General features: G+C 44.4%; 9 protein-coding genes, 9 long non-coding RNA genes, 1 other non-coding gene and 1 pseudogene across 102 annotated transcripts; 7 read left to right on the forward strand and 13 right to left on the reverse strand.

Annotated features, from left to right (window-relative positions):
- Positions 1 to 17457: 17457 nt before the first annotated feature.
- Positions 17458 to 175888, reverse strand: Wdr27 (WD repeat domain 27). Of its 19 annotated transcripts, XM_011246612.3 has the most exons (26): positions 175726 to 175869; positions 167097 to 167289; positions 165145 to 165286; positions 160906 to 161030; positions 158794 to 158907; positions 157298 to 157349; positions 155718 to 155788; positions 154889 to 155009; positions 153388 to 153505; positions 151852 to 151955; positions 150715 to 150782; positions 150347 to 150468; positions 149848 to 149930; positions 148322 to 148400; positions 146469 to 146546; positions 142633 to 142730; positions 141168 to 141257; positions 136066 to 136187; positions 134365 to 134498; positions 125067 to 125164; positions 124232 to 124353; positions 116247 to 116344; positions 115383 to 115485; positions 108723 to 108821; positions 62145 to 62209; positions 51194 to 51635 (listed from the first exon to the last, which is right to left on the reverse strand). In XM_011246612.3, the coding sequence occupies exons 2-25, from the start codon at positions 167280 to 167282 to the stop codon at positions 62159 to 62161; spliced, it is 2478 nt and encodes an 825-aa protein (XP_011244914.1). In that variant the 5' UTR covers positions 167283 to 167289; positions 175726 to 175869; the 3' UTR covers positions 51194 to 51635; positions 62145 to 62158. The 19 variants fall into 19 exon arrangements, 17 of the variants coding, with proteins under 17 accessions (XP_006524992.1, XP_011244914.1, NP_780382.2 ...); XM_006524929.4 differs by lacking the exons at positions 51194 to 51635; positions 62145 to 62209 and adding an exon at positions 17458 to 18956; NM_175173.3 differs by lacking the exon at positions 115383 to 115485 and having other exon boundaries at positions 51301 to 51635; positions 175726 to 175753.
- Gm23352 lies at positions 24570 to 24633 on the reverse strand. The gene has a single exon (XR_003952423.1). It is a non-coding gene; the product is annotated as a U7 small nuclear RNA (small nuclear RNA).
- 1600012H06Rik (RIKEN cDNA 1600012H06 gene) lies at positions 175813 to 178568 on the forward strand. 4 transcript variants are annotated; one of them, NM_001083881.1, is made up of 2 exons: positions 175813 to 175948; positions 176131 to 178568. In NM_001083881.1, the coding sequence occupies exon 2, from the start codon at positions 176242 to 176244 to the stop codon at positions 176797 to 176799; it is 558 nt and encodes a 185-aa protein (NP_001077350.1). In that variant the 5' UTR covers positions 175813 to 175948; positions 176131 to 176241; the 3' UTR covers positions 176800 to 178568. The 4 variants fall into 4 exon arrangements, with proteins under 4 accessions (NP_001077350.1, NP_080727.2, NP_001077349.1 ...); NM_026451.2 differs by having other exon boundaries at positions 176196 to 178568; NM_001083880.1 differs by having other exon boundaries at positions 176201 to 178568.
- Phf10 (PHD finger protein 10) lies at positions 177623 to 193889 on the reverse strand. Of its 2 annotated transcripts, NM_024250.4 has the most exons (12): positions 193740 to 193889; positions 192048 to 192154; positions 189363 to 189493; positions 188613 to 188696; positions 187662 to 187795; positions 187421 to 187570; positions 186644 to 186753; positions 185249 to 185402; positions 183189 to 183344; positions 179284 to 179392; positions 178828 to 179016; positions 177623 to 177813 (listed from the first exon to the last, which is right to left on the reverse strand). In NM_024250.4, exons 1-12 carry the CDS (start codon positions 193821 to 193823, stop codon positions 177728 to 177730), a joined length of 1494 nt encoding a protein of 497 aa, NP_077212.3. In that variant the 5' UTR covers positions 193824 to 193889; the 3' UTR covers positions 177623 to 177727. The 2 variants fall into 2 exon arrangements, with proteins under 2 accessions (NP_077212.3, NP_001347912.1); NM_001360983.1 differs by lacking the exons at positions 177623 to 177813; positions 178828 to 179016; positions 179284 to 179392 and having other exon boundaries at positions 180373 to 183344.
- A 2928-nt stretch (positions 193890 to 196817) lies between these two features.
- On the reverse strand, positions 196818 to 211441 carry Gm3417 (predicted gene 3417). 2 transcript variants are annotated; one of them, NM_001123368.1, is made up of 4 exons: positions 211185 to 211441; positions 203016 to 203222; positions 200175 to 200330; positions 196818 to 196984 (listed from the first exon to the last, which is right to left on the reverse strand). In NM_001123368.1, the coding sequence occupies exons 1-4, from the start codon at positions 211284 to 211286 to the stop codon at positions 196874 to 196876; spliced, it is 576 nt and encodes a 191-aa protein (NP_001116840.1). In that variant the 5' UTR covers positions 211287 to 211441; the 3' UTR covers positions 196818 to 196873. The 2 variants fall into 2 exon arrangements, with proteins under 2 accessions (NP_001116840.1, NP_001347590.1); NM_001360661.1 differs by lacking the exon at positions 200175 to 200330.
- A 51-nt stretch (positions 211442 to 211492) lies between these two features.
- Positions 211493 to 224206, forward strand: 9030025P20Rik (RIKEN cDNA 9030025P20 gene). Of its 10 annotated transcripts, none has more exons than NM_001123370.1 (12): positions 211493 to 211528; positions 212130 to 212298; positions 212887 to 213026; positions 214205 to 214306; positions 214929 to 215018; positions 217447 to 217544; positions 218403 to 218539; positions 219347 to 219461; positions 220225 to 220327; positions 220703 to 220732; positions 221527 to 221595; positions 223176 to 224206. In NM_001123370.1, exons 1-12 carry the CDS (start codon positions 211523 to 211525, stop codon positions 223431 to 223433), a joined length of 1317 nt encoding a protein of 438 aa, NP_001116842.1. In that variant the 5' UTR covers positions 211493 to 211522; the 3' UTR covers positions 223434 to 224206. The 10 variants fall into 10 exon arrangements, 8 of the variants coding, with proteins under 8 accessions (NP_001116842.1, XP_011244525.1, XP_030105256.1 ...); XM_011246223.3 differs by having other exon boundaries at positions 211497 to 211528; positions 212887 to 213139; positions 223176 to 223534; XM_006523367.2 differs by having other exon boundaries at positions 211525 to 211623; positions 223176 to 223535.
- Positions 214025 to 225806, reverse strand: Gm3255 (predicted gene 3255). Of its 3 annotated transcripts, none has more exons than NR_169150.1 (3): positions 225364 to 225806; positions 221110 to 221220; positions 214025 to 214372 (listed from the first exon to the last, which is right to left on the reverse strand). It is a non-coding gene; the product is annotated as a predicted gene 3255 (long non-coding RNA). The 3 variants fall into 3 exon arrangements; NR_169149.1 differs by having other exon boundaries at positions 221017 to 221220; positions 224976 to 225806; NR_169151.1 differs by lacking the exon at positions 214025 to 214372 and having other exon boundaries at positions 220747 to 221220; positions 224976 to 225806.
- A 2605-nt stretch (positions 225807 to 228411) lies between these two features.
- On the reverse strand, positions 228412 to 242813 carry Gm3448 (predicted gene 3448). 2 transcript variants are annotated; one of them, NM_001123367.1, is made up of 4 exons: positions 242557 to 242813; positions 234609 to 234815; positions 231771 to 231926; positions 228412 to 228578 (listed from the first exon to the last, which is right to left on the reverse strand). In NM_001123367.1, the coding sequence occupies exons 1-4, from the start codon at positions 242656 to 242658 to the stop codon at positions 228468 to 228470; spliced, it is 576 nt and encodes a 191-aa protein (NP_001116839.1). In that variant the 5' UTR covers positions 242659 to 242813; the 3' UTR covers positions 228412 to 228467. The 2 variants fall into 2 exon arrangements, with proteins under 2 accessions (NP_001116839.1, NP_001347591.1); NM_001360662.1 differs by lacking the exon at positions 231771 to 231926.
- Positions 242469 to 255078, forward strand: Gm3435 (predicted gene 3435). Of its 9 annotated transcripts, none has more exons than NM_001123372.1 (12): positions 242469 to 242900; positions 243502 to 243670; positions 244259 to 244398; positions 245577 to 245678; positions 246301 to 246390; positions 248818 to 248915; positions 249770 to 249906; positions 250714 to 250828; positions 251595 to 251697; positions 252071 to 252100; positions 252895 to 252963; positions 254544 to 255078. In NM_001123372.1, exons 1-12 carry the CDS (start codon positions 242895 to 242897, stop codon positions 254799 to 254801), a joined length of 1317 nt encoding a protein of 438 aa, NP_001116844.1. In that variant the 5' UTR covers positions 242469 to 242894; the 3' UTR covers positions 254802 to 255078. The 9 variants fall into 9 exon arrangements, 7 of the variants coding, with proteins under 7 accessions (NP_001116844.1, XP_006523436.1, XP_006523435.1 ...); XM_006523373.3 differs by having other exon boundaries at positions 242869 to 242900; positions 244259 to 244511; positions 254544 to 254903; XM_006523372.2 differs by having other exon boundaries at positions 242897 to 242995; positions 254544 to 254903.
- On the reverse strand, positions 245392 to 257174 carry Gm52298 (predicted gene, 52298). Of its 6 annotated transcripts, none has more exons than NR_169105.1 (3): positions 256732 to 257174; positions 252478 to 252588; positions 245392 to 245744 (listed from the first exon to the last, which is right to left on the reverse strand). It is a non-coding gene; the product is annotated as a predicted gene, 52298 (long non-coding RNA). The 6 variants fall into 6 exon arrangements; NR_169104.1 differs by having other exon boundaries at positions 252385 to 252588; NR_169106.1 differs by having other exon boundaries at positions 256344 to 257174.
- A 2608-nt stretch (positions 257175 to 259782) lies between these two features.
- Positions 259783 to 274188, reverse strand: Tcte3 (t-complex-associated testis expressed 3). Of its 2 annotated transcripts, NM_011560.3 has the most exons (4): positions 273925 to 274188; positions 265976 to 266182; positions 263138 to 263293; positions 259783 to 259946 (listed from the first exon to the last, which is right to left on the reverse strand). In NM_011560.3, exons 1-4 carry the CDS (start codon positions 274024 to 274026, stop codon positions 259836 to 259838), a joined length of 576 nt encoding a protein of 191 aa, NP_035690.2. In that variant the 5' UTR covers positions 274027 to 274188; the 3' UTR covers positions 259783 to 259835. The 2 variants fall into 2 exon arrangements, with proteins under 2 accessions (NP_035690.2, NP_932772.1); NM_198104.2 differs by lacking the exon at positions 263138 to 263293.
- Positions 274180 to 322674, forward strand: Ermard (ER membrane associated RNA degradation). 32 transcript variants are annotated; one of them, NM_001360401.1, is made up of 19 exons: positions 274269 to 274370; positions 274877 to 275045; positions 275634 to 275773; positions 276952 to 277053; positions 277676 to 277765; positions 280194 to 280291; positions 281149 to 281285; positions 281820 to 281942; positions 282093 to 282207; positions 282900 to 283002; positions 283376 to 283405; positions 284200 to 284268; positions 285843 to 286016; positions 289380 to 289463; positions 291389 to 291465; positions 291973 to 292098; positions 292395 to 292613; positions 293698 to 293811; positions 296209 to 296861. In NM_001360401.1, exons 9-19 carry the CDS (start codon positions 282131 to 282133, stop codon positions 296393 to 296395), a joined length of 1260 nt encoding a protein of 419 aa, NP_001347330.1. In that variant the 5' UTR covers positions 274269 to 274370; positions 274877 to 275045; positions 275634 to 275773; positions 276952 to 277053; positions 277676 to 277765; positions 280194 to 280291; positions 281149 to 281285; positions 281820 to 281942; positions 282093 to 282130; the 3' UTR covers positions 296396 to 296861. The 32 variants fall into 32 exon arrangements, 24 of the variants coding, with proteins under 24 accessions (NP_001347331.1, NP_001034641.2, NP_001347329.1 ...); XR_385341.2 differs by lacking the exons at positions 281820 to 281942; positions 296209 to 296861 and adding exons at positions 298455 to 298574; positions 322368 to 322674 and having other exon boundaries at positions 274288 to 274462; XR_385340.2 differs by lacking the exons at positions 281820 to 281942; positions 296209 to 296861 and adding exons at positions 298455 to 298574; positions 307046 to 307624 and having other exon boundaries at positions 274288 to 274462.
- On the reverse strand, positions 276770 to 288822 carry Gm35343. Of its 3 annotated transcripts, none has more exons than XR_001782199.2 (2): positions 287647 to 288822; positions 276770 to 279822 (listed from the first exon to the last, which is right to left on the reverse strand). It is a non-coding gene; the product is annotated as a predicted gene, 35343 (long non-coding RNA). The 3 variants fall into 3 exon arrangements; XR_001782197.2 differs by lacking the exon at positions 276770 to 279822 and adding an exon at positions 283783 to 283893 and having other exon boundaries at positions 287647 to 288684; XR_001782198.2 differs by lacking the exons at positions 276770 to 279822; positions 287647 to 288822 and adding exons at positions 283783 to 283893; positions 285922 to 286000.
- Gm41532 lies at positions 313375 to 318895 on the forward strand. 2 transcript variants are annotated; one of them, XR_876630.3, is made up of 4 exons: positions 313375 to 314047; positions 316882 to 316997; positions 317817 to 317893; positions 318469 to 318895. It is a non-coding gene; the product is annotated as a predicted gene, 41532 (long non-coding RNA). The 2 variants fall into 2 exon arrangements; XR_003952314.1 differs by having other exon boundaries at positions 317817 to 318895.
- Gm35203 lies at positions 315691 to 318897 on the reverse strand. Its single transcript, XR_385422.3, has 3 exons — positions 318761 to 318897; positions 317440 to 317508; positions 315691 to 316995 (listed from the first exon to the last, which is right to left on the reverse strand). It is a non-coding gene; the product is annotated as a predicted gene, 35203 (long non-coding RNA).
- Positions 322675 to 384750: 62076 nt separating the features above from the next.
- Gm35455 lies at positions 384751 to 404820 on the forward strand. Its single transcript, XR_385428.2, has 4 exons — positions 384751 to 385015; positions 390955 to 391125; positions 403703 to 403801; positions 404021 to 404820. It is a non-coding gene; the product is annotated as a predicted gene, 35455 (long non-coding RNA).
- A 22948-nt stretch (positions 404821 to 427768) lies between these two features.
- Gm35502 lies at positions 427769 to 442295 on the forward strand. Its single transcript, XR_385429.3, has 3 exons — positions 427769 to 427902; positions 429382 to 429520; positions 438154 to 442295. It is a non-coding gene; the product is annotated as a predicted gene, 35502 (long non-coding RNA).
- A 21918-nt stretch (positions 442296 to 464213) lies between these two features.
- Gm5091 (predicted gene 5091) lies at positions 464214 to 473412 on the reverse strand. The gene is made up of 5 exons (NR_046164.1): positions 473330 to 473412; positions 472899 to 472990; positions 466558 to 466631; positions 465409 to 465511; positions 464214 to 465040 (listed from the first exon to the last, which is right to left on the reverse strand). It is a non-coding gene; the product is annotated as a predicted gene 5091 (long non-coding RNA).
- Positions 473413 to 514914: 41502 nt separating this feature from the next.
- Positions 514915 to 518045, reverse strand: Gm35576. Its single transcript, XR_385431.1, has 3 exons — positions 517911 to 518045; positions 516588 to 516696; positions 514915 to 515418 (listed from the first exon to the last, which is right to left on the reverse strand). It is a non-coding gene; the product is annotated as a predicted gene, 35576 (long non-coding RNA).
- Positions 518046 to 554057: 36012 nt separating this feature from the next.
- On the reverse strand, positions 554058 to 554511 carry Gm7423 (annotated as a pseudogene).
- Between the last annotated feature and the right edge of the window lie 22205 nt (positions 554512 to 576716).

Below are 576716 nucleotides of genomic sequence, written 5' to 3' on the forward strand. Positions count from 1 at the left end.
TGCCGCAGAGGTATAAACTTCAGATCGTGTGTTGAAAAGGAGCCCTTCGCTCCTCCCTGTGCCCATCACAGGCTGGCCAGGGACGCATGAGCTCACCCAGATGACATCTGCTCATTTGCCTTCCCACCACAGGCCTGTGCCACTTAGCCCATAATGACTTCTCCAGAACCGAAAAGAAGGTATTTGAGCACACACATACACAGAGTTGTCCAATGCTTTAATGCCTTTTGCCTCTAAATATACCCCTTATTCTTAAGTATTCTGATTGTATAGTTAAACCAAATAGCCTCTGTAACGATAGTAGGCCCTGTCACAGACCTGTGTGAGGAGTAGCCATAGGGCCATGTACAGAAATAGAAACTATCTCTGCAGTGCCAGATCTTGTGTATCTGACTACAGATAATTCCACTGTAATGGACTTAAGGGTCTTTCTTAAATGCAGACATAAGCATAAATGTTTTACTGAAGCATCGGCAACATTCTGGTGCTGACCGAACCCGTACTGTACTTCCTGACTTGAGAAAGATGAACTGCATGCCTGTGTCAGGCTCAGTGGAAAACAAAGATTAAAAGCAGAATCAGGACGTTCACACAGCTGAGCACAGGTGCCTACCACATTCCCTCCACATCTATCAGGCACAAAGTGACCACAGGAGAGAGTAAACAACGGCACTCTGAGTGGAGTGGCAAGGAGTGGCCCCCGTGCAGCGAAACAGACAGGGTAAAGCTTCAGACTGGAGAGAGGCCACCACCTCCTTCTCCATGTCTCCCTATGCAGATCTGCAGCTCCCTAGAGAAGAAGCTCTGCATAGACACTGCATACTATGGCAGTCTTCACAGCAAGAGACCGAGGATATACTCACAAGCCCCAAACATCTTAGAGAGTTGCGTGGAGTTCATGGGCCTGTGTTCCCCAAATGGGGAATCATGTTATAGACTCTCTAAGGTACACATGACTCAAGCTGCCACCTTAAAACCATTTCATGGTTAGAGCACATCCCACTCTGGGGTCAGAAGTCATGGTGGATTTCCATTCTTAAGTTCCTGTTCTCTTTACAACATATTCACAAGAGTGGCTGCAGCAGCATCACTCCAGAGCCCAGGACCCAGCCAATTACAAAGACCAGTCCACAAACTTCCAAGCCCTGTTCATTCCCAAGCAGATGTAATAGAATAAAAGGCAGCAGACAGAGCCCTAATGTGCTCACATGTACCTGCATGATACCCAACAGCTAGATAACAGCTCTGCTTCCCTCCACGGGGCCTATTACACAGCTGACCAGCACAGAGCACCTGACCATAACAGAAAACAGCCTAATAGCCTGATAGGCAACAGCCTTGTCCTTGTAATGAGTGAGCCTGCTAAATGTCTGACCAGCTCACAGCACATATGTGCCTGTGTCCAGACCTATAAACATCAGATGACAGCTCCAGTCACTAGTCTCAGCAACCAGGCAGGTAGTCACAGCCAACAACACTCATAGCCTAAGACACTGAGGCATATGGTAACATCACCAATATCTGCCTCAAGCAAATAATAGATTTCAAGTAGCATAGTAATATGTGGTGGTTTGAATATGCTTGGTCCAGAGAGTGTCACCATTAGGAGTACATGTGGCTTTGTTGGAGGAAATGTGTTACTGGGGGGTGGGCAATGAGACCCTCCTCCTAACCACATGGAAGCCAGTCTTCTCCTAGCCGCCTTCATATGAAGATGTAGAACTCTCAGCTCCTCCTGCCCCATGCCTGCCTAGATGTTGCCATGCTCATGCCTTGATGATAATGGACTGAACCTCTGACCCTGAAATCCAGCTCCAGTTAAATGCTGTCCTTATAAGAGTTGCCTTGGCCATGGTGTCTGTTCACATCAGTTAAACCCTAGTTAAGACATAGTACAACCCAAACAACTAAAATAAAAGAATAATTGAAACCTAAAAATTAATAAATAATAAATATCAGAGCAGAATTAAGTAAAATTGAGACTAAAGGATAATATAAAAAATCAATAAATCAGAAATTTGTAAACACAAAATCACTAAACATTTAGATAAACAAAGAAAAAAGAAAGAAGCAATTACATCAATTTATATACCTAAACAGGATACATTATCATTGATAACACAGAAATATAGATTATTAAAGTCTATTATAGCAGAAAAATGGATGATCAGAAGACATGAATAGATTCTTGTGTTTTTCCAGCCTATGAATTTTGGATCTTGAGGAAATGTAAAGTTTAATGTCAATATTGATCAACAAAATTGATCCGATGGCTGGTGCTGGAGGGACAGTACACTACTAGCATATGTAAAACGATGAATTCCGCCCCTTACTCTCAGATCATGTAAAAGTCAACACAAAACGATCGGAGAGTGCAGATCAAATTCCTAAAGCTCCTAGAGGAAACCAAGGGGGAAAATGCTCCAGATAAATGATCTGAGCCGCTGAGGTTTTGACTGTGACCCCAAAAGGACTGGCAAGAAGCAAAAGTTGAAACGGAGTTACAGCAAACCAAAAAGCTTTTGGACAGATTGAGAAAATAAATAGGGTTAAAAGACATTCTACAGCCCAGGAGAGTCCCACAGTGAAGTCCCACAGAAAGATGGAGAGGATAGAGAAAACCAAGCCGGAGGGTTGTATCTTTACACAGTCAAGTCATCCAGAGATTCACACCAAGGCTGGGGCAAAAGTACAGGTTGAGGCACATCAGCCATAGGAAATCTGCACAGAAAGAACAAAACTGGCTCTGAAACACCCCAGTCTCCTCCAAGGGGCCCATGAGAGGTGTCTCCCAAGTAGGGACAACATTGGAATGAACTGAGCCAAAACCTTCATCATAGCAGGCCTGGAATTCATAGGGCTATGTTTTCATGGATTTTAAAAAATGAATAATTTAACCCCTGCCTCTCATATTGTGTAAAAATCAACATAAAATGGTCAGAGAATGCAGTACAAATTCTTAAATTTCAGCTTCTCAAAACAACCAGGGCCTGGATGGTACAGCAGTGGCCAGGAGCTCCTGTGTGTTCCTCCCTCCCTCCTGCCTTCAAGAATGGAAATAGAGAAACACACTTCCTAAAGAGACCTATACTCAACTTAATAATACAATCGGCTATCAGTATCTGTGGGTCCAGCCAATGTGGATGGAAAATATGTTAGTCATGTCTGCTCTCAGCACGTTCAGAATTTTCCCTTGCCATTCTCGTCTGAATAAATACATCTTCACATTGTATGAAGAGTCTAGAGGTGAACTGAGTGGCGTGGTTCTATGCAAATACCAAGCTATTTGCATGGAGTAGTGTGCCTTCCATGGCGATTTTGGTAGCCTGAGGCCTGGCAGTGTTGCTATGGATATGAAGACATAAGTTCTCATCAGAACCTCTGTCCTGTTGATGAAGGGTAGACAGGATTGTTTTCAGAGAGGATTATTATTCCAGCCCCCAGGTGCCTATATTGTATGACCCCCCCACAGACCTTGTTGACCAGTTTCTTTTAGGGGGAGATGAGGATGTTCCTTGTTATCACAGGTCAGCAGGATTGTCTAGGCTACTGCTTTTGAATGATGACATGCATAAAAGTTCGTAGATAAGGAATTCAGTGGATTGAGAAGTTTAGAGTCTCTTGTGCACAATCTCTTAGAATAGACCTCACCACTCTTAATACTTACTAGTATACCATGTATTGTCCCTACAGTACTTAAAATAATTCAGCCACATCTGCATAGACAAGCTAGGAGCAGAATATTTTTCCCAGAACCTACTCTATGTTTTTCTTGGGCCTCCATGGATACAAGGAGGCAAGAGATGCCGGCACGTTCCACCCAGGCCTGCCAACCCTCACTTCATCCAAGTCAGTTAATTTACTAAAATATTTAGTAAATTCACCTGTGGGTGAATTAGTTGTGGCTTGTGTTTATCTTGAGTCAATTTGTTATTTTTAGGATAGAATTTTTCCTGAGTTGACTGATGGCCGTCTGGGAGGGTTGCTGGCAAGACTGGTCTGTTTTCCACTCATCTTCTTATTAAGAAACACATTGGCTTTAGAATATTAAACTTTGACTGACTTTATTCTTCTGCTGGCTTGGTCCTCTGAGACTGCAGCAGTGCAAAATGTACTTGGGGTTTTTTTGGATCCTTCTTGTCATCTCAGACCAACCTCAGAGCATCAGGCAGCCCTGAGCGGGGTCATCTCCACAGTAGAACAAGAGGCTTCCAGGCACATCCCTCTCTGACCCAAAGTCCCATACCACCCCCGCCCCCAACCCTGGGACTGTGGCAGTGAGCCTTCTCCCGGCTGAGGACCTGTTTGTCTTTCCAAGTCTGAGCCTCTTTCTTCATTCAGCTGGTTGTCATTAGGGCCTCTGCAGTAGCAGAGAGATCAACTACAGCCAAGTCTTTAAATTCTGACACATAGTCAAAGAAAATTCAATCTGCCATGCTGAGAAGGTGAAAGAGGAGACGTGGCTCCCTCATGGTCCAGATACCATAACTTACATGGTTGCAAGAGAGCTGCAGACCCTTCATAAACACCCAACATCAGGAGCTGTGGCTGGGCTCAGTTGGTAGAGTGATTGCCTGGTGTATACAAAACTCTGGGTTAAATCCTCATAAATCAGGTGTGGGGGCATATCATTGCAATCTCAGAACTCAGGAAAATCCGAAGTTCAAGGTTGCTGTCAACCCCATAGCAAGTTCAAAGTCATCTCTGGCTACGTGAGAACTTCTCTCTTAAAAACTGAGGAGACACGGGTGATTTGCTTTTCATGAGTGGACATTCCCTCCTCTAAGTTAAAAGTGGCTCCCAGAGAGAGCTTTGGGGTCATGTCTAGATGATAAAATCAGCCTTTAGACCATGCAGCACTAACCAGCCACTTCTTATTAAAATACACAGGGCTTTATTCTGCTCACTGCCATCCTTCCCTATGAATATTGGTGAAAACCAGAAAATGCCTTCAAGTTGTTTCTGGAAACAACATGACAGACTTCTGGGGACTGGTCATACCCAGATGACTCGTACCATTACTACCGAGCAGTGTGTGTTAGTGTGTGTGTGTTAGTGTGATGGACTTATTAGAGCCGTGGTTCTCAACCTGTGGGTCAAGACCCTTTGTGTGTGGGGGTGGAGGGAGGGTTCGTGGAGATCACCTAGGACCATTGGAAAACACAGATGTTTACATTATGATTAATAACAGTAGCAAAATTCCAGAGTTAGCAGCAAAAATAATTTTATGGTTTGGGGTCACCACAACAGGAATTGTATTAAAGGTCACAGCCTTAGGAAGGCTGAGAACCACTGATTTGGAGGGGGTATAGCTCATGACTTCTGAATCCCCTCTCCCAGGCACAGGATGTGGCCTCCACCCTCTCTTGTCCTAGGGGTTATAGTTAGTTGTAAGGCTTGTATCAGGAGGCACTTCTTGTATACACTTCTTGTATTCAGGTAGGCAGGCACCATGTTTAACAAAGTTTGGATAGTTTCCAGGTGTTCTAGGTTCTGTTAAAATTTGCAGTATAATGGAATTGACAAAATGACCTCAAACATATTTTCTAAGCTGCATTACTCTTAACTGTCTTTGCCTCTCAGTCATTGCCTATTGATAAGAAATTGGAACAAGCATTCAAGTATGAAGATGGGTACAAGCATCTTAGATAGGCAGATATAAGTAAATATTAATCCGAACTTGACAATGTCTCGACAAGACATCACCCTACAGTTCACAGTACACACTATACAGTATACAAGAAATGTTGACCAAGATATTTCACATGCTGAGACATAACACAGTTCTCAACAGACTGAAAAAAATGTCTCAGTAAATTCTGTACCCATAGAATGTCCTGTAACCACAACAGAATTTAGTAATAACCACTAATAGTGTATTATCTGAAAAATGCACTTGTGAAAATCCCTAATACACTTCTTACTGCTTTGTGGCTCATGTGTCTTTCAAATGTCAGTGTGTTATTGCCATTGGCCAGTCTGCTCTTAGATCCATTTCAATTATTAGCTGTCAGACATATCCTCATTTGCTGGTTGCCTTAGTTACTTTCTTGTTTCTGTGATTAAAATGTCCTGACAAAAGCAACTTAAGGAGAGGAAAGTTTCTTTTGACTCACAGTTTGCTGTGGTTACAATCTACCCTGGCTGGGGAGTCCTGGAAAGCAGGTACATGAGGCAACCAGTCACATTGCCCACCGTCAGAAAGTACACACAGCAAAGAACAGTGGTTGATGGTGGTCGGCAAGCTTTATTGTCTCTATATAGTCAAGAGTTTAAGCCCAGAGAATGGTGCTGCTCACCTTCAAATTGGGTCCTCTCACTGAAATTAACAAAATCAAGATAACTCCTCACTGGTGTGTCTCCTAGGTGACTCTAGAGCCTGTCTCAAATTGACAATATTACCATCACAAATCCATAATTTGCCAATCTGAAACCCAAACATGTCACTTTTAAGCTACAACCTTTGTCCCCATAGTCTTTAAAAACAATTTCAACTCTGTTTAAAAGTATAGTATATTCAAATTTTCATCGGAATCTCTTAGCAGTCTCTTTAAATGTGAGCTCTGTAACACCAAAAGCCAAGGTGCAGCCTTTGCTTCTCCCATTACGTCATGCTGTGAGCTCATATCTAAAGATCTGTCTCTAGGACAAACAGAGCATATGCTGTTTGTCTTTCTGGGTCTGAAGTGCCTTTCTCAGTAAAATGTTTCCCAGTTCCATCCATTTACCTCCACATTCCACACTTTACTTTTCTTTGCAGCTGAATAGAATTGCATCATGGATGGGTAGCATATGTTCATCAGTTAAAGGACATTTAGGCTGTTTCTATATCCTACTAGTATATCATGGTTCCCTAAAGGAACAGAACAGAGAGAGAAAGAGAAAAAGAGGAGGGAGGGAGGGAGGGAGGGAGAGAGAGAGAGAGAGAGAGAGAGAGAGAGAGAGAGAGAGAGAGCAGGCTATGCTCCAGTTAGTCCAACAGTGGCTGTCTACCAATAAGATTCAAGAATCCAGTAGTTATTCAGTCCATGGGGTTGAATGTCTCAGCTGGTCTTCAGTACACACCAGAATCCCAAATAAGTAGGCTCTAATGCCAATGAGGAAGAGAGTTTCGCACTTCAAATGACTTAACTAAGGGTATACTCAGCCACTTAGGTTTTAGTTAATCCCAGATGGAATAACATTGACAAGAACAGCCATCATCACACTACCTATTTCGAATAGCAGCACTGCAATGCACATGGCTGTTCAGTCATTTATAGAGTAGGATATTGAGGCTTTGGACGTGTGCCAAAGAGTCATATAGCTGGACCATATGGTAGATCTACTTTTTAGCTTTTTGAGATTTCTCCACAGTAAATGAGACCCCCTTTCCCCACATAAACTTGAATGTATTTTTCGCTGTTTTGTTGATCTTACCGAGTAGAGTAAGTAAGATGGCGTCAAAGTTGTTTTGGTTTATACTTTCCTAAGTGCTAAGGATGTTGAATAGGTCTTAAGCTGATTCTTCCTGTTTGTATTTCTTCCTCTGAGAACTCTCTATTCAATCCCTTAGCCACTTTTTAAATTTTTTTTTTTTGCTTTAATGTATCATCTTCTAGACAGGCATGCTAACTGCACCAGTGAAATCTCACCAATATGTTTGCCTTAATGAGATCTGCATGACAACACCAGTTGACACATCAACAGGGCTGGAGGAAATTTTCATTCTTAGATGAAGGAACACAAGGAACCAATGGCTTCTGGGAGAGGAAGAATCAGTCTTGGGGGTGTAAGTCCCCCAAAGGCTACTTAAACAGAAGGAATCAGCCACGTATATGTGTAAGCAACACTAAATGGGCTTAGTAAATGATATACAAACATGTGTGTGTTTGTACATATGTATACATGTAAAAATAATAAGAGGAGATCATGAGAGTGAGGGAAGTGGGGATGGACATGGAAGGAGTTAAATGGGCAGAGGGAGAGGTAGAGATGTTATAAATATAGTACTCATGTGTTAAATCCTCAAAACTTAAAAAACTTAAAACAGAAAAACCTCTAGTGTGCAAGGGCCCAAAGTAAATATTATCTTCCAAAAGGATAAAATTGTCATACTAATGAATTATAAGCATAAATTAAGATCAAGACCTAGCAAAAACTACACCAAATTCTTCAGCTCCATCTTCACCATTTGGAGTCAATGACAGAATCATCTGTGATCCAAAGCCTCCCCCTCCAATTGTTCTGACCATAGCACACACAGCCTGCCTTACTCCACATTTATAGATTTCCATGCAGCAAGTCTTATGTTCTTGGTGTCTTAGTTAGGTTTTCAGTTGCTGTGAAGAGACACCACGACCATGGCAACTCTTATAAAGAACAACATTTAATTGGTGCTGGTTCAGAGGTTCAGTCCATTATCATAAGGGTGGCATGCAGGCAGACATGATGCTTAAGAAGGAGCTGAGAGATCTACACCTTGGTCAGAAGGCAGCAGAAGGTTAGCCACACTGGGTATAGCTTAAACATATGAAACCTCAAAGCCTGTCCCCACTGTGACATGCTTCCTCTAAGGCCACACTACTCCAATTAGGCCATACCTCCTAAGAGCCCTACTCCCTGTGGGCCTATAAGGAGCTGTGTTCTTTCAAGCAATGCCTGGCATCTCCAAGATTCTAGAGTCTCCACTGCAAACATCATCCCCACAGCTGCACATAGTGAACTTTCAGGGGCTCCAATTCTGCCACACTTTGCTTGGCTTCAGCAGCTCACTGGAGCTGTGGCGACAGACTCCATGACTCTCAATTTTTAAATGTTCATGTCTTCAAAACTAGTACTATGTGGACAATCTTCTGAACTCGGGATGAATCTGCCTCCCATCAGCCAGTGTGTGATGACCCAGAGGAACCACTTCTCTGGGCAGCTACTTTCAAGGATCAGGGAACACATCCATTGACAGTATCACTGCAGAACCTCCCTTCTCAATTGAATTTGCATGCTCACAAAAACGAAACTTTTGATGGGCAGGGTTTTGCCCTGTTGTCTCAATACAAATTACCAGGTCTCTCTTTAATGGTGCTTGTCTCTTTAGCAATTATGAGCACTTTCAAAAACTACCTGGTCTCTCTAAGGTTAAAGTTGCTTATACTCCTTTTTTGCTCAAATTTATACTTTTAGTATTTGTGTTGGTCAAGGTTCTCTAGAGTCACATAACTTATGTAATGAAGAAAATTTTATATATATATGGAATTTATCAGAATGACTTACAGGCTGCAGTCTAATTGTGCCAGCTGTGAATGGAATATCCAGGAGTCTGGTAGTTGTTCAGTTCCATGAGGCAGGGTGGTTCAGCTGGTCTTCTGTATAACTGGAACCCTGATGAAGTAGGCTGCAATGGATGTGCTGGCAATGTGTGTGTGAGCAGGCAAAGAACTAACCCGTCCTTCTTCCATTGTCCTTATGTAGGCCCACAGCAGAAGATTCCTTCTGCCCAGATTAAGGTGTTCCTCAAGATCTGGATTAAGAACAGCGTGTGTCATCCCACCTCAAGCTCTGTATCAAAAGCCTTCCAGCTTCAAGATTCATATCAAAGGCATGTTCTCTTCCTGCCTCGTGATTCAGGTCACAGGTGTGCCCTTCATTTCTGGATTGTACTTCATTCCAAATACAGTCAAAATGACAATGGAGAATAGTTATCACAGCATCTTTCTGCTTTGTTTACTGTTTTCTCTCACTGTATACCTGTACAGCAGTAAACAGTGGCCACGCTGCATTCTTATAAGCTGTATGTACTGTGTTAAAATTTCCTTTGCCAAATAAATTAGTCCATTTTAAACTTTAAATTCAGCTTCACTAGAGATCTTGGGATATAGGCAAAATATAGCCAAATTCATTGCCGGAATATAACATAAATGCCCTCCACAGGGTCTTTGTTTTCCCCTAAAACTTACTGATCTGGCCTTCCACTGTTTACATTTCTCTTAACATTCTTTTCTTCTAAAATCCCACAGGAATTTTACATTATGTTCTGGCAACATCATTTAGTGGATTTTTAATCCCAAAGTTACAAACTCTTGCATATTCCTACCACAAAGTCTGGATTAGTCTTTCATGCCTTTCCTACCCAGGAAAATCCCAAAGACCTAGGAACTACATGATCAGCTTTATTGTAATTGATCCCACTCCTGGTACCAATTATCTGCATTAATTACTTTTCTTGTTTCTGTGATAAAATCCCTGACAAAAGCAACTTAAGGGAGACAATTTATCTTGGAACACAATTCCAGAATACAGCCCATCATGGAAGGGTAATCCTGGTGTTTGGATCTTAAGGCAGCTGGTCACAACGCATCCACAGTCAGGAAGCAAAGACCCATGATTTCTGATATCCCTCTAGCCTCCTTTTTATGTATTTCAGGAGGGAGGGAGGGAGGGAGGGAGAAAGAGAGAGAGAGAGAGAGAGAGATCTACCTTTAGAGTAGGTCTTCTGATGTCAGTTAACCTAATCAAACAGGCATGCCCAGAGGTAAACCTGATCTAGATGATATTCCCAGAGGCTTTTCTAGTCTTTGCAATGCTATCCCCCTGTCTGAAACCTCCAGAATTTCTACATCCAGCCCCCCACACAGACACACACACTCTTTCATCTTATTTCTATTCCCATTTGATTCTGTTACCCGATTTCTCTTGCAAGGTCACCTATACAGCCCTTGATTATGGACCACATGCCATTTTCAGGATGAGTTTATGTAAACATACTCAGTATATCTGTTGTGTTAGATGTGCAGCTCCAGACAGACCACACCAGGCCAAACAGTTCCATATGAGGTTTATTGTAGAAGAGAATGGCAAAGGTGGCAGCGAAGGAGAAAAGGGGGGAGACAGCTCAGAGAGGTCTTTCTGTTATATGGATAGTGACTGACATAACTGCAGGTACAAGTGTGAGGTGAGCCAAATGGATTCTGGGAATATGGTGGCTGTTGCCTTGGCAACAGGCGTGTGGGTCACTGTCACCTAGGTGTGATGTCACTGGGTTCAGAGCCAATCCTGATACCAACACTATCCATCCGTGTCTATCCTACCCAGGAGAACTGCTGGGTCAAAGGGCAGGGCATGTATACACTTCGTAAGCATTGCTGAGAACGTTCTTGGAATCAGAGACTATTTCATAAACTCAGTGTTTGGTGAGGGTTCTTCACACTGTGTGCTCAATAGCTGGATTGGAGGCCTCTGTAGCCTGGGGCATTCTTGTGAGGGTATAATTTCATTCATTCCCTGAGGGTTTATTTGCTCATCTTAGTCACATATCACGTGTGCCTTTCCTCAAATGCTCATTGGGCACCAGGGTGCTTGTTCTGTTAAGTGTCCCTGGAGTTTGCTGTGCAGCTTTTATTGTGACTGACTATCTCTTTGCAGTTGATTTAGAGGTGCTCCTTGTGTATTGTGAAGGTGAATGAAAACATCCTCTGAGAATTATGTATTCTAAATTTTCTGAAGACTAAGCTTATCCATTCATCACTACTTTAGGTAATTTTTATGCCTTGAGATATTGTTGGTCCTTAAAGGGACAACACTAGAATATTTATAAGACTACATTCTAGAACAGTGGTTCTTAACCTGTGGGTCACAACCCTTTTGGGGTTTGAATGACCCTTCCACATGGGTCTCATGTCTGATATCCTGCATATCAGATATTTACATTTTGATTCATAACAGTAGCAAAATACAGTTAGGAAATAGGAATGATAATGTTTTTTATACTCAAGGTTACCATAACATGAGGAAGTGTACTAAAGGATTACAGCATTAGGAGTGTTGAGAACCACTGTTCTAGAAAGGCACAGTTAAATCCAACCTGCCAAAGATGTGAACTAAAGAGAAATTTAGTGACTTTGTGGATTCACCCAGTTTCTTGCTCTTGCAATTGATGAATAACAGAAGATAAAGTTGCTCTTGTACTCAAGGGTGAACTGGGTGAAAGGATGATGTCTGAGACGGTGCAGGGAAGTTTCCTTGGATGTGGGGCAAAGGAAATCAGAGCAGAAGGATCATCTGAAGAGAGAGAAGGCCTCTCTCCCATCACGAAGCCTGTAAAAAGGGAAGCCAACTCCATGCCAGGGCTACCATCTCAAGGGACATGACTTATGCAGGCCTCATAAAAATGCTCAATCAAAGGACATGAATTCAAGAGTCTCTCAGGCTGGCATAAACAATGGCGGCTCGTGCCAAGAGCATGGTCAGGCCAGGCCCAGAACATTCCTGCTGCGAGGAGTAATTGCAGCCTCAGCGTCAGAACTTAGACCAAGCTTTGCCTCTGAACTTTCTTCTTCTTTTCCTTCCAAGTCTCCTAGAACACACTTGAGTGTTATTGTTTTTTTTTTTTTTTTTTTTTTTTGGAGAAAGGATTGCTGGTGATGAAAATCTGAACAGACAGTTAATTTTACTGAAAAGGTTTCACTCTGATCACAGCCCACATTCCAGGACAAACAGAATAGCTGACAGCTCTTTATTTAAATCAAACATTGAGTTACCCCAGCAGATACTACAGCACTCAAACTGCTTTTAAATATGGGAAACTTGGCCTATCGGTCCATGACTGGCTCACCAGACCCATGTAGGCTGTTTGCACAGTATGCTGGGTTCACAGTGGTATGAAAGGCTCTTCTCAGGTCTGTGCCATGTATTCATGACATCATCATGTCTGAGGGTTGGTATTTAGTCTCATCCTTTTTATCATGAACTGGACCTGGTTTTTTCTTTGGATGTTGCTGGCTGGTTTCAAAGCACTTGTTCCAGGAGCTCTGCCCGGATATTGGTGGTATCTTGAAGATAAAGCATTTGTGGCTGTCTCTGTTTGAGTCACCTGTTCCTTGACTGTAACACCCACTCACACTTGTTGATATGGCTAGTGTCTCTCTCCTTCAAATAGTCTCCCTTGCTGTTTTTTTAAAATGCCCCCAACCTCATGCTTCCACTAAAGGACAATGAAGATAAGCTTTCCCATGGGACCCCAGCGCTGCAGCTCCTTACTCTCTGTCTCCTGCCATCCTCAGGACCTCATCTGCATTTACATCTTACCCACTGTCCCCTTCCCACCTGTAGCCTCTGTTGCTCACTGCCTAACTTCAGTGTCTACATATAATGGGCTCCAAGGTCTGTTTCTTGGCACACAGTGGCCTGCTGAAGCTCAGAGCTTCACCTCCTTGACAATGACAAAGAAGGGCTGGGAACTGACTAACACAATTCCAGTTCCTTCCTGTTTTTGTGTCCCATGGCTCCAAACCCATTGGTCCCCCCCCCCCCCACACACACACACACACTTGCTCTCCATCTGTCAACTGCATGAGAAGTTAAGGAAGAGGGAATGAAAGGGCAAAGAGGGGAGGGAGAGACACAGAGGGAGAGAAGATAGGAGGGGAGAGAGGGAGGGAGAGCAAAAGTTTAAAGAATTGGCTTGTATGGTTGTGGGATTGGCTTCCTGGGGTCTGTAGGTCACTCTGAAGACCCAAGAAAAGGCTGATGCTGCAGCCTTAGTTGAGTCTTAAAGCAGGAAACATAGTCAGAATTCTTTCTTCTCAGGGGGCTTGTTTCTGAAGGCTTTTGGCTGAGTAGACACCCCACCCATAAAAGAGTAGAGGGTTCTCTATTTTACTATAAGTAGGCTGGCTTAAATACATATCCTTTCATAGCAAAATCTATGTCATGTTTGACGCAGCAGCCATATGGACATAGAAGACACATGACCTCATTTCCTGAGCTCTCATTGCATCCAGCACCCTAAATTGTGTCTTTTTTAGTTCTGCCTCTTTCACTTGAAGAAAACAACTCCAAATGGACCTGACTACTACAGGTTGGCATTCCTAAGAACTCAGAGTCCTCGGACAGACACCATAAAAGTAGTCAACAGACTGATCGTGCTAATATGTTCCCAACCTTCCTGGCACTGTGCTCATTTAGGACCCAATCCCTATTCTGTCATACACTCCACGATGACAGCAGCTCCCACAGTACACAGAAAGCCAGAGTGTCTCCTCCTGCTGTCTATTCTGGGCCCTTCTGTCTCCTCAGAAGTGACCACTGGGAACCAATCCCATCCCATGCTGTGTGACTGATTGCCTCAGAGTTCCTTCAGACCCTACATTGTTCTTGAATTCCCACTTCATTCTTTCTGCAGCATACATCATGGGTTTGAAGCCCGTTTCCCCCTTCTCCCATCTCAGGGCTCTGACCCATACATAGTTTGCACCCCAACTGGCAAGCAACACAATGGCTCTTGTTGCTATGACCCATGGCCCATACATCCAAAATCAAGGCCCTTAGTAAGGAGGTCTCATATAAGCCACACGCTGCTGTTGGCTTCCCCTGGCTTTGCCAGAACTCTTTCTCTTTCCCCCTTTCCCCACATTGCATGACTTGCCTGATGCTTTTCTGGACAGTCAAAAGTTTCAAGATTTCCCCCAAGGACTCTCCTTCCTTTTTGAAGACATCAGGATGTTTTTATGACTTGAGGCTCATCCATGGGCTTGAATGGTTGAACCTTTGCATTTCCCAGGGTCCACTTGCTGGTGAGAACAGATGTGTCACACAAATTTCTACTGAGCATCAAAATCATCCTGATTTTCTTAAGGTAGAAGAGGCTTTGGATGAAAGAGCATCCTGTGGAGATCTGTGTGTGTCTACCAGGAGAATAGTGATAGTACAAGATACTGTGAGGCTGAACCCCAGAAATAAAAACAATGAGCTTTGACCTCAATATTCACATACCAAGGGCTTCCAATGCTAAGGAGGAGAGTAGTGCCACACGGCTCAGAGCAGACTATAGGAAAAGTCAGTAGTCAGGATAGACTGGAGGGACAGCACAGACTTATGTGTGGTCATTCGTGCTCACACAGAGTGTAATAGGCTATGGTCACTCATATCTCAGGACCTGGAGCTCTAACTCCCTCTGTCTCTATGTCTCTCTGTCTGTCTGTCTGTCTGTCTGTCTGTCTGTCTGTCTCTCTCTCTCTCTCTCTCTCTGTGTGTGTGTGTGTGTGTGTGTGAGAGAGAGAGAGAGAGAGAGAGAGAGAGAGAGAGAGAATGAGAATGTATGTGTAGTGAGTGCTGGAGCTCTTCATGTCAGAGATCTGAGATGCACATGCAGTGTCTATTCCTCAGAAGTTGTTATGATGGGCAAGGTCCTGGGTCTTTCTGAACTTCTTAAAGTTGCTGAAAATTACCAGAAAGGGGAAACACAGGAAGCAGAATGATGCTGCCCAGCCTACCTTAGCCCACGGTAAGCAAAGCCTGGAGTTTGTGGAAAGGGATGGGAGAGATTCCTGCTCCATGCAGACCAGTGCACTGAAGCAGCTCATAACTACTTTGTAACATACTTGCCCATGCTGCCTGGCACTCAACTTCATCATTTAGCTTGTGAACTTCACTGTGCAACTTACAGATTCTATACATTGTATTCTATGTCATAAAACTTTGTGGGGTGATGGGCTGTGAAAGGTATCCTGCTTCCTGCTTGAGCTAAAGCTAGAAACCCAGGTGACCCTGCAGGGACGGTAGGCATTTTGCTTGTTCCTGGACACCAAGGCTCCTGTCATGTAGCTACAGCCCCCCCCCCCCCATAGACCCACGGAGAGAAGTTTGTTGCCATCAGTCGTGTAGGAGCAGCACCCAAACCCTCCTCCATGTAGATAAGGTATCCCCAAGTTCTCAGACCAAGCCAATAGTAAATACCTACCGTCAGACCCTGATGCATCCCAAAACTGTATATAAGAATCCTATCCAGAAGGAATAAAGGTGTGTGAGGACTACTGTCGTCTGAGAGCTTCTGTCATAAGAGCTGTAAGACTGCCACTTGGGGAAGAGATCTGCTCAACTGAAACAAGGTGGAGGCAGCTGCAGCAGAGGCGGCAGAAGCAATTCCCAACCCCTGACCCTCAGCTCCCGTTCTCTCCCCTTCGCCTGAACCCTAGAACCTGACTGGGCCAAGGATCTCTGTGGAAAGCCTCTAGTACACAGGCCCACAAAACTTCCTGTGGCAACTTGACACATTTGGGGATGCTTGTATGTGTTTGCCTCTGTGTGTGTGTGTGTGTTTCCCTCTCCTTATCCATCATGCAGTGTTAGAACCTTTCATCTGAAAGTAAGACAAGCTCCAGGCTAGGAATATGTGTCTTCTGTGGCAAGTAGTTTGCATCTGGTCCCAACAGACCAGTTTTAATAATGTTATTTATGAATGTGAGTATACCAGTATACCAGTTCTGGATTTCTTGTCCACCAGAACATCTCCATCGTGCCTGTTACATCAACAAGGAAGGTGTACCTGCCATAGTCCTTTTTCTAGGACCCTGTAGAAGTCTGGGAACATCCTTTCTACAGAGAGAAGTTTGAAGGAAGGTGAGCCTTGGACAGAGAAAGGAAAGGGTGTCAATTTTATTCACCAACAGTGGCTTCAGATCCCTGGATCCCTCACAAAATGCCATGGATAGAAGAGAATGGGAATATGACTGAACGGCTCATCACAGCCATTGCCAAATGTCCCTTGAAGCCCTATTGTGGGGATGTCCCAAACCAAGACCTTCTATTCTTGTAGGTGACATTTCCTCAGACATGGTGATAGGGACCTATGAGAATGGGACTCCGCCAGGGATGCCACCTTCATAGGCTCAAGGCAGGAACAAGAATCACAAACATTCAAAGTGAGCCCCAAGGGAATGAGATGTAGATGCCCAATGGGCTCACAAGTAAAGCCTTCTGCTCAATAAATAATCTTAAAATACTCATCCAACGCTGCACACTTATGTTAACCAAACATATGGATCAAATTTTCCTTAGCATTTCCAAGCTTTGAAAACCAAGCAGAAAAAGAAAATGCATGGAAGTACTATTAAAACTATTTTTTCAGATGGTTTGTATTTAATTATAAATATTTTCAGAACCTCCCCCCAATCCACAGGGTCCACCCATCACAACCAAAGTAATAAAAGTTGCCAGCGTACAAGCCTAATAGCAAGTGTGGTGCAGCCCCTGTGTCCCCAAGACTCCACAGATCCTGACTCAAATGTCAGTTTAGACTTCAGCTCCACGGCTTTCCCTTTCTCTCCAATTTCTTTAGCTTTCAATTCTAAAGCTAGTGCCTTTCATGCCATTTAACAATTTTATTTTGTTTTGTTTTTTATTCGTTTGCATTACAATTGATATTCCCCTTTCACCCCATACCCTTCCACCAGCCTTCCCACCCTATCCTCCCTCACCCTCTCCTTTTGCCTCTATGAGGGTGCTCCTCCACCCACTCACTCACTCCAGCCTCACCCCTCTAGCGCCCCTCCCATGCTGGGGCATCAAGCCTCCCTCCCCTCCCATTGAGAACTCTCACCTTTGAACAGACTAACCCAGTGAGTCTCACCAGCCACCATGTGTACTTTGAGAAGCCATTTCTTTCCAGAAAAAAAAAAAATGTATTTTGAATTCAAGGACCATCAGCTTGCAGTGAATGAACCAGGGTCTTACTTCATGGTCACATTTTATACTTGACTGTAGTGATGCTTTCCCCCATAGACACACTCGTGTGTGTGTGTGTGTGTGTGTGTGTGTGTGTGTGTGTGTGTGTCTATAGCAGACACGGATGGTATTCTGAGCCTGAAGCAGTTATAAGGCTCTGTGTGTGCAGTACAATCAAGCTGTGAACACTGGGCCACCTCACATCTCTTCAGGGGCTCCTAGGTATTTTCTGAGTAACTCCTTTCTGTGACTGCTCCTTTTCTCTGGTGCCCTGTTCATGGCATATAAATGTAATATCTTCTTATTTCACTAGAGATACCAATGGTTCTTCTACCACCAGTCTCTGGACCATCTGTCCTGTCTCTTTCTGTATTTCAATTTTTTCCTCCACTGTAAGGCTCATTCCACTTGGGTGCTCATTCCACCCCAGCTATCTGGTCATAACTAAAACAAAGGTACCATCACTGACTGTGAGGCGGTGATCATGTCATTTGTGGGGAGCATGCTGTCTGTTTAACCCCTCCTCCATAGTCTGGAAGTATTAATCTCGCTGGACACAGCTATCCTGAGTGGGACAAGAATATCACTACAGGCTTCAGCCCATACACATTGCATGCAAAGATTGGCAGCCAAAAATTATGTGGGCCCAGGCAAAGCTGATACCCCTCACACAAAACAGGCTGTTGCTAAAGAAGGCCAGTACATCTGACAAGAACTGGGGACCAGAAGGAGGGACAAGACATCTGAGGGTGTGTTTTGTAGCTATCAATCTCCAATTCCTTTTACCTAGCTCCCAAGCCAGTCAGTGACTGGTGCTGCTGACAGGTCTGGGGTTGCAAGTACAGCTCCAGTTTGTCTCCAGTTCCCCCCTGCTGCTTCATCTCACCTGCATCCCTCATCCTGGTGGGTATGTGCTGGGGGGGGGTGAAGTGTCTTCAAGCTTGTCAGTCCTTTAATCTGGATGCTGCAAGTTTTCTTCCAAGTACAACTTTGCATACAACTCTCAGTACATCTGGAAATGACTCTGGCACACTGGAGAGATGGTTTTCCAACTGCATCTGAACAGAACGTTCTCAAATACCACCATTCATCCTCTGAAGGCAACGAACGCCATGGATCGTTGGGACTGGACATCAGACAAGTTGGGTCCCAGTCCCAGAACCTGATCCTAATTAGTTCTGTATGTTTGGGGTCTGTTGATCCTTGCAAAACCTTGGATCTTCCTGGGATATGCAGATACTAATAATACAATATGAATGCCCCATGTCTCCCTGACCTAAAAGCTCCACATTAAAGAGGATGTAGTTCCAATGCTCCATGCATCCTTGACTCCAAAACCCCATTTAAAGAGGTAGCAGCCGACTGTTGACAAGCAAGCTCAGAGTCTAAAACCCCCATAGATGGGAAGAGAGGGTAACAGCGAGAGTGAAGGGTGTCAGGGTGCTGTGCATAGTCTACCTCTTCCTCAAACTCAGGGCAATCTGAAACACAAAGAAAGAAATGACTTGTTGCTTTTGATTTTCATTAGTTTTTAATTTTTGAGAAAGTTAGACAAGGAGGGGTGAGAGGACCACCCCAACTTCACCCCAAACTATGGGATTTAAGAAGTTTCCACTGCCAATACTGGCATACAATGCCAGGAAACCCAGACAAGCCTCCCCCAGCAGCACTCACTCTCTCTGGCAGAGCAGAGCAGAGCAAAGCATAACTTTGGAGCTTTCAAATGGGAGCCAAACCCATCTACAGAATTTAGCTATGACTGTCAGCCTCTGACTATCTTGGAACATTTTCAGGTAGAACCACTAGCTGGTCCACTGACACAGACAACAGAGGTGTGCATTACAGTGAAGTTGATAAGCTAGTTCCTGCTCCCCAGGAAGCATGAAGTCTCTGTTCCTGAGGATTCACCCTGCACAAAAGAACATACATGGTATGTATTCACTGATAAGTGGAGATTAGCCCAAAGGTTTGGAATACCCAAGATACAATTCACAGACCATATGAAGCTCAAGAAGAAGGAAGACCAAAGTGTGGATGGTTCAGTGCTTCTTAGAAGAGGGAACAAAATACTCACAGAAGGAAATATGGAGACAAAGTGTGGAGCAGAGACTGAAGGAAAGGCCATCCAGAGACTTCTCCACCTGGGGATCCATCCCATACACAGTTGCCTAACCTGGACGCTATTGTGGATGCCAGGGAAGTGCTTGCTGACAGGAGCCTTATATGACTATCTCCTGGGAGCTCTACCAGAGCCTGACAAATACAGAGGTGGATGCTCACAGCCAACCATTGGACTGAGCACAGGGTCCCCAATGGTGGAGTTGGAGAAGGGACTGAAGGAGCTGAGGACATTTGCAGTCCCATGGGGGGAGCAACAGTGTCAAATGGTCAGATTCCCCTGGAGCTCCTGTAGACTGGACCACCAACCAAAGAATACACATGGAGGGACCCAGGGCTCTGGCTGCATATGTGGCAGAGGATAGTCTTGTTGGACATCAGTGGGAGGAGTGGCCCTTGGACCTGAGGGTGTTTGATGCTCCAGTGTAGAGAAATGCTAAGGCAGGAAGGTGGGAGTGGGGGGGGGGGAGCACCCTCATAGAGGCCGGGATGTGGGGATGGGGTAGGAGGTTTTCAGAGGGGAGACCTGGAAAGGGGATAACATTAAAAATGTAAATAAAGAAAATATCCAGTAAAAGAAAAAAAATATTTTTTTAAAAAAAGGAAATGCCTTACAGCTGGATCTTAGGGAGGCATTTTCTCAATTGAGGTTCCCTCCTTTCAGATAACTTCAAGTTGTGTCAAGTTAACATAAGACTAGCCAACATACCAAGTGAGAAGGCAACCTAGGATGTGTTGGTGGGTTCCTCCCCTGAGTTACAAGGGGTCATCTCAGACATGAGAGCCAGGAGCCATCTTGAAGTGGGCATCACAGCAAGGAAAAGGTGACAGTGGTAACTGGAGACTTGGGAGTGATTTGACTCTTGTCATCTCTCATTATTATTTTCTTTCTTCTAGGATATCAGATGACAAATAGGAAAAAGGATTGTCTAAAAACAGTCCTGCATGCAAATTGTCACCCAAACTGTTTAAACTGGCAACTTCAAAATATGTTATCTGCTCTTAAAAATGTGTTTTCCATTTTTGCTTTAGGCTCAGCCTATTTTGAGCAATTCCACGTGGAGCTCCAAAGTGAAGGGTGTTGTGTCAGTGTTGAAGAGCCAGGAAGAGATAGATAGTGATGGGTGGCCAAGAGGAGGCTGGGACCTGCAAACTAAAGCTCCAGGGAGAAAAGCTACACCTGTGTGTAATATTTTATAAGCATGATTGACCAATTAGTACTTCAACATAGTAGGAAATTGGACTGTCAATTGATTCAGAGCCAAATGGGGTTGGACTACCTTCGGTCTCCGTAGGAGCTGCCTCGGTGTCTAAAATCATTTCAATTACCAGATTAAATCTTTAAAGTATATTAACTTAGCACACCACTAATTTCCACCAACCGAAAAGATACAAATGTCATCAACCTCTGAGGCCTAGGGCAGATTATTTCCCTAACCTGTCTACATCAATTGTTCACTCCAATGTATTTGAAAAGTGCCTTTAGACTTTCGTTCATTATGAGGTGGTAAAAGTTTATGTGATGGGTTCCACATTGGAAGAAGGAGCAAGCTGAAGTCATGCTGCCATCCATAGTTACAGATACTTGACTCAGGATAAACTCTTGTCCTCTTTTGAAGGGAGAGCTGTGTTCTTCAAGGACAGCTCTGTCCTCCATCTGGGTCTCCAGCCAGCTTTGCAGGCCAGCCCTATAGCTGTGTCTGGATCCCAAGCACACAGTGCATTTCACTGCCATCTGTGATCCCAAACTAAGCAAAGTGGAAGAACCAGTGGTTTCTTTCCTGCAGGACAGAGGATCCAGGAGCTTTTACAAAGCTTCAGAATCCAAGATGGCGCCCTGGATAACAGATTTCAGGCCACAGCTGGAGTGCTGAAGCTAATTAGCAGAGTGTAGCTAGTACAGGAATGGGGTGGAGGTTGGGGAGTCACATGGAAGTTCAGGACAGACAGAGAGGAAGATGCCAGGACCCTGTAAGAGTTAAATCAGAAAGAAAGGCCTACTGTGGAAAAGTAGTAAAATCCCATGGACAAAATGACTACGATCTGCAATGGTATTGGGAGATCATTGGTGCAGCTTCCTTCTCTATATTGTTGGCCACCACATCTCCATGTCCCCACTGGTCAATAAACTCCTTGGAAGAAGGAGCCATTGTATTTCCTAGCATACAGCCTGGTGAGTGGCTGGCTGGATGTTTAAACTCATATTTTCTTCCCACTGTGCTCTGTTCAGGTCAGACCCAGCTTCATGCTATCAGACAGTGACTGTGACCTTCTGGAACTATTCATTCTGCTTAATAGTAGCATCATATGCACTTAGCAAGGGAAAAGGAGACTTAGAAACCAGTCGTTTGACTGTAGCTGAGGACTCTGGGGAATAAATAGTCCATTCAGTAAGTAGAGTGTGCAGATGGCTAGATCCATATATCATCACTCCTCTGATGTCAGGGTAGCAATTAGCACATCATTATTGTCTCATCGCTGTAAGATTCAACTTTACAAACCATGGGCAGGTGTGGATAGAAGACACTGGAGTTACCGCAAGGAACTCAGAGTGGTGTGTCAGCACAGTGGGCCAGCAGAGATGCAGAATCTCAGCTCACAGGTCGCCCATAAGTGTCTTCCTCTCTGCTGGCTGCCACTTCTCTGTTATCTGTTCTAGGTCCTGTCTGGGATTCCAGTGGGCTGGATGCTTGTTCCAGGCTTTGTAGACCACAGAAGTTTCACAGAACCCAACAGTTGCCTTCCTCTGGCATGCTTTGGGGAGTCTGAAACCTCCATGCTACCAATGTGCCACCTAGAAAGACTCAGGCTCCTTCTGTGCTGTGACAAGCCCACTGTCCCACTGACTCTACAGAAGGGCTTTTTAAACTTCTCCACCGATACTTTTTCCCCAGAAATTTTTACAAGGCCTGAAGTATATAGGCATAAAACAGGCATAAAAATCAAATGTCTACTGCTAATAAACCATAAATAAATGTATTATAAAACAATTATTTGTATACGATTTTGCCATTTATTAAAGAAAGAAGCAGATTTGCAAACTAAGATGTCCTTGTTACTTTTACATAAAGAACTAAATCTTGTCTGAATTGTTGACAAGACACAGGGCAGCTTCATTTCTCAGAGCTAATCTATATTTTCATTTTAAAATTCTCAGTGCTGAGAAGGCTGTTTTGCATAAATATGTAGCACAAACTGGAAGAAATGAGCTGAGGGCCATTCCAGAAATTGTTGGAAATGTTGTCCTAACCCCAAATTAAAATTCATTAAATGGTTTCTTCTGAAAAACCAAATCATCAACTCAAACAGTAACTTTCAAAATTTAAACATCCAACACACACACAAATATCTATGGATAGTCTGATTTAATACTTACATGCCTGCCGAGAATTGATGTTAGCAAAAATAAAAGGTCATTGTTTTCCACAATTAGACCATCATTTTCTGTAAGAGCAGAAGCTTATATAAAGGGGAAATACTGCATTTCACAACACAGAATAGTCTCAAATCTGAGTAGCATTTGCTGACATTTTGTGAAGTGACTTGTGTGCAGAGCAAAGTGTATGTGTGCAGAACCAAGACTACAATGAGGTCATGTGATTCAACACAGGCCACTGGTGCCAGGAAACCCTTGAATTTGTGGTATTTTATTTTGAACAGGGAACTTCTGACAGCCAGGTGCTCATTCTTCAACCAGCTATCATCTTAGATAGAAAGATCAAAAATGGCATGTCCTTGAAGAGGACACTGGGTACAAGAGCAGCTGAGCTTGGTGAAGATTGGATGACATGCATGGGAACACCAGACAGCTTCTTTTAGACTGAAAGTGTATGTGCGTATGCATGCATGTGTATGTGCCTGTGTGTATGTGTGTGTGTGTGTGTGTGTGTGTGTGTGTGCATGCACGCATGGGAGCATGTGTATATGCATGTGATGCATATGAGTGTGTGTGCATGCATGTGGATATGCATGTGATGCATATGGGTGTGTGTGCATACATGTTTATGTTTGTGCATGCATAAATGCACACACGTGAATGTTGGAGGAGTATGTTGGGGTATGAGGGGGCATTTGTGCATGTGTATGTGTGTGAGCATGTGTGTATACATGTGTGTGTATGTCCATGCACATGTATTGTTTGGGGAGTGTGTAGAGGCATGAGGGTACATATGTGGAAGCCAGAAGTAGACATCTAAGTGTCTTCCTCTACTGTTGTGGATAGCCTTGGGGCTAATTATATTTGATGTTAATTCCGTTCCCAACAAGGGATGAGTCAGCACTCAGGTGATTTCCTGTAAACCTGCTTCCCACCTTAATTTGTAAAATAAATGAGAGCTGATGATTGGGCAGATAAAGGGAAGGTAGGGAGAAAGAAGAAGGAAAAAATGGAAGAGGGAGAGGACATAGAGGAGGAGGAGGAGGAGGAAGAAAAGCTGAGCAAAAGCACATGGCTTGGAGAAACAGCAAGTTCTAAGGGGTCTCATAAGATGTGGAAGATGGTAGTGTAGACATAGATTTGCCCAATCTAGGCGCACAACATATATTCATATTAACTGAGTTGTGTTTTCATTGCCAGGGCATATTTGGGTTGGAGATTTACCATGATACTCTACTGCTCGCCACCTTAGTTCTCAAGCTAGAATCTCTCACTGAATATGAAGTTTACCCATTTAGGCTGGGCTAGTTGGCCAGCAAACTCCCATGATCTTCCTGTCTCCATCCCTACCAGTGCCTAGGGTTGAAAGCATGCCAGACTTTTATGTGGGCACCAGTGATTTGAACTCAGTTCCTCTTATTCACAGCAAGTGCTGTTAGAGCCCCTCCCTGCCAAGGATCTGCCTCAGCTTGGTTTGGGGTCTTGAGGAAGGGGTGTTTGGAAGTGGTGGAAGCAATGACTCAGAGTCAGTGATGGATGAAAGCTGACAGTTCTATGGTCTATTTGGCATAGCTCTCTAGACACTCTATATAGATAGCTTATGGGTTTTTCTACCAAAGTCAAAAAACCTACTAGAAAAAAATTCTAAATGAGCTATAATAGCTCTCAGAATAGCTCAGCTCTGGCAGACCAAAGCCCAGTCTTTTATTTACATATCAATACATTAATTTACCCCAGGTTCCCTTTTGAATATTCCACAAATCAGCATTTTATGACCTTAACCCCTTGACCCTTAGAAAATGACAGCAAGAACATTTTTTTTTAATATAGCAAGCCCTCTATGGTTTGCTGGACATAGTACTTATGGTTGCCAAATCCAGACACACAGACTATTTTTATGTGAGAAAGCTTTCTGTTTTTTGTTCTCTTCACTGCCTAAGTTTGGCTGTCTGGAACTTGCTCTATAGACAGACCTTGAGATTGGAGATATGCCTGTTTGTAAGCACAAACAATACACTTAGTTGGGTGGGATCCTGCCCTGAGAGCACCACTACCTCACTTTTTAGTGCTCCTTATTACTTGAACCATGAACTTTGTTAATTTCCCTTTACTGACTCATTAGTGCAACTGCCTCTGTTCTTTCAGATCCATGAAGTCCCTCATATAATTCATACTGCTTCCTTATATTTTGCAAAATTGAGAAATCCTGTTTATATATTCTTGAACTCATGTTTTCAGAGTTCTTTCTCACAGCCCTAATGGCTGTCCTGAAGATCACAGTACTACCATTTCGTTGAGGAACATTATATACACCCTCACCTCCCAGAATTGTGTTATTTCCAATTGTCGTGGAGTCATTAACCTTGGCAAGGAGAACATTCCCCAAAGGAGGAACATGAAGTAAAATATCTACATTATTATATAAACAAGCCTTATGCCACATCCATACTCAAGGAGACACACACCTTGCTGACCCTGCTTCAGGGGCAGGAACCATGCCATGCCATCTCCTCTGTGCCCATGCTAAACCCCAGATCTTGGACTACAGATATAGAAAAGAATGAGTAAGAGTACACTAGAACCAGTCCTGTCCACAGAGGCAGCCCTGTCCACAGATGAGACAGACACATTGACTGCAGAGCCTGCCCTGTCCACAGTGAGACAATGACCATAGAACCAGTTCTCAGCCACAGGTGATACACCGACTACAGAACCAACCTCAGGCCATAGGCGAGACACTCACCACAGAACCAGCCATGGGCCATAGGTGAGATACTGGCACAAAGCTCTTTGAAAACAGAAAAGAATATTTCCTACCCATCATTTGGGGCTAGGATAACTGACCTTTTATGAAAAATTTTCTTTCTTTCTTTCTTTCTTTCTTTCTTTCTTCCTCTCTCTCTTTCTTTCTTTCTCTCTCTCTTTCTTTCTTTCTTCCTTTCTTTTTCTTTTAGTTAATTTTAACTGATACAAAATGGCATTTAAATGTTACCTATTTACTAAGAACCATGTGATGTCTCCAGGCATGCATACATATTGGGACACTGAAATTGAGTTAAACAGTGGTCTCTCTAACGTTCATTTGTTAAGGAACAAACATCAAGAATTTTTTATTCTTTTTTTTTTTTTTTTGCAACTTCTTGAAATGATCACTATTCATTTCTTTCCTTTTGTTACAAAATACTTGACCCAAACCACTTCAAGATGGCATGGTTTATTCTGGTCAACAGATCAAGGATATAGTCTGACTCTGGGCATAGCAGAGGGAATATGCAGTGGCTGGTTATACCATCTCTACTGTCAAGAAGCAGAGAGAGATGAGAACTGGTAGGTTGATTTCTTTTTATTCAGTCCAGGACACCAACCCATGGACTGGGACTATCTACACTTAGGGTCTTCCTCTCCTAAATTAATCTTTCCTTCCTCAATTAATCTAGTCTAGATAAGTTCTCATAGAAATGCCCTAAGCCTTGTTCCTTTAATGTCTCTAGATCCTGCCTAGTGGACAAGCACCTTCAACTATTGCAGGATCTGTGCAGTTATCCACAGTCACCTTCTATGCAGTAGCACACCAGCTTCTTGATTATGTTTCCTGTTGACAAAAGACACAACTGGTCACTGTGAGGTCACTACATCACACAACACTTAGTCAGACACTTCATTCACCTGTCTGTGGATGCTCAGGGGCAGCTCAGAAACAGACTTTGGAAATAATCACACTGGCTGAAGGTTATCAGGGATCTTAAAGGGTCTCGGATGAGCATCTCCACCTGAGGTAGAGGATTTGTATTAGAGACACCCCTGGCTCTGAAGATCATGGGCAATGACAGAGGAACTGAAAGATCAGGTCAAGGTAGTTTTCAATGTGTATTTTATTATTCCACAGGATCTTCAGATCAGTTCTCTCTGCTCAACTCCTTCAGTCCATCTGGAACTTTACTTGAAACAAATGAGAAAGCTTTCTGGTCCCTCTGAATAGCAGGGCATCCTGGCACCATGGTGTTGTCTTCATCTTCTAAAATTTCTCTGTGCCTAAGTTTATTACATTTTATCCACAGTAGACCTCTGTCTCTCCTGTTGCAGCTATTTGTAGGAGCTTTGGAGCACGATCATCAGTGGAGGAGCATCTGTTGTATGATGTGCTGTTACAATAATACCTGAGTAAGGACTCCAGTTTCCCAAGAAGCTATGTCTTTTTAAAATGCTGACTACTTCTGTTTCCCTATTTCCCTCAGCCTTCCCATACTCTCTAGCCATGGATTTGAATGGCCTTGATCTAGCGTGGTGTCAATGTCTCCAGATTCTCAGGATGACCTTGAACTAGAGTCAGAAGAACACTCCCTACCAGGATGGAATCAGTCTCCACTCTGATGGCCTAAGATTCTAAATGGTATTTGTTCACACTTCCTCAGGCACTGTCAAGGTGACCGCAGGTCATAATAAACTGTTGTCCTGTCCTTGCTAATGCTGAATACCCTTACCCATGGTGTGGTGATGCTTTCCCAACCCACTTCAGAGGTTTATTTCGCATGTGTTGTTGCAGTTCGCTCTTACCAGAATTTAACTGACTCACACCTGCCTCATAAAGCTGGTCACTGTGTTCTCTCCCACATTCAAGAGGCTCTAGACATGCGAGAATTTATAACTATTTTCTATTTTTAAAAACCGTTATAGTCTAGACCTACGAAGCCATTAGGTCTAGTGTCATTTTTGTGGGAAGTTTTATTATTACAGTTGTAGTTTTTATTGCTTTTTTTTCCCCAAACCCAAGTTTTTCAAGGTATTTTTTTTAACTGATAGTGGGTTTTGAAAGTCTATGTTAATAACTCATCTTTGTCTTTTTAAAAATAGTTATTTAAAGAGAGAAAAGCAAAACTGGGTACTTTCCAGAATGGACAGAAACAAAACCTCTTACGCATTATGGTTTTTGCTGGTCAACTTGATGGTTTGTACTGGGTGTTGGGCATGTGACTGTTCATACAAAAGGGGATGCCTTCCATTCTGCATAGTTCTTTAACCCACGTGCCAGTTCAAAAGCCTTATCGAAGTCATCTCTTTGCGACACTCTCACTCAGCAATAGGGTTGCCACTTTGCACTCTGTGTCAACAAGGCTCATGGGGCCTTTACTTCCCAAGCCTTCACACCTGAGCATCCTGGCTGGGCCTTCCCAAGCCTTCACACCTGAGCATCCTGGCTGGGCCTTCCCAAGCCTTCACACCTGAGCATCCTGGCTGGGCCAATGTGGGCAGCTGTTTTTCTGAGTCTGGCTATGTTGCTTGTTTGGCTTCAGGATTTATTGTTGTACTGAGAGAAGACAGCCAGATTTTTATAGTTGATCTGTTTTTAATTATGTTGTTTGTTTTCGGTCAAAATGTTGAAAATATTTTCTTTATAAAATAATTTTCGGTACAATATATTTTTGTCTAAGTATTCTCTTAGTAAATTTATCCATGAAGTTCCCCCTCTATCTAGGCCCTCAAATACACACACACACACACACACACACACACCTCCCTTTGTGACACTGTATGTTGGTTCGACAGTCACCATCCACCCTATCTCACACCTGTCTACTAAAGCCTCACTCTGTTGTTTTTCTGATTATAGAGACCCACTTATCTCTGTACTCCATGTTACCAACCAGCATGCCCAGAGTAATATGTATTACAGTTCTCACAGCCAATAAGCTTTATTTTAATCCTTCGTTCCATTGTTTGCCTCCATTTCTTTTAGGTTGTTTCTTTGTTGATATATCACTTCAGATTAGTGATGTGAAATTTTGGAAGGGATCTTCTGGGCTTTGGAGATTACCTATCTTCCTCTCAACACCACATATTCACATATTTTACTTGTAACAGTGTTTTACATTTTAATTTAAACTCTTTAGACTTTAAATGATACTATTTTTTTTTCCTTTTTACACGTTTATGTCTGGTTTTGCTGTTATTGTTTGAGGTCCTACGCATCCCAGGCTGGCCTCAAACTTGCTATGTAGCCTGGTTGATCCTTCTGCCTCTGCCTCTCATCTGCAAGGGTTTTAGGCATGTGCCACCACACCCAGTTTTTGTGGTCTTGGGGATCAAAACCAGGGCATGGTACATTCTAGGGAAACAAAAGAGCTACATTCTAGCCCTCTTTACACATTTATTAAAAAAAATGGTAGAAGTCATGTTGTCACTGTAATACTACAGGGCTTTCTCTTAGAATCTCAATCTCCTCTCTCTCTCTCTCTTTCTCTCTCTCTCTCTCCATTAGTATCATCATTAGAACCTTCCCTCCCCCATAACAGGGGGAAACTGAGACCTATAATTTGAAGGCTTATTCCATACTTCTTAGAAAACCTTGAACAATAAAAACATGACCCAGGCTGGGGCCAGATGTCTCCCAGAAACTCACCTCCAAGAACATCATCTCCCCAAACACACTGGCTCATCATTGGCTTTCCTCCAAACACTGTCAATTTATCCTCTAATACTTGTGGCAGTGAATCACTGAGGAAAAGAGAGAAGGGCCATCCACCCTTCAGAATTCTCCCTCGCTGCAGTTTCAGAGGAACCCAAGATGTGTAAGCCTACTGAGTGTTCTCATGAATTAGCATAACTCAGCATAAAAGCCACAAATGTTTACCAACTCACAAAATCCATGGCAAAAAGAAATGTGACAGTCATCTGCTAGCCCTGGAACACTGTTCTTTCCTGATGGCAGCAGGTAAGCTTCATGCTTTGGTTGTGTTCTTTTTAGGGATGTACTGTAAAGTCACTGAAGTGGCTTTAGACTGAGGGCTTCGGTGCCAACCAGCTTCGGGAGTAACGTCTACAATTCTCCATGGTTTGGGAGAGCGAGGGCCTCTTTCCTTTGCGGGGCCTTTGAGGGCTTAGTCACATCTGTGTTGTGTGGCTCCCTTCGGCAGTGCTATTATGGTTGGAATCTGCAGTGTTCATCAACAAACTGATATCTCAGATGCTTGCCTTACCTGAAGGCACTATTCTTAGAGGTTCTGGGAACCTTAGAAGGTAGAATCCAGCTAGCATAGTTTACTAGGGATGGTTTCCTGAGTGTAACTAAAAATCCTTAGTTACTGCCTACTGTTCTCTGTTTCCTGGTTACCATGTTATGAGCACCTATCTCCTGCCATATAACACTGCTGCCATGATGTTCCAACCTGGGGCCAATCAAGTATGGACTGAACCCTGTGAACCTGTGATCCAAAATAATTATTTGTAACAGTATCTTTTATTTCCTCTGATGAAGGGGTGAGATGAGAACCATACCCAAGCTGTGACAATAATAGTTTGGGATGAGCCCAGAGTGTTTCTTTCTCTGTTCTAACCTTAGGCCTAGGCCTGGAAGCTTCTAGCCTCCGCACAATCTGATTTTTTTTTAATTGGATATTTTCTTTATTTACATTTCCAATGTTGTCCCCTTTCCTGGTTTCCCCTCTGAAAAACACCCTCTCCCTCTCCCCTCCCCCCTCCCCCTGCTCACCAACCCAACCACTCCCACTTCCTGGCCCTGGCATTCCCTCACATTGGAGGATACAGCCTTCATAGGACAAAGGGTCTCTCCTCCTATTGATGACCAACTAGGCCATCCTCTGCTGCATATGCAGCTGGAGCCATGAGTCCCACAATGTATGCTCTTTGGTTGGTTTGTTTAGTCCCTGGGATCTCTGGGGGTACTGGCTAGTTCATATTATTGTTCTCCTATGGGGCTGCAAACCCCTTCAGCTCCTTGGGTCCTTTCTCTAGCTCCTTCCTTGTGGATCCTATGCTCAGTTCAATGGATGGCTGTGAGCATCCACCTCTGTATTTGTGAGGCAATGGCAGAGCATCTCAGGAGACAGCTATATCAGGCTCTTTCAGCAAGCACTTGTTGGCATCCACAACAGTGTCTGAGTTTGGTGATTATAAATGGGATGGATCCCCAGGTGAGTCAGTCTCTAGATAGTCATTTCTTCAGTCTCCACTCCACACTTTGTCTCTGTAACTTCTTCCATGGGTGTTTTGTTCCCCCCTTCTAAGATGGATAGAAGTATCCATACTATGGTCTTCCTTCTTCCAATCTTTCAAGCTGACTGATTCAATGCAACTTCTCTTGGATCTGTCTGAATTGCTCTGCTTGCACTCATACTAACTTCAGCAGTATATTCTAAACTTCTAGCTCCTTCTCATTCTCTGACTTGTTCTGTCTTTACCAGTGTCTAGCTTGTTGTCTCTGCAACCTGCCTTTGTAAAACTGCCATTCACAGTCACCACAACTTTTTTTCTCTATAACGTCTCTTAAGTAGCCTCTCTTATCTATACAGTTCTTGTGTGAGTTAGGCATATCCTATTTCTGGCTCCTTGTGTCAAATCTTTCTCTGATTTGTCACTTTGTCTTCCCCTCAATTAGATGTCACTTTCAAACATGGATGCTTCCTTCTACAAAATGACCTTGTTAGGGATTGATAGTGTGTAGTAAGAGCATGTCTATGTTCCAGCCAGATCATACTGTAATCCTGGGCATGTCTGCATTCTGACAGGATCATATAGAACTACAAGGTCTTTGGATATGATCCCTTGCCAGAGCAGCCATGTTGCTGGACTAAATTTCCCCTACAATTATTCCCTTAACTTTGTTCTATCAGGTATTGTGGTCACAGCAACACACAAGTAACTCATAGTGTCAATAGTAGAGAAACTTCTGTGACTAAACCTGCCTGGTTCTTATGCCTTTATAAAAGAGAAGTGTGGAGATGTGAACTACGATGTCCTGAAATGTTGTAGGTACAGTTTCCTGTGTGATTCTTCTGGAACTCAGAAGACCAGGGTGTGGAAACAAAGGTGAACAATAAAGAACTGAGTTTATGAAGCTTCAGATAGAAATGAGAACTGTGCTGGGAACTGCACTGTGGACTGGTTCACATTCTGGCAAAGAACTTGTCTACATTTTACTCATGAACACAAAGTTTTTGTGAGGCTAAATTCAAAAGTAATGGGCTAACCAAGTTGACACGGGAAATTTCACATCATTTAGCATTCAGGCTGTGACATGGTTATTGCTGGCTGCTTTAAGGCAAGTGGACAGCGAGAATCAGGAGCAGAAGGCAGAGCAGCGAAATGTGCAAAGTCAGCAGTTTGGCCAAAAAGAGAAACCTGAGCCCTTTCAAAGTTGTGAACAAAGAGTTGTTAAAGATATTAATGCTGCTATAAAGACACCTTGCTGTAACCTCCCCTCCCCAGCCTGAAACCTGTTTGCTCAGGTTTCAGTGTTAGAGAGCATTGGGGCGGAGCTTGCTGCCCTATCATCCTGCCATTCCCACTGCTGCTGCCTGCCAACTAGCTGTTCCGGACCTATCACGTATTCACCTGCAACTTTACTCCAAGATGATTTGGCGGGAATCGGGCCCCTTCCCCTCCTTCATAACTCGGTGCACGAATTAGTAAAATTGAGCTTTGATCAGAATTTTTGTCTTAGCTTCATCTTTCTCTCGTCTGCCTAGCTCCCTCTTCTCTTCCAGATTCCAAGATGCCTTCCCAGAACAGAACCTAGACATGTGAGCCACTGGTCGGACACAACAGATCTGGCGCCTTTTTTTGTTTGTTTGGGTTTTTTTGTTTGTTTGTTTGTTTTTTGAGACAGGGTTTCTCTGTATAGCCCTGGCTGTCCTGGAACTCACTTTGTAGACCAGGCTGGCCTTGAACTCAGAAATCCGCCTGTCTCTGCCTCCCAAGTGCTGGGATTAAAGGCGTGTGCCACCATGCCTGGCAATGTCAAAGAATTTAATAAATGCTTTATAGTATCTTAAAAAGATCTACTTACTGGCTTATAGATTGATCCTAAATAGCTACCTTATTAGGGAAGGGAAAAACAGGTTCCCTCCACAGAATGCCGCAGAAGCATGATGGTTAATTCGTGTGACAAGCTGGCAGGTAAGTTGACTCAGTGTCCTGATTGAAATGACTAAGAAACTAAATTAGATTCATGTTTTAGATCCATCCTTGCTTACCATTTTTCCAGTTTAGACTAGCTTCAAGCCTTTTAACTTTATGGCAATAGTACATCAGAGGCTGTATATTCTGACTTCGTAAGATTAGTCATTTAATAGAGTCACAATGATTTTTCTCTTTTCTTCAGTGTGACCAGTCATTCTAACTCAATCTTAGACTGGTCTAATATTCAGTCCAATATTAGAGATTCCTATTATAGATAACTATATTCTTTTTTTTTCTTTCCATTTTTTATTAGGTATTTAGCTCATTTACATTTCCAATGCTATACCAAAAGTCCCCCATACCCACCCACCCCCACTCCCCTACCCGCCCACTCCCCCTTTTTGGCCCTGGCGTTCCCCTGTTCTGGGGCATATAAAGTTTGTGTGTCCAATGGGCCTCTCTTTCCAGTGATGGCCGACTAGGCCATCTTTTGATACATATGCAGCTAGAGTCAAGAGCTCCGGGGTACTGGTTAGTTCATAATGTTGATCCACCTATAGGGTTGCAGATCCCTTTAGCTCCTTGGGTACTTTCTCTAGCTCCTCCATTGGGAGCCCTGTAATCCATCCATTAGCTGACTGTGGGCATCCACTTCTGTGTTTGCTAGGCCCCGGCATAGTCTCACAAGAGACAGCTACATCTGGGTCCTTTCGATAAAATCTTGCTAGTGTATGCAATGGTGTCAGCGTTTGGATGCTGATTATGGGGTGGATCCCTGGATAAGGCAGTCCCTACATGGTCCATCCTTTCATCTCAGCTCCAAACTTTGTCTCTGTAACTCCTTCCAAGGGTGTTTTGTTCCCACTTCTAAGGAGGGGCATAGTGTCCACACTTCAGTCTTCATTTTTCTTGAGTTTCATGTGTTTAGGAAATTGTATCTTATATCTTGGGTATCCTAGGTTTTGGGCTAATATCCACTTATCAGTGAGTACATTTTGTGAGTTCCTTTGTGAATGTGTTACCTCACTCAGGATGATGCCCTCCAGGTCCATCCATTTGGCTAGGAATTTCATAAATTCATTCTTTTTAATAGCTGAGTAGTACTCCATTGTGTAGATGTACCACATTTTCTGTATCCATTCCTCTGTTGAGGGGCATCTGGGTTCTTTCCAGCTTCTGGCTATTATAAATAAGGCTGCTATGAACATAGTGGAGCATGTGTCCTTCTTACCAGTTGGGGCATCTTCTGGATATATGCCCAGGAGAGGTATTGCTGGATCCTCCAGTAGTACTATGTCCAATTTTCTGAGGAACCGCCAGACGGATTTCCAGAGTGGTTGTACAAACCTGCAATCCCACCAACAATGGAGGAGTGTTCCTCTTTCTCCACATCCTCGCCAGCATCTGCTGTCACCTGAATTTTTGATCTTAGACATTCTGACTGGTGTGAGGTGGAATCTCAGGGTTGTTTTGATTTGCATTTCCCTGATGATTAAGGATGTTGAACATTTTTTCAGGTGCTTCTCTGCCATTCGGTATTCCTCATGTGAGAATTCTTTGTTCAGTTCTGAGCCCCATTTTTTAATGGGGTTGTTTGATTTTCTGAAGTCCACCTTCTTGAGTTCTTTATATATGTTGGATATTAGTCCCCTATCTGATTTAGGATAGGTAAAGATCCTTTCCCAATCTGTTGGTGGTCTCTTTGTCTTATTGACGGTGTCTTTTGCCTTGCAGAAACTTTGGAGTTTCATTAGGTCCCATTTGTCAATGCTCGATCTTACAGCACAAGCCATTGCTGTTCTGTTCAGGAATTTTTCCCCTGTGCCCATATCTTCAAGGCTTTTCCCCACTTTCTCCTCTATAAGTTTCAGTGTCTCTGGTTTTATGTGAAGTTCTTTGATCCATTTAGATTTGACCTTAGTACAAGGAGATAAGTATGGATCGATTCGCATTCTTCTACATGATAACAACCAGTTGTGCCAGCACCATTTGTTGAAAATGCTGTCTTTCTTCCACTGGATGGTTTTAGCTCCCTTGTCGAAGATCAAGTGACCATAGGTGTGTGGGTTCATTTCTGGGTCTTCAATTCTATTCCATTGGTCTACTTGTCTGTCTCTATAGCAGTACCATGCAGTTTTTACCACAATTGCTCTGTAGTAAAGCTTTAGGTCAGGCATGGTAATTCCACCAGAGGTTCTTTTATCCTTGAGAAGAGTTTTTGCTATCCTAGGTTTTTTGTTATTCCAGATGAATTTGCAAATTGCTCCTTCTAATTCGTTGAAGAATTGAGTTGGAATTTTGATGGGGATTGCATTGAATCTGTAGATTGCTTTTGGCAAGATAGCCATTTTTACAATATTGATCCTGCCAATCCATGAGCATGGGAGATCTTTCCATCTTCTGAGATCTTCTTTAATTTCTTTCTTCAGAGACTTGAAGTTTTTATCATACAGATCTTTCACCTCCTTAGTTAGAGTCACGCCGAGATATTTTATATTATTTGTGACTATTGAGAAGGGTGTTGTTTCCCTAATTTCTTTCTCAGCCTGTTTATTCTTTGTGTAGAGAAAGGCCATTGACTTGTTTGAGTTAATTTTATATCCAGCTACTTCACCGAAGCTGTTTATCAGGTTTAGGAGTTCTCTGGTGGAATTTTTAGGGTCACTTATATATACTATCATATCATCTGCAAAAAGTGATATTTTGACTTCCTCCTTTCCAATTTATATCCCCTTGATCTCCTTTTGTTGTCGAATTGCTCTGGCTAATACTTCAAGTACTATGTTGAAAAGGTAGGGAGAAAGTGGGCAGCCTTGTCTAGTCCCTGATTTTAGTGGGATTGCTTCCAGCTTCTCTCCATTTACTTTGATGTTGGCTACTGGTTTGCTGTAGATTGCTTTTATCATGTTTAGGTATGGGCCTTGAATTCCTGATCTTTCCAGAACTTTTATCATGAATGGGTGTTGGATCTTGTCAAATGCTTTTTCTGCATCCAACGAGATGATCATGTGGTTTTTGTCTTTGAGTTTGTTTATATAGTGGATTACATTGATGGTTTTTCGTATATTAAACCATCCCTGCATTCCTGGAATAAAACCTACTTGGTCAGGATGGATGATTGCTTTAATGTGTTCTTGGATTCGGTTAGCGAGAATTTTATTGAGGATTTTTGCATCGATATTCATAAGAGAAATTGGTCTGAAGTTCTCTATCTTTGTTGGATCTTTCTGTGGTTTAGGTATCAGAGTAATAGTGGCTTCATAAAATGAGTTGGGTAGAGTACTTTCTACTTCTATCTTGTGAAAAAGTTTGTGCAGAACTGGAATTAGATCTTCTTTGAAGGTCTGATAGAACTCTGCACTAAACCCGTCTGGTCCTGGGCTTTTTTTGGCTGGGAGACTATTTATAACTGCTTCTATTTCTTTAGGGGATATGGGACTGTTTAGAAGGTCAACTTGATCCTGATTCAACTTTGGTACCTGGTATCTGTCCAGAAATTTGTCCATTTCGTCCAGGTTTTCCAGTTTTGTTGAGTATAGCCTTTTGTAGAAGGATCTGATGGTGTTTTGGATTTCTTCAGGATCTGTTGTTATGTCTCCCTTTTCAGTTCTGATTTTGTTAATTAGGATTTTGTCTCTGTGCCCTCTAGTGAGTCTAGCTAAGGGTTTATCTATCTTGTTGATTTTCTCAAAGAACCAACTCCTCGTTTGGTTAATTCTTTGAATAGTTCTTCTTGTTTCCACTTGGTTGATTTCACCCCTGAGTTTGATTATTTCCTGCCGTCTACTCCTCTTGGGTGAATTTGCTTCCTTTTTTTCTAGAGCTTTTAGATGTGTTGTCAAGCTGCTAGTATGTGCTCTCTCCCGTTTCTTCATGGAGGCACTCAGAGCTATGAGTTTCCCTCTTAGAAATGCTTTCATTGTGTCCCAAAGGTTTGGGTACGTTGTGGCTTCATTTTCATTAAACTCTAAAAAGTCTTTAATTTCTTTCTTTATTCCTTCCTTGACCAAGGTATCATTGAGAAGAGTGTTGTTCAGTTTCCACGTGAGTGTTGGCTTTCTGTTATTTTTTTTGTTATTGAAGATCAGCCTTAGTGCATGGTGATCTGATAGGATACATGGGACAATTTCAATATTTTTGAATCTGTTGAGGCCTGTTTTGTGACCTATTATGTGGTCAATTTTGGAGAAGGTACCATGAGGTGCTGAGAAGAAGGTATATCCTTTTGTTTTAGGATAAAATGTTCTGTAGATATCTGTCAGATCCATTTGTTTCATCACTTCTGTTAGTTTCAGTGTGTCCCTGTTTAGTTTCTGTTTCCATGATCTGTCCATTGGTGAAAGTGGTGTGTTGAAGTCTCCCACTATTATTGTGTGAGGTGCAATGTGTGCTTTGAGCTTTACTAAAGTTTCTTTAATGAATGTGGCTGCCCTTGTATTTGGAGCATAGATATTCAGAATTGAGAGTTCCTCTTGGAGGATTTTACCTTTGATGAGAACAAAGTGCCCCTCCTTGTCTTTTTTGATGACTTTGGGTTGGAAGTCAATCTTATCAGATATTAGGATGGCTACTCCAGCTTGTTTCTTCATACCATTTGCTTGGAAAATTGTTTTCCAGCCTTTTATTCTGAGGTAGTGTCTATCTTTTTCTCTGAGATGTGTCTCCTGTAAACAGCAAAATGTTGGGTCTTGTTTGTGTAGCCAGTTTGTTAGTCTATGTCTTTTTATTGGGGAGTTGAGACCATTGATGTTAAGAGATATTAAGGAAAAGTAATTGTTGCTTCCTGTTATTTTTGTTGTTAAAGTTGGCATTCTGTTCTTGTGGCTGTCTTCTTTTAGGTTTGTTGAGGGATTACCTTCTTGTTTTTTCTAGGGCATTGTTCCCGTTCTTGTATTGGTTTTTTTCTGTTATTAACCTTTGAAGGGCTGGATTCGTGGAGAGATAATGTGAGAATTTGGTTTTGTCGTGGAATACTTTGGTTTCTCCATCTATGGTAATTGAGAGTTTGGCTGGGTATAGTAGCCTGGGCTGGAATTTGTGTTCTCTTAGTGTCTGTATAACATCTGTCCAGGCTCTTCTGGCTTTCATAGTCTCTGGTGAAAAATCTGGTGTAATTCTGATAGGCTTGCCTTTGTATGTTACTTGACCTTTTTCCCTTACCGCTTTTAGTATTCTATCTTTATTTAGTGCATTTGTTGTTCTGATTATTATGTGTCAGGAGGAATTTCTTTTCTGGTCCAGTCTATTTGGAGTTCTGTAGGTTTCTTGTATGTTCATAGGTATCTCTTTCTTTATATTTGGGAAGTTTTCTTCAATAATTTTGTTGAAGATGTTTGCTGGTCCTTTGAGTTGAAAATCTTCATTCTCATCCACTCCTATTATCCGTAGGTTTGGTCTTCTCATTGTGTCCTGGATTTCCTGGATATTTTGAGTTAGGATCTTTTTGCATTTTCCATTTTCTTTGATTGTTGTGCCGATGTTCTCTATGGAATCTTCTGCACCTGAGATTCTCTCTTCCATCTCTTGTATTCTGTTGCTGATGCTCAAATCTATGGTTCCAGATTTCTTTCCTAGGGTTTCTATCTCCAGTGTTGCCTCACTTTGAGTTTTCTTTATTGTTTCTACTTCCCTTTTTAGGTCTAGTATGGTTTTGTTCATTTCCATCACCTGTTTGTTTGTTTTTTCCTCTTTTTCTGTAAGGACTTCTACCTGTTTGATTGTGTTTTCCTGTTTTTCTTTAAGGACTTGTAACTCTTTAGCAGTGTTCTCCTGTATTTCTTTAAGTGATTTATTAAAGTCCTTCTTGATGTCCTCTACCATCATCATGAGATATGCTTTTAAATCTAGGTCTAGGTTTTCGGGTGTGTTGGGGTGCCCTGGACTGGGCGAAGTGGGAGTGCTGGGTTCTGGTGATGGTGAGTGGTCTTGGTTCCTGTTAGTAGGATTCCTACGTTTACCTTTCGCCATCTGGTAATCTCTGGAGTTAGTAGTTATAGTTGACTCTGTTTAGAGATTGTTCTTCTGGTGATTCTGTTACCGTCTCTCAGCAGACCTGGGAGACAGATTCTCTCCTCTGAGTTTCAGTGCTCAGAGCACTCTCTGCTGGCAAGCTCTCTTACAGGGAAGGTGCGCAGATATCTTGTTTTTGGACCTCCTCCTGGTCGAAGAAGAAGGCCCAAAATAGGGCCTCTCTCAGAAGCTGTGTTGCTTTGGCAGTTCCCAGAAGCTGTCAGCTTCTGTGGTGCAGACTCTCACCTGTGCAGACTAAAATCCTAAGTTCCAGGGAGTCCTGGAACCAAGATGGTGACCGCTGCTCCTGAGGCTGAGGCCGCCTCCCGAGCCAGGCGGACACCTGTCCTCTGGTCCGGATGGTGGCCGGTTGTCTGCGGCCCGCCCAGGCTGCTGCCTCAGCGGCTCTGTGCTTCCGCCCGTCCCAGAAGCTGTCCGGTTCTCTGGCGCACCCTCTAACCTGTTCAGACTAATTTCCTAAGTTCTGCTGAGTCCCGGAACCAAGATGGCGACCGCTGCTGCTGAGGCTGAGGCCGCCTCCCAAGCCAGGCCGATAACTATATTATTAATTACCTAGCAAAGTTAATTCAGATAACATCCCCCACTTCCAGAGAGTCTCTGGCGTTTTTACTAATTCTAAAACCAGCCCAGAGACTGAGCTTGAGCCTTGCTAATTTGCAACTGAATAATGTACCTGGTCTTCCCCAAAAGAAGATTTGCATTGTTACTTTCTCATTGTCTGGATCTCGGTTTTTTTTTTCAAGCAGGTCAATCAACACCTTCAGCCTGACCGCAGTGAGCGTGCATCCCCACCCCCAAGATCGTACAGGTGGCAACTGCTATTTTCATTCTAAAGACATTCCAGCACAAATTGTGGCTTTAGGTCTGATTTAAGAATTAGGTTTACTACGAGGGCTAGAAAGGCAAAATTTTCAAATATTAGAAGAGATTGGTCTTTATTCTGATAGACAGGCTTAGTCCCTTAGCTGGTCTTTGGTTTTCTACCCTTGCTGTTATTGCAAGGTCCCCTTAGTTCCTCAGGCTGTGGGAATAACAGAGATGAGGAGGGTGACCTCCAGCTCCTAATATAGCCTAAGAGCCACAAATTGTGATGTTACTAGTGACATAATTCTTGTCAAGGCCTTGCGAAATCTGAGGTTGACAATTCTCCTTTAGGAGCTGCACAGTACTCAGAACTGTGCATACTGATTCGTGATCATATGAATACAGTACGGGTACCGGTGCAGAAATTTACTGCAGGGGAAGGTCCAGCTTGACCATTTCTGGGTTCCCTGTGAGATATACCCAGTTTGGATGGAGGTTGGTATCTAGTTCCAGTTACAACCAAAAATATCTTTCTAAGGCTCTGCCTCCCCTCCCCAAAAGATACCAAGAGCCACAAGTGTGGGTCGTGACTGCACCCATGGGAGGAATCAGGTCAATTTCCCCCCAAGCCATGGTTAAAGCCCACTCATCTACAGATGAGAAAAATATTTGATCACCTCAGTTAAGCGTGGCCTTATTAAACTTAATTAATAGGGGGGGGGAGAGAGAGAGGTTGGAGACCATACCGTTAGAAGGGCAAGCCCTTCACAGCCTCCCACCCTAAAAAGCCAATTGGCCTTGTACTACAGAGCCAGTCGTAACCCCCTCCTCCCTGTTCCCCGCCTGTCATCCAAGAATGCGGAGGAATATCCACGTACTCTCCTTCAGTGTTATTCATAATAAAGTGCCTTTCAATTCATACAGTCAGCCTTCACCAGGGTTCCAAAGCCCTGTAGCTGACTACTTGGTATTCAGATAAAAATTTCAACAAGGAAGTTACCTATTCAGTACTAATTAGCATTATTAAAGTCGGAGCCTACAGCTCAGGGCTAGTCTGCTAGTTGTTTACTAGGACAGAAAGGACAGTCTTATCTAGATACGGTTTATCATAAGAAAAGTTAAAAAAAAATCCCACTGAGACAGGTTTCTTCATTAGGTCCTAGAATTCAGACAGAACTAAAGGGCATAAATAAATTTTATGCCTCAACCTATCCTTTTCTTTTTTATATTAACAACAGGGAGGAGATATAACCTCCCCTCCCCAGCCTGAAACCTGTTTGCTCAGGTTTCAGTGTTAGAGAGCATTGGGGCGGAGCTTGCTGCCCTATCATCCTGCCACTCCCACTGCCGCTGCCTGCCAACTAGTTGTTCCGGACCTATCACGTATTCACCTGCAACCTTACTCCAAGATGATTTGGCGGGAATCGGGCCCCTTCCCCTCCTTCATAACTCGGTGCACGAATTAGTAAAATTGAGCTTTGATCAGAATTTTTATCTTAACTTCATCTTTCTCTCGTCTGCCTAGCTCCCTCTTCTCTTCCAGATTCCAAGATGCCTTCCCAGAACAGAACCCAGACATGTGAGCCACTGGTTGGACACAACACCTTGCAGCCCGAGTTCCATCTACGTGGCATGATGGTGAAAGTCAAGAACTGACACCTGCAAAGTAGTCTCTGATCAGCATCTTCTCAAACAAAACTAAAAATGTAATCTTAAAAACATTTAAGTGAGAGAGAGAGAGAAAGAGAGAGAGAGAGGGAGGCAATTCACTGGAACAATAAAACAAGAACCTTGAGGGTATTTTAGGAATTGTTGAAACTCCAGCATCACAGTCTCCATTGTGTAAAACTGCAAACTCATTCAACAAATTTCCCTTTAGGAAGAGAATGCCTCCATAATACTGAGAACACATGGGGTTGTTTAAAGAAATCGTCAACAGGCTCAACACCAAGGTGCTAAAGAAGCCACCATTGCCAGAAATGAAAACCCAACACTGCTTGAGCTGGCAAAGCTTGGTGTCGTCCACATGGTGTTGGGTTTAAAGGCAGAATGCAAGAACTTCAGGACCATGCAAGCTTCCTTCAGACTCTAAAGGAAGGCCCACGAGGATGGCTATGTGACAAGTCCCTGAAAAGGTGATTATGAAGCTGTGTGGGTGAAACTTAAGCTGTAGTGGAGGTCCTAGCATGTTGTAAACACCAGAAACACGGACTATCTCTCATGGAAAGCTATAGGTACTGAGTGGAGCCAGGCCAGAAGAGAGACAATATGAGATCCATGTAGCAAAGATATGCTGACTAAACTGCCCATACATGTTGGGATTCAAATTGGTTCAATATACCCTAGATGGCAGACATGGAGCTGCAGGTTGTACTACTTGCCCTGTTGGGGTTTGTTACTGACTTCTGTTGAATCTTTTGACATCCTTCCATTTTCCCTCTTTGGAATGAAAATAATTACTCTGTGACACTTTATATGGTAACAACTTAAATTTATATTTTATATTCCCTTTTGATTTTACAAGTGCCGACAGCCAGGAGATTGTCTTGATGCTCAGTAGAGAGACTCTGGGTTCAAACTTGTGAGTAATGTTGGAACTGTTATTATTTAGTCTCAAAATTGGGCTAAATGCACTTTGCATTTTGAGATGGGAGATCTGTGGTGGAATTATGGCTTAAATATCAAATGTCCCTTATAGGTTCATATTCTGAAAGCTTGATTTCTGGGCACGATTTTGGGATGTTCTAGAAACCTTTTAGACCTAATCTAGCTGGTTAGGTCTTTAGGAATATATATTCTCCCTGGCCACTTGCTCTCTGCTTCCTGTTCTGTCACTGTATGAACTACTATTCTCTGTCATAAGCTCCTGCTTCTGTGATACTCCACTGGAATACACGTACACGGGTGGGAGACAAAATACATAACTGTCTCCTTAGGTTGTCTGTCAGATAGTGTGGTCACTGAGAATCAGAAGTAATTAACTCTATGCTCACAACATTGCAATTTGCTTTTGCAACAATGAAAGTTTTGAGAAGGAGAGAGACAGAGCAAAGAAGACCCTATGGTAGAAATCTTCCTGTCACAGGCTATGCATGACATCAGACCTAGGGAGCTGAGATCTACTGGTTGTTGTATGCAGACTCTCAAGAGAGAAACCCCGGCCTTTTCTGATTAATGCCAGAGCCTGTCTTTAGTTTTCTCAGTCCATCTTTATGACCATTTATGTCTACACATGGACGCTTTGGTTATTAGAATGTCTTCCAGTCTGAATTTCTAACCTTGGAAATTTCTCTGACCTCACTTGAATTTGGTGGGGTGGTGACTGTAGAAGTTTTACTGCAACTTGCTAGACAGATGCTATCTTAAGGGTGTTTCTCCTGAATTAAGAAAATTTTCTGCAGAGTAAACTATAATTGGAATTGCATGTATAAAACTACCCACTTATTCAAGGTTGAGCTGAAACCTCTGATAGGCTGGTATTCACATATCCCTGATGACCTGTTCACATAGTGATGGTGACTGCTATGCACAGGTTGACACTATTACGTACATAATAATGCTGATTTGTGCTCACAGAGGATTGCCGACTACTTCCCACACCATGGGAGCCACAATGAGATGCAACCTTGTACCTTCATGCCAACGCTGACTGGTACATACATAATGATGACTGGTATCCATAAAGCTCTACTCACAAGCCCATAGTGTGGTCCAGATTTGTACTTACAATAAGATGCTCACTGATACCCACCTATAGGTGCTGACTGCCCTGGTTGGAGTTTTGAGAACTTGACACAAGTTAGAGTTACCTGTGGAGAGGAAAATGCCTTCATCTAGGACTGCCTACAGGCAAGTGTGTAGGGCATTTTCCTGATTTATGATTGATGTGGAAGGGCCCAGACTACTATAGGAGGTGCCATCCCTAGGAAGGTAGCCCTGGGATGTATAAGAAAGCAAACTGAACAAATCGAGGCAAGTAAGCCAGTAAGCAATGTCCTTCCATGACCTCTGCTTCAGTTCCTGCCTCCAGCTCCCTCCAGTGAGTACCTGCCCTGACTTCCCTCAGTGATGGATTGTGCCCTGAGGGTTCTAAGAAGAATTAAACCTTTCCCTCCCCAGGTTTTTGGTCTTGGTTTTTTAATCCCAGGAATAGAAACCCTCAATAGTATTTCTGATCAACATAATGTTAGAGGTAAGTTTCCATTCACTTATCCATATAGACTCTCAAATGTGGAAAAATCCCAACTGGTATGAAGAACTATTTGGTTTTGCTCTAAGGTTAAATACAGTAGCTTATGTGCCCCAAACATTTGGCTAAATTTAAAATATAAGGCAAGTATGTTTAAGTTTTTCCTCAGTCAGAATAAATGCTATTGGTAGGAATCTAAAAAAAATTATATTATTATAGAACAGAATAAACCACCTGTTTGAGTTAGTAATGACTCCAAATAATAAAGACTTCTGATACAACCTATCAGAGCCAGGCACAGCAACAAGCATGTTGTAACTGGTTGAGTTCCTGGTCCAGAAGTTTCTCCCTAGAAGTGTAGGAAAGAACTTGGTATAGTCCTCATAGTGTTCAGAACACATAGAGGCAGAGAGAAGCTGAGAGGTTGATTAGAGATTGTACTGCAGGTCAGAACCAGTTAAATCCTCAGGAACATTGCTCCAAGTCACTGAGACACATGTGGCATGGCCAGTATTGTGACTTGGTCAACAAATCCACAAATATTTGAATAAACACATGAATCAGATTTTTAAACAAAACTTTACCCAATCTGTAGATCACCCCTTCCCTTCCCAAGATTCTGATAGACATGAATGTAGATCACCCCTTCCCTTCCCAAGATTCTGATAGACATGAATGGGGCCTGCAGAGAAAGCCGCTTTGTGTTATTTTTCTCATCAACTCAAAACATTCAAGTGCCAGCTTAAGGGGGAAAATGGAGAGAGCATAATCGTTACTCTAAATGCGGCCCTTTGTGCAGAAATGGCCTCTTCCCTTATCCTTGTGCAGTTTCAGGGGCTTGGAAGGCTGTAGGACAGCCAGGAGCTCCTGAGGCTGCTGATGCTAGCAGCCAGGGGCCAGAGCCCAGCGCCCGCTGAGTTACTTCTGGAAAAATCTGGTCTCTGGATGCATTTTCCATGTGGTGAGCAGAGCCTCTCTGTTCCAGCGGAGGAGCCAGACTTCTCCCCTAGCGGCCTTAAATATTTAACAAAGTGGAAAATATTTTGCTTCCTTGGACTATGCAAACTGCAGAAAATGGAAGACTGTCTTTGTTTGGACTGTACATTCGTTTTTCCACATCTGGGAATCTCTTAAATCCGCATGGACTGAAATGGTTTCAGATTCGCAACTGAACCTTGCGAAACTAGAAATGTGTATGCGTTAACATTGTAAGTAGAGTCTCTTCATGTTTTTGTAATACTTTAAGTAGCATCTCTTTCTCCGTGTTCTGGAAATAGCATCCATTTCTTTGCAGTAGAAGAAGAAAGCATTTAAATCAATGATTATCCTAACTGAGAAATAGAAGGGCTGAAGAGTTAGGAGGCTAAGACAAGAGGTAGCTGCCATGATTAAATTAATGTTTATCCCTACTGAGAAATAGAAAGACAGAAGACTCAGGGGGCTAAAGTAAGGGGTAGCTACCACTTGAAGTTCTTGGGTGCAGCCGGAGCACACTCTGAATATTTGCTCATAGCCCACACCAAAGCCAAACCTTAGCAGCCACGCCCTCTGAGCACAGTCCTTTCGACTGTTAGCCACGCCCTCTGAGCTCTGACGTTTCAACTGTTTTTTCAAAAAAAAATTTAAAAACATGTCTAAAGATTCTTAATAAAAGGTTGGGTTACATGATCCTGAAGAGTGACCTATTAAAAATTTAGGATTGAAATGGGATTCGCAAGACTCTAAATATCTTTCCAACCAATATAAGTCAGCAGAACCTGCTACAACTGTCCTGAAAGACTTCATTTTCGTGTTTTAGAATTTATTTTCTTTGATTTTCCTTTTGGCTACTAAAAGTGTCACTTATTTTCCCAGGACCTTCTTACACACCAGGTGAGCCCAGCTGACATGGAAGAATGCAGTGATATATTCAGATGCCAGAAAGGAATAGACAGGCTATATTAATTCAGGCGTTGAGTTACTTTTCCTGGGACTAGTCTTCTTTGAGAAGGGCACTAATTTTTCAAAATCTCTGATTTGAGAAATGGTTCTCCCCAAGTGCTTTGCCAGATGACAGCTCTCAGCAGCAGAGCTGGGACAGATGAAGAGAGGTAAGAAGAGGAACGCTTTTACAAAATACAATTTTTCAAGACACAAGCGTCAGACGTAGAGTTTATTTTCTCAAAATGCTGTCTGGTAAGAGTGTTTATACTCAAGTCTGCATAACCAGCAGAATCAAAAATAATCATCTTTTCACGACAGCTCGGCAGATAACTCTGGGGACAATACGCCCTAAAGCTGAGAGCCTTGCCCTGAATTGGCCAACTCAACCAGTTTCCCACACTTACTAATGCTATTAGTGCCTTTGGCCTCTGCAAGAAGCTGGGATTTCATTTAGGCTGCTAGGCAGTCCTTATAATTCTATTAACAGATGGAAAATGGGCCTTCAATAATTTGCTGCTGAGTAAGATTCAGAGATTTTTACATTTTTGTTGTTTAAATGACCTTAATTTTGAAAGTTAAAGTGTAATACACATATCACATAAAATTCTTAATTATAATCCTTTAAAAATACACCCTTAAGCCAATCATGATGGCTCAATCTTGTAATCCTAGCACTGGAGAGGTTGAGGCACAAAGATCACTCCAAATTCAGGACCCTCATGGACCATAGAGTGGCATTCTGTCTCAAACCACTCATTTAGCCATCAATCAATCAATCAATCAATCAACGTCCAGTATAAAGTGGAATTCATGACTCAGAATGTGTGATTGTTATCTAGAGCCAGGAGTTTTTCACAAAGAAAGCCCATGCCCTGTCTCTTTAGCAGCAATCTCTCTGTCTCTGTCTCTTCTGGACATTTCCTACAAATAGCATGAGGCTACATGTGGGTTTTGTGTGTGGTATTTGGCTTCTTTCATAGCCTCATTGAGAATCTTCAAAGTCGTGGTTTTCCTGTATTCTTTTCAATTTTTTATTATGCTTAAAATACAAATAAAATATAATCTTTAAGTGCCTAGTTTCAGTGATTTAAGTATATTTGTATTGTGTAGCTATTCCCATTATATATCGGGTTCTCTACCTAACCATGAACTCTCTGTTCCTCTTCATCCCTGCACCTTCCTTGCAACTTTTTTAGTGTGATGAATCTGCTATGGGACATTGCATAGGGGAGCCTCTAAATGCTAGTAAACTTCAGAGAATAGGCTGAAATCACATTAGTCCCCTCTTTGTGCATATATTTACCACTATGGGCAGAGTTTACTGAATATCAATTTTCTCTGAAACGGTAATGAAAACCTAGTCACATCTTATAGGTTGTCCTTGCTGAAGAGAAACGTGGGTGTGTTTGCTGCTAACCATGTGCACAGATGAAGAGAAGCAGTGAAGCCCTGCCCTGCCCTGCTCAGGCCTGAGCAGCTCCCCGTCTTTCAAGAAATCGTGTGCCAGGATAAGTCATTTCTGGCTCGTGCCTCCTGCACCTCCTCTTCCTCTTCAATATTGTACTGAACGGTCAAAGGCCAACTCGCCAGGCTGCAGCCGACTTCATATTACTTCTCTAGTTCTGTGTTTTATTGAGGACTTTGGCGTTTGATGATCTGTAGTTTCCAATCCCAGAGTATTTAAATGCGATATATTTAAAAGAATAATCATGGCGTATCCCGGTTCGTGAAACATTTTCCTGCCATAATCTATTTTTAAAAGAGAGAGACATATTGCCTTCCTGGAGGGCACTGGCATCTCAAGTGACTTTTCTGGAGCTTGAAAACCCAGCAGGAAAACCCAGGACCACTAACCACCCTCCTACCCCAGCCTCGGTGCTTTAGAAATATAATATAAACACACCTGCAAACATTAACGTGCTGATCTTAATGACTACTTAATCTCTACAGGCTGCAGAGAACTTTCAAGTGGTAGCGAGACTCACTCCACTGTTCACAGTGGCACAGGAGGAAGGTCAGATTTAAGTAAACTAAGTCTAGTTACCAGTTGTTTTAAAAGACATATAGTAGAACCCAAGGATCAATAGATCTATTCACTTAGCTCTTTTCAACATAGTATGTCTGTAGAAACTGGGCTAGCTTTGTTTGTTTGTTTGTTTGTTTTAAGATTAACTTACAAACCGTTTCTGGAAAGTAAAATAAAATGTGGGTGGGACCCAGACTTCCCCCTTACTACCACAGAAGTTTCTGCAGGAGGCCTTTGAGCCCCTCTAGACAGGAAGTACTGGCTAAGCTCCACTCACTTTAAAAACCACACTCTGGTCTCTGGCTATTTAACACATAGCCCTTTTCACAGCTCTTCCTGAGACCCGTGTCCTCCCTATGTTCACCAATACCAAAGGGGCATCTTGGCGCGGCATGTGGGAGTGGAAAGAACAGTGACCAAGGGAGAAGGAGGCGTGAAAGGGAGGAACACAGATGTGTCCACACATCTGCTACTTCACAAATGCCAGGCCAGGATGAATGGCTATTGGCATGCAAATGATGACATCGGCTTGGTGGTGTCCTCATGGAACACTCAACTGAGGAGAGGAATAACTTTCTCCCTTAACCTGTCCATCAGAGGCAGTTATTTCTGGAACCCCTGTTTTTATGGACAAATTCCACCCTCTCTGCCACATGGCACACACCCTTCCACAATAAGTCTTGAGTGAAAGTTCCTGTCTGGAATACCCTTGACCTGGTCCTGGGCCCTATGGGATAAATGCCTAAAAAAGCAACACTTTAAATATGTTAAGACTATGAAATGTTCACCAACACCACACAAAAGGAAGATGTGGAATTAACCAGACTTATGCCCTCTGAATTTATGATTTCTTGAGTTTAGTATTAAGTGTCTGGCAGATACACATGCATGTGGAATCCACATTCTTAAAGCCACAGGGGTTTTGAGTCACTGGAACAACAGAGGTCTCAAGGACAATAAGCATGCCAGGGCATCCTGACCCCCATGTAGCAGTGGCAGAGTCATGCACAAGGTGCAGGTCATGGCTCCCTGACCCTCTATCCTGCTCCTCTCGATGAGAGAAGGGTCATCTTATTCCTTGCCCCCTCCCTCGGCTGGGCAGTGCTGCTTCTGAAGCTTGGCAAGCTACAGTGGCTCATGACGTGGCCATCCTACTTCTGACCCAGTGTTGATCTGGAAGAGCATGGAACCCAACAGTGAGTGCTCATAGCCACCACAGATTTTCCTGGACACATGGTCTCCTAACACATGCTGTGGGCACCTGCACATGTGTATGTGTGTGTAAACTCACCATGTTCTCGGGTCTCTTGCCATGTGTGTTCTCACATATGTATGTGAAAACAGAAAGTGGCGTCAGGGTCAGGAGGAGGCAAGCCATCACTGAGCCCAAGCAGCAGGAAGCTGAAGAGAGTGGAGGCTCCATAGGCTGTGAGAAGGATGTAGGCTACATCTGAAGCTACCACTCTGCAAGTCTCAGTGGAAACAGCAATGGCTTTCATACCCGGTTCCTTTAGTCAAGATTTCTCTATCCATTTTTAGCTGGCTGACCAGGTTAAGCAGGCCTATACTTGCTGTTGGTGATCAGAAGAAGAGAGTCTCCTCACCACATATCCATGTAAGTTCAGAAGCAACTGTCATCAACTGGTGGCCAATACAACATTATCAGTGCAAGGAGAGAAAGCCAAAGGAGCACCCAGCATGCCATGCCACCACCTACTGAAGCTTTCAGAATACTGCCTTGGGTCTCCTTTAAAAACAAACAAACAAACAAAGCAAAATATTCCAGGCATAATCCAATTCTCCCATCTCCCAAAAGGGATCTGAGTGAGATCCCACTGTAAATGGTGTGTAGACATGTACACACACACACACACACACACACACACACACACACCCCTTAGGTACAGAAGCACCTCTGTCAAAAGCCTGGAGAGTGACCTGAATCCCAAGGAAGGAATTGCTAAAATCTGTAGAGAAGAGGCTGACAAGGGGACAGGAAGAGCAGGCAGGACTGTGAGTGGCACTGTGTTTAGGAAATACTTTGTCCCCTTTGTTACCAACTCTAATAAACTCACAGCTTGCAGCTCTGAATCACTAACACATTATTTTACCATCATCTGTAGTGCATAGAGAGTTGTGGAAGTAAACTGACTTACAAGGCGTGCTTTTTGATTTTTACACCTCAGATTATGATGATCAAAACACTGCTTGTCATTGCCAAGAATGTTTGTTTGGAATGGAGTAGGTGCTGCCTGAAGAGGGCACGTCTCCCCATCAGACACAAAGTGTCCTGTGTACAGTTTCTGAGGAGGAAGCCAAATATCAGCTATCAGGAAACACAAAATGAAAAATTAACAAATCAAGGGCAGTGTTACCGTTGGCCAAGTCTTTAGCAGGAACTTGAACATGCCTCAGGAGCAGTGCTGTGTTCTCACAGGCTTGAGAATGTGATGATCAGAGACCACAGACATGGCCAGCATTGAGCATGGCTTAATATAATGCAGAATGGCGCACTGGGATGACAGCAACATGTGCAAGGTTCTGTGTTACCAGCCCTGACTGCTGCTGATGCGTCTGCTCTCACCACCACTCCTGCGCTCTGAGGGGAGATTCTCAGGAAGCTCTGGCTACTTGTACTGCTTCTTGGTGAGTGCAGAGAGGTTTCTTGAAGCCCCACATTTGGGGTCTTCCAGTGTGCGTGGCCTGTAGAATGGCTAGAAGCTCAGGGACAGCATGGCGCTCCTGTGACCTCAGGTGCTCACATGAGCATCTGAATTTGGGATGTCCACCATAAAGTGATGTCAGAGCTGGTGCAAATGGTTGAATGCCAAAGGGGTGGTAACATAGGAGACTGTGCCCGCCCCCAGCCTTAAGCAGGTTGGCTCAAACCTTGTTTGCCACAGTTGCTCACCTAGGGCGGAGTCTTCTGACCTTGGTAAAGTCTTTTGTCTGCCACATCTGCAGCTTCCTGTGAGAAGCTACCTGCTGAGCAGCTGAGCTTGTTTTCCTGACTCATCCTGACAAAGGGACCAAGAGATCCTGGTGTAGTGGGGGATGTGTCCTCCTCCCCTTTATAAGCTCAGACTCTTACATAAACATTGGGTCTAGATCAGAGAACTCTGTCTTGGCTCTTTATTTCTCTTGCTGCCTTTCCCATTCAACCCCAACTCTCCTTTCAGGAACCCAGTAACCTGTGGCCACTGGTGGCTACAGGAGATAAATGCATGTTAAGATGATGTATAATGTAACATTATGTATGTTTTTTATTTTAATACCAAGTGGCAAACTTTAACAAAGCAAAAAACAAACATACTTTTCTACCTACCTAATCAATTAAAGCAAAAGGCCTACCCATTTCTTTCAGCCTTTGACAGGAGTCAACAATATCTGTCTGTCTTAGTTAGGGTTCTTATTGCTGTGAAACACCATGATCATAAGCAACTAGGGGAGAAGGGACTTTATTTTGTTTCCACTTCTACTTCATGATACATCATTGGATGAAGCCAGGACAAGAATCTGGAGGCAGTAGCTGATGCAGAGGACATGGAGTGCTGCTTTCTGGATTGACACTCCTGGTTTACTCAGTTTCATGATAGCAGTCAGGACTACCAGCCCAGGAGTGGTGCTGCCCACAGTGATCTGAATCCTCCAACATCAATCATCGATCAAGAAGACGCACCACAGGCCAGGCTGGTGGGGGCATTTTCTCAATTGAGGTTCCTCCTTCCCAAGTGACTCCAACTTGTGTAGAGTTGATATAAAACTAGCCAACAATGCATCTGCAGCAGCAAATCAAACAAAACTTACATGTGATGAAGGCGAGGACTTTAAAAATACAGGTATATGCATAATAGTAGTAGTAATAGATTCCTTAAGACTTTTTCCAGAGATGTTATTTTACTCTCCTTCTGTATTTATCCCTCTGTGAGTGACCCCTCTTTCCATTTCAAACTTCCCATATCCCACCTTGCCCAGCAACCCAAGCCCCGAGCACATGTGGGACACCATTTTTAACCCACACCTTTTCTCCTCCTCCTTCTCCTCCCCCTCCTCTTTCTTCTCTCCCTTCACCATTACCACCACCACTCACCATCACACACCACTACTATCACCACGATCCTTCTGCAATGGTCCCTGAGCCTTAGTTGTGGGAGATACTTTGTACATGCATCCATTGTGACTGGTCCTACCACTCAACATTTTTGATTGGTTGTGGTTTTCTATATTGTCTCTGTTGCAAAGAAGAGTTTCCTTGAAGAGGAGTAAGGACTACACTTATTGGTGGGCATAAGGAATAAGATTTAGAAGGTAGTGAGAGATTATACTGGTTTAGTAAAATGAAAGCCATAGGTTCTCCAAGAGCCATGAATTCAATAGCCCTGGTAGCTTCCAGTACAAGGCATAGTTTTTCTCTTGTTGAACAGGTCTTCTGTTGGCCACTGACAAGATGTCCATGCCTACTTCACCCTTAGGGTTATCGTGCCATGCTGGTCACCATCGTGATTCATAATCATCATAGCTGGGTCAGACTGTTGGTAGCCTCCCTCCTTTGGAAGCTTGCATTACCTTCTTCCCCCCAGTATCATGAGACCTAGTCCTCAGGAAAGAGGCTTTCAGGTCAGTTCTATATTAGAGACTTCTAGGTCCTCTGTCTGAAATACATGCTGTCTTTCTTCAACACCTGGCACAACCAAGGCCAATAGCAATGACCTGTAATGTTTTGGGAATATTAGACAACCCCGCCCAATGCATAGTGCTGGGTTTTGTTAGATGGCATTTGGATCTTGGAGAGAGTCTTGTCAACTCCGGTGGGAAATTTTTCTTTAGAATATTGACTTACATGTACTGCAGAGCCATGGTAATAAAAAAAAAAATATGGAACTGGCACAAAAATAATCACATAGACCAATGAAACATAATCAAACACCCAAATGTGAGGTGTTTAGTATTTGACAAAGGTGCCAGAAACAAGCTGGATAAAAGAAAGTATTTTCAGCAACTAGTGTTGGGAAAACTGGGGAAGAGGAGACCAATTGGTTTTCCAATACCATATGGTAAGTCCTGAAAACAAGCATACAAATAACACTATACAGACCAAGCACCTACGCATTTAGGGGTGTGTGTGTGTGTGTGTGTGTGTGTGTGTGTGTGTGTGTGTGTGTGTGTGTTACTAAACAATAGAAAGAGGCCATAAATTTGAAGAAGAAAGGATGAGTATATGGGAGAGTTTGGAGGGACAAGGTGTGGGAAAATGGTGTAATTGTGTTATAATCTCAAAAAAGAAAATTAAAGAAAGGAAAAATATTTTAAGCTAAAAATGACATTTTCTTTTTAGTTTTTATTCCTGCAGATGTATAAACTAGCCAGCTTCACTGCTCACTTTATCCTAGAGTTCCTCAGGATATGGAGGGAGACGCAACACATCTCTCATAACTAATATTTTTCTGGCAAAATATGAAGAAGATAAGGGTGACCTTAGTTCTTAGTGTGTCCTGGTGACTGAGGCAGAGACGTCTCTGTGAGCTTCCCACACCACCCTCCTCACACAAACTGGAGCCTCCCAGTGTCTCAGGCCTCCTGTTTGGTCTCCCAGCTGTGACTAGAAGCATGGTCACACCATTCTCCTGAGAATCTGAACAGGCAAGTGCTACAGTGGGGGTCAGGGGACTGAATCATGCCCTTGCCGCCAACATCCATGTTCACAGAGTTGCACTGAGGAGCCCACACTGCCAGTTTTGTCACAAGAATAAGGCCATTACCCTGGCGACTGGATCTCCTCTGGCAGATGGGAGCAACACACCCTCACTCAAGGGCTGCCTGACGGTGACCCTCTGAAATAGAACAGGACTTTGTTGATGCTACACACAGCTGAGGGAAGATCCTAGGGAAGATCCTGGAGGCAGGCTTCGTCCAGCTGCAATTCAGTGATGAGGGCTGGTGCCTGGAGCAGCAGAGCACTGGTGTGACTCTAGCAAAGATCTGAATGGCAGATTCAGTCCAGGAAATGATAGGCTGACACCCTCGAGAGGAGCCTCATTTCAGGGCATTTATTAACTTAGAATCCCACTGAACATCTTCAAAAGTGTCTTTTGAGTGCACACCATGAAATGCACAGTGGGGCTCCTTGGGAGTGGCCATCTTTCTGCCAGGTACACCCACCTCCTACTCCTCAGACCCCCACAAGCACATACACACACAGACCCATGAACAAAGGCATCCACCATGCACATATACTCATACACAATTACACACACTCATACACAAGTGTGTGCTCACACACATTCACATACATACATGCACACAGGCATTCACCTCCTATATGTATATGCACATATACACATGCATCCGACCACATGCACGCACACGCACACGCGCACACGCACACACACACACACTACTTCTGGTATTCTTCTGCAGAGATTATGCAATAGGGCAGATGTGTTCGAGGCTTTCTCTCTTGCATATTGGTTGCTATTTCCCAGCTGTATTACACATGAATGGGCACATACTCAGGTCCTAGGTCTGCTCCAGGCAGGATAACTACGTCCTCTTTTCCTCTGGGTTTTCTCCTGTGTATCCTTGTGCTAGCCAGTTTCACATCCCTGTGACAGGAAACCTGGGGAAATCAACTCAGAAGAGGATAGGTTAATTTGGCTGTTTTCAGGTTTTAGGACAGGGTCCACCGACTCCATTGTTTGGGGCCTGAGGTAAGGCAGACATCATGGTAGGAAATGTGTGTTGGAGCAAAGAAATCCACCTCAGAATGGGCAGTAAAAGAGAAGAGACACAGAAGAAGGAGAGGGTGAGGAAACAGACAAGGAAAGGGGTCAGAAGAGAGAGTGTGCCCTAATGTCAATATTGCTTTAAAATTCACATCCCTAACGACCTACTTCCTTCCAACAGCCTGTTAGACCAGAATTAATCCACTGAGGAGGTCAGAGCCCTTGTGATACAATCATTCCCTCAAAGGCCCCACCTCTGCGTATTGCTCCCCTTGAGACCAAGCCTTCAACACATGAACATATGGCAGATACTTACAGTCCAAACCAGAGCCCTCCTCCCTCCCTCTTCCTATCTTGCTCTGCTGACCTCGTTCATTCAGTAGTAAGTGAGTTACCTCTTACCACCTCCATATGTGATAGCTGTATGTACCCAATGTCCTCCCTGGATTCTTCCTCTACCACACTGGTCCATGTGGTCCCACATATGCCAGTTTCTTTGGCCAAAACTTACTCTCTCCGTGTATGCTGCCTGACTTTCTGAAGCATGCCATTCCATGTACTTATGACCCAGGTGCTCTGATGCCAACTTATATACCCACTGTAAGTATTGTCTATAATATCCCCTGCTGTTCACCACGTGCAGTGTCCTTCAGGGAAGATGCCTGCATCCCACCTCATACTTTACGGCCATCCTGGAACTCCTCATCTTTGGTGCCTAGGGACATCTTAGGAGATGATTTAAGATTTTCAGTGACTCTGGTTCAGTGTTAGTCCCTTATGGAATGTGGTGTCCTCATAGGATCCATACTTAAATACAACTTTCAAAGACATCTAAGGATATGGCTGGATTCTGATTATCTGGGTCATCTCTGAGGTTAGTACTCCCTTAGTATCACCCAGGCATCTGCTGCACTGACTATAAGCTACACACATAGATGTCATCACAGGCCAGCACACAACTTTATGCCAAAAAGACTCTCAAATATATTGTTCATAGTGGGCTGTCAGATTAGTCCTACTCATGTTCTACACTCTCAGAATGTATGTTATGACAGCAATGCTTTCTCCTGGTATTTAGGAGTGGAATTGTGCCACCGAGGCTGTGACCCTCAGACTTCAGGAGAGCTGAGTGCTCTCCCCACCATCCAGTAGGTGCATACTGCACCAGGGTTCACAGCCATTAGAATCAGAACACAGCCAAACATCCCCAGGCCATGCCTGAGGAACACATCAGTAAGCCCCAGTGCTATGCAGAAGAGGGGCAGCTGATAATGGTCCCAGACTTGTTCTTGGAGAGGTGCAGAGGGCAGGTAGCCTCAGGGTTTTCTGGCCTGGTAATTCCACATGTGGGGTTTACACGGGACTCTGGCACCCAACGTCATTACCACTGAGAGATGACAGTGGTGTAGAGTGGGGTTCCTTGTTATACCCGGGCAGATGTGTGGCAGTGCATGCATTCACTGCTCAGCCACTGAGCCTGGCTCTTGCTGGGGTTGGAGCTGCAATGAGTGAGTCTCACAATGAAACAAACGTGCTTAGCAGATGCCTAAATGCACAGCAAACCTCATAGGCTGCCAGCCTCAGCATCCACCACCTGTCTTCCTGTAGCCACCTCAGACTCATGCATCAATTACTGGGGCGATCTGTGGTGGCCTGCATAACAATGCCCCCTACAGGGTCATATAGGTCTGAATGTTTAGACACCAGGAAGTAGCAATGTTTGAAAAGATTAGAAGGTTAGACCGGTTGGCCTTGTTGGAGGAGCTGTCTCACTGGGAGTGAACTTTGAGGTTTCAAAAACTCACACTAGGCTCAGTCTCTGTCCCTCTGCTTGCCCATCAGGAAGTAACACACGTAGCTTCTGCTCCATCCCCTACTGGATGCTGCTATGCTCCCCACCACCATGGTAATGGACTCACCTCTGAAACTATAAGCCAGCTCTAATTAAATGCTTTCTAAGAGTTGGATTAGGGGGCCGGAGAGATTGATCAGTGGTTAAGAGCACTGACTGCTCTTCCAGAGGTCCTGAGTTCAATTCCCAGCAACCACATGGTAGTGGTAGTCCACAACAATCTGTAATGGGATCTGATGCCCTCCTCTGGTGTGTCTGAAGACAGCTACAGTGTACTCAAATACATAAAATAAGTGAATCCTTAAAAAAAAAAAAAAAAAAAAAAAGTTAAATGAGAGCCAGGCAGTTGTGGCACACACCTTTAATCTCAGTACTCAGGAGGCAGAGGCAGGTGGATTTTTGTGAGTTCCAGGGTAGCAAAGGCTATATAGAGAAACTATTTTAAAAAGAAAAAAAAAAAAAGAGTAAAAGAGTTGGCTTGGTCTTGGTGTCTCTTCACAGCAACTCAACAGTAACTAAGACAGACTCCTTTAAGACTACCCCAGGTCTTGCTTTCAGAGCATATCTTTGTGTAAGTAGAAGTGTTATTAAGGGCATTGGCATTGAAGACTCCTGTATTACAGATCTCAGAGCATCCACGCTATGAACTACAGATGCAGCACTCAGGCTACAGGCCCACTTGTGGCCACCCATCCCCAGACAGCATAGGTCCCCAAGCCTGCTTTGTGGCCTTCCCTGTTAAGCAGTGATCATGAGTCTGAGCCTTTCTGAAGGGTAACTCTGGGGCCCCACTCCTGAAGGCTAATTCTGGTCTGGCACTAGCAAATAGACCATAAACCGAAACTTCAGTTTCTATAGCTATGAAATAGGATTAACAATTGATAAGTTAGGGTTTGGGGAGGACTGAATGGTAGCAAGTATGTAATGCATTGCAAATGGAAAATAAAAACAAGAGCAGTCATTGCCATAGAACACTCCCATTGGCCTAGTCTGGAACTCAGGGGTGACAATGAATTGTGAAATATGTGAAGAGGCTTTGGGTCAGTGAGAGCACCTGCCTGCTTCTGGGTGTCCCCTCACTCCAGGGGTCTGGAAGCTGCTGCACCAGGTGGTCCCATGGAATCTGGCAGCTGAAGATGATGGCTAGAGCCCAGGCCCTATTCTTTTGGCTGGAAGCAAGGAAGCGCTCAGCAGGTGGGCAGTAACCCAGCTTCACGGGGACTTCTGGGGGAACTGGATGAAACAGACAAGAGCTCTGACCTTTCCCTGTGCATGAAGAGGCACTGTGGGGAACACAGCTTGAGCTCCAGCTGGCACGAGCCAGGCCAGCACAGAGCTGGGGGGTATTGGGAGTCATGGCCTTGGGCACCTTTCCAGGGTTCACAGGCTTGTGGGAAGCAGAGAAAAGCCTGTCACAAACTGAGAGAGAACTTCTGGGCACTGTGAACAAATCACTCAGAGTTGCCTGGATGGACAGTACGGCATTCTTTGCAGGGGCGTGTGGGGTATCCCCCTGGGAAGTGGACTGGTTTCTTAACTTCATCTTGATAGTTGTGTGATCTCCTGGGCCAGCTGGCAGGATATATACAGTGGAAAAACAACACAGACACCTTGTCTTCAACAAGGTGTAAGGCAACCCCTGACTGACAGTCAAGGTTCTCATATGATGTCCACACTCACTGTGCTACCAACACACCCAGGGATGATCACACACATGAATACACATACATACACACACACATACACACACACACTTGTACAAACATAAATTGTGGCAAACTTGTTTTGATTACGTAAGATACTACAATATTATAAAATAAAAATACTATTTTGTCCTCAGATATAAATATTGCTTTAAATACCTTCAAAAACAATAGTGTGATATAAAATTCCACTAGAAACAGACATGTAGCTGATTAAAATCCAAAAGAGCAAGAGAAAGAAGAGACAGATGGGAACATATCAAGGAAACGCTACTTCAGAGCGTCTGATCCAAGATATAGCAGCACTAAATAAAGGCTCTGCTACCGTATGCCATAGGAAAATTTCAAAATAGCATTAATTCAAATACTAATTATTTTATATTCGCACTAAAAACTTTTCTGAATAGGAAATCACAGTTACCCTCAAGATACTTCAGTGAGAAGAAGCAAGGGTATCCCTAGGCATGGTTTGACGGTAACGAACAAGGTAATTCTCATGTTCAGGTAATATACAGACAGTACCATTCAGACTGAATCGATGGTAACTATAACATGAAAAATCAGGAGGAGTTTTCAAAAAGAAAAATGCTATTATTATAAACATTTGCAGGCATTAAAGAGTCAGAGCACCCCCATGTCACTGTGGTGTGATGTGATGTGTGCTTACAGCTAAGGTTAGGTGTTTAAAAGCTGGCATGTGGCAATGTAGGAACTGCGCTCATAGAATCTGAACCAATCCACAGAAATAGCTTAGGTGGCAGACTGAGAGCTCCATAGAGGGTGACACAGACTAAAACTAGGGCTGGTCCTCAGGAAGACAAACAGGAACAGCTCAGAGACAAGGTTAGGGAGGCTCTGAGGTGCAGTTATCACTGGATGAAGGAGCTGGCTAGAGGCGACAGGTGATGGGCACAGCTTAGAGTGCTCATTTGAAATGTCACAAGAATCCAGCACTGGGACTCTGATGTGTGGCAAGGGAAATGGGATGAGCATCAATTTTGACCTCACAGGTGCAGTGTCCTTGAAGGCATCCCTGGGTGCCTGCTACGAACAGTACCACTGATTTTTCTGCAGCCACTGGAGAGCAACCAGTGTAAGCATGGGCCAACCCTAGCCTAGCAGTTCAGCCAGACTGAAAGCTTACAGGGGAGACTGCAGAGAAGCCAGGACATAACAGGACTGCCCCACAACCAGGCCATGGTAGAGTTTATTTAGGGTAGATGAGGGAATGGGGCCGTTCTTTAGTGGCAATCAGAAAAGTTCTAGATGCCTTCCTTCAAACATCTTCTTTTCCTATTTTCTTATCAATTCACAACCCATATATCATCCCTTCTAGAAACGCCACTTATTTCCTGTTTCCAGTCATACTTGTTGCTTAACACAAAGGATAATATATTCAAAGGTTCTGGACACACTCCAGGGAGTTTCCGAGAAAGCTCACATTTGCATTTGTTGAGGCAAAAGAGGAAGCCTGCAAAAAATAGTCTTTTCTTAAATGCAACCCAGTAAGTGGCCAATCAGAAACTGTTGAAACAATGGTCTCTCGGTCACACAGGGTCAGCAACAAAGGTGTTCACCCTGGGGTCTAATCCTCTGGCGGTCTTACTTGGAGTTATTACTGCTGTGATCACACACCATGACCAAAAGCACTTTGGAGAGAAAGGGGTTGATTTTGTTCACAGCTCATTATCACAAGCAGGGAGGGCACAAACCTACTCGGAGCAGGAACCTGGAGACAGGAGCTGATGCAGAAGCCACAGAGGGGTGCTGCTCACTGGCTTGCTCATCATAGCTTTGCTTGGCCTACATTCTTATAGAACCCAGGACCACCAGCTCAAGGGTGGGCACCAAGTGCAACGGGCTGGGTCCTTCCCTATCAGTCACTAATTAAGAAGATGCCTTATGGTTGGACATTATGAAGGCATTTTCCTAGTTGAGGTTTCCTCCTTTTGGGTAACTCTAGCTTGTGTCAAGTAACCAATGAGTTAGCCCTGTCTCCTAACGGTTCCCCCATTTCTCCCAATAGTGCATCCATCTGGGAACAAGTATAAAAAAACACTATCTTACAGAGATACTTCAGATTCAAGCCATAAAAATACTAACATAAAACTTACGATATTTGAGCAAAAAGAACTAGGTAGCCATTACCTACTTCAAAGTTGAAATGGTGTTTGAGCGTTTGGAGTGGGCACTAACACAGTGACTGACATGGTGTCTGAGTGTTTGGGGGGCACTGACACAGTGATTGACAAGGTGTCTGAGTGTGAGGGCACTGTCACAGTGATTGACAAGGTGTCTGAGTGTGAGGGCACTGTCACAGTTATTGACAAGATGTCTGAGTGTTTGTGGGGGCACTGACACAGTAGTATAAATTTGCATTTTACTTTCCCTTAAAACCTTTCATCCAGCACTAACACTCATCGGCATCTCTTCTTTGGTCCTATTAGAGAAAATCAGAGCAGTGGTCCTTAACAGCAGCCTCAAGGGGTGGCCCCTCCAGGAAACTAACTAGTCATCACAGGCTGGGGTGGGGGTGGGGGTGGGGGCAGAACCTTAGGCACAATAATCAATGGGAGAGGTGGAGTCCCAGTTCTGCTGTGCTGGCTTCTGTGGCTCGACTTGAAAGTCCTCTTACAAACAGCTGGGAGAAAGAATGAGGCCTCACACCCCAAGGGGCTAGGAGCCTGAATGGCTACCATAAATTGTCACCTACTCATCTGAGAGAATTTTCTACCAACATGAAAAAGAAAAAAATAAACCAAAAACAAAACCTCTCAAGTAAATGGATGATAGTTCTCACCCTCGCTGGTGCTGGAACTTCCCTGAGCTCTGAGAATAGGGCATCGGAAAGCTAACCCCACAGCAACGTCAGGAATAAGGAGGGAACTTATGCAGAAGTAAACCAAAGCAAGCTGACTCTAGAGTATGAACATACTGTGGTTGGTAATACAAGGGAATAAAACCAAAAGAGAAAAGAACAGAGGGAGTGAAGGCAGAGTTTTAGGACCATTCCTTTTTTTTGAAGAACACACTCAAACGAGGCGCTTCTACAGGTCAAATTGTGGTCAGGCAAATAGTTCAATTTCCAAGTAGCTTAGTTTCATCACAATACTGAAAATGGGTTTCTGGAGGGCCTGTCACTTGTGGCCTATGTGCTCGCCAAGACCCACAAATGTCTGCACCTGTATGTACACTTTGTCTTTCCTCCACTTAACCACCTGTCACATAGGGAAGGCCATCTCCTTCCCAGAGCAGGCTTGGAATGCAGAGTAGTTTCTTTAAACTGGGTGAAAAAGAATGAGGCCCACATCTGCAAAGAAAGCCTTTCAAGGGAATGGGAAAAATGAACAAAATTTGCTTATTCCAGAAGGTTTGAGCCAAATCCCTCTGTGGCCAGGCTTGGGACCTCAACCACATTCTTGCTTTGATGTCTTCAAACACATGGATGTGCCAATGTTGAGCAAATCCATGACATATTCCCCAGAATATGAATCACTTTATCTTTCCAATACCAAGAGGAATAATAAGTACCATCTAATCGGAGACTGAGAAGACTAGGCTGAGTATGGCTCAGCCATCGTCCACCCTTGGGTTGTGCTCATCCTGAAGAGACCAATGTGGGACATCTGGGTGAACACCATAGGGCCATGGCATCCTTGCCACCCTGAACCTTCAAGTGCAGCTGCCACTGTGGCGGTCATGAAGCAAAAGACTACAGAGCGCAGAACAAGATGAGCTAGCTACTATAGTGCTCAGTGCTACTTCATGCTCCACCCTTTCTTCCCTTTCCATCTCTACCCTCACCCCAAGGCACAGTCATGAAAGAGGCACTGGCCCATCTTTATTGAAGATCATTTCCACTGTTCCCAAGGGTCTTCTTGAAAGGAAGGACTCTCAGATGAGGGTCAGTCCTACAGAAGAGGGGTGCAGCAAGGCCTCCTATGGAAACTGCCCATCGACTTCAATAGCTAAGCCATGGATGCTTTCTCTCCTCTCTTCTTGCATTCTTACCAGCATGACGGTCATCACTCAGCCACAAATAGCTGAAGTTTCCCGTCTAAGGTGGCTGTGACAAGCTGGAATAAAAAGTAGAGCACTGTATTAATTATCCTTCTTTTATTGAGTAACCAATGAGAAAAGCTACGAGGTTTACACGATATTTGTAATGTTCAGGTCAAAGAGGAAAATCTGTTAAATTAGTAAAGTCTGCTGCAAGTGTGATTCTTGCACTCCATTCGTCCAGCACACACAGGGTAATACCTGCTCTCCAATAGTCCAACATATGTTCTACTGATGCTTTAGTAGCTGAGATACTTAGACCTTAGAAGCATTCTGAGTTTAAGGGTAGCCAGGGAGACAGGCCAACATGCACCTGCATGTCTTAGGACACGAAAGAAGAGAATCAGAGAGAATATTTAAAGAAAGATTTAATTATATATATAAACGTCATGAAAATAAACATCTGTGCTCAACAAGCTCCTGAGATAAACTAAAGGAGCTCCCTCCCCATCCATGATGTAGGTAATATCCCAGAGCCAAACCATGCTGAACCATAGAGACAGCAGGAAAAAGGTAGCCCATCACCAAACTATGGCGGTTGACAGACTAAAAGAGATGGAAAGAAAAGGTGACTGTCAACCAAGCATCCTGTGTGCAGTGAATACACGTGAGTCATGATTGACACTGCCCCAGGTAAGCAAAGACCAAGGAAGTTCATTACACTAGACCCAAGTGTCCAAGTAAGAAAGGTTGGAGGGTGCCCTACAAGTGAAGTGAAAGGACTTTAAATATGAACTCACAGCTACATGAGGATAAAGCTCTCAATAAAGGCAGAGATATGAGGAACTATTAGATTAACCTTACTGTATTAGAACTCTGTAACTTATTATGTGTATGGGTATTTTTGCCTACATATTTGTCTATGCTCCATGTGCATCCAGTGCCATGGAAGCCAGGAGATGGTGTCAGATTGCCTGGACTGGATGGTTGTGAGTCATTATGTAGATGCTGGGAATTGATGCAGGTCCTCTGAAAGAGTATTCGGAATTCTTAACCACTGAACCATTTCTTCAGGCCCTCAGTAACTATTTTCAATGGATAAATACATTAGTAAATGATTATTAATGTCAAAAATTAATATTGTAACTTATATTTATAACTATATTTTCATACATTTATTTAAGAAGCAAATACATTTTAAAGTTATTATTTTGGCTTATATTTTGATTAGCACATTATATAGTGACTGTAATCTTTAATTTTAATAACTGGAAGAAGGCCAGAAAGATGTCTCAGCTTTAGAGGCACTTTCTGCCCAAGCTTGGCAACCTGAGCTTGTACCCCTATTAAAAAATGGGGTACAGAGCTAAACAAAAAATTCTCAACTGAGGAATACCAAACGTCTGAGAAGCACCTAAAGAAATGTTCAACATCCTTCGTCATCAGGGAAATGCAAATCAAAACCACCCTGAGATTCCCATTGATTCTTATGTCTAGTTTACTCTCACCCTTCCGTGCATCTCTGCCCTTTCTTAATTAGAGCCTCTTATTCCCATGTCACTGATCAAGTCATTTTTCCTTCTATTCTGCTCTCTATTGCTCCTCCTCCACCACATCCCCAGAAATGACCCCTTTTAACTTTGCTGGTTTCTGCAGTTACTCCAGGGTATGTACTCAGATCTGAAGATTTGGGGCTAAGAGTCTCAGATGAGAGAAAATGTATGATGTTTGTATTTCAGGGTCTGGATCATCCCACTCAATATGATGTTTTATTTCCATCCTGTTACCTGAAAAGCTAGTTACTTCATTTTCTTTACAGCTGACTAGTATTCAATAATTTATATGTACTACATTATCACTATTAACCAGTTAAAGAGCACTTAGGCTGTTTCTATTGTTTAGCTATTGAGAATTGGGCAGCAATGAACATGGCTGAGCAAGTATCAGCTAAATGGGCATGTGCCAAGAAAGGAACTATTTGAGTTAGATGATAGATTTTTAACGTTTGAAAATTATTTTCCTACATGCTGTTTAGAATTTCTTATCTGCTGTTTTGTTGTTCTTTTCCATTCTGACTTGGGTAAGACAAGATCTCAAAATTGTTTTATGTATGTACTTCTAGTTATGATTAATGTCCTTTGAGATATGTCTTGGGATTGTTTCTTATCCTAAGAATTCTGTTCCAGTCCAAGACCCATGTCTTGAATGGGTCATTACTTGCTGTTTCTCACTGAGTTCTTTAAATACTATGGATATTACTCCTCTGCCAGTCCGTAGCTGGTAAAGCTTCCATTCCACACCGTGGGCTTCCTCTTCATTTAGTTCAGTGCTGCAGCTCTGCAGGGTTTTTAGGTTTACAATGCTCCATTTGGAAGCTATTAGTTTTCATCCTTGGGAAAGTGAAGTGTTCTTTTCCTACATCAATACCATGTAGGGCTCTGCCTATGTTTTCTTCCAGCAGTTTAGTGTTTCAGGTTTCATGCTTAGTTTCTAATCCATTTGAGGTTAGTTTTGTTAAGATGATATATAGGAGTTAATTTCATTCTTCTGCATGTGCACATACGGTTTTCCCAGCACCATTTGTTGAAGATGCTCTTTTCTCCAGTTTATGGGTTTGGGGTGACATCCTTGTTAAATATAAAATAAATGACATTACATGGACTCATGTTTGGGTTTTTAATTTTTATTACTATTGTCTGGTGTGTACATACCTGTTTTGTGCCAATACCGTTTGTTTTATTAATGTGGCTTTATAATATATCTAAAGAACTGGAATTGTACTCATTCCTGCATATATTTTTTGTTTAGGATACTTTTGGTTATATTGGGGTCTTTTGTGGTTCCATATGAATTTTAAATTACTGTCTTCTAATTCTGTAAATGAGATGGTGATTTTGATTGGGATTGCATTGAATCTATAAGTAGCTTTTAGTAAAATGACCATTTTCACAATGTAATTCTAACAATCCATGAGCAGGAGATATTTTTTTTCATTTCTTAGTGTTTTTCTTTATCTTTTCCTTCAGAGGTTTTCATTGTGGAGGTTATTTACTTCTTTGATTAACTTCATTCCTAAGACATTTTCTTTTCTTTGAGGCTATTGTGAATAAAATTGTATCCATAATCTCTTTCTCTGTACATTTGTTGCTGGTGTATTAAAAGGCCAATTATTTGTACAAGTTGCCACATTGCTGAATTTGCTTATTGTTTGTAGAAATTTTCTGGTAGAAACTTTAGGATCCCTAATGTAAAATGTCACGTCATCAGCAAACAGGGATAGTTTGACTTCTTTCTCTATTTGTATCCTTTCAATCTTTTTCTCGCCTTATTTCCCCAACTAGTGCTTGAGCACAACACTGGATGGAAGTGGGGGTATTGGATATCCGTGTCTTACTGCTGGCTGCAATGGAACTGCTTTAAGCGTTACTCCCTTGAGGATTATGATGGTTGTGGGTTCTCATACATAGCTTTTATTATGTTGAGCTATGTTCCCTCTACCCCTACTCTATCTTGAACTTTTATCATAAAGGCATGTTGGATTTTATCAAAGGCTTTCTCTGTGTCTATTGAGATGATCATGTGATTTTTATCCTTAAGCCCTTTTATGTGATACATTAACATTTATTGACTTACTTATATCGAATCACTGTTGCATTCAAATATATAGCCAACTTGTTCATAGTGTATAATCTTTTTGATGTATATCTATATAGTATCCATATATATTCTTAAGAATTTTAATATATATTTTTGAGAATTTCTTCATAAATGTTCATCAGGAATATTGTTCTGTAGTTTCCTTTTTGTTGCTATGTCTTTACCTTGTTTGGATATTAGAGTGATACTAGCTTTGTAGAAGGAGTTAGGTAGTACTCCTTATGTTTCTTTTAAAAGAATTTTAAGAATGGTTGCTGTAATCTTTGAATGTCTGATAGAATTCTGCTGTAAATCCTCTGGACCTAGCCCCACCCCTTTCTTAAATCTGTAAAGCTTTTTATTATTATTTCAATCACATTTTTTTATGTGTCAGTTTGGGTTTTTAAATTTATTCTTGGTTTAATTTTAGTGGTTTGGGTCAATCTAGAAATCCATCCATTATGTATGTTTGTTTGTTTTCCAGGTTAATAGAATTCATGTTTTTAACATATTACCTTCTAATATTCTGAATTCCTTTAGTGTCTGTTGTAACGTTTCCTTGTCTATTTCTGAGTCTGCTAATTGGGTTTTCTTTCTTTTGTACAGTTGGACAAAGAGACTACCAACCTTGTCTATCTTCTCAAAGAGCTAGCTATCTTTAGACTTAGTTTTTTGTGTTTTCTTTGTTTCTATTTCATTGATGTCAGATCTAATTTTTACTATTTCTTTCCATTTACTGAGTTTGGACCTGGTTTGTTCTTATTTTTCCAACTTTTAAAGTTGCATCATTAAGTCACTTCTGTGTGGACTGACTTAAACACTTCCCTCACAGGACTACTTTCTATGTGTCCCACAAGTTTTGTTGTGCTATGTTTTTGTTTTCATTTAGTTCCAGAACTTTTTTTATTTCTTTCTTGATTTCCTCTCTGACACGTTACTCATTGAGTAATGAGTTGATTGATCTCCATGAGTTTTGTAATTACTAGAGATTTGGTTGCTGTCAATTTTATGTTTTATTGTATTGTGATCAGATAGTATAACAAGGAGTTATTTCAATCTTTTTGAATTTTTTAAAGATTTGGGTTTTATCCCAGTATGTGGTCTATTTTAAAATTTTCCATGTGGTGATGAGTATAAAGTGTATTCTTTGTTGTTTGGCTAGGATATTCTGTAGATAACTATCAAGTCCATTTGATTTATGGTATCAATTAATTCTGATATTTCTGGGTTTTTTTTTTTTTTTTGTCTAGAAGGCCTGTATATTGAAGGATGTGAGACAACAAAATAGCATAATATTGTTAATCTGTGTCTTTAATTCCAGTAGTAGATTTTTTTTAAAGAAATTGGGTGCCCAGGGTTCAGTGCAAGTATGTTTGGAATAGTAATATCTTCTTAGTTAACTGTTCCCTCAATTAGACTGAAGTATCCCTCCATATGTCTTCTGTTTAGTTTTGGTTTGAAGTTTATTTTGTCAGATATTGGAACAGTGACACCTACTTACTTTTGGTCCCATGTGACTAGAGTATTTTTGTACATCCTTTTACTTTATAGCAGTACCTATCTTGAAAAATACAGACATGTTTCTTATAGACAGCGGATAGATGTATTCTATTTAGTCTGTCTGTATCTTTTGAAGAATTGCGGCCATTGATACTTCAAAGTTACTATGGAAGTGTGTGAGTTAATTGTTGCCATTATGTTTAGCTTTGGTATTATTGTTTGTATTCTCAGTGGAACTTTTGTGTTTAAATAATTATGGCATCATATTTCTCTCCATGGTCTCTCTGCTGAACTCATTCCTCTCTTCAGTCTGAAGTAATGCTTCCTGTATTTTTCTTAGTGTGTTGGATATACAGTTTTAGGCTGTTTATGTCATAAATTTTTCTTTCCCTGTCAATCGTGGCAGATAGTTTTGCTAGGTATACTATTTTAAGTTGGCTGTAATAGACTTTCAGGACTTGAAATACGTTGTTCCACATTCATTCTGTCATTCAAAGTTTCCATTGACAAATCAGCCATTATTCTGATACATTTTCCTTTATATGCAATGGGTTTTTTTTTCTTCTGACTGTCAAAACACTTTGTTATGTATACTTAGTAATTTATCTATGGTACGCTGTGGGATTTTCTTTTCTGGTTTTGTCTGTTTAGTGTTCTGTGTGCTTATTGAATCTGTATGGATTCCTTATTTGGGAGTTTTCTTCTATGATCTTGTTGACGATCTGGTTTATATCCTTGGTTTTGGTTTCTTCTTCTTCCTCTGTGCCTATATTTTGAGGTTTGAATTTTTTTTCACAATGTCCCACATTTATCCTGTATGTTCCTTCTCTATATTTTTTGAAAATTCTTCATATTCCTTGCTTACTGAATGCCAGAACAGGGTCCAGGAATGAAGTCATGTGAGACAAATTCTAAGTGCTTGTGAGAACTCCAAGCAAACAAGACAAGAATCTTGTGGGCTGTTTCTTTAAAACATAAAGTTGTCCTTAGAATATTTTTCCATGCTCCTCCCACGTATAGCAGATAAGCATGAGTTACTTCAGAGTACTCATTTTTGTTGACTATTGTACGGGACTTTAGCATGCCTCATTTATCAGCTCCATTCTCCCAGGTCCCACTTCCTCTAGAGTGGTGACAACTGAGGATCATGACTGGACCCAATAGAAGTCTGATGTAAAAAATATATTTAAAAGGTATTATTGGCAGGCTAAGCACACATAGTCCTGAAATAATGCACTGATATTTACAGAACAGAGTTTGGCCTCATGTCCACACTGTTCTGGAGGAAGAAGTTAATTCTAATTTTAAAGGCCACAAAATATATCTGATTTCATTTTGGAATAAAGCTTCACTTATTTTCAAACTTCAAAATGTTATACTCATTCATTTGTGTCACATTTGAACCTCATCTTTAGGAGATTTTATCAGAGAAAACTATATTAAACTGCACACAGTCTGGGTTTTAAAAAAACAGAAACTGTTGGGCCAGTTACCTGAGCAGAGCTTGAGCACAAACTCTACAACCAGTCCCACAACACCCAGAGGAAGATCCACTCCTAGGCACTCTAACGTGCCCAGGAGCATAGGATCAGAGGTGAGTAGGACACAACATCTGCCCCAACACCGGAAGTAACTGGATCCAACGGGATCCAGGCACCCAGGAACTGCACCCAACCAGTGGCACGGGTCCCTTCTGGTCTGGGCCAATACCTTGAGCAGACTTTGGGCACAAACTCTGCTGCCAGTCCCACAACACCCAGAAGAAGCTCCACTCCCAGGCACTCTAATATGCCCAGGACCACAGGATCACAGGATCACAGGATTCCAAGAGCTTGGTCACACCAGGATCTCAGGGTCCCAGAGGCAGCTTGACTCCTAGGAGCTCTTACACACCCAGGATCTCAGGATCCCAGAACCCCAGAATCACAGAGACAGCTGAACTCTGAGGAGTTCTGACACAACCAGGATCACAGGAAGGACAGGCTCCAGTCAGATATAGTTAGGGCAGGGAGCACTAGAGATAATCAGACGGCAGGAGGCAAACATAAGAACAGAAGCAACAGAAACCAAGGTTACTTGGCATCATCAGAACTCAATTCCCCCACCATAGTAAGTCCAGGATACACTATCACACGGGAAAAGCAAGATTCAGATCTAAAATCACTTCTCATGATGATGATAGAGGACTTTAAGAAGGACATAAATAACTCCCTTAAAGAAATACAAGAGAACACAGGTAAACAGCTAGAAGTCCTTAAAGAGGAAACACAAAAATCCCTTAAAGAATTACAGGAAAGCACAATCAAACAGGCAAAAGAAATGAACAAAACCATCCAGGATCTAAAAATGGAAATAGAAACAATAAAGAAATCACAAAGGGAGACAACCCTGGAGATAGAAAACCTAGGAAAGAGATCACGAGTCATAGATGCAAGCATCACTAACAGAATACAAGACATAGAAGAGAGACTCTCAGATGCAGAAGATACCATAGAAAACATTGACACAACAGTCAAAGAAAATGCAAAAAGCTCCTAACCCAAAACATCCAGGAAATTCAGGACACAATGAGAAGACCAAACCTAAGGATAATAGGTATAGAAGAGAGTGAAGATTCCTAACTTAAAGGGCCAGTAAATATCTTCAACAAAATTATAGAAGAAAACTTCCCTAACCTAAAGAAAGAGATGTCCATGAACATATGAGAAGCCTACAGAAGTCCAAGTAGACTGGACCAGAAAAGAAATTCCTCCCATCACATAATAATCAAAACACCAAATTCACTAAACAAAGGAAGAATATTAAAAGCAGTAAGGGAAAAAAGTCAAGTCACATATAAAAGCAGATCTATCAGAATTACACCAGACTTCTCACCAGTGACTATGAAATCTAGAAGATCCTGGGCAGATGTCATACAGACCCTAAGAGAAAACAAATGCCAACCAGAGCTACTATACCCAGCAAAACTCTCAATTACCATAGATGGAGAAACCATGATATTCCATGACAAAACCAAATTTACACAATATCTTTCCATAAGTCCAGCCCTATAAAGGATAATAGATGGAAAACACCAACACAAGGAGGGAAACTACACTCTAGAAAAAGCAAGAAAGTAATCTTTCAACAAACCCAAAAGAAGATAGCCACACAAACATAATTCCACCTCTAACAATAAAAATAACAGGAAGTTACAATTACTTTTCCTTAATATCTCTTAACATTAATGGACTCAATTCCTAAATAAAAAGATATAGACTAACAGACTGAATATATAAACAGGACCCAGCATTCTGCACCTCAGTGACAAAGACAGACACTACCTCAGAGTAAAAGGTTGGAAAACAATTTTCCAAGCAAGTGGTTCCAAAACACAAGCTGCAGAAGCCATTCTAATATCGAATAAAATCAACTTTCAACCAAAAGTTATCAAAAAAGATAAAGAAGGACACTTCATACTGGTCAAAGGAAATATCTTCCAAGATGAACTCTCAATTCTGAACATCTATGCTCCAAAGGCAAGGGCACCCACATTCATAAAAGAAACTTTACTAAATCTCAAAGCACACATCGCACCCCACACATTAATAGTGGGAGATGTCAACACCCTACTCTCAGCAATGGACAGATCATGGAAACACAAACTAAACAGACGCAGTGAAACTAACAGAAGTTATGAACCAAATGGATCTAACAGATATTTATAGAACATTTCATCCTAAAGCAAAATAATATACCTTCTTCTTAGAACCTCAGGGTACCTTCTCCAAAACTGACCATATAATTGGTCACAAAATAGGCCTCAACAGATACAAGAAGATTGAAATAATCCCATGCAACCTATCATATCACTATGGAATAAGGCTGGTCTTCAATAACAACAAAAATAATGAAAAACACACATATGCATGGAAGCTGAACAATGCTCTACTCAATGATAACTTGATCAAGAAAGAAATAAAGAAAGAAATTAAAGACTTTCTAGAATTTAATGAAAATGAGGCTACATCATACCAAAACTTATGGGGCACAATGAAAGCCACCCTAAGAGAAAAAACTCATAGCTTTAAGTGCCTCCAAAAAGAAACTGAAGAGAGCTTACACTAGCAGCTTGACAGCATACCTGAAAGCTCTAGAACAAAAAGAAGCAAAATACACCTAAGAGGAGTAGACAACAGGAAATAATCAAACTTAGAGCTGAAATCAACCAAATAAAATAAAAAAGAAGTATATAAAGAGTCAACCAAACCAGGAGCTGGTTCTTTGAGAAAATCAACAAGATAGTAAACCCTTAGCCAGATTAACCAGAGGGCACAGAGACAGTATCCAAATTAACAAAAACAGAAATGAAAAGGGAGACATAACAATGAAATATATCTTAAAATAATTACTTTTTTGGTGAGTATTAACAGTTGAAAATATTAAAATCATGCTCTACAAACATCATGGATATGTTATTGATAATTTTTCTCACTGTGCTTGAAATTAGCATTTTCTTAATGTTTAACTTCAAAGAGTTTCTCCTACTTTGAAATTTTTAAAATATTCTTTTTTTAATATTTTTTTATTACGTATTTTCCTCAATTACATTTCCAATGCTCTCCCAAAAGTCCCCCATACCCTCCCCCCCACTTCCCTACCCACCCATTCCCATTTTTTGGCCCTGGCGTTCCCCTGTACTGGGGCATATAAAGTTTGCAAGTCCAATGGGCCTCTCTTTCCAGTGATGGCCGACTAGGCCATCTTTTGATACATATGCAGCTAGAGTCAAGAGCTCCGGGGTACTGGTTAGTTCATAATGTTGTTCCACCTATAGGGTTGCAGATCCCTTTAGCTCCTTGGGTACTTTCTCTAGCTCCTCCATTGGGAGCCCTGTGATCTATCCAATAGCTGACTGTGAGCATCCACTTATGTGTTTGCTAGGCCCCGGCCTAGTCTCACAAGAGACAGCTATATCTGGGACCTTTCAGCAAAATCTTGCTAGTGTATGCAATGGTGTCAGCGTTTGGAAGCTGATTATGGGGTGGATCCCTGGATATGGCAATCACTAGATGGTCCATTCTTTTGTCACAGCTCCAAACTTTGTCTCTGTAACTCCTCCCATGGGTGTTTTGTTCCCAATTCTAAGAAAGGGCACAGTGTTCCCACTTTGGTCTTCATTCTTCTTGAGTTTCATGCGTTTAGCAAATTGTATCTTATATCTTTGGTATCCTAAGTTTTGGGCTAATATCCACTTATCAGTGAGTACATATTGTGTGAGTTCCTTTGTGATTGGGTTACCTCACTCAGGATGATGCCCTCCAGGTCCATCCATTTGCCTAGGAATTTCATAAATTCATTCCTTTTAATAGCTGAGTAGTACTCCATTGTGTAAATGTACCACATTTTCTGTATCCATTCCTCTGTTGAGGGGCATCTGGGTTCTTTCCAGCTTCTGGCTATTATAAATAAGGCTGCTATGATAAAATCATTTCTCTCCTAGAAACACTGATAATCTTTCTTAAGTAAACTTAGACAATGTACACAGATATATAATGCGTTTTAATTACTCTTACTATGACACGTGGTATCATATAGAGGCTTTTGAATATATTTGTTAATGATTCATTTTTAATATTTTATTCTTTTACTATGTTTAATCCTCAAATAATATTTTGTATGTTTTGAAACAATTTAGTGTTTAATATTAGATATAGGATCCTCAGTTATGGATAATATTAAATATTTATTAATGATAGTTTTAGGGTATGAAAGGATAAGAATATAAAAGTTGAACAAATTTTTTATATATTATTTGATTGTCAAAATACTCAACACATTTAATGTATTAAATGCACTTAATAAAAAAATTAAGAAAGATAAGAAAAGAAAGAAAACTGAAAAAATAATAGAAGCCAATGAGACAGATGTGAGTACTTTTCCAATGGCTGTGGCATTTCTATCTCCAAACTCGAGCCATTGAGAAAAGGAGGAAGGCAATAAAGAACATGCAGAAACCCTCGGGGATCCACACCTCAGGCTATGTCTGAAGCCAAGGATATAAAAATTCAACCCCGCCCCTTCCTGTCCTTAATTCAAACATGGCACCCAGATCTTTAGGTCCTGTTGTCTGTGTGTAAGAACAAATACCCAGAGGTTCATAGTAGATAAGGGGGAAATAGGACTTTTTCCCAGAGACAATTACATCCATCCTCTTTAATAAAAGAATAATACATAACAATTAGAAAAGACTTTAGTTGTTTAATGAGTTTAAGGTCCAGATCGTTTAGGAGCTAAATACTTACTTTGGCTGGTTCTTCAGCTCAAGAGAAATCAACACAGTTGTACTTCAAGATCTAAACTTGGAGATGTGAGGCTCTTTTTCACTTGTATATCCCTTAATTTATACACTCCTAGTGTGAGTTGCTATACATTTACTAAGAGGGTGTGGGAACCTAGGAACTGCATAGAAGATGAATGAGGTCAGTCACCATAGTCGCCAGAGAAGGAACAAACTAAAGAAGACAGTGTCATTTCCTGGGCCATGCTTCCTGTTGCTGCTCGCAGAGTGACCATGATGTGAAGGTGAGTCTGCAGCCACCTTTCCTGAGGAAAGCTGAGGTGGGGTTTGTAGATATGATCAGTATATTTGCTAACCACATATGAGATATAAAATCCCCAAATCCTAATCCTTCTGCACACATTAACCCTTATTAATCCACATTCAAATGAAACTTCCAGCCAAAATTAGCAAATACCCCAAGACATCTGCTGTAAACATACAAAATTAATATACAAAAATTAATATACAAAAATTAATATACAAATGTAATAGGAGAGAGCCTCATGTGGCTCAGCACAAAAAAGTAAAGAAAGGTGATAGATAGATAGATAGATAGATAGATAGGGGAGGGGAGGGGAGGGAAAGGGGAAGGGGAAGGGGAAGGGGAAGGGGAAGGGGAAGGGGAAGGAGAAGAAGAAGAACAAGAAAAAGAAAAAAAGAAAAAGAAAAAAGAAAAACAAAAACATTACTTTCCTACACAGCAGAGCAAAGAACAGAACCAGGCTCTGGGTATCAGGGCCCCTGACACAGTCCAGCAGAGTGGCAGCAGAGTGTATCCCACAGCAGATGTCAGAGCAGTAGATCCCAGAGCAATAGTAGTCCCAGCCAGACTGCCAGAATTGCAATGAGGCTGGCAGTATACACTAGGACCCAAGGCTGAGGATAGCCTACATGGTACCCGAGGGAGATCTGAGGGTTCCCACACTAGCAGATGCATATCAAAGGTGGTTGCAACTGCACATCTAGACCCTGGTTCCTGACATCCTGGGGACGGGAAGTACTGCTCTCAGTTACTAAGATGAAGTTCTAAAGAAATGAGAAAGAAGGCACTGTAAAACCAAAATTCATCAAGAAATAGCATAACGAACAAAAAAAAAGGAGTTATTTTTCAACTAAGAATCAGTCTATAAGTTGATATGCAAAAACATATTGTCATTGAATGCAAAAAAAATGGGTAACTGAATAACTGCTGGTGACAACATTGCCGATAGATCTGCATCAATAAAGGGCTCTTAAAATGAGAGGACTCAGCCCTCAGTGAGATGAACAGATGAAGGTCAAATAAAAATAATTAATTTTCAAATGTTGATAGAACACAGGGAACATATTAGAAATGAGAACAGGACAGGGAAAGACAGTGTATTGATTGACAAGACCAAACACATTTGGAAAGAGAAAAATATCTTATTTGTTAAAATACTAAAGAGTTGCCCAAAATACAGCTTAAAAAAAAACAATTGATTTTAAAATAGGAAGGATCAATGAAGACTTGTAGATGTTACTGAGAGAGTTTCAAAACTATATCCAATAGAATTCAGAAGACAAACATAAAGGCAAAGTTTAAGAAGCACTTTTAAAGAACAGCAAATTACACACATCTTAGATGCCAAAACAAAATGAGATTTTCAAAGTGTTGATAAGTTTATAGCAATGAAAATTTTACAACAAAATAAGCTTCCATTCACATGGGAAGGAAATAAGAGACATTATCAGATATATAAGATCAAATGTAAGCTCAAAATATCATTGAAGGGAAAAGTGAGAAAAAAAAAAGCAGTGGCAACAGAAACAAGTGGGAGGAGTCCAGCCTCCCCAGCAGCAGTGACATCGAGACTGTAGGAAGCACAGACAACAACCCCATGTATCACAAGCTGCTTGGGAGCTTTCATTTGTCCAGAAGGAAACAAACGTTTATAACAGCTTCAGTATTTTTCATGATTAAGTAATAACTGACTAAATTTCATTTAAATTTAATTTTCATTCATTAAGAGGTAAAGATAACAGTTAAAACAAAATAGAACAAAAATCCTCAGTCAACAACAGAGAATGTTAAAAACTACCTGCAACTTGAAGCAGGTTTGAACTCACAGCACCTGAGACAGCATGCATAGAGCCCTGTACAAGCTCAAACCAGACACAATTTCAGCAGGAGAGAGGAGGGGGCATGAAGTCCTGCCCCTAGCTGAGGAGCTATTGGCGAATGACAGCTACTGGGAGACGGAGGGTCCACTTCCTTTATGGTTGTGGCTCCTTGTTGGTCCATGCTCTAGTGGATGACCACACTACCAGAAGTATGTGGGCAGCACAAATTAAATTTGAATTTTTTTTTAAAGAAATTGAGTGGGCATGGAAACAGAGGTGCATCTGAAAGGAGTTGAGGAAGGAAAAATAAACATAATCAAAATATTTTATACAGAATTCTCAAAGAACATGAAGAAGAAAGAGAGAGAAATAGGGGAATCCAAGTAAAATGAACGCCATCCACTGTCTCTAGTCTCCCAACTCAGACCTGAGGAATGCTCAGTCTCCATTCCACTTGGTGATCTGGGTTAGGAACCACTTCATACACTGCACTCACTGCTCATTCATTACTAACTGCTCTGAAAAGATTAGTGTCCCATTGGTCTCCAGGGACCATGTTGCTGGCAATATGCTTTCTTGGAATTGAAAATTAACAGTAGCACTATCTTTGAGGCATTGCTCCATGGGTATCTTGGGCAAACTTCCCCACTTTCTGAATCCCTAGTTTGCTTCAGCTGTGGCTATTGTCCCTCTTCCATAGCACCATTCCAAGGACAGAAGAGAGTATGACTGGGCTGGTTAGCGTAAGGCCCCAGGGACTGCCAGCTGAAAAGAAATAAAGGAGCAGCAGGGCCAGGTGAGCAGGGAACAACACGGACACACGGAATCCGCAATACAGATAGGATGGGCACAAGCCACCAAGACTGTCCTCACTGTGTCTGCTATTCACTTAGGGAACATGAAATAAATAAGTGGATTCAGGATCCAAGTAGCTTTGGAACTTCCTCCTGGAGGAGAAAAGTTTCCCTGGCAAAAACCACTGCCTGTGGCGGATACAAACTCCTGTTCCCAGGCCCAAGGCAACCCCACTGTGCATCAGAGAACTCAGCATCCAATGTGTGCCAATGTCTGAAGATCTGGTCAGACAGGCCATATATTTAAACACAAAATGCCACCATATTACACCTTTTCTTTTTGTCTACTTTTTATGTCATATTTAATTTATGAAATGTGTTTCCTTAAAACATTTTTATACAAATATTTAATAGATTTGATTATATACACCTCCCTAACTCATTCTCATCTTCTTTACTCTCTCTTATTTTTTATCCTCTGAAGGTATCATGCAAGGTTCAAAGAAGGGAGACAGCCAACAGTCCTACCCAGACATGATGAGCATGTGCCACATCAACAACCAGCATGAGACAATAACCCTAATGGTGCAGTAATTGCATACGCATTTTGGCAATAGCCAACAGCTAGGCTTAAGTCCCACTCAATAAGACGGAAACTATGCCTGATACTGAAACCTAGCTAACTATGCATAACTACTGAACTCATGGCTATTAGAGGAGAATCTTCAACCTCTAATTTACTAAACCAGCATAATTCCTAATAGGTATCTATAAACATCTGTCCTTATATCACAGAGAAGTAAGTATAGTCCTCACCCTTCATCAAGGAATCTTCTTTTAGATGGAGACCACTACTGAAAACTACAACTGATGACAATGCACAGTTGTGGGCCCCATCAGTCCTGATGTCAATACCCCAGTCTAAGGCCCCAGGAACATTGTAGAAGATGGGTCAAAAAGACTGGAAGAGCCAGAGGGTGGGGAAGGTTGCTGTGAGACTGTGTCTCAATCAGAAGCTATGTCTATAAGGCCTTACCAACATAACTGTCTAAATCTGAGCTGAAAGATGGTGATGTCAATGGACATGCCAAACTAAGTGAAGAAAAGTCCATGAGGCCTCTCCCTACACAAACCCTATTCACTTCTACACAAACTTCAAGTAACCAACGAGAGCTGGGAGCAGGAGTGGTTGTCTTCCCCAGGGAGGAACACCCAGTGCTGATGGTCAGCTCTGAAAATATAAATACAAGTAGCATTACACAGAGTAAACAGGTTATGTTAAGGAACCGTGTAACAACAAAAAAAGAGTTCATTTGATATCCTGTAGAAATTGAGTAAAGCGTGAACCACATGGTCATCTCAACAGACAAAAACAATTACACAAAAATTAAACATTTTCATGATTACAAAAACACCAAACAGACTAGCAATAAGGGGGGCTTCCCTGCACACTATGGGGCCCAGCATGCAAACCCCACAACTGACATCATCCTTAATGACAAAGTCCTGGAAGTGTCTATTAAAATCAGGAACACAACAAAGATAGCTACTCTTTTTTTTTAATTAGGTATTTTCCTCATTTACATTTCCAATGCTATCCCAAAAGTCCCCCATACCCTCCCACCCACTCCCACTTTTTGGCCCTGGCATTCCCCTGTACTGGGGCATATAAAGTTTGCAAGTCCAATGGGCCTCTCTTTCCAGTGATGGCCGACTAGGCCATCTTTTGATACATATGCAGCTAGAGTCAAGAGCTCCGGGGTACTGGTTAGTTCATAATGTTGTTCCACCTATAGGGTTGCAGATCCCTTTAGCTCCTTGGGTACTTTCTCTAGCTCCTCAATTGGGGGCCCTGTGATCCATCCAATAGCTGACTGTGAGCAAGGGATAGCTACTCTTATACTAAGGGAAGTTAATAAAGAGAACTGCACTCACCTGGAGTGGGAAGACCTGAAACTGATCTTTCAGATGGTAGAGTCATATGCACATAAAGTAAGAAACAGTCAAAACCAATTATACCTAATAAGCAAGTCCAATTGGATCACAAAGATCAATATACAGAAACCAACTTCATTTCTATATGATTACACCCAAATGGTCATCCTAAAATTAACTTTAAAAATATTAGGTGGAAAACAAGAGAAATAAATGGTATTTGTAACTGAATCTTCTTTTTCTTCACCTGTGGATGTATATAAGTATAAACACATACAGACCTATATATGCTCAGAAAGAAATATGTGAGAGTTCTAGAGTGTCCATGCCTGTGAGCTGTCATGTTTTCCCTTGTGCTTGCTGTTTCCCTCCCTGTCCCTTTCTCTCATCTCACTGTCTCTGTCTCTCTCCTACCTCCCCCTGCACATCCCTTCCACGTATTTATTTTGTTGTGATGGGGTCAAACCCAGAGCCTCTCTGCCACTGAGTTTTTTAAATAGGATCTTACTAACTCAGGTTGGCTTCAACCACCTGAGCAGCTGGGATTACAGACCCGATGACCACACCTGGCTTGTTTACTCTATTTCCCGAAAGAATATGCACTATTTCTTTTTACAAATTGAAAAAAAAAATGAACAAAAAAGTCAAAAAGTTAAGAGGTACTGTCTCTGCAGTTATAAAACAGTAACTCCAACAATATATTTTCTGTCATTGCAGCTTACATTTTCACAAATAACTACATATTACATGCAATTTCTATTAAAGAAAGTCTGTTTTATCATAGCCAAACTATCAATTGAATCCTTCTCTTAATTGTTCTTGAGAACAATTAGCACAAAGATACCCACACTTGCACAAGTCTATACAATGAGTGGCTTATCTGTCAGACACTGTTATTGTATTGCCTCCCTTCAAAGTCTGTTGCTCTCTTTAATCTGCTTGTCCTTGAGTAAAACATACTTGCCATTCTTATAATTCACAAACTTCATTAGCAAAGTTCAATAATAGAACCAGCTGTGTAACTGGAATCCTATGTGCTGAGAAGAACAAAACTGCTGCAGCTTATTTGAGATACATTTTTAAGTTGGATTTATAAATCACTTACAAAGAAATTGAGCAGAACTAAAATTATGGTCCAACTGTCACATTCCTACAGTGTGACCACAGTGTGCTCAGGGCTGGAGGCCACAGCAATGAGTGTTTGCAGACCTGAAAGCTTTGCCAGACCATCAGGGACAAATATCCTCGCCAGCCAGATATTAGATCAACAACCATTAAACATAATCTGAACCATCTTCCATGGCCAAGGCTCAAGAGCTGAAATCCAAACAGTCGCCCTGCTGCTGAGTGTCCACGTGCTGCATGAGCCCCTAGAGACCTCGAGGAGAAATGCCATGCAGAGGACAGAGCCAGTGACTGACACTAGAGATGTGCCCAGCTTTCATCCCTCCTTCTCACGTACCTTGGAAATCTTTGTTCAGAAAGAGCCTCTCCATTGTCCCCTACTGCTCTGCACCTCTACCCGTCACACTGTGGATTTACAGAGGACACTTGGGACCTGGTCTGTACACAATCTGACTCACGGCTCCCTGGATCACTCATATTGCATAGCTGGCTCCACCGTGTGCAAGACTGCTAGGGTTTGTTGCTGGGCCAATGGCATTGCTCTCAGATGGGAGGGCAGATTTCTGGGGACCTTTTCATTCCCTTCCTCCTTCCTTCCCTTTCTCTTCCCAGGGCAGTCCACCTCTCTGCTCTGTGCAGCAAATTTAGAAAAAGAAATGCTTCTGGCATGAGATCTTCCATGTCATAGGAGTAAATTATATGATTAAAAAATTACATCTTGGGGCTGGTGAGATGGCTCAGCAGGTAAGAGCACCCTACTGCTCTTCCGAAGGTCCTGAGTTCAAATCCCAGCAACCACATGGTGGCTCACAACCATCCCTAACGAGATCTGACTCCCTCTTCTGGTGTGTCTGAAGACAGCTACAGTGTACTTATGTATAATAAATAAATAAATCTTTAAAAAAAAAATTACATCTTTAAACAATATTACTTGTTTCTTTAAGGAGCACATGACTGCACTCACCCACTTATACACACACTCATTGCTGAGGTCAGCAGTTTTTTTATACCCAGTCTGCCTCTGCCACAGCACGCAGTAGGTCCATCCTCCATCCTTACTTATCATATCTGCCCATATGTTGATTGTCTGCTTCACACTAAGCTCCATGAAAGCTCACATCCCACTGTCTTCTTAGCTCTGGTTTTCAACAGTTAAATGAGCTGTCTCTGTTTTGCACCTTATGTGACTTCCTCGTTTATGATCTTCTGTGTCCTGTATAGCTTTTGACTTTCTGTTTTCTGGGCTGGCTCTCCTCTCAGCCTCCATTGGTGTTTGAGAAGGCTGGAAAGAAGTTCTGTGGAATCAGGGACAACACTGGAGCTTCATCTTTTCCTACTGTAGTCCCCCATGATAATTCTTTCTCTACCCTGGGGTTCATCGTCTGCGGTATGGGCCCACCGTGAGCACAGCCTGTTGCCAAGGATGTGCTGCAAGCACTGAAGACAAAAGAAGGACCTTTCACACCAACAGCTTCCTTCCAGAAAGCAGAAATTCCCACACTGTAAAGCAAGACTCACACGCTGGATTTTGCTTTTGGGCTATCGTCTAGAGTTGACATCAGATGAGCTGACAAGAAATGACAACAGGTCCACATGGCATCAAGGACTGTTTTGCACATAACATGTTCCTCTCTGCAGCTGTGTGTCTGGACAGAGCATGCATGACCTGTAATGATTGATCTTAACATTGGTATGCAGATCCGGATTGCAAACCATTTTTCTTTCCTATGAAAATGGTTAATAAGATTTCTTTAGTCTTAAGAAAACTAAACTATGTCATCTTTATTTAAAGTTAGAACATAAAAAAAATCAAATATGAGTTATACACTTTTAATTTTAATGAAAGTGAAAATTTCTAAATAACTGTTTAAATCATATAAAATTCATTTTAAATCACTTTATCTATTGAAAATTTATGCTTTGATAAAAATGTTTTCAATGTTTTGTTTTATATAATCACCCTTTATTTGTTAATGCTCTGGGTGAGTGATAATGAAGAGAAGATGAAACCTGATGGGAAAAAGAACACCAAGAGTGGGCTAACGTGGATGGAACTCCACAGAGACAGCATCTGACACAGAAACTGGCACTCAGAGTATTGGACACTTTGAGGCCTCACTCCTGAATTCTGTGTTACACAGGACGTGCTTACAACTCTAAGCAGAAAGAAGAGGCCTGCATCACACACAACCCTTTAGAGGAGCCCAGCTGAGGGTCAGCCTATCAGCACACCTGACACATGAATAGGTGCTCCATGATCTGTCTGCTCAAGTCTGGCAAACTTGGGTATTTCTTTCTAGATTGATGTGATACAGGCATATTTAATGAGATCATGGATAAAGTGTATTCTTCATAACTTATTAGTTGGTATGAGAATTCTAGCCCTTACTCTGATGATACCTCAGAACAAGCCGCCAATGGCAGATGGACACACCACATAGCTGCTGAGAAATCTGCATAGGAGGGGTTCAGCATTGTGACAGAACCTCTAATCTAAGGTCTAAGTGAGTGGAGAAAGACAGGAGTGTACGAAGAAGCTGGACCAGGCCCACTACACCATCATCAGAAGGTGGATCCTTCCTAGAGGATGACCATGGACGTGGGAACTCAAGACTTGGGGAGCTAGCAGAAGCTGGGGAGACTACAGCAAGAAGAAGAAATTATGGCACACAGGCACAGCATTTCAGACAACATAACATGTAGGATGGGGAGACACTGACATGTGATGTTGTGCGACATCAGAAAATGCTGTACATGGTGAGGGATAGCTGGGAAGTGAGACTCTATCTGTACATGGTGAGGGACAGATGGGAAGTGAGCCCGGGGTGACTGGGATTGTTGACATTTTCCTGGTGTCAGAGTAACAGGTGTGACTGAACAGGAAGAAGGCAACAGAGACTATTTCATGAGATAACAGAAGAAAGACATTTCCAACTTGAAACTCACAAGTTTTCTGGGGACTTCCTGGGATCAGGTTTTAGCACCCTACTCTATTGGTCAGAGATCCCAGATTCAGAAGTCAAGAAGAGACAAAATAGCTCCATGAGCTCCTACAGCTGACATGCAGAGTGGCCCTGAAGAAAGGTGTGCTGAGCAAAGAGCCTCAGAAGGAAACCCCCAACCTCTTACTCCTGCAGTACAGCATATGTGTGTTAGTCTTCTATCACCTTGACACACAGACTAGCAGTTCTCTGAAAGGAGGAGACCTTGAGTGGCTCCATCCCTGGACTCTTGATCCTGGGTTCTTTAAGAAAGCAGGATGAGCAAGCCATAGGAAGCAAGCCAATACACCTCTATAGCCTTTGCAATAGCTCCTGCCTCCAGGTTCCTACTCTGTTTGAGTTCCTGTCCTGACTTTCTTTGATGGTGACCCGTAATATGGAATTATAAGCCAAATAAGCCCCTTCCTCCCTAACTTACTTTATCATGGTGTTTTGTTGCAATAACAGAAACCCTGACTAAGACAACGTGTTCACCCCAAATTATGGAGACACTGATGACCCCCAAAGCAAACACAAATCTCCTTTTGATAATAGTGCTCAAAGGCAAGTGTGTGTGTGTGTAAGTGTGTGAGAGAGACAGTGTGTATGTATGTGTGTGAATGTGAGAGTGTGTATCAGTGTTTGTAAGTGTGTATGAGAGTGTATATGTGTGAGAGAGTATGTGTGTAGGTATTTGTGTGTTGTAGAGTGTGTGAGAGAAAGTATTCATGTGTAGGTATGTGTGTGAGTGTGTTTGTGAGTGTATGAGAGTATGTGTGTAAGTATGTGTATGAGTGTGTGTGTGTGAGTATATGTGTGTGTTTGTGAGAGTATGTGTGAGAGTGTGAGAGAGTATGTGTGTAGGTATGTGTATGAGTGTGTGTGTGTGTGTTGCATGACTGCCCTGACTGCAGACTCTAGTACACTGGTGACAGGAGAGCAGGAAGATGGGCATTCTCAACTTTCTTTCTATCTGTCTCTCACTGTCAACTATGATGTTAGCCACAGGTTTGCACACAGCACTTTAAATGAGCATAAGGTCTGTTCCAGTTTGTTGCTGCTGTTGAAGGTATCAGGGGTAAGTTTTAAAGTTTATCAAAAAACTTCTGTGTGTCTATTGAGACAATAGTTTTTGGTTTTATTTGCTTGATGTGATGCATTATATGAATTAATTTCCCTTGTTAAGTCAACCTTGCATTCCTATGATAAATCACCTCACCCATAGAGTAATACATGGCAATGATCATTTTTATATATCACTGGATTTGATTTATTATAATTGCTCAAGGAGCTTTGCATCCACAGTCATAAAAGACATCGGTCTTGGTATTCTGTTCTTTGGCTATTCTCTGGCTTGGGATCGGAGGAATCCCAGTTTCACAGAATGATCAAACGTGCTCCTCCTCTGTTGTAGACTGAGAGAGTGTGGGAAGAACCCATGTGTGTCTCAGCAGCTGTGTATTGGGACAGTCAGAGAAGTTACTCTAGCTAAATGTTTCTTGAGGGAAGACTCTCAATTACTACTATGAGCTCTTACTGGGTTGGGAAATGGTTCTAATGCTTTGTTTTAGTTTAGCTCCCAAAAACCTCAATTCCAGACGCTGAGGGCTCCTGCCCCCAGCTGGCTTTGATTGGTAATAAAGAACCGCCTTATAGCCAATGGCTGGACAGGGAGACAGAGGCGGGACTTTTAGGTTGCACAGGGAAGGGACCAACCTAGGGGAAGAAAGGGAGGAGAATTGCTATAAAACTCAAAGGCAGAGAGATCAGATTTAAGAGCTGCCGAAGAGAAATCATCCAACAATGTAGGTGTTAAGGCAGGGAGATTGGGGAGGGGGGACTGCCCAGAAGGCAAAGATAAAGTACTGACTAACTCAGGAATACTGGAGGGGAGTGTGTGCTAGCTGCCAGTAGGTTTAGAAGTGCCCAGCCCTTGGGCAAGTTAAGCATATCAAAATTATCTGGCGTGTGGAGTGTGTGTGTTTCATTCATGGATCTAGAGCTCTTGGGAGGGTGCAGCATGCAAGTGACCCACCCAGAGCCCAAGCAGATTAATAATTCACTGCTACATTACTAGAAATTTAATAAAAATTTTATTTATCCTTGAGTTTATTTTGGTGACTTGATTCTTTCTAGAAATGTACCTACTTACTGTGGACCCTTTTTGGTCCCTGTCTGCGTAGAATGGGTCTCTAGTTGCAGGTGGACAAGGAGTCATCAAATGACAAACAGAAGCAACACAAGAGATTGTGTAGAATCTGAGTGTAATGTCACAAAGTGAACACCAGTCTTATATAATACAGAAAACAAAGGGGTAGGATGTCACAGCAGGCAAAGTACATTGAAGTTACCTGACACAAAACAGAGGAATGGCTTCAAAGGACTTACAGGAACCAGGTAATGTTTACAGTAAAGATAAAACAGCCCTGCCTAGGGTCAGTTAATGACAAGTAAGGATTTCACACCCTAGTCAATTTGAGCTACTCCTTTGAGCCTTGTGAAAGCTAGCACCAGAGGGTTCTACTCTAGCAGACCTTCTCATGAATAATGCAATACCACAACCCCCCTATTTCCTAGGCCTTGGTAAATTCTTGCATATGAAGGTAACTTGGCTGTACTTTTAAGTATTTGTAGGGAATCTCCATTTGTCAGAAGCATTCACCAACTTCCTTCTAATATGCAATGTAGTCCAAGATTCTAAGTATACTTTGCTAAGCTTGCCCTGAGATTTCTAACTCTTATCCAGTAAAATACTGTAAGAAAGCATGCAAGACCCTCCATGATATTGCAGGGACAAATCTGGGGCATTCTAGCTATGGGAATGCCAAGGTTCCAGGAGGTTCAGTTTCCTTGAAACTCTTTGCTTCGTGAGTGCTTCCAGGCCTCTCAGCCTGCCCACCAGACTTCACTGGAGTGTGCATAGCACCTACTTAGCTAAGTAATTTGGTTTACTGTCACATGCAGCACATATGTTCACCCTTATTTCCCTATTTCTGTAAGGTTGGTAGTGATGTCCCTCTTCATTCATAATCTTGATCATTTTAAGCCTTTTCTCTCTCTCTTTTGTGAGTATTCTATCTTTCAATTCTTTACTTTGAGAATTTCATATATTCTAACATCTGGATATACGAGTTTGTTTGGCAGGTAAAATATGAATTATTTACATTGTAATGATATTTTAGATTCATCATCTGTTCATTTCTCCTCTGAACTACACAAAGTATAATTTAAAAAAAAAAAATGGCTCACCCAGCAGTAAGGAATTATTCACAGGTAATAAACAAAACAAAAAGCTGAGCCACGGGTTGTTGTGATACAGCAGGAGCAGCCCCAGCTCAGGCCTGCTGAGGCCTCTGTGGTCTCAGACCTGAGGTGAACAATCTCCAGATGCAATGAGACAATTAGAAGGTGTCAGGAGAAAGGAGGTGCTGCTCATCTTAGGGCTCACCTGCTCTGGTCACAGTCTCTGTAAACTCTAAGGTCTACTGCGACATTTTCTTTGGCCTAACAATTAAAAAGGATTCTTAGGTTCAGTGATGGGGAAAAAATGGGCTCATCTACCATAAATTCTCCTCCCTCGTTCTTTTATTATCTATTATAAATCATAGAAAACCAAAGACAAAATTAAAAAGCAATAAGGAATGTCCAGTAGTTTACCTTATCCAAGGAAATGAGGCTGCCCTGCTGCCCAGATGAACTTAATAGGGATTAGTCCAAGTGTAGTTCGGCTTTATAGCTCAGCTCACCGATTAAATCATGTGCTATCTGCTAGGCTCATGACCACCCACACTTGACAACTGTCCAGCATTCTTTGAAGACAGCTCCTGCAAAGCCTGGAAGTCTAGGAAAGGGCTACAGAGGCAGACAATGGTAACATCAGAGAGGTCTGAGGTAACGTGCAGACTTATGTGGGTTGTTGGTAGGGAGTGAAAGCAAATATCTGGTACACTGCAGTGGAAAATGCCAGTCCCGAGCCACTGCTCTAGATTTTGTCCCTGTCAAACACAAGCAAGTCCTTCCCACATTCTTTTATTTAGAGGAATTATGACCAGTAACTACACACACAATTAAGGGATCACTTTACAGAAGCATACCCAGGAGCTGGAGCACGCCTGTCAGATTTCAGCCTTGGAAATATTAAGTTCTCCTTCTGTGCCAGTCAGGAAAAAAATGTCTCAAAGGAAGTAAAACTGAAGCTCTAGGATAACAGCTCACATAGAGGGAAAACCTTCTGTGGTTTCTAACTATAAAACCTGCTTCTTTGAGCTTCCCTAAGGGGGATGTTTTAGGAACGCAACTGTAGTATTAGACCAGGGTCATCTCTACCATGCCTACTGTGCAATACACACTGCATTTGGGTTACCACTTTCCTCAGCCATTGAAGTCCCAGTTACTCCAGATTTCCATACTCGCTCTAAGGGCTAGAAAGCATCAGCCATTAAATGTTTGCAAGAATATATTTCCAGACTACATCACTTGTTTTTATGAACCTTGATGCTAACTGTGGCCATGATAAATCTGGCTATTTGTAGATATGTGAGGTCTCCTAGTTAATGTGATAAACAAATCATGAAATTGGGCTTGTTATGATGCAGATGACATAAAGCATGAAGAAGCATGCTAGAAACATTAACCTCACGACTGACCCTCCCACAAAGATCAAGCTCACTCACACAGAAAGAATATACTGGAGTCTTTTCAAGGCAAGCAATAGTCTAAGCTCTAGGGTTTAACAGTGGTCTCCTAGTCAAGTCAAACACAATCAGAAGTCCCACAGAAGATCAAGGGTGTAGCAATACAGACCATTTCCTTTTATATCTTTTAATTAATTAAGCAGTATGCATGGCTTAGTGTACAAGGTATATTATTTCATGGAAAATATTCACTGTATATATCATATAGTCACAACTTGCATGATCTCAATAGGCTCATGACTTACAGATCTGTAAACTACAGGCTTATTCACCATGCAATCTTAGGATAGAGACATGGTTCTAAAACAATCATACAGACAAGGATTCTATTCACAGCAAACTCCAGCTGCTGGGTAAGAAAAAGGGAGGAAGGAAACACAACAGAGAGGGTAAGCAGAGGCAGACCAAGCATCCCATAGAATGGCAAAGTTGGGTAATGGCGACCTAGAAAAGGTGGCAGGAAGACAGAAAGAAGAATCTGGACCATGTACTAACACTATTGCCAAGAGAATAGAAACGGTTTCCTAGTCAAGTTATTTAAAAATGGGTCCTCATCTTCTGTCAGTTGTCAATATCACTGAAGTATGTATGATTAGGATTTTCTTCTATATGGGGTTTGTGGGTGTGAGATACAAGAGGATAAACATACAACAAGATAGAAATTGACACAGTTAAATCCAAGTCTCAAAAGTTGGAACCCACACCATAACAACAAAATAACAGGAATCAATAAACACTGCTAATTGATAACACTGATATTAATGGTCCCAATTACCCAATAAAAAACACATAGACTTACAGATTGGATTAGAAAACAGGACCATCTTTCTGCTTCATTCCAAGTAACATACCTTACCAGCAAGGATACTGATTACCTCAGGGTAAAGGATGTAAAAAGGTATCCAAGCAAATGGACTAAAGAAAGCTTGCATAGACATTTTAATGTCTGATGAAATAGACTTCAAACCAAAAGTAATCAAGAAATAAGGAAGTATACGACACAGCCATCAAAGGAGAAATCCACCAAGATGATATTGCAGTTCTTAACATCTATACACTAAGCCAAAGGGCACCCATGTTCATAAAAAGTAACATTATTCCAATAAAATCACATATTGACCCCACACAATGATTGCTTCAGTGCCCCAACAGACAGTCTTGCCAATAGACAGACCATACAGTCAAAAAAAAAAAAAAAAAACCTAAACAAAGAAATGCTGGAGTTAAACAATGCCATTAATCAAATAGACCTACCATATATTTCAGAACATTTTACCCAAACACAACAGAATTTCTCTAGCAGCTCATAGTCAGTAGGGTGAAGGCTCTAGCTAGGCACCAGCTCAATTTCTCCATGTACAATGAGACACATAATTGTTGACTTCAGCAACAGGACTTACCATCATTTTGTAGACAGCAAGCAATAGCATGGAATGTTTTAGAGTTTCTATGGGTGCCCTTTGGCCAGTGACTCAACCAGATAGAATCCATTCCTGGCATTGGGTGTTTCGCTTGATGGCAAAGACATTGATCTGGGGCACTGTCTCCCCCAATATTTGGTGACTCTATTTAGAGTTCTTTCATAATGTGTATTTTCATGAAGCTCACTGAGTTACAAATATTTACAAAAATCTTACTACTTTATTAAATAACCAAAATACTACAGTTAGTAACATCAATAAGGAAAAACACTATATGTTATCAATGGGTGCAGAAAGAATATTTAGCAAAAGTCGAGGAGTGATTGTGGTCAGATATACCTGATAATTGTCAAATAAGGTACAGAAATGTTTAGCACACCAAACTATTCTGCATAAGCTCTCTGTGTGCTTCAGACATCTGATGGACTTGGGGCAGTTAACTAATCCGCATCATTTGCATTATGTTCAGATTGTAACCTGCTTACTCTGTAATTTGATTCAAATAAAAAACTGCCATATAGGGATCTTTTTTTCTGTCTTGCTTATGCTCAATAAAATAAGAAATAAAGAGGAAAAAAAAAAGAAAAAAGAAGACTTGATCTTATTTCTGTGTGCAACAATGACTCTGCAAGAGGGCAACTCTGTGGTCACTCTTGAGAACACTGACAGACTGTTGCAGATGGCTCACCAGGAAGCTGTCCCTCTGCTTCTGGTAGCATTCTTGTTGAATTCTAAGAAATGTGAAAGAGAGATCACTGAAGAAAAGGGCTACAATATCTATCCCTTCATCTAGACCAGTGGTTCTCAACCTTCCCAATGCTGTGACCTTTTGATACAGTTCCTCATGTTGTAGTGATTCCCCCAACAATAAAATTATTTTGTTGCTACTTCATAGCTCAGTTTGCTATTGTTATAAATCATACTGTAAATATCTGATATTTAGGATATCTGATATGTAACCCCAAAGGGGTCATGACCCCAAGTTGAAAACTGCTCGTCTAGACTCAGCTAAATGAGAATTTCACACCAAGCATGGAAGCTAGGGCATTTATTTCCCTGCATCCAGACCCTTATCATAAAGGTTCTATAGCACAAACAAAGCTTAAGATGTATCCGATAGGAATCTAAAAAAGAAAACTCTGGTAAAAAATCCCCATCTCTCTTGCCACATGTCCAATAAGAATTGCAATGCTCTAGGGCCATCTGGCAAGATATGTACTTTGCTAAATCGGCTCCTGGATCTTCTGAGGTTGTGAGAGGAGTATCTGGTTCCATTAAAGCAAACACTTAGCATGGCTGAAACTGAAATCAGTCAGGCTCCTAGGACCTAGAACTGACCCAAGCCTTAGTCTACAGTGGGCTCCTCAGCCACTGTACTGGTTTGCATCTGAATTCTGCATAGACAGTAAGCTATGGAAATGAAGGCCTGATAGAAGTTATTCCCAGTTATCTGCTGGGTACAATGTCATGGCAACCATCTACAGAAAGACCTTCTCAAGGTACAGAGCATCTGGCACATACCTGACATACACAGAGCCCTAGCATATGGAGCATATCTGGAGGTGTTGGCTGGGTGGCAGCTCAGGGCCTGCAATCCACTCAAACAGTGAGTTCTAAGAACAGAAGAAATCCTTTTTCCTGTATTAAACATAATTTTCCTGGGATTGGAAAGAGCAGCCCTCACTGAGGGTATGTGTATGATACTGTCTTCCACATCCTTACTTCCTGCACACTTCCAGGATCCCACTCCAAGTAACAAGGTTAAATATGAATTGGGAAATAAAAGCTAAGTTAGAGATAGACAGACAGACAGCGAGTAGTTGCTCCAAAGTTAAAAAACACCACTTCTTACATGCAGTGCGACAAAAGTGCCTACATGGTACTTTCTAAAGACAACTTTAAATATAAAGAAATTAACATGTCATTTCCTTCCAGGCACTATAAAAACAGCAGCTGAGGGGCTGACTCCACGCAGTCTGTTCCCAGATTATTTTCCTTATTAATATTATCTTCACAGTGCTGCTGCTTGCCAGGATCCCTGAAAACCAAGTACAGAGCCCCCCCATCCACACAGACACTGTTCCAAGACCTCTAGGGGCTGCCGAAAGCCACAGATAGCACAAAGCCCTATAATTCAGTGCATTTTCCATCTTAACTAAGCATTTGGCGACACATTCTACACTCTGAGGTACAGCAAGAAAACCAGCACAAATTCCTGTTTCCTTCTTTACCATCTGATGGATCAAAAGTCTGTTCTTCTATAATCTTAGCAATGTCAGCATAAGCTTTGCCTTTTGTCCCCTTAAGTCAAGAATTTACAGCTTTTCAATGGAATGTCTTCTCTCTGGTGTAGACTTTGAGACCATTATTAAGTCAAACAAGGGTCACTTGAAAACAAGCACTGTGGATCCAACACATAGCTAACAAATTAGATGGCTTAAGTGTCCAGTGTGTGGGTGGCGATCACAGCATGGGCTCACTGAGCAAATGGCTGGCTAATATCTGGGTAAAACAGATATTAGATATTAGAGTAAGACAGACAGCGCAGAATACGCAGAATGATAAAGAATTTTAAGCTTACAAATTATTTATTACTTAAATTTTTATCTAATATTTTTGAATCACCAATGGGTGATTGGCACTTTCGATAGCAAAACTGTAAGTATATAGGAAGTACTGTATTCATTTTGTAATAATGAACTTATCAAAACAGGATAACACACAGTCTAAATAGCAGGGTGTATTATGTGAATTGTCCTCATGGTAGATGCTAAAAATTACAGCACATAGGAGTATGCACCCTAGCTCACTGGGCTCAAAACATTTCTGAAGCTTGCATGAGCCACATGATGAGGCACCAAAGTCCTTAGACAACAGCAGGGATACCAGTGTCAGGCTGAAAACCAAATACAAAAGGGGCTCTTTATCATCCAATAAATCAAAACAAAACCAAAGTTTCAGTATTTGATTCTTGGAAAATGAATCATCTTGCACTCTCCCCTCTGAGGTGCTACAATATTAATGGCTAACAAAGAATATGAGGGAAAGATACAGACTTGAAAAAGAAAAGAATAGATGGTGACATTGTAGACACGAGGCCTTTCTGGAAATGGAGGATGATGGTAGAGGGGAGGCTTGGTATGAAACTACATGTCACAGACCCCAAAGAAGGAGGGTTCATGTGTGACAAGGGACAGTGGATGTGGAACAGAACAACTGTGAGCTGAATGGAGGTGTTTAAAGACTGCCAGTGAGGAAGTGTGCATGATGGGAACATAGAAACCAAGAGGGCCTCTGAGAGAAGAAGGTGCAAATGGCGACAGCTACTGCACAAACTAAAGTCTGAGACAGAATGAACACAACTCATGAGCTGGCAGGCAGGGGAATTCCAGTGGCTTCCAGTGACTCTACCTTTTCTTTAACCATGTGATTCCCTGTATGATGCTCGGTCACTAACCTCACAGCTATATTTTAACAAATTATTTTTATTTCTAGTATGTACCAAGAGAGCAAAGACCTTCTTTAGTTTCCCAGTAAAGCAGATCCCACTACTGAACATCTTTTCGTGGAGATATTATGTTGTTTCTTAATCCATGAGTTCAAACACAATCTATTAAAATGAGAATGATATATTTCGAACTTGAGGTCTCTTCTGTTCCCTCCCCTCTCCTAATTGTTTCTTCAGAGTACATTGTAGGCAGAGTATCAGATGCTGAACAACTCACTTGCTGCATGGAAACTCCTGCCACTTGCCATGACTCTGTGTGGATTCTTGTTATCTATACTGACAATCTGGAAAAGGTGTCTGAAGCTACATCTCAAGACAGATACTCTGTTTCCCTTCTTACTGAGACAAACTCCTAAATTTTAGCAATACTTGGACTGGGAACAATAGGAACATTTTCTAAAACCTGAAAAGAAAAGGTTTATAACCAGGTTAGTAGCTTTCTGAACAGATAGACATATCTTTATAGCAATGCACCTAAAACCTATGTAAGCTTCTGGGATTCCCCAAGCTCTGATTCCATAAGTAGGAATATGACTCAAACCTGGTGCCTCTTCCTGATCCATGTGAGAAGACCCAGGACAAAGCATTGACCCCAGTTGGAGAAGGGAAGGCTAATGCAGGGAATCCTGCTTCCTAGATAGAGTGACTAGAACCAATTCCATGCAGGGACACCAGCTCTGCCCTTCAAGGATCACTGATAGATTACTGTAGGCACAGCGTGGACAAGTCTGAGGTTAATACCTACCTATAGAGGGACAAGCTCCATAATATTATGATATTTAACTCCATTTCCATGGCCACTAAGGAGGACACATTCTCAGGCTTCATGCAGGGGAAGGAAGGATCTGTTCTTAAAACACTGAAGAGCATTTTCCTCAGGAGGCCTGAGGTAATGAGCTGGCCAGCTACAGCCCCACCTGCTGGGGGTGTCAGAGCTGAAATGACAGGCTAAGGGAAAGCAACTCTGACCACTTCGATAGCCTGTGCTATCTAGATGGAGAATGAAAAATACAGCAAAGCTGAGCCCAGAACCTCAGCTCATAAGATGAAAACCTGATCACAGGGCTTAGTGACCATAAGAGGACTTTCACCATGGTCCCTTCAACTTAAACATTATATTTCTAAATTTAAACCAAAAAATGACAAGGTATACAAAAATCTAAAAACAGTTTCAACAAATTTAGCAACACCAAAAACAGATTTCACATAGCAGGAGTGTTGGAATTAAAATAAATTGGACTTTAATAAAAACTAAGATTAACCTGCTAAGAGCTCCAATGAGTAAAATGTGCACCATGCAAGATGAGATGTGCAGCTGAAGCAGGGTGATGGAGGTCAGGAAGTAACCAGAGGAGATACACAGCTCAAGCATGGCAATCGAGATCAAGGACTATCCAGAAACAAATGCTGGAAATCCAAACACTTAAAACAGAAGAGCCAAGACGTGTGGGAAGGATAAGCTGTGTGGCTCTAAATGTGCGGTGGGAATACTGGCCTAGAAACAAGAGAGGCTGGAGAGGAGGGTGGTGCTGAGAATTTCCCTAGAGCAGTGTCAGGAAGCCCAGAGAGCTCATGCAGGAGCAATGCCAACAAAAGTGCAGCTAGGAACAGCGCTTACAGACTGAATGGAAGTCAGAAAGAGAAAAGATCGCCAAAGAAACTAGGAAGAAAACGTACTTTACCTGCAAAGAAAATAACATAACAATCACAGCCAATTCTCAGAAACTATGTCAGCACAGAGACAATGAAGTGAATGAAGGAATGAAGAGGCAGGCCAGGGAGGGTGTATTTGTAAAATTCACTAAGAGAAAGTAAAACATTCTCAGGTGAGAGAGAGAGACAGACAGAGAGAAACAGAGACAGTGAAAGAATGTTGTTTCCAACAAATCTTTCTCCCTAAACTCCTCCCATGAAAGAGTTCCTTCAGCAGAAAGGAAATGGTTTGGAAATTCAGATCCAAGTAATACTAAGCATCAAAGGGAAGAAACTGGAGACAAAAGAAAAGCTCTAATCATTGACTGAGCCAATCCCTTCCCACAGCCAAAAAACAAACAAACAAACAAACAAGAACAAAAAACAAAATCCCCCAAAACAGCTTTATTTAAAATAAGAGCAGCAAGGCATTTGAATGTGTCTGAATAAATTTATGAGTCAGTGAGATGACTGAAAATACAAGTGGTGGAGGAAAGATGAGGAATTGTTACTATGTATTCACAGATGGAGGAAGGATAAGGAATTGTTACTATGTAGTCACAGATGGGGGAAGGATGAGGAATTGTTACTATGTATTCACAGATGGAGGAAGGATGAGGAATTGTTACTATGTAGTCACAGATGGAGGAAGGATGAGGAATTGTTACTATGTATTCACAGATAGAGGAAGGATGAGAAATTGTTACTATGTAGTCACAGATAGAGGAAGGATGAGGAATTGTTACTATGTAGTCACAGATAGGGGAAGGATGAGGAATTGTTACTATGTAGTCACAGATGGGGGAAGAATGAGGAATTGTTACTATGTATTCACAGCTGGGGGAAGGATGAGGAATTGTTACTATGTAGTCACAGATGGGGGAAGAATGAGGAATTGTTACTATGTATTCACAGCTGGGGGAAGGATGAGGAATTCTTACTATGTATTCCCAATGTCCATATTAGCTAGCTATTGTGTAAAATTAGTTATAAATGTACAATGCAAGCTTTAGGATAAGCACCGTCTTAGAATTTCAATTCCTGCACAAAACATCATGACCAAGATGCAAGTTGAGGAGGAAAGGTTTTATTCGGCTTACACTTCCTGCATTACTGTTCATCACCAAAGGAAGCCAGGGCTGGAATCAAACAGGTCAGGAAGCAGGAGCTTATGCAGGGAGGGAGCCATGGAGGGATGTTCCTTACTGGTTTTCTCAACCTGCTCTCTTAAAGAACCAAGACTACCAGCCCAGGGATGGCACCACCCATAAGGGGCCCTCCCCCATTGATCACTAATTGAAAAAAATGCCTTACAGCTGGATCTCCTGGAGGCATTTCCTCAGCTAAGACTCCTTTCTCTGTGATAAGTCCACCTTGTGTCAAGTTGACACAAAACCAGCCAGTACAAGCACCTAAAGGCCAAAAGGAGTAAAGGCTTAAAATGAAAAGTTAAAGCTAATATACTAAGAAAGGAGTGAAAATGGAATCATGTTTAATTAAAGCCACAGAAGCCAAATAAATAAATAAATAAATAAATAAAACAAAAACTGAAACAAATAACAAATCACAACAAAAAGCTACACCCATACTGTCTATAAGAAACCACATTTAGAATATATACACATACGTGTGAGAAGTGGACTGTGACATGTATGTGAAGTTGGCACTGACCAGAACAGCACAGGGGCAGCACTATGCATGGCAGACACAACAGATTTCAAAGCAAGAAAAGTTACCAGAGCTCGATAAAGGCATTAGGTTGATTTTCTAAAAACAAGTACTTTAACTGTGCACATGCCTACATGAGACAGAAAAATAAATGGTACCACAGAGAAAACAGATAAATTGTCATTATAGCTGGGGTCTTTAACATCACACTACCAAAAATGGAAACATCCTGGAGAGAGAACATCAATAAGGACTCAGTTGAACCCAATAATACCATTGACCAGGTAGATATCATTGATGTTGGCAGTGTGCTTCATCTGACCACACATCACACACATTTCTTCACAACTTGTATGGGACACTGACCAAGAGAGACAACATTTAGAACTATAAAACATTCTTTAACCAGTTTAAAAGAATTAAAAATTATACAATTCCTACTCTATATACCACAGTGAGATTAAACTAGAAATCAATAACATTACTATAATCCAGAATAAATAATACACTTCACAGAAAAAAACACTCCTAAGAAAATTTAGAATATCTTGAACTACATGAGAACTACAACATACTTATTAAAAGTTACAGAACACCATGACAGCCATGCACTGAGGGATATACTAAATGCAATTATTAGAAAATAATAAGGACCTAAAGTCAATCTCAGCCTCCTCCTTAGAAACCTGAAAGGAGATAAAACTAGACCCTAGCATGAAAAGTGGACAAAAGCAGAGAGGACCACAGTAGAACCAACAAGTCCAAAGGGAGACAATCAATGAGGGAAACCAGGGAAACTAATTTTAAGTGATGGATAAAATTGACAAGCTAAACCAGGCATGGTGGTGCACACCTTTAATCCCAGCACTCGAGAGGCAGAGGCAGGCGGATTTCTGAGTTTGAGGCCAGCCTGGTCTTCAAAGTGAGTTCCAGGACAGCCTGGGCTATACAGAGAAACCCTGTCTCGGGAAAAAAAAAAAAAAAAAAAAAAAAAAAAAAAAAAAGACAAGCTATTGATTAAGCTAAGAAAAATAAACACAAGAGAAAATACATTTTAATGAGACATCACTATAGATAATGTGGATATTAAGAGACTAACAAAGCAATACTACAAACAGGTCTACAGTTCTTCTCAAGGTCACACAGAAAGAAACAGGAAATGTAACTAGACTTATACCTACTTTTTAAAATGGAATCAATAATTAATAATCTAAAACATAAGGTGCCAGAAGGTGTCATATGGACACCAGAAAGTTCTAGTAAACATCCAAGAAAGACCTTATACTAATTCTCTATAATTCCTTTCCTAAGCTAGCAACAGAGAATGCTTAGTTATTCATCATATGAGGCTAGTACTCAAAGCCAAAGGCCAGCATAGACAGAGACATCACAAGGAAAGAAAATACAGCGCAATATACTTCATGAACATGGATATAAAAGTGCTCAGCAAACATTAATTAGTACATCTAATATAACATTGCACATAAAGCATGATGCATTATGACTAAGTAGGTTTTTTGTAGCTGTGTTCAACATTTAAAAACCAGTGTAATCCATCATGCCCATGGGCTTAAAAAAGAATTACATGATCTCATCAGTGAATGAAAAAAAAATCACTTGACAAATCCAACACCCACTTATTGAGACAACAGCAAAGAAACAACTCATTAGGCAGGAAGAAAAGGAACCTTAACTTTGTAATAGCATTTACAAGTAGCATCTACACTCAACCTGGAAATCTCCCATCGAGATCAGAGGAAAGCAAGGGTATCTCTTCTCAACATTCTTTGCTGCATCAAACTGGATGTACCAGGTACAACTATGAAAAGGAAAAGGAAAATAAAGGCAAGCATGCTGGACAGTGCACAGTATCCAGGAAAGAGGCTCTTTGCTAGAGTCTTTCTGTGTGGTGAAGATTTCAGTGGCCTTGAGCCTATATGTTGGGAGCCGCCCCCACATTCGCCGTCACAAGATGGCGCTGACATCCTGTGTTCTAAGTGGTAAACAAATAATCTGCGCATGTGCCAAGGGTATTTTATGACTACTTGTACTCTGCCTTTCCCGTGAACGTCAGCTCGGCCATGGGCTGCAGCCAATCAGGGAGTGATGCGTCCTAGGCGAAATATAACTCTCCTAAATAGGGAAGGGGTTTCGGTTTCAATATAGAAGGGGCTTTCTTTTTTGGGGCTGGGCGCTGGGCGCTTGCCCTCCTGGCTCCCAAAGATGTAAGCAATAAAGTTTTGCCGCAGAAGATTCTGGTCTGTTGTGTTCTTCCTGGCCGGGCGTGAGAACGCGATTAAGAATTGGTGCCGAAACCCGGGACGAGAAAAAATCCGGGACGAAAAAATACAAGAAAACTCGGGACCGGCACAAGGAAGATCCCTCATTCCAGAACCAGAACTGCGGGTCGCGGTAATAAAGGTTCCCGTAAAGCAGACTGTTAAGAAGGATTCAACTGTATGAATTCAGAACTTTTCAGCTGGGGAACGAGAGTACCAGTGAGTACAGCTTTACGAGGTACGCCTGGCCTTGAACTTTCTAAGGAAATTCAAGACAGTCTATCAGAAGTAAAGTGGAAAATGTTTGGCCTTGAATTTTTTCTAATGTTAGGAGTCCTTTTGTTCCTTTTCACATGTTATCAGGTGATTAAGATAGGGCTGAAAATTCTGGATGAAATTCAGGGCAATCTATCAGAAGTAAAGCGGGGAGAGAGAGTAGGAGCAAAGAGAAAATATGGTACACAAAATAAGTATACAGGCCTTTCCAAGGGTCTTGAACCCGAGGAAAAGTTTAGGTCAGGTAAGAATACCTGGGGAGAGATTAGAAGGAAGGAAAAGAAAAAAGAAAAGAAAAAAGATCGATTAGCGGAGGTCTCTAGGAGATACTCGTCACTAGATGAGCTCAGGAAGCCAGCTCTTAGTAGCTCTGAAGCAGATGAAGAATTCTCCTCTGAGGAAACAGACTGGGAGGAAGAAGCAGCCCATTACCAGCCAGCTAATTGGTCAAGAAAAAAGCCAAAAGCGGCTGGCGAAAGCCAGCGTACTGTTCAACCTCCCGGCAGTCGGTTTCAAGGTCCGCCCTATGCGGAGCCCCCGCCCTGCGTAGTGCGTCAGCAATGCGCAGAGAGGCAATGCGCAGAGAGATGCGCAGAGAGGCAATGCGCAGAGAGATGCGCAGAGAGGCAATGCGCAGAGAGATGCGCAGAGAGGCAATGCGCAGAGAGATGCGCAGAGAGGCAGTGCGCAGAGAGGCAGTGCGCAGAGAGGCAGTGCGCAGACTCATTCATTCCCAGAGAGGAACAAAGGAAAATACAACAGGCATTTCCAGTCTTTGAAGGAGCCGAGGGTGGGCGTGTCCACGCTCCGGTAGAATACGTACAGATTAAAGAACTCGCCGAGTCGGTCCGTAAATACGGAACCAATGCTAATTTTACCTTGGTGCAGTTAGACAGGCTCGCCGGCATGGCACTAACTCCTGCTGACTGGCAAACGATTGTAAAAGCCGCTCTCCCTAGTATGGGCAAATATATGGAATGGAGAGCACTTTGGCACGAAGCTGCACAAGCGCAGGCCCGAACAAACGCAGCTGCTTTGACTCCAGAGCAGAGAGATTGGACTTTTGACTTGTTAACGGGTCAGGGAGCTTATTCTGCTGATCAGACAAACTACCATTGGGGAGCTTATGCCCAAATTTCCTCCACGGCTATTAGGGCCTGGAAGGCGCTCTCCCGAGCAGGGGAAGCCACTGGGCAGTTAACAAAGATAATCCAGGGACCTCAGGAATCCTTCTCAGATTTTGTGGCCAGAATGACAGAGGCAGCAGAGCGTATTTTTGGAGAGTCAGAGCAAGCCGCGCCTCTGGTAGAACAGCTCATCTATGAGCAAGCCACAAAGGAGTGCCGAGCGGCCATAGCCCCAAGAAAGAACAAAGGCTTACAAGACTGGCTCAGGGTCTGTCGAGAGCTTGGGGGACCTCTCAGCAATGCAGGTTTAGCGGCTGCCATCCTTCAATCCCAAAACCGCTCCATGGGCAGAAATAATCAGAGGACATGTTTTAACTGCGGAAAGCCTGGGCATTTTAAGAAAGATTGCAGAGCTCCAGATAAACAGGGAGGGACTCTCACTCTTTGCTCTAAGTGTGGCAAGGGTTATCATAGAGCCGACCAGTGTCGCTCTGTGAGGGATATAAAGGGCAGAATTCTTCCCCCACCTGATAGTCAATCAGCTTATGTGCCAAAAAACGGGTCATCGGGCCCTCGGTCCCAGGGCCCTCAAAGATATGGGAACCGGTTTGTCAGGACACAGGAAGCAGTCAGAGAGGCGACCCAGGAAGACCCACAAGGGTGGACCTGCGTGCCGCCTCCGACTTCCTATTAATGCCTCAAATGAGTATTCAGCCGGTGCCAGTGGAGCCTATACCATCCTTGCCCCCGGGAACCATGGGCCTTATTCTCGGCCGGGGTTCACTCACCTTACAGGGCTTAGTAGTCCACCCTGGAGTTATGGATTGTCAACATTCCCCTGAAATACAGGTCCTGTGCTCAAGCCCTAAAGGCGTTTTTTCTATTAGTAAAGGAGATAGGATAGCTCAGCTGCTGCTCCTCCCTGATAATACCAGGGAGAAATTTGCAGGACCTGAGATAAAGAAAATGGGCTCCTCAGGAAATGATTCTGCCTATTTGGTTGTATCTTTGAATGATAGACCTAAGCTCCACCTTAAGATCAACGGAAAAGAGTTTGAAGGCATCCTTGATACCGGAGCAGATAAAAGTATAATTTCTACACATTGGTGGCCCAAAGCATGGCCCACCACAGAGTCATCTCATTCATTACAGGGCCTAGGTTATCAATCATGTCCCACTATAAGCTCCATTGCCTTGACGTGGGAATCCTCTGAAGGGCAGCAAGGGAAATTCATACCTTATGTGCTCCCACTCCCGGTTAACCTCTGGGGAAGGGATATTATGCAGCATTTGGGCCTTATTTTGTCCAATGAAAACGCCCCATCGGGAGGGTATTCAGCTAAAGCAAAAAATATCATGGCAAAGATGGGTTATAAAGAAGGAAAAGGGTTAAGACATCAAGAACAGGGAATGTCCAATAGTCCTACTATGTGTCAACTTTATGTACAAGAAGCTCTTTTGCCAGTGAGGGAACAATTCCCCTCTTTAATTTTGCTCCTTTACATGGATGACATCCTCCTGTGCCATAAAGACCTTACCATGCTACAAAAGGCATATCCTTTTCTACTTAAAACTTTAAGTCAGTGGGGTTTACAGATAGCCACAGAAAAGGTCCAAATTTCTGATACAGGACAATTTTTGGGCTCTGTGGTGTCCCCAGATAAGATTGTGCCCCAAAAGGTAGAGATAAGAAGAGATCACCTCCATACCTTAAATGATTTTCAAAAGCTGTTGGGAGATATTAATTGGCTCAGACCTTTTTTAAAGATTCCTTCCGCTGAGTTAAGGCCTTTGTTTAGTATTTTAGAAGGAGATCCTCATATCTCCTCCCCTAGGGCTCTTACTCTAGCTGCTAACCAGGCCTTACAAAAGGTGGAAAAAGCCTTACAGAATGCACAATTACAACGTATTGAGGATTCGCAGCCTTTCAGTTTGTGTGTCTTTAAGACAGCACAATTGCCAACCGCAGTTTTGTGGCAAAATGGGCCATTGTTGTGGATCCATCCAAACGTATCCCCAGCTAAAATAATAGATTGGTATCCTGATGCAATTGCACAGCTTGCCCTTAGAGGCCTAAAAGCAGCAATCACCCACTTTGGGCGAAGTCCATATCTTTTAATTGTACCTTATACCGCTGCACAGGTTCAAACCTTGGCAGCCACATCTAATGATTGGGCAGTTTTAGTTACCTCCTTTTCAGGACAAATAGATAACCATTATCCAAAACATCCAATTTTACAGTTTGCCCAAAATCAATCTGTTGTTTTTCCACAAATAACAGTAAGAAACCCACTTAAAAATGGGATTGTGGTATATACTGATGGATCAAAAACTGGCATAGGTGCCTATGTGGCTAATGGTAAAGTGGTATCCAAACAATATAATGAAAATTCACCTCAAGTGGTAGAATGTTTAGTGGTTTTAGAAGTTTTAAAAACCTTTTTAGAACCCCTTAATATTGTGTCAGATTCCTGTTATGTGGTTAATGCAGTAAATCTTTTAGAAGTGGCTGGAGTGATTAAGCCTTCCAGTAGAGTTGCCAATATTTTTCAGCAGATACAATTAGTTTTGTTATCTAGAAGATTTCCTGTTTATATTACTCATGTTAGAGCCCATTCAGGCCTACCTGGCCCCATGGCTCTGGGAAATGATTTGGCAGATAAGGCCACTAAAGTGGTGGCTGCTGCCCTATCATCCCCGGTAGAGGCTGCAAGAAATTTTCATAACAATTTTCATGTGACGGCTGAAACATTACGCAGTCGTTTCTCCTTGACAAGAAAAGAAGCCCGTGACATTGTTACTCAATGTCAAAGCTGCTGTGAGTTCTTGCCAGTTCCTCATGTGGGAATTAACCCACGCGGTATTCGACCTCTACAGGTCTGGCAAATGGATGTTACACATGTTTCTTCCTTTGGAAAACTTCAATATCTCCATGTGTCCATTGACACATGTTCTGGCATCATGTTTGCTTCTCCGTTAACCGGAGAAAAAGCCTCACATGTGATTCAACATTGTCTTGAGGCATGGAGTGCTTGGGGGAAACCCAAACTCCTTAAGACTGATAATGGACCAGCTTATACGTCTCAAAAATTCCAGCAGTTCTGCCGTCAGATGGATGTTACCCACCTGACTGGACTTCCATACAACCCTCAAGGACAGGGTATTGTTGAGCGTGCGCATCGCACCCTCAAAGCCTATCTTATAAAGCAAAAGAGGGGAATTGAAGAGATTTTACCCCGAGCACCAAGAGTGTCTGTGTCTATGGCACTCTTTACACTCAATTTTTTAAATATTGATGCTCATGGCCATACTGCGGCTGAACGTCATTGTACAGAGCCAGATAGGCCCAATGAGATGGTTAAATGGAAAAATGTCCTTGATAATAAATGGTATGGCCCGGATCCTATTTTGATAAGATCCAGGGGAGCGGTCTGTGTTTTCCCACAGAATGAAGACAACCCATTTTGGATACCAGAAAGACTCACCCGAAAAATCCAGACTGACCAAGGGAATACTGATGTCCCTCGTCTTGGTGATGTCCAGGGCATCAATAATAAAGAGAGAGCAGCGTTGGGGGATAATGTCGACATTTCCACTCCCAATGACGGTGATGTATAATGCTCAAGTATTCTCCTGCTTTTTTACCACTAACTAGGAACTGGGTTTAGCCTTGATTCAGACAGCCTTGGCTCTGTCTGGACAGGTCCAGATGACTGACACCATTAACACTATGTCAACCTCAGTGACTACAGTCATAGATAAACAGGCCTCAGCTAATGTCAAGATACAGGGAGGTCTCATGCTGGTTAATCAACTCATAGATCTTGTCCAGAAACAACTAGATGTATTATGACAAATAACTCAGCAGGGATGTGAACAAAAGTTTCCGGGATTGTGTGTTATTTCCATTCAGTATGTTAAATTTACTAGGGCAGCTAATTTGTCAAAAAGTCTTTTTCAGTATATGTTACAGAATTGGACGGCTGAATTTGAACAGATCCTTCGGGAATTGAGACTTCAGGTCAACTCCACGCGCTTGGACCTGTCCCTGACCAAAGGATTACCCAATTGGATCTCCTCAGCATTTTCCTTCTTTAAAGAATGGGTGGGATTGATATTATTTGGAGATACACTTTGCTGTGGATTAGTGTTGCTTCTTTGATTGGTCTGTAAGCTTAAGGCCCAAACTAAGAGAGACAAGGTGGTTATTGCCCAGGCGCTTGCAGGACTAGAACATGGAGCTTCCCCTGATATATCTATGCTTAGGCAATAGGTCGCTGGCCACTCAGCTCTTATATCCCATGAGGCTAGTCTCATTGCACGGGATAGAGTGAGTGTGCTTCAGCAGCCCGAGAGAGTTGCACGGCTAAGCACTGCAATAGAAGGGCTCTGCGGCATAAAATGAGCCTATTCTAGGGAGACATGTCATCTTTCAAGAAGGTTGAGTGTTCAAGTGTCCTTCCCCCAGGAAAAACAACACAGGACCAGACCAGGACCCCTCTGGGTGATGAGCCTGGGAGGAGGTTATGTGTACGGCTCCTTTACCTGCACACTGGGGATTTGACCTCTATCTCCACTCTCATTAATATGGGTGGCCTATTTGCTCTTATTAAAAGAAAAGGGGGAGATGTTGGGAGCCGCCCCCACATTCGCCGTCACAAGATGGCGCTGACATCCTGTGTTCTAAGTGGTAAACAAATAATCTGCGCATGTGCCAAGGGTATTTTATGACTACTTGTACTCTGCCTTTCCCGTGAACGTCAGCTCGGCCATGGGCTGCAGCCAATCAGGGAGTGATGCGTCCTAGGTGAAATATAACTCTCCTAAATAGGGAAGGGGTTTCGGTTTCAATATAGAAGGGGCTTTCGTTTTTGGGGCTGGGCGCTGGGCGCTTGCCCTCCTGGCTCCCAAAGATGTAAGCAATAAAGTTTTGCCGCAGAAGATTCTGGTCTGTTGTGTTCTTCCTGGCCGGGCGTGAGAACGCGATTAAGACCTATAGGCAGCAAACAGCTGTGGCCTTCAATACTATAACCACAAAGAACTAAAACACACCAACAGCTTGGGTAAGCATGGTGGGAGACAGAAGCCAGTAAGCCTTAAAGGAGCTCACAGCCCTGCTGTTAACTTTGTGTGTGTGAAAACTAGTCACTTATTATAAACAAAAATTCATAAAATATTAAATGACACAAGAGGTGCATGCTATAGCCATACATGACAGTAATAAAACATTATTTTCAAGTAATATTTTCCTCAAATCACATGTTTTTTTTTAAAAAAAGTGAATAGAAAACATAAAATTTTCATTGTGATTTTTTTTAAGTAGTTGGTGACTTGACAATTTTTATTATTTCCTTGGAGACTACCTGTATTTTACAATTTTTTTAGGATATAATTGTCCTATTTAGGTTTCTGTTGTTGTAATAAACACCATCACCAATAGCCATTTGGGGAGGGAAGGGTTTATTTGGCTTATACATCCTGATCACAGTTCATCACTGAAGGAAGTCAGGGCAGGAATTCAGGCAGGAACCTGGGGCAGGACTGGAGCAGAAACCACAGAGGAGTGCCACTTACTGGTTTGTCCCCTTTCTGTCGCTTATTGAACTTACTTACTTACACGACTCAGAACCACCTGCATAGGGGTAGCACTGCCCACAGTGGGCTGGATAATCCCACCATCAATTATCACTTTAAAAAATGCACTACAGATTTGCCTGCAGACCAATGTGTTGGAGACAGTTCCTCAGCTGACATTCCCTTCTTCCCAGGTGTGTCAAGTTGACAATTAATACTATGACAATAATGTATCAATTTTATATCAATATGGATGAAAGTTTATAAACAGATCTAAAGGCCATATTCATCTAGGTTCTCAGGATGAAAAATGTATTGTCTGGAATAATATAATAATAATAATATTCTTAGAGAATATGACAACGCATAGTCTCTAAGAAGTCTTCTGAGGAGAACCTCACAGATTGTTAGCCCTGCTAATATCTTGCTCCTATCTAATGAGCCCCAGAGTTAAGGAGCCAGCAGAGCCTGACCCAGACCCCAACCCATGTTGGAGGGATAACAGAGGTTGATGGTGAGTGTCATAAACAATTAGATTTCAATAATGTCAAATTATACAGGATGACATGCCAATACACTTGATTATATCACAGATCAAAATATAAGTTAGAAATCTAAATTTCCTGGAAGAAAATAGGAGATGATCTTTCTAGCCTTTGGGTCAGCAAAGGCTTCTTAGACATCCTGTACAAAATACTAGCCATGGATAATGTTCCTAAAAATTAAAAATTTCTGTTCACTAAAGGATATCATTGTAACCTTAAAAATTCTAACAGACTAATGAAAATATTTGCATGTATGCACATACATATTTTATGACACATGGCCATAGAAGACATTTTTTCAAAGTTCTGCAACTCAATAATAAAGTTAAAAATGGGTCAGTCTATGAATATATGAAAATGTTTAGTATGTGAAATAAATGCAAACTAAAAACAACCCTATACATCTACTTTTTTGGCTAATGCTTAAAAGACTAACAAAATTAAGTATAGCCAAGAGTATGAAGATTGGAGCCTCACCCAGTAATGATGGGTGTCAGGTTGTATGAGCATTTTCTTGAAGTTGGCTGCACAATACCCTGACACTGAACAAGCATACACATTGAGGCAAGGAAGAAAGGACACCCATCTACACCAATGGTGACACAAGAATGCTCACAGTGGCTTTCTACATGATCCCCCCCCAAAATGGAAAATGAATGCTAAATGGCACTAAGAATACTGAATAAATCATGTCTCTCACATGATCTGGAATTTCTAAGGTCAAACAGGAAAGTAAGGCCTGCATGTCATAAAAACTAGGTGATGGTCGTTCTCACTGAAGCTCCACTGCTGCTGCTGCTGCTGCTGCTGCTGCTGCTGCTGCTCAGTTGAGCCGTAAAAACTGGGTGATGCGATGGATAAAATAATCCTCTACAGTACACTATTGGGTAAAATACAACAAAAGATCTGGGCAGTGGTGGCGCACGTCTTTAATCCCAGCACTTGGGAGGCAGAGGCAGGGGGATTTCTGAGTTCAAAGCCAGCCTGGTCTACAGAGTGAGGTCCAGGACAGCCAGGGCTCCACAGAGAAACCATGTCTCTAAAAAAAAACAAAAAAGGAAGAAAAAAAAAAAGGAAAAAGAAAAAAAGAAAACAAAAGATTGACTTAAAATTATTTTACAGGCAAAACAGGCTAGACTTGCCTTTTCATGTGCCTTTTACTTTTCTTTTAGCATACTTTGGATTTTGTTGTGAGCTGCAATATACATATATATATGTGTATATATAGTATATATATATATACACACATATATATATACACATATGTGTGTATAATTTCCCAAAAGATGAGCTATTATAAGTATACATATTTTCATTGTAACTGACTACACATAATTTGCTTTATTTTTTATAGAAATTCTTATTTTCGATTCTTTTCTCTACATTGGGACCAGACCAAACCTTATATGAAACTATGTGTTTCCTCTGACTTTTAAGAGTACCAAATTCTATAAAGTCTTCTTTCACTGTGAAAAAAAAAAAAAAAAAAAAAAAAAACTGGGTGATGGTTCACACTGGTTCTGCCCACAGAGTTTCAAGCCGGTTAAAATCCCAGCATGGAATAGACATGGGCACAAAGTCCCACCTCTAGCCAAGAAGGTATTTGCAATTGATACTTGCTGGGGAAGGGAAAATCTATTCTCCCTCCTTGAGTGACAGTGGCATATCAGCCACACCTTAGGGCAGGCTCAGAAGTAGCTGGACAACACACAACAGAGCCCATGGGTTTGTGTGTGTGCTTGTTTCGTTTTTCATGTTTTAGTGCTTTTGTTTTTATTTTTGGAGGTTTGTTTCTTTAGAGAAAGGAAGCGCACAACATTGGAGAGTATAGAAGTGAGGAGGAGCTGGAAAGAGTTGGAAGAGGGAAAGAAAATGATCAAAAAATATATACGAGAAAGCAAATTAAAAAGGCAGATCATTCCAACACTGACAGAAACAAGCATGGCTGCCTTAGTATGTATGCATATCATGGCTCAAAAGAACATACTTTATAATAACAAAGCCTCAACTCATTAAGAGGACATAGCAACTCAAAATCAAATAGAGTAGTGAAGCTTGTAAACACAAGAATGAATCATAGGAAGGAAGGGGGGAAGGGACACTCATGAATGTACCAGAAAGTGACAATCACTCAAGTGAATGTGACAGCAGAGAGAAAAGGAGGTGGCTAACCTATACCCCACCCAAAGCCAGACCATAGAAATCAGACAGGACCCAGGAAGGAACTGGGTGTGACAGGGCCACCAGGTCCAGCAGTTCAGTGGTGCAGAGTTCTGGCAACTACACAGCAAGCTTTACTGATTATATCATTTGACAGGACATCAAGATTCAAAGCCAACAACATGTCAGGCACCGCAGCAAGCCTTGGATCACAGCAGTACAATGTCACTGACAAGCATGGGCCAACACAATGCTGTTACACACAGAACATGCTAAGTATACAATCACACAGTAACATGATTCTTTCTCTGAATCAGACCTTGATCATAAGAAGACAAGATGAAACTGAAGTTCCTGATACTAAAATTTAGCAGAATCCGAATACTTTCAAGTTGTCTTCATTTTTCAGAATGTTCATTTTTGTACACAGCTGGTTTGCAAGTCTTATATCCTTCTGGCCTTTTATCATTAAGATAGTGTCTTTACATCCTAAGGTACTCTCCCTGCATACAAATTCTTTTTAACCCTCTCTCTTGTTTGCTTTCTGAGTCTTGTCTACAGTGTTCACATTTAGATTAGACAGAACCATATCTATGGGTGCCTTCTATATTACAGTAAGAGCAAATATACTGAATGACAAATACTTTTAATTACAAAAATTCCAGATTTCTCTTTCTCTCAATAAGGTTACTACCTAATTTCCTCTCCTGGTACTAACATGTAATCTGGTTTTTTTCTTCTTCTTCTTCATTATTTGAGACAGGTTCTCCTATAGCCCAGGCTGACCTTGACCCAGGTATGTGGCTTAGGATAATCCTCCTGTACCAATCTCTGGAGTGTTAAAATTATAGGCACTGTGCTCAGATACATGTGCTTTTAAATGCCTTAATATTTCATCAAAAGAAACTCTGATCATCTTTTACAAGACAGTATGAACTGGTGAGGCCACGCTTACAATAGAAGATGTCATGAACTGGAGAGACCCTGCTCACAAGGGAGACTGTATGAATTGGAGAGGCCCTCCCTGCTCACACTGGGAGATGGTGGGAACTGGAGAGGCCCTCCCTGCTCACACTGGGAGATGGCATGAACTGGAGAAGCCCTCCCTGCTCACACTGGGAGATAGTGGGAACTGGAGAAGCCCTCCCTACTCACATTAGGAGATGGTGGTAACTGGAGAGGCCCTGCTCACACTGGGAGACAGAATAAACTGGAGAGGTCTTGCTCACACAGGAGACTATGACCCTGCTCACACTGAGAGGGAACTGTACCTGAGGAGCTGCTGGGTTGAAGGCCACTTCAGTAATCGTATCTGTGTGTCCTGCAAGACGGTGCAGAAAGCTGCTGGAGCCCATTTCATACACATAAGCCTAGGAGAGAAGACAAACAGATGTTCTGAGATGACAGGGCTGGTGACCAGCTCCAAACTACAGCTCAGCTATGCTCTGTGGGTGACCCAGAATACAGTGACATCTAACAAGACTGACATGGTGCCAGCCAAGTGACAGAACTTAGTCACAAATCTCCTCTCACCTCTAAATGCAAGAATATCCTCTATTTCCTGTCATAAGCCCCAGCCATCTCAGCGCCTGCTGTAAGGTTCTGATGGGCATGGATATAGACTACATGTGATGTGGGGTAGGAGGTGATGTCACCCGCTGCATGTGTTGCTACAGAATCCATGGTTCGTACCCATCAATCCCTCTGACTTCGCCTCAGGCGTTTAGTCCCAGGCTAAGTGCTGCCCACCATTCAGTTCTGTAACCTAAATGCACACACTCTCTACTTCCTGTCATAAGCCTCTGAGACCTGCTCTGAAGAGTGTGAAGCAAGTATTCTTATTTGATGACTGATACTTAGGAAGGTGCACAGCCTTTGCCAACCCTACTTTAAAGTTCCACATTATAGGAAAAGATGCCACATTGTCTCCGTCTTTGGTCTGAGAGAACTGGGTACCTTCAAAGTTAGAATGTAAGTACTTTGGGGTTTTCTGCCCTTGACTGAGAAGTATCTCTATCAGAATCAGCTGTGCTTCCCACGTGTAGTAGTTACTTCTCTGTTGATGTGATAAAATATCATAACCAAAGCATCTTAAAAAAAAAAGGTTATTTTAGCTCAGGGCTACAGGCAACATGATAGAGAAGGCACAGTAGCAGGTAATAAAAACAAGAACTAACTGTTTACATGTTCACACACACACACAGGAAGTAGAGAGAGAATCTCAAGTGGGGTGACGCTGTAAACTTTCCCAGCTTGCCCCAGTTACATACTAGCAAGGTACTATTTGCTAAGGTTCAACCTTCCCAAACAGTGCCATCAACTAAGGCCCAGGGGTTCAAACACATAAGTCCGTGGAGAGAGTTTTCATTCCAACTAACATTCCACATGTATGATACGCATCCAGAGTTCCTGATGAATGCTTCATTTAAAGGACAAAATCTGGTAGCGTAGTCTATCCTATTGGGATGCTGTGGATGTGTCAAAGGCGCTCTCTAAAAGTCTGCTGCTAATAAAAGAAACAGCCATTTAACAAGTATCCTCTTGGAACTGACTCCTGTTCCCATGGAAAAAAGCTCTTCAGGTATAAAACTTCCTAGTGGCTTGCTCTATCAGTAGCTACATGGTGGTTCTGAAGTAAAGTCTACAAATGGAGTTTTGCTACATTTTAAAGTAAAGTACAGAAATAAAATGTCTGTTTTTCTTGTTTAGAAAGTATACTTTTCCTCATCTCTGTGTATCTTAGGCAGCTGCTGCTCCAAGTCTGACACTGCCAGGCCAAGCCAGCATTATTTGGGGCAGGGCCCCTATCTCTGCCTGCCGGTGGGTACTTGTATCTTCACAGGTGTGACAATGTTGCCATAAGCACTGAGATACAATGATCTCTTGGAGCTGTTGATTCCAATTCTTTAAATAAAGGCCCAGTAGTGACATTGCTGAATAACAGGGTAGATTTGGAGGGAGGACCGTGCTTTGTTTTTGTTTTTTTGAGGGCACACCATACTGTCTGCATACATCTCTGGCAACAATGTGTAAGATTCCAATATTCTACATCCTCACCCGCATTTGTCATCACCCATCTTTATGAAGTATTTTATTTTTAGTTGTGTATGTGTACACATCTATCGAGAGATAGATGCACATGAGTGAAGATGCTCACGGAGGCCAGAACAGAATGTCCAAATACCCTAGGACTGAAGTAACAGGCAGTTGTGCATCACCCATCATAGCTGCTAGGAACCACGAGGAGCCCACACTCTTAACAGCTGAGCCTCTTCTCCAGTCCCATCTACACTTTGTCCTTTTGATTGTTAAGAAGGTCTGAGCCACCTCTCCAGACATGCCCCTGGTCTTTTTGACGTGTGTCAAGTGGTGTCTCCTAGTGGTTCTGTTTGCTTTTCCTTTGTATTGATGGCATAGCCCTTTTGCATATACCTGATGACCATACAGAGAAGTGTGTATTCAAGCCACTTTTGGGCCATCAGTCTTTGACATTTGCCTAAATCCCTTCCTTCATTTAAGACTTCAAAGAGAATTCTCTAACTCTACCATTCATCCCTACTTGTCCAGAATTCTCTGAAAGACAGCTTTCCGTCATCAAGTAGGATACCTGGCTAACTAGACATGCAGCCCACAGTAAAGACCAGATAAATATCACTCCTGCCCTTAAAAAAATATTAAGCCTTGACATGGGGACTGTGCTGTCATCATTCTTCAGGAGTCCAATCTGGGAAATAAGCCTTAACATGGGGACTGTGCCGTCATTGTCCTGCAGACCAACCTGGTTTAGTGTGCTGGTTCTATTTTTGTCTTTGGCTATTAGTTTTATGGTTCTAGCTATTATCTTAGGCATACAGATTTTTTTTAAGCAATGTGTCTTAAAAATCAGCTGTAGTTCTTTCTTTGACCCCTACCTACTTCTCCCCTGGCCAGTGTACTTTGATGGTGTCTCTTTTTTCTAAGATTTATTTATGAGTATGTTGTTGCTATCTTCAGACACGCCAGAAGAGGGCATCAGATCCCATTACAAATGGTTGTGAGCCACCATGAGGTTGCTGGGAATTGAACTCAGGACCTCTGGAAAAGCAGTCAGTATTCTTAACCACTGAGCCATCTCTCCAGCCCTTGATGCTGTCTCAATGGCTTATATGCCCAGCCTAGCTTCCTGCTTCTCTATTATGACTTCCCTATGTGACCATAGGGACTATGATACCCTCTGCTTCTCTCCGATAGCCTCATCATATGGCTTCTTTCATGGCCTTGTTCTTGTTCTTTCTATGAACAAGAACTGTGTGTCCTGTGTGTCCATAACACCCTCATACTTTTTCCTATCATTTGGCTCCTGTATCCCTGGCTCTCCTCACATCTGATACAGAGCTGACCCACCTGTTTACCAGAGTTATTTGGTGTCTGTGAGCTGGGATAGCATCCAGAGACCAGAGTATGATGTTGAATAAGACCGTTGGAATGGCGTTCTTTTAATACTGTCCATGTGGGATGTGGAAAATCTGTTCACTCTTTTATTTGGAAACAATCCTCTGATTTACTCTTAAAGGCTCCCTAGTGTCACCATAATGGTTGGGACAAGCTCTCCCACCTAAATGCTTTTCACAAGTAACTGATCAGTCAAACCAGATGACTATTGGTTTGTTAGAGTTCAGAATCTTTCTATCTAAGACCAAGTTTCTTTAAGTCTACTGTGGAGCAAAATAAACTTTTCTTCAAGTTAATACTTCCTTTTCTTTCTTGTTCATAATAGTCATTACTTCTTCTGGATTTTCTAGATAAACAATTTTTCTTCTACAAATAAAGATGAATTCACTGTGCCTTTTCATAATGGCATCCATGAGTTTCCTTGTCTAAAAGAACAGGCAAGTGCCTCTGACACCCTGCTAAACAGTGACAGCCTTTAACACTCCTATCCAGGCACTACCTCTGTTTTTCCTTAGGAACATGCTAGTTTTAAGCTAAGATAAACATTTTGTCATTTTAAGAGAATATTAATAGATTTGATTCTACTGGAGGATTTATGAATAAATATACGATTCCACTAAAATGACATTTCTGCATCTATAGAGATGCTTAAATAATTCTATTTTTAATGTTGGTTATTAATGCATAAGTTTTTACTAGTAGATTTCTTAGTATTTGATCTTTTTGCATTTCTTGACATAAACCCATCTTGGTGTGATACAATGCTATCAACATGTTGGGTTCTATTTGTTCCTATTTCACTTCAAAATTATTCATTGATATTCATAAGCTAAATGAAGCTTTTCTCTGAAAGATTACAAAGTTTTTCATATCAATTACATTCACTGAAAAAGAATAATCAGAATACATTCTTTAGATATTTATGATTTGAAATGGATATTATTGAATATTGCTAGTCTTTAAGAGTCAATTAAAAATTCCCTGAACCTGCCACTTTCCTACAAAGGAACTCTTGAAATATTTCTCCATTTTCATTCTATAAAACTAGTCCTTTCCATTTACTTTTTCTTGGGGGGGGTGAATTTTGGCAGAGATTATGGAGGGAATTCCTTTCTATGGAAAACTATGCTGGATATGAGTCCCTCATTCAAGTGGGGTTCTTTACAATGGGACCTGCAGGAGTGGGTGAATACCATGATCAGAGGGTGAGTTGCATCCCTCTGGACTCTGGACACTTCTGATTTGTATCTTGTGAGAACAAAGCGGCTGGGGGACTGAGGCAGGAGGATTAACCTGAGCTATATAGCTAGGTCCTATTTTAAACAACCTCAAGGACGTCTCAGCATCCTCCAAACAGGAAGGTGCTGTGGGTTCTTCTCTTTAGATGTCTATGCTTCTTGAGGAGACTGAATCATTGTAGTTTTGGATACATCACAAACAGATGTGGTAAATGTTTAAATTGTTCAGTGAGGACAATTTACAAGTAAAAAGATATATACTTGCTTTACATTTATGTATTACTGAGTATCTGCTATATACCAGGTGAAAGAAATACAGAGTTGGGGCTGTATACAGAGATGGCTCAGCGGGTAAGAGCACCAACCGCTCTTCCGAAGGTCCTGAATTCAAATCCCAGCAACCACATGGTGGCTCACAACCATCTGTAATGAGATCTAATGCCCTCTTCTGGTGTGTCTGAAGACAGATACAGTGTAATTAGATATAATAATAAATCAAAAAAAAAAGAAAAGAAAGAAATACAGAGTTACTTTTTACTCTTTGGCCAATGCTCTTGTCCTTATTGAAAAAAAAAAAAAAGTCCATTCTTCTCACTTAAACCTCCAGTGATTCTTTTGTTAATCTTCAGGCACGGTTTTTGCATATGTTTTTTCATATAGAACATACAGATATACATAATAAAAGACTACAAATCCACTGATTTGAAGGTTGATTCTCAACCTTCCTAATGCTATGACCCTTTAATATGGTTCCTCATATTGTAGTGACCCCTTAACCACAAATTATTTTGTTACTACTTCATAACTGTAATTTTGCTAGTTATGAACTGTAACACAAATACCTGATATGCAAGATATCTTTCAGCCTACAGGTTTAGCATTGCTGCTCTAAATGCTGTCTGAAAAGCAGAACAATGACCATCACTCCATTCTAACGTGATAAAAGAACAACCAATGCGCTGGATCCCTTCCTTTCTGTGACAGTGGGATCCTGTGCTGCTTAACTGCCAAACACTCGTTTCTGTAAAAAGCCACAGCGCTAGGATATAAAACACCACATAGGAAGTCAACCAGGGACCGTCTCAGAAAAACACTTTTCTTTGCTTATGTTACTTGAATGCAAAGTGTCAATCACAAAGGGCTTGTAAGAAATGATGGTAACCTCAAACAAAAGTATAGTCAATGATGCATAAGTCTTCAAAGCTTCCTAGTAAAGTTTGCCATTGTTTTGAAACTAGTTTGGCTGTATTCCAGAGACACTAATGAATGGTGGATAAAGTGCCTTTACTTATGTTGTGTCTTTTCTAAGCTGTTCTTTTTTTTTTTTCTCCATGATTTCAGTGATCATTGATCTTAATTTGCATCTCCTCAAGAAGAAATGCACGTATCTTGCCATCCTGATGTTCTGTCCTGCTTGCTGACAGTAGTCTCTTTCTTCTCCCATGGGAGCCTGAGCATGTTTTGGAGACTATGTTAGGGGCTGGGTTAGAACCAGGAATGCTGGCACCTGCACTACCCTGCACCAGTACCTCATAAGCATCCCTCAGCTCAGACCCAGGTTCTTGCTTAGGTACCACCATCTTGGTGCCTCATGTGACCCTCAATATGGAACTTTATGAGGACACTTTATAGGAGACAAGTGACCATCAAGTGACCTTTCAGATAAAGCAATTTGAGGCACACAGTGGAGGAGGAGGGAGGGGCAGCATAGTTTCCAGCCAAGGAAACTATGAGAGGTCTCATGAGAGAGCTGGCCTCCTCTGTGGGCTTAGCCTCCAGCTATGTGGCAATGTGTTGCACAGTCCTGGGACACTCTAAGATCTCTGAGTTCCCAATCTGCAGGAGATATGGATCTGGCATAGAGGAAAGGTGGAGAGGAAGAGAGGCAACTACACAGGGAGAAGCATGCAGTTCTCTGAGACAGGGAATGCCTTGTTACACATGAGCTGCACTGAAGTGTAACACTTGATGCCATCACCTTGTCGCTCCTACACCACACATTACAGTCGTTCATGGAGCATGTACCCATGTCTGGGATGACTAATACATGGAGAAATGAGTGATACATGTGAGAGTGTATTGTGACTCAGTAAAAATGAGCCGTTCGCAATCACAGCTTACTATTATGGACTTCTAATGCTGGGTAACTGCCTTCAAATACTGTCAGACATGAAACAGATTTTTATCCCAGTACTCAATGGGGCTCAAGGTCTTTTTGATACCACCACCTAGAAACCCTACAGAGCAGGCACACATACATACATGTCTGTCCTCCGCACCACAAGCCATGAGCCTTCCACAAGGACTAAAAGCAACTCCACAAGGGTAAGAGCGGTTTGGATGCCCCTCAAAGCAGCGCACACACCTGCAAGGGGACAGAGAAACAGCTGGGCAGAAAGTGCTTGCTACAGCTTAAGACAAATTAAAAAATACCAACACATCTCCCTTTACAAAATCAACAAGCTACTATCTACAAAACCAAAGCTTTCTTGGATGTCTATGTATGTGCTGAGACTCAAACCCACAACTTTTTCCATCCTAGACACTCTACCACTGAACTACATCCTTGAAAAAAACTTCATATTGAGAATTATTAAATGGTATAGAGTTAAGGGATCTTTAAAATAATTTAAACTCTTTTTTTTTCAAAATTAATAAATTCCTACAGATGACAAAACTAAGGGTGAATTCACCTTTATGTAGGAGAAATGTTAAATAAGCATTTTCTGGATATTATAAATTTTTCAAACCGATTTTATAAAATCCCAAATGATATAGAGAAAGAGCCCACAGCTTTAGGGGAGGTGTAGGACTCTAATAAGAGGACTGAGTACCTCCAACTTAGCAAGTACCACATCCGGGTCTGGCATGGCTGTAGCTATAGTGTAATCGCCACCTCTCACATCTCTGACTCTCAGAAGCTGCATGTGGTGGCCCTCAGAGAACAGACTAGCACCCATGCTCCACCATCCCAAAGTGACTGCGTCAAATCTGTATAGGAGGCAGTCTTCTCCAGAGCTTAGAGACTAGTCACAGCCTTGTGTTCTCTGTAACAAGGGTCAGGTTGCATCCCCAGCTCAGCTCCAATTTCCCTCAGGGCAGTGCCGTGATGCAGGCTGGCCTTACCTCAAGTTCCTCAAGTCCCACAGTCGAATCCCATCACCAACAGCTGCCGTCAGGAAAAGATTATATGCCAGGGAATGCTGGGCTACAAAGGATGATCCCTGTAATCAGATAGGGAAAATCAAAAGGTAAGAGCTTTCTGAACATCTTACTTAATTTGGGAGGGGACGCACGCCACAGTGCATGTATAGTCATCCCTCTGATACCTGGCAGGAGTTGGTTCTCTTTCTCCACCATGCAGGGCCTTGGGATCAGACTCACATCTTCCTCAGGCTTAACCTCAAGCACCTTTACCTGGTAAGCCATCTCCCAGACCCTAAGATAAACTTGTAAAGACTACTGACACCTAACAATACTGGAATCTAAACCCAGAAGTCAACATAACCTTTCTTAAATTGATAGCTTTAGAGTAGGACTTAAACCTTCCATGTAGCCATGAATAGCACAACCACCTATGTAGATAACAGAGTGCACGTGCAACAAGGTTGATGTCAAGTATCTCAGCCTACGTAACTGTGCTCTGTGACTAATGATGTGATTCTCAGAATACAACCCCAGGCTGAACAACGCCAGCTAGCAGGGTAACTAAGCAAGAACACTCTAACCTTAATATCGACTGCGTGCTTACCACACTCAATGCCACTGAGAACCACAGAACTAGAAAACAGCAACAGATAAAAGACTAAGATATTTGCACACCATCATATTTACACACCAGTAAATTTGCACACCAGCATGTTTACACACCAGCATGTCTGTACACCAGCATGTTTTCTCACCAACATGTTTGCAAAACAGCACATATTGATCATAATCTTTATTCAATAAATTATCTGGATGCCACCCATGGCACGAAGAGCACTGAGCCACTTGCAGTTGTCATATGTCAAGAACACCGAGCTGCACCTTGGCAATCAAACACATGACTATGTACCACAGGACTCGGCAAGTCACTAGGAGTAAAGACTCAGCAAGTCTGGGCGTTGATATTTGATGACTCTGGTGGTCTCCCAGAAGAAAGATGGCTGTGTAAAACAACTGAGCACCACCAGAGAAGCCATTTAGCTCAAAACATTCTTCAAACACACTGTAATTCATAAGACTACTTGAAATACTATAACAAACTAAATATAAGATGGACCTAGAAGTCATTCTTCATTTACAAACAGGAAATTAAAGCTTACAGTAGGTTCAGTGGTAACAAGCCACACTCTAAGGATTAACTGTGCCAGACAGCATTCGTACACTTCTTTAGCCCTTCATCCTTTTAGCAAACAAACCACTCAGTCTCCATTTATAGTCAAGAAATCAGATCCATGGTGGTATCATAGCTGTGAAGCTCACTTTAGTTAAACCTAGAGCTATCTCGAAGCAAAGCCTAACTGAAGGACTGCCCAGAACAGATTGTCCTGTGACGTGTCTTGATTGATAATTGGTAGAGGAGAGCCCAGCTTGCTGTAGACAGTACCATTCACAGGGCATGTAGTCCTGGGCTATGTAAGAAAACTGGCTAAGCATGAGAGTGCCTATACTCCATTAAGAAATACTCCACCAAGAAATACTCCACCATGGTTTCTACTGACTTTCTTGGCTGATTTAATGAGTTTCCTGGTCAAGAGTAAGGCTGTGTGGAATAAGCAGGCCTGCCTCAGGTTCACCCATGAGTTCCTGCCTTCTCTCAATGATGGACAGTGTCTGGAAGTATAACCCAAATAAATCTTTTCTTCCCCTAAGTTGTAATTATCAGTATTTTATCCATAGCAACATTAAGGAAACTAAAATACTTGTTAAGTGTTCTTAGAACACTTTTTAAATAAAGAAGAAATATCTGATATAATTCTAAGATACCAACATACATTAAGACAATATTTTCAATCTAAAAATAAATAATTTTATGATATAATACACAGCAATAGAAAAGTCTGGCCATCAACCTAGATCAGGGGAGTTCTTATAAATATAGAAGAACAGTGAATTAAAGCCTACTTGCCCAGCTTAACACTGGAAGGCATCCTTAGAACTTGGCTGTAGGTGGTACATGGGAACACTCAAGAGAGGCCTCACTGGCCCTGACTGGAGTGACCACTTTAAGTCCTAAGCTTCACAGAGTGAGAACTGGCCTACTTTATACTTAGTGAAATGTGATATTTGGGTCAAGTATGACCTAGATGTGTCTGTGCTTGGACTTGAAGGGCCTCATAAACCACAGCACCCACATGGCTGTGGTGAGTCTGGCTGCTCTGATGTACTCTGTGTCCATGTATGAAAATTTAAGAGGCATCTTCAGAAAACAAGCCACTAAATATGGTGCCAGCCTCAGTGACCTCATACTCTCTCCCTGCATTCCATCATATGTTTACTTTCGGGAAGTTAAACCAGTTATTTCCCCATTAAAAATAAAAAAAGAACTGTTTTTCCTAACATAACACCTCCCATTTAAGAGCACACTACAGTGGCTCTCAAAGGATTGTCAGTCCACGAGGCTACATGGGTAGGCACTTGAGCACACAGCAGTCACTGCACAGAAGCATGCAATAGCCTTCAAGCCTCAGGCAGACACATTCCATGGGACGAGTCCTCAGAGAAAAGCATGCCTTGAGCCATCACCCAGGAAGGGAACGAGCCAGGCCATGCTTCCTCACACCCTTGAAGGCCTGCAGGCCTGCCCTATAATATGGGGCAGCATCACCAAATCCTCTCAGAACCACTTTGACACTGATGCAGACACAACCCTATTTCAGAGCCTGCCACTGTCCCAGTGTCCTATGAAAAAAATGTCATCTTCAGGCTATATCTACTATCTGACAACACACCGAATCCAGAGTCTACTGCCTGCCTGGCCAGCACTGGCTCTGCCTGTAGGCAACAACAGGTTTCCCTAACTCTGTGCACAGCCCATAGTCTGCTGTCCCCATCTCAGCCCTGTCATAAGAACCATGGTGGACTTGTGAGCCGAGGATGTATCTTCTGAGGAGGGGCTACGCAAAGTGCTTAGCTGCTAAAGGAGGGATAAGCACCCTGACTGAGTGTGTCCCGGGAGACTTGAAGCAGGGTTGGTTCAGCTCCTGGTGAACCCTCTTAGCTTGGAGGAGGCAGGCCTGGGGGTTGGGGGTAGGGTAGGCCTGTGAAACTACCCAAGGGAAGAGAGCCAGGCCAGTGGATACTGCAAAAGTCAAAACGATGCTAGTTCTATGTATAGGAAATGAAACACTGAGTTCCACTGTTGGTGGAGGAATGAGCTGCTTCTGCCAGAGTGCAGAGCACCGTTTGTTGTGGTACAGCAGGGAAGCTGAGAGCAAGGATTCCTTGTCCCACACCACAAGCAGGACCACATGCATCATACACTCCTGTCCCTTCCTGGCATGCCATGCTCATGACACTAGCAGAGCAAACAGGCATCTCATGAGGTTACTCCAGCACCTCAGAGCACACCACAGAAAGCAAACAGTGACTAAGAAGCAACCAGGTAACAGCAGGTCCAGGCCTCCAGGGGAAGTCCAGTAATCCCACATACACTCCCACTCAGCAGTGACAGCTCCGCTCCACCTCAAGGGCAGCATCCTGTGCAAACAGCAAGCTCAGACTCCACCCCCAAAGAGAATGAGATGCAAAGTTCAGTCACTGTGCTTCGTGCCCTCCCTCTAACATCCTTGCTACTAGTGTCTAATAGCTGAGCCAAACTAACAGCTGGTCCATAGCTGCTACAAACCACAAGCTCATACACAATGCCTGAATCTTGTTCGCACTCCAACTCTGCAATGACTGCCGCCATCCCCAGAGTAAATCTCAAGGTCCTGATCAGGTTCCACCATTTATACCTGGGAATGTTTCTGTTTCAGTCAGTATCTATTGTCCATTCCTCCCTTTGCTTCACCATCAGAACATAACACCCAGTGTCTACTTCCTGCACTCTGGTCCTGTGAACATACTCCTACTTTCTCTACCCTTTGTCCACATGTGTTTAATCAGAGTCTGTGTAATTATACACCCTTTGATGAGATTATGAGTTCCTCTGCCACAAGAACCTTGCTTGCTTTGTGCCTATCTGTACAGGGAGAATAGCAATCAGAGTACCAACACAGATATTTTAAGTTACTAAGCAGTATGCAAACATAGATATTCAGAAACCTGCATGGCCATATGTGTCCACAGATACAAAGCAGTGTTAAGGTGAAGGAGATGATATAAGCACTCACAAATTTAACCAAGCTTCTAGGAGTGGATACTAAACTAAGAGTTAATCACAAAGACAGATGTAACTGCCTTCCCACTCCATTTGATGAAAGTTAAACATTTGATGAATTGTTTAAAGAGAGAAAAGACCATTTTAAACACAAGATTGAAATAAAATCTAATCTCATGAAAGAGATGAGTTACTGAAAATGTTTAAGTCAGCTAACACTTACTTTTGTCTCAGCTAAAGAAGAAGGAGCTCTTAAAGAAGACAGATGCATTCTAAGAAATGCTGTACTCACTCCTTCACAACTGCACACATGCATATGTATCCAACCCAAACCCCTCCACTTCCTCCCGACCCTCTCAGTGGTCCCTTCCACCTTCATGCTCTTGCTCTTCATGCCCCACTAGGTCGGATTAGTGCTGCCCGTGCTGTGTGCATGGTTATGCGGCATCCTTCAGAGCCTGGGCAACTATCAGGAGCTATAACCCCACAGACAAATCACTATCCCCTCCTTCTAGCAGCCATTGATGGCTAATAGCTCCTCACCCTGAGTAGGGCCTTACAAGTCCCTCTCCCATCCATGCTGGAGTATACAGTAACTGGCTTGATCTTATGCAAGTGGCCATAGCTGCTATAAGCAGCGGCCATGTCACATTTAGAGCACAGCATTTCACAACACAACTTCCCATCCCCTGAGCCCATAGGGCAGGAGGAGAAAGATTTGTTCTAAATGTCCTACTTAGGGGCTAACACTCAACTGCCTCTTGCTCTCAGAACTTTAACAAACCACAAGTCTGCACTGACAGTAGCCCAAACACATACATGCATACATATATACACAAAAGGAATCTTCTCTGACCAAGGTTTAGAACATCATTAATCTATGTACAAACATAAATATTTAGAAGGCAGCTCAACAACATGTTCATTTAACACAATGGCCTGCTAGTTTCCTTCCCCCCAGGGCCTATAACATTCTGAGTCATGGGCTCTGTGACCAGGTTTACATGACCAGGACTCAATTCCTTCCTCAAATCCAGCCAGAAAGCAGTTGGTCACTCCCATAGCAATGCTACTACTACTGTACCAGGTAATACATCTTATCCAGTGGTGAGTATTATAATGTGCAGGGTCCACTACTAGATATGTGGCCTACATAGCACCTACTATGATAGGTAGCCAGCAGGAAGGAAGTTAGTTTGCAGGATAGTTCCAGCTTGATTTATCAATGTCCTACAGTCATAGTGTGTAGTGTCTTCAGCAATGGGTCTCACTGTCTAGCTATGGTGGAAGTCAAAAGCAATGGCAACAGCCTGGGTTATTTGGGGCCTATGAGGCCTTCTGGCCAGTAACTCATGGGGAAGCATCCCAACCCTAGCACTGAAAGACTACAAAGTCCAGGCAACACTGAGTTACTTAAGGAGATACTGTCTCAAAAATAAAATCACATCGTTAGTAAAAAACAAAACAAACAAACAAATGACAGGAAAATGGCTCAGTGCAGAGGACACTCGCAAGCTTGACTGACTGAGTTCAGATCTCTGGAGCCTATGAACTGGGTGTGGGGAAAGTTGCCTGTAATCTCCCACAATGAGATGGAGTCAGATCTCCTGGAAGCTTTGCAGGCCAGCTAACCTGAAGTGCATAGTGCAGTGGCAAATAGCAGAGAGGCCATGCATCAAGTAAGATGGAAGTCAAAGACTGCCACTCAAGGTTTTCCTCTAACCACATGTGTGTTGCCGGATATGTCTAGAGCTAGCCACTGCACCAGGTGATCTCATTTGCACCATCTCTCAGCTTGCCAACTTGCCATCCCTGCTAGGCCGCATGGCTCCCACCAGGTCATCTCTCGGATGGGGCACCCAAGTTCCTCTCACTTTCACGCAACACCCCATGCACTCCTGGTTAGCCATCTCAACACCTAATTACCCGGTAGAATAAAGACTCTTAATGCCTAACTAGCCAATCGGATTTATGTATCAATAATAACACAATTTACAAGATACCAATACAAAAATTTCAGAGTCAAATGAAAATGATAAAGCTTTAGCACAATTATTCTAACCTTTTGATAACACCACATCAGCCTCCATCCTGGTTCTCCCTCTCCTCCTCAGACCTCTCTCTCTGTCTCCTCAACTCTTTGCTCCACCTCCCTTCTCCTGTCCAATCACAAGCCTCCCACTGCCCTGATGTGATTGGACAGGGAAAATCCTGCAACACATGTGTAGCATGGTACATGCATACACTCACACACAAACACACACAGATCTTTTTAAAATCAGCATTTTTCATGTCTTAGATGCTCTTTTAGGTACTGACTACCCTTGTTGATTGTTTTTGTTACTGTTTGGTTTTGTCTTGTCATCTTGACACAAACTAGAGTTAGCTGGGAAGAGAAGCCTCAGCTAAGACAACGCTTCCATCGGAGACAAGTCCGTGGGGAATGTTTTGATTAATGATTGATATGCGATGGCCCAGCCCCTATGGGTGGTGCCACTCCTAGACAGGTAACTCTGAGTTGTATACAAATTAGGCTAAGCAAGGAGAAGCAAACCAGTGAACAGCAAACCAGTGAACAGCACTCCTTCACAACGTGCGCGTCAGTTTCTGTCTCAGGCCCTTAGGTCAGTTCCTGCCTCGGTTCCCCTCCGTGATGGACTAGAAACTCTCAGCTGAGATAAACCCTCTCCTCTCCTAGCTTCTTCTGGTTAAGGGATTTATCCCAGCAACAGAGACCTAAGAGAGGACGCGGTCCATCACACTGTTACCCTCAGCCTCTAATGCAGCTGAGCACATCTTTAAAGCCCACAGTATGGCAAAGAGGAGAACTGCATCCAACAGCTCAGGGAGAGACTGCCACAGCCTGCAGTGGACGTGACTGTCGTTCATTCCCACCATCACATGGGCATGCAGACTGACCCCAGCTTACGTGCAGATGCACTGCTAGCATATTTACACGGATTCACAATTAGTCAACGACAACCAACAAAAACTGCCATGCAATGTTGTCAAGATATCTGCATTGTAGCTGTCTCTTGTGAGACTATGCCGGGGCCCAGCAAACACAGAAGTGGATGCTCACAGTCAGCTAATGGATGGATCATAGGGCTCCCAATGGAGGAGCTAGAGAAAGTAGCCAAGGAGCTAAAGGGATCTGCAACCCTATAGGTGGAACAACATTATGAGCTAACCAGTACCCCGGAGCTCTTGACTCTAGCTGCATATATATCAAAAGATGGCCTAGTCGGCCATCACTGGAAAGAGAGGCCCATTGGACTTGCAAACTTTATATGCCCCAGTACAGGGGAATACCAGGGCCAAAAAGGGGGAGTGGGTGGGCAGGGGAGTGGGGGTGGGTGGATATGGGGGACTTTTGGTATAGCATTGGAAATGTAAATGAGTTAAATACCTAATAAAAAATGGAAAAAAAAAGATATCTGCATTGGCTGGAGACATGGCCCACACACTGCTCTTACAGAGGACCCCAGTTTGGTTCCATCACCCACATAGCGGAACCTTTAAGCTCCTTTAACTCCAGCTCCGGGAGAATTCAATACCTCTGGCCTCCAAGGACACTGGCACCCACACAGATACACACAAACACACATAATTTTAAAATACTAAGAAATAATAAATCTTTGAGATCTCTATAGCTACAGAAGAAAGTTTAGCATAGTTTGATTATCAGAAAAAGCTCATATTGGACCTGGCAATAGTTACAAAATTGCATCATACTACATTTATAATTGTTAAACACTTTCAGCTCAAAGTTTTTAGCTAATATGTATACTATCTACCAACTCACTTTATTTTGACAAATTCGATGAACAGGCCTGGAATGGACTTCAGCAAGCACTGCAGCGCTGCAGCCAGCATTGAGGTCAAAAACTTCAACAGCCCGGTCGCGGCCAGCTGTGAGGACGATGTCTGCAGAAGTCAGTCAAGGGTCCTCTCAGCAGTCTCACCTAAGAGCACACGAATGGACCTTCACAAGACTCAGGAATGGACTAAAGAACTTCTGAAGTTTCAGAGAAAATACTCAGCACAACTCTACCACACCCGCCTCCCAGCTCGGGCAGGAGCAGAAGAGGCAGCAGAGCTCACGGGGAGTGGGCGAGCACATGGTACAAGACAAAGTGGAGACGCCCCCCAGTGACTGAACTCATAGTGTAAGCTAAAGATGAAAACAGAGCCCAGCTGCGTGAGGCCCTGCACAGCCCTCTATGGCTTTCATCAGCGCAAGCTGTAGACACAGCACAGCAAGTGCTCTGTCTTACCACCACTGCTATGCATTTTGCCACTCCAGTCCACGTAATCCAAGGATGCCTATCTGAAGTGTGACAGGCTACTAAGAAATACACTAAATGACAACACATGGCTCAGTAAATACAGACAAGTCTTATGAGCTTGTCCTGCTATACCATTGTCCAAGCTCTTCTTCCCTGAGGGAGTTTCTAACTATTAAGATAAGGTTACTCTGCCTACAATTACTGCAAAAGACCCCACATTCCACAAGGAGAACCATTCATCCGACCTTTATGTCCAGCATGACACCTCGGGCTTCTCAAATACCCAGAAAGGGCTTTGCCAAAAAGCCATGCTTGGTGCAAGGCACATCAACAGACTGAGAAGAAGGATACGGGAATAAAAGTCGTTCACCGCTGACAGGCTGGTTATGTCCGCCCCACTGGTCATTGGCAACCTGAAAATAGGCTTATACCTGCTTTTTGGTTTATACCTGGAAGAAAGGGGAAAGGAAAGAAATGACCAATGTTTTTACTTCTGACTACAACTAAACATTCTACATTTAAAATCATACAAATGAAAATAAGGTTTTGCATTGTGTAATCATGTTATAATACTAAGGGAATGAGAGAAGCAACATAGCTTCTGGGATAGGCCCCATTTTGGGCCGTCATCTTCAGCCAGGAAGCAGATCTGAGCTCCAGACCCCTGAGCTCCTTCCCTGCCAGAGGAGAGGTGGCCACCAGTGACGGCTCTAACCACCTGAGCAGGTGAGAGAGCCATCTTGTATCCCGGGTCCCTCAGAGCCCAGTCTGAGCAGGAGAGCCTACAGACTGCAGAAGCAACATAGCTTCTGGGACAGGCCCCATTTCAGGCAGTCATCTTCAGCAAGGAAGCAGATCTGAGCTCCAGACCCCTGCGCTCAGAGGAGAGGTGGTCTGCAGGCAGTACTCTGACCACTGAGACTCAGGAGAGAGTTGGACTCCCAGGAGTGCTGACAGAGGCTAACAGAATCACAGGAGGAACAAACTCCAGCCAGAGACAGCTATAACAACTAACACCAGAGATCACCAGATGGCGAAAGGCAAACGTAAGAATCTTACTAACTGAAACCAAGACGGCTCACCATCACCAGAATGCAGCACTCCCACCTCAGTGAGCCCTGGATACCCCAACACACCTGAAAAGCAAGACTCAGATTTAAAATCATATCTCATGATGGTGGTAGAGAATTTTAAGAAGGGCATTAATAACTCACTTAAAGAAATACAGGAGAACACTGCAAAACAGGTGGAAGCCCTTAAAGAATTACAGGAAAACACAACCAAACAGGTGGTAGAATTGAACAAAACCACCCAAAATCTAAAAATGGAAGTAGAAACAATAGAGAAAACCCAAAGTGAGGCAACTCTGGAGATAGAAACCCTAGGAAAGAAATCAGGAACCATAGATGTGAGCATCAGCAACAGAATACAAGAGATGGAAGAGAGAATCTCAGGTGCAGAAGATTCCATAGAGAACATGGGCACAACAATCAAAGAAAATGGAAAATGCAAAAATATCCTAACTCAAAACATCCAGGAAATCCAGGACACAATTAGAAAACCAAACCTACGGATAATAGGAGTAGATGAGAATGAAGATTTTCAACTTAAAGGGCCAGAAAATATCTTAAACAAAATTACAGAAGAAAACTTCCCAAACCTAAAGAAAGAGATGCCCATGAACATACAAGAAGCCTACAGAACTCCAAATAGACTGGACTAGAAAAGAAATTCCTCCCCACACATAATAATCAGAACAACACATGCACTAGATAAATTTAGAATATTAAAAGCAGTAAGGGAAAAAGGTCAAGTAACATATAAAGGCAGGCCTATAGGAATTACTCCAGACTTCTCACCAGAGACTATGAAAGCCAGAAAATCAAGGACAGATGTAATACAGACACTAAGAGAACACAAATGCCAGCCCAGCCTACTATACCCAGTCAAATTCTCAATTACCATAGATGGAAAAACCAAAGTATTCCATGACAAAACCAAATTCACACAATATCTTTCTACAAATCCAGCCCTTCAAAGAATAATAAAGGGAAAACACCAACAAAAGGATGGAAACTACACCCTAGAAAGAGCAAGAAAGTAATCCTTCAACAAACTGAAAAGAAGACAGCCACAAGAACAGAATTACAACTTTAACAACAAAAATAACAGGAAACAACAATTACTTTTCCTTAATATTTCAATATCAATGGACTCAATTCCCCAATAAAAAGACATAGACTAACAGACTGGCTACACAAACAGGACCCAACATTTTGCTGCTTACTGAAAACCCATCTCAGGGAAAAAGACACTACCTCAGAATGAAAGGCTGGAAAACAATTTTCCAAGCAAATGGTCTGAAGAAAAAAGCTTGAATAGCCATTCTAATATCTAATAAAGTCGACTTCCAACCCAAAGTTATCAAAAAAGACAAGGAGGGGCACTTCATACTCATCAAAGGTAAAATCTTCCAAGAGGAACTCTCAATTCTGAATATCTATGCTCCAAATGCAAGGGCAGCCATATTCATCAAAGAAACTTTAGCAAAGCTCAAAGTACACATTGTAACTCACACAATAATAGTGCGAGACTTCAACAGCCCACTCTCATCAATGGATAGATCCTGGAAACAGAAACTAAACAGAGACACATTGAAACTAACAGAAGTTATGAAAGAAATGGATTTAACAGATATCTACAAAACATTTTATCCTAAAACAAAAGGATATACCTTCTTCTCAGCACCTTATGGTACCTCCTCCAAAACTGACCATATAATCGGTCACAAAACAGGCCTCAACAGATACAAAAATATTGAAATCATCCCATGTATCCTATGAGATCATCACGGACTAAGGCTGATCTTCAATTACAGCATAAATAATAGAAAGCCAAAATTCATGTGGAAACTGAACAGCACTCTACTCAATGATACCTTGGTCAAGGAAGAAATAAAGAAAGAAATTAAAGACTTTTTAGAGTTTAATAAAAACAAAGCCATAACATACCCAAACTTATGGGACACAATGAAATCAGTCCTAAGAGGAAAACTCATAGCTCTGAGTGCCTCTAAAAAGAAACTGGAAAGAGCATATAGTAGCAGCTTGACAGCACACCTAAAAGCTCTGGAACAAAAGGAAGCAAACTCACCCAAGACCAGTAGATGGCAGGAAATACTCAAACTTAGGGCTGAAATCAACCAAATGGAAACAAAAAAAAAATATTCAAAGAATCAACCAAACCAGGAACTGGTTCTTTGAGAAAATCAACAAGATAGATAAACCTTTAGCCAGACTGACTAGAGGGCACCTAATTAACAAAATCAGAAATGAAAAAGGAGACATAACAACAGAACCTGAGGAAATCCAAAACATCATCAGATCCTACTACAAAAGGCTATACTCAACAAAACTGGAAAACCTGGATGAAATGGACAATTTCCTAGACAGATACCAGGTACCAAAGTTAAATGAGGATCAGATTAATGATCTAAACAGTCCCGTTTCCCCTAAAGAAATAGAAGTAGTCATTAATAGTCTCCCAACCAAAAAAAAAAAAAAAAAAAGCCCAGGACCAGATGGGTTTAGTGCAGAGTTCTATCAGACCTTCAAAGAAGACCTAGTTCCAACTCTCCTCAAACTATTCCACAAAATAGAAACAGAAGGTACTCTACCCAATTCATTCTATGAAGCCACAATTATTCTGATACATAAACCACACAAAGATCCAACAAAGAAAGAGAACTTCAGACCAATTCCCCTTACGAATATCGATGCAAAAATACTCCATAAAATCCCCACAAACTGAATCCAAGAACATATCAAAACAATCATCCATCATGACCAAGTAGGCTTCATCCCAGGGATGCAGGGATGGTTTAATATACGGAAATCCAACAACGTAATCCACTATATAAAAAGATTCAAAGACAAAACCCACATGATCATCTCATTAGATGCTGAGAAAGCATTTGACAAAATCCAACACCCATTCATGATAAAAGTCTTGGAAAGATCAGGAATTCAAGGCCCATACCTAAACACGATAAAAAGCAATCTACAGCAAACCAGTAGCCAAAATCAAACTAAATGGATAGAAGCTGGAAGCAATCCCACTAAAATCAGGGACTAAACAAGGCTACCCACTTTCTCCCTACCTATTCAATATAGCACTTGAAGTCCTAGCCAGAGCAATTCGACAACAAAAGGAGATCAAGGGGATACAAATTGGAAAAGAAGAAGTCAAAATATCATCATTTGCAGATGATATGATAGTATATATAAGTGACCCTAAAAATTCCACAGGAGAACTCCTAAACCTGATAAATAGCTTCAGTGCAGTAGTTAGATATAAAATTAACTCAAATAAATCAGTGGCCTTTCTCTCCACAAAGGATAAACAGGATGAGAGAGAAATTAGGGAAACAACACCCTTCACAATAGGCACAAATAATATAAAATATCTTGGCGTGACCCTAACTAAGGAAGTGAAAGATCTGTATGATAAGAACTTCAAGTCTCTGAAGAAAAAAAATCGAAGAATATCTCAGAAGATGGAAAGATCTCCCATGCTCATGGATTGGCAGGATTAGTACAGTAAAAATGGCTATCTTGCCAAAAGCAATCTACAAATTCAATGCAATCCCAATCAAAATTCCAACTCAATTCTTCACTGAGTTAGAAAGGGCAATTTGCAAATTCATCTGGAATAACAAAAACCGAGGATAGCAAAAACTATTCTCAACAATAAAAGAACCTCTGGTGGAATCACCATGCCTGACTTCAAGTTGTACTACAGAGCAATTGTGATAAAAACTGCATGGTAATGGTACAGCCTCAGACAGGTAGATCAATGGAATAGAGTTGAAGACTCAGAAATGAACCCAAATACCTATGGTCACTTGATCCCTTGACAAGGGAGCTAAAACCATCCAGTGGAAAAAAGGCAGCATTTTCAACAAATGGTGCTGGCACCACTGGCAGTTATCTTGTAGAAGAATGTGAATGGATCCATTCTTATCTCCTTATACAAAGCTCAAGTTTAAGTGGATCAAAGAACTCCACATAAAACCAGAGACACTGAAACTTATACAGGAGAAAGTGGGGAAAAGTCTCGAAGATTTGGGTACAGGGGGGAAATTCCTGAACAGAATAGCAATGGCTTGTACTGTAAGATCAAGAATCGACAAATCCTGTAAGGCAAATGATACTGTCAATAAGAAAAAGGCCACCAATAGAGAGGGAAAGGATTTTTACCAGTCCTAAATCTGATAGGGGACTAATATCCAATATATACAAAGAGCCCAAGAAGCTAGACTCCAGAAATTCAAATAACCCCATTAAAAATGGGATGCAGAGCTAAACAAAGAATTCTCAACTGAGTAATACCCAATGGCTGAGAAGCACTTGAAAAAAATGTTCAGCATCCTTAATCATCAGGGAAATGCAAATCAAAACAACACTGAGATTCCACCTCACCCCAGTCAGAATGGCTAAGATCAAAAATTTGGGTGACAGCAGAAGCTGGTGAGGATGTGGAGAAAGAGGAACACTCCTCATTAACTGGTGGGACTGCAAGCTTGTACAACCACTCTTGAAATCAGTCTAGCAGTTCATCAGAAAATTGGACATAGTACCACTAGATCCAGCAATACCTCTCCTGGGCATATATCCAGAAGATGTTCCAACTGGTAAGAAGGACACATGCTCCACTATGTTCATAGCAGCCTTATTTATAATAGCCAGAAGCTGGAAAGAACCCAGATGTCTCTCAACAGAGGAATGGATACAGAAAATGTGGTACATTTACACAATGGAGTACTACTCAGCTATTAAAAAGAATGAATTTATGAAATTCTTAGGCAAAAGGATGTATCTGGAGGATATCATCCTGAGTGAGGTAACCCAATCACAAGAGAACTCACTTGATATGCACTCACTGATAAGTGTATATTAGCTCAGAAACTTAGAATACCCAAGATACAATTTGCAAAATACATGAAACTCAAAAAGAAGGAAGACCAAAGTGTGGATACTTCGTCCCTCCTTAGAATGGAGAACAAAATACCCATGGAAGGAGTTACAGAGACAAAATTTGGACTTGATTCAAAAGGATGGACCATCCAGAGACTGCCCCACCCAGGGATCCATCCCATAATCAGCCACCAAACGCAGACACTATTACATATGCCAGCAAGATTTTGCTGAAAGGACCCTGATATAGCTGTCTCTTGTGAGGCTGTGCCAGTGCCTGGCAAACACAGAAGTGGATGCTCACAGTCAGTTATTGGATGGAACACAGGGCCTCCAATGGAAGACCTAGAGAAATTACCCAAGGAGCTGAAGGGGCCTGCAACCCTATAGGTGGAATAACATTAGGAACTAACCAGTACCCCCCAGAGTTCGTGTCTCTAGCTGCATATTTAGCAGAAGATGGCCTAGTCGGCCATCCTTGGTAAGAGAGGCCCCTAGGACTTGCAACTTTATATGCCCCAGTGTAGTGGAACACCAGGGCCAAGAAGTGGGAGTGGGTGGGTAGGGAGCAGGGCAGCAGGATTGTATAGGGGTCTTTGGGGATAGCACTTAAAATGTAAATGAAGAAAATATCTAATAAAAAATGCCAAACAAACAAATAAATAAAATACTAAGGGAATGAATGAACAAGTCCCCTCAGCCTTCCTTTGGGAAATGAATTCAATTTTCTATCAGAAATTCTCAGGTCGCTTTTTCTCTAGGAATGTCTCAATGTAAATAATGGCATATTGTATACCCAAAACAATTCATCCTAACTATGAGAAAGCAAGATTGTCCTTTAATTCTAAAAACTAACTATTACCTTGTAGGCACTCAACCAGTTATAAAAGTTGATATGTCATCTTAAATAGTAGTTCTTATTATTTTCAGAAAGATAACATAAGCATGGGGTATTTCTTTAGTGGATCATGATCTTAATCATGGATAATTTCCTAAGGGAAACTAACAGGTAGGGTAGCCTAGTAAGTAGTCTCAGCCCAGCCAGAGGACAGGTTGGCCAGGGCACAGCAAAATGTCAAGAGTCAGACTGATGGCATAGGAAAGCTAGGCCAGACCCAGAGCAGCTGCTGCAGTGTCCAGGATGAGAACAGGTGTGTCCTCAAACAGGTGGTAGAAGGTATCTGAGGCTGAGGAACTCTGGGCGACAGAATGTAGAGACAGGCCCCAGGCCTGAAGAGACATAAGAGAGGGAGCCATACAGAGACAGAAGCAGTGCAGCTGAGTCTCAGAGAGTCAATGTTCAAAGAGAGGTTGGCAGTCACAGAGATGGCTATAAAACACCACTTACAGCAGTGGTTCTCAACCCTCCTGACACTGTGACCCCTTAACACAGTTCTGCATGCTGTGGTGACCCCCAACCAAAGATTATTTTCATAACTGTAGTTTTGCTACTGTTGTGAATTGTAATGTAAATATTTTTGGAGACAGACGTTTGCCAAAGGGGTCGCAGCCCAGAGGTTGGGAATTGCTGGCTTACAGTTACACCGAGGATGGCTGAGAAAGAAGTCATTTTCTCTAGAAAAACGTGTTGAAACTAGAAAACAACATGCTGAGAGAAGACTTTCCAGAAAGGTAGCCACGCAGAGGCAAGGACGAGAAAGAGAACCCAAGAGAAGGCCAAGCAGATGACCCCACAGGGACAAACACAGTCACCATCCCCAGCCATCTTTCGGAAGGGAAAGCACTTTTCAGAAGCCCTGTCTCCTACTTTCCAATGCCACCAACCGAGCTGTAATTTGGATTATTTATCCTAAGTCTGTGTCTACCGAACCCAGGAATAGTGAAACTCTAGCTAGACTGGAGCCTACAGAGGTGATCACAGAAAAGGACCCAGAGTTTGACACAGAGCAGTTCATCAATGGCTGGAAGGCCTTGTTGGGACCTACTTTACCCTACTCTAAGCTGTGGTATTCCTGAAAAGAGCTGCCAATCACAGCAGGCAGGGCTTTCTGTTTTGGAATGGGATAGGGTAGAATAGGATGAGGTGGGATGGGGTGCAATGGAGTAGGGCAGGATGGGGCAGGATGGGGTGGGAAGAGTGGGATGGGATGGATGGGATGCGGTATGGTAGAATGAGATGAGATGGAAAGAGGGAGATGGGATAAGGTAGGATATGGTGGTTGAGGTGGGAAAAGTGTGACGGGTGGCCTGGGGTGAGCGGGATCAAAGACGTAGGCTGGGTTCGGCTCCACACTGGTTCTGACATTGCAACTCTGGGCCAGCACATGAGGTCAAAGCATGCATCAGTCAACTAGCAGTCCTCACTCTAACTCGGGTCTCCTCACCCTGCTACGATGACATGAGGTGTCCTGCCTAGAAGGACTGAGAGGTTGGGCCATTGCTGGCACCCAAGAATGTGATGAATCCCAGCAGACATCAGGGCACATTTTCACCTGTGCTTTTTCACAGCTTTCCAATGATAACAAAGTTAGAAAAACATGTTAAAACTGGACAACAACATGTTTTATTGTCTAAGGAGGTAAATATAGAAGGAAAAATGTCTTTTTACATAAGTGAACATTGTGATGAATACTGTGCCAGACATTTTAATATACAACCATATTTATACTAAAATATGTTTTAGTTTAAGTATCAAAAATCTCTCATTAGTTAAGATGAAAGGATGGACTATCCAGAGACTACCCCACACAGGGATCCATCCCATAATCAGCCACCAAACCCAGACACTATTGCATATGCCAGAAAGATTTTGCAGAAGGGACCCTGTTATAGGCTATGCCAGTGCCTGGCAAATACAGAAGTGAATGGAACAGTCATCTATAAGATAGAACACAGGGCCCCCAATGGAGAAGCTAGAGAAAGCACCCAAGGAGCTGAAGGGGTCTACAACCCTATAGGTGGAACAACAACATGAACTAACAAGTACCCCCAGAGCTCATATCTCTAGCTGCATATGTAGCAGAAGATGGCCTAATCAGCCATCACTGGAAAGAATGGCCCTTTGGTACTGCAAACTTTATATGCCCCAGTACAGGGGAACGCCAGGGCCAAGAAGTGGGAGTGAGTGGGTAGGAGAGCAGGGCGGGGGGAGGGTATAGGGAACTTTCGGGATAGCATTTGAAATGTATATAAAGAAAATATCTAATAAAAATAAAGGAAAAAATCTCTCATTATTATTAGCTATTCTGCTAAGTAGCAGATCAATGTTTCTATTGAGTCACAGAATGTGTTTAACTATTGATTACATTTCCCAGTGTTCCTACATTACAGCAGCCACTTAACACACATTTGTTACTCATCTTCCCATTTGTCCACGGGGATGCAGAGGCACAGGCAGACATGCCCTCAGAACTTCTCTTACAAGATAACACTAGCTCCTGCTCTTGTGGAGTGACAAAGTGAAGATCAGGGTAAAATCAGTGAACAAAAGGTTAAGAGCACAGAGAAGTGTGTTACAGCCAGGGAAACTGCAAAGCCAATAACTAAAACTCCCCCTTGCAAAAGTCTGTTGGGTTTTTGTTTTTTGTTTTTTGTTTTTTTTTTTTTAGGTTTAAGATTTTAAAGTTCATGTCTCTAAGAATGAAGAGGTGGGGCAGAGTGGGAAAGTGGGCTGGCTCTTTGGGATCAGAGCAGGAAGGCTCAAAGCCACCTACCTTCGTATGTCATCCCTACAGAGGTCAATGTGGTACTTCAGCAGGCAGAACTCTGGGCCAGAAGACAGCAGTATGAAGGTGTCCATGTAGTAGAACTGTGCAGATGTTACTGGCTTGGGAAAAGCATCTGGAGCCTGTGAGGCAGAACAGCTGTGAGAACTCTGTAGCACACTAGAAACCTCTCCCCAACACCACACACACAAACACACACACACACACCCTGTACTCATCTTGCACACGTTTTATCACCACCAACTCACAATCCTGATTTTGCTTACTGACCACTGCCAAAGCTTACTTGAAGACAATCTGAGAAATTGGAGGGAAAGGAATTTGGAGACTGAATTTCACTCTGTAAGCATGCTGCCCTCACACTGGCTTGCAGGATCACCCGTCCTGCCTCAGCCTCCTTGGTCAGGGTTTACAGGCTTCTGTTACACAGCTAGCTCAGAAGATTGGAAAAGTGGAGGGAATGAAATATTGACTATTAAGGACAGTCAACCACTGTTGAAGCAGAGAACGTGCTCTGAAACACAGCATAAGAAGCAGTGCTCTCTAAAGGAGTGTACAGACACCTCCAGACCCTAGGATAATCCACCAGCATTTAAAAGTGCCTTTTCTTTTAATTTTCAAGGAAGGCCAACTTTGTGTCTTATGCAATCAAGCCCACACAGAGACCAGCACTGATCCCTGTTGCAGGACATTTGTTCCTCTGGTGCTGCTGAGAACTTCCAATGGGGCACTGACCCTGACCAGCCCATCTGCCCTCTGCCCTCTCCAGAGGTGTCCTGTAAGAGAACGCCTGCCTGTGGCCACTGATAATTCAATGCCTAGCCAACCATGCAGCATCTCCACTCAGCATCCAGACCCTGCAGAGCGTGGGTCATGAGACCAACTGAGCATGTGCAGCCCAGCCCAGCCTTACCAGAAAGTATTGCATTCTTAGGTCTCTAAGCCAAGAAAAGGTCAGGCTTCAATGTACAATTTCTATCACTATCATATACTGTTAAGTTTAAATAGTATAAGTCAAAACATCCAGACTCAGGCTCTGACTGACATTTCTGAAATGTTCACCACTTGTGGGTTATGTTTGCAGTTCATAAGGTCATGATTCATGAGAAGAAGCAAGGCTTCTCTCTTAGCATCCTCTCTTCTTTCCGCCTTACTAGTGAGAGTCCATGCCCTGTCTCTCCTTTCTCACTCTATTTCCAAAAAACCTTACAGGATTCCTTTAAGCCAGTCACTACGCTCCTTCATAGAATCCTCCAGACCATCATTATTACCTCTGCGATATAACAAGAAACTAACAAAGTTAGCTGTGCTTTACTGTGGGCATTTTGCTATTTTTACACCATAACAAATGTAAATATATATTTAATGTATGTCAATAGACATACCACACACCAAGAGTGTGTTACTACGTGTTAAATATGCATGTACTTCATATGTGAATAAGAAACTGACCCACCACTGTGTATCCACTGTAGTAAAACAGATCCTCATTATATCTGTTGTTGGTGTTCCCCAAAGAGAGACTGCCAGCTGTGACAGTCCATAGCTCAGGGTCACTAAGCAGTCTGGATCTATTGCTGGTCTCCCCTAAAGAGGGCTGACAGCTGTTACCATCTATAGCTCAGGGTCACTAAGAACTTTGTCTGATGTCACTGACCACCATGGCACAGGTGCTCACGTACACATTACCAAAAGCAGCATGAGTTCTGTCCTGTGAACTGACCACACCCTCAGTGTCCGGTCTCGGCCTGTAGACAGCAGCCACCTCTTGTCATGGCTCCAGCAGATAGTGCTCACAGCTCCATCATGACCTGGGTATTCAGGAAAAAGGGAAACCAAGTAGAATGTCTGTCTGTATAAGAACAGGCCAGAGCTGCTGCTTCTCAAGGAATAAGGGAAGCAGTTTCTTGCTGCCAGGCTAAAAGACCAATCACATCATCAGATAACCTTGCATTAAAGGTGTTTTAAAAAGAAAATTCAGGTTTTTCTTCTTTCCTTGCCCCTGCTCCTGGAATGGTGAATCTGAAACTAATTATTTATTATGAAATCCTAGGCCATAAGCTTTGGCTTATTTCCTGACTAGCTCATAACATATTTAACCATTTAAACTATTCTGTCTACCATTTAGCTAGTTACCCCAACCCCTTTGGTCCCAGCCTGCTTCTTCCTTTGTGTCTCCTCAGCATCTCTCGGCATTTCCCTGAGTTCATTTACCTGCTGGTTTATATCTGTCTTACTATTTCCCAGGATCCTCTCTCTTCCTGCTGTGCTCTGCCTCCTATTTCTTGCCTCAGCTCACTGGCCATTAGCTCTTTTATTGACAGGTAGTGCTTATAAAAGATTCTCCGTACATAAAGGCCTACTGATGAGGGTTGGAGAGGAGGCCTCTCTAAGATCTCACATTTCTTAAAGTTCTGACTTCATGTGCCCAGATCAGAGGAAGTTCTAATACCACAGTATAACAAGCAGTGTTCTAAAAGATCGTACAGAGATCTCGGGACCCTGTGATGATCTATCAGTATAAATAAGCCTTTTCTTTTAGTTTCAAAGGGAGAAAACAGGAGAACTCACTAAGGATGCTTGGACATGCTCTGATCATCTGCTCTGGCCAATGGCTGCTTTGGATGCTGGCTTATACAGGTGCTAGCATACCGCCTGCTAGGGAGCCCACAGGCAGGTGGGACTGACCTTCAGCTATGCGGTCCCTACTCCTCAATCTCCTTCTGACAAGGAACGTGCTGTCTCCTAATCTCACCTTTGCCCTTACAGTCTCTATAAAGCAAACTTGAAACCACAGCTACCTGAGTTTCCGAGAGACCCAAGAGCCCAAGGATTCATGGAAGCAGACACTTGGAGACAGCATCATGGGCTCTCTCCTGGGCGAGCCAATGGAAACAGGTAGACAGGAGAACTGGAGGCTGCACAGTGTCAGGCAAACGGAGAACACCAGTGACCCGAGACACGCTGAACCATCACATTCCACCCCAAGGTGCCCTGTGGTACACTCTGCAGCGTAAGGAACCACAACTTTGACAAGAATCTAACAGGAACCTCCCACCCAGGCTGCTCTCTGCACGGGAACTTGCACACTGCAATTGAAAGGGCATTCAGTGAATCAGTATCACCAGAGCACACTGGCCAGAAAGCCACCAAAATAGAACTGGAAAGCCAGAAAGTACTGTAAGTAGAATGCCACTCTGAAATGGGACCTCAAAACAGCAAAAAGTTACCAAGCAGAAAAATTATGCCAAATGCCTTTGCTGCCCTCTTGTGTCAAGTTCTGGCATTTTCCACAAAAGAACAAAGGACCTCTCAAATGTGCAAAAAAACATTTACTCACTACTGTGGGAACACAACGTGGAGCACTGTGAAAATCTGTGTGGAAGCTGGTCAAACAGCTGGAAAAAGACTATCACATGATCCAGCTCTAGCACTGCATACCCAAAGGACTCTATATCCTACTGTAGAGACGGTTGCTCCTCCATGTTCACAATTGGCTCTAGTCACAACAGTCAGAATATGGAAACAGCCTGTGTGTCTATCAACTCATCTATGTACAATGAAGACATAGGATATTTATTTCCTACGCTATTCAGCCCTTAAGAAAAGCACAATTATGAAATCCCCAGGTAAACGGATATGGGTGGAAACAACCATCCTGAGAGTAGTAACCCAGACTCAGAAACACCAACTTTGCATGTTTTCTCAAATCCATAGGTGTTATCTTTGAGTCTTCCGATATGTGTGTTTCATCTGGAATTCCTATGGAATTCAGAAAATTAGTAAGGGACCCTGGGGTGGGGCTTTCAAGGGAGCAAAGAGCAAATGGAATGGTATAAAGAGCCGGGCAGTGGTGGCGCACGCCTTTAATCCCAGCACTTGGGAGGCAGAGGCAGGCAGATTTCTGAGTTCAAGACCAGCCTAGTCTACAGTGTGAATTCCAGGACAGCCAGGGCTATACAGAGAAACCCTGTCTCGAAAAACAAAACAAAAAGAGAGAGGGGGGATGGTATAAAGAGGTGACGGCCAGTAATGGGAAAGGGAAGGTTAAATGGGGTAGAGGCTGGGAACAAAGAGTAGAGGACGGAACATGAGGGGTGACTAACACTGAAGAACTTTTGAAAAAGTCACATGGAAGCCTACCACTGTAAAAGTAAGTATACTTAAAATGTATACTACATATATAAGAAGAATTTAAATGGAGTTACTCTATAATGGGGTGGCAAACCCCTCCTAGATACCATAGGCTAACAAATGAAAAGCCCAGAGTCCAGAATGATTACCACTTTTGGACTTACTGGCCACTGGGGTCCCACAGAACTCCGAATATTACAGGCCATTGCCAATGTTATTGGCTACCATCCAGAGACTGACGGTAAGACCCTATTGATAGAAACACACATGCTTGGGTCACAGACTATAAAGAAATGAAGCTGGTTAGAACCTGAGGCTTCATCCCTTCTGGCTGGCTTCCATAGTACTGGGCGGTGCTGTGCATTCTACCACAGAGAAGTTATCATAAGTCATACCTGGCTGCAAACTCTGAATGCTGCCATCAGCCTGACAGGACACGGCTATTGTAATAATGGTGTGAATATAATAGTGATAAACTATATTCTGATTGGATTTAAGGCCCATCCACAAATTGAAACCCATACTAGGCACCAACATCAGGCTAAGAACCTGTGGCTAGTAGACATAGGGGGAGCATTGTCCTAGTGCTCTGCTGAACAGCCACAGTGTGATACTGACTCCCGATGACTTAACCTCATAGCCATGGATTAGTGCGCCTCTCAGCCTTCAGCACATTCACTGCCGTCCTCAGCAGGCGGTGATTAACACAGAGACCTACCACTGGTGAAGATGCAAACATAGTAAGAGACTGAAGTGCTCAATCTGAATGGGACATTGACATCCAGCTAGAGCACTCCCTCCCAGGGCTCAGGAGAAGAAACAGAGGCTGAAAGGGCCAGAGATGGCAGAGCAAGAAAACTCTTTTCCAGATACAGCAGGGCAGTTGGCATATAAACACACAGCAGTTCTGGCAGCATGAGTAAGACTTGTGCAAGCTCAAACCAGCTGGGAGAGGGAGAGTCTGCTTTCTTTAAGGGCCTGGCCCTCGTAGGTCAAACTCCAGTGAAGGCCAGACAGACAAAAGCTCATGGATAACACAAATTGGAACTGATGGGTTTAAAACAAAACAAAACAAAGCAAAGCAAAACAAGAACATAAAGCAGCAGGGTGGGTAAAGAAGGGGTGAATATGTGAAGAGTTGGGGGGAGGAATATGATCAAATACATTTTACAAAATTCCAAAAGGGTTAATTAAAAACAAATAAATAGGCAACACTGACAAACGTCTCAAGCACTCAGCAAGCTTGCAAAGAGTCAAAGCCCTAGGAAATGGCACTGTGACTGCACGGGCAGAGAGCACGTGCGACACCGGCCCGGGCTCACATCCGCCCTGGGTTAGGGCACGTCTGAGCATCCTCACTGATAACATACTTGCTCAGTCCCTGCCCTACACAATCCTACCTCCTGACTTAAGTGGCTTTTCTATCAGCTACGTAATAGCACCCACCCTTCTCAGACGACAGCAGGGATGTTTACATCCGCCTCCACCCTAACCGCAGCTGCAGAGGCTGCAGGGGGGCAATGCAAGCAGAGTTCAGGTTTCCCAAGAAGTGGATGACCCATTCAGAGCTGCAATACTCTCCTCATCAGCCATCTTCCACTCACCACAGCATAAGCTGTCATCCTAGACTGCGCCTCCTTGAATCTGAAAGGCAGCGCAGGCAACGGACAAGGCAGAATTCCACAGAGATGCTTTCTATGAGCAGTCACAGCCTGGTCCTTCAATACAGCACAGAAGGCTGACAACTGGTACTCCACACTCAGACCCCAGGACAAGCCCATCATGGATGACTCTAGTCCTCCTGAGGGCATCCCCCTTTCTCTTTCAAACCACCCTAGACACTGCAAGGACCCTGATGTAGACTACACAGTTCAAGCTAGGCCAGGCACCCAACATGCATGGGTCACAGTGTACACCTCTGATCGTAAGCATGACCTTACCTGGTCCTCACCCATTCACCTTCCTAGCACTTCATGCCTGTGCCTCTGCTCCTAGGCAACTTATGAGTGTCTGTCCACGACTACCCAAGCGGGCATATAAGGCAAATGGACCTAAGTCAAGGGATTTTGTGTGTAGTTGTATTCAGTAACAATACCTAGTACATGTTTCTAAAGCAGCTCCAGAATCTTACTTAAAAGCTAAGAACTGTTGGCTGTAAAGCTAGGGGAAATTGTAAATCAGTTAGGAAGTGACCACAGTAGCAACATAACATGGCTGTTTTTACTTTTAAAAGGTATTGAGCTGCTTAATGTATTAAAACATCCATTAAGAAGCCAACTAAATTTCAAAACACACTTCAATAAAAACTTTTTACTAAATTAAACCTACTTCAGCTTTGCAGGAGTGGGCTTCCTTTACTGACCGAAGCTGTTCCAATGCTTTTGCCCAGGAAGGCCCTGGCCATAGCCTTGTCTCCCAGAGCTCATGCACTGGGAAGACATCCCACTCCTTCCCAGCCCTCAAAAGTAAGGAAACCTGCTGGGCGGTGGTGGCGCACGCCTTTAATCCCAGCACTCGGGAGGCAGAGGCAGGCGGATTTCTGAGTTCAAGGCCAGCTTGGCCTACAAAGTGAGTTCCAGGACAGCCAGGGCTACACAGAGAAACCCTGTCTCAAAAAAAACCAAAAAAAAAAAAAAAAAAAAAAAACGTAAGGAAACCTGAAAAGGCAGCCGGTGGTCCTGAAAGGCTGGCGTTGAAGACCAGGGACAGGTGGTTACCTAAGCCACAGGCCAGCTTCTGTCCATCCCCTGTTGAAAAATAAACAGCACTATAAAATCAAAGCATGGGAAGCCCACTGGCCAACTGACAGAGTAGAGAACATTTAGATAAATAGTCATTTTTCTCGAGTAGAGAATAACTGGGTACAGCACATAACAAGGCCCACTCGCCTTTCTCACGCTCTCCTTCCCAAGGAGTGAACCAGGCCCTGAACTAACTCTCCATCAGGACCATCAACACCATTCTCCCCAGACCTCATGGAGTAGCTGTCACTGGCACCATCGCAGCCTTCTGCTCACAGAAGAAAAACAGAAGGGACAGTGACAGCCAGCACTTTCCCAACAGCCAAAGTTGGGGGATCTTTACCAAATGTGCAACTTCACAGACGGAAACAGCAAATATCAAAATACCCCTGACAAGCACTGCATATTAGATTTTCAAAAGGCATTTGTCTAGAATTATCTGAAAAGCAGAGTTCTGTGAGCCAGAGGAATAAATTTTAACTTTTAGGTAACCCACCAAAAACACTTTGAAGAGGGGAAGGGCAGCCTCGCAATCTGACACTGCCTTCATGATGACACAAGTGATCACTTCCCTGACTTCAGACTCTAGATCGGGAACAGTGTGAGCGCCCACGGGGAGCTCCAGGACGGCAGGCAGGGAAGATGCTTTGAGAACACCATAAGGTGGCCAGGGTCAAGACCACCTTGTGGTAACCCTGTGATCAGATCTCTAGCTTCTGGCTGTGTGAAGAGGTCATCACAGAAGGTATGTATGAGCCATCCTGGCAGTGCTGCAGGACAGATGCACCCTGTGCAACTACAGTCTCACTCCACTCCGACCCAAGCCATGCTATAGAGCATCAATACCAACATCATGACTTACTGTGGTTGTCATCTTGACTGTATCTGGAATCAACTAAAACCCAAGCAGATGGGCACACCTGTGCAAGTTTTCTTGATTGGATCATTTGAGGTAAGAAGATCCGCCCTAAATTTAGGTCACACCTGTTGGCAGCCCACATAAAAGGACATGAAAGAAGGAAGCTTTGCCCTTTCGCCCCTTACTGTTGCTGCGACTTCATCTCTCCTACTGCTGAAGCATTTTTTCGCTGGTATTAGAGCCTACTTCCTCAGGATTCCAACACAGCCTGAAGACCGGCTGAGACATCCAGCCTCATGGACTGAATAATTACTGAATTCTTGGTTGTTCAGTCAGGAGACAGATATTATTGGACTAGCAGGACCACAGTCTCTAATCCACTCAAGTCCCAAATATATTTTCATTATATCAGTTCTGTCCCTCTAGAGAATCCTGACCATATCAACCAAGACTCATACTGGGACAGTAGAATCCAGCTGCAGGTAAGAAGAGCAAATGGATCCAAGAAGAGGTTTGGCTTACCTGAGAACTGCAGACAGCTCACAGCAACAGGCTTCTGGGCTACAGCAACCTGTCTGCTGAGATTTCTGGGTAGGAAATTCTCCAAAGAGCACTCTTTACTTTAAGAAAAGTCATAGTAAAAACCAAGAGATAATTTCAAGTAAGATTAGAAATAATCTACAAATTAAGTGCATTTCCCTTTATATAAATATATCATTTTATATAATTAAAACTAAAAACCTATCTAAACTTATAGTCACAATCATGAATAACTCTTTAAAACAAATTTGTATTTTGTACTGTCAAAAAGACATGTATCTTTGTGGATTTGTGTTCAAGCATATAAACACGTGTGCATGTGCATAAAGAGGTCAGAGGTCAACTTCAGATGCCATTCTTCAGTGAATCTCCAGGATCCTTCTCTCTCCTTCCCTCAATACTGTGCTTATGGGCATAAATGCCCAGCATTTGTGTCAGTGCTAAGGATTCAGACTCGGGCCCCTTTCTTTGCATAACAAGCACTCTTAACCGATAAGCCATCTTCCAAGCACCTGGATCCATTATATATCCTGGTATTATAATACTAACTACAGGTACTTTTCAACTTACAGTGGAGTCATGGTGGGATAGGGATATGTTCTTCTAGTTGCGCTGCCTTGTCTGGCCTCAATGGAAGAGGATATGCCTAGCCCCACAGAGACTTGATGTGCCAGGGTGGCGAGATACCCAGAGGGACCCAACTGCTCTGAGGACAAGGGGAAGGGTATATTGGAAGGGGGCAGTGAGCAGGATATAAAGTGAATAAATAAAAATTAATTAATTAATTAATTAATTAATTAAAAAGTCATAAGTTGAAAATATCCTAAATCAGGGATGACTTTTGCACACCTAACTAAAGATCTGCAGGTCTCAACCTAGCCTTCTATGAGCGTATCCAGACAGTCCCACAAGCTCAGCGCAGGCACAAAGACCTGATACAAAGCTTGTTCCATGGCAGGCATTGAATACCGCTTCACTGTACTGAACATCTGCCTCCAAAGCACAGCAGCAGCAATGCCAGGCTGAGCACCGGCTGTCCCTCCGTGACTCACTGGGAGCTGCATTTCAAGCCATTGCTCAGAATGCCAGGAAGGAATCATACTCACACCATTTACTCAGAAAACATGCAAGTCCAATACAGGAGTGGGTTATATGGAATGTGTATTGCTTTTTTGTACCCATAAAGATGAAAATTTGTAAATTACAGCACCTTAAGTTGGGAATGGTTGTATTCAGATAATCTACACTCAGTTAATAGTTGCCATGAAAGAATTGCATTCTAAAGGAAGCCAAGCTTGATAAGGGAAGGGCATGGGTGCTTACAGGGAGGGTGCTTGGAGAGTGGACAGCACCAGTCTCCCAGGGCCATGCAGACAGAGCAGTTTACCAGGGTCTCAGCAGCCTGCAGCCTGAGGACTCAGTGCACCAGGAAGGCCCATTTTCTTCAAGCAACATGTTGATCCTGGCATTCCTTTCTCTTCCCGGTTCCTACATTCTAAAGGGGCCTTGCCTGCTACAGGGCTATGGCAGAATCAATCACTGGGCGTGATGGAGGCATATCTAGTTGGTTGCCTAGATGCTATTCTGAAGGCAGGGCTATTTATCACATATTCACCTTCAGCAGAAGCTGGTGGCACTGGCCCACCTCCAGCAAGTGAGAATCACTCTTCCCACTCCACACCTGTTGGCATCTGGAAACTGTTTTAAATACCATTTTAAGCACTAAAAATACCATTTCTTAAACCTTAGGGACCTTTAAGAGCACAGCCTTCTTGCTTCCTCTTCCTACAAGAGCCAAAATTATACAAAAAGAGTTCTCATATATAAAGCAAGATCGCCACAGTAGAAAGCAGCCCAGTGTAAACAAAGTTCCTTATGGAAGAAAACAGAAGGAAAAGCACCAGGGGCTCAGGTCACTCTGGAGGCCCAATGTCAACCAGGAAACATTAAACACTCCAGTAGGTCAGGAAAAGAAAAAAAAAGTTAGGAAAAATGTCAATATGCATGGTTAAAATATATCTAGACTATCAAAAACACATTTAAAATGCTATGAATATATTCTTCTTAACAGCAGAAAGTACATTTAAAAAAAAAAAAAACTCAGTATCCTGACCACAGGTTAATACAAGTTAGTGTGATTTACAGTGGCATTCCAATCTAAGACTACAACTCACAAAACAAAACAAACAAAATAGTAAATACTGCTGAGACTGTGAGGACTAGACACAGCCTCAGTGGAACACAGGATAGAGATACCTCAAAACCTAAAATGAAAACTCTCTTATGATCCAGTCTCATTCTGGGTACAGACTCACAGGACATAATCATTGCCAAAGAGACTCCTGCTTGTGTGTGTGCACACAACTGATGCACTGTTCACTAGAGCTAAACTACAGAATCAGCCGAGGTACCCATTAACATATGAGTTAAATGTGGTACCTATACGCTACGAAAAAATACTCAGACATGGGCTAGAAAGATAACTCAGCAGTTAGGAACATTTGCTGTTCTTTCTGGGGACCCATTTTAATCCCTAACACCTACATTAGACAGCTCATATTAGCCTATAACGTCAATGGCATGGTCTGACGCCCTCTGCTGGCCTCTGGGGACAGCCACATGCACTCACAGACACAGACAATAAAGTAAATAATTAAAAAGAAAAAAAAAAAGATAGATGGGTGTGACTGGAAAGAATCCCACGAGGATTTCTGGATCTGGCAATTTCAATCTTTCCTTGGGCAATGATTATAAGTGCAATTACTTTATAAAACAATTTGTCTTGCAAAAAGAAAAAGAAAGAAAGGAAGAAAGAAAGAAAGAAAGAAAGAAAGAAAGAAAGAAAGAAAGAAAGAAAGAAAGAAAGAAAGAAAGACAATCCAGCTGCTAAGTAATGACATCCTGCCATCTGTAGTAGACTGGACAGGAACCAAAGGGTGATAAGTAAAATATGCCAGACACAAGACCAAAAGTACCATATGTCCTTGCTCACATGTGGACATAGGACTGCAAATCCTGTATGTTTTTGTTCATATGTGGACACAGGACCTCAAATACTGTATGTTCTCACTCATATGTGTAATTTCAACAAGTTGACCTGAACATAGACTAGTAAGGACTCTAGCGGTTGGGAGGGCGGCCTAGTGAGAGCTGTGGGCAAAGCAGGTCAGGCCCCTCAGGGAACGCTGTACACATGTGCTGGAGCATCGCACAGTGAGCCCCAGTAACTGGGGCAACTGACACGTCAGTCACAAACACTCAAAGTTCCAGGCAGCATTTCTGTAAAACTAGTAAGGGGCGTAGGGTATGTTAAAATGAGTGTTAACTTAGGTAACCCGTAGTCTGTTTTCTCGTTGTATATTTTAAGTTCAGCCTGGGACAACCCTAAGGCCCAAACTCTCTTTATACAGACATTCAGGCTATGTTTGCAGTATATCTAGGTCAAGAAACCATCAATGTCCACTAAGAAGCAGCGTTAAAGCAGCATTAGCTCTGTAGCTGCCCCGTCTCCTCTGTGAGATGAAATGCTTCTCAGGGATGGTCAGCCATCAAATACAGTATTTTCCTACAACTACATTTTACCAAAAATTCACTACTTCAAAATAAATAACATAATAAAAAGAGCAAAGTGCCCAAGAACTACTCAAATGAATCAACCACATATGCTTTAAACGATGCATGTCAGTGACATATTTGTGTCAATATTTACGTGTATATAGTCTTAGGAATTATGCATATGTAGCCTTTAAGAATTATGCAAGCACATTAAGAGTGCTTCTAAGTTGCTTCAAACCTAATACATGCACTCAACTGCTTACCATTTGTAATTGTTCTTGTACTTTGAAGATCTTTTGTTATGATGTTTGATGTTAGTCTTTGGAGAAAACATAGCCATACTGGAAGGAAAACACATACAAACAAGTGTATATATAACTTTCACCAATTAGGATTCTAAATTTCCTACGATATTTACATTTTATAAAGAAAAATTAAACATGTACAAACTTACATACTTTTTTCAGCGACCTCCTACTCTCCTTGGCCTCTAAGAACCGGCACTCTCTCTGACTCAGACATGTCACAATGCTACACACTTCCTCCTTAGTGACCCTATCTAATGCTTCTCAGCTCAAAATGCCAGGACAGCCCCAGGAACACCATCATCCACACTTCAGCTCGCAGATGAAAATGCTGCACTGTTGCCCTAAGGCATGAATTTCCAATCCACCCATCCACCATCATCCATTCATGGGCTGCCTTCTCTGGGCCACGCTGTCATCTGTGAACTTCATGCTCAAAAGTATGCAATCGAATTTAAAAGCTCAACACACTAAAGGCTCACATGGTTTTAAGTAGATTTATGGTTTTGTGTTGGCTGTAGTCACAGCTATCCTGGTGTTCATGTGGCCAGCAGGCCACTCCTGGGACACACTCATCCTTCTGTCTGTTCATCTTTCTTTCCTTGCGTGGTCACTCCCTCCATCTGCCCATCCCGCTACCCACCCCTCCTTTTATCTACCTGCCATCTACTCGTGTCATATTTGAGAGTTCAAGGAGCCAAGTGCTGCCCCTGTGCTTGGTTGGTAGAACAGACATGAAGTAAATGAGCATCCACACTTGCTGCCATTGGGAAAGGGAAAGAAGGTGAGATAGGGAGGGCTGCGAGGGGCAGTGGAGCTGAAGTTGCATACAGGAAGACTCACCTAGGTGAGAGGCCTGGGAAAGTTCTGAGTGGGGACTTGAGGTTGAGGTGAGAGTGGGTGGGCAAGAGGGAAGATCAGATGAGAAGACTGACTAGGAGAGGACAGAGACCTCACCCTAGCCTGCCACGTGCTCTATGTGCAGGAAGCCCACCGGGGCCCCAGACTCTAGGGCAGCTTTGACTACTGTTAAAGGAATGGTTATGATGTATGTAGTGGGCTACATCATATAAATTCCAGCTTTGAGATAAGAAGAGTGGTGTGACTACACATTATAAAAAGAAGTAGATTTGCCCTTGAAAGATCTGAGACTTTTGAAGGACTAAGGAACTTCCAGACTTCGTGGCAGTCTCTCCCACTATCACGATACTATGTTTCCTGGTCTCTAAGTAGCCTCACCGTTAGACTTGCTACTTCCTATTTTAAATATCCAGCGTTTACACCCTGACATGGGAACAAAACGTTTCTAATCAAAGGTCTGTGTTTCAGGATGAACTTGCTAATAGGTTATACAATCCCACTGGACAGCCCTAAAAGCTCAACAGGCTGTATTTATGAGAGAGGGGGTTGGGGGACTGGCCACAAATTCGGGAGTGAATGAGCTCGAAAAATTTTAAGGTGTTTCGTCAGGCCTTAGTGGGCTACATGGTTTTAATGTATCACCTTTCTCCACTTCTCAACCCCACCAGCTTCTCCTCTCCACAGCCAACCTTATGATTTGACAAGAACTCAAGGCCCTGAGTGGAGATCAACATAGGGATTTAACAAGTATTAGCTGTATATATGCTACCCTTGTGGTGACTGTGGCATGCTAGGGTCCAACCCACACTATAATCCTACTCAGGCCTCTACCCACCCTGTTCATGGTGGGAACCCCAGGACATATTAGTGTCTGTATTAAACCCTATTCCTATTGTATACCTGCAGCTCTGTTCTGTCACTGGCACAGAGGACATGATGCTTATACTCACTGTGGTGCCAATGTATAGCCGGACGACCTAACCTTAGTGTGGAAAACCAGGGGCCTGTCCTCCACGACACTCTTCACAGCTGTATGACATGAAGTGAAAGAAGCAGCATACATTTAACATCACAATTTCACTGTCCTGGGAAAAAAAGAACAGTCTCCCCAAACCAGGCAAAGTCAAACAAAATGACCTCTGACCTCTAAAATGAAGAGGCTCTATCCAGAAATCAAGCCAATGAATAACAGCCAGGAATTCATCAAGGACATTAAAGGGACAGAAAGTAATGTAGACTATACTAAACCATATAATGTGTGGCACTGTTTATTTCTTTGCTTTGCGCTCGCTCGCGCGCTCTCTCTTTCTCTTGTTTTTTGCTTTGGTGTTGTTTTGGTTTTTTATTTATTTTTTGTTTGTTTGTTTTAGACAGAGTTTTTCTATGTAACAGTCCTGGCTGGCCTGGAACTCACTTAGTATACCAGGCTTGCCTTGAACTCACAAAAGTCTAATTGCCTCTGCCTCGTGGGTGCTGGGATTAAAGGCATGTGTCATCACGCCCAGATAACAGCTCATGTGTCAAATGCATTTAGACTACAGCCCAGTACAGGGTCCCTGTAGGAAACACACAGGAATGGACCACAGCACACAGACCAGTGGGAATTCCACTGAGGGGTCAACCAAGAAAAGCCACAGTGCAAACAGGGGTAGGCCACCTGCCTCACAGAACAAATTCATGAGTTTATTAACTTACTACTCCTCAGAATGGAGGGCAGAGCTCTAGATGATAGGGGCCCTAGCAACACAAGGGAGGTTCAGGGCCACATCTAAGCCAGCTGGAGATCAGTAGCCAGAGGGTAGAAGGTAAGGATACATACAGATGCGGTACATATATACAGAATGCATCAGTAAAGCTGCCTGGGGCCTTTATCTTCTTAACTAAGCCGATCAGGAGACTATGAGACTGTGAGTTGGTCCTTGACGGGGACACAGAGGAGCATCAGTCACCACTGAGTCCTACAGTATAAAGAACTGGGATGAGTTCTGCCACCTTAACACAGAAGCTAGCTTTAAAAATATATTTTAGAAAAATCACTAGTTGGCTTCAGTTTACAACAAACCAATCAAAACCTATTTTTTAGATCATCAACGATAATTTATTATGGACTGGATAATAGAAGGAATGACTTCTAATTGTGACAGAATATGACTGTGGCTAGGTATCTCAGAAACTTACCCTGAAGTGTGCACGATGTGACAGCAACTGTGCAACACCCAGGGTCTACTGCAGTGTGCCCAAACTATCACATCAGCATTGAGACACACCCTTGAGGGGCGTACCAAAATCAGGGGGAGAAGTGTGCAGTGTATTCCCTAACAAAGGTAACGCAGTAACTCCGAGACGGGCAGGAGAGGCTGCAGTGCATTTCACTTTTGGCAGAAGTGACTTCACAAAGGGATTCAGCAATGTTGAGTCTGTGACTGCGAGGAACTGGCTGCCTCTGCATGTGTGTTTCACAGTGTGCTATACTAACCATGTTGTTTGGTATTGGCAAGCTTAGGAAATTTTTCCTTAATAATTCCAAAATACAGTGGAGAAGTTGGCAGGACACAGGAGCTAAAATAAAAATAACCACATTGTGAGAGAAAACAATGATATTTTAAAACTGTTTCAATGCAACATATTATTTTAAGGACAATGTAAGATTAACTCATGTTAAAAAGTATACATGTACAATATTTGGAAATTAAACTACCAACGTCATTATCTTAATGAGAAAAATATTGACATTTTAATGGAACTGCTACATTAGAATTTATGTTGTTTTTTAATAAACTAATATTTATATTAAACTATGAATCATTTAGGTTTCAGTAAAATAAAATCATGACATAACAAATTAGTTCTTTCATATAGCATTAGTGTGGTTGAGACTTTCCCATTTTCACCTGTGTCTGTTCCCATGAAAAAGATCTAAAATGTTGTTCACTTGTAAGCACTCACAAGCAATTCAATATCCAAAAAGACTGTACCTTGCCAGCACAGAAAGCACCTTTCCTGCCCGAGGGTACTGCTGAGTGCTGAGCAGAGCAGCCAAGTCAATTTCCAATACAGCAATCTTACTCCCAAACATAGATGAAAGCATGCAAAATGCCTAGGAGACATGTAAAAGATTAGCAGCATGGCTGGACCAGAGGCTTGTGGGTACGCCCCATCTCTCCAGTCATGAACACAGCTTTAACAGTTAGCTCTGTTTCACATGTACAAACAGGATAGCCGGTCATAATTTCACATATGAAATATCATCAAGATGTTATTACACTGGCATAGTGAAGAGGCACACATCAGAGCATAGAGGGCGCATCTGACACACTGCCCATGGCACGAGTTTCACACTGACCTTGGCGCTCATGGGCTCGCTCACCATTGCACACGACCCAGCAACTTGGACGCTCAGGCTCTGAAATTCTTCATTTTCATCAAAGATAAATATTTGAGAAATTAATACAGGGAAACAAGTAGCTGACTTGTTTGTTCAGCCTAGTTATAAGTACTAAATTAGTGCTATTGTACCATATGATATACAGAGTTGGGGACACAATGTGAAAAGAGATGAGTCCTTTGTCACATAGCTTGTAAGGAATGTGCCAGGACACCGATGCAGGGGAGTGAGGCTGTGAGTGCTGGCGAGGGTGTGCAGCCAGAGCCCGCAGCTGAGAGGAACACATAGTATAATACATATGTTACACTTCTGGAGAAGCAGGAAATGACAGGAAGTCCTGTTTCAGAGCACCTGACAGGAGCAGAGTGTTACAGAGAACGGAGCTGTGGGAAAGGTCCGAGCAGCATTCCTGCTCACCATCAAGAGCAGGCAAGCCTCAGAAGCTACGGAGGGAGCTAACCCCCATCTCCCACATAGACAGAGAAGAACGGAGGCACACAAGAGCATGGGGCTGCTGGGCAGGAGGAGGTGTGGGTAAGCATTCCTACCTTTCTTCCAGGGAGAGACTAAGAACACAGAGCTAGAGAGGAGAACGCTAGGCTGTTTAGACCTTGTCAGGTGTTAAATCAGTACTGATGGCGCACACGTGAAGAGGAGAGCCTGCGGGAGCCTCCGTGTGTCTAGGTGCCCGGTACATGTGTGATTGGCACAGGGAGAAGGGAGAGCCTCATAAGGAGCCCGACACAAAGATGGAAGGAGAGCATCACGGGAGCCTACCACACTCGGAGAAAGGAGGGTTCCACAGACTCCTGACACACAAGGATGGGGGCGAGCCTCACAGAGCCTGAGAGACATATTTGAAAAACGGAGGTGCCGGATGACCCGGAAGAGCAGAAGTAAAGCTCCGTCCTTCAGGTTCCGCAGCACAGGGGGTCCCAGCAGTCTGAGCCTGTGCCATGTTTGGTTACTGATAAACTCATCCTCAAATGCAAGTGATCGGCTTTCTACCCCAAACTTTTATTCCTCATCTATCTTTTTAAGAAAGCTATCAAGCTATAAGAGACTGCCATAAACCATACTGAATTCAATTCTTACCCTTGAAGTGTAAAGCGGCTTCCAATTCAAAGCTTGCCAGGTTCAATATGAATAGAGCTGTTGAGCTTCCAATCCATAGACATTTGGTGCACTCAGAAGCAAAACTAATCTTAGGAAAAAAGAAACAAACAGTCTTCCTTCAGGCTAGCTCCCCAGCACTCCTGTTCTTGTGAGGATGGACGCATACCTGTGTGAATAAGCCACAAGCTGTCTCCACTGACACCTCAGCTAATCACTTCTTCTCCCATAGCTATACTCTGGAACTGGGAGCTGAGTTTCCGTCTGATTGAGTGGTTGACAGCTACTTCTGCCATTGGAAGCAGGTATCTCCAATGGTCACAGCATGACCACTGCTCAACTCTGATCTGTGTGATTTGTCTTTTCTTCTGAGTTTATAAAAGCAGTTGATGCCCAAGTCATTCAGGAGCTTACCAGATCATGTAAGGATCTAGGCATGTGCTCACATCAGTGTCGCCAATGTACCTGAAGGTGCTGCCAGTTACATTTATGAAAATAAAGATAAGTTCAGACAGGAGCTATCTGGTCCACAGTGGCAGCACTCATCAGAAAGCTTCTATTAATAAGTGAACTGTCTGTCTGCTCGCTGTATCCCAGAACACCAAAGCAGCTGCAAGCCTTCTCACTAGAGCAGTCAGCAACAGTCCCTCCATCGGCCCACACTACACAATCCAGCATCCCCCTATCACCTAACAAGTCATGAGGAACAAGAGTCAGTAGTGTGGCCCCGGCTTTGCCTGCAAGAACTCCCAATACTCTACGACTGCAGTGCAGAAACCAGCCTATAGCACAAGCCCAGCTGTCCCCCCTGCCCCTATTGCCCTGTGACGTGGACTAGGAGGGAGTGCTCTATTCCCAGGGTCCAGGCACTGAAATGTGTTCTCTTCATTTGCAAGCAACCCTGCCTCTATCTAGAGCTGAGTTCACATATGTTAAGTCTGCTTAGCTTTCTCAGGGAGAACGACCAGCTCTTAGACAACCCTTCCTTATGTTCACATCTATTTCTATTACGCTCACAGAGGAGTAAGATCACTTGGAATCAATTTTAACAGGGAAGAGAAGAGAGTGAGCTATGTATGCACTGCCACAATCCAAGGGACAGTCCTACTACCCAGGTTCCCATCTGCCTAGGTTTGGTAACAAGGCTTGAATTAAACTGAAAAAAATTACTAAATCTAAGGCTTAAAATATGCAATTTTAGGAGCATTTACAGTCGGTAATAATAAGAGACACACACAAAAAACTTGGTATTTACTTCAATCATTCATAAAACCAAATTTAATGCTCACTTAAGAAAGTTAGAAGGCAAAAGCCGGGCGTGGTGGCACATGCCTTTAATCCAAGCACTCGGGAGGCAGAGGCAGGCAGATTTCTGAGTTCGAGGCCAGCCTGATCTACAAAGTGAGTTCCAGGACAGCCAGGGCTACACAGAGAAACCCTGTCTCGAAAAACTAAAAGAAATAAAAAAAAGTTAGAAGGCATTCTGGCTATGGCTATGGCCCTGTTCACCATACGTACGCTCCACGCTGGGAATCCGGCAGGCAGAGGTCACAGGGCGCCAGGCTCAGGATAGGGAATGTTGCTTCAGCCTCTCCCCTTTTATCCGCCTCATGTCTGCACCGGCACTGATGGTCTTCTAAAGAACAAAGTTATTCTTCTCTGACTCTTTCTGCAACCTCGCCCTTAATGTACCTTCTGTTCTCATCCCCTGTGTGTCCACGCCTGCCCCATTCTCCTCCTTCCTTTCGCAGCTGGTATTTTTACCCTCTCTTCATCCATTTTCTATGTTTCTCAAAGCTGTGCCTACAGTCACACCCTCTTCTATTAACACATGTCTACGTTACAGAGTAGGCTCCACATATGAATGAGAACATGTGCTTCTTGTCTTTCTGAGATTGTATTACCAAGACTTTGACGATCCGTCCCTTTTACTGCAAAGTCATAACTTCAGTTTTCACTTGATCTGAATAAAATTGTGTTGTGTGTATGTAAAAAAAAAAAGAGTTATTGATTATCTAAGACACAACACTGCTTAGCAATCACTAATAGAAAAGAAGAGACGCAGGGATGTTTCAGAAATTCATGTTGATAGAATGAATCATAACCCCTCGAAAGAACACTGAGACTTGGAAGACCAAGAAAAACAAGGTTAAAAACCAAAGTGCGGACTAGACTGAGTCTGTAAGGAATGGGGCTGGGGAAGAGCCTGCCAATGTAAAGAGATTAATGCCACCACTAAGATGGAGCTAAGGTGCAATAGACAACGAGTGACTGTCTATAAAAGAAATAACAAGGGGTTGGAGAATAACAAAAGAAATAACAAAAATCATGGCTTAATACATTCATGGAAAGGGAGCTATAAGGGTAGGTTAGGACTTTCTGACCTCACTGAAAAACAAATCATTTCAAACCACACAAAAATATAAGCTAAAGAAAACTACCCATAAGAACAAGCACAGGGCAGGAGAGCAATGAGGAAACTAAGTCCACACCCAACAGGTCTCAGCCTCGCTCACTTCCTTCCCTGTGACCCGTGGTGGCTGAGTGGAGCTCTGGAGGAGGCTGACATGGACGAGAGGAAGTAATTTTGTCAGCAGAGCTGGTCGGGAGCTTAGGGGAGTAGGTGCGGATGTAGACACAGGATCTGTGATCTGAGACCTGAAGGAAATTAGGTCTGCGCTGAAACTGTAACTATAGTGCACCCCCTTGGGAGACAAGGCCCCAGATCACTCAGGTGAGCCATTCCTGACAGCTGCAGGGTCTGCCCTCTTGAGCTCCTGCTTTCATGACAACCCTAGGGTTTGTGTTCTATTCTCATAGTCCCTGGGTAAGAGCCAGCCTCCAGCCTGGGGCACAAACCTATGGGGCGCAGTGGTGTCAGAGGTCAGGACCCCTGGCCTTTCCCACATCAGAAACCTCCCTTCTACTCCTTCCCACTCTGCCTGCCCCACAGAAACCCTTGTGTGTGCCCTTGAGTGCTGTGTCCATGTAGGAGGCCTATAGGGTACAAGAAGCACACCTGGCAGGCTGCACTGCTCAGCCATCATTCTTCGGGTGGTGAAAGTCTCCCTTTTCTTCCTTACGTCCACATGTGCCACACAGTGGTAGTGATGTCCCTCCATCAAACTAAAGATCCACAGCTACAAAATCAAAAAATGTGGATACAGATCTCTTTCAAGACGTGATACTCACTGCAAAAGCCAAAGGGAAGTGGGGCAGAGCACAGATAAGAGCTTCAGGTGTTCCTAGGTTCTCTCAGACACTTGGACTGCCCCAGTGCTGCTTTTAGTCGCTTCCTGAACGCTGCATCGCTCCCATGCAAGTGCTTACAGGGGGGATTTTGTCCAGAACCTTAGCTCAGACACAGCTATGATTCAGTGTCACACAGCACATGCTACAGCCTTTGAGCCATGAACATTTCTACCATGTTACTGAGTCCTAGCACCTAAGATAATGGCAGTTGAATTGATGGAAAAGAAAATTAACTGTCATAGCTCCCCAAAGTATATCTTCATCATATTTGTATCAACAGCACCTATATAAAATAAGCCTAAGGTGTTGACATTTTTTAAATCTTGAAATGTGTTTTCAGGTTTAAAATCATACAACGCTGGTGCTGACAGCTGTGCCAGCAGTTCTAACTTTTGCTCATTCAAATACTACCTAGCATTTAAAAAACATGCACGTCAGGGTCCCCTCCGCAGACCAAAGGTCCCCCAAACCCTACCACTGACATGCACAGTGGGACAAATCCTGGCACATTGCTGGTGACCACATGAAACAGAGACTCTGTACTTGTTCATGTTCTGTATGCTTGAAACTCAGATGTATCCGCACAGGGCTCTCACCTGGCCATCAGCACTGCCGGTGACCAGCTGTTGGTTTTCTTCATTGATAAGCAAATTTAGGAGAGGGTAAGCTGTATGAAAACATAGGGCATTCAGTGTGGACAGTGCTTCTTCTACTCAACTTAGCACTATTCTGAATCTTCATATCAGGAGGTGAACTTATAAATGAATACAACTTTGGAAACATTCATGAGCCAAAGGGGGAAAAAAAAAAAAAAAGGAATGCTGTCCCAAATAAGATGGTGTATATGAATTACAGCTGGCTGCTAGTGAGCCTGGCTCATCTGCTCACACTAAGCAGGCCCAGAGCAACTGTCAACAGCCTAGAGGAAGAAAGTACAGCTCGGCTAGCCCTTCAAACCAGCAGAGCAGTGCCGGCAGACTAACAACAATGGCATCGTGAACCTAGCGATAAAAACAGCAGTTAAATAGATATCTTGCTTTAAATAAAAAGGACTCCATGAAATTTAATTTTACTTCAAATATAGTTTAAAACTATCACGAATTTGGAAGAACTACATAAACAGGCTGAGAAACACTATATGTCCTAACTAAGCTGCAAATGGCATCCAAGGTGAATTTACAGAACAATGTACAATTGTGTTCCTCAAATTGTTTCACAAGATGGTCTTCAGAAAATCCAACAAAATTCCAGAAAAATGTGCTTCGTGCCAAAGCTTGGTGAACAACTGCAGGCTGTCAGCACACGATACTGTGCATGTGGGTAACCAGCCCGAAAGGCTCAATCCTGGATAAATTACGGCAGGAACTCTAGCAGGTCACCAAGACGGCTGTGTTTCTCATAAGTGGGGTTTTTATGGGGCATCTCAAAGGGAAGGAAAGCCCCCTAGCATTGGTATCTCTGCTGTCCCAGGACACTAGTGCATACATGGCAGAACATGGGGGTAAAGGGGATAGGGAGACTCCAGAAGCAACCTTGTTAGATGCAGGGAGGAAATACAGGGCCCCAGATGTCACACACAACAGCCTCCAGGCTCCAGGAGAGAGAGCCAGCCCATAGACATTGGTCACACATCTATATAATCAGGTGATGGTTCCATTTCCTACAGAAGGACAGTTTGATGAAAGCAACAGTTATCCTAGAATGTATAAGATGGACAAATGCTTACAACCTAATCCATGGACTGCATGCTGTCCAATCCTCCACTCATCGGGGAGGATGATGTCCCAGATGTTCCCAGCTCTGACCCTCTACAGGGCAGAAGAGGGCCTTGTCTCAGGCACTTTATCTGAGAGCCAATCTACTCTACATACTTACCTAAAACAGCTGCTCAGAAGCCAAATGCATATATGTACATATAAGTGTAAGTTAAAATTCTCCGAGACAGTAACTGACGTTCACCTGCTCAGTAGACAGAGGGGAATTACCTCTGTCTGGCTACACAATACACACAATTCTGAATGGCGACTTAAAGATGTGGCTGGTGACTGGCCCACCTGTCTCTGGGGCGATTCAGACCTCTGTCTGCTGCACTGTTTCTGGGGTGATAGCCACACCAGGAGAGTTCCTTCACTCTACCTGCTCAGCTAGAATGTAAAAGAGTCAGTCTTTCATTTACCTGTTAAAATGGATGAACTGTATATCAAGGATCCCACACAAAAGTCCCAGACCTGCAAACGAAAAACAGCTCATTTAAGACATAAAAATGTTGCCAGTATTGCTAACCATGAACAATAAAAATTGAACCATATAAATAATTAAAGAATTAAAATTCACATATTGAATCACTGATTATTAAAATCCAAGATTTCAGAACAATGGTAAAAACATACTGATTCCCCAAAGATGACCACCTATGGACTTGGGAGGACTCCTCCAAAGATGAGTAGCTCAGTTAAGAAGTGCCAGCATGTCCCTGGGGCTATGCCCCAATTGTAGAGGGTGACCACCTGCAGGACTGCATTCCAACCATGACAGCCACGTGTGTTTGTTGTACCCACCACCCTTTCTATGGTAGTCACAGCTCCAAGGACATTCCAAAATACCAACTCTCTTCATTTTCATGACCACCAGTAATATAAGAGGCCCCACTGTGTCTATTTGAAATATAAGAATACTGAAATGCAAAATAGTTTATCCAAGTAGGGCAACTTGGATTTCTGCCTCAACAGCTGCTAACTCCCAGTGGAAGTCACCGGTTCCATCAAATAAGTATTTTCAAATGACCATAGAATGTATTCTAACAACTTTTGTAGTTTAATACACACATGTGACTTTAAGTTTTTCTTTCAGGACAATGATAAATGTTCATCCTTTATTAATAAAATTATACTAATACTAGCTAACTTGGGACTGTTAAAAAGCGAATCTGCATTTTGCTTTACTTTTTCTGAAGCTTGGTGTAGTGCTAATGGAATCCACTTATCTGTTGGTTATTGGAAAACTTTTCAGATATACACTGCTCCCTCTAGATTTAGATTCAAGAAAAGTCCTCACAATTGTTCAATGTCCATATGCTGGAGAATCAAGACATGCGACACAGAGTAACCCAGTCCCACTTGAAGATCAAACCTCCACTTGTGTGTGGTGAGAAAATAGCCTCCTCGGGTGCATGCTTTATTTGTTTGTTTGTTTGTTTGTTTGTTTGTTTGAGACAGGGTTTCTCTGTGTAGCCCTGGCTGTCCTGGAACTCACTTTGTAGACCAGGCTGGCCTTGAACTCAGAAATCCGCCTGCCTCTGCCTCCCAAGTGCTGGGATTAAAGGCGTGCGCCACCACTGCCAGGCGGGTGCATGCTTTAAATTACATTCATTTTTATTTTATGTGTATGAGTGCTTTGCTTACATGCATGTATGTGCACCACATATGTACAGTGCTCATGGAGGCCAGAATAGGGCACTGGGTTCCCTGGAACTAGAATTCTAGACAGTTATGAGCCAATGTAGGGACACTGGGAACAGAATCCTAGTCCTCCACAGAAACACCAGTGCTCTTAACCACTGGGCCATCTTCTCTCCAGATCTGCCCTGTTTATATCACAAGAAAAATAATACACAGTAGAAGCAGCAGCAGATATGTCCACAACACCCCAACGTCCCAAGACACTACTGCCCACCTTAAAGCTTCGGTCTTCAGACACAGAGATGAGGGTGTGTGCTTGCCAGGGACAGAACTCCACTGCTGTCACTGAGCCTTGATGGCCCTTCAACTCTACCAGCACAGACTGCTTCTACGAGGATTTGTACAAGAGGTTACTCATGGAATGTTCTAGAATGATTGGCATCTTGAAATCATAGTCCCACCACATAAAAGAGAGCTTGTTAAATAAATTCTACAAGGCAAGATGGAGGGCTTAGGAGATAAGGCACTTGACCCCAAGCCTGAAAACTTAAGTTCAGACACTGGGACTCACATGGTGGAGAGAGAGAACCAACTCCACTGTTGTCCTCTGACCTTCACACATGTACTGTGCCATGTGTGCTCATGTGTATATGTGCACAAACATACATAACTCTCACACTCACAAAGAGAGAGAGAGAGAGAGAGAGATTTAAAGAATAAATTCCTTTTCACACACCACACACTACCCCTTCCAGATTTGGAGCTGCCCTACCTATATCCACTTAGACACGTGATTCGGAATCTCTGCGGGAGGGAGGTGCACCTCAGTAAGTAAAAGATAAGAAACATTCCTGCTGCTCACACAGGCACCTGTGCCTGGGCACATCTCTGTCACCTGAATTTTGACACATGACACCGTCAATGACTTTTGCTTTCTGAGCATTTGCACACAATCGTAACTATCCTCCTAATTCATCAGTCTCCGTCATCCTAACTAATGTTAGTTCTTCCTTTTGGTGGTCAGTTTTGTTATGTAGTAAAGTGGCCTAGTATGAACCTTTGACTAATGAAGTTAGCGATGTTAGCAACACTGTTGGTGCTAACAACTGAATATCACTTTATCCAGAAGGCTCCCATACACCTCTGACCTAGAACTACTCAGTCCTGCAACCATGACCCAGCGTCTCTAGCCCCAGGCTCTAAGATATGACTTACATGAGAGACAATGTAATTTCCCTCCATGTGATCCTCAATTTCATTCACAATAAGCCCAAAACTTGTCTAAACATAAAAATGTGTTCCCTTGCTGTGGTAGTTTGAATAAGAATGCCCCCCCACACACAGGTTCATACATTTAAATTCTTCGTCACGAGGGAGTGGCACTATTTGAAAGGATTAGAGGGTGTGGCCTTGCCATAGGAAAAAAAGTCACTGGGAATGGGCTTTGAGATTTCAAAAGCCCATGCGACACTAAGAGTCTTTCCCCACTTGAGGACCAGGATGTAGCTCCCAGCTCCTGCTCCAGCACCACATGCTGCCATGTTCCCTGCCATGATAATATGGACCAAGCTTCTGAAACTGTAAGAGCAAGCTCCCAATCAAATGCCTTCTAAGTGTTGCCTTGGTCACGGTATGTATCTCTTTATAGCAATAGAACAATATAGCAATACAGTGGCTAAGATGTGTTGTATCCCTATATCCTAGGGCGTAGGATAACCACCAGATGATACTTAGCTAGCATCTTTCCTCACCTAAAAGTTTTAAAGTAGATAACAAGGTAAGCCATAGAAGGCAGAACGGTTCATTAGCTGTATTAACCTGAAAAAGCGGCGTAAGACAGCTATTTTACGCATTGGACACTCCTATGAACTGAGGAAGCAGAAACCCCTCCGCTCTCCCCAGGGAGTTTGTGTAGCACAGGCACTAATTACCGTGGCTCAAGCACAGGTGCTCAGCAAACTCTGGGTTAGAAATCCCCAACCTTGGAGATATTTACATAAACTGTCAATTTAGCAGCCAGTGAGAATTCTGAGTCACAGTGGAGAAGACTTTTGACAAATAGGCAGTTGAGGCCCTGTGTTATGCAGATTCACAGGAAACTCCTACCTCTGGAGACTGCTCTAAAAGAACTATTTTCCCAAATGTGTCTGCTGGAAGGTATCCCTAACACAAATTTGTGTAAACACCAATTCTGGTGGCTTATCAATTACAAGACCAAGATGTTTTCCTTGGTTTCTCCCCAACATACAAAATACATCGACCCAAACTGCCGTTTTAAAGAGGGAAGCAGGAATGAAATACTCACCAACAGGAACCCAGCCTCAAAGTACCCACCACACAGGAATGTATGCTCAGTTCCCCCATGGGGAGGGGGGGACAGTCTTACCTCCACATCCATCACAGATATTTTGTTTCCAGCACACACTGCAATAGCACGATCATCCAGACTAAATCGCAAACACAACACTGTTTGTAAAAGGGAGCCCAGGATAGTCCCTCGAGGAGTCAGCCCTAGAGCAAATTCCAGACATTAGTGTCAGTTCATCATCAGATGTCAGAAGAATGGGTCCTGCGTGCAGTCCTGTGAAGTTCTCTGCTACAGCGCCACAGGCAGAGGAGCACTGATCTCCTATGTGATGATGGAACAGTCTTTTTCCTGAGGTTTTTCAGTACAGGATCAATGCCATATGGAAACTGGCCTCTGGAGGGCCATGGGCTCCCAGAAAGCTGCACAGACAGAGCTCTTCACCCAGTCCTTCTCTCTGTGTCCACTGTCATCCAGGCACTGGCAGTGGCACACTATGACCAAGGTGGGCAAACAGGAGACAGTGTGCTATGAGAACACTGGCCTCTAAGGCTCTTATACCATGACATCACCTCTGAGCAGCTGAGCAACAATGCAAAATGTGCCTAGAAGATTCACGTGTAGTCACACCAGCAAGGCCAAAGTGAGATGAGAGAAGATGGGGCCTGCCATCTTCCCAAAGCTTCAGAAGCCACGGCTAATTAGCACAGAGGTCCCTGCTCCTCCAGACTGAGGGCGGAGTCTGCACGGAAGACTCTTTCTCTACCTAAGTAAGTAGCTGGTCTTTGAGCAAACAATAGACAGCGATGCCTAACTTTGAGAGTACCCTCAGGGTTGAGAATTAAATGCAGGCACAAAAAGATCAGGGCAAAGACGGATGTTAAGACATTAATGTGAGAATCCAGAGGAAGGATTTCTAGCTTGTGCCTTTAGCACTTCCAGATGTGTGAGAGATGCCCAAATGTGAGTCAGGGTTTAAAGTTAAAACAGTGGTGGTGCACACGCCTTTAATCCCAGCACTTGGGAGGCAGAGGCAGGTGGATTTCTGAGTTCAAGGCCAGCCTGGTCTACAGAGTGAGTTCCAGGACAGCCAGGTTACACAAAGAAACCCTGTCTCAAAAAAACAAAAATATATAAGTAAATAAATAAATAAATTTAAAATAAATAAATAAATTTAAAACAGATGGAACTCACTGATGGACTGGACATGGAGTGAGTAAGCTGAGGTCGTAGCCTGAGCAACTGAAGGACTGAGCTCTGGAGAGGCCAGACAGAAAGACAGTAAGATGGGGATCTGTGGGCCAGAAGTGGAAGTACCTGCCATCTACAATGCTCTTAGACATGACAAGACATTTCCAGCAGCAAGTGTCTAGAGGCTAAATTAGAAGAAGGTCCGACAGAAAGGAAGGGCTAAGCACACTGATGGTTGAGTAAAATCATAACCCAAACAAGCAAACCCAGAAGTGCTATGAACAGAGCTGCCTGCAACATGCTCAGAAACCAAATACAATTAGGCTCCAACTCTATAAGCAGGTCTAGCTTAGCCTCCGTCACTGTCCATGGAATCCTTTTTATACGCCCTCCTAACATCATGTGTCCTCCATGGGTCTTGCCTCAGCACGTGAGTCTGTCTGGGTGAACACCACTCTGCCAATCAGCCTGAGTCCACAGAAGCAGCAAGAAACTGCACTACACCACCAGAAAGAAGATTTTTGGTGCATTTCTCTGTATGGAGTCCTAACAAATGCAGCTCGACTATGAACATAAGGCGGACCAACACATAAATCACTATGGAAGAATCCTCCATCACGTGTCCTTTCACATGCTTGTTTTAACAGAACATCCTTTCACCTGTGTCTGATTCAGTCAAATATTCCTTCATGAGTCAGCCTTAGCCTTTCACCTGTGTCCACTTCAGGCAAACACTCCTTCACCTGTTTGCCACAGCAAAACACCATCCAACACACTGACTCTCCAAAGAACCCTTAAGTTTCCACTTGACAACACAGAGAACCATCTCCCTACAGCTTCAGGAGTACAGCCCTTTCTAACACAGGACTGTTTATATACAGCCTTGGGAGTATAACTCCTTCTAATAGTGAGGGTCACTATCTATAACTTTAGGTGTGTATGTATTAGTTACTTCTCTATTTCTTTGATAAAACATCATGATCAAGGCAATTTAAAGAAGAGTTTAGAGAACATACCAGCAGTCAAGCAGGAAAAATGCTGGAAGCAACTGAGAGCTCATGTTGCAATCCACAAGCAGGAAGCAGACAGAGTATATTCAAACAGTTCTTTTAAAACCTCAAAACCCATCTCTAGTAACACACCTCCCTTAATAAGACCACATCTCCTAATCCTTCCCAAACAGTTCCACCACATACGACCAACTATTCAGACATATGAGCCTATAGGGTCCCTTCTTATTTTAAACCACCATAGTATAGGTCCTTCTAACTCAGAAGTGTCTACCTACACTCTAGGGGGCACAGCCCCTTGTAACAGAGGGCTGTCTATCCACAGCCTCAGAGATGCCGCTCTTTTTAATGTATACAATGGCAGTAGCCTGTCTTTTTATAGCTGGTGTACCTGTCAAAGCAAATATAGAGCTTCTAGCTGTTCCTCAGCTTCAGATCTGTGTGGTTCCCTGATGCTGACACAGCTTAACCACCATCTGCCTGTCCACTTCCTCACCCGTGTGCTCCTGCTGTTAATGTTCTAACCCAGTTCTGCCTTTTCACCTTGCGGCTAAGCTCGACTCTATATCATCCCCACTACCCCTAACTCTCAGAGGCCTCGGCAACAGCTTCTCCATGCAGCTAGTTCGGGTTCCTTATCTTCTCAACCCATGCTCTGCTTACATTCTATTGGCCCATTTCTAAAACCTCTTGAACTCGGAACAGCCTCTTGACCTTGTGTTCATTCTGTAACTCAGATGGATGGATGGATGGGCGGACGGACGGATGGATGGATAGATTGACTTACTGTGTGCTATGTACTACGAAAGTTAATGTTAGTAGTAAGATTGAAATAAAAACTGTATTCACCTCAGTCATATTACATGGTAGAATAAATTGTCTGTGAAGTTGCTGTGACTGAAACTGCCACACCTTGAGAATTATATTCAAAAACATTGTTAAATTGTAAAAAGACACAAATCTGTCTGACTACGTTTCTGGCATACGCAATTCGCTCACAGCAGTGAGGCACGAACTGTTAGAATGCTGTGGTCACGGGGCATCATTCAGCATAACCCTATAAATGTACATCTGAGATGTGGCCACACCTGCGCCATCAGCCGCAACTAGGAAAGCTCTCAGAACACGTCCTTGCTCAGTTTCCACCAGGCAGACCCTTCACACCCAGCCTCTCTCTCTGCAGACAGACCCTTTCACCTATATCCCAGGCCCCAGCTGAGCCTCTTGTCTTCAGCTCCAGTTACATTTCTGCAGAAGAGAACAGCTTTTCCCTTATCTACACTCCCAGATCTTACTATTCACCCATGTGATCTATGCAGTGTGAGTGGGAAACTTCCCTGCAGATCGCAAGCTCTGCTCCTTCCTCACAGTTTGCATCATGAAACACAAACCTCGAGGGTACCTCCACATGAGCTAAGATACTTCAAACTGTCCACAGATCCTCAGGGGTCTACAATATTGATATTTAAAATAGGAAAATACAGAAGAATAAAGCCAACACAAGTCTGCATCAGCAGTGGGCTAATGACAAGGTCCACTAGACCTGCAGCACTGAAGGGACAAGTTCCACTCCCTAACTGCCACAGTGTTTTTATACGTGACTCACTTCCTTGGTGGGGCTAGGACTAAACCCAGTCTTCTCCATGGTAGGTATCTTAATTAGGGTTTCTACTACCATGATCAAATTTGATGGCCAGAAGCAACTTGGAAAGGAAATGTTTATTTCATTTTACACCTTGTAGGTCACCATCCAGGAAGTTAGGGCCTGAACTCAGTACTGCAGACTATATGAAGTCTTACTGACTTGTTCTTCATGGCTTGCTCAGTTTGCTTGCTTATAGACCCCAGGACCAGCTGGCCAGGAAAGAACCACCCACCAGGTCTGGGCCCTTTTAGATTAATCATCCATCAAGAAAACATATCCTTTGCCTAGAGGACAATCTTATGGAGGCTCTTTCTCAATTAAGGTTCCCTTTTCTCAGATGACCCTAGCCTCAGTAAAGCTGAAAATTAACTAAGATGGCAGGCAAGCACTGTACCTGCCACTATACCTACAGCAGGTATGTCCTCAGCATTGCTCCATTTGAACATTGTTAAACTGTGCTCTATATCCGTTTACCTTTAAGTGTCTTCTCTCTGCATTCAGCCACGTTCCACATTATAATATAATCCTCTGATGCAGAGCAGAGGAGAAGTGGATCTATTTGATTTCCAAAAACCACAGCAGTAATCAATTGATGGTGTCCTTGTAGGGTGAGAAGCTTAAAAAAAAATAGGTTATTTATAATAACATCAAAGATATAGAACAATATAATTTCAAACCTAAGGTATTCAAATGTATTTATTAGATGTGTTGACATTTAATTAATTCATTATAATCCTTGAAGACACTGCTGATCATTCTCTCAAGTGATCACATCACTATGGGTTGTTCATACATTGACACAATGAGGCACATTGTCACAACCAGGCACATTGTGACAATGAGGCACACTGATACAATGAGGCGGGATACCCACTCTTTTCTTTCTATTTACTAAACAGATGTGTACTGAGTACTCCATGGATGCAGATGTGCTGGTTATACTGACAGCTGAGGGAGGAGCTGGAAGAGCATGAACACATTTGGGCCATTGCACAGCAGGGGATATGGAAGCTCTGCTGGCTCTAACAAGAAGTAAGCAAAGTTCTAGGGGTGCGTGGCCTGAAGCTGCTGCTGCTCACAGTATTAAGGAAACCAGAGAACAAATATACCAAGAAACTGGAAACCAGTAGTTAAGTCCAAGCAGGACGATCCTAGGATGCATTTGTGTATGCATGTGGAGGAGAGACTGGAAATGAGAATTTGTAGGCTAGAGAAGTAGTAATCCTGATGCGGATGGAGAGAGGAGATGGACAAAATCCCCGTGGTCACAGGAAGAAGGGAAACGTGCAGAGGAAGAGAGCGTAAGAGGCCCAGAGCTCAGGTCCTTTGGTTCTAAGCTTGAAGAAGAGAGCTCATCCTGAACCAAAGAGATCCCAGCACTGCAAACAAAGGGGCGGCCCCTGACATGCACACCTGCCGGTCCTCGTGCAGCAAGACTCCAAGCCCTGGCCAGCACAAAGCATGGAAGAACCGTGTAACGGATGACTGCTGCAGCCACCAGGGCTAAGCTGGAAGGATGATACAGACAAGGCGTGATCAACCATAGCTCTGCCCATCAGCAAAGGCACAGCTTGGCACAGCCACCTAAGATCCTCCTGGATATTATCTTCTAAGTATCTGCATGGCCTGTAACTCAGCCATTTCTATGTGGTGTACCAGAAAACAGGAAGGAAGGAAGGAAGGAAGGAAGGAAGGAAGGAAGGAAGGAAAGAAAGAAAGAAAGAAAGAAAGAAAGAAAGAAAGAAAGAAAGAAAGAAAGAAAGAGGAGAGAAAAGAAATAAAGAAAGCCAATTTCCACCAACAATACAATAGATAAAACAGCCTGCTCAGCATACTGTGGAGCTATCAAAAGGAAGAACAACAAAGCTCGTCTAAATACGTGTGAACAAAAGAAACTGCTACAGAAGTGTGAAATTCCATTCTTATCAAGTTTAAACTTGAGGGAAATGTGTCTCTGGTGCAGAGGTCAAAATGGCATTGCACTTAGCAAGAGAGCCGTCCTGACCTAGCCATGGCTTCCCAGGTGTGCGCACCCACATGGAACACTCTTCTCCCAAACACTTTATTCTTCATTACAAAGCAAAAAAGCTCAAGCTGGCATGTGAAGGGAGGCCTCATTAAGTTACGATGGGTCTTTTCTTGTTCATATTCTTGCAAAGACTTTTTAAAGAAAGTCAATTCCAGACCATTTGTGTTTTAAAAAGAAGAACATAACGTGTTGCTGTTTATCAACATGGTCCTGCCACAGCTCCCGGGTGACTCACGAGAGGGAATGTTTCTAGAATATGTTGCTGTTTATCAACATGGTCCTGCCACAGCTCACAGGTGACTCCATGAGAGGGAATGTTTCTAGAATATGGGAGAGACAGATAGGCTATGCCTCTGCAACCCTGGACCTAGCAAAACCCCCTTGGCTTATAACCTGCCTGGTGAGAAGGGTCCTTGGAGCTCCACACACAGAGACGGCTCCCATCTAAAGGGAAAGCACAGTGCTGTGTGCTGCAAGCCAGTGGAACATGAGCTGCAGACTTCTTCGACTCAACCACGTATCGTTCTGTAACTATAGCTCGAGTGTGGCCATCAGTGGAGGGCATCTCTGGAGGCGTTTCCATTATCAGCCTGAAAAAACAAAGCCTCAGTAAGATGAGGACTTGTACCATGTGCAATACACGGTCTCATGTAGTTCATGAAGGTCCAGTTGCCTCATCACCATGAGCATGAGTGTACATACCACGCTTACCCGTTCACCCCAACTCCCCAAAAGGTAAAGGTAGCAGTGAGCGCAGAATGATCTCTTCTGATCCCCCACGGCCCACACGTCACAGGCCTTCCTCCACCTTCTACATCTCTTTCGGGACTGTGAAGGTGACCAACCCCCTCCCAGTGACCCGGCCCGAAGGAAGACCCCTGCATATGTGGAGCTGGTGAGAGACTGCAGTAGATATGGGGAACCTCGGGGCAAGCGTTCAGGTATCTCAATGGAACTGAATGCACTCAAATATCTCAATACTCTGTAGTGGAGGTTAGGTTAGTGTGGGTTACAACATCAGTGATTCATTCCTAAGTCTCAACAAGCATAAAACACAAAGATGTTTTTGATAGTTTATCTACTTTATTAAATAGTTCGCTGAGTGTTGTGTCCGGCCAGCAGATCACAGGTTTGGGTTCTAGCCTGGAAAGGCATTTTGGAAACCTGGAAGAGAAGAGGGGCTGGGTTGCGCGAGATAAGGAAGGAACCAAGACAAAGGTCTCTGTTCAAGGTTCAATTTTTACTATTCCGGCACTCCGTTATGAAGGAAGGGGGAGGGGCCCGATTCCCGCCAAATAATCTTGGAGTCCAGTAGCAGGGTGACCACGTGTACGGCTCCGAACAGCAAAGCGGCAGGTTCCAGCAGTGGGCGTGGCAGAACAATTGAGACGGCAAGCTCCATCCAGGTGTAAACAGTGGAACCATTAAGGCTGGGGGAGGGGAGGCTACGACTGAGCATAGCCAACTTAGACCCACATGGCAGTAAGCCAGAGGAATGGCTCCACTCATTCCATCCCACTGTGGGCACGGATGTACTTGAAGGCACAGCCAACCAATCTTCAGTCATGTGGTTTCTGGTGATCACGATGTCTATACCTCTCTACAAACGGCTGATCATGCCCCCGTCCATCCTTTAAAATTTATCATCAAAAGGAAAAACACAGACCTTCTTACAGAAAACCAAGAACCATGGGATTTAAAGAAAAACAGAGTAATCGAACTGTTTAAAACTGGACCCTAGATGCTCCGTCGAGTGGCCTTGCTTGGTGAAAACACATGTTCCCGCTCCTGAAGCACCTATCACAAATGATTCTAGTTTATGCTCACACTTACTCTAAAGTGGAACATACTGCAGCCAAGGCCATAGAATCTGATGCTGCTGTCGCTTTATGGATGAGTAATGGGGTCAAACTGCCTCCCAAGTATTTATTTATGCTCAGGGATTAGTGCTGCTCTCAGCTTTGGTCAGAGGACCTTCCTTCTGCGGCATGCAGCAGTAACTAAAAATAAATGAGTGCTGAATGACCATCCATTAATGGGACATCTATATTACCTCCCTCAAAGCTCAGAGAACATTACTGAAGGAGGGGAAGATGGTAAGGAGGCAGAGAAAGGGGTGGAAAGCTGTAGAACACAGTCTTCTGGGAAGGACATGGCCAATCCCCTCTTGAATCCACAGTATCTGTGATTACCTACATTAAAGTGACCCTGTCAATATTCTGGCATGGGGGAGGGAGCACAGCGGGTCATGAGTCCCCACATCTCCCTCAGGATTTATAGGTAGTTAACTGTTGCTAGCAGGGGGCAAAAGGGAGACATTTTCTTCTCTGGTTACATCACTGGTAAGATGCCCACGTTCCTATAAATAGCCCTTTACCCATGTTTCTGTAAATACTCATTGGGTCACAGAGAAAGAGAGAGAGAGAGAGAGAGAGAGAGAGAGAGAGAGAGAGAGAGAGAGAGAGAGAGAGGGAAAGGGAGGAAAGAAAGGAAGGAAAGAAAGGAAAGAAAGAGAGAAAGAGAGACAGGGGGAAGGAAGGAAAGAAGGAAGGTAGGAAGGAAGGAAGGGAGAGAGAAACAAATGATATAAAAATAGGAGAACTAATTGGGAAGAGGAATGGGATTAGTCAAGGTCAGAGAGGAAAATATGATCAAAATATAATATACATGTGTGGAAATGTCATAATAAAATCATCAGTATGTCTTATTAATGCACACAAATAGAGACATTTTCAAGGTTGATGAGAGCTGGGCATATGTAGTCTGTCAGCTTCCTGACTACAGGTGCAATGTGACCAGCCACCTCACATTGCTGCCATCCCCAGCATTCCCTCCATTTTCATATCACACATCTTCTACCATCCCCACCTCCCTCGATGCCTCTTCTCCCATCCCCATGGTCCATTGCAAATTCCCACGTCTCTACAGACATCCCAAGTTCAACAAAGAAAGAAATCAAAGCTATAATAATTTCAGAGGACATGCAGTGTTTGACATTCTGGGCCTGGGTTACCATTACGTATTTCCCAGTTCCATCCATTACTTAGCAAAATTCACGGTTTCATTTTTCTTTACAGTTGAATAAAATTCTATTGTGCACACACTGTTTTAATTAGTCATTCTTTGCTTAAGGGACATCTAGGCTGAGTCCATTTACTAGCTATTGTGAATAGAACAGCAATGAACATAGATGGTCCAATATCTCTGCAGTAGAATATAGATAGGTAGATAGGTACATACATACATACATACATACATACATACATACATACATACCAGAAGATAAATGAAGAGATATAGATGATAGATATATACATGCATGCATGATAGATAGATATGATATGATATGATATGATATGATATGATATGATATGATATGGATAGATATATACTAGAAGCAGTATAGTTGGATCATGTGTAGTCTTGTTTTAATTTTTTGAGAAACTGCCAGACTGATTTCCATAGCAGCTGCACAAATTTGCACTCCACCAACAGTGATTAAGCACTCCCAATTTCCACATCCACACTAGCATTGCTGCCATTTGTATTCTTGATGAAGACCCGGACTGCAGAGAAGTGGAATCTCAAAGTAGTTTTAATCTGCATTTCTCAAATAGCTAAGTATATTAACACTTTGGGCTTTTGTTTTGTTTTGTTTGTAATTTTTAGTGTTTATTAGACACGTATAAACAGTTAAGTTCTTTTGTGAACTATGCTCACCTCCAGAGCCCATTTTCAGTTGGGTAATTTGTTTTCTTGTTTAATTTTTTTTGGGGGGGGGAGCCTTTGTATATTCCAAGCAACAATCCTCTCAAACAAATAGCTAGCAATGATTTTCGCTGACTGCACTGTCAAAATTATTCAGAAAGTCTTTCTTAGGCCCAAGTGTGAAGCTTATGTTGTACTAGTAATTCCAGAGTTTCAAAGACCTCCGTTTCATAGCTCAGACTACCACGGGCCTGCTGAAGAACAAATGTCTATCAAACTCTAACACAAGATGAGCACAGGCCTGACCTGCCACACAGCAGGCAACTATGAAGACCCAAGATGAATGAACACAGGACAGACTTGACACACCAGGCACTTTGTGCATAGCTGTGAGGAGCCTGCATGGCCACCACGCACTAGGAAATTTCCCTCCTCTTCAGGACACCTGCCTCTTTCCTCCAGCTCAAACACTGGAAGAGTGTTTCTGTTGCTTTGTGAACTAACAGTGTGATCTAAATTAGAATATAAATTCTCCATTCTCCCCGCACTCCAGCCACTGTGGCTTGGAAGTTTCTACCTAGCTGGTGCTTTTGTTTGTTGGTCTGGTGCTGGTGCCTTCCATGGGCAAATGCTTGCTTCAACAGGACAACTCCTGTCTGACTAGAGGAGTAGATCAGTACAATGAGGCAGAAATCTGCAAGGCCTTGCTGGCTATACAGACAGATACTTTGCTCTAAGACATTGAAAGATGGCCCCACGGATCCTAAACTATAATTTCTAACATTAAACAGACTCCTGGGGTTTTATCTCAGTAACAGTATGGATCTGGCTGTGGCTCTGGTAGGGGAAGCTCCTGGCATGCCCAAGTTCAGGACCCTAGCAGGTGAGATGACAACGCAGCCCTGCAACACTGGTGAGCCGTGCTCTCCAGTGGATGACAGGGGCTGGAAGAGTCAAACATGCTTCCTAGGTTGTTGGCCTGAGCAACTAGGGTTATTATTTCTGAGACAGAACAGTATTGGGTATCATAAATTAACTTGTAAATGTGATCATTAGTTGCAAACCTTCCACTGTGGCATTCTCTAGGCTCGGAATCCAACTTTCTTGCAGTTACATGGGAAGAAACAGAACCCACTTTCCTACCCCACAGTGTGTAAATTTGGAGGGTAGCAATTGGAGCACCTCATGTTGCTCTAATCATCCAAGAGCTAACAGAATGAATTAGTCTAAATACACAGAAGAAAGAAGGCAGGCATGGCAGTGACACTCACCAGGACACCATATCTCAGGTAAAACAGCACAAGCACAGGCAAGCCTCCGAGGAAAACGGTGAGCGTGGACAATTCTACAGGAAGACACACACACACACATACATACATACACCCCTTCACATATGCTCATATTCAACCATGCTTACTCACACACCCATACACATATAATTTGATGCAAATCAGGCCATGAAGAAGAAATATGATAACTCAAGGACACTGTACTAGTCAGGATTCTCTAGAGCAACTGAACTGAGAACAAATCCACATAAAAAAAGGGATTTATTAAAGTGGCTTACAGCCTGTAGTCTAGCTAAACAACAATGGCTGCCAACAAATAGAAAGTCCACAAATCCAGTAGCGTTCAGTCAGTGAGGCTGGGTGTCTCAGATGTCTTCAGTATAAGCTGAAATCCTGAAGAAGTAGGTACTTGTGCCCATTTAGGATTCAAGTCGCCAGCCAGGGAGGGAGGGCAAGCAGGAGAAGGGCGAAGAACTTCCTTCTTCCATGTCCTTTATGCAGACTGCATAAAACCTTTAAAAGTTTAAAAGTTTAAAGGTTTACATGTGGGTCTTCCCACTTGTGATGATTAAAGAAAATTCCCAAGTGTATCCAGCCACTTGGGTTTTAGTACAGTCCAGATGTGGTCAGTTGGCAACAAAGAATAAATGTCACAGACACAGAGCAATGTCTTCTTTTAACATAGTACTTTAAATTGATTCCTTGAGAATTCCATATACTTAAACAATATATTTTGATCCTTTCTCCCTCTTCTCCAACTCCTTCTGGGCTCTGCCACAAACAAATCTCCTCCTATCTTCCTGTCCTGTTTTTTTGGTTTTTGTTTTTGTTTTTTTTTTTTAAAATAACCCATGGTGTCCAATTAGAACAAGCAGTGTATGCATGGATCAGGGCTATTCAGTGGGGCATGAACACCTACCAGTGGCCACACCCCCAAAGGAAGATACTTTCTACTCTTTCTCCCCTAGAAGCTATCAGTTGCCAATAGTTCTTCAGGTAGGGGTGAAGTCTCATGCTGGACTTCTTTTTTTTTTTTTTTTTTTTTTTTTTTTTTATAATTTTTTTTTTTTTTTAAGATTTATTTATTTATTATATGTAAGTACACTGTAGCTGTCTTCAGACACTCCAGAAGAGGGCGTCAGATCTCGTTACGGATGGTTGTGAGCCACCATGTGGTTGCTGGGATTTGAACTCCTGACCTTCGGGAGAGCAGTCGGGTGCTCTTACCCACTGAGCCATCTCACCAGCCCTCATGCTGGACTTCTGACAGACTTGATCATGTAGAAGTCTTATACTGACAAAAACTTTAAAAGTAAAAGCAGAAAGCAAACAAACAGCGCGCAGGACTCAGAATTTGACATTATGAAAACATTCACCATCATTAGTCAGCTCCCCTGTAGTCAGGTACAACCATGTGGCTGTGCTCTAGCCTGGGCAGCAGGAGGAAGCATGAGTAACAGATCTCACTTTATAACCCTGGCCCTCGGAAGTCTCACCTACATAACTCTCAACAGTGGTTAAATACAAAGTCTGGGCGGGTGGGAGGGGTGGCTACAAAAGGTGGCACCACAGGATGAAAGAGGTCTGGAGGCCTGCGAGCTGCCTGGGAGGAGAGGAGGGCCTGGTTGCCAACACAGGTTCTATGCAGAACCAAGAGACTGTTTAGCATACCAGGGCTATATAGTACAGCACTGAACTCACCCTCACAATGGGAATTAACTTTTAAATGACAAAAATACACAGAGAATTAACCATTTAATTAGTGAAGGTGCCACAGCAGTAATGCTGGGTCTTCCATCCTGACCCACTGTCTTACTGTGTTTCCTCAGAGATAACATGGAATAGCATATCCCAGACATCCTACACACAGGAACATCAGACAGATAATAAGACTACAGTGTGTGTGAGACAAGGGGAACAACTCAAGAAATGCATTGATGAGTGAAAGATAAAGGCACTCTGGTTCTAAAGCTAAGTCAGTAGAAAAGAGCAATCGTCTCGGATATACTAAGAGCTATCTATACACTACACACAAGTACACATGCGATTGCTCTAACTCAAGGAGCATCTCGGCTAAAACTAGTTCCTTCTATATGTGTATTCTTAAGAAATAAAATTGCTTCCTTCTGATTATACAATATGAAAAATGTTTCTCAGTAGCTACACAGGTAGAATCAGGTCACTTCATTCTTGCGTTTAGAAACCATAATAGGCAATTCAACAGCTGATGGGCTCCCACAGAAAATGGCAGCATCGTAAAAATACCCTTGAACCTTCACTTACATCAAAAGATAAAGTTCTCCACGTTATCTAGGAAAGGAATTGAGCTCCAATTCCAGTACCCTGAAGACCTAGACATTGAGGATAACACTAACAAATAGCTATAGCTAACAGAGTGACATAAAACAGCAAAATGACACTTAGGTTCTTAATAAGGTTTCAGGTTCTTTCCTAAATTATCAAATATGATGAAAGATCCTATCTTTATACTTAGGAGTTGGTTGGTTTTTTGTTGTTGTTGTTGTTGTTTGTTTGTTTGGTTTTTTTTTTTCTTGTAAGCTACGAAGTAACTGGTATCCTGCTTTTGTTGGCCTACTAATTTTGAACTTTTGGGCCATTATACTGCATGTATTACCTAATGCTCTTATTTAAATGTGTCTCCCACAAATATTCCATATTGAACTCTGTCTTCCAAGGTGATGATGGTCTTAAGGCTCAGAGGGACAATGGGAGGTAATCTCGGTCTTGAATGTGGAACCTCCTTGATGCGATTGGTGTTCTTGTAAAATGAGACAAAGAACTTCTTGCCTTTCCACCCATTTATAAACCAGGAAAAGTCTCCAGACATGAAATCTAGTCTTAAGAACTGTGTGCATGCTTTCTCCTCCAGCCAAGCAAGATGCCTAAAGGAAAGACAGCCAAGGGAAGAAGGTGACCCTGAGCATCGCCGGTGTCAAGGACCAGGAGGCCAAAAAAGTGGTCAATCCTTAGTTTGAGAAAAGGCCCACGAATTTCGCCATTTGGGAAGGACATCCAGCCCAAAAGAGATCTTACACGCTTCATCAAATGGCCCCGCTACATCATGCTGCAGCGGCAAAGAGCCATCCTCTACAAGCGGCTCAAAGTCCCTCCTGCCATTAACCAGTTCACCCAGGCCCTGGACAGGCAAACAGCTTGCCCACAAGTACAGGCCAGAGACAACGCAAAAGAAGCAAAGGCTACTGGCCCCTGCTGAGAAGAAAGCTGCTGGCAAAGGCGACGTCCCAACTAAGAGACCACCTGTCCATTGAGCAGGAGTCAATATAGTCACCACCTTGGTGGAGAACAAGAAGGCTCAGCTGGTGGTGATTGCCCATGATGTAGACCCCATTGAGCTGGTGGTTTTCCTGCTTGTCCTGCCCAGGTTGGGGCGCCTGGTCCACAGGAAGAAATGCACCACTGTTGCCTTCACATAGGTTAACCCGGAAGACAAGGGTGCTCTGGCTAAGCTGGTGGAAGCTATTAGGATCAATTGTAATCACAGATATAACGAGATCCGTCGCCACTGAGGAGGCAACGTGCTGGGCCCTAAGTCTGTGGCTCGCGTTGCCAAGCTGGAAAAAGCAAAGGCTAAAGAACTCGCCACTAAACTTGATTAAATGTACACTAAGTTTTCTAATTACTAAATTACTTCCCAAAAAAATGTGGGGGGTGGGGTGATGGCAATTGTGGGCTTGGGGGGGGGGGAGGAATCATTTCTTACTAGTAGTTCTCATGTTGAAATTTATATTTCCCTTCTGTCATGGTTTAAGACAAATCCAAAAGTGTCCCTCCCGGTGCTGCCCGCACTCAGGGGCTTGTGCTGCAGGGCTTAGGGAGGCCACTCACGCGCGGCTCTGGGGGCGCGGGAGGAGAAGGCTGGACCGGGCGCGGCTCGGCCCTCCGCCATCCGGGAGCAGGCTTCCCAGTCATCCCCTCAAGGGAGCTTGTCGCAAGCTGCAATCCCTGGCAGCCTCACCGACCGTCCAGCCCACTTTCCCCGGAACTCACCGACCACGCCAGCCGCGTCGCTATGGTTACGGGGGAAAGCTGCTCTATTCTCGCGAGAGCCTGGCGTTACCTCACTTCCGGTCCCTTAGGCCGGAGTTGGTTCCCAAAAGCCCTCGCTTCCGGAGTACCACACTTCCGGGCGCGGCCTCTTTTCCGCCAGCTGGGGCGAGTTCCAGGCTGAGCCCGGGTGCTGCGGGTGCTGCGTGGCCTGCGGGGCGTGGCGGTGAGTTCGGGGTTGGCGACCTCGCTATTCTCCAGACACCTGCGCCCCCAGGGGCCTGTCCTAAGGTCCCTCTTACCGCTTCCCTCTTCCCACCCGCCTCCTCTGCTCCTCCCTCTCTGCTGTTCCCTACTCTTTATCCCTTCTCTCCTTCCCCTTCCCCACCGTCGGTTCCCGGGACCCAGGTGCACGAATCTTGGTCTGCGTGGACGAGCACCTCGGGTCACGCCTGTCACCCGTACCTTCCCAGCACAGCGACTGCAGATGAGGGAGTCCCCGAGTTGAGTGCCCCAGCGATGGCTACTCCCTGGAGGCGCGCCCTGTTGATGATCCTGGCGTCCCAGGTGGTGACCCTGGTAAAATGTTTGGAAGACGACGACGTCCCGGAGGAGTGGCTCCTTCTGCACGTGGTCCAGGGCCAAATAGGAGCCGGGAATTACAGCTACTTGCGGTTGAACCATGAGGGTAAAATTATTCTCAGGATGCAGAGCCTGAGAGGGGATGCGGACCTGTACGTGTCGGACAGCACTCCGCACCCGAGCTTCGACGACTATGAGCTGCAGTCTGTCACTTGCGGCCAGGATGTGGTCTCTATACCGGCACACTTCCAGCGACCGGTCGGGATAGGAATTTATGGACACCCCTCTCACCATGAGAGCGACTTTGAGATGAGGGTATACTATGACAGAACTGTGGATCAGTACCCATTCGGAGAGGCTGCCTATTTCACTGACCCAACAGGAGCCAGTCAGCAGCAGGCTTACGCTCCAGAAGAGGCAGCCCAAGAGGAGGAATCAGTTCTCTGGACGATATTGATTAGCATTTTGAAACTGGTGCTTGAAATTCTCTTCTGATCCCTTGAATATGCTGGAGCACAAACCCTTATTTTCACAGAGCGATTACAGTTTGCTGCGAACCTAGCTACTTGACCTGGTGAAACTCTGGTTACTTTTTTCTAGACTAGGATGGAAAAATAAAGCCATACAGTTTTGTTACCTCAGTTTACTCCCCAAGCAGGAAAAGCAGCAAGCACAATATTTTAGAGATTAAAATTCCTATAAAAAGGAGTCTGCTCAATAAAATGTTTAAATGCATTTTGGTTAGTCAGGTGAGTAAGAAGATTACAGTAACAGGCTGTATAAATCAGATTAAACTTTACTGCTGGTGCAGAAGTTGATGACTGTAGAATTTATAGACATTTAAATGAAGTACAGCACTTCGAGTTTTAAAGTCTTTAACATTTTAAAGCCAGGTGGAAAATGCAGTGACAGGTTCGCTCTTCCCAGAGCCTCTGCACAGTAGGGGTATGGTACCTGATACCCAAGCAAGCTCTCCTGGCAGCAAGTATTGACAAACTGTTGCTGTGCTGGTGATTTAGAGTCCAAATCCTGTTGTACCAGATCTTGGGCCATTTGCCCTTTCCTCTGCTTAGCCAGATTGGAGCTTTCTGGTTATTAGGTAACTATGATACTACCTAATCAGGTCAAGACAGAGTCATAACAAGTGGTAACTTTGTTATATTCAAGAAGAAATACTTCAAATTAAGTTGCTACTACCTCTTTCTGCTGATCTCTGGAAAAAACAACACTATGAAATTAAAGCCTGGGGAAATGAGCCATTTCTCTGACTTTGTTTCAAGGGTAGAAGTTGCTAATAAAGAAATAAATCAACTTGATGTTTAAGGTCATCGTTAATTTCAAAAAAGTTTTTATTGGCATAAAAATGAAAGTGTTGTAAATAAATTGGCACCAAATATCCCAAACATGAGGGTCAAAGCCTATTTTACCCCTCTTTGCTGTTTTTCCCCCTTCTGCCCACTTTCCTGGGTGTTGGGGGAGCTCGCTGACAACAGTCACAAATCCAGCGACCTAGGAGAAAAATTGTTAGTTAATATAGAGTGGAATTTTATTTTTATAGGACTGAGTACAAACCATCTAATCTCATTCCTGAGCTATCTGTAGTGATAACTCCCTGGGATTTTTCAGTGGGAGGGAGTACAGACTGGTTCCTTAAGCCAAGGAAGAGAATGTAAACAACCCTTAATCAGTGTAACCAATGCAGTGTGAACGTTAGTGCATGGCCAAACGGCATTGTAAAAATCATTTGTACCTTAAACAAAACTACTGTTACCCTTCTGAAAATTCAAATACCATCATGCTTTTGAAAGCTCAACAACACAATTCCTAATGTAGAACATGTTAAAGAAGCTGGCTTTCTATGGCCTTTTCCTCCACTATTCTAACAGTGTTCTCTCTCTCTCTCCCTCTCTATCCCTCTCCATGCACTTTAAAACTAGCACCTATCCCATACACTTGATCTGAATTACTACAAAAACCTAAGTGACTATTCAAGTTGGGTATTTCTAAAGGACTTCCAGGACCCTTTTTTTATAGAGTACTATACGGTGTTAACTATGCAACTAAGTTCTTCAAATTGCACAATTACCTGTATAATGTTTTAATAGAATTACTGTGATTTACTATTTGAATCTGTGTCCATCCTAAAGTTATCTGGAATTGTCATGTTGCCTCACTTTATAAAAATCTCTTAGCATATGTAAAGACATCGCAGTCACTTTGTTAATAGATAACCTTTAAAAATAAAACCAAACCATTGAGACAGACTGGTGCTGTTACTTTAGGAATTTTAGGAGAAAACACCAGCTCATTCTATACTTCCCCCAAACCTAACCTAGGCTTTCTGCCATCTCATTTGTCCTTTGGTCCCTTGGTTGCAAGGATGAAAATCAAGTATCTGTGACATGGACAATAACAGCTTGATCATACTTGGAACATATTCATGCCATTTATGCAGCCTTAAAAAAACTGCTAGGAGATCTTCATCACACAAGATAATGTGGGTTTTGTTTTTTTCATCTTTACCTGAAGGAATAGCACCAAGGCCCACACAAAAAGTATGATAACCTCTGTCACACACATCACAGAACATCATTTCTTCTTCATGGTGGGGCTGTCCACATATAATGCATGTCTTACATTCCATACACTGCCATGGGTAGGTCTTAATCATAGAAACAAGCTCCATGGTCATATCCAAGCAAGAAGGGTGGCCTAAATCAAAACCAACATGAATAGCATTTCACAAAAGAACTTTTAACTTAAGGCATATAAAATATTAGTTCCCAAGAATGGCTGTCATGCTTAATATCACTATAAAAACATCAAAATACAATGTAGAGGATACATGGGCTTTGTCTATGTCTAGTAAGTGACTATTTGTTGATTCTTTGATGGACACCTTGTTGACAACAATAAACCCTAGCTTTTGAGGCAACACTCAGGGTGAGGTTAAAATCTTAAGGAGACATCTCTACTTACCACTGTTATCACACTGGGAGCAGTGTATAAGTGATTCAGCCTTTCCTTTCTTGTTGGACTCCTTACCCTTCAGACAAATTCCACATAGAGCATTTGGAATGACCTTTGGCTGGAAGGGTAGAAGAGGGCTATAAATTCATGCCAGAAGAACTCACTATGGGTTCAAAAGGGATTCTGTTATTACCTTTTCTTTACTTTTCGTAATTTGCTAATGAAACTTTTTGTAAGCTGCAACTAGCTATAAGATGGATATAAACCTCCCCTGCTGATGAAAGCCTAGACTGTACTCCATAAACAGCATTAAACTTGTGTTGCCTAAATTTAGTACTCTGTGCTCCATCACATCATCTATATAAGACCAAGAAGGGAAAATGAAATAGGATGCCAAATGTCACTGATAATTGGGAAAGAAAATTCATGTACCAGTGACCACACAGAAAAGCTAAGCCTAAGTTTTAAAAAGCTTATATATTCACTTATTTCAAAACTGGATTTTTTTTTCACAGAACCTCTAAATTATTTTTTAAAAAATAGACAATATTTGAACATTTTCATTAAAAGATGTCCCATTCATACAGTCATGCATGTCTGTAGAAATCTAAGTTGTATGCATATTCTTGTTCCATGTCTAAAGAATTAGGAGAACTATGGTAAAGGAGAGAAGTAGTCACTATGACATGTAATCGGACAAGGAGAATGTAGTCAAGTAAGAAATACACGAAGCATATTTTGAGTATTTTTCAGATTAAAAACATACACAGAATTAGGGCTTTAAACATGGAATAAGACAAAGTATAAGACGTTTCCTACACCTAAACTACCAAGGCAAGGAAGGGATGTCTGAGCATCGTAATCTTGACCTTCACAATCGGTGCTCACTTGTACTATAGGTGTTGGCGAATAAATGGTTTTAAAAGCCGGGAAGGGGGACAAAGATGATGACAGGATAATTGTATCTCTTTTCTAAATTACTACACCACAGAGATCTAAACTCACTTTAAATATCTCACTGCCACTTGTGTACCTTGTCAGGCCTAAATAATTTTTTTAAATATTTTCTTTGCAAAAGATGACAGAGGCATTCAAAAACAATTTTGGCTTATTTATTTTTGAAAAAGTCAACCTTATACATAAATATGATAAAAAAACAATAACTAAACAATCACAAAGGTCTCTACAAAATAATAAATATGGAGTTAAACAAACATATAGAATGTCCCATTGACTACTCTCCACCTCCTCTCGTTTATACCCTGCTCTCCCAGATAGCAGTTAGTCACTCTGCTCTTCCTGCTGCATCTGCATCCTAAGCACATGCTCTAACTGTGTCCTGGACATCAGTGGAAAAAAAACGCTAGGAAATTCACTTCTAAGATTGAGCCTTAACTGCTGTGATCTGCAGCAGAAATTTCAATAACCTGTACTATATGTAAAAGATAAACTTACACTTTAAGTTAGATACTAGCAGAGTAAGTCCTCTAATATCTTTTACTAAAGTCAGGGAAGAAACCACACAATATTAAATTTTGAAAAGAGAATTCCTCATTGACTCTTTACAAAGCAACTCAAAAGAAATAAAACACAAACTAATTCACATTCTAGAGCAATTCAAGTTCTATAATCACTAAAGTATACATAATGCCTATAATAAAAGGAGACACTAGCAACTTCGGGGTTCACCTTTAAAATCACACAATGCCCTGATAACCACTTCACGTTTTTCTTACCCAATGATCTCCATCTTGTTGAAAAGAAAAATACTGGAGGATGGGAGAGGGAAGCGGGATGGGGAAGAAAGAAGAAAGGTGATAGGTGGGAGGGCAGCAGGAGAAGTGGGAGAGAGGCCACTGTGGCCCTTTGTAGAGATGCTACAGTTCAACACACAAAAGCACACTGTTCCTGCAGCATCCCAGCTCTAAGAGGCCACACCCTGCATCCAGGGCCTCACAGACAAAGTGAAGACCAGCACTGAGGGAGGGGGAGGACTGCCCTGTGCCTCACTAGGACCCTCTGATCGCCTTCACACACTGCCACAGCCTTTTAGTTTTCTTCAGTCAACAGCCCTCAGCATCTCAAATAAAAGGCTCGTGTATACTTACTTTTCTTGTTGAAAAAATAGCACAATAAGTTGAAACTTTTGTGGTAGCACTAACATAGTATAGATATTAATTATGTATGTAGGCCTGAACCTAACAGTTACTCTTTAATTTCAGGTTAATGTAACCCAAGCAATACCGTCCTACAAGTTGAGGGTAAGCACCAGTCATCCTATTACATCACATACATTATGCTTAATTCCCATATTCTAAAGTGTGTGAGTGTCAGCTTGAAGTACCCAAATAGTTAGGCACATCTTGGCTCATTAATACTTTCTATACAGAGGTTAACTTTCAATAATTTTGTTCACATTAATATATACTATCTATATATTGGCTGTTCCTATCTTTGAAATACCTGAAACATTTTTAGTTACTAAAAATGTTTACAGATTATAAAATGTTTATTTTGCATATGAGGCTCCCTTGAGTACTAGTAACTAAGATTAATCTATATGATTTACTCACTAGATGAGTGATAATATGGATAGTTCTTCAGTTCTAACCTGTACTATATGTCTCTTTCAATATTCTCTATTTATAATGCATGATGAAACAGGCTCCTTGTTTAAATGCCTCCTCAGCCCGACAGCTGTCACTCCCACTGGCACCTCTAAGACAGTGACACATGTTGGCTCCTGCAGGCTGCCTCTGAAATATAATCTTTGGAGTTTTTTTGGTTTCAGTTATTAAGCAGTGACTGAAATCTTTAGTTTAAAAAGCATATATAAGGTATACACGTTTTAAAAAAATACAAAATCACACAGCAGCCTACTGAAGCTGTCCTCGGAATGAGTCCTTGCTGAGTGAGCCATCGATTGTGTTGCTACACCACAAAAGCATGTTCCAGTGAGGCTGACAGGCAGTGACTCACAGCTCACTTTGTTTGTTCTTTCCCTGCAATGCGCCTTTGTTGCAATGCTAACTAACACACAGGTGTTTAACAACTCACCCAGCGAGACTCTTACTTACAACCTTCCTTTAGTACATCTCCATATAGGAACCAGGTGCATATTCTAATACAGCCAAGACCTGGAGTGCATGCTGTACTTTGACCATCCACGTCACAAAGCTGAGCACTATGTCATTCATTCTATGATCCTCCTACATCCCCTTGCACCATGACAGCTGCTCACCTCTCATCCTACTTCTCAAGGGGAGAGGCAGACAGAAAACAAATGTGAAAAATACTAATTGTTTCTGATAATCTACGCCCTTACTCTAAGAATAATCAGATCCACAAACTAGGTTTTAGTCCTTGTTACAGAATGGTATACCAGCTATCTGCCAAAGGTTATACAAAAACAATGATGTAAGTTAACAGCTATTCCTATTTTCTATTCGAAACCTGGCAAAATTTGGCAATTGGATTCAACAATCCTTAGAATAAGCCTGAATATTTTCAATGAAAGGCACTACAAAAATACCACCTCATGTGGTGGTAAATCCATCCCTACTTCACATCTCGCCAAGTTAAGCTTCACCAACTGTTCAGATATTCAAAATGCTAGACAAGTATGCCCTGCACTCAAAAAAAAAAAGTTCTGCCTTGAAAGAATGTTTTAAAACCTCCTACTTGTCTGGTTATTACTTAAAGGGACAAAGACCCATTAATTGTTTATATACAGGAAATAGAAGCTATACCATGACCAAAAGTGACAAGAAAGCCACCAGAGAAAGAAAGCAGTGGACAGGTGCACAGGACAGGATGGCGGAGCACAGCAAGCTCAGCTCCTCAGGCTCAGAGTTAACGATATGAGGGAGAGGCTGGCCAGGAAAGAGGCCGAGTCAGGGGCTTTTTTCTTCTACCTTGTACCCAGGAGCTGATTTGGACAGTACAGAACGTTTGGAGCCGTCTTTTCTTGGAGTGGCCATTTTGTCTTTTGATTTCTGTCTTCCGTGGAAGGTGTCCTCCTGGCTGTCAGGGGGGCTGTCTCCTTCAGACACATTGCCTGAGGAGCTGTCCTGTAGCAAACAAGGGGAAGCAAAGGTTCCTTGGAGTCAGGACCCAGTGGAGTCGCAAGTTTTTAAATGACAGAAAATGTTTTTTTTTAAGTTTTTTTCCAGTGAAAAATAAAGATGATTTTAAGAAATTCGTGTCTAAATAGAGTAAGAAAAGCCATGTTAAAAGTTATTTACCCTTCTAATAACTATTTCTATTAGCAAGTATCCTAGGCAACTAGTACACTTTTTGATGTAAGTCATCACAAGTGGAATTACCAACTCAACTATTATTACATTCCACAGCTTCAATGTTTTTCATACCATGAGAATGCATAGTTTTGTATTTATTGAAATGTTTATTTTTCCTGAGTGGCAGAAGTCATTATGAAACTCCTGCAAATACATAACCATGTCCAAACTGTAAAAGATTCAAAGCCAAATCCCTAGTCACCCACAACAGTGTGACATTTTGTTCAAGGAACAAAATCTCTGTTTCTAACCATTTAATTCACTTTCTAATTCAATGTTTGCTAACAACTTTATATTCACATAAATTATGAAAAGTGAATTTAAAAATTCATAGCCACCTGATAAACATCCTGAAATGACTGGGCACAAGAGCATGTTCCTTCCTTCCTGGTTTCTCTGTGTGTTTCTATCCTGCAGAGGCCCAGGCTCTCTCATACATACCCCATATCTTCCTAATGTGGTTTCATTCAGGCAGTGTAGTTTGCAAGACTGGTTGCACTGCATGTGTGTACACATGTTATCATACTGTGTATGCATCAGTAGACACATGATCAGTATGTGCACACAATCACACACACTCCATGTCCACGGCACATGTGTGCAAACGTGGGTAAAGTCCATGCATTTCCTCATCGTCTTTACACGACATTCTTTGGTGTAACTGTATCACCACAGTAGATAAAGATTTATTTCTAAATTCTGCACCATTAAAATCAGCATTTTTTTCTACTTAAATTTTGCTAACATCTAATTAAGTCCTTAGAATTAACTTTGTTAACAAATCTGCCAGGTCAAAATCTGTGAAAAAACTCTGGGTATGCTGTCAAAATGCTTTCCTCAAATATTCGATTAATTTATATTCCACAGAGCAATGTGATAAAGTTGGGTTCATCGTTATTTACTTCCATAGCTAGCTCCTCTCTGGTACCTGACAGGAGAGGCAGCACCAAGTGAACATGGGCAGAACCTGCTTTCATGGAGCACATAAGATTAAGTATGTGTTAGAAGCTGTTGTAGACAAGGGAATGCTACTCAATGAAAACAAACATTTGGGTGGCTACACTCTAACATATATAAGAGCCGTGGCTTAATGTGTATTTCTGCAAAAAGTCACAACCATAAACCACCTCAGGGCTACTGCCCTTCATGCTCTGAGAGCCAACATCCTGCTTTTTAGCAGCTAAATTTTTGATACGAGTTCTCTCTTCAGCAGCACATATACTAAATTTTTTGTTCAAAAAAGGCACCCCAAAAAACTAAATATCCTACACGTTAGTAAACTAACATTTTCCTACAGGAAGCCCAGATTAAGCAAAGGAGCCCAGGGTAATGTGTGCTGCCCCGGCCAAGAAAATGACGTTTCTCTGTGGCAAAGATCAGTCTATTTTGCTCAGTATTTTAATCTGCATAAACAGCATGTTGGGTAGAAGAATATTAATATTGAATACAATTCCCTATCTTGCTCAAAATAGTTTTTTAATATAAAATTTGTCTCCAAAAAAAAGCAATGCAAAACCTATTTATATCAACACACACTAAATATTCTTGTGAAAATTTTCTAGAAATATAGGCGACTGTCCTAGTCAACCAGTCTGGTAATAGAGTTCAATTTAACGTTCCAGGAAAGCAATCAGCAAATAACCCAAGAGTCCTCCCCTGCAGGTGCACAGTCCTACCGAAGTGCCTTTATTCTTCCGCTTCTCATCCCCTCCGCCATCTTCGCCATCATCTGAGTCTCCATCACTATCTAGTGCCGGGAGCTCTGGGTCCAGGGGCGGCTCATACAGGGCTGTGTTTAATGGCAAGTACCGAAGCTCATCTGGTGAGTACCTAAGTTTAGAAAGGCTGCTTTCATTCTTCCTTGAATAGTAAATATGTAAAAACTACTAAATTTGCTTTATGCCTCTCACATATACTTCACACAAATGGGTAGGAAGAATTTCATTTTGGTCATCAGGTGGGGATAAATGATGCTTTTTCGCAATCAGAATATTTTTCTCCCCAACTCTTTCCCTTTACCCTCAAAGCAAGCAAACAATGATAACTGATGTGTCAGCAGACAGGAGTGGAACCCAGGCAGCCAGGACGTGCTCCTGCTCAGCCACACACCCGAGGCGTGGTGACTTGTGCACCGCATCCTTCCACTCACAGAACAGGCTCAGAGAGCCAATGTCTCAAGACTGACAGAATGACGGAACAATGTCATCAAGTGCAACAGTTAGATAAAAATTAGCAAACAGTTTTTAACAGCGACTACTTTAAGACACTGTACAGCATGTACTGCAACATTTAAGTCTCCCTTTGTACTGTCCTGTCCGGCTGCACGAAGCCCTCCTGGTCTCAAAGCGCTATTGTTCAGGAGCTACCTCAGCACTAAAACACCAGAGCAGAACAGACAAGGTGGAAGAATACCAACAGATTTTCAGAAATTTCTGGACTGAAAAAAATTTTTGAAGTTAAAAATTTACACAATTTAAATTAGAATATCAAACAGCAAGTGCTCTGCCTTGCTATAAATTGGGTTTTCTGCAGAACCCCTACTCTGAGAACTGGTCTCCAGAATGAAGTCTACTGCTGGAAGCAAAGCAGAGATTCTGAAACAAGAACAACCCATTTGTACTGGTTTGAAAGGGTTTTGGTTCCATGTAAGATGGAAACAGGAAGTAAGTACACTTCCAGGGGTGTGGCCATGTGTGCCGCCATGGCACTTATCTGTCCCTTCTTTTCTCTCTCCTCCCACTGCTGTCACGTCACTCTCCACTCTGCATGTGTGAGCTCCACTCAAGTGAGGAGAGGAGAGGATCCTCATTTCACAGGCGCTTCCCGAGGATACCAAGCTCCGGGGCCATGTGCCACACAGAAAGCACTGGAGGCCGGCCCGTGCAGACAGGGCGGGCAGAGGCAGCACTCCTGACCTCACCAGCAGGCCTTCACTTCCAACAGAATGATGCTCTTTACACAGAACCCAAGAGGAAAAATGCAGACACAAATCCTACACATCTTTTGGTGTCACTGATAAACATAAATTTCTAGGAGGCCCAAAAAGCAATGATAATGAAAGTACTGACTACCTCTTATAATACTCCTGGAACTGTCCCGGGATGAGAGCCACTGGGTAGGAACTGACCTTCGTTCGGTCTGTCGGCAACACTTTGTACTTTCCTTGAGGCACTTGGATAACCTGTGTTAAGATCAAGAAATGTGAAAACTGATTCCAACCTGGGAATCAAGGCTTCAAGAAAAGAATCCCCATGTGTACACGACATCCATGTCCCCACACTATAGAAAAGCTAGCAATGTAACTAACACAGTAGCAGTGACCGAGGGGATAGGTGGTGCCTCCCAGCTGTGTGCTTGAGTTCTGTGCTTTACTTCCGTGCCTGTTATTCACCATGTGCACAGGCTCTGAAGGAAGGCAATGTGAAGTCTCTGGCTCACCATGGTCTTTTGTGAAGTGTGTAATTTCTTTGTAGCTCACCTGGCTCCTTCTATGAAATGTAGGGGACATTTGTGTAACCTCACAGGACTTCCATCAAAACCAAATAGACAAGCTCAGTGTGCTGCTCTTACCCACCCTCTAGGGACATGGGAGTTAGATACATAGTGTTCACCTTGCTCGGTAAACTCAATCATAAAGCAGAGAGATTTCAGAAAGAAGAAAAGGAAGGAGGGTGGAAGGTGAGAGGCAGGAAAATGGTACCTTAACTTCTATGAGAAAATAAACACAGCTAGCATAATAATAATAATAATAATAATAATAATAATAATAATAATAATAATAATAATAGACAGTGACCATTCTGCAGTAACAAAAGAGACCCAGATACTCCTGAACTCTGTCAGCCTACATGTGTCTGTAAGTCAAAATAGGCTCTTCTTTCTTCCATGCGCTCCCGGTTTAAGTTGCTGTTGAACTCAGCTGCCTTCTTGGCTGCTTTCTTAATGTACTCAGGTACTTTGCTGGCTTCGACTTTCTGAGTACTCTGTTGTTGCATTTGCTGAAAGGAAAATATTACAGTTAGAAGTTATATATAGTTTTATAAAAAGTCCCCTCCCCAAGGCAGACATTAGTCACCTCAAATCACTTACAGAATACTCTTTATAATGATCTGTAATTCTCTGACGTTCCTTTTCTTGTAGGATAACCGAATATTCAGCGTGTTTAGCTGGATATTCTTTTATCATTAAGTCAATCACTTCATCACTGCGCAATGCTGTTAAACCTATTTTAGACGCCCCCCCAAAAGAAAATAAGTATTTTAAGGCCAAGTGAACACAGGTGCTTTTTCAAAACTAGCTTCTCTTTACTATCTTATAGTAATCAAAGCAAAATTAATAGATTGTAAAAATATAAGTTACTCTTCCTAATAAAGTCAAGCAATTAAAACTAAATGTTATCTTGTAAAAAAAAAAATCAATTCTTGAACCAAATGAATTTTTTTCTGTTTTATGTAAATTGTAAGAATATATTTAGAGATAGTTATGAATGATATATACTAACCACTAATAATTAACACAGGATATGTAAAAATTATTTCTCAGTATATCTTTCTTAGTCTCCAAATCTATATATCAGAAATAGTATCGAGTCACATCTCAAAACATTCGCCAGTCTACACACGCCATGTAACTTTCACAACATCTTTCCCTACTGCTGGGAAGAGCCTGTTGGCATTGACACACTCACCAAAAATAAATTATCAAGAAAGCATATGCTATAAGGAGCTAAAAGTTTGACAAGATTTGCCAAAGAATCTATGGGTTCAGTCCCCAGTACTACAAACGATAAAGATCTATGCTTAGATAAAAATTCTACACCCAAAACACCTGACAACTCTGTTAAAGTTATCATTAGAAAATTATATTGTAGTATAAAAAATTTAATCATGCCTTTTACATTTTAACAATTAAAATGAAGTAAACAAGTTATTATTTAAATAATCTATTAATTTTGTAAAATATTTTAGGAGATGGATCACTGATCTAATTGCCTACCACCTACAAGTGTTCAGCTTAAAAGACACAACAGGTGCTGATTACCCAGTGTGCACTGTGTTTCCGTGATGACGTTTAATTCTCTCAGGTATAGTTTCTCCTTGTGAGATAAATCTCGTCGCTCTAAATCTCCAAAAGCAGAACAAAAGAACTATTAAAAACTGAAACTGTACATCTTAGAACTTCTAAAGCCTTAAAAAAACTATTTTAAGCACATTTGTTGTTGAATATTCTAAGTGTTCTTAAGTAACCACACACACACACACACACACACACACACAAATCTTACAAATTCAAGAAATAAACATTAAAAAAACTAAAACCTAGAACAACCCAAAGTTAAGCACTTAACTACATTAGGGCAGCTCATTAAGAATGGCTTCCTACAATGCAAGCTCAGCTTAGATGCTAACTCCATTCCTGAGGTCACAGAGCAACAGTTTATATTCAAAAACATTGGCTGTAAAGTGATTTTCTTTTCAAGCTTATCTTCAAGTAGGTATGATGTTACACACCTATAGTCTTAGAACTTACTCTGCCCCTTAAGAACCTGGTGACACACAGATGCCTCTATAGTAGGCCACCTCTATAGTAGGCCACCTCTATAGTAGGCCACCTCTATAGTAGGCCACCTCTATAGTAGGCTACCTCTATAGTAGGCTTCTGAGTGCTAACCGTAAATTAAACTCAGCAAGTGTACTCGCTTTACAAGTAAGTAGGAGAGAAATCGCTCATAACCACCCTGTCCCTGTTGTAAGTCCAATGTCATCCATTAATACACTAAGCCGTAAGTACCTGGATATTTCCGCTTGAAGGAGGTCACACCCAGATATTCACTGACTTGCTCCTGAAGCATATAGTATTCTCCTGTTTCATCAGGTGGCCATTTGTATTCGATTAAGTTTTCTGCTGGGTAGTAACTGAAGCTAAGACACAAATACAGATAATGCCTTATATGTGGCATTTATTAAATTTCAATCATATTTATATTTCAAATTACTTTCAAAACAATTTTAAGATTTGAAATTCTTGGGCCGGGTGTGGTGGCCCATGCCTTTAATCCCAGCACTTGGGAGGCAGAGGAAGGAGGATTTCTGAGTTCGAGGCCAGCCTGGTCTACAAAGTGAGTTCCAGGACAGCCAGGGCTACACAGAGAAACCCTGTCTCGAAAAAAACAAAACAAAACAAAAAACAAAAAACCAAACAAACAAACAAAAGAATTGCAATTCTTTTTTATTACTGCTGTGCTTATGGAGAAAAATTACAAAATGGGTAAAAGGAAGAAAAATAATGATCCAAAACTTCACATAAAAAAATCCACTAAATTTCTATACATGCAAATGTATACATGGCAATTTCTATACATGCAAAGAACCTAAGGCTGGAAAGATGGCTCAGCAGTGAGGAGCACTTCCGGCTCTTGCAGAGGCTGAGCATTCGGTTCCTAGCACCACATCAGGTATCTCACAACTGTCCTAACGCTAGCTCAGGGTCTACTACAGTCTCCCGGCCTCTGCAGGTACCCACGCCCACATGTGCACACACATAAAGACACGCAGGTTAAAATGTAAAACTCAAGACTCCTAACTGCTAGGTCTAAGAAACCAAAGCAGGCAGCAACTCTAACATATTTTTAATTTAACATTCACCACAATTACTTCATGCATACCAGATACAACTTAAGCAACTTCTAACCCTTATTTATCGCTAGGTAAGTCACAGACAACTGGAAAAGCAGAAATTCCAAGAACTGCTTTCTCAATGAACTGGACAATAAGCAATAATTTTATTTCTTTATACTTTACAAACCCAGAAGCAAAGACCAGATCTATCTGAAAGTTGCAGTGTGCTGCACTCAGCTGCAATCCTGAGTAGCAAAGTCGGGAAGGAACGTGTCGATCTCCATAATCCAACTTCTAAATTAGAGGCAGGAGTACAACCACGGTTTGCTTCATTTATTCATTCAAAAACTAGCTCATGAAGCACCCAAACCTGGTGCTACAAAAGAACAGAAACACGCAAAGCTACAGAAAAGACCCTCACCTCCTGTCACATCACATCCAAAAGGTAGCTCAGAATGAATTAAAATCCTAAATGTAAGAGCTGCCTAGAAAACCCTATGTTAGCAACAGATTCTTAGACTTAACACTCAAAACAAAAGTTATAAAAGCAGACATTAAAGTTAGATTTTAGAAAGTGACACTATCAACTACAGGGGGAAAGAGCCAGAGTGCTGGGAATTACTTACAAACCTGATAAAGGAATTCATATGCAGAATACATAAAGGAGCCCCATAACTCATCAGCACAAAATAAAAGAGAAATGGACAGCTGGGCACAGTGGTGCATGCCTTTAATCTAGCTCTGTGAGCCAGCCTCATGTACATAGTAAATTCAAGGACAGCCAGAGAAACATACTAAGACCCTGTCTCAAAAAAACAAAAACAAAAACAAAAACAAAAACTGGGGTAGGGGTGGAGAAATGGACAGAGAAGTAAATAGACATTTCTCCAAAAACATAAATCAAATGATCAAAGAGCACCTAAAAAATATTCGGCAAGCACCACTAGCCATGGTATACAACACAGAATCACAGTGGGTGATCACCTTATGTCTTTCTGGACGCCTATCAGCAAAATGAGCAAAAATAATGTTGCAAGGTGTATTGTTGGTGGAAATGCAGACTGGTACTACTGCTATGGAAATGTATGGAAGGTCCTTAAAAAGTCTGAAGACAGAATCAACGTGTGGTACAGCTTTCTACTTCTAGTTATATACCAGAGTATTAAGAACAGGGGTCTGAATGCCAGTGTTCACTTCAGCATTAACTACCCCAGCCTGCAGGTGAATGAGCACAATGTAGCAGAACATACGATGGAATATTGTTCAGACTTAAGGAGCTCCAACACGATGAACCTTGAAGATACTATGGTTATGGGTAAGCCAGATAACACGGGGCAGGTACTGTCTGGTTCATACTCAGGGCAGGAAGTAGAACTGTGGTAACCAGCAGCTGGAGGCAGGAAGGGATGGGAGGTACTGGAGGGTTAGGCAGTTTGAGTTACTAAAGTTTTGGAAAGGGCCGAGAGTGATGGTTGTACTGAAATATACTCTTTATATATAAAAAGTGTTACAATGGTGAGTTTTATATACCTACTTTACCATAACTTTTTAACAGTTATCAGGAGTGAGACCTACTTTGATAGTATATGACTTTTTTAGAAGATTTGTTTGTTTGCTCTCTATACAGACATTTGTGGAGGCCGGAATGGACCATGAGATCCTCCAGAGTTTACAGGAGCTTATGAGATGAGATGTGGGGCTGCTAACCAACCTCCAGTTAAGCAAGCACTCTTAACTTCTGAGCCATTTCTCCAGCCAACACATATAATTTTTAATAACTGTTTCTGCTGCCTGGAATAGGCAGGAGAAGAAGAAGTGAGCAAAAGTCTACGAAAGTTACTACTGAACCTTAAAGTACCTAAGATCTTGACTTGAAGTCTCACAACTTCTTGAGCTGTCTCCTGAGCCCATTCGCCTCCTTTTACATGGATGGGTCCCATCATTTGAGTTATCTTCATTATCATCCTGTACATTTAAATGATTAAAAAATTAGAAAATTTAAGAATGAATAAAACTAAAATCTGACCTTTAATCGAAATGAAATTAAATTTTCAACTGTATTTTAAATGTACTCTGCTTTCACTTTCTTACCAACTAGATTGTGTTCAAACATCTGCTTTTTAGTAGCCACACCACTTTAAAAATCAAAGCAAGCCTTCCTATTTGAGCTGGGAAATAAATACTAGTAAGTTTCATAGTACCCTTCAGCTTACAACTGGCCCCCCGGAGGCGCATTTTAATTAGCTACTTTGGAGATGAAGAAGGACTGGATACAGGTTACCACGTCTAACTACATTCCTTTTCTTCTGCGGCAGAAATTCAACACTTTGTGATAAACTCATAGGAGATATAGGTTGTTGAGCCATTCCATTAAGGAAATAAGTAATCAAATGTTTTAAAAACAATTCATTACGTTAATTAATAGGCTTAAACTCCTATTTTTTTTTTAAATCAAGGTACTATAGCTCCTAACACTACTACTCTTACTATAAATTTCAATAAAGGCCCACGGAAGGGAATGAAAAGGCAGCACAGGCTAGCATGCCAAGTCAGCATGGCACTGCGGGCTGCCAGAGAATCTTACTGAGCACTGCCCTCCACCAGCTGTGTGCTGCAAGCTTCTCCCCAGTCCTAAAGCCTAGGTGGCTGATGCAAGGATGCAGTGAAGTGATCACATAAGAGCCAGGTAGCACATAGCTGTCTGATATATGTTAACGTTGTGATTAGCAGTGACTTTATATTTCATTATGTCTCCAGCACCTAGGAATTTACTAAAATTACTTTCCAAATTAAAAAAGAACATAGAAATCATTCCCCTTTTCACTCTTCAAGAATGAAATCAAGTAGACTTAATATTCCCTTTTAAAGCTAACAATCAAGAAGTTGAAAGATAATTAAATTTCTTAGTATGTTTTTCACTGTATTCATGGTCCATACTGGCTTGACACCGTTAATTTTAAGCACTATTTTATTAATTTGTGGACATTTTAAGGATTTCTGTATGTCAATACTTTTACTTAAAAACAATGATCCTCTCGAAAAGAAACAATAACGGAAGTTGACACAGAGTTTACCAGCTCACAACTGTAGGAATCCTAAGGGCTACGTTCCAGGTAAGGCCCTCCCCTCCGCACCATCCTCGGTCAGGACAGGGAGCCAGCAGCCCCCTGCGAGCAGTCAGAGACCCCACCAGGGAGGACCGGCACGTGGCGGGGGCCACCTCGGCTGGCCGGGTCTGTGGGTGTGAAACCACGTTCTGCCAACTCGGGACCCCGAGCGCACGTCCCGCTCAGCGTCTCCCCGACTGAGATCCCCAAGGCCGCCAACTTTTCCGACTTTCCCAGGCTGGGGGCGCTTCGTCTCAAGCACTCTTCCCGAGTCCCCCGGTCCCAGCTATTCCCGGACAACTTCCCACCCCGCCGCGCAGGTCTCCCCGACGTCCGCGCCCACTGTCCGCCGCACTTGTTGCTCCAGGACCCGCCGCCCGGTCTCCTCTTCTCTCCCGAGCCCGGCCTGGGCCGCTGCCCCTTGGGCAGCGCGCTCCGCTCACCTTTGGGGACTGCGCTCCGGGGGAGGCCGGGTCGCTGTCGCACCGCCCCGGGGACAGCGCCGCCCCGGGCCCGGCCGCTGCCATCAGCCCAAGCGCCCCGCGCCTCCGTCGTCGTCGCCGCCTTCGCCTAGTCCCAGCGGCCGCCGCCGCCGCCGCTGCCGCCGCTGTCGCGCGGGCCGCCCGGCGCCCCGGCCCCGCCCCCTCCGCCCGCCCGCCCGGGGGCCGGCCCCTGCCGCCGCGCGCCCCGCGGCCCGCCAGCGCCACCGCCATGGCCGCCAGCGCGCTGCCGGCCGGGACCCGCACGCCGCTCACGTCAGCCGGCCGCAGCTGCGCGGCTCCGCCGGCCTCGGCCGGGGCCTTGCCGCCTTGCCGCCTTCACCCGGCGCGCCGCGCCCGGCCTGAGCTCCGCTGGCCAGCCACCGCCTCGGTCCCGGCCCCACCCGGGTTCCTGGCCGCCTGGCGAGCTCGCTGCCGCCCCTTCCCTGCGCCCCCGGCCCGGCCCTCCGCGTCAGCCGCGGCTCCGCGCCGCCCCGCCCCGCCGCGGTCCCGCCCCCTCCCCTCCTCCGCTGCGCGTCAGCCGGGGGTCCTCAGTCGGCGGTGCCTGCCTTGTCCCCACCTGGGTCCCTAGCCCCTCCCCTCAAAGATGTGTCTTCACCACGCTTGTTCTCCAATCCCTCCCCCGTACCCAGCTCCTCCCCTCAGCCCGGGGTCGCCACCACGCCGCCGTGTCCTCCCCACTCCCGATCATCAGCACCTTAGCTGAGGGTCCCTACCGCGCGGTATCCTCCCACCAACCCCACCCCTACCGGTCCCCAGCCCCTCCTCTCAGCCCGGGGTCTCCACAGCCGCGGCGACCTCCCCTTCTCCACCAGGGTCCTCGCTCCCTTCTGTAAATGAAGGATTAGTGTCCTCAGCCCACTTCCTCCTCTCTCGCAGCCCTTAGGGTCAACCACCCCAGGAGCTCCGCCTCCTCCCTCTTTGAGATCCCCTTCTCCTGAGTCCTTTCTGACTTCTCCACCCCACCTCTCCATCTTCACTCCACACACCCCAGGATCCCCAAGGCGCTCTTGGCTCATTTGTTCTACAACTGCTTCTCCTGTGACCTTGGCGTAGTGGCCCCCATGGCCACGGGAAAAGTCACAGCAGCACTCAGGTTGAACGGAACCCAGTCAGGCAAGGAGAACATAGGGAAGGTTCCCAAAATCATATGACAGAGTCAGCACAGTCACCTGCAGGACACAGGATTGGGAATTCCTGGAAATGGAAGCCAATTGTCCAATGGTGTTTGGACAGGATTTATATTGATGTTAGTGCTTAGACTTCGCCACAGGAAAGGCCGTACCCCACCCTTTGAAAAGAGCACCAGGAAGACAACAGGTCCAATGGACAAAGGCAAGGGGCAGAGAGGCAGGCCTACATCCCCCACCCCCCATCCCCTCCACTCCCCACAACACTTCCAAGAATGTAGGGGACCAAACCAGAAAAGGTGGTGGTGATCTAGCTCTTGGATTTTAGAATTCGAGTTCCCTTTCACAGCCACAGCTTCTAGCTCCAGAAAGTAAGCCCAGCACTTCTCTCCTCCTTTGAAATATATATAGTGTATCCACATGAAGTATAGAGCCGACAAATAATGTAGAGGTGAAGGGAGTGCCTGCCATAGAGCAGGATGTCTGCAGCTTCAAGATAAAGTGATACACAAATATATATAACTGAACTTAAGGGCATCGTAGGTGGGAAAGAGCATACTTGCAATTAAAAAACAAAAAGATTTTAATGTTATAAAATTTGAAAGTTAAGAAATGAGAGAGGGGGCCGGGCGTGGTGGCACATGCCTTTAATCCCAGCACTCGGGAGGCAGAGGCAGGTGGATTTCTGAATTCGAGGCCAACCTGGTCAACAAAGTGAGTTCCAGGACAGCCAGGGCTATACAGAGAAACCCTGTCTCGAAAAACAAACAAAACAAAACAAAACAAAACAAAACAAAACAAAAAGAAGGAAAAGAAAAAGAAAAAAGAAAGAGAGAGACGAGAGACAAATATAGTATATATAATGTGGAACCTGGGATTTGTCTAGTTCTTTCCCTGATGTAAAAAAGTACTCTGACCAAGCAACCTATGGGAGAAAGAGTTTCTCTGGCTCCGTTCAAGTGTACATACAGTCCAGGGGTCACATCACCACCCAGAGTGCAAAGAGAATGCTCTCAACTCAATCTTTCCTTTCTGTGTGGTCCAGGATCCTATACCAGGCTCTGGTGCTACGCACAGTGGTCTTGTCTTGCCACCTCAATCTAATCAAGCTATTCCACAAGCATGTCCAAAGACTAAACGAACCTAGATAACCCCTCACAGGTATTACAGATGATTCTAGATTCTCATCAAGTATACAACTGAGATTAAGTACCGCCTGTTTCAAGACAGAAAAGGGATAACAATTTGGAAAACAGGAAGTATGTTCAGGTTTATCCTTTATTCTAGTTTGGCTTGAGAACAGGGCAAATGAAAAGTTAAGAGTTAAAGACTGGAAACAATGTGACACAAACTGAGGACAAGGATGTAGAGTTAAGACTGGCTTAAATCTAAGCTTTAGAGGAGGAGGGATCTAGATAAGAAAACACTAGTACTTTATCATTTTTGCTTTAAGCTTAGGGAGTCCTTTCAAAAGAACGAACACAAAATATTAAAACACTATCCAAAATGCATCTGCCCTTGTAAGTTTTCCAAAATGTATCTTGTATTTACATTACTTGAGACTTCCACTTAATTTCCTATGGCAAGCCCTAAATTTATTTTACTTATTTCTGAGACACACTCTCAGACTTGTCTATCCTGGAGCTGACTATGTAGACCAGGCTGGCCTGGAACTCAGAGATCCATCCCCCTGTACCTCCCAAATGCTGAGATTAAAAAGGCACATGCCACCATGCCTGGCTATCCTAATTTTCTTAAACCTAAGAATAATTATACTTCTGTGTTGGAATATGTAAGAATTCATACCTACCTTTTCTACTGCTCTGAGGTAACATATATTAACAAGTAAGTATAACTGGCTTTCGCATGTGTAAGGTAACACGAGGCTCACAGATCTGTATATATCATTTATTTTGAAGGATGGGGGGTGAAAATGCTGGTCCTGAGCTATTCACAATAGAGAGCAAACACCAAGGCCAATACCACGTAAGACTCTGTTTCATGTTTAGCTTCTACCCAGTTGTCCCATGCCACATCCCAGATCCATCTGCTGGCAATCTGTGAGACAAAATTGAAAAGACTCAGATGGAATGTGTTAAGTAACTTAAATTACAGTAGCTTGGCTTTTTAAAATAGTGTGTGTCAGTTTCTCAGAAAGTTTTATTTAAGAAATAATTTGTTAGGCTGAGTCGGGTAACTTAAGTGATAACACACCAGCTCAAATTCCTGTGTTCCATCCTAGCACTACATAGAGATAGCTCAGCAGTTAAGAGTGTGCAGTGTTTCCACAAGACACAATTCCCTGTACCCACATTAGATGGCTTACATTACCTGTAACTCCAGCTCCCGGGGAATCCATCACTCTCGCCAATTCAGGTACCTGAATTCTTGAGCATAACCCCATGCTTCCAAACACACATCCATGTTTAAAAGGTTAAGTATTTTTATAAGATAAGCCTAATTTTCCATGTCATGGAGAATCAGGCTACTAATTGCCTTCCTTATTTTCTGGAGGCTGGTAGATGCCTTCTACTGAGTTCTAGGCAGGAACAGAGGGCTCTGTAATGGGGCCTATGAAGCCAGTGTACTGTGCTCCAGACCATGATAAGGGATCCTTCTTGCCACATTTAAAAATCTTCAGCCAAAAGCCTTGATAGGAGGGCCTTGTCTGGCAGCAACAGTGCCAGTTATACAAATAGGCCATGACTTATTTGTGATGCCTGCAAAGACAAGACAAGCTGTGCTATATCTGTGATGGATTCAAACTGACCTGAGGTTCCTTGTGGTTCCTCCTGAGAGACTATTTCCTCACCCCTTGAATGAGGTGGCCTTCTGATTTGCTCTAGGCAACAGAATGTGACACTGTACAGCTTAAGCGAGTGTCAAAAGTCCTGTAGTCTGGCCTCGCTTTTGTTGGAATGCTGTACAGGAGGACGGCTAGAATGTGGGGAAGCCCAATGGCAGCCAGCACTGCTGTCAGGCAAGGGGCAGGTTGTCTGAAATGTTCAGGACCAGCTGAGTTAGAGCAGTTGCAGCACACCAGTGAGCCTTCCTTCCAGATGACACAGGTGGTGACAGGCCGAGCAGCCTCACAGAATGGTGACCGAAATGCTGCCGTCTGAGAAACTCACTTCCAGACAGCTCATTATTCAGTCACACTAGCACTATATATAGCACATGTATGTATATTCTCCCATCCTACTAAGCCCAGCCTTGCCTTAGACCTCTGCTAAAATGCTCTTTCTGGCTTGGTACAGCCTGTTCCTTTATAGGCCATCGGCCAGCCTTCCCTTTTCTGGGGAGTCCCAAGCAGCGGCTCTGGCATATCACCCCTACTTTATCTTTTCTACAGAGAACTTACTGATGTCAAATAGGATAAATACATAAGAGCATTGTTATATTCTGTATTAGAACAGGTTTTTTGTTTGTTTGTTTGGTTGGTTGGTTTTCGAGACAGGGTTTCTCTGGGTAGCCCTGGCTGTCCTGGAACTCACTTTGTAGACCAGGCTGGCCTTGAACTCAGAAATCCACCTGCCTCTACTTCCCAAGTGCTGGATTTAAAGGTGTGCGCCACCACTGCCCAGCATAACAGTTTTTTTACTCCCTATTATAAAAAGAAATATGCTTATTAAGTTTCATATGTATCACTCTTAATGAATGGTTTCTTGTGAGTTAACCATTCCCCAACCCAGCTTAGAAGCACCCAGAGGCATATTAGGTTCATAGCAGAGACATAGCCATTACACGTGTCAGAAATGTGATTTGAGGCAAGACTGAATTCTGGAGTGACTGATAGGCTTATTTCCTGCCCCTTTCTACATGTAATCTGCTGTCTGAGGTGGAAGGTGGCCTATAGGGGTTAGCCTGTTGTCTTCTCTGAATAAAGTGCAACTTAAAGATTCAATTCCTGTCTATTCATGTCTCTGCCTGAATAGCATGAGCCCTGCTATTTAGTCATAGTAACACCACCTGTAACTTTCCTACTCTTCAGTGCATGGATTTCATGTGCTGCAGTTCCGCATGGACGTAGGACCTCCTCTGTCTGTAACTCTGAGCTCAGCACCCATCTGCCTGTCTATCACAGTCAGGGTTACTATTGTTGTGATGAAACTTCATGACCAAAAGCGACTTGAAGAGGACAGGGTTTGTTTGGCTTGCACATCCTGAATCACAGGTCCACTCAGAGAAACTGCAGCAAGAAAGCAAACTAAACAGGAACCTGGAGGCAGGGCCTGACACAGAGGCCATGGGGGCAATGCTTACCAGCCTGATCAGCACCCAGGAACCACCAGTCCAGGAATGGCACCATCCACAATGGGCTGGAGTCTCCCGAGTTAATCACTAATTAAGAAAGTGCCCTACAGGCTTGTCTACAGTCCAGTCTTATGGAGGCAACTTTTCAGTTGAGGCCCCCTCTTTTCATATGACTCTACCGTGTGTCAAGTTGATATAAAACTAGCCAGCACAGGTTGGAGAGATTGCTCAGTGGTTAAGAGCACTGCCGGGTCTTCCAGAGGTCCTGAGTTCAACTCCCAGCAACTACATGGTGGCTCACAAGCATCTATAATGGGATCTGATGCCCTCTTCTGGCATGCAGGTGTACATGCAGATAGAGCACTTATACATTAAATAAATAAAATTAAATCTAAAACAAACAAACAAACAAACAAACAAACAAACTAGCCAGCACAATTGACCCTTGTCAACTTAACACATAAATATACTATTGTTAAACCATAACTTTCCTTTCTGGTTCATCCCTAAAAAATCACACATTAATACCAATATTAAATTATAAACATTCTTCATTGCCTAATATGCCTAAATGAAACGTACTGGTTAACTAATATTTATTTCTTTTGATCTTTTCAAGATAGGGTCTCTCTATGTAGCTCTGCAATCCTGGAACTCAATATGTTGAGTAGGATGGCCCTGAACTCACAAAGATCCACCTGCCTCTGCCTCCCAAGTCCTGGGATCAAAGGCGTGTACCACCAGGCTTACTGGTTAGTTTATTTCAATGATACTTAAGCTACCAAAATTGGTATGACCAAGAAACAAGCTATATAATCTAGCCAATTATTGATAGCAAAAATGTATTCCTAGGTAAGTACTTTTCAGATAATTTGTAATGAAAACAAAAAGTCTTTTTAACAAAATGATCTGTGCATCCAAGTTCCTTCAGGATCCATCCCTGGGGACACTTCACAGCTCAAAGGAACAGATGTTGGGTCGTCGGGGCACTTACATTTATTGCTTGACCAGTCTTTTGAATAAATAATACTTGTATAATGAATTTATAACGATGGTATGCAAATTCTTTGACTGCTGCCAATATTCCATCTGCCAATTCAAGTGACAAATGAGGGGCTTTGTCATCATATTTGACATCTTTAAGACTGTCCTTTAAAAAAAATTAAGAGAGATGTTTCAATTCTCAAACCAAATGTTTTTATATAAATACAAAGCATGTATCTAAATAATACATACAACTGTTTTAAAATACACAAGTTCCTGAAGATGACCATATGTTTATACTTACCAATTTATTTTTAATAACAATTTTGGAAAAATTGCTTTTGAAATTATGTTCAGTTGTCAAAGCCAGGTCTGGTGTCACATGCCTATAATTCCAGCACTCAGAAGGCAAGTGGCTCTTTATAAGTTCTAGGCCATCCTATCCTATCCTATACAGTGAGTTCCGGGCCAACCAAAGCTACAATAGTGAGACCCTGTCCCAAAAATACTAAGTTCAACTGCCCTTCATGATCAACAGCGGAGCTGTAAGTTTCTGCTTTGAAGGCTGCTCTGTCAACTTGTTGTAAATAACCCAGTTTCCATTCTCACTAAGGAGACAAGAGACTTTCAAAGAGTTTCTGGAAATCCATAGTAAAGGAAGGATACATTTTGTGTTTATGTGTACATAAAAATTTGGATTGCGCTTTCCAAATGCCTGTTATTTCTGGGCCCAGAGTTGGTTTGTGTCACTGCTATGTTCTCTGGGTCAGAACTTATTTCTCTCTCTTACTCCCTATGACAACTCTGACTTACCATATCTACCACCAAGCCAACATCTATGACAAGGAGATGTAGCTCACAGACCACAAAGCAGGATCCTTTCTTTTTTTAAAAAAAAAAATTCAGATTTACTTTAAATGCATGATTGTTTTGTCTCATATGTGCCTGTGCACCACATGTGTGCCTAGTGCCAATGGAGGCCAGAGAGGGAGCTGTATGTCACAGAACTAGAGTTATAAATGGTTGTAAGCCACCACGTGGGTTCTCTGGAAAAGTAGCCAGTGCTCATAACTGCTGAGCAATCTCTTCATTCCAGGGGCCTTTCTTACAAAACGAGAGTGAAGCTGATCGATAACAAAGCTTTTAATTAACTGCCTTTCTGGAGTGCACCCAGGACTCTACACTGAGTTCTGGTGATAACAGGCAGACTCCTATCACTCCGACTCACAGGAACAAAAAGTCAAGTAGATGTCTTTCCTCCATCCTCCTGGCCTGCTCCTTCTGCCCCTTTCTTCTCTTCTCTCTGCAACTACTGCTATTGGCTCGCTGACCCGGTCCTTCCATATGCACAGCTGGCTGGAGGCCTGCACTGGGGCTTGGATCTCTCTTCCCAATACTCAGCATCGTCTACTTGCTTTTGACTCTAACTCAGGTTCAAGGGCAGTCTTTTCTGAGAGTAGTCCCAGCACCATGGCTTGTTGAGTCTCTCCAGCTCCATATGCTGACCTCACTTTGGCCTAAGGTCCCTGGGATGACCTCTGTAAATGTGGTTTGTACCCAGGCTATGTATTCAATTTTGTTTAATTTCGTTTATGGGATAGGGTCAAGTAGGAGAACAAAAATATACACTCTTAGATCACATATGCTATTTGTGTTGCTCAAAATTCTTTCCCCAAACTTTAAGTTATAATAGGTTTGCCAAATATCACTTAGTTTTTAATATACAGTTAGCTATGGAGGGATGGGAGGTGGTAGAGAGGTTCAGAGTATGCTACCTTAAAATAAGTTTCCTTCTCATATTATTTTGACCCAAAAATTACTTGAAAAATTGTGGGTGCTGTAGCCTGGCCTTCCTTATTTTTCCTGAAAGCAGGAACTAAACTCTCACAACAAAGTTCCTTTCCAGTACCAGGAGAAAGGAAGACTACTGTCAGAGATGGAAAAGGAGGCAGAGCACAGCACTTCTTCAAGTGGCCTTGTGTTCCCAGGCACAGAGCTTTCTAGGATTGCCCCCTCAGCCCACACAGCTTTAATCAGACTTTCTGATTTTTCTAATCCAGATCCCACTAGTACACAGTAGCTTGACTCTGCCTTTCCACACCTTGGTTTTTTTTAATGGGATCCATTGGTAGATCAATGGAATGTGAACACAAGTCTGATTTCACATAGCAAACATCAGGTTCTCCAAAGCCACCCTGAGCCAGGTATAAAAAGGCATGATTAGAACAGACATACTTAGCATCTGGAAGAATGTCCACCTTGATTCCTTGACCTATGAAAGCAAGTGTTTTTATTGAAGATAACCTCCAGTGGACACATTTAGAATTAGCATTAGTACAAATCACTGCCACTGTGATTTTTAGCACAGCCTTTTTCAATGCATCTATTTGGCCTGTTCAGAAGAGACAGACCCAGGTGAAGGGTTGGAAGCTTAGCCAGGCAGCATCTGCAGCTGAAGCTGTTGTGTGGGACATGGTTTCACTGCGTAAGCACACCATCTTTTGGTACCACCCATGCAGTTACTGACCTGGAAGAAATGCCTTTTCCCCATACCACTAAAACCAGTTTGCTTTCCACTAGCAAAGCCACCAGTGCATGTTTCCTGTCCTACATGCAGTGCATCAAATATCTAACCCATACCAGAATTTAGTTTACAAGAGACTGGCTGTCTTTCTCCTTAGATTCAGACTGAGTTTAACAAACACTAAGAAGATTATAGGACCATTTAGTCTCCATATTTTCACAGGCAGTCTCTATAGTGAATGGACACACACACACACACACACACACACACACACACACATACACACTTTGTGTCTACCACTGAGCTATATCCCTGGTCCCTAATTACCTTTAATATCTGCTGGATTTTAGTTTCTACCAAATGTGCTTGAAATTTCTTCAGTGGCTCCATTCTGTATGAATTAGCAAACTTTAATTTTGCCAGGGCACTTTTCCATTCTTTGCCTACATCAGCAATTGAGTCATCAAACGGAGGTTCCACGTACTGAACATCATGAAAAGACTCTCTCAGTCTTTCTCTTAAGATCTGTGCATACTGAAAGAGGAAGGGAGAGAGACTGCATTTTAGAATTTAAGAATATCCATCAGTGGAGACAGAGCCAGGAAACCTGAAATCTTTTAGGCAGCCACTTCTACACAGTCCATAAATCCCAGATTGTTAGCTTTCAACTTGAGGGAGCCTATGCTTTGTGTAGACACAGCATAACAGTTTCCATTGTCAGTTTGAGACTAAATAACCACCTAAAGAGAGGCATTCGGGCTTGCCGATTGAGGATGACACTGATTTGGTTAACTAAAGTGAGAAGACCTACCCACCGTGGGTGGCACCACTCCCTAGGAAGGAGACAGTGATGTGCACCAGTAATCACTGCCCTCTGCCTCCTGAGTGTGGCTCCAAGGTGATCAGACACCTCTCACTCCTGTTGCCATGCCTTCTCTGTATTAGTGGCCTGGGACCACGATTCTAAAAGAGACTTGCTCTATTAAGTTACTTTTCTAAGGATATTTTATCACACAATAGGAACAGCAACTAAGACATACACCACACAGATATACAAACTTGGACGCATGTATTTAGACTACCCACAAAATATCGAAAAGAACCAGAAACAAGAGTAGCCTGCAGAATGGCTGAGGGATAAAGATAAAACAACTTTTTGTGCTTCCTTCCTGCCTACAATCATTAAAATATTATACATAAATTTATTTCACATATAGTTATTTTAAAAAGTAGTATCTTTGGGTTACACATTTATAAATATTTATTTATTTATTTATTTATTTATTTATTTATTTATTTATTATTAAGTACACTGTAGCTGTCTTCAGATGCACCAGAAGAGGGTGTCAGATCTCATTACGGATGGTCGTGAGCCACCATGTAGTTGCTGGGATTTGAATTCAGGACCTTTGGAAGAACAGTCGGTGCTCTTAACCACTGAGTCATCTCGCCAGCCCACATTTATAAATCTTCACTTGAAAAGATAACAAAAGCAGATATATGTACGTGTACATACACACACACACACACACACACACACACACACACACACACATATATATATCAGTCCATGATTTTTGACATGTGATTTTTTAACATGATATTTCCTTCTAAAATATACAATTTGTATTACAATAGTTACTTAGAGCCCTAGAGGTGTGTCCAACCTGTGGCTGACTGGTGGGCTCATGCTCCAGGCTATCTATGAGTGCTGTGAATACAACCCAGCACATTGTAGATGACAATGTCACATAGCGGTTTCAAAAGGCTGAATACCACACTACAGCAGTTCCTGGATTAACTTTCAGCCTCTCATTTAAAGTGGCAAGATTCATTTTCATAATAACCAGGCATTTCTTTCCTGTATCTAATTGCTTGGCTAGAAGGAGTGAAGGGACATGTTTGCCCTACTTCCGATATTAGAGGACAAATTCTACTACTGAATATGGCGTTAGCTATGGGTTTTTAATATATGGCCTTTTAATGTTGTGATAATTCCTGTTATTGTTTTGTTCAGTATTCTTATTGTGAAAGGGTAAAATTTGACGGATAACAAGTTTTCTCATTAGTTGCATATGACTATATATCATATTGCTTCGTGTTATGTAGTGCACTACACTGGGAGGCTTTTAATGACTTATCGTTGCATTCCGGAAAACTTAGGCATGGCGTAGAATTCTTAGAATTGAAAACAGCATGCTAGGATTTTTTTTTAACATGTTTAGTTTTTTGCTTTAATATTCATTAGGGCAATTAATTTTACTTTTTGGTTTATTTATTTATTTACCAGCAGTTGATTGTGTATGCTGTGGTATTAAAGTAACTAAGACACACATAAACATACACGTTCAAATTTGTGTGTTCATATCTATTTATGTGCTAGCCTAACTGAAGAGCAGTTCACTGAGATGTATAGATTTGGGATTTAGTTTATTTCAGCACACAATTTTTTTATTTGTAAGTTTTTAATAATAAAATTTATTAAAATTCGAGGGCTGAAGATCAAACCCAGGGCCTCACCCATGGTAGGCAGATGATCTATAAAAGACAAATCCAGCACTGTCCATTATTTTGACAGACTTATTGTTCAAATTTCCTACTATAATGCTAGATTAGTGTATTTCTCCTTTAAACCTATACATTTTCCTCTCATACACACATTGATGCTCTATCAGCTGCATATTTGCAAGAATTAATGTATCCTAGGCAACTGGCCCCATTCTTGATAAACAGTGACCCATTTTTTGCTGATAACTTTATTTGCTTTGGTTTTTGCTTTGTCTGAAGTCTATAGCTACTCAGTTAATTCTGATATTAGTGTATCTTTCTTCACCTGTCTCCTTTTTTTTTTTTTTCTTTTTTTTTTTTTTTTAAAGATTTATTTATTATTATATGTAAGTACACTGTAGCTGTCTTCAGACACACCAGAAGAGGGAGTCAGATCTTGTTACAGATGGTTGTGAGCCACCATGTGGTTGCTGGGTTTTGAACTCTGGACCTTCGGAAGAGCAGTCGGGTGCTCTTACCCACTGAGCCATCTCACCAGCCCCACCTGTCTCCTTTTATGTATGTGTATTTTAAGTGCGTTTACTATAAACACAGTTGAGTCTTATTTTAATCCATTCTGACAACTGTGTTTAAATTGCTGTACTTGGACTGCTGACATTCAGTGATCGCTAGGATACACCTGGATGAGTATCGATCCCATATGCTACTCTGCTCTATGAGATGCCCTTGTTCTTCTGGTCCTCCATTCTTTTCTGTTGTGCTTTGAGAATCTAACATGACTCCTCTAATTCTTTAACACATGTGTCTCTCTTCCCTGGCCTCCTCTCTTAGCTGTAGACTTTGGCATGTGCAGGCAAGGCAAGTCAACTGACACTTCAACTGCAAGGTTAAAATGACTCAAGTTCTTCCCTCCCTCTCCTTCTCTTACACAGCCATTCATCTCACCTCTGGGTACATTAACAAGTATTCATGTGCAAACATAATTTTATATATATTTCCTGTTATCTTTTTTTAACAAACCATTATCTGTTACAGCAGTGGTTCTCAACCCTTTAACACAGCTCTTCATGTTACAGTGAACCTCATCTGTAAAACTCGTTCATTGCTACCTCATAACTAATTTTGCCGCTGTTATGAATCATAATGTAAGTATCTGATATGCAACCTCCAACAAGTTCAGAACAGCTGTTAGAGGAAAAAGAGGAACATTAAAAGTTTTTAATTAATCTTCATTTACTCTAATACTCTTAGCTATATTCAAATTTCTGATTTCCTTTTTATTTTTTCTGTTACCATTTTGCATAAGGCAGGTTTATTGGAGATAAATTTCTTTCGTTATTTTGTCCAAAAATCCTTTCTCATTTCATTTTAGTTTTGCAGGGTATAAAATCCTAGGTAGTACAAAGAATGCACATGGTGGGACCCACGGCTCTAACTGCATATGTAGCAGAGGATGGCCTAGTCAGTCATCAATGGGAGAAGAGGCCCTTGGTTCTGTGAAGGCTCTAAGTCCTAGTGTAGGGGAATGCCAGGGCCAGGAAGTAGGAGTGGGTGGGTGGGGGAAGGAGGAGGGGATAGAGGGTTTTCAGAGGGGAAACCAGGAAAGGGGATAACATTTGAAATGTAAATAAAATATCTAATTTAAAAAAAAAAAAAACAATCCTAGGTTGTCACATTTCTTCTCTGAATACTTTTACTTCTGTTTTTCATATCTGAGAATGAATGTAATTCTTATAGTTAGTATGTTTCTCTTCTGGCTTCTTTTCAGACTTTTCTTCATCTTTAATTTTTGTAGTTTGAGAATATATGCCTACATATAGATTTTGTTTGGGCATGTTTTTCTGCTGTGTTCTCTGACCTTCCTGGCACTGTGGTGGCCTCTGAGTTATTTTAATTTACTGGACTTATATTCCTTATATTCTATTTTCTGTCTGGAATTTCTATTATGAATAATCTACAACTTCTTTTATTTTTATTTTTTTAAGATTTATTTATTTTTGTATATGAGTACACCATTGCTCTCTTCAGACACACCAGAAGAGGGCATCAGATCTCAACAGATGGTTGTGAGCCACCATGTGGTTGCTGGGAATTGAACTCAGGACCTCTGGAAGAGCAGTTGGCACTCTTACCACTGAGCCATCTCTCCAGCCCAATTTACAACTTCTATAACTGCCTCAAAAATTTTAAACATTCTTCCCTTTTCAGCCTGTGCTTTTTAAAGTTGTGAATATTTCTATTGATACCTTTATTCCTCTCGTGTGTGGACCTAGTGCTTACTGTCTTTGTGGTGTTCTCCATCCAGTATGCCTTGCGATTTAAAAAAAAAAAAAAAAAAAAAAAGAAAGATTTATTTTATCTATGTGAGTACACTGTAGCTGTCTTCAGACACTCCAGAAGAGGGCATCCGATCCCATTCCAGATGGTTGTGAGCCACCATGTGGTTGCTGGGAACTTCACTTTAGATCTCTGGAAGAGTAGTCAGTTCTCTTAACTGCTGGGCCATCTCTCCAGCCCAATGCCTTGTAATTTTTTTTTCTGGGTAACCAAACCAATTCATAGTGTGAGAACTTCTATAAAAGGCCTCAAGTTAATGTGGCTGTTGTAATGCACAGGAGAAAAGGATGTAGTCTAAATCCTATGACTAGGTCTTAGGTCTTAAATGAGCCTTAAATGTGCTTAAATGTGCTTATGGACTGTGAACTTCACAATTTTTTCTCAGGTATCTTGTCCACACCGCCTTCTCTCTTCCTTAAGAACAGAAAATCTAGAAAGGGCTGGAGTTGATTCACTTTCAATAGTTCACCTTTGCTTTGCAAATCTCAATAGCTTAAGTCTAGTTTACTAATTTCTCAAGAGGGCAGATTTTCTGCAGACCATAAACACATACGCACACACACACCACCACCACCACCACCACCACCACCACCACCACCCCTCCTTGCTAAAAGCAAGACTGCTAAATAACTAAGTTTCTCTGGAAATTTTAACTCATATATATATAAATTAAATATTAATCTTAATACACATATGTATACATTTACTATATGAATATTATGTGAATATATATTATTATACATATACCACATACACATGCGAGTGAAGAACTCTTAATAATTCATCAGATACATTTCAGATTTTCATATCCTATCACTAAAAGCTTGAGCTTTGGTGTGTTAAGTCTCTGTACCATCACTAACTTTTATGGTAGCAATCTGTCCTATAATCGCTTTTCTAATGTAAGAACTGATTTTGTTTGCCACTTTTTGTCATTTACGATGTAAGGATTTCAACTTCCTTACATTAAGAGCTTGTAGTTCTGCTTTTGACATATATTATAGCTGTGTGTGGTACTCTGGGTCTAGTTTTATTTTAGCTGGGCATAGTATTCTAGATCTAGTTTTCTTTCAGTAAAGATCACGTCCCTGATTCAGACTGTTTCTGAGACGCCTACTTTCTCTTCCCTAGTTAGTTTCCTTAAAAACGTTTATATCACTGGTTTCAAGTATGCCTCGGCAGGAGTTTCTGTCTCTTACGCCTGGTATTCCCTGCGACTCTGGTTTAAAAGGCATTTTCATATCTGTGACTTTTCATCTATTATTTAGAATGGTATTTGTTACCCTTCCTTTTTCTTTAGTGACTTAAATAACGTGACTGTTAAGGCACTTCACTGACAGAATACCCTTCCAGAACTTCCCCTCCCTCATGCCAGCCTTCTGTCTGTGATAGTGAATGTTAATTCTATTCACTGCACATACTCTGATATTGTATTTATGTATGGAAAGATAACTCAACCTGTCTCTTAAGGCGTGCCTACTATCTTCTGTTGAACTACAGTCTACTCAAGGGATACAGTTACTAATGCACTATCACTAATAGTGTTTTCAAGGTTATATGATTCTTCTGGGAATAGAACACACGGAGCCTCATATTAACTCTTAATGAACCTACTACTTTTAAAAATGCATTTCTGACATTTCTTTATGTATACTAGTCACATGATTTATTATACTTATTAAAAGTACTTTATTCTTTCAGTTGATATGAAACCTTTATAATCTTTAAAAAAACATCAAATTTGTTATCAAAACTAGCTACTAAGAGGCATTTATCTACATGGAGCCTCCTTACAAAATTTAAATAAACAGTTTACTCGTGTCATAATTTCAATGATATCCAATTATTTAGCAAAAATGTTATTTGCTAATGTTTATGGTTTTCAAATACATATGCTTGAGAGACTGATAAAGTTGCCAATTTTTAATAATGTTCTTAAGGTTTTGAAATCTTTGGTTACAATGACCTAACTCCGGCTAAGCAAAAGCATATTATACTGGAAAGACGGAGTTCTCGCAGACAGGAGAACACTCCAGTTTGCATCTGCCATTATAACAAACCGTGTATTAAGTTCATTAACTTAATTTGGTTTTATCCCTACAAAGTCTGAGTAGTCACTTAACCCACTGAAGCCCTGCCCAATGTGAGGTGAGCTACATCTCCGAAAACATTCCCACCAGAGAGAAGAGAGGGCCACCGGGAGTCAGCAGCTCTCGGAGACTCAGTGGCTCCCAGCACCCACATGCTGGCTCACAACCACACTCTCATGTCACTTACATGCTGCATAGACACATACCCAAACTCACACACACAGAAGACAAAAAAAATAACTGGATATAAATGGATACAGGGTAGGTAAAATCAAGTGGTGCTCATTTGATTCAGGTGTCTTGATTTTTCATTTTCTCAGAAATACAGAAATCACTGGCCACTTGAAAATAACTTTTGGTGTTAGGGTTAGTAAACATGTGTGGGATTCTATTTTAAATTCTTAATTATTGGCATATTCAAAGTTTTTACCTTCAGAAGGCTAGATTTTTAAGAAATATAGATCTATAGATATAGATCAATCAAATAAGATGCCTTGCTCCATGTACCCTTGTTTCTAGATTTTACTAAATGTGTATTTTCGGGTTGAATCCGGGCTCGTTCAACTTTCAAAATGGGCAGTAGATTCCTAGATTCACTCTTGTCTGTCTCAAAGTATAGAAATCTTTAGTGTTCATAACCCAAACATTAATATTAATATAGTATTATGTTTGGCAATTAGACATAGCTCATTGTTCTTTTTCCTAGGTGTGTGAACTCAGCATGCTTACTTTTCTATTTGTTCTTTTCTTTGTAAAACACTGACACTAAAAAGACATTCAAACCTGAAGTCTTGCCATCACTCTGGGGTCATCTCAAAATAGTTCAGTTCTAAAAACCCGTGTGTTTTGTTATATCTAGCTTCATCCTACCTATCACTCATGAGCCACATGAAGTAGGTATGGAAAGAAGCCACTAGGTGTCCTCAGACACAGGTCCTAAGCTCAACACTATTTTGCAACCTTGTGCAAAATGTTTTCCCTCATTGCCTCAATAGATAGACCCCTGATTGCACGAACGGTTTTCAAAGGACAATCATACAGAAATGCCAGTGTTCTACTGAAATGATCTTTTTCACTGGTATCAGAGAAATCACTAACTATCTTAAATTTTTCCTTATATAGTCTTCAAATAACAAACTAATATTCTTTAAAACTAAAAGCACTTCACTGATCAGCACATCAGTTTTTCCCCCCCTAGGGGTGTGTGCGCGCGCGCTTGCTTGTGTAAATATTAATGTGCATATGGTATAAACTCACTAGAGGTTGGTAAGTTACATATATACTAAAATTGCATTTGTAAGGTGTAATACAACTACTTGATAATTCTGGACATTTGCAAGTCTGAAAAGAATTGAGGATGCCTGTGTAAAAATCCTTGGATTTAACAACAAAATATCCTGAGCCTTCAACATCTGATAGACGTTGTTCCGCCTAAACTCAGTTTCGCGCTGGTCAAAAAAACGGAAGAAGGGCGGGCAGCCGTCCTGGGCTCCGGGCAGACAGGGAACAAGCTTCATCTAAAGGGTGGGAAGGCTGTCTTGGGCCTCCGGTCTCCACTCACTGACTCCTTCTCGAACATGCTAGGCTTCCTTTCTCTCTTAGACACCGGGGATTGATGCGTTTGGCCGGTGGGCGTCTTCGCCATTCGGCCTCGCCGCTCCATCTTGATCGGCTCACCGGGACGCCTCCGCCCTCCGCCCTCCGCCCTCCGCCGTGTAACTGCCCAACGGCCCTGCTCAGATGCCGCGGAGCACAGGGCTCGCGCCTACGCCGCGTGCAGCCGCGTCCCGGAAGCCGGGGAAGAGAGGCACGTGAGTCATCAGAGGGCGCCGCATCCCGGAAGCCGGGAAGGAGGGGCGCGTGAGTAATCAGAGAGCGCCGCGACCCGAGCCGGAAGCGATGGAGGTAGGGCGGAGCGCTGCGTCCCATCCCTTATTCTGAGTTGCTGTTCCAGGAGCCCGTCCTGGCAGGCCCGCAGCGCAATACTGTCACGCGATAGTGTGGGTGGGCTTACATGCAACCGGGGAAGTCAATTTACAGAACACTGTGTTTGATGAGAGGGGGGGGAGGGGTTGCGAAAAAACCGAAAAAGGTAAATCACCTCAGGGCTGGCATCCATCACTCTTACTTCCTTAACTCGGTGCTTCTGGGCCCGAGTTGTGTTTCATACAAGGTTAGGGATGCTAGGTTTTCTCTTCTCACACTCCCTGTAAAGTATCTCTGATTTTTTGGAACTGCGGTATAATAAAGGAATGGGAGTGACCCACCAAGCCTCCTAACTCCAGAGTCAGCAAGTGTGATTAACGAAACGATTCCAGTTCCACAATGAACATTTAAAAGGGATACACAAAATACCCTCAAGTGTCTAAGCACTGTTCTACGCATAGAGCTATTATGGTAACCAGAAAGCATATTAACAGCTGTCATGCCTTAGTTCACTCTGTTCTTAAGGTCGGATTTTCTTTCCACTTGAATGTAACAGTGCCTTTTATGGTTTATATTTCAGATTTTACCAGGGGATTCCATGACCACATGCCTTTCTCCTTTAGTGCATGACTTGATTTGTAACCTTGGGTTTGAACTCAAAGAAATTTGTGATATCAATAGCATTGTAACTCAAAATGGTGAAGTACGATGGAAAGCAATTACTGACCGTGTGAGATATGAAGAATTAGGTTTGTATTCTCTTTGTACATCAAGCTTCCGTTAGTACTGTAACATTAAAAATTTGTTGTGTGGTTAAACCTTCATTTGTTCTTCTTGAAGAGTGTTATAGTGTGGTTGTAAATCAGAGGAGAAATATTCAAAAGTCAAGAGAGGTTTAGTTAAGGGCATAATGTAAGCAGGAGGGCCAAGAAGGCAGGGTCTAAGAGATACTAGACTATTCTAGTATCTTAGGGCTTGGATCCACTAGTCACTAGCTATATATACAGAATGGGTTCTCTGGATAAAAGACAAGACAAAATGAGGTAGCACCTCTCACCATGTTACACAGAACAGCACCTAAGTGACAATATGAGTTATATCTAAAATTACGTATTTTTATAGTTTATCAAGAGCAACCAAACCTCCAGCTACGCATTCTGTTCTGGTAGTAAAACTGTTTACAGTTCATTTCTACTGAGCTGCATGTATACTTAGCATAGTTCAATTATAAGCTGCTTGATTTGGGGGACATTTTGTAATTAAAGGTTTTCGCTGATTTAGGTGTTTTTCATTCCTTGGCAGAGCTGTGGAGCTAAACCATTTTCTCCTCCTATCAGGGCGAAGTCTGGACTACAGGAGAAGTGTGCAGCAGCTGGGTCCGGTGTGTGAGGCCATCCACCTACACATCTCAGCTCTGACCAGGGCTCAGTTTGAAATTCAGTATTCGCCTTGGTACCAGTGGACAACTTATCCAGAGGTTTGACATTTGCATCTCTCTCGAAATCAAAGACTTCACAGATTGGAAGTCCTTGTTACTTGCCAAGTTAAGGATGTCTTTTTCATCTTTGGCCTAATGACACAAGCAAGCAGGTAGATACACGTAGTTACTTTAACAGAAGTTATATTTTATTGTGCCAAGGGTCATCACATAGTATTCATTCTCTAAATTCCTAACTCCAGCCCTAAGCCTATCTCCCTAACTATGTGACATATCTTAACCGAAGCTCAGGTCCCCTCTTTAACAGAAGTCTCTGATTTGAGGGTCAGGATTCTAGGGAGACTTTCCAGCTGCAGGGCAGAGCACAGTGACATCTCTCCAGATGTGCAGAGCAGAGCACGGCTTTTAGTCTCTGTTTATATACTGTCCAGTGGTCGTCATGGGGTTCTAGGCCTGTGTCTCATTATCTTGAGTAGGTGATGTCACTGAGTTCTGGTTACCAGGTGCAGCTTTGGGTGGAGTGGGGATCCTGACTAAGTTATTTTTTCCATGTATAAAAAGCATTTTCACTGTGCTCACTATACCTTACAACTTTGAAGAGGTCCCAGGGACTGCAAGAGAAGTCAAAGCAGTTTGTATCTGAAGCCTGAGTTGAAGGTAGCACTTTGAACAACTTTTGGGCTCTGTTAGGCTTTAGAAGATAAAGTCTGCTTGAGCGTATAGCGCAGACCTCCCAGAGAGATGGCAGGGTTAGGAGATCAGAGAGTAGGCGCTTGCTTTCTTAACAGGGAATTGAAAAGAAGGTAGTAATATGGGGCAAGTCCTAATGCAAATCTTGTGTGCTTTGCGTTTTGTCTTTTCCTGCGTCTTATTTGACATGTTAAAGGACTATAATGATGCAGTACCTGTAATATGTCTGACTCTAGAACAGGGAGGTAAGCTGCCTTCTAGAGGAACTAAACCAAAAATCATTATAGGAAATAACCAAATTTGTGCTTTGAACAAACATTTAAAGAACTTCCAAAGAACCCGTTAGGTGTTAGATAATTTCCTTTATTATAGTATTTCCAATATAAACTCTTTTTATTCCGAAAGTTTTAAACCTTCAAATCTTAAGAGGCTTGAGTGCGGAAATAGTAATTGAATAAACATTATTGTTGCTTTGAGAAACATCTTTCACTGAATCTGAGCTCGAGTGTGTGTCTTCCTCTGAATAGTTGTTTCTTGAGATACTTGATGCCTTGCAAAGCTCGCAGCCTGCTGCCGTCTCCCTCGGCGTGATGAAACTAGCTTCCTGTCTGGAGCGAGCCCTCGGCGACGTGAGTGTGAGAATCCTCATGGATGAACACAGAACTTCAGATCTCTTGCTTTCTATTACTGTTTTTCTGTAACATACAACGATTCTCTTTGTACATAGTTAAGAAATCCTACCTAGTTCTTGTGAGCTGGGAAATGACTCAGTAAACAAAACAAAAACACTTGCTCCATAAGCACGAGTACCTGAACTTAGATTACAGCACCTGTGGTTAAACAATCAAAAGCTATGGATGGTTGCTTCTGCACCTCCTGTAACACCACCCTGTGTGGAGATGGGGTGGAGACAGGAGTGGGATAACTGGGGCTTTCTGGCCTCCATTCTAGCTCCAGTTTCAATAAGAGACCTTGTCTCAGGGAATATGGTGGAGAGTGATGGAGGATTCTGCCTTTCTTTGGCCCCTAGGCCAGATGTGCAGTCACCTCGTACATATGTGCTTGAGAGCACTTGCATGTGTGCACGGGCATGTGCACATATATACACACACAAACACACACATAGGAAAGGAAATCTGTGTCTAGCTGCTTTTCTTTGTTCCTTTGTACCACACTTCATTCATTATGCTCTGTTTAAAAATTATCACTGCTGATTATCATGTAATTATTATGTGATTTCTCTTTGTTTAGGTATTTTTACTGGTTGGGAAAGAGTGCCCCTTTCTCCTAAGAGATCTTCTTGCATCTGCAGAGCTTGCACAAGTCTTTGGACATGCTGTGGTAAGTGTGCAAATTCTACATAAAGCATAGAGTAGCTGGCATGAGCTGTGCTTTTGATCTTCCAAAGCTAAAGTACTCTGGGAAGACATTTACCGTTTAACCGATTAAGTGTATTCGTCTCTCTTCCTTCTGGAATTGTCTCTCTCCCACATATCCCACAGGGTTTCTCTCTCCAGATTTGATTATGATAGAATAACCATAAAATCCAGCCAGAGAGGTAGTTAGAAGCATATCACTTTGTTCATTTAAGTATTCATAATGATATTACTGAGTCACCATAGACTATATTTACCACTTTGGGATGGTAGTATTATATCTTTGTCCTAAAATACTTCTGTTTTTAACAGGTAGGAATTTATGCTTTTTGCAGCCATTCAGACTTACAGTGGCATAATGTGTGTGTGTGTTTGTGTGTTATATATACTATATAACATTATTATTATTGTTGTTGTTGTTGTTATTATGACGATTATGATGATGTAGCCTTTATAATTTCCAGAATATTCTAGAGGAACTGTAACCAAGAGACTTCAAACTAAAGGGTGACATGTAGGCAGCTCAGAGAGGCAGAAGACCAGAACAGCCATCCTAGTTGTACCAGAGATCCACCAAATTCACATTTGGGGCTGAGAAACCATCCTCAGTGTATGTACCTTCACCCCCTGCTCACTCCCTGGCCAGCTTGAAAATAATTTTCGGATGGAGAGCCTGAGCTGAGGCTGGAGTATGGACTCTTGCTTACTGAGTCATTAAACACATTTTATTCCCATTAACCATGTCCCTCTGAATGGACACTTTTGTCCTCTAGATGATTTTCTGTTCTTTTCTTTTTTTTTTTTATTAGATATTTTCTTTATATACATTTCAAATGCTATCCCGAAAGTCTCCCATATCCCCCCACTCCCCTACCCACCCACTCCCCTACCCACCCACTCCCCTACCCACCCACTCCCAATTCTTGGCTCTGGCATTCCCCTGTACTGGGGCATACAAGGGGCCTCTCTTCCCAATGATGGCCGACTAGGCCATCTTCTGCTACATAGGCAGCTAGAGACACGAGCTCTGGGGGTGTGTGTGTGGGAGGGTACTGGTTAGTTCATATTGTTGTTCCACCTATAGGGTTGCAGAGCCCTTTAGCTCCTTGGGTGCTTTCTCTAGCTTCTCCATTGGGGGCCCTTTGTTCCATCTTATAGATGACTGTGAGCATCCACTTCTATGTTTGCCAGGCACTGACATAGCCTCATACGAGACAGCTATAACAGGGTCCCTTCAGCAAAATCTTGCTGGCATATGCAATAGTGTCTGGGTTTGGTGGCTGATTATGGGATGGATCCCCGGGTGGGGTAGTCTCTGGATGGTCCATCCTTTCGTCTTAGCTCCAAACTTTGTCTGTGTAACTCCTTTCATGGGTATTTTGTTCCCTTTTCTAAGGAGGAATGAAGTACCCACACGTTGGTCTTCCTTCTTCTTGATTTTCTTGTGTTTTGCAAATTGTTCTAGATGATTTTCTTAGCTGCTGATAAATGGTATATAAAATGGGGGAAGGGAACAGGGTTCTGAGGCTGCTCCGGAGAGATGTGGCTGTTGACATGGATGTTGGGTTAAACCCCTCTGAGCTTCTCACCTGCTGGTTCTGCTTGAGGGGCCCAGAAAGCATTTTTCCCTCTGCTCTGCAGCAGCCCACACAAACCAAGACTGCTTCCCTGTCTTCCCTGTCTTCCCTGAGGGCTGGCTGGTGTTCTCTCTCTTGCGAGTCTGTGCAGGAGGTAGGGACACAGGACTTGGATACAGCCTAGTTGGAGCTGCTATTCTCATCCTTCTTACCATATAGGCCCATGCTGCCTGGTATGGAGTTTGTGTCTGCGCTTTCTGCTGTGTCCAGATCCTGGGTGCCTCTGATGTCTAGTGTTAAAGCTGTACATTTTGAGTGCGTGGCTTGCTCCTAGCCCTAGGACTACTTTGCCGGTCCTGGTTTCTGAAACCCTGGGCTCATCTTCTTCACTTGTGTTACTTTATATGCACAGGGGGAAATATTATTGCCGTCCTCAACGGTGAGTCTAGGGATAAATGAATTGATGAATCATTAAATAAAATGTGTCTAGCATGTGTTAACCACTTAGTAAATGTTGGTTTCAGGCCAGTGCAATAGCTCACTGGGGGCAGGTGCCTGCCACCAAGGCTGACAACAATTCAAATAGTAGCATGCACTTGGTGGGAATAAATCAACTCCCTCAGGTTCTCCTCTGACCTCTAGACATTGGCACATACCGAATAAAAATGTAATAACATTTTCATGTTAGTTTCATTATTGTTACTATTAACACCAGCAGAAGCTGCTGGCTTTCTTAGGACTAAGGGAGAAAGCAAACATTTTAGGCTTGAATTGATTTACTCCACGATTCCCTAATCTGCTGTCTTACTGGATTAGATGGACATACTAAAAGTCTTCATCGGGTCTCCCTGCGGACTCAACCTGAGAAACGTCTTGTGGCATGGCTTTGCTTCCCCTCAAGATATTCCTCCAAAGTGAGTTGCTGGTTAAGTAACTTTCTTCCTTAATCTGCTTAAGAATTTGCTGTATTTGGGGCTGGAGAGATGGCTCAGCAGTTAAGAGTACTGACTGCTCTTCCGAAGGTCCTGAGTTCAATTCTCAGCAACCACATGGTGGCTCACAACCATCTCTAGTGGAATCTGGTGCCCTCTTCTGGAGTGTCCGAAGACAGCTACAGTGTACTTACATATAATAATAAATAAATAACTCTTAAAAAAAAAAAAAAAAAAAAAAAAAAGATGAGTTCGAGGCCAGCCTGGTCTACAAAGTGAGTACCAGGATAGCCAGGGCTACACAGAGAAATCCTGTCTCGAAAAACCAAAAAAAAAAAAAAAATAGAATTTGCTGTATTTGAATTTCACAAGAAGGAAGGATTCTTTGTGAAAGACAAAATATTTGAGACATGGGTGGTCAAGTTGTCCACCAACAGCAGAGCAGCGTGGGTGGGACAGAATGTGTTTCAGTGCCTTTGCTCCTAGGAACAAGCGTAGGTGCCAGGATAGGTAGAAAGCCTTCCTGGTTATTATACAGCTTAATTCCATCTATGGAGAGTTCTGAAGTTTGATGGTTTCCTTTCTTAATTCCCTTAATTTTTTTACACTCATTTATTCATGCCCATATTGTATGGAAGTCAAAGGGAAATAGTGGGGAATGGTTCTCTTTCCAAATGCAGGCCTAAGGATTGAACTCAAGACATCTGGCTTGGCTATAGATGCCTTTCCCTGCTGATCCATCTCAATCCTCCTGGCATAATTTTAACACTCTCTGTTGAAGGAGAGATCTTTGTATGTGGCTCTGTTCATTTTCCAGGGGCTCTCTGTCTCCTTCCCTAGATACTGTTCAGCCATGTTGCTGTTGACGGCAGGACTGGGCCAGTTACTGAAGAGTTACCTTCACCACACAAAGGTCACCTTGGCACATCGACCTTTTGTAACACTCACAAACTTAGAGGATGTGATTGTTTTTCCTGGCAAGTCCCCCCTTACTATGTCTTCGTAAAGGTATTTGCGCACTCACTTTGTAAGTAGTATCAGACTTGAATTCTTGGTGAAATATGCGCTTGCCGTTGCCAAGATGGCTCTGTAAGTTATTGGAAGACCCTTTTAAACTTCACCCCTTCCCACTGCTTGGATGCTATTGGCCCTGAGAGTCACAGCTAGAGCTGGTCTCTTCCTCAGATGTGCTACCATTCAGAAATCTTGGGGGCATTCATGGTATCTGTTCTTCTTTCCTCTCACCTTGTCTACATCTGTATGAGTGGCCATTATATCAGATGTGCCAATAGTGAAAATTGCTGTATCTTCTGAGACTACTTCTTTTTTGGGGGGAGGGGGTGGATTTCGAGACAGGGTTTCTCAGTATAGCTGTGGGGCTGTCCTGGAACTCACTCTGTAGACCAGGCTGGCCTCGAACTCAGAAATCCGCCTGCTTCTGCCTCCCAAGTGGTGGGATTAAAGGCGTGCGCCACCACGCCTGGCTCTGAGACTACTTCTTACTCCTCTAGGTCAGTGTCCTCAACTCGCTTGAGCCCCACTCTCAGTTGCTGCCCAAGTCTCTGAAGAGATCCAGTTGCCCATTTTTCCTTTTGGCAACTTCCTAAGGCCACTTTACTGTAGCTGTAGGCCAGGTACTCTCCCTTTTTAGGGATGCTCTGCCTCAGGCCACAGTTCATCTGTCCCAGGGTGCTGGCTGGTTGACATGTCTGTCCACATGTGTTCCTGACATCTTTCCGTTGCTGACTATGGTTGTGTTTACAAAGATACTTGCTCTTTTACAGGTGTGACTTATGAGGTACTGTCAGCATTAGAGACAGTGATGACAAAATCCAACTTCCTATTAAAAATCATGTTGCCATATTGGGAAATGGCAGTGAGCAAGTTCAAGTCGCACAGGTAACAAGGGTGGCATGGTGCTATTTATTGGTGCTAAGACGAGAGGCCTGCGCAATGCTGAGGGGGTAGAGGTGAGACCTCTCAGATTAGGCTGAGTGCAGAATGCCTTCCTTTGGTGACTCAGACAAGCCCTGACTGGTTGAAATATTCTGTATAATCTTCTTGGTGCTATTGATAGAGCTTTTTTTTGTTGCTGTTAGAATAAGCTTCTTTGTATTTTTCTGAGCTCTTACTATAAGTAAAATATTGCACCTATCATAAGAGAACTACAGGAGTCGGGGAGGGAGGAAGACAGACAAGCCTGGCCATGTATTCCCTCAAAACCAAAGCCATGCAAGAGCCAGGCACAGCATGTTTTCAGGGAGGCAGAGCCTGGAGATCCAGTGAGTGGGGTCATTACTGATCCTCAGGTGACCTCACGCTTAGATTCACTTTTCCTCAGCTACTCCCTGCAGCTCTGCAGCTCTGCAGCTCTGCAGCTCTGTTCTGGCCATCCTCAGAAGTGATATGCAGTGTTTATAGAACCTTAATGGCATTTTGTTCTACTGAAACTATGAAAAGGTTTCATCAAGCTTTAAAACATGCCCCCCCCCCAAAAAAGAAAGAAAAATGGTTTTAAAGTCATTAGTCTATTTAGAATTGGATCCTAGTATTTTGCTTCCACATTAGCAAGTTGTATATCCTTGTTTTCAATGCCATATTATTTGTGTTGAGGCTGCAGTGCAGTAACTGAGACACCTGCTAATAGACTCTGGTCCCCCAGGTTTGCCGACTACACCATGTTGTTGCTGTCACAGCTAGAAGCTGGACTCAGGAGACTGTTTGCTGCAGTTAACAAGTGTCCTGATAGACTGCTCACAGCCGAGGTACAAGTGTTTCTGTTACTCACTCAAACTGCAATTACTATGTTGACAATTGTCTGTGGCTATTTAAAAGTTTTAAGGGCTGGAGATGCAGAATGTTAGCTAAGCACTTGCATAATATGTGCAAAACCCCAGATTCAGTCCTTTACAACACACACACACACACACACACACACACACAGCATGCTTTATTTGCTGTTACAGCATATATTTATTTGAATTGTGATTACATAAGATGGTTCTGTTTCCAAACTGCCCTTTCAACTTCATGGTGTTGCAAAAGCATCAACATTTTCTGAAGCCAGAATTGTTTCTGATTTTGCAGAATACTGCTGTTCTTTTTAATTGTTTCTCTTTTTTATCTTCCCTTTTCTGCAGTCAACAATTCTATATACCACGTTTGATGAAGTAAGTAGCCAAACTTGGAAAAAAAAACTTGAAAAAATGTATTTTCTTTCAAGATACAAATGAAGATGCAATGATTAGGGCTGGAGAGGTGGCTCAGAGGTCAGCAGCACGTGCTTTTCCTGCAGGACCTGGATTTGGTTCCGAGCACCCATATGTTGGCCCACAGCCGGGTGTAAGCATGCACATGGTACACATACATACATACACGCATGCAAAAATACCCAATGCGTGTAAAATAAGTGCCTTTAAAACCCAGAAAGATTAACTATGAGTAGCATGCTTACAGGAAGATGTTGATGGTAATAGGCAAGAAGAAGAAGCTCATGCAAGGTTTCAGCTATAGCTCTGGGGCTGCATTTAGTGAAGGCAGTGCTTGCCTGGCAGTCATGAAGCTGCGGGCTCAATCTCCAGCACTGAATATACCCAGCATGGTGGTACACATCTGTAATCCCAACACTCGGGAGGTAGATACAGGGTTTGAAGCCAGCCTGTAATACATGAAACCGTTTAAAATAAATAAATAAATAAATAAAGTTTTTAGGCTAATTTTGAGGCCCAACATTGTTAATCTTATTTCTGTAGTTGTTCAAAACACAAAGTTGGAAAATGCAGATTGACACCATTGGCTATAACCACTGCTGTGAACAACTATTTTTAGCCAGGGCAACAACTTTGGAAATACAAATGTTGTAATTGTATGTGTACAGATTAGTGTCTCTGTACGTGTACGTACATGACTCTTGTACATGTGTCAGCTTAACAGCTTATTGACTCATCTATGTTTGGTGTTCTAGATACTGGCAAAACACATGAGTGATGGTAGCATGAACCAGCTTCCTTGTTTCCTTGGAGAGCCTGCCATGGTAAAGCCCATGTATCCCCAGTCTCGCGTCTTTCTGGTTATGAACATCATTTGTGGTGTGCTCAGGAGCCGGCCTGCTTGGCCTGTCACAGACACCACCAGAAGCGACTGCAGCCACTTCTGTGCTTCTGAGTGCCTGATGATTTGGCTGCCCTCTTTCTAAATACTTTTTTTTTATTGATTCTATGTATTTTTACTAAAGAAAGGATTATATATTTGTTTGTAAAACTTAGCAACAGTCAGATATCTTTAAGATTAAGTGTTGGGCCGGGTGGTGGTGGCCCATGCCTTTAATCCCAGCACTTGGGAGGCAGAGGAAGGAGGATTTCTGAGTTTGAGGCCAGCCTGGTCTACAAAGTGAGTGCCAGGACAGCCAGGGCTACACAGAGAAACCCTGTCTCGAAAAACCAAAAAAAAAAAAAAAAAAAGTTTAAGTGTTGGATGATACAATTAATGTTTTGGCCCTTTTTTCAATCAGCATTTTATATTTTGTAAGAATACTACAGTGACTTCTCTGTAGACTACAGTAGATACTTTCTGTCTGCCTTACTGAGAGAAGAGCTGGATTATATGCCCCATTCATTCCTTATGTGATTTTTGACACCCTTCCTGCCCTCAGACAGTAAGATGACTAATCTAGCTGATTTTTTTTTTTTTTTTTGATCCTGAATCCCCTGGTGTTGTGCTAAGTCTCCATCGCAAATATGCCCCGGCAATGAAAACACAACAACACAATTAATATGAATACATGCTGTGCGCCTAGATTGGGCAGATCTAACACTACACTACCATCTTCCACATCTTATGAGACCCCTTAGAACTTGCCATTTCTCCAGGCTATGTGCTTCTGCTCTGCTTTTTTTCTTCTTCTTCCTCCTCCTCCCCTGAGTTGCCTCTCTCAAATCTCCTTCTCCCCACCACCCCTTTCCCCTCCACCTTCCCTTTATTTGCCCAATCATCAGCTCTCCTTTATTTTACAAATTAAGGTGGGGAGCAGCTTTACAGGAAATCACCTGAGTGCTGACTCATTCCTTGTTCGAAGTCACTCTTAGAGCAGAATTAACATCAAATATAATTAGCTCCAGTGCTATCCACAACACCCTGGACTCTTCCTCTGTTGGCAGTCAGTCCACATGAGTGCTTTTCTGACTCCCCACCCCCACCCCGCCCCCATAGTCTGGCAGAGGCAGGCTTGGGCCATGTAGTGTTAGAAGAGGGAGCAGCCATATTTGCTGGCTTAAGATGCAGGAGTAGTCCATGGTGAATGCAGGGAAACAGTGGCCAAGGGACAGCTGCTTGGTTATGCTCCTCCCAGCAAGAGCAGTGACTTAGGCTTCTTTAGGGAAGTTTGTTTCCCTTCCCTTGGTGGTTGGTGCTCCCTCCCCTCCACCCCCCACAGGCAGGCTGTACTGAACAAGGGCTCCCCACTACAGTTCCAGCTGCAGGATGGGGTGAGTGCCCTCTTTGAGACTTGCATTTCCCATCAGTTTATAAGCAAGCCAAGAACTGCCAGGAAACCCTGCCATTCACTCTTCATCTGCCCAGAACACTGACAGAATGTTTCTCTGTCAATTCTAAAAGGAATTCTTGTGGGATTTCCTGAACTATCAGGAGGGTCCTCGTATCCGGGATCATTTAAGCCATGGGGAGATCAACATACGTGAATTTCCAGAAGAGGCCGCAGGCCAGCTGCTCACATTCTCCCTGGTGCTGCTGCTCAGATTCACTGAGAAGGGGACAGTGTCAGAACTGAAGGTACCACAGAGGGAGGGAGGAGGGTGGCTGGCGGAATGTACTACCACCAGCAAGGGAAGAGCATGTCTTATTTCTCAAATTTGATTTATCTTAATTTGAGTTACAGTACCCTGTCAGAATATATGCATGTGTACATTCTCTAAAAGTCTGGGTTCTGAAGCTGAAATAATTTGTCTTTGAAATGCCTTTTTGGCTCTGTTCTTAATAGCAGTGTCAGTGTTAAAAACCAAAGAGTAAGTTACGCAACATGGTTGGCCAAGTGTGGGAGACGCCCACAGTGCCTGCTAAACTGATGGAGCAGGATAGTTATAGTTTTGAAACTAATGATTTTGTTGTTTTAAAGTAAATAGCTTCAGCTGTAGTAGTGTAGGTGGGACTTTTGTTTTCAGTTTAGATGCATGACAGTTAAAAGAACCTAGTGGGGAAACCCCACTCAATTCCCAATTCGGTGTGCACCCAAGAATCACGAACAGAACAGAATGCCTTGATGTAAAAACATGAGGTAGTTTAATGGCGGAGCTCTGGGTCGAAATGTATCTCACACAGGAGACAGTGGTTTCGACCACAAGGCTTGGAAACTAGGGGTTTTTAAAGAAAAGGGGCTGGGGCTGGGGGAGGAATTGGCGCGGTTTCACATGATTGGTCCATTTAAACACCAGCAGACTGTACTTAACTTAGGTCAGAAGGGGGGGAGATAGGGAGGCGCGGGGCCAGCCCAGACAGGTATGGCCAAGCAGCCTCAGGAATGTCTTAACGACGGGCCTGCCCGGGCATGTTCTGCTATGTTCTCAGCCCTAGGTTTCAAAGCTCACAAACAACTCTTTGGGCTATTTGACATAAATTACATGAATCACAGGTCTCAAGTTTTATTTTCTTTCATTCCCCTCTTCTTGTACTAAGTAATTCTAATCTAAGAATTTTAGAAGTCTATATGTCTACGTGGAGAATAGATATCATAACATGGGCCAAAGGTTAAAAACAAAAACAGAATAAGAAGGGATAGTAAACAGAACTAGGCAGGGCCCTTCTAGTGAGGCTTGAGGGTCTGGGCATGATGTAGGTGTATGTAGATCAGATCTCTGGCTGGAACTGGTGAGATGTCTTTGGGGTACCCGGCTCATTCGCTGTAGCCAGTTGTGACCAGACTTTTTTCTGCACCACCTGCAAGCCTTTTAACTTAGCATACAGATTATTATTACAACAACATGTAGGTTTAAGCACATCATTTAAGACAGTGATGGGCATGGGGAAGGAGCACCAAGTCTACACCAGTCTCTTTTAGAATTCTATTCATCTTTTCTACCTGTCCTGAGCTTTGGAGCTTGTATGCACAATGTAACTTCTAATCAATCTCTAATATCTTGGCCAGTCCCTGATTTACCTGGGCAACAAAGGCAGGTCCATTATTGGACCTGATTGCCTTGGATATCCCAAACCTCGGGAAGATTTCTTCTAGGATCTTCTTGGCTATTACATTGGCCATCTCAGTCTTTCAACCGCGAGGCTACTGCCATCCGTGTACCAGCGGTGAAATGCGTGGTGGTGGTGGTGGTGGGGTGGGCATCCCAGGGAAACCTCTGCATGGGTGTTCCCCCCTGGGCCACGGTTTCCCATGTGGTGCCTCACCTTGGCCAGTGCATGCTGCTGCCGCCGAAGCCAGAAGTTCTCAGTCCGGCCCTGCAGCTGCCTGCGGCCAGGAACGTGGGTGTGAATCCACGTTCTGCCAACTCGGGACCCCGAGCGCACGTCCCGCTCAGCGTCTCCCCGACTGAGATCCCCAAGGCCGCCAACTTTTCCGACTTTCCCAGGCTGGGGGCGCTTCGTCTCAAGCACTCTTCCCGAGTCCCCCGGTCCCAGCTATTCCCGGACAACTTCCCACCCCGCCGCGCAGGTCTCCCCGACGTCCGCGCCCACTGTCCGCCGCACTCGTTGCTCCAGGACCCGCCGCCCCGTCTCCTCTTCTCTCCCGAGCCCGGCCTGGGCCGCTGCCCGTTGGGCAGCGCGCTCCGCTCACCTTTGGGGACTGCGCTCCGGGGGAGGCCGGGTCGCTGTCGCACCGCCGCGGGGACGGCGCCGCCCCGGGCCCGGCCGCTGTCATCAGCCCCAGCGCCCCCCGTCTCCGTCGTCTTCGCCGCCGCTGTCGCGCGGGCCGCCCGGCGCCCCGGCCCCGCCCCCTCCGCCCGCCCGCCCGGGGGCCGGCCCCTGCCGCCGCGCGCCCCGCGGCCCGCCAGCGCCACCGCCATGGCCGCCAGCGCGCTGCCGGCCGGGACCCGCACGCCGCTCACGTCAGCCGGCCGCAGCTGCGCGGCTCCGCCGGCCTCGGCCGGGGCCTTGCCGCCTTGCCGCCTTCACCCGGCGCGCCGCGCCCGGCCTGAGCTCCGCTGGCCAGCCACCGCCTCGGTCCCGGCCCCACCCGGGTTCCTGGCCGCCTGGCGAGCTCGCTGCCGCCCCTTCCCTGCGCCCCCGGCCCGGCCCTCCGCGTCAGCCGCGGCTCCGCGCCGCCCCGCCCCGCCGCGGTCCCGCCCCCTCCCCTCCTCCGCTGCGCGTCAGCCGGGGGTCCTCAGTCGGCGGTGCCTGCCTTGTCCCCACCTGGGTCCCTAGCCCCTCCCCTCAAAGATGTGTCTTCACCACGCTTGTTCTCCAATCCCTCCCCCGTACCCAGCTCCTCCCCTCAGCCCGGGGTCGCCACCACGCCGCCGTGTCCTCCCCACTCCCGATCATCAGCACCTTAGCTGAGGGTCCCTACCGCGCGGTATCCTCCCACCAACCCCACCCCTACCGGTCCCCAGCCCCTCCTCTCAGCCCGGGGTCTCCACAGCCGCGGCGACCTCCCCTTCTCCACCAGGGTCCTCGCTCCCTTCTGTAAATGAAGGATTAGTGTCCTCAGCCCACTTCCTCCTCTCTCGCAGCCCTTAGGGTCAACCACCCCAGGAGCTCCGCCTCCTCCCTCTTTGAGATCCCCTTCTCCTGAGTCCTTTCTGACTTCTCCACCCCACCTCTCCATCTTCACTCCACACACCCCAGGATCCCCAAGGCGCTCTTGGCTCATTTGTTCTACAACTGCTTCTCCTGTGACCTTGGCGTAGTGGCCCCCATGGCCACGGGAAAAGTCACAGCAGCACTCAGGTTGAACGGAACCCAGTCAGGCAAGGAGAACATAGGGAAGGTTCCCAAAATCATATGACAAGAGTCAGCACAGTCACCTGCAGGACACAGGATTGGGAATTCCTGGAAATGGAAGCCAATTGTCCAATGGTGTTTGGACAGGATTTATATTGATGTTAGTGCTTAGACTTCGCCACAGGAAAGGCCGTACCCCACCCTTTGAAAAGAGCACCAGGAAGACAACAGGTCCAATGGACAAAGGCAAGGGGCAGAGAGGCAGGCCTACATCCCCCACCCCCCATCCCCTCCACTCCCCACAACACTTCCAAGAATGTAGGGGACCAAACCAGAAAAGGTGGTGGTGATCTAGCTCTTGGATTTTAGAATTCGAGTTCCCTTTCACAGCCACAGCTTCTAGCTCCAGAAAGTAAGCCCAGCACTTCTCTCCTCCTTTGAAATATATATAGTGTATCCACATGAAGTATAGAGCCGACAAATAATGTAGAGGTGAAGGGAGTGCCTGCCATAGAGCAGGATGTCTGCAGCTTCAAGATAAAGTGATACACAAATATATATAACTGAACTTAAGGGCATCGTAGGTGGGAAAGAGCATACTTGCAATTAAAAAACAAAAAGATTTTAATGTTATAAAATTTGAAAGTTAAGAAATGAGAGAGGGGGCCGGGCGTGGTGGCACATGCCTTTAATCCCAGCACTCGGGAGGCAGAGGCAGGTGGATTTCTGAATTCGAGGCCAACCTGGTCAACAAAGTGAGTTCCAGGACAGCCAGGGCTATACAGAGAAACCCTGTCTCGAAAAACAAACAAAACAAAACAAAACAAAACAAAACAAAACAAAACAAAACAAAAAGAAGGAAAAGAAAAAGAAAAAAGAAAGAGAGAGACGAGAGACAAATATAGTATATATAATGTGGAACCTGGGATTTGTCTAGTTCTTTCCCTGATGTAAAAAAGTACTCTGACCAAGCAACCTATGGGAGAAAGAGTTTCTCTGGCTCCGTTCAAGTGTACATACAGTCCAGGGGTCACATCACCACCCAGAGTGCAAAGAGAATGCTCTCAACTCAATCTTTCCTTTCTGTGTGGTCCAGGATCCTATACCAGGCTCTGGTGCTACGCACAGTGGTCTTGTCTTGCCACCTCAATCTAATCAAGCTATTCCACAAGCATGTCCAAAGACTAAACGAACCTAGATAACCCCTCACAGGTATTACAGATGATTCTAGATTCTCATCAAGTATACAACTGAGATTAAGTACCGCCTGTTTCAAGACAGAAAAGGGATAACAATTTGGAAAACAGGAAGTATGTTCAGGTTTATCCTTTATTCTAGTTTGGCTTGAGAACAGGGCAAATGAAAAGTTAAGAGTTAAAGACTGGAAACAATGTGACACAAACTGAGGACAAGGATGTAGAGTTAAGACTGGCTTAAATCTAAGCTTTAGAGGAGGAGGGATCTAGATAAGAAAACACTAGTACTTTATCATTTTTGCTTTAAGCTTAGGGAGTCCTTTCAAAAGAACGAACACAAAATATTAAAACACTATCCAAAATGCATCTGCCCTTGTAAGTTTTCCAAAATGTATCTTGTATTTACATTATTTGAGACTTCCACTTAATTTCCTATGGCAAGCCCTAAATTTATTTTACTTATTTCTGAGACACACTCTCAGACTTGTCTATCCTGGAGCTGACTATGTAGACCAGGCTGGCCTGGAACTCAGAGATCCATCCCCCTGTACCTCCCAAATGCTGAGATTAAAAAGGCACATGCCACCATGCCTGGCTATCCTAATTTTCTTAAACCTAAGAATAATTATACTTCTGTGTTGGAATATGTAAGAATTCATACCTACCTTTTCTACTGCTCTGAGGTAACATATATTAACAAGTAAGTATAACTGGCTTTCGCATGTGTAAGGTAACACGAGGCTCACAGATCTGTATATATCATTTATTTTGAAGGATGGGGGGTGAAAATGCTGGTCCTGAGCTATTCACAATAGAGAGCAAACACCAAGGCCAATACCACGTAAGACTCTGTTTCATGTTTAGCTTCTACCCAGTTGTCCCATGCCACATCCCAGATCCATCTGCTGGCAATCTGTGAGACAAAATTGAAAAGACTCAGATGGAATGTGTTAAGTAACTTAAATTACAGTAGCTTGGCTTTTTAAAATAGTGTGTGTCAGTTTCTCAGAAAGTTTTATTTAAGAAATAATTTGTTAGGCTGAGTCGGGTAACTTAAGTGATAACACACCAGCTCAAATTCCTGTGTTCCATCCTAGCACTACATAGAGATAGCTCAGCAGTTAAGAGTGTGCAGTGTTTCCACAAGACACAATTCCCTGTACCCACATTAGATGGCTTACATTACCTGTAACTCCAGCTCCCGGGGAATCCATCACTCTCGCCAATTCAGGTACCTGAATTCTTGAGCATAACCCCATGCTTCCAAACACACATCCATGTTTAAAAGGTTAAGTATTTTTATAAGATAAGCCTAATTTTCCATGTCATGGAGAATCAGGCTACTAATTGCCTTCCTTATTTTCTGGAGGCTGGTAGATGCCTTCTACTGAGTTCTAGGCAGGAACAGAGGGCTCTGTGATGGGGCCTATGAAGCCAGTGTACTGTGCTCCAGACCATGATAAGGGATCCTTCTTGCCACATTTAAAAATCTTCAGCCAAAAGCCTTGATAGGAGGGCCTTGTCTGGCAGCAACAGTGCCAGTTATACAAATAGGCCATGACTTATTTGTGATGCCTGCAAAGACAAGACAAGCTGTGCTATATCTGTGATGGATTCAAACTGACCTGAGGTTCCTTGTGGTTCCTCCTGAGAGACTATTTCCTCACCCCTTGAATGAGGTGGCCTTCTGATTTGCTCTAGGCAACAGAATGTGACACTGTACAGCTTAAGCGAGTGTCAAAAGTCCTGTAGTCTGGCCTCGCTTTTGTTGGAATGCTGTACAGGAGGACGGCTAGAATGTGGGGAAGCCCAATGGCAGCCAGCACTGCTGTCAGGCAAGGGGCAGGTTGTCTGAAATGTTCAGGACCAGCTGAGTTAGAGCAGTTGCAGCACACCAGTGAGCCTTCCTTCCAGATGACACAGGTGGTGACAGGCCGAGCAGCCTCACAGAATGGTGACCGAAATGCTGCCGTCTGAGAAACTCACTTCCAGACAGCTCATTATTCAGTCACACTAGCACTATATATAGCACATGTATGTATATTCTCCCATCCTACTAAGCCCAGCCTTGCCTTAGACCTCTGCTAAAATGCTCTTTCTGGCTTGGTACAGCCTGTTCCTTTATAGGCCATCGGCCAGCCTTCCCTTTTCTGGGGAGTCCCAAGCAGCGGCTCTGGCATATCACCCCTACTTTATCTTTTCTACAGAGAACTTACTGATGTCAAATAGGATAAATACATAAGAGCATTGTTATATTCTGTATTAGAACAGGTTTTTTGTTTGTTTGTTTGGTTGGTTGGTTTTCGAGACAGGGTTTCTCTGGGTAGCCCTGGCTGTCCTGGAACTCACTTTGTAGACCAGGCTGGCCTTGAACTCAGAAATCCACCTGCCTCTACTTCCCAAGTGCTGGATTTAAAGGTGTGCGCCACCACTGCCCAGCATAACAGTTTTTTTACTCCCTATTATAAAAAGAAATATGCTTATTAAGTTTCATATGTATCACTCTTAATGAATGGTTTCTTGTGAGTTAACCATTCCCCAACCCAGCTTAGAAGCACCCAGAGGCATATTAGGTTCATAGCAGAGACATAGCCATTACACGTGTCAGAAATGTGATTTGAGGCAAGACTGAATTCTGGAGTGACTGATAGGCTTATTTCCTGCCCCTTTCTACATGTAATCTGCTGTCTGAGGTGGAAGGTGGCCTATAGGGGTTAGCCTGTTGTCTTCTCTGAATAAAGTGCAACTTAAAGATTCAATTCCTGTCTATTCATGTCTCTGCCTGAATAGCATGAGCCCTGCTATTTAGTCATAGTAACACCACCTGTAACTTTCCTACTCTTCAGTGCATGGATTTCATGTGCTGCAGTTCCGCATGGACGTAGGACCTCCTCTGTCTGTAACTCTGAGCTCAGCACCCATCTGCCTGTCTATCACAGTCAGGGTTACTATTGTTGTGATGAAACTTCATGACCAAAAGCGACTTGAAGAGGACAGGGTTTGTTTGGCTTGCACATCCTGAATCACAGGTCCACTCAGAGAAACTGCAGCAAGAAAGCAAACTAAACAGGAACCTGGAGGCAGGGCCTGACACAGAGGCCATGGGGGCAATGCTTACCAGCCTGATCAGCACCCAGGAACCACCAGTCCAGGAATGGCACCATCCACAATGGGCTGGAGTCTCCCGAGTTAATCACTAATTAAGAAAGTGCCCTACAGGCTTGTCTACAGTCCAGTCTTATGGAGGCAACTTTTCAGTTGAGGCCCCCTCTTTTCATATGACTCTACCGTGTGTCAAGTTGATATAAAACTAGCCAGCACAGGTTGGAGAGATTGCTCAGTGGTTAAGAGCACTGCCGGGTCTTCCAGAGGTCCTGAGTTCAACTCCCAGCAACTACATGGTGGCTCACAAGCATCTATAATGGGATCTGATGCCCTCTTCTGGCATGCAGGTGTACATGCAGATAGAGCACTTATACATTAAATAAATAAAATTAAATCTAAAAAAAACAAACAAACAAACAAACAAAAAAAAACTAGCCAGCACAATTGACCCTTGTCAACTTAACACATAAATATACTATTGTTAAACCATAACTTTCCTTTCTGGTTCAACCCTAAAAAATCACACATTAATACCAATATTAAATTATAAACATTCTTCATTGCCTAATATGCCTAAATGAAACGTACTGGTTAACTAATATTTATTTCTTTTGATCTTTTCAAGATAGGGTCTCTCTATGTAGCTCTGCAATCCTGGAACTCAATATGTTGAGTAGGATGGCCCTGAACTCACAAAGATCCACCTGCCTCTGCCTCCCAAGTCCTGGGATCAAAGGCGTGTACCACCAGGCTTACTGGTTAGTTTATTTCAATGATACTTAAGCTACCAAAATTGGTATGACCAAGAAACAAGCTATATAATCTAGCCAATTATTGATAGCAAAAATGTATTCCTAGGTAAGTACTTTTCAGATAATTTGTAATGAAAACAAAAAGTCTTTTAAACAAAATGATCTGTGCATCCAAGTTCCTTCAGGATCCATCCCTGGGGACACTTCACAGCTCAAAGGAACAGATGTTGGGTCGTCGGGGCACTTACATTTATTGCTTGACCAGTCTTTTGAATAAATAATACTTGTATAATGAATTTATAACGATGGTATGCAAATTCTTTGACTGCTGCCAATATTCGATCTGCCAATTCAAGTGACAAATGAGGGGCTTTGTCATCATATTTGACATCTTTAAGACTGTCCTTTAAAAAAAATTAAGAGAGATGTTTCAATTCTCAAACCAAATGTTTTTATATAAATACAAAGCATGTATCTAAATAATACATACAACTGTTTTAAAATACACAAGTTCCTGAAGATGACCATATGTTTATACTTACCAATTTATTTTTAATAACAATTTTGGAAAAATTGCTTTTGAAATTATGTTCAGTTGTCAAAGCCAGGTCTGGTGTCACATGCCTATAATTCCAGCACTCAGAAGGCAAGTGGCTCTTTATAAGTTCTAGGCCATCCTATCCTATACAGTGAGTTCCGGGCCAACCAAAGCTACAATAGTGAGACCCTGTCCCAAAAATACTAAGTTCAACTGCCCTTCATGTTCAACAGCGGAGCTGTAAGTTTCTGCTTTGAAGGCTGCTCTGTCAACTTGTTGTAAATAACCCAGTTTCCATTCTCACTAAGGAGACAAGAGACTTTCAAAGAGTTTCTGGAAATCCATAGTAAAGGAAGGATACATTTTGTGTTTATGTGTACATAAAAATTTGGATTGCGCTTTCCAAATGCCTGTTATTTCTGGGCCCAGAGTTGGTTTGTGTCACTGCTATGTTCTCTGGGTCAGAACTTATTTCTCTCTCTTACTCCCTATGACAACTCTGACTTACCATATCTACCACCAAGCCAACATCTATGACAAGGAGATGTAGCTCACAGACCACAAAGCAGGATCCTTTCTTTTTTTAAAAATAAAAATTCAGATTTACTTTAAATGCATGATTGTTTTGTCTCATATGTGCCTGTGCACCACATGTGTGCCTAGTGCCAATGGAGGCCAGAGAGGGAGCTGTATGTCACAGAACTAGAGTTATAAATGGTTGTAAGCCACCACGTGGGTTCTCTGGAAAAGTAGCCAGTGCTCATAACTGCTGAGCAATCTCTTCATTCCAGGGGCCTTTCTTACAAAACGAGAGTGAAGCTGATCGATAACAAAGCTTTTAATTAACTGCCTTTCTGGAGTGCACCCAGGACTCTACACTGAGTTCTGGTGATAACAGGCAGACTCCTATCACTCCGACTCACAGGAACAAAAAGTCAAGTAGATGTCTTTCCTCCATCCTCCTGGCCTGCTCCTTCTGCCCCTTTCTTCTCTTCTCTCTGCAACTACTGCTATTGGCTCGCTGACCCGGTCCTTCCATATGCACAGCTGGCTGGAGGCCTGCACTGGGGCTTGGATCTCTCTTCCCAATACTCAGCATCGTCTACTTGCTTTTGACTCTAACTCAGGTTCAAGGGCAGTCTTTTCTGAGAGTAGTCCCAGCACCATGGCTTGTTGAGTCTCTCCAGCTCCATATGCTGACCTCACTTTGGCCTAAGGTCCCTGGGATGACCTCTGTAAATGTGGTTTGTACCCAGGCTATGTATTCAATTTTGTTTAATTTCGTTTATGGGATAGGGTCAAGTAGGAGAACAAAAATATACACTCTTAGATCACATATGCTATTTGTGTTGCTCAAAATTCTTTCCCCAAACTTTAAGTTATAATAGGTTTGCCAAATATCACTTAGTTTTTAATATACAGTTAGCTATGGAGGGATGGGAGGTGGTAGAGAGGTTCAGAGTATGCTACCTTAAAATAAGTTTCCTTCTCATATTATTTTGACCCAAAAATTACTTGAAAAATTGTGGGTGCTGTAGCCTGGCCTTCCTTATTTTTCCTGAAAGCAGGAACTAAACTCTCACAACAAAGTTCCTTTCCAGTACCAGGAGAAAGGAAGACTACTGTCAGAGATGGAAAAGGAGGCAGAACACAGCACTTCTTCAAGTGGCCTTGTGTTCCCAGGCACAGAGCTTTCTAGGATTGCCCCCTCAGCCCACACAACTTTAATCAGACTTTCTGATTTTTCTAATCCAGATCCCACTAGTACACAGTAGCTTGACTCTGCCTTTCCACACCTTGGTTTTTTTTAATGGGATCCATTGGTAGATCAATGGAATGTGAACACAAGTCTGATTTCACATAGCAAACATCAGGTTCTCCAAAGCCACCCTGAGCCAGGTATAAAAAGGCATGATTAGAACAGACATACTTAGCATCTGGAAGAATGTCCACCTTGATTCCTTGACCTATGAAAGCAAGTGTTTTTATTGAAGATAACCTCCAGTGGACACATTTAGAATTAGCATTAGTACAAATCACTGCCACTGTGATTTTTAGCACAGCCTTTTTCAATGCATCTATTTGGCCTGTTCAGAAGAGACAGACCCAGGTGAAGGGTTGGAAGCTTAGCCAGGCAGCATCTGCAGCTGAAGCTGTTGTGTGGGACATGGTTTCACTGCGTAAGCACACCATCTTTTGGTACCACCCATGCAGTTACTGACCTGGAAGAAATGCCTTTTCCCCATACCACTAAAACCAGTTTGCTTTCCACTAGCAAAGCCACCAGTGCATGTTTCCTGTCCTACATGCAGTGCATCAAATATCTAACCCATACCAGAATTTAGTTTACAAGAGACTGGCTGTCTTTCTCCTTAGATTCAGACTGAGTTTAACAAACACTAAGAAGATTATAGGACCATTTAGTCTCCATATTTTCACAGGCAGTCTCTATAGTGAATGGACACACACACACACACACACACACACACACACACACACATACACACTTTGTGTCTACCACTGAGCTATATCCCTGGTCCCTAATTACCTTTAATATCTGCTGGATTTTAGTTTCTACCAAATGTGCTTGAAATTTCTTCAGTGGCTCCATTCTGTATGAATTAGCAAACTTTAATTTTGCCAGGGCACTTTTCCATTCTTTGCCTACATCAGCAATTGAGTCATCAAACGGAGGTTCCACGTACTGAACATCATGAAAAGACTCTCTCAGTCTTTCTCTTAAGATCTGTGCATACTGAAAGAGGAAGGGAGAGAGACTGCATTTTAGAATTTAAGAATATCCATCAGTGGAGACAGAGCCAGGAAACCTGAAATCTTTTAGGCAGCCACTTCTACACAGTCCATAAATCCCAGATTGTTAGCTTTCAACTTGAGGGAGCCTATGCTTTGTGTAGACACAGCATAACAGTTTCCATTGTCAGTTTGAGACTAAATAACCACCTAAAGAGAGGCATTCGGGCTTGCCGATTGAGGATGACACTGATTTGGTTAACTAAAGTGAGAAGACCTACCCACCGTGGGTGGCACCACTCCCTAGGAAGGAGACAGTGATGTGCACCAGTAATCACTGCCCTCTGCCTCCTGAGTGTGGCTCCAAGGTGATCAGACACCTCTCACTCCTGTTGCCATGCCTTCTCTGTATTAGTGGCCTGGGACCACGATTCTAAAAGAGACTTGCTCTATTAAGTTACTTTTCTAAGGATATTTTATCACACAATAGGAACAGCAACTAAGACATACACCACACAGATATACAAACTTGGACGCATGTATTTAGACTACCCACAAAATATCGAAAAGAACCAGAAACAAGAGTAGCCTGCAGAATGGCTGAGGGATAAAGATAAAACAACTTTTTGTGCTTCCTTCCTGCCTACAATCATTAAAATATTATACATAAATTTATTTCACATATAGTTATTTTAAAAAGTAGTATCTTTGGGTTACACATTTATAAATATTTATTTATTTATTTATTTATTTATTTATTTATTTATTTATTATTAAGTACACTGTAGCTGTCTTCAGATGCACCAGAAGAGGGTGTCAGATCTCATTACGGATGGTCGTGAGCCACCATGTAGTTGCTGGGATTTGAATTCAGGACCTTTGGAAGAACAGTCGGTGCTCTTAACCACTGAGTCATCTCGCCAGCCCACATTTATAAATCTTCACTTGAAAAGATAACAAAAGCAGATATATGTACGTGTACATACACACACACACACACACATATATATCAGTCCATGATTTTTGACATGTGATTTTTTAACATGATATTTCCTTCTAAAATATACAATTTGTATTACAATAGTTACTTAGAGCCCTAGAGGTGTGTCCAACCTGTGGCTGACTGGTGGGCTCATGCTCCAGGCTATCTATGAGTGCTGTGAATACAACCCAGCACATTGTAGATGACAATGTCACATAGCGGTTTCAAAAGGCTGAATACCACACTACAGCAGTTCCTGGATTAACTTTCAGCCTCTCATTTAAAGTGGCAAGATTCATTTTCATAATAACCAGGCATTTCTTTCCTGTATCTAATTGCTTGGCTAGAAGGAGTGAAGGGACATGTTTGCCCTACTTCCGATATTAGAGGACAAATTCTACTACTGAATATGGCTTTAGCTATGGGTTTTTAATATATGGCCTTTTAATGTTGTGATAATTCCTGTTATTGTTTTGTTCAGTATTCTTATTGTGAAAGGGTAAAATTTGACGGATAACAAGTTTTCTCATTAGTTGCATATGACTATATATCATATTGCTTCGTGTTATGTAGTGCACTACACTGGGAGGCTTTTAATGACTTATCGTTGCATTCCGGAAAACTTAGGCATGGCGTAGAATTCTTAGAATTGAAAACAGCATGCTAGGATTTTTTTTTAACATGTTTAGTTTTTTGCTTTAATATTCATTAGGGCAATTAATTTTACTTTTTGGTTTATTTATTTATTTACCAGCAGTTGATTGTGTATGCTGTGGTATTAAAGTAACTAAGACACACATAAACATACACGTTCAAATTTGTGTGTTCATATCTATTTATGTGCTAGCCTAACTGAAGAGCAGTTCACTGAGATGTATAGATTTGGGATTTAGTTTATTTCAGCACACAATTTTTTTATTTGTAAGTTTTTAATAATAAAATTTATTAAAATTCGAGGGCTGAAGATCAAACCCAGGGCCTCACCCATGGTAGGCAGATGATCTATAAAAGACAAATCCAGCACTGTCCATTATTTTGACAGACTTATTGTTCAAATTTCCTACTATAATGCTAGATTAGTGTATTTCTCCTTTAAACCTATACATTTTCCTCTCATAGACACATTGATGCTCTATCAGCTGCATATTTGCAAGAATTAATGTATCCTAGGCAACTGGCCCCATTCTTGATAAACAGTGACCCATTTTTTGCTGATAACTTTATTTGCTTTGGTTTTTGCTTTGTCTGAAGTCTATAGCTACTCAGTTAATTCTGATATTAGTGTATCTTTCTTCACCTGTCTCCTTTTATGTATGTGTATTTTAAGTGCGTTTACTATAAACACAGTTGAGTCTTATTTTAATCCATTCTGACAACTGTGTTTAAATTGCTGTACTTGGACTGCTGACATTCAGTGATCGCTAGGATACACCTGGATGAGTATCGATCCCATATGCTACTCTGCTCTATGAGATGCCCTTGTTCTTCTGGTCCTCCATTCTTTTCTGTTGTGCTTTGAGAATCTAACATGACTCCTCTAATTCTTTAACACATGTGTCTCTCTTCCCTGGCCTCCTCTCTTAGCTGTAGACTTTGGCATGTGCAGGCAAGGCAAGTCAACTGACACTTCAACTGCAAGGTTAAAATGACTCAAGTTCTTCCCTCCCTCTCCTTCTCTTACACAGCCATTCATCTCACCTCTGGGTACATTAACAAGTATTCATGTGCAAACATAATTTTATATATATTTCCTGTTATCTTTTTTTAACAAACCATTATCTGTTACAGCAGTGGTTCTCAACCCTTTAACACAGCTCTTCATGTTACAGTGACCCTCATCTGTAAAACTCGTTCATTGCTACCTCATAACTAATTTTGCCGCTGTTATGAATCATAATGTAAGTATCTGATATGCAACCTCCAACAAGTTCAGAACAGCTGTTAGAGGAAAAAGAGGAACATTAAAAGTTTTTAATTAATCTTCATTTACTCTAATACTCTTAGCTATATTCAAATTTCTGATTTCCTTTTTATTTTTTCTGTTACCATTTTGCATAAGGCAGGTTTATTGGAGATAAATTTCTTTCGTTATTTTGTCCAAAAATCCTTTCTCATTTCATTTTAGTTTTGCAGGGTATAAAATCCTAGGTAGTACAAAGAATGCACATGGTGGGACCCACGGCTCTAACTGCATATGTAGCAGAGGATGGCCTAGTCAGTCATCAATGGGAGAAGAGGCCCTTGGTTCTGTGAAGGCTCTAAGTCCTAGTGTAGGGGAATGCCAGGGCCAGGAAGTAGGAGTGGGTGGGTGGGGGAAGGAGGAGGGGATAGAGGGTTTTCGGAGGGGAAACCAGGAAAGGGGATAACATTTGAAATGTAAATAAAATATCTAATTTAAAAAAAAAAAAACAATCCTAGGTTGTCACATTTCTTCTCTGAATACTTTTACTTCTGTTTTTCATATCTGAGAATGAATGTAATTCTTATAGTTAGTATGTTTCTCTTCTGGCTTCTTTTCAGACTTTTCTTCATCTTTAATTTTTGAGTAGTAGTTTGAGAATATATGCCTACATATAGATTTTGTTTGGGCATGTTTTTCTGCTGTGTTCTCTGACCTTCCTGGCACTGTGGTGGCCTCTGAGTTATTTTAATTTACTGGACTTATATTCCTTATATTCTATTTTCTGTCTGGAATTTCTATTATGAATAATCTACAACTTCTTTTATTTTTATTTTTTTAAGATTTATTTATTTTTGTATATGAGTACACCATTGCTCTCTTCAGACACACCAGAAGAGGGCATCAGATCTCAACAGATGGTTGTGAGCCACCATGTGGTTGCTGGGAATTGAACTCAGGACCTCTGGAAGAGCAGTTGGCACTCTTACCACTGAGCCATCTCTCCAGCCCAATTTACAACTTCTATAACTGCCTCAAAAATTTTAAACATTCTTCCCTTTTCAGCCTGTGCTTTTTAAAGTTGTGAATATTTCTATTGATACCTTTATTCCTCTCGTGTGTGGACCTAGTGCTTACTGTCTTTGTGGTGTTCTCCATCCAGTATGCCTTGCGATTTAAAAAAAAAAAAAAAAAAAAAAAGAAAGATATATTTTATCTATGTGAGTACACTGTAGCTGTCTTCAGACACTCCAGAAGAGGGCATCCGATCCCATTCCAGATGGTTGTGAGCCACCATGTGGTTGCTGGGAACTTCACTTCAGATCTCTGGAAGAGTAGTCAGTTCTCTTAACTGCTGGGCCATCTCTCCAGCCCAATGCCTTGTAATTTTTTTTTTTCTGGGTAACCAAACCAATTCATAGTGTGAGAACTTCTATAAAAGGCCTCAAGTTAATGTGGCTGTTGTAATGCACAGGAGAAAAGGATGTAGTCTAAATCCTATGACTAGGTCTTAGGTCTTAAATGAGCCTTAAATGTGCTTAAATGTGCTTAAATGTGCTTATGGACTGTGAACTTCACAATTTTTTCTCAGGTATCTTGTCCACACCGCCTTCTCTCTTCCTTAAGAACAGAAAAATCTAGAAAGGGCTGGAGTTGGTTCACTTTCAATAGTTCACCTTTGCTTTGCAAATCTCAATAGCTTAAGTCTAGTTTACTAATTTCTCAAGAGGGCAGATTTTCTGCAGACCATAAACACATACGCACACACACACCACCACCACCACCACCACCACCACCACCACCACCACCACCCCTCCTTGCTAAAAGCAAGACTGCTAAATAACTAAGTTTCTCTGGAAATTTTAACTCATATATATATAAATTAAATATTAATCTTAATACACATATGTATACATTTACTATATGAATATTATGTGAATATATATTATTATACATATACCACATACACATGCGAGTGAAGAACTCTTAATAATTCATCAGATACATTTCAGATTTTCATATCCTATCACTAAAAGCTTGAGCTTTGGTGTGTTAAGTCTCTGTACCATCACTAACTTTTATGGTAGCAAGCTGTCCTATAATCGCTTTTCTAATGTAAGAACTGATTTTGTTTGCCACTTTTTGTCATTTACGATGTAAGGATTTCAACTTCCTTACATTAAGAGCTTGTAGTTCTGCTTTTGACATATATTATAGCTGTGTGTGGTACTCTGGGTCTAGTTTTATTTTAGCTGGGCATAGTATTCTAGATCTAGTTTTCTTTCAGTAAAGATCACGTCCCTGATTCAGACTGTTTCTGAGACGCCTACTTTCTCTTCCCTAGTTAGTTTCCTTAAAAACGTTTATATCACTGGTTTCAAGTATGCCTCGGCAGGAGTTTCTGTCTCTTACGCCTGGTATTCCCTGCGACTCTGGTTTAAAAGGCATTTTCATATCTGTGACTTTTCATCTATTATTTAGAATGGTATTTGTTACCCTTCCTTTTTCTTTAGTGACTTAAATAACGTGACTGTTAAGGCACTTCACTGACAGAATACCCTTCCAGAACTTCCCCTCCCTCATGCCAGCCTTCTGTCTGTGATAGTGAATGTTAATTCTATTCACTGCACATACTCTGATATTGTATTTATGTATGGAAAGATAACTCAACCTGTCTCTTAAGGCGTGCCTACTATCTTCTGTTGAACTACAGTCTACTCAAGGGATACAGTTACTAATGCACTATCACTAATAGTGTTTTCAAGGTTATATGATTCTTCTGGGAATAGAACACACGGAGCCTCATATTAACTCTTAATGAACCTACTACTTTTAAAAATGCATTTCTGACATTTCTTTATGTATACTAGTCACATGATTTATTATACTTATTAAAAGTACTTTATTCTTTCAGTTGATATGAAACCTTTATAATCTTTAAAAAAACATCAAATTTGTTATCAAAACTAGCTACTAAGAGGCATTTATCTACATGGAGCCTCCTTACAAAATTTAAATAAACAGTTTACTCGTGTCATAATTTCAATGATATCCAATTATTTAGCAAAAATGTTATTTGCTAATGTTTATGGTTTTCAAATACATATGCTTGAGAGACTGATAAAGTTGCCAATTTTTAATAATGTTCTTAAGGTTTTGAAATCTTTGGTTACAATGACCTAACTCCGGCTAAGCAAAAGCATATTATACTGGAAAGACGGAGTTCTCGCAGACAGGAGAACACTCCAGTTTGCATCTGCCATTATAACAAACCGTGTATTAAGTTCATTAACTTAATTTGGTTTTATCCCTACAAAGTCTGAGTAGTCACTTAACCCACTGAAGCCCTGCCCAATGTGAGGTGAGCTACATCTCCGAAAACATTCCCACCAGAGAGAAGAGAGGGCCACCGGGAGTCAGCAGCTCTCGGAGACTCAGTGGCTCCCAGCACCCACATGCTGGCTCACAACCACACTCTCATGTCACTTACATGCTGCATAGACACATACCCAAACTCACACACACAGAAGACAAAAAAAATAACTGGATATAAATGGATACAGGGTAGGTAAAATCAAGTGGTGCTCATTTGATTCAGGTGTCTTGATTTTTCATTTTCTCAGAAATACAGAAATCACTGGCCACTTGAAAATAACTTTTGGTGTTAGGGTTAGTAAACATGTGTGGGATTCTATTTTAAATTCTTAATTATTGGCATATTCAAAGTTTTTACCTTCAGAAGGCTAGATTTTTAAGAAATATAGATCTATAGATATAGATCAATCAAATAAGATGCCTTGCTCCATGTACCCTTGTTTCTAGATTTTACTAAATGTGTATTTTCGGGTTGAATCCGGGCTCGTTCAACTTTCAAAATGGGCAGTAGATTCCTAGATTCACTCTTGTCTGTCTCAAAGTATAGAAATCTTTAGTGTTCATAACCCAAACATTAATATTAATATAGTATTATGTTTGGCAATTAGACATAGCTCATTGTTCTTTTTCCTAGGTGTGTGAACTCAGCATGCTTACTTTTCTATTTGTTCTTTTCTTTGTAAAACACTGACACTAAAAAGACATTCAAACCTGAAGTCTTGCCATCACTCTGGGGTCATCTCAAAATAGTTCAGTTCTAAAAACCCGTGTGTTTTGTTATATCTAGCTTCATCCTACCTATCACTCATGAGCCACATGAAGTAGGTATGGAAAGAAGCCACTAGGTGTCCTCAGACACAGGTCCTAAGCTCAACACTATTTTGCAACCTTGTGCAAAATGTTTTCCCTCATTGCCTCAATAGATAGACCCCTGATTGCACGAACGGTTTTCAAAGGACAATCATACAGAAATGCCAGTGTTCTACTGAAATGATCTTTTTCACTGGTATCAGAGAAATCACTAACTATCTTAAATTTTTCCTTATATAGTCTTCAAATAACAAACTAATATTCTTTAAAACTAAAAGCACTTCACTGATCAGCACATCAGTTTTTCCCCCCTAGGGGTGTGTGCGCGCGCGCTTGCTTGTGTAAATATTAATGTGCATATGGTATAAACTCACTAGAGGTTGGTAAGTTACATATATACTAAAATTGCATTTGTAAGGTGTAATACAACTACTTGATAATTCTGGACATTTGCAAGTCTGAAAAGAATTGAGGATGCCTGTGTAAAAATCCTTGGATTTAACAACAAAATATCCTGAGCCTTCAACATCTGATAGACGTTGTTCCGCCTAAACTCAGTTTCGCGCTGGTCAAAAAAACGGAAGAAGGGCGGGCAGCCGTCCTGGGCTCCGGGCAGACAGGGAACAAGCTTCATCTAAAGGGTGGGAAGGCTGTCTTGGGCCTCCGGTCTCCACTCACTGACTCCTTCTCGAACATGCTAGGCTTCCTTTCTCTCTTAGACACCGGGGATTGATGCGTTTGGCCGGTGGGCGTCTTCGCCATTCGGCCTCGCCGCTCCATCTTGATCGGCTCACCGGGACGCCTCCGCCCTCCGCCCTCCGCCCTCCGCCGTGTAACTGCCCAACGGCCCTGCTCAGATGCCGCGGAGCACAGGGCTCGCGCCTACGCCGCGTGCAGCCGCGTCCCGGAAGCCGGGGAAGAGAGGCACGTGAGTCATCAGAGGGCGCCGCATCCCGGAAGCCGGGAAGGAGGGGCGCGTGAGTAATCAGAGAGCGCCGCGACCCGAGCCGGAAGCGATGGAGGTAGGGCGGAGCGCTGCGTCCCATCCCTTATTCTGAGTTGCTGTTCCAGGAGCCCGTCCTGGCAGGCCCGCAGCGCAATACTGTCACGCGATAGTGTGGGTGGGCTTACATGCAACCGGGGAAGTCAATTTACAGAACACTGTGTTTGATGAGAGGGGGGGGAGGGGTTGCGAAAAAACCGAAAAAGGTAAATCACCTCAGGGCTGGCATCCATCACTCTTACTTCCTTAACTCGGTGCTTCTGGGCCCGAGTTGTGTTTCATACAAGGTTAGGGATGCTAGGTTTTCTCTTCTCACACTCCCTGTAAAGTATCTCTGATTTTTTGGAACTGCGGTATAATAAAGGAATGGGAGTGACCCACCAAGCCTCCTAACTCCAGAGTCAGCAAGTGTGATTAACGAAACGATTCCAGTTCCACAATGAACATTTAAAAGGGATACACAAAATACCCTCAAGTGTCTAAGCACTGTTCTACGCATAGAGCTATTATGGTAACCAGAAAGCATATTAACAGCTGTCATGCCTTAGTTCACTCTGTTCTTAAGGTCGGATTTTCTTTCCACTTGAATGTAACAGTGCCTTTTATGGTTTATATTTCAGATTTTACCAGGGGATTCCATGACCACATGCCTTTCTCCTTTAGTGCATGACTTGATTTGTAACCTTGGGTTTGAACTCAAAGAAATTTGTGATATCAATAGCATTGTAACTCAAAATGGTGAAGTACGATGGAAAGCAATTACTGACCGTGTGAGATATGAAGAATTAGGTTTGTATTCTCTTTGTACATCAAGCTTCCGTTAGTACTGTAACATTAAAAATTTGTTGTGTGGTTAAACCTTCATTTGTTCTTCTTGAAGAGTGTTATAGTGTGGTTGTAAATCAGAGGAGAAATATTCAAAAGTCAAGAGAGGTTTAGTTAAGGGCATAATGTAAGCAGGAGGGCCAAGAAGGCAGGGTCTAAGAGATACTAGACTATTCTAGTATCTTAGGGCTTGGATCCACTAGTCACTAGCTATATATACAGAATGGGTTCTCTGGATAAAAGACAAGACAAAATGAGGTAGCACCTCTCACCATGTTACACAGAACAGCACCTAAGTGACAATATGAGTTATATCTAAAATTACGTATTTTTATAGTTTATCAAGAGCAACCAAACCTCCAGCTACGCATTCTGTTCTGGTAGTAAAACTGTTTACAGTTCATTTCTACTGAGCTGCATGTATACTTAGCATAGTTCAATTATAAGCTGCTTGATTTGGGGGACATTTTGTAATTAAAGGTTTTCGCTGATTTAGGTGTTTTTCATTCCTTGGCAGAGCTGTGGAGCTAAACCATTTTCTCCTCCTATCAGGGCGAAGTCTGGACTACAGGAGAAGTGTGCAGCAGCTGGGTCCGGTGTGTGAGGCCATCCACCTACACATCTCAGCTCTGACCAGGGCTCAGTTTGAAATTCAGTATTCGCCTTGGTACCAGTGGACAACTTATCCAGAGGTTTGACATTTGCATCTCTCTCGAAATCAAAGACTTCACAGATTGGAAGTCCTTGTTACTTGCCAAGTTAAGGATGTCTTTTTCATCTTTGGCCTAATGACACAAGCAAGCAGGTAGATACACGTAGTTACTTTAACAGAAGTTATATTTTATTGTGCCAAGGGTCATCACATAGTATTCATTCTCTAAATTCCTAACTCCAGCCCTAAGCCTATCTCCCTAACTATGTGACATATCTTAACCGAAGCTCAGGTCCCCTCTTTAACAGAAGTCTCTGATTTGAGGGTCAGGATTCTAGGGAGACTTTCCAGCTGCAGGGCAGAGCACAGTGACATCTCTCCAGATGTGCAGAGCAGAGCACGGCTTTTAGTCTCTGTTTATATACTGTCCAGTGGTCGTCATGGGGTTCTAGGCCTGTGTCTCATTATCTTGAGTAGGTGATGTCACTGAGTTCTGGTTACCAGGTGCAGCTTTGGGTGGAGTGGGGATCCTGACTAAGTTATTTTTTCCATGTATAAAAAGCATTTTCACTGTGCTCACTATACCTTACAACTTTGAAGAGGTCCCAGGGACTGCAAGAGAAGTCAAAGCAGTTTGTATCTGAAGCCTGAGTTGAAGGTAGCACTTTGAACAACTTTTGGGCTCTGTTAGGCTTTAGAAGATAAAGTCTGCTTGAGCGTATAGCGCAGACCTCCCAGAGAGATGGCAGGGTTAGGAGATCAGAGAGTAGGCGCTTGCTTTCTTAACAGGGAATTGAAAAGAAGGTAGTAATATGGGGCAAGTCCTAATGCAAATCTTGTGTGCTTTGCGTTTTGTCTTTTCCTGCGTCTTATTTGACATGTTAAAGGACTATAATGATGCAGTACCTGTAATATGTCTGACTCTAGAACAGGGAGGTAAGCTGCCTTCTAGAGGAACTAAACCAAAAATCATTATAGGAAATAACCAAATTTGTGCTTTGAACAAACATTTAAAGAACTTCCAAAGAACCCGTTAGGTGTTAGATAATTTCCTTTATTATAGTATTTCCAATATAAACTCTTTTTATTCCGAAAGTTTTAAACCTTCAAATCTTAAGAGGCTTGAGTGCGGAAATAGTAATTGAATAAACATTATTGTTGCTTTGAGAAACATCTTTCACTGAATCTGAGCTCGAGTGTGTGTCTTCCTCTGAATAGTTGTTTCTTGAGATACTTGATGCCTTGCAAAGCTCGCAGCCTGCTGCCGTCTCCCTCGGCGTGATGAAACTAGCTTCCTGTCTGGAGCGAGCCCTCGGCGACGTGAGTGTGAGAATCCTCATGGATGAACACAGAACTTCAGATCTCTTGCTTTCTATTACTGTTTTTCTGTAACATACAACGATTCTCTTTGTACATAGTTAAGAAATCCTACCTAGTTCTTGTGAGCTGGGAAATGACTCAGTAAACAAAACAAAAACACTTGCTCCATAAGCACGAGTACCTGAACTTAGATTACAGCACCTGTGGTTAAACAATCAAAAGCTATGGATGGTTGCTTCTGCACCTCCTGTAACACCACCCTGTGTGGAGATGGGGTGGAGACAGGAGTGGGATAACTGGGGCTTTCTGGCCTCCATTCTAGCTCCAGTTTCAATAAGAGACCTTGTCTCAGGGAATATGGTGGAGAGTGATGGAGGATTCTGCCTTTCTTTGGCCCCTAGGCCAGATGTGCAGTCACCTCGTACATATGTGCTTGAGAGCACTTGCATGTGTGCACGGGCATGTGCACATATATACACACACAAACACACACATAGGAAAGGAAATCTGTGTCTAGCTGCTTTTCTTTGTTCCTTTGTACCACACTTCATTCATTATGCTCTGTTTAAAAATTATCACTGCTGATTATCATGTAATTATTATGTGATTTCTCTTTGTTTAGGTATTTTTACTGGTTGGGAAAGAGTGCCCCTTTCTCCTAAGAGATCTTCTTGCATCTGCAGAGCTTGCACAAGTCTTTGGACATGCTGTGGTAAGTGTGCAAATTCTACATAAAGCATAGAGTAGCTGGCATGAGCTGTGCTTTTGATCTTCCAAAGCTAAAGTACTCTGGGAAGACATTTACCGTTTAACCGATTAAGTGTATTCGTCTCTCTTCCTTCTGGAATTGTCTCTCTCCCACATATCCCACAGGGTTTCTCTCTCCAGATTTGATTATGATAGAATAACCATAAAATCCAGCCAGAGAGGTAGTTAGAAGCATATCACTTTGTTCATTTAAGTATTCATAATGATATTACTGAGTCACCATAGACTATATTTACCACTTTGGGATGGTAGTATTATATCTTTGTCCTAAAATACTTCTGTTTTTAACAGGTAGGAATTTATGCTTTTTGCAGCCATTCAGACTTACAGTGGCATAATGTGTGTGTGTGTTTGTGTGTTATATATACTATATAACATTATTATTATTGTTGTTGTTGTTGTTATTATGACGATTATGATGATGTAGCCTTTATAATTTCCAGAATATTCTAGAGGAACTGTAACCAAGAGACTTCAAACTAAAGGGTGACATGTAGGCAGCTCAGAGAGGCAGAAGACCAGAACAGCCATCCTAGTTGTACCAGAGATCCACCAAATTCACATTTGGGGCTGAGAAACCATCCTCAGTGTATGTACCTTCACCCCCTGCTCACTCCCTGGCCAGCTTGAAAATAATTTTCGGATGGAGAGCCTGAGCTGAGGCTGGAGTATGGACTCTTGCTTACTGAGTCATTAAACACATTTTATTCCCATTAACCATGTCCCTCTGAATGGACACTTTTGTCCTCTAGATGATTTTCTGTTCTTTTCTTTTTTCTTTTATTAGATATTTTCTTTATATACATTTCAAATGCTATCCCGAAAGTCTCCCATATCCCCCCACTCCCCTACCCACCCACTCCCCTACCCACCCACTCCCCTACCCACCCACTCCCAATTCTTGGCTCTGGCATTCCCCTGTACTGGGGCATACAAGGGGCCTCTCTTCCCAATGATGGCCGACTAGGCCATCTTCTGCTACATAGGCAGCTAGAGACACGAGCTCTGGGGGTGTGTGTGTGGGAGGGTACTGGTTAGTTCATATTGTTGTTCCACCTATAGGGTTGCAGAGCCCTTTAGCTCCTTGGGTGCTTTCTCTAGCTTCTCCATTGGGGGCCCTTTGTTCCATCTTATAGATGACTGTGAGCATCCACTTCTATGTTTGCCAGGCACTGACATAGCCTCATACGAGACAGCTATAACAGGGTCCCTTCAGCAAAATCTTGCTGGCATATGCAATAGTGTCTGGGTTTGGTGGCTGATTATGGGATGGATCCCCGGGTGGGGTAGTCTCTGGATGGTCCATCCTTTCGTCTTAGCTCCAAACTTTGTCTGTGTAACTCCTTTCATGGGTATTTTGTTCCCTTTTCTAAGGAGGAATGAAGTACCCACACGTTGGTCTTCCTTCTTCTTGATTTTCTTGTGTTTTGCAAATTGTTCTAGATGATTTTCTTAGCTGCTGATAAATGGTATATAAAATGGGGGAAGGGAACAGGGTTCTGAGGCTGCTCCGGAGAGATGTGGCTGTTGACATGGATGTTGGGTTAAACCCCTCTGAGCTTCTCACCTGCTGGTTCTGCTTGAGGGGCCCAGAAAGCATTTTTCCCTCTGCTCTGCAGCAGCCCACACAAACCAAGACTGCTTCCCTGTCTTCCCTGTCTTCCCTGAGGGCTGGCTGGTGTTCTCTCTCTTGCGAGTCTGTGCAGGAGGTAGGGACACAGGACTTGGATACAGCCTAGTTGGAGCTGCTATTCTCATCCTTCTTACCATATAGGCCCATGCTGCCTGGTATGGAGTTTGTGTCTGCGCTTTCTGCTGTGTCCAGATCCTGGGTGCCTCTGATGTCTAGTGTTAAAGCTGTACATTTTGAGTGCGTGGCTTGCTCCTAGCCCTAGGACTACTTTGCCGGTCCTGGTTTCTGAAACCCTGGGCTCATCTTCTTCACTTGTGTTACTTTATATGCACAGGGGGAAATATTATTGCCGTCCTCAACGGTGAGTCTAGGGATAAATGAATTGATGAATCATTAAATAAAATGTGTCTAGCATGTGTTAACCACTTAGTAAATGTTGGTTTCAGGCCAGTGCAATAGCTCACTGGGGGCAGGTGCCTGCCACCAAGGCTGACAACAATTCAAATAGTAGCATGCACTTGGTGGGAATAAATCAACTCCCTCAGGTTCTCCTCTGACCTCTAGACATTGGCACATACCGAATAAAAATGTAATAACATTTTCATGTTAGTTTCATTATTGTTACTATTAACACCAGCAGAAGCTGCTGGCTTTCTTAGGACTAAGGGAGAAAGCAAACATTTTAGGCTTGAATTGATTTACTCCACGATTCCCTAATCTGCTGTCTTACTGGATTAGATGGACATACTAAAAGTCTTCATCGGGTCTCCCTGCGGACTCAACCTGAGAAACGTCTTGTGGCATGGCTTTGCTTCCCCTCAAGATATTCCTCCAAAGTGAGTTGCTGGTTAAGTAACTTTCTTCCTTAATCTGCTTAAGAATTTGCTGTATTTGGGGCTGGAGAGATGGCTCAGCAGTTAAGAGTACTGACTGCTCTTCCGAAGGTCCTGAGTTCAATTCTCAGCAACCACATGGTGGCTCACAACCATCTCTAGTGGAATCTGGTGCCCTCTTCTGGAGTGTCCGAAGACAGCTACAGTGTACTTACATATAATAATAAATAAATAACTCTTAAAAAAAAAAAAAAAAAAAAAAAGATGAGTTCGAGGCCAGCCTGGTCTACAAAGTGAGTGCCAGGATAGCCAGGGCTACACAGAGAAATCCTGTCTCGAAAAACCAAAAAAAAAAAAAAATAGAATTTGCTGTATTTGAATTTCACAAGAAGGAAGGATTCTTTGTGAAAGACAAAATATTTGAGACATGGGTGGTCAAGTTGTCCACCAACAGCAGAGCAGCGTGGGTGGGACAGAATGTGTTTCAGTGCCTTTGCTCCTAGGAACAAGCGTAGGTGCCAGGATAGGTAGAAAGCCTTCCTGGTTATTATACAGCTTAATTCCATCTATGGAGAGTTCTGAAGTTTGATGGTTTCCTTTCTTAATTCCCTTAATTTTTTTACACTCATTTATTCATGCCCATATTGTATGGAAGTCAAAGGGAAATAGTGGGGAATGGTTCTCTTTCCAAATGCAGGCCTAAGGATTGAACTCAAGACATCTGGCTTGGCTATAGATGCCTTTCCCTGCTGATCCATCTCAATCCTCCTGGCATAATTTTAACACTCTCTGTTGAAGGAGAGATCTTTGTATGTGGCTCTGTTCATTTTCCAGGGGCTCTCTGTCTCCTTCCCTAGATACTGTTCAGCCATGTTGCTGTTGACGGCAGGACTGGGCCAGTTACTGAAGAGTTACCTTCACCACACAAAGGTCACCTTGGCACATCGACCTTTTGTAACACTCACAAACTTAGAGGATGTGATTGTTTTTCCTGGCAAGTCCCCCCTTACTATGTCTTCGTAAAGGTATTTGCGCACTCACTTTGTAAGTAGTATCAGACTTGAATTCTTGGTGAAATATGCGCTTGCCGTTGCCAAGATGGCTCTGTAAGTTATTGGAAGACCCTTTTAAACTTCACCCCTTCCCACTGCTTGGATGCTATTGGCCCTGAGAGTCACAGCTAGAGCTGGTCTCTTCCTCAGATGTGCTACCATTCAGAAATCTTGGGGGCATTCATGGTATCTGTTCTTCTTTCCTCTCACCTTGTCTACATCTGTATGAGTGGCCATTATATCAGATGTGCCAATAGTGAAAATTGCTGTATCTTCTGAGACTACTTCTTTTTTGGGGGGAGGGGGTGGATTTCGAGACAGGGTTTCTCAGTATAGCTGTGGGGCTGTCCTGGAACTCACTCTGTAGACCAGGCTGGCCTCGAACTCAGAAATCCGCCTGCTTCTGCCTCCCAAGTGGTGGGATTAAAGGCGTGCGCCACCACGCCTGGCTCTGAGACTACTTCTTACTCCTCTAGGTCAGTGTCCTCAACTCGCTTGAGCCCCACTCTCAGTTGCTGCCCAAGTCTCTGAAGAGATCCAGTTGCCCATTTTTCCTTTTGGCAACTTCCTAAGGCCACTTTACTGTAGCTGTAGGCCAGGTACTCTCCCTTTTTAGGGATGCTCTGCCTCAGGCCACAGTTCATCTGTCCCAGGGTGCTGGCTGGTTGACATGTCTGTCCACATGTGTTCCTGACATCTTTCCGTTGCTGACTATGGTTGTGTTTACAAAGATACTTGCTCTTTTACAGGTGTGACTTATGAGGTACTGTCAGCATTAGAGACAGTGATGACAAAATCCAACTTCCTATTAAAAATCATGTTGCCATATTGGGAAATGGCAGTGAGCAAGTTCAAGTCGCACAGGTAACAAGGGTGGCATGGTGCTATTTATTGGTGCTAAGACGAGAGGCCTGCGCAATGCTGAGGGGGTAGAGGTGAGACCTCTCAGATTAGGCTGAGTGCAGAATGCCTTCCTTTGGTGACTCAGACAAGCCCTGACTGGTTGAAATATTCTGTATAATCTTCTTGGTGCTATTGATAGAGCTTTTTTTTGTTGCTGTTAGAATAAGCTTCTTTGTATTTTTCTGAGCTCTTACTATAAGTAAAATATTGCACCTATCATAAGAGAACTACAGGAGTCGGGGAGGGAGGAAGACAGACAAGCCTGGCCATGTATTCCCTCAAAACCAAAGCCATGCAAGAGCCAGGCACAGCATGTTTTCAGGGAGGCAGAGCCTGGAGATCCAGTGAGTGGGGTCATTACTGATCCTCAGGTGACCTCACGCTTAGATTCACTTTTCCTCAGCTACTCCCTGCAGCTCTGCAGCTCTGCAGCTCTGCAGCTCTGTTCTGGCCATCCTCAGAAGTGATATGCAGTGTTTATAGGACCTTATTGGCATTTTGTTCTACTGAAACTATGAAAAGGTTTCATCAAGCTTTAAAACATGCCCCCCCCCCAAAAAAAAAAGAAAGAAAAATGGTTTTAAGTCATTAGTCTATTTAGAATTGGATCCTAGTATTTTGCTTCCACATTAGCAAGTTGTATATCCTTGTTTTCAATGCCATATTATTTGTGTTGAGGCTGCAGTGCAGTAACTGAGACACCTGCTAATAGACTCTGGTCCCCCAGGTTTGCCGACTGCACCATGTTGTTGCTGTCACAGCTAGAAGCTGGACTCAGGAGACTGTTTGCTGCAGTTAACAAGTGTCCTGATAGACTGCTCACAGCCGAGGTACAAGTGTTTCTGTTACTCACTCAAACTGCAATTACTATGTTGACAATTGTCTGTGGCTATTTAAAAGTTTTAAGGGCTGGAGATGCAGAATGTTAGCTAAGCACTTGCATAATATGTGCAAAACCCCAGATTCAGTCCTTTACAACACACACACACACACACACACACACACAGCATGCTTTATTTGCTGTTACAGCATATATTTATTTGAATTGTGATTACATAAGATGGTTCTGTTTCCAAACTGCCCTTTCAACTTCATGGTGTTGCAAAAGCATCAACATTTTCTGAAGCCAGAATTGTTTCTGATTTTGCAGAATACTGCTGTTCTTTTTAATTGTTTCTCTTTTTTATCTTCCCTTTTCTGCAGTCAACAATTCTGTATACCACGTTTGATGAAGTAAGTAGCCAAACTTGGGAAAAAAAACTTGAAAAAATGTATTTTCTTTCAAGATACAAATGAAGATGCAATGATTAGGGCTGGAGAGGTGGCTCAGAGGTCAGCAGCACGTGCTTTTCCTGCAGGACCTGGATTTGGTTCCGAGCACCCATATGTTGGCCCACAGCCGGGTGTAAGCATGCACATGGTACACATACATACATACACGCATGCAAAAATACCCAATGCGTGTAAAATAAGTGCCTTTAAAACCCAGAAAGATTAACTATGAGTAGCATGCTTACAGGAAGATGTTGATGGTAATAGGCAAGAAGAAGAAGCTCATGCAAGGTTTCAGCTATAGCTCTGGGGCTGCATTTAGTGAAGGCAGTGCTTGCCTGGCAGTCATGAAGCTGCGGGCTCAATCTCCAGCACTGAATATACCCAGCATGGTGGTACACATCTGTAATCCCAACACTCGGGAGGTAGATACAGGGTTTGAAGCCAGCCTGTAATACATGAAACCGTTTAAAATAAATAAATAAATAAATAAAGTTTTTAGGCTAATTTTGAGGCCCAACATTGTTAATCTTATTTCTGTAGTTGTTCAAAACACAAAGTTGGAAAATGCAGATTGACACCATTGGCTATAACCACTGCTGTGAACAACTATTTTTAGCCAGGGCAACAACTTTGGAAATACAAATGTTGTAATTGTATGTGTACAGATCAGTGTCTCTGTACGTGTACATACATGACTCTTGTACATGTGTCAGCTTAACAGCTTATTGACTCATCTATGTTTGGTGTTCTAGATACTGGCAAAACACATGAGTGATGGTAGCATGAACCAGCTTCCTTGTTTCCTTGGAGAGCCTGCCATGGTAAAGCCCATGTATCCCCAGTCTCGCGTCTTTCTGGTTATGAACATCATTTGTGGTGTGCTCAGGAGCCGGCCTGCTTGGCCTGTCACAGACACCACCAGAAGCGACTGCAGCCACTTCTGTGCTTCTGAGTGCCTGATGATTTGGCTGCCCTCTTTCTAAATACTTTTTTTTTATTGATTCTATGTATTTTTACTAAAGAAAGGATTATATATTTGTTTGTAAAACTTAGCAACAGTCAGATATCTTTAAGATTAAGTGTTGGGCCGGGTGGTGGTGGCCCATGCCTTTAATCCCAGCACTTGGGAGGCAGAGGAAGGAGGATTTCTGAGTTTGAGGCCAGCCTGGTCTACAAAGTGAGTGCCAGGACAGCCAGGGCTACACAGAGAAACCCTGTCTCGAAAAACCAAAAAAAAAAAAAAAAAAAAGTTTAAGTGTTGGATGATACAATTAATGTTTTGGCCCTTTTTTCAATCAGCATTTTATATTTTGTAAGAATACTACAGTGACTTCTCTGTAGACTACAGTAGATACTTTCTGTCTGCCTTACTGAGAGAAGAGCTGGATTATATGCCCCATTCATTCCTTATGTGATTTTTGACACCCTTCCTGCCCTCAGACAGTAAGATGACTAATCTAGCTGATTTTTTTTTTTTTTTGATCCTGAATCCCCTGGTGTTGTGCTAAGTCTCCATCGCAAATATGCCCCGGCAATGAAAACACAACAACACAATTAATATGAATACATGCTGTGCGCCTAGATTGGGCAGATCTACCACTACACTACCATCTTCCACATCTTATGAGACCCCTTAGAACTTGCCATTTCTCCAGGCTATGTGCTTCTGCTCTGCTTTTTTTCTTCTTCTTCCTCCTCCTCCCCTGAGTTGCCTCTCTCAAATCTCCTTCTCCCCACCACCCCTTTCCCCTCCACCTTCCCTTTATTTGCCCAATCATCAGCTCTCCTTTATTTTACAAATTAAGGTGGGGAGCAGCTTTACAGGAAATCACCTGAGTGCTGACTCATTCCTTGTTCGAAGTCACTCTTAGAGCAGAATTAACATCAAATATAATTAGCTCCAGTGCTATCCACAACACCCTGGACTCTTCCTCTGTTGGCAGTCAGTCCACATGAGTGCTTTTCTGACTCCCCACCCCCACCCCGCCCCCATAGTCTGGCAGAGGCAGGCTTGGGCCATGTAGTGTTAGAAGAGGGAGCAGCCATATTTGCTGGCTTAAGATGCAGGAGTAGTCCATGGTGAATGCAGGGGAAGCAGTGGCCAAGGGACAGCTGCTTGGTTATGCTCCTCCCAGCAAGAGCAGTGACTTAGGCTTCTTTAGGGAAGTTTGTTTCCCTTCCCTTGGTGGTTGGTGCTCCCTTCCCTCCACCCCCCACAGGCAGGCTGTACTGAACAAGGGCTCCCCACTACAGTTCCAGCTGCAGGATGGGGTGAGTGCCCTCTTTGAGACTTGCATTTCCCATCAGTTTATAAGCAAGCCAAGAACTGCCAGAAAACCCTGCCATTCACTCTTCATCTGCCCAGAACACTGACAGAATGTTTCTCTGTCAATTCTAAAAGGAATTCTTGTGGGATTTCCTGAACTATCAGGAGGGTCCTCGTATCCGGGATCATTTAAGCCATGGGGAGATCAACATATGTGAATTTCCAGAAGAGGCCGCAGGCCAGCTGCTCACATTCTCCCTGGTGCTGCTGCTCAGATTCACTGAGAAGGGGACAGTGTCAGAACTGAAGGTACCACAGAGGGAGGGAGGAGGGTGGCTGGCAGAATGTACTACCACCAGCAAGGGAAGAGCATGTCTTATTTCTCAAATTTGATTTATCTTAATTTGAGTTACAATACCCTGTCAGAATATATGCATGTGTACATTCTCTAAAAGTCTGGGTTCTGAAGCTGAAATAATTTGTCTTTGAAATGCCTTTTTGGCTCTGTTCTTAATAGCAGTGTCAGTGTTAAAAACCAAAGAGTAAGTTACGCAACATGGTTGGCCAAGTGTGGGAGACGCCCACAGTGCCTGCTAAACTGATGGAGCAGGATAGTTATAGTTTTGAAACTAATGATTTTGTTGTTTTAAAGTAAATAGCTTCAGCTGTAGTAGTGTAGGTGGGACTTTTGTTTTCAGTTTAGATGCATGACAGTTAAAAGAACCTAGTGGGGAAACCCCACTCAATTCCCAATTCGGTGTGCACCCAAGAATCACGAACAGAACAGAATGCCTTGATGTAAAAACATGAGGTAGTTTAATGGCGGAGCTCTGGGTCGAAATGTATCTCACACAGGAGACAGTGGTTTCGACCACAAGGCTTGGAAACTAGGGGTTTTTAAAGAAAAGGGGCTGGGGCTGGGGGAGGAATTGGCGCGGTTTCACATGATTGGTCCATTTAAACACCAGCAGACTGTACTTAACTTAGGTCAGAAGGGGGGGAGATAGGGAGGCGCGGGGCCAGCCCAGACAGGTATGGCCAAGCAGCCTCAGGAATGTCTTAACGACGGGCCTGCCCGGGCATGTTCTGCTATGTTCTCAGCCCTAGGTTTCAAAGCTCACAAACAACTCTTTGGGCTATTTGACATAAATTACATGAATCACAGGTCTCAAGTTTTATTTTCTTTCATTCCCCTCTTCTTGTACTAAGTAATTCTAATCTAAGAATTTTAGAAGTCTATATGTCTACGTGGAGAATAGATATCATAACATGGGCCAAAGGTTAAAAACAAAAACAGAATAAGAAGGGATAGTAAACAGAACTAGGCAGGGCCCTTCTAGTGAGGCTTGAGGGTCTGGGCATGATGTAGGTGTATGTAGATCAGATCTCTGGCTGGAACTGGTGAGATGTCTTTGGGGTACCCGGCTCATTCGCTGTAGCCAGTTGTGACCAGACTTTTTTCTGCACCACCTGCAAGCCTTTTAACTTAGCATACAGATTATTATTACAACAACATGTAGGTTTAAGCACATCATTTAAGACAGTGATGGGCATGGGGAAGGAGCACCAAGTCTACACCAGTCTCTTTTAGAATTCTATTCATCTTTTCTACCTGTCCTGAGCTTTGGAGCTTGTATGCACAATGTAACTTCTAATCAATCTCTAATATCTTGGCCAGTCCCTGATTTACCTGGGCAACAAAGGCAGGTCCATTATTGGACCTGATTGCCTTGGATATCCCAAACCTCGGGAAGATTTCTTCTAGGATCTTCTTGGCTATTACATTGGCCATCTCAGTCTTTCAACCGCGAGGCTACTGCCATCCGTGTACCAGCGGTGAAATGCGTGGTGGTGGTGGTGGTGGGGTGGGCATCCCAGGGAAACCTCTGCATGGGTGTTCCCCCCTGGGCCACGGTTTCCCATGTGGTGCCTCACCTTGGCCAGTGCATGCTGCTGCCGCCGAAGCCAGAAGTTCTCAGTCCGGCCCTGCAGCTGCCTGCGGCCAGGAACGTGGGTGTGAATCCACGTTCTGCCAACTCGGGACCCCGAGCGCACGTCCCGCTCAGCGTCTCCCCGACTGAGATCCCCAAGGCCGCCAACTTTTCCGACTTTCCCAGGCTGGGGGCGCTTCGTCTCAAGCACTCTTCCCGAGTCCCCCGGTCCCAGCTATTCCCGGACAACTTCCCACCCCGCCGCGCAGGTCTCCCCGACGTCCGCGCCCACTGTCCGCCGCACTCGTTGCTCCAGGACCCGCCGCCCCGTCTCCTCTTCTCTCCCGAGCCCGGCCTGGGCCGCTGCCCGTTGGGCAGCGCGCTCCGCTCACCTTTGGGGACTGCGCTCCGGGGGAGGCCGGGTCGCTGTCGCACCGCCGCGGGGACGGCGCCGCCCCGGGCCCGGCCGCTGTCATCAGCCCCAGCGCCCCCCGTCTCCGTCGTCTTCGCCGCCGCTGTCGCGCGGGCCGCCCGGCGCCCCGGCCCCGCCCCCTCCGCCCGCCCGCCCGGGGGCCGGCCCCTGCCGCCGCGCGCCCCGCGGCCCGCCAGCGCCACCGCCATGGCCGCCAGCGCGCTGCCGGCCGGGACCCGCACGCCGCTCACGTCAGCCGGCCGCAGCTGCGCGGCTCCGCCGGCCTCGGCCGGGGCCTTGCCGCCTTGCCGCCTTCACCCGGCGCGCCGCGCCCGGCCTGAGCTCCGCTGGCCAGCCACCGCCTCGGTCCCGGCCCCACCCGGGTTCCTGGCCGCCTGGCGAGCTCGCTGCCGCCCCTTCCCTGCGCCCCCGGCCCGGCCCTCCGCGTCAGCCGCGGCTCCGCGCCGCCCCGCCCCGCCGCGGTCCCGCCCCCTCCCCTCCTCCGCTGCGCGTCAGCCGGGGGTCCTCAGTCGGCGGTGCCTGCCTTGTCCCCACCTGGGTCCCTAGCCCCTCCCCTCAAAGATGTGTCTTCACCACGCTTGTTCTCCAATCCCTCCCCCGTACCCAGCTCCTCCCCTCAGCCCGGGGTCGCCACCACGCCGCCGTGTCCTCCCCACTCCCGATCATCAGCACCTTAGCTGAGGGTCCCTACCGCGCGGTATCCTCCCACCAACCCCACCCCTACCGGTCCCCAGCCCCTCCTCTCAGCCCGGGGTCTCCACAGCCGCGGCGACCTCCCCTTCTCCACCAGGGTCCTCGCTCCCTTCTGTAAATGAAGGATTAGTGTCCTCAGCCCACTTCCTCCTCTCTCGCAGCCCTTAGGGTCAACCACCCCAGGAGCTCCGCCTCCTCCCTCTTTGAGATCCCCTTCTCCTGAGTCCTTTCTGACTTCTCCACCCCACCTCTCCATCTTCACTCCACACACCCCAGGATCCCCAAGGCGCTCTTGGCTCATTTGTTCTACAACTGCTTCTCCTGTGACCTTGGCGTAGTGGCCCCCATGGCCACGGGAAAAGTCACAGCAGCACTCAGGTTGAACGGAACCCAGTCAGGCAAGGAGAACATAGGGAAGGTTCCCAAAATCATATGACAAGAGTCAGCACAGTCACCTGCAGGACACAGGATTGGGAATTCCTGGAAATGGAAGCCAATTGTCCAATGGTGTTTGGACAGGATTTATATTGATGTTAGTGCTTAGACTTCGCCACAGGAAAGGCCGTACCCCACCCTTTGAAAAGAGCACCAGGAAGACAACAGGTCCAATGGACAAAGGCAAGGGGCAGAGAGGCAGGCCTACATCCCCCACCCCCCATCCCCTCCACTCCCCACAACACTTCCAAGAATGTAGGGGACCAAACCAGAAAAGGTGGTGGTGATCTAGCTCTTGGATTTTAGAATTCGAGTTCCCTTTCACAGCCACAGCTTCTAGCTCCAGAAAGTAAGCCCAGCACTTCTCTCCTCCTTTGAAATATATATAGTGTATCCACATGAAGTATAGAGCCGACAAATAATGTAGAGGTGAAGGGAGTGCCTGCCATAGAGCAGGATGTCTGCAGCTTCAAGATAAAGTGATACACAAATATATATAACTGAACTTAAGGGCATCGTAGGTGGGAAAGAGCATACTTGCAATTAAAAAACAAAAAGATTTTAATGTTATAAAATTTGAAAGTTAAGAAATGAGAGAGGGGGCCGGGCGTGGTGGCACATGCCTTTAATCCCAGCACTCGGGAGGCAGAGGCAGGTGGATTTCTGAATTCGAGGCCAACCTGGTCAACAAAGTGAGTTCCAGGACAGCCAGGGCTATACAGAGAAACCCTGTCTCGAAAAACAAACAAAACAAAACAAAACAAAACAAAACAAAACAAAACAAAACAAAAAGAAGGAAAAGAAAAAGAAAAAAGAAAGAGAGAGACGAGAGACAAATATAGTATATATAATGTGGAACCTGGGATTTGTCTAGTTCTTTCCCTGATGTAAAAAAGTACTCTGACCAAGCAACCTATGGGAGAAAGAGTTTCTCTGGCTCCGTTCAAGTGTACATACAGTCCAGGGGTCACATCACCACCCAGAGTGCAAAGAGAATGCTCTCAACTCAATCTTTCCTTTCTGTGTGGTCCAGGATCCTATACCAGGCTCTGGTGCTACGCACAGTGGTCTTGTCTTGCCACCTCAATCTAATCAAGCTATTCCACAAGCATGTCCAAAGACTAAACGAACCTAGATAACCCCTCACAGGTATTACAGATGATTCTAGATTCTCATCAAGTATACAACTGAGATTAAGTACCGCCTGTTTCAAGACAGAAAAGGGATAACAATTTGGAAAACAGGAAGTATGTTCAGGTTTATCCTTTATTCTAGTTTGGCTTGAGAACAGGGCAAATGAAAAGTTAAGAGTTAAAGACTGGAAACAATGTGACACAAACTGAGGACAAGGATGTAGAGTTAAGACTGGCTTAAATCTAAGCTTTAGAGGAGGAGGGATCTAGATAAGAAAACACTAGTACTTTATCATTTTTGCTTTAAGCTTAGGGAGTCCTTTCAAAAGAACGAACACAAAATATTAAAACACTATCCAAAATGCATCTGCCCTTGTAAGTTTTCCAAAATGTATCTTGTATTTACATTATTTGAGACTTCCACTTAATTTCCTATGGCAAGCCCTAAATTTATTTTACTTATTTCTGAGACACACTCTCAGACTTGTCTATCCTGGAGCTGACTATGTAGACCAGGCTGGCCTGGAACTCAGAGATCCATCCCCCTGTACCTCCCAAATGCTGAGATTAAAAAGGCACATGCCACCATGCCTGGCTATCCTAATTTTCTTAAACCTAAGAATAATTATACTTCTGTGTTGGAATATGTAAGAATTCATACCTACCTTTTCTACTGCTCTGAGGTAACATATATTAACAAGTAAGTATAACTGGCTTTCGCATGTGTAAGGTAACACGAGGCTCACAGATCTGTATATATCATTTATTTTGAAGGATGGGGGGTGAAAATGCTGGTCCTGAGCTATTCACAATAGAGAGCAAACACCAAGGCCAATACCACGTAAGACTCTGTTTCATGTTTAGCTTCTACCCAGTTGTCCCATGCCACATCCCAGATCCATCTGCTGGCAATCTGTGAGACAAAATTGAAAAGACTCAGATGGAATGTGTTAAGTAACTTAAATTACAGTAGCTTGGCTTTTTAAAATAGTGTGTGTCAGTTTCTCAGAAAGTTTTATTTAAGAAATAATTTGTTAGGCTGAGTCGGGTAACTTAAGTGATAACACACCAGCTCAAATTCCTGTGTTCCATCCTAGCACTACATAGAGATAGCTCAGCAGTTAAGAGTGTGCAGTGTTTCCACAAGACACAATTCCCTGTACCCACATTAGATGGCTTACATTACCTGTAACTCCAGCTCCCGGGGAATCCATCACTCTCGCCAATTCAGGTACCTGAATTCTTGAGCATAACCCCATGCTTCCAAACACACATCCATGTTTAAAAGGTTAAGTATTTTTATAAGATAAGCCTAATTTTCCATGTCATGGAGAATCAGGCTACTAATTGCCTTCCTTATTTTCTGGAGGCTGGTAGATGCCTTCTACTGAGTTCTAGGCAGGAACAGAGGGCTCTGTAATGGGGCCTATGAAGCCAGTGTACTGTGCTCCAGACCATGATAAGGGATCCTTCTTGCCACATTTAAAAATCTTCAGCCAAAAGCCTTGATAGGAGGGCCTTGTCTGGCAGCAACAGTGCCAGTTATACAAATAGGCCATGACTTATTTGTGATGCCTGCAAAGACAAGACAAGCTGTGCTATATCTGTGATGGATTCAAACTGACCTGAGGTTCCTTGTGGTTCCTCCTGAGAGACTATTTCCTCACCCCTTGAATGAGGTGGCCTTCTGATTTGCTCTAGGCAACAGAATGTGACACTGTACAGCTTAAGCGAGTGTCAAAAGTCCTGTAGTCTGGCCTCGCTTTTGTTGGAATGCTGTACAGGAGGACGGCTAGAATGTGGGGAAGCCCAATGGCAGCCAGCACTGCTGTCAGGCAAGGGGCAGGTTGTCTGAAATGTTCAGGACCAGCTGAGTTAGAGCAGTTGCAGCACACCAGTGAGCCTTCCTTCCAGATGACACAGGTGGTGACAGGCCGAGCAGCCTCACAGAATGGTGACCGAAATGCTGCCGTCTGAGAAACTCACTTCCAGACAGCTCATTATTCAGTCACACTAGCACTATATATAGCACATGTATGTATATTCTCCCATCCTACTAAGCCCAGCCTTGCCTTAGACCTCTGCTAAAATGCTCTTTCTGGCTTGGTACAGCCTGTTCCTTTATAGGCCATCGGCCAGCCTTCCCTTTTCTGGGGAGTCCCAAGCAGCGGCTCTGGCATATCACCCCTACTTTATCTTTTCTACAGAGAACTTACTGATGTCAAATAGGATAAATACATAAGAGCATTGTTATATTCTGTATTAGAACAGGTTTTTTGTTTGTTTGTTTGTTTGGTTGGTTTTCGAGACAGGGTTTCTCTGGGTAGCCCTGGCTGTCCTGGAACTCACTTTGTAGACCAGGCTGGCCTTGAACTCAGAAATCCACCTGCCTCTACTTCCCAAGTGCTGGATTTAAAGGTGTGCGCCACCACTGCCCAGCATAACAGTTTTTTACTCCCTATTATAAAAAGAAATATGCTTATTAAGTTTCATATGTATCACTCTTAATGAATGGTTTCTTGTGAGTTAACCATTCCCCAACCCAGCTTAGAAGCACCCAGAGGCATATTAGGTTCATAGCAGAGACATAGCCATTACACGTGTCAGAAATGTGATTTGAGGCAAGACTGAATTCTGGAGTGACTGATAGGCTTATTTCCTGCCCCTTTCTACATGTAATCTGCTGTCTGAGGTGGAAGGTGGCCTATAGGGGTTAGCCTGTTGTCTTCTCTGAATAAAGTGCAACTTAAAGATTCAATTCCTGTCTATTCATGTCTCTGCCTGAATAGCATGAGCCCTGCTATTTAGCCATAGTAACACCACCTGTAACTTTCCTACTCTTCAGTGCATGGATTTCATGTGCTGCAGTTCCGCATGGACGTAGGACCTCCTCTGTCTGTAACTCTGAGCTCAGCACCCATCTGCCTGTCTATCACAGTCAGGGTTACTATTGTTGTGATGAAACTTCATGACCAAAAGCGACTTGAAGAGGACAGGGTTTGTTTGGCTTGCACATCCTGAATCACAGGTCCACTCAGAGAAACTGCAGCAAGAAAGCAAACTAAACAGGAACCTGGAGGCAGGGCCTGACACAGAGGCCATGGGGGCAATGCTTACCAGCCTGATCAGCACCCAGGAACCACCAGTCCAGGAATGGCACCATCCACAATGGGCTGGAGTCTCCCGAGTTAATCACTAATTAAGAAAGTGCCCTACAGGCTTGTCTACAGTCCAGTCTTATGGAGGCAACTTTTCAGTTGAGGCCCCCTCTTTTCATATGACTCTACCGTGTGTCAAGTTGATATAAAACTAGCCAGCACAGGTTGGAGAGATTGCTCAGTGGTTAAGAGCACTGCCGGGTCTTCCAGAGGTCCTGAGTTCAACTCCCAGCAACTACATGGTGGCTCACAAGCATCTATAATGGGATCTGATGCCCTCTTCTGGCATGCAGGTGTACATGCAGATAGAGCACTTATACATTAAATAAATAAAATTAAATCTAAAAAAAACAAACAAACAAACAAACAAAAAAAAACTAGCCAGCACAATTGACCCTTGTCAACTTAACACATAAATATACTATTGTTAAACCATAACTTTCCTTTCTGGTTCAACCCTAAAAAATCACACATTAATACCAATATTAAATTATAAACATTCTTCATTGCCTAATATGCCTAAATGAAACGTACTGGTTAACTAATATTTATTTCTTTTGATCTTTTCAAGATAGGGTCTCTCTATGTAGCTCTGCAATCCTGGAACTCAATATGTTGAGTAGGATGGCCCTGAACTCACAAAGATCCACCTGCCTCTGCCTCCCAAGTCCTGGGATCAAAGGCGTGTACCACCAGGCTTACTGGTTAGTTTATTTCAATGATACTTAAGCTACCAAAATTGGTATGACCAAGAAACAAGCTATATAATCTAGCCAATTATTGATAGCAAAAATGTATTCCTAGGTAAGTACTTTTCAGATAATTTGTAATGAAAACAAAAAGTCTTTTAAACAAAATGATCTGTGCATCCAAGTTCCTTCAGGATCCATCCCTGGGGACACTTCACAGCTCAAAGGAACAGATGTTGGGTCGTCGGGGCACTTACATTTATTGCTTGACCAGTCTTTTGAATAAATAATACTTGTATAATGAATTTATAACGATGGTATGCAAATTCTTTGACTGCTGCCAATATTCGATCTGCCAATTCAAGTGACAAATGAGGGGCTTTGTCATCATATTTGACATCTTTAAGACTGTCCTTTAAAAAAAATTAAGAGAGATGTTTCAATTCTCAAACCAAATGTTTTTATATAAATACAAAGCATGTATCTAAATAATACATACAACTGTTTTAAAATACACAAGTTCCTGAAGATGACCATATGTTTATACTTACCAATTTATTTTTAATAACAATTTTGGAAAAATTGCTTTTGAAATTATGTTCAGTTGTCAAAGCCAGGTCTGGTGTCACATGCCTATAATTCCAGCACTCAGAAGGCAAGTGGCTCTTTATAAGTTCTAGGCCATCCTATCCTATACAGTGAGTTCCGGGCCAACCAAAGCTACAATAGTGAGACCCTGTCCCAAAAATACTAAGTTCAACTGCCCTTCATGTTCAACAGCGGAGCTGTAAGTTTCTGCTTTGAAGGCTGCTCTGTCAACTTGTTGTAAATAACCCAGTTTCCATTCTCACTAAGGAGACAAGAGACTTTCAAAGAGTTTCTGGAAATCCATAGTAAAGGAAGGATACATTTTGTGTTTATGTGTACATAAAAATTTGGATTGCGCTTTCCAAATGCCTGTTATTTCTGGGCCCAGAGTTGGTTTGTGTCACTGCTATGTTCTCTGGGTCAGAACTTATTTCTCTCTCTTACTCCCTATGACAACTCTGACTTACCATATCTACCACCAAGCCAACATCTATGACAAGGAGATGTAGCTCACAGACCACAAAGCAGGATCCTTTCTTTTTTTAAAAATAAAAATTCAGATTTACTTTAAATGCATGATTGTTTTGTCTCATATGTGCCTGTGCACCACATGTGTGCCTAGTGCCAATGGAGGCCAGAGAGGGAGCTGTATGTCACAGAACTAGAGTTATAAATGGTTGTAAGCCACCACGTGGGTTCTCTGGAAAAGTAGCCAGTGCTCATAACTGCTGAGCAATCTCTTCATTCCAGGGGCCTTTCTTACAAAACGAGAGTGAAGCTGATCGATAACAAAGCTTTTAATTAACTGCCTTTCTGGAGTGCACCCAGGACTCTACACTGAGTTCTGGTGATAACAGGCAGACTCCTATCACTCCGACTCACAGGAACAAAAAGTCAAGTAGATGTCTTTCCTCCATCCTCCTGGCCTGCTCCTTCTGCCCCTTTCTTCTCTTCTCTCTGCAACTACTGCTATTGGCTCGCTGACCCGGTCCTTCCATATGCACAGCTGGCTGGAGGCCTGCACTGGGGCTTGGATCTCTCTTCCCAATACTCAGCATCGTCTACTTGCTTTTGACTCTAACTCAGGTTCAAGGGCAGTCTTTTCTGAGAGTAGTCCCAGCACCATGGCTTGTTGAGTTTCTCCAGCTCCATATGCTGACCTCACTTTGGCCTAAGGTCCCTGGGATGACCTCTGTAAATGTGGTTTGTACCCAGGCTATGTATTCAATTTTGTTTAATTTCGTTTATGGGATAGGGTCAAGTAGGAGAACAAAAATATACACTCTTAGATCACATATGCTATTTGTGTTGCTCAAAATTCTTTCCCCAAACTTTAAGTTATAATAGGTTTGCCAAATATCACTTAGTTTTTAATATACAGTTAGCTATGGAGGGATGGGAGGTGGTAGAGAGGTTCAGAGTATGCTACCTTAAAATAAGTTTCCTTCTCATATTATTTTGACCCAAAAATTACTTGAAAAATTGTGGGTGCTGTAGCCTGGCCTTCCTTATTTTTCCTGAAAGCAGGAACTAAACTCTCACAACAAAGTTCCTTTCCAGTACCAGGAGAAAGGAAGACTACTGTCAGAGATGGAAAAGGAGGCAGAACACAGCACTTCTTCAAGTGGCCTTGTGTTCCCAGGCACAGAGCTTTCTAGGATTGCCCCCTCAGCCCACACAACTTTAATCAGACTTTCTGATTTTTCTAATCCAGATCCCACTAGTACACAGTAGCTTGACTCTGCCTTTCCACACCTTGGTTTTTTTTAATGGGATCCATTGGTAGATCAATGGAATGTGAACACAAGTCTGATTTCACATAGCAAACATCAGGTTCTCCAAAGCCACCCTGAGCCAGGTATAAAAAGGCATGATTAGAACAGACATACTTAGCATCTGGAAGAATGTCCACCTTGATTCCTTGACCTATGAAAGCAAGTGTTTTTATTGAAGATAACCTCCAGTGGACACATTTAGAATTAGCATTAGTACAAATCACTGCCACTGTGATTTTTAGCACAGCCTTTTTCAATGCATCTATTTGGCCTGTTCAGAAGAGACAGACCCAGGTGAAGGGTTGGAAGCTTAGCCAGGCAGCATCTGCAGCTGAAGCTGTTGTGTGGGACATGGTTTCACTGCGTAAGCACACCATCTTTTGGTACCACCCATGCAGTTACTGACCTGGAAGAAATGCCTTTTCCCCATACCACTAAAACCAGTTTGCTTTCCACTAGCAAAGCCACCAGTGCATGTTTCCTGTCCTACATGCAGTGCATCAAATATCTAACCCATACCAGAATTTAGTTTACAAGAGACTGGCTGTCTTTCTCCTTAGATTCAGACTGAGTTTAACAAACACTAAGAAGATTATAGGACCATTTAGTCTCCATATTTTCACAGGCAGTCTCTATAGTGAATGGACACACACACACACACACACACACACACACACACACACATACACACTTTGTGTCTACCACTGAGCTATATCCCTGGTCCCTAATTACCTTTAATATCTGCTGGATTTTAGTTTCTACCAAATGTGCTTGAAATTTCTTCAGTGGCTCCATTCTGTATGAATTAGCAAACTTTAATTTTGCCAGGGCACTTTTCCATTCTTTGCCTACATCAGCAATTGAGTCATCAAACGGAGGTTCCACGTACTGAACATCATGAAAAGACTCTCTCAGTCTTTCTCTTAAGATCTGTGCATACTGAAAGAGGAAGGGAGAGAGACTGCATTTTAGAATTTAAGAATATCCATCAGTGGAGACAGAGCCAGGAAACCTGAAATCTTTTAGGCAGCCACTTCTACACAGTCCATAAATCCCAGATTGTTAGCTTTCAACTTGAGGGAGCCTATGCTTTGTGTAGACACAGCATAACAGTTTCCATTGTCAGTTTGAGACTAAATAACCACCTAAAGAGAGGCATTCGGGCTTGCCGATTGAGGATGACACTGATTTGGTTAACTAAAGTGAGAAGACCTACCCACCGTGGGTGGCACCACTCCCTAGGAAGGAGACAGTGATGTGCACCAGTAATCACTGCCCTCTGCCTCCTGAGTGTGGCTCCAAGGTGATCAGACACCTCTCACTCCTGTTGCCATGCCTTCTCTGTATTAGTGGCCTGGGACCACGATTCTAAAAGAGACTTGCTCTATTAAGTTACTTTTCTAAGGATATTTTATCACACAATAGGAACAGCAACTAAGACATACACCACACAGATATACAAACTTGGACGCATGTATTTAGACTACCCACAAAATATCGAAAAGAACCAGAAACAAGAGTAGCCTGCAGAATGGCTGAGGGATAAAGATAAAACAACTTTTTGTGCTTCCTTCCTGCCTACAATCATTAAAATATTATACATAAATTTATTTCACATATAGTTATTTTAAAAAGTAGTATCTTTGGGTTACACATTTATAAATATTTATTTATTTATTTATTTATTTATTTATTTATTTATTTATTATTAAGTACACTGTAGCTGTCTTCAGATGCACCAGAAGAGGGTGTCAGATCTCATTACGGATGGTCGTGAGCCACCATGTAGTTGCTGGGATTTGAATTCAGGACCTTTGGAAGAACAGTCGGTGCTCTTAACCACTGAGTCATCTCGCCAGCCCACATTTATAAATCTTCACTTGAAAAGATAACAAAAGCAGATATATGTACGTGTACATACACACACACACACACACATATATATCAGTCCATGATTTTTGACATGTGATTTTTTAACATGATATTTCCTTCTAAAATATACAATTTGTATTACAATAGTTACTTAGAGCCCTAGAGGTGTGTCCAACCTGTGGCTGACTGGTGGGCTCATGCTCCAGGCTATCTATGAGTGCTGTGAATACAACCCAGCACATTGTAGATGACAATGTCACATAGCGGTTTCAAAAGGCTGAATACCACACTACAGCAGTTCCTGGATTAACTTTCAGCCTCTCATTTAAAGTGGCAAGATTCATTTTCATAATAACCAGGCATTTCTTTCCTGTATCTAATTGCTTGGCTAGAAGGAGTGAAGGGACATGTTTGCCCTACTTCCGATATTAGAGGACAAATTCTACTACTGAATATGGCTTTAGCTATGGGTTTTTAATATATGGCCTTTTAATGTTGTGATAATTCCTGTTATTGTTTTGTTCAGTATTCTTATTGTGAAAGGGTAAAATTTGACGGATAACAAGTTTTCTCATTAGTTGCATATGACTATATATCATATTGCTTCGTGTTATGTAGTGCACTACACTGGGAGGCTTTTAATGACTTATCGTTGCATTCCGGAAAACTTAGGCATGGCGTAGAATTCTTAGAATTGAAAACAGCATGCTAGGATTTTTTTTTAACATGTTTAGTTTTTTGCTTTAATATTCATTAGGGCAATTAATTTTACTTTTTGGTTTATTTATTTATTTACCAGCAGTTGATTGTGTATGCTGTGGTATTAAAGTAACTAAGACACACATAAACATACACGTTCAAATTTGTGTGTTCATATCTATTTATGTGCTAGCCTAACTGAAGAGCAGTTCACTGAGATGTATAGATTTGGGATTTAGTTTATTTCAGCACACAATTTTTTTATTTGTAAGTTTTTAATAATAAAATTTATTAAAATTCGAGGGCTGAAGATCAAACCCAGGGCCTCACCCATGGTAGGCAGATGATCTATAAAAGACAAATCCAGCACTGTCCATTATTTTGACAGACTTATTGTTCAAATTTCCTACTATAATGCTAGATTAGTGTATTTCTCCTTTAAACCTATACATTTTCCTCTCATACACACATTGATGCTCTATCAGCTGCATATTTGCAAGAATTAATGTATCCTAGGCAACTGGCCCCATTCTTGATAAACAGTGACCCATTTTTTGCTGATAACTTTATTTGCTTTGGTTTTTGCTTTGTCTGAAGTCTATAGCTACTCAGTTAATTCTGATATTAGTGTATCTTTCTTCACCTGTCTCCTTTTATGTATGTGTATTTTAAGTGCGTTTACTATAAACACAGTTGAGTCTTATTTTAATCCATTCTGACAACTGTGTTTAAATTGCTGTACTTGGACTGCTGACATTCAGTGATCGCTAGGATACACCTGGATGAGTATCGATCCCATATGCTACTCTGCTCTATGAGATGCCCTTGTTCTTCTGGTCCTCCATTCTTTTCTGTTGTGCTTTGAGAATCTAACATGACTCCTCTAATTCTTTAACACATGTGTCTCTCTTCCCTGGCCTCCTCTCTTAGCTGTAGACTTTGGCATGTGCAGGCAAGGCAAGTCAACTGACACTTCAACTGCAAGGTTAAAATGACTCAAGTTCTTCCCTCCCTCTCCTTCTCTTACACAGCCATTCATCTCACCTCTGGGTACATTAACAAGTATTCATGTGCAAACATAATTTTATATATATTTCCTGTTATCTTTTTTTAACAAACCATTATCTGTTACAGCAGTGGTTCTCAACCCTTTAACACAGCTCTTCATGTTACAGTGACCCTCATCTGTAAAACTCGTTCATTGCTACCTCATAACTAATTTTGCCGCTGTTATGAATCATAATGTAAGTATCTGATATGCAACCTCCAACAAGTTCAGAACAGCTGTTAGAGGAAAAAGAGGAACATTAAAAGTTTTTAATTAATCTTCATTTACTCTAATACTCTTAGCTATATTCAAATTTCTGATTTCCTTTTTATTTTTTCTGTTACCATTTTGCATAAGGCAGGTTTATTGGAGATAAATTTCTTTCGTTATTTTGTCCAAAAATCCTTTCTCATTTCATTTTAGTTTTGCAGGGTATAAAATCCTAGGTAGTACAAAGAATGCACATGGTGGGACCCACGGCTCTAACTGCATATGTAGCAGAGGATGGCCTAGTCAGTCATCAATGGGAGAAGAGGCCCTTGGTTCTGTGAAGGCTCTAAGTCCTAGTGTAGGGGAATGCCAGGGCCAGGAAGTAGGAGTGGGTGGGTGGGGGAAGGAGGAGGGGATAGAGGGTTTTCGGAGGGGAAACCAGGAAAGGGGATAACATTTGAAATGTAAATAAAATATCTAATTTAAAAAAAAAAAAACAATCCTAGGTTGTCACATTTCTTCTCTGAATACTTTTACTTCTGTTTTTCATATCTGAGAATGAATGTAATTCTTATAGTTAGTATGTTTCTCTTCTGGCTTCTTTTCAGACTTTTCTTCATCTTTAATTTTTGAGTAGTAGTTTGAGAATATATGCCTACATATAGATTTTGTTTGGGCATGTTTTTCTGCTGTGTTCTCTGACCTTCCTGGCACTGTGGTGGCCTCTGAGTTATTTTAATTTACTGGACTTATATTCCTTATATTCTATTTTCTGTCTGGAATTTCTATTATGAATAATCTACAACTTCTTTTATTTTTATTTTTTTAAGATTTATTTATTTTTGTATATGAGTACACCATTGCTCTCTTCAGACACACCAGAAGAGGGCATCAGATCTCAACAGATGGTTGTGAGCCACCATGTGGTTGCTGGGAATTGAACTCAGGACCTCTGGAAGAGCAGTTGGCACTCTTACCACTGAGCCATCTCTCCAGCCCAATTTACAACTTCTATAACTGCCTCAAAAATTTTAAACATTCTTCCCTTTTCAGCCTGTGCTTTTTAAAGTTGTGAATATTTCTATTGATACCTTTATTCCTCTCGTGTGTGGACCTAGTGCTTACTGTCTTTGTGGTGTTCTCCATCCAGTATGCCTTGCGATTTAAAAAAAAAAAAAAAAAAAAAAAAGAAAGATATATTTTATCTATGTGAGTACACTGTAGCTGTCTTCAGACACTCCAGAAGAGGGCATCCGATCCCATTCCAGATGGTTGTGAGCCACCATGTGGTTGCTGGGAACTTCACTTCAGATCTCTGGAAGAGTAGTCAGTTCTCTTAACTGCTGGGCCATCTCTCCAGCCCAATGCCTTGTAATTTTTTTTTTTCTGGGTAACCAAACCAATTCATAGTGTGAGAACTTCTATAAAAGGCCTCAAGTTAATGTGGCTGTTGTAATGCACAGGAGAAAAGGATGTAGTCTAAATCCTATGACTAGGTCTTAGGTCTTAAATGAGCCTTAAATGTGCTTAAATGTGCTTAAATGTGCTTATGGACTGTGAACTTCACAATTTTTTCTCAGGTATCTTGTCCACACCGCCTTCTCTCTTCCTTAAGAACAGAAAAATCTAGAAAGGGCTGGAGTTGGTTCACTTTCAATAGTTCACCTTTGCTTTGCAAATCTCAATAGCTTAAGTCTAGTTTACTAATTTCTCAAGAGGGCAGATTTTCTGCAGACCATAAACACATACGCACACACACACCACCACCACCACCACCACCACCACCACCACCACCACCACCCCTCCTTGCTAAAAGCAAGACTGCTAAATAACTAAGTTTCTCTGGAAATTTTAACTCATATATATATAAATTAAATATTAATCTTAATACACATATGTATACATTTACTATATGAATATTATGTGAATATATATTATTATACATATACCACATACACATGCGAGTGAAGAACTCTTAATAATTCATCAGATACATTTCAGATTTTCATATCCTATCACTAAAAGCTTGAGCTTTGGTGTGTTAAGTCTCTGTACCATCACTAACTTTTATGGTAGCAAGCTGTCCTATAATCGCTTTTCTAATGTAAGAACTGATTTTGTTTGCCACTTTTTGTCATTTACGATGTAAGGATTTCAACTTCCTTACATTAAGAGCTTGTAGTTCTGCTTTTGACATATATTATAGCTGTGTGTGGTACTCTGGGTCTAGTTTTATTTTAGCTGGGCATAGTATTCTAGATCTAGTTTTCTTTCAGTAAAGATCACGTCCCTGATTCAGACTGTTTCTGAGACGCCTACTTTCTCTTCCCTAGTTAGTTTCCTTAAAAACGTTTATATCACTGGTTTCAAGTATGCCTCGGCAGGAGTTTCTGTCTCTTACGCCTGGTATTCCCTGCGACTCTGGTTTAAAAGGCATTTTCATATCTGTGACTTTTCATCTATTATTTAGAATGGTATTTGTTACCCTTCCTTTTTCTTTAGTGACTTAAATAACGTGACTGTTAAGGCACTTCACTGACAGAATACCCTTCCAGAACTTCCCCTCCCTCATGCCAGCCTTCTGTCTGTGATAGTGAATGTTAATTCTATTCACTGCACATACTCTGATATTGTATTTATGTATGGAAAGATAACTCAACCTGTCTCTTAAGGCGTGCCTACTATCTTCTGTTGAACTACAGTCTACTCAAGGGATACAGTTACTAATGCACTATCACTAATAGTGTTTTCAAGGTTATATGATTCTTCTGGGAATAGAACACACGGAGCCTCATATTAACTCTTAATGAACCTACTACTTTTAAAAATGCATTTCTGACATTTCTTTATGTATACTAGTCACATGATTTATTATACTTATTAAAAGTACTTTATTCTTTCAGTTGATATGAAACCTTTATAATCTTTAAAAAAACATCAAATTTGTTATCAAAACTAGCTACTAAGAGGCATTTATCTACATGGAGCCTCCTTACAAAATTTAAATAAACAGTTTACTCGTGTCATAATTTCAATGATATCCAATTATTTAGCAAAAATGTTATTTGCTAATGTTTATGGTTTTCAAATACATATGCTTGAGAGACTGATAAAGTTGCCAATTTTTAATAATGTTCTTAAGGTTTTGAAATCTTTGGTTACAATGACCTAACTCCGGCTAAGCAAAAGCATATTATACTGGAAAGACGGAGTTCTCGCAGACAGGAGAACACTCCAGTTTGCATCTGCCATTATAACAAACCGTGTATTAAGTTCATTAACTTAATTTGGTTTTATCCCTACAAAGTCTGAGTAGTCACTTAACCCACTGAAGCCCTGCCCAATGTGAGGTGAGCTACATCTCCGAAAACATTCCCACCAGAGAGAAGAGAGGGCCACCGGGAGTCAGCAGCTCTCGGAGACTCAGTGGCTCCCAGCACCCACATGCTGGCTCACAACCACACTCTCATGTCACTTACATGCTGCATAGACACATACCCAAACTCACACACACAGAAGACAAAAAAAATAACTGGATATAAATGGATACAGGGTAGGTAAAATCAAGTGGTGCTCATTTGATTCAGGTGTCTTGATTTTTCATTTTCTCAGAAATACAGAAATCACTGGCCACTTGAAAATAACTTTTGGTGTTAGGGTTAGTAAACATGTGTGGGATTCTATTTTAAATTCTTAATTATTGGCATATTCAAAGTTTTTACCTTCAGAAGGCTAGATTTTTAAGAAATATAGATCTATAGATATAGATCAATCAAATAAGATGCCTTGCTCCATGTACCCTTGTTTCTAGATTTTACTAAATGTGTATTTTCGGGTTGAATCCGGGCTCGTTCAACTTTCAAAATGGGCAGTAGATTCCTAGATTCACTCTTGTCTGTCTCAAAGTATAGAAATCTTTAGTGTTCATAACCCAAACATTAATATTAATATAGTATTATGTTTGGCAATTAGACATAGCTCATTGTTCTTTTTCCTAGGTGTGTGAACTCAGCATGCTTACTTTTCTATTTGTTCTTTTCTTTGTAAAACACTGACACTAAAAAGACATTCAAACCTGAAGTCTTGCCATCACTCTGGGGTCATCTCAAAATAGTTCAGTTCTAAAAACCCGTGTGTTTTGTTATATCTAGCTTCATCCTACCTATCACTCATGAGCCACATGAAGTAGGTATGGAAAGAAGCCACTAGGTGTCCTCAGACACAGGTCCTAAGCTCAACACTATTTTGCAACCTTGTGCAAAATGTTTTCCCTCATTGCCTCAATAGATAGACCCCTGATTGCACGAACGGTTTTCAAAGGACAATCATACAGAAATGCCAGTGTTCTACTGAAATGATCTTTTTCACTGGTATCAGAGAAATCACTAACTATCTTAAATTTTTCCTTATATAGTCTTCAAATAACAAACTAATATTCTTTAAAACTAAAAGCACTTCACTGATCAGCACATCAGTTTTTCCCCCCTAGGGGTGTGTGCGCGCGCGCTTGCTTGTGTAAATATTAATGTGCATATGGTATAAACTCACTAGAGGTTGGTAAGTTACATATATACTAAAATTGCATTTGTAAGGTGTAATACAACTACTTGATAATTCTGGACATTTGCAAGTCTGAAAAGAATTGAGGATGCCTGTGTAAAAATCCTTGGATTTAACAACAAAATATCCTGAGCCTTCAACATCTGATAGACGTTGTTCCGCCTAAACTCAGTTTCGCGCTGGTCAAAAAAACGGAAGAAGGGCGGGCAGCCGTCCTGGGCTCCGGGCAGACAGGGAACAAGCTTCATCTAAAGGGTGGGAAGGCTGTCTTGGGCCTCCGGTCTCCACTCACTGACTCCTTCTCGAACATGCTAGGCTTCCTTTCTCTCTTAGACACCGGGGATTGATGCGTTTGGCCGGTGGGCGTCTTCGCCATTCGGCCTCGCCGCTCCATCTTGATCGGCTCACCGGGACGCCTCCGCCCTCCGCCCTCCGCCCTCCGCCCTCCGCCGTGTAACTGCCCAACGGCCCTGCTCAGATGCCGCGGAGCACAGGGCTCGCGCCTACGCCGCGTGCAGCCGCGTCCCGGAAGCCGGGGAAGAGAGGCACGTGAGTCATCAGAGGGCGCCGCATCCCGGAAGCCGGGAAGGAGGGGCGCGTGAGTAATCAGAGAGCGCCGCGACCCGAGCCGGAAGCGATGGAGGTAGGGCGGAGCGCTGCGTCCCATCCCTTATTCTGAGTTGCTGTTCCAGGAGCCCGTCCTGGCAGGCCCGCAGCGCAATACTGTCACGCGATAGTGTGGGTGGGCTTACATGCAACCGGGGAAGTCAATTTACAGAACACTGTGTTTGATGAGAGGGGGGGGAGGGGTTGCGAAAAAACCGAAAAAGGTAAATCACCTCAGGGCTGGCATCCATCACTCTTACTTCCTTAACTCGGTGCTTCTGGGCCCGAGTTGTGTTTCATACAAGGTTAGGGATGCTAGGTTTTCTCTTCTCACACTCCCTGTAAAGTATCTCTGATTTTTTGGAACTGCGGTATAATAAAGGAATGGGAGTGACCCACCAAGCCTCCTAACTCCAGAGTCAGCAAGTGTGATTAACGAAACGATTCCAGTTCCACAATGAACATTTAAAAGGGATACACAAAATACCCTCAAGTGTCTAAGCACTGTTCTACGCATAGAGCTATTATGGTAACCAGAAAGCATATTAACAGCTGTCATGCCTTAGTTCACTCTGTTCTTAAGGTCGGATTTTCTTTCCACTTGAATGTAACAGTGCCTTTTATGGTTTATATTTCAGATTTTACCAGGGGATTCCATGACCACATGCCTTTCTCCTTTAGTGCATGACTTGATTTGTAACCTTGGGTTTGAACTCAAAGAAATTTGTGATATCAATAGCATTGTAACTCAAAATGGTGAAGTACGATGGAAAGCAATTACTGACCGTGTGAGATATGAAGAATTAGGTTTGTATTCTCTTTGTACATCAAGCTTCCGTTAGTACTGTAACATTAAAAATTTGTTGTGTGGTTAAACCTTCATTTGTTCTTCTTGAAGAGTGTTATAGTGTGGTTGTAAATCAGAGGAGAAATATTCAAAAGTCAAGAGAGGTTTAGTTAAGGGCATAATGTAAGCAGGAGGGCCAAGAAGGCAGGGTCTAAGAGATACTAGACTATTCTAGTATCTTAGGGCTTGGATCCACTAGTCACTAGCTATATATACAGAATGGGTTCTCTGGATAAAAGACAAGACAAAATGAGGTAGCACCTCTCACCATGTTACACAGAACAGCACCTAAGTGACAATATGAGTTATATCTAAAATTACGTATTTTTATAGTTTATCAAGAGCAACCAAACCTCCAGCTACGCATTCTGTTCTGGTAGTAAAACTGTTTACAGTTCATTTCTACTGAGCTGCATGTATACTTAGCATAGTTCAATTATAAGCTGCTTGATTTGGGGGACATTTTGTAATTAAAGGTTTTCGCTGATTTAGGTGTTTTTCATTCCTTGGCAGAGCTGTGGAGCTAAACCATTTTCTCCTCCTATCAGGGCGAAGTCTGGACTACAGGAGAAGTGTGCAGCAGCTGGGTCCGGTGTGTGAGGCCATCCACCTACACATCTCAGCTCTGACCAGGGCTCAGTTTGAAATTCAGTATTCGCCTTGGTACCAGTGGACAACTTATCCAGAGGTTTGACATTTGCATCTCTCTCGAAATCAAAGACTTCACAGATTGGAAGTCCTTGTTACTTGCCAAGTTAAGGATGTCTTTTTCATCTTTGGCCTAATGACACAAGCAAGCAGGTAGATACACGTAGTTACTTTAACAGAAGTTATATTTTATTGTGCCAAGGGTCATCACATAGTATTCATTCTCTAAATTCCTAACTCCAGCCCTAAGCCTATCTCCCTAACTATGTGACATATCTTAACCGAAGCTCAGGTCCCCTCTTTAACAGAAGTCTCTGATTTGAGGGTCAGGATTCTAGGGAGACTTTCCAGCTGCAGGGCAGAGCACAGTGACATCTCTCCAGATGTGCAGAGCAGAGCACGGCTTTTAGTCTCTGTTTATATACTGTCCAGTGGTCGTCATGGGGTTCTAGGCCTGTGTCTCATTATCTTGAGTAGGTGATGTCACTGAGTTCTGGTTACCAGGTGCAGCTTTGGGTGGAGTGGGGATCCTGACTAAGTTATTTTTTCCATGTATAAAAAGCATTTTCACTGTGCTCACTATACCTTACAACTTTGAAGAGGTCCCAGGGACTGCAAGAGAAGTCAAAGCAGTTTGTATCTGAAGCCTGAGTTGAAGGTAGCACTTTGAACAACTTTTGGGCTCTGTTAGGCTTTAGAAGATAAAGTCTGCTTGAGCGTATAGCGCAGACCTCCCAGAGAGATGGCAGGGTTAGGAGATCAGAGAGTAGGCGCTTGCTTTCTTAACAGGGAATTGAAAAGAAGGTAGTAATATGGGGCAAGTCCTAATGCAAATCTTGTGTGCTTTGCGTTTTGTCTTTTCCTGCGTCTTATTTGACATGTTAAAGGACTATAATGATGCAGTACCTGTAATATGTCTGACTCTAGAACAGGGAGGTAAGCTGCCTTCTAGAGGAACTAAACCAAAAATCATTATAGGAAATAACCAAATTTGTGCTTTGAACAAACATTTAAAGAACTTCCAAAGAACCCGTTAGGTGTTAGATAATTTCCTTTATTATAGTATTTCCAATATAAACTCTTTTTATTCCGAAAGTTTTAAACCTTCAAATCTTAAGAGGCTTGAGTGCGGAAATAGTAATTGAATAAACATTATTGTTGCTTTGAGAAACATCTTTCACTGAATCTGAGCTCGAGTGTGTGTCTTCCTCTGAATAGTTGTTTCTTGAGATACTTGATGCCTTGCAAAGCTCGCAGCCTGCTGCCGTCTCCCTCGGCGTGATGAAACTAGCTTCCTGTCTGGAGCGAGCCCTCGGCGACGTGAGTGTGAGAATCCTCATGGATGAACACAGAACTTCAGATCTCTTGCTTTCTATTACTGTTTTTCTGTAACATACAACGATTCTCTTTGTACATAGTTAAGAAATCCTACCTAGTTCTTGTGAGCTGGGAAATGACTCAGTAAACAAAACAAAAACACTTGCTCCATAAGCACGAGTACCTGAACTTAGATTACAGCACCTGTGGTTAAACAATCAAAAGCTATGGATGGTTGCTTCTGCACCTCCTGTAACACCACCCTGTGTGGAGATGGGGTGGAGACAGGAGTGGGATAACTGGGGCTTTCTGGCCTCCATTCTAGCTCCAGTTTCAATAAGAGACCTTGTCTCAGGGAATATGGTGGAGAGTGATGGAGGATTCTGCCTTTCTTTGGCCCCTAGGCCAGATGTGCAGTCACCTCGTACATATGTGCTTGAGAGCACTTGCATGTGTGCACGGGCATGTGCACATATATACACACACAAACACACACATAGGAAAGGAAATCTGTGTCTAGCTGCTTTTCTTTGTTCCTTTGTACCACACTTCATTCATTATGCTCTGTTTAAAAATTATCACTGCTGATTATCATGTAATTATTATGTGATTTCTCTTTGTTTAGGTATTTTTACTGGTTGGGAAAGAGTGCCCCTTTCTCCTAAGAGATCTTCTTGCATCTGCAGAGCTTGCACAAGTCTTTGGACATGCTGTGGTAAGTGTGCAAATTCTACATAAAGCATAGAGTAGCTGGCATGAGCTGTGCTTTTGATCTTCCAAAGCTAAAGTACTCTGGGAAGACATTTACCGTTTAACCGATTAAGTGTATTCGTCTCTCTTCCTTCTGGAATTGTCTCTCTCCCACATATCCCACAGGGTTTCTCTCTCCAGATTTGATTATGATAGAATAACCATAAAATCCAGCCAGAGAGGTAGTTAGAAGCATATCACTTTGTTCATTTAAGTATTCATAATGATATTACTGAGTCACCATAGACTATATTTACCACTTTGGGATGGTAGTATTATATCTTTGTCCTAAAATACTTCTGTTTTTAACAGGTAGGAATTTATGCTTTTTGCAGCCATTCAGACTTACAGTGGCATAATGTGTGTGTGTGTTTGTGTGTTATATATACTATATAACATTATTATTATTGTTGTTGTTGTTGTTATTATGACGATTATGATGATGTAGCCTTTATAATTTCCAGAATATTCTAGAGGAACTGTAACCAAGAGACTTCAAACTAAAGGGTGACATGTAGGCAGCTCAGAGAGGCAGAAGACCAGAACAGCCATCCTAGTTGTACCAGAGATCCACCAAATTCACATTTGGGGCTGAGAAACCATCCTCAGTGTATGTACCTTCACCCCCTGCTCACTCCCTGGCCAGCTTGAAAATAATTTTCGGATGGAGAGCCTGAGCTGAGGCTGGAGTATGGACTCTTGCTTACTGAGTCATTAAACACATTTTATTCCCATTAACCATGTCCCTCTGAATGGACACTTTTGTCCTCTAGATGATTTTCTGTTCTTTTCTTTTTTTTTTTTATTAGATATTTTCTTTATATACATTTCAAATGCTATCCCGAAAGTCTCCCATATCCCCCCACTCCCCTACCCACCCACTCCCCTACCCACCCACTCCCCTACCCACCCACTCCCAATTCTTGGCTCTGGCATTCCCCTGTACTGGGGCATACAAGGGGCCTCTCTTCCCAATGATGGCCGACTAGGCCATCTTCTGCTACATAGGCAGCTAGAGACACGAGCTCTGGGGGTGTGTGTGTGGGAGGGTACTGGTTAGTTCATATTGTTGTTCCACCTATAGGGTTGCAGAGCCCTTTAGCTCCTTGGGTGCTTTCTCTAGCTTCTCCATTGGGGGCCCTTTGTTCCATCTTATAGATGACTGTGAGCATCCACTTCTATGTTTGCCAGGCACTGACATAGCCTCATACGAGACAGCTATAACAGGGTCCCTTCAGCAAAATCTTGCTGGCATATGCAATAGTGTCTGGGTTTGGTGGCTGATTATGGGATGGATCCCCGGGTGGGGTAGTCTCTGGATGGTCCATCCTTTCGTCTTAGCTCCAAACTTTGTCTGTGTAACTCCTTTCATGGGTATTTTGTTCCCTTTTCTAAGGAGGAATGAAGTACCCACACGTTGGTCTTCCTTCTTCTTGATTTTCTTGTGTTTTGCAAATTGTTCTAGATGATTTTCTTAGCTGCTGATAAATGGTATATAAAATGGGGGAAGGGAACAGGGTTCTGAGGCTGCTCCGGAGAGATGTGGCTGTTGACATGGATGTTGGGTTAAACCCCTCTGAGCTTCTCACCTGCTGGTTCTGCTTGAGGGGCCCAGAAAGCATTTTTCCCTCTGCTCTGCAGCAGCCCACACAAACCAAGACTGCTTCCCTGTCTTCCCTGTCTTCCCTGAGGGCTGGCTGGTGTTCTCTCTCTTGCGAGTCTGTGCAGGAGGTAGGGACACAGGACTTGGATACAGCCTAGTTGGAGCTGCTATTCTCATCCTTCTTACCATATAGGCCCATGCTGCCTGGTATGGAGTTTGTGTCTGCGCTTTCTGCTGTGTCCAGATCCTGGGTGCCTCTGATGTCTAGTGTTAAAGCTGTACATTTTGAGTGCGTGGCTTGCTCCTAGCCCTAGGACTACTTTGCCGGTCCTGGTTTCTGAAACCCTGGGCTCATCTTCTTCACTTGTGTTACTTTATATGCACAGGGGGAAATATTATTGCCGTCCTCAACGGTGAGTCTAGGGATAAATGAATTGATGAATCATTAAATAAAATGTGTCTAGCATGTGTTAACCACTTAGTAAATGTTGGTTTCAGGCCAGTGCAATAGCTCACTGGGGGCAGGTGCCTGCCACCAAGGCTGACAACAATTCAAATAGTAGCATGCACTTGGTGGGAATAAATCAACTCCCTCAGGTTCTCCTCTGACCTCTAGACATTGGCACATACCGAATAAAAATGTAATAACATTTTCATGTTAGTTTCATTATTGTTACTATTAACACCAGCAGAAGCTGCTGGCTTTCTTAGGACTAAGGGAGAAAGCAAACATTTTAGGCTTGAATTGATTTACTCCACGATTCCCTAATCTGCTGTCTTACTGGATTAGATGGACATACTAAAAGTCTTCATCGGGTCTCCCTGCGGACTCAACCTGAGAAACGTCTTGTGGCATGGCTTTGCTTCCCCTCAAGATATTCCTCCAAAGTGAGTTGCTGGTTAAGTAACTTTCTTCCTTAATCTGCTTAAGAATTTGCTGTATTTGGGGCTGGAGAGATGGCTCAGCAGTTAAGAGTACTGACTGCTCTTCCGAAGGTCCTGAGTTCAATTCTCAGCAACCACATGGTGGCTCACAACCATCTCTAGTGGAATCTGGTGCCCTCTTCTGGAGTGTCCGAAGACAGCTACAGTGTACTTACATATAATAATAAATAAATAACTCTTAAAAAAAAAAAAAAAAAAAAAAAAAAGATGAGTTCGAGGCCAGCCTGGTCTACAAAGTGAGTGCCAGGATAGCCAGGGCTACACAGAGAAATCCTGTCTCGAAAAACCAAAAAAAAAAAAAAATAGAATTTGCTGTATTTGAATTTCACAAGAAGGAAGGATTCTTTGTGAAAGACAAAATATTTGAGACATGGGTGGTCAAGTTGTCCACCAACAGCAGAGCAGCGTGGGTGGGACAGAATGTGTTTCAGTGCCTTTGCTCCTAGGAACAAGCGTAGGTGCCAGGATAGGTAGAAAGCCTTCCTGGTTATTATACAGCTTAATTCCATCTATGGAGAGTTCTGAAGTTTGATGGTTTCCTTTCTTAATTCCCTTAATTTTTTTACACTCATTTATTCATGCCCATATTGTATGGAAGTCAAAGGGAAATAGTGGGGAATGGTTCTCTTTCCAAATGCAGGCCTAAGGATTGAACTCAAGACATCTGGCTTGGCTATAGATGCCTTTCCCTGCTGATCCATCTCAATCCTCCTGGCATAATTTTAACACTCTCTGTTGAAGGAGAGATCTTTGTATGTGGCTCTGTTCATTTTCCAGGGGCTCTCTGTCTCCTTCCCTAGATACTGTTCAGCCATGTTGCTGTTGACGGCAGGACTGGGCCAGTTACTGAAGAGTTACCTTCACCACACAAAGGTCACCTTGGCACATCGACCTTTTGTAACACTCACAAACTTAGAGGATGTGATTGTTTTTCCTGGCAAGTCCCCCCTTACTATGTCTTCGTAAAGGTATTTGCGCACTCACTTTGTAAGTAGTATCAGACTTGAATTCTTGGTGAAATATGCGCTTGCCGTTGCCAAGATGGCTCTGTAAGTTATTGGAAGACCCTTTTAAACTTCACCCCTTCCCACTGCTTGGATGCTATTGGCCCTGAGAGTCACAGCTAGAGCTGGTCTCTTCCTCAGATGTGCTACCATTCAGAAATCTTGGGGGCATTCATGGTATCTGTTCTTCTTTCCTCTCACCTTGTCTACATCTGTATGAGTGGCCATTATATCAGATGTGCCAATAGTGAAAATTGCTGTATCTTCTGAGACTACTTCTTTTTTGGGGGGAGGGGGTGGATTTCGAGACAGGGTTTCTCAGTATAGCTGTGGGGCTGTCCTGGAACTCACTCTGTAGACCAGGCTGGCCTCGAACTCAGAAATCCGCCTGCTTCTGCCTCCCAAGTGGTGGGATTAAAGGCGTGCGCCACCACGCCTGGCTCTGAGACTACTTCTTACTCCTCTAGGTCAGTGTCCTCAACTCGCTTGAGCCCCACTCTCAGTTGCTGCCCAAGTCTCTGAAGAGATCCAGTTGCCCATTTTTCCTTTTGGCAACTTCCTAAGGCCACTTTACTGTAGCTGTAGGCCAGGTACTCTCCCTTTTTAGGGATGCTCTGCCTCAGGCCACAGTTCATCTGTCCCAGGGTGCTGGCTGGTTGACATGTCTGTCCACATGTGTTCCTGACATCTTTCCGTTGCTGACTATGGTTGTGTTTACAAAGATACTTGCTCTTTTACAGGTGTGACTTATGAGGTACTGTCAGCATTAGAGACAGTGATGACAAAATCCAACTTCCTATTAAAAATCATGTTGCCATATTGGGAAATGGCAGTGAGCAAGTTCAAGTCGCACAGGTAACAAGGGTGGCATGGTGCTATTTATTGGTGCTAAGACGAGAGGCCTGCGCAATGCTGAGGGGGTAGAGGTGAGACCTCTCAGATTAGGCTGAGTGCAGAATGCCTTCCTTTGGTGACTCAGACAAGCCCTGACTGGTTGAAATATTCTGTATAATCTTCTTGGTGCTATTGATAGAGCTTTTTTTTGTTGCTGTTAGAATAAGCTTCTTTGTATTTTTCTGAGCTCTTACTATAAGTAAAATATTGCACCTATCATAAGAGAACTACAGGAGTCGGGGAGGGAGGAAGACAGACAAGCCTGGCCATGTATTCCCTCAAAACCAAAGCCATGCAAGAGCCAGGCACAGCATGTTTTTTTCCTCAGCTACTCCCTGCAGCTCTGCAGCTCTGCAGCTCTGCAGCTCTGTTCTGGCCATCCTCAGAAGTGATATGCAGTGTTTATAGGACCTTATTGGCATTTTGTTCTACTGAAACTATGAAAAGGTTTCATCAAGCTTTAAAACATGCCCCCCCCCCAAAAAAAAAAAGAAAGAAAAATGGTTTTAAGTCATTAGTCTATTTAGAATTGGATCCTAGTATTTTGCTTCCACATTAGCAAGTTGTATATCCTTGTTTTCAATGCCATATTATTTGTGTTGAGGCTGCAGTGCAGTAACTGAGACACCTGCTAATAGACTCTGGTCCCCCAGGTTTGCCGACTGCACCATGTTGTTGCTGTCACAGCTAGAAGCTGGACTCAGGAGACTGTTTGCTGCAGTTAACAAGTGTCCTGATAGACTGCTCACAGCCGAGGTACAAGTGTTTCTGTTACTCACTCAAACTGCAATTACTATGTTGACAATTGTCTGTGGCTATTTAAAAGTTTTAAGGGCTGGAGATGCAGAATGTTAGCTAAGCACTTGCATAATATGTGCAAAACCCCAGATTCAGTCCTTTACAACACACACACACACACACACACACACACAGCATGCTTTATTTGCTGTTACAGCATATATTTATTTGAATTGTGATTACATAAGATGGTTCTGTTTCCAAACTGCCCTTTCAACTTCATGGTGTTGCAAAAGCATCAACATTTTCTGAAGCCAGAATTGTTTCTGATTTTGCAGAATACTGCTGTTCTTTTTAATTGTTTCTCTTTTTTATCTTCCCTTTTCTGCAGTCAACAATTCTGTATACCACGTTTGATGAAGTAAGTAGCCAAACTTGGGAAAAAAAACTTGAAAAAATGTATTTTCTTTCAAGATACAAATGAAGATGCAATGATTAGGGCTGGAGAGGTGGCTCAGAGGTCAGCAGCACGTGCTTTTCCTGCAGGACCTGGATTTGGTTCCGAGCACCCATATGTTGGCCCACAGCCGGGTGTAAGCATGCACATGGTACACATACATACATACACGCATGCAAAAATACCCAATGCGTGTAAAATAAGTGCCTTTAAAACCCAGAAAGATTAACTATGAGTAGCATGCTTATAGGAAGATGTTGATGGTAATAGGCAAGAAGAAGAAGCTCATGCAAGGTTTCAGCTATAGCTCTGGGGCTGCATTTAGTGAAGGCAGTGCTTGCCTGGCAGTCATGAAGCTGCGGGCTCAATCTCCAGCACTGAATATACCCAGCATGGTGGTACACATCTGTAATCCCAACACTCGGGAGGTAGATACAGGGTTTGAAGCCAGCCTGTAATACATGAAACCGTTTAAAATAAATAAATAAATAAATAAAGTTTTTAGGCTAATTTTGAGGCCCAACATTGTTAATCTTATTTCTGTAGTTGTTCAAAACACAAAGTTGGAAAATGCAGATTGACACCATTGGCTATAACCACTGCTGTGAACAACTATTTTTAGCCAGGGCAACAACTTTGGAAATACAAATGTTGTAATTGTATGTGTACAGATTAGTGTCTCTGTACGTGTACGTACATGACTCTTGTACATGTGTCAGTTTAACAGCTTATTGACTCATCTATGTTTGGTGTTCTAGATACTGGCAAAACACATGAGTGATGGTAGCATGAACCAGCTTCCTTGTTTCCTTGGAGAGCCTGCCATGGTAAAGCCCATGTATCCCCAGTCTCGCGTCTTTCTGGTTATGAACATCATTTGTGGTGTGCTCAGGAGCCGGCCTGCTTGGCCTGTCACAGACACCACCAGAAGCGACTGCAGCCACTTCTGTGCTTCTGAGTGCCTGATGATTTGGCTGCCCTCTTTCTAAATACTTTTTTTTTATTGATTCTATGTATTTTTACTAAAGAAAGGATTATATATTTGTTTGTAAAACTTAGCAACAGTCAGATATCTTTAAGATTAAGTGTTGGGCCGGGTGGTGGTGGCCCATGCCTTTAATCCCAGCACTTGGGAGGCAGAGGAAGGAGGATTTCTGAGTTTGAGGCCAGCCTGGTCTACAAAGTGAGTGCCAGGACAGCCAGGGCTACACAGAGAAACCCTGTCTTGAAAAACCAAAAAAAAAAAAAAAAAGTTTAAGTGTTGGATGATACAATTAATGTTTTGGCCCTTTTTTCAATCAGCATTTTATATTTTGTAAGAATACTACAGTGACTTCTCTGTAGACTACAGTAGATACTTTCTGTCTGCCTTACTGAGAGAAGAGCTGGATTATATGCCCCATTCATTCCTTATGTGATTTTTGACACCCTTCCTGCCCTCAGACAGTAAGATGACTAATCTAGCTGATTTTTTTTTTTTTTGATCCTGAATCCCCTGGTGTTGTGCTAAGTCTCCATCGCAAATATGCCCCGGCAATGAAAACACAACACAATTAATATGAATACATGCTGTGCGCCTAGATTGGGCAGATCTACCACTACACTACCATCTTCCACATCTTATGAGACCCCTTAGAACTTGCCATTTCTCCAGGCTATGTGCTTCTGCTCTGCTTTTTTTCTTCTTCTTCCTCCTCCTCCCCTGAGTTGCCTCTCTCAAATCTCCTTCTCCCCACCACCCCTTTCCCCTCCACCTTCCCTTTATTTGCCCAATCATCAGCTCTCCTTTATTTTACAAATTAAGGTGGGGAGCAGCTTTACAGGAAATCACCTGAGTGCTGACTCATTCCTTGTTCGAAGTCACTCTTAAGAGCAGAATTAACATCAAATATAATTAGCTCCAGTGCTATCCACAACACCCTGGACTCTTCCTCTGTTGGCAGTCAGTCCACATGAGTGCTTTTCTGACTCCCCACCCCCACCCCGCCCCCATAGTCTGGCAGAGGCAGGCTTTGGCCATGTAGTGTTAGAAGAGGGAGCAGCCATCTTTGCTGGCTTAAGATGCAGGAGTAGTCCATGGTGAATGCAGGGGAAGCAGTGGCCAAGGGACAGCTGCTTGGTTATGCTCCTCCCAGCAAGAGCAGTGACTTAGGCTTCTTTAGGGAAGTTTGTTTCCCTTCCCTTGGTGGTTGGTGCTCCCTCCCCTCCACCCCCCACAGGCAGGCTGTACTGAACAAGGGCTCCCCACTACAGTTCCAGCTGCAGGATGGGGTGAGTGCCCTCTTTGAGACTTGCATTTCCCATCAGTTTATAAACAAGCCAAGAACTGCCAGGATACCCTGCCATTCACTCTTCATCTGCCCAGAACACTGACAGAATGTTTCTCTGTCAATTCTAAAAGGAATTCTTGTGGGATTTCCTGAACTATCAGGAGGGTCCTCGTATCCGGGATCGTATAAGCCATGGGGAGATCAACATACGTGAATTTCCAGAAGAGGCCGCAGGCCAGCTGCTCACATTCTCCCTGGTGCTGCTGCTCAGATTCACTGAGAAGGGGACAGTGTCAGAACTGAAGGTACCACAGAGGGAGGGAGGAGGGTGGCTGGCGGAATGTACTACCACCAGCAAGGGAAGAGCATGTCTTATTTCTCAAATTTGATTTATCTTAATTTGAGTTACAGTACCCTGTCAGAATGTATGCATGTGTACATTCTCTAAAAGTCTGGGTTCTGAAGCTGAAATAATTTGTCTTTGAAATGCCTTTTTGGCTCTGTTCTTAATAGCAGTGTCAGTGTTAAAAACCAAAGAGTAAGTTACGCAACATGGTTGGCCAAGTGTGGGAGACGCCCACAGTGCCTGCTAAACTGATGGAGCAGGATAGTTATAGTTTTGAAACTAATGATTTTGTTGTTTTAAAGTAAATAGCTTCAGCTGTAGTAGTGTAGGTGGGACTTTTGTTTTCAGTTTAGATGCATGACAGTTAAAAGAACCTAGTGGGGAAACCCCACTCAATTCCCAATTCGGTGTGCACCCAAGAATCACGAACAGAACAGAATGCCTTGATGTAAAAACATGAGGTAGTTTAATGGCGGAGCTCTGGGTCGAAACGTATCTCACACAGGAGACAGTGGTTTCGACCACAAGGCTTGGAAGCTAGGGGTTTTTAAAGAAAAGGGGCTGGGGCTGGGGGAGGAATTGGCGCGGTTTCACATGATTGGTCCATTTAAACACCAGCAGACTGTACTTAACTTAGGTCAGAAGGGGGGGAGATAGGGAGGCGCGGGGCCAGCCCAGACATGTATGGCCAAGCAGTCTCAGGAATGTCTTAACGACGGGCCTGCCCGGGCATGTCCTGGCCTGTTCTGCTATGTTCTCAGCCCTAGGTTTCAAAGCTCACAAACAACTCTTTGGGCTATTTGACATAAATTACATGAATCACAGGTCTCAAGTTTTATTTTCTTTCATTCCCCTCTTCTTCTACTAAGTAATTCTAATCTTAGAATTTTAGAAGTCTATATCTCTACGTGGAGAATAGATATCATAACATGGGCCAAAGGTTAAAAACAAAAACAGAATAAGAAGGGATAGTAAACAGAACTAGGCAGGGCCCTTCTAGTGAGGCTTGAGGGTCTGGGCATGATGTAGGTGTATGTAGATCAGATCTCTGGCTGGAACTGGTGAGATGTCTTTTGGGGTACCCGGTTCGCTGTAGCCAATTGTGACCAGACTTTTTTCTGCACCACCTGCAAGCCTTTTAACTTAGCATACAGATTATAATTACAACAACATGTAGGTTTAAGCACATTATTTAAGACAGTGATGGGCATGGGGAAGGAGCACCAAGTCTACACCAGTCTCTTTTAGAATTCTATTCATCTTTTCTACCTGTCCTGAGCTTTGGAGCTTGTATGCACAATGTAACTTCTAATCAATCTCTAATATCTTGGCCAGTCCCTGATTTACCTGGGCAACAAAGGCAGGTCCATTATTGGACCTGATTACCTTGGATATCCCAAACCTCGGGAAGATTTCTTCTAGGATCTTCTTGGCTATTACATTGGCCATCTCAGTCTTTCAACCTCGAGGCTACTGCCATCCGTGTACCAGCGGTAAAATGCGTGGTGGTGGTGGTGGGGTGGGCATCCCAGGGAAACCTCTGCATGGGTGTTCCCCCCTGGGCCACGGTTTCCCATGTGGTGCCTCACCTTGGCCAGTGCATGCTGCTGCCGCCGAAGCCAGAAGTTCTCAGTCCGGCCCTGCAGCTGCCTGCCGCCAGGAACGTGCACTGAGTTGTTTTTCTTAACTATCACTGACAAATTCTGTCCTAACATCAGTCCAAGTCCACAGTCGGCACCACACACATAGTCTGTCCCATGACAAAAACCACAAACACAAACAAGACAGCAACAGAGAAGAAAAAAAAACACCAGTATCTAAGCACACTCATTCCTCACTCTGCCAGATGATAGTCAGACCTTTCTGACTGTCCCTCACCCTTGGAACGTCTTCCAGGGGTCGCAGCTTGCGGGGGCCTCTGGGCGTCTTCCTCCCGAGGCTACTGGGTTCTTACAGCCCACAGTGGCAGCTGCCAGAATACAGAATACGAGGTGAGACTTGAACCCACAATCTCAGAACTGTAAAACCAAGACAAGAGGTGGGACTCAAACCCACAATCTCAGAACTGTCTCAGAACTGTAAAACCAAGGCATGATTTGGGACTTGAACCCATGATCTCAGAACCGTAAAACCAAGGCACAAGGTGGGACTTGAACCCACTATCTTAGAACCGTAAAACCAAGGCATGAGTTCAAAATCTCAGAATTGAAAAACCAAGACACAAATTCACAGGTCATCCTCAACTACATAGAGATTGAGACCAGCTTGGGATATATAAGACCCTGTCTCAAAGACATAAGAAATTATCAATAGGAACTATGTGCTGACTTCAGGCCTGTGGTGAGTGTGGATTCCACCTTCTCATCTAAGGTGGCTTCTAAGGCTCACAGACTCCCATGACACCCTTTCCTGTCTTCACATTCTGTACTCAGTTTTCTGTCTTAAGATATGTCTTGAATCTCTTCCTCAGTGTTATTCTATTCCTTGGAGAAACCACCATCATTTCCTGGAGGGCCCCCACTTCTCAACACAGCAGCCAGACCCTTTTCTACACATCATGTCCCTCTGTGCAGACGCTACCTCTGCTTTCTAAGGCAGAAGTGGGTGCCCTCTCCTGTCCGTCCCAGTACTCACCCCAGACTTGGCACCACAGCTATGAGGATGCTGCCCACGATGTGGCTGTGACTTAGTTGTCAGTGAGTGAAGGTTGGCTCATGTCCCAGCACTTCAATCTGCTGTTGTTTCAGTCATTTGCTCTGTGTCGTTGAGAACATGGCAGTCCCTGCTTCTGGCTTCTGCCAGCTTTTGGCTCCCTGACTTTTCATTTTTGTAGTTTCCAGTGACTGACTTGGCTTTTCAGTCACACATTTATATCAGTTATATATTACATTCAGTTGTATATTTATATCAGTTGGAATATACTACTTTAATACTTTATGATTTTTTAATATTTATGTGTTTAGCAATTAACTGCTTCTGGTCACGTAATTTCCTTCTAATTATATTGATTTTCAGTCCTTACAATTTGTTTCCATTCATTTTGGGATCTTTCTCTCCTTGTCCATTTGTAGCTTTGCTATGCTATGGACAGGATGCATGTGATCTTTGTAGATTACTGTGGTTAGCTCCATTTTATCGGTTTGTTGGTTACCGTTGACCATCAGGTCCATCCTGTTTATTGAAGAGCTTTACCATGCTCCAGCTGAATAGAGTTATTGGGAAGACGGTAGTGGAAGGCTATGACTCTAACTGGCATGATTCAGAAGAAGGCACAAAACCCAGCACAGACCCATAATGACTGACATCACTGTTTCTACACCAGGAGGAAGCAGCAATACAGTTGCTGGTTAGGCTTGCAGAAGGATACAGGTCTCGCTGCCACCCAGCCTTCCAGCTTCAAAAACAGGTATGCATGGCAGGGGGTGGGAGAGGGGACACCACTCCTCCTTCAGATGCATCAGAATGGTCCCAGGGCTTTGTCCTATCAGATTTCCTGACCAGTTGGTCATTTCCTGTGGGGTCTAGTCAAGTGGCTCTGTCTGCTGTGCTTGCAGCTCAGGTTCTGTGTCTCAGAGTTAAAGATGGCTTTAGTCTCAAGGATGACAGGTGGAGTATTTAATGTGGAACCTGGCTGGCTGCTGGTACCGATCACTGCCCAGAGAGAGAAGCAGGGTTTACCAAGTAAGGGATGTCATTTTATCTTCTACCATATAAGATAAGTTTTTATTAACATAATTTTAAGCAAACTTTCTACCAGGTAGTTCCATTTTGGGAATTATCTCAAATGTTTTCTGCCTTTTTTTTTTTCCTTTTTGAAGATTGTTTGGACAAAAGTACATGTGCCCTTGGAGGCCAGGGGCTTCTGAGAACTGGAGTTAGAGGTTATTGTGAGCCACACAACAGGTGCTGGGAATTGAACTCAGGTCCTCTGCAAGATTAGTACTTGATGCTAACCACTGTGCCATCTCTCCAGGCCACAGATGTTTTATTCTGTACATAGCAGGAGATAGGACAAGAACAATCCCCATGAATACCACACTCAGGATAGCTGTTGCATAGACGCTGGCACGTGGATGAGTACACCCTCTATAAACTGCTATAAACTGGTACATGCTTGCAGAGAAAGGCCTAGAGAGGCCATGCTAGAGACCAAGGCCTGACCAGTGCTGACAAACACATCAATTGTGAGACCTTTCCTGGGGAGAGGTGAGCAAACATCTGTTCTTCCCAGAGAGGCACCACAACAGATCAAAGCCACTGTCCACCTGAATCAGCCTCAGTAACCAATGAGCTTTAGGGAGTTATGGGATTCTCGATGCCTGGGAAGACCATCCCAGCACTTGAGATAACTCACAAAGGATGCACACCAGAGCCAGGAGTGCCCTCTTCCCAGCGGTTGCCTTCTGCTTTTATAACCTTGGCGAGGGACTTTGAATCTCGTAAGTTCTGTGAGTTTCTTGAGTCTTAAAAAGCTCTCTCTAGAAGGGATGTTTCAGTTAGGAAACAACTAAAGCAGTGCGGGGGAGAAGGGCCAGGTCATCAAGTCAGCCCCATCCCGTGCCAGTGGCTGTGGTCTGAGGGCAGGAGCATGGATGGTGTCCTCCATGTGTCTGCTTTCCAAGATACCTTTAGAAGGGTAGAGATACCAGAACTTACCTACAGGTATTTTAAAGAGACAGGGAGGACAGGAGGGAAGCTTCTGGATGCTGGACTGATTGCTGAGTCTCCAGCCTGCCTGGAGACAGCCTCCCTTCGCTGGCCTCTTCTCTGGCCTCTGGCAGCCCCTGACTATTTTGGACTCTCATCTCTTATCCGTCTACTACTTGGCAACAGTCCTGTGCTTTGTAACCCGGTCATCGCCCTGCTTACTGCTGTTGCAGAAAATTGCTCACATTCAGTGGTGTCTACAGAGCTGCCACTTAATTTGCTCATGTTATCATGGTCAAAGCCTGCTAAAGGGTCTGCTGTGTGGCTTCCTGTGGCCGCTGACAAGTTGTTGACAGTGTTGACATGCCTCCCTCATCTGTGCTGTGTGCTCTCACTCATATAACACTTGCCAAAGCTAGCCACACAGGTCAGAGGAGGGGAGGGAGGCTGCCTCTTGCCTGAGGGGTCATGTTGCAAACATGCTCATAGTCACAGGCCCAGCAAAGGTTTGAACTGTTCCTCAGCTGAACATGGGAAGTACTTGAGCTTGCCAGATGGTTTGCAAATATGCGGCCTGTAACCATTTTACAAATATTTTCTAGAAAGTGATTCAATATTTATGACAGTTGAAAACATTTTTCTGGGATATTGTAAGACCTACAGCAGTCAAATCTTTCCTCTCAGGTGCTGAGCTGTGAGAGAAGCCTCAGGATGTGGCCTGTGCCGCCTTTGCCAGAAGAGTGTTGTCAGGAAGCAGGCAGGTGCGTGCCATCTGGGCTGGAGCCTGTTACCTAAGCCGGTTGCACATGTCACCTGGGTTGTGTGCACCATGCCTGGCCTTTGTAGTGCTCATCTCCCTCCTTATAGAGAGCTGTTAGAAAGCCTTTGGAAAGGGAACTACGGGGCCCAGCTTGTTGGCTGTTGAACACAGGCTGGAAGATAAGGCACCCTTCAACCAGGGCACAGCAGACATCATGAAAGTCTGGACTTAGGAGGAAGAGGAGTAGGGATATGGGGGGTGTAGAATAAAGCAGACACACTTGTAGTAGGGCTAATCTAGAAGCCACAGTTCACCTTCATTTGCATTGTGTCTTGCAGCTAGCTTATCATTGCTTTCATTTTGTCCTGTCATGGTACCTATTTTCCTTTGTGTTGGGGAAACCAAGTTTTAGATGAAGGTTACTGTGCATTAAACATAATTTTGTATTACCAATAATGAGGGAGTTTTAATTATTGGAATATACCTTTAACTATTGTGTGTTCTTCAGATTGGAAGGAAATTCTGAAGCATGTGCCTGCAACTCTTTAATTAGCAAGATTTGGTGTGAGCTCTGCCACTACCTGCCTGGGAGTGCCTGTGCTATAAATGGCTTGGATGGTCTTCCCTCAGAGAAGTGAGTACTGAAGAAGCAGAACTGAGGAATTTATGGTAGCAGACTTACTGTTTCCATTCTAAATTTCAGCAATTTGGGATTGGCCCCAAACATGGTCCTTGGGTGAGGTTAGGTGATCTCTGTGCAGGTACCACGTGTGTATCTAGTGAGTCACACACGAGTGTACCCTGTTCACTGCCGTTGCATTTTACCTGCCGGTCACTTGCTGAGGTGCCACCTCAGAGTCAGGAAAAAGGAGCTGGCAGTGGCATTCTCTGGTACCGTGTGTCCCCTGATTGTTACGCTGTCACTTGCAGGTGGTCCCAGCTGCTCAGTGAACTGTGTAGCACACGCATTCCTACACTGTTCTGCCCCAGAATCGTTCTAGAAGTTCTAGTTGTGCTCCGAGGCATCAACTCCCAGTGCCAACGCGTATCTGACCAGGTCACCGCCTCTTTGCAGCTAAGACACAGGCAATGGGTGGAGCGTAGGTTACGTTCAAGGCAGCGTCAGAACTATGTGCGCATGCTCAGCAGGTAGGCTGTCTCTCCCCCACATCCCCCACAACCTACCCCCCCCCCATTAGTGCCCCTGCACGCTCAAGCTTGGGTGAGGGCTGACCCTTTCAGAGAGTAGTTACAGTGTATACTGTTTTATAGAACTATTAAATGTGGCCTTTTGGTGTGGGTCCCACTACCCAAAATGACTGTCCCGGTTTAAGCCCTAGAGCTCTTCACTAGGAATTGCTGGCACTACTGTTCTTCACATAGTCTTTAGAAATAGCTGCTTGGGGCATATTTCTGGGACTTTGGGTGGGTTGAATGGTTGGTGTTTCTAGGACTATCACAGCACACCCATGTTCAGTCTGCTCTCATGTAGTATATATGCAGTGCTACTGCATTCCCTCCCAAACGGAGTGAAGGATTTTTAAGCATCTCTGCTGGTCTCATGGGAAAAATAAGGCCGGGCAGTAATTGGAAGTTCTTGGAATCTGGCAAAGTTAAACACGCTTCTCCCCTTGTGAAAGCCCTTTACTAGGTGATCGGCTAAGGAAGGTGCTAGCACAGCCCAGTAGCAGGCTGGGGGCTGACCTTTGTAGGCAACTGACACTGAGCCAGACTAAAAGCAGGTGCTGCTGCCAGGGAGTAGAGGCATGTTGTGACCTGAACATGAAGGGCAAGAAGGGGCTGGGCTGTGTACCCCTATACACTTGAAAGGTAGGGACTGGGCCGGGCAGGGCAAAAGGATAAAAGACTCACAAGCCATCTTCCCAGATGTTCAGATTTAACGGTGCTGGCAAAACAACTCCATATTGTTTGGTGTGGTTTGTCTTTTTTCCCTTTGCCTTTCTCTCTGTTTTGTTTTTCTATTTTCATTTTTTGTGCTTATGGTGTGTGTGTGTTTGAGACAGAGAGAGCAAGCATGTTTATAGACATAAAGCTGAGTATGTCAGGAGATGGGGAGGGTTTGGAACATTCGGGAAAGGGGAAAAGCATGATTAAAATACACTGTGTGGATTTTGTAATAACAAAAAGGTGTTGATTAGGTGAAGTGCTGTTTTTCCTTATGAAAACGGAAAGGACTTTGTCAAAACCTTGACCTGCCTGTTTTCTTTTTCAGTGTTAGACTTTTATGTCCCATGCTTTCCCTGATTTTGTTGCTCCTTGCACTGGAGTTGGCCAGTGTCCATGCTGTTCGTGATAAGGGCGCTGAGGAACAACAGCAGTATCTGAGGTAAGGTGCGTCTGTTAAGGAGAAAAGACAGTGCTGATGGCATTATAAGGCATTTGACTCCTCTTGGCTCTTCCTTTGTGTAAGACATTTGGACTCCTCTTGGCTATTTCTTTGGTGGTTTTTTTTTTTTTAAATCTCCACAGGTTTTCCTTGATCCTTAGCTGGTCTTCTCTGTACAATTGGATACTAAGTTTGTGGATCACAAAATTGAACCTAGTTTACTAGTGAACCCTCTCAGCTTGCCAGGCTACAGTTCTGCGCCCAGGTGCAAGCTGAGTGAAGACTATGGAGATGGGCTTGCAGGAAGGTCTTGAAGTCAGAGCCATGAGGCAGATCCTGCCACATGCAAGTGACCACAATTGTGTAACTAAGTTTCAAACTTAAGAATTCTACTTTCCAGCTACATCAGATCTAGGGAATCTGAAAGTAATCTTTTAACCCCACATGCAGAGATCCCAGTGCTCATGACACCCCTTAGACAGGCTGTACAAATGGTATGCTGTGCTCAGTCGACTATAGCGCTGTGATGTAGCCTTCATCTATGTCCACAAGTTTTTCGTATATTAGCTGCCTGTATGTAGTACTTGCCAAGGGATAGGAGTCCTTACATATTGTAGCATCTTATGGATTGAAATACGGTGTGTATGAGAGGGGTGTGTGTGTGTGTGTGTGTGTGTGTGTGTGTGTGTGTGTGTGTGTATGTGTGTGTTTTAGACTAGCCCAGACTCACTGTGTAGACCAGGCTGGCCTTGAACTCACAGAAGTCAGCCTGCCTCTGCTTTCTAAGTGCTAGTATTAAAAGCAGTAGTTTTAGATTGATCTAGGGGAGGAGGCTGTGAGGTGGGGAATTGTGAAAGTCAAAGGACAGCTCCACCCACTCCTTCCACCTTTCTACGAGCTCCAGGGATTGAACCCAGGTCACCAGGCTTGTTTGACGAGGGCTGCGCCTGATGAACCATCTCACCTGCTCTGTAGTTTTCATTGTCAACTTGACGGACCTGGAGTCTCAAGTTTCATTTGAGAAATTTTCTGAACAGGTTGGCCTGTGGGCATGTCTGTCAGAATTGTCTTGATTGTTAATTGATGTGAGAGAGCCTAGCCTATGTGGGTGGCACCATTCCCTGGTTTGACCATGGACTATGTAAGAGGAGAGAGAAGGCTAGCTGAGTATCCAGCAAGCAGGTAGCATAACTGCATTTGTTTGTCTCTACTGTTGACTTTGGATGGAGTATGACGAGCTATCTCAGTCTTCTACCACTGTGACTTCCATGCATTGATGGACTGTCATCTGGAATTCTAAGCCAAATAAGTCCTTTTCTTGCCCTTTGTTGCTTTTTGTCAGGTTATTTTATCACAGCAACAGAAAGGAAAGTAGGGCCCAGATGGACGAATAGAACCTTGGCAAGTGTGTGCAAGGCTGGTGATTACATTGGGGTACTTAGCCTTAGCACCACTGGTGACTACATTGGGGTACCCAGCCTTAGCACCAGTGGCAACTATGTTAGGGTACTCAGCCTTAGCACCAGTGGCAAGTACGTTAGGGTACTCAGCCTTAGCACCAGTGGCAAGTACGTTAGGGTACTCAGCCTTAGCACTAGTGGCAAGTACGTTAGGGTACTCAGCCTTAGCACCAGTGGTGCTTGCTTTGTAGCTTCTCTGTCTGTGTCTTGTGTGACAGTCACCCATGACACCTGGCTACATCCTAGTAGCAGCCTCCTAGAGTCCCTGAGGAGTAGACCTGTCCCAGAGGAAAGCCGCTCCCCAGACAGAGGCTCCTCGGGCTCCGCTGTGCCATTCCTGTAGCATAGCTTCATGAGAAGTGCAAACAGGAAAGTCTACAGTCCTCAGAAGACTGAGGATAAACTTGGACGTGTAGAAACGAAGTGTATCATAATCAGGTGGAACTTGCTGCCATCTTAGGGAATAACTTTAAGAAAACTGGTTTTAGCAGTGGCAAGTGTTTCATAGTAATGGTGGTTCTCTTCAGAGAGCCAGGTCAACACAAAGGGAAGAAAGGCAAGGGATGCAGCATCAGTAGCAGAGGGACTTGTGGGTGGGACTTCTCTCACCATGTGTCTAGCCTCTGTCAGTCTGAGCCACATGGCCCTGCAGTCTTCCAACTGCATTCTATCACTTAGAAACACCATGTCAAGATCTGAGTGGGAAAAGACTCTCATGTCTTCTAAGACCCAGCACAGCTTGGAGAGCACCGGTCCCAGCGTTACGATCTTTCTCTATCAGTTTCTCTTATTTTCATTTTGCATGTATTTCTTCTTCTTGAATGCAAACACAGTTGAGTAATTGTTAGGGATGTCTCCAAGAGAAGACAAGACATGCACGCTGCTACATTCTACAACAGGACAGACAAACTGCCATTCCTCACTGTCTCTTTAACAGATTCTTAAAATTGGTCCTACAGTACACTGAGAACCTAGTGGCCTACACCAGCCGAGAGAAGAACAAGTGGAGTGAAGCCACCACTCTTACACACGCAGTTTTGTTGAGGATTTGGACTTTCAGTGAGAAGAAACAAATGTTAATACATTTAGCCAAAAAAACCACAAATAAAGTTGACATAAGCTGACAAAGAAATCACGAATCAAGGTATTTTTGGTCGTGACACTGAGCTATAGAGGAGACCTTGGTGGTACTTGGTGGCAGCTGCACATCCTGTCTGTCCCATTGCATTTTACCGTCACCCCAGCACACAGCCAACCTCTGGAAGAACGTAAAAATACAAAGTTGCGGTTCATCACTTGGGATTTAATTGTTCCCTCAGATTTAACACCTTATCTTTTAAAGGAACAATATCTACATGGTGCCATGTCTTCAATGAGTCACATAAAGGATACATGGTCCACAGACATGCTCTGCATCACTTCTAGGTCATCTGGCTCTCATGCATAATGACCTGTCCTTGTGTGTCACATCAGCAACACAAGGTCCTGTATCCTGGACCATTTCATCATATTGCATCATTTCAAGGGAGTGGAACCCACCTCTGAATCTGCTTTGTTAATTAAATGATTTTTAAAAATGTTTACCATGAACTCTATGTTGCCTTTCATTTTTCCTAAAAAAACGATATCACTTATGTATAGTGGTACATGCCTGTAATCCTAGTGCCTGAGAGTCAGAGACAGGAGGATCAAAAGATTGTGACCAGCCTAGTAGATGTAAGGAGACCACCTCCAGCCCCTCCACCTTAAAAAACAAGATAAAATAAAAGTTTGTGTGTGTTAAGAAATGCATACCACAGTAGTATGTTAGTGAGGCCAGGTGATAGACGTTTAGAGACTTGCTTTCTCCTGCATGACATTAGAAGAGAAAGTGATTGCATGATACAGGTACAAATTCAAGATTCTGAACAACTGTTGATTGAAGGTGCTATCTGTATGGCCAAGGCAACTGCCAAGTGTACTTGCAAACAAAGCTCACCCTGCCCTGAAGTACATGTAGTGCTGCTCATGGCTGGCTGCTCTGCAAAAGAAATAGCAAACAGAAGACCCAAGAGAAGCACATACAGAGGTTCTAAAAGATAATAAAAAAAAAGAAAAAACAAAAATGAATGACTTTTTCAACATGTAGTCCTAGGCACTGTCTCTCTGTTCCAGGAGGACAAGCCTGTTTGGGTAGACACCACTCTGGAACTCTCTAGGTTGTCCAGCAGAAAGTGGAAGAGATGAGCTGTAATTCTAGGTTGGGGTTCTGAGAGCAGAAAGAACCAGAGCTGGGGGCCATGCTGTGGAGACTGATGGGAAATCTCAGGAAGGTGACATCCCACAAAGGCGTGCTGAGTCGAGCAGGCTTTGCCCTGTCTGAGGCCTGGTTCAATCCTGGATCAAGAGATTCCTCAACTCCTGTGAGTGGATCTCTGCCAGTGGCCTCTAGAAAATATCATTTCAGGAGTCACCCTAGAAAAGGAAACAGAAGTGCAGAGGTCAGCCGGAAGGTTGGCATTGCAGACCCAATGCTGGAGAAGTGAGCACGCGCAGAGGAAGATACTGGTTCCATATTTTACCAGGCTTGTGGGCGAGCTCTATAACCTTGAGGGCTTGTCTTCATCTGTGCAGTGTTGAGGCTGACATCGCCACTGCATACCTCATCTGACTGACAGGAAGGAAAAAAAAAAGTGATGCAGCAGATGCTCTGCTCTGTGCCTACTGTATCAACCAATGCTGGCTCTTCTTCTTTTCTTCCTCATAGATGATTTGGATTCTCTCTGTCACACTGGGCTGTGTGATGCGTGTGTTGCTATGTGCGTGTCTTCACTGTATGTGACTAACATTCCAGCCGTTCACAGCCTTACATGAATTAACCATTGGGAAAACAGTGGTCTCCCTCAAGTCCTCACCTGAAGCCCCAGCTGAGAGTAGCTTTCGTTTCTTTAACCTATGGATCCGAACCTGGCACAGGTAGCACTCTTGTCAACCGACCTGGAGTTTGCCAAAGCTATGTATCCCAACAGGATCGTCAGTGGAAGCTTGCAGTCTCACTGTGGGCTGTGCTGCTAACGGGGCCTCTGTCTAGCTTAGCTCCTTGAGGGGTGAACCCCGTGATAAGGGGAAGTCACCCTGGAACACATTGATGCTGGATTCCCTTAGAGAACTTCCTAGGTCCTTTCCTGATTGTGTTTTCTCTAGTCAGACACAGGGTGGCGCTCTTCATTAAGTAATCTGCCAGCTGTGTGGGAAGACGTCTCCTGCCAACTCCTGTGACTCCAGGAAAAGGAATTCTTTCCTTTTTCATCTGGCCACAGAGAGGTAGGTCCAAGGTGACAAGAGTGGGAAGTGACCACTGGCGCCTGGCCACTGGGGCTGTGGAGCATTGCGTTCACCTGAAGGCTCGGCCTTCCGTTCATTTAATTCTGTATTGATGAAAGGCATGAACAATCACAGTCTAAAAATCTTGTCCATCTTCATGAGGGAAGATTGGGGTTGTATTGTGTGAATTAATCTCTTGGGGGAAGACATCATCGTGGCCAGTGGTGGTGACAGGAGAATGAGGGAGGGACCAAGGTCACCATTAACCAACCACCAATCACCATACTGCTGATGGGGGAGGGGAACCCTTTGTCTAAAGGGACTGGACTGAGCTTTGCAGAGAAGGAGGGGCGCAGGCTTGCAGTGGAGACTGGCTTCTAACCACCCACTCTCCCCAGCTGCAGGCTGAATTCACACCTTGACACCACAGCCAGTCTGCCAACACTGCTGCCAAAGCATGGCGCCCGCCCGTGTGGGATTGGCTTTTAGGGACTAACAAAGAAAATTCCTTACATCGGATAAAAGGGAGTGTCTGTGGTTTGTTTTATAGCCCTACTAAAACATTTTAATGAAACTAAATCACTGTGGTACCGCCAGAGTTTGGGCTTTAGAGGGCCTGGAACCAGTTTTCCTATGGGCTGTGTCTGAATTGTAGAGTGTCCATGTGAATTGACTGGGGCCAATTAAGATAAGTCTTTGATTGCATCAGAAGTTCTCCAAATGGATGGATACAGGATGTCCCCTTGACACATAATTAATTAATTGAAAATGAAATATGCTCAGTTCAAAAAAGCTACCCATAAAGTGAAGTCCTGTGCCAGCCAATGATTAGAGTTTGGGGATCCTTATAAGCATAGACTTGCCATTATAAATATTAAATGCTACCTTTACAGAAAGCTTACATAGTTTCAAAGCCTTTTGCTCAGGACTTTGAATACCCCCCAAGACAATGTTATTAATTCCATTTAGGAGGACGGTAGAAAACTTAGTTGAGAAAACCTGGAACTCACTCCCCTGTGAAGGAGGCAGGGATGGCTGGTCCTCAGCTGCTTAGTGGTCACTCTCACTGACAGTTCCTCTGAGTCCCAGAAATGCAATCTGTAATCTCAAAACCTTTCCAGCAGCTTGGCAGGGAGACAGAAATAGCCCAGCAAAATGCAAGATCAGCAAGAAAGCACTACAGTCCACAGACTGGGAGTGGAGGGCTGTGATGCTAAGGCCAGTCCTTAGGTTATGAGGTCCAGGAAATCCCAGTCAGAGCAGAGGGTAGGGGCTGCAGGTGATGCAGGGATAGTGGGCACAGGGGCCTCCAATCTCTCTGTTTCACTCTTAATTAACAAGCTTAGGACCTCCCTCATGTCTCAGCATGTAAAATTCTCATAGTATTGAATTTATTTAGATATAAGCCTTTTCCCACAAGCTGTGGCTCCTCACTTCCCACTTAAGACATTATTTTCCATGGTCCCATGCTAACCCATCCTCAGGAGCCTCTATGTTAGTTGCCAGTCTTGTTGGAGTCAAAATCCTGACTATCCATCTGGACCTGGGCAGTTCACACTTTTGGCTCTGTTTTTGTTATTTGCTTGCTTGCTTATTTTTCCTGTATTACCTTAAATGGTAGAAAAGCTAATAGTTTTGTTTTCTTCTTTAGTTGGACCCATCTTGTCCATGTCCTGGATGAGGTTTGGACCTAAGTTAGTGGCTGAGGGGTCTGCTAAATCAATGGAAACATTGCATTGTGTTTATATATTGATCTTCAGCTGCCGTGAGCTGTGTTAGTCAGTGGTGGGAACAGGAGGTGTGAAGCCACACCTTAGGGGTCCTCCACGAGGTGTGATACTCACAGGCTGACAAATGGTGGGAATATTGCTTCCCTTAAGTTCTGGTCATGTCCAGATGGTGCTAAATATCCGGTGCAACACCTCACATCCCTCCACCCCCTTTAAGCTCTGCTGTGCTAAGTCCCGTGCCTGAAGTCCCCAGTGCTTTCAAGTCCTGTGCCTGAATATCCTTGTGTTTTTCCAAGTGAAGTATCTCTAAGACCCAGGACCTGAGATTTCAAAACCATTCAGGAATCTGTTCTTATCATGCTTGTGATATTCTATGTGTCACCCTGAATCAGCCAGTCTACCCCAGTCCTGTGCCATCACACCCAACTTCATGAGTTTTTTATTTTTGGCAAAGGACCCCTTTAAGAGCTGCCAGGAAGAACAGCGTTCATGGCTACCCACAGGCCCAGGGCCGTGCTCCAATGCCAGAACTGTGCAGGCCAGACTTGCTGAGTCTGCAGTTACGGCGTCTGTGCTTTTATCTCTTTTTCCACTGCTTCCCCTTCTCCGTTTTGGAACCTACGGGATAATATGCTCTGGTCCCTTAAGGATGTAGAGGAAGGAACCATTTCCATATCCACTTGACTCAAGTTACCACAGTCAGCTGCTGGCTGAGCAAACTGACCTCAGATGAGTCACAATCTAGCTCACACAAGGTCAAAGTTCAGCCAGACTCTGAAAGTCCATTTGAGAGGTTGATGTCTGTGCTCAAGATGCCAGTGTAAGAAGGGTGGGGGACGGTGCTTGGTTCCAGCAATTCCCAGGACTTAACTCCATTCAGGAGACCACAGTGAGACCATGAGGGCCCAGCCGGGATGGGTGGCCAAGGGACAAGGCAAGAGCTGATAGGGATCAGGCAAGGTGCAGGGCTACTAAATGGGGCCCTGAAAGGCTGCTAGGCTTCCAAAGCCAGGGTGCTTCAAGCCTAAAGGGGTGTGTGTGAAATCTGGCCTCTGAGTAAAGCTGTAGGATGATAAACTAAGTCACAGAGGCCACAGGAGGGACCCAGGCAAGTGCCATTGTGACTGGAATGACAGGAGCAGAGTTACCTGTGAGCTACCTCTGTGATCCACTCATGTCACCACCACCACCCCAACCCCCCCCCCCCCATTGCATGTTACCTAGACGTGTTACCAAAATTGATCTCCCAGTCACCAGAGAAGTGAAGGACAGGGGGACAAGTAAGGGTATCAGGCTGTGGTCCAACAGGGTGTAACCTACACACTGGGGCTGTGTCAACATAAGGACACAGGTCACATCAAGGGACACTATTAGGTCACCAGGTCAGCACAGAAACCCAGTCTTCCACTCGGCATTATTGCAAGTTTCCATAATCCAAGTTTGATTCCTCCACACTCATCTTTTCCTGTCTGGCTCCTTGCTGGTTCCAGGAAAACTGTGGGCAGGTTGCAAATGTCTGAGTTGAAACAGCTCTTCCAGGGGGAGGATGCAACAGAGACTGACAGTAGGGCAAAGATATCTGCTTTGCCATCCTGCAAAAAGCTGCAGATTCCACCTGCCCTGACTAGGCTGGCTTCCAGAGCAAGCAGGCTGATCTCAGCCACAGTATTTCCACATGCCTGACACCCTGCAAACCATGGAATGATGCCTGAGTACACCAAGCAAAGGCAGCATCCGGAAGCTCCTGACTTCCTGGTGTCCTGGGGACTGTTGGTAAGGAAGCCAGCTGAGGAGCTGCTGCAGGAAGCAGCTCAAATCAGGGATCGTAGCAATTGCTTAGGAAGTGGCTTTCATCATCATGAGTCGCAAAGTAGAGACAGTAAGGAGGAAATGGAAAGTCGTTTGGTAGGGAAAATCACTCCATAGTGTTTGAAGGTCACTCCTGTAAATGCTATATGAAATTGAAGTTATTGTTCATAGCACCTCAATGAGTGGGCCATAAAGTCAAAGAGAGTTGAGTTTGTCTTCCCGGAAAATAATATTTGTTAATGAGGCTGCAAGTTTGACAGAAAGTGTTCAAAGTTTAAACTATAATTTTATACTCCAGAATTTAAATATTAAGTCTATATTGTTAAATGAGATGTAATTTACATAGATGAGAAATCAAGAACACCAGAGCATGTAATATACAGTTTGCTTTCTATTCACACCCTCCTCAGAGTAAGGAATTATTTCTAATTGATTTCCAGGATCTTTATATAATAAGGATGAGAATCATAACTAAGTTTCCAATGCATCTACAATCAGTTTATCTACACTCCTGTTCATCCTGTCTTACACAAATGGTAGCAGATTATATAAACTATACCACACCATAGTGCTTCGATAAACAATATATATTGGAGAGTCTTCCACACAAAGAGCATCTCCAATATTTTTTTTAGTAGCTGCATAACATTTGGAAGTTTTGTGTTTGTTTTTGCTTTGTTTTGAGTCTCACTATGTAGCCCTGGCTGACCTAGAACTCTCTGTAGACCAGGTTGGTTTGAACTCACAGAGCTCCATCTGCCTCTGTCATGATTAAAGGTATACACTGCCATGCCCTGATGCTTCATATAACTTTAACATTACACTATTTGCTTATTAATGAAAACCAACTTATCCCATATATTTTGTCACAAGCATGTTATGATGTCTTGACAGCCATCATCTAGAGGCTGGGTCAGAGATGCATAAAATTATAGCCTTCCAGTGTCTGAGATTCCTTTATCCCTAGCATCATTTACTGAGTATTATAATATAAAGATGCTTTGCAATTCAGTTAGCCTCATAGGGTTTCCTGTTACTAATGAGGCATAGTATTTATTTTCTCTTTCATTGGAAGGTCTACCTAAGGCCTTTAGTCATTTGCCTATTGAGTTCTCAATATTCTTCCTTCTTACTGGCTTCTAGGATCTCTATATATTAAGGGCATAGGCTGTAATAAGTGATAAAAATGTTTTACTTCTCCTCATTGCCTGTTTTGATTTCTTAATTTGATAATGGTCGATTTTCATGAGTAAGTTGATATTTTTGTGTAGTTGAAATTTAAAATCCTTTCTCTATGCTTGGATTTGAGTTAGAAAACTCTTCACTTAGCTCTGAGTTTATAAAGAACAATTTCCCTGATCATGACTTCTATTGTCATTTATTTTGTGGTTTTAACATTTAAATATTTCGTGCATTTAGATTTCTTTTGAAACATGCTATACGGTATTGTAGGGTGGTAGATGTGGTTGTAGCTCTTTTTCCTCTCCAAAAGCTGATCACAGTCTTCCTTCCTAAGCTTCCTGCATGGACGGTCACTGGTATCTGCTGCTTCACCTAATTTGGAAGTTCATCATACTTATTTTTATGAACAGCTGCATAGTTGCCAAATGCCACATTCTACATAGTAATTTTTCAATGATAATTTGAGTTGTAACTTAATATCCTAATCTCTCACATCTTTTGGTGTTCATCATAGTTTTATGCTTTCTCTTACCCTTTGCCTTACTTTATATCTTTCTTTTATCTACTGCAACAAAGATTTAACTATTAAACCATTATAACTTAAAAATTGACAGAGCTTCAACCTCCCCTCTCTGGACTCTGGATTTTTCTGTCTCTTCCTGAAGTTTGGAACCAAATTCCCAGCAGTGAAAGCATATGTAAAAACATAATGATCATAAGAGCCCTCAACTAGTATATTTTTTCAAGTGTATTAGTCTATAGACTGTGCCAGGGAGAAAGACCTCTTACAATGTCCACTCCATCTGTCCAAAGCTGCCATTGTTCTTGTGCTGACTTAAATACTCACGTGTGGAAATTTTTGGGTGTCTGAATTTCATTTCATAAAAGCTTTCACTTTGACGTTAGGCTTATTACTAGAGATGTCTTTTCTTTATGGCTGTGTGGGGCATTCCTTTACATCTTCAAAGCTGTTCATTCCTATGTCCATTTCATATGCAGCTCTGGCAATCATTAGATTTTCTAATTTGTGTGTTTTTACTTGATTTTGTTTTTTAGGGGTGGGATATTGCTGAGATAGACGTAATTGCTATCATATCATAGGATTATTTATTTTTTAATGCTGGATTTCATTACTATTTAAGATTCTATGAGTCTAATACTACTTTTTATTTTTGGACCCATTAAAAGGTAGAATTACCTCTAACCAGTTTTTGAAATAATTTTTTAAAGTTCTTGAATGTGATCTTGACATCTTTATCTATTCTCATTACTATGCATCATACAAAACCCAGTAAGAATATATATTATTTCCTAAGGTACCTATAACCCTGTTGAGTTCCTCTCAATTTCATTTGACAAAATATTGACCATAACTAATTACACATTAATTACTAATTAATTATGATAAAGCTTACATTCTTCCCTGCATTGGAAAAGAGAATGACTGGTCGCTTTAATGGTGAGAGTTAATTTGCATTATGTTCATGCTAAGTCCCTCCTTGAGCACAATAGTGACCCAGTGAGATTGAGAGCAGTAAATAAATTGGCAGGTACATGGGTTGGTTAAAGATGTACTATCACATGGTGGTGCATCTTAATGAATAAAGCACACACTTTCTGAACATTTCTTAAAAAGCAAACAGGAAATACACAGGAAGACTGGTGTACACATATGTCCCTGTGCAGCAGACCCCTGATGCTGGTCTCCATGGAAACCACAGAGCACAGGAGGAGTGGGCCAAGGTGATGCCTCCATAAGTCATCCCTGTCCTGACATGGCACTGTGTTGTGTCTTCCGCTCATTTGCTTCTGTGGAACCACATTGTGATTTATGATGTCTACCTTGAAGGCACAGAACAAAGCTTGTGTCACTGAAGGGGATCATAGAGGTTTGCCTCCGTGTATCTGTCTCCTAGGGAGTAATAGGCTGGAGAGGGGAAGACTGTCAAGCTGAAGACTATCAAATGGATGGCACTCTGCTGTCCTGAGTCAACTTCCATGAAACAAGTATTCGGGACCTGTTCTCCCTTCCAGCTGGTAGACAGGGTGCACACAAGCTCAGCATACATGCCCTCAGACTGCTAGGGGTCAGAATGAGTATGTTGGTACCAGCCCATGACTTTGTAAAGCTTCAACATTCTCACCTTTCATTGTTTTGTTTTTAGATTTATTTATTGTGTATACAGTGGCCTGCCTGTATGTATGCCTGCAGGCCCGAAGAGGGCACCAGATCTCATTTCAGATGGTTGTGAGCCACCATGTGGACCTGGGAATTGATCTTAGGACCTCTGGAAAAGCAGCCAGTGCAGTGCTCTTAACCTCTGAGCCATCTCCCCAGCCCCATTCTCATCTTTTAAAAACCACCACTAGCCGGGCATGGTGGCGCACGCCTTTAATCCCAGCACTCGGGAGGCAGAGGCAGGCAGATTTCTGAGTTCGAGGCCAGCCTGGTCTACAAAGTGAGTTCCAGGACAGCCAGGGCTATACAGAGAAACCCTGTCTCAAAAAAAAAAAAAACAAACCAACCCAAAACAAAACAAAAACAACAACAACAAAAACCCACCACTAGTACTCTAACTTCCCAAATGCAGCAGCATTGGGACTGAGCCTGCTTCCCAGCCATCCATGGCCTCCCTGTTTGTAATTCTGTGCAAATCCAACTCTTGCTATCATTGTTTGGTTTTCATGGAAGGAATTCCCATCTACATGCATAAAGACACTCATCAGAATGAGCAGAAGAAATAGAGGACTAGGTATAGGAATCAGTGGTCAGGGCAATACATGGTCCAGGACCCAGGGTGAAGCAGCCCAGGTGGGAGGCAACTGAAAAAAAGAGGAGTACAGCAGACAAGAATTGCAGCTTTCTAAAGAAATGCATGCTTCCATTTCCAGCACTTGGGAAGCATGCAGATCTCTGTGAATTTGAAGCCACCCTGATCTGCTTAGTGAGTTCTAGACCTATCAGGGCTACATAGTAAGATATTGTCTCAAAGAAGAAGAGAAGGAGCAAGAGGAAAAGGAGGAGGAGGAAGAAGAGGAAAGGGGAAAAAGAAGAAGCAGCTTAATAGCGCAATGTTTGCAGAGAAGAGGATCTGTTCATACTAGTAATGAACAAACGTTCTTTACTGCCTTCTTACTGAGTGAAGCTTGGCTATAGAAAACAGTGGGGAAGGTGTTCTTTTCTGAGCCACACACAGCCTCATCCATCAGGCTCTCTCATGATCCCATGGAGAAGCCTGAATGGAAGGCAGGGGTGGGTAACTCACCATGTCCTCTGCAAGGATGGTTCCTGCCATTGTTTCCCTTTAGTGGATACTGAGAAGCTGGATACGCAGAACACTTTGTTCACTAATCCAGACTATCCCCCACTTTGCAGTCTGGTAAAGAGACTCCTACTATGAAGCAAAATTCCTGCTCAAAACCTGTTTTGCCTTTACCCTGAGATTCTTCAAGGCAATCCACATTGGATCGCATGCATGCCGGGCCAGGGGTCCAGCTTATCAGATGCTGTCCCAGCAGGAAGGAGCTTTGGTTTGTTCTGAGACTGTAAAGACATGGTTTCCATTAATTGTGCCCAGGAAACCGAATGCTTCCCTTAGTCATACTTGCCATCCGTCTGGAGAAAGCAGGGGGGAGGCAGTAATGCTTTTTTATAAAAAAAAAACTGAGTGTGGAAACATTTGTGGCAAATTAAAAGAATTTTCTTTATAGATTTATGATGGTTAATATTGACTGTGAACTTTTCTCTAGGGGTGTAGAAGCACCTAGAGAAAACCCTCTGGATGAATCTGTCAGAGTTTCCAGATTGGAAGACCCACCCTAAATGGATGGTGCTATTTCAGGGGCTGTCCTTCCTCAACTGAATAAAAAAGAGACAGCAAGCTGAATGAGTGTCAGCATCCATCCTCTCTCTTCCCAACTGGAGAGAAAGTGTGACCAACTGCCTCCGGCTCCTGACGCCAGGATTTCCCCACCATAATGGACTGTACCCTCAAACTGTGAGCCAGAGTAAACCATCACTTCCTTAAGTTGCTTCTGTGAAAAAGCCATGAGAAAAATAACTAAATTGCATACCCACAAATGCAACCACTCTGGCCTGGCCTGACCTGACCTGAAGTCGCTATGAATCGAGAGAGAAACTCTCTCCTGGTCTTATAGGTGCACCACCTCCAAACTTCCTCTCCAGAAATGGGAACAAGCTTCCAAATTTGCAAACTGTGCCTGCAGTGCCTTCCCTGCCCCACACACCACCCAGATCTTTAGTGGAATGTTTAAACAAGCACTGATAACAGGTTCCCCAACAGCCCAAATAAAGTTTTACAAGGGGAACAGGTGGGTCTGTTTGTAGATCAACTTTCCCAAAGCAACAGTCAGACAAGCATCTCAGCCTTGCCACTTGGTTAATGTTTCTCTCTGCAACCTCCCCCCATCCCTCTCCCACTTCTGTGTGCTTGGCTTTTCACCTTCAGACTTCAAGAGCGGCCTCAGTCATTACACACCATTCGTCTGTACTTGAATCCTAGATCTCCTCCCCTCCCCCGCCAATCTGTCCTGTGGCTATGGTCTGTGGATACCTGTGTTTCCATGAAGTCTGAGGTCTACAGGTGTGCCCCGTGAACGCCCCGCCCTCATACCGCTTTCCCAGCCAGATTCCTTTGGGGCTTTATCGCCTGCCTTAATGCCTGCTCAGGCCACAGAGCCAGCCAATGACCTCCTTGGTGCTTTCCACAAAATTATTTCACATACATTCATCTCCTTTCTGCAACTTGGCTGAAGAGTGGTCCCCCTCCCCCCACTCCCACTCCCCAGGTGCTCAGCCAACAGATAAGATGTAGCTCCAGGGTGCTCGGGAGATGGCTTAGGGCTAGGAGGTGACTCTTCCTGTCCCACATCCTCTGAGTTCTCCAGCTTTGTTCCTGCCCCAGGGAAAGCACACAAAAGGCAAGCCTTGAAGGCTGGAGGTCAGAGTGCTTTTCTCCCATAGCAGCGAAGCATGGTGTACATGCACAGGAGGCAAACATAGCTCAGCTTGTCCTTTGTGGCAGACACTGGAGAGACAGAGCCAAAGATGCTCTGGGTGGCTGGAACAACGGTACACAGTTGTCCGGACAAGATCATGATCTTTGCTCAATATAGTGTCTTTGTACTAAGTCTCCTGTTAGCCTTGGGAAGCTTCTCTGTGCCCCTGAACCAGGGCTGTGCACGCGCGTCTGCTGCACACACACACACACACACACACACACACGTAAGCCTGTCTGAGTTGTGGATGGCAGGCTAGTCACTGACACACACACACACACACACAGACATCCACACACACAGGTAAGCCTGTCTGGGTTGTAGATGGCAGGCTAGTCATTCACACACACACAGTCACACACAGACATATACACACATAGACACACATACACACATGTAAGCCTGTCTGGGTACACACACATAGACAAATACACGCACACACATGCACACACCTGTCTGGGTTGTGGATGGCAGGCTAGTCACTGACACACACACACACACACACGTAAACCTGTCTGGGTACAGACACACACACATACATGCATATGTGCACACTCCTTTTTTGGTTGTGGATGGCAGGCTAGTCACTGACACACACACATAGACACACACACAGACACACACATACATACATACATACATACATACATAGACACACATAGACACACACATAGACAGACAGACGCGCACATACACCCACACACACACGCATGCACATGTGCTCACACCTGTCTGGTTGTGGATGGCAGGCTAGCCACTGATACACACACACATGCACACACACATAGACACACAGACTCGCACACACCCACACACACACACATGCACATGTGCTCATACCTGTCTGGGTTTTGGATGGCAGGCTAGCCACTGATACACACACACACACACACACACACTCACATACACATATACATAGACACACAGACACACACACACATAGACAGACGCACACATACACCCACACACACGCATGCACATGTGCTCACACCTGTCTGGGCTGTGGATGGCAGGCTAGCCACTGAGCCATGTGCTTTGCTTTCCCCTGGTTGAATTCTAAACAGATTTTCCCATCATCCTACAAAGCTCCCACAGCCACTAGAACCTGTTCTTGAAAGTCCATCCCAGCAACTCAGTTTCTTCCTATGGATCCTCTGAGCTGGCTTCTCAACCAGATGGGAGACCATAGCTCCACCTGACCCTATACTGGGAACTGGGCTCACTGGTCCCCTAAGAAACCTGTGTGGCTGCAGGGGCCCAGGATGGACTTTGAGGTTGGGCTTGCTGTTGGTAAAATTCCAGTCCCAGACAGCTCCCAGTGCCCTGCAGGTCTAAACCCTGCCACACTCCTAGAAGCCATGCAGTATCTCCTGGAGAAAAGGTCAGGGTCCAAACTGAACCTGCCAGTCTCACTTCCCAGGGTTTGCTTCCTTCTGGTGGCTGCTGTTATCCATACTACTATACCTGGAACATCCCCCTGCCTCCCTACCTCTCAGTCATACATCAGCTCCTCCCAGGATGCTTACAGCTTACAACCACTGTGCTGGCTGCTTCCAGACCTTTCTGATGCTCAGCCCGGTGTGAGGTGCATTACTGGCTTCAGCTATATGTTCCTCTGTGAGACTACAAGACCATGCCTCCCCTCATCGGTTACCTGAAAAGCCATTGCTCCACTGGTTGCCTGGCAGTAACTCCTTCCCTATAAAGGGATCACTCTGAGATCCATTGTCCACTCCGTGGAGCTAGTGTGTAGCTCAGGGCCAGGAACGAACCAGGTCATGCGTGCCAAAGAGGCTACGGGCACTAACAGCGTCCCATTGCAGCCTTGCAGCAGACATTTTTGCTCACTTTAATAAAATTGCCCAAGTTTTGAGGTTATCACAGTGAAAGATCTGCTGCTGTACTGCAGTCTGTTCAACATTGCCCTCTCTCAAGGGCAGGGTTAGCAAACAGCCAGATAACAGGGAGTTTAGTCCTGTGAGCCTGAGGGCTCTGCTCCGTCTGCCATCAGGCCATAGCTAGAGGCTGTGCCAACAGGTGGGTGTGTCTGGTTCTAGGAAGAAACGCTAGCTGAAGCTGCCTAGGCTACAGTTGTAATCTGCTTGAGGGCCTGCTGTCCTTGGCTGGTAGGCCATCTGGCTGGTGGGAGCAATGTGTGTCTGTGGTGGGTAGCCAAGTATCTCTACTGTATATTGTTTATTTTATTGTAGAGGAAGTGAACCAGCAGAGTTGCTCAGGTCCTCCCATCTGTTGGGTGGATCACAATTTGAACCTGAGGTCTGTTTGACCTCAGCACCTCTGCCAGCACTTTCCCTAATCTGAGCCATAGTCCTGCTGTTCCTACTAATGAGGGGTATGACCTGGCCAACCACTGCGTATCTCTCTAACGCTAAGTAGCTCTTGGCTGGAGTAGGAATGCTGGGGTCCAGTGCCTTCCACCGATCATTTCTAAGAGGGTTCAGATTTTCTCCGCTTGCAGCAACTCCATGTGGCATTGGGAGGATGGGGAGGTAGCCTTGGAGTCTGCCAGTCTCTGAACCCTAGGCTCTTATCTCTAGGATGTATCTCTGGATGGTACAGATTGCACCCTGCCCTTTTGTCCTTGTACTGAAAATACAGCTGACTTCAGAGAGCACAGGTGACGTAAGCCCTCCTTGAATTCTGGGTATGCTGCTGATTTCTCACGCTACCTTGGTACTAGATTAATGGTCCTGAGTGCAAGTTCTGCAATCCCAAGAGCCGGGTCCGAACAGAAGGCAGCATTCAAAGCCCACATGGGCCTGGCTTCCAGTTCTTGGCATGGGTAGACATAGTCTTACTGAGAGTTCCCGGGTGCCAGGGGAAGGGCTCCGGCAGGAGAGAGCAGCAGTCTATATGTGTGAGGAATGTAGGTCATAACAGACTTAAAATGTTCAGTATCAGTAGTTGTGCCGGTAGGAGCAAACATGAATTAAAAAGCCAGCTATTTAAGTTTTAAGTCCAGTTTGTTTTTACCAGTTTGGAAAGGTTTAGAATTAATCTGCATTATTTCAAAACTTGTTTAATATAATCTAATTCAGTGAAATGATTGGAGAGTGATTTGGCTACCCAGATTAAGTATTTTTGTTAATACTGTTCTAGAAAAATAATTCTTTGTGGCTTCAAAGTCTATGTGGTTCATGTCTCTAAATCAGACACTGCAAGGTTCTGAGAGTGAATACCTATTTAAGAAAAATTAGATTTTTTTTGTAGAACTCATAAAAGTATGAGGCATAAAAGAAAGAAGCAGAATTGAGTATTCTTGTTTGGCCACGGTCGCTTTATCTTCAGTAACAAACATCTCATATAGTTGGAGGCTTGTTCCTAGAGGTTGGACTGTTGGATACGTAAGCCCTTGAACAATCAATATGCTGTATTCCCTGAAGCACAAACACACCTGTCCTTTTCTACAAAGAAGACATAGTATTTTATGCCCAGTCTTAAAATTGTAAAGTTGAAGTTTGAGTGAGAAATTTTGGGAAAGATCAGGAAATGTAGGTTCCAGACAGTTTGCATCAGGAACTGCCGTGCTCCACAGAGCCCCTCGGCTTGATGGCTGCCAAGTCTTTGGATCACTCCTGGGGTGTATTGCACTCGCCAGGTGGCATCTATACCCTCCTCACCTGGTAATCTCTGACACGCTCTCTTCTGATTTGTAGAAATGATTATGTCTAATGAATCTTGACCCGGTTTTCCCCTATGCTCTGTGCTTTGGTGTCACATCACAACGGCAGACCTTACTTTTTAGCAGTGTATTCTGCCTTCTAGATTCCCACAGCCGTCTCCATCACTATTTGGAGTCTGATGTGTGCAGGTCAGTTTCTTGGTTTTTCTGCTCTCTTCTATTCCCTCTGCTTCTCCCGCCACCACTGGATATTGTGCATGCGGATATGAAAACACCTCAGGTATATTAGGTAGCTAACTTATTAAAATTAATTTTCCTGTTTCTTCTTACATTCTGCTTTGTCTTTTTAAACTCACCTGAATGGAACTTCAGGGAGCTGGGCTTAGACCATCTTAAGAATGTACATCTGGATATAAGGTCCAAGTGGGGCCTGGAGTTCCTGAGTTGTATGGGAGGCAGGCAAGGGAGGAGCTCTCCCTGACCTACCTGCCTCAGAGCAGAGCCATCGGCAGGGACCTAGAGGTCACTGGGACAGTGCTGGAGTTTGCCAAAGAATACGTTGCAAACACAGTTAAACACATGAAGCATACACTCTGACTTCTCAGTAACTTCTGTTTAGAGTAGCAGTTCTCAACCTGTGGGTCACGACCCTTTGAGGGGGGTTTCACATATCAGATACCCTGCATATCAGATATTTACATTACGGTTCATAACAGTAGCAAAATTACATTATGAAGTCCCGATGAAATAATTTTATGGTCCAGGGGGTCACTACAATATGAGGAGCTGTGTTAAAGAGGTGCAACATTAAGGAAAGTCGAGAACCACTATTTTAGAGCAAGTCATGCGATTTCTGCAGATAAACTATCCACATTAGTCTCTTAGACCAGACAGGAGTCTTAGTTTCCAAGGTATAGGAGCAGTGTATGCAGTCCAGGAGGGCCCTGGGGAGCATTTCCTGGGGTAGGAGCTAATCTCAGACTGAATCCACTTATGATTTACACACACCTCATAGTTAAAAGATCCACATTCTAAAGGGGCTGCTGGAACCTTTGCCCCCTGGGAACAAAAGCAGGAGATTAGCTCCGTGTTATCAATCAGTGTTGTCAAGATGGAATAAAAAGGCTAACTTTAAAGGCTTCACCTGTTGAAGTATTAGTTAGAGCTTCCAGTGGAATCAAAGGTCACTCTTGCTCAAGGTTTTGTGTCTTGAGTCCTCCAAATGGGCACACCGATTTATCTTTTAAAAGTAGCCTCAAAGCACCGGAGATGGATTAGCGTCTTAATCTTAATAGCACAAGGCCTGTAGTTAGGTTTGGGGCTCACTGGACTAGGTGGCATTGTCTAGGGCTGTCCCTGGCATGTGGTACTATTAGAGGTGGGCGGGGGAAGGAGGGTGGGCTTTGTGCCTCAGAGCCTTTGACCGGCTTTAGGGGTGTTTGCAGAAAGCTCTGCCAGCTGAGTTGGTGTCCACCCTTGGACAATGGGATTTGTCAAGGGCCAAATAAATGAAATCTTGGGCTCAGGCAGGGAAGGGTAGACACCCTGCCTCTATTTATATGGAAAACAATGGTGTCCGGGTACAAGCCTAGACCTGCGAAGACTGGACATGGAAATGCTAGCTGAAACTTCTTTCCCTTCAGAGTCAGAATCACACCAGAATGACTGAAGCTGACTAGGAATTTGCCTTCTCTGGTTGCTGTCCCTACCCTGTGGCAGGAATCATTTCTGTAGAGTTGTCTCAGACACAAGGGTGAGCAGAGGCTTCCAGGCCCCAGCATAAAATCACGGACACATTGATGGTTTTATCATAATGTCAGAATTTATTGAATAAAAATACATTCACATACTGGGTTAGTTTCATTGGCTACATTATTGAAATTGTTAGGGTCAGTTGAAGCCATCTTTTACTAACTGTTATCAAAGTCTAAATTCTTTAGGCTTTCAGTGTGGATTCAAGACCAATACCTCTTCAAGAATTCTTCAGTCCTTCAGTACCAGACAGGGACTAGTGAGACAGAGTGAGCAGAGACCAGACTCTCAGCCTCTTCGTTGGAACAGCCATTGCTTGACTGCCCAGACTGTATTGTGTAAGCCAATCTACTGAACACCCTTTAAATATATATCCATTCTATGAATTCTGTTCCCCTAGAGAATGCTGACTAACATAGAAGAGACACTTCTTTCCTTAGAACCATGTTGGCTACAGCCGCAATTTGTCAAGTAGTACTGATTCCTTGGCAGTTGGTCCAAGCACATGGTTTTTCATCCTGGTCTTAACTACTAACTTTTAGATTGTCTGTTGTTACATAACAAACAGTAATTACATCTGTATCTGTGTGTCTGTAGCTTGTAGAATGGATACAAAAGGATTACAGAGGATTCATTGTAGCTCAAGAAATTGAAAGGGCCTCTCTTGGACGTAGCAGCCAAAGGCTGACATAGAGACAGACAGACAGACAGACAGAGTCTCTGCTGGTGTTGGGTTGGGTAGTGAAAACTGCCTGCAGGATCATGTCTGGAGACTCTGGGTCACTTGTTTGAGCCTCAAGATTTAGTTAAGATGTTAAAGTGCATGCAAGACTGGTGGGGGAGATATTTTTAAAAATTGCACCATCCCGTGCTATACCCAGCTACTCACTGCCCGCTGTCTCTCCGCCTCTGGGTCAGCCCCAGTTGGAGGTCTTTCCAGCTCGGGTTCACCTGCCTCAGAGCTGCCTGTACCTTCTCAGCCATCCTCCCCCTGCGACTAGTTGTCACAAATACCCTTAACCCAGTAAATCAAAGCTCTAGAAACTTAAAATTAATCAGTCAGATTTATATATCAATAAATTCTCAATTCACAAGATGCCCACACCATAATTTCAGAGCCACTTGATAATGATACAAGCTGCCCAGCTAGATTAGACAAATTATCTCAATTATTCTATCCTTTATGAAATTCATAGCCACCTGTGGCTATTTAAAGCCATGTGGAATCTGGATCATCTTCCTCTTGCTCCATCTTCCTTCCTTCCTTCCTTCCTTCTCCTTCTCCTTCTCCTTCTCCTTCTTTTCTCTCTCCCCTCTCCTCCTTCTCCCCCAAGCTTTTCAGCTCCACCTTCCCTTCCACTGCCCAATCACCAGCTCTAGCCTTTATTTTACAAGTCAAGGTGGGGAGAAGGTTCACAAGAAGACCCCAGTGCACTCCTCATCCGCAACTCCTCCTGGGAAAGCAGAATTAGCATCAAAATACAAACAGCACCAGGACAACCCACAAGACTGGGTTCCCACAAAGCACTGAGTGACTTGGTGATGGCGGCATAGCAGAGGGCAATATCACCAGTGGGAACCAAGCCACAGGGAAGCGCCTAGGACAGTTAAGGGTTCTCTACCTATGGGTCACTCCCACACACTGACAGTCAGATGCCAGGTTGGCAGGGGCCATCACCATCTGCAAGGTTAGGTGCTCTTCTTTTTGTAGCACCCAGGTGAGGTGTTATATCCTTCCTCAATTTGTATGTTCAGTAAGACCTTGGGCCTGGCTTTCCTGGTGGGATTTTAAATTAAAGCACTCATATAGCTTCAATCTACTTCAATAAGCTTATAGAGTGGTGCTTTTTTTTACTCTCAGGAATAAGTTATCCATCAGTCCCTGCTCTGAGGCACAGGGCAGACATCACTGTCTACTTGTTCATCAAAATGCAGAATCCTCCTGAACTTGAAATATAGTCATTTAGGACATGACACCGCCTAAAAAAAACACTGTTTTATTAAACATGGAGTAACCTAGAACAGAGGACAGTATAATCTCGATACTGCTGTCTTCACTGCCTCTCAATATTAAGGTGACTGGACAAATCTCGTGGCTAGGACCCTCTTTTCTATAGGGCCTGTCCCCACACTGGCTGTAAAGACAGATCCAGTTGCTCTTCAGGAGTGTGCTTTGTATGGTGGCCACGACAAGTATTTCTGTCTCTGGATCACTGGTCCTGAAGAGACTGTACAGTGACTGTGTCATCACAATGCGTGCGGTGACAACTGAATGGGTAAAGAGATATCAGAACATCACCCGTGGATTGCTGAATCTATTGTCTGCCATCGCAGGGCTGTCTCTTCTGGCCTCTGAAAGGGGCCTCACTTCTGTTCCCCACCTGTCCCTGCCAGATATCCTCCCCAGTCTCCATCTTCCATGGTCTCCAAATGCTCCTCTATTCCAGACACTTTGACATCTGGGTGCATGTTAGCTGCTATCTCGCCACCTTACTGTCTCCATTCTCAGCACCAGTCCTCTAGTACCACACAGACAGACAAGCTCCTCTTACATGGGGAGACGCTCCCTCTGCAGCCCGCACCTCTCAGGTGCGCCCTGGCTTCCTGCTTCCGCCCTTCCCCATCTCGCCCTGATAGGACCCTTCTGAGATAGTGCATCCTGGGACCTGTGTATCCACCAGTCCTCTAGTCTCTACTACTCTTAGAGACTCTTCATGAACAACTTGCTATTCAATCTTTCTCCAGAGGTATGTCAAGACACTCACAGGCCTCTTCCTTCTCTGTTGGCTTTTTCCTCCTTCTGGTCTAAATGTGGCCCAATGGCAGCTAATGAACGGTGTTGTACTCAGTGAATATTGAAGAGCGTTGGCTCGTTAATGATCTTGATTAACAAGGGAGAGAAAATGGTGAACCTGGGTAATGTTTGTCTCACCCTCCTTACATCACCATTAAATCAGGATGCTAATCCTGGCAGAGATTGACACTTCCCTAAGTGTGTTTGCTGATTGGCCCCGCCTTTCATACCTGGCTTCCTGCCCTGCATCAGCCATGTCTCCTGGTAACTATGAGCAATGGAGAAAGGAAGACTGTGAGAGAGTAGGGGCTGGCTTGACTGAGATAGACTGGGTCCCCGAGAACTTACCAGAATGTTTGCTCCTTGTTTTTTTGGCAGGCCTCCATTTCCATTTCATAGCCGTTCGGGGAACACACTCCCCACTGTCTGCCAGAATTACCTCCAGTGTGGTGGGAGCTGGTGGCAGCTGAGCAGGCGGCAGCATGGTCACAGCTGTAAGTGGTAGATAAGAACTGTAATTGCTACTAGAAAAAAAAAAAAAAAGAGGCCAGGAGTACGGGGGTAGGGTTCCCCCACTGTCCACGGCAGCTTCCCACTGTGCCTGGCAAAGATAACCATGTGTGCCCGAAGCCCATGTGTCTTTTCTTGTTGCACGGACAGAAAAACTCCTCACTGGAGTCAATACTAGCACATTCTAGGGGCGGGGCTGGTCTTGACCATCCTCCTTCTCAGGATGCCTGCTCCCTGGCTGTGCTTAGCTCCCTGCACGCTTAGAGAGTCCGAGTCCTGACTGACCATTTAGTGCAAGGCCTACATAGGCTGAGGTACAAGTGAGATGCGTCTGCTGGGAGAAAGTGTGGCGGCTCTAGGCCCATGTTTCTATCCAAGGAACTCCTTATGTCCTCACTAGAATGCTTCAATGCTGGGACCACTTACTCCTCCTGTCTTGTCCACAGCAGGCGCTTTCCTGCATTCTTATGGTTGGCTGTGATCTTAGCCACTGTGCTGTTGATGAGAAGAGACACCATGACCAACTATTAAAAGAAAAAGCATTTAATTGGGGTCTTGCTTATGGTTTAGAGGTTGAGTTTGTTATCCTGACAGGGAGCACAGCGGCATTCATGCAGCCTGGAGAGGGGGGGTGAGAAGGGGAGGGAGAGGGAAGGGAGAAGGAGAGGGAGCGGAAGAGGGAGAGGGAGGGAGAGGAGAGAGCACCTGGAACTAGTCTGGGATTTGAAACTTTGAATTCCCCCACCAATGACACTTCCTCCAACCAGTCCATACCCTCTAACCCTTGTAATCTTTTCAAATAGAGCCACTCCCTGGTGACTAAGCATGGAGATATGGCCTGTGGGACCCATTCTCATCCAAGCCACTCAGCTAGCATGATGTAAGCACCTCCTTCACCTATGTCCTTCCCATCAACCACATGCTGGGTCCCGTTAGCACTTCCTTGCTTCCTTGGATGCCAGTAGCCCTAGGAGGGACTTGTGCTCTCATCCCACACAAGCAGAACTCAGGCTTCAGATACCAGGCAGGGACAGAAGTGGAAAGCAGGTGCCCACAGGGGCTAGGAATGTAAATCTTAGCATGAGTTTTTAATAAAGAAAACATTGTGTGTTGAGAGGCAGGGCATGTCTGTAGGCCAATGGGCATCATTGGCCACAAGCTTGCAGCTTCCCCCACCCCACATCCATCCCCATCCTCATTTATTTATTTAGCACTAACTGTGAGCCTGAATCAGGCCCAGGCCAAGGACTGGACACAAAGGTTCTGCTTCTTGGGTGACTCCCAGAATTCTTAGGGAATTAACCTGAGGGGTTGGGAGTTCCAGCCTCCACAGTAGGAGGAGACAGAGAAGGGTTGACCTAGCTGGACAGGTATGGCTATTCCATGGCACGGGAAAGCCAGGGAAGGGCGTACGTGGCAGATTTGACCTGTAACTATATGCTCATCTTTTGTTAGTTTGTTTTGGCAATGCTGAGCGTTGGCCCAGTGCTTGTCGCACCTCTTTATATATGAAAGACTCTCGGCAGCCAAAGGTGGTGGTGGCACACATGAGGGAGGCTAAGGAGGACCAAAGTGACAATGAGCCGGGTAAGGACTGTGAGGGTTAAAGATGGTAGCACGAGAGGTAGATTGCCAAGGCAAAGGAGAAAAAAGGCAGAGTCAGGGTGACTCTGTGATTTGGCCTGGAAAACTGTGCAGACATTTAATCTCTTCATAAGCAAACTGAAGGGCATTTGGCGACTCCCACCTCAGCATCCACTCACACCCAAGTGAGCACAGAAACAGGGTTGCAGGGGAGACCCCAGGACTGGGGAGTCTGTGAGCCTCGTTTGTGGGCAGCATCCTTTCTTGGAGCTGGATGAAATCTCCTATGGTAACAGGTGGGGTGGGGGTGGGGGTGGGGGGTGGAGATGTTCTTGAAGGCAAGGAGAATGTTGGAAACCTAGAGAGAAAGAGACTGCTCAGGAAGCAAGTGCTGTTTGGCTTGGGCAACTCCCCCCCCCCACCCCCCCCCAACCCCCCGACCCCCCGGGGTGGGGGGAGAAGGATTTGCAGACCCTGCCTCCTGACTAGTCAGGAGGAAATTTCCAGGAGCCCAGCCCACTCACTAGACAGACCCTTGGGCTCTTTCCCTACATATATTATACATAACCTTTTCTCCCTCCCTCCCTCCCTCCCTCCCTCCCTCCCTCCCTCCCTCCCTCCCTCCCTCCCTCCCTCCTCCCCTCCCTCCCTCCTTCCCTTCCCCCCTTCCTTTCTTCCTCCTTCCCTCCTCTGTCTCCCCTTCCCCTTCCCTCCCTCCCACTGTCCTTTCCTTCCTTCTACCTTCTCTCTTTCTTTCTGCAACAAGACAAGCTTTTAAGTTACATAGCAGCAGGGTTGGCACTCACTGGAAGCACTGCAGCACTGAGCCTATGGGGCGGGGCACACTGGCAACCTTACCTTTTGTACCCAGCAAGAGTATCTATCCATCAGCAAGGAACACAAAATACAAATGTTCTGGGATTGAGAAGCAGTGGTAGTTTATCTCCAATAGATTTGTGTTTTACGAAATATCACTGAAATTCTTCAGGTAGGACTGAACAAAAAGCGAAAGAAATGGTGGTATTATGGTCAATAGAAGCTTTTGTTTCTTTTATTGTCTTTAAAACGTGCAGAATGAATGAGAACAGCATTTGCAACATTCTGCATGTTGCAAACAGAATACAACACATGGGGCACAAAGGGACCTGGGGTAGGCAAAGCACCAGGATAAAGACAAGTTTAGTCAATTGCACTTTGCCAAAACCAAACTCCACAGGCAAGATCTGAGTCCAGAAGGTACTCACTGGGATGTCCCAGGGGTACTTAGCCAAGCACTTAGATGCTTCAAGAATTGAACCAAGGGCAGGCACATGGTTAGAAACATAAATAGAGACAGCTTATTAAGAAGAAGAAAGCACTTAAGACTATAGATGTGGGCCAGTGAGTCATTCCCAGGGTGATATGGTGGTCTTCAGCCTCTTTTCTCCTGCTGTGTGCTGTTATAATTGTGTGAGTGCAAACTGCATTAGCAATCATAAAACTGCACCAAAATCAGTTTTCTTTCACTGTTTAAAAAATAATAAAAATCACATCAAGAAAAAAAAAAAAACCTTTCTCTTTAAAATGTATGTATTCTGACTTGTCACTAATTATGTTAGCCCAAGGAATGCTCACCTCTTTGTAACTGCTATAAAATCTGTCAGTATCCCTGGTGTGGTGTCACTGGACACTGCCTGTGTCTCTGAGCCAGCTGCCTGGAAAGATCATCACACCAGTCACTGAGTGGCTTCTCGTAGCAAATGAAAGTTTCCTCCTTTGTGTGTGTGTTTGTGTGTGTGTGTCTGGGGGGCGGGGTCACATGCACATTTGCATCAGATCTTGTGTATGTGAGCTTACCTGACAAAGAAGATGCAAGCATATGGGACTGATGTGCTCAATCAAGCGTCATCAAGATAATTTCAGGGCTTGCCCAGGAAGCCCCATCTTCACCACAGGGTCTAAAAAATGCCTAAGTAAGATTCCACGTCAGGAAGACTTGGTATTGGGCTAACCTGTACCTCAGTACAGAGAGATTGCATAGCATTTGCCTAGCCCTAGATTCTGTCCTTAGTACCAGGGAGTTGTGGTGACTGAGACTAGGACAACCGTTGTTAACTTAGGAGATAGACGAACAGGGTTCCTGTAAGCTCAGAAAGCCGGAAACAAAAACAAAAGTCCCGATTCTTCCCCAAGCCCTGTTCACACCTGAACTGCCAATAGGTCAATAGAACAGACAATAGGTCAAGGAGACCTTTTGGACTTTGAGGTGTCAGAGCAGGGAAAGCACCAGTTTGCTGTGGCAGGTGTCCTGCTGGCCCTTGGAGGGCTGTTTGTGCTGGCAATGGTGACTCACAAACCTCTTTGAGACTCACTGTGTTGAGGCTCTAGGACCTGAGAGCCTGTCCTTGCCACTCCCTGGCAGGCATCACCATGGCAACCCTGTATGTCTGGGCCCCACATCTGGGTGAAGCCCAGGGGTTTTTCCAGTCTTGTGCCTCTCAGGGAACAGATAGCCATGACCTGGGCAGGTTTTGTCTTAATGCCCTAATTAGAAATCCCGCCTTCTTCTGGCCAGGTTATCCTCGTGAGGTTTTCTGACTCTCATCAGCTCAGTTTCCCCAGCCCTGGTTGGTGAGCACAGCGGGAGAGAGAAAATTATACAACAGGCAGGTTTGCCGGGGCAGCTCTTCTTCCGTCTGTGTCCTTCAATCCCCTGCACCACAGCTGCAGCCTTGTCACACATACTGTGAGATGTGGGTTGGGGCCAGAAACAAACACTGGCAGATGGTGACACTTGGTCTCGGCTCTGATGATCTGCAAGAACCTCCAGTTGGAAGGACCAATTACCACCCCATCCCCTCAGGGAAGACCTATCAGATGTATGTGGGCTTGTAATAATGATTTGGAAGAAGCTGCTCTCTGAGCACAGCGATCTGGGCATGCTAGTCAGCAGGTTGTAATTAGTTAATTAAACGCCTGGGCTGACAGAATGGCCCCATGGGTCGCTGCCATGCAGGCCGCTCCAGACAAGAGCAGGAAATGCAGGAATCTGCGGGGCCTTTCCCCATAAAATGTCACTGGAAGGCAGAGGAAGGACGAGGTGGGCAATTCATGTCTGAGGCTGCTGAAACAAAAAGGAGACACAGAAACAAGGCATTCATAAGGCCCCTGGCATCCGCAGATGCTGGGGTCATGGCTGCTGTACGAAGGAGGCTAACACCGGAAGTAAGCGGTCTCTTGGAAGAGCCTGCAAAGGAGAGCCCAACTAAAGGATGGTGGGCCACGGAGAGCTGGTGAGGGAGAGGGGCAGAGGCTGGCAGGGAAGAGCAGCTGTAACAAGGTCTGTTGAGGTCCCTCTGTTGTCAAAATAAGCTTTTTTAACCATGAGAGAAACTGTGTATATATAAGGCACAGGGTATTTAAAAAAAAATCTCAGGTCACTGTTGCATGGCTGTTTATGAAAGGAATTTCACGTGAGCGTAGCTTAGACCAGAGGAAGACAACCAAATGGCTCAGATACCCCTGCTGGTCCTGCCTATCCCAAGGCTGCTGAGTGTTAAGTTTATCTATTGGATCCTGTAAGTAAAATGTCCCTGGAATTCATGCCTCTCTTTCTTTCATCCGGCCCGCCCCTTCAGGTCCCCATTTCCCTGTGTGTTGGGAGCCTACCAGCTCCTTCTAATTCAAAAGTCTTCTCCTGCCATCCGAGTTTCAGCTAGAGTTCTCAGTGGGCCATACTAGTGCAGGGGACCTTTTCACATGGCTTCTGCTCCATTCACCTCTCTCCGCAGGAGCCACGGGATCTTGAGATAACATGGCAGTCCATCCTGGGGTCGTGGCTGTTGTACGAAGGAGGCTAACACCGGAAGTAAGCGGTCTCTTGGAAGAGCCTGCAAAGGAGAGCCCAACTAAAGGATGGTGGGCCACAGAGAGCTGGTGCCTGAAACTTTCCCTCGAGTCCTCATTGGTCTGAGCGCACCTGTATTCCAGCCTGTCCTGAGTATATCTCTCAGCCCACGCTCTGCCCACCTCTTTTCTTGTTTGCCTTCTCTGCTCCTTTTGTTCTTTGAGTATTCCAAGACTATGGGCTAAACACTTGCTTATTGTCATGTGTTAATTCTCTTTAAGTGGACCTGGAACATCTTTTCTGCAGTCTCCAAATTGGAGCAATTTTTGTTTTAAAAATAAGTTTTATTTATCTATTTTATTTATATGAATACACTGTCACTGTCTTCAGACACACCAGAAGAGGGCGTCGGATCCCATTACAGATGTCTGTGAGCCACCATGTGGTTGGTAGGAATTGAATTCAGGTCCTCTGGAAGAGCAGTCAGTGCTCTTAACTAGTGAGCCATCTCTCTAACCCTTGGAGCAATTTTTTAATGGATCCTCTAGGTTTTTCTAGATTAATCCTATGACATTCTTACCAAACTATAGTATATATTTTATTAATGACAATTTTTGAAAATTGCTGGGAGCCACATATTACTCTTAGATTCTAAACATGAGGGTTCATTTGATGGGGCCGCCTTCTCAAAGGAGCCTGAGGATGCAAGGCCTGAGCTTCAGAGTGAGGACAGAGCTTTTCACCAGAGGCTTTAGAGGAAGTGAGGATAACGGGAGCCAGTGAGTTGAGCCCCTAGAAGATCACAAGGAGCTCTAGGCTCTAGTTCTTAAAGCTTTTTCTTGACCAGTGATGATAAAGAGAACCTGTATCTTACTGGGTACAAAAACCACACTTCTGGATGTTGTGAGTGGCATCAGCTCATTGCTTGAGTTCATTGGATCTTCAGAATATATAGTAAATATATTATATAATAATATATATATTATTATCTGTGAGGCCCTGTAACAACACCAGGAGGGTCAATGGCCCCATGGGAAGGCCTGGATGGTCACCTGGTATGCATAGGGCATGCATCTGTGTGTATGTCTATGTATTCTGTGTGTCTTTCTGACCAGTGTTTAGAAGGAGTGACAGTTTGGGATCAGGACACCTGGACAGGTTAAATCCTTTATTTTGTTTCATTGTACATTATTAAGTCTCAGGATGCTACCTGGGAAATGATAGTTAATAGATATCCATTGCACTGGACTAAAACCCAAGGGTGAGTTCCTTGTCCTCTGAACTCTTAACAGATGAGCTAACACTCATGGGAAATGAGCTCTGCTCTGATGAGTTTACTCCTACCTATTCTGATGTGTATGCATGAATGTGAGTTTGAGTGTGCTCGCAGGTGCGTGTTCGTGTGTGTGTGTGTGTGTGTGTGTGTGTGCGCGCGTATGTGTATGTGAGACCATCCTCAGGTGTTCAGTTGTCATTTCTCATGTTTTTCAGACATGGTCTTTTATTGGCTTGGTACTTCCTAGTTAGGCTAGGCCGGCAGGGCAGTAAGACTAGGGATTTGTGTTGGCTTTGCTCTCCTCTTACTGAGTTGCAGGTGTGAGCCATCGTGCCAGCCTTTCACCTGGGTTCTGGGGATTGAACTCGGGTCCTCATGCTTGCAAAGCAAACACTTTACTAAGTTGTCTTTGCAGCCACAGTTCCTTCTTCTTGAGAATCCTTGTATTCACCATCCTTGTGTCCTTGTAGAGATTTTGCTGACCAGAGGTCCCAGTTGATTTTTCTTTTGTGAAAAGTTCATAGAGGCTAGTTTAAGCTACTCATTTGTAACTTGGGTGTTACTATAAGTTATAAAGTGAATTTTTATATTTACTGCTCCCTCTTACACTCAAAATCTTCTAGAATATTTACTGAGAACAGGGCCTAAATCTTATACTTTGATGGATAATTTTTTAACACAAAGAATCTCAATAAATATTTGAAAATTAATCAAAGAATTAACATTAAGGTTATTTTAATGATTCAATGCTCAAATATTCTCTTCTCTCAAGGACCATGTCTAGATTCAGCCAGGGGTAGACCAGTTATCTCATTTCCTAAGAGCAGTATTAGTCAGGCTACAGTTGTACCTGGGTTCCACCAGAAGGCACTGTGTGTCCTCAAGGCATTTTCTTCTACCCTCGAGTACTTCTTCATGAAGATAAAGGGCACGGGGTACCAGGAATTTTTCAGCTTTTTTCTAAGCCTTCATCTCACAAGCCAATTTCAGTCATTTAAGAGTTCCTACTCGGTGATTTCTGGGTTCCTTCACATCATTTCCAGCAGACAGGGACCTAGAGGGTCCTGAAGGACAAGACTTTCCCACTGGATTGCCTTTAAATTGGGCTTAACTGTGATTGGCTCCCAGTTTCTGAGCTAGAGTGCCACACTTGTGGACTTTTCCATTCAAGTCAAGTGGGAGGTGCAGTTGGGCTCTTTCTTTCTCTCTCTCTTTCTTTCTTTTTGTTTTTTAAAAAACCTAACAATTCAATTACAGTTTGTCTGCTTCTAGAGTTTCCCTAAGTTTTTCTTCTTCTTTTTTTTTTCTTTTTTCTTTTAAAGGTTTATTTATTATTATATCTAAGTACACTGTAGCTGTCTTCAGATGCACCAGAAGAGGGTGTCAGATCTCATTACAGATGGTTGTGAGCCACCATGTGATTGCTGGGATTTGAACTCAGGACCTTCTGAAGAGCAGTCAGTGCTCTTAACCACTGAGCCATCTCTCCAGCCCAGTTGGGCTCTTTCTATACTTCACACTCATCAGAAGATAATTTGAGCATCTATAAGTTAACAGTAATGGCAACCTAGTTTCTGACTTCTGAAGATTTTTCTCTAAGTCTGAAGAAGTCTAGATGTGAAATAAACCAGATTGTAGTCCAGTGAACTGTCTTAACATGTAGCAGTCACTATGGAAACACACATGATGCCCATGATCTGAAGGAACTGGAGCGTGTGTGTGTGTGTGACAAGTAGCTATGGTAAGAAAAGGTGTAAAAAGAAAAATATTTTGTGCTTTGGCTTTCAGTTTGGGTTGATATTTTCCACCAAAGGCAATCATAGCAATGCAAGCAGGATTAAACAAAATCTGTATTCACTAAAAATAAAAAATAAAGCAACAAACAACACCACCACCAACAAAGCATAATAATAAAAGCAAAAGAGAGAGTCTGGAGAGATGGTTCAGTGGTTAGGAGCACTGGCTGCTTCCCAGAGGTCCCAGGTTTGATTCCCTATACACTAATATACTCTGTAAATCTAGTTCCTGGGGATCCAACACCCTCAGTCTTACAACAGGCACACACACATGGTGCACAGACATACATGCAGGCAAACACCCATACACATAAAACAAAATAGGTAAATATTTAAAAGACCAAAAGAAGACAAAGGCAAATGGTATCATGTGCTCAGTGGAACAAATGAGGTAGCTACTATAACACAGAAAATACCACAGAATGGTGCACTGGGCAAATGTCTATTTTAGAACTTAGCATCAACAAAGTGTAAGCATAAATGTTTGATATATAAATAAAAGCTTTTTTATGGAAAACCTTTGCAGTTTTGATAAAACCTCATAGATTCAGAGTTGCAATGATTCTGAAAGTGACCTAAGGGACTTGCTTGTACCTTGCAAAGCCCCTGGATTAACAGTTTCTTGCAGCCGAACCAGCTGAATTACATAGCTGCTGGTACCTACTGGCATGCTTGCCAAGAGTTAGGTCTCTGAGTCCTCCTCCTTTTCACAAGTCATTAAAACCCATGCAGATGTGAGGCTGGAAGGGGGCTGGCTGGTCAGCAGGGAATCCCCATCCCCCAGGGCCCTCTCTCCCTTTCCTTTCCTTGAACAAGCACTCCATCTGGCTGGAGGCTCGGCCAGGCCTGGGCCATCTGGCTGCACCTGCTCATCACATGGGAACACCTGCCCTGCTGGGGCTCAGTACCCAGGTGCTCCCTTTAGAGATAAGCCTTATTGCTGTTCCCTTCTCTCTCCTCTCTCTCTACCATGGAGTTCTGCATTTTCGGGGCGGGGGGGGTCTCACCTCACTGACTAACTTCATTTCTTTGCACAGTGAGTACTATATTGAAGCTAAACAGAGATTTGAAAGGAAGCAGTGAGTTTAAAACATAGCTCCTATTTGGGGGGGTGGGTGGAGACTGACAGCTGCCTGTTCTTTGGTTTGTTTTTCTACATGCCTGGCTCTTCAGCTCCCTTTAGCATTCTTAGGAGACTCAAGTGACCAGGATGGCTATGTGTGTGTGTGTGTGTGTGTGTGTGTGTGTGTGTCTGCGCGCGCGCACGTGTTTGAAGAGGGTGGGGAGTGTAGAGAGTAGCCCTATTCATCAAGACCAAATTTGGCAAAATGCTTCAGAGATAGGCAAACACTTTGTCCCCAACTGGTGGCAGATATTTAAGGGTCTGCTTTGGCTGGCAGACCTCCCCATAGATTGTGGCAGCATTGACTTTGATACCATCAGGCTTCTGCTTAGTGGATTCAAAGAAATCCTAGTTGAGTCTACATTTCTTACTTCAACTACATGAGTTAGAGAAAATACCCGACCCTGGGAATCATATCTGGAAATGGGAATAATGGAACTCCCAGCCGCATGAGCTGAAGGTCAGTGCATGAGTAGCATTGAGTAAATTGAGTAAATCTGTGGTACTTAACGAGATTCCATCAGTGGCATCTACCGGAAGTTATCTCATTTGGTGTGTGTGCATCTGTGGTTTCCACCTCAGGCAGATTTTTCTCAAACTTCAATGGCAACTAGTCTGCTGGTGTTTTGTTAAAGTTAAGAATGGCCCTGTGAGACTAGGAGGAGGGAGTCCATGACTGCTTTACAGAAGTTCACAGATGAAGTGCAGGGGACTGTGAACAGTTTGACTCTACAGTGCCACACCCAATCTTGTTTACACTATGTGGGCATCAAGGTGTCTAGTGTAGTGTAGTGTAGTGTCTGCATTGCAGTAGGTATCTGTATGACTTTTTCTTTTTCCTTTTTGGTAATGGCCAGTTCACAGGTGAGCTGCATAGCTAAAGGAAGCAACTTTGGTGTCACGAATGTCCCAGGCACCATGGAGCAGAGAGGAAATATGTGCTGTATCTCGTGAGATCTGTGTGACAGAGAAATCTACTCATTCTCAGGATACTCTCACATCTCTTGTCCGAGATGTGAGAGTGGATGCTATCTTGATAGCCGAGCAGTAAACTTCATAGGAGCTCTGCATTTCCTCTGTCCATCAGAGAGTCAGTGCTGGTTGACTGGACCAGTGACTCTGTTTGCTTTGCTCATCAGCTTCTAGCATAGAATGAATGTGTAGAAGAGATCAATGAACATAATCAATGAAAAAATAAAGGACAGAGAATAATAAAAGACCCGGGGCAACGATGCACCTCAGAGAGGTTTGAATCCAGGTGCTGTGGGGTGTGCAGGGGGAAGTGGGGTGGATACTAAACAGCTGCAGTGAGCTCTTCATGACTGGTATGTCACAGAAACCCAAACCCAGCATCACTTAGCTGGTGGTGACTTTTTAATGAGTGTGTTACAGTTTTTCTCTTAACCCAGCTATGCCCATATAATTGAGACTGGACCATTTCATTCTATTTATTTAACATGCTTTAAAGGCACAACAACCGAGGAGTATTATTCTCTTTTAATCATCTATGCCAATCTGGCTACCTCCCAGCAAAACTACCCATAAGACTTGCATTTTATGGCTTTCTCCGCTCCAGCTCTTATTTCATGATCTCCCCATGGTCAGTCCCCTACTTCTTCTCTCTCCTGCCCCTCTCCTGGCTGGCAGGAAGTCCAGGCCTATTCTCTCCCCCTGCTCAGTCATTGGTTGTTAAGCTGTCTTTATTGACTCATCAGGGAACAATTGGGGAATGGTGCTTACACAGATTGAGACAGGAGATTCCCTGAATAAGAATTGTAACCAGATACATGGAGACAGAAATCAACATTTGAGTCTTCACACAGCACACGATAATGTTTTGCCTATACTTACTTCCCAGTCCTCTGCTTTCCTTTCTAGATCCCTGGGCCCTGTTCACTAGTCCTGCCAAACTCAAGCTGAGGGTGACACAGAAGTGCCAGTCATCTGGGGCTGCTCCCTCCTTACAGCTTGCAAAATGGAAAGTAAGGAACTAAACCTGTCCTGTGCTGTCACTGTCATTCTAAGCATGACATCTATAGTATCCACTCCCTCAAGCACAAAGCATTTATGCCCCTCCTTCTTGTTCCCTACTTTCATGATGTGGGGCTGGTGACGGGAGTGGGTCAGATGTTGGGAGACATAGACTGAAGTCTTCTGACTTCACCTTGACCCTTCCACATGGCCCTGATTCTCAGAAGTATACCCATGTACCCTGGCACTTAGTGGGACCGTGAACACAAGGTCTTAGTTCTGAGGGACACTGTGCCTGCTTCTCCCCTGCATGGAGGAAAACTGTGTTTATATAAGCCTGGCTCCAAGAAGGCCATGAAGATGTGTTTTCTGGAAAGTCAAGTGTTGTCCCTGGGTCAGAGCTGCTGGGGACAATCAGCCTGTATCTTGTACCAGCCACAGTGAGAATGGTGTCCTTGGAAACTAGGATGGATATCTTGCTCTACAGAGGCAAAGTGGTCAAACCTGATTCAGGAATCCTGGGTATGGCCTGAGACTCATTCCCAGAGGGAAGGTTGCTGGATAGGAGAGGAGGCTCTCTGTGTGGTCTTCAAGACAGACAGAAGGAAGAACTGCAGTTCGTGAGATCTGCATTGACCTTAGACACCACAGCCTTGTTTGTCCTCTGGATGCCTCTCTCTATGAAGGGAGATTGTGAGATGGGATTTTGAGAAGGAACAGAAATGGGCAAAAACCCCACGACACCAAGAAGCCTGTGTGTGTGCTGTAAAGTTGAGAGAAATGTAACATACCACAGTGCTAGATACTTAGATATATCTAGAATGGCTGAAAACCCACCCATCTGCAGACCCTGCAGCACGTGACCTTGCACCAGTTGAACTTGAAGAGATGAGAAAACAAGCTTGTTTCTAATGCAAGGGATCCCCGAGGGATCAGAACATGTGGAGGCAGCAGATAGGACTGAGCTAAGCAGGAAAGTCCCCACGAGGTGTTCAGGTCTTTCGAGGAGAACCCCTGCATCAGAAGGGGAGCATACCTTGGCCAGTACTTCCTTCTGGCACGAACTGTGGAATCTTTCATAATGGGTATGAGATAAGAGGCCATGAGGTAACTGGATACAGGAAGGGTGGCTCCAACCCCTTCCAGAGCTGGCACAACCTCTTTCCTTTTGAGGTGGCTTTCTTGTCAGGTGGAAGGGCGCAGCCAGCCTCCCCTCTAGTGAAGGTCACCCTTGCAAAGAGCACTGTGGTTTCTTGGCATGCTATTTATCTCTACAGATTCTTCCGTAGCATTATGTGTTCAAAAAGTACCCACTCTTGCTCTTTAACATGGAGTTTACCTCATGCATCTGAGGCTTACGACATGGAATTATGGGATGCATATGGGGAGTTATATGGTGGTGGTAGTGAAGCAGATTGCCACATACATAGTGACCTCTGGTGCCTGTGTGGTCCGTGAGATCTCTGGACTTGCTCATCAGCTGTCCCTCCTTCCCAGCTGGTAACCACTGTTCCAGTCTCAGTCTTGGTGTGTGTGTGTGTTCATGTTCATGTCCCACAAATGAGTGAGATTTACAGCACTGGTTTTCCCATGACTAGTGGGTTTTACTTATATAAAGAACTCCAGTTCCATCCACACTACTACAGATGACATGATTGCTTTTTCATGACTTACTAATGTTACATGGTGTAAATAAATGCATCTCATTGTCTTCGTTGGCTCGCCTATTGGAGGGCATTCAGGTTGAATGCATATCTTGGCTCCTATGCTGCACCACACTGTACATGGAAGCGCAGGTGTCCCTCCCACAGACTGACTTTATCTCCAGAGAGTATTGGCTAGCTCTATTATTATCTACATCTTAATAACAGAGCCACATTCCACTAGGGGTGTGATAGAAAACACCTTACTTCTGAGGTAGTGTTCCTATGTCACTCGGGGCCAGCCAGTACAGGAGTGCAGCATATTCAGTGCTCCTTCTCATTGTCCACTTCCAATGGTCCAGTGTTCCCTGTTCTGTTTCATCTGCACCCTTAGTGTAAAGCTTTGTAACTGGAAAACTTGCTGTATTTGCTTGGAATTCTAAGACACCAGGACCAGAATAAATGCTCCCAACCCAGTGCATATGGTGCTTAGCGTTGAACTCTAAGCCATGCTCTACATGGGCCACATCTACTTAGCCTTGTGTACATGGTATCTGTGTATGTTATCTTCAGACAGGGAACCTGCTATTGGTACTGGGGTCCCTCATGTGGGAGTGTTGGGCTTTGTGGGATCAGTATCTGTCATTCAGCATTTCATGTCAAATACTGTCCTTGCTATGGACAAGGGTGACTGTCCCTGCTGCTATGGGCTTTTAAGAGCCAGCCTCCTGATGTGTCTCATCCGCCGTGTCTGCATCTGCCACACTGCTGGTGCCATCATTGGCTGTAGCAATGTGGGGTCCCTCACTAAAAGGGCCCAGAGGGAAGGTACATTTCAGTGAGACCACACTCACCAGGCAGGCAAGGCTGCCTGATCAATTTTAAGAGATTCCATGGCCAGGGTAAGAGGTCAGGAGAAGGCAAAGTTTCTGATCCCCTAAGGATATTTTTTAGCAGAGGTGCCTCTCTTGGTGGTGTGGTCACCTGTGAAAGCTGTGCTATGGAGATAGCTCTGTGGATTTCTGGTACCTTCCTTTACGGATCCCAGTGTTTGGGAATCTGGCTGCTACTACTTGATACCATGGTCTGTCTACAAACCTGAGAGGCTCTGTGCCTGTGGACAGCTTGATGCTGGCCATGTTAGAATGGGTTTTTAAGAAGCTATTTTATTAGATTCTTATGACTGCCACCCTCCCAACCTTTATTCCACCCTGATCCTTTCCACACCCCCCCAACACTAGATAGGAGAGAAAGAAGGTTAGAGAGAAAAGGGGTGTAGACCTCTTTAGATTACTTCCTGCTGATTAGGGACATTGATTTCCTTGGGGAAAGTCCAAGCTTTGTTCTCAGAATTGCATGAACTTCCTGTCAAACTGCATCAACAGCAACCAGTAGTCGCATTAGAGCAATAATCTCCACAGGTCCTCTCAGTATTATTCCATTTATACCTTCTCCATAGTCCCCAGAATTAAACTATCACCAGCTGGCAAAAATCATGCCCCTGCTAGTGCACGAGGCAAATCATAATCACCTCTGTGTCTCTTAACATAACTAGGTTTTAAAAGAAACCAAAATTCTTACTACAGTTCTCCACTCTTGGTCACCATTTTTAAAATATTTTTTATTAGGTATTTTCCTCATTTACATTTCCAATGCTATCCCAAAAGTCCCCCATACCCTTCCCCCCCCACACACACACTCCCCTACCCACCCACTCCCACTTTTTGGCCCTGGCGTTCCCCTGTACTGGGGCATATGAAGTTTGCATGTCCAATGGGCCTCTCTTTCCAGTGATGGCCGACTAGGCCATCTTTTGATACATATGCAGCTAGAGTCAAGAGCTCTGGGGTACTGGTTAGTTCATAATATTGTTCTACCTATAGGGTTTTAGATCCCTTTAGCTCCTTGGGTGCTTTCTCTAGCTCCTCCATTGGGGGCCCTGTGATCCATCTAATAGCTGACTGTGAGCATCCACTTCTGTGTTTGCTAGGCCCCAGGATAGTCTCACAAGAGACAGCTATATCTGGGTCCTTTCTTGGGTATCCTAAGTTTCTGGGCTAATATCCACTTATCAGTGAGTACATATTGTGTGAGTTCCTTTGTGATTGAGTTACCTCACTCAGGATGATGCCCTCCAGGTCCATCCAATTGTCACCATTTTTAAACACCCATAAGCAAGACCTTGGAAAGAGGAATTGCCAGGTGGAGCAGCTGGGCAGGCACTGGATTTGGGCAAAAGCTGAACTAGAGAGACAAAGCTTCAAGAGGTATTCAGAGAACTGGCTGGTAGGGATTTTCCCCTCATGGGCATGAATTCATATGTTCTAATGAGATGTGTTACTAAACTCAGACTAAGTTTAAAATGGAAAGAGATTAAGATCAGCAACCAGAATGGATTTAGAGGAGATAAGCTTTGTTCCCAAGGTGACTCCTACTACTTAGTGTTCCCATCATAGTCTTTTAAGATTGGTCCGTGTGGCCATTGGACATGGCAGAAAGGGTCTGTTCTGTTAGGCTATGAACACGTTATGGCTACTCTTTTGCTCTCACACTTGGATCTCTTGCCAAGCTCCATGTCTGGGAAAAGCCTTCTGACAACATGGCAGTGAGCTCGCCTGGCAGTGCTTCCTCTGGTCCCTGGCAAGCATTTGATTCTACAGCCCCTTGAAGCATGTTGGACCAGAACCTATCTGGAAAAGTCTTGGCTTCCAGAAATTTCATGAGATAATTAATATTTTTTGTTTAAACTATTAAAATCTAGTTCAATTTGTTACAGAGCAGTGCGTGACTGGTACTCAGTCTTCTTTAGCTTAGAGCAGAAGACTTCAATGATAATGTGATAATAAATTTGCTGCATACCTTCAGCTCCCTGATCCTTGTGTCCTGGTATGCAGGGCCATTTGTTTGACCTGGAGGAAGACTCTACCCATCACCTAAGTGGTGCTATAAAAGAAGGAATCAGATAGTCAGCTCAGGAGTGTTATCAAGAGGCCTCTTACCATCATAACAACATCAGCATGCCTGAGAAATTCCCAAGTTTTTGCATTCTGGCCAATGAACGGATAGGCAGAAATTTCAGGAAACATTTTCTCTGATGTTAAGAGAGTTGAAAACAAACAAACAATTGAAAGTGGCCCACAAATCACAGGATGATCTTTCATCTTTGATAGTTCTTCCTGACATTTACACCATGTTGACATGGCAGTGACACTTCCCTTCTTTGGGCTCCAGAAATATACACGCTGACCTGAAAGTTTGTATGTAAACTGGTGCCCCAAGAGCCTGGAAGTATTCTCTGATGTGTTATCCTGAACCATGTGTCACTGATTCAACTTGTATTAATTAAAACAGAATAAAATCTCAAAGTCACTGGACCAGGTAGGTCACAGCCCCCGCACATGGCCTCCATACTGGATTGTGTAGATTAGGGAATATTCCATCATGCAGAGCACTGCGGTTCAGTGAGGGTCTAAAACAACTGCATCCCAAGTCTTCCTGATCTATTCCCTCCTAACACCATGCTCGGTAGCAGACAGGTTACGGCCATGTTGTGTTGATCCTGCTAATCACCCTGGAGTTGCACCTGCTAAGGACTCAGGAGATCCTAGAAAGTGTGGTCTGGCCTCATTCTGGCTCCTTAGAAGCCAGGGCCTGTTCCTGTAACTCTGCCATATTGGAAACGATCAACGAGGTTTACACGGAGTAGAGAGGTATGGATAGAACAGAATTGCCTCACATTTCTTGGGGAGATCCTCTTGGAAATTTGGAATGGTGACCTGGCTTTTTAGTAATGATAAAGGCTTCCCGCCTCTGCAGCCCCCTTCCCTGGCTACCTTTGTACAGACTGAGAGCTAGACACTGCCTCCTCAGCAGGGCTGTATCCATGGCTGCTGACTAATGACTTCTTCTGGCATCAGGGCCAGGATTGCTCCAGTTTGGTGCCAAGCTGTGCACACTGTTGCCTTTGAGAGTATTGGGTGTCACTTTGTCATGTGCAACAAATCTCTCAAGCAGCAGCCAGCCAGTTGCCAAAAGTCCTGGGCTTTTGAGACCCCCAGTCAGCAGCTGCTGTCTCTGCTTGTTACCTCTCTTCGATGGCTGCCGGTCGTCTATACAGTCACTAGGCAGAGCTAAGCTCCTTAATGTTGCCTGGGCACAGTCTTCTCACTCAGCCTTCCTGACTTGTGTTCACCCTTTCCTTTCTCTTCTCCCACACTTCTTCTTACTCTACTTTATTTACAAACTTTTGGGAGAATGGTGCACTGTCTTCTTTATGTTATAAAGATGATGGTGCCTTTTGTCCAGGCTCTCTCTTGCTCTGTACTGGAGGTCAGGGGCATAGTGGTTCCCATCAGAAGGTTTTGGATGCTGGTCCTCATTTCTCCATTTGCTAGGATGCTCCTCTACATTTGCAGCCTCACTTCATTCTTTGAATATTGGAACTTGAAAGAAGAGCTGTGTGATGGGAAGGTACTTGTAGGTGTTGGTTATATGACCATACTCAGGAGCATTGTTTGGAGTGTTAGTTAGGAGAAAGGTGTACAAAATACAGGAGGAGTGATTGTTTTAGGGGAAAGAAAATGTGGAAACTGCACTCTATACAGTTACAGCTTCAACAGTAGACTAAACTGTATTTGAAAGAATGTTTAGACACAGCCATGGAGGGTAATGGGCAAGGGGACAAAGCTTAGTGTGTGTGTACATATCCTTCTGTTTGTTTATGAGAGACATGAAGAAGAGAAGGGGACAGAAGAGATGGTATGAAGGTGTAATTGGTGGAGTGACTATGACTAAGGTGCAAGGATGCCTGTATGAAAATGTCCTATGTAACTATTATCTTGTACAATATAAAACAGTTCATAAAAACATTTTCATGCATTCCCAAAGCAAAGAGGAAAGTGCTGGTGATCTCCTCACTGAAGCTCAAAGAATTTGAGCATCATGCTCTCCTCTGGTTTGTTCTGTCTTTCCACACACTTCACAGCCAACCTGAGACAGTCAGACATCATTTCTTTCACATCCCTAAAGGCTGGTTCTCCTTTTTACATCACTACAATGTCACAGCAACTAGTCCTTGGTGTCCTCTGGTGTCCTTCCTCTCAGTACCTCTTCCCCTGTCTATCTACACAGGTCTTTCCATATGGTGGTGTGTGGTTAGATGCTACACAACCAGACTGATTTTGATGGCATGGCCTAAAATCCTGATCCTATAAAACACATTTTTACTACAGAAAGCAGGGTCTGTTTCCTGTGGATTTGAATATGGATCCCACATTCTGGATGCGTCTGGTTAGATCCTCATGGAATTTTCCTCGTGTGTGTGTGTGTGTGTGTGTGTGTGTGTGTGTGTGCAATTCTCACAAATCAGTGTCTAAATTTAGACAAGTACAGGGAGATCTGCCTTCTCTTCATATATACACTCCCAGAGCCAGACTACCTGCTTCCTCTGCTTCCTCTGGAATCAGGGTAGGAGGCACAAGTAACCAGGCTGAAGAAGACTTATTTATCAGGACAGTAATCTCAGGGGTGTCTAGAGTAGTTTCTGATTGAGGCTCAACACACCACAGAGATGTTCCACAGAAGGATGCTTTTCTGAGCGGGAAGCACTTGAACATGTTCCTTCAACTTCAACCAAGTGTAAAGTCCCCCAGTTCTCTGTGTCAGGATGAGCCTCTCTGCCTTGCTGGCTTCTCAGGTAGAATGTGTGATCTGTTTTCTTGGGCTTGCTCAATCTGTCTTCTGTTTAGCTCTTCATAGCTCTGCTCTACCAGGTCTCTAGAACCAGCCTTCTCATCACAGCCAACAGGGTCCTCTCCTACATGCTCCAGATCCATCTTTGACCGTCTTCTCTTCTGACTCCACCCTCTTCCCTGGAGAAGTTGGATGTGAGAGGACTGGACATCTCTTATATAACCCACAGTATCCCAAGCTTATCAGGCAAAGCTCTGAGGCCTCCTCCATATCCTAGGTGCTGTGTTGTTTGAGATGAAACTAACTTTTTATCTCCTAGAAAACACACCCATGAGTGCCACAGACATTGGGAAGCCTGACTTAGGGGCTTGTCCTTTGTGGGAACTCAGCCTGCATGGACTCGATGGAGGGAGACTGGGCATGTGAGGATGAGCATGGACCAGGAGGTAAGACAGCTATATGGCCTGGGTGTGAATACTCCAGCTTCCCTCACAGCCCTTGAGAACAATATGGAGAAGTGCATGTTGGCCAGCACAGCATACACTGGCCCGAGTTCATCGTGAAATGCTGAGTGAAGGTGGGAAGCACCCCGGATGTTCCATAGTGACCTGGACTGGCTTTACTGTGGGCTAATTTGACTGTATCATGTTGAGTCTCTTTGCCACTATCTCTCCAGAGACGTGGAATAACGAGTAAACTGGGGTTTGCTTATTTTTTCCTCTTTAAACCACATTTTCTCCATTCTGTGCTAAAGAACAAGGGTCGATGGAATAGATGATCTGTCCTGTGGGAAGGAACCACTAGGATAAGAACACATAATGGGCTGAGAGCGTTCACCAAAGCATAAATATGGAAGAAACAATATTAGGATTCTGGGCTCAAACAGGAGCTGAAGATATTTGAGATTCTAAAATGCATTCAGTAAAATAAGGAATAAAATCTCTCTCTTTTTCCCCCTAAGGATATGAGATAAATTACCACAGCTTTAGAAGCTGACTTTTCTAGAGGGCAAGTCCAACCAGGGTCCCACAGGGCTACAACCAAGCTGTCGGCAAGATGAGGTCTCTATGAGGATTCCACTGAGAATCCTGGCTGCCTCAAGTTCCTGGAGTGCCCGTTGTTCCCAGACTAAGGCCTCATACCACTCTGGCCTCAGCTAACATGTCACAGGCTTGCACTTTGGCCCCACTAACCTTGACCACTGACCTGGTCCCTGTCATTAAAGTCAGGCCCAGGAGAATCCAACATGATTCCAAAGCTCAGGCTCCTCACCTGTATAAGGTCAGTTCGCTGACTCACGTTTGAGGTGCCAGCGTGAGGGTGTATATGGAGGGAGGCTCACTGACCTTTCAGCATGTTTGTTGGTTGAGACAGGGTCTTATCTAACTTAGGCTGGTCTCCAACTTACTGTATAGTTGAGAATGACTTTGAACTCCGGATCCTTCTCTTTCTAGGGCTAGAATGCATGGCAGTCTTGGTGATCCTCTCTGGTAACCAATCTTTGCCTGGCTCTGGGCCTATGATAAGCTACTATGGCTCAAGGTCTTTATATGCATGTTTAGTGTCCCTGGACAAGAAGGCTTTTTGGACCCTTCGAGACTCCTCCCTCCTCTGCTGGTCCCACAGGAGATGGCTCTCCCTCCCACGTCTATGCAAAAAAAGAATGTTGAGGACAGTCCTGCTTCTTTCTCCAGGGGCTTCCTTGCTCCTGGGCTGGATCCTTCTACGTTGAAGGCTTAAGATCCTCACTCTGTTTCTCCTCTTATTTCTTGATAGTTCTGATAGAAATTGGTAGAATTTCCAGATTCCTGTATTCCCCTGAAGTTCTTGAGGTTGAAGAGGATATCTGTATGCTGGTAGTGACCAAGGGAGCTGAAGGCAGGACCGCTGGACTTTGTCAGCCGTTCCTGAGCCAAATCATTGCCTAGAGACCCTGATCTCACAGGCCTTGCTGCTCTTTTCTGGGCCCACAGAGGTTTGGAGCCTCCTAATTAGTCCTAGCTCTGAAGTCCCCTCCATAGTGACAGGTGAGAAGCTGCCAGGTAGGAGATCGTAGAAGGCTGTTTTTCTCCAGTGGCTTAGACAATAGGGAATTTGTGCAGTGTATGTAGCCATATGTCCATTTATGTACATGTGTATATATAATGAAATTTGAAGGCAAATGGATAGAACTAGAAAAAAATGATCCTAAGTGAGGTAACACAGACATAGAGAAACAAATATGGGATGTATTTACTAATACCTGGATATTAGCTATTAAGTCAATGATAACCAAACTACAATTCATAGAACCCAGGCTGTTGCCAAGAATATAAATTGTTCTCCAGAAACTGATGGCAAGGCGCTATTGCTAAAGACAGCACCTCCACAGGTCATTGAACACAGAGAAGTCAAGCTAGGCCTACACAAAGCCTTTGCCCCTGCAGATTAATGTCTTTGGTACAGGAAGGTACTCTGTGTGCTACTAAAGGAGAAACGTTAAATACAATGTAGCTCCACAATGGTGTCCTGCCTGCAAGCTATGCTGGTGCAATGGTGGCCCAAGCTTTATAGGAGCAAACGACCAATGTCTGATTTGACATAAGACCACTCCACAAAATGGAACCCATACTCAACGCAGCTAGGGTGACCAAGAACCTGAGACTAGATAGGTCAGGGACCTAGGCTGAAACCAGATACTTCTGTTCTACTTAAAGAACTTAGCAATAAAATGACTCCTAATAACCTTAGGCTATACTCATAGATCAGTGTCTTGCTCAGCCATCATCAGAGAAGCTTCCTCCTGCAGCAAATGGGAATGAATATAGAGACCTGTAGCCAGACATTATGCAGAAAGTTAGAGATCTTAGAAGACTCAACCTTAAACAGCATGTCTTCATCAAATCTCTGCTCTCAAGGCTCAGTGAACCCTGCGGAAAAGGAAAGAGTGTTAGAGCCAAAGGGGCTGTCAGACACCAAGGTTACAAGGCCTTCTAATTCAGTATCTACGCACACAAACTCACAAAGGCTGAGACTGCATGCATAGGCCCTGGATAGGTCTGCACCAGATGGGGTCCTAGAACTGAAAGGAGAAGGGGGACGTACCCCATCCCTAACCCAGGATCCATCCCTCATTGATAGTAAATGAAAATTTTGTTTTCTTTAAGAGAATCTCACTGGGGAAACAAACTACTCTTGGGATAAGCCACATGCATGGTAGTAAATGTTGAACAGGAAACAAACTCAGGGTCTTATCATGTCATGTCCAGCCTTTTTAATTTTTATTTTTGTCTTTATCCTTATTCTATTTATATGTCTTATTTATTTCTCTCCTTTTTTTATCCTACAGGTCATTTGCATATATACATATATATCTGGATATATGTAGAGATAGATAGATAGATAGATAGATAGATAGATAGATAGATACATACACACATACATACATACATACATACATACATACATATATGGATATATATGGATATTAGCCCATTATTGGACCTATAGTTCCTAAAAACATTTTCCTCATTCTGTAGGCTGTCTGAATGTTGGGTATCTTAAAGGCAGATATTTGATGTTTAGCTTTTATTCAGAGATAGCTACTGGTCCAGATGATGTACCTGGCATTTTATATTCAAAGCTTCCTCAAGATCCTAGGCATTACAAAGCCTCAAGAAGAGAATTCTTTCCTTAGGAGTCATAGAGGTAGCAGGGGAGGTGAGGTTTGCATCTTGATGTGTCTGTGAGCTAGCAGGGAGTCTCCCTGGCTCCCTGCTAGCATTTGTGCCATCCAGTGGTTTTTGTTTTCTTTTAGCTTTATGAGACAGGGTTTCACTATGTCTCCCAGACTGGCCTAGAGCTGTCATCTAACTTCCCGATTCTTCTTCCTGGGACTGCGGATGTGTGACACTGAACCTAGTGGTTGCAGCGTACAGAATGGACAGCTGGGCTAGAGGCTGGTGGTGGCCTGGCTTTGGGACTCAGAGGCCACAGCTTTGAGGTGATGATTGGTGTTTTGCAAAAGTAGAGACAAGATCTGAGGACGGTGACCACAGGTTGGCTGTGGTGTGAGGCTGACATAGGCGGTGAGCTGACATAGGAGGAAGGGACACCCCAGCGGGGCAGCTGAAGCTGTGAGCTGAGGTTGGGGGTCACAAACACTTATCTCATCTCCTGTGCGGTTTTGTTGTCCGAATGCAGCATAGCCTGTGCTCCACAGACCTTATCTGCAGGCTTGGAAATCCCCTCAGTTACAACCTGCGTTGCTGCACCCAGCTGGGGCATGGGCTAATGAAACCTCCAGTGGTGGTTGGCAAACACCAGAAGTTGTGGTGTAAGGCAGGGGCTGGCCTTGACTTTAGCTGTTGCTAACCTGAGTATGGCAGTGTCACTGGGACAGTTCAGCTTGGCTTGCTTAGCCATCACTTCTACCATGTGCTTCTGAGCTCCCCTGTACCCTGGGTGGCAGGGGACAACTCTGCACTTCCTTCAGTTGTCCTGTGGAGTTCACTCTGGAAACACACACAAGAATTCCACAGCAAGCCGGGCGTGGTGGCGCACGCCTTTAATCCCAGCACTTGGGAGGCAGAGGCAGGCGGATTTCTGAGTTCGAGGCCAGCCTGGTCTACAAAGTGAGTTCCAGGACAGCCAGAGCTACACAGAGAAACCCTGTCTCGGAAAAAAAAAAAAAAAAAAAAAAAAAAAAAAAGAATTCCACAGCAGACAGTAGGGGGTGGCTACCAATGGGCCATGCACCCCATTTAATCGTGCTGAATTCATAAGATGGCAGCCGTGCAACTTTCCTGTCCTGATGAAATATGCTCTTCCTTTCCTCTGTACCTAGCTGATGCTGCAGCTGTCCACCTGTGTGTGCTGTGCTGCACTGTGCCCACCTGCCCATGGGCATCCAGTGATGCTGATATAGATGACAATCAGCTTGCTGGGGTGGTTGGGACTGGGGAATGTCGTCTGAGCTCCGTTGCAGGGAACTGACCATTTCAAGCACCTTTTCCTTGCGCCTGCGTCTGAGGCACTGAGTTTAGGGTCAGTCTTCCCACAGGAGTGTCTCATCAGCAGGGTGTCCTTATCTAAATGCAAAAGCGGATTCTGAGAGTTAGTGTGTATGGAGCCAGGTCATGCAGGCTCGTGCATAGGAAGGATGTGGGAGCTGGGCATACACTGGCCACTCCACATTTACAAAGGAAGCACTGCCAAAATGGAGCCCCACATCAAGTTCCTCACAGCCATAGGCTCAGGGTATGGATCCATGTGCTTTTCTTGGTGCAGGACTGTGGAGGAGAAGACAGACCATGAGGCCATGCTGGCCCTTCAGAGGGTACATGAGCAGGAGCCAGGGTATTTATTGCCTTTCACCCTCCCGTTTCTCCCAGCTCCTCTCTGCCCAGACAGGACAGCAGTGTGTCTCCAGGCAAAGTGACCAAGCCGTCTCAGACAGGCAGCTGGTGACAGAGCAGAGCACGTGTCTCCTCTGTGGTTTTAATCTTCATACTTCACAGGACCGCAGTCTGATTGATGGAATTTTTTTAAAGCCTTGCTTTCTGGAGGCTGGGAGCCTCCTCCTCACCCGCACAGAACATATGTGCACATATTCCCCGGGGTGGCGTTTGAATGTGTGCATCGTGTGGCTGCGTTTGTTTAGTGTGTGCCTCTCCCCATCTGAGGGGACCTTTCCCATGACCCTCGGCTTCCTCGGTGGGCTGTTCACTGCTGTCTGGGGTGGGGGCCCTTCTGGGAGCAGCCAGCCTCCTCCCACAGCCGTGCTCCAGGCTGATGGATCATCTGATGCCGCATTCTTCTTCCCCATAGCTGCCGGAGAAGGGGGGCAAGGAAGAGGAAAAGAAATAAAAGATCCCAAACAGCTCCCATCTGTTGCGGGAAGATCATAATGCTTGCATTTACCCAGCTTTTCGACTGAGGGGCTTCGAGAGTCTTATTATTTTATGAGCCCCCAGAGTACACAAAGTGCAGGCTGAATCTAGCAAGCCAGCTTGGGTCGGCAGTGGAGAGGGTTGCTGGCCAGTCACAGGCTCAGGATTCGCATTCTTCTCTTTTCCTGCCATTCTGATCTGTGCCTATCTTCTACCATCCTGCGTGTCAGCCTGGTCTTGGCCCCTGGACAAGGTTTCTCCTTGTCCTCTGCCAGTCTCTCTCTCCTCTAGGCACTTGACCATCTTTACAGGTCATGCTTTGTTTACATCTCCCTTAGTCTGAAACTCCCTTTGGCCTCCTGGGTATTCAAGGCCTATGATGGGTTATTCTGCGAAGTCTCAAACGCCAGTTCTGACACTTGAGTCTAGCCACTGGCCCACCTGAGTCTCTGGGTCCTCATCCCTGTGGGCAAAAGCAATGGCTATCCGTGTTTATGCCAGCAAATACTCAGGAAATACAGCCTCACCATTGCCCCTGTCTGTGGAGGTTCAGGTGGGAAGCTATTAGTAAGTCCCCTGTCACACACTGCCCAAAGAAGCCAGGTGAGGCCATACGAACAGGTCAGGGTAGCGACTGTGTCAGCAAAGTCCTCCTGTCATGTAGGAAAGCACTGGTAGCAAGCAGTTCAGTGTCCCTGGGCAGGGAAAGCAGCAAATCTGAGACCTGAGCTGAAGAAGGGAGCATGCTCCTCCTGTTTTGGGATCCTCCCTTTCCCTCTGACTTTAGAGGTCTCCACCGAGGGATCTACAGGATGGAGAAACTCAGGCCTGAAGTCACAGCCTCAGGAGAGTCTTCTAGAATTCTAAAATGCCACGAAAGGATGGTGGTGGGACCATCTACAGCAGAGGTTCTCAACCTGTGGGTCACGACCCCTGAATAGCACATATTTACATTACGGTTCATAACAGTAGCAAAATTACAGTTATAAAGGAGCAACAAAATAATTTTATGGTTGAGGACTCACCACAACATGAGGAACTGTATTAAAAGGCCACAGTGTCCGGAAGATTGAGGACTGCTGATCTACAGAGACCTAAAGTTGGACTTTGTTACAGACACTTCTGTCACCCCAACTTTGCAGCGGGTGGAACAGACAAGCTGAGTGGGACATACCAATTGCTTGCCCATGTGCAAATCCTTGGCACACGTGGGTTCTCATGACACAGGAAGGCAGAGGGATATACTCTATAGCACCCTCTCCTCCCAGAGCACCTGTCTGTGACTGGCAGCAGACTCCAATAAGCCTGTCCTTCCTCCTCCGCCTCCTCCTCCTCCTCCTCTCCCTCCTCCTCCTCCTCCTTCCTTCCTCTCTCTCTCTCTCTCTCTCTCTCTCTCTCTCTCTCTCTCTCTCTCTTTTCTTCTCATGAAGAGCTGCTGGAATTCCGAGCCACCAGAGTTTTCTATGTAACAAGACTATCCCAAGTTCAGGTTTCGGAGTCTAATCTTCTGGAAGCTAGCTTTCTTAGCATGTTGCATGATTGTAATTGTCTTGCTATGGCATGAAGTATGATTGGGATAGTCTTGTCATGGCATGTTGCATGCCTGTAATTGTCCTGTCATGACATATGGTATGTTTAGGAAAGGATTGTTGGTGCTTCTGTAAGCTGTTTGTTTATCTTTGGATAAATATCAATTCACAGTAGTTGCACACATTAATATATTGCTGTGCCACTACACACACACACACACACACACACACACACACACACACACGCACATGCACACGCTCACATACATCTTTATGTGGACAGATGGACACTCAGCAACATTTGTCTCATGTCTTCCCTTTAAATATTTAACAAGGAGAGCGCAGTGTTATGGGAAAAGCAGCGTAAGATCCAGACACGTTGGCCTGAGGAAGTGATTTTTGCCTCTTTATGTTTAGCTGCTTTATTTTTAGCAACAGCACACACAGCCCCGAGCCCTTTCTGTCTGTGATTTTCTAGGGACTGCATCATTGTGGAGATGCTACATGTCTGTCTAGTCAAGGCTGTGTTCTCTCAGCCCAGAAGGGAACCCATTCACCCCACTCTCTGAACTGAGGTCAATCTGCTCACCCTGGAAGGGTGTGCCCTGTGGAGAGCTCCAGAATATAGCCCCCAGAGGAAGAGAGACCCATGGCTTGGGTCTGTGTATCTGTTGACTCTGTCTTTGCACAGTAGGTTTGTTGCCGATAGTGCGCAGACATGATGTGGCCACATTCCTGGCTCTGGATGGATACAGCTGCTAACAAAAAATCAATAGAACACACTCAGACTTAGCCTGTGTGCTTGTGCATGTCTCAGGGGTGTGAGCTGAGAGCAAGTGTGTCAGACGATCAGAATGCAAGCCTGGCTGTGCCTGTGTAGTGAGTGTGGGTAGGATAGTGCATGTGTGTCTAATGATGAACCAACATCTGAGTAGTGTGATTATGTATCGGGGCACTAGTGTGAATGAGCAAGTCAGAGTGAGTGTGAATCTGAGTATATCAGAACTGTCAGAATGAATCTCAAATGTGTGTATTAGTGAGCCTGCCTCAGGGTTAAGTGTGAGAGGAACAAGTGTGGGTCTGAGCGAATGAATCTGGGAGTAAATCTGAGAGAGAATGAGGGTCTGAGAGTTAGAGTAAGTGTAGGGAGCTTGTCCAAGGTGTCTTACTGAGAGGACTGTGGGTGGGAGCAGGCAGGCATCTAGACCCACAGGCTGTGTTCTTTGGTAAGCAGCTTCTTAGTGCTTGGGCCTGGGTGCCTGGAGATGGGGTGGGTGAGCCGTGAGGGAGTTGAAGTGCAGGCACATCTTGCATGATGCCCCCATTGACTTCACTAGCTGGGTCCTCCAGCTTCCAGTGGAGGGCTCCTTCCCTCCCTTTCCCATGTTCCTGTGCTCTCAATCAAGCTGCTTTTCTGCAGGGTAAGCTGACTGCTGGGGCTGTAAGCTTCCCTTTACCCCTAGCACCAAAGCCACATTCTGAGAGATGAGAGCTTAAGGTCATGGTCACTTTGTTGATTTGGTCTTTAGCTGCTCAGCAGGCTGCAGCAGCCTTACCTGGCTTTACTTCCTTTTCCTAGTCCTGCTTCTACATCAGCATGGACCATATTAACCAAAACACCAGCACCAGCACCCATGCACACTCCCTCACGTTCATGTACGCATGAACTTGCTCACACTGCTCACACATGCACACCATACCCTTATTCATTCACAACTGCACACACCACACGTGTGCAGGTAGGTGTGTACCTATGCATACATTCACACATGAATGTGATGTTCGTTTGCATGCCCTCCTATACACACACTCACAATAGGTTTCTATGCTCGCATATGCTCGCACATGTATACATATACTCACATTTATAATCTCTATATTAAACTGTGTGTATGTACATGTGAATACTCCCAGTTGTACACACTTATATAAGCTAGCATTTATATAGGGAGAGTCTGGCTGTCCCCGCCATATACAGAAACCTGATATATTTCACAGGTATCCATGTTGGGATTGCTGCTAGCCGAGCCCTATAGCCAGCAAGAGGACTTGTAATGGGAGGGCTAGGGCCACTGTCCCCAGTCCACTGAGATTCCGGTGGTGGCAGGATAGCAGGAGGTAGCTTGGCCCAGGACAAGCACCTTAGACAGAAGAACTTAAGTTGATAGGATCCAGGGTCTATCCCACTCCTTGGGTAAGCCACTCGACTCTAAAATCTGATACGGCCTCTCGTGAAGAGAATGAAGGTATTGGATAAAGAACCCGTGCCAAGTACCTTGTAACTGGAATGACTAGTATACAGGCCTATCAAAGGAGACAGAAGAGAAGCAAGGTATATGTTTATCATGGAGTAGGATGCAGGCCGCTTACTGCTCCAGCCTTGTTAATCACTGGATCCAACACTGTGAACGAAGACTATTCATAAAAGCCGGATGCTCTTACATCTTTCCATTGCCATCCTAGATTTAGGACACAGTGTAGACTCACTATGCACTTCTCTATCGTTGCATCCCAACCTGGGGCTTATGTCTGCTTCAGCTGGGCAGGGTCTCTGGGCATGCAGTTGGAACTTGCCACTGGACAGAAAGAGTGCCTGATGTGCCTGCAGTAGAGCCAGAGGAAGAGGTTCTTGGAGAAGGTGTTAGCATGTGGAATAGGTACCCACTAATGAGAAAGCGAGTTTCAAAACACTGAGGGCAGATAGTGAAAATGTTGTCTACTCTCCCACATTAAGTCTGTGAGCCTCTGGGACCCGTTTTCTTTGCAGTTAGTTTTATCATAGCCTTCATCTTAGAGGTCTAGGAAGCTTAGCTGGATCAAAACTTGGCAGCACCTCCCTTCACAAGGCATCCTGGGATCCTCAACATACCACAGCCAAAGGCAGACTTGAGTCTGGCACTGTTCCTACTCTTCACCTAGCCTTGGGATCTGTATTACTACAGTTCCTGCATCATGGGCCTAGGGACTCCCTGCAATGAGCTTAGGGTGACAGTACCAGGGACATGGCAGGTTCCCCCAGATGGTTAGTTGTATAACAACACAGTGTCAACATGTACGAGAACTGAGGCTGGAGCTTGAATTGGGAGATCGTTTCAGTCTGATTTCTTCAAGCTAGTCTTTTATCCAAAGAAGCCTCTTAATCTTTTAAATAAGTTTTAGAAAGTCAGGCTTTCGCCTATCTTCCACCAGTTAAAGTTTCTTTAGAAGTCTGCGATGTTCCTGTCCTTGTAGATGCAGCAGTCTGTCAGCTCAGTGGCTCAGGCTTGTAGGACAATGGCCACTTTGCCTCCCTTTGTACGCCTTCTGATTCCACCTATTGGCAGGCAGATTGCTTGGGAATTTGATGCAGTTGTGTAGCAGCTTGAGAAAGGGGTGGAAGGTTCTCTCTGGGACTGTGCGATTTGGGAGAGAAGTAAGTTTGTGTTTACACCTGCCATTCAAACATGACCATCTTAGGGGAGTGTTGCTGGTTGGGACTTTTCACAAACGGCCTATAAAACCCTACACATTTTTCTGTAAAGAACTGGATCTGAAACCTCTTAGGACTTGAGGGAACTATGACTTGTTTCAGCTGCACAGCTCTGCTGTTATCTACAGAGGAGCTACCTGCCTGGAGACTGGGGCAGATAATGAATGTACCTCTAGCTGTGCTATGCCAACCCTCATCTTCCAGAAAGCACAATCCTTTTGTCTTGCTTGCTTCATCTGTTCGGGATGTTTTTCATCAGATCTGCTGAAGCTCTGTGTGCACAGTGTGGTGGGCCAGCCCATCTCTTCTGCTGAAGCTCTGTGTGCACAGTGTGGTGGGCCAGCCCATCTCTTCTGCTGAAGCTCTGTGTGCACAGTATGGTGGGCCAGCCCATCTCTTCTGCTGAAGCTCTGTGTGCACAGTGTGGTGGGCCAGCCCATCTCTTCTGCTGAAGCTCTGTGTGCACAGTATGGTGGGCCAGCCCATCTCTTCTGCTTCACTTATGCAGCTACTCCAAGCTCTTGCTTGGAGGCATCGGTGCACCCTGTCCATCCCAGCTTGTGTAAATTGTCAACAGTACCTGGGCCTCCAGAGGGAAAAGAGCCACAGCTAATTAGCCACGTCTGTCATGGTTGTATATTCACAGTGGGCATTGCTGGGGCTTCCATTGCTTCAATGCCCAGACCTTTCACTGTCAGTACAGACAGATAGTTTTCAAGTCTAAGAACGGGTTAGGTCATCTGACACAGGGCCAAGAGGATGAGACTGCATCTCAAGAAACATGAACTGGGGTGGCATTCAGTGGAGGTAGTTGTGTTACACAGGCTGCCCAGAAGGCTTTGCAATACTCAGTGAGGCAGGCTAAGCACACAGGTTGTGTGTTCTTTTAGAGATGTTTATTCCTGGACCCTCAAACCTAATCTTTTATAGTCCCTGCTTGTTAACAACATGTCGGCATTCCCAACATTCCCAATGTCGGCAATGTTTTCTAGGTTTGACACTATTTGACTCTTGGTCATATCCCAAACCAAACTGGCAGTGGAAAGGGAAAAGGTTGCCTCAATTAAAATCATGGAGACCAGAGGTATAGAGACTTCCAGTGCCTCCCAAAACCACACAGCATTGCTGGAATAATGAAGTGAGTAGGGCCTCCATTCATGTGGAACTAAATATGCTTGTGGAAGTGGGATGTGACACCCAGGGCTCCCTATAAAAGCAAACCTTGCCCATACCCAGTGGTTCTTTCTTTGAGTGCCAGGTTCCTCTAGAGCTGTGGCTCTCAAGCACCATGTCGCAAGGATCATATATCAGATATCCTGCATGATTCATAACCGTAGCAAAATTGCAGTTATAAAGTAGCAATGAGATAATTTTATGCTTGGTGGGGGTCACTGCAACATGATAAACCATATTAACAGATTGCAGCCTTAGGCAGGTTGAGAACCCCTGCTCTAGAGCCAACTTCAAGTATACTGTCTCCGTCTGGCATTAGTCAGTTTCCTGTTGCTCCAATGTGAGACAAGCACAGGTACTTTATAAAGGAAAGATTATCTAGCTCACAGTTCTCCAGGGCAGAAGTCCAAAGAGCACAATGCCATCCAGCTCTGGCAAAGGCTTCTGTAGCTGTGAGGAGAAGCCCATCAACCCATAAAGTTTCTTGAAGTCTAGTGGGCTGTGTGCAGCCTCTTGTGGGCTGTGTGCAGCCTCTTTTCCTTTGCGTGACCTCTCATCTGCAAGCCATGCACTCCTGACCCTGACTGGTGCACATTTCCTTTCACCCGTTTTCCTCGGCTGCAGCCCTAGGAATAATTTCTGTGTATATAAAAATCTCAACACACAACAGGACTGTCCAACTCAACTGAACCAGGATGACATCAACAAACATGCCAAGTGGACAGGGGAAAAGCCCACCAGGCCTCAGTCCTACACAAAGACCCACAGACACCCGAGCAAAGCTGGGACGGGGGAGGTGGCCTCCTCAGGAAGAGCACACCAGCTGGTGGTCAGCCCTGACAGCATACATGCAGGTAACGTTATGTGGATGCAACAAGCGAGAATTAGGAATGTACATGTAGATACAAGTATGTATATATATATATGTATGTATATATATGTGTGTATATATATATATATATATATATATATATATATATATATATATGCAATAACAGTGAACAAAATGGAGTGAGGAATATATAATACATATTCAAGCCTATATATATTTCATATATATATTCAAACTTGTATCTCAACTTATAGTTTATATATATATATATACATACATATATATATATATTTCATATAGATATGGGTCTGAATGGAGGCAAATTAAGGAAGAAATATTGCAATTAAATTACAATGTCACCAACAAACAAACAAACAAACAAACATCTCAAGGTTTCAAACATGCTTCCTTGGCACCTAGCCCTGCCCAGGGGTCCCTGAAACACTAATGCTTGCCCAAATAGCATCAGGTTTTACTTCCTTAATGATGTCCAGCTATTCATGGCCTTAGGGTTTCTTTGCAAATACGTTCAAACTCCTTGAAGTCTAGTCTAGGGCTTCTTTATGGAAAGGAGGGATGGAAATCTTTTCTAGGTACTTCTTTTTTTGTTTTTGTTTTCTCCTTAAGCCTCTTGTTTTTCTTTCCCTTTTGTCTTCTTGGGTTTTTTCTTTATTGGTTATTTATTAACATTTCAAATGCTGTCCCGTTCCTGGTTCCCCCTCCACAAACCCCCCATCCCATCTTCTTGGAGAGGCCAGCAGCAGGAGAGGCCTGTCCCAAGCTGCAGATGTGCTAGTGAGGCCTTGCCTGAGTTGCGAACCTGGAGGAGTTTGGCCTGAGGCAGGGACTGGGGAACAATAGTGTATTGTTACCAGGGCCAGCTCATCTTCCCTTTTAATTTTCCTTTGGAAAATAAATCCTCTCTCTTTGTGTTTGGAAGGCTTAGCTTTAATCTCAGGTTCCCCTCTTAGCTAATGAAGTGGTGCCCCACAAGACAGGGACAACATGTGACCTCATCAGCACATGAGCTGTGGCGAGCTTAATTTTAAAGGAGAATTTCAATGATTATCATTGTTAATTGAAATTCTAGTAATAAGTATTTACCTGTTCTACTAGGCCATGGGACTATTGTTCAAGGTTGCTGCTTAATGCGAGCTAAGACAGTAGCTGGCCCTTTCATTCTGCATTCAGGAAGGGTCTTGGATGCTGTACTTTAATTCACTTAATCTTTGCAATAACCCTACCAAGCAGGTGGCTTTGCTTCCCATTTTACAGATGGGGAAACTAAATACAAGGAGACCTTTCCAGGCCCTTACTCAGATGCCACATGATACTGGGCGTCCCCTGTCCTCCAACCTCCACATGCTACCCCTCCTATGCAGGTCTTCCAAACTGGTTTTTTTTTTTTTAGAAGCCCATCTATATGCTGGTAACCATTTCAGAAAACAATATACATTTATTTTCTTGGTAGGATGAAAAGAATTCTCTAGTGGTCAACAGAAATGTTTAAAGCAGTCTTAACTTTTAGAACTTGAGAACTGTTTATTGGAGGAAATGCTTAGTGAGTGGATAGTACAGATGACATATATGTGGAGTGTGAGTGAGGGCAGAGCCTGGCAGGTGGCTGCTGGCTTCTATTCCTATTTAAACACACAAGGATTTGGGTTCTAGTTCCCGTGTAGGAACTAGGGCAGGACCAGAGCACCCATAGTGAATATTACCATGAGCCGGGCACCTCTATGGGAAAGAACAGCCTGGGATGTCTTACTGAAGTTACTCCACACAGGCACCAGCATTGAGAGAGAAAAACCATCTTGGTTCAGGTTTAGCTTCCAGTAAGGCTTTAGGTTCAGGGAGGACTTGCTATAAGTAGGGGCGAGAACTCCACTCAGCTAAGCTATAGTCCCTGAGCATCCCCAGGAGTAGAACTATGAAGCCTGGGTGAAGATGTCAGGCTACTGTGAACCAGTCACCCATCCTGGCTTCCAAATCCTTAGCTACCCCCCGCCCCCGCCGGGTTCTACCCAGGAGTAGGGCAAATCTGATATCAAGTCCCTAAAAACTAGTAAATAAATCTTTCTGTGAGGTTAGTGATGGTGTTTCCATTACCTGCCAAGTGCACAGGTGACAACAGCCTTGAGAGTAATGCAGCTAAAATATCCCTATCACTGTGTATTCTTCCTGTGATTTCTATGGATGTTCAAACACGCTATTGTGTGATAGCAGTCCACAGTGTTCAGTGTGGCAGGTTGTGTGGGATTACAGCAGGAGCAAGGGACTACACACCAGCCAAGTTTGTAGCAAACTGTGACATCCAGATTTGTGTAGGTATTCTGGGGCTTGTATGAAGCCATGGTACTGCTAACAGAGCACACCTCAGAATGTGTCCGGTCATCAAGTAAGGGGTGACCACAGTACATCTGATAACTTTCCTGCTTTTCCTTTAATTTTATTTACCAAACAAGAGGCCAGTGAATACAGTAATGAAATACAAGGCTAACAGAATGCTCAAAGGATCTCATCCACCAGGACTTGAGTACTCTACCAGGCTGAGAGGGCTCAAGCTACAATTCCTCTACCAGACTTCTGACCCACTGACACCTCAGTGACCTATGGAAGGCCCAGAGCTGCTCTGCAGACTCAGCGTCTCAATGTCTCTCACATGCAAACATGTGGTCAATGGATAGTCTTCTCTTCTCCTTGATATAATGGATGTTGGCCACTGCTGAGAATCTATGTCAACCAGAGCTGCATGTTTTGTGGATATGTGTGCTGTTCTAGAAATCAAGTGTCAGAAACCTGTTCGTTTCAGTTCTGGAGTCCAGTTCCATGTTCCTACCGTTCTGTAGTCCTCTCTTGAGTCCTCTTCCTGTCCTAGAAAAGGGCAATGTTCTAGATTCTCACTGAGAATGCCTCATATGCCAGTCTAAGCCTGGCATCAAGCAGACCCTGGCACAGATCTGTTGAGGGTGAAGAAAGGGAAGCCCCACTTGCTGCGTATCCAGTAAATAGCCATGGGAAAGGAAACAATTCTATATGTGGCTAGAGTTTATCTGGTAAGACAACACAATGTCAGGGCCTCAACTGCCAGTTTCTTGACACTTCCTTCATCTGATAGTCAACTGTCTGATAGTCAACCACCGGATAGTCAACCATCTTATAGTCAACCATATCATGATCAACCGTCTGAGAGATAGTCAACCATCTGAGAGATAGTCAACCATCTGAGAGATAGTCAACCATCTGAGAGATAGTCAACCATCTGAGAGATAGTCAACTACTATGAACTGAGAAGATGAAAAGGTTGCATCCTCTGTGTCATCAAGACATAAAGGGAAGAAAACAGAGATATGGTCAGCCTTTCTTGTTCTCAACACTATAGATCATGGTTCTTGGTGCTGAGGGAGACATAGTCCATTAGTACCATCATCCAATGGATACCTATATCCCCTCCTCCCAGTCAGTATTCTTTATATCTATATAGCCTTCTTTCTAGATTTTTCTCCCGTGATGTCAACCTGAATTTATGTTCCTTTAGTTACTGAAGGACAGGGACAGTGGAACACAGCAGCGAATCCCATCCTATCATACTCTGCAGCACATGACACCATGTTATAATGTAACACTAGCATCACCCCACCACATGACACCATGTATAGCATCCATCACTATACCATACACCACCACATAGCGCCACATCACAAAATATCACACAACACCATACTGCACAACACAGTACCATACTATATGATAAAGTACCTCTTAACACTGCAGTACACACCATCGTATGACACTAAAACATACCATATAGCATCACAGCACAACACACCATAAAACACAATAGCACACAATACTTCAAAACAGCATATAACATTACAGACTATACCACATTGTAATGCCCTCTATAAAAGGATACCCAAACTCCCCACCACATATTATACAGCATGCTATATAATATACCACCAAATAGCACAATACAATACAACACTCTGAAAAATCAAGCCAGAAAAGTACATCACCAGAAAAGGATACTCGTGCATCGTACCATAAACATCCTATTCCATAACACTGAACAATGCGCCATACAGTACAGCATATCATACCACATAATATATCACTCCACATCACAAAATATTGCACCTTTAAGCACACTATCAAGTAACACCCCCTGCAGTATACAACGACACACCACAGGCATGTGTTACACCTCATTATATAATACAAGGCAATGCCAAAATAACACACCATACCCCCTAGCTCATAAAACATCACACCACAGAACATAACAGGATATGCCATAGTATACCATCCCATGTCACACAAATCACCACCACAAAATACCATACCACCCATACCATAAAGTCACACACCACCCATCACTCTTTCCCACCCTCTGCAACCTTGCTTCAACCCAGTGATACCTACCTATGAGTAAATACTGGGACCACCAGGGCTCCCGGAAGGCAGTAATGACAATCTGCCCAGCTGGAGGGAGAAACAAGCATTTGTTTGGACAATTTGCATCCGCTCTTTCCAGCTACTTCAAACTGGATAAAAGAGAACTCTGTATAATATACACAGAAACTCCTGTTACCGGCAGAATCTTAAAATATTTATACCGCACACAAACAATGCCAAGGAATTCCCTACGAGTCATATATTGACTTAATAAACACAGGCCCATTATGTAGCATTTGTCTTCGTTATGTATAACAAATTATTGATTAAAGTAGATTAAAATCTGAAGGCAAAGATCTCAAGATCAGGCTTTTATATACAACATGCTGTGGACTTGGCTTCCACAACAGCTGAGACTAGTGAATGCTGTGCCCTTCATCTGGGGGCTCAAGCGGATGGGCTTTAGGAACCAGGGCCTCTGTAGAGAAGGTGGTAACTAGGTTTGCCCATTAGCCAAGTATAAGCCATTTCAGAGAGTTGATGCCACCCTACACCTCCTTCAAGGTTCTCCAAGAGGGCCCGTTTCTTCTTTCTCTGCTCCAGTCCCAACCTCAGGGAGGCTGGTCTTTCCATATCATTCTCATCTCCAAGGCCAGTGTTGTCCAGGAGGAAGGGAGACGTTAGCCCACAGAAGCCACATACTCAGTATCTGCCCAGCTGGAACACTTCCATTCTGGTGTGAGCTGTGTCTGGGACTCACAGAGGAACATATAAATCCACCAGTTCTCGACTTTATACCTCACAGTTCCTGGCTCCCCATCAGCAGCACCTACTGTTTCCAGGCAGTGAAGGATCCAGATGACAGGGCTTTTGTGCTGTCATGTTAGTTTCAAAGACAGGCAGGCCCAGAAAGATCTGCCCCTCAGGAGATCATTCAAGAGGAAAAGAAATGACCAGTGATAATATATCCTCTCTAGTAACTGGCGATAGATGCAACATATGTGTCTGGTAGAATTACCCTCTGTGAGATGCTGCCCCATGAGGCTACCTCCTGAGAATAAGGGATTGGGTAGAAGAGCCATGCTGGGGTGATAATGGCTATCTGCTCTGAGAGTGGTATGTAGTAGCGAGGCCTAGATGACTATGCAGGGGTATCGTCCTCTCATTTCCTGAATGTCTCCTTGGCAGAACCTTCACTCCCTCTGCTGTAGCACTGCTGGCCACCAGCTGTCAGCTCCTGTGATGCTCACAGTCAGCTATTGAATGGATCACAGGGCCCCCAGGGGAGGAGCTAGAAAAAGTACCCAAGGAGCTAAAGGGGTCTGCAACCCTATAGGTGGAACAACAATATGAACTAACCAATACCCCTCAGAACTCGTGTCTCTATCAGAAGATACATAGTCGGCCATCATTGGAAAGAGAGGCCCATTGGTCTTGCAAACTTTATATGCCTCAGTACAGGAGAACGCCAGGGTCAAGAAGTGGGAGTGGGTGGGTAGGGGAGTAGGGGGGTATGGGGGACTTTTGGGATAGCATTGGAAATGTAAATGAAGAAAATACCTAATTAAAAAGTTTAAATAAAAGATGCACTCTATCTCTAATTTGGTCCTTCTTGGTGGCATCAGTCACCCTAGAAACCTCTTCTTCCCCAGGTAAGGGGTGGGGACGCCTTAGGTAAGACCGTTAGAAAACTCTCCCACTTGGCTCTTAAGATAAATGATCCAAGGAGAAAAAAAAAAGCGCTGACTAGACTTCTGGCAAGACCTTCCAAGGATGTCCCCAAAACACTCCAACACCAGAAAGTATAGAATTCGCAAACTATAAAATAAAACATACTCTATATAAAAAAGTAAGAAGTATGTAAGTTGGAGTAAACTATATAGTCAGTTATTATCAAAAGTTTCATTCAAAAGGAGACTGAAGAAGTAGGGTGGTCCAGCAGCCTGGTTCTCCATGTAATCATCTCTCAATTTGAAGCCACTGGAGACTGCAGCTGAGGACTTCCACATAGATTCTTCTCTGTACTCAGGGCTCTGCCTATACCAGGGATCCTGGGCCCTTTTCCATTCCAGCTGCTACACCTGGGTGTGACAAAGCATGCTTTGGGAACCAAATACAGAATAACAAACATGTGTCTCTGTCCTTACTTCTGAATTTGTTTGTATACTCTAGTAGAAAAAAATGGAGCTTATTTGGTAAAAAGATTAAGGTATGTTATCTATTAATTAAGGAAAGCCTAATTTAGAGTTAAGTATAGGCTTCTTTGCAAGGCTGAGAAAACAAATCCCCAGTGTGTCATGTCAAAGAGACTCAATGTTCAACTTCATATTCTAATCTTATGTGCCCTATTAGATGTGAAATAGACTTTGGCCTGTTAAACTCAATTCACCTTCCAAAATCTGAGGCTATGGAGGAGACGATGGAGGAGGGGCACAGAGAAAACAATAGGAAGTGACATAGAGGATGTAGGGGAAGATGTAGAAGGGAACGTGGAGGTAGACATGGAACACGGAGGCGCAATGCAACATGGAGGGGCACGTGGAGGAACACATGGAGGGGTCACATAGAAGGAGATGAAAGAAGAACGTGGAGGAATATAGAAGATGTGGAGAAGGACAGAAAGAATGTGGTCTTGGCAAAGTATTTTACAGAAATTAAATAAGCGTTCTTTTCCTAGATCTCCTGCTCCTCCCAGGGCTATAGAGCATAGTAGAGGTAGGTCTACTGAGACATGTCAGGTGTAATGGCTAAGATCAGCTGGCTTTGACCTCTAGTACCCAGTAACCACTACTAGTTGCTTTCTGGGCTGGAGACTTCATTCTTTTGATCCTTTCTGCTTTTCTTCATGAAGTAGATACCATCTCCCCACAGAGAGGGCCGGAGAGAATGTGTACTGAACAGTAACCAGGGGGTGCCCATTTCTTTGAGGCAACGAACAGGCAAGCACCTGAATAGTGTGTGCTTCAAGGGTGGAAACAGCTTCCCCCTTTTCTCTGGTTTGGTTAAACATGGGCTTATTGACACATGAGAAAAGAGCTCTCTCCTAGTTCCCAATGATAGCTGTAAACTGCCAGTATCTCCTATTTTCTCCATGTTGAGGTGAATGTAGCAAATCTTCACCCACCATGTCAACAAATATTTATCATGTGGCCAATATGTACCACATTGAGGAGATGGAGGCAAGCCTGGGCTCATTTGAGCACATGCCTGAATCTAATTATCATGGGATGAATGCCATGCTTTAGACTCAAGGCAAAAACAGTACCACTTGGTCCTAGGCAAGCCCCTCCCTGACCCCGGATGCACCTGCCTTGGTTTGGGTTGTTCTCAGTCTTTCCCTCCATTCTGTTTCCCAACGCCCGATGCAGCTTCCTTGTGTGATGTCTCATGTGTTCTTTAGAGCACAGCAGGCAGTTGTCACCAGCAAGTGGCAGTGAACTGAGAGAAGCGTGAAAGGCATGGAGTAAGACTAAGATGGTGGCACAGAACTGAAGCAAGGGCAGTCCCTAGAAATCTATGCTGCCCGGATGATTTTGATGGTATATAAAGTAAGTGTCTTCTTTTAAAATGAGTGTTTAAGACACTAAAGTGTTTACATTCTGAGCTTAGAAGCCTGCCTGACTGCGATAAATCCTTCCACTAGAAAGGTTGATACATACCCCTCACACATTTCCTACTGAGGGGGTGGCAGCCACTAGCAATTCCTCCATGTTTCCAAACAGAAGCAGATGCCTGGGAGGTGTGCATAGAAGCTACCCATCAAAGACTAGGTCATCTCTCAGGAAGGCTGGCAAGCAATGCCACCTGGCCACCACAGCTGGGATGGGTCATTTTGACTAGAGAAGGAGGTACTACTAGATGGCCAAAGAGACAGGGAAGAAGCAGGGTCCTGGTGACCAGTCTCCTTTATAATCGTCCCTTTTATCTCCAGAATCAGAATTCACATGGTCTTACTTGCCCATCTAATGTCCTCTTGGCCCATGTGAGCCCTTCTTTCTCATTGGCTATCTTGTTGGCCCACTGGATAGCCAATTGACCGATGTGATGATATTTCACACATCACATATACAGTTGGCCCAACTATGTTCTGCTGGTCTGATCATGACATAGCTAAAGCCTTGATCACCTACCTGATGTCCTTGTTTATCTGATGCCCTGAGATTTTAGTGGATATCTTGACTGGGATATCTGTTAATTGTTATATCTAAGTACTGCTTGCTTATTTCAATTCTACTTATTTTTCTAAGATCGTCTTTCAAGGTGTTCTTTTTCTCCTTCCATGGCCAGTTTTCACTGAGACCACTACTAAGGGCTCACCACGCTCTAGGTATTCATGTCCCAGTCATGTGGCAGATACTTTATGATTCCTTCTTCACTCCATGTCTCAGTTCAGGAATTTTACCTTCTAGAGTATTGGGATGCACATAATAATTGTCTCACTTTCATGTGATCAGGTAACAATCTCTTAAAACTATAAGAAGATGCCAGTCTCTGCTTTGAGGCTAGGTAATTTTGGTACAGGTAGGCATCAGAGGAGAAACTTGCATCTTATGTCCTTTCTATGTTTTCTTACACCTTCTACAAACAAGTTCATAAACACAAGATAGTCAAGTGTAGGGTTAGAGGTTAATCTGGAGCATGGATGGAAGATCTGATCTGAATTTAACTCAAGAGTCAAACTCAAAATAGAGTATGTACAGAATTCAAAAAAGGGATCCAGCCATAGAAGGTGACACAGGCCAAGGTATGAATAGGAGAATTGGAGGAAAGACATGGCACAGGAAATGAAGGAGAAACAAGGAGGAGGATAATGAAGAGGGACATGGAAGATTTGGAGGGGACATGGATGAAATTTGGAGGAGGGGCATGGAGGAATAGAAAGAGAAGGATATGATGGGGGAGGACCAGGAAGGATGGAGGGAGATATTCAGATGAAGATATGCAACAGACCTGGGGAGGCTCATGCAGGTGTGTTGTTGTGTAAACATGGGTTTGCTGATTTGTCTTAGTGAGGGCCATCCTTGTTTTTGCTTCTTCCCTTCAATATGTGTGAGATACTTATCTCCCAATGCCCATGTGTCTCTACTAGTACAGACTGGAGATTCAGTGTGTATGCTCGTCAGTGCCCATAAAAGTAGAGGCATAGTGATGAGATCCTGGAAGGGGTCAAGGCCTATTGGCCAAATCCTTAGAGATAACTACTACTTACATGTATACTCAAGGGCATTGGGTGTCTTGCAGTTTTTTCTGTGTGTGCCATCCACACCTTTCTGCTCTCCTTTTACACATTGGCTGCATCACAACTACACCCATGCTGACCTAAGGAGTAGGGGAGATGTCTCCAGTATCGTTCCAGCTTGTGATGCTAGAAAAAAGTCAGTGTCAGAGCTCAAAGATCATAGATTCTTGCCTCTACCTGTGTAGGAGCAAGGGCAGGCAGTGTTCCTGGGTTGATTTGTAAAGCCATTGATTTATTAACACTAATTCTGGCAGCATCGTGTGTACATGTAATGTTGGAGGAGTTACAGAAGTAGGGTGAACTGAAGAGCTCTCTCGGTTGGTGAGGTTCCTCCACTCAGGTGGATTCTGGCACCTCTGTCTTGGACTAGCTCCTGATGCCCTGTTCCCAGCATCTCTGTCTTGGGCTGGCCATGATACCTTGTAAACAGGACTTTACGCTCCTTTTCAAGGGTTCACCCACAGTGATTGTTTTCAGAATGGAGATCTAGACATTCCCTGTGGTCCTCTTTCAAGTCTGTAGATGCCTGCCTGGCACCTTCTACCTTAGGCTCATGTTGCAGATGGTCAAGGAACTCTGCCCTCATATGGAGCATTCTTAAAAAGTAGTGTCAGGAGAATGAGGGGAAATTTTACAATATCTCTAAGTTTTCAAATAAGAGATCTTACAGGTTGGGTTAGCGGCTAAGATTCCACGGGAAAGGTCTACAGAAGCCTGTAAGAGATCTTTTCTTTATGTGCAAGGCCCATCATATGACGGATGTTTAAAGGACTGCATGTGCCAAACAGCTGGATACTTGGTCTTTAGGATAACACACAGCTGCAAATGTAGAGACATCTGGTAGCCACCCAATAGTCTACATCCACCAGATGTTTATCATCTACAGGCAGGCAGACAGGCAAGATCTTTGTGTATTTGGGAACAAAAGGCTGAGTCCCTCTTGTTTGCCCTTCACAAGCAAACCCCTACAGGCATATGCCTGTGACTCTACCCAACCGACATGCCCCTTGGGTCTTGCTGTGGTAGGGATATGTGAGGCCCTGTGTGTGTATCAGCTCCTTATGAAAGAGGCAGGGAAGGAGAGTATGTCTAGGAAGGAAGAAAGCCAGGTTAGAGCAGGACTGCTGGTCATATGTATGCTGGTCCTTGAGATGGGCAGAATGAGTCTCCACTGGGAGAGGAACCTGCCAGGTTAAGCTAGTTATGGTTTCAGAGGCTATGCATCAGAACACATCTCTATAAGGAGGGGCACCAGAGGCCGATGTCAGAGGCACGGGGAAGGGTTGAGAGCATCTTTAAAGGCTGAAGTTGAATGTGGTTGCCATGAAAGATGAACAGGAGAAGGCAGGCCTGAAAAGCAGACAGAAGTCTAAGGAGTGGCAGCTCCTGGCTTGTCAAGGGGTTATATGGCTGCAGGAGGCAGGCACACTGTGAAGACCAAGTATACCAGGTGGGCATGGGTTAGGTGTCACTGGGCGTAGTGGGAATGTCAGCATCATCCAGAAACAGATGATAGGACATTTCTAGAATGTCAAAGCCCTAATCTACAACTGGGATGTCCTTCCCCATGTCTCCCACCATGGTGCTTATGATGAGATAATCAACTAGTCACTGTGAGTTTTCATGCAGACATTAACAAATTCTTTCTGAACAGTCCTGGGTGAAAACAGAGAGATGCCCCAATGTCTATATTCTGTTTATTTCTTAGAGTGCCTCAGGCCTGGGCCCCCTCCTGTCTCTCCTCTTTGGTGATTCTAATTCGCTTGCCACAGATCCTAGGGTACTCCATTTTTCAGGTCTCTGCACCCTGCACCCCAGTTCAAATCTGATCATGTCTTTGCTACGGTTTGAATGTGTCCCCTAAAGCTTAACCTTGGTGCAACAGTAGTTTGTGGGTAGAGAGTTTAATACTGGATTATGCTGTGGAGGTTCGGCCCTCATGAATGGACCACACTTTGTAAGGTGGGTTAGCCATGGTGAGGTGCACTAAGCCCTCTTGGCTCACTTACTTGTCCTCTAACTCGGAGGCAAAATGCAGCAATAAGGCATCTGCCTAATGCCAGGCTCTTCCCTAGGCTTCTTAGGCCTCACAGCTGAGAAATAATCCTTTCTTTACAGATGACCAGTGTTTTGGGAGTCTGCCACTGCAACATGAAACAACCTCACATAGCTAGTAGTGTTCTTGAAGTAGTTCTTGACCCTGTGTGGTGTGGTCTCTCTCCATATTGACTCAGCCTTGGCTGGTATCTGTACCCAGTCCTTCTGAGCCTCCATCACTGCCCATCCCTCTGCCCCTGAACCCTGCTCCCAGGACATGGGCTTTCATGGGGGTCATTCTTCATCTGGGTCTCTTCCAAGAGGCCACTTCATCTTCAGAATCATTAGTAGCTCTCATTTTGGTTGTGGGAAATCATAGCAACCTTGATGGTGATTGCTACTGGAGGACTGTTTTCCAGTGTTGACCATACCCTGGTTATATACTCTGCAGAGAGCAGGGCTGTAGGCAGTACACATGTCTGCCTCTTTAGCTCTTGCATCCCTGTATCTGTACCTGGGGCTTTGTATATACTAGATGATCAGTAAATATTTTTAACTTAAGCTAATATATGAATTAATAAGAGGACAGGTGGCTAGGAATTTAATCTGTACTGTAGGGGGGGAAGCCAGGTTTGGTTCTGAGAGGAACAGGCTATACATAGTGTATTCAGTGTTCATTACCCTTTGACACCACAGCAAGATTGGATACTCTGTGCTACTAGCTTAATGTTGAAACAAACATATTTATCACTCTACGCATGTATCTATATATCAATCTATTACATATAACCTATCCAGCTATCATCTATTATCTATCTTTATGTATTTGTCCTCATTAATTTTATCTATCATTAAGTTATGAAACTTGGTATCTATAATTCACCTACCTATCTTTATCATTGTCATGTACACTAATCACTAGTGTCTGTATCTATTGCATAGCTAACACTTATTGGTTGCTGTCACAATGTATCTAAACACAATAGCCTCCATAATCATCATTGTCACATATCTATGAAATCCCCATCATGCACCAATCTACAACCGTTCTTGGAAAATTCAAGCTCTCACTTTTACCAGGTGTCCTTGAGACAGGTCTTGTTTGTGTTTTCTTTCTTTCTTTCTTTCTTTCTTTCTTTCTTTCTTTCTTTCTTTCTTTCTTCCTTCCTTCCTTCCTTCCTTCCTTCCTTCCTTCCTTCCTTTTGTTCTTTCTTGTTTTTTAAACTGAATTTAATTGAACTTTTTTTTTTTTTTACTTATTCACTTTACATTCCACTCACTGTCACCCCCTCCCACAATCCTTCCCCTACCCTCTCCCCTCCTCATCTGAGCAGTTGAGGTTCCGTGGGTGTTCCCCCACCCTGGCACTTCCAGTTTCTATGAGGCTAAGCACTTCCTCTCCCAATGAGGACAGACAAGGCATCCCAGCTAGAAGAACATATCCCACAAACAGGCAATAGCTTTTGGGATAGCCCCGCTCCAGTTGTTCAAGACCCACATGAAGACCTAGCTGCACATCTGCTACATATTTGTGGGGAGGCCTAGGTCCAGCCCATGTATGTTCTTTGGTCAGTGGTTCGGACACGGAGAGCCCTGAGAGTCCAGGTTAGTTGAGTCTATTGGTCTTCCTGTGGAGTTCCTGTCCCCTTTCCTGTTCATTCTTCAACCAGAGATTCAGCTGCATGTCCATCTTGGTGCTCAGTCAACACACATGGGCCTTCTGACATCTAAAGTGTAGAGAGAGGACCATCCTCTGTCCTGTCTACAGGTGCCAACTGCAGGGGCTTCTGAGCTTCCAGCATGTCCCATACTGGAATGGGATGTTACCACTTTACGTTTCAAATAGGATGATCAGAGCACAGAAGATCTGCAGGTAGTAGAGAAATGATTGAGTGGTGGTGCCTGAAGCTGAGGGATCTAAGAGGCGTTCTGTTTCCCCAAGCCACTGCCCCCTGCACTTGCACAAGTTCTCGAAACTTCCTCTAAGCCCCTCTCCCTGGGAGCTGGGGAGAAACGCTTTGTCTGCGAGTTGCTCTGAGCTTCTCAGAAAAGAGAACCTCAAAACGTTAGGACAATGCCATGATTGTCAAGTCCAGCTTGTTCCAGGCCCCAACGCATGGGGCCCTCACCTGCTGAAACCATTTCTGTGTTTCCTGTCCTCGACCCTACTCTGCCCCAGGGCCTGCTGTGGTTTTCCAGGCCCTGATAAAAAGAGCTCACAATGGGGGGAAGTGTCACTGACCTGATTTCTTTCCTAGTTATCACTAAAATAATAACTCCCTGGAAGCTGCTACCGAAGCAGGGCTGGGACTCTGACTCTTCTGGAAACACTTGCATCTGGCCTCCAGCCCTGGCCCAGCTCAGAGGATCTGGAACCCTCTGAGGAAAACTTGTGATGAAACTGCTTCTCTGTGAGCCCAAGGCCTGTACTGGGGTGCCTTCCATGGCCCAGAGGCCTAGCACTGTGGGCAGAAGACTCAGCTCCAAATTGGGGGTGGAGTGGATTCTAGGAAGATCTTACCTTTTGTTCTCCTATCTGGCCATCCTCCTAAGGCCCTGGAGGATATGCAAACAGCCTGGGGAAGTTGGTGACACTGTAGATATCAGGGCCTGATCATTCCCAGAGCCAATCAGCGTGAGTCAGTTTACTTGCCTGCCTGTCGGAGTGCTTTCTCAAGCCTGGGTCCGCTCTCTAGAGGTTTGGTGTCTGCTCCAAGAGCCATCTACCTTGGTGTTTGCTTCTCTCTCAGCCCAGGGTCACAGGTGATCTGAGTTCCACTCCCCCTGCAGTCCCCACACACATCAGGTGGATGTACAGCTGTGCTGGTCTGTGACCATACGTGTATGTTAGAGGTGACAAGGATGAGAGGGAGGAGCCTGGGAAAAAACAGAAGATGCAAATGAGAGTGGAAAGCGGCTGAAACTGGCCCTATGCATCTGGACTGCCCTCTTCCAGGGCAGATGACAAATGACAGAGCCTCAGGAAGCCTGCACATGTTATAGAGGGAAGACTTAGGCGAGGTAGGCAGGATGTCTTTGATTAAGGCTGGGACTCCACTATCAGCCGCAAGGAAGGAATACCAGCCCTTTACTTCACACTTGGGTTGAGCTAAGTGTAGCTTCAACATAACGGGGAAATGCCAAGATCATAAGCAAGATTGGGTCTGCTGGCTCTCCCTCTAGGAGTCAAAGCTGTTAATTACCAGGTATCAGAACAGCTGGTTGGCTTTCCCTGGTTTGTAGGGCTCTCCCTGCCACGATGACTTGGTAGTACTTCTGATCAAACAACTCATAGTTGAAGATTACAGTGCTGTGGAGACCTCTGTCCACTTCCACTATGGCCACACCAACCAGGACACATGAAGCTCACACACTTACAATAGTGGCTTACCGGCAGGCTCCATCCTAAGTATGTGAGTTTCAGCTCCAAGGCAGCTTTTCCGGGCCCTTCTTCCATAGTTCACACTTGACTTTGCCGTTACATGTTTCTCTTTGCTCCGTCATGGCTGCAGAATGTTTCTCCACAGAGGTATCAGGAAAACACTTGGATTCCTGGGGTTCCAGGGTGAAGTGTTTGGAGAGAGCCCATTGGTCTGGCATTTGGGGAGGTTGTGGTAATGAGAAGATCTCCTCATTCTTCAAACACACCTTAAAAAAAAAAAGAAAAAAAAAGAGCCCAATACATGGCAGGCTGCAGAGGAACAGGGCAGACTCAGCCTCGTGAGCCGAGGCCTGAATGTGTCAGTCACATGGACATCCCAGCTCTGTGTACAGATGTACAATCACGGGTTGACACAGTTCAACACATTTGGCCATTTGAACTTTCATGCTCCCATGCTCATAAGAATGGGTGGAATAAAAGATACACAATTGCACTCTCTCACCACAAGGCCTTCTGAAGCCACGGACTTCTGTCAAGCGTTTAAGTTGGTAGGGGCCTGAACACAGCAGGAGCCTCGCAGTAATAAAAGAAGCAATATGTCCAGCATTGGCCCCAAAGCCCACACAAAGACCCTGACCAACATGTCAGCCGAGATGCCTGAGCACAGCAGAGCAACAGTCACCAACTGCACCCATCTACCTGGTTAGCTGCCTGAGCCTGGAGCCTCTGGGTTCTGCTACCTTCATCCTGCATACTTCTATTTGTACAATGATATATCTGCACAAGGATGAAGCCCCATGGCGGGGAAGATCCCCGTCCTTTCTGAAAACACAGATGTCTTTATGCCCGGAGCTGTCCTTGGCATGTAGGGGGATCATTGCGGGATCATTGAATGAATAAATTGGTAAGAGATGGAGGAACACACATCCTAAGCTATGTGTCAGCATACAGAGACAATGGAGCTGTGCAAACCCTATGTCCTTTGGCTGCATGTAAGATCCCGTTCATCACTCCTACTTTCTGGGTCTTTTTCTTAGGGGAACAGCTGTACCTCAGAAAATTACTGGGGGACTATCCAGCTATTTTTAACATGAGAAGGTATTTCTGGAATAATGTAGAAGATGAAATCCTGAACCGGCTAGCACTTCAGACCCCTGAGAAGCACACAACTCCTCCAATGGTCCTGCACAGACTCGGGCTAGTAGGGAGAGGCTTCTATGTAATGAAGATGGCAATGTGACCTTGTCATAGGGAGACATTCCAGAGAAAAGACATAACTTTGGGTTCCACGTGCTAAAGGAGAGATCACTCCTGAAGAAGGTAGTGTTCACCTAGGCATAGGGATGAGTAGGAATCCTCTGGCGGCTGGGAGCAGGAAATGAAGTGAGAGCCTCAGTCCTGCCAATAAGTGGGGCTTTAGAGAGGCCTGAAGCCCAAGGACCACAGCCGATGCTGATTCTAACAGGCACAATACCAACATTAGCCAGCTGGGGCTTCTGGCTTAAAGGCTGTTACAGAGTAAAACATTTAGTGGGGGGATTCAACACACATCATCTACTTACAACAGATAGAGGACCCACCATAGACCAACCAATGTACAGATACCACCAACGCTCAACTTTGTGAACCAATGAGGTTATTTTTTTATTGATTCTTGGTGAGTTTCACACCATTCTCCCCAGTCCCTCTCATCTCCCTGTCTTCTCATATCTATCCTTCACCCTTGTAAACCATCCCCCCAAAATAAACACACACACACACACAAGTAAACAAAATAAACAAGAAACAAAGCATAGGAAACATCTCCTTGTGGAAGCTGTAGTGTGTCTCCGTGTGCCCCACAGTATATCCCTCTGTCCACACATCTTCACTTTCAGATGTTTCATTTGGTTCAAGATCTCTGGATTCTGTGACACCATCAATAGTAGATCCTCACTGAGACTCCTCCTGGCTGTCCTGTTGTTGCCCTGTGTCACGGAGATCCTGCAGCTTTGGATCAGCAGAAAGGTCCCTTGCGCCCCAATAGTTCAAATGTAGATTTTGGGGTGGGCCAACTTAGAGCCTTGGATCTGGGCCTGGGTGGTAGCTGAGCGGGTCAGCCCACAAGCTCTCCCTTATCTGCACCACCAGGGCAAGATCTCCAGCACTGCTCTGGCTAAGCGACCAAATGCTGGCCATTGGCAGGATGCAGGGTCAGCTCTCCTGCTCTCACACCATCAGAACTGGATCACCCATGCCTTCACCATGAGGGTCAGCTCCACTGTGTTGCCGGGCATCAAGTTAGGAAGAACAAGGAACCACCATCTGCTCTGCCCTTGACTTGTGTAAGAACACCACCACCACCACCACCACCACCAAGGTGTCTTTTTGCCCATTACCAGGGGGATGATCCAATGAGTTCTATTGGGGTCACTTATAGGAATATGAATGAGAGGTTACTTACAGGAGCAGAAATGACTCAACGACAGCTGCATCATTGAAACCCACCCCACTATAGGTGACAGCTCACAAAGCTGGGGATCTGGAGCATACTACAAAGCCTGAAGGCAGCTCAACAAGTTGGAGGGCATCCTTTTCAGGTTGTCTCACTTGGTCTAAACCTCTTCCAGGCAGCTCACCTGGTTTTTGCTCCTTCCAGGAAACTGGTCAGGTCTGAAAATCTTCTTTGCAATTTGCCTTCCCTCTGTCTGAGAGGAACTGTCAAGTTTTATTATGGATTCTGGCAGGGAGGAGCATAATGAATCTAGTCAGTTTCATGGACTTCCTGAAGCTATTCTGAGTTGTTTGCCTTCCTGCTTAAGGACCTTCTTGCAAGACAGAATGTCCTCATCTGGACACTGCTCATAACAGAAGGGATACAGGTGATATTAACTTCATGAGTCATCTGTGGCAAAGCATTGTGCAGCAACAGAGACTATAAACAAGTAATGCCACGTCAGAGATGGTTAGGAACAGTTGGATACACGGTCTCAGGTATGAGATACAGAGGTTTTATGGGCGCTCTCTGCTCCTTCCAGGCCAGGCTCGTTTATGCATGAAAGAAGAAAAGGCGTGGCTTCTTGAATCTTGACTATTTGGAATCAAGATATATGTAAATTTTATATAAAATTCTTTAACATGAACTCTAGGTCACACTATTCTGAGCTTGGCTTTCTGTGTCTGAGATGGCTTTGGCCAGTGGCTTTGACTCACAGCGGCTTGCACATGTTGGCGGGGTTTATCTTCAATTTCTTTCAAAGGGCAGAGTGACGCTCTTTCCATTGTCACTTCCCGTCAATGCTGTCTCCCCCACAACACTTTCCCTCTGTGAGGAAAGTTTCAATGTGTTACTTGGGTTGTCTGCATGCTATAGAGGACCAGGGGAGCTGACCCTGATCCAGACTGCACTGATAGAAGCCAGCCATGTTACAGGAGCATGGCAAGTGTTGGGTGGCACACATCAGTGATGGCGGAGTGTGGATTTGGGGAACCTGGAGTCCTAGTCACAGACTTCACTGTAACAGGCTTTCTGAGGGGTTAGATCATGTTTGAGTTCCAGGCTCCAGGCTCTGCCCTTTCCAGCCTCAGATGTGAGCATGCAACGTGAACTCTCAATGCCTCATTGTTCTTATCTGTATAATGGGTTTCACAGTAGTAGGGCCTGGCACACAGTATGGGAGGCAGAAAGCCTGCCCAATTCATGCTGAGCACCTGACATGAAAACCACCCATCAATGCTGTGACACAGTGTTTGTGACACCTTGTCCAGCGACACAGTTGTTCTGGGATCGAGCCCCAGTCAATGATGTGCTGATTCAGAGCAGGCAGACAAGCCCAGATCTGAACACGCTGTATCCCTCAGCAGAAGTAACTGAGATGCAGCTGTTTGTTATCAGCTCAGGCAAAAGTGCAGTTTATCTTGGTGTGGACCCAAACAGGCCGCAAACCAAGACAAATACTCTTTGATGTGATCCGCCTCACTTGGGGCTACTTCTGGTCATCCTGTGCTGGGCAGGGAGAAACCTGAGAAACTATCCAATGGGAAAAAAAAGTATGAAGAATGCTGCAGGGGAAGGAAGGCCCTCAGCAGCCATGGCCTGAATGTCTCATGACACAGGGGTCTGCAGGAATTTTGGTGGGAAAGTGGTTATTTCTCAACCCAGGGAATAAAAGACCTAAACAGGAAGCCAAGACCCCGAGTGCACACTCAGCCACTCCTGGCTCACCTTTGGGCCCGTTCTGTGTGCTGGACACTTTCCTGGGTAGTGTCCAGGTGCAGTCAGGGAACAGCTTCGTTCGCAAGGGAAGTGGCCAGGAGTAGCGAATGAGAAGCCAGCGCTTATGGATTGTAGAACCTAAGGGGCCAGAAACATCTAGCAGGGCTTGTTAGCAATGAACATATAAGACATTGATAATTTATATTTGCCTCATTCAGAAAAAGAAAGGAAGGAAGGGAGGGACGGAGGGAAAAAGGGAGAAAGGAAAGAAGAGCTAACTACAGAAGAGCAAATATTAGGCCTCTGTCAGGTGACCATGCCCCCAGGTACTCCAGAAGCTGAGGCAAGGGGATGGTTTGAACTCAAGAGTTTGACATCAGCTTGGGCAACACGTTAAGACCCTATCGCAAAAGGAAACAAAATAAACACCAAGAACTTGCACTGTGCCTTCCGCTGGGATGGGACCTCTGCTGTTGGATTCGGTGGGGTCAGAACAGCAGGCATATGCTTTACAAAGCAAGGTCTCTGCGAGTTGCCTGTGTTTTAATGAGCAGATAAGAGGCTTCACGGGGGAAACTGTGTGTCTGACTGAACAGTGAGGATTGGTTAGAGCGTCCTCCAGGATCTAGGTCTGCCATGTGGACATGTGGACCCATGAAAGCACCTCCCCACCCCAGCTCTGAGTGAGGACATCCACTGGTCAGCCATTTCTGCATCCAGTATCTTTTGGTCCTACATGACTGAGTGTGGGTTGTACCCAGTCCTTCCATATGGTTAATTCACTGGGCCCACAAAGAAGGCAGGTCGGAGTTGGTCTGAGTGTTGAGAGTGTTTCTAGATGGAAACGGTAGAGCAGATGGGCCTGTGAGAAAGTCAGGGACTCTGGGAAATCTGTTCTCTGGCCCAGGGAATAGGGCCACCCATTGGGTCCTCAGCATTCCTCCATTCCGAAGGAAGGTGGCCCTGTGAAAGATGTCTACAGAAAAGGTCTATTGACAAGCCACCATCTGTGATGGCTCCTGGGAAGGTGCAGAGCTGCTAATCCCTAGTTCTAAGCAATCTTCCTATTGCACACCCAGGGTTAGGAAGACACACTCTGGGAAGCTGCCCAAGTCCAGGCTGGAGCCAGTGAGCTAGCTGTCCCACAGACAGGAAGCTGGCAGAGGAGAAGGTCCTAGGGCCCACAAAGGTGCTCTGTTAGTTATAGGTAAGTGGGAAGAGCTTGCTTGGCCACTGGTATCCTTGATTCTAGACAGACAATGCTGTTTTAGTAGATGGGAGATATATCTTAGTTGACATCTTGGAGAAAAAAAAAATCTTCCAGGCTACCCTCAAAGTCTAAATGGCTGCCAGGCCCTTCATCACATGCAACAGTGACCCAGCCATTGCCCAAGGTAAGCCTGAGACCTGAACGTACAGTTCACAGCCCAGCTTGTCCAGGCAATGTGCAACTTTCCTTAGGCTTCATCCTTGGAGCATGTCTGCCTTCCCAAGGAGCCCCGCCGTGCCCCCAGGACTTGTAATGAGTCCTACTGCCAAGGAGAAAATGGCTACTACTCAGTGCTTAGAAGAAATATGTCGCTTGCACATGCAGGCTTACATCCATACAGGCATGCACATAGACATAAGCATACAGAGACATGGGTATAGTGCATTTACCTGCATACAAAGACATACATGAAATCTTGTGTAATCACATCACACAGACAAGCTACACACATATATGTGTACTCTACATACACTTACTCACATATGCAGGTGCATCACACATCACACACACACACACACACACACACACACACACACACACACACACACTAAAGAAGACATTGTTTTCCATGTGTTTCCTCTGTGACCTCTGTGATACTGACATGTTTAGATGTCCTGATGAACAAGTCTGAATGGAGGCCACAGTGTGTGTGTGTGTGTGTGTGTGTGTGTGTGTGTGTGTGTGTGTGTGTGAACACATAGGGTATGGGCAACAAGGCTGTATTGAAGCGTAGGAAAGGCAGGTCACTTGTATCAGGATTGGAGTTTGCTGAGGTTCCTTTTTTTTTTCAAGGGAAATTGAGTACTGCGGTTGTTGGTCCTGGTGTGGGCATAGGAGTAGAGGCTAGGGGGTGGGGACCAAGAGAATGAGTCAGAGTGATTGCTGCCATCTACATTCTGGCTGGTGACTGGGAGGACAGGGTGGGGAGTGGGGAAGGAAGGGAATTGAGGGTCCCTCCCCCTCTGCCTGCTGCGATAAAGACAATGTCAAAGGAGAGGGTTCTCTGCCAAGGCGATGGTGGTGCCGGGGCAGAGTGAGGTCACTGCCTTTGGGTGAGACTGGTTTCCTAACAGGAGGGAGGCAGGAAACAGCGGGGAGCTGACACTATGCCAGCACCAGGAAGGGAGGGGGTCAGGCCTGGAAGCTCCTGGCTGGCACTGAGGGTGCACAAGCCCCTGCACCTGCAAAGCCACAGTGAGCACGGGGTGGTGGTGGTTGCTTGAATTGTGGGGATTGTGAGAGGGGCTGCTGCAGAGCTAGGACTCAGGACTGTGGCTCGAAGCTTGCTTTCTCTATGGTGACCACTGGTTGACCAGTTCACACTAAGATGGTTTTCTTCTCTGAACAGCGGGAAGTTGCAGCCATTAAGTTTCAGCTGTCTGGCTGCAGGAGCCCAGTCCTCTGGTTCCTTTAGCATCCCTCACAGGTTAGAGTGGCTTCTAGCAGAATTCAGAATTTGCCGTATGCCCTCAATTCTAAGGCCTTTCTTACTCAGGGACTGGACCGCTCTGTGGCTAATATACGGGGGACAGGTGGTGACAGGGACACCTCACCCATGGAGCTGCAGAGCACTGAGCACTGGCTGCACCTGTCCTTGTCCCTTTGCCCTGGTGTAAAGGACATTTGTAGTCCTTGGTCATTATGCAGTCAACCTTACCTTCAGGATATTAAACATGTTTGTCATTTCATTTTTCCACACAAGCTGGAGGACCATTTTTCTAATTTTTATGAGAAAGCCTGTTGGAACTTGGATAAGAACTTCATAGTCCACAGAGCAATTTAAAGAGGCTATCGTCACAATGCTAAGGTTTGCTTTCACAGACATTTCATAGACATAGAGTCCCATTCTGTCCTTCCAAAAATGGGGAACTTACCTTCTACCTCTGAGGAGACTAACCAAGGGCAATAGCAATAACCCGTAATGTTTTGAGAATCTCTTGGATAACACATGACCTATGCTCAAATAAGGTCTTTTCAAGTCTAATTTGGGGGGTTTTGTTAAATGGTCTTTGGTTCTCGGTTGGAGCATCTCATCACCTTAAATGAGATAATTTCAAGTAAACCATATATGTATACCTATACACAAAATTATGAGTACTATAGGTTTTTGTTTTAGATAGTTAATAGTGTGTTTCCGTATGACTTTTCTTCCCAGCCCAAGCCCAATCCCACACTAGGAATTGAACTGAAGGCCTACAGGTGTCAGGTAAGCCAAGAACTGAACCTCTGAGCTGCAGTCCTAGGACTCCACCCCACATTTTTTGGCCTTTTGATATTTTTGAGACAGTATCTTTTAGTTTTCTACACAGGCCTTGAACTTGAATCTTTCGACCACAGTCTCCCAAGTTTAGCTGGTGTTACAGTCTTATACCACCAGACCCAGCACACAGAGGAAACCTTTTAAAACTTACATTTCTAACCACTGCCGCCCTTAGACACAAAGTTTTCTTTTCTGTGTCAGCCTTGCAGTGAACAGCTGACAATGCTCGAAACATTTCTAACAACTTTCCCAGCAGTTTTTTTGTGATTATTCAGGATTTTCACACTTGTTTAGAAACATTCATATAAAGCACATTAGGCCTCAGTATGGCATTTTCAAACAAAATTTGTTTGTGATTCTCCTTTCCTCTTCTCCCCCATCGCCCATCCCCCTGCTCCCTCCACCTCAGCACCCTCTTTCCCTGACTTCAAGTCGGGTGTTACAGCATCCATCCCCCTTCCTCAACACCTCTTTCCTCCTTCACATGGTTCTCTTTGTAGTTGTGTAGTCAGTACACCACACCCCAACCACACCCACACATATTCACATATGTAAACCTTAAAAGCAAGGAACCACACATGACAGCAAACATTCCATAGCTGTCTTTTTGAATTTTAAACTGGCTGGGTTTCTCACTAATTTTGAACAAAGGTGATAACAATGAGCATGTACTTGTATTTTTTTCTGACTCCAAAGGACATGCCTTTAAACTTCACATCAAGACGGCCTGACTTCCAGATTTCTTAAAGGGGCCTAGGATCTCCTAAGGGCCTTGCGGCTTCAGAACACTTCCCCCAGGCTTCCTCTATGTCTTCAACATTGTGTTAGGACAACTTCAAGTACATCCAAAATAGAGAATATAAGTCTATGGTTTGAAAGATGTGTGCCCTTTCAGAATCCATGTGAAACCTAATCCTCAAACACAATGGAGTTGAGATGTGGGTTTCTGGGGGAGGAGATTGGGTCATGTGACTTCATCCACAAAGGATTAGTGTCTTTTAAAAGGACTTGTAGGAAATAGCAGTCCTGGAGTCTTCTCAGAGTCAAGCTGTATGCAAGATGAATACATTGATGGCCACCAGTACACCAACTGTGGTTACTACAGGCTTAGAGCATCTATCGCTTGTCCTAACTTTTGGCAGGACTGGGACTAAATCAAGGGCACTGAACATGTAACTCAAGCACTCCAACACTGAGCCCCAGGTCCAGCCCTGACTTCCTTTACCTATTTAAAAAATTAAAGCATGACCATAATTCTCACTTGAAAGTGTCCTTTCCTAATTACTTATTAGGAAAAAAAAAAAGCAATAAGAAAATAAATACGCCAAACGTGGTGGCACACGCCTTTAATCCCAGCACGTGGGAGGCAGAGGCAGGCGGATTTCTGAGTTCAAGGCCAGCCTGGTCTACAAAGTGAGTTCCAGGACAGCCAGGCTACACAGAGAAACCCTGTCTTGAAAAACCAAAAAAAAAAAAAAAAAAAAAAAAAAAAAAAAAAAAAAAAGAAATCCATGCAGGAAGAGTTCATGAGGTGCTTGGCCCAGCTTGCCCTACGTCTTTGATGGGGATAACAGGCAGGAAGAACGCTGATGAGGTGGCCAGGCTGGCAGGCTCAACTGTTTGGGGCAGGACTCAGGAATGCTCAGAATGCTGGGGCGGATCTGTACAGTGTGTGGCTATCTGGATTGAGAAGAAACACTTCCCAGTTTTATTCCCAGGGATTTAGGACACAGTATGGCTAGAGGAGCCTGAGGTTGTGTGGCTTTCATTACGTGGCCCCTCCTTTCAGAATGTCACCTCTGCATCTCTTGTATGTTGTTTCTGGCTTAGAAAGAGGGACAGAACTTTTCTAAAATAAATAAAAACAAAATTACTCTTCTAGAGAAATGTCTTCCCAGTTCTTTTTAGCCGAGTGCTGGGTTTCTAAGTCCCAGCATTTCTAGTGTTCAGCGAATGTAGTTCTCACAAGGTGAGCTTCACTGTATCACTGAGGTCTCTTTTCAGGGGGTTCCTATTTTGTTTCTTAAATCTCATTTTCTTTAGATGATTAGCCGTTTATGTTGAGGACAACCAATGAGAACTTAACAAACTTAAGGATCTTTAATCTAGTTGGCAAAAAAAATATTGCTCATTTATTTATTTCATCATCAATAGGCTCAATAGAATAAGAAAAAAAGATAATTATTTCTTGAGGTGTTACTGCTTAATGGACAATATATAAAACTGCTATGGTAAATAATATGCAGGGTTATGTTTCAGTCACTTTTCCAAATGACACATTTGTGAAGGACCTGATCAGCTTTGTGCAAGGTCACATTTGGAGTCCTCAACGAAACGGCTGGATAAAGAGTTGAAACACATCTGGACTCCACCAATACACAAGTGAGCAGCCCTGAGACATCAGATACATTTGTGAAGATGTGTGAGGCCTAGAGCAGGAGCCACAGAGCTGTTCTAGGAGAGAACCTAGTGTGCCATAGAACACTGTGTTTAATGTAGCCAACAACAGACACTGGCTTTTGCACTAGAGACTTTAGGCAAAGTAGGTACTGTAGAATTCAGGAGGTCTCCCTTCTCTTCCAGCCCGGTTCAGTTTTCAGATGTCATCTAAAACCCAACCAACCAACAACAGAAAACAACCTGTCTTGTAAGCAAGATCTAGAGAGAAACCCCAGTTCAAAGTGCAGCAATCAGGTGTGTGTTGCCCTTCTGAGTTTCTGATCAATCAGGCTCTCCCCTAAAGTTTCTCACAGTCCTAGTTGAGCGGACAGTGTCTCCATATGGCTCATGCATACAGTCCTGACCAACACATGGTATCTCCACATGCCTCATGCATACAGGCCTGACCAACACGTGGTGTCTCCACATGCCTCATGCATACACTCCTGACCAACTCGTGGTATCTCCACATGCCTCATGCATACAGTCTTGACCAACATGTGGTGTCTCCACATGCCTCATGCATACAGTCTTGATTGACCAACACTGTGGTGTCTCCACATGGCTCATGCCACACTGTGTCTCTCAGTTCTGGCACTGGCACACCTTCCTTCCTGGCCTTCCCTGTGCATATTCGTGCCCCCTTGGAATTCAGTAGCATGTTCCATGAGTAGTTAGCCAGGCTACTTTGTGAGCTCCAGATAAAGCACAAGGATCTATGCAAAGCAAGACCTGCAGTCAGCTGGCCTCTGAAGTTAACAATCTAAGATACTGGGCCACAAGGAGACCAGACGGCACTCCAGTTTTGTCAACAGCCTTCACGGTCCACTACTGATCTTTGAAGCTCGGGGTGAACTACTTGCAATTGTAGTATGAACCAGTTTTCAGTCAAGGAACATCCTTCTTATGTATTTTTCAAAATGAAGAGTAAAGGAAAAAACACTGGTAACAAACACAGAGTCCAATAGATGAGGTAGCTCTTCTGAGACAGGAATATCCACAGAATAAATCGAGGGTACCTGTCCTTCCAGGGTGGCCAGTGTCTTCACGCCACACACACCCCCACCTTAGAAAACTATAGCACGTTCCTATAAAATCTAAATTGAGAAAGACCAGGTCACACTCATTGACAAAACATTTAGAGTGGCATTAAGATGAAATCAGAGAGAAAAGAGGCAAACGTCAATATAGAGGAAAAAACAGCAGACACAGCTTTACCTAGACACACTTGCCTGCAGGCAAGCTCCATGAACATGGGCAAATATGCTAATAAGTTTGTATTGTCCTTGAGGCAGACTGTGTGGTCCTCTCTTGGACAGGGTGATGTAATCACTCTGACTGACCATCCTGGTTAACATGGTGTTCTCTGTGCATGGGGCACAAATGCTTATGGTGTTCATGCCCCTTCAACCACCCCTCAAAATTTGTACTACCAGGTGAATCCTGGCTTTACATTGCCAGTCTATATTCAGTTTTTGGCTGACATTATGCCCAGCACTCGGGAGGCAGAGGCAGGTGGATTTCTGAGTTCGAGGCCAGTCTGGTTTACAAAGTGAGTTCCAGGACAGCCAGGGCTATACAGAGAAACCCTGTCTCGAAAAACAAAAACAAAAACAAAAATAAAAACAAAAACAGAAAGGAAGGAAGGAAGGAAGAAGGAAGGAAGGAAGGAAGGAAGGAAGAAAGAAAGAAAGAAAGAAAGAAAGAAAGAAAGAAAGAAAGGAAGAAAGAGAGAGAAAAGAAAAAAGAAAAGAAAAATGACAGTGTAGAATATAAATTAGAGTCTAAATTATCAGAGATTATGGCAGTAAGTGTTCTGTGTCTGATAATAAAAATTAACTGGCAGAATTAAGTTCTGATTTTCCCTTTTATACAATACTTTGCCTTTCTCTTAACCACATGGGGAGATAGCGAGGCAAAGCAGGGGACTGGACAGCTAATGTGACCCTAGCAGCACAAGGGGACTCATGAGCTTTTGAACGGAGCTGACTTGTATGAGAACTACGTGTTACAGAGACTTAGCTCTCTCTTTTTAGGTAACATTAACCTGACCAGGCTGACCAGAAGATTCTGTAATCAGAGCCTGAGACAATAGCTATCTGGTCATTCAACTGGTACATTCCAGAGTGAAGGCCTAGTTATTCAGGAACATATACTCGGGCTCTTTAACCGCACCAAGCACTGAGATAGAAACTGTGACTCCCAGTCATGGGAGCTGCCTTGATTCAAACAGGTGGTTTGGAGCAAAAGGAAAGTCAGCTTGGTGGCAGAGTGTGTCATAGGTACCCAAAGAGCATTCAAGAGGGAGATGGGGGAACCCCGGGGCTGAAACCCCAAGGAGATAAGTCTTAGCTACAGCTTTAAGGATAAATGGAATTAGCAAAAGCTATGAAGAGGCATATTGGAGAAGGTTCTGGAAACATAAGAGACCATTGCCTAGTCAGAAACTACATGGCAGCTGTTAGTGGAGAGAGAGAGAGAGAGAGAGAGAGAGTGTGTGTGTGTGTGTGTGTGTGTGTGTGTGTGTGTGTGTGTGTGTGTGTGTGTGTGTGTATGTGTACCTCTAGATCTGTGTTCTGTGGAAAAGTATCTCTTACAGGTGATGGCATGGAGTACGGCACTGCAAGACCACAACTGTTTCCCATCTGCTACTTCTCTTCAGGGCTTATTCTGTCCTGGCTGCTTAACATGTGCTGTCCACATGTGCAGCCTGTATGCTCAGTGATCTTACCATTAGTGACACTCTGGGATTCTGTCTAGATAATACACTTCTAACAACGCTTACTACATCAGCCCAACTTTGGGTAGTATTGCATCATTGATATGCTGTTGGTACCCTATCTGTGATGAATACATGCCTATCCACCTCTTCCCAGGAAAAGCCACACAACAAAGAGGCTCATGGGCAGGATTCTGGGTTACAGCTCAGAAGTGTTAATCATTGTTGTGGCTCCGCCTCATTTTGCATACACCCCCTCACTCTTCTGGTTCTCCCTTATTATGAAGCCCACGTGGCCCTTAACAGGTAGGGGCCTCCTTGTATTGATTGGGCTTGCTATCCTCCTGAGCTGTTAGTCAAAATAAATTTTAATCTCTATAAATTACACAGCCTTGGTGTCCTGGAATAACAAGTGAAAAGGGGCTAAGACAAGCCCATCACTGTGGGGTGTGGAAGTGAGAGCAAAGGTGGTCTGTGGTAATGAGCTATTTTTTTGGTATAAGAAGAGAATGAATGTGGGACTTTGAATTTGCAAGTCTGACTTTGCTAACTAAACACTGAATAAATAAAAGGTAACCTTCTTTCTTCGTCTTCACTGATGGAATTCCCCAACTAACCAGATGAGGGCAATGCCAAGAAATTATTTTTTTAAATGACCTTTAGAATTTTACATAAGATTCAAAAGGGAAACTATTTTTGATGCAAAGTTCAGCGAGAATATCACAATATGTGGGTAAGCCTGAAAACTCGTCCCTCCTTAGAGAATCTAGCATGGATTCCAGAAAACATTCATCTATTTTATCAGCTCCTCTATTTACATCTTTCCTATCAGAGTTGGTAACTGGAATTTAAAAACGTCGACATAGTACACAAGACTCTCTGTTCGGATGAATCTGGCATGTGGCTTTCCATTTTACAGAATCCTGTAAGTTCCTACCTGGACAAAGGAGATGACACTTGCTGGTGTCTGCTTTGGTGTACTCGTTCCTGCTCTTGCACCAACTGCCCTTTTATTTTGCAAGCAGCCCCGGTCACTGTTTTATGGAGGAACACCCGCTGCACAGGACCCACAGAGCCTGGTTAGAAAGGAAACAGACTGATCCCCGCACTTTACTTAAAACGGGGGTCCTGTGCTCTTCCTCCCAGGTTTGAGATCACAATTGCCTGACAGATTGGCAGACCCAACTCCACATCCCAACTCAACGATAACTTCATGCCTGTGTTTTGGGGGTCAAGGTGGGAGTGAAGCTGTTCTTGACACGCAGACACCAGAACCTCCTGCGGTCTGCGCATGCGTGCGTGCAGAGCTTGTCTGGGCCCGTACTTCCTCCTGCATTCATATAGCTACATTCACACATATGGCTATTCATCTGTTATTTAGGACCGGCTCAGGTAGGGGAAGAACTGGATGAGAAAGCCACACACACACAGTCTGTCTTTCCTCCTGACCGAGGCAGATACCCAAAGGGAACTTCTAATTTCATGGGTCGCTAGTTTTCTAGTGAAGATTTTCTATTGCTCTGTCAAATTTATAGTCTTGTTAGAGACTCCTTTTCCTGAGAACTGTCATTCATTATCAAAGAGGAAGGGGAGCCATGCCCCTCCAGGCTCACACAGCACCTGGAAGTGCAGGGACAGTCAGTCATTAACAGTGACAAGGCAGCCATCCGTGGGCCCAACTCTGCTCAGCCAAGCAAACCCAGGAGACCTGGGGGTTGAGCCCAGTGAGGAAGCTGAGGTTGCCCCCTTTCAGTGATGTTCACTGCAGGTTCATCTGAAGCTCACAGTGGGGCAGTGACACTCTCTCAGCTCCTGTTGGTTATGGAAACAACATTTTGAGTTGTCGCACAAACTCTGCTACTTTGCACTGTGTGTTGGTTGAGTCGGGATAAAATAGAGTTTCTGTTGTTTCCTCCTGGAAGTCTGATCTGAGGTTAAATTGGTAAATTTATATTAAGTGCCTCAGGAGCACCTGTCAAGAGATAAGCAGATGAAGAGAGGCATAGGGCACATTTACACAGCTGCCTCTACAACGTACAGAGGAACTGCATGCGAGGACATCTCCGAAGCTCAGGATTCCCAGGTCCTTCCCAGCATTCCAGAATGTGGGCTTACAAGGGCATGCCCAGGGAGGGCAGGTACTCAGCCCCGCAGCTCTGCTTCAAACATTTCAAAATAGCTCCAAGAGAGTGGCTCATAGCTCCCTGTTTGCAGGTGAGAAATCCAGAGCTTAGAGAGCACAAAGCCAGTGAGCTCTAGCAGCGAGGAAAGGAAGTCTCAGGGAAGATGTAGAACCCAAGAGCCCCACAGTCTTCACCTCCATCCACTTGGAGCCAGAGATGGAACCCGGAGGATGGTGACTCAACTTCCATGGTGCAGCCTCATGTGAAGCCATTTAGTCATCCTGGTCCTCACCTTGCAAGACAGTGGAGTTTCTTAAGGACGGTAATGATACATGGAGGACAGAGGAAGAGAAAGGGAAAGGCATGGGGCCCAGGAAGTTTATTGTGTAGCCAATTTTCACATGCTTGTTTAATCTATCACCCAGGTCATTTGTCAAGCTTCTCGCTGTGGCTCCTTCCCAGCAACAGCAGCCTGGGAAGGAGGAAGAGAACACTTTCCAGAGTCTTAGTGGGGAGGAAGTGCTGTTGACAGGAGCCTGAAGTGCAAGGGGCCCCGGGTCAGCTCCCAGGACACATGGGCGTTCACCCACAGCACAGATCAGGAGTCCGGAAATTAATCTCATCCGTGGTGATAGCTCTTCAGCCCAGATGACCACGATGCTGAGCCTGGGCTCCTCAGAAAGAGGTTCGGCCAACTGTGGCAACCCCATTGATTTTAGTTAGTTAATATGGAGCAAGGAAGTAGTTTAACCAACATTTTGAACCTTGAGTTATTTGTTAGGTGGAAAAGGCAGTTCAGGTTTGAAGGGCACTCTCATACACATTTTAATTGCTCTGAAAGGGTGAGGACATAGTTGTCTGTGCTTGAAGAAAGGTTAGTACCTCTGTTGCCACTTAAGTTTCACGTCCTATTTTATACACAGACTACTGCAGCGATGGCCTGACAAGAGAAAGGCACCACTTTTCTCTCTGAGTTCAGAGCACAGAATGCTTACAACACAGAGCGTGTTCAGAGCCTCTTGTCCCAAGCTTGACAGCCATAGGTACCTTGACCACACCAGATTATACAAAGTCTTTTGTTTCGTTTTTAACTCTACTGATTGCTATTGGAAACCTCCATGTTAGCTCTCACAGAAGCAAGTCTCTTCCTCTTCAGACACATAATGCAGCACTTTATGCACTTTGTTCATTAAAGTATTTGGTATCTCTGTTATATGTAGTTCATAATAGTTAACCTAAACAATTACAACAGGTATAGATCAGCTGAAACGTGACTCTAAGAACATATGTAGCATACAGTTATGATACATCATTACTGCTACCATTGCCACCACCAAACTCCATCTCTATCATCACCACCATTATCACCATCATCACCATCCACACTTCTATCAGCACCCTCCCCATCCTCATTATCACCACTACTATCCCTATTACATCATCCCCATCACTCTAACATCATTCCCACCATATCTAACACCATCACATTGGCCCCTCACTGTCACCATGACAACCTACATTCTGTTTTTCTCCCTTTGGCTTTTTGAGATGGGGTTTCTCTGTGTAGTCCTGACTATCCTGGAACTTGCTTTGTAGACCAGGCTGTCCTCAAACTCAGGTAGCTACACTTACCTCTGCCTCCTGAGTGTAAAGGAGTACACCACCATGCCTGGCACAAGCTACATTCTCATCACCATCATTTCATCATTACCATCACTATCATCTCCGTTATCACCATCACCACAACTATCATCAAAGTTAGCAATTGTGAGCATTAATATTAGATTCTAATATTAATCACATTTCATGGACCACCTCATTTCATCTTTCTGAAGCTCTAGAAAGAAGCAAAAATCTTATTTATTTTTTCCATCTCACGCTCAGTATAAGAATGGAAAGTCAGCTATGTGTTGGTGACACATCCTTTAAATTCAGCACTCAGGAAACAGAGGCTAGTGAGTTCAAGGCCAGCCTGGTTGTCATAGCCAGGTATTGCAGGCTACATAGAGAGACCCTGTCTCAGGAAGAAGGAGGAGGAGGAAGAGAAAGAGGAGAAAGAGGAGGAGACCAGGAAGAGAAGAGGAAGAAGAGAACAAGAAGAAGAGGAGGAAGAGGAAAAGGAAGAAGAAGAGGAAGGAAAAAAGCAGCAAAAAAGAAATAAAGACAATGGTGTTGGAGAGATTGTTTGGTTGTTAAGAGCACTTACTGCTATTTCAGGGAACCCATGCTGTGTTCCCAACACCCACTTGGTGGCTCACAACCTTCTGCAACTCTCTTGTTTGGGGGTTTTCATTGCCCTATTCTGGTTCTATGGCCACTGCATACATGCGATACACAAATGTGCATGCAAGCAAAACACTAATGCACGTAAAATATTTAAATCTTTGAAAAGGGATGGAAGGTGAATCATGAGGGTGGAGGGATTGCAGCGAGGGTGCATGCTAAACAGTGCATGGAAGGTCAGCACTGAGAACAGGTTGCCTTTAGTGAGAACATATGGTCAGCAGGAAGGACGGATGGTCCACAGTGAGGGCGGAAGATCTACTGTGAGTGATGACGTCAACATTGAAGGCTGGAGATATAAAGTGATGAGACTCGGGGTGAGGTCTTAGAAGCTGTGAGGTCACAGAGAGCAACAGCAGCAAGGTCTTCTTAGAACAAGAGGCTCTGAACAGGTGCTGTGTTGTAAGCATTCCATGCCCCAATGGGTTCCTACCAGATCTTTAATGTCAAGAGTTCCCACCCACTGAGGCATTTCCACACAGTGGTGGGCACATAGGTAGAGGAAATTTAATCGTGTAACTCATACTCCAGGTGGGTCTTCCCAAGTTCGTTAATCCTTTCTGGAAATGTGCTCACAGACACCCCAGAGGCTCTTTCTTAGTCACTTTGTATTCTCTCAGTTAAGTCGACATGACAATCAAAATTAGTCATCACAAGGTGTGCGCTTCAGGCACTAGTGACTAATGGAATCAGCATTTGCCTTTCATAGAATGTGATAGTGACAAGAAGTATCTTGTCATACCAATAGGACCAACTGGAAGCAGTAAGATAACCTCTTAGATCACCTGATGGTCCTCTCTATAGTCAGGTTCTGGTCTGCTACGGATTGTGTTTGAAATGCCTCCTCAAGGATCACATGCTGAAAACCTCATCTCCAGATAATAGATCATGAACACTAATTTCAGTGAAGGATTAATATATTCCTGGGCCCATTCTGAATGGAGAATGTGGAGTCTCGTGGAAGTGAATTATTGAAACATACATTTTACCTTGACTTCTTGTCCTTTCTACTTCCTGTCTATCACAAGATGGAGTTTTGGTTTTATTTTTGCCCATCTATCCTGATGAATGAAATACAGCAGCCAGTGGACAGTAGATTGAGAGAGAGTCCTCTGAAACCAAAAACTAAAATAAATTTTTTCTCCTTCAGGTTGTTTTGAATCAGGCATTTTGTCTTAGGGACAAGAACTAACAGGACAGAGACTCATGCCCAAAGGCAGAAATGGGATGGAGACAGAGATGGGGGAGCTGTAGGACATAGATGTTCCCATGGGTGCTGAATCATTCTTTGACCCTCCCCAGCCTCCTGAGGTGGTGGTCATAATCTCAGGACCCCTTAACTTTGGGTTTCTTTATAAGAATGTTTCCTACCTATTTGTCTCTGATGGACTGTCAGTTTCTGGGCTAACTTTACTTGATTTTGTGGCCAATGTCTTTTGTGCTGGCTAAGACTCAGCATCTTTGGATAGCTCATCTGAGACATTAGTCAACCCTTCTTTATCATGAATCCTTCTGACGTGACCATGCACACAGCTGTCCCCTCCCAGTTCTCTACCTTCAACTGGGAAGTCCCCCCCCCCCCCCCTTCAGCTCTGCTCAGACCAGTTCAGGCCTCTCTTACCTTTAGGAGCAGTGTGCTATGTGCTTCAGACTCACATAGATCTTTGTCCACACCCAGACACAGGATCAGTTACTCCTCTGAATGCTCTGGCACAGAGAGGACAATGTCCCTGGACATCAATGCCAGGGCTGAGAATGTGAGCGTATTGTACAAAAGAACTTGGGAGGCCTCTCTTCTGGCAATGAGTAACAGAAACACTTTGCTTTCAGTTCAGTTTACATTGTTTATGTCTCCACTGTAATTCTGCTACCCTTTGTTATAAATTATTTCAATAAACGATTGCTCCACCACTCCTTCCCTTTTATGACACCAGCTTCTGGGCAGCATGCTGCCACCCTGGTCTCTCCCGAGGACATATATTTGGATGAAGAATGTCCTCTGGCCTCTTTATGGGGAGATCAGATATAGGGACCCTTCCTTCATCACCCTTGGTTTTTTTTTTTCCCTTAGAACGTCATCCAGATACCTGAAAACATAGCGCCAAGAAGAGGGACCTCCTGTGCTTCGCTCCAAGGCTTGACCTGAGGCCTGGACCTGTATATGCCAGCCTTCTCCAGTGTAACAAAGCCATTCCACGTTCTAAAGGTTCCCCGAGGAACTACTCACTGGCTGAGCAGCTGTGTGTAGATCCACTCATTTCACACACAGAGTAGGACACCGGACAGTGGCAAAGCCCAGAATAGCTATCTGTCACCATGAGCTCCTAAACAATTCATTTGTTATAGTTTGGATCTCACAAATGCCCAGAGGCCATGTGTTGAAGGTTTGGTCCCCATCTGATAGTGTCAGAAATTTTACAGAGCAGGACCTAGTGAATGGAAGGTCACTGAGATATGCTCTTGATCCTGTGGTCCTGGCTCCCCCTGTCCTTTGCTTCCTAGCTACCATGAGTTAAGCAGCTGTGCTTTCACGTGTTCCCTGGTGGGATATTCTTTCTCTCTACAGGTCCCCAAATAACAGAGCCAACTAAACACAGACTGAAACCTCAAAGTTATGTACCAAAATATACTTGTCCTCTTTCATAGTTAATTTTCTTAAGTATTTTCCCCAGAGCACTAGAGAAATGGTCAATACAGGATAGAAATGTTACAACACAGGGGAGGGAGGTCCATCATGTCTTCCTAGAAATTTTCCCTTGACTTTGGAGACCTTCTGTGTCAGATTACTCCTCAAGCTGGGGTTTGTTGTTGTTTTTAAGCAACCTTGTATGCGATGTTTGAAAGATTCTTAGAATCCAAAGCAAGACACACACGTACGCGCGCGCGCGCACACACACACACACACACATCCATACATCTGACATAAGCAACTTCTCTAAAATGCTTAGTAATAGCTTTTTGAATTGTGAATCGATATGTTCCCAAAAGAATGTTCTGTTCGTTCTGTAAAGATGCTCAGGCTTTCTTCATTCTTCGGGTTTATCAGCTCTCTTGGTTTGAGGCAGACTTGTCTCAGAATTAAGGTTCATTTGTAGGACTCTGGAGACAGCTGAGGTAAAATCAATGATCCACCATCATGCCCAAGGTTACAACAAACATTTGCAGCGCCAAATGTTGACATATAAATGTTCTAATGGGACTTGTGTTTGATTCCTTTATGTCTCCATCTCTGGCCAGAAATAAAGATCCCATGCTTTCTTTCCTGCCTCCCAAAAGCCACCATTTATGTCCTGTGTGAAAAGGAAGCAGATGCAGTCAGATCAGCTAAGGGGCTCAGACTCACATCCTGAAGGGTAACACACACACAGCCTCGAGCAGTAGAAGACAGCCACAATGGCCCCGTGTGGGAAACACTTCCGTTAAGATCATGACTAGATGTAGGCCATGTGTTTCCTTCTTAGCCCAAGGGAGAATTCTGAAAGAACACTTTGAGTTTATGGTTTTTCTGATCTAAATCTGACCCCCTAAACTCCTGTGCTGAAATCCTCAGTCCTAAGGTGATGGTATTTGGAGGCAGAACTTTGGGCAGCATTGTGTTCATGAGGTGGATCCCAGAATGAGACTAGAGCCCACATAGATGGACACTCAAGAGAGCTTGTATTGGTCCTATCACATGAGGACATAGAATGAAGCTGCCATCTATAAATCACAGAGGTCCTCTCCCCAGGACTCTACCATAGATGTCCTTGTCTGCTTCTCAAGTGCTCTGTGATGCTGATGCTGGCCTGGAACTGCAGAAATGTGCCTAAGCCTTAACCTCCCTGGAAGAAATTCAGAGACCCAAGAGCCAACAAGAAAGTCACACCTGTTTAGTGTAAGTGATATTTAATAAACTCTATTAGTTTTTAATTTGACCCAGTCAGCCCCCCAATAATCAAGACTGAGTCCTATGATTCAGTTATTCAGCTTTAGCACAATTACAGGGTGAATTGGCCCCAATCTATTTTTTTTTCTATGCTAAAAATAGAGTAGGTGAACTCTCCGAGTACTTGCTGTTTGAGTCTCGCCAGGTTATTTCTGCCTTAGGGGGCATTTCACTCGGCCACATGCTCCTACTCCATCTGACTAATGGAGACCTCCCGTTCTCCCATATCCTTCACCTCTCCTCTCTCCTACTTCCGCTTTCTCCATGTGGTCCTTATCTGTGACCCTCCCCCCTCAGCCCTGTAACTGAAGCCTCGAATACCTCTGCTCTCCCAAGAAGTTGGCTGTAGCCACTTTTATTTAAGCAATAGCTTTAGATTGGCGTGCAAGGTTTATACAACTAAGGTCTGTGCATGAGAATTCCCTCATCTGGGGCCAACCAGATCGTGGGGTTCAGAATTTAGCATTTCTATGCACAGCACCAGACCAACCCCAACAGTGTGGTCTGCCTCCTGACTTTTCTCCAGGCTGAGCTTTGTTTCTGTTTGGGAAACACACAGTTTGGATTTATATTAATGCTCTGTGTAGGCACCGGCAGCTTCTTGGAGCTTCCCCAGCCTTGATAAGGTAGGCAGTGCAGCAGAGGGAACCAGGAGTCAACTGTAGACACTAATAGTGAGAGTCACTGCTACCATGGGAAAGGACAATGACCAGGCCAGGAAGGGGCATTTCCTTTGGCCCCATCTGGCAATCAGGCCTAGCAGTGCAGCACGAAGTCTAAGGGTCCTGGGGTGTTTGTCTTGGCAGGCATTTTTATGGCCATTGCTGTTATTCATGGCCATGGTTATTCTTTCCTGAAAGCTGCTGTTGCCTCATGATGCCACGGTACCATTATGATATACAGCCATGACAATGACACTCTAGGTGGAGGGGAAATCTCATTTCCTGGCTAGAGGACCATCCCTCAGGGCATGCTGGCCACCTCACCATGGCCTTTGGAAAGGACTTTTCTAATCACTGTGGTGACAGCCCTGCTGGAGTGTGGCCTTGCATGAGCACTGCAGACCTCAGGGACAAGTGAATTCAGACGGACTGTTTATGACATGGTCACCTTCTAGTGCAGTAACAATGACAGTAGATGTCTTGTTTCTGAACACCGGAAACAACACCGCAGAGCCAATGTCCTCTTCATTTCCTGAGACCCAGTGGACACAAACACAGGCTAATTCTCCACACGTCCTGAGTTGCCACAGACCTCTCAGGAGAAATCCTTTGAAGGTTGTTTACTTTGAACACATGAAGTGCTGGACATGTGAAAGATAGGAGGGCTAGTTCCTTTCTCCGAGTTCAGCTTTGATGACAATATCCAAGCTGCTAAAACATCCCAAAGTAGCTTCACTGCTACTCTTCTCTGAACCATGTTTGGGTGTTTCTTGGGGACAGCAGAACCACTGACTTCAGAGACAGAGTTGAATCTACCTCCAGTGAAGGCACTTGGCTCTAAATACATCATTTTATCTGGACAAGAGGTGTCTCCTTCTCTATTACACAGCCCCAAAGTCATGTCCAGCTCCTCTGGCTGAACTTAGGAGAAGATTTCCTAGTCAGAGAGAGCTTAGCATTTGGGAAGGAAAGACAAGAATGAGAATACTCGGTTGACATCACAGGGCTGGCTAATCTTAGACAATCACTGACCTAGTCAATAATCATATACATCCTAAGGACTTACAGGCATTGGGATGGAGTCCACCCCTGTGTGAAAGCCTGTGTCCATAGCTTGTTGGCTTTGACCACTATGACAGTGAGTGACATGGCTGAATTTACAAATGTGGGTCATAACCGTGTAAGTACTAATGTGTATCTGTTATCTTGGATTTCATCCACATCTTTCCTGGAGTCCAGCAAACCCAGAACTTTGTCTGTAGCTTTGCTCAACAGCTGAGCCTCAGATATATTCAGAAAGAAAGTGGGGCCAGGGCTGAAGGGCTCCCATTTGGCCTCCAAGAGAACCCCAGAAAGCCTATAAAACAAGGTGTCTGTGCCTAGTTCAGGCAAGCCACCCAAGGTGAGGAGAAGAATGGGTAGAGCCATTCAGAGAAGAGGTTTGTGACAGGGAGAATGAGCCGAACTAGAGGTGAACACCTACCTCTCTCACAGGGAGAGACAGGACTTCCCACTGCTAAGACTAGCCTTTCCTCATTCAAATAAAAAATTGTGCCTATTTTGTTAGAATTGCCCAGCCACTGGTACCGTCACTTCTCAGAAAACTATTTCCACAGAAGTAGCGCCCTCTCTAGCAATCTTGAAAGTGGCTATTCTGATGGGTCCTTCTTGGGCATCAGGAAGACCATACCTGCAGTTGTTCACCTAGAAGCTGTGCATGTCCTGAATCCATATGACCTTTTGTATCTGGGTGTGAACAGGAAATTTGTATTCAGGAAACTCGTCCTTTCCAAGGCCTCCACTGGCTCCGTCCAAACGTGTCTCTGTCAGCCGCTGTTGTAAGCATCATCACTCTGAGATTGGGCAGGTGGGGAACAAGAGCTTAAGTCACTGCACATCTGGACAACTGACTTTGTACAGTGGGGGAAACTGAGGTTGGAGTAAGGTGGCTTTCTGAAGCCCCAGCAAAGTCATGATCTCGCTGAGAGTGGTTGCCCATTCTGGCACACAGGAGGATGGCAAGACACAAAGATGGGCCCTACCACCTCCTGCGATGTCTAAATGAGATTACCACCCCCACTATATGAGGCTTCTCCCAGGCTGTATTCTTTGCTAAAGAGCAGCACTGAACTCAGACAGTCCTGTGGCAGCCTACCCAGGACACACACACACCTTCTTCTGGAGTCAGTCTGTACCTTTCTCTTTGCTGAGGCAAAAATACCCAACAGAAGCAACTTAAGTAAGGATTCATTTTGGTTCACAGTTCAAGTGGACAGACTGTCATGGTGGGGAAGGCATGGCAGCAGGAATGTGAGGCAGCCACTCTGTATCCACAGCCAGAAAGCAGAGAGAGCTGCTGGCGCCCAGCTATACTTCTCTAGCCTACTTCACAGAGTGGTACCAACCAAACTTAGGGTGGGCCTTCCCACCTCACACACTTAGGGTGTGTCTTCTCACTTCACACACTTAAGGTGGGTCTTCCCACAACACACATAGAGGATGGGTCTTCCCACCTAACACACTTAGGATGGGTCTTCCCACCTCAATTAACTCAATCTAGAAACTCCTTTTAAGACATGCTCAAAGGAAAAGTCTCAGCATGGTGCGAGGACATTCCTCTTTCTGGGAATTAAGGTCTTAGACCCCTTGTTCTGCACAGCCTTCCAACTGTAACTGAGATGGTTGATAGATAAGCTACTGTTCCCACCTCTTGTCTGTACTTGGATGTCACCGGGTCTCAAAGAGTCCAGCAGTGTCTAACCTGAAGGAAGTTTCCTGGGAGCTTCATGCTGTATGCCTCTTCTCTTGGCAGGTGGCAGGACAGTTCTCTGCAAGGCAGTGAGGGAAAGCTTTGTTTTAGCATAGTGGAAGCAAGTACTATTTTAATTATACTCCAGTGAATAAACAGTCAGTGGAGGTCCAGGGACACTGCTAATTTGAGATTAGATAGTTAGATCCAGTATCTCCTGAATTTTGACTAACTCATGGAATAATGTTACCCCTTGCTTATCTTGAAGGATGTATCATATACACTACACTAGACATTAAGTATGGGAAGCTGGAAGGACAGCTTCACTTTGGGCAGTACAATTGTGGAGATGCTATGCTGCCTGCTTCTGTGCATAGCCAGCTCCCTCTCACCCAGCCTCATCATGTGGCTGTCTTCTCTGGTTCTGGCTTCCACAGAACCCTCAGGCATGTGCTGGAGAGTTCAGTCTACCTGTCCAGTCTGTGCCAGTGTGGGGAGTGAGGGCAACCATATTCCTAAAGACCAGAGGACCCTGAGGTCCCAGACTGAGGATCCATTGGTGCTGGTATGTTAGCCGCTGGGGTGCTACCAGGAGACACACTGTCATACAGGCTTTGTCATTGATATTTGGCCTGAAGGTCCCTTTCGTGGTTTGAGTAGGTTTGGCCCTCATAGACTCGACGGTTTGGATGCTTAGTCCATACGGCATGGCACTATTAAGACTTATTGGAGGAGGTGTGGCATTGTGCGAGGAAGTTTGTCACTGGGGACATGGGGCTTTGAGTTCATAAATGCTCAAGCTAAAAGAACGCCTTTAATCCCAGCACTTGGGAGGCAGAGGCAGGCCAATTTCTGAGTTCAAGGCCAGCCTGGTCTACAAAGTAAGTTCTAGGACATCCAGGGTTATACAGAGAAACCCTGTCTCGAACCCCCCCCCCCAAAAAAAAAGAAAAAGAAAAAAAGAAAAGAAATCTAGTCTCCTCCAGGCTGCCTTTGGATCAAGATGTAGAATTCTCAACTCTTCCAGCACCATGTCTGTGTGCAAGCTGCCATGTTTCCCAGCATGATAATGGACTAAACCTCCGAAACTGTGAGCCAGTCCCAATTAAATGTTAGCCTTTTAAAGAGTTGCCTTGGTCTTGTATCTCTCCACAGCATTGGGAATCTTATTAAGATAGTCCCCTCTTGACAATCCTGGGGAAGACTCAGGAGGGATGTCATTGGGGCGACCGAGAGGCCTCAGGGGACCGAACAGCTGAAGTTCTGACTAGGGAAGCCCAGCGTAACTCTGTCAGTAAAGCCAGAGGAACTAAGAGGCACCACCTGAGAATGTCCACAACGCAGCTCAGAGGCATAAAGGGCTGCTCACCATGGGCTGAGACATTTAACATCAGCGGTCAACTGCTCCTCATAGGCCTTGCACTGTGTCTGGCCAATATTCAGGAGCCCTGGGAAGCTACATACAGATATCCAGCTTGAGGGACCCCAGATAAAGAAACTAAATACTGTGTGCAAAGGACACAGTATAAGGACACAGAAAGGCAGTCTTGGCAGCAGATAAGACTTCTCCTGGGCTCTGTGGAACAGCTGTGGCCAAAGCATCCAGGTCCTCTGTAAAGCCATCTGTCCTGTGAGACCTGGAGAACCATCAGAGAAAATCGACACAGAATCTCACAGAACAGCAGCAGCAGACCTTCCACGGGTCTGTCAGTCGAGGAAGCTAGGAAAAGGCCTGGCCAGGAAAGATGTTTGACCATGGATGTGCCATGACTAAAGTTCCCTTTGGTTCATGTGTCTGTTTATGTCTGCAGACAAAACCCATTTTCTCACAAGATACCCAGTCCACAGTGGATGCCCTCTTTGTAGCTAATGGCATCGGTAGTGACCTTGTCCCCAAGCAAGATCATGTGCTGCTGCACAGGGGTTTCACTCCACCAAAGCCCTAACACAGACACGATTGGTGAGTGACAGAGCCCTGCTGCACCCAGGTGCCCACCAGGTCTCCCCACCCCAGCACTGGAGGTCCAGCCAGGGCTGCAGCTCTTCTGGTCTCGCCTCTATCCAAGGACCCAATTGCTGAGGTCCAGACTCTGCTCTGTCTCTGTGGAGAGGTGAAGCTGCCCAGCTCCTGGAAGCCTGCCCAGGACCCCGCAGATGCCTTTTCCAGACTTGCCACCTGATTTGTTTTCTCAGAGGAAGCTGGTAGCAGGATGGGCCTGACCCTGCAGCCCTGACTCCTGTAAAGTGATCCCAGCATTGCAGGAAGTCAGCAAATCACAGCGTGTGATGACAAGATGGGCCTCATAAGATCAGCACCCTGTGTGATGGGGGAACCTGGCCCCCTATGTGCCAGCAGGAACTGATTTACAGCCTCAGTGCCCATCATGGGCTGGGGGCATGACTGTTGGCTGTCCTGTGAAGAGCAGGAGGGCAGTGGGGGTGAGAGTAAGCCATGCCTTCTCTGTTCTGTTCTACAGGAAAAGAACAAGCAAACACCAGCCCAGGCGGGTTCTCAGCCCAGAGCATCTAACCCTCGCTCCAGGCTGAAGGCAGAAGAGAGGGGCCATATCCATGAAAACATTGTGGAGAGCTTTCAAGTGACAAGAGGAGGTGACTCAAGGTCGAGGTGTTGATGAGCTTCCTAGAAGGTAAGTAAAAAGCCACATTTGCTGCATAGAATTTTTTTATCCTTTCCAAAAAAAAAAAAAAAAGAAATGAAAAATGCCTTATAAGAAAACAAAATTGCAGACAAGAATGAAGAAATAAAAAAATAGCATGAAGAAAAGAACCATGTCCACAAGGATCAACAAGAAGAAAACACACACAGACACACACAGACACACACACACACAGACACACACACACACATACACACACACAGACACATACACACACAGAGATACACACACATACACACACACACAGAGATAGAGTATACCTAATGAAAGGTAAACCAATTTAAAGAAAAAGGATTATATTTGCATGGCCTGAGAGACCCATGGTGGTTGAGACAGAAGTTCATCAAATTGGGCTGCAATCCTCATCAAAATACCAGCAACCCTTCTATAGCAATGAATGAATAAGGCAATCTTAAAATATATGTGAAAATGAAAACAACTTAGCCTACCAAGCAAACCTTCAAAAGCATAAAAAAGACACATTGTGAGGACACAGCCCCTGGTATCAAAGGTCACTGTAAAGCAACTGTAATCAAGATGCTGGCCTTGGCGAGAAGGTGGAGAGACAGCCAGGCATGAGCTCCAAGGTTCGTGTTATGTGATTTCAGCCCATGATACCCTTGCAACTAAAATGAAAATGATGGAGCGATAAAAATAAGAGCACAAATTGATGAAAGTCGACCACTGCAATCAACACCACAAACAAAACAGCATTATCAGCAAATCAGTCAGGCATAGCTGGGCTCACATAAGGAGGAAGCACAGGGAGACTCTGGTCTCAGGGCGACATAAAGGCGAACTCACAAGGGAAAGATTTTAAATGTTAGAGTTAATGGACAAAACATTTATGAGAACAATTTATGATCTTGGTTTAGGCCAAGATTTCTTAGTTACATCTCTAAAAGTGTAGTTCCTGAAACAAAATATTGGAAAACTGTGCTTTGTCAAAATGTAAAGAGTAAAGAAAGAAGTAAGTTATAGATGGGTAGAGTACATTTAAACATGCATATTCTTACGTCTAAAACCTAACTTATATGTATGCCAACAGTAATAATCCCATAATATGTAAAGACATGCTATCCTCCAGTGATAACTTCTTTTTAAAAGGTGTTTTATCATTTCATTTTTCAAGATTATAATATATCATTTCCCCCTTCCCTCCTTCCAAATGCTCCTATACACCCATCCTAGCTATTTTTCAAAATCCATTACTTCTTTTCTCATTCAATGCCATTATACATACATACATATATATGTATATGTGTATACACACACACACACACACACATATATGTTATTATGATGGTTTGTATATGCTTGACCCAGGGAGTGGAACTATTAGAAGGTGTGGCCTTGTTGGAGTAGGTGTGGCACTGTGGGTGTGGGCTTTAATACCCTCATCCTAGCTGTCTGGAAGCCAGTCTTCTCCTAGCAGGCTTCAGATGAAGATATAGAACTCTTGGCTCCTCCTGCCCCATGCTTGTCTGGATGCTGCCATGCTCCTGCCTTGATGAGAATGGACTGAACCTCTGAACCTGTAAGCCAGCCCCAATTAAATGTTGTCCTTATAAGAGCTGCCTTGGTCGTGGTGTTTATTCACAGCAGTAAAACCCTAACTAAGACAAATATATTCCTAAGTACAAGTATAACCTGCTCAGTTAGTTTAATGTCACACGTACACATACACACATATATATTTGGGTGGGTGATAATTTGGTATTGGATAACAAACTAATATTCTTCTCCCTGAAAGACTATTTCTCCCACATTCCTTAGTTACCTGTAGTTCATTATGCAGACTTGAGGTCTCCTGGGTTTTTCCCCGTGTCCACCTTAGCATGTCTATTGTCATGTTTAAACAGTCATGTTGTTGAGATTTTATGGGTGTAGCTTTTATTGTTCCTAGGAGAACAGCCTCACAGCAAACTCCCTGATCTTCCAGCTCTTACAGTCTTTCTACCTCCTCTTCAGCAATGATCTCTGAGCTTAAGGGTAGGGGTTGTTTTGTAGACCCATCTGCTAGGCCTGGCCTCCACAACTCTGCGTTGTGATTTTTCATGGTTTTCTTTAATGCTCTCCCTCTATCCAAAGAGAAGCTTCCTTGACAAGGGGTGGGGACTATACTTATTTGTGGGAAGAAGGACAAATATTTAGAATGTAGGTAGAGATTATGCTAGCTTGGTAAAGTGGTGCTTTTAAGTTCTCTAAGATCCATGACTTTGCTAGCTCTGGGTTGTTTAGGTTCCCTGTACTGGGCTTGATTTCCTTCATATTGAGTGGGTCTTAAGTCCAACTAGAGAAGTGTTGGTCACTGCCAAGGCATGCATGCCGCTACTGCACGCTTGGGGCTATCATGCCATGCTGGTCACTGCCGTGGTTCATAGTCACCATAGCTGGGTCGGACTGTTGGTTGCCTCCCTCCCTTGGAAGCTTGCATGTTGCCTTCTGGTGTCATGAGAGCTTGTTCCCAGGAAGGAGGCTTTTAAGTCAGTCCCAGCTCAGGGCCTCTGGGGACTGTGTCTGAAGTACACAGTGTCTTCAGCAGCAGGGACTTAATTTCTACCTCTGAGAGGCAATCGAGGAGTAGCAAAAACCTGGAATGCTTTTAGAGTCTCTTGGAGTCAAAGATAGTTTCTCATACCTGGCATTGGGTTTTCATCACATGGTCTTTGACTGCTCACAAATACTTCTGCATTTGTCTTCCTCCCCATGCCTAATTGGGACCCTCACTTCCCCCATTTTCCCATCAGATGGTGTATATCCTGCTATTCTCTTCTCTTTTGCACACCCCCATGCTGCCTTTTTACTGCCCCATGTTGTTCACAATCACACCAGGATGTCTCTCCTAACTGAAGATTGGGAGCTAGGAGTCTCACGTGAGAGAAATTGCAAGACAGTTTTCTCTGTAATCCGGGTTACCTCATTTAGTATGGTCTTTTCTAGCTCCATCCGTTTACCTTCAAATTTTATGATTTTTTTCCGTTATAACTGAACAGAATTCCATAGTGTAGATGTGCCGAATCATTGTTTTCCATTTGTCAGCAGAAGGGCATTTAGGTCGTTTTCATGTCTGAGCTATTGTGAATAGAGCATCAATGAATGTGGCTGAGCAGACATCTGTGGAGTAGCACGAGGAGTCCTTTGGGCACATGCTAAGCAGTGGTAGAGCTGGGTCATATGGGAGATCTACTTGAGATTTTTGAGGACTTTCCACATTGATTTCCATAGTGGCTGGACCAGTTTGCAATCTCAAACAACAGTGAATGAGAGATCGCTTGTCCCCATACCCCTCCACTATTTGCTGTTGGTTATGTTGATCTTTGATGTTCTGCCTGGGATAAGATAAAAATCTCAAAGCTGTTTTGATTTGCATTTCCCCAATCATTAAGGACAGTGAACATCTTTTTTGAGATGTTTCTTAGTCATTCCTTCCTTCTTCTGAGAATCCTCTGTTCAGATACCAGGCACTTTTTTGGATGGGTTACTCTTTAAAAAGCTCTTTGTTTTCTGAATTCTTTGTATGTGTTGGGTAGCAATCCTCTGTCAGGTGCATAACTGGCAAAGACCCCCTCTCATCCCGTAGACTTTATCTTCACCCAATTGACTGCTTCTTTAGCTGTGCAGAGAGTTTAGTTTTTAAACATCACTTGTCAATTGTTGGTCTTAATTTGTGGCCAAATGGAGTCCTATTCAGAAGGCCCTGTGGTTCGTAAGGTACTGCCAATGGCTTCTGGCAGCTCTGGTGTTTCATACTTGGGTCTTTGATCCATTTGAAGTTACTTTTTGTGTAATTTCACCTTTCTACACATGGATATCTGGTTTTTCCAGCACCATTTGTAGACATTGACTTTCCTCCGGTGTATGTTTTTGGCATTTTTGTTAAATATTAAATGACTGAAGTTACATGTACACATGTTTGAGCCCTTAGTTTTGTCTTATTGGTCTACAGATCTGGTTCTTGGATTTTGTTTTGCTTTGTTTTTAGTCAATGCTGTACTGTCTTTATTTTTATGCGTCTGTAATATATTTTGAAATCTGGAATGCTAATCCTGTCAGCATTGTTATTATGGTTTTTGCTGAGGACTGTTTCTCTGTCTGAATCTTTTGTGGTTGCATATGAATTTTATGGTCACTTTTTTCTATTTCTGTAAAGAATGATACGGGAATTTTGATTGGGATTTCATTAAATCTGTAAACAGCTTTTGGTAAAAGTGATCATTTTCACAATCTTAAGTCTACTAACCCACGGGCGTAGGGTGCCTTTCCATTTTTTAGTGTCTTTAGCTCTTTCCTCAGAGACTCAGTATTTCCATTGTAAAGGCACTCAGCTCCTTGGTTAGGGTTATTGCCACACATGTTATTTGATTTGAGGTTTTGTAAATGGGATTGTGTCCATGAACTTACTCTGTGTGTTTGCTGTGATGGTATAGAAAGCTATCGATTCTGTGTCTTGTTGATTATCGTTTTTAGAAAGTTTCTGGTAGAGTTTTGCATCTCTCTGGTGTATAGTACCATATCATCTGCAAACAGGGAGAGCTGTATTTGCATCCCTTCAGTTTTCCCCTCTGGCCCTAGCTTCTGCCAAAGTTCTGGGCAGAGTGCTGAAAAGGAGTGAAGACAGTGGAGAGCCCTGTGCTGGTCTGACTTTAATGGAATTACTTCCGAGTTTTCTCTACTCAGAATGACTTTGGCCATGGGTCTCATATATATATAGCTTCACTATATTGAGGTATATTCCCTCAAGTCTTACATTCTCTAGGACTTTTACCATAAAGTCAAGTTATGTTTTTGTCAAAAGATTCTGATGCACTTATTGAGATGATTATATAGTTTTCAGTCCACTTTTGTGGTTTACTACATGACTTGTTTATATTAAACCATCTCTGCATTTCAGGGATAAAGCCAACTTGGTCATGGAGGGTAATCTCTTTTATATATTCTGTTTCTAAGAATTTTATTGAGCATTTTTAAATCTATGTTCATCAGGGATATTTTTTTTCTTCCTCCTTCTCTTCCTCCTCCTTCTCTTCTTCCTCTTCCTCATCTCTTCTTCCTCCTCCTCCACCTCTTCTCTTCTTCCTCCTCTCTTTCTCTTCTTCCTCCTCCTCTTCCTTTCTTCCTCCTCCCTTCTTCCTCCTCCTTTTTTGAATAGTTGAAGAAGGATTCACTGCAGATCTTTCAAAGTCTGGTAGAATTCTGCTGTGAATCCATCTGGCCCTGGAGTATTTTTTTAGTGCAAGGGGGTTTTGTTACTATTTCAGTCCCCTCATTTGATATGGGTCTATTTAGATTTTTTTTACTTCTTGGTTTAATTTTGGTGTAAACAAGTACTTTTTAAAAATAGGTAAAAGAGTTGAATAGATAGCCCAGTCAGGAAGCTAGAATAAAATCAGCAAATCAGAGGATGTCTAACATTTCTATTGATTAGAAATATTCAAATCAATACCACAGACATGTCACAACATGCTCATTAGGAGTGCATGCATATTTTTAACTTCTGGCAATATTCAATGTTGGTAAAAATTGCAGTGTGGAATTCTCCAGCATTGCTGATGAAAATGAAGAAAAGAAAAAAGATCACAAATGTGAATAAAACACAAGTCAGCCATTGCTTCCTAAGTCTTTCACGGGGAAGGGAACATTTATGGTCACACGGTGTCCTATGCTCAGATCTTCACAGCCGTTTATTCACGAAATGACCTCAATCACTGAATGAATACACAGGCTGTAGTTCAGTTAGAAAATGAAACAGATGCAGGGATTGCACATCGGATGATTCCATTCATGGGAAAGTTTTGAAAAGGGAAACCATGGTACTGAGGAGCAGTTATTGGGTCCAGACTGACTGTAACCCGCAATAGCGTAAGAGAAGTTCGTAGAGATGGAAATAATTTGTATATGCTGCTAGCAGCTTCGTGACTATAAATCTATATTGGTCAAATCTCTGAATGCTGACCACAAGACTTAGTGAATATTCTTTTATGTGAATTACACCTCAAGGAATTTACATTGATTGATTGATTGAATGATTGATTGTAGGAACTCAGCTTGACCACTAAGCTCACTTTCAGCCTCTCTGTAAACCCTTTGCTTCCTTATATTTCTTCAGCTTTAATTCAGGACAGCCTTTAGGCCAACTTCAAGGCAGATTTCTGCGCTCAAATATCTGGCAAGTGACATTTAAGCCACACAGAACTTCCTAATAAATGTCATAATTTGAAGAAAGATTTTTTTCATCAGTTCAGTAGAATCTCCCAGATCATCTGATGATTAAAATTTGACAAGACTAACACCATCCAGTTTCTATCTGACTCTGATTTGACATCCTCCTACAATGGTCATGGTCTCCTCGGGCATGGTATTTTCTTTCAGCTGAGGGAATAAGCTGTCCAGTCATTGTTGATTGCCTTGTCCCATGAGGGACCATTTGACTGTCAGGTCCTTTCAAAGTCCCCATAGCTGCTGCTAGATGGTACTACTGGGTGACTGGTGTCTATAGGTAGAAACAGTTCAGTATCTGACAGCCTGGAGTCCATGCTGGTGACAGAAATTCAGATCCTCGTGCAGAAGTGTCCATGACATCTATATCTTCTTTGACCAGCTGTCTGTGAGTAACCTGTGGATGTTTTCATTGTCCTTATCTGTTGTGTGTCTATATTCCTGGGAAACATAAGAAAACATCTACTCACTCCATAGGGAGTCAATGACAGGCCAAAGGAAGTCAGGTTACCACTATGGTCTAACTTGGGTGAATCAATGAGTTTATTGGTATTACTTGTAGGAGTATTGATGACAGGTTACTTAAAGGAGCAGGAATAACTCACAGGAAGCAACATCACCAAAGTTCACCTCAGTTTGAGTGACAGCTCATGGAAACTGGAAGCCTGGTGATAACTGGACATCCCTGAAAGTATGTAAAGCTTAGTAACCTAAGCTCAAGAACTCACTCAGATTGGACCCAAATGACCTAATGTAGGGACTAAAGCTCTTCAAGCCTAGAAGAGAAACAGTGACTGATCTTCAGAACCTTAAGGTAGACAATGGATTTTCAGACATAACAAAGCAATGGGTAGAGAGAGTGCGAGTGGGTAATGAGGTAAATGGCAACTTTGGGCTTCAGAGGATGAAATCAAGGAGATGAAAGTCAACCTACAGAACAGTGGAAAATGTCTTCATATTGTATGTCTGATGAGATATCTAGGATAAAGTACTCTTAAACTAGAATAACAAACCCATGCCTGGTACTACAAATCTACCCAAGAATCCATGATTGAGGAGCTTACAGACCCAGGGGCGAGCCTACTATTATTATTCAGCTAAATGGAGATGGTCTCCAACTACCCTCTAAATTCATATCTCTCTACTGGTAACTAGTGAAACTCTGTCAGAACTCACCAGAGAAGTTTCTTTGTGTAGTAGATGGTGGTTAACTGTTGAGGTTTTGTCTTTTGTTTGTTTGTTTGTTTATTACAATGCTAAGTGCTGGCCTCCAAGAACTGAAGTCTGCACATAGCCTCTAGGACCTTGCTTCTTCCCAAATGAATTCTGATTGGTAGCCAATAGTCAGACAGAAGAGAGATAGGGGAGATTTTTGCAGGGTTAGAGAGAGGAGACCATGAGGAGGGGAAGAGAGAGAGAAGGAAATGGCCATGTAAAAAGAAGAATGTGGAAGAGGGAGAGAGAGAACCACCACGGGGTAGTGCCAGCAGCCATGGCCTCAGCCATGGCCTTGTGGATATTTTTGAGCTTACATAAACAATACTGAGAGAACATTCATGGTCATAACAGTAAGAATGTTTGTGAGAAAAGAGGACACTGTGACCATTGGTTCCAGGAGCTGAAGATTGCCACCTGACCTTCAGAGAGCCCCCGGGCTCTTCCACCCTCCCTTGGAGCCTTCTCTTGCTTATGCTTATATTGCCACTCCTGAATAAAGTTTTCAGAGCTTGATCAGTATGATTGACTTGCTCTTATTCTTCGTGTCTCTTCTCTCTCTCTCTCTCTCTCTCTCTCTCTCTCTCTCTCTCTCTCTCCTGCCCTGGGTCCCCGCTGATTGTCCCTGCAGGTCCAGGGAACTGTAGGAATGAGAAACAAACAAACAAAAGAGATATGGTTCTGTGGGCTGGCCAATTAGAGCTAAGAACAGCCCAGATAAAACATAAAAAAATAGTAAATAACAATTCAATGTTATTCATAGGGAAATAGATTCTAACAACATGGAGAGTGGACAACTGCCCAGCTATTGTGCTGCCTAAGACATATTTAACAACACAAGACTATATATGTCTTCTGAAAGCATAAATTGTCAAAGGCAAGTAAAAACCCCACACCAAGATATTTTAAATATATATTTTTTTACTACAGTTAACACAGAAACTTAAAGTTGATCAAAGAGTTGATGACTGTGGTTGGCTCAGCCACAGTGGGACATCTGTATCATACCCTCTCCCTGAGGCTCAGGGATGATTGAGGAAGAAGAGCAGGGCAGGGGGTGCAGAAAGATGATTAGAGCCATTAGTAAGAACTGGAGAAAAACAGTGACCTCTTGATGGACAACTGCCCTTATTACCTCACAGAAGTAGTTTTCTATTGTGTCCAATATTAAACCAGTTGATACTCCAGCATGGGATAGGAAAGGATTTATGAGGCCCCACCACCAACTGGGGAGCTATGGATAATTGGTGACTTCTGAGTGAGGGAGAGTCTTGTCTTTAAGGATTTAGCTCCTGGTAGATTGACTATATTCTAGTGGATAGTCATACAGACAGGGCAAATTGTGGTCTATGGATTATACAAAAGGGGCATACATTGGGGATATAATGGTAGAAGTAGGTCTGGGAAAAGTTAAGGGGAAGAGTTGGAGGTAAATATGATCAAAATACATTGCATACAATCCTTAAAGAATTAATAAGAATATTTTAAAGACAAACATAAAAACATATCACTGTTAGGGCATTTATCATGTCTTATACTTCAGTACATACCATTCCACTTCCTCTCCAGGAGCAGAGATCTTCTTCTTCTCCTGCTCTTGGACATCAGAGCTCCAAGTTCTAAAGCCATTGGACTCCAGGACATCTGCCTTTGCATTATTAAATTATTACACTATTGCATTAATGCATTATTGACCCAGAAGTACAGCAGTGGTCTCCTGCTTATGGGATTTAGACCTTACCATAATGAAACGTATGGATTGCTAGAACTATGGACTAGTCCTTTGAAGTCACAGATACAGTGCTAGTTGGTGACAGTACAGTGTATGAAGCCAAAAGTTCTCCAGAAGACTGCATGTATGCTGCATCAGCATCTAATATAAGGTTGTCAAGGAGTCAAGAACCCAAGAACCAAGGGGTAGAAGTGGGAATTTTTAACTATCTGCTTCACCTCTGGTGACACACTTGCAAAATGTGCATTTCCTGTTCCATAATAGAATGCTCTGGTGGCTTAGAAGTCTTGGTTCTAGTGCAGGATTTGTTTCTTCCAGGAGCCACAACAGTGATGACATTGAACTGCAAGTTAAGACTTTCCTCTGGCTACTTCTGGCTTCTCAAGCCCCCGAAATAACATGCTGAAAAGGAAGTTACAGTAATAACTAGCCAGAACTAGTTAGAGTATTCACAGGGATGACTAGCCAGGACTAGTTACAGTATTACAGGGATGACTGGCCAAGACTTTGAAGGTGAAACTGCATGGTCACTCCACAACCGAGAGGAGGAAGACGATGTGAGGAGTGCAGGTCCCTTGGGGTGTCTCTTTGTGTTACCTTGCTCTTTGACTAAAGTTGATGGGAAACTGCAATAACCCAATCTCGTCAAGATGATAAAATGTCCAGACCTGTCAAGAATGAAGCTGTGGGCCACTGCTCCAAGCAAAGAACCAAGGGCTGCTGAGGTGCTTGCTGAGTGTGTGTAATGGCTAGTTGTTGTCGTTGTTGCTGCTGCTGCTGTTGTTGTCATCGTTGTTTGTCAACTTGACACAAACTTCAGTCATTAGAGAGGAAGGAACTTCCCATTGATAAAATGCCTCACCAGAATGACCTATGGGTGCAGGTAAAACTGTAAGGCATCTTCTTAATTAATAATTGCCCTGAAAGGGCTCAGATCACCATGTGGTACTCCCTCTGGGCAGGCAGTCCAGAGTTGCATAAGAAACCAGGCTGAGCAAACTATAAGGACCAAGCCAATAAGCAGCAGTTCTTCATACCCTCTGCTCCCATTCCTGCCTTCAGAGTCCTTCCTTGAGTTCTAGCCCTGACTTCCCTCAGTGATGGAGTGTTACCCAGAAGTATAGGATGAAATAAATTATTTTCTCCCAAAGTTGCTTTTGGCCATTGTGTTTTGTCATGGCAATAGGAACTCTGAGACAATGCTAGACTTGACTGGGAATTCCCAGGGTGCTGCTAAAGTTATTCTAATTTGCTGTATTCATTACCCTCGAAGCTTTGGTCAGCACTGAGGGATCTGTCTCCCACTAACAGAGAAGCCAAACAGTGTAGCCCTGGGTTGGACTGCCTGGGATTATCTTCAGAAGATCTGCATGCGAGTTAGTGGACAGATGGGAAGGGTCTGCCCTCAGTGTCAGTGGCTGCATGTACTAGGCTAAGGCCTCAATAGAAGGGAAGGGCAGAAGAAAGGCAGAGATGCCCTCCCTTTTCAGAAGCTGTGTTGCTTCTCCTTGTATCTCAACTCAAAGATTCTGGCCTTCGGGTTCTTAGACTCATTCCAGGGGCTGTTCATGCTCCTGGGCCATCATTCACAGCATGAGAACCATGACATCTGCTTCTTAGGTCCTAAGACCTTCACACTTGTCTAAGATACAATGCACTGATTCAAACTTTCAGCTGCTGGGTGGCCATGATAGGGTTACTGACCTCCAATTCTATCAAATCTCTTCTCCTATATCTACTTATATTTAGACAAATTGTGTTGGATCTATCTCTCTGACAATCCCTAACACCCATCCCCTCCCCAAATTCCATATGGCACTATTCAAAACAGCTAAAATATGGAAACAATCCAGATGTTCATCAACTGACAGACTGAAGTAAAATTCATAAGTACAACTGCAGCTTTAAAAATGCATTTTTAAGAACCAAATGTGTATTGAATGTGCATATTCTGCTTGCCATAGTTCCCTAAAGAACACAATGTCACCATCTACAAATATAATTTATATTATATTAAATCTCACAAGTCATCTAGAGATCATTTAAAGAATAGAGGAGGGCATGCACAAGTTACAGTACATATCCCATTTTATAAGGGGACTTGAACATCCACGGATTGAGTATCCATGAGGTATCTTAGGGAAAATCCCTCATGGAATCCAAGCACCAACTCTCGTGTGTGTGTGTGTGTGTGTGTGTGTGTGTGTGTGTGTGTCTGTCTGTCTGTCTGCCTGCCTGCCTGTCTGTCTGTCTGTGTGTCCCTCTCTCTCTGTGTCTGTCTGTGTCTGTGTGTCTGTCTGTGTATTTTTGTATCTGTGTGTGTATATTTTTGTATCTGTGTGTGTATATTTTTGTATGTGTGTGTGTATGTGTGAACGTTATTCAACCATTAAAAAGATGTGGGATGAACATTGAAAATATGAGGCAAAATTTAAGTAGCGAGCCACAAACACCAAGCTTAGAGTGATTCCATGTAAAGCACTGTCAAGACAGAGCAGATGGCAGAGACACAACGTTAGGTTAGGGTCGCCCAGGGCTGCAGGGAGGAGAAAAATGGAAGTGAGTGTTGATGACAGCAGGTTTCTTTGGAGGGACAATGAAAAGTTCTAATATTAAATTATGGTAATGATTGTGTAATCTGCAAGAATGCAAAAACCATTGAATTCTGCATTTGAAATGGGCACGTTTCATGGCATTTAAAAATCACACTTTAATAAATCTGTTAAAAGACCTTCTTTGAGTGACACTTGAATTGTTAATCCAACAATGTTTATAGATTGCATTTTCTACAACTGTGTTTCGGAGAGTCCAAGTGCTGTACCAAATGTTAATATATGCTTTTCAAAAAGGAAGAAACATGGTGTGTGCAAGTGAACTTAAAATATGAGAGAAGGATGCTTGTTGTGCTAAGGTGCGTGTGCTGCCCAGCGGCCTGTTCCCCAGGAAGGGCTTGGGAGTTCTGTACAACAATGTGAACTCTGGAGGACAAGGGACACTAGCTGTGTGTATCCCATCCTGTATGAGGCTTCCATCTCTCCTATAGAAAGCAAGGGCAGACTTGGAGAATGGCACAAGACAAGACAGAGAGAACAGCCTACTGGTGAATTCCAGCAAGGCTCCCAGTGATGAGTGCCATCTCGGTGATTGTCCCCAAGGTCTCTGGAAGTCTCTGACTCCCAGAAAGTAGCTTTGCAGCCTCTGAAGTTCCAGTGGACATACTCAGAACCAAGGACAATCTGATGTACATGCTGTGACAAGATGACTGTTAAAACCCCAAAGGAAACCGCATAAGCATGAGCCAGGACGACAGGCTGCTCACGGCCTTTTGCAGATACTTATAGCTGTGCTTGCCTAGCCAAGTCCATTTCTTATGTCCCATAGGGTCACCTAGGGATGCTGATGTGGACTACACCAGTGAACTAAGTCCCTGGGTATGTTCTGAGTCATTGCTGCCCATTCCCTTTGACTGCCTCTCGGATGGTAAGTAACTACCTCCCCTACCATAACCCTATGAGAAAACCTAATTATGAACCCAGGAGTTCAGACTTGCCAACCAGATAGTCACAAATGTTATGACACAATAGTTTACAACATTCTTTGCTTTGTCTTACCAAAGGTTTCCTTAAAACTCTATTGGCCAGGAATGGCTGAACCATTCTGAATGTCATTTATTTCAAAAACATTTATTTTCCTTCCTAGGTATGGGAGAGCTAAGGCATGCACCTGTATCTGTGGATTCTGTACTGACTGGCCCAATGTGGACACTGGTTGATGATGCTATTTGGGGGCAGCGGATCAGCATCATGATGTATTTCAGACGAGTCATTAAGCTCTCTGGGCCCTGGGAGTTCTGCCCTAACAACTGGAGAGGTGATATGACTCCTTTCTGCCTCCTTGGATCCCTGTGAGGAGAACAATATTTATGACAGCCTGGAGCTAGGGGATTTGGGATGAGATTTGTAGCACTACGTTATCCAACTTTTAACTTCCTGTCTCTTCGGGTTAATGACATTCTCCATCCGGCCCAGCAGTGCTGTTCTGTGCTGGAGACACTTATCCACCTCTCCCACCTTCTGAGTCTTTTCGAGGGACAGCAGAATCATCTTGATTTCAAGGATACTTGAAGCCTCACCTGAGGTCGTACTTAGCAGCCCCTACCACCCACAGTAGGAAGGGTCGTTGACTGGGAGTTTGTACTGGTTGAACTGCGCCCACGGGCAGGAGGCCTGCTGATTCTGCTTAGTCTATACACAGTATGTGCTCAGCAACACCAGATAGGAACTCAGGCGACATCTTAGTTACTTTTCTGTTGCTGGGATAAAACAGTATGCCTGACATAACTGTAAAAGAAAGTGTTTAGTTTTAGAGGGTTTGTGTCCATGATGGCTGAGCAAAAGAAGGGCAGCAAAACCAGCTGTCCTTGTCAGGGTCTCCATTGCTGTGAAGTGAAACCATGACCAAGGCAACTCTTATAAAGGACAACAGGTTTAGAGGTTCAATCCATTATCATTCAGGCAGGAAGCATGGCATCTGGAGAAGGAGAGGAGAGTTCTACATCTTGTTCTAAAGGGAACCAGGAGAAGACTGTCTCCAGGCAGCTTGCGGGAGGGTCTCATAGCCCACCCCACAAAGTGACACACTTCCTCCAACAAGTCCACACCCACTCCAACAAGGCCACACCTCCAAATAGTGCCACTCTCTGGGCCAAGCATATTCAAACACATGAGTCTATGAGGACCAAACCCATTCAAATCACTACAGCAGCCAAGAGCTCAAGTCTCCAACCGAAAACAGGAGGCCGAAAAAAGACAGTGCACTCTAAATGGTGCAAGTCTTTCTAAAGCCTCAAAGCTTGACCACAGTGATATATTTCCTCCAGTAAGACCACACCTGTAATCTACCCTGAACAGTCTGCCTATCAAGGACCATGTATTTGATCATGTGAACCTATAAGGGACATCCTTATTACAGCACTGGCAACAAGAGCCCTCATGTTGTTGGATCACGTGGTTACTTCGTGGTGGGGCCTGTGTTCCTATAGTCCCAGGGTCCTGCTTAATGAATTACCTTCAACCCCTCAGTCCTCCCAATGGTCAGACTCAAGATATACATCCCAATACAGGCAACCTCAACACCTGCCTGTCCCCTGCAAGGGCCCACCATGAGCTCAGTGTTCCAGAAACAACGGAGGTCATCTCTTGCAGTGACCTCAGAGGCAAACACACTGACTGAGAAACACCTTTGAGAGAGAAGGCCATTTAACACCCAAGAGAGTGGAATGGAGGGAGAGACTGGTGAAACGGTGAAGACCCAGCCAGGACAATGAGAGCAGCCAGGCTGCAAAGGATCGACCCACTCCAAGGAGTCAAGGAGAAAATTGTCTGGACCTCTCAAGTGGCTGGAAGTCTTTATGGGTAATACATGTTAGAAAGCCAGGTTCCCTGGAGGCCATGAGCAGTACCCACAGCCTCATCTGGTTAATGGTGACCCTTGCTTAGGGGTTAAAAGTTGTTTGTTTCCTGTTTGGTGGCCTAGGGGGATAGAGGAGGCCTCCAGATTTAAAAGGGTCATGCTACGAGAGGAAAGCCATAACTAAAAGAAGGAAGAAATGAGGAAATGGGAGAGAAAGAAGTTCTGGCAAAGATCTGGAGAGACATGGAGCCCTTGTGTATAGCAGGTGGGAACGGGAAATAGCAGAGGGTTCCAAGAAGCTGAACATACAAAACAGAATCTCCGTATTCCAGCAATTTCACTCTTAGGGCAGAAAAATGACCTCTTGCCCTGACCGGTTTGCTGAGTCAAGAATGGGGCTTCTGGACTGAATCTTGAAAACTACTATAGACTCTTGAATGAAGAGGACTTCCAGCAGCTGACTTCCACACCTCTGACCTTTCCTTCAGCCCTTGACCTCCCTAAAGTAGTACCATATGTTTCAAACCTGTTTTTAATGGTTGAATTAATGATTGTAGCTAAATGATATCTAATATATATTTTTAATAATGTCTATCACTTAAGTACTTAAGGGAAATAAATGTATGTATGTGGTATTTACTCACTCAACAGAAAAAAAAAAGTGAGATTCAAAACAAGGGTATGTACATAGATGCTCACAGCGGCCTTGTCCACAAAAGTCAAACACTGGGAATACTCAAATGTTCTCAACAGATGAGTGGAAAAGAAAACCAAGGCCTATCCATGCAAAGTGATACAGCTATAAAAGGAAGGTGTGTGTGTGTGTGTGTAAGTGTGAGGGTGTATGTGTGTATGTGTATATGTGTGTGTGAGCAAGAGTGTGAGCATGTGCATGTGTGTGAGGGTGCTCATGCGCATGCATTACAACAGGCAAACATCAGGCTCTGTGAAACAGGTCACCTGTATATGTCCTCCAGTAGACAGAGTTCCTACTTCTATGATGTGTCCTCAGGAGGCGCATCTGTAGAGGTGTGGATGTTGGCGCTCACAGGACTGGAAGGGTAGGTAGGGAAGCCCTCGTGAAACTCGGTGTCACTTCCTGTGATGGAACATTCCAGAACTAGACAGAAAACTGAGTTCTTCAATAAGGCTTATTTCAGGATGTATAAAGGTCACTTCAACAAACTGTTAATCCTTTTTTAAAATTTCTGGGCCATGCCTTAGATTGATGCTAATTCACAGTAGGGCTATTCATTTGCCACCACTCAGTGAGATGGTGTTGGGGGTATGCTCTTCTGCAGACGGAAGGAGTTCTCTTCTCTTAAAGAGCCTCAGCACAGCGGGTGAAACAGAGACATGAAATACAGGCATGCCAGCATTGTTCATGAGAATGGCAGTTGCTTGTCTGCCCTGTGTCCGTAACAGGTCAGCTGTTTTGCTACCCGAGAGCGGCTCCTCTGTTGTTCAGCTCTTAACTCAACCAAGTGAATAGACAAACTGATATCAAAGACCTCTTGGGGCAGATGCAAAGGAGGAGTTTTCTCCTTCTAACCACAGAAGTGTGTCCAGGCTGCTTCCTGCTATTGCGATCGCCTCCCCTCTGCCACCACATTCTGTACTTCTTTCCTGCTTCAGAACCTCAGCCACTTCCTCTCATCCTGTGCTCTGCTCTGGGCTGGAGCTTGGCTAAACATTAATGCTAGGCTTGATTATACTATTTGGTCACGTCTAGTGAGTTGCAGTCTGGGGTGAATTATAAACCTTATCTCTGGCTGCCCTCAAGCTGTGAAGGCCTTGGGATCCAGATGAGCATCGAACAAACAGGAAGGAATAAAAGTAAAATGAGAATACTACATCCTGGAGGAAGATTTCTCCTGAAGGTCTTCTATGCAGACTCTGGAAAGGGGCACAGTATGCAGAGAGATGAGGCTGCACTGGGCTGCAGAGGGGAAAGCTGAGAGCCAGGCCTGGAACCTCCTTAGGACCTAGCTGCCTCATGTGCCCTGTAACCTAGACCAGCCTTCGGGTCCAGGGCCCTCCATTGCACTGGAGGCACAGGGTAGAAAGTATAGGTAGAACTCCACATACCCAGAGGGAGGCACGCAGACAGGAACAGGCCACTTTGAGGACAAGGACACATAGTTCATCTCCATGCTTATTATTTTATCTACCCTTTGATCTTGAGGGGAAAGTTGGGGTACAGCTCCTGTAAGCTGACCCTTGGACCGTTCCCAGCTCATTATTGGATACTTCTTAAATCAGTTGCTGGGATGAGCGTTACATTCCATATGGGAGGGTACCATAAAAGGAGGAGGGAAAGCCTCTTGCTGACATGAGAATTCTACCGACAGCTTCCACTGGTCCATCCCCCACAAGCTAGCTCTCCACCCCTTGGGGCTTTCCAAGGACCTTCAGAGCATCTGCCGAAAGGCCAGACGGTTCTGGGAAGCTAATTGTCAATGTCTTGTGCCTGTCCTAAAATGCTATTAGTGGAGTTCAGTCAAAGGTTTAAATCAATTTGGCCAAAATTGTTGAGTGGCCACTGCAAATAAGGTTCTGAAAAGTCCGAGATGGATGGCTTTTCAAACATGGATGCGCTTTTGAACTTGAAACAAATGGTTTTAGCAGTAGGGCCAATAGAAATTCCATTATTGAACATCTAAAGAATAAGATTTAATTTAGGATTTGAGGGAAAACAGAGTCCGATGGCAAGCAGGGAACATGGAGAAATAATCAAGCATGACAAGAAATTCATTTACAGTTAACTTAGGCTAGTTAAAAAAAATTAATAGCTTTATCTGTGGCTTAGACAATCTAAGATAGTGGTTAATAACACGTGTCTGTGTGTCACGAGGAAAACCACTCTCCCTCCCCACCACAAGGAAGTCAGAAGAATCTCTGAGAGGGGAGCAGTGAGCATCTAAGGAGCCAGGTTAACTCATCAGCGCCTTCCAGTCAGGGCAAGTCGTGGAAGGAGTGAGTTCAAGTTCCTGATTCTAGGAGCTGAACTACAGGACTCGCTGAAGTAACAGAAAGCTTCCAGAGCTGAGGGTACCAAGCAACAGACACCCCAGTGAACTGCAGATGTAGCTCAAGGCAGGCATTCAGACACCAATCAATTTTCATTAATTTAGATAAAAACAAAAACAGCAAAACAAACAAAAACCAAAACAACAGTAAAAAGACCCATCCGAATAGAGGTTGTCGCAGTGCCTGGTGTAGCTCTAGAAGACTCTTCAAGGTACTTGACTTAATACTTCTGGAGGGGAAAACGGGATGAAAATGGTCCAGGAGGACTCAACTTCTCGTCTTTCCACCTCACCGCTACATCACAACAAGGTGGCGTGCCATCTAAGTTTTTTGGTTCCAAGACAAAATGGTTCCCATTACTCCTTGTGACAAAGACAGTGTTAATTGGCAAGGCAGCTAATTGCTGCTGCAACGAGGTTCTTCACAGCCTGAGATGGGACATTCCCTGAACCCCTCTTTTCTCTACTTGATCACAACCTTGGTCTGCCCAGCCATAGAGAGAAACACAGACCAGTAACGAAGCTGAGCATGGGAGCTCAACAAGACCTTGGAGGACACCAAGCCTGGAAGCCCCCAGAGGAGCCACATGAGGCAAGGTGGGAGGTGTCATACAAGCTACGTTTAAGCTTCCAAGCAACACACCACTTGTGAGTCTGTCTTAGTTAGGGTTTTACTGCTGTGACCAAGGACAACATTTAATTGGGGCAGGCTTACAGGTTCAGAGGTTCAGTCCATTACCACCAAGGTGGGAACATGGCAGCATCCAGATAGCATCCAGGCAGCATCCAGACAGCATCCAGACAGCATCCAGGCAGCATCCAGTCAGACATGGTGTAAAAAGAGCTGATAGTTCTACATCTTAGTCTGAAGGCAAACAGGAGAAGACTGGCTTCCAGGCAGCTAGAATGAGGGTCATAAAGCCCATGCCCACAGTAGCACACTTATTCCAACATGGCCACGCCTACTCCAACAGGGCCACACCTCCTAATAGTGCCACTCCCTGGGCCAAACATACTTAAATGATTACAGAGTCTGAGAATGAGTTTATGTTTACAAATAGGAGCCTTTCCATAACTTATGTCCCCATTGTATTGGTTAGGATGGGTCCCTATAAGACTCTGGAAGCAGTCATCCTAAGAGTGTGAGCTAGGAGGAGCACCTATGTCTCCATAATGGCGTTGGACACAGCAGACCCACAGCTAGCACTACAGATGTGTGTCCCTGAGAACAAATAAGTCCCTAGGCTTCATTTAACCTCTAAACATACCCCTGGCCCTCACTGTCACATGTCCAAACAACACCTTGGAAGCAGACAGAAGGAATAATGAGTTTCTTTAACAAATTGGTGTTAAAAAAAATGACTCATTCATGAAGGAAGGTTGACCTAGGGTGGAAATATTGAGTCTTGGAGCTTCTTACGCAGCAGGAAGCCAAGAGTCACAGATGCCCAAACAGAAATGACAGCCAAGTTCCTGTGGATGTCCTGCAGGCCATGGACAAGGACACAGCCAATGTAGCAGACTTCCTACAGAGGACCCACCCGGCCCACACCCAAGAGACTCTTGTGCATAGTTATGTGTAGGATCAGAGGTGCTATGCTTCCATCAGAACCCTAGGGGACTCTTTCTCAGAGCCACGGGACCAGGAAATGAAGTTGTTTGTGGTCACCATTTACATAGAAAAGTCCAACACAAGTGGTCAGGCATGAAAACTGAACTAGTGGCTCAAAAAATCAGTACTCGGTGGGAGAGCAGATGAGGTTCATCTGTGCTTTTGCTAACACTGGCCTGCCCTCCAAACCCCAAGGAAGCCCGTTTTGTCCTTCCTCAAGCAAGTGCACTCTCCAGATGCTGAGGAGACCAACCTCTGTCTTCACACAGGCTCATTACTCATGCACGAAGGCTCCCACTCCCCGGCTTGTCACTTAGAAACCTGAGCCAGCACCCTAAGCCTTTATGTTTTGCCCTCATAGTTCAGAGCTTCTATAGGGAGCGTGGAGGAGGGGAAGATCAATGGTCACTATTTTGACAGGACTTTGTCATCCTGTGCAGAGAAAAGGTCCTTGTTTGGGAACCATAGTTCAGTAACTTAAGTTGTGTGCTGGACTACTCTTCCCAGCCCTGGTAGGCCTGTGAGAGTCAGTGACCAGGCTTAATTCAAAGTGTCAAACCCAACCTGAAAGTGGGACAATACCAAAGAAATATGTCAGGCTCAAGGCTAAGTGTCAAATCCTGACCCTTGTCACTAACGACTATGAGATGTCCCTTACCCTAAGTACCATAGAAACCATCTTTTTTTTTTTCCTTTTCATCTTTTCTTCTACTATTCCTCAGACTAACAGAAGGCCACAACCTCTCACTATCTCAAGAGGGGATTTTCTTGAAGGGATGTCACCTTTACATCTTGCAAGTGTTCCCCCTCGTTGCCCCAAGAAGCACCCAGAGTGAGCCACCTCTGTGCCCACTAGCCTGCTCCAGTGAGTTGGCTACAAATAGCCTTCTTTTCAGTGCCTCTGCCCATCCCACTTCCTATAGTAGGAGACATTAACTCTGGTGGCTGGAATCTCTCCCTACTCCTCAGCCTCTGCTTGGAGGGATCCGTAGATGCTGCCCTGTCTTCTGCTGAGATGAAGATGATGGTGCATCTCTGTTGAACTGAGCGTGGAGGAGGGGAAAGGTGGCTCTCAACACTGATCCTGTATCACTAAAGCAATGATTCGAACCCATGGCACTTGCTGACTGGTGAAAGGGGAGGTGTGGGGGTGGTGAGTAGAGCTCTGAGCCTGGGTGCCTCTTATACCCCCCACATCTCTGCCTTCCTGGAATGCCTGTGCTGAAGACTCGCTTTTCTTCAACACAGAGTGCCAGGGGTTGTGTCTTCAGTTGGGTTAAAAAAAAACCCACAGAGGTGGGTTTTTGTGTTGTTGTTGTTGTTTGTCTCTCCCCCTCCCCCCGGGAGATTTTCTCAACACTCTCCTACAATTTCTCACGTCATGTTTCCAGATCCTGCACTAACAAGGCATGCCATTGGGGTGTATGGACAAGATCAGTAGACTTTCTACATCCTCGGAATTATATCCCAGCCACCAGACCCAGATGCAGCCACAGAGAAATCGTTGTCATTCATGTGAAGACACTGGACAGGAGCAAGCTGGCAAGTCTTTGCCTAGTTGCACTACACTAACCTGTAGAGGACAGGGTGGAAGTGGGAAGGGACTGTTCCTTTGCCTGTTTGGATTAGAGTTCTATCTGCATAACATGTAGACAGACATGTTCAGAGTGAGCATAGCAGGTTAAGGGTTAAGAATATTGAGGTTTGGGGAGTAGAAAGCTCTGCTTCTGAGGATAGGAATGCCCTGCATGTAGACTGGAACCCACAGAGAACGGGGAGAAGAGAGAAGTGGGTGGTGGGAGACAAAGCTTGCAGGAGGTGTTCTGGGATCCAAGTCAGCGATCTCAGACTTGGAACACAGAGATGGGTGCAGGCAGAGAGCCACCTGCTATCTCTGCATGGGAGGTATAGAGAGAATAGCACTGTCTCTGTATGTGGGCACCATCCACCCTGGGGTAGCCTGATCATTTGCTGAGGTCCTTGTGAATAGAGAACTGTTACCATGGACAGCAGCCTCTAAACCCCGACATGGCTGGTCTGCAAAGCTTCAAAGTGAGCATTGAGCAGGAGGCTGGCCTTGTTTCTCCCTGACACAACTGTTCAAAGGCTTTGTTCCTGAGCCTGCACTAAAGCTGGCCCTGCTATTTATGCTCATTCTCATTATAGGATGCTTCTATGGTTCTTGGGGACTACGCTAAGTGATTCCCAGAGATCTCATCATGTGAAGTGAACTTCACTCTCTCACACCTAAGAGTCACCTCTAATGATCCTAACGATGCCAATGACAGCGAGTGGTGCTTTCCGTTTTCCTCCTGGTGCAGCATGTGTACTGTGTGGCATCTACCCTGACTTCCAGCCACACTATCTGCTGGGAAGTGGGGACACATTTGAACTAGAATCCAGAAACAGCAGAGAACAATATTCCAGCTCCCAAGAAAAACTAAGTCACTAAAATAAATAGTTTTTATTTATTCTAAGTAATTCCAAACCTCTTACAGAAAAGCTTTATCTTCTAGAATTATCTGAAGGGGGCGACAGCTTCAGAGAGTTTTCCTCTGCACTCAGGCTGACGTGAGGAAAAATTCCACTGTTGAGAAGATGAGATCTAGCTCAGTGCTTATCCCTGGCAGCTTTGGGGCAGTGATGCACACTTGATTAACATCCCTTTGTTGCCCTCCTCACACAGGAGCAGAGTGAGGCTCAGCAGTGATTAGCATTCACAAACATCTGTGCAGAAGGTGTGGCGTTTCTGTCCACAGAGACGTTCTGAAGGCTGAGCTGAATTCAGTTCACCTTCCCACCCCTCGGCCTGCAACATCTGGCCCTTAGCATCGAATGTGAGCTGGCTGTGGCTGTTCAAAATCTGTGGGTTCGTGAGAATGTGGGAACTGGGCAGCTTCGCTGATACCCAGGGACACTGTGATGGATGAATAGCTCTCTGTCTCTTAGGGAACAAAAACCGCTCTTGGACAGGAAGCATCAGAGTCTGTGGGTCTGGGCTCACAATCCACCTGTTGTGTTGCGTTTGGGCAGATTCCTTGCATTCCAGAATTCTCTCATTTAGATGTGTCTACACACTGTTTTGTAAAGATTGAATGAGATTATTTATACACAAACCCTTCCTATCTCTCTGTAGGTGGCAATTACTTGCACCCAATTTATAAGCCACGGCCCCGGGAGTCAGATGAGACCTGCCTTCTTTATTTTATGTTTCTGTCAACCTCATCACTCATCACTCAGTTCTAACTCCAAGATACACCAGGCAGCTTCTGTATCTAGTCCCCTGACCTACACTTTTTCTCTGGGAAGAATGGGTCTGTCCCCAACTCCTCGGAGGAAAAGGGCTCTTCCAGGTCAGCTGCAGCTCTGTTTCCCTCTCAGTTCCTAGAGCTGGTGCCAGAGTTCACAAGGCTTCCCTTCTGTGATACTTCCTTTTACACTTGAGATGAAATGCAAGCTCCTCCTGCTGTCTCGAGGCTCCTCACACCGTTCCTTGAGGCCATACTTCCCTGACCAGAGACATCTCCTGGTGTTTGGACTCCTCTCCAGCTTCAGGCTTCACCAGATGGGTCGGCTCAGCAGGGCTCTTCTCCACTCTGGACTGCTTTGGCCTCAGGTCTCCCTCCTAGAACTTCATTCTTGCATCATTAGCCCTTGCCAATATTTTGCTTCATATCCATTTATGAGATCATATTGTCTCAGGGTCCAGTCCAGGTTTATGCTATTCCTGTGCAGGTCCAGTGTGTTCAGACAGCATGAAGGGCTACCCACATCAGTTTCTACAGCTGTACAACTAACCAACTGTGGATTAGGTCATACTTAGGAAGAATCTGTCTGTGCTGAACACATCCAGACTTTTCTCTGCCATATACTCAAACTCACTGAAGGAAGAAACGATGTGTAGGACCCTGGTGAGGAGAGCATTTATTTAATTCCTGTTGGAAATTCCTTATCTACCTATGGTCATAAATGATTCACACTCACGTGAGAGCGCAATGATACAATGGTACAAGAGGATGGATAGCACACGACCCTATTATCCAGTACAGTATTGCAACTGCCATTTGGAGGCCATTTCAAGCATGCCCAGGAATGCTGCCGATTCTGCGCAGATGCAAAGCCATCTGTAAAGACCGAGAACAGCCTTGGATTTGGGTTTTCCATGATGGTTCTAGAACCAAACCCCAAAAACCCTGAGGGGGACTGTAGGATTTGAACCCAGCCTATGCGCAGACCTACACAACTCAGGTGCTTTCCCCTCTCCTTGCCAGACAGAGGCTCGGGGCAGATTGGGAAATTCTCTGTGACTTTGTGCCATGCTGCCCTCCCCACAGAGATACCAAGACATGCCAAGCCTGGCCTGACACCAGAGAGTGGAGGGAAGGATGCTGATAGCAGACTGATAACCACCAGCTTTCGACTTCAGGGGGATGGCCTTAGGGAGACTCCAGACAACCCTGGGGGCTGGGTGTTATTTACATTCAGAGGCAACAAGAAGACACGCTGGGGTGAGGAGAACACACATGAATACAAATCATTTGTTATCCTGCATCAGTAAGGAATCTGTTAGCGTTTCTTCTAGACTCCACCCAATGGTTACCTAGCAACAGCCTGGTAGAGCCCGCTTGCTATAAAAGGGACTAATTGGCTTCCCTACTCCCTCTGTGTGTAGATTTGGGTGTGGGTGCACACCTGAGTGTGTGTGTCCCCTTCTGCATTCTCTCTCCCCTGAGTGTGTGTGTCTCATTTCTCACTGTCTCTGATCCCTCTCTCTTTCTCTCTGGCCTCTCTCTCTCTCTCTTTCTCTCTCTCTCTCTCTTTCTCTCTCTCTCTCCCTCCCATGTTCTCTCTTCAAGTGTTCTCATCCGGCCTCTTTTTTCTTCTCTCTTCTCTCTCTGCTCTCTCTGTCTCTCTGTCTCTCTCTCTTGTGCTCGCACACTTGCACTTCCTCTTCTTCTTTTTTACTTTCTTCGCCTCTACTCCCTTCTCACGCCCCCAAATAAACTTCACTTTATACTAGTACAGTTATATGGCTGATACCTGGGTGGAGTTGGGGCAGGAGAAGGCCTCAGCATGGGACTGCTAAGGTACCCCTCCCACCACATCATACCATGTTTTACAAAGCATATCAGAAATTCCAACAGGAATTAAATAAATGCTCCCCTCACCAGGGTCCTACACATCGTTTCTTCCTTAAGTGAGTTTGAGTATATAAATTTTGAAAGATACTGTTATGGGTTGAATCTAAAATATTCCTCAAGGTTTATGTTAAAGGCTTGGCTTCCAGCAGATGGGGTCTTAGAAGGCGATTGGATCAGGAATACTCTGACTTCATCCGTCGGTTAATCTATAGATGACTTTTCCATTTGCTGGTATTTTTGGAGCTAGTGGAAACTAGGAGGTAGTCCTAGTGGGTAGAGGTATGCCACAAGAGGTAGGCTTTTCAAGTGCATGTCTCAAATTCCTGGTTCCTGCTGCTCTGTCATTGCCTATCCACCATGATGTTCTGCCCTGCCACTGCCCAAAAGCAATAGAATTAGTTGACCATAGCCCAAAACCTCTGAAAATGTAAGCCAAAATTAATACTCTCTCTTTAAGCTGATTATCTTAAGTATTTTGCCATGCAGATATATATGTTGAAAAAAAAAGATCTTCCTTAAACAAAACAAACAAACAAACAAACAAAAAGATTGAGAGACTACGACTAATGGAGAGACAGTTATTGAACCTTTAAATTCAGGGTGAAGGCAGGCAAAGAGTTACACACCAAGAAGCAGAAGAAGGCAGTTAGCATGTTTCCACTTGGCCATCCATTAGCCAACCAATTTCTGTGAGACACTGCCCTCTCTTCACAGCTAGAGCTCAGGGAGCGGCACATGTGGATGCTACCCTCGTTTACAGAATTCTTGAGGTCACCCTGAAGGTCGAGGGAGAGATAGCACCCTGTCTGAACATTGAGCTAGTGACCGATGAGAAAGGATTACTGGTTGTCACCCTGCAGTGCGAACATCACCCCAAGAGTTCTACTAGGCTTCTGGCTCTCTGGGCTCCCAGATCCATCTTCCTGCCGCACATCAGCCCCATGGCCCAGCAGCAGATGTTCTCCTGGGAATAAGGTGTGAACACCAGAAAGTGAAGGAGAAGCAAGCGATGGACCACAAGAGGACACTGTAGCTGCAGGAGGGATGCCCTGGCTTGGGCCTGGGCAGACCACAAGGCAGGGAAGGGTGGGGCAGCTATGGGTAATGTAACCAGAGGGAGCCACAGTCCAGAGTCAGTAAGGTCACCCAGAGAGAGATGTGTGTGTGCACAGGGATCCCAGAGCAGCCGCTGCTGAAGTGTGTGGAGCACAGGGCTGGTGACTTTGCTCCCCACCCCGGTTTGCTACATTTTCCTCTGAGAACAAGAAAGAAGTGGCGTGTTAGACTTGATGGACGGAATTCAATCCATATTTATGTTACTGATTTCCATGCCACGGTGGGGGAGAGTGGGCTCTGTTTACCTGCCAGCGACAGATCTGACCTTCATCCTGAGCCTCTGGAAACGTTTTCCTAAGTAAGCATGAGAAGTTGCAGCTGCCAGCAGTGTCTGCCTTGCAAAAAAAAAAGGTTTTTGTGCCAGATTATCAGCTTGCAGGTAAGCAGCCACCGTGGGCTCTCACTTCTCTGCCTGTATCCCATTGTGTAAGCATCCCCTTTGCCCTTTGTTTCCTCCTTGAACCCTTGTCTGACCACAACCACTTTCCACATCCCCCCCCCCCAAGCCCCCGCAGGCACTCTGACACTGATGGAGGTCAGGTAGGTGGAGGCAAGTATAGGTGAGAGGCATATGAGAGAAAGAAAGGGTCAGTGGAAGAGCTGGGGAGGTGAGCAGTTAGCAGATACCAGCACACCTTGTGGTCATCTCTGCCCACAGCACCAATCGGAACCTTAGCAAGGGACCTTCGTGGGGTCTCAGAGTGCAGAAGCTTGAATATCAGCCTCTGTCATTCCTTGTGTGACTAGAGATAGTGCCTTTGGATACATGGGAAGTAACTGGACCCCTCCCCGGCTATGGATCCTAGCAGATCATTCTGGCATATTCCATGATTCCTCAGCAACTTAGTGTAACTGGCACATGCTAGCATTGGTTTGTGTACCTTGTGCTGGCTGTTGCTGTTCTTGTTCTTCAGAAAGCATGCAGGTGATTAACTGCGCTGTCAGGAAAGGGACTCACACAGAGTTTTGCAGACACTCCCACTGGAGATTTTAGCACTTCTCTAAGCCCAATGAGAACAACTTGTTTCCAAACTAATACAAACCTGCTGCATGATTTTCTAAAAGAATCCTGGGGTCTGTAGCATGCCAGCTTGTTATAAAAACCCTTTCCTGGTCTATGTTGGCCACAGTCTGGTGCCTTCTCACCCCAGGGCAACTAAGCCCTATGCTGGGGGGATTACCTTTCCCTCCTCCTCTAGAATAGAGGATGTGGAGACATCCTAAAACCCCACGGCTTGGCTAATGCTGTTCATGGTGCTTTGTCCTAGATTAGCTCCAAGAAGCCAACCTGGAGAGCTTGGGTGGGTGTGGCCTCGTCTCCCTCTGTTGTGCATATACTGTGCCTAAGCCTGTAAACTGGAGGGAGGCCCCATCAGTCTCCCCAGCCCCTCCTCTGTGGGAACAGAGACGTCCTTGCTGGTTAATGAGGTTTTGTTGTTCAGAGCCATCTGCCTGCTTCTTGAGAGCTACAGCATGTGATTAACGGCTGCTCTGGGGCACTGACCCTGGGTGCCTTACTGTGCAAGGGCTTGAGCCCTACACATTTACAACCACCTGCCTGGGGCTCTGTCTCCAGCAGGCAACCGTTACACACCTCTGACAGCAAGCAAGCAGTGGCTATGTGAGGCGCCTGTTCCACTTCTCCTCGAAGGAGAATCACCTGCGAATTCACTCCCATACAGGCACTGAGCATCAAGCAAGTGGATGTGGCAGTCGTCAGGTTTGCCAGGATTTGTCTCTTCCACCCTGAACCACATCTTCTTGTGTGTTTGGTTCTTCTCTAAGCCCAATGAGAACTCTTTCTTAGAGTCTTGACCTCAGGATGGATTGGCTCCAGACAAAAGCTACCCCAATGGGAGCTAAGCTGGATCCATGCAATGAGATCTTGATCATTCCTAGACACAACAATACTGACTTCAAGCCCGAATATGTGGTGAGTATTATCCACATATCCCAGCAGTCCTTGGCTTGCCCTCTATAATTCTCTTCATCACACATCCTATGTGTGCTATCTCTCATGGGGAACTGGACTTCTCTGGAGTCGGGGAGACTTCCTGGAACATTTCCTCACATCCTCCCTGAGTTTTTCTCCATACATGATGTAGCTCTCTATGGGAGTAGGAACCATCAAAGATGCCCTATTCAACCTCTGAAAGTGATACTAGCAATGCCTGGCTCTGGACCCCTTGAGTGACTGCCTTGAGACTAACTTCTGACTGCACATTGAGCAGCATGAGGGTCCTGCTAAATGTGAAACATAGAAACACTGAAAGAGAACAAGTCTGGGCTCTGAGGCACACAGCAGCCTCACCCAGAGGTTATGTCTAACTTCTGCAGCCAGAAAGAAACACACACAATTTATAGTTTCTTGCAGTCTCTAATGAGAAGATTTTTAGAATGGGAAATTAGAACTACCAACAGAAATACAGAGTATTAGTACAAGACCCCTCAATGCAAATGCTTGTCACAGCCCTGTGTTCCAGCCAATCGCAGCCATATGCCCTTAGTAGAAACTTCTGTTCAAACTTAGATGACCCAAGAAGAAATACTCCCAGTACCCGCAACTTCTAAACTGGAAACTCCTGGTACACCATCTACATGCCCAAGCATACTGCCCGAGTCAACGTCTTAGTTACTTTCCTATTGCTTCAGTAAAATACCATGACCAAGGTAACATAAAAAAAGAACGCGTTTGATTGATTATGACTTCAGAGGGTTAGAGTTCATCAGAGCAAAGCCATGTTGACAGGAACAGCTGAGCACTCACAACTTGATCCACAACTAAGAGACAGAGACAGAATTAGGAATGGCAGGAGGCTTTAGAAGCCACAAAACCCACTCTGTGACACACTTCCTCCAACAAGGCCACACCTCCTAGTCCTCCCCAAACTGTTCCACCAATGAGGACCAAGAATTAAAATAGATGAGCCTATGGAGGCCATTGTCATTCAAACAACCCCAGTCAGCCAATAAGAAGCCTTTTTCAATAGCTCTGGTCCTACCAAGAATGGCTGCCAGTAGCCTGGATTCCAGCAATGGACAACTTGCTAAATCACTGGATCATCCAATAGGAAGTATTTTGTCTAAAAATACTTATTGCAAACCCTGAATTCTCCAGCAAGAACTACTTATCATTAGGTTCTCACCCTCTAACAACCCTCATCACTACCCTTGGATGAACAGCCTCTCAGGAACTCCTAGCAATACCTGGGTTAGTCAGGGTCTCCAGAGAGTCAGCAGCAATAGCATATATGGAGATAGAAAGACTTACTGGGGCATTTGGTTCATGTGGGCAGAAGCTACAAGTCCTACTCTAGGCTGTCAACTATTAAGAATGTCTCAATCCAAGACTAATGGCCACAGAACCAATCCCGGAAGCTAAGAACAATACTGGCGTACTGGTTCCAGAGGTAGGAAGCCTGGAGTCTGATAAGGAAGAGAGGAGAAGATGCTCTAGTTCTAGAGAGAGTCCCCTGCCTCTGTATTTTCTTCCACCCAGTCCCAGATCCATTGTCTGGAGCCATCCATGTTGAAGACCAATGGTTCCCATTCATTCACCATCACCATAAGGGTCTCATAGTCAACCCAGGAGCACTCTCATAGTCAATTCAAAGTCCCAAACCACCTTGCTTCCTTTAGCAGGAGAAGGGTAGTTCACTGAAGTGTTGAAGGTGATCAATACAGTGACCGAGGATAAGCAATGTTTTGCCAGTGTCTTGTGTATCCCTGAATCCAACTTCACCATCGCAAACCAAAAGAAACTGCTCTCATTGACCTTTATTCCCTAGCAAGGAATGCCTGGTGCTTCCCAGCCATCTGTCACAAGCACTTGCTTCTGGCTACTGGTCAATGGATACTGCGGGCAAAGGCTCCTCCATAGACCTGTGTGTCTGGAATCCTGAAGCAGGTCAATTCCTGCCATTCACCCCAATCATAGCTTGCAGCACTGTAGAGTCTCCACCCAACGTCTGGGAGAGTGGAGGAGTCTGGCTTGCCCTGGGTTGTCTCTGTGACCCTGATTATGGGTGGCCAATGCCTTTGGGCTGCTCTGGACAAGAGGGTGGACCGTGCCATCTGCTCCTAAGAATGTCTAGAGGCCTCCTGTGTAGCTGCCTCAACATTGTTGGTAGTTTGAGGTCTGAGCCCTGCCACACACATGCTGGAAACGTGTGTTAGATTTGCAGCAGGACCTGTGGCTGTTAGAGCAGAAATCCTGAAGAGAGAGATGGCTCTTAAAGTCAATAGTGTGAGAGTTACCATCAAGAAGGCATAGTTCCTTCTTTTTGTTCTACCCCTAATACACACTTAAGATATGGGAAAGCATGAGCCTGCTACATTCTCACAGTTTGCTGGAAGTGGCTACCCTGAAGCCCAGTCCCTTGTGGTTGAAGTCCTCCCACCTCCTCATGTAGGTGTGAACAGCCTTGAGCATTACACTGGTCGGGTTGACTCTACGAGTGAAGGGAAGTCAGATCTGCAGCCCTCTGTAACACATTTTGAGATTTAAAAGGCCACCAGAAAGTTGCTCATTGGTCATTGCTACTCTTTGAAGTCACCCCAGGCACATTGGTCCCATATGGTAGTAGGTGAGCCAGTGATCATCGTTGGTGTCTAAAGATCAGCAGCTCTCTTCCACATATGAGCTAAGATCTCAGAGCATCCTCTTTGTCTCTCTTCTTATTCTTCTTTCTGAAGCCATGGTGACCCTTGTAATAAAATTAAAGAAAACCACTCATTGAAGTCAACGAAAGATAAGAATTTGTTCAAGTCTCACAAAGTAATTATTGTGAGGAATATGGGCCTTCTAGAGGTCCTGGGTTGTTCTACTTTAATTGTTGGGTGTATGGCGCTCCTAGACAGCCTAAGAGGAGACAGAGGAGAGAGAGAGTGTGGAAGACAACATGCTGCTGACTCTGGTCTCAGAAAGCAGTGAGCCTCAGTGACTGTTGCAGAGGGGGCAAAGCTGAGCCCCTCTATAAGCCTGGAGCACAGCATTCATTCTGCAGGGTACTCTGAATATATTGTCTCCATGGGGAGCAGGGTGCAAGGACTCTGTCATGAGCTTTGTGCTCAGCCTGGGAAGCTGGACACCCTTCGGTGCACAGATCTGGGACCTTGGCTGTGGGAGTGTGGACTGTCACACACCAGGCATTATTGATGTTGTCGAGCTTTGCTTTTGCCTGAGTTGTAACCCTGGACCAGGTCATTATTTCTAGGGTGTGGTCTGGGGTGAGGATGGTGTGGCGCCTGGGATAATGAAGGTCCGATGACAGGCAAAACAGAGAAACAATGGAAATTAATGTGAGCTTTGCTGAATGCCAGGCTGCATGCTGGATGCTGGAAAGTCTGGTTCCTTTTAAGCTAGAACAACCCTAGGCGAAGTACTCTTATTGTGTAGTAGGCAGCTTATGTGCACAGCATCACCCTGCGTTGCACAGAGCCTCAGGTATAGTTCAGTATCGGTCCTTGCTACCCTGTCCTCAGCTCTCAGCACAGGTCATTCTCAATTATCCAATGTCTCCAAAAGACCCACTTCGCCTTCTGTTTCCACATGGGCCATATCCCAGGTTCCCAAAGTCCATCAGCAGCAGAGCCTCACCTCCCACACTGCTCCTGAGTCCTGGGAATGGCAGTCTAGCTTTATAAATAAAAATCCTGTCCTGGGTCCTGGGAAGCCACATGGACTGTGGCTGGCTGGCCCTCCCTCCCCTTCCATTCTCTCATGGCCTAGGATAACGAAGGGGCTTTTCCCCTCCACTTGTCCTCTCTAATCCAGAACCTGCCTCACTGGGAGAGATGCCGGCAGCCTTGGGGAGGCCCAGGTGGGAGCACCAGCAAAGGCCATGGGAAGGGTTCTCCTACGAAGGTGAGTTCAGGGTCCTATTTGCCCTTTGGAACAACAAGTGTTTTCAATTCTGAGACAATGAGTGGATACATTTGGAATAGAATGGCACATCAGCACTCCCCAGTGTCTGAGGACAATTAAGCTTTGGTGACCACACCGGAGCCAGCAGTGTGGCTCTAGACTTAGGACTCAGACCACAGAGAGGCATGGAGGAGCCGAGAGCACAGGCGTTTCTACAGGGGGTGGCCGCTGGTTTTCAGACTCTGACCCTCTTGTCTCCCGGACAAGGACCCCAGGTGATAACAATCCCCAGGCTGGGGTCAGGAGGATAATGAGGTTCTGGAGGCCCCTGCATGGGCAGCAGGTGGGGCCATTGTTCCCTCAAACCAGAATACTTTGAACATGTGGCCACACAAAGGCACCGACACAAAGGCTTTGTCCCAGGCTCTCTGGGCTGTGCCTAGGACCAGGAACCTGAATCAAGGTGTATGTGTCCTGAGGAAGAGACCAAGCAATAGCCAGAAAGATAGAAAGACATATCTGCCATGCAGCCCCCAGGTACACAAGACACAGAGTACAGGGTCATACCAGAAGCATATTTCAGTGCACTTATGGTAGTGAGGGGATACCCTGGTCATTGACTGAAGTGGAGATGCCCAGGTTGCTGCATGGTATGGTTGTACGTCTCTCGGTTATACTGGAATGCTCTTGTTGTTGGATGGCCTGGTTGTATGTATGTGGGGGAGTAGGGTGGGGGAAGGGTGGTAGTAATTACATGTATCTGTTATGTTGTCCACTTACCATAAGTATGGCTAACTAATGGCTAAAACCACAACTCTTCAGAGGTATACCTAGGGACCGTCCACCTGGTGACAGGCACCTAATCTATGGAGACTTTCCACCAAAATACCTACATGGTCTTCACACAGAGACCCATCTGTGTCCTGTGGTTGTTGGAACGGTAGCCGGTATTGAATTTTCTGTAACTCTGTCACTGTCTGGGAGTCAACACTGAGTCACAGGGTGGACAGATGAACTTTGTGTTCAACTCTCTCCCCATTCTACCAAAGAGAAAACGAAGAGCTTAATTCCTTCCCAGACTTTGATCACTATGAGGACCATGCCTCAGGCTCCATGCCTGAGCCTCTATCTTGTCAAGTTTATTGAAGTTGCTTCCTAACCTCCTCACCTGCTGTTTGTAGAACCGACTACTAAGTTCCTCTTCCTATCATGAAGTTAGTTCTTAATGTACCTTAACTGAAGTAAAACACTAATGGCCTAAAAACACTGGATGTGTGGTCTGAGGAAGGCAGTCCAGCTGTGACCAAAATTCAGAGAATTAACAAAGAGATGCTTTTCTCTGGAGGGTCTGTGTTCTCTCAGTCCTATCATGTTGCACATCCACCACCATGCATAGTACTTCACTCATTCTTTCTACCACTTGTACCAAGAGGTACAGAAGGGACTTCCCACCACCTCGAGTGAAAACCGATTGAATCAAAATCCAGACAGCATAAGCTCCTAGGCGATGTCCTTTCACTTCTGTGCTTTGTTTTGGAATAGGGTTTCACTCTAGAATCTTCGCTCACCCTGAACTCATATCAGTTGTTCTGCCTCAGTCTCCCAGATGCTGAGATTAGAGGCATGAACTACCACATTCATCTGAGTATTATATTTTGTTGTTCTTAGTTTCTAAGAACTCTTTATCACAGATGTGATATCTTGATCAGGGAAAGGACCAGGTGGATCACGGATGGAGAGAAGAGAGACCCAATCCCAAGGCTATGAGCATCCAGCAACGTGTAGGCTCCCTCAGCATCTGTTTCTGTGACTTGCAAAAATTCTAAGTCTTGGTCTCTGAGTGGGTGACTGGGCCTTGGAGCTGACGTTTCTGAAAGACCAAACACCAGTTACCCTCTATACCCATTTGCCTTGCACACTTAGTTTTTGCAGCATCTTACTGCAAGAGTAACATGTTGTAAACCCTGCTGCAGGAGAGAGAAGATAGACCATAGCCATACAGGTCCCTTCTCATTCTTATGTGTTTCATTGAGTAGGATTTTTATGCCAGCATGTCTGTATCACAACTGGGCTGTCTGGAAAGATAGATCCCTTAGAGAGATGATCTTTCTTGGCCAGAGCTGTGGGGAGCACAGCCAGGCTTCCCTGCTTTTTATTTTCTCTAATGACTAGTGACACCACCTTGTCCAGAAAGAAAGCAGAATCTGATGAGACCAAAGCTAACCAGTCATTAGCGTGGGTGCCCTCAAGCTAAGGAGCGTCTAAGCCCCCACCTCTGTTGGGCAAAAACCTACTCCCTCCCCTGCTGGGGATAGGGCCAGTTCAGTAGAGTCACTAATTGCCCACTAGCTGGAACCAGAAGCCTTCCTGGTACCACGAATTATGGTACCCATATACCAATGCTGGTATAGTAAAAACATAGAACCCCCAAATTCTCCAGGAGGAGCAGGAACAGGTGCCATCCCACCCTTTTTTTACCTTGATTTCTCTATCTGGGAAGTGGACACGGAGGCCTTCAACTGCCTTTAGGAGTATCTGAGGACTGACCAGTTTCTACAAAGCTCTTTGAGGTCCTGGGTGAAAGGCTTGAGAATTGGTCATCAGTTTGTTGTGGATCCTTATGGTGTCTGGGCATCCTGTCCTCCCTAGAACTTACGTGGTTTCTTCCTGTCAGCTGCTGTAAGAGAGTTACCATAAGGGAGGTTCCTCATGACTTCACTATGGTGCCTGCTGGGGTCCGAGGGCTTAGTTGCTAACCCGTCCATCCAGCAAAGCCTTACATTCATGTAGATTCATACATTAATAGGTTATGGTCAGGCAGTCTTTGTCTACCTAGTCTGTCACTCATAATGGACAGCATGACTTAGAGCTGGAGTGAGCACTACTTTCCCTGCCTCGCCATGGCCCCCGAAGCTTTTTTTTTTTTCTTGTTTGCTTTGCTGATTGCAAATACTTCCTTCAAAAGAGGAAAATGCTGGCTGTGCCTTTTTGGGTGTGGAGGTGCCTGGAAATGCTGGACTCTGAATAGGCAGATGACGTGGCGTGGGTTTGCAAAGGTTCAGGATGTGTAACAAGTGACACGCTGCCCTGGAGGCAGTCCTGGTAGCATGTGTGTCGGAAATGGCGATTAACCCCGAGAGCCTAATTCTGCCCTTCCTCCCCCTCCTTCTTCCTTTCATTCAGTAAACATTCAAAAGTGGTGCTGTGTCAGGCACCGTTCCAGGGTCTGGAGAGGACCAAGAGGAAGGGAAAGATCTTGGCTAGAGGTGAGTGTGGAGGGAGGGAAGCCAGTGTACAGAGGCAAGAACAGGGGTGTGTCACAGGTGCCCTGGAGAGCTTTTGGGTCCTAGAAGGAAAAGTATAAGAAGGTTCCAGAAAGAAGGGAGACTCAGGTGGAGTTAGCACAGAAGGTGTCTAAAGTGGAACAGACCCAGGTAGAGCAGTTCAGACTTGGGCTACCCGTTTCCTGGAACCACAGTGTTTTAGACAGAAGAAACATGGTCACAGTGTCTTCTTAATGAGGTCATTTCAAAGCCAGACCAGGGCCCAGGAAGAAGGGGTGACCGTCACAGGCAGCTGTGGCTGGCAAGGCCTCCGTGCCAAAGGCCATGGACCCCGATACCGTTATTTGGTGTGCTCCAGGGGGAACACACTCTAGCTGGTAGCAACCTTGGTCCCAAGCACCTTCTGAAGGTCATGGACCCCTCTGTGGAGATAGATTTCAGGGCAGTCAACAAATTGATCCTGGGAGCCCAGACCTGTTGAAACTTGCAGGAAAGTTGAAGTTCAGTGAACAGTCAGTGGACTGAACTCCGTGCTGGAGCCCAGGAAAAGCTGAGAGCAGGGGGAAAAAACAGAGGTAAGCCTCGGTTAAGCCCAAGATCTCCCTTAGCCACCCTTCCGTTAAAGGAAAAGTGGCTCCGACTTGGTGACAGTCCCTTCTTGAGAGACACAAAGACGGTTAATTACTGGAAATGTAACTTTATGAATAATAAACAGTCATTCGTATGAAGTAGCATTTCCATCTGTCAGATCTTCTGCTACATCCATTTAACTACAGCTGGAGCGCCAGGAAAACCATCAACAGGGGGGGAAAAATCATGTTGCCTTCCATTTAAAGTTGTATCAAAGGCTCACTAAGCAAGTGGAGGCATGAAAAGCAGCCAAACCCAGAAATGTGGCCCTGGAGCCCTGCCTCCCCTGCTGTCCCACGCGCAGCTGGTGGCTCACTCTGAACTCTGCACTGGTGTTGTCAGTCAAATCTGAACATGTCAAAGTGAGTCTTTCCACCCATCCACGGTTCACTCACAAGGAAATTACTGACGTACTTTTTACTGTGCAAATAGCATGCATGGTTTCTTGAGGCCTCAGCGGCATAGCCTCCGGGGGTAGACAAGCTACAGGACTATGTCTGTTGTAGAGAAATAGACACTCTGGAGTTGATGCACGTGCTGAGGGAGGCTCTCTTCTGCTCCTCGGCGGGACTCAACATAGTATTTGTAACTAGGGAAAAAAAACTTCTAAATGTTTCATAAGTTTAAAACAACCATCATTGAAGACTTTCTGAGATAAACACAGGACTCTGATTTTTTCTGATAGAGTTTAGCTTTTTATCACATAGAAGCTTCCGAGGGGTCTTAATTTCTCTGGAGAGATAGATACCCCAAGAGAGGTCATTTTTTCTAGTCTTGGGTCTGGCATGTGGGGATATGAACATGCTCCTATATGGACCACATGCATCAGTCTTCTGCTGATAGGATGGCTAAAGGCTGAAGCAGCGGGCCCCACAAGTGTCTAAGACGATCCGGCACAGGCCCTGGGAAATGAATCCCAGAACTTCTCCATTAAGCGGTGATTGTCTGGGCTCCAGTGTCCCGGGAATCGGGTGCTCACTGAAGAGTCTCGACATTCAAGGCTAGCTGGAGAGAGATTTCCTCATTTGGATTCCTGACCAACATTAAAACCTCAGATCACATAGCTCTGCCTCTCTCACACACAACCCTTCTCAGACACAGCCTATGCTCATACAACCTATCACACACACACACACACACACACACAGAGCCCATCACAAGCATAGCCCATAGCCCTATCATATACAGGCCCATTCACACTAGCACACAGCCTGTCACACATATAGCCACACCACAAATTCAACTCCAGCACACAGGCCCACTTGCTATTTCCACTCCAGCCTGCATGGTTTTGAAGAAATCCCCCTGGGAACAGGGCCAAATACACAGGCATCTGAGCGTGAGTGGGGGAGGGGTTGGGGAGCGTGACAGCTGGTGAGTTGTGGCCACCTCTGTGTAAGCCATCAGCCCCAGGTGGGAGGTAAATCAGCAGTCCCTAGGTCAGATGGCACTGTCCCTGTCCCCAGGATTGGCTGCTCTCGCCCCAGGAAGGTAAGCAAACCCTGCATGTGTTGTCTTCACTCAAAGGGCCCTGGGGGGAGAAGAGGACGCAGGGCTGACCGCCCGGGGTGGCAACAGGACACCATGCAGAAGGAGCCGGCCAGCACAGCTGAGTCCAGCAGGGATTTAGATCAAAGGCTGGCAGCTGTGCTGCAGTGGGGAGGGCCAGGAGGGAGCCTCTTGGGGCGCCGAGGGGGCGCCCGGCCCAAGCAGTGTCCACCCTGTTGAGTTTTGCTGTTTGAAAGCTCTTTGTGTGCGACACTTGGGGATCCACGGTCCTTCCATGACAGGGAAGGATAGGGTGCCTATGTCTCTCAAATGTACCATCTATCCTGAGAACATATCTAGCATCCTGGGGCTTCCACATGGCAGACAAAGGTCATACTTTCCCACGGGCAAGGGGACCAATCGATGCTCTCTGGAGACAACTGAAGTCCTCCCAACCCCGCTGCACTCATGGCTCAGTACCTAAGTCTCTGAATTCTGCTAATGGGAAAATAGGAAGCTCCCATCACTATGTATCCTAAACTGAGAGCCAGGACCATAGGACAAGGTCTGTAGGATGGTGCCCATGGGCAGCTATGGCTTCGACTCTGCTCTGACCCAGTTCTACAACCTTGTATGAGCCAGGGAGTTGGAAAGTCTCCCTGTGCTGTGCAAGAATTAAATAAGGTCATGTGTCCACATGGAGCTTTTGGGCCACAGACTGGAGAGGTGGCAGCTGAGGCTTCTGTAAGGGCCATGAGGCCTGAGTCATGGACCCATGGGGCAACAGCTGTCTCACACCATGGGGGAGGGACACTTGGAGACACTTTAGACTGTGTCCTCCTGGAACATAAAAGGCTGTTGAGATGGAAGTAAAAACAAGAGGTAGTCGATGTCTGTTTGAGGGAGACATTCCTGTGCCAGGGTCACCCTCAGCCACATAGAAAGCAGGTGGGTTCCAATGATACGGAAATGGGACCCGGGGTCTGGGGAACTTCATACCACTGTGAAGCTCCCATCATGGCTGCAAAACTGTAGCCCAGTGAATCATGGTACACCTGCGCCTTCCAAAACGATAGAGACCGGAGACAGGCTCGGGTCTCATCCTAGCTTCTGTTCCCAAAGAGACAAAAGCCAGGCTAGAAATAGCTACTCTGGGGCTACCTGGGAGTGGTGGAGTTAAGAACATGGCAAGTAGAAAAGAGGGAAAGGAGAGCTAAATATTAGGAGATAACAAACCTAAATGCAGGTAACGATCAAGAGTTATAGCTGAGCTATGAATGCGGTGGGTAAGTGCACAAAAATAAACTTGCTATTGAAAGTTCATGTCGAGCCAATGTGAACCTCAGCACATCCCTTCGGGATGTCTAATCTGACCTTATAGAGACTGGTATTGCTTTGGGGTCAGGTTCATTTCAGCATATACTTTTTAAAATTTGCAATATTTTTTATAATAAAGGGTTTTTTTGTTTTGTTTTTTTCAAGAAATGAAAGTTGTGCATCCAGTTAAGGAACGGACATAGATTCTCCTTACAAAGCTTGGTGGTTTATGTCTGTAATCGTAATGCCCAGCGTGTTGGAGACAAAAGGATGGCTGTGAATTTGAAGCCAGTCTGGCTACAGGGTGAGTGACTTTCTCATTTTTTCCTTGCTCCTGAACAAAAAAGAGAGAGAGAGAGAGAGAGAGAGAGAGAGAGAGAGAGAGAGAGAGAAATACACACCTCTCAGGTGGTCAGTATGTCGCAGACAACAACATAAAAGGACCATGTTGGCTGTTGGTCAGTACTCCCCTACAGCCTTCTCTGGGAATGATACCAGAGGCCACTTAGAACAGAGACAGTACACACCAGACTCAGCTCGTCTCCATTGAGGATTTAAGGCTCTACAATTCACCATCTCTGAAATCTTCCCAAATGCCCTTGACAGCACTAGGCGCACACCTGGGCGTGTTTCCAGCTTACACCTGCTGAGAGAAGCTACACGGTGATGAGTTGTTTGAACAAGGGCCAACAGGTAAACAGCAGACAAACCACGGAGTCAGACTTTCAACCTGGCAGTGGAGGATGCTCAGGATAAACCAATCATTGCCCTTCATAGGTCACGAGCCATGGAGCCAGCATGACACAGAGTCTCATCACCTCTGCTTCCAGTGAGCCTGGTCCAGGTTTCAGTGTACGTGTTGGCTGAGCCGTATGAAGCTCTCTTCAGCTTTCTGATGGGCCTAGGTTATTGAGCCCAGAGTCCGTTTCTGCACATTGACTGCAGGCAGAAACCAAGGGATCAGTCTGGAATTTCTGTGTCCTATCATCCTAGCTAGCAGAATTTCAGGTTCGAATAATATCTGGCCTTGACTTTTAGATTTCAAAACCTCACGGTCAAGGCTAGGGAGATAGCTAATTTGGCAAAGTAACTGATGTTCAAGCATGAGAATCAGAATATGACCTCTAGCATGCACACACACACACACACACACACACACACAAGCAGGGCATAATGGCTTAGTGCTGGGGAAATGGAGACAGAAAGATGCCTGGGTCTTACTGACCAACAGCTTTGGCCACTCCTTGAGTACCGGATGCCAGAAAAAGACCCTGTCTTAAAAATAAGTTGGGTATCTTCTGAGAAATAATCTCTATCAGGAGGTGGCACCTCACTACCAGTACTACTCTCTCCAAGCCTCCTGGTGAGATCCATGCAGCCCCGGGGCCACGACTCTGGGCTTTGCCAGCACAGACCCTGTTCATCCTGAGCGCTCCACAGAGGGCTGTCTCCGTCCATTGATGTCTGTTCATTCAGAGCCTTCTAGAAGTGTGCGAAGAAACCTCGAGTCGCCCTGTGTGGAGAACACCTAGACTAAATCTTGGTAGACACAGGCCAAGTAAGGCTGGACCCTAGTCCCACAAGAGACCTTGTGGAGTGCCTGCTATTACTGGCCAATGACAGGTAGTTCCTGCAAGCTCTCTGATTCTCAGCATCCTCATTTGAAATGTGACCCTCTCCACCGTCAACGTATATCTAACTGGGATGGCAGTCAGTGGCTGTTCACTGTCCTCAATGCTGTTCTTCCACTCCTGGAGCTGTGAGCAGCTGATACACTAAAGCAGACACAAGGGCTCGCCTCAGGTTTCTCGAAGGCAACTCTCCTTCCCTAAAACTTGACCTGCATACTTACCAGACACAAGTGAAAAGACCTTTTTGCGGCCCCTGTGACCTGCTGACACCAGGGCAGCACGTGTCCCTGGCATTCTACAGTAGAAACATCCGTGCTGGAGCTCCTCGCTGCATACCACCCACGTACCCCTCAGCTTGCAGACTGGCTTGCACCACTCCTGCTACACCATTGAGATTAGGACTTTAGCTGAACACTGCCTCAGGCTTCTTTTGGGAAGGGTACAAACCGGGCATTAAACTGCAAATCTGTGAGCATACATGTCTAGTAAGGAGCTTGCTGAGGTCACACATGGGACAGGCTACTGAACCTCAGTCTAAGCACTGTGGTATCGACGCTGTGTTCTAAGAATGTCACCGTTACAGCCATTCAGGGGAAGCAAAGGCCCAAAGCAAACAAAACAACGAAACAGACTCAGAAGGTCTGAGCCTGCGACACACAGCTCTACAGGAAGGGGAACGTAGGATACATCAAAATGCCTTTCTCTCACCCACACACAGGGGGCAGAATTCTAGTTTTCAGGCCCGATAGTTGTTGAAAGAGAGCAAGCACATGAGTTTTCTTCTCAGCCTGACTGTCCATGGGACGTAAAACCTGTACTTCACAGCTCTCTGCCCAGTCACCCCATGATTCTGTCCTATATGCCCACACTGGGCAGGGTCTGTGTCACAGCTGGGGTTTGATTAGCCTGTACCCCTAGCCTGTAGATATGAGAAAGAAGAGCTCTCCTTCTTAACCATTGGCGCCTGCAGCACCAAAACCCCAGAAGGAGACTTTGGGGGTGAGTGCTAGATGAGGTTGTACCTACCTACTGTGGTGACATTTACCAGGTTGTCAACAACACATCAGGGGAAGCACCTATGTGAGCCATTACCTCATTTCCCTATGAAGAGATGTGGGAGCTGTGGACAGAGCACCAGACCAGACGTTTCCATGGCAGCCCGAGGCCTGGGGATGGCTGACAAAGACAGCATTGATGAAGGAGGCAGCTCTGGGAGGGAAGGCCAGAAAGCCCCTTCTAAAGGCAGCCAAGCCCCAAGTTACAGCTTTGCTCTGATCCAGGGCAGCCCCAGGCCTGAAACCATAGCTCTAAATGCTGAGGCCACCAAGGCACCAGGGCCCTATGCCATCCACTGGCACCGTGGCCCTGTGCCATCCACTGGCCAGGTCTTTTGTTTGTATCACCTGCTCCTCTCAGCTGGCTGTGCACAGAGGTCTCTTTAGCTCCATGCAGAGAGTGTGGCTTAAAGAAGAGGGCAGGTTAGGGAGCCAAGAAGCTCGTGCAGTGCATGGCCTGCCATACAGGCTGTCCTCACTCCCAGAGAGGCTCTGAGATTAAACCAGACATCAATACACAGCAACAGCACATGAGTCGAACACCTCACGGCATCCTCAGGATCCAGACCCTTGCCAGCTACTGAGATTCACAGTGTTCCACAGTCATGGGATCTCACGGGCTGGGAGTTCTCATAGCTCTGGGGTCCTTTGTCTTGGGGTTCTCACAGTCCTGGATTTTTATAACCATGGAGTTCCATAGTCCTGAAGTCCCGCAGCCCTGGAGTCCAATAGTCCTTAGGATCTTCCTTATTCAAATTTTGTCCTTTAGGCCATGATGTCCCTTGCCTTTGAGTGCCTTCAATCTGTTTCCAACATCAGCGTCCCTGCCATGACAGTTTCTTTGGGTGTAAGTCACTATTATCACACACTACTCCTGCTCTCCTGAGATGGCATGCCAACCACGTGACCAGCCCTGCTAGGGCATGGGCTACACTCCTGGAGTGCCTTTGCCAAACTGGGGGCTACTCCCCTCTCAACCCAGGACTCCAAGACCCGTGGCTGGCAGGGGCAGGTTTTCTGTCATGTTCAAATGACCTATATCCCTCAGCTTTCTTAGTGGCTCAGGATTCACCCTGTTAAGGGAACAAAGGAGGTGAACTCCCTATGTTTAGAGGCTCCCTGTCTACCCAGCTATATGGGCACTAGGAAGGAGCAAGAATCCTGGTCCCAGGAGCAACCTGGTGAGCTGGGCAGAGTTGAGGGGCTGTGAGATACTCTGTACAATGTAGAATTCACAGTTCCCACTGGCTTTCCTGCCTTGCTGGTTGAAAGCCATCTTGAGACACCCGGGGTGACCAAAATCAGGATAATTCACACTCTTCTAGTTGATGGGTGGCATGGTCAAAGCTGGATTACTCAGAGGCTCTGGCAAGGCAAGTAGAACCTTATACAGGGCCTGGATGAGCTGACCTGAGGATGCTATGCTGGTCCAGTTATGTTGAAAGTCAACCCTTATCCCATGCAAAGTGAGCACGTCTCACCTCCATCCATCATCTTTCTTTTCTTCAGTCAAAGTAAATAAATAAATACCTGTGAGCTCCTCTCTTCTCCTCCACAGCCCAGGCTGATAGGGACCCCTTCCTGGCTCTGTAGGAGACCACTGTCCACCATCAGTCCACACTCCACTCACAAAATTTAGTTTGTGCTTGTGGTACAGAGCTCCTTAGGGACCATGAAAGGATGCTGCTGCTAGGACCTTGGGAAGTATGTAGAGGATCATTAGGAGGGTCCATATAACAGGCTGGTCCTTCAGGAATACATGGGGTGCCTGCCCCTGTTCTAATCTCTTCACAGGCCCAGCATCTTTGCTACGACCCCAGCTGAGCCAGTACTATGGGACACTCTCACACTCTGTTTCTGTTGAGTAGCCTGGTTGGCTTCTTGGTTCTCTCCTCAGGTAGAAATATGGAAGCCATCTACGCAAGATGAGATTTGGCAGTCCAAACTAACTCCAAATGGCACCTTTTCAAAAGGAAAAAAGTTTATTGACCAATAGACGTTTCATGAGCAGCCTCTCCTTTGTGACAGAACATCTGTCTGCTATCACCTTGTCCATAGGGGGTGTGTATGTCAAGCTCCTGTCCACATGGACTCTTAGGGCAAAACAAGTAAGCCTAGGTCAGATCATAGAAACTATGCTGAGCTCAGCTAATTTGCCATTGGGAGATACAAACCCAGAGAGAGCCAAGTCACAGTTTATCAATGTGACGGCTTCCATCCTTCTACCTGAGGAGAGAACCAGGAAGCCAAGCAGGTACTCAGCAGAAGCAGACTGTGAGAGTGTCCTGTAGCACCTGCTCAGCTAGGCTAGTAGCAAAGATGCTGGGCCTGTGAAGAAATTAGACCAAGGGCAGGCACCCCATGTATTCCTGAAGGACCAGCCCGTTATGTGGACCCTCCTAATGATCCTCTCCATACTTCCTAAAGTCCTGACAGCAGCATCCTCTTGTCCCTAAGGAGCTCTGTACCACAAGCACAGCTGAATTCTATGGGTGGAGTGTGGACTGCTGGTGGACAGAGGTCTCCTACAGAGCCTGGAAAAATGCCCTCCTTTGGAGCAGCATGCTGAAGTGCATTGAGTTTTATTTATGTTGTGGCATTAAAAACAGATGAGACATCAATTGATCCATTGAGGGTTCCTTTGGGGGTTACAGACAAAGTAATCTGAAAAAAAAATCTTTTTTCAATGCTTTTTAATTAAAAAGCTCCAGATGGTGGTAAAAGATGTGTTAAAGGGATTCTGTATAAATCAAAAGAAATAACAACAAAAAACAAAACAACAACAACAACAACAAAAGAAACCCAAGGACAAATGTGAGTCGAGACTCATTTACCCAGCTGGCTCTAATGCAAAGAACATGGGCTGTGCAGCCAGCAGCCCAGACACATGCCCTGTGTCTGGCTCCATCTTGCAGTGATGTGAGAAGCTTCGTGAGCGTCTGCCTTCTTTGCAAAACAGGAGCCACCTCTTTTTACAAGGGCATTAGTACATTCAAAAGAGAATGCCTATGTTAAAAAGAAAACTTTTTAGACACTACCAGGCTGGAAAATATGTAAGACGGTGGCACAGAATATGTGTTCAATTAATGTTACTGGTTTCCACAATACCATTACAAATGTGTACTCTTGTTTTTTAAAAATGACAGAATGCCTGTCTCATATAAATAAATAAATAAATAAATAAATAAGCAGAATTGTAGGTTACAAAATCAACACACAAAAATGAGCTGTTTCTATGCACTAGACGTAGAAGCCCCCCAAAGGAATTTAAAACATTTATGTTAGACAGAATTGAAATGGAATAAAGTGCCTAAAGAGAATTTACCCGAACAATTGAAAGTCTCATGCCTGAAAACTCTAAAAATGTTCCTTAGAGAAACAGAAGAAGGCTCAAATGGCAGACCCTCCATGCTCATGAATCATGATGCTCAGTGCAGTATGTCCACACTGCTTGAAGCCGTCCTGGTTCCTTATCAGAACCCCAACAACATTTGTTTCTAAAGCTATAGCAATCAGACTCAGAAATACAGTTCTACAGAATCGATGGAACAAAGGCAGACATAAACCTTGCTTGTATGACCAAATGATTTCCAGAAGGGCACAAGATGGACTGCTCATGGAGGAGTGGGTGGTCTCTCCAACCAACGGGGTCAGGGAAGGGGATAACGCACATTCGAAAGGAGAATACAGACACAGAAGCAGCGCAGACAAGTAAGCCAAGTGGATTACAGACCTACACCCACGTTCCAAAGTTTGTACGGTACAAGCAGTAATCTCTCATAAGAAGATAATTTAAAAATCCTCTCAGAAGGGACAATAGTGGGGTCTTGATAGCATGATTTTCCTCCACGTTACAGCAAAGCACAGAGCAGAGTTGAAAATGGATGAAGGGGGTAGGTGAGATGCAAAACCTCTGTGTATCCGAGACAAGGTCAATAAAGCAGGAGAAAGCATCTGAAAGCCGAGTAGATGACCAGGAGTTATGTTTTTTTTAAAAAAACAAACAAACAAACAAACAAACAAACAAACAGACAATGCATTCAGTGGCCCAGCTGGGTTGAGTCAGTGAGAGCTACCCACTATTCATTCCCACTCCTGAGTGAAGGCTAAGCGCTAAGCATTTCACAGCAGACACCTCACTGAGTGTCATCCCTGAGCCTTGTGCTTGTAGCATAAGAAGTTAACGTCTGTCTCCGACGGCGAAGAGACAGACAGACAGGCGTGGATGCATGAACGGAACGGCCGAGTGCTCCTGACACCAGTGTCTGCAGACACTGTGGACTATGAGCATGTTGTCTGGCTATCCATTGTTCTTCCCTCTGTGTGCCGGGTGATTCGGCTGTGACAGGTAAGCAGACCTCGTAAAGTGACTCCTGCAAACGCTCCCTCCGGATCCTGCAGACATGCAGGGACCAGGCTTCTTCAAGCCCCATCTTCCTCCTTGTACTCCAGATACCGCACAGGCTCAGACTCTGAAACGTTCAGTCATCTCCTGACTCGGAGTTTAGAAAAGTCCTCCCGGCTTTATGGATGGGCCCTTCTATGAGGGAAAGACTACAACTGGGCAGAGAAAGTTACCTCTGCTCTATGTCTAGACCCTGAGTAGGTGGATGCAGGAACCCTACAGACTAGGGTCCTCCATATTGTAGGAGAGCAGGCACGGATGTGTTCTTTACAGACTCTACTTGTTTCTTACAGCATCGCGAGAATCACAGATCCCAACTAGCCCTTGGCCGGGGCCTGACCTCTTGTGACCCCTTTAGATGAGATTCTCTCTCTCCCTCCCTCTCTCTTCATTTCTAGCTTTTAGAAACAGGGTCTCACTATATAACCCTAGCTGTCCTGGAATTCACTATGTAGACCAGGTTGGCCTCAAACTCACAAAGACTCCCCTGCCTCAGCCTCCTGAGTGCTGGGGTTAGAGGTATGCACCACGACACCCAGCCTGAGAGTCCTTTTCTTCAGGCCGAATCTCTCTCACTCTGCCTGAACAGCCCACTTGTCTGTCTAAAAGTGGGCTATGGCCCAAAGCAGGTGCTCGGGAAACATCCTGGGATGAAAAAGACGTCTGGGAAAGTGAAACTGCTCGAATCTGGGGATCTTGTCCACCAGAGACCACATTCCTGTATGGGTGAACCGAGGAGGAATCAGTTTAGCTTGCCTCTATAAAGACTTTATGAATCAAACGCCTTTTCAGAGCATATTTCTTTCACCAGACTTGACTGCTGAGTTGAGGATTTATCAGCGAGGGTTTCCTTCTGTGAGCCAAGAATGATACAGAACAGGGTGGTCACAGCTGCAGGCCACCAGCCTTAAGTGTCATGACCACAGATAAGGCTGAAACCATTACCTTGAATAGACATACAGTCAAGGGATTTGAGTGGCAGGAGCCACTTAGTGTCCTGGGAAGAACAGCTGTGTCTGGCAAGCACCCCTAGGAGTGGGCTGAGGTGCTGTCAGCTCGCCTCCTGTGTGGTTCTCTCTGTCAGGAGTGGATGAACCCTTCCCATCTGCAGAAGTCACCAGCTGTGCAGCCTCCACAGAGTTAATTGGTGACAGATGAACTCAGGCATTGTGACTTTTCAAAGTGTTTAACTGGAAACCCAAACTGAAATTTGGAAAAAAAGACACTTGGGCCCAGAGAAGCCCCAGCAGCTCGTTGGCTGGTGGAAGCTGCTGCTTGGAGAAGCCAGTGTAGGCTAAGCTGGCTGAGCTGACAGCCACGCTGTGTCTAGGTTCTGTGGTTCCCAGTGAGGAGTGAGACCTCACAGGCACTTGAGGAAAAGGCAGAGAGCATCCTGTGTCACCTCTGGTTCCCGCTGCTTTGGATTGTTGTGCTCGACATTACAGTTTACGTATTTTCTAAAAATGTCACTGTGTGTTGTGAAATTATTTTCAAATGTGTTTAAAGAAGTAACAGGCATAGACGTTTAATTTTTTAAGCTACACTTGTGTGTGTGTGTGTGTGTGTGTGTGTGTGTGTGTGTGTGTATGTGTGGGCATGAACATGTCTTCCACGGTGCAATGTGGGAGTGGGTTCTCTTGTACCATTTGGATTCTAGGAAGTAAATTCAAGTTATCAAGCGTGAGGGCAAGCATCTTTACTTGATGAGCCATCTCATCTGCTCTCTCTCTCTCTCTCTGTGTGTGTGTGTGTGTGTGTGTGTGTGTGCTTGCGTGCTAAGAACTTAGCAGGCATCCAGCCATTATCCTCTACATGCCTACCTAAAATTCTCTAATTTCCTTAACAGGACAAAGCCAAGCCTGTGTCTAGAGTTGTTGTTTTCTTCTAGTTTTTGTGTTTTACCTACAACTTATAAAAACAACAACAAAAACAAAAACACTCTTGTTCTGAAGAGGTCAAGCAGGTCTGGAGGTTTACAGACGCCTACATTCCTGAAACACAGCCTAGAAGAGGGCGGCTTTGTGTCCTGATGTCAAAAGGTAGTCAGAGTCGTCGCACTTGGCAGTAGTGATGTGGACACCGTTGCTCCTGTGCAGGCTTCAGCCTTACAGCCTGAGACACAGGATGGAAACAAAGAGCCAGGCTCCCCTTGGGAGGCCTCAGTGAAGTACCAGTAACTCTTCCAACCTGACTCTCACGGGAATTCTCATCAGCCCCCACTACTCCCTGAGAACATTTGGAGGGCACGATATCTCAACTTGCAGAGCAAGCGGACATCAGTCTGTTCCCTACCCTCTCCCTGCCTCAGCACAGACTATGGCACAACTCTGTCCATCTGGCCGGCTGAGATAGCAATGTCTGATCAGTCAGGTCTTTCTAGACACTCCTGGGGTGATAAAGGCACTGGGCATGGAGCAGACAGCAGGAGGAAACAGAAAGCAGGATTGAGTCTGCTGTTGGCTAACCTGTTGTGATTAAAAAGATAAAGAAATATAGGGATATGGTCTATGGGAGTGTGGTGAGGAATGGGGGAAGGGAGTGCCTCGGTGGGCCCAAGCCAAGGGACCAGGTACAGGACAGTACAGTATAGAATAGAGTTTATTTAGGGCCTGGGGAGGGGAGTTAAGAGGGTAGTAGAGGCAGAGAGAGAGAGAGAGAGAGAGAGAGAGAGAGAGAGAGAGAGAGAGAAAGGTAGAGGCCAGCCATTACCATGTGGAGAGAGGGGAGAAGGGAATGGGAGTAGAGGGGAGAAGAGAATGTGGAGAGGGGGAGGAAGAGGGGAAGAGGCAAGAGAGAGAGGCAAGAAGAAGAGTGGAAGGAGGAGGCAAGCATCCCCTTTTAGAGTGGACCAGGCCTACATTGCCAGGTAACTGTGGGGATGGAGTCCAGAGTACCAACCTAACCTAAGGACCTAACTTCTTCCATTCTCCTCAGGCCAGGTTCAGGAAAAGAAACCAAGCCTACAGCAATGGCAGTCATGGTGCTTCACGTGTGCAAAGGAAGAAATACTCCATACCCACTGCTAGTCCTGGGCTAGATCTGGGGCCTTAGCCTGCATCCAGGAAATGGAAACTTTTGGCTTTTGGCCTCTTTGTAACCTGGTAGACTTGGCCTCCTATGTATAAGGACCCACCACCATCACCACTACTGTTGCCTGCACAGGTCCATCATCTCTGACTTTTCCATGAATGGCTTCCAGGTTGATGACCCATAAGACTGTTTACCAGAGACCTTCATCTACAGGGCACATTGTTTGCCTGTCTCCAAGGTCACCATATGTTGTATGCAGCTCCTGTGCTCACTCACCTCCGCTAGTTATCTGATATTGCTCTGGCTCGGTGCGCATGGGTTTTATTGTTGGTTGTTTGTTTTTGGCTAATCTCCACCAGGCCTTTTGACAGAGATGGATGCAACCTGAGTCTGCTTCATGTACATTACAAGCTGCCCCCAGAACTTGAAGGGAGCCTCAGAAGTTCAGCAGCCGGAGAGGCCCTCCTCTCTGCCATAGCTTGTCCAAGATTGAGGCTTTTCTGGGCTGGGAGGGGTGAGAAAGGCTCCAGACAGACGTGCAAACCTGTTTCACGGAATGGATTTACATATGAACAAGAGTCTTGTTCTGGGGCCACCACAAAGTAGCATGAAGGTCAAAGGTCAGAGATCACCCCCATATCACCCCAGGCTCTGTATGTCCTTGAGAATGGGAAATGTGACCTTTCCTGCTCATTCTAATTTTTATTGTGATGAGATCTGGGAACGACCTCTGACTCGGAAGGGGTTAAAGGTCACCTGACTTCCCTAAGGCTCTTGCAGAAGGAACCTGCTTGATCCCCAGCCCTCGCAGGTTTCCGAGTCCTAACCCAGCACAAGGCCTGTATCTCATTTTAGTTCGGGGGCCCTGCAAGTCACGTGGATTTTCCCATCACTGCTTCTATGTGGTGGAAAAACTCCTTTGGCTGCAACTGCGGTATAGTGCTGAGGCCAGGAACGCGGCAAATATCGAAGGTCCAGAGCACGCACCACAACCAACCGAAAGCTCAGAGAGAAGTCAAAGAAAGCTAATCCTTGAGTGTGTTGCGGTGACCAGGTGGCCACAGAAACCTCTGTGAGCAGGGAGATGAGCCAGCTTTGTCCTGCAGAGGTCCCAGCATAAGCGAAGGCTGTAATTTTGCCAAAGTCGAGGAGTGGGGGTGGGTGCGTCTTATTGTTACTCCAAGCATTTTAGCTTCCCAGTACAAGACTGCACGCTGCAAAACAACGTTGAAACTCTGCGGAAGATTGGCTAGTGATTCGAAGCGCACAGTAAGACTAGAAATGGCAGTGGGGGGGGGGGGGGGTTCGGGGGGAGACAGCAGTAGAGAGCCCTGCAGACACAGGCCATGGGTGAGGGAACCAGCAAGGAGCCACCATGTTTGGGGCCCTCTGCTACGATATTTTAAAACGGATTTCAGAGTGTGCTGAGCAGATGGTCACAGCAGACTGCTGTGCCAGGTGTGTTAATGAGGCAAGTCAGTAGCATTCCTGGAGTTACCAAGGATACTCAGTTAAAGCGGGGCAGGAGCCTCAGGTGAAAACCTGGAAGCGCCGGCCTCACATTTGCATGACAAAAGGCCAAGACCTGGGGCTGTGCCAGGCTCCGCCTCCTTCTGCTGGACACGTGACTCCCTTGTTTGTTTTGTTTTTTTTCTCTTTTTGTTTCTCCCTCGGAGCGTCTTGGAGACCCGCTCTTTGCCTGTAACTAAGCAGCAGGCGTTTATGCTCTAAATAGACGGTGTTTGTAATTTTTCACCCCAGTTACCCTAGAAATCTCTCAAATGACTTCTTTATATAAGCAGCCATCTAACTCCATCAGCACCACCCACTGGCCCTGTCCTCAGAGGATAATGAGCCAGGATCGGCCAGCTTCCCTTGTTGCTGTTTCTTAAGCCCCCATGGCATAGCAGAGTCGTCCTCCCTTTTATCTCCCTGTGTGCGTGTGCGTGTGTTGCGCATGAGCATAGTATGATAATGCTACCATACACCCACCGGGAGATTCCGGTGAACAGGATGGGGGCAGGCAGAAGGGGGAGCAACCAGGAGAATCAGAAATGGAGAGAGCCTTATTTGCAACCTGTCAGGGGGCATGGCTTTTTGTGTGTAATAAACACGAGATTTTTGGTCCCCTGCAAGCGTGGCACACACATCTTCTAGTATGTACCATGCTACCAGGGATCCTGGAACATCACAACTCAGCACACAGTCATTTCTTAGAAATATATGTCCCCAAGTGCATGTCCCTCATGCCTGCCAACATGTTCACTGCAGCTCAGGCTGCTAGGGACAGTGTGATGAGGGGAACCCCTTGCAGCAAGCCCAATGCCATTAGCACTGGAGTGCTTGGGCAGTTAAGTGTGTATCCCTAGTAACTCCTTAGTCAAAACCAACCCTCTGTTTCAGTCATGAAATGTAGCTGAGAGACTGTGAGACGGTCCATCAGAAGGAAGGACATGATTTTTCTACTGCCCAGAATTCGGGAATTCGGGACCAGGGAGCTACCACCACTGTGGACTGAGTTCCTGAAAAAGTTGTATCTTTGTTTAGGACTCTGGGGGTTTAATAAGAACTTCATAATTGGGTAGAGTTGGAATGTTGCAGGTCCAGAGCCAGAAATATATCTGGCTCTTTTATAGGCATTTACCTACCCCTATATCTGACCTAAAACTCTTTAGACCACCAGAAAAAAAAAAAAAAAAAAAACTTGGAATGTGTTAACCTAGAAAACTGTTAGCTTCCATCAACAGGAAGCTAAACATGTGATCAGATAGCATCTGGAATGATAACAAAGGTTTCCTAGTGCCTTACCAATATAATAGAAGGTGAATAAATGTACAGCTTTCTATTCTGTGACTAACATAAATATGTGTAACTTCTACTTGTCACTTAGGGCAACCCGAAATAGTGTTTGCAAGCCACAAGCATTCATATTTGTCTCAGAATAAACTATGTCTCATTCCCTTTGCAATGTTTGAGTGTTTTGCATCAATAGCCCCTTACCCCAGGCCAAGGAGTAGCCTTTTCCCCAAAGACTTTTTCTGAGGAGATTTAAAGAAACATCTGTTTTCAGGGTGGGGTGGGGTGCTGGCCGATAATCCCACTAGTCTGTGGACCAGTGAGTTTACCAGGGTTAGTTGAGAAATGAAGATGACTCAAAGGCAAGTTCACTGTGGGGGAAGTCCCCTCGGCAGCTTAAGGACATCACCATATCCCTTCCAGTTAGCTGTTTGCTAACTTGTTTCCTTCTTTAAGGAAGGAAGAGCCTTCTTCAGGATCTCCTGAGCCTCTAGAGAGCTCTGCCCCTCAACCAGGGAGCATTAGTAGGCTAGATCTCATAGCCATATCATGACAGTGATCACAGATCTGACTCTAGAGGATAAAGGTCATATCTAATCCAAAGGAAGCAGCTACCACAAATCCCCAAAGGGAAAAACTTAACTCAGACAGAACCACTTCCATATTCCATTGTCCTTGGGCCTATTGCCTTCACCTCTGAGGGTGAGTTGTGAGTTCACTACGTAAAAAACACAGACATGCTATGTCTTTCCACAATATCAGAATGTTGAACGATATCAGGTCAGTTTCACTGGTTGCAATTTGTCAAGTAATCGGGTCTTCTTTTCATGGTTGTTGGGAAGCGAGATTCTTTTCTTCTAATCGCAATTACTAATATTAACTGTCAGATCATATGTTATACTTCACAGAATAATATACAAATATGCAGGTTTCAAAATGGCCAAGAAAGGATTAATGAGGATGTAGAATTCAGAGAGGAAGAAAGCTGATAAGTTTGCAAGGGAAATTCTGTCTACAGCCAGATAAGACATTTTATGAAGGGATTCTATTTAGTAAGCAGAGAAAGAGACAAATAGAAAAGCAAGAGAAAGGATGGTAAAATAATAGCAAAGATGTCAGAAAAAGTCATAAGGAATCATGCTATTAGCTATCTACCAATAATGCTGATGATACATTTAGTCAGTGTATAAATAAGCATGTATAGAATAAATGAAAATTTCCCTTCTGTGCTGACAAAGCTCTCTCCAAAAGCCAAAGACTATCTAACTGTGGTGGCTGGTTGAAAATTCTTGGCCCAGGGAGTTACACTGTGGGTGTGGGTATTAAGACCCTCATCCTAGCTGCCTGGAAGCCAATCTTCTGTTTGCCTTTGGAACAAGATGCTGAACTCTCGGCTCCTCCTGAACCATGACTGCTTGGGTGCTGCCATGCTCTCTCCTTACAGATTCAGTCCATTATCATCCAGGCAGCTAGGTCAAGGATGTTAAAGCCCACGCCCACAGTGATAAGCTTCTCCCACAAGGCCACACTCCAATGAGGCCACACCTCCAAGTAGTGCCAGTCCCTGGGCCAAGCATATTCAAACCACCACAGTGATTAGGGCTGTGCTGGTTTTAGCAATGTAGTAATGTAGTGGATCTAAGGTTCTTCCGTGAGCTATGACTTCATTAGCCCTCTGCTAACTGTGTTCTAAACATTTGTCTTTATAGCCTCAGATAAGCGTGGCCCTCAGTCTTCATCAAATGCATTCCTCTTTGCAACAGACGGAGACTATTACAGAAAACTAGAAACAGTCAAATGCAGAGTTGTGGAGCCCAGGCCCAACAGACAGATCAATACAATTTCTGCACCTAAGGCTCAGAGATCATTGCTGAAGAGGTGGTGGAAAGACTGTAAAAGCCAGAGAGAGTTTGCTCTGAGAGTGTGGTTCCTAGGAATGTCAGAAGCTACATCTATAAAGTCTCACCAATATAATCGCTTAAACATGAGCTGGGTAAGAACATCAACAGTAAACACGCTAATATGGAGGGTGGGTAGCCCAGGAGGTCTTAGTTATACACAAAGAACTGCAGATAACTAAGGGATGCTGAGAGTGGGAGAAACAGTCTTCCCCCAGGGACAAGCAAATCAATTGGTTATCCGGTACCAAATGATCATCACAAAATATATAAAGAAGAAACACTATACAGATTGAGTGGGTTAGATTTGTGTGTGTGTGTGTGTGTGTGTGTGTGTGTATATATATAAATATATATATATATGTGTGTGTGTGTGTATATATATATATGTGTGTGTGTGTATATATGTGTGTGTGTGTGTATACATATATATGTGTGTGTGTGTATGTGTGTATATCTAACATATACATTTATATATTGCAACATCTATGTGCAGTATATACAATATGCATGTGTGTAATATGCATATGTATGTAATAGCAACAAATGAAAAAAGAGGCCATGATTTCAAAAAAAAAGTGAGAGATTATATTTGCAAGGATTTGGAGACAGGAAAGGAAAGAGGAAATGATATAATTATATTCTCAAAACATAAAACAAATATTTATTATCTTTTTTAAATGGAGCCTTACGAACCCTGAGGACAGAGCTGTATAAGCATAGAGATGTGAAATGCAGGTCTAGGAGGCAGGCTGCTCAGCATCACTTTGAAGGGGACTGAGGACATGGGCAGAAGAAACTACTGGACTCTGGGGACAGGAGCAGGAATGAACAGCTGATGGGTAAGAATGGTTGCCACATGCCACACTGCAGTCCCGAGGTTCTTTCCTTGTCCCAAGTATGGGTTTTTCTTCTGGGACGATTGATACACTCATGTGTCTCTGTTTCTGACTATGATCTGATATACTTTCCAGTGTCATTTCTTAATGACATTCACTATCCATTTGTGTCTCCTGTGTATAAATAGAATAACTCTTGTCAAGGTTGTTGCTTTGTAAAATAAGAGTCTGTTATAGGATATTCGAACCTGTTTCTAGTTAGGGTGTGACTCAGCCCTTAGCACACACCTTTAGTCCCTTTGGCTGAAATACAGGCATGCCCTTAGTACTCACCTTTAATCCCCAACAAGGAGGGTAGGATTAATTTGTACAAGGAAGCACCCATGTTTGAAAGTGATGTCTACTTGAACAGCAGACAAAGTGACGATTCAGAGAAATATTTGACAGAATAGTATATGCTCAACATATACTATTCATGAGAAGAGAGAGGAAAGGAAAGCTACTTAAGGGAGAGACAGACAATACAGGAAGAAGAGAGTACAGTACAGGAGTACAGTAGAGTCCACGGAGAGCAGTGCAGTAGAGTTGAGAGGGAGAGTAGAGCAGCAGAGAGGGAGAAGGAAGCAGTTTTACTAGGAGAGTTTAACAGAGACAGATTAAAGAGAGAACAAGCTAGACACAGGTGAAGACAGAATGAGCCAGAGAATGAGAAGGAGCCAGGAGATTAGATAAAATTGTCAGAGTTAGTTTGAGGCCAAGCAGAGCAATTCAAAGGCTGAGAGAAACGCCAGATTGAATAAGAGAGGAGTTTGAGCCAAAAACGCTGAGTTGAACCAGCCTGCTAGAGTTCAGAAAGAACAAGACTGGGTGAGCTTATTCAGCAACAAGTCTCCGAGGCAGGAAGCATTCTGGGCCTAGATTAGATTGTACGGAAGCTAGACACTTCCAGAGCTAGGCCTAGGTTAGCATATGGAGGCAGCAAGGCTCCAAGATCACAATCACTATAGGAGCTTTTCTAGGCAATGCCCAGCATGAAAGCTGCTATTCCACACAGCACAGCGGGGGGTGGGGGGTGGGGGGGTGGGGGGGGGAATCAGAGTCTGGCTTGTCTCAGTTAGAACTAAGATTTATCAACTCAAATCTGCCTTAATGCTTTGAGTTCAGATCACACCAAAAAATGTTTATATTAAATTTAACACTTTCTTCTACATACCAATTTGAGGGCACTCGAATGAGTGCCCAGACATATAGGGGATCATATCTTAGGGCTCCTGGACTTTTGCTTGTAATAGAAGCTATTGAGTTTATGGTTGGGCTATGACCCAATAGTTCAAGAATTGCCTAGCATATGCAAAGCCCCGAGTTCAATTCTATACAGTCCCAAGAAGAATAAGGCACAAGGTTTTCCACTAATATTTCAAAAGGTAAAGTATCCATTCAGCCTAGGATGATGGTGTGTTTCTACTTTAAGAGCCTGAGGCAAAGAGAATCATAAATTCAAGGCCAGCCTGGGCTATATAGTGACTTCAGGCCAAGACTTGTCTTGTCTTGTCTTGTCTTGTCTTGTCTTGTCTTGTCTTGTCTCAAAAAATAAGCTACCTGTAGGCAAAAATATTTGGGTATCTAATATATTTACTTTTTCTTTTAATCCATATTCTTTGTCCCAAAAGATATCTGAATACATTCTCCTAGAATACAAACCCAGGGGAGTTAGAGCACTATCAGTACTGTGTACCCACATTCTTGGGCTTCTGCCACAGTGTTCGGTGCCCAGCAATGAAAGAGGAATTGCTACTGAATGAGCAAGTATGCCTGAGATGCAGTTACACACCCATGAGCACACCACACATATCCATCCTGCCTTTGTGCATGCATACATAACACATGGATAGCCTACTCTATTTCTTGCTGCTGTTGCTGGGGTGGGGTAAAGAGTAAAGATGGCCAGTTTCCAACTGTGTGCTAAAAAGAAGCACTTTGTAGGAGTTCATTTGTTTAGTGAAAGTGTGTCTGGCTCATGGTCTGAGCCCTTAGTTCCCAGACACCTGGCCCTTCTCCTTCTAACCAGTGACTCAGTGCAGGTCACAGCTGTGGTCCTAACCAGGGACTCAGTGCAGGTCTCAGCTGTGGACCTGAGGTTCCATGGGCAGCTGGGACACTTGCTTGTCAGAGTGCTTTCCAGCCACAGTGCCCTCTCAGAAACTCTGGCTTTTGTGTTTTAAAGGTGAAGATGAAGGTCATATTTTTCCCCTTGGCCAGTCTGAAGTTAGAGCCTGGGCTCCAGTCCAGCATGACAGAGTGCAGTGTCAAGTGGAGTTAGGACACTGGGGAGCGTAGACAATGGGCAATGCAGGGTTGTGGAGGAAGGCCATACATTCATCTGAAAGGTCAGTGTCTCTGTGTCTCTGAGGATGCCACTGTGGGAAACAGCTCCTGTCTGCTCAAAAGAGGAACAGATGATAACTACTCATGAAAGGTGTTATTAATCAAAACAGAAGCAGCAGGGCAGGCTACAGGAGTGTAGGGCCTTAAAGATGGCTCTCGAAATGTCTTGGGCTGAGTACTAACCCATTGCTTATCTTTACCTGGAAGAATATCAGAGTGAACGAAACACAGACATTCTGGATCCACTCTGTGAAGCCCCACAGCCTTGCCCAGGAGGACATCTGGCAAGGCTGACTGCTGGGTCATCACTTCCATTCCTATACACTATGACTAACTAGGGTTCTGAAGGACACAGAGCATGCCAGGAAGGTCATAGTCAGGGAGAGAGGTTATAGGTGCTGGAGTGGGATACTCTGCCTGTATAAGAGGCAGGACTGGAGGAAACTGCTTCCTTCCACAAAAGAACTCTACAGGGGACAACCCTATCTGCTGGCAGCAAAGCAACACGGTGGCTGTGCCAGCTAAGAAGAGGCCAAGTAGACTTCAGAGAAAATACGGCACCTGAAGAACCTGAAGGAACAGAACTCTGACTTCCACTTCTCATATCAGAGCCAGCCTGAAAGTTCTTTCTTGTAGGCTCAAAGTTGAATCCAAGTATAGAGGGCACCTTGTCTCCAGGAAGATGAACCACAAAGCCATGGTATGTACTTAGGACATACCATGCCGCAGGCTCTGGAACACTCACAATAGGTACAAGTAGGAGGCCATGGGGGTTCTTGGCTCATCTGCATACTAAGGAACTTGTATTTTTATCATCAGGTGGTGCAGGATGTGGACAGGGAATGGTCACAATGGAGGCCAGTGGTGAAGGTAGAAGGCAGTCAGTGAGGAATGAAGACAGAGAGCAAACACCGTGCCAAGGAGACTTTGTCTAATTGGTTTTTTGATGATTTTACTGTTTGAAGTAAATCTGCAGTAGATGAAATATAGAAGTAAGTGTGCTTCTCTAGTTCTTTCTCACACACCAGTGCATGACAAAGAAAGATTAAGACAGAAGGTGAGAGAGGCAGGGGTCTGTAGATATGGTTAAAGGCCCACCCCCTGCTCAGAGTCAGCCTGTGGGCAGGACAGAGAGCTGAGGTGATCATTGGTGTCTTCCTGTCTTCACACGTGCACACCTAGGATCCTACATAGCTAAAAAACAAACTAAGGATTTAACCCTTAAGTTTCTTCCTCAACTTCCTCAATCCAAGGAGGCACCTGACTCTTCCAAGACAGAGGATTTTTCTGATTAGTCTAAAAGTTTTTTTTTAAGTGGTTCAATGTCAAGACTGTCTTGGTGCATGACTGGCTGTGATTAAAAGTGGACTTAGTTTCACTGACAATCTAAAAAAGAAACTCTTGGAAAGGCTAAGATCTCTGTATGTCAGCAGAGATGTAGGAAAAAATAGTCTACAACAAGATTTCTCTATCTACCTTGAGATTCCCTACTTATGTAAGTCAAGGGAAATAACATTGTTCATTTAGAAATTAATGTCTGGGGGAACCTTCTTATTTGGATAGCCGTGTTTGCTGTCCTGGGAACCAGTGCTGAATTTCAGGAAGCCATTCTTCATGTAAGTTTGGTGGATAATGGTGAGGTCTTGCCCTAACTGGAGACAGGGACAGCAATGATTCTTGTATGCCACTATTCTTAATGATTCTACACCAAGCTTGTAAGTGTTACAGCTCTGAAGGGAAACGCTTTCACTACAGGCGTGTTACAGCTCTGCTCCGGCTGCTGCAGGAGAAGGTTTCCCCGATGTACGTGTAATAGTTCTGCTCTAGCAGGGGGTGGTTTCCTCAGCAAAAGTGTTACCGCTCTGTTCCTGCTGAGGAAGGGTTTCCTCAGCAAAAGTGTTACAGCTCTGCTCCGAGAGGTAGCCTAGGAATCAGGGGCCCAGGAATACCACAAAGTCACAGTGCACAACCTCCTATGCGAGGTTTATTGGGAAGGAAAAACCCAGGAGAGTGGCTGACTCTGCTCAGGCAAGAAGCGGGAGGGAACTGAGCAGAAAGCAGGGTTTATATAGGATTTCTTGGGGAGTGGGGGGGGGGGCAAGGATGGAGATTCCAGGGTGAAGATTGGCAGGATTTCAATTGATGAACATGGACAAGCTTGGGGATTGGTGGATTTTCCTGTTCAGGGATTGGTGGGTTTTCTTTGCCCTTTTATTCTACAAAGCTTCTCCACCATGCCCACTCTGTAAGAACATTCCTAAACTCAGCACACTGCATGTACGGAGAAAACACAGGATGAACCCCACCACAGGAAAAGCCGATGTCTAGATGTTCCCCCCAAGCACTGAATGTCTATCGAGAATGGAGCCAAGTTGTTGAGCCAGCACCAGGATTGTGACACAGTAGTGATGTCATCATTGATGTCCGTGAGGATGAAGCCAGCACATCCGCTGACTTCTGAAGAAAATAGTGACAGATCAGAAAGCATCTGCCACATCTGCCACCAAGATCTGATGACCTGTAAGTGCATCAGCAAACTGAGCTAAATTAGGAAAGGAGTTATTCAAACCTTAACACTTGTAGAGAAAGACAGACTCTTTTTTTACCTCAGACCATGGGAAAGAAAGGGTTTTTCTACCATGGATCCCACAGAGAACAATAAGTTCTGCTACCTATGATGAAAACTTTATTCTCCAACTACAGGTGTTATGGGAAAGAATGGAGTCACCTCCTTGAGAACTAAAGGGGTGGAATGGATTCCCTCGCTACTTCTTGTTGCTGTGGCAGAACAAATCACCAGGCACCTCACGAGCAGTTTAAGGAGGAAAGGTTTGCTTTGGCTTATAGTTTGAGGGGCTACAGTCCATCACAGAAGCCTGCCAGCAGGAGCTTGAGACAGATGACGACATTGTATCCACAGTTAAGAAGCAAAGAGCAATGAATACTGGTGCCCAGCTAGCTCTCCATTTTACCCAGTCTATGCTGGCCGCATTTAGGGTATTTCTTACCATCTCGATCAACCCAATTTACAAACTCTCTTACAGAAATACTGACATGTCTTCTAGGAGAGTCAAATCCTGTGAAGTTAACAATATCAGGCAGACAAGTCTACTTGTTGTCAACCTGACACCCAAACATAACCACTTCAAATGGCTCACAGCCTTTTCTATGCAAAATATATTCAACCCAACTACAAGAGTTCCCACAAATTTTACAGTTTCAACACCGTTGAAAAATATAAGTGCAGAGTCTCTTCTGAGAAGCAGCCTTTATTATAGGTCCTATAACATCAAAAGTAAATCATATATTTCCAACATACAATGATAGAGAATAAACATTACCGCTTACAAAAGGGTAAAATCAGGGCATTATGAAGGTAAGATTGGATCAAATCAAGTCCTAAATCTAATAAAGAAAACATGAAATCCTTCAGCTCTGACATCTGGGGCTTACAATGGAATCCTTACATCTGGCCTCCAAAGGGCTTAGACGGCCCTACCTCTCTAGCTCTACAGAGTGAAGCATACGGGGCCTGACTCTTAGTCTCATTTGGCTCTTCTTACATGAATGCTTCATGGCAGATTTCCTTAGTCCTGATATTTTTGACACCTTGGGTCTCCATTGCAGCCTGGGTCTCACTAGAGCTTCACGCAATGGCTTCTCAGAGACTTTTACAGGAATTTTGACACTGCCATACTTTGCCTGGCCTCAGCAACTGTCCAGGCTTGGATGTCAAACTTGATGACTCCCTTAGTCTTATATGATTCGTGGTTTCAAAATCAGCACCACACAGGCGACATTGCCCAGTCCTGCTATCAGGATGAACGCTGTGATGATCTTTTTGCTCCTAGGCCATTATTTCAAGCACTGAACTCTTTCAGCAGCCCGGTACATGAAAAGACTCTTTTCAAATGAATTTACATTTTCACGAATGCTTTAAAAAAAAAAACAAAACAAAACCAAAAACGGGTCTTTCCCTTGGGAAACTTTTCTATTGACCTAGTGGAAAGTTCAGTTTTCTCTTTAATGGTACTAAACCCCTTAAGGAATACATTTGCATTCACTACTGCCTTTTCTGTAACTTTAACTTTAAACTTGTTACTTTTGCCCATCCAAGTGCAGTTTTTAAAATCTTCCTCTCTCTTTTCTCTCTGTCATGAACTTTTCCTCCAACAAAATTTGTCCATTACTTCTGAATGTGGCCTTATTCAAGTTCTCAGGATACCAGGAAAAGGCAGCCACACTCCTCTCCAGATACAACCTGAGCAACCAGTCGCTCAATTCCCAAAGTCTTTATTCCTTCTTGAAATCTCATGATTTCTCTACTATCCACATTTCTCTCAACAGGCTGACATTCCAAACTCCCACAAGAATGCTCTCTTAAGTTGTGTCCAGAGTGCTCTTGGGCATTTTAAAGTTTCAGATTCTTATCCATTCCTCTAGCAAACCAGTTCCAAAGCCTTAAGAACCACACGGTCAAGTTAACAACAGCAATGGCCCTACTTGTCATTACCAATTTTCATTGCTTTGACAAAGTATATAACAAAAGTAACTTAAGGAGAAAAGGGTTCTTATTTTGGCATTTACAGTTATAGAGGACAGCCATCATGGCAGGCAACAGGAACGTGAGGCTACTGGTCACGGTATGTCTGGAACCAGGAATCAGAAAGCAAGGGATGTTCAGCCTGCTCTCTGTTTTTTATACAATCCAGGACCATGGTCCATGGAATTATGCTACCCATATTAGGGTGGGTCTTCCCTTCTCAATTTAACTGATTCTGTAGACTTCATCATAGACATCTCCAGATATGGCCACCAGAATTGAACTCAAACTCTGTACTTGCCAACTATTTGAGCTTTGGCAAGTTAGTTAATTGTGCTATGGATCCATTTTTCTTATCTGTTATCTGGGATAAATAAAGCCTTTGTACAGAAATTTTATTACGACAAATACATAAGAAATTATATCAAACAGTTGGGACAATGGGGAATTCAAAGTCACTATTAACCTGTTAAAACTTGTTTTGACAGGTGTATTGGTTAGAAGATGGAGCAGAAGCAAATGTCTTGTCTTTGAAAGCATCACTGGGTTCTGATCTTGGATTTTAGTACACCATATATCTAAGCAAGCACAATTGAAGTTGTTTGTTACATCTAAAGTTTATTGCTGATTATGGAAGTTTGAAAGAGCAACTTTGCCAGAAATAAGTGTCACTGACCCCTCAAAGGACAACTAGCTACCACTTAGAATTTTGGAATTTTAGGAAATTCCCTATTCTATTTCCACATAGTGCCTCCAGTTGGTCACTGTCACTCTATGCCATGTAAATGGCATTGCTGAGCCATGACATTAGGGCTCACAAGATACCTCTTTGTTTTCTTAAGAAAAGAGGGATTAGAAAGGAACAAAAAGGCATGTTTATCCTGTTTAACAATTATTTCTCTTATCTTATGTGCAATGGTGTTCTGCCGGCATGTATGTTGGAGGATGTCAGAACTGGAGTTACAGATAGTTGTTAGCTACCATGTGGATGCTGAGAGCAGCCAGTACTCTTAACTACTGAGTCATCTCTTTAGCCCCTTATCTTTTTATCTTAGTTTCAATTTTTCAGATTTTTCTTTCTTCAGGGGTAACATTAAGAGAAGTCATCTTATATAGTATTAATGATGCCAGAGGCCACTGAGAGCAGGCAATGACCCTGCAAATGTGCCTGCTTTGATTCTGAGTACCTTGAATGCCTGATGGGAAGGCAGGTGGGAACCCCAGGAGGGGAGGAGGACTACAGTGTCTGTTCCCAGTAGGCTTCACAAGGCTTGGGAAGATTGGCGAGAGCTATTGTGGGGGCAAACTATTACAGGGCACCTCACAAGTCAGCTAGTAGAAAGCCCAACATGTCTCAGCCTGAGGGAGTCTGGGCTGCTTCAGTCCTGCATCCTGAACAGATGAGAGGCTTTTGCTAAGGAAGTAGGTGATAGGTGATCCCAGATCCTCCACAAGGCAAACCCTAGGCAGCTGCTATTGCCACTTCCCTCAGGTCTCCCACCTATCTTCAATGAAGAGGTTTCTTCAAGGAGGACAAAGGTATAACACAGAGAATCCTTTCTCTTGGACCGAATGGGCAGCCAGAGTCTTGGGCTCAGCATACACAAGGCAGGGACATGCTCAGGGGAAGCCATGGCTCTCCTAAAAGACCAGGAGCCTAACTCCTTAGACTAAGTCCTTCTTCCTATGGGTTCTAGATCTCTCTAGTGCCCTCACTGTTCTCAGGACTCTCCACTGTCATTTTGCTGCTGTACCTGAGACTTTTTATGCCCCCCTAGGCCTTGGACAGAGGTCCACAGAACCTAGTCCCCACTGCACATATGGAGGTACCAGCCAAAAGTCCTGCACTGCCCTCAGGGTAGAAGCTTTAACACTCCTCACACTAGCTCTAGCCAAGCTTCCTGAGCCTTTCGATGTCTACTGGGATCAGACACTGCAGAGGGACCAGAACTACGTGGTTGAGCTGAACACAGTGTGTCTAGGAAGGCCTCTATGCAATAGAGGTCTTTGCTATATAATGGTGTGGTTTGTCCACTGTGCACTGTCAAGACATTCCACAGTGCTCACCTGTGCTGTTCACATTACACAATGGGCTCATCTTCTCCTGCTGGATATGGTGGTAGTGTCCCCAGTGTACAGAAGAGGTCAAGGTTCAGCCAGGTCAAATATGTTGGTCGAGGCTAGTTATTTCAAGTCCATTGACCCCAGTCTCCTTACTTTAAATCACCGTGTGATGTTACTCTCCAAAAATGCCAGGCAGGAAGATTAATCATGATCTTGACTCCACTCTCTCTGTTAATGGCCCTGGCAGCAAGTGTTGTGGCCATGTGTGCCCCGTTTATTGGTGAGGGAAGTGAAACACACCACAAACATCAAACATTAGGTTCTGACTTGATCTCTCCTGGTCTCTTCTTTTCCTTCTCTTCTTCCCTTTTCTTCCTTTCCTCTAGTTATCAATGAAGGATGTATTGTTGAAAATCTGCTCTATGAACTATCTGTCTGTGAGGGAGATGACAACTTCTGAGAAGTCAGGAGCCATTTATGCAGTTACAGCGTTGTGATTGGGTGTGATATTACAGTGTGTGGTAAATGTGTTTAATATGTGAGCATGTGAGTGCAAAGGTGTGGGTGTGAAAGTGTGTTCAAGTGACTGTGTGCTGAATGAGTGTGTGTGCGCGTGTGTGTGTGCGCGTGTGTGTTTGGATGTATGTGTTTGAGAATGTAAGGAGTGGCTGAGTAGGTAGGTGCAAGTATGTGTAGAACATGAATGTTAGTGGAAGTGTATTGTGTTTACATGAGTACATGTGTATTGTGTGTGTGAGTATGTTAGTATATGAGCATGTGGGTACTTGTTTCAGTTAGTATCTCTCCAGTGTACAAAAATGACGTACATGGTCAGGAGGTTTTATTTATTTATTTATTTATTTATTTATTTATTTATTGTTTTTAAAAAATATGTGCACTGACTGTGTTAATGTTTTTGTTTTGTTTTTTTGAGATAGGGTTTCTCTGTGTTGCCTTGGCTGTCCTGGAACTTGCTCTGTACCAGGATGGCCTCAAACAGAGATCTGCCTACCTCTGCCTCCAAAGTGCTAAGATTACAGGCATGTGCCACCACCACCCAGCTTAATGTTATATACAAGGGCAATGTTTGATGATAGCAGTGAGGATAACGGTCAAGCTCATAAAAATAGAAACATACTATCTAATGATTGTTGGAGAAAAGAACGAATGTGCATGCCATTGTATTTTGAGATAGCAGGTTAAGTTATATTGGGAGACGGAAATACTGAAAACAAGGGATCTTGTTTTCTGTGGTATCCTGAGTCAGGGGAAGTAACCAGTTTCATCCTCAAAAGAACAGAGCCAGGTAGCCCCCACCCCATCCCTCTTTGCCTCAAGGCACAGCTCCCATCCTGCAACAGAGCAGTGTTGTCAGTGAGCTCTGAGGAAGGACCCACAGTGATGTTAAAGGAACTGAATGCTTAGGGTGACCTGAGAGCATATTATAGGTGCAGTGGGCAGTGGTCTGCATCCAGGTGCTGCTTCTCCCACTCTAAGAAAAGTTTAAGCTACAGAGAACAGCCCACTGATTACTGGGGTCCAGGCTCCTTGCCATCCCTCTCTGCTATGATGTGGATCCAGGCTCCAGGCATCTCTCTCTGCCATGATGTGGGACCCAGGCTACTGCCATCCTTCTCTGTTGTGATGTGGGGTCCAGGTTTGTTCACAGCCTTTGCTGTGCAGTACACCCTGATATGGAATTCAGGGTCAATCCCTTCCCTGTAAAACGTTCTTATGGTGAGTCAACTTGATATGCTCTAGAATCACCTAAAAGACAAACCTCTGGGTGTATCTGTTTGTCTAGAACCATAAGCCCAATTAAATACTTTCTTCTAAGTTGCTTTGGTCATGGTATTTTATCACAAGAGAAAAGTAACTAATATAGTCATAATGCCATGAGTCCTGACTCAGCACAAAACCATGGGCCTCTCGCTAGGCAGGGAGGGAAGTCGGTGATGCTTGGCCTGGTCCAGCAAGACCTCTGAGAAGGGCCCTTTAATACAGTTGCTTAGAGTTTAACCCCAGAGGACTTGGAATAGAGCAACTACTCTGAGCCTTGACTTCTTTTCCTCCAAGAGGTGAATAACAATCTCTGTGTTCCTACAACTGCACAAAAGTCTCATCCTCACATGACCATATACTACCTACTGAGACATGTAAAGACAGCTGAGTGCATCCTGGTCACTTGTCAACCAGCAACAGTGATGTCATAGCAGCAACATATGAAGATCATAGCAGCAATCCTTACTCCTGAACCTTACTCTTTTTAACATTCAGATACCTCGGCCCCAGCACTGTACTATCCTAGCCACACATTTGTCTGAGACACAGTTTCTCACCTTGAATTGACTGGGGTCCTCACATAGCCTGGAACAAGGCCCACTGTCCCCTTGGTCCAAGGAGTGGCAATTGCAAAAAAAGACACACCTGGCACTCTGTGTGCTCAGCATTGGTGACAAACTCATGTTTCCTTTGTTTTGGGAATTCCTTCTCTGACTTTGAGACCTTGGATGTCCCATGCCAGGCAGTGATGGATAGTGGGGAGACAGAATCAGTGGGAGAAGGGACAACCTGGGGCTATGGGGAGATGCACCTTAGATAAAGCCTTGGAACGCATTTGGGGGCTATTCACTGGGAGACCAGATCCAGTGCCAAGGCGTATTCACAGAACCCAGTAGAACATTCTCAGTAATGCCTGGACCAGAGGAACCTGCCCAGGCAGCCCACATCTCTGCCACGGGCCTTCGGCACCGGGCTGCACACGCTTGGATGCTGAGTCACTTCTGTAGAGCAAATTCCACAGTGGCACCCAGTGCCAAACACCTGCCCCTGGGCCCGCCTGCTCACGTGGAAGTGCTCGGGTAGGTACATGAAGGGACAGGGGCTTGTCGGGTATGTTCATGTGCCTGGTAGACACAGGACAGATGGGTCACAGCCTGGTGATGAAATAGCCTAAGACCTATTGCCTATGGCACTTCAAAATACTTCAGTGATCCACTATGGCATACCCTGCATTGGCCAATCCTTGCTGGCTCAACATAGGGAGCTACTATGTCGATGATGTCTATATTCCAACACATAGTAGCTGAGAATATTAGCTTCTGTCCTGAGCACTCAGAGAAGCAGAGGCTCAGAGTGTGAGCAACACACCAATGACATATAGATGTCATGTGGATGTTCCTGTGGCACGGATCACAGTTCCTATCCCCAGCCAGCTCCAAAATTCATACCATCTACTGCATGTTCCAATCGTAGCCAGATCTCTACTTGGGTCTTCTAAGAGTCTTCAGAGATAAGTAGGTAGAGAACCATGGGAGATTGTCCACAAGTGGCCAGGCCTTTGCCAGTAGGTTCATGGGAGGGGAAGGTAATATGTGGATATAGCAAGCTTATCTTAGGTTAGGTAATGACACTTCACCAGCAATCCTTGCCTATGGACACTGGAATCAATGTCTTTCTGGGGAGACAACTAGAATCTCATTACTCCTTTCTGTTTCTACTCCAAGCAAATTGCTGCTGTGTCATAGCTTTAAGAGCTGCTTACAGTTTACAGACAGCGTTGAAAGAGCAAGAAGTTCTACTCTTCATGGAGCTAGTGTCTGCCTAGTTGTTCCCCTAGGTGACATTGCAGCAGTTCAAGGTAGAAGCAGAAATTGGTCTCACACACGTAAATCAGTAAGTTTTTTCCTTTTTCAGGTTCAGAAGTTGTTTACAGGTTGTTATCAAGATAAGCAATAACCACACGTGGGGAAACTGTAGACTCACTGAACAAAAGGGCAGGTAAAGGCAGGAGAGACTATGTAGAGTCTGTAAGTCCAGATCCTCCAGGGCTCCCTGGTGGTCATTCTCCTGTTGACTCACAAGTCAGGAGCAGACGGATGAACAGACAGAGATGGAGACAGACACAGACAGGAAGTGAAACAAGACCAAATATAGACAGATAAAAGATGATGCAGACCAGACTGAGAGACTGAAACAGAGACAAAGGAGAGAGAGACAGGCAGGAAGAGAGATACACAAAGACAGAGATAAGGAACATAGAAGAGGAAAGAGAAATAAGTGGAGAGATAGAGATAAGAAAAGAGACAGGCAGAGATAGAGAGACAGAGAGACAAGGAGAGGAGAGAGATGGAGGCAGGTAGAGAGACAGAGACAGAGAGATAATGACAGAGAGATAGAATGATTCTGAGACAGAAAGAGATGGAGAAAGAATCAGAGAGGCAGACAGAGAAAAAGAGAGGCAGAGACTGAGGGAAAGGAGACAGTGAGTTACCGTTCTCCATGTCTGAAACAGTGCCAGACATGGGCCTCAAACCTCCTTTGGTCCTTTGCTGTCCCCGTAACTATGACTGTCCTTAGGGTCAGAGACCAAGAGACAGATGCTTCAGGCTACTATGATGCGGTAGAGGCTTCTTCAGACTTTAGAGGGAAGGGAAGAGGTAAAGACAGGGAGATGAAAGGAGACTCAAAGTCAGGAAGACAGAGACAAGAAGGGTAGAGCCCTAACTATCAGAGGCCACTTGCAGTGTGTTTGTGGCAACCTCAGTCGTGCCCATGATTCACACCTGTCCTGGTGTCTCTGAACTCCCTTCCCAGGCATCTGGATCTGGTTATCCAGGGCTACACTTTCCAAAGCTTACAAGGAAATCAACAGGTTGACTGTGTGCCAGGTACATGGGTCTCTGTGTCATGAAAACAGTACCAAGAGCTCCTCCCTGACAGCTGCCCTTGCACCGTTCCTCTAAGACCAAGTACAAGCCCTGGAGGAGGAAGCCAGCCTGCCTAGCCTACCCAACATGCACCCAAGAATGTGTGTGCACAGTTCACAATCACATCCATACACAAGTACACAGTCTCACATAGACACATAACCACACACACACACACATATACCCAACTTACACGTGTTCATATATGCACACACATGCACGGGCATGGGATTTACATTGTATATACATGTATGTACACACAGACACAATACCGTCATGTAACCACATAAGCACAAGGTCTCATTATCACATGTGGCAAACGTATGTGCATGCGGCCCACCATTACTGTACCCAGTTTTCAGTACCCAGTCCAAGAGAATGTTAGAGCCTTCTTGAGACTAGCTTACAATAGATGCTTTTGTATTCCTTGCTGACGAGACCCAAAAAGCACCCAGGAAGCACTACCACCCCCACAGGTTCTCAGGATTAGTGGGACAGTCACACCACTGACACACACAGCAGGGTATCCCGTGCCATTGGAGATGAGAGCAAAGCTAATCAACTCCTACTGCCCATGTCCTGCTTACTCCAAAAGCATGGTGCCTGAGAACAGGTAGTGTTAATCAGGCAAGCTGGACTGCCGCTTGCAGCTCCTCAGGTGGGCACACACCTCTCCTCCCCATGGGCGGGACTGTTGAAGGTTCAGGGATTCCATCTCACTGGGAGAGCAGGACCCAGCATCCCTCCTCTGCAACCTGCAGTACTGGCGATGTGACTGGCTTCTACATGCCAGGGCCTCTGATGCTCATTTTCAGGAGTATGCCAATTCACTTTAAAGCTTGTTTTATGATGCGTCAACAGCCCAGATCACAGTAGTCCAAACAGCCCAGTAAATATTTACACAAACCTGGGCTCCACTGGAATTTTCTTCTTTGCAGTTGATGGGCCTCTCAACTGTCTGTCTGCATGGATGGCCCTCTCAACTGTTTGCCTGGCGGACCTCTCCTCTGTCTGGCTAAGGAGTTCTTTTCTGTGTGGCTAACTGTGAGGGGAGGAGGCTTAGGCCTGGATCAGTACTCACCATATACCCTTCCTGCAAAAGGCTGTGGGTTGTAAAGCACAGGGAAGCCCATGACTGATTTTTGAGCTTGAAAATACGTGGGAGTGACCCCGAGTATTGATCCTCTAGAAACCGCAACAAAAGGCCTCCACCAAGCCATGCTTGTCATACATATGTGTGCTGTACACTGAAGCATGAGACATTGTAATTCTGTGTTCCAGGTCCTCACCCTTGCTCTTGCTGTGGAACACAGAATCAGCTCTGTGGAGACTCATCAACTGATCCCTAAACATTTCCATATTACAATGGCTAGATCACCCCATGGTGAGGAGACATAGGTGTTAGCATATGTGTAGACTAGTTCCAAATATATCATGACCAGTTTAGAGACCTAGAGGCCTCTGTCCCTAAATCAGAAAACAGAAATTCCTGTCTTGGCACCTGGCAGCCATACCACATATGGTTCTGCAAAGAGCATTTGCTGTACCTAGGACAAGTATTTTCCTAGGATGCAGAGAGGTGAGGAAGGACTACACTGAGTCCATCACGGATGTAGACTGAGCACTGGGTATCACTGCACACTCAGGCCTCGTGGTTAAGAGGTGGATATCACCCAAAGGTGTATATTTGTCTAACCAACACGAGTTCCAAGTTCAACACAGCCAGTGAAGATAAGCCAGGGAATAAATCTCTCCCATCTACCTCAACAGAGAGAGCTCTTGGTGTCAGGCACCATCCACTTTAATAGGGACACTGATTCTAGGTGTCTTGGCTTAACAGAGCATAGATGTTTGAGGAAAGAAGAGTAGACATGTTTCCTGATGGTGGACTTCCTGTTCTACGGAGTCAGAAATTCTGGCTAGCAATCAGCAAATCAGGGAATGTTTAGACTAGTGATCTGAAATGAAGCCCCTCTATGTGGGTGTCTGACGAAAGCCTGGTGTAGAGGTGCCAGGGAGCAGGAGGCTGTCCAAGGGTGGCTATGCACTTGTATACACAACACTGGGCATGGATGCCAGCGTGGATACAATAACACAGGTTCAGAGCACATGGTTGGGGGCCCAGGAGATTCTTGGTCTTGGCTGCCTCCTGGAAAACAGAAATGAGTCAGGGGGAGTAAGCCAGAACAAAAGTTAGCGGCAGCGGCAAACTTCACCAAGTGCTGGGCTGCTCTAAGGGCTCCGGCTCACGAGTTATTTCTTCTTCTTCTCTCTATCCTGATTTAGAAAGTGAACCCTGGGGGTTCAGGCAGCATGCTCCTGCCAGGGAACCACCCCCTTCAGGAATGTTCTCGGGTGGACTTGTGCCAGGTTTGCTGACTGCACGGGGTGGGAGTGAGGGGGTGGAGGGAGGGAGCCTACTGCCTGCTTTAGGCCTATGAACCCAGCTTTTGCCTATTCTTTAATAAGCCGACCCCTATGTGGACTCAATTCACAAACGATGGGTAGTTTCTGGATTTGGGGACTAAAGCAAACTTCTGACAGACCAGTAAGATAAGGTGTCCCCACTACCCATCCATGTTTGGCACATACCTCCTTCCTGTCAGCTGCATGGTTCTGTCGAGCCCAGAATCAGTCCACAATATTATTTTTGAAATACACATGGAGGCTCTGCCTACCGCACAAGCTGCTGGGAACATTTCCATTCCATTCATAAGTAAGACTGTCAGGTGCTGAGGCTGGGCTCAGAGCTGGACACGAAGGCCCCCTGAAAACCCCTATGCTGGCCGGTCTTCCTAGTACAACAGGAACAGCCTCCTTGGCCCGTCTCCCCCTGTTACAATGATGCTTACTTACAACCTGGAGTAAGAACCCTTGTCTTCAAGGCTGGTGGAGCCCCAAGGAGCTCTCACTGCACTTAGAACATTCTATGATGCTTCCTCCTATGACCCAACGCTGGGATGCTATTCATATATGTGAGAGGCATCTGACCATAGTCACCCAGGGTGAGCCTTGGCCAAAGGGCTGGGACTGAGCTGCTCTGTAGACCTTAGACAGTGAAGTCAGACGAAATGTTTCCAGGCTCCTGTTCTGGTGTGGCCCATAAGCAAAGAGCTTTACAATTTTAAACGCTAGAGAGAGCGAAAGGGAAATGTAATAGTATGTGAAAATTACCTGCAAGGTCATTATTCATGGAACACAGCTGCGCTCATTCCTTTCAAAATTGCCTCGGCCTGCCTTCATCGTAGGGCTGCAGGTTCATACCTGATGAAAGACTGTTTTTCTGCCCTTCGGGTCACCACCCTCCAAGGATAGACCAGCAAGAACCCTAGGGCTGGACTGAAGTGAGCCCCACCCACTACTCGGAAAGAAGGTTGCTGATTGGAGCCGGCAAGGAAACAGGAAGTGGGGTTGGCTAAGTATTGAGGAGCTGGTGTTCTTGTGCTTCCAGAAGCAAGGGTTTGACTCCTCCTTTCACCCCTGGAGAGCCCCTCCCCCCAAAGGGGTGTGGAGCACAGAGTATAACAGCACCTTGGAAAAGGAGGCTACATATACCTCCTGAAGGTTAAGATTGGAAGCCCACCACACTCCCATACCACAGAGATTCTGCGGTAGTCCTGAATTTAAGGTTATAAGCCAAATTGAGGACAGAAGCAGCCCAGAAGCTGGGTCCCTGCTTCTCCCTCCACAACATTCCACCTGAGTGACACTCACTCACTCACTGCCACCGGGAGACAGACCCACTGGCTTCCATTGGCAGGAGTGTGGCCACTCGCTGCACAATGAGTTAATATTCAGAGGAGATGGCACTTAAACCTAGAGAACTTGGTTAGCCAGTATCTGAAGGAGTAACTACCCTCCAGTCCCATAACCAATATGCACTAGGGCAGGGAACTGTTGCCGAGAAGGGAGGAATGAGGGCCTCTTCCCCTGTGCCTGTAGTTGCCCTGAGTCTGGGACCTCAGCCTCTCACTGGAAACATGGGCATTTAGGTCACAGCTCATGAGGAAGATGGGGTTGGGGACAAGGAGCCTGGGCAAGCCCTTAATGCTTCTCTATCAGGCAGAGTCAGTAGCAACCAGCATATCCTACAGCTGCTAAGGCTAATCCCCAGATCCCAAAGCTGTGCCCCATGGGCCCTCCATCTGGCCCTAGCCCAAGCCTGTTGCTTTCACTGGGGGATCTTCTCACAGTGTTGTCAACTCAGGATGGACATTTATAAGCAGCAGCATCTCTTAGGCCTCTGCCCCAGACACACACACATACACACACAACACACATACACACACACGGTTACAGACTGACCACAGGTGCCACGTGACCGGTTGTTTTCCCTACATTTCTATTGCCATGGCTTCTCCACTATGATGGATTTGTACCTTCAAGGAGAGAGCTCAAATAAACCCTTCCTTAAGTTGCTTTTCTCATTCTTGATGTGTGTGTGTGTGTGTGTGTGTGTGTGTGTGTGTGTAAAGTACCTAATGCAACATGCCATATAGTAGTAGAGAAATGGAAACATGCCTTCCATCATAACCAACACATTTAAATTGATCAGTTATTATATTATTATTAAGCTTATTTAAACACGATCTCTCTAATCTTCTGATTGCTTCCTCATGTAGTCATGCCGTATACCATTCCCTTATCCTGTGGCTCATCAATCCAAAACCAGAAACTACTCTACTGCATTTGATTAACGGACTGTCTGCATATTAAAGTGTGGAGCTACTGTGCCCTCAGTTCAGACTTTTAAAGTCTCATTGAATATCCGAGGATACTCTCAAGACTGCACGTCCTGGACCAGCCTCCATGAACGCAGCCACCAGTACCTGTGGCTCTCCTTCAGTGGATGAGGAAGAGGGGAGACTCCTCCACCAGCTAGGTGGGAATTTCCCAAGCTGGATTCAGCCTCAGGCATCCTGAGGTTCAGGAGCAGAGCTAGTGAGCTGTCTCCTGTTCCTCGTTTAGTGTGCGATCAAACTCTAAAGCTTTATTTGATAAGGAAGAGCCTGGGGTCCTCCATATGCCCTTCGCTACCCAGAAGGACTCCTTTGTGGTGTTTGGGTGTTTGCATGGAGAGACTCGGCCCTTTTTAAAAGCAACAGTATTAAAATTCAGTACTTACTAAGTATTTTTTTTAGTATAGTAGATATTGACGTAAACATCTCTGTCCCTTCCTGGGATGTATAGGGGGCTCTTTATTCCCTTCCCCCTACTCCTAACATTACATATTTTCAGATACCCCAGAGAGACATAGGTACGACCCATAAAAGTGCCTGGTAATAACTGTGCACTGAGAAGATGGCCTGTGGACTCCCTAGGTATCCCTAGGAGTTCCCTGCCTTGTGGAGCACTAGAGCTGCTCCAGGTTTTACCCTTTCCCCTGTCTCTACCACCTCCACTACAGAGAGGCCAGGAGCCAGCCACCCAGGACATTCCTAGATCCTGACAAAGAGCCAAGAATTCCCGCCTGCCCTGTAGCATGCTTTCCCGCAAGCGTTTGGTCACATCCGCCCTCCCTCATCAGTTTCTGCCTTGGGTTCTGTTCAGTTTTGCAATTTCTCTCATGTCCCCATCCTCCAAGCCTGCCTCCCAATTTTCCAGAAAAAAAAAAAGAAAGAAAGAAAGAAAAGAGACATTATGAAAAGTCTTGTTTATCTTAGCTAAATATCTCAATTAAAACATTCCATTCTGATAGCACGACACAAAAGTTGGCACCTTTCTGGCTGTGTGAAGCAGCTGGCCTGTCGAGGCAGCGCCAACACAAGGAACTGCTTCATGTTACTGGGTTCAGATGCAGAGGGACTCGGGAAAATGAGGACACATTGTCCCTCTGTGACTGGAGGCAGTACTTCCATGGGAAGAAGGCAGAAAACCCACAGAGTTCCGGTAGCCATAATTGCTCCTGGGTCTGGCTCTTGGGTCTTCCTATGGAAGACTCTCAAAACAAGGCTCAGTGCCCATCAAGATCTTCCACTGCCACAACTGTCCTGGAACCAGGTGTCCAGACCAAGGACTTAAAGGACAGACGGTTCTTCCAAACTGAGTAGAATTCTTAGTGGAATCCAATACCAAACATGCTCTCTGTGACACCCAGAGATGAGGTGCAGACCAGACAGCCATACCTAGGGCTGCTTACACCCAGCACTCGAAGGTGAGACCCAAGCTTCAAGCTGCAGGCAAAGCTCTACTTGGAGAATGACATGAAAGGTGTACCTGAATTCCTTTTCTTGGGTCCTCTTGATTAAGCTGAAGATTCTTGTGGAAGGAGCTAACCCTGGGCACCACACAGGAAGCGAGACAAGAATATAGTCTTGCTGTGCTCAAGGTGGTCTACAGGTGAGAGCGTGTGCCCAGTGTTGAGTAGGATCCTCAGAAGCACTTAGAGAAGATACATGGAAGGAGCAGGTTTCCCAGAAGCCAGAGGAGAGAAGCCTTTCCATGGAGATGTTCTTGGGAGCTCCCAATACTGCAAAGAAGGCAGACAGGACAGAAGCCAGAGAAGAGAATCAGCACAGCTGGTGGTCACTCCTAGAAACTTAGCTATGAAGGAAAGGTGTTCTCAGGACAAAGCCACTGGAATATAGACAAAGAAAATGTATGACCACCACACCTCTAATATCAAGAGGCCTTTGGGCACATGTGGTCCTTACATCTCACCTTTCAAAGATGACAACATATCCCTTCTACCTCCATAGAAGGAAGTGATAGGCCTTATGCTCCTGAAAGTGTGTGCAATCACATCTTAAATGCATTCAGGGAGTTGATGTCTTATTCCCTGGTAGATTTTTCTCAAAACTTAAGGAATACTTTATAGAACATAACCACCTGGATCACCTGGAGAGTTTGCCATGACCCATTTCTCCAACCCCTCCTGCAGGTCTGCAAGAGTCTTAAGGCATCAGGTAACAACACAGGACAGAATTTCTTCAGCTCCCTCCTGTGAACAGAGTTGAAGGGGGAAGCAAACACTAGCATTCTGTATCCTCAGCTTTAACACAAATCATGTTAACGCCTAGAGCACAGAGCCTACTTCCAGTCCCCATATTGAAAAACACTTTGAATTATGCCGGATATGTTGCTATCTTTATTTTTACACCTTAAATAACCTTAGCCTCACAAAGGAGTTACAGGAACCACCTACCCTTCATCTCAGGTTAAAGCAGCTTTGTGGAGTTGCACAATCCAGCCATCATGGGACTGAAGCCCTAAGCCTCAACATACACATGGATCGGTCAAGTCCTTCCAGGATACTCAAGCCAGGGTGTGGGAAAGTTTAAGTCAAAGAGCCTGTGCTAAGGAGTCCCAACAGGGTACATGCCTGCTGGATGAGAGGGAGCCTGTGGACCAGTGGCTGCAACAACCACAGGTAGGTAAGGGTTACTGGCAGACATTGGTCCTAGGGAACAGATGGCTATGAAAGAGGTCTTACTGCAGCCATGGAACTTGTGGAAGAGTAGGAAGTTGCCCCTATGTAGTCTGTTTATCCATGGAGTCCTTCACCTGTATTTCATAGACTCTACCAAGCCTGGAGCTACAGGAGTCCTGAGTGCCAAAGAGCCTGCCACCTAGAGCCTGCCTCCCATCCTTCCTCCCTCATGTATATATCCCTAGCATAGCCACCTGGTACAGAGGTTGTATTGGGGGTCTCTGTTTCCCGGTCTCTCTGCCTTGGTGATATCTTTGTCTTTCCTTCTGAGTGTAGTGTGAAAGACAGTAACGTGCAAGTAGGTCTCATGGCACGGACTCTGACTCACCTAAAACTAGGCAATCTCATACATGTGAATTGATGCAAGACCCCCAGAGGTATAGGGCAGAGGTAGATCCCAGTTTGCTAACTTTGGTCTTTGCAGAGCTATTGGACTCTAGTCTCTAAACTTATCCCCAGGATGGCATGAGAAGAAATGGGCCTGAATCAATGGCCTTTGCTTGCCACCCAGTGCCAGGGTTATGAAGGTTGTCTCCTTGTGGTGATGCAGACCATACCTTCTCCAGAGACTTTTCTGAGATGCAGAAGATGCCACTGAGAATGTTCTCACATACTTGTTTCTCCAAGTTCCCTAGGAGAAAAGAACAGGCAAAGAGGTGGCCTTGAGGCTGGACCATGTGACACCCAAGCACAGTGGTTCCAATATGGTTGTCTGGTTGTGGGTGGAGTTGCAGAACTCTGGCTGTGAGCCATGAGAAATGGTTCATTGTTTCTTGTATTTTGCTCCTATAGGTGGGTAGGGGGTGATGATATAAAGCTTTCATCTCATTCTGGTAACCTTGGGTCCCAATACACCAGTGATACACAGCCACAGGTAGGAGATCCACCCAGCCCTGCTCTAGTCACCTGAAAGGGAGTCTTCTGTGAGGCTATGGAAAGGACAAGCCTGATAATTATCGTTTCTGATAGGAGCAAATGAGAAACCCTAAGGCTTAGTCCTGGTTTAACCTCCCATCAAAGGGGTGCTCATCTTCAAGAAAATGGGATGTTCTAGGCAAGAAAATGGAAAGTTCTAGGTCACCTAAGCTACAAAGTGAAACCAAAGAAAAAGGGGAAGGAGGATGAAGTGGGGCACATTCTCTCAATGCCTTAGTTCCCTTGTGAAACAAGATGTTTTATTGGATCCTTGAGAAGACTCAGAGATAATAATATTCATAACAAACCTAACAGAGCATCTAGCACCTACTGCTTGGAGTGCTCAGTAAGTGATAGTCACCATGGTGACTTTGAATGACTGCTTTCTTCATAAATTCAATTGAGTCCCATTTCAGAGTGCAATGCTCTTTCTTTTACAGGCAGAGAGCTCTTGGCCAGCATGATGCTCTTCCTATTCACCTTCACTTGTCAAGCTGGGTCACTGAACCATGCCCACATTCTCAGATGTCAGAGACCCCATAAGTGTCTCCAGGGGTTCAGCTTCCCAGATTTCCCATGGAGGTTTGTGACTTTTGAATCCTTAAACAGGTACTGGTTGGCCTGGAGAGGACAACCCACCAGGTGCAGAGCTATGTGGTCCCCAAGCTATAGAGCATTCAGCCAGAATGCACTGCTGAATCAGGAAGGTGATGTGTCCACTTAGTGAGGTTCAGGAATTGGTGGTTCCATGATGAACTTTCTTGGAATTCAAGAGCAGAATTCCACTGGGGAGTTCCCAGGGCTTCCCAAAAGTGTCCTGCCCCTAATCCCTACTTGAGGAAAATTGTTGAGGAGGGAAGTTCCAAAGCCTGAGAAGGGTGGCTGGCCTGGGTTGGCTGAGCATCTGACCAGCGACAATGAGTCTTCCGGGCATCTGGAACATCTTAGAATTTAGGGAGTTGGCCAGGCTTTGTGTTTGTAAACAGACAGTATCTCATCTAAGCCTACGTCAGCCTCAGCTAGAGCCGTGTCCTCAAAGGCAACAGAATCTCAGAGTTTACCCCATTGGCTAATTCCTCTTTGCCTAATTAAGTCAAGGTGCTTCTCTATATATGAAATGTTCCACTAACGTGCCAGCTTACCCGAGCCAGCTGGGAGTGGTTGGGAACTTAAGTGTTCCATCCCTAGCCTGCAGGCTCCTATCCCAGAACTGGTGAGCCGAGAACCTGGGACTATCTCCAACATTTAGTTCATGGCAGACACTGAGCCTCGGAGCCACCAGGGAGTTCTCAGTCACTGAAAGGACATGAGGTGTCAAGAGGGACATGATGAACCTCTTGAAGGGTGATCCTTGTGGTTTCTCCTGGTCTACACTCTGAGAGGCCATGTCCCCTTCCAGATCTCTATGTATGAATCCACTGGGGGTGGGAGTAGGCATGTAGTATATGACTCTCTGCCTGGTGTTTTCATGAGTTTGCTCCTCTTGATATTGGTCAGCCTGAGAAAGACCAAAGGACTATTCTTTGGACTCAGAGAAAGTTCAGCCCTTCTGCAGAACCCAACTCAACAGACATATGAGCCACTGTGGAGCTTGGAGACATGAGCCCCATGTAGCCCCATGTAGCTTCCCTCTTTCCTATAGTCTCTGGGTCTCCTTGAGAACAGCAAGCAGCCTGTTCCCTACGTATCCATTCCTGCAGAGGAGGCCTGATGATCCCAAGCCATGGGACACACGTCTTCCCATGCCTCTGTTTTGGTCATAAAAACTGTATGAGCCAGGACCACTACTCAGAGTACTCACATTCCTTGGCACACAGAGTAATCCTTGGAATGCTTAAATCCTAAGGATGCTTAAATTTCTCTAAAGGAGAAAGATGAGCAGCGGAGATCAAGGTTACAGCATCGTTCTGTGCTCTGTTTACTCAACAGCCACTTTATAATCAAAGCTGTTAAACAAAATTTCAAAATATTGGCAATGTATTGAAAAGAAACTTTAAAGAGTTATTTTTCTTTCTTGTATTTCAGTTGAGATGATGTCGAATATAGGTATGATTTTGAAAATAAGGAATGAATACAGATAGTCAATGTGGCCTACAGAGAGAGCAGTGCAGAAGTAGTTTGAGCTGTTCCATTGGCTTCAGCCTTGCTGGAAAGTTGAAAGATGCATGCACAGAATCCACACTTGCATGCTGTCACCATTTGCAGTGCTCAGCCGTCTGGACCTTCTTCCTCTCCATCTCCATTGCTAGTCACTGTGTAGAGGCCAAAGGCGCTGGAGAAAGTGTAGGGAGAGGAAGGCCAGAAGAGCCCATATTCGGAGATTGAGATTATTCACCTGTAACCAAAAACAGTGTGAGTCTGTCTGTTCGTATTTGCTGGAGCACCAGGAACACTTCCTTCTCATTCTGATTGTTGAGGATGCTTATGTTGCCCCCACAGATAGAGAACAAGTAATGGATTAAATATACCTGTGAGTGTTTCAGAACCAAAGAGAGGAAGAACACTTTCTAAAGCATGGTGTCAGCCCCTGTGTACATTGACAAGACGTGAGAAAGGTACTCGACTCTGAAATCCAATGTTTGAAAGCCTCTTCTCAAGCCATGCCCTTAGCTGTAAGCCATTCCAAAATGGAGGATCAGAGAACAAGACGATGAGACCAAAGCAAGATTAGAACCCCACTAGAGCAAACTCTGCATCCTGAAGCTCATATAGGCAATCCAGGGCCCAGGGTGGCATCACCTGACAGCAGCATGCACAGCATCCTTCGTGGTCCACTTGGTGTCTGCGGCTTCCTCAGTAGATGATCCATTCTTGGCAACGTCTGGGGTTTCTACTGAAGCTGGAGTTTGCCATCACAGCTTCATTCACTGTGTCCTTAGGGCCTCCCTGCAGGCACTCCAGTCCTGCTACACATTCCTTGGCCTTGTTAGCTTCTTCTGGAACCTTATATAGGCTCCCATGACCTCATATTTCTTACACTTGCATGCCTGCAAAACCAGCATAGTGTGGATGTTTCTGGGCCCCCTTTTATTTCAGCTACAGATGGCCTCAGAACACCTGCCCTAAGAAATCAGGAAAAACATTTCCCTATGTTATTGAGTCAAGCTTTGGGGATTGTGAATTACATTCAGAGTGATTCTTATCCCTTAGTATACCATCTCCTAATTCCCTTAAAATCCAACCAAGGTTGACAATCAAAATCAACCATCACATTAGTCCAAGTGCCCACCTCTACCAAAAGAGGCTCCCCACCCCCATGACGACCTTCCTATCTCTTATGCTGGTTGCACCACAAATCTCCCCAAGCCCCTCTCCCCATGCCATATCCTTCTTCCCAAACCAGAGTCCCAATGATGCCACATAGTAGATATGGAAAGTAAGACACGGTTCCGTCCTCTTCCTTCAGTCATGGTACCTCCCAGAAGCCCAGAGTCCTCAGACTAACTTTGACCCACCGCGACTGTCCTTGGGAAGTCTCTCTCCTCTTATGGTACCTCTCCTTGCTCAGTGGCCATGATATCACATCTCACCGTGTATGATCTTTGGCTCTCAGACCCCATATATTACGGGAGTTCCTATGGAGCCCTGCGTTTTGGTGGGGACAAGGGGAGCTAGGTTAGGCTCTTCCAAAGGCTTGTCCACTACCCACACACTTGCAAGCAGAGCCAGCCAGCCTATCAGCCAAATAAGGCAACTGCAAGCAGGTGCAGCCGTAAACCAAGGTACACCTGAGGCTGAGTGGGTATTTCCCAGCATCCCGCTGTCTTCTTGCCTGTCCAAAGACATTTTGTCTTCCATATACTCTGTTTTCTATTCCTCCTTTCCTGTAATAGGACACTCACTCTTAACTAGAGAGAAAAGGACAGCCAGGAGATTCACCTATCAATTGACTAAGGCAGCCCATGTCTGAATCTTGACAACAAGCATGACTTTCCCATCTCTATTGCCTGCCATTGTCTAAACCCACCTCTGTCTCAGCCTAAAGGCTGGAATAGTAGGTCTGGCTCACTGAAGGGTGGGATTGAGCTCCCCTGTGGGGAAAGTGCTACTATCATCTACCCTGAGCACCAGTGTGCAGACATGCCCTGCCAGGCACTGCCCAGGAACGCTCCACCATCATCCTCTAGAACATCAATGTGTATACATCTGTTTGCTGGGTGCTGCCAAGGAAAGCGCCATCATCACCCCTGAGTAGCAGTCTGCAGGCATGCCATTCCTCCTTCACATGAGCCCTACTTGGATTCTGACTATGGTGAAATTGAAAAACCTGCCTTTGGAAAGGAACGGGAAGGTGAGTTCTCGGCAAAGCCTGGAGCAGGTGATGGAAGCATGGGCATGTGAGTAGGTAGCACAGCTGGAGAGAGAAATGCCTGTGACGTCACAGATGCTCAGTGCAGAGGTGAGAGGTGCCCAGGCTGAGAGCATGCCCGAGATGTCATGGATGGTCCTGTTTTCTCGAGAATATTATACCATCATGCAGAACAGACCACGTTTTCAGGGTTCTGCCATTCTCCCACCCACAGCCAACAGGAAACATTTCTTTGTAAACTCAAGGAGCTACAGAGTTCAGAACCCCAATCAAGCCACTGTCCTCCACCAGGCACTCTATGGCCAAGCCCTAGGATGCTAGTGATGAGAACTGGGGGAGGCTGTCTGGCAGCTTCCAAGGTATCCTTAATTAGCCAGTGGAAGGCAGGGAGTAGGGAATTGTCAGCCCCTAACTCCCTACAGGTCCTTGAGTCAGAATAGCTACCAGAATTGCTCAGGGCCCTTCTTTTGCCCTCATGCTGTGTCCCAAGCTCACCCTACATCCGTAGTAAGGGACAAACTTAGGTGTCGGGGGTGGGGAGGAGGGCACAGAGCACTGTGCTGGACATGGAACTCATTGATTGGTATTCACAAATCCCCTACCTCTTACACCTCACCAAAGCATCCACTGGCCACCAACAGCAAAACATCCTTCTGTTGCTCAGCCTGATGGAGAGAGGCAGCAGTTCCATGCAGGGATGGCTGGAGTGGCTGGATTGGCTCGAAGCAGTAACTGTACCTAAGACCATTATCACTTGTAATGGGAAAAACGTCCCACTTCAGCAGCTGCTAATGTTGGCTCAGCCCTGCCCCCAGACTAACTTTCGGGTCATCTGTGTTTTCCCATGTCATGGACTGTTAACCCTTGAAGCCCTGCGCCTCTCACAGGGTGAATTCCCCTGGGGGAACCATGGAGCTACGTAGGTCAGGAAGCAGGGACTTTTCCAGTCTAATTTAGACCAGTGCTGGTCACCCTTTAACCGACATACCTCTGACCAAGGGGTGGAAAGTAACACCAGGGTGATGAGCGTGGACTGCTACACTGTTTCTATCTCACACCCACTGTCTAAATGGAGCACTCACGGCAGGAAAGCTGCAGTTTGCAGGAATAAATGGATAGGCTATAGCCACAAACAATAAGAAACCGGTATGTGGACATCAGATAGTTCAGCTGTGGCAGAGTCCCCAGGATTCTGTTCCTCCCAGTTACCCACTTGGGGTCGGAGGCACACGATACTGGACAGGACCAGGTCTCAGTCTGAGGACCCATTGTTGGCCAGGCCATGCTTCTGCAGAGCAGTGTCTGCCCTTGGTGCAGTGCAGTGTTGGAGGGAAGGCTGCAGGCCTGTACCTTTGACGCCTCAGCAGCTCACTCCATTTCACAGGTGACCTGGTGGAGAGTTAGATTGGAGTGACCATGTTTCTCATGGTGTGTGTGTTGAAGCAACAATGATGAGCCAGGTTCACACTGAAGGTCAAGACTGAGCTGGGACATACAAGACAATCCCTCACGGTGCCTTGGAAAGGCACACTGGAGGGCGCCAGCCAGAGCCAGTGTGAGGAGAAACACCAGAAACCCTGGTCTGGCAGAGTACAGCCATGAGCGGGTACATCTCAAACCCTCCAAAGAAGACCATGGTTACGGGTGACCCCATGGTCATCATGCCGTGAGTACCTTATGGTCCAGGTTTGTGAGAAGCATCCAAGTGGCCAGCCATCCTTTATGCCAGTGCTCAGGAAAAGATCAACTAACAGGAATGGAAGGACCTGTGGACCACGGCACAGAAGTTACGTCATCACAGTACACCAAAGACTGACTCACTCAACTCTTGCAAGTAAGTCTACAGTGGGGCTGTAGAGGTCTGAACAGCCTCCTTTTCCTTAGGGTCTACAGCCAACCTCGTATCTCCTTCCATTCCTATCCCTCTCCATCCTTCTTCCATACCCATCAATCCCAATGCTTCTTTTCCTCCATGTCTTTCCATCGTCCCCTTCCCTCCCTTCACCCATTCCTGTATCACCCTCACTCCACCATCAAACCCTGTCCCTACAGTTTGCTTCTCCATTTTGCTTTCTGGCCAACACAAAGCCCCTCTAGCCCCATACCTTGCCCCCACACACAAGCTCCTCCACCCCCTGGTTCGGGAAACGGGTGTGGCTGCAGGCCCCGTGAAACCCACTTGTTTACTGCCTTGCCCGAGCATGCGCAGTGAGGCTGCATGTGTGGGCTGCCTGTCAGGCTGGACAGTTCCTCGTGATCCAGACCTGTCAGCCTATCTGTGAACGACCTGAGCACGTGCCTGGAGCGTGTGTGAATTCTGATTGGATGAGGTAGGGTGGAGCTAGAAGGAGGTAAGTCGGAGCGAGTAGTGAGTTGTTTTTAGCCCTTGCCCTAGGTAGAAGCCAGAAGTAGAATAAGAGTAGTTTTAGCCCTTGCCGTGAGTAGAAGTAAAGAGAAGCTGTTGTAATAGGAGTAGCCCTTGCCCCAAGAAGAAGCTGCTGGGGAAGAGAGATGTAAAAGAAAAAGCCCGAAGGTAAAGTGCTGCGTGAACCCGACTTGGTGTCTGTGTCGTTTGTGTCGCCGCTGGCCCAGAGGACCAAACGATACCCTGGTCCAGTGAGTCTTTGCTCTCCTCAGTCTTAGATCTGCTTCCTCACACAGCACAATCAAGGCATTGTGGACATATGACGTCATGATTGACATTAGACTCTAATGTCTCACCCTGCACAGTGGTCTCTGACTTTCCTCCTCAGAGAGGCAGGTGACCCTATTATGTAATCACATTTGCTACAGCTGTTTCCAAACAGGTCTGCGTTGATGTTTTAAAAAGGATAGAGTTTTAAGGGACACTCATCCTATCTGGCCAATACTTGTGATCAGTGGCACAGGCAGGTCTGACTTTCTCAGAATCTCCATGTTCTGTTACCTGACTCACGTGTCTGAGGGCAGTGACATCAGGATGTCCCCACACTGAGAGGTGTCCCCAGCAGCTCATACATGTGATGTTGGACACTTGCAGCTGTGTAGGCAGAGGATATAAGAGGGTTTGGCTGGGACAATGGCAACTTTAGGTGGTGCAGAAAACACAGTCATCAAGGAACACAGCCCTCTGCCTTCAGGGTGATTGCAACAGCTGACTAGACCACCATGAAAGATCTGGGGAGATGGAGCTTTGGGAGGCACATGCCAGACCATACTCTGTTCTCATTGCTTCAGATGGTGTCTGGAGCTGCAGAGAACTTCTCTCAGGCTGGAAGATAGTCTGTTCTGCCATGGTTAAGAGGGACCAGCTGCAGAGATTTGTACTTCAGGGAAATAAATGTGTCCTTGCTAGCAAAGACTTTCCTACCATGCAAGTGACTAGATTGCCTCTGAGGCCACGTGTATTCGTGACCATCTCTAATGTCCTTTACAGAAATTACACCTAAAGGGCATTCCCCCATCTCCTTGCTGGCAGAGAGATGCCTTCTTCAGGTGGAATGGATTGCTTTTCTAGAGTATAGTTTTGTAACCACTTGAGGAGAGTCAAGCCTTATAGGTGTAGGCGTCAAAGCGGCATTAATAAAGCTGCGCTCTTATTAATAATAGGTGGTAGCGTTCTGAGGAGAATGGAGTGCAGTCCTAACAAGAAGCGGCAGAACTGGGCAGAAGACATATGGAGTGTGCGGCAGAGCAGGACAGCCATGCACCAAGACACTAGGGAATCCAAGAGGAGCAGCAAATCAAGCCTCCAACCCCAGGGATCTAACATGCCAATACAGCGGCTTCTATGGTCATGTTCTCCCCTGCCAGCATGACTCCCTGCTGAAATCTTCCTCTGAACCATTGCAACTATAAGCCAGAGATGAGCTGTCACGTGAGATCTAAAGAACCTGGAGTATATTCTGGAGCTCAGTTAGTACCTGAGGTTTGGCGTATCTAGAAACTCAGCCAGCCTGGCTGCGGCAGAACAGCGTGGGACAGGGGAAGCATCAGGGCTCAGCCTTCACATCTATGACTAAGCTTCCCCGGCTTGCCCGGTGACCGCTAGAAGGCTGTTGAAACTCTGGTGAAACTGTGGTATTTATTTTTTTAAAGTAGCTTTATTGGGCTGAATTTTATTAATTGGTATGCAACAAACAATATATATTTGAAATATGAATTTCAGTGAGAATATTAATTCCATATGCACTTATGAACCCATGTGCTCTTTTGATGGTAAATCAGTCTGAAGTTCTGAGATGTTTGCATAACTGGGTGATGCCGTTTATTACTCTTTTAAAAAATCTAGGTGCTTTCAGAAAGTGGAATGAATACGGCTCATCGGTGTTAGATACATCAAAAGCTGGTGCCCTCTTGTACGGAGCCACGTCCCGTTGTATGGCAATGCCCCCTATTTGTTTATCCGCATGTTCACAAACATCTGACCAGTTGCAAGCTTTTTCAGATAAGGTGACACAAATGTCACTGTGCACATGTTTTTACTGACCTCACCACTTTCTCTTGGGTAAATACCTCGGAGTGGAAGTTCTGAATCCTGTGGCTGCCACATGTTTTATTTGTTTAAGGCTCTGAAACAATATTTTCCAAGGTGATTGTGCCATTTCTCACCTCACCCACAGGCAGACTTCCAGATCCCTCTGCACACTCACAAATGCTTGCCTTGGCTGGGGTCTTTATCTTAGCTGTTTATTTCTGGATTCAGTTCTATTGACTTATGTGTCTGACTCCAGATGTCAGGCCACTAGGTGTTCATCTTAGAACATCATGGTGAGTTTTTAAGTTGGCTATGTGAGACCTCCAGCTTTGTGCCTTTTTGGAAAGTTATTTTGTGCGATCCAGGTCTTCTCATTTCCACATGAATTCTATCGTCCGTTTTCCACTCTCTTTCCTCTCCCTCTCCCTCTCTCTGCCTTCTAACATACCACATACACACCTAGCTAGGACCTTGGCAGGTGTGGACTGAACCTTCTGAGTTAGCTGGGGGACAATTGGCTCTATGAACATTGATCTAAGTATGCATTTATTTAGCATATCTTATCATTTCTCTCGGGAATGTTTTATAATTTTCAGTCTTTCAAATGTTTTATCAGATTGGTCCTTATGAAATTTGTGCTTTATACTATTAAAATGGTATTGTGTTTTAAATTTAAATTTTTGGTCATTCATTGTAAGTGTACACAAATATGACTAACTTTTAGACACTGACTTTTATCCTGAAAGTCTGGAAAGCAAGCTCTCTGAAGAGCCCATCAGATCTTCTGCATACACAGTCGTGTCTGCTGGATAGAGCCAGGTTGCTACCTCTTTCCAGCTGTGCCTTTGAAATGGTCTAAATGAAAATGGATGCCCCCTCCCATAGGCTAATAGTGGCACTATTAGGAGGTGTGGCCTTATTGGAGGAAGTGTGTCACTGAGAGTGGGCTTTGAGGTCCCAGATGCTCAAGTCTGGCCAACATGGTAGTCTCTCCCTGCTGCCTGCAGATCAAGGTTTGTGTGTGTGTGTGTGTGTGTGTGTGTGTGTCTGTGTGTCTGTGTGTTATATATATATATTTTTTTCTTGGCGTAGATAATGGTTTGTAGCACAAATATGAGGGTTTGGGTTCAGATCCCAACAGCTGCATAAATCCAGGCACGGTTGTACTCACCTAGGGGATGTAGGGGAGACAGAACTAGAGCTTAGTGATCCACAGGGTTAACTAGAAACTGACAAGCTCCAAGCTCACTGAAAGATCCTATCTCAAGGGAGTAAAAGAGGAGGACATCAAATGGCATTGTCTCACACACACATGCACACACACATACACACACATACATACATATGCATACACCACACACATACACCACATACACACATGCATATACCATATACATGCTTATACCACACACACACATACACTACATACACACACACAAAACTGAAATAAGAATAAAGTTAGTTCCTTTAATATATACTGAGCTCTTCATCTTAAGTTCTTTTTTAGTGAGTTTTGGTTCTAGTAGCTTTCGTGATATTGTCCTTTTCAACCAAATTGTTGAATTTATGGCAACAAGAAATTAACTAGTGTCTTTAGCCACAGTGTAAGTTTTTCTTTTAAATTCCAGAATCTCCTTTCTCTCATATTAACCTTCCTTTGGTACATTCAGACCCTGTGTCCGTGTTCCCACGCAGCACCTGCAGCCCGTCTCCGTCCCTTTGTGCACAGTTTGACAAGAGATAACACAAGGGTAATTAATCTTTTCAAATAATCAGTTTTGAGTTTTACTGACCTGTCTACTCTCTTTCTCTCTCCTACCTTCCTTGCCCTTCCCCCACCATCTTTTAAATCTTACTAATTTCCAGACAGAGTCTATTTTTTCCTTTGCTCTGCTCATTGTGGGTTTAGCTCCTCGTCTGGTTTCTTTACAATTCAATATATCCTCATCTCTGTTCAATTATATACTGGTGGCAAACCCAGAGAGTGGCCAGAGAGCCTTCTTTCCTTCCATTGTGGAACACAAGATAGGTCCCCCGCTTCACTCAGTCCTCCAATTGCCCAGGCTTTACAGTAGCCCTTTGAGTAAACTTCCTCCTGGTCCTCACATACTCTACTCCCATGCATGGCTTGCTCATTTGTGTATTTACATATTTATTATATAGTTATTGCTCTGCTTACAGTTTGTATCTGCTGGGTAGGTGCTGGTCAGAAAACTGTCACCCCAGCTTTCAGAAAGAATTTCCAGACAGAAGTCAGTGGATATTATTGCTTGAATCCCAGAACTACCATATCAGACCCCAGCCCATGGACACCTTATCAGAAGAAGCCACAGCCATGAGGAGTTCACATAGCACCGGTACATGACTTAAAAGACTTAAAACTCCAGACATGTTCCACCGTACTTAGCTTCCCATGTCTCCTTGATTAAACAAACATTTCAAGCAAGAAGGAGCAAGCTATTCCTTGCTATACCCCATCCAACTTTCAAAATTGGGTGCTGGGTATGTGAAATAAAAAGCCATATCTATACTAAGAATTACAGTACATCCCTATAGTCCTTGAGGTAGTTTGTAAATGCTTGGCCAAGGGAGTGGAACTACTAGGAGGTGTAGCCTTGTTGGAGTAGGTGTGGACTTGTTGGAGGAAGTGTGTCACTGTGGGCGTGAGCTTTAATACCCTCATTCATCCAGTTTTCTAGCAGCCCTTCAGAAGATGTAGAACTCTCAGCTCCTCCTGCCCCATGTCAGCCTGGATGCTGCCATGTTCCCACCTTGATGATACTGGACTGAACCTCTGAACCTGTAAGCCAACGCCAAATATATGTTGTCCTTATAAGAGTTGCCTTGGTCATGGTGTCTGTTCACAGCAGTAAAACCCTAACTAAGACATTCCTGCTTAAAACCTGTCATAGTTTGACAGCTCCTCAAAGGACAAATGTGAAGTTATCCCATGAGCCAAAAATTGAATTCCTAGGTATCTATGAAGGACAAATAAAAACACAACCAGACCTGGAAGCTTTTGTCTGTCACTTCAGCACCTGTGAGACTGAAGCAGGAAGATTCTCTATGAATTTGAGGCTAGCCTAGGATATAGAATGAGACCTTGTCTCAGAAGAAAAAAAAAGTGGAAAAGCATATCCACATAAATACAGACAGTATCACTATTTATAATCAAAGGGCTCCAATTGCTTCATTATTCATCACCAAGAGAGCAATGAAACACTGTGTATCGGGAAAAGCCAATGATGTGTTAGCATGTGACACAACATTAGTCTCCCACACATAGCTGACTGGAAGAAAGCGAACATAAAAGCCCAGGTCTTGGGACCTCATTTACATAAAATGTACAGTGCTCATTTCGGAGGGTATGGTTTGAGAAGACTGGAGATGGGTAGGTAATAGATGGAGGTTTTCTGTGGGGCAATGGTATCCTGATTGGATTAGTGTAGTGCCTGTGTTATGGTCCTAAGAGCCCTTTACATGACAAGTCAAGCTATATTCTCATGAAGTTTATCTAAAAGGCCTGTTCACTGATCTGTACATTTAAAATGAAATGCAACCTTTCCCATGGCTTACAGCTCTGCACAATGGCACCCTCTGTCTCTTCTGCCACCTCCCTTATCTCTTCTTCATGAGTCCCTCCAGTTTCTAGCACCAGAGCCCAGGGATCATCCATAAGCCACCCCCCTCCAGGGGCTCCACACCGTTCTGTGTTCTGTCCACAGTTTCCCAGTATTTACCCAGACCCTTGCCAGGAGCATGTCTCACCCTGATCATCCTACACTCTTCCCAGAATACTTTAGAAGGTATGGCCACGTGTTTCCTTCCTCAATGGCAACAGGTTGTATTGCTATCCTTGGGTCCACGTCACCTCCTCAGGTGCAACCTATGTGAGGTTGTCTTGCTATCTTCCTCACACACAGAGAGAGAGAGGTTGGCAGAGGCTATAATCTCACACTGAAATGTGTGGGTGTCTAGTAGGAGAGGAGCGGTTGAACTTACACACATCCCTGTCTTGCTCACTGGCTGCTCTTGCCCAGATTTCTGATTGTAATTGTGCAGGAAGCTTGCTCAGCTTGCTTTCTTATACCACCCGTAACCACTTGCCCAGGACTGGTACTGCCCACAGTGAGCTGGGCCCTCCCATGTCAATCACGAATCAAGTCAATAACGTCAGACACTTGACTACAGGCCAATCTGTGAGGCCATTTTCTCAGTTATGATTCTCTCATCCTAACCCTTAAGAGACTGGAGGCCCCAGGGAATTTAGAGGTCAGGTGGGGTAGGGAGGTGGAGACATCCACATGAAGACAAGGAGGTGGGGAGGAGGTATGGGATGTGGAACAGTTGGAGGGTGGATGGGGAGGGGGAATAAAATATGGAGTGTAAAAAATAGAAAAAAAAATAAGATTCTCTCTTCCCTGTTAAGTCCAGGTTTTTGTCAAGTTTATAAAAACCAACCAGCATCGGTACTTAACCTTTCCATCCTGAATGAAGAGACATTGGCCAAGGTGACACTTGGATTGGGGCCCTTTCTCACCAATGCCCAAATCCAGAACCTCCCCCACGTGACTAGCTAGGAAGATTCAGGATGGCTACATCATTCTTGCCCGCCCCCCCCACCCCCCACCCCGCAAGAGCTGCCTGGACCATGGCCTCGGATCCCATTCTCCTGGGGAGCTGTACAACTCTACTGATCCTTAGCCCAGTACCAGCTTTGTATATCTAGGGCTTTGCTGTGCTGCTACCTGAGAGCATCGGTGCAAGGACCGGTATCCGGAAAGCAGCCATGGATGCTAGAGGGGGAGCCATTGAGATGCTAAATTCCATCACCAGACCTGCCTCTGGCAGCCATTAGGTTACCACAGTCGGCAAGGCTGGCCCTTTGAAAGCAGACAGGAGCCCTACTGTGAACACACAGGCCCCGCCCCTGTGGCCTGTGTCTGGCCTGGCAGGCATAGCGCTGGGTAGAGCTCAGAGCTACAGCCCCTCTTCTAGCCAGCGAGGGCCCTGCTGGTTCTGACTGAAGCACAGCTATCTGACGTCGGGCTTAATGAAGTCCCTGTGAGAGACAGTGGGGCAGCCTCGCTGCGCAGATGGCTCTTTGTCCCCATTGACACCTGCCATCTGCTTGTTTGTCTAAATGACGCTGCTGGGGCAGGGGGCTCCCAATCTGCTGCCCGGGCCCCGCCCACCTCTATGACCTCCTGACCCTGGGCCAGACAGGTCCTCAGAGTTGCTCTCACGCGGTGCAGTGAGCCTGGCCTGCTCCTGCTCCCAGCCTCTGCCAGGCTGATGCTCCAGTGGCAGGAACAGGGGAAGGGGGGTCAGGGGGAGGAGCAGGGGGAGGTGAGAGAGCAGAGAAAGGGGAGGGGGAGGGAGGAGGATCAAGAAGGAGAGTAGTGAAGGACAAAGACAAGGAGGAACAGAAGACAAAGGGGGAGGGTGGGAGGATGAGAGGAAGCCAAAGAAGGGGAGAAGGAGGTTGAGGGAACGCAGGGATTGAAGGGGAGGCACAGCAGCTGCCCCAGGCCCCTGGTTCCCCTGCTCCAGGCCAGGCTGCAGGCTCGAGTTTCAAAGCTGGGCCCTCACACCTGTTCACAAAGAGAATGTCACATAAAAGAGAGGCAGGACAGGATGACCCGCCTCTGGACCAGACAACAGCAGCCCCGCAATGCTCCTAGCTCTTCTTGCCTCAAGTCAGTTAAGTACAAAGAGAAAAGTTTACTTTTCAAGTTGTAGGGATGACTGCAGAAGACAGAAGAATATATATATATATATATATATATATATATATATATATATATATATCAATTAGAACATTTCTGAGAGTGTTGTGATGATGCCAAACAGGCAGCTTGCCCTGAGCTTCTGAGATATTATGGTTGATCTTTAAAAGGGGCAGTGGTGTGGCCTGGCATTATTACCAACTCCCGAGCAAGGATCAGCCCGTGCGGAAAGCGTAGCCACGTGAACTTCTTGAGGTCTGTCTGCAAAGCTCTAGTTTCCTGAGGCTAATTGAACGGTTACTGATAGTCTCAGAAAGGTTATGCTCTGCCAGAGCTTGGTGGAAAACAGTGGGCTCTGGGCATTTCGACCACTGAAAAGAAAACACTCTATTGGTGCTTCCTTGTCTCCTCTGTTGACTTTAGGTGGGACTCGAAGGCCTGGCTTAAGAGATGGCCTTTGGAGGCCTCCAGCTCAGTTCTCCCAAAGACAAAACAGGTGCTTGACATAGTAACCCAATAAACGTGTCAGCGAAAGGGCACTGCCTCCACCCCAAAGCCACCCTCTTCTGAGCGCCTGGGCTCTGTCTTCCTCTGAACAGAGGCTAAAATCTGGGACTTGCTGATGTGGGGGGCTCCCAGTGCCTCTAAGGAGAAGGAACTCTGCGTGGTGTTCCACTGGAACACCATCTCCATGCTCAGACTTGCAGTGAGGGTGCTGCTATTCACTGCTCTTCACTGTCATATCTTATACTTGGAAGACTGTTGACAGGGTGATGGTATGTCTGCCTACTGATGACCCTGTGGGGTTAAGGCTGTCACCTCCCTGGGTTTGTCATGTGAGAAAATAGCTGCACCGAACACAGGACAGCCCACATCCCCAGCTAGGGCTTGTAGTTCCATCCTGGAGCCAGCCCTCAGAGATGTGAACAGTCTCTCCCCTAGCACCATCCGGGAAATGTTCCTCTCTTCTTGCATACAGTCACTAGACTAATAGTTTGTAGTCAAACGCCATGCTTCCTGTCACTTTTATAGAACTGTACTACATGTTCAGCCATCAAGCCACCTGTGAACAGCAAGCTATTGGTTCCCTCCTTACTGGGGGTCCACCCCACCACCACCACCACCACCACACTGGCCTTCTATACAGGCACAAGAACTTCACATGAAGTCAGGAGGTTTGGCTCAGATATCAAATAACCAGGAGGCATCTGAGTTCTTGGTGGAGACTTTGGGATGGGACACTTTGCAGAGCTAATTGATTTTATAAGTGTTCTTGCTTTGAGTTTCAAGAAAGTAGGGGACATTAGAGACCCTATCGCCAAGGAAGAGGTTGTCTACCTATATGTTCAGGCATGATGACAGTTGGAACTAATTTAAATGCTGATTCAAAGGGAAGACTCCTCCCAGGGAACAGATTAAAGTTGAAATGGGATGCTAAAAGCATGGGTTATTAGAGAGTCCAGTTTAGAAAGACAGCACCCTGGGTGTGCAGGGGCAGGTGATGGAGGTCTCCATGCTGCAATGATCTCCACAGGAAAGACTCCCTAGGGTGGCGACCAATAGTCAAGGGACAAGGTCTTTGTTCACTCAGTCCTATTCTGACCTCTGTCTTTTTTTGAATTATTTTTATATTCTGTATCTGTTGTGTACTTTGTATGCAGGGCCCTGGAGATCATAAGAAGGCATTGGATCCCTGTAACTGGAGTCACAGGGAAGTGTGAGCTACCATGTGGGTGTTGGGAACCAAACCTGGGTCCTCTGCAAGAACAACACAGACTCTTCACCTCCGAACCTCCAGTCCTGACCTGTCTTTCACACCTGCATTCTATCTACAGCCTCATATGTAGGCAGAAGGAAGGAGCAGCCTCTGGTTTTCAGGTCTCCATCTAGCACAAGGGAGAAGAGATCACATTTCACTAAGCTAGAAATTGAAAGAACTAACTGCAGATAATCAGGTTAACCTATCTAATCATACAAAGCTCAAAGAGATGGGCCCCAGCATCTCCCCATTTGACAGATGGGAAATTGAGGCAGGCCCAAGTAAAGCAGAGGGCAAGCCACATATCGGACCACAGGGAGGAAGGCTATCCTGTCTTTTGGCTGCAGGCCCTTCAGCAGTTTATAGTAGTCAATACTGTGTCTATTAAGGTGGGGGATGGGGAGTTTAGAAGAGTTCCAACTCCCTTTGGGAAATAATAGAAAATAAAAGATTTAGTGATGCCACATAAGTCCTAAACCTAAACAAACAAAATATCTAGATCTAGATATACACATATATCTCTAGATATAGAGATAGATGGAGAAGTAGAGAGATTATATATAGGAGGGGTCACGGTGGTCTCAGAGGGAGGTGGCTCAGCCTTAGGCACGACTAAGTAGGAAGGAAGATTTATGTGGTATTGTAGTGTGAAAAAAGATTCCACTCATGGATGATCATCCTTGGGTCCCTTAACATCTTCTCAAATTTTTCATGTAGAGGAACCTTGATTAAGAAGAACATCCCCCAAGGTCCCTCATGTCTTCTCAAAAAATGGACATAACTTCTCTCTGGGGCTATAACTGGGGAGTGATTAACTCAGAATTCTCAGCGATCCTAGGAAGTCCCAAGATCTAAATGTTTATGTGTACACTGTGCCATACTTTCGGCTAATTATATGTCTGAAAATAACTGTGTAGTAAGAGTTCTTTCTGATAGTCCCTGAAATCCTGGGAAAGGCTCTTGTACCAATCAATAGCGCTGCCACAGTTGGTAGCAAATATTTCAGGGGCTGAAACTACCAGACATGCCCATTTCATGGACTCAGTGGTCAGTGGAGGGCTGACTACCTGTACTTGGGGATGTTCTACAGAATTCTGTTCTAAAGGCAGGGTGTGGTATAACTCGACTTTCCTGTATCCTAGCTGGACTTAAGGAAGTAATGCATGTCTGTGTGTACTCCCCTGTACTGTCTGCAGCTCAAATCACAGGCTGCCATGTTCAGCTGCTGCTGGAACATGGGACAGAACTCTGCTGTTGTTGTGACTCCAACATACAGACCTCTTGGAGGGCAGACAGGAGCCCAAATGAGACTCCTGGGAATTTGGCACTGCTCAGCTGCATGCTTGATTTCTGTGTCACCATTTCCCTCCTCAAGGCTGTTCTATCCAGCAGGTTCTACCCTCTAGGATATAGTAGGATCCTGGTTCTCATCTCTCTCTCTCTCTCTCTCTCTCTCTATATATATATATATATGTATATATATATATATACACACATATATCCACATATGTACACATATGTACACATCATGTATATATCTGCTTCTCTGGAGTCTATATTCCCATCTTTTTTTTTTTGGCTGTTTGCTTTTAGTATGCTTGCTTTTTGTCTTTCTGTCTTTCCCCAACTACAGTGCAACTTTCCCAGGACTTGGTGTAAGCCACATTCAATGCATCCAATAATTATGTGCTGAACAACATAATTAAGTACTGGCCAACAGTTCTCCTTGCCTTTTTTAATGAAACCATTTTAAAAAAATACAAGAATAAAAGGCATTTGGATGAACATGTTTCTTGAATTTTCCATTCCTGGTCTCTAGCGAGATCATTGTGTAAGGCTAAATGACCTACTTTCCTGCTCAGGCCTGAGGCTTCAAGAGACTGCTGTGGTGTGCAGCCAGGGAGGCATCTTCCCATTTCTGAAAATAGAACAGTGCCTCAACAAAACGTTTGAGAAATTGCTGGTGACTGGGACAGTGTCATTAATCTCATTTGCATCTTTCAATCAATTATTTCCAATTGTCTTTATGCTGATGGCTTATGAAAGACTAGAATGCTTCTGCTTCACACACACACACACGCGCACACACACACACACACACACCCCAAAACCCAAATCCCCCAATGTATGGCCTCTCTTCCATCGGAGATCACACCAAGGTGGTTACTTCTGGAGGCAAGAGACCAACCAGCCAGTTAAAAGAGACTGGAGGAGGGAAGGTGAAACCCAACAGAGGACTTTTGAGGGGTTCTAGGGGCAAGTGAGCACGTGGTAAGGATGAAGGTACTTGGAGCATGCAGCCATCACTGAGTCGTTCTGCAGAACCAGTGCAAGAAAAACATATCTATATAGTTGAGAAGTGGGATCTGCATCACCACCAACAGAATTTAAACTTCTTAGGGAAAAGTTACTTTATAACCCCACAACACCCAACCTTCATCCTGCCTCCATCTCTCTACCTTCAAGGTCATACAGAACCCTGCTCCAGTCAGAAATCCATAAGATGTCTCTAGAAAAACCACAGCATTCTCCCACTTCATAGCAAGATAGGATAGAAATCCAAGAAACAGAAAGATAGAACAAGTGAGACCAAAGTTACCTGCCCTCTGAGCAGGAATCTCCAGTCCTGGGACCTGAAAAGAGCTATGGGGATGGATGGGTGAGCTGAAGCCAGCCTTGAGAGCAATATGGCTCAAGACCATGAACTTCACTAGATGCGCCAAGTAAGTGGACAGAAAGAGGGTTCATGAGACAAGAACATGACAGAAGCCACTGGATGAAGGGAGCCATGGGAAGTAGAGACCAGATTAGAAGTTTTTGAGGAAAGTCGTGAGTGTGAAGCAGTCAAGGAAGACAGGCAAGAAGCTGCTCTGTGAGACTTGGATAGGATCTCCATGGGGTTTCATAGAATGGCAGGTTGGCAGGGCATGGGGTGATGGTACTGGGGCCAGAAGGAGATGTGAATGTCACAGGTTAGCTTCCAGAGGTGAAGGGCTCAGTGGTAGAGAGCAGATGATGGATGTAGGTGTAGATCACAGGCCCCAGGGGAACAGCAGTAGAGGAGATAAACAGGTTGTGTGGACAACAGTGGGGGACTCTAGGCTGAATGTCTGAGCCAAGGAGACCAGGGATGAAGAAGAGAAACTTTGGCCCAGACCTCACTATAGAAAACATCTGTAGAAGGAGAGATTGCAAAGAGGATATGAGGGCTTCCCTGATCCTATACTCAGGCTACTACTGAGAACCAGTTATCCAAAGTCCCTGCCCAATGGCTTGTGTCAGATCCAGAGATGCTATCTGTATGTGGCCTTATTAGCAGGAACCTCACCCCATGGCAGGAACTATGTAGACAAGATAGAGACAAGCCACATTCTATGCTTATTCAAAAGCCTGGGAGAACCATAAGAGGTACAAGGTCCAAGAGCCTAAGCCACATGACTCACAAGCTTCATTCCATCTTGTGTCCAAGTCCTCGTGTGGACCTTTGGCAGGTGGCAGGAACTTTGGTTTTTGCTGTGAGCACACACCTATCACATAAGGGAAATTACACCAGGACGAAAGTCACCCCTGCTCGAGCTCCTATAGGAAACATCTCAATCCTACGCATTGTCTGGTCTGGAATCCTTACACCCTCAGGGATGGGAGCACAGGTTTACACTCTTTACAGATATTTACCAGTGGCTGTCTCAGGGGCTGCAGGCAGGGTAGGACTTTTCCTGAGCAACTCTGGGCAGCTGAAGCCCACTGCCTCGATGTGTGTTTCTTCTTCCCCCAAGATAAAAGCTGCCACAGAGGAGCCTTGATTATCTCCACTGGAGTCACCTTTGGACAAGCCCCTGCACTGGTCTTTCTTGAAGATCACCAAGCAACATGTCTCAACACTCAGCCATGGTTGAAACGTGCTTGTATCTTGATACCAGAAATATCCATGGCCTGGCTTCCTTCGTTTCCAAACATTTCCATTTTCAGGCTCTGTCTTCGGGAGCATTTCAAAACCGAGAAGCAGCTGTAAACAAAACAAAACAAAACAAAAAAAACCAGACTTTTCCCTCCTCTTCATAAAAAAAAAAAATCCATTAGTATACATCATCTTCCCCTGATAATGAAGGTTTGTATGCCTTTTTCAAATTGATATTTAAAAGCAATAACAATTAAACAAACAAGCCTCTGTCGCTTAATTACACATAACAATCACTTAGAGCTCCACAGAGAACACTCTTTACAGTGCGCCTTGGAGCCGACAAGCTGCGTGATCCGAGGCCTCACTCACCGGTATCTCATTGCTGGCCTCTTTCATCCGGTCTGTTTCATAGTCTTTTGTTCTTTGATATAAATTTCAACAGCACTGGTGTCTCAGTTTGGTTTCTGTTGCTGTTCATGACCAAAAGCAACTAGGGGCGGAGGGGGTTCGGTTTCACCTCACAGATGATGGTTTATCACTGAGCAAAGTCAAGGCACAAACTCAAGGCAGGAATCTGGAGGCAGGAACTGAAGCAGAGACTGCAGCGATATGCAGTTTTCTGGTGTTTTAATTGGGTTGTTTTGGGTTTTTGTTTTTTGGGGTTTTGTTTGTTTTTGTTGTTGTTTTTTTTGTTTTTGTTTGTTTGTTTGTTTGTTTGTTTGCTGTGAACAGACACCATGACCAAGGCAACTCTTATAAAGCACAACATGTAATTGGGGCTGGCTTACAGTCCAGTAGCATCAAGGTGGGAGACTAGCAGCATCCAGGCAGGCATGGCACAGGAGGAGCTGAGAGTTCTACATCTTCATCCAGAGGAAGACAAGAAGCAGACTCTTCCGGGTGGCTAGGTGGCATTCTCTGGGTCAACCACCACAACCGGCTTATTCCTTATGGCTTGCTCAGCTTGCTCTCTTATAATACCCAGGTCCACCTGCTCAGGAGTGGACTCCCACAGTGATTGGGCTCTCCCACATTTATCATTAATCAGGAAAATGCCTAACAAACTTGTTTACAGGCAAATCTTATGGTGGCCTTTTCTTGAGATTTTCTCTTCCAAAATGACTCTAGCTTGAGTTAAGTTGTCACAAAAGTGGCAATTGCAACTTGGCAGAGGACAGAGGATCCTCTTCCAAGATTTCTAGCCAACCAGTTCTGTAGCACCCAGCACAAATACTGTGTATACCTCCTGGATACATTGTCACTACTCTGGGGGCATACCTGTAGGTCCATCTTCCCCAAGTCAACATCTCAGTCCTGTGTTTCTGCTCTGCTGGGTGACTTGCCCCATTCTTCACTTACCCCATTTATTGTCTAAATGTCCACAGGGTAAGGCTGGAGAAAGAAGTGGGTGGATGGACTGTAGAATCAATACAGTTTAAATTCAGCTAATACTGATACATTTCCCTTCAAGCTACAGGTCCAATTCACACTTCTCCAAAAGTAATTGAAAGAGTTCATGCACAAGTGGTGGTTTGCCAAGCCTTTCCATCTCTTCTGGTCAGATAGGTGAAGAGTTTCCCACTGCACACACTGCCTCTGTGAGATCACATAGTGCTCACTAACATTTCTGCTTTTGCACATTCTTCATGTTTATGACCACTTCCTTCCCCTCTTGTTGTGTAAAAAGGCCTTTTCACCGATCCTAAGAAGAGTACGTTATTTGTCCTCAATAATAACTCAGTTCCACACATTGCCAATCAGATTACATGACATCTACATACCCTGCAATACTGACATGGCACACTTACTCTTCACCCTTTCACCAGTCTTTCTGTCCTGACTAAGGTATTCTCTGCTCTCAGGATTCTAAAGGAACTCTTTTTTTTTTTTTTTTATCACTTATGAATTCTTGTTTCACCACCACCATCCCTAGGTCTTTTGCTCTTTCTCCAGAATTTAGTTCTGCAAATGATATAAATTAGGGCTCCGGGGCTCTTAAATTTTCTTACCATTTTGAAAAATTCCAGTTTGGGGGATGGCATCTGGAGGGTCTGGGGCTGAAGCTCTGGCACAGCCATGTGTCTGCCATGTTCTCCAGCCTCCTGGGAAACCACTTCCACCTGTCTACCCAATTTATTGAGTCTATAGTACTAAGGTTGGCCCAATCTTTCAGTTCCCGCCTCTCACACGTACCAGAGCAGGAAAAAAGAACCATTTATCTGGCCATATGTTTCACCTTGCCTAGTTATGACTGGTGCTGATACTGTAGAACACAACTCTCTCCCAGACCCAGTTGTGTCTAGAAGGCCCCAGGGTGGATCTCCTGATTCCTATGTCCCAGTCAGGCTGAGGTACCCCCTACCCCTGTCATTACTTCTACCAAAATAGCTATTTCTTAGTAGGGCCAACTCTCTCTGAAGAGTTCCAGAATCTCCCAAGGCTATGGCTCCTAGAGACCCTCCTGTAGCCGGAATTTTCATCTTCCCATGTGAATCAAAGTCCAGTAATGCCGAGACCCCAAAGCCAAGACTCCTCTCTAATGTTACTGTAGCCCAGATTGGAGCAAGAGCTTACCTTTCTCTTGTGTTCTCTTCTGTTCACTGTTGCACAAAGTGCCAGCACAGAGAAAGAGTACAACTAAGAGGGGTTCCATATTTGGTCACTCCTGCAGTTGGTGGGATCCCAGAGTATTTGGAGAGAAAGGGACTCACCATGGGCTAGAATTTCCTTCCCATCCCCAGCCTCACCCGCATCCCCATTCCCATCCCTATACATGGTTGCGTGCGCGCACGCACGCACACACGCGCACACACGCACACGCGCACGCACGCACACACACACACACACACACACACACAAACACGCACACATACTTCATTTTTCTACTGGGTTTGGGAAGGAAGGGATATCAGCACACAAGAACTGACCCACAGCATCAGGATCAGCACACAGGAACTGGCCCACATCCCTCTGATGACTGCTTGACTTTGTATCTTAAATATCTATTTATATACCTAGGATGAAGGGAAGAATGAGAACACATTCCTCACCCTCCTGCCATCCTCCTGCTACATCACTGAAGATGAGTAGCCATGTCTCAGCTCTATACAGTGCGCTGGAACTCACCCTGCACTTTCAGGTCTGGAATGCAGAATCTAGGAAGTATTAGCAACTTGTCTTAGGAATCCTAACTCCACCTTGTCAATGGGTATCTGGGGAGACCGGACCACTCCCCTTAGCACTGACTGAATTTTTCCTTAGCCTCAAGGAGATTGACTTGGGTGGGGGGAGGCCTATTTGTAGGGGAAAGCTGTCTTCTTTCACTTACCACCTGTACGTACTACTTGCCCTTACTCTGGAAAGTGTGTGGCTTCCTGGAGGCTCACTAGTACACCATCTGCTGTCTGGTCCACATAATTCTAGAAAATTCCAGGCACAGAACTGAAAAGTGTACCTAAGCTCATCACCAGATGAACAGAAAATATTGATATCAGAAAAACCCAAGGGGTGAGGGGCAAATGGATACAATAACTCCCCAGATGAGGTACTCAGTTTTCTTCAAGATGCCTATAGACCTCAGAGGATTTGATGCAGAGTGACCACTGAAGACATTTTAGGAGCTGGACACTGCCTAGTAGCCATACACAACATGTACTGAATTACCAATCCATCATCAGGAAACATGAAGAAAGTTATGTCAGGTAGCTTACCTGATGGCTGAGTCCAGAGGTCAGACAACATATCCTGGCCATCCCTCATGATGGCTGTGACTGGAGAGGAATCTCTAAATGTCCCTCACTGAGGTGCCTGATGAGTCACCCCTAGATGTATCTTAGAGCGGCTGTAACTCGGGATGGACTCCCAGGTACCCTTCACTGTGACTTGGACTAGACATTCTCGGATGTCCTTTATTTTTCCTACCAGAGGAAAGACTCCTAGGTGCTCCTCACTGTGGATCTAAGTGGGGATTTTCAGACATTTTTCACTGTGGATTTGACTGCAGAGGGTCATCCAGATATCCAAGATGGCGGCTCTGCCTAGTGGGAGAAGGATATGTGCCATTCTCTGGTCCCGTGTCCAGTTCCCTTCAGGTGACTTCATCCTGCCCTGGTCATCCTTCATTTGCTCCTGTGTCTCCACAAATCTTACTAAATAACTCTGTTAACTCATATATTCTAATTTGCTTTCTGTTGCTATAATAAATACCATGACCAGAAGGAGCTTGGGAGGAAAGGGCTTATTTCAGCTTGCATTTCCATGTTCATCACTGAAGAAGTTAAGGCAGGAACTCAAGCAGAGTCAGAGGTAGGGTCCATGGAGGAAAGCTGTCTACTGCCAAGTTCACTGATTCGTGCGCAGTAGACTTTCTTAGACAACCAACGCCCACCTGCCTAGGAACAGTGCTGCCAACAATGGGCTGGCCCCTCCCATATCAATTCTCAATCAAGACAATTCTCAAAGAATTAATAAAAACATTACATTAAAATAATTAAAAGAAAAAAAAAACAGATTTCTCTCAGACATGGCTACCAGTTGATTGAGAGACAAATTCTTAAATTACCATTCGCTCATCTCATGTGATTCTAGTTTGTGTCAAGTTGATAATAAAAACTAAGGAGCTTGTCACGTATGGCTAGCTAGCACTTCCTTCTGTGGATATATTCCCCCCCGAAGTCCCATATTTCTCCTTAGCGTCTTCCCTAACTAAAGCACAGACAAGTAGGGCCTCAACATGTCTCCCTCTCTCCCACACCACCTAACATCTCTTGCCCACATAGGTCCTGCCACAGCTTACTTGCCTTCAGGGCTCAACCTATTTGCTGAGCCTAAGATCCTCATAAACTTTTTCTCTGGAGGCTAGCTTCTTACTTGGCTATTTACACTAGAGACAAGCCTTCTGAGGCTCCCTGTGAATTATTTATGACTCTTGGCAAGTTATTATAGCAATCTTGCCTGTACTGAGGAGGAACACAGTTCCAAACCAGCCTACCTGGCCAGTGATGCCTGAGTGTAAAGTAAATCTTATTCAGTTGAGAGGTGGGATGAGAAGCCAGACCTGATAGCCTCTCAGTCCACTCTCTTCAGGAAGTCCCTGCTGCCTGTATTCCTCTGCAGAAACACCCTTCTCTCGGAGCCCCCAACAGCCCGTGTCCTTACACCCACGCCTGGAACCGCTTCCAAACAGGACTGACGGCGTGTAATTATGGGGTTTCTGCACACCCCAAGGCAGATTCCTCAAATTAAACTGTTTGTTTTCTTTTTTTATCCCCCACATCATGGCTCCCTTTCGGACTAATTATTTCAGCCAACTGGAACTGGTGGTGCTCTGGGGATGACTTCATTACCCAGGCAGAGCTTCAGATTTTCGAGACTCATAAACACCCAGCTGTTTTCACGGCATAACAGCACATAACACCCCCCTCTGCAAAGACAGTGCACAGCTTCTTCATCTTTTTATCACAGTTAGGGAGAGCAACATAAGGAGGACCCGGGGAGGCACAGGGTCACAGTGAGGAGAACCTTGGGAGTGGCAGCCTGCCCTTAGTCACAGATCAGTAGCCTCCTTCAAGCAGGACAGTGACGTCAGCTGCCTCTCTTTCTTTCTGGGACCCTGGGGTGGAGGTCTGATCACATTCATAAGGACAATCACTGCTCTTGAAAGGACCCTGTCATCACTGGGAGGAAAAGACTATTTTTTTTTTGTACCATATGACTTCAGCTTTTTTGACTAAATGAATACTTAAATCTTAAAAGTCTAATCATTACCATTTACTTCCTAAAAATAACTGTCTCCTTTAGTCCATATTTAGAACAGAAAATACTGGCCTCTCCAGAGCCTCTGCCGCCCTAGAGGGGCCGCCCTGCAAAACGACTCCTCTCACCCCTTCTGCTCTATGCCTGTTTGCTCACATGTCCTAGGCGTGGAGACCCAGAAAGGAGGGATCTACAGCATAAAGGCTACCCTGTGCTCATGTCAGTAAGCCCTTGTGGGTTAACACCAGAAAGACTGGCTTCCAGGGTCATTGCATCTTCGTGGCCTTAATTTCTTCACATGCCAGAAGAGGTTCCATGTCTCTGCTGGGCTTGATTCCCTGTCCTCGGTAGGACCCTTGCCATGCTGGGATCAGGGTGTGATGGAAGAGGCAAACATCTGTCCACACACCCTCCATGAAACAAGAAGTGAGGGGAGGCTCAGCAGTTAGAACTACTCCCCAGAGTTCAGAAAGACAAAAGGCACCCTCCCCACTGTGCTTTAACCAATAAGATTTTCAGTTGATCTCAGAATCCTACTAGAATTCATAAGAAATTGCTTTGAAATTAAAAGTATGAAAACAAGAACTTTACAAATAAAGTGCTGGGAATGGTATTCAGGAAAGACCAGGGAGTGTGCATAACAACGTAAGTGCTGTCCGCCACCACGTTATTCTGGATATCTGAGGACAGAAAGGAAGGACAGGCAGGAGAAGAGAAGAGAAAGAATGCTGTCCACATCTTCAGTGTTTGTACCCAATGCTGAGTCACACTCTAGTTATTGAAGCTCCACTTTGGGGCAGGACAGGCCTCTAGGGAGTTTCCTCTTGTTGTGCCTCCTCCTCCTCCTCCTCCTCCTCCTCCTCCTCCTCCTCCTCCTCCTCCTCCTCTTCCTCCTCCTCCTCCTCCTCCTTCTCCCCCCCCTCCTTTTTCCTTCTTCCTCTTCTTTTCCTGCTGCTTCTTCTTTCCTTCCTGTTTCTCTTCTTCTTCCCTCTCCTTCCCTTCCCTTCCTCTTCCTCCTCCTCCATCTCCTCCTCTGCTTGCTTTTTTTGTTTGTTTTGTCTTTTGATTTTTGAGATAGGGTTTTTCTATGTAGCCCCAGCTTGTAGACCAAGCTGGCCTCAAACTCAGAGATCCACCTGCCCAGAGTGCTGGGATTAAAGGTGTGTGCTGCCACCACCACCACCACCACCTGGCTCCTAGGGAATTTCTTAATGATGTGGATTCTTGACTCTGCTCCTTCAGAAACCGAGATCGCTCCTAGTTCTGAGTCTTAGCTTGCCTATCTTTCAACAAGCGTGTTTGCTACATTATTTTTTCCTTTCTCATCAAGTTCTCCTGTCTATAAATTCATTTAAAATATGATGCATTCAAACAAGGTAAAAAGCAGATAAAGTACAATTTTCCTTTTTAAAATCACCAGGAAAAAAAATAAAAAATAAAAATAAATAAATAAAAAACACCCAGTAAAAATGCCAGACATTACATAAAAATGTAACCAACATACTGTTCGGGAAGAATTTCTGGCATTCCTCTGCATTCATTGCTAGGGGTTGTTTGAACTCCAGCTGAGGTTATTGTCTTGTACTTAATGAACATTTTTGTATGAAAAATGTCATTTAGGAAAATGTTAGACCAGGTGTGGTAGCACACACCTATAATCCAGCATTCAGGAAAGGAACCAGCTTGGGCTTCACAAAGATAGAGGTGTTTGGGCCTCAGACACAGTAGACAGTGGCCATAAACACTTAGTACTTTTAAAACACTTAACTTAGTAATTTATTTGTTTCATTTATTTTCTTCCTTCCTAAACCTTTAACTTGAACATATCCATGGAAACACACTTACTGTATACTGTATTCTCTGCACACATTTGTTTAGTCTTTGGAGTAACTGGAATGATAGTCATGTACAGAGCATGGTTCTGACTTTTCATTTGGTACTTCAATGAATTAGCAGATATTCTAGTGTGGCTGTAAGCTCATGGACCACCGAGTCTTCCTGAGCAAGATCTTTCCATGGGATACTTTTCATCAGAATTTTTCTAATAATCTTTTATGACATTTTAGAATGCAGATTTTCTATTATAACTGTGAGACTCTACAGTTTCAGAATCTTTGCTGCTATAACGAATGCATCTTATTTTCATTAGATCTTCTAGCGGCTTCAGAGTTTGCCCATCGATCATAAATCTGGAAAAATGTATGAAATTCATTGAATGTCTGATAATTCTAATTTGTTTGTTCAATCTAATGTTTTCCTATTTTTTCATGTTTCATGAAATTACATGCCACTTTACTTTCACTTCTTAATTGTTTTGCTCTGTCTGCATGACACTTTTTTTTTCTAAAGTGTTCAACATTCTTTTTTTATTTTTTTTTATTTTTTTTCCATTTTTTATTAGGTATTTAGCTCATTTACATTTCCAATGCTATACCAAAAGTCCCCCATACCCGCCCACCCCCACTCCCCTACCCACCCACTCCCCCTTTTTGGCCCTGGCGTTCCCCTGTACTGGGGCATACAAAGTTTGCGTGTCCAATGGGCCTCTCTTTCCAGTGATGGCCGACTAGGCCATCTTTTGATACATTGCATGACACTTTTACACTCACTGATTTAAACTGCCATAGAGGATGATCTAACCCTTCCAATCTTAGGAGGTTTTTCTCTGAACTATGGTTGGCAGATGGTTAGGCATTAATGGTTGGAAAGGTAAAGAAGTTTAAGTCTTCATAAACTGCCCTTTTACATCTGCCAGGAGAATTGTGACTTTTTTCTAAGTCCACTAACAATGTATTAAAAGCATCTCTGACGTTGAACCAGCCTTGCTTGCCCTCCCCCCGCAAAGTCCTCATATTATGTGGTTCTGGGTTCAGTAGGACCATACTTTATTTAGCAACTTTTGCATCTATATTCGCAATTGAAATTAGCCTACAATCCTTCTTCCATATTTTCATCTTAATTGGTTTGGGAACAAAAATTACAGCATTGGTAACTAAGGTGGACTTTTGGTTGTTGTGGTGGTTGTTGTTGTTATACTATTTTACCATTTTCTATTTTCCAAAACAACTTAGAATTAAGTCTGAGCTGGGTTTTGTGAGAACAATAAGGTTTAATTCCCGTTACAACTTCTTGAGTACTTTGTCCGCCTCAGTATTGTGCTTGGTTTCTTCATTTTGTTTTGTTTTGTTTTTTTTAAGTGCATCCATTTTGTCTACATTTGCAAGTTCATTAGTGTAGTTGTTCATAATATTCTTTTATTAATTCCTTATTTCTATTGTAACTGAAGCTAAATCACCATTATAACTGTAACTAAAGTACTCTGCCTTCTCCTTTTTATGTTTAGACTCTATATTGTTTACTAGTGCTTGTTCCTTGTCAGTCTCGCCAGACGCCTTACAGAACAGCACGCCTTGATTTTGTGGATTGTGGATTGTTTCTATTGTTTTGTAGGCTTTTTTTTTTCTCCTGTGTTCTCTCTTTCATTGATCTCTCTTGTATCTCTCTGTCTAACTTCCTTCATGTTCCTTGGATTTGCTCCATTGATTTTTTTTTTTTAAGTTCTTGACCTGAGAGCTTAATTTATGTTTTATGCCATTCTTCTTTTCAGACAAATATGTTTAAAATGAAATATTTCCAAGCATGGTTTAGCTATATCTCACTAAAAGTAAATGCACGCACACACACCCACACCACATGTACACATACACACACACTTTTGTTTTATCTCTTTGTGCTGTGGTGGCAAGCAGTCCCTCTTCAACCTTCACGGGTATTTTTCTTGCTACTTCTTACATATATTACCATCACCTTCCTAAGAGAAGAGAAAAAACTCTTCTCTTTACTGAAGGTGAAGCAGGACCTCATTCTGTTGCTACCTTCCCTCACGGAGACGCTTAAACACTTCCCTCTACCTTAAACACTGTCATGTAAGTCAGGAGCTTGCATGTCTCAGAAGCTCCCACATAGCTTCTTCACTGTTTTGATGAATTTTATGGTGGTTGTGCTTATCTGGGTTCTCACTGGCCTCCAAGCTCATGTTTCTGCATCATGGTGAAGGCATCATCTGTAACCTGTGGGGCAATCTTGTCTGTTGGAGAACTGTGTCCAGGCTCACACCAAATTCCAAGGGAGGAGTTGAAAGAATGGCAGGGTCAAGCTGCTCACTTGAGGCTGGAGTCCTGGTCCTAAGCTTCAGCCACATCTTCTTAACCATCATGTCAAGCACACATATTAATATGCTTAATTCTCTAATGTTTTTCTTACATGCTGTATAGCTGGTGGTGATGGTGTTCCTTGCTTGGTGCCCTTAAAAACATGCTATGCACACCGCAAAGCTTGTACAGCAGAGGGGAGCTCTGCAGCTTCCGAGGCATCGTTTCTGGGGGTCCCATGTACCTAGCTGTGGCATCAGTCTGAACTTGACTCAGTCTGAACTTGGTAAAGAGAAGATAAATGGTTGGCTCCTACGAACATACAGTATATGTATTGTTTTGACTACTTAAGGAGACAATTCTTATTATGGCTTTCATGTAACATGCCTCTTAAAAGTTTCATGTGTAAAGTTTGGTTCCCAAAACACCACTGGTCAGAGATGGGAATTGAGTTAGGAAAGCTCTTCCTAATAGGTTCATAATCCAACCAATGGCAGTACTGGGAGGCAATGGAAAGGAGGCAGGACCTAAGCAGAGGAGGTGGGTTACTGGGTCACTGGGGCACATCTTTGAAGGATGTATCTTGTCTCCTGCTCTTCCGGGCTTTTTCTTTCTGCTTTCTGTCTGTCGTGAAGTAAGCAGTTCTCCACCCTTACCTCAAGCCTGTGGCAATAAAGCTAGGTGGCCAAGGACGGAGCCTTCAGAAGCCAAAATAAATCTTTTTAAAAGTTTGTTTGCTTATTTATTTATTTATTTATTTATTTATTTATTTATTTATTTATTTATTTATTATCATGCTCTTAAGGTAAAGAAAGATTAAGGTTTGGGCTCTTGGTCTTTTTCTACTTGGTGTGTGTGTGTGTGTGTGTGTGTGTGTGAGAGAGAGAGAGAGAGAGAGAGAGAGAGAGAGAGAGAGAGAGAGAAACTTCCCATGTGATGATCAGAAAACAACTTGCGGAAGTTGGTACTTCATTCTACCATATGGTCACAGACATTGACCTCAGATCATCGGGCTTGTTGACAGAAACTCATTTTACTGGCCCAAACGAAATCCTTAAAATTGTCCTCCTTTCGGTTTTTCCCCCCTGAGGTATTTGTCGTAGGGACAGAAACAGACTAGCTATCAGGAAAAACATAGAGAACCATGATTTGTAAGCCGACAGCAGTTCTTGCCCTTATCACCACTTCATCAGGAATTCTATGTTCAGATGATAATCCAGACATTGGTTATGTTCCCTTCCGCTTTCAATATGAAGGGACAATTTTGTGTGTGAGTGTGTCTGTGTCCCTGTCTGTCTGTTTCTGTCTCTCTGTCTCTCTGTCTCTGTGTGTGTGTGTGTGTGTGTGTGTGTGTGTGTGTGGTGTATCTGTCTCTCCTCTCTGTGTGTCTCTCTATCTGTCTCTATATCTCTGTCTCTCTAGATCTATAGCTGTCTCTGCCTCTCTGTCTCTCTCTGTGCGAGTCTCTATCTCTATCATCACCATCTTTCTGTATATTTTACTGTATGCATCTCTATCTCTATGTCTTCATCTCTCTGTGTGTGTCTCTCTGTCTCTGTCTCAGGCTCTCTCTCTCTTTCACACACACACACACACACACACACACACACACACACACACACACACGACAAAAAGTCCAAGAGCCCAAATATTTACATTAAGGGTATGTTATTAATGAGCTTCCCAAACTCCAGAGAAGGACAAAGGTGCTTGGTAGACACGGACCCAGAAGCACGTCAAGGACTTAACCTGATCTCTGGGAGAAACAGGAGTAAATAGTGATAAATAGGAGTAAATAAGAAGTGAGTGATAATGTTAAACTAAGCAAAGAAAATTGAAAATGCCAAGGACTTTACACTTCTCCACTCCATGCCTTAATCATGGTTCCTGTTTTTCATGAATTTAGGCTCTTTAACTCTTTAATAACAATTTCAATTTTTAACTTCTTCAAAATTCTTTTTTAAAGAAACATAACTAGCATTTTCAGAAATGCAGCCATTAACCAAAAACTATACTATATCAGGTGGCCACTGTCCAAATGAAAGGGTCAGTGAAGAAAATGCAAAAACCATAAAGCTCTCTCCATAACAATCCTCCACAGTGCTCTCTGTACACAACAGTCATCTATCCACAGGAGAAGGCTCTCCAGCTGCCTCTCAGGTTTCAAGGTCTGGACATCCATAGATGTCCTTTTCAAGATGGCCCTCTCACCCCTGAACCCTGAAAGCAGGGCAGGAAGTTAACATAGGGTTGTCTATGGAAGACTAGTTAGAATTTGCGGCCAATGCTGGAGCTGCTATCTCTCTGTCGGAATGTTTGCCTCTCGTGATTGGCTATGACTACCAATTTGACCAATTTAACAGATTGCCTACTTTTGCAAAACACACCTCTGGGTATTCTAGAGCAAATTAACATCCTTTTTGATCTGAAAAGCAGGGGCCAGCTGTGGCTACACATCTGGGACTACAACCTGCACTTCAATACCATAAAATCTGGGGCATTTCCTTACCAGATTTAAAGTGTGTTTCTTTAGTGCAGACGGGGTTCATAGCAATATTCCCCATAGCTGTGAGGATTTGGAATCTACTCACCTCAAGTGTTCAGCAATGTAGATCCCAATGGCAGAAAACGGATTCCTGGAATGACCTTTCTAAAGTCCCATGAGAGCTGCACAGCACCTATCCCTTTGCTTCCAACACAGTTCTGCAATGCCATTTTCTGTGTTCTAAGACATAGAGAACTCTGAGGTCATAAACTCAAATGGGTTGAACTGGACGTCTGGTTACTGTTGATCACACTAAAGTACGTGCACTTTAAGCTCAGTAATGCGCTAAGCATTTGTCTAGCCAATTTTAAATGTCCTAGCCCACATGAAAGATAGAACAACTTCAACTCCTTCTTCCTCTTCTTCTTCTTCTTCTTCTTCTTCTTCTTCTTCTTCTTCTTCTTCTTCTTCTTCTTCTTCTTCTTCTTCTTCTTCTTCTCTTTTTTTTTTTTACCTAACAGTCCCAGGAGAACCAACATCAGAATCTCCTGAGTTTTCTCTCTGTATCCTCCTACCAGTTATAAACCATGAGTTTAAAACTTGCCCATGGTCACTTACAGCAAGTTTCAAGCCCAACTAGAACTCACAAAAACAGGTATTGAAAATACATTTTAAAAAAATCAGAAGCCTTCAGTGTCTCTCTAAGAATTAGGGTTCTGCTTTATACCTTATTTCTCACTCATTCATTAGAAACAGCATTCAAACTGCCTAACAGAGTTTTTTTCAGCTTCATTAAAAATGACAACATGGATTTATTTCAATAACACATGATTGAGATATTTTGTTCACAAGGAGCCACATCGGCCCAAATCCACCTGGATGCTGAAAAGCAGGCATGCAGAAATCACCTGAACGGTCCCTGCACAGCAACAGCCCTTTGTGGCACATGCAGGACAATCTGGGGCAGCATTCTTATGACACTACCAATTACTAACAAAAGACAGCTTCCCAGGGGAAGTGAGAAGGGTCTGCCAGAGTGCAAGCATGGTGGAGTCTCCAGACGGGGCTGGAACACTAGGAAGCTCTAAAGAAGTAAGAGGAGGAGGCCATGGCAAAGCATTCCAACAGCCGCCCCTGGTTCATCAAACAATGAGCACGCGGCTGTGAAAACCGTAATCTAAACTGAATTTTGGCGGAAGACATTCACAGATCAGCTACCACAGGCTTCATGCACTATTTTCTTCAACAACAGACTTCTTACTGCCTTGCCAATGCAAACTGTTGGTGCTAAGAAGCCTCTGTGGCTCCCAGGTCACTCCTAATTAGAGAGTATGTGGGGGACTTGGCTTTAATTCTTCAACTGTTTTATGCAAACACCTCCCACCCCCTTCCCCAGCAAAGGGCAGTTGTAATGACAGTTTCTTATCACCTGGGGCTAGAATTTCAAGCCAACTTCTACAGGAACCACATTTCTGAGCCACAAGGAGGAGAGAATAGCACTATTGTGTTGGCTCTGGAGATGGTGGGGTTGGAGATAGGATCTTCCCTACTTTAAACGTCTTCAGACGTATTAGAAGGGAAAACTGGCTTTATTACATACATTATAAAGGCACTGTGGGTCAGGCTATCACAAAGGCAAATTTCTGCTCTCCCTGGTATTTGGGAACACCAACACTTTCCAGTGGTCAGTGACCCACACCCTGCTCTGCTGCGTGCACAACGGTCTGCGCCACAAGCCGACACCTAGTCTACAGGGAGCCAGGGCAACAACCGTGTGTATGGAGAGAATTGGAAGAAGTGACACTGTAGGATAGTAGTCTCATTCCAAACATGTGCCATGGGGGTTGCTGCTGGTACAACACATCTGCCTAATGGTCAGTTTAAATGTTACCAGAAATTAACACTTTTTAAAATGATTTCATGTATGAAATATAACTTTGAAAATGCCCTGCCCCCATAGCAAACACAAAGCCATATTTAGTTGGGCTCATTTCCCTCATCTCACCTCCAGACTTCTTGGAACAAAACAAGTGACACATAGCACCTATATGTTCAAATTTGAGGGTCCTTTCTGGTCCAGCACAATTACTTTTCTCTTTGCAATGAAAAATACCTACAGATACCAAGATAAGGAATGAAGTTTACTTCGACTCACTGTTGAAAGGGATACAGTCCACCCTGGTGGGAAGAACAGACATTCCTAGGCCTAGGAAAGGCCACAACTGACTGACAGCTCTACCTCAAGGTGCTCCTTGTTGTGAAAGGCCTTAGGACCTTGGGTGCTAGTGAGGAGGAAGGGGGTAGGGAGAAGGGAGAGGAGGACTGGTAAGGTCCTTGCTCAGGGAGTTGTTGGCATCCTGGATGTCCACCTGGCAGTGTCCCTGGTCTCCAGCCAGCAGGGCATCAGAACATCCACATGCTATTAAGCGCTGGCTCTGTGCCAGCCTGCTCTGAAGTTTCAGAGGCCATGAACTGTAGGAACAGGAAATGGAGGAGAAAATCTTCTGTTTTGTAAACACGGTACTTGGTTTTAAGCAGAATGAATTCAAACCAAAGAACCTATGCCAGACCACAGTCTTTCCTCCGAGGACCACAGCGGGCCTGCCATCTCTGCCCACCTACAGGAAGGAGAACTGGGCCTGCATTTCTGAGGCAAGGCATACGTAACTGAGTTCGAGCCACAGAACTGAGGCTCTTTATTAAAGCCCTCTTCACAGGATCCCACCTGGGACCTTCAGGGCTATCCAGGAAGATCGCGCAGGGTAACAGCAGTCAGAGTGACTGAATAGACTGACACACAAGATGCCCTGTCACACAGCACAGAGTTCCTTTTAGCATCCACCTGGCTGGTTGAAGATGTTCATGAACTTGTGATTTCAGCAGCCTCGAACAAATCTAGGCACCTTTCTGAAAGTTACTCCCAAACAACCCATGGAGGCTTTACGTTGCTTTCCGATTTGATTTTCTACAGACCTCAGCAAACGGAGGGTGTGCGGAGAAGACGGCTGGCCGGAAGTAGCCCGTTTCTTTCCTGCGCTCTGCTGTGCTGCTTTCTTCTAGGATGCACATCGGGAATCGTGGTGATGTGACCATGCCTGTGTCTTAGAAGTAAGGACAGTTTTAAGGAAGGGTTTCCTGGCCTGAGCTCAGTTCATAGGACCCAGGCAGCAAGGGCAGAGCTACAGGGGAGAGAACAGGAAGACAAATTGACCAGGGCAGAAGGGGGATTTCCAGTCAGCCTTTTGACAAGTGTCAGTGAAGGAACATGCGGTTCAGCACACTCAGGTGCCTTTTCTGCTGAATGGCAGCTTTACGTGGGCTCTGCTGGAAAGGGCTGTTGTCTTCGCTAGGGGCCCTGCCAGACTGGATCTGGGGGTTAGGGAAAGAGGCTTCTCTTATTCGCCATAGCCTGCATCTGACTGAAAAATTTGAAGTGTTTTTCACACTCACTCCCTTCAGAGGATATTTGCGTCAAAAATTAACTTACTATTTCCTCCATCTAACTATCTCAGAGAGCTGCTTTCTCCCTGCTGGGAGTCCTCACTCCCCAGCTTGGGGCTTTCCAGGGTCCAGACCCACACTGGAATGACCGTGCCGACAAGCCAAAGTTCAGTCTGTTTCTAATCAGCAGTCAGTGGCATTCTGTCCTATCAGATTCAGGACCAGATGGAGATCTGGGAGATCGAGGTCAGCACTCCTGTGCCCTGAGAGCCTTGGGAATGAGCCCCGGACAAGGATGGCAGCCCATGTCACCTTCATCCAGCACAGTTGCGCCACATCCCATGATCCTCCACACAACTGTTTAATTCCTGCCTCTGCTGAGCTCTTCTTCAAACCCACATTGCCTCCTGCTTTGACAGCAGGTTAGAAACAACTGCAGACACAATGTTGATGGACAATGGCTTCTCTAGATGTGCCCATCTGTGATTCTTAATAGCTGTCTACCACAAAATTAGCGGTCAGGACACAGTATCCAGACACCCATAGCCCCATCATCTCCCTGAAGCCCCACCTGCAGAGCCTTGTTGCTAATGACGACACTGTACTACTGTCTCCTGGTATCTTACAAATGGGGTGATATGGAGCTAATCTACGGTCTGGCTTCTTTGAACTGGGAAGGTATCTTCAGTTTCACCCCTCTTACTTCTTCTCATTGACGAATGGCATTCTGTGGCATGGGTGTGCCCAGGGTGTTCACCTAGCTACCTGGGAGGATAAACATTTGAATTCATCTTAGTTTCCACCAATCACGGACACATCTGCTGTGTGTATTTATAGGAGATCTCTGTGTGAGCATATGACTTCATATCCTACAGTAAGCCTGGGGAGATCGCCAGGTGCAAAAGACACCGTCAATAAGACAAAAAGGCCATCAACAGATTGGGAAAGGATCTTTACCAATCCTAAATCAGATAGGGGACTAATATCCAATATATAAAAAGAACTCAAGAAGCTGGACTCCAACCTCACTAAAAAAATGGGGTACAGAGCTAAACAAAGAATTCTCAACTGAGGAATACTCAATGGCTGAGAAGCACCTGAAAAAATGTTCAACATCCTTAAATCATCAGGAAAATGCAAATCAAAACAACCCTGAGATTCCACCTCACACCAGTCAGAATGGCTAAAATAAAAAATTCAGGTGACAGCAGATGCTGGCAAGAATGTGGAGAAAGAGGAACACTTCTCCATTGCTGGTGGGATTGCAAGCTTGTACAACCACTCTGGAAATCAGTCTGGCAGTTTCTCAGAAATTTGGACATAGTACTACTGGAAGATCCAGTGATACCTCTCCTGGGCATATACCCAGAAGATGTTCCAACTGGTAATAACGACACATGCTCCACTATGTTCATAGCAGCCTTATTTATAATAGCCAGAAGCTGGAAAGAACCCAGATGTCCCTCAACAGAGGAATGGATACAGAAAACGTGGTACATTTACACAATGGAGTACTACTCAGCTATTAAAAACAATGAATTTATGAAATTCTTAGGCAAATGGATGGATCTGGAGGGTATCATCCTGAGTAAGGTAACCCAATCACAAAAGAACACACATGATATGCACACACTGATAAGTGGATATGAGCCCAGAAACTTAGAATACCTAAGATACAATTTGCAAAACACATGAAACTCAAGAAGAAGGAAGACCAAAGTGTGGATACTTCATTCCTTCTTAGAATAGGGAACAAAATACCCATGGAAGGAGTTACAGAGACAAAGTTTGGAGCTGAGATGGAAGGAAGGACCATCCAGAGACTGCCCCACCCGGGGATCCATTCCATAAACAACCACCAAACCCAGACACTATTGCATATGCCAGCAAGATTTTGCTGACAGGACCCTGATATAGCTGTCTCTTGTGAGGCTATGCTGGTGCCTGGCAAATACAGAAGTGGATGCTCACAGTCATCTATTGGATGGAACACAGGGCCCCCAATGAAGGAGCTAGAGAAAGTACCCAAGGAGCTAAAGGGATCTGCAACCCTATAGGAGGAAGAACAATATGAACTAACTAGTACCCCCCCCCCCAGAGCTGTGTCTATAGTTGCATATGTAGCAGAGGATGGCCTAGTCAGCCATCAATGGGAGGAGAGGCCCTTGGTCTTGGGAAGATTATATGCCCCAGTACAGGGGAACGCCAGGGCCAGGAAGCGGGAGTGGGTGGGTTGTAGAGCAGGGCAGGGGGAGGGTATAGGGGACTTCCGGGATAACATTTGAAATGTAAATGAAGAAAATATCTAATAAAAAATGTTTTTTAAAAAAAGTAGAAAGATAAAAACTAGAAAAATAAGGTATCATAAAAGAAAGAAAGAGAGAGAGAAAGAGAAAGAGAGAGAGGAAGGAAGGAAGGAAGAAAGGAAGAAAGAAAGAAAGAAAGAAATCAATCAATCAATCAATCAATCGCCGGGTGGTTTTCCACAGTATTTTACTCTCCCATCAGAAATCCATGCTACCCCACTTGATCCCCAGCAGAACCTGATGCCCTGAATGCTTGCTCTGTTGGACACTCCGGTCTTGGTGATTGTACCTAGGGCTGTGCATGTAACTGGCAAGCTCTCTACTACTTAACCATGCTCTCAGCCTCATTCTAGCCACCAAAGGAATCAGATCACACCTAGTGCTCATTTGTCTACCCAAGTACTTTGCCCATTTTTCATTGAGTTTCTCCTTTCCTTCATTTGGATGTTGAGTCTTATTCATAGATTAAATACAAACCCTTTGATGTATGCAATTTGCACATATTTTCTTCCAGCCTATAGTGTACTTGAATTTTCCTTTTCATAGCAGTATTTGTGAAAGAATAAAAGACTTCACCTTATGACATTTATTGATTTTTTTCCTGTGGGATGTATTTTGGATCTGTGGCTAACCAAATTTTGAAATATTTTCTTCCTGTTTTCTTGTAAACATTTAATAGTTTACATTTAATATTGTATTTTACGGAGTTCAGGGTTTATATCAATGTTCTTTTTTATTTTTTAAATGACTAATCTCACTGTTCCAAAAGCATTTCTAAAAACTGTATCTCCTATTTACCAAACTCTCTTTGAACTGCTGGGTCAGTTCTGGGTTATCTGTTTTGTCCCACTGATTTATGTATCTGTCTGTGTCAATATAAGAATTCTTTAATTAGCATAGCTTTTAAAACTGAGTGGTGATTTAAAAAAAATTTAGTCTTCTCGAACTAGTTTTGACCATTTTTGAGTCGGCTACATAACCAAATGTCTAACAAGAATTTCAACTGGAACAGTGTCAAATATGAAGTGGAGTGAGCTGATGTGTTTACCATCTCAAATGTCTCAGTCAGAGAAATAGTGTCCTCATTCATAGTATAATAAATAGTCCTCCCCACTTATTTCCTCCCTAAATTGTTTTAAACAGCATTTTATGACCTTTAGCCTACAGATTATGCTTGCATGTGCATGTATGTGTGCATGTGTATGTCTGTGTATGTGTGTAAGATTTATAGATATACACAGTTGCTTTTTGACACCATGACAAATACTTGCAAGAGACAGTTTAAGCAAGATTTATTTTGGCTCACTAATTCAAAGGTTATGTGGTTTGGATGTTAAATGTTCTCTACAGAGTATGTGTTTGAACACTTGATCCCCAGCTTTGGGAAATAGTAGAATTCTGGGATGTGGGGACCTAGATGTAGAAACTGAACTACTGGAGGAGATACTTGAAGGATATAACAAACACCATTTCTGTTCTTCTGTCTGTTTTCTGGTATGACCAGATGTGAGGGGCTATCTCCATCACTCTCCAGTTCAGAGCTCTCTGCTGCCATGTCTTCCACACCGTGATGAACAATTGATGTCAAACTTGAGTCAGAATAACTTCTTCCTCCCTTAAATTGCTTTTTTTTAAAAAAAAAATTAAGTATTTGGTCACAGGAACAAGAAAGTGACTAATACAAGACATTGCTATGCAGAGTCACTTGGCCCTGTTACTCTTGGACCACTCTGTGGCGAGGCAAAGCATGATGGCAGGGAACAAAGAGGCTTGTCTCCTGATGGTCAAGAGGCAGAGAGGAGACAAGAAGAGAACAGAGATAACATATGGCCTTCAAAGATGTGCCCATGACACATCTTTCAGTTTCTCTAACTGAAACCAGCTTTCCAACATAGCCCATCCAGCTATGAACTCGTCAATGGTCTAACTTGTTGACAAATTAGATTCTGATATAATCATCACTTAACAATACCTCCATTTGGGGACCAATTTGTGAACATGTGAGAGACATTTCATAACCAAACAAGAACATCCCATCTCAGAAATCCTCATGTCCATTTCACAAGGCAAAATGCACTCCGTCCAGCTGCAAGAATTTGCAAAAACTCAACAGTTCCAGAATGACTCAAAAATACAGATGCAAGTTGCCTCTGAGGCTCAAGGAAACACTTATCTACAAGCCCATGTAAAAATAAAAAACCCAAACAACTAAGGCTGTTACTAAGACAATAGGTTGCTCTCTACAAACTGACAGCAGGGATCCATTGCCAAGGACAGCATCCACACAAACTTATTGAACATGTAGAAGTCACTCTTAAGTTATAGTGGTTTTGATATAGGAAGGTACTTTGCAGGCTACAAAAGAGAAACAAAGGCACCAACCCAGCCACAAAAACTTTGACCTACAATCTGCCCTGCCTACAAGACATGCTAGGGCAAGGGTGGCACAGAACTTGTGGGAGTAGCCAACTAATGTCTGATTTGACTTTAAGCCCATTCCATGAGACAGAAGCCATCCACAGCACTGCTTAGGTGACCAAGAACCAGAGACCAGGTAGGTCAGAGGCTTAGGGTTAAACCAAACACTACTGGTTAAAAAAAGGAGAAGGGATCAATACAATGGTTCCTAATAATATTCTGATATACTCATAGATCAATGCCTAATCCAGTCACCTCCAGAGAAGACAGACATAGAGAGAGAATCCTTGGAACACACAGATCTAAATGGGATGTCTTCATCAACTCTCTCACCTCAGAGCTCAGGGAACTCCATAGAAGAGGAGGCATAAAGAGTGTAAAAGCCAGAAGGATGGAGAACATCAGGAAAAAACCCTCTGCATCAACTAAACAAGGCTCATAAGAATGTACAGAGGTTTCAGCAACAAGTACATAAGGCCTACATGGGTCTGCATCAGGTCCTCTGCAAATGTGCTATGGCTTCCAGCTTAGTATCTTCATGAGTCTCCTCCGTGTGTGAACGAGTGGCTCTCTGATTCTTGTGCCTGTTCGTGGTGCTCCTTTCCTTCTGTTGGGTCACCTTGTCCAACTTCTGTGTGATGGTTTTCGTCTTACTTTATTTTATTTGCTATCTCTTAGAAACCTGTTCTTGTCTAATGAGAGACAGAAAGGAAGCAGATCTGGAGAGGAGGGGAGATGGGAAGGATCTGAGAGAAGTGTATGGAGGGGAAACTGTAATCAAGACATATTGTATGCGAAATGAATCTATTTTCAATACAAGAAAAATGGGGGGGGGACAAGTAAAAATATCAAATAAATAAAAATGAAAATCAAGTTACTCTCAAGATATGATGGGAAAATTCTGGAAGATAGGCATAGCAACATAGAAACAAGGGCCGACCAGAGCAAGGGCAGAGCACAGCAGGGCAGACTTTAAAACTTATAGTTCCATGTTAGGTGTCCAAATATATGTATGAGCTCCAACAGGCTCCAGTAATGCTGCCCTCTATAATAATTTGCTGTTTGCAATGCCCATGGATTCACTGTTGAACTGGCTGCGGCTGCTGCCTGTGTTTTTCCTCATCACACACTCTTAACTTCTGGTGACTACCCTGGCATCTTTAGCTTCAATTTTACAGCTTCATTTCTGCAGTCTCTGGGACTTGCTGCAGGGATTCTAACCATGCCTCACACTGCCTGGCCTCCTTTGGAGTCTGGGTGAAAGCCCCTGTGTCCTGTATTACTTGCATTCTGCGTGCCTACAAAAATCAGCCTCATACAAAGGACTCAGAAATCTGCCAACAGTTGCAGCAGCAGCCAAGCCCTCTTGGTCCGTGGCTACAGCAGCCTCTGAATGTATAAGGGGCTGGGGCCAGTAAATGAATGCCAGAGAATCAACTTATTATCTTCTGGAACTTACTATGCTTCCTCTGACTTTCATAGTTCCTGGTGAGAGGCTCACTGGTGCTGGTTTTCCTGCTCTAGGTAAGTAGTTGTTTTTCTCTAGCTATCTTCAAGACTTAGGTCTTCAGAATTTAATTAGGATGTACCTTGGCGTGGATATTTTTTTTTAATCCTGCTTGAAAATCCACTTCTGTGAAGAAGAACAAAGACCAAAGTGTGGACACTTTACCCCTTCTTAGAATTGGAAACAATCACCCATGGAAGGAGTTACAGAGACAAAGTTTGGAGCTGAGACAAAAGGATGGACCATCTAGAGACTGCCATATCCAGGGAGCCATCCCATAATTAGCCTCCAAATGATGACACCATTGCATATACTAGCAAGCGTTTGCTGAAAGGACCCTGATATAGCTGTCTCTTGTGAGACTAGGCCGGGGCCTAGCAAACACATAAGTGGATGCTCACAGTCAGCTACTGGATGGATCACAGGGCTCCTAATGGAGGAGCTAGAGAAAGTATCCAAGGAGCTAAAGAGATCTGCAACCCTGTAGGTGCAACAACATTATGAACTAACCAGTACCCCGGAGCTCTTGACTCTAGCTGCATATGTATCAAAAGATGGCCTAGTCGGCCATCACTGGAAAGAGAGGCCCATTGGACTTGCAAACTTTATATGCCCCAGTACAGGGGAACGTCAGGGCCAAAAAGTGGGAATGGGTGGGTAGGGGAGTGGGGGGGGGGTATAGGGGACTTTTGGGATAGCATTGGAAATGTAATTGGGGAAAATACGTAATAAAAAAATTTTTAAAAGAGAAAATTCACTTCTGTATAAAAATGTGTCTTTTGCCAAAATCCCAATTTAGAGTAAATCCTGTTTAGATTCTATTCCCACTATATAATCATTCAATCAAACACTAATCTCTCTTTTTTTTTTTACATTAAGAAAATGTCACTTTATTATTAAGTAATTTGAAAATACATTTGATGCAGCATAAGTTCCCAATGCTTTCAAGTCTACAGTAATGTATAATAATGACATTCACTGGATCACCCAGGGCAGCCCATAGTCCTGCAAGCTCTAAGTGGAGAGACACTTGAAACAATCCCACTAAAATCAGGGACAAGACAAGACTGCCCACTCTTTCTGTATCTATTCAATGTAGTATTCAACATTCTAGCCAGAGCAATTAGACAACAAAAGGAGATTAAGGGAATACAAATCGGAAAGGAAGAAGTCAAGGTATCACTATTTGTGGATGATATGATAGTATACATAAGCGACCCCAAAAAATCTACCAGAGAACACCTACTGATAAACAACTTCAGCAAAGTGTCTGGATATAAAATTAATTCAAAATAGTAGACTTCCTTTATACAAATGATAAAATGGGCTGAGAAAGAAAATAGGGAAACAACACTTTCACAATAGTCACAAATAACATATCTTGGTGTAACTCTAACCAAACAAGTGAAAGATCTATATGACAGGTCTCTGAAGAAAGCAATCGAAAAAGACCTCAGAAGATGAAAAGATCTCCCATGCTCTTGGATTGGAAGGATTAACATAGTAAAATCGGTCATCCTACCAAAAGCAATCAACAGATTCAACACAATCCCCATCAAAATTTCAACACAATTCTTCACAGACTTGGAAAGAGCAACTCTCAACTTTATGTGGAAAAAAAAAAAAAACCCCAGGATATCACAAACCATTCTCAACAATATCAGAACTTCTGGGGGAATACTATCCCTCTCCTCACGCTCTGCTACAGGGCAGTAGTGATAAAACCCCACATGGTATTGGTATAGAGACAGACAGGTCAATCAATGGAATAGACTTGAAGAAACAGAAATAAACCCACACACCTAGGGACACTTGATCTTTGACAAAGAAGCCCAAACCATACAGTTGAAAAAAGAAAGCATCTTCAAGAAATGGTGCTGGTCTAACCGGAAGTCTACCTTAAAAGAATGCAAATTGATTCATTCTTATCTCCTTGTACAAAGCTCAAGTCCAAGTGGATCAAGGACCTCCACATAAAAACAGATGCACTGAATCTAGTAAGAGAGAAAGTGAAAACAAGCTTTGAACACATTGGCACAGGGGAGAATTTCCTGATCAAAACACCAATGGGTTTAGGCACTGAGAGCAACAATTGACAAATGGGACCTCATGAAACTGAAAAGCTTCTGTAAGGCAAAGGACACTGTCATGGGGCAAAACAGCAACGTACAGATTAGGCAAAGATCTTCACTAGCCCTACATCCAATGGAGGGCTAATATCCAAAATATACAAAGAATTCAAGAAGTTAAACTCCAAAAACATCAATCACTAATCGTAATGTAAGGGGTTTTGAGAAATGACTTTCAGAAAGAGGCAGAGTCTTTAATGAGCCCGGCATAATCAAGCAACCCCTCAGAAATGAATGAGGCTCTTCTGGCTGCACTGGGAAGAGTGACCAGGATTATAGTGGAGCAACATTCTGTCTGCATCTCACTGCGGACTTCCAAGATGATGAAGAAAGAGAGAAACCGAGAACACTTTGAGAGGACTAATCTTTCTCTCATGAAGCTGGGAAGAAAATCAGAATGACATTAGACAACGTCTGGGCATTTACAATGGCTTCTGGAAGCCAACACAGTTATATCTGGTTTCAGACTTATCTGTCTACAGCTAGCCCTGTACACTGTAGACATGTAGACTGGACCAAACCATTGGAAACATTGTTGATCTCCATACATACCTCTCTGTCCAACAATACTCTGGGTCTGAAACTACACCTGAGTTCTTTCTTACAAGACAGTTTGACTGCCACCAGCCCCGGTCACAACTCATGGCCAAAAAGTGGTGTGATTCCTGTTATGCTCTGTAGCTGCAAATACATCCGCCCAGTGTGAAGCCTTGAGTCTCTTGATGGCACTAGACTCTGCCTTGTTGGCACCCTACTCTGGCTCACACTCCACTGGTACTCTATGCTGGTAAGTTTCAGAGAACACTGCGCTGCACAGTGAGTTTAAAAAGGTTATGAGCTACAAATGCACTTAGACAATGTGGCGCCAAACTTCAACTACCAAGATATGGCACTGAGAATCCCATGGAGGCAGACCCAAACTTCTAATCCATAGTAAACAAGATAAACAAGTGGGGATCATTCTAAGTGAGAATTTGTGGGGCTTTGTTATACAAGGATAGAAAAATTCCCTTTGTCTTCCATCTCCTCTTCTCTGCTTAGATTCTCATATCTCATACCTTTCCAGATGTCCCAGTACACCACCAGAATTTGCTCATAAAATAATTTATTTCTCTGTATTGGGTCATATGAGTTTATTGTCAGGTTTATAGGCTGTTCCTCTGCCTTAAGCTGTTTGTCTCTTGGTTTGCCTCTGTGTTTCTTACTTAGATGCATCTAGGCTATTTATCCCTCACTTTGTCTCCATGTTTTTATTTAGATTTTTTTTTTCAGTTCCTACATTTCCATGTGGTTTTCCCTTAAGCATAAATCTCTTTGCTAAGACGAAAAGTCTGTTTTACTCACAAGTGTCTGCTCTCACTTGTTAGGATGTCTTTAAATGATTGTCGGGAGGTCTTTCCTTGCAAAGCCTAGCACCATTGTGCCTTTAGCTCTGTGGTCTACTGCTTGTCTTTCCCCCGTGAAGAGTCTGATTTCCCTGCTCATTCATGCACCGAGTCATTTCTATTACAACTTAGATATTTTTACTTTTTAAGTCATGAGACTCTGAATCCTGTTTAGCTCCTCTAGAGAGGTGATTTTCTTATTTAGCAGGATGTTAACCCAGCTACATCCAAGCATCAGGTTCTAACCTGCCTCTGTGGGCCATGGTGCCAACATCAGCTCAGTTTCCACTTGTGTACAGACCTGTCCCCCGTGGGCCCATACCTGCACTGTCTGGGGACATGCAGGGAGCTCAGGAACACCCTCGGGGATATGTCCTATCTCTCCTCTCCGTGACTCACCTTGTTATGTTGGAGAACCAGGTCGCTTACTGTTCCTTAGAACAGGAAGCTAGGTCATCCGTCTCTGCCATACTGTCTCCTACTCTCCGCCTCCATCCTCAACATCTGAGGTTGGGTGACAGTACAAAAGGTGACAAGGAAGTAGGTTCACATCATCTTGGACCTCAATCCTGAGTCAATAGAGAAGACCTGTCCTTATAGACCATGACTTCCCCTAACCCCACAGTGGCTACCAAAGGACAGGGTCCCAAAGCACGAAGCATAGGAAAGGGAAAGGAGCCATTAGGGGTTTTCATTCTGCTGGGGATGCCAGCACCAAGTGCCCTCTTTGGACCTTCCATCCTCCCTTGTCCATGCTGGGTCTGACCCTGTGAACAGTGAAACCAGTAATTCCAGGGAGGAAAAGCCACCTTCATGCCAACCAGGTGGTGTGGTGTGGTGGGTACTGGCATCTCCAATCCCACTAGGAGTGGTTCAACACCTCAACTGTAGTCACCAGCAACACCCAGGGGAACATCAGGATGGAGTTATACAGAAAACAAAACAAAGCAAACAAACACTAATGCAGGTTTGATAACTGAATTTGGAGTGGAAAGCAATTGTTGAAACGTCCTTTAGTTTTAGCTGTGGTTGCCCTGTTGATGTAAAGCCTTCAAATGGCCTCTTGGGCTACCTGTGAGAAGATAGATAGCTAGTGTGTCAAGAGAACACATCTTTGTTAACAAGAACCCAGTAAGTCCTCTGGAAAGAAAGACTCCCCTAGTGAAAAAACAAAAAAACAAAAAGCATGGCAGCTCAGTTTGTCGTATTTGTGTGTACAAGACTGAGCCCACAACAGCTCCCCTAGAGCATATGCCTAGATAAGGACAATGTCCTGCAAGTGTTTTGTTTGACCTTTCTGGGTCAGGGTCATCTCATTAGTCAAGGCAAGAGGTCAGTGACTGTGCTGGGCCAAACATAGGGGTGAAACAGTCTGTCTGGAAAAAAAAATGTGACCAGAATACAAATATTTCTACATATTGCTGTGCTGGTTGGTTTTTGTCAACTTGTAAGCTAGAGACACCCAGGAATAGAGAGCCTCAGCTTAAAAAAATGCCTCCATCAGATTGCCTCTAAGCAAATTGGTAGGCCATTTTCTTGATTCATGAATGGCATAGGAAAGCCCACCCCCACTGTGGGTGGTACCTTCCCTGGTTAGATGGTCCTGGGTTCTATAAGAAAGCAGCTTAAGCAAACCACGGGGAACAAGGCAGTAAGCATCACTCCCCTAAGGCTTTGACTCAGTTCCTATCTCCAAGACCTGCCTTGACTTCCTACTCTGACTTCCCTTAGTGGCCAAATGTGATTCAGACCTGTAAGCCAAATAACACTCCCAAGTTGCTTTTGGTCATGGTGTTCAACTCAGCAATAGAAAGCAAACTAGAACATCATCGATGACTGACCAGCACATAAATACTTGACGACCAGGACAGTTCATCCCTGCCTACACCCAAGACAGACATTATTAATCAATCAATCTCCACTTACTGAAGACCAACAGCCCTTTAGAACTCTATAATCCCAGAGCTATACCTCCTCTAACCAAGTGACCTAACATTAAACATAATAACTGTTTGTCTCCCTGTTTTTTCTGTGGTTGGAAGAAGCCAAATGACAAAAAGAAAATTCTCTGTCTGAAAGTGGGGTTGATTTAGATTTTTGGAAGACCCAAAACTTAAATGTTCAAGCTCCCTTATTAAAAAAAAAAAAAAAAAGAAAAAAAAAAAAAACCAACTCCAAGCTATGAGCATGACATCCTTCTAAAATCTGAGAAAGGACCCATGAAGGGAACCTGGATACTTGAGATACTGGCTTCACCGGAATTCTGCCTCTAGAAGGATGGGTGACCCAAGCCTTCAGCATGTGTAGAATATGGCCTTAGACTTGGTAATACTTCAAACAATTCTTCGCCATCTTGACACAGTTCTGGGGAAAACAGCTGCTCATGTGGAACTAGAGCAGCCACGCACCACACAAGGTTCCTCTTCGACTATAGTACCAGAAATGGCTTCAGTTCAGGTTTCCAGCCAAAGGGAAGAAGGGATGTTTCCAGGCAAACCAGAAGACAACATCCTGAACTGAGCGCATTCCCAGACATGAACTCCTGCTAACCAGGGACCACATGATGGCCAGGGGTCACAGAAGATTGGAATCATCTCTGCTGGAACAGGAATTCAGTCCTCAAGGCTGAGAAGATGGTGAGAAGGTACCTGAAAGGGGCTACCTTTGTACCCCATTATGGGAAGAGGAGATCTTGCAACAGCCTGGGATTCAGCCGGCATGTTCCACACAGCATACAGGAGGCAGCTGATTTGGATTCCAGGCTGGCCTTACTCTGTGAGTAAATCAGAAAAGTTACACACCAGTAAAAAAAGAAAAAAGACCAATACATTCCCATGTGGAGAGACTAAGAGACTAATCAGAATTGCCTGCTGGCAAGAGTTTAGCATACATACTTTCCCTGGCAATCTGTTTAATTGTAACCGTCAAAATATCAAATGCTCACTGTCTTTATCTTTTTTTAATCTAACCATTTCACTTCTAGAACTTGATGGTGTGTCCAAACTGAACAGAGGTATATGAGGAGTATATTTGTGTGCTAGTGTTTGAAAAAGTGGAAACAAGTAAACAATGCACATGAAGGCTAATGCCACCTTAGGAACTTATTTAAGTGTTAAATTGTTCCAAGGGCTCTTGCTGACAAAAGCAATTTGATTACATTGCTTAGTGTACATTATTCATGTAAAATAAATACTGTGTATTTTATGCCTGGGTACCGCTCGTACCTGCTATTTATGACAACTTGGGGGAGGTGTGACTACAGGCATTCTGTAGTCAAAGTAACTTAAGGATTTTTATAAAGAGCACACATTGTTAACTACAGGCAGGAAAAAAATACAACATAAGCATGGTATAGAATACATTGCATAAGTGAGGCTATTTACAGTAAACATTTTACTTGTAATCCATAATTAATGTTGCTTGTATTTTGTATACATATTAAAAATTCCAGAAGGACATGTAGGCTAGCTAGTTTTATATCAACATGACACAAACTAGCATCATTGTAGAAGAGGGGAACCTCAACTGAGAAAATGTCCCCCACCAGATTGGCTTGTAGTGCATTTTTTAAATTAATGATTGATGTGAGAAGGTGGGTGTTAGCTCACAGTGTAAGTATTTGCTTCCTAGATATATGTATACAGTGGGTGGTGCTACCCCTGAACAAGCAGTCCTAGAAGGTATAAGAAAGCAGGCTGACTAAACCATGAGGGCAAACCAGCAAGCATCATTCCTCCATGACTTCTGCTTAAGTGCCTGCCTTTGTTCCTGCGTTGACAGGTGTGGATGAGGGACCACAACGTCTTTTCTCCCCCAAGCTGCTGTGTTCTATCACAGCAGTAGTGACCTGAGACAACATGCAACATTCCAGAATCACTCTCACCCCTAGGAGAAGGGTAAAAATTAGTTTGCAATAATCCTGTGTTATTGGAAATGTAATACCTGGGTGATTACACTCCACAAGTCTGAATTCTGTGGCAATTCTTTTTTGTTCTTCTGTTCCACAAGCAAGTAACTTAAAGTTGTACACTGTGCATTTTTCCTGTGAACTCTGTAAGAGAGGTATTTCATTTTGAATGAACACAAGGAGTGCCATGTTTCCTGACTGCATACCCCACTGAAATCTAGCTCCCAAGACCATAGGTAGGGCAAGGGAAGTTGTATGTACTATTCACAAGGCAGGCTTGCCTGAGCATACACTGTATGCATATATGTAGGAAGCAAAACCTTACACTGCGAGCAAACACACTCATAAGAAATATATACAGGTATCTATTTCTGGTGAGGGAAAAAAACTGCATATGGATGGAGTTCTGGTCTTGGACCAAACTTAACAGGCAGACAGCATCCAAGGTGGTGGGAACCATGAGAGTGGTATGTGAAAGAGAGAGGCTCCTTCAGGGAATAAATGTATGGTGGCTGGAAAGAGCCACAGTCCTGGACAGATTAGTAGGAGTTCCAACTCATTTGTCCTCCAAAACGGCCCCTCTGTGGCCTCACCTCTTGCCCCGGGGGCAGATCTCACAGGGCTGCCAGACACTCTGCCTCTAACATCTTGACAGCTGCAGGGGTCTGACTTCTCCCCTCTCAGCTCTACTTCCTCATCAGTGACACCCGGACCTAAGGTGCCTTTTATTTACAACGCTAAGACTCTACTCTTCCACAAATTACACCTCCAGGCTTTGATATCAGGGAAGGTGACTGCCAAATGTAAGTCTCATGCCCAGTGAGCTGAGCATAGGGCAGGCTTCACCAGGGTCTCCACCTTGAGGCACAAGTGTGAAGACACTGGATGAGTCACAACAAAAATGTGCCTATGTCAGAGTCTAAAGAACCCCCCCTCCTGCCTGCCCAAGTCCTGGCACAGCAATGTGACAAATGTCTGGGCTGTTTCATTTGATGGCAGAGAAGTTAAGAGATGAGGTCATGTGGTCATGCACACCTGGCAGCCAGCAAGGTGCTCATCAAGGGACCACAATGATCTTGCTCAGAAAGATGAAACCCCCTGTGGAGCTGAGGCAGATGAATAACCACCACAGAGGCTCCTGTTCCTGAGGTATGACCCCATGTTCCCAGCTCTGCTTCCTTAGTAAGAGTGGGCTACCATATTTGAGAAACAGAACAATACAACACAGAAGAAAAGGCAGGCATCAATCCCCAGCACCCAGAGCAGGAACAGGACACAGCCACAGTACCCTTGTCCACCTCTTCCTTATCCTCACACACCAAGCTGCAGAAATACCCAACGTCCAATTGGTTCTGTACCTTAAGCTAAATTCTGACTCCATAGCAGAATACTTCCTGTACTGCTCCATGGTCCTGCCTTTGAAAGAACACCTCGGGAATCCTCCTGCACTGAGGAAGGACATGGAAGGCCAGGGGTGGCTGGGTGCTGCGGCTCTCCTGGCCAGGACTTTGCCTGCCTTACCCTGACAGGAGGACCCAAACACTATTTTCTATTTATGGTGAGCCAGTGAGCAGCCAGCTGTGTAAGGCATGTGGGAGCTGGGAGCATGCTCTGGTCTTAGCCTGGATCGGCCAGCCTGGCTTGAAGCCAGCCTGGTCTGTGAGTAGAACTGGCAACAGTCCCAGGAGCTACAGGCAGTCAGAAACTCTACCAGCTTAGCTGAACCATGTCTCTTCCCCTCCCCCACCCTCTTGTCTCATCCTGGCTGCTAAGAAAAGCTACTGGGGGCTCAATTCTTACGTCATTCAAAGACTAAGAGACATAAACCCCTGCACTCCACGTGCACATACCCTTGTTTGTTCCCAGCCCAGTGTTTCCACATTTTTGTCATGTAACATGCCAGGTCATGGTGTCAGGTGTTGGTGACAGGCCCTCTGAGAGAATACAAGCTGCTCTGACATGGTATTGATACCCCTGGGCCTCTATGACAAACACACCCACTGTAATAAACAAATGTAGTACCTCGCGCTGGAGTGGTGGCTCAGTGGGTAAGACCATTGCCTGTGGATCAAATCCCAGCAATTGCTTACGGCTGTAAAAGTAGTGCCTCCAAGGAGTTTATGGGGAGGGTATCTTGCCCTGCTGGGCATGCAGTCTTAATGCCCGAGATATCCCATGAAGCTGCACCCTGGCGTTCTGGTACTGAAATGAGGCAGATGTTGCCCCAGGAATGGGTGGAGAGGGAATCCTTTTTACAAATCCAAGCCCAGAGGCAAACCTGAGCCTCTGACCATACCTTCCAAAGGTACTGCTCAACAATGCTTGCAAGTTTTCCCAGTGAAAGTCTTGGCTGGAGGTTATGCTGTTTCATCAATAAGGTGTCTGGGACACAGCCATAGGTGCTCAAATATCTATATATCTCTCCTAAAAACTTCCAGCCACCTCTGGGCCTCCCAGACACACACCACCTTCCCACCAAGTCTACAGCTTTTGAAGCATCAACCTGGCATTCTGCTTGGGGACCATGTGTGCTTCAAACCCAGAAAGGTGAACCCATCTCAGACTTGGTCCTCGAATCCCCAGGATAACCTCTGAGTCCCACCCACCCACTGCCAGAGCCTCCAGTGCAGCGCCAACACCTCAGGCTCTGTAGTAGACTTTGCTTTTTTATCCCATGATGCATCGGAACAGTCATCAAAAACCTGGTCACAGGGGCCTTTTCTGTGGACCCAGGGCTGTCTCTGAGATGCTCTGCTTCCCTTAGAAACCCTTGGCTTCCTGCAGCTTCCAGAGCCTCAGCCTCTGCTGCTACCATCTGCATGACCCTTGCAGGTGTGTCTCCAGAGGGCTGAGCACCCTCACTGACCACCCATCAGAGCTTAGATTGGTGTGGCTGGAAGCATGAGACATGAATATGAACACAACATGAGACATTCTTTGCCCTTGTTCTCCCACATAGCTCACGAAGTTGAACCCCTTCCCTAGGCCCCCAAAACAAAGACAGTGGCCTGCTCTCTGCTCAGGTGCTCCAAGGATGTTAGTGGAGGTGGCAGCATCTCTGGGTCTGGAGTTATATGTCGTTGTGATCTGCCTGGCATGAGTGCTGGAAACCAAACTCTTCCCTTGCAAGACTAGTGTGCACTCCTAACCATGGGTCCATCTCTTCAGACCTTATGTTCAGTGAAACTATTTGCTGTGACAGAAAAAAAAATTAGAAACACTGAAAACCTCTACCTTTGAGATGTTAAGCAGGTCATAGATATAAGCTAAGCCTCAGAAAGGAAGAGGCCTAGGCTTTGGGGAGGCTGGGTCAGGCCAGCTCCCAGGGCACGATGATAACTCTCCCAGTGAGGCCTACCCCCTAGGCATGGGCTTCAAAACCTACTCTAGATAAAGAAAATGGCTTTGGGTCTGCAGAATGATGTTCTGGGATTGAAGCTGTAGAATGAGCTGCAGTCTTGGTCAGCTATGTGGCTCAGAAGCCATGATGCTTGGGCCAGTCTGTGCAAAAGTGAGGCTTCCAGGTGTGGATGTTATAAGTCAGAACGGAACTTCTCAAAGAGAGAAAGCACCCAAGGCTGGTAGAAAAGCAGACTATACAGAGGCTCTGTGAGTTTATACTGAGACTGTGACGTTGCAGTACCAGTTCAAGTGCCAGGTCCTCTTGGGGTTGCCTGAGATGGGAACCGTGGGGCTCTGATCATGACGGAGAAACAGAACTTAGTTTATACAGAGCAGCTTCCCCACAAGCAGGGTGGCTCCACTAGATATGAACACAATATAAGACCCTCATCTCCAGAGGACACAACTACAAAGCACTCTTGTCTCAATAGCACGGAGCCCCCACAATGCCCTTGTCTTAGAGGGTCATGACCCTCAGAATGCCTCCATGTCAACTAGACACAACTATGAAACACTGGCTATGATGCTTAGAACACCCTCATCTCAGCTAGACAGGGGCCTCAAAACACCTTGACATCAGATGGACATGACACTCAGAATATTTTTACCTCCAATGGACATAGCCACCCTTTAAATTTGATCTCACCTAGGGGACCCCAAGTGTGTCATGCAGCCATTTGCACTGAGTGGTATGTCAAAACTCAGTAGGGTCTGAAAACCAGTTATCTACCTCTAGGGGTGTGTGTGCGTGTGCGTGTGCGTGTGTAGGCCAATGTCCTGCCAATATTAGGAGTGGGAAAGGCAAGCAAAGATGTGTGGACCTATCCAATTTCTCTTCCTCTGAGCCAAGACCCTAATCCCATCCTGGCTTTGAACCTTTGTAAAATTTCCTCTCCATAAAGAAGATGGAGAAGGCCAAATACAAAGTCAGTCTTACGGAAGAAAACAGAGATTTCACTTTTTAAAAAATTAAAAATGAGACACCGAGGGAGCTAGGGGCAGGACCTGGAGGCAATCAGACCACCTGCACAGCTGTTCGTTCTTGACAAAGATGAGGCCAAATCCTCCTTAATGCCCACATTTTGTGGAGTGATAATTAATGTCTCCAAGTTACCTGGGACCCCAGCCTTGGTGCAACATAATACACAGCAGCCTCACGGGATGGATGGCCGGTGCACTTGTCCATTGTCTGAGAAAATAGTTAAGATGCATAACAGATAAGCAAGCGAATCCATGGGAAATAAAGTACCAGAGTATGCGATTGTGTGGTATAGTGCATCAGGGTACCCGGAGCAAATTCAGCTACAATACGCAATAATATCTTTCCTCTGGTAGCAACCACAGATCGCAGAAGCTACGTGGAGGAATGGTTGACGTGCTTTTCGTCAGCTTTAAGGGGCCCTGCCCAGGGGTACTACACTCCAGCGTTGGCCAGAGCTAGTTTCTGTTTTCATATTACTCCCACCGATACCATGGGGATCTGATATCAGGCCTCTTGGGAAGACAAGGAAGTTGAGGGTGTGGAAAGTAGGTGAAGGGGCCAAGATCAGGAGACACAGGACTGACACCATTGGTCCATTGTACTCAGACTGGACTAGCCTCTCTGGGGGCTACGAAGATGAGCCTAGAAACTGGCCACTCAGGAAGCACTAGAGGAAAGAAGCAACCAGCAGGAAATTGACCTGTCCCTGGATTCTGTACGAAGTAAGATCTCCCCAGCTACCAATATCTATGCTGACTGGGAGACAGATCACCTCTGTTCCCAACAGGGTCCCTTGAGAAGTTCCAGGTTCAGCAATTCTGATGCCAGGTAGACCCATGCAGAGCTCCCGTCAAGGGAGCCACAACTGTCCTCTTCCACACAATGCCTTACCCCAAAATCATGCCTAGTAAGTCAGGAACACATGCCACCATGTGGGACACAGCTGTGCGTGCAGGCGGGCCTCATCTCACTGGCCTTGGACAGGGTGTAAAGTCTCATAGTTAAGTGGATGCGGATATGTTCACAAACACTTCCTGGCCCCTGCCCTAGGTCATCATTGCAAAGAGATACATTATTGAGTTCAGTGATTCCAGTCTACTGTATACAAGATTGCTTCGTCCAAATCACTTGGGGGTGTATCAGAACTACAGGCAGGAGTCTTCATCCTCGGCTGCCCGGGCCCAAGAACACCAGGAAGAGCTGGATATGGCATAGGTCAGAGAGCCTCACGCACTGGAGAACCTGGCTTTCTGTCTGTAGACAGGAAGCATTCACAACCACAGCCTCACGGCCACTCATTGTCACAACAACGCAGATGCCTGAGTTCCAGCCGAGTGCTTTTGTAAGCATGGTAGTCTTGCTTCCCTTTAGATCTAGGTCCAGGTCCCTGAAAGCCTCTTCTGTAGAAATCAGCAGGGCAGAAGGATGCTTCTGTCACAAGCCCTCCTCTCAGCCTTTGCTGGTTGGAAAGATCATAGGCGACAGGAGCCTCTGAGGTTGGTGACAGGAAGTCTTTTGGCCGAGAGGCTTTTGTTTGCTGGAGCCTGACATGGTGCGTTAGGCTCTTTCCCTTCCTGTCTATAAAGAAAACTTTCTCCTGAGGTCTCAGTAAACGTCCCCCTTGCTGGTCAAAAACAAACAAAACAAAACATGTCACTCCTAAATGTAGTAAAAGATGGGCCATTGTTGAAAATTAGATCTGTATTGCTAGAAATTTAGGATGACCTATGGCCCTCCTGCCATCCTTTTGTCTCTCAGTTGGCACCTGTCATAAGGACCCCAGACTTGGACTAGGTCAAAAATGGCCCTACCTGATAGCTGGTCCACATCTTACTCTGCCTAGATCTAGATCTCTGACTCTGGCATGCTTTCATGCCACCTTTGTTTCTAGAACAAGCTCCTTTTAAAGTTCTCCTGAGCATCACTCAACTCTTTTCCAGTTTTGTCAGATAAGATTGTTGTACCCAAGACCACAAGCTAGGAACAACAATGTGACCCAGCGTAATTACCGTCGAGCAAATGACCAGGCTCCAGGAGTGTCCCAGAGCCTTGTACCACCTCTCATTATAGGCAGTGGTCTTCTCTCTTCTATGAGGATGCGAGGCCTGCTTCTGAGAAGCAATAGGAAACCAGCTGGCCCTAAGAGACTTACAGGGTCTGTCCCAAGCCTTTCCTGTGTCCTAAAAATACAGCCTGTTCCTGCAGAAGCTATTTTGGAGTGAGGCAACAAAGTGCTTCCTCAAGATGAAAAGAGCTGAGACTCCATAAACAGAATTCAGCCCTGGACCCTCTTGGGAATGGAGGCCAAGCCCACATGCCCAGCCAGCTCAGCTGACACCAAGCCACAGGTTCACAATGCTGACACTGCAGCCTCTCCCTGACTTTTAGGGAATCTATGTTTTGTTGTATTTAAATTTTGTTTTAAGATTCGAAAGTGACTTGGAAAAGTTGGACATGAAAAAACATTCAGGCTAACCCAGGTTCACAACTTTAATCCCAGCACTCAGGATACAGAGGGAGGGGATCTCTTTGAATTCCACATAGAGAGTTCCCTAACTACATAGACAGACCCTGTCTCAAAACAAAACAAAATAAAACAAAACAAAACAAAACAGTTCAAGGACGAGAAAGGAAAATCCTGAAGGACCGAGAACTGTATGTCACCAGTGGTCCGGGAGTCATTCTCCCAGGCCAGGCTCCAAACTTCATTGCCTGCACCCTGTCTAAGCTAGGAAGCCTAGATATAAAAAAATACATCCCCAGGTCATGTATAGTGGTACACACATTTAATCCCAATAGTTAAATACAAATGCAGGTGAATCTCTGGGAGTTCAAGGCAAATCTGGTCTCCATGTGAGTTCCAGGTCAACCAGAGACCCTGCCTCTATAAACAAACAAACAAACAAATTTTTCTAGAACTTGGATGGAGTCTCCAAGCACCCTACAGCAGAGATGAAAAAAAATGTTTCTCCAAGTCACAGAACCAGGCCTCACATCTGCATCTCCTGCGAGGGAGACCTTGTTGGGCTCATAGAGAATTCTGTCAGACCAACTGAATGGCCTAGAATTTTGAGAGAGCTGCAGCCTCTCCCTCTCTACTATACGTATGTAAGCTGCTTTCTTCTTGGGTCAGTCAAACCCCAGAGTAAATCCCAGATCCCAGCTGAAGCCTCTGGTTGTGGCCCTGGTGTTACCAGCAACATCTTCAATTTAATGTAGGGACTCAGGAGAGCATAAGCTTGCTCTCTTGATTTAAAGGAGAAAAGCAGTCGAAGGGTACTTTGCCTGGGTCTGACTCACCTGCCCCTCCCCCCACACACACCTCTCCCCCCTAAACCCACAATGCCTGCTCCATGTTCTCCAGAGCTCAGGCATCTAGAAGGATATCGAGCCCAGGGCAAGTATGTCATCCTGGATTGTCTAGGCACTGGACCAATTGTCTGCTCTGTCTATTCCCTGACCTTGCTGAGGTTCCAGGCCTCCAGGCTCCCCTTCATTGAGGCCTTGTATTCACCCTTGACCTTAGTCTGGCTCAAATAGCTCAGCAAGCCTCTATCTCTCCGGAGTTGCTAGCTTAGAAATCCTGCCCTCAGGGCTGACCTTCCTGAATCCCTCTTGCTGTATCGCTGTATCTGTTGTCAGTGGACGCAAAGCCCAGGGCAGTAAAAGCCCATGTGTTTCCCCTCTGCAAGCCATCAACCTCCTCACAGCCTCACTTCCATCTGAACCTTTTCCTTTTGATCTCTTAGCACTTTGTGTCCTCTACCTACTTGACCTTCTACCAATCCCTCTAGAGACCCACTCTTCTGTCTTGGCCCCTTTCCCTATGGCACACAATGGCACCTATACCTGCATCCCACAGCTTTTCCTAAAACCCAAGGCCCAGTTACACTCACGCTGAATTTTGCCCTATAAATTCAGAGCCAGTACCAGGGACCAAAAGCCTATTTACTAGAGTGATTGAAAGGATCCCCTGCACAGTAGCATGAGAATCAAAGAACCAGTGATCAACCCACAGAACAGTCACCTTGGGCTGACCTCCAAGCTGCAGGGTCAGATTAACCCCGGAAGAGATACAGGGTTTAGGGATAGGATCTGGGCAACCACTTTGCAACCAACTGGACAGCTGTGATGTTCTCTTCCCAGGGTAAACAGAAAGCCATCTTCAGCCACTACAGGCAAAAGTTCACACTTTTTGGACTAATGCAGGTGAACTGTCATAAGCCAGTGTAGATGGAAGCTCACCAGGAGCCAATGTAGCTGGCCTCATTCATTGGAAGCCATTGTATGTAGATGAGCTCACTCTCCACAAGCTAGTGTGAGACTCACTCAGCACAGACTCATGGCTGCGAGCCAGGAGGAATCCTCTCCCAGTATAGGAAAGCCAGAATGTGGCGAGGGCAGCAGGGCAGCAGCTGTGGGGATACAACGTCCAGTCTGTAATAAATACAGCAGAGCATCTGTACCTACCCTGGAAAGGCCTTGGAGACCTCCAGAATGTTCCATGATGTCATCTCCGTAATCTGCAGCATGCCTTGAAGCCAGAGCCGTAGTAGGCAGGGTGGGGATGGGGACGAGGCAAAGTGCAGGGTGGGGCACTGTGGCGGCAACAGCCCCAGGAATTCACCACCTGTTCAGGCCTTCCTATCCCAAACCACCTGAACCACCAATGAAAATGGTGTGGATTGAGCACTGGGTAGCTCCGGAAGTGGAGACGTCAGCTTGTCTCCTACATGACGTGATTTACACAAACGAAAATTGTATTATTGTAGAATTGCTTTTATCTTTAAATTTGATTGGTGCTGTTTGGAAACCGTGGAGAGTGTGTAGTTGGGGGGGGGGGGGTAAGAAAATATACAGTTGTGTCCACTTAGTCCCGAAAAGGCCGCTGCTCTGATTGAAGGATACCTCTTTTCATGCTGACAGTTCCTCCATGCCAGAGGTCAGAAATTGATCACTCAAAGCAAACGGAACTTCAAGTTTACCATTCTAATTTTTTGCCTCTGCTGGTGCATTATAAGTTAAGAAATGAGCAGAAGCCTGAAGCTCTTTTAAAAAGAAGAAAAATATTTGCACCTTTTCCTCAAAAAAAAAAATTTACAAGAATAAGAAATGGCCCCTAAAGCCAAGGCAGTTGCAACTCCAGTAGCAGATGGGAGTTTGGGTTCTTAGTCGTGTCTTCAGGGATGGACAGACTATCTGCTGTCTGAAGGCTACAATATCCAGGAGATTCTGAGGCAGCAAGAGAGGCCGCATTAGATAGGCATGTGTTCACAACAAGGTGGAACACTTGGAGACAGTACAAGATGACAAAGGCTGTTGGAAATTTGGGGGGAGACAGAAAATAAAGGAGTGCAGATGTGGCTTTTATAAAAAAAAATCTGCCACAGGTTCAGGTATTTGAACACTTGGTGCTGTGTGGAGAGGTCATGCAAGGTGCAGCTTTGCTGGAGGGCGCACATCTCAGGGAGCAGCAGGCTTTGAGAGTTCAATGCTTTCCTACTTTCCCCTCTTCCACTTCTCACTGATCTCTTAACTCTGCACTCCCACCACTGTGCCTACAACTCAGCTGGCTCCAATCTCAGCCCGGGTTAGTTATGCTATTCAGAGGGAGCTAAGCCACTGAGGTCTTGGTGTACCCATTTTCTGAATCTTACAGGCAAACGTTACCAAAATCAGGCTTGGTTATGAGAATGTTTCCTAAGCTAAATTCCATTCAATGTCTAAGCCTACGAGGGAAGGGGAATATGGTCAGGCCCCCTGAAACAAGTTCTCATGGTGCTCAACCTACATGTGAACTTGAAAAGCTTTAATACACACGAAAACCTCTTCAGAATGTGAGGGCTTTGTCTGGAAGTCTGAGTGGAGAGCCGTTTCTGCCACATCCCACTAGCCCAGCTCATTAAAGCAGTGCTTACAGCCTGGACATTCTCTCTCTTGAGTACAAAAGCTCCCCTCAGTGATGGGTAATGCGCCCATGCACCCACCAGGCATCTTCACCTGTCGTTAATTACCAAGCCCCAGGCCAAGCCTGGCCCTGCCCACCCTTGCCTGCTTTATTAACTCAGATTGATTAAATAAATGATTGATCACCATGGACTCCCAGATCCCCACTGACGGAGGGTGGTAAATGATGTGCAGACCTCATTAGGAGTGTTATGAGCATCCCTTGGGGCCAGCCAGGCCTCAGCCCCAAACACAAATAAATGCACATGCCTTTGGCATGGACACCCTGCCATGCGGTCCTGAGAGCAGCATAGCCTCTGTACCTTTAATCCATACACCCTGGAAACCAACTATGCCTCTAAATAGCCCCATCTGAGCTGCCCTCCACCACCCCTAAGTGGACCTTAGGGAGAGGTCCACTTGCTTGGGGGTGGATCAACAAAAGGGATAAAAGGGGCCATGGAGTAGGGCATGTCCTGAACAAAGCAATCGGGAAGCCACCAGCACCCACAGAGCTCAGTATCTCTCTCAGCTTTCTCAGGGAAATATGTTTTTCCCCCCAATCTGATTGGGGAAACCTCCCTGATATTATTTGGGGAATTATATCTTTCCTGATTTTCCATATAAAAGAGAAAAATCCCATGGATCATTTTAGGGATAAGCCACAGTAAGGAGCTAGGGCCACAGGACATCAGATGGGTCTTTATGAGCTAAATCCAAGGTATGGCGGGGGTGGGGTGCTTCCTGGAAGCCTAAGGAGGGATGCTACTTGGTAAAGATACTTCCCCAAAAGATAAGTTGACATCCTAACCCAAGGACCTACAAACATCCGAATACCAAATTCCTATTTGGAAATTATGTTTTCCCTGATATTATTTGGGGGATTATATCCCCTGAAAAAAAATCTCCAAAGGTAGAATTTTCACAAGCTCAAAGAGCATATTTTTATAGGTTGATGGATCTACCTGGCCATATTTCTCTTAACACCAGTACAGATGTGGCATGTTGAATGGTAAATCTCTGATCTTGAGCACCCAGATGCCAAGCGACACCTGCCTACCTGCCTGGGATTCTGTACCACCTGTACTCCATTCACCACCACCCCCACACATACACCTGCACACTGTCTGCACTCCCATGGGTCTCAAAACTACCCAGATTCTGTATACAGCAGCCTTACTCTTGGTACCACCTGCACACAGTCCAAACACATCTGTTTTTCAATACCATTACATTCCATCTAACTCCACCTGGATTTCAGTATACAGTGCTACTTGTGTGCTGTCCGCAACCACCTGCATCTCAGTCCTCTTTGTTCTCTGTCCACAACCACCTGGAGCTCAGTACCACCTGTCAGTCTACTTCATCTTCTCCCACCTGGGTCTTAGTAACACTTTGACACAGTCCACATCCACCTGGGTTCCTGATTTTTCTCAGTACCACCTGTTCCACACAGTCAAGGCTATAATGTAGCATCTGAGCCCATGAGCCTCGTGCTCTGACTGTGGGTCTATGAGCACTTAAATACTCATCTTCAGTCTTTGTATTTGGAGCCTGGGCATCAACAATCTTTTTTCAGACAATCCCAATTAGAATGGCATTTCCATACAGGCATTAGAGCTGGACACCACAGGTTCCTGAGGGGGTATAAGGATGAATGTCGATGGAAACCTAAGAATGATCTTGGCCAAGGCAGCTAGGGTAACATTTTTTCCTAAGGTTAGCACATGACAAAACATAGGGCAAGTACCCTTTCTGGGTACTACCAGTCCTTCTCCACCATCCTCTGAAGTAGGAGGTTTGAGGATGCATAACTGGTGGCTACTTGATGTGTCTCTCTTATTTTACTCACAGATATCCAGCATGCTCCTCTTTGAAGTAAAGCAGTGGACAGGGCAGACAGGAACAACCCAAGCAGAGAGTCTGTTTTTTTATAACTTTCCTCTCAACTGACCAAGTTGAGTGAAGAAGGAAGTCAGACCACAGTAGCTATGAGAAAGACAAAATTCACCACTAATCCCACTATGACTTGGCCTCATCTACCTCTGAGAACACTCAATCTGTGACTAATGGTGTGTGCCTGTCTTGCAAGAATAGTAAGAACATCAACTAAAAATCTTTTGGGGAGGGGGGTGGCCTTCCATGTGCAGACAGTTGTACTATCATCATGTCAGGGTATAAGAACAAGTTGTGCAGAACACACATCTCACTTAAGGAGACTGTAAAGGTGTCATGGAAATGGGGCACCCAAAGAGAAATTCAACTGGCCTACAGATGAGAGCTCAGAAATGGATTTGGATCCTGTGTTGTATCCATGGTGCTGAATGCTGTTTCTTCTTCTTCTTCACACATGCAATAGCCAGCAGCTCCTATCCATACTCTATAGACAGGGAGAGGACACATCTGTGCCTGTGTCCCTCTGCAACCATCTTTGCCCAAAGTTGGCACCTGTGGCATGATAACACATGGGAGCTGATTTTACTCCCCCTTTCTAAGCTTGTGAGTTCGGGCACAGTCACAGATGCAACAGAACCTTAACTTGGCCAGAGCAGCAGCTCTGAGAGGGGTTATCCAGCATGTGGTACCCTGGGCTCCAACAAGACATCAACTGGTGGTGGTAGCTTTAGACTCTAGGGAACTTATGTTACGTACTTTATACAGTTAAGTGACTTAATGTGGTCTTCCTGGAAACTCTTTGAAGCAGCTGGTGTCCCCAGTTACAGGTGACTTTACTGAGACCCAAATGCTTTAGAGACTGCTCAAGGTCAGGCAGTAGTCAATGGTTTACCCAAGGTCTGAGCCAGGGTTATGTGCCTTCCTCAGATTGTGTGACAATTGATCCTCCAGGCATCAAACACTTCTCTCCAACCTCTTCCTTTTGTACTAATTCTGACCCAGCAACTAAAATGAACATTTTCCAATTTTAGTCTCACCTTGTGTTTCTCATAGTTCTAACATCCATGATCACTGTCTATCCGAGTTTCATATGTACCAATTTCAAGAATGGCAACTCATAAAATGTACCTCTCTGGGCAACACACAGTTCGAGTCTGTGCAAAAAAAATGCCCTTGGCTGCCCACAAGGCCACTTGGAGTCACCTGCAAAGCATAGCTAAGCCCCAGAGCACACAAATGACCTGGCACCAGCTGTCCTCAGCCTAAATCTGCTGAGTCTGCTCCCACAAAAAGAGTGTCCCTGGTTGTGCCCCACTTTGCACATTAGCGCTCCTTCTTGCAACCAGACTGCTTTGGTTTGGAGCTACTGTGGGAGCTTAACAGGAACCGTGTGAGGGACTGACAGCGAGGAAAGGTGCAGATGAGAACTGAAGCTGAAGAGGCTGTAAAACCTGACCTGGAATTCCAGTCCACCCCAGGAAAGGGACCAAGGACTACCTTGTCATAGTCCCACATGGTTCTTTAGCCACTGGCACCCAATGAGCCAGGAATCCAAGTTTGACTAGATATTCTATGCATTCTGGATAAGTGCATTCACACATCTAACAAACATACATAAATACATGTTTACATGTAAATGCATGCACACATGTGCTCACATATAAATATGTGCACATACATGTGTAATACACATCCATACCATCACATACACATGTATGCATTCATACATCTATATTGCACACATGCGTACATGTTCACATGTGCATGTGAACACACATGTGTAAATTCATAGTATACGTGTATACATACATATGCAAGTACAAGAAACAGATATAGACTCACATGTACACACCAAAGATATGTTTCCCTGACTATGCCACCAACCAAGGAGTACACATGGCTCCAGCTGCATATGTAGCAGAGGATGGCCTTGTCAGGTATCAATGGGAGGAGAGGTCCTTGGTCCTATGAAGACTTGATAGATGTCCCAATGTAGGGGAATTGAGGGTGGGAAGGTAGGAGTAGGTGAGTGGGTGGAGAAACACCCTCATAGAAGCAGGGGGAGGGGGAATAGGATAGGGGGTTTCCAGGAGGAAGGGTAACCGAGCAAAGGGATAACATTTGAAAAAATTAAAATTAATTAAGAAAAAGATATATTCCCCTGAGATAGATCCAAGCTCAGCAAAAAACTGTCTGCAGTCTCCCAAAAGCATGCTGAGACCTTATCAAAGCACCCCACATAGGCAGGGTGCATACAGGGCCTTCCACATCTACAACACAGTGCACTTTGGGTCTCATGGCCATATGTGCTTGTTCTGTATCTATTCCATCACTCTAATACAAAAACCATCACTTAATGGAGAAGAAAGGCACCCCGAAGGATGTCTAGTGTTCATCTCTAGAGCAAGTGAATACACTATCACAAGAGAATTGCTAGGTTCCATATGAAACTAGTGTTGGCAATCAGCTAGCCTGGGGAGAATATACCCATAGACTCCTCAGTGGAAAAGGGGAGTGGGAAAAAGGGCTCCAGAGACCTTATGCAAGAAGGATTCGGCTGCTGCTCTGAAGAAGAAAGGGGCCATAAGCCATGGAATGTGGTCCTCCAAATGTGAAGGGGAAAAAGAAATGGAGAAGTATTCTTTGAGAGTCTGCAAAAGGAGCCAGCTCTGCACACTATGATACTATCCCAGTAAGGCTCAGGTCAGACATGTGACCTACATGAGTGGGTGATGAATCGATGCTGATTTATGTACTAAGTATGTGGAGACAACCATAGCAGAAGACGTTCTGAGTTACATGGATTAGAAAGAGTATTGTAGGAGAAGATAGGGAATTTGCCGGAGTGATCTTCTAGGTGTCTTTTTCCTGGGTCATCTCACTGAAATGACACTGGGTAAGGTTCAGAGTGAGTTAAAGAAATGCTTTGCTCTTTGTGCTTAGGTGTAAGCACCAGCCAATGGAGGCATGTTCCAGAAACTGAGGCTAAATAAGACCCAGCTAAAAGCATTCCTTTCTCAGGCTCATAGGCCTCTACTCATGCCCACGCTGCAAATCTCACCATGGCAGTGCCTAAAGTGTGGCTAACTCATGAGCTTTCCTAGGCAGGAAGCCATGGGTCACCTTCCTGCTCAGACTCTGAGGGGCCTCTTTAAGTTAGCTTTTCAAGGAAAGCCACGGGGAAACATCATGCTGAGAGACACAAGCAAGATCTGACATTCCGACTTACTTCCTTAGCCTCTTTTCTTCTTACCATGTTCTCCCATCAGCACCCCAGACCCAGGATGACAAGAAGCCCTTCCATAGGCTAGGGCCAGCATCTCCATTCAGACCCAAACTCTGACTAGGACCTTACACATATATAACGGTGGTCTAGCTTAGCCCTGGACTTCAAGAGCACAGATTCTCGGGAGAGCTTTGGGTCTTAGACACCTGGAGGGCCCCATAGTGAAGACAGGAAGGAACCCCACAAATCACCCCCAGACTCAGAACCCCGGAGCCTCAGGAATAAGCTCAAAGCTACTCATTGGAGTTTCACAGGATTGTATTCCGGTCAAAGCCTGGCTCGCTCCCTACGTGCCTACTGACAAAAACGTATGCACAGCGACACACTCACTGCATGCATATGCACAGATGCATGTATGCATATATGATTATGCACACCCACAGTGGTCACATGCATGCTCCTTCACGTGTTTACGTGTACAAACTACACCCTTCCTGCCGAGCACCCTGGCTGGGCTCCAGGTGCTCCCCGTGAGGACTAACTAGGGGCTGGGAAATCCGTCCACATCCTGTGTTTATGCCTCAGTGCTTAGTAATCCCACTTGCTGTAAACTCTAAGTCGGTTCCTGATGTGTCACCAGATAGGAGGATAAGCCTCCCAAGCTCGTGGTCAGCCACCAGATGAAAGGTGGCAGAGCAGAAATACTGTCAGAGCACCAAACCGATGGCCCTGGAGAGCTCCTACCAAACCCAGGCACGTGGCCATTTCCCTCCCAGGGCTGTCAACACAGGAGCTCCTACCAAGGACACAGTGTCAGCCCATCAAGGTCTTAGGAAGGGAGCACATCTCACTGAGATGTTTCAGCCAGTCCTAGAGTGGCGCAGAGTGTGGCTCCCACCTGCACAGTATGACACTAGAAAGGAAACGTGAAATGAAAGGCTGGGTGTGTGAGAATCCTTTAGAAGCCATAAAGTCATGACCCTGCCTGTCTTAATAGGTGTAATCTGCTGACTTAACAGGTAGGAAGTGTAACAGACTTCTCTCAGGCTAGAGCACAGATTCAGCAGCAATGGTCACCAGGTTTATTCTAACAACCACATAGGGGCATCTACTTCTCCAGTAATGCAGAAGAAACTAAACTGGGAGGTCAAGAATGTTAAGACAAAGGTCAGAGCAATAGATAAGGGTGGCCCCCGCTTACTTAGTCCTAGGCTTCAAGAGCACAGCCTCTAGGCTTTGGGTCTTAGAGACCTGGAAGGCCCCACGGTGAGGGCAGGAGTGTCCTCCAGAAATCCTCCAGACCCAGAGCGCTGGAGCCTTGACATGAGCTCAGGGCTACTCATTGGAGTCACACAGGACTGTATTCAGAACAGAGCCTAACTGACTGTGGAAGGACTTTGGAACTTTGGGCTTGAAGATCCATTCGTTGTTAAGAGCTCTGTCAGATGTTGTGTAGGAGCTTGGAAGATAATGTTGAGAACAGTGCAGAAGATGGAGGTCTGGTTTGTGAAATTTCAGAGGGAAAATTAAAGACTATTTTCAGGGCCATTGCTGTTTTGATTGTGAAGATTCTGTCGTTCTGGTTAGCTGGGGCTGAAGAATCAGCCGTGATTAACAAGATACCAGAACTACTAAAGCAAAACCTTTGTATTACTGGGACTATTGATGCTGGTTAGCTGGAGCTAAGAAATTAGCGGTGATTAAGAAGAGACCAACATCATTGAGGTGACATCTTCTGGGAAGTGTTTTCTGAAAGCACAAAAAGGCTGTGTTCCAGAGATAGCCAAGGTTGTACTCCTGCTGCAGCGGGACTTGGTAATATGTAAGGGTCACCCAGGTGGTACTGGTTTTGAAGGCATGAAGGGGTCACAAAGAGCAGCTGAGGCTCGGCACTGTGAGAGGCCATGGAAGGCCATCAGTGAAGGTGCAGCCACAGTTGCAATAGAAGGCCCAGGACTGAAGGGGTCATGCAGTGTTTTGGAGATGCCAGTACCATGAGATGACCACCAAGAGCAGCAGCAGCAGTGGAGTACAGGCATCTGGAGCCTAGAGGACGATGCGTGTGCTACAAAGGGCATGGCTGGAGAAGTGACCCAAGCCCTTGGAGGAGCCCAGAAGACTGTGAGTTGGATCCCAGACATTGGAAGGCTGGACACTGATTTTTGCTTTTGATTGTGACTGTACCCTGATATTTTCCCTCTTGAAGGAAGAAACTATTTTAGTGGAGCCCACAGTTAAGAGACTTTTAATTGTAAAAAAGACTTTGGATTTTAAAAGAGATGGATATTTTAAAGAGATTGAAATTTTAAGAATATGTAAAGACTGTGGGATGTGGTCCACAACTTAACAGGCTCTGGATAATATGCGGCAAAGTGGTACCATATCTAATCCTTTCTGCCACCATTTCTGTGACTCCGGGACTCCCTGTGTACCTGTATCAAAGCTGGATTTTATGTATCTTACTATTCTCTACCAGCCTACTTCACAGTTTGTTCCTGACATAGTTTGATTCCTTGTGGCTCCAACTGCCCTTCTTTGTCTTGGCCCTGAGGCTGGGGCTAAGACAGTACATACTGAGAGTCAGGTGGTCAGGGAAGATGGTGCCTCAGAAACTGGTCACAAGTTGGAACCCACCCTCACTACTCCAGCAGGCAGGAGAAGGGCTCCCAGCCTCAGACTTTTGCTTCTCACTGAGAGAGGAGAACCTTGGCAAGCTTCAGTCTGCTCTAGAGCCCTTAGGACAGTCTTAGGAGGCAAACTGCCCAGAGCTTCATCCTAGTCTCCTCCAGTCAATGAGAAAATTTTCTAACACAGTGACTGACCACAGGCATCTCCAGGGAACAAACTGAAGTACTTAACTGTACCCCTGGGTTTCACACACGTTGTTTCCAACTCAGGCAAACACCCAAGCCTCCAAGTTTACTCCCACAGTCTTTCCTATTCCAAGAAAAAGACTAATCTCTAAGCAACATTTCCAAAAAGGCTGTGTGAACCAGAGAGCCAGGAAAATATGGGCATTTCTAGGATGTGTGTTCCTCCCATCTTACACAGTTAAGGCCCAGTGGGAGGCCTATACTACCTGACTCTGATCTGCCTTACCCCCAGACAGGACCCATGAAAGCCCCTCTCCTGCTTCCGAGTTGTGTGTGTCATCTGTAAAACTCCTCAGTCAGCAGGAAGAGAAAGAGAGTTTGTAAGGAAAGCACCTTCGAATGAACACAATTGTGTGAAGATGGAAAACCAAATCCTTCATTACAGAGATTGCAAACCTGAGCTAGGATGGGCAGTTGAAACTTTGGAGGAAACTGGAAGAAAGCAGTCACCAAGGATAAAATGTGGGGAAATCTGAGGTACCACTCAGAGACGTTTGCCCTTTATTCTCAATGTGTCTTAAATTTTAAACTTTTTTTGGCAGTTCGGGGTCACAACAAGATCAAGCTATCCTCAGAAGGGTGTGTGAGAATGAGCGAACATCACAGAATGGCACTGACAGCAAATTACAGGCCGACTGGAAGAATATTTGATTGACGTGTGCGAACAGACAACTGGTTTGAACCCCAACACCACGTAAACTGGAGGAGGGGGCACATACCTGTAACCCCAGCACTCCAGAAGGAGAGAGAAGAAGGGGGATATGAGTTCAAGGTCATGCTTGGATATATAGCCAGTTTAAGGCTAGCTTGGCATATATGAAACCATGTCTCAGGAAAATAAAACCATGAGTTGCTATCATGTGTGAAAGGGTTGGAAATATGTACATAGATGGGGGAACATCAGGTATAAGTCATTCTCTTGTTGCCTTGTTAACAGTGTTTCACAGCAAGGCCCTAAATGACCCTGGTTCATCTTCTGATACCCCTCTTAGACATTACTGCTTTTGTAAGGAAATGGTGTTTTAATAAAAGGTCAAGTGCTTGAAAATTTGTTCTTGCTTCTTCTAGAAATAACACAGGATAGACAGTCGTTTGTCTGCCTCGGCTATTCCCAGGCCAGCCTCTCACAGTGTCTGTGAGTGGTTCCCAGGGAGACAAGGCTGATCCACCCTTCACCAGTGGCTCTACCCTGGAGTCCCACTATGTGAACAGGGTTGTCTTCACCAATGGGTCTCGAGCGCGCCCCCAACTCGCCAGCAAGAACGACGCCACAGCAGGATCCTTCTGCACACGTTTATTCAGTCCTGTTTCTTCTTTCTCTATATCTCTCCCTTGTTTATATCTCCCTTGTTTTTATATCTCCCTTGTTTATATATCTCCCTTGTTTATATATCGCCTTGTTTTTATATCTCCCTTGTTTTTATATCTCCCTTGTTTTTATATCTCTCTCGAACCCTGGGCCTCTCACTCCTTTTATACTCTCTCTCATCCACGAACCGCAGGCCACGCCACCTCACCAGGCACGCAGCTTCAGCTAATCAGGGCAGCAGGGGCAAATCTCCACCAAATTGGATTCACCTGTATCCTGGTACACCTGCGCAGCACTCAAGATGTTTGTGTCTTATATGAGGAAGTCAGGTGCAAGTCATATGACTTAGCTGCAGTCCCTGGCGCCTTTGGGACTGCCGCCACACCCGCTCCCCACAATTCCCCCTTTTTTCTTTTTTGGCAGAGAGAATGTCTGTAGAAAGCCCCCCGCAGCCATGCCCCTTACCCGTCCTTGGGTGACAAACAGCATTGGTTTGATCCCTGTCTTAGGTTGGTGACATGCCCAGGGAGTCTTATCACTGACTACCTCTCTATTATGCCAAGCCACACCTGGGGAGATTGTGTTTTGCTTGTGGCAGGTGCATCAAAAGGCCAGGATATTAATTAACCTATGGCCAGATCTTAATTGCTGCAAGCAAGCCTCATGGGTGAAGGTAGAGGTCTGATCCCCAGTGTGCAAGCATAGGGGCCCTACACAAAACCATCCCTTAGGCTCATCACCCAGAGAGGTCTTGGCCAGCTCCCGTGTCGTTTTTCCTGGGGGAAGGGAACTAGGACACTGAACCTTCATGCAATCAGACATGCCTTCCACAGGATGCCAACAGCAAGCTATCCTCTGTGCAGTGCTTAGCCTCGCACCCCACGGCATAACGCAGCATAATTTCTTTTAGAGTGGCAAACCAAATCTGAGATTGTCCCGCCTCCACTGCAGCAAAAGCCTATGCTACCATGGCGAAAGTGCGGGCCTGCACACTCTGCAACTAACACATGTGCCAAACACAAAACACACACACACTATAACAAGCATACATCCCAGGGCTCTCATCCCCGCTCATCTTCCCTGAAGCAAGGGATAGATGGCCAGAGAGGCTATCTCTTTAAGGGGAATTCAGGGATCAAAAAGCGTGGAAAAATTTGAATGTCATGTCGAGCTGGTATTGGCACTTCTGGAACACCGAAAGGATCTCTCATCTCGGCTCCATCCTTTGTGCTTGTGGGATCATCCACCACATCCACAGGGGCAACTGGATCAGGATCCTCATTCTTGCAGCGTCTCACCAATCTCTCCGGCACCCAAAGAGGTTCCGTCTGGTCCTGTGGAAACACACAAACAGACCCTCTCGCCCACGTCAACACCTGATCTACTTGATCCCCAGTGAGGATGGATACAATACCTCGTGGTGATGAGACCGTAACCTCAATCACCTGTGTGTCCATCTGGGGAGTCAATATGAGAGTCAAGTTTTCACTAGCTTCCCCTCTGTTGGGCAATGATTTCCACGCCCTTATGGCAATCTGATTCACCTGCTCAAACACAGGCAGTGGATATCCTGTTTGTTGTTGTGCAAACCGACCTTGACCAAGCAGCATATCCCTATCCCACGCTGGATTTCCTGCAACAGCGTTAGCAGCTGCCTGTTCGTTTGTAAATTCGATAAGAAAGGCTTTCCAATCTAAATACTGCCCAGGTGAAAGGCATGCCTTCACCAAGCCTGCCCAATCGGACAGCGTCATGCAGTGTCTATTCAAGGCCTCTACTTGAGCCACACTATAGGAAGCACTTAGGCCGTATGTCCGCAGGGACTCAGCCAAATTTCCGACTACTTTGAAATCTAGAGGCTCATGATATCTCTGCCCTGCTTGGTCGGTGAAAATAGAACATCCCAGCAAGGAGAATCTAACCTTTCTCCAAACCTCCGAACAGAAGGTCCGTCTATATGCGGCTGCTGAGGAGGCATAGGGAGGAGGCGCAGAAGCTAATTCGCCTTCCTCTTCCGCCTCGGCTCTTTTGTTTCGTCCTTCCTGACCACCTGATAACACTGTGTCTCCTTTCTTTTTCCTTTTTCTTTTTAAGCCCTTTTCCTCTTCCGACATACTTTCTTGTTGCTCTGTAAGGATTTTCTGACCTGTCTTGACTGCCTCTACACACAAACAGTAACAGAGTCCATATATCAGAACAAACAAGACCAAAACTATCAGACCTACCCACAAAGGGTCAATGGGAGAAAAAAGCATAACTACACAGCGAGGATCTATTGATCACTACACTGAGGTTATCATAGTTCCTTAACTTGTCCCCAAACCAGGAACCTTAACTTGTCCCAAAGCCGTGAACCTTATCTTTACTTTGTGCCTGCTTCCTGGCAACTTTATACTTGCCTCTATTTTATCCGAGGTCCTTCCCAAACTCCTGGGTTACTTTGTGCCTACTTCCTGGCAACTTTATGCTCACCTCTATTTTATTGAGGTCCTTCCCAAACTCCTGGGGTCTCAAGTTTCACTCACCGTGAACTTACCCTGCCGGCAACCACTGACTGCTGAAAGTTCTGAACTTGGTGGGGGAGTCGGTTCCCTGTACGGGCCACCAATTGTCGCGTCCGCTCTCGACCAGCAAGAACGACGCGACCACCAGTCCTTCTAACAGCAGTTTATTCCGTCTTCATCTTTCTTCTTTCTCTTCATCAGTACCGTTCCCCAGCTGAAGAGTTCTGAATCCACGCCGGATCCTTCTCAGCAGTCTGTTTCACGGGAACCTTTATTAACCCCTTCTTCCCCGTTATGCAGTTCTGAATCCTCCCTGTAGCAGGGGGTCTTCGCTCATGCCTGAAGATGTTTCTTGTCCCGGGTTTCGGCACCAACTCTCGAGCGCGCCCCCAACTCGCCAGCAAGAACGACGCCACAGCAGGATCCTTCTGCACACGTTTATTCAGTCCTGTTTCTTCTTTCTCTATATCTCTCCCTTGTTTATATCTCCCTTGTTTTTATATCTCCCTTGTTTATATATCTCCCTTGTTTATATATCGCCTTGTTTTTATATCTCCCTTGTTTTTATATCTCCCTTGTTTTTATATCTCTCTCGAACCCTGGGCCTCTCACTCCTTTTATACTCTCTCTCATCCACGAACCGCAGGCCACGCCACCTCACCAGGCACGCAGCTTCAGCTAATCAGGGCAGCAGGGGCAAATCTCCACCAAATTGGATTCACCTGTATCCTGGTACACCTGCGCAGCACTCAAGATGTTTGTGTCTTATATGAGGAAGTCAGGTGCAAGTCATATGACTTAGCTGCAGTCCCTGGCGCCTTTGGGACTGCCGCCACACCCGCTCCCCACAAATGGGGGTCTGAATGAGAAGGCACAGCTGGGAGGACAGAAGCCATGACAGCCCACCACAGATGAGGAGAGAGATTATAAACAGCCGTTAAAGCTCATAGGAGAGACGCTACAGGGAGCCAGCCCAGCTCAGAAGAGAGAGGCCATGAAACCCATCTCAACTATAAGAAGCTGTGAGGACAGGATGTCCTTTTTCCACCCTGGTATCACGTGGGGAGTCATATATCCCCATAGTTTCTGTTTTCCTCTTCCAGAAATGATTTCTTTCCCACATAACATGCTGAGGCTAGTTTTTAATATCCCAAGTACCTCACCCGAACCTCAATATCCCAAGCTCATTCATAAGACAGAAGCCACCTAGGACAAGTTGTCCTTTCTTCCCATGGGAGACACAGAGGTACTGGCTGTCTCACTGGCTGGCCTGTTCTCTGACAGTAGTCACCCTGTCCCTTGATCGGGTACATACCCCCTTTACTTCACTGCAAGAGGTGAGAAACAGGGACTGCTCCAGAAAAGAAAGAAGAAGGGTCTTGGAGAGCAGCCAGACCTCAGCTCAGAGCCCCTCCACTGGCTTGTTTACATTCCTGACCCAAGGATCCAGAGGAGGTCATAGTTATCGTGAAGTTTAAAGAGGCCTTTGCAAGTTCACAGATGGATAGCCACTGTACTACAATCCACACCATCAAAATTACTTCCTGGAAACTAGAGAGAAATGGTCCGAGATGGGTCTGGAGGGAAAGAAGTGTTCACTAGGAAGAGTCATCTCCTGTCCCCACAGGACATCATTGGAGTGGTCATGACCCACATCAATCTATAGAAATAAATGCCTCAGAGAGAGGGACGAGATGAGCGGGGAATGGGGAGTCAATGTTAAGAATTCTGCATGTAGTTTAGAATCTTTAGTGCAATCCATTCCTACCCACCTGTCCACCTGTCTATCTTGGCTTTTCAGTATTCTACCTAGGAAAGAAGATGCTGCGCTACCTCAGATGGCAGGAATGAAGCCTGTCCCTCTGACCTGCTGCCCTCTGGATTTAGTCAACAACTAACTTTCTGCTGCCAGCCCTGGGCAGCCCTTACTAACCAAACTGTCTTGACTGGGCTCCCCGAGTTCACTCACCTCTGATGTTGGAAGCAAAAACATTACCTTCTTATGTGTCTGTCCCAAGTTCCCCCTTTTTAAGGATGCCAGACTTCTTGAATGTGCTGGGTAGTTTTAAGTCAACTTGACCCAAGCTAAGTCATTAAGAGGAAGAAGTCTCAATTGAGAAAATGCCTTCGTAAGATCAGACTGCAGGCAAGTCTGCAGGGCATTTTCTTAATTAGTGAACAATGGGAGAGAGCCCAGCACATTGTGAGTGGTGCCATCCCTGGGCTGGTGGTCCTAGATCTATGAGAAAACAGGCTGAGCAAGCCATAAGGAACAAGCCAGTAAGAAGCACCCCTCCATGGCTTCTGCATCAGCTCTTGTCTCCAGGTTCCTGCCGTTTGAGTTCCTGCCCTGACTTCCTCATGATGAACAGATTTGGAAGCCTAAGCAAATAAACACTTTCTTCCCCATCTTGCTTTTTGGTCATGGTGTTTCATTGCAGCAATAGAAACACTAAGACGCTGGGCCAGTCTTACCGCAATACCTTATCTTAAGTTATTAGCCAGCAATGATCCCATTCTAAATAGTTGAGCATAAGAGAAGCCTGTACTAAAGTTGTGGGTGCCCACCTGCAAAGAGGCCAGACAAAGGGCTGCAGGCATATTGTTTATGTAGTCATAAAATCTTTACTCCTGGAGAACTGTGACACCTTTGAACGATAATAATTAGATATTGGAAGCTTTGTAAGTAGACAGCTGTCAGATGGGGTTCTGTGAGGTGCTATGTTGGTTTCTGCGATGCTATAAAACACCACAGACCAGGTGTCCCACAAGATAAAGCCCATCCCACCATTCTAGCTCTAAAATGGAATCTGAGACCCAGTCTCCCCGTGCTTGACCCTTGTCTCACTACAAGTCAGGCTCTGCCAAGCTGCTCTCCACAGCCAGCACACAGCATCACCTTTCACAGCCTCTTCCTGAGTGTCTGTCCCAAATTTACCATCATTACAGATGCCAGCACGTTGGATTAAGATCACCCCAGTGGCTCACAATGACCCCATCTTTGAACAGAGCCACACCCTGAGGTTTTGAAGCCTAGATGGTCATACAGGACTTCATGGGTGCTGTCCTTTCACTAGATGCTGAGTCATTGTTTTTTTTCCATCAGCCTTACAGTGCATCCCTAGACACTGTAATGCCAAGGAGATTTTTTTAGCAGATGTGCCAAGGTCAGTGTCTTCCTACCTCACATGTAGATTTCAGACCCTTCCTTTAAATAGGACAGAGTGTCCCATGCTGAACCCTTGAAAGGGGACTGGACGTTATCAGCTCTGAGCCCCCTGGAAGTATCCATGAAAACATGTCTGGGTCTTCATTGTCCTGTTTATGGGAACCAACAGCTGTTTGATAGGCTCCTAGAGATCTTCGCCCTTATTTATCCTGGACAGCTTCAAATAGCCCTGTCTGTCTGTCTGTCTGTCTGTCTGTCTGTCAAAGACTGTAGCCTAGGACACACCTGCTAGTTCATCTCCAGCTAATTACTGTGCTCATTTCTCACTTTGACCCTGAAATGAAGGTCAGGGATTGATGTCCCTCTCAGACCATATTAGGAAACTCTAATCAAAAACCCTTCATCAAAAAGCAAAGTGCCCCACATTCTTGAGTGTTTCAGAAGGGTTACCCGTAATTAACCAGAGGGTGTTTATGGACTATTGTGCCTGTGAATTGTGCTAACAATTCACAGACAGGAGAAGCACATTTGGAGAAATGGTGACTGGGAGTGTGAATTGAACAAGTGTGAGTTATACAAGTGGAAGAACAGGCAGTCTGTGAGACATAGACAAATGTAGTGTCTAGAGATGGACGTTTTGAGAGACAATTGTACTGAAGACAATCAGGGCAGAGGGCAGAGTGAGACCTTTGGGATAGAACCCAGAGAAGAACACAGGGAAATCACAGCCCAGGGAGGGGCCTAATGGCTAAATCAGCAGCAGTGGACATCAGTCTCTGATATTCACAGGCCTGACTACATCTAGAAGCAAGAAATAAGACATATTTGGATATCTGTGACTGACAAATAGGCATCAGGAGCAAGGGAGAGCTTTAGCATCCTGTGCTATATACAGTGAAATGCTAACAAAAATTATTTCTATGCGTTGTTTTCTTCTTTGTACTGCCTCACTTTCTCAAAAATGTCTTTCTCTCCTGAGAGCATAGTAATTGCCAAGGAGGAAAAAGGAAAGAAGGCATTGCTGATCAGGCCTCACTGAAGGTGCCCTTCCATTTCTCTCTCCCACCCTGTGAACTGCTTTTCTCACTAGATGGAAATACTCCACTCTGATGTTTCTGTGCTAAGACACATGAACATAATTTAAACAGGGGCTGGGGTTGAAGGATGCCTTCAAAGGCCATGTCACTGACAGCCAGGCCAAACTAGCTGCTCTTAAAGGGAATCTGGTAGCATATGCAAGAGTTATGTGGGAGCAGCCGACCTCAGTCTTGGGTCAGAGCTGACCAGGGCAAAGTATACTGACCTACTAGTATAGCCAATCCCTAAGCAGAATGCTAGCCTTGGAGGCTGCCCTTTAGTCCCCAAGTCCTGTCTCTGTTGTCATGCCTGCCACTTGTTGCCATGCCAACAGTGTCATTGTGGACCCTTCTTATCCTTCTGAACCATGAGCCAAAGTAAACTCCCCCTTCCCTAAGCTGCCTTGGTCATGGTGTTTTAGCATAGCAACAGAGAAGAGGCTATACAAGGGCCATGGTCAGGGGTCTCCAGACAGACCAACAGCTGCTCAAGCAAATTGGCCTAAGATTGTAGAAAGGTGGACAGGGAACTTGGCAGCGAGCAGCACTGAGGAAAAGCAGACCCAGTTCTGTAGCCCTTGAAACCCAGGTCTCCGTGAACACTGTTTTCTAAAGGGGGCTGCCATCAGACCTGGAGGCAAATACACTGGGATCCTAACTACCCTTTCCTGAAACCAGTGTTAAAACTAGGGGCAGGAAAGGCTACTACCTGCCCCATGTACCTCACCTGAATTCTCCATAGCTTCCATTGCCCTAATTTTTTTGGACTGGTGTTTTCCTGCGTCTTTGTTGTTGTTGTTGTTTTTTTTTTATTGTTTTTGTTTTATTGGTCTTTTAGACAAGACGCCCAAGCTAAACTACAACTTTGTCTCAGCCTCCAGAGCATTTGCATTACAAGTATGTGCCATCATGTTTTCTGAAGACATAAATAACCCCCAGAAGTGACTGGAAGGTGGGTGGGACAACTTTCAATTTCCAAAGGCATTGCAGTACCAGCATGATCCCTGCTGAAGGTGACCTATTCCCTGAGACCATCAGCCAGAAGGGAAATAGCCACTGAGTCCCCAAGGACTCTGGAATGGTGAGAGACATGAAGACAAAGGCTGCAGCAAAGTCAGGGTCAGGGAAACGACTGTCCCAGGACCCGGGCTAGACACCTTAGGCCAATCTGTTTCAGTGGGCATCAGACTCTAGAGCAGCATAGCCCATGGGTTGTGACCCCTTTGAGGGTTGCAAATCAGATAACCTGCATATCTGGTATGTGCATTATGCTTTATAACTAGTAAAGGTCCAGCAATGAAATAATTTTATGGTTGGGGGTCACCACCACGTGAGGGGCTGTATTAAAGGGTCGTAGCGTTATGAAGGTTGAGAACCACCGTTCTAGAGGTACCCCCGATAGAAGGGTCTTAGCAGCAACACGCTGTTACCTATGAATAATGGCTCTTATGTCCATTTAAAGAAACCCAGGGCCAGGCAGGTGGAAGTTCCTCAGACTCTTTCCCTCCTCTTTTCTGTAGGCAGTGTGACATTGTCTCCAGCAAGGAGGTCACAGGTCATCTTCTGCCTAGCTCACACTTGCTCTGTCCAAGAACCTGAGGTCAATGGAGAAATACTGCTCAAGGGAAGCCATGGAGAAATGGCAAGGATAGGACTGTTCACATCGTACTGAGTTGCAGCTGGCACTAGCATGTGGCGGGAGCCACCCACTCAGCCACTCAGTACAGCCACGCCTCGCCTGTTGTAAACAGCTATTATTGCTGATCAAAGAGTTACAAGGACTTAATTACAGAGCTTTAAAATGAAGGAATGGAGAGGGTTTGCCTGATAGGAAACAAATGTGCAGTAATTTCACTCTGGCTGATTCTTCATGTCTAGCAGGGTCCTGATTCTTCTCTTAACACCCCCCACCCCTCGCCATGATCCAGAGGCAGAACTATTCAATGCCCACACAATGCCCACTCAGATAATCAGAAGTGAGACTCCACAACCCAAGTGGACAAGAACCAAATCTAGGATGAATGAGATAGGAAGACGAGGGCTCAGAGAGAAACACAGCAAATAGATAAAATAGGGGAAAAGAAAGAAAATTCGGACCACACTCAGATGCCTCCCTGTTAAGAACAACCAGGGACCACAGGAAGAAGAAACTTTAGCACTAGACAGATGTCTCACCTACTTGTTTTCTATTAGCCTAATCAGTAAACTGTCATTACTTCCTAGATGACACTCTTGCGTGCTGTGTGCATGTTCAACACCAGTGCAGAGCCAGAACTGTTACATCTCAGAGCCCAGTAGTGGCAACACCAGGTCTTCCGACTGTCCCAGGGCCTGAGTCCACCCACCGGTACTCTTCTGGACACATCTTGCTGACAGGTGTCTCTTAGGTTTAAAATCCTCCTTCCCTCATGCAATAGACACAAGCTCCTGGTATGGTTTTTCTTTGATGTTACAATGGAGGGAATGCTAGTAGCCTTGGGTGTGTGTAAGTGGCCACAAGCTGGGCCTCTCTGGACCTGTGACTTGTCCCATTTATTCTCTTCTGTGGGTGAGAAGATTACTCAGAGTATATTGCCGTAGTGTCCTTTCTTGTCATAGAATTGTGTGGTCTCTGGTTTTCTCCTTTTAGTATTTGAAGGAAACACCCTGGAGATAGCTATGTACATCTGGGTTCTGGGAGTAAGTATACAGGATAACTCTTCTAGGCCTGCTTTGAGCCACTTAAGGGCTGGTTTCCTAAGAAGAGTGACCTGCACAATTAGATTCCTACACCACAGGCTGGGGTGCAACAGCAGGCAGACCCCCTGTGAGGCACACGTGTCAGGCAAAAGCACCTCTCATCTTCAGCACCTTCTTTGTCCTCTTCTCCATTTTTCTCTCCTCCTCCTTTCTTCCTCCCACTTCTCTCACTCTCTTTGAAGCATGGTCACTTGTAGCTTCAATTAGTAGGTCTTTCTATGCAGCCAAGGTTGACCTTGAACTTCTGATCTTCCAGCATCTACCTCCCAAATGCTGGGGTTACAGGCAAGCACCACCATGCCCCCAGCTTTGTTACTTAAAACCTGATCTCTACCTCCAAGTATCAGTGACTGAAAGGCATCAGGACCACGCTGTGTGACTCAGCCAGCTTCCCCAGGTGTGTCTTGTTCACTCACCAGACAAATATTTGTTCTTGGCGCTTGTTAAAAAGGAGGTATTGTTACATCCAATTTTGCATTCTCAGTTTTTAATTATTCTGAATAAATTTATTAGATATACACACAAAATGGCCAAAGTTACTATATTACAGTGTTTATCTCACAATTGCAACAAAATGTCAAGATGTGTGAGACCTAGGAGGATGTAGCATAAACATTCAGAGGCTCTGAATCACTTCGCTAGATTTGAATCTTTCTCTAAAAGGCCATCTCTCAAGAGGAGAGTTTTATACTCAATCTGTTGTCACAATTCAAATTTATACAAATTAGCACACAATTGCCTTTTATCAATGTCTTCAAATTAGAACTTTCTCCTTAGAAAAACTTTTTAAAAACTGAGATGTGATCTTCCTTACCGATCACAACATATTAGCTATACTTTTGAGCCATAGAAATGCATCCAATTCTGAGACTACAGAAAATATCACATGCTAGGTTCTCTCTCATCAAACTCTGATATAAGGAAAAGATGGTCCAAGGGTAAGGAGCAGGCTGATTCTCCGATCTCAGCGATGCTGACTCCAGAGGAGATTGTGTCTAGCCTTCCAAGAGCCCAGATCCCTGTCTAGAAGGATCTGCCCTTGGCAGATCAGAACCAACAGAGGGTCTGGGGACGGGGGACGGGGGGGGGGGCGGCGGCAGGTAGAGCAGTGTTGGTCAGAGATGGTCTGGAAACAGAAGCACAGAGCACATCAGAGCTACCTAGTAGCTACTTCCTGGAAACACAGGAACTCAATATCTGAAACATAACTCAGCTGGGCAGTGGTGGCACACGCCTTTAATTCAGGCACTTGGGAGGCAGAGGCAGGCAGATTTCTGAGTTCGAGGCCAGCCTGGTCTACACAGTGAGTTCCAGAAGAGCCAGGGCTACACAGGGTTTGTCTGGAAAAAACAAAACAACAACAATAAGAAAGAAAGGAAGGAAGGAAGGAAGGAAGGAAGGAAGAAAGAAAGAAAGAAAGAAAGAAAGAAAGAAAGAAAGAAGAAATATAACTCATCGGTGTTTACTTTCTCCTGTGTTCAGCCATGAACAGTGAGGTCTCTAAATCACCAACACCATAAAGAAGAGACGACTGAACAACGCAAACCTAAATAGGCAGTCAGAAACTTTAAAATGATATTTTTTAAAACAGGTACAAGACATAATAAACCTTTCCCTGATCTACAGCTCCTATCTGTCCCTCAGCCATGGCCCAGGCTGATTCTAGGAAGACCGTGAGGAGTTGCATTGATATGTGTCATATAGCCCTGCCCCACTGGTGAATGGCACTTGCAGGGTCTCCAAATGAGATTAGTTGATAAGCCAGCCCAGAGCCTAGTGATAACAGAGCCACCTGTCCTGCCTGTCTACTTACACTTAGTAAGGACAACATGCCTGCCTGCCGTTGATCCCGACGCTTCTCCTTAGAGCTGCTTTCACTGTGGCAGAGTCAACTCCATCAAAAGGCTCACAACTAGAAGAACGTCTGCAGGTTTACAAAGGTATGAAAGGGGTCAGGCCGGTCTCTGGGAGCTCCAGGATAAGGAGCAAGGCCAGGGGCTTGTATTTCCTCCAGTACAGCCCTGGAAGCTAGCATTGAAGCACACTAGCACCCGCCGCTAGCATCCTCAGCATTACAGCGAAGCAGTAGTAAGAAACCCTGTGACACACTTTTAGTTAGGGTTTTATTGCTGTGAAGAGACAGTACAACCAAGGCAGCTCTTATAAAGGACAGCATTTATTTGGCGCTACCTTACAGTTTCAGAGGTTCAGTCCATTATCATCATCTCGGGAAGCATAGCAGCACCCAGGCAAACATGATGCTGGAGGAGCAGAAAGTTCTATATCTTGATTCAGAGGCAGCCAGGAGGAGACTAAGTACTCCACACTGGGTGGAGCTTGAACATTTAAAACCTCAAAGCCCCGCCTCCACAGTAACACACCTCCTCCAACAAGGCCACACCTCCTCCAACAAGGCCACACCTCCTAATAGTGTCATTCCTTGTGGGCCAAGCATTTAAACACATGAGTCTATGGGGGCAAAACCTATTCAGACCACCACACCTACTCAGAGTCAGCCCCATGCTACCAGCTCAGCTAGGCTAATGATATCTTAGCTAGCCAAGAGCAAGCCAATCTACTTGTCTATTCTGTATGTAGCTTAGACTTACGAATGGGGAAAGTTGCCCTGATTGGATGAAGAGCTAACCTAGCAGGATTTTTTAAATTGGAAGACAGCTTGAGGTAGGTCACAGGTATAGCATTTATTTGAAACCTTTGCTTGGCAGAGGAGCCATCAAGACTGAGTCCCGAATCAGTAGATTTCAGGCAGTCTTCAGACTCCAGGCTCTGCAAAGACGAGGATGTTATTTCCCATTTCCCTGTCTCTCCCCCTCTGTGTTCCGGGAGGAGCAGGGATCAGGTTAGCTATCTTGAAGCACCCGCTTGCAGGTGGATGTCTGACTGCTCATATCCCCAGGGTGGGATTCAGTTGCCAGTCCTGTAACAGGACCTCAAGGTTACTGTTATTGGGATCAAACAGACTACTTTTTCCAAAAGGATTTTGAGCTACCACAAAAACATGCCAAATAGATCCACCCCCCAGAAGTCTTCCACAGGACACATCACCCTCCCTTTGGGTTTCCTGTGGTTTTTTTGTTCACAGCAAGAGCATGGAAATACTGAAACCAAGGCTCTCCCTGGAGACAGGATTCTGTTGGGGAAAGAGTGATATGACTACTCTCTTTATCCAGACTCCAATGTCAGGCTAGGCCACTGCCACAGACCCTCTGTACTGGTGACTAAACATGAGGAGCAGCACCAAGCTTTCTTCCTTGTATGATACCAGATCTTTCATGCCTGGGGGAGGAGAAAGGAGTAACTAACACCATGAAGACCTAATAAATGCCCCCAAAGAGGACAGTAATACCAAAACAAACACGTTACAGATACTATATGCTGATTGGCTTCAGCAGTCACCTGACTATCATCTCTATTAGGAAGGTAGCAACAGCTCCCTGGTCTGGGGCTCATAGCTGTGACCCTCAGCTATTGTCCCTTCAGTCTGGCCAGTTCCAGAAAGACCTGGAAGGCTGTGTTGATATGGGTCTTGGGCTTTTTTCTAACTATGATTGACTGATAAGTCAGTCCAGAACCCAAATGACAACAGAGCCTGCCTTCCTACCTTCACAGGACTTAGTGAAGAAAACCTGCTTCTCACCACCCACAGAACAGCCCTGGATCTCTGTCCTCATCTTGGTGTTTCTCTGTACTGCTGGACTCCTTACTGTGACTTGTGCTCACGGCTGAGGGCAGCAGAGTTTTTCAGGAGATCCTCTGACCAGGTTCTACAACTCCAATGTACTTTCTGGAAACTGAAGAGCAACGCTGACCACTACAGAGAGCAAACCAGTGGTCAGCCTCCAGGACCAAGAAGATAGTTTGTCATTGTCCTAATTCTACTGGAGAGTGCATGGCTTGAAGCTGTTGACTATGATTTTAACTAAAATCTCCTGTCTCTCAGAGGTCCTTGGAAGCATTAAAGAAAAGACAGGGGTTGGAGAGGTCTAGTCCATGAACTTTAGGTCCAAGATGTAGAGAAAGAGGTGAACTTTGTGGACTTGAGACATATGTCTATTCCCTTATACCTTAAATTGCTCTCTGAGAATAACTCTCCATGTTGTTCATAGAGTTTTTGTGAAGCTTGATGGGTTCTGTACTGTGCCTCAAGTACATGGTAACCCATTGGCATGGCAGGATGTGATAATGGGCTCCTCCAAGTACTTACCCCAGATTGGTAATAAGAAGACATTCTCCATATGAAGAATGTCCAAAGGTTTCTTCTACTACTGAGGAGTGTAGGCTGTAGAAAGGGGGCCTTCCACATGCACATGGCCACTGGGTAAGCCACATGTACTCTGGCAGGCTCTGAGGGCACAGTGTCCCTGCTAGTCAGCAGGAAAAACTCCCCTAACATAGACACCCGTGGGTTTGCAATGAGATATCTAAGACTCCAGAGAGACTAGATGTGACACAGATATGTCAGGTCTCTAAGCAAGTGCCACACTTTCTGGATATACTGGTCCACCCTGGGCCATGGCCCATTTTCCAAACACTGGGGGCCATCCATCTGCTAGTTTGCAATTAAATGACAAGAACATTCCCAAAATGAAACCCCAGCCAAGGATGGTGCCATCCTGGAGTGCCTGCCTGAAGGTTGGGAAGCTGATGGACAACAGACAGCCTTCTATGTGAGCTGTTTCTGATCCAAAACCAGCAGCCAAGCTTAGTAGAAGATGGCTCTACCATGGTGCTGAAGACATGGGATTTGTGCATGCTCTCCAGAAGTTTCCATCCTAAGATCCTGAATGGCAAGCAGATGCAGGGAGATTCCTGAGAATACAGTAGTCCCTGCTAGAGAATTAAGGCCCACAGGAAACCTGGGGATAGATTCCTCTGCTACTCTCACACTTAGAAAACACAGAAAGCCTACCATAGTCGGGCTGGCAACAGGTCAGGTGCGTGAGATCTGGTCTACCATGTAGTTGTAGACTTGATAGGTTTACAAGATTTTTGCTGGCACTTGTTCTTTAACATGGGTAGAAAATACGCTTCTATGGGGAGGTTGAGTCTAAAGTGTGCTTCTGGCACAGCTGGGAGCAAATAGGCCTTCCTGGTGCCCTATCTTTCCAGAGAACAGCAACACCGTCCAAAGGCTTAGTGTGGAGCTTGTCTGTCCCTTCGTAGGGCCATAAAGTCTGCGCTGCCTGTAGCTCATTACTACTCCATTGGCAACCTCTCATCTGATTGGTGGACACAAGTTGAATGTGGAATGACACAAGTGCCTCTGTGGAAAACAGAGTATCTACTCATCTTAATCAATTCAGTTAAAAAGTATGGAATGCCTAGTGTTTAAGAAGCAAAGCTCACACCCTGAATAGTCCTGAACCAATGGCCATAGTAGATAGTATCACTCTGCTTCTATGGACCTTTGTCCTGGAGAGAAAGAGAAACATGAGACACATGGGGGAGTAAAAGACAAATCCCAGTCTAGGAAGTGGGTAGCTGTTGACTAAAGCAAGGGTCTTCCAGAAGAGTGGAAGGAAGGAGAACCATGGGCTACAAGTAATGAAAGCTAGCTAGGGAAAGAACTAAGGATTCGACCAGGGGAAGATTTGATTGCCGGCTGCACACAAATATGCAGGCTGTGAAATGCATACACATAAACATTGTGGCGGGGCAGTCTCCAAGGAGCTAGACCAAATTGTGTGGAGAGAAGCATCGGGAGCCAGCTCATGACACACCCAGTGATAGCAAGCAGTTGTGGAGGACTCTTCCATGATGCAAAAACTTCAGAGAGTGCATACTGGTGATGGACTATGGGAAACAGGAAATGATCGCACAAAGGCTCTCAAGTCCTCAGGCCTACTGAGATTTCAGAACTATGATCACGACTCTACAACTCCTTAAGTACAATACCCCGCTCCGTGGGAATGCATTCAACACCAACCTTAGAGAGACACGAGCCTAGCTGGCTAACTTTGGTTGTCAATTTGGCTACATCTGGAAGCAACTAAAATGCAAACAGTTGGACAGACAACCAGTGAGGAATTTTCTCTCTATCAGATCCTGTAGGGGAAAAGATCCACTCTAAATCTGGGCCATAAGTTCTGATGACAGTCCATGTAAAAAAACAAAACAAAACAAAACAAAAAAACCATGTGTTTTTTTGTCTGCTTGGTCTCACTCCCAAAGGCAAGCTCATCTATTCTGCAACTAGAGCATTCTTTCACTGGTACTAGAACCTACTTCTTTGGGGATGCTACTAAAGACAGATCAGCAGCCGTAGGAATCCTCCAGAACTACAGATCTAGATTAGGACCACTGAGACATCTGGCCTTTTGGCCTAAACAACTCTCAAATTCTTGTCCTTTCCTTTGAGAGACAGCTATTGGTAGACTAACCAGACTACAGTCTGTAAGCCATTATAATAAATTTCCTTTTAATAGGTTTTTATTTTTAACAGATTCTTGATCCTTTAGAGAACTCCACTAATACAAAACCCTGCCTAATTTAGTGATTGCAGTAGCTGAACAGCGTCGTCATCCAGCCCTGGGCTGACCCGAGGACAAGTCAGACGTTACAAGTGCAGTCTCTCTTTTCTATCTCCATGAACTGTGCCTGCCCCTGGAAGAGGTCAGAAGACCCCCGTTTCAAGCCCTCAGCAGGCGTTGCCTCTACCTGTAAAATTGGAACATCAGGAATGTCCACCTGCCTCCAGCCAGGTCAGAGACATCCTTCCTGACGGAGCCTTACCACAGTGGTTTATTTTACATTCACAATGCAAGACGGGCGTCAGCAACGTTCTGCCTGTGTGCTCAGTACAGAGAACTCCAGAGTAGGAGAAGAACTCAATGTCTGTCCTTGGGTTGACAGAAATTTGGAAAGTTGGTAGAGCACTAGCTACATGGGCAAAAGTTTAAGCTGCTCATCCTGTCCCTGGTATATGAGGTTGACACAGACAAGCAAGAGAGACTACCCAGAAAGAGACGGAGATGCACAGAGAATTCCACTTGGAACCAAGCTGGAGAGGTGCCACCCAAATGCCCCATAGCATAAATGGCACAGAGCAGGCTTGTAGCCAGCCAAGCAGGGTGCCACACAAGAAAGAAAGGGTCCCCAGAGAGGTCGGTCCATTCACAAATATCTTATAGAAAATGGAATTTGTTTGTTCTAATTCACCAACTGAATGGGTACAATGTAGGTGTTGGGGGTGGCCATGAGAAGTCATGGGGTGTGTGAAAATGGAGGGTATCTGCCCAGGATGGGTCTCAAATAGCAGACATGGAGTGTCAGCCCCATGCTAAAGCAACGGAACCCAGGAGTGGGGACTCGTCTATTCACCTCAAGTGCCTCAGATCAAGTACATGCCACCCAACTGTCCTTTACTAGGACTGGAATGATTCCCAACTTAGAGCAAGGTACCGAGGACTGCTTCAAAGGCAGCCTCTGTGTGCAGGAAAAAATCCATCTTCCCCCTCAGCAGCCTCTTAAGACAAGATCTCTTTTTATAGCTCATATAGCTCAGGCTAGCTTCAAACTCATATCTTATCCACCTAACCCCTAGAATAATAGAAAGGTACCATCATTCCCCGCTTTTGAGGCTAACTTTTAATGTATAATTCACTTTACAAGCCAAGATAATACACTCATCCAATCTCTTTCTTGTCCTTTACATAGACTGTGTCTAAAGTAACTGCTTCCTCTCCATCTCCACGTGCTCATTCTACATTAGTAGATCCTTGACTACACAAATAGTGACACATGGTGAGTTGCCAAACCAAAACTGGCCCCTGCCAAATTAGAATTTGCAATTTATAGGAGTGGTCAATATTGGCCACCCGTGTCATGGCCAATCTTCTGTCTCAGCATCAGGTCTCATAAGACCACACCCTAAAGCTGACTCTCACCTGTCCAGAGTCTTGAGGCTGAACCCTACTGGAGCCAGCTGACCAAAGACCAGTCCTGTCCCCTTGCCTGTGCTCCATACTGAATGAGGGAGTGCCTCAAAACTGAATGATGACAGGTTTAAGGGTAGCGAGTGCCATAGGAAAAGAGCAGGAGCCTCTAACACAGACACAGAACCTTCAGCTGTGGCTAGCCTATCTCCAGCTTGCCTTCTTGGCCCCTTGTAGTAGGGGCTATAAAGATCCAAAAATATTTTACCCTGTTCACCTTCACATCTTTTTTTTTCTTTTTTTAGACCATCTGAATTTTTTAATCCTTCTTTACAGGTTACCTAGACCACCTTTGATTAAGAAAACTGTCACAAGCAGACACCAGTTGGTGGCACGTGTCAATTTCCACAGAGTCCTGCTTTGTGGGGTGTCTGAATGCACTGCTCAGGGTCTCTGCTCAAACTTGCTGAAATCACTCATGGCAGATTTTAGTCCACAGGTCGCTTTCCCCCATATTTCTTTGTAAAGTCTTCAGCATTCTTACAGAATTTTTTACAGTCCTTAGAGTATTCTTCAGCTAGGTCAGCCGGAGTGGGTGCTCAGGCTGGGGGTCATTCACCAGTGCTGTGAGGGACTGGATTACTTGGTCAGTCTTGGTGGCTGGCTTCCAGCTTTCAGCACTAATGACTGGCAGACAGACCCGCCCCTTCTCATCGATGTTAGAGTGGTAGATCTTTGTTTCAAATGTGATCTTGGGTGGTTTAATGGATAATCTGCTGGAAAGTTGATGTCAATTCTGAAGGCTCCCTTATCATATGAAGAGTTGTCAGGAACAATAAGCCCTTGCCAAGTCGATAAATTAGCTTCATCAACCTGGATGTTTTTCATTCCACATTTGCGGATCTCTTCAAGCTCCTTCAGCAGCCTCCTGCTGGCCACCATCTTGGATCTCCACCTTCACATCTTATCAGAAACCTTCCCAGACTAGTCCCATGGCATCAAGCCAGCCCTACTTTAGGCTTTCTCTTACCTTATAGGTGTTGGGGAGTGGTAGAGGAGAACACATGTGTGAAAATAGAGGGTATATGCTCAGATGTCTTCTCCTTCCCAGGCCTCTACATATGTAGAGTGTCCTGATTCTAAGCCATCTGAGCCAAGGTAAGAGTGTCATACAACCCTGCAGAGATACAGACTAGGGATCCTCCACACAGAGTTTGTGCCAAAGTTTGTAGATGAAATACCAGAGATATGGGATGAGGAGATGCAATCATCAAGCCTAGGATGACACAGCACTGGGGACCCAGAGACTGATTCCAGAGGTACAGTCCTGTAGAGGGAAGACCAGCAGGGGCCACAGGCAAATGTTGAAAACTCGCCATTCTCTTATGAGCAAAGCTAGACTCACAACAGCTGGGCCAGCCGCAGTGTGCTTTCACACTCCCAATGTGGACTTGGCCATGGAAGGTCACTGTGAAATGGTAGCCCAACATATGCTGAAGATCCACAAATGGAAACCAAAGACTGAAGGTACAAAGTGAACTGGGGCAGAGGGGCAGCTGGACAGTTCAGAGTGTCACATGCAGGAAAAGCCTGTGAGGTAAGCTTTGCACACCAGGGACCACAAAAGTACTCCTATCCAGAGCTCAGATCCAGAGGGTGCTTATGAAGATGGGAGCAGGTAGAGTGTACAACAGAATAAAGAAGGAAAAGGATTCCAGTTAGTGAGTTTCAGAAATAAGGAACGTTCCATACCAAGAGGAACAAGCTTGTCCAATAACAGAAGCCATGAAAGGGAATTCAGAAAGTGCAACTATGAACTGCCCACCATGTTCAGCAGTGCTCAGATGTCATTTACCTGCCCTTCCAAACCATCTGTAATGTCAGGAACAAACAGAGCCAAGTGTAGGTCTTGTTGCTCGCTTGAGAGATGGTTTAAATGTCAAACTGGGTTATGTGTACATTACTGCAATAGAAGTGGAGGGAAATTTAGTTTATTCAAAACTCTGGTAAGTGGAATTTGTATGACCGTCCCCCCTCCTCAATTTAAAGTCAATAACTCCCTAAATCATGAGTTGGCTCTAAACCAGATTGTCTCACCCTGCATCTCTGTGGAAGAGAGGATGAAACCAACATCTTTCCATCATGTCCCCACAATGTTTATGAGGCTAGGACCCACTGACCTCCAGCAACAGCCTCCTTTCTGATGGCCAAACAGAACACCCTGTCTGGGCTCAGTCGATGATGGGCCCACAGGCACCCAAGCTCATTAAGCAATGATCAAGACAGAAAATGTTGCTGAGGGTTAATGAGGGGCTGGTGGCTGAGAATACACAGCTGACAGCCTGGGACCCCTGCCAGGTCCCACCCCAAGGCAGTCCATACTGTTGTCAGCAGAGAAGGATCCAACCCAGAAGGGCAAGGATCACCCCACCTCCTGGAGGCCACCCGCTCCCTTTCCTGTCTGCAACAACTCCTCACTTTCCAGCCAGGCCCAGCTGGGGACCACAGGCTGCTGCATACCATACACCGAGAGCCTCTCAACCCCTTGGACCCATGGCCACCTAATTAAAACAAATTAATGATCTGAGGCAGAAACTGTGTTTAATGAAGCCTTGCTTGGGCTGCACAGGTGCCAGGGCTGTTTGTCTACAAACAGGCAGAGCCCTCCATGGGGCACAGCCCTGACCACCTGCTCCCTAAGCTAAGGATGCAGGCGGGCTTCCCAGAGCGTCCTCACCTTCGATGCGCACAACCCTCCACGGGCCTGGCGTGTCTCCCCACTGCCCTTCCATCTTCTCTACTCAGCTGGGGCCCTCAGAGCTTCCCTTTTCCAAGTTTCAGTTAGCTTGGGCTCTGGCTGTCACCAGGTTAACCAGCACCAGCACGAGAGGGTTTTTAGTGGGTAGAACCAACAGTCCACAAAGCTAACAGTAAAAACAAAAGGGTTTTGTTGTTCTTGTTCTTGTTGTTGTTACTGGTTTTTTTTCTAAACCAAAGATAGATCCACCTGGGGGTCCATCCCAAATAATTGCTCCAACCTTCATTTAAGACTTAGTATTATTGTTAATTATATTACATCACTATTATGGCAAAGAACAATCTTGTTTTAAAAACAAATCTCTGTTTTGTCTCCCAGGAATGTCAGAAGCTACACCCATAAAGTCACAATAGACACGCTCACATGGATGGGGTGGGAGATGGTTTGCAGGGGAGAAGCCCAGGAGCCTGTACCCTACACAAAGAGCTACAGGAAACTGAGGTCTTCTGAGAGCAGGAGAAATAGCCTTTCCCAGGGAAGACACGCAATTGTTTATCCAAAACTAAATGATCTGCCCTGAAAAAATATACACAAGAAACATTATACATACTGAGTAGGCTATACTTGTGTATGTAGGAATATATGTATGTGTTATATGACATATATAGTCATTATATATATGTGTGTGTGTGTATATGTATATGTGTGTGTGTGTGTGTGTGTGTGTGTGTGTGTGTGTATATATATATATATATACATATATATATATACATATAAGAGAGAGAGAGTTTAGAGGAAAGTTAGAGAAGGGGAAAATCATGTCATTATATTATAATCTCAAAAAGTAAAGGTAAATAATTAAAATAACAAAAGCACTGTCTCGGCGGTATGAGGGGCCATGCGAGGAAGTTTTTCCTAGCAGAGAAAAGCCATTTAAAAACATGAGTGTCATTTTCACATACCCTTAATAAATGTCCATAATACGGTTAGACAAAGATGGTCTTATGTCGTTAACTTCGGAGTGTATTCTGGGAGCCTTTTAATAAACATTACTTTTTAATAAAATGCAAAACATTGAGATACTTGGAATGAAACCATTTCGTACATAAGTTAAAAACTAAAATTTTACTCTTTTGCCTTTAACATAAAAATATATACAAATTTAAAAATAAAAAAAAATTTCTAGATAAAATGAAAAAAATGAAAAAGAAGGGGGAAAGAATTTAAAAGACAAGGCAACAACCGTGACAGGAGAAGAAAGGGAGACACACGTCACGGAAGAAGCAGGAGAAGCCAAGGGTCATCTTACCTCAGTGACATCTCCAGTGGGCCTACTCAGTAATGGCCGCTCTGCACAATGCGGTGGCTCTTCTGGCAAGCATCTGCCCTCCACACCTAGGCCCTGTACACACGTGAGTGTTCCGTACTCCCAGACCTTCCACTCCTAGGTTCTCTACAGCTCAGTCTTCACGCCTAGGCCACCACACCTATATCCTCCAAACCTAGACCTTTCACACCTGGGCCCTCCACTCTCTAGCCAAAGATATCTGCAGCATTTCATGTCCATGTGATGCAGCTTTTACAAACTCAGTTCCTTGGAAAGAGGAAAGTGCATAAGGAAACCCAAGGGCTTTCTATAAGGGTCAGAGATGCTCAGGAAGCTATGGTCTCCCCATGGTCAGAAACAATGTATGGAACAGAAGTGGGGCTCTATGGTACTCTCCAAAACCCCCATATCTTGGAGAATAGTTATGCCTCCCCATAATGCCTATAGTCTCAGAGTCCACCGTACTTCCAGAGACACATGAGATGTTTTGACATTATTTTAATAAGAAAAGAAGAGATTTAGTTTCAGTGAGAAGAGTTTTACTCTACAACACTTTCCCAGTGCAGCAGCCTAGAGACATTTCTGTGTTTTGCAGAGAAAGGGCCCATGCTGTCATGGTAAGTAAGGTCTTTGAAGCTGCCAATGTGACAACAGGCAGGAATTTCTAGTCTAGCCAGCAGCAATAGCTTATAGATCTGTAGGAATATCTGTGGTCATTTAGCTTTTGTGACAGTCAGCAGAGATCACAACAGCCTTCAGGAAGGACAGTTCTCCATTGGACTAGCTCCATGGACTGGACTTCTCTCAGAATGGCCCTCCTGAAAGAGTCTCTGCCCATAGTGGGTTCTAGTAAACTTCCAGGCCTGTGCTCTGAAGGAGCAATCCCAGAAACAGGAGGGAACTACCACAGCCACACATTCAGACAGGCTGCCACCTGCCTGCCTGGTCACTCTCAGCCTCTGCCCCTCGCTGATGCTGACAACCCAGACCCCTGGCCCGTGGTGTGACAGGTGAGAGACAAGCCCGTGCCCGCTTCCCTCTAGAGTTTTCTCCCTCCCTCTGCCCTGCATTCCTGGTCTGGCCTGAAGCTTCAAATTCCTACCATGCTGGAGGCAGGACTGCTTGACTCAGGAATTCACTTTCTCACCTGGCCTGTAGCAGCCTGAGCCCAAGGGCCTGAGGGTTTAGAATAGATGCCAACTGCTCTCAGGAAGCAGCTCAACAGGCTCTGACTCAGGGAGGGAAGTCCCTGAGCTATAGACCATTAATTTTTAGACCCAGAAAGCCAGGTGACACCCATTCTAAACATCAAATAAGGTGAAATGAATTCACTGCATACCAGGCTTCTAAGACAAGTTGGCTCACAGGTGTTGGGTGGCACATGGCTGTCTCTCCAAGCCTGTGTCTGGTGTCAGTAGCACTCGGGTGTCCCCAGGTGTGCATAGGCAGAGCTGACACTGGAGCTACCAATAGGACCTGAGGATTGCTGTCATCCCACAAGAATGTTATCTTCTGGGAAGGGCTTGAGATTATGTGAAGCAATCCAGTCGAGCAGAAGCACAGCTTCCAAAGTCAACAGCTCAGAGAGAACAGCAGCAAAAGACAGAAGAGTTACCTGGAGCAATCCTGAGACACGGGTCACACCCGGCACTCCCAGTGTTTGCTCGGTGCGGAGCAGGCCCTGGCTTACATGCTAATCTTTTGGTGAGCATCTCTTCCTGCCAGATGCACAAGGTTGGCTACCAGAGGGCCCAGGCTGGCCCTGCCTAGGAATCCAGGGTGCTACCACCACAAGCCCAGCCCTTGTTGTCTATCTCTACCCACCACCCTGGAGTCACCTTCTCAGGTTACTCTCCACACGCACATAGATTTTGATCATCGCTGTTCTTTTGACGTTTGTCACATTTTTTTTTCTTAATAAATAGCATCCCATTTAGATGATATTTCTCTTAATTAACAATTGTTTACTAGCAATTGTCAGCCTGTCCAAAGCCACAACAAAAGCCCATTACCAGTGGATTGGTGTAAACTATCAGTCAGTGACATTCAGGGTGGAAGAGACATAGTCCAGCTCTGTTAGAGTGTCTGCCTCATTGCTGACTTTTCCCCTTCATCCTATTACCCACCTTTGGCTGTGGGGTCCACTCTGCCCCTAGGTGCTGCAGAAGAGAGGCTGGCCCACATCAGAGGGTGAACTTGGAAATCAGAGCCTGCTATATTTCATAAGTCCTCTTTCTAAACCTTGAGCAAGCTCACACTTGCCGGGTGGAATCTTCCTACCATGGCCCCGGTTCCTGGCACCCACACAACTTCTGCAATATTATCATGACCTGGCAAGAACCTGCTGTTTGCAGTTGCCGGCAACCCCATACTCTCTGTTGACACGCCAAGCCAAGAGCTTAGAGGAAGAACTCATCCCAAAATGACTCCTGGAGCCCATGGTCGGTGCAGACAAAAACATACACAGTCTTAGATTATCTTTGACCAGGACATGAAATGAAATACAGAAAGGCTCAGTAAGCAGAGCCCAAGAATGAAATGAGATGCTCTTCAGCCATCTTCCCCTGCCTATCCCATAATATGCTCACTGCCATCAGATTCTCTGTGTCCTCCTAGTTTCCCCCTAACTGTTGTTTATGCTTGTCTAAAGAAACCTATGATTTTCTCTCAGCTTACAAGAGCACTTCTCCATGTGACCAGAAGTGGTCGGCTGACCTCTGATTTCCTGTAGTCCCCTATTTTACAGGAGGTCCTTCCCACTGTTTCCTGTCAATCTATGCCCTAATTTGGGGTCCCCATATGCTCTGGCTTGTCCAGGACTTTCCCTAGATTAAGTCTAAATGTCCCTTGCCCTGGAGCAATACGCTGTGTGATTACTCACCCTCTGACTGTCCAAAATTAAGTGTGTTTAGTTTGTATTACAGTGAGGATACTTTTACACAAAGCCTTTAAAAGCCTTAAGATAATTTATTTAGGGAAGGATGGAGAAACATGCTAGGAAGAAGTGAGAAATGAACCAACCTCATTTCCTGAGAAAAGAGGCTCCCTCAGCAATGCACCCCTCCTCGTCAAGGGGCCTCGCTCTCATTCACGTACGGTATAGTTTCAGGTTGTGGAGGCAGACAGGATTTACCAACAGATCTTCCTTCTTTATTTCTCAGATGTAACCAGCAAGGGGGTGGTCAAGAAGGATCAGATCACAGAAACAGATAATTCAACCATAAATATCTCTTACTAATTGGCCCTCTGTGGTCCACAGATCACCCCTAGGGCAGACCGTGCACTGGGCCTACTTCCTTGATGTGAAACCCTACAAATACAAGGGCTTGGCCTCTGCTTAGTTCCAAGAACTCCCATGGAAACCCAGGGCCAGTGGACCAGTGTCAGTCTGGAAGATGGATGCTAGGGCTTTGCCCTGAGCACACAGAATATGAGCCTCCCATACAGGATGGGCACCCTCAGTTCCCATTGTTGCTTTGTGCCCCCAGAGGGTGCTAGCTGGCACATTGTCATGGAGTGGAGAGGAGACACCTGCTCAGCCAGTTTCCAGGGCAGGACACAGGAATGCCCTGTGCTTGTCACAGGGAATGTGTCCATCTGGTCATTAAGGGGTGAGCCACTGCTAGCTTTCAATGCCATTTTCCATTTAATCTCAGGATTTCTGATGCCTGAGAAATGGACCTGAAGTGGGTGTGGCTAAAGTTCATTCATTCTGACACCTACTATGATCTCAGAGAGAGAGGCAATGAGTAGGACTCTGAGAAAATACAGGCATGTGCATATGAGTGCACACGTGAGCACACATGTGCACACAGGTAAAGAAGTGAAGATGCAGGCATTCAGAGAAGTGGGGAATGATCAGAGGAATTATGTGAAAATAGAAAAAATGAATCATGAAAAAGAGAGAAAAGGCAGGCTGTCTGCAAAGGGTTAAAAACAAGAAATTATTATGTAAAGAAGAAAAGAAAAAGAAGAAGTAGCCCACGGAATGGTCATAAAAGCTCCTGGCAACAACAAGAGGAGGATCCGACCTCCCAGCAAGCTCAGACACTGCCTCTCACACACTGCTCCACATAACCCAGGCAAGGCAGACTTCCAAGTTGTTTCTTGCCTTCAGAAGCCTCCCAGGAGTATAGAGTATAGGATGCCGGGGCTGAGCATAGCAGAGACAGGTCCCAACCCTCCAACATTACCTTTCCCAGCTAGAAGCATTCTCATTTGCTCTGAGCCAGCCTCTTTGCCGCGTCTCTCTTCCCCTCGTCCTGCTAAATACTAGATACGGGCTCACCCAGTACTCACTGGTGTGGGTTGCCACACTAGAAGTTGCCACCAGTCTGGAAACTTATCATAGTTGGGGATAAAGTTAAGAATCCCAGGGCGGAGGGACGTTGAGCTCTTCCTAGCTTCTATGTTGGCATGGTAGGAAACAGAAATGATAGAAGGCCAGGTAATCACTTGGGGTGGTTTCCTAGGTTGTTGGGTCTTTTTCTAGGCCCAAGGCTGCACCATATTCTTAAACAAGACTTGATTTCTCAGCTTCAATGCAATACAAATGAACTTTTGATGCTAAAACTTAAATATGCTCAGAGGAAACATGGGAATCCCTGGAGAAAGGAGGAAAATTTTAGATTTTTTTATGCTGATTTCCAAATTATTTCCTTCTATTTGGCAACCAAATAATCCATACGATAAAGACTTACAAGTATAGGAACCAGCATCTTCCATTGGTTGTTCTAGAAGATCCTGGAACCTGAGAGCCAGCAATCCTGGTCTTGGAGAACTTGACTGTGAGCAGCAACTAGGTCCTGGTAGGAAGTAATATGAGCTGAGCCAGCATTAGAATGGGTGGGACTTCAGGGCCAGTCACCCTCCCAGTCAGCCTGGCCACAAGCTCAGGGATAGAGCGAGTGAATGGTCTTGGGGAGGACCTTGCCCAAAAGCAATAGATCACATGACACTGACACCAGAGAGGATGACAGATGATGGAAGTCACCACCATGGGTTTGCCGAGGCTGTAACTTGAGCTCTGCAGCTGGTGGTCCCTGGTGGCCACAAGAACAATGACTTGGGACTGTATTGAGACCCTAGCTTTGTGATGACCGACGCGTGAGTGTGTGCACACGTACTACATCCCAGTCCTGGAAAGCAAGGCACCCCGGTGCCAAGATCCATATCTCGACTCCAGACAGAGTCCTGCACCTGCTGTGTGGAGCCATATGGGTCTTGAGGGGCTGCGGGGACCTAGGCGGCAGCTTTGCACACAGATAAAGCACATGTTAAAAAGCAACTTACTAGATCCCAGCTTCATCAGAGCTATTTAGAGATCACACACTTGGCTCCCTCCAAGGGAAATTATGGGGCTTAGGAAGAGCCCAGAGCCTGCTTGGGGATCTCAAAGTTCTATCATCTGAAAAAAAAAAAAAAATCCCGCTGAGAAAGTAGACATCTTACCAGCAGGAAGTCCTTATTCCTGAATAACATGCCTGTGTCCTGGTACCTAAGGCACACCAAACTTCACGATATGCCTAAGAGTTCTCAGCTGAAGTGAAAGATAGCACCCACCAAAGAGCAGCAAACATCTCTGGTGGCCATGGTAGAGTATCCCACCCAACATCTCCTAAATAATAGCACATGCTACATTCAGATGCATGGGTCATCAGCAAGTCTTTCTTCTCTGCCAGTCGCAGAGCACGCTCTCCTCCTCAGTCCCCTCCACCCCCTAAGCTTTCTGAATTCCAGCACAAATACTTCTTGGGTCTTTCTCAATCCCATTTGGCCTCGTACTCACCATCCCTCATCCACTCCCCCGCTCCCAATGCTACCACCAACAGATTGGGACATGAAGACTCACAATCATCTATACAGCTACAGTGTACTCATATACATAAAAATAAATAAATAAATCATTTTTTTTAATTTATTTAATTTAAAAAGACTTCTACCCCTATCATCTTAAGAAAGTTCATTTTCTATGGATGCTTGGGTTCAAGGTAAGGCCAAGGACCAAGGGTAGTCCAATGGGATGCTCCACACAGGCTGGGCAGTTTTGACAAATTCTTACTTAAAATGTCTGTCCTAAAATAATAAATGTTATCTAAGCAGCTGATTTATTCATTACATGACTGATATTCCTAATTTATGTCAGACCCTGTACTCTGTCATTGTTTAAAGTTTTTCTGATCTCAATGCATAAGTCCAAGCCTAAACCCACACCTCTTCTATTTCCTGAGATGAGAGAGCTTTCTTAGGGGTGTGCAAACCTTGGCAGGGAAGGTGCATGGTACAGATTCTAGATCATATCCTCACGTTCCTCCGGAACACCATCTATGGGTCCAGAGTCATTTCCAAGTCTCCAGTAAGATTAATTTGTGTGTGAGAGAATGGCGGGAGTTTCAGAAAGACAAAGAGAAGGATGACAGGCTTCACTGGTACTAACTATGAGTCTGTCCTAAAGAGACACCATCTGGTCATGAACTCAAGCTCAGAAAAGTCCAGGCCTGACAAGCATACTACAGAACTTGGCCTGCATCCCCTCCCTTCAGGCCTTGTGACTGAGAAGGACAGTGGGCTTGCAGCAGGCAGAGCACCTAGATGGACTGTGGAGTGCCTAGCAACACTGAATGGCTGGTGTCAGAGTCAGACATGGGAACCACATTGTCAGACATAGTTCTTGTATTCTGCGGTTCTCTAGAGTTTTTACAGTATAAACACTGACAGAGAGCTATTGTAGGTTTTGTTTTGTTTTAACCTTGGGCTTTCACTTTCTGTCTGCTTCCAGGTCACAGACATAGACTTGGAAAAGAACAAAGGGTCAGACACAAGGAAGATCGTGTAACCAGACATGAAGGAACTGTAGTGTTAGACATGGAATGACTACAAATTCAGATTGGAAGAGGACTGAGTGTGAAGAGGAACACTGTGTCAGACATGGAAAGGATCACTGGGTCAGACAAGAGAGGATGTCAGGATCAGACATGAGGAAGAACAGAGACAATAACAGGGATGGCTGCAGATTGAGGAGAGGCCACACTGTCAGATACAGAAGGGACCGAATATCGAGACGCTGGAAGGATCATGGAGTCAGACAGAGGGAAGACCATAGGATCAGACAGAGGAGGGCCATGGATTCAGAAACAGGGAGGACCACAAGGTTAAACATGATGAACCCAACATTGTGAGACACAGAAAAGACCATGGGGTAAGACACAGTCAAAGTAGTAAACTCAAGACAGAGACAAGACTGCAGACTCCACCACATGACCCAGGAGACCCTTCATTCAGGAGCAATGTTTTGCTGCATTTGAGCAAAACATCAGCTTACAACAGTCTCCAAATGTCATGTGGTTAGTGGGAGCAGAGAGTGAATCAGAAAGCCTGCAGACCTACCCACCTTCATTAGGTGGTCAAAGGCCACCTGACAAGATCACTTGCAAGCATAGATTTCTTTATTAGTAGTATGGTGTGTTCTCTCTGTGTGTGTGTTTGTGTGTGTGTGCGCGCGCGCGTGTGCGCGTGCACAAACATGTTGAGTGGGGGGAGCACCCATGAAGTGGCAGGTATGTAGAGGTCAAAGGTCAGAGGATAACGTCAGAATAGGTCCTTGCCTTCCAACTTTACATGGGTTCTGTGAGCTGAGCTTAGTTTTCAGGTTTACACAGCAAGAGCTATAACCCACGGCTTTCACCCACCCGGACACACATGCATTTTAGTCATAGGCAGAAAGCAAATCAGGCAATCAACTCACCAAACCTCCTAATTCAGAAAGTTCATTGCGTGGTAGATTTTCATAAATCCAGTTCAATTTTTTAAAAAATATTTTATTGTTTGGGATTCAAAACGAGAGTGTAAGAAATGTCTCTCTTTTCATGTTTGATTCTTCTTCTCCCACTCAAGGAAGCTTGGCTCATCCTTGTGTCCCCTTTGCTCTGAGCTGAGAGGGGAATAGCTAGCTTTGGGTATAAGCAACACCCTTGCTAACATGCAGCCTCCTGAGACAACCCAACTGCTCACCCTGGGCTGCAACACTCGCTCCTGGGCTGTCCCTCACTCTGTGGTGGTTTTATACATCGTGCTCCCGGCCAAAGGCCCTCAGCATTGAACTTTCAAAATCCCTTTAATGTAACTGAACAAATTTGTTAGCAAAATCGTTTGAGTTCTTTGCTAAATGTTGCTTGTTGGTAAAGACACCCCTGTTTAAAATGATCTCAAAAAGATTAGATATACATTCTGATAGAGGATTTTGAAATCTATAAAGGATTTAATAAGAATTTTATCCAAAGTTAACTCCAATTAGCAAGATATTTAAGGAAACATGTGCTGAGGATAATGTGTATTTTGAAGCAAATATGAGGTTACAAAAAGCAGAAGCAACAGCCATCAAAGCCATCAGTTTTTTTTTCCTTTCACTTACACATCTTTTCTATTCTGTTTAAAAAAAAAAAACAACAACTGCCAATTAGATGGATTTAAAATTCAACCTAGGCGTGATTTTATTCAAAGGAAACCATTTTAGCTTGTGTGAGGGTCTGAATACGGAGACTCCCTGCTGGGCACTGATCAGCTATTGATTAGGGGGGGGGGTTGCCAAACTGAATCATCATTGCCAAATAATAGGGCCTTCAGCTCAGAGGGCTGGGCCTGAGCACATTTGCTATAGGAGAGGCAAAGCCAGTCTTTTGTGGAGAACCAAAGGCCCTGGTCTCTCCAGAGGGAAAGAAATGTTAATTGAAAAATTCCTTACATAGGTGAAGGCTCTGAAGTCTGCTCAACATAAAAGGTATGAAATCTCCATCGGGCTGTAAAGAAAGGGCCCTGAAGTTTAAGTGGGAGAATTCTCTCTAATGGTGTTGATTAATTCCTATTCACAAGGATGGCTTGGTAGAGCAGGCCCTTGACATCTGAACCTCTTGCATAGAGGAGCCTGAATTAATTGTCTCCTGGACGGGGAAAATTAAAACAAAGAGACTTCCTATTGGATATAGAGAAATAAAGAGTACTGGGTTTAGGAGATATCCCAGGTGTGACTCTCCTGCATCATAGCTGTTTTTCTCCATGACCGTCACTTAGGAGCACCATCACTTAGGAGCACTGCTATTTCCTTCCTGAGGCACACACTGGAGAAAGCCTCTGGCTAGAAGACAGCGCCCTGGCCCCAACAGGCAGAGGTGAAGGTGTGGGCATCAGGTAGTGCTACATGTTGTACAGGTCACCCACGTTTTCCCCACCATCTCCCTCAAAAACAAGAAGGGACATGGCGTGAGTCTCTCTGTTCTTTCCTTTCTCCCTCCCACTTAGCATTCTTATCCCTGGCCAAGGCAGCCAGTGACCAGATCGCCCGTGAGTGAAAACACTTGCATTCCTTTCAACTTAGCCCAAAGTGCCATTCACGAGGACAAGGGACCAATTGCCATGATGTTTAGACATTAGCTAGGCTACCAAGATGGCTGGAGATGAAGGACAAGCACAGAAGCACAGCGTATCCAAAGACTCCACAGAGTCTGAGGGCTTCACACTCAGGAAGGTGAAGTCACAGGTGACGGGTGACAGGCACCCATGCAACAGCACTGTGGTCACCGACTGTGTTCATAAACAGCTATAACGGTCAAAGATCAGGATGAGCAAAGAGAGGAGGGGAGATTTAGCCAAAGCTCTGCCAGGGCAACTACACCTGTAAAACCTGAGTCACTAACAAAGAGCAGGAATTTCCTTAATGGTTCCTCAGTCCTGCTAAACGAAGAGATTCTCATCACTAGCCCGCCTAATTTCTGCCCTCTCCTCTATGTATATGGTCTATGTAGGTAGGTGGAACAGATCCGTTGAATGGGACATGACAGCAAGAAGCTCTGTATTGGGATAGTAAAGGGAGCCCCCCCCCCCGGGTTTATAGAGAAGAGTCCATACGGCTAGGAATATAGCTCACATGGAAGTTAAGCCCAAAACCTAAGTGGCCATTGCAAGCTGTGCCCACTCAAATGAGCCCATCAGTAGAATCAAGGGCCTCTTGTGACACGTTGTTGCTCTACGTTCTTGAAATCAAACAAGACAAACTCCCTTGTATCTGTGACATTCTTTCAGGCAAGGTAACTTGGAAGACAAACACAACTCTGTCAGTCCCCTAATAAATACTATGTAAACTTCATCTAAAGAGACAGGGGGGTCGGGTGGGGCAGGGAGGAGGCTGGGCTTCACAGCCAGACCCTGAGAGAGGCAGTAGAGGGGAGAGCCATCTCTTACCCAATGGAAGTTGTTGAGTACTTATATCACCTGTTAAGAATTACCACAAGAGCGGCTGCCCCTGGCCTCGTGCCTTTGCTCTTGGCTTTGAAGGTCTCACTCCTGGGCCTGTCCTGATTCTCCAATGCCTAACCTGAGTGTCTCTCCTTCAGGGTTGTAACCAGCACTCAGCCAGGGCTTACCTACAGCTTTGTGTGACCCTCTACCTGGCTCTCCTTGCACACAGAAGGATCTGCTCCTTCCGTAAGGGATCTCCTAGATGTTCTATGTCCCTAGAACTGACATGGGCTTGGCTTACCAGCTAATAATAGGTATCAGAATGCAAATGGCAGGAAACACTTAGGGGCCTGTCCCCTCACACAGGCCTGTCAGTGAAAACATACTGGATGTACCTTATAGAGAGGAATCGAGGGCATGAACACTTGAGAACGGCCATACTCATCTCTACAGAGTCTGCACCAGCATTTACTGACGAGGGGAAACGTTCTCAGTTAGGCCTGGCGTTTGTTTGTTTGTTTGTTTGTTTGTTTGTTTGTTTTAACAGTTGAAGAAAGACATTAATTGGAGATGAGAAAACATATATAAAACAGTCACAGCAAGAAAAAGACCCTCTGCCAAGCAGAGGAGGGACTTGTAAAGCTAAAAATTGCTTTTAAAAGCCACTAAAGAGTTTCCCTCCCTTTCGGGTGGGTCAATTTGAAGAAATATAGGATAGTTGAATGGCCCAGAACTGTTGTACAGCATGTCTAAGTAGGCCTTAAACTTGTTGAATCAGGAGGTCTGGGGGGGCTCAGAAACCAAAGCCTATAAGGTCTTTGTTTTAAGATTCCAGGCTTTCTCAAGTCAGGAGGATGAGAAAGAATCCGGTCATCTTGGAAACTCTCCACTCGCCATGCCATGTAAGGGGGTATGGGGTGCGGGACAGGAATTACTGCTTTGAGCTGCTTTGAACTGACAAAGGGTGGACAATGGTGGACGGGGCAGCAGTTTACATGCCTCAGAGGAAGATCTATCTATGGGTCCATGATAAAACTTAAGAAATGGTGATCAGTCAGATCAGTAGACATCCATTAGGTCTAACATCCGATGGCTGAGTATCTCTGAAGCTTGTCATATAAGTGGAGTGTCCTCTATACCGCATAAGACTTTGTCATAGTTATCTATGAGCCCGACAGTCTCTTTGTTGCTGTTGTCTACCATAAGGTCTACATCATGGAATAGGCCATTAGTCTGATTTAAGAGTTTAAGGGGCCTTTTTTTCTGCCAATTTAAGTTTAGAAGCTAGCCATTGGGTTTCTTCTCTTATAACCTCGAGGGGAACATTAAGAGACAAAGTTAATGAGGAAAATGTTTTGATATCATGGCATTTTGTTTAATAAAGTAAAGCACCATTTTGTAACCAGAAACATTTTATCAGGACCTCCTAGAAGGCCTATTGGCAATATCTTCCCATTAGAAGATGCCTCTGCCCTGTACCAGCTGTAATGTCCATGGAGGTAGACAACATGAGGCAAAACCAAATAAAAACAATGTTTCATTTGTTGAAGTCACACCTATACACTGACATTATATAAGTCAGACAACAGGGTATCTGGCAGTCTCCTTTAATTGGGGAACATGATTGGTTAGTACATAGGTCATCGTGTTACGGCCCAGTTGTAAGCAAAGCTCTTCTAGAAACAGTGTTATCTGGAAAAGAGATTAGTGGCAAATAGTTGTTCAAGTCACATATCATCTGGTTCATCACAACCTCTGAGGACTGTTAAAGAAACAATGATGTTACCTATATTAATCAAGGTTACACTTTCCTTTGGGGCATTGAAGACCATGTAGGTGTCAAAATTAATAACTTTTTAATTTAATTTTATTTTTTTGCTGTCAAGGATAGTTGGTGATCTGGGCCTTGGAGGTAATGTGGACTTGGGAGGAACTTCTCTGACTCCTGCAGCTTCTTTTTCCACTTAACCCATCTTGATTTGAAGACAAATCAAAGTTTTGCTCGATTACTACTGTATTTGGAAGTGTGGAGAAATTCCTTTTTATTGAGGAATACACATTGAAGACTGATTAGAGCACACTCAGTGTTGTCACCATGGCCTCCCTGAACAAGAGAACAGGTGACTTCCCACAGTTTACAGGACATTCAGAGATGCCCCACAGTTCTCTGGGACAAGGGGGAAATAGTCTCCCCTTTAATTCCTCTGACCATATCAGCAAAAGCCTCCAAATATGGTTATTGGTCACCCAGAGGGTCAGCTGCACCACCTTATTGCTTTTTACTTAATCTATAATGGTTAAGTGATGCCTGAGCAGAAATCAAACACCTTTAAAATAAATTTGGATCAACACACCAAAAGCTACTACAGCTGGTAAGCAGTTAGTAGGATTTGGATGATCCCACAGTAAAAAGAAAAATTAGGCATGGGGCCTTACTCTCATTTACAGAATAACTCTAATTGGAGGGTGGTATTTATAATTAAGAGTTTCTCCGAGGGGTCACCTTTTCTCCTAGAAGATATTTATGATGGGGTTGAGACAGAGATTAACCCTCTCTTCCTAAGCACTGGAGGGTCTAACTTGCTCCAGTTGTCCAGGAGATGAGCCAGGGAGGAACTTGAAAGAATCTGTAAAGCGAAAACAAGATTGGGAGTGACTGACGGGTTCATCTAATCCTCCTCTAGGCTCTCAACCCAGCATCTGGAGGGAGTGACTCCAAGCCCCAAGGGGTGGTTGGCAAAACCCAAACACCCCAGGACTGGTTTGCTCTTCCCTGTGCCTGTAATTCCAGTCCCCACCAGTTTTCACTTGCATCCCTGGTGTGTCATTGAAAGGCAAACCTGAGCTCCCTCCAAATCTTCTCCTCAGGTCAGACTGGGGTGGAGAGCTTGCTAGTTGATTCCTAACCCCCTCTCTAGGACAGAGGGGTCAAGGTCAAGAGGCTGTAGATTCTGAGAGATAGAGCCCACCCCCCTATCCCCAGATCTAAATAATGAACTGCTTTCTTGTGGTAAACTTGAGCAGCCCTTACAGTCTGCAGCAGGACAGTAGGACCTCAGTATCTCAAATAGTAACCTGAGCAAAAGAGTATCAGCCACTCTGCCTTAGGGTCTCTGTGATCCCTTGTCCATTTTGTAAATTATAAATATATAATTATTTCAGATAGGAATTAAATATTTTAACCACTCCAAACTTTTTAAAATTTAAATAATATTATATAAATTAGGAGGGTATTTTTTTAACAAATTAAAATACGTAAATTGGGTTTTAGTCCTTTTAATCTAGGATAATAACCACAAGAAACAAAGTAGAACAAAAGGACATTTGAAGAACTCAGAAGAGAATATTAGGCTATATTGTTATTGTTGTTGTTACTGTTGTTGTTAATCCTTGCTACCCTAACTGAAAGGCTCAAATTAAAACAAAACAGAGCATTAAGGAAAATAATAATAATAAAAAATCTGGGAGATCTAGTGATGTCTCAATCTAATAAAGAAAAGAAAAGATGTAGCTATAACCAGAGAGCCTAGTAGAATTATGGGTGCTGCCATTTTGCTTTGTGTCATGTGATTCACATTAACCAAGATGGTGGCAAAGTAACATGGCTGCCTCCATCTTAACAAAGTCACCAGCCAAGATGGCAGCAAGCAACACGGCTGCTTTTATGCCCCAGCTCAGATCAGACATGAGTCCCTGTGGGGTTCACCTATTCCACCGATGAAATATGGGCTATATTCTTTTCTTTAAACAGACACGTTAGTTAGTTATCCGTGGATAAAGGAGAAAAAAGCATCTATAGCAGGCCCCAGTTAGCAAAATAAAGAAACCAGCTGAAGGAATTTCAGTCTCAGCTCAGAGGAACTATATAATCAGGTTGAAGTCTCTTGGAAAACAGAGGGCAAGCGGGAGGGGGTGGGGATGGAGAGGGAGAGGGAGGGAGAGAGGAAATGTAATCGATTTTAGTTTTAAGCAATAGTTGGCCTTTCTTACTTCCTGTGTTGTAGAAGACACAGGAAACAGGTCTGTCTGTCTCCAGGTAGAGAGGTAACTTTTAAAATTTCCTTAAAGATGTCTCTCCTTCAGGCACCTGATCAAGTTGCACCCAGAGTGAGGTGATGCTGTCAAGCTTAGGTTAATAGTATGGGGTTAGCTGTTTACAGAGCTCTTGTGCTGGTTTGTATATGCTTGGCCCAGGGAGTGGCACTATTAGAAGGTGTGGCCTTGTTGGAGTGGGTGTGCCACTGTGATGTGGGCTTTAATATCCTCATCCTAGCTGACTGGAAGCCAGTATTCTGCTAAGAGCCTTCAGATGAAGATGTAGAACTCTCAGCTCCTCCTGCACCATGTCTGCCTGGACACTGCCATGCTCCCACCTTGATGATAATGGACTGAACCTCTGAACCTGTAAGCCAACCCCAATTAAATGTTGTCCTTCTAAGAGTTGCCTTGGTCCTGGTGTCTGTTCACAGCAGTAAAACTGTAACTAAGACAATGCTGGCCTCCAAACATTTTAACTGGCTTCCTAGGATTCAGAGACAGAGTTAGCAGGTCTGAGTGTACCTTCCTTGTTAGAAGAAAATCAGTTTACCAGCCCAGTTCTAGGATGGGAGAAGGATGCCTGCAGAAGTAGCCATGTCTTCCTGTTGTTTTAGGTTTGGCCTGATTTCTCACCTTGATGAGTCTGGAGCCCTCAAAGGGAACTCTGGACGAGCCTCCAAGGCGATACAGTCTAGGAGTCTGGATCAGGTTCATTTTCTCAGCCAGTTAAAGAATAGAGAGATGGCTCAGTGGTTAAGGGCGCTGACTGTTCTTCCAAAGGTCCTGAGTTCTATTCCCAGAAACCACATGGTGGCTCACAATCATCTGTAATAGGACCTGTTGCCCTCTTCTGGTGTGTCTGAAGACAGCTACAGTGTGCTCTTATACAATAAATAAATAAGTAAATAAATAAATAAATTAAAAAAAAAAAGAATTAAAAGGCAGAAAAATCCGAAGGGTAACAGTAGCACCACAGAGACAGAGCCAGCAGGTGAAGAAAGCTATTTTATTGAGGTTGAGGAGGAAGCACACATACACACTGGGCATGCAGAGAAAAAGAGCTTCTCAGTGATGCCAGTTTCTCTCAATGCCTTTGAAAGATCTCCCACTATGCCTGTCTCCCTCTCTTCCCCCTCCCTTTCCCTTCTCTCCTTCTCCTTCCTGGCCAGCACTGGGTGAGCAGCTTTACTCTACAGTCTACTCCCATACAAGGGAGCAAGCAACCAGGCACGGAAACTCTGAACCTATGAGCCAAAGCAAATCTTTCCTTCGTTAAGTCAATTTGCTCAAGTATTTTGTCATAACATTGGAAACTAACACAGCTAGTGTCAGGATTTGTATATGCTTGGCCGGGAGAGTGGCACTATTAGAAGGTGTGGCCTTGTTGGAGTAGGTGTGTCACTGTGATGTGGGCTTAAGACCCTCACCCTAGCTACCTAGAAGTCAGTCTTCCACTAGCAGCCTGCAGATGAAGATGTAGAACTCTCAGCTCCTCCTGCACCATGCCTGCCTGGATGCTGCCACACTCCTGCTATGATCATAAAGGACTGACCCTCTGAACCTGTAAGCCAGCCCCAATTAAATCTTGTCCTTATAAGAGTCGCCTTGGTCATGGTGTCTGTTCACAGCACTAAAACCCTAACTAAGACAGCTCGTTAAGTATATTTTAGAATATTGATGCAATTGAACATTTAGTGGACATTATAAAAACCATATTTAAAGAGTATCCAATGACTGGGAGCACCACTTAATAAATTAAATGCTAGTTTCATTGCAAAATAGTCTACCCCTGGTTGGAATGTATTTCTATACATATGGAAATTTTCGGGGCAGGAATTTTCTATTTGTCGGTTTTAAAATTCCTTAAAAAACAGAATAAGCTGGCCATGATGTCACACACATTTAATCCCATCACATAAGAGGTAGAGACAGAGCTCTGTGAGATCCTGTCTCAAAACAAAAACAAACAAAATGGGAAGACCTGATTTTTCAAGTACTTACATGATATAAATATGCGTAACAGACTTTAAGGGTCCTTAATTGGCAATATGCTTGCTGGTTGTCCTCCTTCAGCCCATGTGACTTCTTTCCAGTTTGTCTGCCCCGGGTGTGCGGCCCTTCTCTGAACAGAAGTAGAAACTATATTCCCTTCTCTACATGTCATCTATTGTTCTACCTCTAAAAAATTAGCTTAAGGAAATAAATGTGATGTCAGAATATTTTCTTCAAAACAAGTTCACCCTAGCATTATCTGTGAGAGCATTTTAGCATTTCAAATATTTAGTTAATATTAAAGAGGATAAAAGTTATGAAACAAAATCTATTAAATCAATAGACTATTACAAGCCAATGTTTACAAAACAGAGAAAGGTGCCCACGGCTATGTAAATAACAGCAAGATATAAAGTGACACACAATGCATAATTCAAACTCTCTAAAAAGAATAGCCATGTGTACAGGCCAGCACAGGAACATACCCACAGATGGAAACCTTCACTTTTATACTTGTCTCTGCTTCTAAATTGTCCTGAGCAGCTATTGTTTCCGAGTTAGAATAATCAATAAGTTTCGTAGTTAAGTATAAAACTAGGGACAGCTTTCTTCTCACCTTAAGAAGAAACCAAAACTTGAAGGCCCTTCACACTTGCCCTCTGGAACCTAGATCCTTTCGCATGTACCCTTCTGCAATAAGCCTACGGCTTCATGCTCAGAGCACAGCCAGCCATGCAGAAGCCGCCTCTCAACCCAGAGGTGCCTGCAGAGGTGCCTACCGCGGAGCCAGCAGTGTTTTCTGTCAACTACCGCACTTCTCAGAAGGAGCCTTGAAACAGGAAAGATACATTGTTCCTGTTTCACACTTTATAGTTCAAGTCCTAGAAGCAAAACAAACTTCAGAGAATCTCTGAGCTCATGTTGGAAACCATTTAAAACAGTTTAGGGCCAGTGGGATGGCTCAACAAACAAAGGCGCTTACTGCCTTGTTAAAAACCTGAATTCAGACCCCGGAACCACATATAAAAGGAGAGAACTGAGTCACACAAATTGTTCCCTGGCCTCTAAGTGTGAAGCGTGGCACAAGTGCTTCTCTCTCCTCCTTACCCCAAATAAATAAATGTAAAAAATATTTAACTAAAAAACAGCTTTATTTTTTTTTTAATAACATCCATCACTGGACGTGTCCATGTGTTCTCACCCAACACACATCCAGGAAGACCTCAACTGCTCACATACATACACACTAGACACTAGTTCAGCCGCACCCAGACATATGCACACATGAAGACCTATGGCATCCTACCATGTTTGTGGTCCTCCCTACAAACTCTGCACCTGCTGCTACTGAAATAAAGCGTCCCCATAAGAAAGTCCCTAGCAGAGAATCTCTATCCCCAGAAGGCCATCAAGAATTAGAGCCTGCCATTTGTTCAATAGCCTTTCGGGTAGGAATCCGCATTTTAGAAGAACTTCCTCCAGGTGCACACGGTGACATAAACAGGGACATTGAGCTGATGCCCGCCGTAAAACCCTGGAGATAAAAATTGCCAGGGCTTCTGAGCGCCCAGCCTGTGTCGAAAACAGCCGACTCCGTACAATAAGATGATAGATAACATATCAAAACCAGCAAGCAAGGCTTTTAAAACTTCACATTTGGCATTGAGCAGCATCAATTATTTAAACGCAAACTGAACTAACAAAATATTCAACATATGTTCTTTTTAGATTCTGCTAAATCGGATGAGGCCTCCAAAAGCTGATTTAAGGGTCAGTCGTTGAAAGAGAGTGCAGGCATCCGCTGGAAGGGGTCACAGTAAAAGGCAGAGGAGGTGGTCAGCTTAACGCAGCACAGGACACCCAGCTCCCTGAGGAGCAGTGATTAATGCCTACACCTAACCCTGACCTCATCAAACCCTGCTGCCACCATCTGCTGGCTTAATTCCTCTGCAATGCCTGTATCTGCTGCCTCCTCTGACAAAGGGTGGGGGTGGGGAGGAAATGCTCCCGGCTCAGCACCAGCTCGCTGGTTGGCTGGCTGGCCCCAGCAGAAGGCATCTGTTGCTCATGGTCTGGCAGCATCTGCCACTATTTCTCACTTTCCCCACCATGCTGTGAGATACGGTTTCTCCCAAAGGTGGCCTTCCCCTGCACATTGTCAATCCCCGCCATTGTCTGCCCTGCCTGTTCCCACGGTGCTGTCCTCGCCGCCATGCTGCTGAGCTTTGCTGTTTGTCTGTCTGTAATCCAAGATATTATGTGATTGATCCATGCCATTAGCCCTTCCCTATGCACGGGGACATTCAATTAGGCTCACAAGCAGGCGGTTCTGATTGAGCAGGTTTCTATCCCAGGAAGCTTGAGGGCTTGGGACAGTCCACAGGGTGCTGGCACAAACATGTCCAGACAGAAATGGCTTTGGCAGGCCTGCTGTCCCTTCTTGGATTTTCTCTTAAAATGTTACACACAGGATGCATTGGTCTTCTCCGGATTTTGTTGCGGGTATTGAACATTGTAAAAAGTGCGTATGAATACCATTATTCATGTATCTATTTTTCAAACACCTTCTGTTGACAGGATGCAGCTTGACTGATGATGCACTCAGCATCCCAAGCTGTCACCTTCCTGTCTACTCCAGGCACATCCACTGCTTCTGGGGACTTTCAGGGCTGGCGTCTGTCCTTCCTCCCAAAGCTATTTCTAATTCTAATGCTATCTTTAGTCACATAGTGAACTGAGAAGGAAGGATTAAGGGCATTGGGTTCTCCTGTTCTGGCCTCTGAGTTCAGGGAAGCCTCACAC

This window comes from Mus musculus, chromosome 17 (assembly GCF_000001635.26).
Source record: "Mus musculus strain C57BL/6J chromosome 17, GRCm38.p6 C57BL/6J".
NCBI classification, from domain to species: Eukaryota; Metazoa; Chordata; class Mammalia; order Rodentia; family Muridae; genus Mus; species Mus musculus.

Excerpts from the sequence above, each read along its gene's own strand:
- Wdr27 (XM_006524926.4), bottom strand. The coding sequence starts at position 167,282 with ATGGAAACGCCTCCAGAGATGCCCTCCACTGATGGCCACACTCGAGCT. Across the intron at positions 150,469-150,714 it reads GCGAGCCCATGAGCGCCAAG|GCATTTTGCATGCTTTCATC; the intron begins GTCAGTGTGAAA and ends CATGTCTCCTAG. Across the intron at positions 149,931-150,346 it reads GTGCTTTCTGTGCTGGCAAG|CTCCTGTGTCCTGCCAACTT; the intron begins GTACAGTCTTTT and ends TTTTTATTTTAG.
- 1600012H06Rik (NM_001083882.1), top strand. The coding sequence starts at position 176,242 with ATGGCTACTCCCTGGAGGCGCGCCCTGTTGATGATCCTGGCGTCCCAG.
- Phf10 (NM_024250.4), bottom strand. The coding sequence starts at position 193,823 with ATGGCAGCGGCCGGGCCCGGGGCGGCGCTGTCCCCGGGGCGGTGCGAC. Across the intron at positions 179,017-179,283 it reads CTCCCAGTGTGATAACAGTG|GCCACCCTTCTTGCTTGGAT; the intron begins GTAAGTAGAGAT and ends GTTTTGATTTAG. Across the intron at positions 177,814-178,827 it reads CCTTGGTGCTATTCCTTCAG|GTCGCTGGATTTGTGACTGT; the intron begins GTAAAGATGAAA and ends TTTTTCTCCTAG.
- Gm3417 (NM_001123368.1), bottom strand. The coding sequence starts at position 211,286 with ATGGAGCGGCGAGGCCGAATGGCGAAGACGCCCACCGGCCAAACGCAT. Across the intron at positions 200,331-203,015 it reads AAATCCAGCAGATATTAAAG|GACAGTCTTAAAGATGTCAA; the intron begins GTAATTAGGGAC and ends TTTTTTTTAAAG. Across the intron at positions 196,985-200,174 it reads AGACTGGTCAAGCAATAAAT|ATTGCCAGCAGATGGATCTG; the intron begins GTAAGTGCCCCG and ends TTTGTCTCACAG.
- 9030025P20Rik (XM_006523365.2), top strand. The coding sequence starts at position 211,638 with ATGCAACCGGGGAAGTCAATTTACAGAACACTGTGTTTGATGAGAGGG. Across the intron at positions 214,307-214,928 it reads TGGAGCGAGCCCTCGGCGAC|GTATTTTTACTGGTTGGGAA; the intron begins GTGAGTGTGAGA and ends CTCTTTGTTTAG. Across the intron at positions 220,733-221,526 it reads TATATACCACGTTTGATGAA|ATACTGGCAAAACACATGAG; the intron begins GTAAGTAGCCAA and ends TTGGTGTTCTAG.
- Gm3448 (NM_001123367.1), bottom strand. The coding sequence starts at position 242,658 with ATGGAGCGGCGAGGCCGAATGGCGAAGACGCCCACCGGCCAAACGCAT. Across the intron at positions 234,816-242,556 it reads GCATGTTCGAGAAGGAGTCA|TATGCACAGATCTTAAGAGA; the intron begins GTGAGTGGAGAC and ends TTCCTCTTTCAG. Across the intron at positions 231,927-234,608 it reads AAATCCAGCAGATATTAAAG|GACAGTCTTAAAGATGTCAA; the intron begins GTAATTAGGGAC and ends TTTTTTTTAAAG.
- Gm3435 (XM_006523370.2), top strand. The coding sequence starts at position 243,010 with ATGCAACCGGGGAAGTCAATTTACAGAACACTGTGTTTGATGAGAGGG. Across the intron at positions 246,391-248,817 it reads AAGTCTTTGGACATGCTGTG|ATGGACATACTAAAAGTCTT; the intron begins GTAAGTGTGCAA and ends TTACTGGATTAG. Across the intron at positions 248,916-249,769 it reads CCTCAAGATATTCCTCCAAA|ATACTGTTCAGCCATGTTGC; the intron begins GTGAGTTGCTGG and ends CTCCTTCCCTAG.
- Tcte3 (NM_011560.3), bottom strand. The coding sequence starts at position 274,026 with ATGGAGCGGCGAGGCCGAATGGCGAAGACGCCCACCGGCCAAACGCAT. Across the intron at positions 266,183-273,924 it reads GCATGTTCGAGAAGGAGTCA|TATGCACAGATCTTAAGAGA; the intron begins GTGAGTGGAGAC and ends TTCCTCTTTCAG. Across the intron at positions 263,294-265,975 it reads AAATCCAGCAGATATTAAAG|GACAGTCTTAAAGATGTCAA; the intron begins GTAATTAGGGAC and ends TTTTTTTTAAAG.
- Ermard (XM_006524458.2), top strand. The coding sequence starts at position 274,385 with ATGCAACCGGGGAAGTCAATTTACAGAACACTGTGTTTGATGAGAGGG. Across the intron at positions 275,774-276,951 it reads AGTGGACAACTTATCCAGAG|TTGTTTCTTGAGATACTTGA; the intron begins GTTTGACATTTG and ends TCCTCTGAATAG. Across the intron at positions 283,406-284,199 it reads TGTATACCACGTTTGATGAA|ATACTGGCAAAACACATGAG; the intron begins GTAAGTAGCCAA and ends TTGGTGTTCTAG.